This window comes from Aythya ferina (genome assembly GCF_964211825.1).
Source record: "Aythya ferina genome assembly, chromosome: 3".
Lineage (NCBI taxonomy): Eukaryota > Metazoa > Chordata > Aves > Anseriformes > Anatidae > Aythya > Aythya ferina.
Genome location: NC_140298.1, coordinates 103,802,211 through 104,376,922, shown reverse-complemented (window position 1 = coordinate 104,376,922; position 574,712 = coordinate 103,802,211). Strand labels below are relative to the sequence as shown.

Here is a 574,712-nt window from a genome sequence, read left to right as displayed (position 1 = left end):
TTGAACACACAGTTCCCACAGACCATCTCCAAGAGAAGAGAATCTAAGTGCTCCCCTACAGATCTCCTTAAGTGCACGGTAAGCACTTTAGTGCACATGGTGCTCTACTTCCAGCCTTGCATGTTTAATTGCCAGCCAGTACACATTATATGCAACATTGGATACAGGGAGGAACAACATGGTGATTTAAGGAGGGAAAGGCTGGCAACAGAACCTCTAAATGTTGCTGCACTTCAGAGCCTTGAATCAAGAGCTTTGAGCTTACTTATTTGCATGAGTAAATCTGAATTGCACTGAATAATTTACTTTATCTCCTTCACTCGACTCTAGTACTGACTCAAAGGAACATCTGACGTGCCATGAGCTTGGTATTGTTTCAAAATATCATATGTGAAGGGACTCAGAGGGGTATTTTGGCCCTGATAATATGGATTGTATAAGAAAATTCCAATTGGCCTTGAGAAGGAAAGAAAATACTCTGAGATATCACTTCATTAACTCTTTGTATTTGCTTAAGGAAAGATGTTTTAGTAGATAGAAAAAAAGGCAAGGGCTGTAAATGAAAGAATCTGTTCTAATGAAGAGAGGAAAAAAAAAAAAAAGGAAAAAAAAAAAATGAAAAGAAAGCAAGTGTTTAACACAAGGCAGGTGTATTTTTGTGAAGATTTCCATGTTATCTAAACCCATCCCCTCCACCCCAATTTGACAGGACATCCTGTACCAGCATGCTGTTTCGGACCAGAGCACCACTGTTGTGTGTCAGGCCAGCCAACGTGCTAGTGTCCCAGCAGCTCTACACAAGGCAGGAAAGTCAGTGGCAAATCTCCAGTGGTAAAGACATTTTTTCTCCTGACCCATGGACAAGCCAAGTCAGGGGAACATTTAACATCCATTCCTCTTTATAAAAGACACACTCAAGAACTTTAAAGAGCACAGAGACCTCAGCATCATACAGGAAGCCATTGCAGAAGCACACATCGTGATCATAAAAGAGGAACAGAGGGGCAACACCAGAGATTAACATCTTTTCATCACAATCTATTGCAATAGAATTCTCTAGTAACAGGAGATGCTCTGCTGGCTTGAATAAAAACCCGTCACATGGCATTCATGCTTGCAGCTTGCCCTGGACTTAATTACGGAGCTACCAGTAAGGTGACTCAGCCTCCTGTCCTTGGTCTTCCTCGGTTTCCCTCCTGCCAGATATTTCAGTAGGAAGCGCGAGGTCTTGCACAGAGCACAGGAGGGGGGGTTTGGGTAGTGTATGGACAGCCAGAAGCCAGACCCACTGAGACCTGAGATCTGATGCAGAACCTCCTGCATGAGCACTATGCCATCTGCACAGCCCAGGGAAACGTCGATACTATGTGCCCACACCTGCAAGCAGTGCGCTTTATAATGCAGCACACATGCCCTCCTCATGCTGGAAAGCAAAGCCTGTCCCCATCCCCAAAAGGTGCCAGCCACTCTCTCCAGCTCAGCTGTTGTGAAAGGGGCACCCCAACACCCCTGCTACACACCAAACTAGGGCAGCCCACTGCATACACTCACACTACAGGACTGCTGGGTATACCCCAGCCTGGCTACTTGAGGTATCTGTGGGCAGCTGTGTCTTCATGCTGCATCAGTAAGATAAATCCATGGCAGATATGGAAGTTTTTCTTACTGTTTTATGGAAAGGACCCCGCCCTTCCGAGGAGTCCAGCCCTCTGCAGCAGTGGGCACCTGCATGGAAAGGGGTCAGGGCAGAGGCGGGTAGAGCTATGCAGCTGCAGCCCTGTGCTGAGTGAGGGCTTGGACTGCCTGACTTTTCCTGCCCAAAACGTTTAAATGGATCATTCACTACTAAAACCTGTACATCTCCAAGGTGGGAACAAGGAACTCCTCTTAACGGCTGTTTAAAGAGCAACTGCTGCTAAGAGAGCACGCATTTTTACTGCCGTGCATGCCTCTCTACCGCCATCAAATATGCAGTTATATTAAAATATACAATTATCCAAAGCATCAATTTATTATTTAAAATGGCATTTAGTATATTTAATCAGTGCCTAAGCTCTTTAAGGGGATAATGCAAACCAATTTGACACTCAGCGTTCGCAGAATCAATATTTTACAGGTTTATATAATCTGTCCAAGTCTGTTAACACACACATTCACAAAAGTCTCTCAATTGCTGATTTTCAAACAGAAATGAAAGCAGCAACTTCTATTAGCTCTAAGAAGTGGAGACAGCTCGAAGCTGAAGATAAAAATGCCACATCGCTTCTAACCCAAAGATTTCTGAAACATATGAACACTGTTGAAATGAAAACATTGTCAGTATATGAAGGCTAATGAGTGCCTCATCAGATGATTATTTTTCCAATAGTTTTTGATTCAATTTAATTTTCATGTCAAATTTCAGCATATGATCCTTTTTTTTTCTTTCTTTTTTTTTTCTGTATTTAACATGATAACAGGAATGCACTCAGGATATTGTGAAAAAGCTAATAGTACTCAGCAATAAAGTATCTGTCCATCATCCCTACGGATTTGGATGTGGTTAGGGAAGGGGGAAAATCTTTGAAAAAATGAATATTGCTGTGACAAGCTTCATCTGAAACTATTTTGATAGAAAATATTTATCAACCTTTCAAGTGGACATGCCTTAACATTTTTACATGATCAACTACTGACAAAATGAATTCTCTTTTAAGGCTTTTGTCCTGCTATATGTGACTTGAGCTGTGGGGAATATAAGAAAACCTATTTCAAATTTACTATCATAACCAAGTGACCTACATAAAAAACAGTGGAAAAATCTGTGGCATCCTTTCATTGTTTCTGCAAGTCATTAGTTTTGTACTTTTACATTTCTTGGCAAAAAGGTTTAAGAGTTTAGTTCTTAGAAGATAACAGACTCTTCATGTGTCCCTGTTGCATTCTTTTACATTTGACAGGCTATAATGAGGAAATTAGTATGTAAAATTTGCATGAACTATATTATTCCTGTTTCTACATGTCTGTACAAGATTTCTCAACTCACTGAAGAGGGTAAAACTCTTCTTTCAGGAGGCGTATCTCCAAATGCTGAAACAACTAGTTTAATGGCCATCACCTAGGCGTGGCTGTGATTTTATTGACTAAGTCTGTATAAATTACACTTAGTTTCCAGCCTCGACTATAAGTGCTCTCTCTGTTCTGCACCCTCTTCATTCCAGGCCAGGAGGTCCTGGAGGCTGTCCCACATGTAGCCAGCAACGAGGATGTGGTACAAGCCTGTGAGTCAATAACACATTCAGATATCAAATGGTTACAGTTGTTCAGCTATAAAATTTTAGGCAGATGACTCACAGTGGAAAAAACATTTTAGGTGTATCCTTCTGCCTTTTAGTGGCTGTTAAAATCACCTCTGCATACAGCCGATTTTAAATGCACTTTTGTGCAAACACAAACTGTTGTTTGAGGAAACAAAGCAGCCATGGGCAACAATATTTCAGGCTGAGTCATTCAGGAATGAGTATTTCTTCTCCCAGAGGCGTATCAGTCAGTCCCTGATCTTTACCTGAGCCCGATTGCATTCCTCAGCCTTCCAGCAGCAGCCTTGGTGGAGCTCTGCCAGGATCTCTTCCCTGCGCTGCCTTGGTTTTCATTTGGGCCTTTTGTCTCCCTTCTCCCTGCTCACCAGGGGCTCCATTTCAAGGCCTCGCCACCTTCCTGATGCAATCCCCTCAGCTGCAACAGGCACTAATGTCTCAGCCACCCCCGTGTCCATGGACAGCTCAGCTGGGGTGAAAGTTTCTGCAGCCACACCACAGCCTCTGCCAAAAGGCCTGGTCCCACCAGTAGGCCATAGGTGCCCACCATTACTCCAAGTCCTGCCCTACACACAGCGCCCACTAAATCTTTGCAATCAGAGTGCTAGCAGCTACTGGTAGCTTTGTTGTTTGCACAGCCATTATTTGCCTTCTTTAGTAGCTTCCTTCCCTCTAATTCAGTTTAGGGAAAAAAAAAAAAAAAAAACAAGCATGTGCCAGAAAATGTTTTACACTCCTCCCCTCCCCAGCAATGCTTCCCACCTAAAACCATACCCTGAATGTAGTTTGATCGATGAGAATGTCTCAAAATAAAGACCAGATAACACCTTGCTGAGATATATTAGCAAGCAGGAGTACCCCCTCCAGGAAGGAAAAGTTCTTTTAAAGGCAAGAAGGGTGAAATGTTAATAACAGAGACGAGACAAGCACACTGCTAGCTGCCACTAAGACTGCCCATTCCAGCTTCCAGCTAACTTCTTGCTGCCTTGCTCTGTTGGTCGAGTGAGACCCCCAACAGCTCTAGGTTCTGTTCTTTTCCATGAATATTTACATAGTTCATAAAAGTGTGATTTTGACCTTTATATGGCCCTGTTTCATCCACCTACCTTATTCATTCTTAGGGTCTATTCTTCTGTAATCTTTCATTCTTATTTATTAGCAGTGCCAAAAAAAACAGTTCATTAGCACGCTCATTTTTGTGCCAAGGTTGTTAACGAAAACATTGCCGTGTGATTTCCCAGAGGGAAAGACCTTGGGAAACTCTTCTAGTAAGTGCCTGCCAAACCTTTCATCCTCCGTGCAGCTGCCTCCCCGTGAGCCAGTTCCTCGCAGGCCGTGCAGTCCCTGAAGCAGCACCAGCTCCTCTGCTTCCCTAACAAGTTTCCCTGCAACACAATTTCACATATTCACAGTACAGTGGTACTTGGCCTCATTTACCAAGGATGGACTGGATTAATCTAGCACGATCCACCCTTTTCATACCTTATTTCATACCTTATTCTATCCTTATAATTCTTCTTTTCTTCAACACCTGTCTTCAAGTTTTTATGCTGTTCAAGTCAGACTAATGAGACCTCGTCATGTGCCCCCATCAACTTCATCAGAGTCCAAAGGACATCTAGGAAGCCAGAGGACATTTTCTGCAAGGGTGAGGAGGCAGTATTACCAGAAAGTGAGACCTAATCTGCAATTATATGCTTAGTTCTGCCACTGCACACAAGAGAGAGGGATTAAAAGCAGGGCAGTTGTAAAGGGAGGCTAACTGGGGTGGGCAGGTAACAGCAACTTGTCACACAGAAGAGTGGAATCAGGTGGCTTGTTTTACTAACCAGGGCTGGGAAGGAATACGATTGAACTTTCTAAATACATCACAGGACAAGGCATAAGCAGAAGGACAAATATTTCATAGTTTAAAGGTGGCAGTCCAATAAATGGTTACCAACCCAGGACATGGGGTACTGGAGCTAAGGAGTATCCATCTCCATTTAAAGAAATTGATGTGTTTAATGATGAGACAAGATTGCTTGCTACAGAAGGAAACCACACTCAGTGTTACTGAAGCTGCAAACAAGCTTTTGGAAAGTGCAAGCCTAAATGGCTAAAGTGGCCAGGGAGCACTCTGAGCACTCCCCTCTGACCTCCATGTCCCTCCCTTGGAGCACAAGGCAGTGGGCAGCCGGGAAATGGTGCCATCACAGACCATGCCCAGGGCTGCCCAGCTGTGCCTATGCTGTAAGCACCACCAGCCCTGGCATTTTCACTTGCTCCATAGATTCCTTCACATTACACTGCCTGACCATTGCAATGACTGGATGCAAACAGGAATTGCTCTGATTCTGGGCTGCTGCAGGCTGGACATCGTCCAGCTCCCACCACTCACCTCCTGTGGTTGCCCTTCCAAATTTCTACCTCCTCTCTTCCCTCCTGCTGATACCCTTCCCCCTTCCCTGACTTCTTTACTCTTTCTGTTGTGTTCCTGTAGCTATCACATCTCCATTCAGACATTTTTACTTAAGCCCACTGTGGGCTGACTGGCTCTGTCTCTCTTTGCTTTCCCACACAGGTTTTATTTTCAGACCATTTTGTGGGCTTGCTACCTGCTGAATTCCTTCCAGGTTCTTCTCTCTGAGAGAGCAGTATTCTTTGTTGAGGTGGACAGGAGTATTGCACCTTCGGGCATGCTGAACTCCAGCCTCTCCTTAAAACACAGATTTTGATAACATGAGTGACATAGGTTTGGTTTGGAGCCATCCTCTCCTCACAGTCACTCTGTCTCTGAAGCCTCCTCCCCCACGTCCCCTGTCTCTGACTTCTTTTATTTTATTTATTTTTTTTAGCAGCCCTCCTGTATTACATTTTCTAAAAAAAAAAAAAAAAAAAAAAAAAAAGGTACACAGGTTGTCTGATGATGTTATTTAAAGGCTTGTTTTGACGGCCTGTCACATGTATCAAGGTTTAGAAGACCTGAAATGAGCATTTGATGTATGAAAAATGCAGAAATTCCCATTGCAGTGGGGAGCATAGGGTACTAGCACTACTACGAGCTCAGCAACAAAGTTCAGCTGCACTAGCTCTGGCAGGAGCTCCTTGCCCCTGAGTCCAGGAAAGCTCTTGTAGGGCTACTTGAGGATGCTGTACATGCATCAGAGTGAGGCTCATTTGGGGCAGAGACGGATGACTGCTAAAGCTGAAGAAGGAAGAGCTCCCTAGGCATTTCCAAGTCACCCCTTGCATTGCAGGGGACAATTTCCACATCCCCACAGTCCTGATACTTGCACAAGCAGCATCTGCTTTGGGAACTGCCCCCTGAGCCTGTTGAACACAGCAGTATCCCAGACTGCAGTCCATGAAGGAGACACCAGTGTGCTGTTTCTGTAGCCTTCATTTCTCCTTCAGACTGACTAAACTTTAATTTGCCCCATCACACATAAAATTGCCTGTAATATAGGTATAACTAAGGCACTTTTAAAACTATCCATGTCCCTACAGTAACCTATACTCCCTAAGACAGAGCGATTGCTAAGAAAGCATTTAAATGAGGTAAGATCTTTCATACAACGTTTTAAGGCACACATTTGCAATACCCCACAACAGCTGGATCACAAAGACCATTCCAGGAATGTAATCCTGATATAATAAATAAGCTGCCCCTGTAAATTGAAAGATATCAAGCTGTCACATGAGGGATTCCAATCCATAACTCTAATATAACCTCTGCAGGTTCACTCAACAGCTTTATTCTTTACAGATGAAGGGTTCGACCTGGTAATTGATAACAGGAAGAAGCTTCCCTCTACTTTCATTGACCACCACGGGAGATTATAGCTCACAATAAGGCTTGCAACCCAGCAAGATTTCCTCTTCCCTCCTATCTTTTATATTTGTCCAGTCAAACGTGAGCCATGCGGGGGTTGAAGGTATATACACATCTCCCAAAGGAAGAAAATTTCTATGAACCAGTGAAAGGAGACTCCTAGGCACATAGGAAATTTTCTTCCAAGACAGCAATAATGCAACTTTAGGGATGCTGAAATGCACTATTTGTTTCAATGTTCTGAGGCAGCCTGCAAGACCTATGCATCTCCTAGGGCCCAGTGCATGAAATTAGAGACTTATAAGATGGGCGAGCCTGGAAGGGCCCTCAGCACATTGAGTGTTTGTGTGTGTGTGTGTGTGTGTGTGTGTGTGTGATTTCTTGTGTTCAGGTGGAATTTCATGTGTTTTAACTTGTGCCTGTTGCTTCTTGTCCCGTTACCGGGCCCTACTGAAAAGTGTCTAGCTCCCTCTTTACTCCCCTCTTTGTCCCCAGCAGGTATTTATACAGATGGAAATCGATTGGAGGCACTAGCAATTTTACAACCAAAATTAAGAATCAGACAACTGTTCCTCTGCTGAGAGGATTTGAGTCCATGAAAGGCTTACAGAGGTTTTTATACTGAGTGACAATGTCATGAACCCTTTAGGCTAGACATCTGGAGAGGACTTATCTCTGAGATTCTGAAGATATACAATCTGGCACAGCAGTGGTGCATATCAATCTTGAGTATTTTTTTTGAGAACACCCAAAAAGGAAATTTCGGAAAATGAATTTGACTCTGGCTTCTAACCTCTGCTTATTTTTAGCAAGGTGTAGGCATGAAAATAATAAAGATAGTGATGTCTTGAAAGAAATTATGAAGTATGACATTTATTTTCACCTTTCTTCAAAATCCCCTTTTATTGATCTGACTTGTACAGTTTATTACCACTGTTGTATAAAGATAAGAAAAAGGACTGGGCATGCTTAGAAGAAGTTGACTGTGAAAATCTTTTAAAAGCAGCAGACCAGAAAGGTAGCTTTAACTACTGAGGTGAGCTAAGAAGATCAGGTATATCGGTTAGACTCTTTCCACCTGATCCCATATGAGTAATAATTGTTCATCAGCTACTAGCCAGATACAAAGTTCAGGATAGAAGTCTTCAAGCAAGAAATATAGAAATTTCCATACCATGTTATTTACAGCAGTAGCCTCACAGTAATGCAATGTCAATATTATAAGATATGGGTGTTTACTGAAATCAAAAGTGGGTTATATATTTCGGATATTTGGCTAAAAGAGAGAACATCATCTCATTCAGACTGTTACAGTGATGTCCTTAGTGAGAAAGTGAAAGAAAAGTGCCATCAGAAGTGACATTTGGTCCTGAAAAGAAGAAAGGGGTCTTTAAGATAAACAGATTATATATTTCCAACATGAAGTTTAATTTGTATTACATTTATGTTGAGAGGATGAAATCTGTGGCTGCATAGGAAGGAAACACAAATTCTGCAGTTTGGACTTAGGTCTAGATTTGTCATATTTGACAAAGTTTGAGTGGTAAGAAGAAATATCTTTACATAAAACAGTGATAGGCCTAGCAAGGACCCATATTATGACCATAAATATTGCCAAGCCAAACCATTTTTATGAATTACTTTCCTACCCAAGAAAAGATCAGTTCTACACTGGTCTTGCTGGCTATATTACCAGCATCTCACTATCTCCAGCTAGTATTGTGATCCATGTTATTTTTGGTCAGTGCAAGGCAAGTTCACCATAAAAACCTTTCCTCATTTATTCACATGAAAACTATGCTAATTTATTCATGGCACTATCATCCCAGGCACTCCATGGTGTAGCGATTTATACTGATATATACAACAGCAGACGGAAAACTGCAAGACTGTAAGACTGTTTGAGACAACCCAAATAAAGAGGAATGATGCTGAAAGATCATAAGAAATCCCTTTTTGAGGTTGCACAGTGTCTCAGTAGATAATCTGGGTAGATTTATCCATGTGTTTTGTTGTAGTCAAGCTAAGGATGGTTTTCAACAGTGTCTACAGCACAGTTATTTTTTGCTGTAGCCAGGACTGCAACAGAATTTCATTTAGTCTACTGTATTTGCTGGAAAAACAAAACAAAACAAAACAAAACAAAAAACCCTAATCACTCATGCCACAGTTCAGCCCGTCAAAGGCTTTCCAACAGCCTCTTCTTCATGTCTATGCAAAACCTCCTGCTCTCAAAGTGTCTCACCATGGAAAAGAACAGAAGAGTCAACAACATGTGATGAACATCAGTCCCATCACTTAACACAATCCCAAATAGCATGTGCTTATTGTGAGGAGCTGCTGCATATCAATATTTCTAGAGCAGAACTAGAAGACGTCTGGTGGCTCCAGTAATGACTGACTATACATGTGTTTAGAAATGCCCCTCCGGGTGATGTGAGTTACCACACTGACACCATGGCTTGTAAAATTTTGAGGGTATTACAAGGCATTTTGTGAGGATGGGGAGGAACGTTTCTGGTTTTCCACTACCCACCAATTGCACAGGACAGGTCAGCAGAATTTTCAGAAAACTAATGTATAATAAAAACCATTTTCATGCAAAACATTGCTACATTTTTCAGTCAAGTTCACTAGCTCACACTATGACTGTTTTCAGTAAGGAAAAGGAACAAAGACAGTTTGTTCCTTCCTGCCTTTAACCATTTACAGCTAAAATTTCACAAGCTAGGACCCCTGATACCATCATTTCTTCTTGTCTTTTAAGACAGGATATTTTCCTTGTTTCCTCACCAATTCCTTTTATTCCTTCTCCCATTTTTTCCCTTTATCTCTTTTGCATTATAGATTTTGTTTTGTTTTGTTTTAATGAAACCTGTTTTTTTTTTTTTTTCCAGTTTCCTATAAATAAAGTAATAACATCTCACAAAGAAGACTTCCAGAAAATGATTTAGTAGAGGGAAGACTTTCTCAATTCTTGACATTCCCTGGAGTAGTGTGGGCCTTCCAGCCAGATCACTTTTCTCTCCCTTTTCCACACAAAGAAGATGAATTTTCCCAGAGTTCACGGCCCTTGCTTGTTACTTGTTCAGATTTCTAAGAACATAACAAGCAAATTTGTAGTTAATGGGGTCATGTTAACAATAGTGTCTTAAAACAAACAGCACAGTTGGTTGATGTTTGAATAGCAATCATGTTCACTGAAGCACAAATATTTTTTCGCATGGGCTTTCAGACACTTGTTGCAACCACCTGCAGTGAAATGAAACAGTTGCCGGAGAGTGCAGCAATCTAGGGCACAGAAACAGTGGAAATTTTCAACAATGTGTGAAGAGGAACTCAGCAGACAAGAATATTGTCTAGCAAAACTTGCAAAATACCTCCAGGGGGAGAATAAATAAATAAAAGAGAAAAAAAAATGATACATTTTAATAAATAAATCTTACATTTTAAATAAACTTTGTCAAAAAAAAAATGTAGCAGAAAAGGATTTAATTGGTCTCATATCATTTATCTGTGAAGGCACAAGAGTTTTGTTTGGAGAGCTCTTCAAGTGCCAGGGCTCATACAAACAAGGAGTGTGCAAAGGATCCCCCCTTTTAAGTCATAGGTCAAAGAACTAAACCAAACAGCAGGGCAATTTTTCAACCAGAAGGAAATTTTGGCCCAAAATACAGCCACAATGAGTTACGGGTGGAGGGAGGGATTTGGAGATCTGCCAGACACATTTTGCCACTCTTTGTTAATCTGCTGTTAGCTTTAGAGATGCACGGTGGCAGAACCAAACAACGCACAGTAGCTGCACCCACACAGTCCCATCGCACACGTGGCCATACCCTAAGTCACTCATCTATGAGCGACTGCAGAAAGCAACTCCAGCCAGCCAAATGTCAGCACCCAGCCTACCAGCAGGGTCAGCCCCTTCTCATGATGTTAACCAGACCGTAATGATTACTCCTGTGGCTACCATCTTCTTCTGCCTTATTATTTGAGCCCGCCAGCTCTGGTGGTCTTCGGCGTTGTACAATTAATTTCAGCTAGTCATTCCTGTCCCAAAGAAAGCCAGCCTGAGACTTGCTTTGATTACTACAATGGGAAGCCATAGTCTTTTACAGCCTGCATTGCACCAGGCAAATCCCCATCCAGCAGACTGTGGCAGCAGAAATACCTGCACTGGTGTAAGTACCTGGGATTAACCAGCACATTTTTACACAGCCTTTTTTGGTACTTCAGCTTCCAATTGTTAAAAACCCAAATGCCATGTGGAGGCAGACAGTGATACTGTCTTTAACAGCCACAAGGTGAAGACCACTGTCCTTTATGGGCTCAGGACCTTCTCTCCAGCTGGTGCCAAACCACACCTAAGCTCTTCCCCTTCTTCATCTTACCCTGCACGTCCCTCTCTCTGCCCCCATGACAAGAACCAATGGAGGAAACACAACCTTATTTCCTAACAGGGTCAGTTTGTCATTGCTTTATGATACAGAAAATGTTTGGTTCTTCTGAAGGCATAGGGTGAAGTGTTCTTGTTTTGTAAGCATCTGTTCCACTTGCTTGCTCTTACTACTATTATTACCCATTCTTCAGTTTCTTAGGAATGAATTTTCCTGCCCTCCACAAAGGAAAATCCCTTGCTTTGTCAGACCTCAATGAGAGGAGCTCAGTACCTGGGCAGGGATGCTCCTCTTTGTGTGTGCACATCTCTTTGGAGTGGGGATGGTGGCCAGAGTGGTCCATCTGCAGGTGGCAGATGGTCCTGCACAGGCAGGACCATCTCCCCAGGGACTTACCCTAGTGGTACGGCTGGGATTTCAGTGGGCAAAGCAACCATCTGACAGGTATGCAGGGTCATGAGAATGGCAGAGGTCTCTGTTAGAGGCTGAGTTTGTGCAGATTTCAGCCACTCCTTAGTCTGGACATATGTAAGTTCCCAGTGCAGGTCGAGGCATGCTGGGCTGCCGGCAGGAGAAGGCTGCGAGTGCCTCAGCAGTCAGACACTGACTATTTCTATGTACAGCAAAGACAGGCCTTACAGAACTGGTTTGGATACAGTATTTCTGTAGGTTGTAATTTAGGAGATTGAAGCTAGTATCACGTACCAATTGCCACCTACCTCCAGGAGCTCTGAATTCACTCCTTTATTGCCAGTCTCATATCACAGACTATTTTCAAAAGCTCAGGGCTGTGCAGCTCAGCTTTCAGTATCGTCTCTGAGGGCAACATTTATAATATCTAGCTGCACCCCCATCCACAGTTATCAGTGTTCAGTCGATTAGGTTCACTGTCAGCAGCTTTGATTGCTCCTAAATGGTAATTACAGCATGTATGGTAAGATCCTAGGTGCACTTTAGTGAACCAGTTAGCAGTTACACTTGCTTTGGTCTCATCCGCACCAAGCTTACCCTGTTTACAGCGACTAACAGGCCCAGACTACTTAATAATTGCAGCAGTGGAGACTGCAGTAACACTGTTAGAGCTCATTATGTCAGCTGCATCTTATGCAGTGTCACCACAGACCACATTCAAAGTTTGCTGAAGCAATCTCTAAGGAAATCTCCCAGTCAGCCATCTGTGGTCAGGAAAACGATGATAGTTGGTATCTAGAAGAATGTGCACAGCTCCTTATCTGCACACACGATCCAGCAGCTTGGGGAAAGGCAGCACAAACTGCAATTCAGAGAGAAGTCAGCTAAATAGCATACATGTTAAAATGATATGAAAGTAGGGGCTCTCACAAAGGATCTTGGTGCGGCATAAAACCAGACACACATCAGCAGAAGGACTGACGAGGATAAATATAAAGACTAGAGGAATCATAAGAAAAAAAAAAAGGTGGCATAAGTGCAAAATTTCTACAGCCCAATCCGAAGGAATAGATGACAACAAGAAAATATTGCAGCTCATGAAATTAAAAGGCAATGTTAGCTGCTTGTCTTTGTTGCTTCTTACAAGGAAAGGCACAACACACAAGGGGTGCTGAAAAGCAAAAGGGATAACTGCAGCTAAGCCAGGCAAAGAATCCTCTTTGGTGAGTGCAGAAAAAAAAAAAAAAAAAAAAAAAAGGAAAAAAAAAGAAACAAAACAAAACAAAACAAAACAAAACAAAACAAAACAAAAAAAAGAGAGGAAGAATAAAATAAAAGCATGGCTGTCTACCCGGACTCTGTAACCTCCAACACTATCTGATATGTAGAGATGTAGAGCTAGATGGCAGAGTCCTTCCTGCCTGCATCAATGTGGCATCGACATGGACCTGCGAGGATTTTTTCAGAGGACACCGGCCACAAAATGAGCGTCTGGGAATTCCAGAATAGCAGACTCCCACTAGTCTTAGTGCTGGCACTTGTTCGATTTCACACTTTATTTTGCAGCGACCTACGGACCATCCTCTCTGAGCGGCTTGCCTATGGTGAGCACATCTGTCCAAATCCAGGACCCCAAGCCTCCAGCTCTATGAGGAGAGTCTTGACTTGACTAACGTGTAACTGCTGCAGAAAACAGCACTGATGCCAAGTATGAAGATGTCAATATGCTCCCATTCATATCACACACACAACTAATCCCAGCTTCCCATTGTTTTGAAAAGGCATTGATCAGTGACAGCAACCCAAACAATTATAGTTAGGAGACACACTCTTCCCCAAATTCAGCTCACCAGGCTACGTCACAAGATGTACAGATGTTCTCTTAAATAGACTGCTAAAATACAAGAAGGGGGAGGACCTAGTGGTTAAACATGAGCCTTTTGGGGGCTTGCTTTTTAATTCCCAGGATACACACTGTTTAACACACTGCAAGGATGAGCAAACGCTCAAGTCAACAAAAATCTGGATGGTGGCTTGCCCTAGCCAACATCTTACTAGCTAGCAGCAGCATGCAGGGAGCATGTTAGCATTCATTCAGAGCTACTGCTCCAAGCTACATAAAATCTGCTTCCCTGTGAAGAGCAGGAGACATCCTGCCTAGCTTCTGCTGCATTCTTCTTACCCAGGAGAGTCCCAGCAGCTCTCTGACAAGGAGGACAGCAGAGTTCCCCTGCCACAGTCAGGGGATTTAGCACATTACCGCCAGGCTGCACAAAAACATCTATCTGGACTTCCAAGAGCATCAGCTCACTGCTATTGGTAAGCTTGTAGGGACACACCTAAGAGCAGCTCATCTCCTGCCGTTATCAGAAAAGATGCTTATTGTCTTCTGGATTGGCTTGTCCTTCTATTCTAGACTCCCTGCAGCTTTTCTCAAGCTAAACAGCACTTAATGAGAAGCTGTTGGCAAGATCAGGGCCATTTAACTATAAATTTCTGCTTCTGCACTATTCTCACTTTTCTCAGGTAGTATTCAGTTTTCCTCTTTCCTACAGCATCTTACCAACAGTTGCAAAATTCTGTCCATTCCCTTTACTCCTCCAGAAGAAAGAGGGTGGCGGTTCCTTCCCCCTTCCCTGATGTTATTTTCTTTTTTTTCCATGGGATCTGCAGATGCCCACAGCCTGTCTGGAGCAAGTAATTAAGGAGATAATTGTGTGGAGCAGAACTCCTGCAGCTTAGCAAAAATTGGTAGGAAAGGCCACTTTCTCTTCAAGAAACAGAAAAGCTATAGCTTAGTTTTGATTGTTTCCACTTATCTTCAGTCAAACACCGTTACCTGATGAGAAAATAGCCTCTCTTCCCCCTGCCCAGCTTGATTTGGCATGACGGCAGACTGGGGAAGCAATCACTCCTTCCCTCAGAGTAATTGCCACTAAACCCCAGCTGGCCCTGCTCCGCTAATTCAAAGGGTCCTAGGAAAAAGCAGAAACCAGGCAACAGGCAGGATGCTTCATGTCAGTGTTTAAAAAGATCCATAGCAGCAATGTAACGCTCATTGAAGGAGGAGCAGCAGCGTGACAGGGCTGGAGCAGGGGAAGGAAAGATCCGTGCAAAACCCCAGGGAGCTGAGATAAACACACTGAGCCATAAGCCAGTGCTGCCTCTTAAAGGAATGGTTTATTGTGTGCATCTTCCTTCATCCTCCAAACCATTTTTATAGGTCTACCTGCACCAGGAGGCAAGTGGCAACAGGGTGAAGTGGGATACAAGCCTGGCATGCCTTGATGAGGTGTTTTTTGGTGCCATAGCCTCGCTGCTGCACCTGCAGGACTCGTGGCAGGAGTGGGTTTCTGCAGCAGGATTTCCAGGTGCACAGCTCTGCGTATGTCTGTCTGGGGACTGAAGGCAGGCAGCGCAAGTTGTCGTCCTTGTCTGACCAACACCACTTTTTTCTTTTTAAACTGCAATGTACAATGTCTCCTGGGAAAGACTTCTTTATATTTAAAATGAGTATGAATAAAATCAGCTTATCCAAACTCAGTTTTCTTGCCTTACTCTTATTCATTCTTCATTTGCATTGATTTCCTTCCACTTTTGATCTGCGCTATCCATCTCTACACTGTTCTTTCCTTTTCTCATGGCCTTACGCAGGGTTATTTATCAGCTCTTTCCTGTTTTCAAAAGGCAAGCTCTCCCTTTTTCTCATTCTAGCATTCACACCCACACTTTCCCTCCCACCCCCTGACTGTTGCCAGTGTCTCTTCATCATTTTGTTAGCTCTCTTCCTTTTCTTGCTTGGATTCATTTCTATAGACCTACTGGGGGAAAAAAAAAAAAATAACGGAAAAGAAAAGAAAAAAAAATCAGGGGGAATTGCTCCCCAGACAGTGAGGCAGAAGTGAGTGGGCAGGGAGGACTGGGGCAGGCTGACACCCCATGATGGAGGGGGGGAGATGTTTTTCTGCTTTCTGTTTTCATTTTCTGATCACTGTTGGTCTCCTCTCCCTTTCATCTCCTCCTAAAGGATGTGCTACAGAACTAGCCCTGTAGCACAGTGAGATGTTTTCTTCCTTAGAGGTGAAATGCTGTAAACAAAGAGAGAATGAAAGCCAGGTCCAAGTTCACCCAATGTGGTGTTTCGGTTGGTAAACTAGTGTTGCAGAAGCTGTAGGCTCATGATAGAGACAACAGAAGACAAGCAGTTTCAGATGGAGAGCCAAGTCTTTTCTCACTCCAGTAACTGCGCAGGAAGATGAGGAAATCTGCTTATTACCAGACAGCCCCTATAGACAGGCAGAAAAATATCAAAACTCAAAGACACTGAGTGAAGTCAGAGAAGATCCTGTAGGAATCAAAGATGAACAGGCTCTTAAACTCATCTTTCTGCATCAGACTACACTGTCTCATGCCTTCAGAGACCACAAAGAGCTCAACCTACATGTACATGGACTTCAGGTGGCCCTGCTGGGGCTGAGAATATGGGGCTGAGCTCAGACTACAGCAAAGCCATCAAGATGGAGCTTGCGCTCATGACAGCTCTGGTGACGACCAAGGAGATCCCACCATAGTGTCTTTCCTCACTGAGCCTTGGTGAGGGACCCAGATGCATGTTGTAAGAAAAATCATACACCTGAAATCCTCTTAATTAGTGTGCTAAATTTGTGTAATAGAGCAATCTGAGGACTGTTTAACTTGTGGTTTTAAGGGAGCACAATATCCCTGCAGCAGTAACAGAGGTGGCTAGATATATGACAATAAAGGTAGTTGGAAGGGATATTGTTACACTACAAATATTTTGCTACTGTCTTCCACAGCTCAGAACTGATGGATTTCCCTGCAATAAAGAGTTCCTCTAAAGGGCCTGGAGTAGTTGCAAATGAGAAAGCCAAAGGCACAGAGGGATTGTTTGCTGCAGAAGTTGGGCAAAGGCCTGAAGATGGTTTAAACAGATATCTAGCTGATCACTTTTAATGCCACCTGCCCTGGCAGAAGGGCTGTTTGTGTTGTTTTTCTGTCAGCTTAAGGAAAGCAAGCCAAATGAGGCAAAGTCTGGTGGAAGAATTAAAGCATTAAAGCTACCTGCTCAGCATGGCCCATGGGTAGGAATTAAGCACATGCACACCAATTGACCAAACCATGCATATAGCTCTGAAGCAGCCAGGGTATGTGCTGCCTCTGGCCCAGCCTCTGGCTGTGGTTGAGAAGAAATTGGTGCTCCCATAGCGAGAGCAAGAAGGGATCATAAGGATTTGGCTGGTGGGAGAACATTATGGAAGAGAATGGACATACAGGCTTCAAATTGGTTTGCACCTAGGCTTCATTCACTGCACAGCTCACATAAAAACACATTTGTCTTCCTTCTGGCAGCTCTCAGGGCGGTGATGATCTTCTGGTAGCGGCACAAGCAGAGCCTACCGGAGGGAGGCCCTTGTGGCTCCATGAACCTGGAGGCACTCTTACAACACAAATAAGCATTAAAGTTGTATTTTAGAGACAGAACAACCCTGATAACTACTTCCCAAGCAAAGCAAACCTGCACAAGCAGTTTTGTAGTCCTTGAAGAGCCAGCCAGAGACCAAGGCCAGGGCTGATGGTGGGGCTGGAGGTTGTCCTGACCCATCTGTCCCATCGAAAAAAGCTTTGCCAAGAGGCTCACTGCTCATAAAAATAACCCCGTTGGCTCTGGTGGGGATCTCCATGAGCCAGTAGGCACTGAGCTAATGCTGTGTTCTCATCCTCAGCATCCCAGGTGCTTTCAGGGAACCTGGGTGAGGTTGTCTGCTAAGAAAAACTCCATTATAAAGAACAAAGCCATCTGCCCAGCCATGCTGCTTGTGTGCCATGCCATAAATCACTGCCCAGGCAAATGATTCCACCAAAGCTTTGGCTCAGCTTTCGGACTGCCTGCTCTGTGCATGCCTGAGCAGCTGGGGATGGGCTGCTCCTGCTGCCCAGCATCTTCCTTCCTCCAGGGCTGTGGGATGGACAGGGAGGTCAGGGCTGCTCTTCTAGAGCAGAATTAAAGTAAGGAGTAGGACCAAAATACCCCAAATGAAACAAGCAGAAAGGAGGGTTGGTTTTGGACTAGCATATGACTGGCATTAACTCAGCATTTCTCAGTTACAAATAATAATAATAATAATAATAACAATAATAATAACAATAATAATAAAGTCTTCCACAATTTTCAATACTAATGCCTCCATGTTTAAAAATTGTCTACCGTTCACAAATAAATAAACAAATAAATAAATATGGAAGGGGTTGGAGGAAGGACATTATTTAATTCATAGGATAGATATAGTTAGGAACAGTTATGGGAAAGTCTTCCTCCTTTCCTCCCCAAACTGTATCTCCCAAATATTCCTACATCCCTTAAGTCAACATTTTCCAAAAAGTCCAAGATATTCAGGAGTCTGATATCTGGATATGATAAAATACGTATCTCTACATCCCAGTTATATGTGGAGTTACTATATTTAGCAATAGAAATCATACTTTTAGGGTGGTTTCTCTCAGAAGGTAAGATCCTTAAATAGATCAGATTACTCCTATACTAAGAAATGGCTGCTCCCTTTTTGGGTTGCTGGAGGGAAATCAGGACTAAGTAAATGTCCAGACATGAACATTCACACTGTACTCCTCTCATATTACACAGACTGCAGCCTTAGGACCTAATCCTTGTTAAAAGCCAGTGAAACTCCTCATATTTCTGCATCACACAAGTCTGGATGAGTTACCCTCTCTTTGCCAACATCTTATTGCAGTACTGGGTTGGTCAGTGACTGCCAGGTAACAAATTTTGGACAACAGCTTTGAGTAAAGTTAATCAGTGTCCCCTCACATGCACCTTTCATGGCTTTGTCTAGAAAGCTCCAGGTGATTTGAAACAGCATTTGGCTCTGTACTGAACTCTGTGCAGACCCTGCCCGTCTCCTCTGCTGCTGGGGGAAGTCAGGAACATCTTCTCTCCATATCAGTTCAGTTTATGGCTGAGATGTCAAAAAAAAATTAGTGCAAAAAGTCTGTCAGCACATATATTGTACAAAAGACACTTAGGGTAGAAGCAGGTGGCCACCATTTATAACAGTTTCAAAGTTTATGTTTCTGGAGGCTTGGGCGTTTGGTGATTTTTTGTTTGCTTTTATTTTGTTGTGGGAAGTGTCTTCAGTGTCAAGTTAATCTGACAACAAATGTATGAACAAGCATGGGGAGTTCTCCCCACTATTCCAACAAAATCAAACATTAGTTCCCTTCAGATTTTTCTGTGATTTATTTTATGCTTCCCAGCCCAAATCTATCAATACTGTCAGAGAAGAGCTCATAGTGAGGCAAATGACCATGTGGGAAAGGTTTTAGTATCAATGGAGTTGGGGATGGATTTCTTGAGATGAAATATTGCTCTCCGCTTCATGGATGGGAAAATGATTTAAAACCAGATTTTAAAACAAACAAAAAAAGTAAAGAAAAGAAAGAAAGAAGGAAGAAAGAAGAAAGGAAACCGGTAGATGCATATAGTGCTGACTGGAAACCAGTGAATTTTCAAAAGCAGCTCTAAAGGTTCTTCAAATAATACAGGCTTTTAACCTGCTGAGTGGTGTGAAGATCCCCCAGGCATAGCCTTAAAGGGTAAATTTGTTTTGAAGATCTGGCCCCAGCTGGTGGAAGCAGAACTCCTCTCACCCATGTACCATTAAGATGTGAGGAGTCTGGTCTGAGCTGGCCCTCTGCAGTCAGTGGGAGGATGTGCACCTCCATGGGGCACCCAGCCCCTGCCGCAGGGAGACATCCAGGGTGGATCCTGGGGGACCACAGGACCAGGCACCAAGCTTTCAGACCACAGTTAGGGCAGATGCCACCCCACCATAAAGAAGAAGCCATTGGGAGGACTCCCATTTCCTTCAGTAGGGCCAGAACTTTCCCTACATTTTTCCAGGAACATCTCACTGCCATTCTTCTAGGGAGATGGGAGAACACAAACCTTGTAAATACAGCCCCATTTACCAGCAATGATAGCATCTTTGGGTTTTCGTTGATCATTCAAGCTGCAGAGGGTAACACTCAGCATACTTACAAACCTTCAAAACACACTGCTGCCTGTTTCCTCCAAAAGCCCTTTATCCTCTCCAGCAGCTTCAGGTAAATACAGGTCCCAGACATGTTTGTTGCCTCACAAGGCTGACCTCTGAGCACCAGAGCTGAATACCATAGTGAAATGAAAGGTCTTGAAAGACAACACTCTAAGAAACTCCCCAGAGCTGGCCTCATGTTACTCCTTATTATTTAAACAACCCTTTTCCTTGTGCTTGGATAATTGAAAGCTTTCACTCAATAGCCAGGCATGGGGTGAGGCCACGTACCTTCAGGGACCCAGGAAATGCCATTATCCCCACAGCACACACAAATGCATTTGAATCTCTCATGGAAATAATGAAAAATTTCTACCGTTTGCTTCCTTTTAAAAGGCATAGGAAAATTGCATTACTCCATTTTCTCTGAATGCTTTCTGATTCTCAATAGATGATGGAATTTTTTTCTCATAATGTTTTTTCCATTAGAGAAGCATCTCCAGGAAATAAATAGTTTGCCCTGCTCCGTGCTGAGGTTCTCTAATGGTTCTCAACCGGTGTCTTCCTCACCCTAGTTAGCCTCGTGGTGCTAGCTACTCCTTCTCATTTTCAGCTGCCAAATGCCATTAAGAGGCAACAAAAAAATGTGATTGCCTCCTGGTGCAGCCTTTCCACACAACCACTTACAGTGGCTGGTGAGAACCAAATCAGCTGTGCTGGAGGGCAGTGAGCAGGAGGGCTGTGAGATGGGGTGAAGGTGGCTGCAGCCCACTCGGTGCGGGGAATTTTGACACCTGGGCTCTTGGAAAAGAGATGTAACAAAGCGTTGTGCAGGAGATGAACATTTGGTTACTGTTGTGGAAAATAAAGATTTACTGGAGAAATATTTTTTCTCTAGAGGGTTAAAAAAAATCTCACCCAAATCCCACTGAGCTCAGCGAATGACCAAAGATAAGACCCCATCAAACACATCAGAGATCTGTCAGTATCACAGGCTGGAATCTCCCGTGGAGCAGGTGAGGAAAACACATTCACATAAGCACCTAAGTCCCACGATATAAGCCGGTCATACAGTGTTTATGGGCACAAAATTCACAAACACAAAATAACACCGAGAGAAAGGCTTCGAAATCTAAATGATCTCACTTTGTGTTGCCTGTGAACCATAGCAAGGATCATTTTGTCTTCACAAAAAACCCTGGCGTCAATTCTCCCTGCAGGGTGTCGAAAAGATAGCAGAGCAAACAAGAGGGAAGTCTAACACTGCCTGTGGAATATTACTTGGCCGCTGTTGTGACCCACAGGTAAGATTGCAAGCCATCATTTCATGTGGCAGATAATGTCCTGATTAGGTACAGCACAAAGACTCAGCATTACAAGAGAAAGATGGATGGGATTTGGAGTCATTTTTAGAGGATGAAACAGCAGAAGTAGCTAAGTAGCTCGGGACAGAGAGACCTCTCATGCAGGGACAAATGAGCAGAAGTGATAGTGAAGAACCTGCGGAGGCATGGAGAGGTGCTAGAGCAAGTCCAAGGCAACAGCACCAGAAGCAGGAGTTAGGAGTGTGAAAAATATAAGACTTAAAGCTAAGCTTTAGAGCTCATGGCCAGTTTGTATGCTAGATGGATACTCTGCAAGGGGATCTGGAGGCAGACAGAAAACCGATGGAGAACTGGAGTGTGAAGCATGGAGCAAATTTAGTTCTTTTCTAATAATATCCAAGTCAGATTGTATTTTTGTTGACAGGACACAGTGATTTCAAGCAAGTTTTTCCTATTTACACCATTATCGGCAGGACCAAGATGCAGACCCAGAAGAAGCCAGGACACAATGGAATCAGCTCTTTGAAGTTCAGGGAACAAAACACAGGGTGATTGCAAACAAAAGAAGGAGCACTCCAATCAGCGTACCTTTTAGGATTAAGATGTATTTAAAGATTTCAGAAGTGGAGTCATCAGGTGACTAGAAAAGACTACATTCAGACCTGGAGAAGAATAAAGTGCCAATTTTGCTACCTCTTGGTATAAAAAGCATTATTTAGCATAAGCAAGAAAGATCAAGTGAGAGACACAGGATAGGAAGGAACGATTTTATTTATTGTTTGTTTAGGGTATTTCTGTTTGTATTTTATTTCAGAAAGAAACAGCAGGCTTTAAAGCTTTCTCTAGGTATGTAAGCATAATCATCAATCTATCATAAAAAATAAACAAAATAAAATAAAATAAAATAAAATAAAATAAAATAAAATAAAATAAAATAAAATAAAATAAAATAAAATAAAATAAAATAAACAATCATAAGCAGAATTGAAAACAGCTCAGAGTAAAGAATTTGCTGGAATCTAACCTTGCCAGCATAACTCACTCTAAAAAACTAGCTGATAAGAAGGAAAGGATTTGCGAAGAGCAATTATAACTTACTATGAAAGGCAGAGATTAATAGGCAATAACTAGAATAAGCTAAATATGGTAGAAGTATTGTCACTGTCTTTAAATTGTAACAATGGAAGTTATGTAATTATGTTTTTTAATTCACTCCCTACTGAACTGTGGAAGCAGTCAGAATAACAATGAGCATGGAAATGTAGTGCAGATTCTGACCCAAACACAATCCTGCACAGTAAAAGGGACAATTGCTTAATATCCTCCCAGAAAAAAAAAAATAATAATAATAATAACAAAAAATAAAAATTAAGCCCTCTCCCATGCCTGTTATGGAAATTCCCTGCAGTAGGATTTGGTTCACGTTTATGTGGCTTGACTGAGGGTCCCGGAATGCTGCATTGCTCTGTCTGCACAAAGGTGAATAGTGGTGAGAATTCAGACAGCAATTAACAATATTTCGGGACATCAAGCAGAAGAGATATTTTCTAAGGCTGACATTATGATGTTGGTATGGAAATTAAACACGTTATTATTTGGAAAGATATTTCTAAACATACTGTAAGAGCTCAGGAGCTTTAGTGCACATGTACTTAAATGCCTGCTCTTTTTCTTCTCCCCTCGGTTTTGCTGTTATTATCCATTTACCTCTTAGAAATTTCACTGTCTTTCCATTTACTCTCTGTTACATCCCTGGCCTGGAATTATTAATTTCTTCCTTCTCAAGACCAGCCTGAGTGAAATTTGGGGGTTTCTGGAGCCATAAGTATTTTTTGCCATCGGTCTCCCTTGGACCAGGATTTTCCCCCTTGAAATTTCTGCCCATATCTCTGCATTGAGCTGTGATGTTTTAGTTTGGCTCATCTGTGCTTCTGAAGGGAGTTTCCCAGTCACACTGACTGCACTGTGATTCATATCACAGCGTAGCCTTGAGTGCCCAAGCTGGATCAGTTTTGGACAAAACTAAACGGGAAGCAGCACTGCAGCTCCTGAGAGGCATTCAGTGTGCAGGACCAGGACAGAGTAAGCCTCATAAGCAAACGCTGAGATGTATTTAGCACAGACCCAGGATCATCAGCATCTTTTGCAGCACAGTCCATTCCAATCAGTTCAAACCACTTCCCAGCACAGAAATGCATCAAGTCAAGAAATATCTGTACCGTATGAGTCAGTTTGATTCCAGCCTGACACATACATTGGCAGTATGCAGTCCTGGGGTGTCAAAAATGAGTTAATATCTGGATTGGAAAAGGGGGGCTAGGAGCCATCACAGCCCACAGGGAGGGGGGATAGCAGTGATCATCTGGCCCTCTGAAAGCCCCTTACCACCTCCCTGCTGGCCTGACCAGCCTTCAGTTTGGAAAAAGAAAACTCTGTCTGGCTTGTTGCCATTAGAAATCACTCAAATTGCTCTGAATGTTGATGTAAGTTCAATGGAAGCATCACTGCAAAATCCCCTTTTCCCTTATTTAATTGGACACAAACATTTGTTTCATTATTGAAACTTGCCATTGAAGATAGGAACATACAAGTCTACTGATGACAACATTTTGGGAAGCCATTAGCACTGGTACAAAGTGGGAGGGGAAAAAACCTCCCATGCAGACCCAGCAGCATTTTGTACCTGTTTTTGCTCGGGTTTAAAGGGTTAAATTGCAAAGTATGGGAGGAAGAGTTCCTGTCTTTTCCACCTTGAAATAAATAAATATACATTTAGAAATATTTAGGTCTAGCTGTTCAAGATACAAAAAGTGGGCTCATGAAAGGTTTTAAAGCACTCTTACAGGTTCGTCTCTCTAAAAACATACAGGATCTTTTGGCTGTTTCCTTTAAACAGCAGGACTGACTATCAGTCTTGTGCTATATTTTGATGAATCAGTAAGTTTTTTTTGTTTGTTTGTTTGTTTGTTTTTTCTTTTTTTTTTTTTTTAGCAAAGTTTCTTTAACCACAACTACCAGCTCATCCAGCTGGTGCAAGCCGTGGTAGTGCCGGTGAAGCCTACGAAGGTACTCCAGCCCATATCACCTAAGGACCATGACCCAAACATTTTTGTGCTCTACTCAGATGCAGTGACACAAGGATGAATTTTGAATTAAGTCATGTCACAAATGTGTAGCCTCCTTAATCCTACATGGTCACACAGAGCTCCACAAAAGGCCCAGGACAGTGTCTTCTGCCTGAAGAGGAGATTCCCTGGTTTGACAGAGGACATGGCCAAAATCCTACTGGAAGACAGCTGGCAACCCTGTCCTTCCCTCATTATGTTGAGTGACCTTCATGCAAAAGTAAAGCTGCTGCACTTCAGGTATGTTTCTTACATAGACACGGTAGGGCATAGTAATTCATGCTTGATATGAGTTGCAGGTTGAGGATGAAGAGCATCAGTGAACCAAACATTAATTGGCTACCACGCTGAATGGAAATAAGCAAGAGATATCCTGCTTTTAAGTAGAGCACATCCAGCCAGGAAAGTATATAAAAGTTATTAAATGTCAGGCTGGCAGTGCTCGGAAGGCTCTGCTCTAGATTTTTATACTCAAAAGATTTGAGAGCTATGGGTTTGATGAAGGATGGAAACAATAAGGTTACGTTTATGTAAGTATTACAGTGCCTTAAATTGAAGATAAGCAATCACGAGTTAGCAAGAACATGCTATTGGGACAAACCAACAGTACTCAGAGCAGAAAACAGTCAGAACAGGAGCCAGTGTAATTGTCCAGAAATAAGGTACAGATATTTGTTGCATTAGATATTATGAGACTCGGTATAACAATCACTCAGAACTTATGTGGCACATTACGTGGCACATTTGGATCTGGGAGTATTGGTTGATAGTCAGCTGAATATGAGCCAGCAGTGTGCTCAGGTGGCCAAGAAGGCCAAGAGCATCCTGGCTTGTATAAGAAGCAGTGTGACCAGCAGGTGTAGGGAAGTGATTGTCCCCCTGTACTCGGCTCTGGTGAGGCCGCACCTCGAGTACCGTGTTAAGTTTTGGGCCCCTCGCTACAAGAAGGACATCGAGGTGCTTGAGCGGGTGCAGAGAAGGGCGACAAAGCTGGTGAGGGGCCTGGAGAACAAGTCCTATGAGGAGCGGCTGAGGGAGCTGGGCTTGTTCAGCCTGGAGAAAAGGAGGCTCGGGGGCGACCTTATTGCTCTCTACAGATACCTTAAAGGAGGCTGTAGTGAGGTGGGGGTTGGCCTGTTCTCCCATGTGTCTGGTGACAGGACGAGGAGGAATGGGCTAAAGTTGCACCAGGGGAGTTTTAGGTTGGAACTTAGGAAGAACTTCTTTACCGAAACGGTTGTTAAATATTGGAACAGGCTGCCCAGGGAAGTGGTGGAGTCACCATTCCTGGAGGTCTTTAAAAAACATTTAGATGTAGAGCTTAGGGATATGGTTTAGTGGAGGACTGGTTAGCGTTAGGTCAGAGGTTGGACTCGATGATCTTGAGGTCTCTTCCAACCTAGAAATTCTGTGTGTGTGTGTGATTCAGCATCGTAAGAGAAACTGTGCAGGACGTGGAGCTCCTAGCTTCTGACCTGGGGCCTTTACAGAGGACCTCTCCTTCCTTCAGTGACAAACTGAGAACCTTAGAGCATCTCACACAGCAGCTATTTCATCCTCACAACCCTGGGTGGTGAATTACAGATTATTTCTGCTTTTTACTTTACAATCATAAAACCAGAATGGCTAAATGACTTCACCAAGCAAAGGGAAATGCATGCCAGAAACAGGACAAACCTTTTTTCTTCAGTCTCTGCAAACCTAAACGTGGGAGGTCTCATTTTTTATTTTATTTGTTCATCTGGGTAGTTGATGTAGGTGTAGGGAGTGTGGCAAGAAGGGCTACACAACAGATAACTGTCCCAAAGAGCAGCATATATCCGTAATCCATCAAGGAATTAATACAAGTTGACAGAAGATGCTTGGGTTACTGTGTAGGGAGGATACAGCGATCAATATTTCATCCTTGACAGCTCAAAACTCAATAGCACAGCTCAGCTGGAAGGGACCTTCACCAGAGATCCTAAATACACACAGCATGAACTGAACACACACCACTGCTCATGGCTGTATGCTTGCCCTGTTAAGTACTTCATCAATTAAAAACGCACGTGAGGTGATAACCACTCCCTTACCTGAGGCACCCTGCTTTCTGTTACTGGTTAGGTGCATGGGCCTTGTGCTGACCATGAGCCCTGGCCAGTTAATTCCCAGGATGCGTCAAGCTGTCAGCATTGGCTTTGTTGCTCCTGATGGCACTTTGTGCTGCTGAGACCTCCTGACACGGAGCCCTGCTGGTGTAATGCAGCCAAGGGGCCTGGGCAGGATGCTAGTGATGCAGTGATGCTGCCGCAGGGCGCGGGTGTTGCAGCACGGGCACAGCCTCATGGCCCTGCAATGACATCCTGGGGGGGTGAGGACCTCCTCTTCCTCACACCTTCATTATTTCACAGTCCCCAGGAACTTCTGAGATGTGAGGACTTTGACCTGCGTGGCTATATTTCGTCTGAAGCTAGCAGCTGCTGTAGCTCTGAGGTGGAGGCTGTGAAGGAGGCTCCCTGCCCATGAACTCTGAAACACAAGGTCAGCCAGCAGTTCCTTTATTTCCAGAGTAAGATGAGCCATTCTGGGGGTGAATTAACCTGTCTAGCTGATACGTAGCTCATTATGATGTCCAACCCCATTTTTGTTCGGGGAAGTAAACCTGATCTGTTGGAAACAATATCTAGGGCTTTTATGCAGTAATTATAGCGAACTAAGATCTGTTTTTTTAAATGAAAGTGATGACAATGCTTTATGGAATGAGTAGCGACAGAGCTGATTTAGATCCTTTATACTGCTAATGAAATGTGAATAAGTAGGAGTCTCATTATCTACACTTTAGTGTGTGCCTTAGATTGCTCATTATCCTACCACGTTGTGAATTGGTGCTTGTGCATGTGTGTGATCCTAATGGTTTTTATACAAAAAGCTTCGAGCTTTGTTTAGTAAGTGGTGTTTTAATCATTATATTTTGGTTATAAGTATAATATCTGGCTATGCACTATCCGAATACAGTGCCTAATGGTTTGCAGCTTCAAAGAAAATAAAGAAGATTTGAACAAAAGCTAGATTCTCCTGGGAGGGGAAAAAAAAAAAAATCACATAATTTATGCAAACCCTTTTATCATGTAATAGTTAGCATTTTCCAAGCATTCACAGTGTGGAACTTGGAAAATGAGACTTTTAAACAATTTGAATCTCTTGCATTCATAATGCAGGGAAAGAGCAGAGAAGGTAACCTGTTGACCACATGTGGCTGGGGGAGAGGAGAGGAGAGGAGAGGAGAGGAGAGGAGAGGAGAGGAGAGGAGAGGAGAGGAGAGGAGAGGAGAGGAGAGGAGAGGAGAGGAGAGGAGAGGAGAGGAGAGGAGAGGAGAGGAGAGGAGAGGAGAGGAGAGGAGAGGAGAGGAGAGGAGAGGAGAGGAGAGGAGAGGAGAGGAGAGGAGAGGAGAGGAGAGGAGAGGAGAGGAGAGGAGAGGAGAGGAGAGGAGAGGAGAGGAGAGGAGAGGAGAGGAGAGGAGAGGAGAGGATGAAGCATAACCATGCATAAGGCATCCTGCTATCCAGGATGGCACAGTTTAGCACCTTGCTTCTCCTGCCTCCTGTACCCTTCACACCGGTTCCTCCTGAAGTCCTATCAGCTGCTGCTGGCAACAAAACATGTCCAATCTGAACCAACAAGATGTCACAGATGAGTGTGCATTGGAGCAGCTAACGTCTTTATCGGTACACCCAAGAAGACCCAGAAATTATTAAAATAAATAATAATAATGAGGTGGGTTTTTTTGTTTGTTTTGTTTTGTTGTCTCCCCACAAAGCTCCAAGGAACCCTTACAGAACTTCTTTTCAAGTGTGACAGGGTTGGACTTACATTTTCTTCGTTGTTTCTGTAGTGCCTCATGGCTTAATTAGACCTGCTGGATGTCTCTCTGCCATCTGCTCCCTTCCAAAAGCCAGCACCTGTCAGCACAAGCTCCAACACTGACTCTCTGATGACTGGCAGAATATATTTCCTCCTTCCTAGGTCCTTAAAAAACAGTGCCTGGGAGAAATAGAGCACTCTGACTTTTCAGTTGGATTCTTCTTGTTCTGCAATATCAGATCTGTTTCACAGTGAAACTGGGGGAAATGGTACGATAGAGTGAGGATAAATATTTTAAGGTGAAAAAAAAATAATATATATATATATAAACCCTTATGAATAAAACAAAGCCTTGGTTTCTATTTAATAGGACTTAATTTCTTCAAAAGCCTTGCACACACCTTCAGCATACAGATGGAAGCCAGCATGCACAGTGTCACTCCACCTCCCACATGATCTTCTGTGGCCAGCTTTCTCTCTTGATGAGGATTTGGGTAGCAGTGCTGTTGGGGGATGTACCCAGAACCTGTGGGCTCTAACCACATCCCATCACACGACACAGATCCTTGTGAGGGTCTTCCCCAGCACTCATGCCTGCAAAGCCTGGGCTCATTTCTCCTTTTACACCTCCAGGTGAGCAGACCTGCCCCGTCTGGCCCCTGCCATCCCCAGACAAGCCAGGGTTCCCCATGTGGTTGTGTTAAACCTCAGGCAGGACAGCAGCCACATAGTTGCTAAGCCAACGGTGCCATGGCACACTAAATAAGATAGCAGTCAGCCATCAACTTGTCATACATGTACACGTGTAAACAGGACACAGCTCCTTTCCTCCTGCCTTTTTTTTTTATGGCTTTTATGTCTTGGATGTATGACCACTAAGTGTTTGAAGGTTACCAAGGGAGGATGTTTTTCTAATATCAAAGACTCACTTGGACCTGGGAGGTAATAGAGGCTCGTTTTAAGAGATGACTTCCAGTTTGCATGTACATGTATTTACTGGAAACAAACCATTAATCTAAAATGGATGGGGGCCAAAACTTCTTCAGTGAAATCCTGGCCCCATCAAAGTCAGTGGGAATTTTGCCATTGCCCACGCATCCACCACATCTTTTCTTCAGTAGAGAAACTGGAAACTATTAACGTTGTACAGACAACAAATCAAGCAAGCAAAAGCTCTAGAACAAAGGCAAAAGTGGATGCAAGGTCTACCACAATGTGCTGCTTCTGTGGATGAACCTATGAAAGGTTCAGTTAATGCTTAGACATTATAGCGATAGCTGCAATGTTAATTAAATCAGAATCACCTTGGAGATTCTCCCTCACAGCCAAAAAGAGCCAACAGCTACCAATTTCTCAGACACAATTTCTCAGACACATGGTACGTCAATGAAGCTCTGAACAAAATTTTAAGGATGAACAACATAAACTAGGACTTTTGCCCATGATTACATGAGAATTTACTTCATGAGCATTTGCTATTGCATCCTAGTATCACACAAATTTTAGACATCAATCATGCCTTTAAAAAATGAGCATTATTGTGCTCTGCTTTTTTGTATCAGTTGAGATCTATGCTGGTTTTCCTCTTTCTTCAACATTTCACTGTTTTTACTAAACATTATTTATCTCACATTTCTGAATTTTTATAACAAGAGCATACTGATCAACCATTTCATCTCTGTTCATCTTGCAGATCATTGCTATGTGTGGGGGCTGCAAGTCAGAAAGTTAAACTTCCTAGCTTTTCTAAAAAGGAAAGGAATGAAACAAGCAGATGATTTTTATCTTATTTTTTTCCAAATCTGTGCCTTCTTGAAAAAGTAGGCAAAACCACACAGCTATATCCTGGTGAATGCATTTGCATCTTCAAGTAACAGAACTGAATTCAGGTGTTTCTATATGTCACTGCATCGAAGAGTATTTATCCACCCTTAGAGGGGTATTGAAATCAAACCAAAATTTTGATCTTTCCAGAATGCAAATGGACTGATTTTATGAAAGAGAATAGAAAATGTTTTTCTGTTTGTTTGTTTGTTTGTTTTGCTACAGCAAGAGCTGAGACACCAGCAGTAAAGGACATATTTGAAATTATGTAAGTGCCCAAAAGTATGTAAGTACCTCGCAGATTTTCAACATATGTAGGGATCTAGACAACTTTGAAGTTAGCATTGGAGGGGGAGACAGACAACTGGGCATTTCTGAAAAATCACAGTGGGCACCTGAAAACAGCTGGCACCAAACACTCAGACAGCATATCCGAGTTTTGGGTTTTTGGAAAGTCTTCTTCTACAGGATAATGGGCTCCAGTCAATACTGAATTTCCCAGAGGGAAGGGATTCAGGATTCTTGCTCCATCCTGTCACATCCAGATTCCCACAGCACACACCTTGTATTTATGGAAGCTACCATCTTTTGAAATCCAAATTAATCACATATCATTCAATCAATTCTTTGATTAACATACTTGTTATTGTTGTTGTTGTTTTACTTATCAAATATAGTTAAAGCATACATCCAGTCTTATTTTTTCAAAGTTCCATTAAAAATTACACCTGAGGTTGAGTTATCCTCTGCTAGTCCATGAATGTCACATAGACAGCAGAGCATTGGAAACAGCAAGCGTCAGGTAGAGAGAAAATAATTACATCTAAATATTCAGAAAGATCATAACATATCCTGTATGTTCATCTACGAGCGCAGTTTGCATTATGGTTCTGTTTAAATTCAGCAGTAAGTGGTAATGTAAGCTATTGGTAAATCATGTGCTGTGGGAGATAAGTAGTTTAGCTTGAGCTGAGAGAGCAGAGTCATTATCTGGCAAAAGTCTAACTATGCCATATTAAAAGTAATAAAAGTTCATACTGCTGTTAAATATTCAAAAGCTCAAAGCATTTATAATACCAAGACTCCTGGTTTACCAACACAATAAAATGTTCCCAGCCTTTCAGGTTTTTACTCCATCAAATTCATTTGTTACTGTAGTTTCAATGGCATTTCTAATTTACTTTCTCATCCTGCTTTTGTAGGATGAGATGACTTCTGATAATTAGCTCATACTTGTTGATAGACTGTTAGGAGTGGTTGAAAGAAAACAACAAAATGCTTTCAAAAATATTAATTTCATTTGTAAGATGATTGGTTGCAAAAACCTTACTTGTTTTATGTGTCCATTTTGAGTTTTCATTAGAAACATTAGCCCAAGACTCGAAAATTACTGCTTGTTTCCTTTAATGAAAAATTCAAGTTTTTCTAGACACCCAGACCATTGCCAAACATCACTAGCAATATCTGGCAGCAAAATGAGCTACATTATGAATAAATATACCAACATTTAGAACTTAATTCCAGAGCAATTTACCGATGTTAATCAGCTAGATCATTGGAAAGGCAAGAAGATAACTCTTTAGTCACTGGACCAGAGTCTTTTGGGTTTTATCTATTGAACTGAAATGTCAGTGTTTGACACTTTTCCACCACAACAGGAACTAGATACCCTATGTGCAATGGATGTGGGGAGTTAGGATCCAGAGAACAAGGTCACAGAAACTGCTGGACATGGTGCTAGCAGCAGAAGACTGAAGGGGACACCCATGTTCACCTCCCCTGGCCAGGCATCTCCATTTGACTCACATTCAGAGCAGAAATCCTGGCTTTGGAGCTTAGTGTTTGGGTCAGGTTGTGGCCTCTTAGAAATTTGGAAGGCCTTCTCTTGACCAACACTATGCCTTGCCAGGCATTTCCTAGGCTATTTACCAGGGTTATATGAAACCTAGCTTCAGGTTTCCCCTCCACCTGTCTTGCTTACATCAAGCCCTAACCTTGGGTTATATGTGTTTTGAAATGGGGCCCTCAGACATTTCTCTTGCATAAGAAGATATTCCTACTTAAGTTGGAGGTGGGTATCCATACTTCCCGTGTAAACACACAGCCCATTAAGTCACGCTTGTCAATACAATATACAGATTTCCCCAGTCCTGTTTCACTCTTCTGTAGAAATACACTACTGATCTTGACAATGAGAGTTTACATCCCATCATGCAGATAAGAGGGCATCCATGTGTCTTTAAGGTCTTGACCGAGGACAGGAATCAGTGCGTTATTGGGCAAGGAGCCTCACTCCCACCCAAACTCTGCAGCTGATACAAGTGCTTCACTTGGAGTTAAGCAAGACACAAATAATTCAGATTTTAAAATGTTGGTTCCCCATACTATGACAGCACATAGTCAGCGCCCACTCCTGGACTCATTTTCAGGCTGGCTTAAGTGACAGGTCTCTGCATATCAGCCTTGTAGGTATTTCACTCTCCTTGCACGTGGGCAGCTCGGGTCTGTACACTCCTTGAGTTACCGAAAGTCAGGTACAGCCTCCTTTGTGATAACTAGCCTGCAATGTGTTTGTCTGCCTTCTGGATTTGGAAACACATTTGACTTGTGACCCTGAAATTAGACACCTCAATCTTGCTGGCCCTTTTCCCTATCAGCATATCTTACCATTTGCACTAAGCTCACAGGAAAAGATGATAGTAGGCTGGTGAGAAATGGGTATGCACCTCACTATGCAAATACTAGCCCACAAAGACAGATAATTTCCATAATGGATCAAAACTCCAGCTCCCTCCAGCTAGTTTCTGAAGGTTAATATCAGTACCCACATGCTGAAAAGAAATGCTGCAGGAATTAAGCCAGAATTAAATTTTGTTCCTTATCTTCATTTCTGAAGGTTATTTTACGGCACAAGACCTCACCTCCGAGACCCATGGAATTACTTGTGTCTCCATAAGACTTTTCTTGGCCATGTGATTGTATGTTATTATTCACAGGCATGCTTTGACAACATTTCAGCCCAGCTACACATGGAGCCAGCAGCTTCCACATGCTCACCCACCTGTGAGAAAGAGCACTGTTGAGCACTTTTTACAATTTATTGTGCTTTAAATCTTAAGATAAAGATTATTCGACATTTTCATCTATAGCTATTGTAGCTATAGATCCAACTTGTTGGATCTAATTGGACTTCCATGTTATATTTGCTTCTCCTTAGTAAAGTCTAAGGCCTCAGGTCTTCCTTACAATTCCCAAGCTCCCTGCAGGTTTATCAGGTCATGCCTCCACTTAAACTTTTCCTCCACTTAAACTGCCACGAGGTTTCACCTGCATTAAGATCAGGTTTCCTTCTGCCTCATCAGGCATCTGCAGCAACTTCCCTTCACCTAAACTGGGATGAAGGAAGAAGAAAATCCCCAAACCCTGTGTCTGAGCAGTTGTTACTCCCCAGTCACATCCTTCCCAATCCCTGTTACCCACGTGAGCACATCTCCTGCCAGGGGATCCAGGAGGGAGCAATGACTCCTGTCAGGTGGCCTTCTACCAGGCATCCACTTTCTTGATAAACCTTGGAGCAAGAGGCAGCCCATTGGTTTTGTAATTGCATTTCACCTAAGACAATTAGGAAATTGAAACAATTAATCTCAGTTAAAACTTTGTAATTCTAGCCAAAACATTCTTCATTTAGTCTGTAGCCCAATCTCTTGGAGCTGCCCTCCAGGCTGAGCACTGGGAGAAGCCCCAAGAAATACTTTAATCCCCATTTTCCTCTTTTTTTTTTTTTTTTTAATAGACATGTCAAGATAACATCATCCATAGTGTATCACTGTCTGTAATACATTTTTTTCTTACATTTTGCTAATATTTTTTTTTGCATGTGTGTGTTGCACAGTAATATTCAACTTTGTACTCCTGCTATTTAAATTTCATTTGATGTTATTCTAATTGCCTGTAATTTTAATTGCAAAATCATGAAGGATTTTATCAAATGGGTTTTGGACCCCCAAATAAATGACATCACCCAGTCCTGCTTCAGCTCTGATTTTATTAATATGCTGATGGAATTTTAGATAGATTACTAAAGCACGATTTTCTTTGCAAAAGCCTTTCTGCCTAGTCCTTATGGCACTTGTACTTGAACATTTTATTATTCTATTTTTAGTTAGCATTTCAGTCAGTTTCCTGGTATTAAAATGAGGGTCTGGCACGAACGCTCAGGGAGATCCTTGCAGACCTGCTGGTAGGTATGATTAAGGCTGGTTGAAAATTTTCCATCAAAACTCTCAGTTAATGAAAACTGGTCTATGACTCATAGACATTATGATAAGCGCCACTTTTTCACAGACATTTTCATTGAAAGAAAAGCAAATGCCTCTAAAGCCATTTCCAATGGTGAGTAGAAGCCCCAAACACTTTTTCTTGCAGATATTTTCCTAGGGTGGCAGAGGATCTGATTTTTTTAAAAAATATATATTTATTTTTGTTTGTTTGTTGTTTTTTCTTTTCCTAGAAAATAAATAGTTTCATGGAGAACCTATAGGCTGCTGGAAAAATAAGTGTTATCCATGTTGTGCTTCACACCCTACAGGGTTGGATCCCCAGTCCATAATGCTACAGAGATTCAGATGAAGCCTGAAGACCCTATAGACGCTCTACCTTGCATTATTCCTCTCCTGGTGCCTCTACAACATGCCCATCTCGCCACAATACTGTTGTTAAAAGAGAGATTAAAAAAATAAATAATTAAATAAAAATAAAAACAAGCAGTGGCCAAGAGCAGATTTATTCTTTAAAGGAGAAGATTAAGTTGGAAAATGGAAAATTTACCGTCCTCTGAAACCTGGCAGAAAAGAACCAGGTATTAAGAGAGTTTGTGTTTCTTTAGCACTGTTCCCATAAGATAGCAGGCTCTGTAGTGCCAGGGTTGCCATGGTTCTCACTATTGATTAGTAAATAGCACTGTTAAGTCCCAGGTAAATAGTTAATGACTGGCAGTTCTGAAATAGATGTAGGGTATTTAGGCTTTTAATTTTATTTTTTTTTTTCATATAAATAGAGGCTAGTTGAACATTTGAACCTGAGCTTAAATTTTCTTCTAGCTATTTCTTTGTGTTTTGTTAAGTAAGCGTATCCCAATAGTTGGTGTGTGCAAGAAAAAGGAGAATGACAAATAAATCATAATTAAAAACAGGACTGGTCCAGAGTCAAGACACATCTAGCCAAGGGAGACGAAGGGAGAAAGAAAGAGCTGGTTAACAATAAAAGAAATATTGGATTATTTCAGAGAAAGGAAAAGAAAATAAAAAAAAGAAAAAAAAAAAAGGCATTTCTAAAAACTGCAGCTCTAGATCACTAGAAATAAATAGACTTCTCTCTCCACCTTAGCAGTTTCACTTACCAGGTTACCAGTTTTGCTGCTAAACACCATCAACTAAAAGCTCTGAAAATGTTCTTCAGGCATGCATTGAGCTGCATATTCTTGGGAGATGATGGAGAAAAGGTCTGAGTATTAAATTTGCCTGATGCCACAGCATTCTCTGCAGGAGGAGCAGTACCAGAGCCCAAACACATACCCCTGCACAAAATCAACTTTGGTAGGTTACAGAATGAAGCGAGAGATGGGCTTTGAGTTCCTGGGGACATCAGATGATTAGAGTAAACCACATATGCCATAAATTGATGTCATTTATAATGTTTCCCTGTTTGTCATGCAAATCAATGTGATGGTGCTTTTGGATGTGGTGGCTGGATGTGAGCATAAGCATCTTGGCTGATTTTTCTGCAATATTTGCCTATTTGTCCATAAAAACAATTGTAAGTGAGGCGGTGTTGGCATGAAAGGTATACAGGGATTTTCAACACTCAGGCTCACACACGCATGCTTGTACATGCAAAAAAAATAATAATAATAATAAAAAAAAAATACTTCTACTACAACTTACACCAGAAAGGTCAATCCTCTATTTACATAGCTGCAGACATTCAGTTAGGAGCAGAAACACTGCCACAAGATTTAGGTGACCCTTGACATGCAACATGAACAAATAAGGAGCAGTCACAGCTCAAAATCATTCATGGAAAGGAGATCATAACCAGCGAACAGTTAGGGGTGTTTGCTTTTGTGGATGTGAACTGGTACAGGTAATTCACGTATTAATAAAAGGAAGTCTAGTCTGGATGAAATAAATCTGTATAGTTACCGCAGCAGCAGCAGTACCGTAATGGCAATTTAGATCAACTGCGAATCTGATCCAAGCCTGGATAAAAAGGAATCTGAAAATAGAAAGGGAAAAAAAAAAGGGGGGGGGGAACTAAATTAAATGAGTGAATTGTTTACTACTGATTGTTTGCTCAGCTCTGTTTAGGAACAAAATGCTAACGAATAAAAACAAATTACCGGCAGCCAGTTGCCCAAGGTAACAAACGTTCTGCTCAGCTTGTTACTTAAGCATAGAAAGCAAAGTTAAACACTGACTAAATTAACCCAAATGAAAAGATGTTAGTAGTGCCAAACGGGAAGCCTGGCAATGAAAGTTCTCAGAGTGGTTGTGTTAGAAATTAGGCCTCAACAACATGGAAAAAGAAGAAAAGGAGATGGTCCATTTTGCCCTTTGGTGTGCTCGTTTGGGTTTTTAAGGAGACTTTCAGGGAGAGAAGGAAAGAGTGGCAATCAGGTAAAACAAAGCATCAAACAACACCATAACGACTTCTTCTTGCATTCTTTTCTGGCATCAAGGGATTAATTTCCGGCATTTTATTGACTGGTTGTGAGAAGTCTAGCTGGGACAAAGGTGGGCAGCAGCATGCCCATTGGGTGTGTTCCCCTGTGCACTTAACCAAGCTCACCTCCAAGATCCTGAAGTACAAGGTTCATAGCATCTTTCTCTTTCTACAGTGAATCTTGTGTGAGCTCTGGATAAATGGAAAGAATTCAGAAGCAGATCTGCTATGTTCTCCTTATGAATCTTAACAATGAACTCCCTTTTCCTCCCACAAAATGATTCAATCTCCTTTCTTGCTGTTGTCATCTCTTGTTCCCCAAGCATCCACTGACTGGTTCAACTTTGCATGACAATAGTTCTTCTAAGGAATCACATTGCTCCTACATCTGTACTTCAGAAAGGATGTGTTTTTCCTTCAGAAAGGATAACATCAGCAGTTATCTTCAGGGTACCACCCTATCTCCACATATAATCCCAGCAGAAAGAAGATTCTGTTGGCTTTGCCTTACTGTACCTAGACAAGATAAGCCTTCAGCTGGTGATTCACGACTGGTCTTCACTTGTTGCATGGTGAGAGCTATCTCGGTATCTCATCATTTCTCACTGTGAATATGGCATAAAAGTGGGTTGCAGTAGTAGAGAATCGAGGTCTAAAGGAGATCCTCCTTGAAGGCTCTGCTTGTACAGCACATACTGTAAAAATCCCAACCCCTGCCAGGACTGCTGGTGCTATGGTGACAAATACAGAGAGCTGCCTGAATTTTTTAAAATTATTGGCATATCAGACATACAATTATTTTTGTTTTAAAATGAAACCAGCAAGATTTTAATATCCAAAAAATTAAGATAGCAACATTTTCGTCCACACAAGGAAAAAAAAAAAAAAAAAAAAAAAAAGAGGGATTTTGGACAACAAAAGAGTCAAAAATATTTTCAAGAGGCATTTCAATATTGTTTAATTAAAACCTTTCATTACTTCAAATTGAATTGTCTTTGAGACTATGCTCAAGGGAATATTTCACAACCAGCCCTATACACAAAATAATCATAGACTAAGAGGGCTAGGTCTGCAGATGCATGTTCCTATTAATTTTTGTTGTTGTTGTTGTTTTATTTTAATATTTCTCTGGAGAAAAAAAAAAAATCCACAAATAAGAAAACTTGGGAAAATGTGGATATAGTTCTACAATGTGATTCTTAATGACCAGGAGGCTCGTTGGTACTGCTCTGTTGCTGCAGACAGGTCATGGGAGTGTGAAAGCCAGGCAAATGAAACAGGGCTGCAGTGTGAGCACAAACTAGGCTTTGGGCCAGGACAAACTTACAGGTTCTTGCAAGAACGGGCAAAACAAAGCTCTGCTGCCTTATGGAAGAGATGGTAAGCAGGAATGCACTATTCCTTCTGTTGGGAGAGAAATGTAGAGGAGCCAGCAAAGGTTGATGTGGAGAAGGAGAAAAATCGTGGAGAGCTGGGCTCTGGCTCATGCTTCAAATGGTGATGGTGGAGCTAGGGATTGACCACAGCAAGAAAACCTTGAACCATATCTGCTCCTAGAGCACTCCCTAATATTCAGACTCCTTTTCCAGAGCACAACCACTGTAGGTAGAAGGTACGTGGCTTTTGGTGAATACCCCTAGTCTGCCAAAGCTGGCAATACCTCTGGGAAAGTTTTGGAGAATAGATTGGCAAAAGATTTTAATATTCCCCTCACTGCCTGCTGCAGTGGCATGCAGTATTACCACAGCAACTTGACAAAAAATAAATGTCATGCAGTTTTCTTTAATGTTCCGTTAGATTATCCTGAAGAAGGGTGAAGAGGTAAAACAATTTTAGGATGCATCAGATGCCTTTATCCCAGAAAGCTCAATAAACACATTGAAAGCTTCCCATTTTACTTGCTAGAGAATGCCAACATCATACAATTGCTGTAGCTGAACTTCACCACTCAGCTGTTTATTTCAGCTTTATCTTGAGAGAGAACAAAGTTAAAACAGGGGATTGTTGGTGGAGTTACGAGTTTAAGGCTTGAAGATAAATTTAACCCAGCTCTTCAGCCTTGCTAGCTCACCTGTGCAGTTGTGATCTCCTGCAGCCATGCCGCAGTGCTCACAGCCACCGTGGCTGGGACTTGTGGATTGAAAGGGTTCAGCTCGTTAACAATTCTCATTTCTCGTCTGAGTTCCTTCAGGAGCATTTCACTGTAATGAATTCATTGCACATGATACCATGGTGCATTTATGAATATGGATTCAGCTTCTGATTACTGTAGCAGCTAGAGAAAGGAAGAAAGGGAAGACAGAGACTTTGATAGGTGGCACCACGCGGTACTACCCCTTCTGCAAGGTTATTTCTTAACTTTCAGCTCTGGTATTTCACAGTAGTTAGTTTATATAAAGCTGATGCTCTTTGCAGTGTAAACATTCCCCTGCTCAAAATATTTTTCAAGATAGAGTATGTCAATAATTGTATTATGAAGGAGGCAAAAGGACAGCAGGGGGATCACTGACTTCTACATGAGCCACTAAAAGAAACAAGGGAAAAAGGTGGGAGCAAATCTACAGCATGGGCCACATTCAGGACTTCATCTATGGGTGCCCAGTATAAGAACCCCGACACTTTCTCTACATTGACCATGCAAGGATCTGGGAGTTCAGCATCTAAAATGGGCTGAAAGGTTCATTGCACTCAGTACCACATCACTAGGAACTGTGGTGGTACAGCCAGGCCCTCCTAGGACATGGACACAACTCTAGATCTTTCTGAGTAACAAAAAAGCAGTACAGAAGTACATGAGGTGGTGCCACTCGCAGACAGGTACAATGTCCTCTGCGCTTTTATTTGGACCCAAATGCTATTAGAAAGCCCTCAGTGTGGTGAGAAGTCATCTCCAGCTTGAAGCCCTAGTGGGATCTCAAGAAAGGGCTGGTTGTCTGCTATTTTCCACTATTCATTGTTCAACTGTGTACAGGACAGAACTCTTCAGCTTCTTAACAAATAAACAACCAACTGAAGCTTGGACTATGGAATAAATAGAAGGTATTTTACTAAAGCATAAACTCCCCTTTTCTCAGAGCACCGACATTATGGATTCTTCTTATATTTGCACTAGACAAATACCTAAAATATCTGAGCAATTATTTCATGTTGGCACAATAATAGCTTAAACAGAATGGATCTTCTTATACATGAGAATACAGCAAATGATTGTCTTGCTAAGAAAAGCCTAACCCTTAAGAGGGCTCATGTTCTTCTTCTAATGACTCACTTTAGGAGAGGTAGATAGGCAGGAAGGATGATTCATCATGGGACACCTACTGTACACTATTCTGGAATATATTTTTTTTCATCTCTCTCCCACTCTACCTATCAGAAAGGAATAAATAAGACCATAAGGATTTGGGGATTCAAAAGCAAGGGGAAATTGGCTAAAAGTCAATGCTGGCAGTAGGGTCTCTTTAGAATTGAGTAAAACAGTTGTGATGACAACACGTTAATGTATTGGCCTTGCAGGTCAAGTTGTCCTTAGCGGATATAACCGATAAATCTGCAAGCCTCAGGATGCAATATTGAGTCAAAAGTTTAGCCATGTTTTCAATCTTTGCCTCCAAGCTTTTGTCATTGCCAACTGCAACTTCTATTCCTAGCCCTGTCTCCCCAAAGAGAGGAGCGAAATAGCAGGGAAAACAAGAGCAATAGATAAAAGCAACAGAATTTGGTCACAGGTCTGATGTGGCAAAAGGAAAATTACACTGTCACAGTGTCATGCTATTCTGAAATCTACCTTTGAAAAGAGGTCAAGAAAATCAACTCAATAATATACTTTGGTGTCACAGAAAATATGCTGGCGGTTCAGACATGAATTAATTTTTCTTTTCGGCAAGATGTGTTCCAGTCCTAAAGGTCACATGGGGAAATAAGTTTTAGGGTGTTGTCCAAATACCCAGGCCACATACGCTCAAAGAATTTCAGCAATGACTAGGGAAAAAAAAAAAAAAGTATTGTTAAAGCCCAGGGCATTGATAAAGATGAGTAGTGAAACCTGTGTAGGGATTATGCATGTGCAATTAGCTTGAATGTGCACTTAGAAATATTAAGCAGTGATTTAACAAGACTGATAGCCCTACATAGCAAGTGAGAGCAGTAAATGAATAATCTTCTTTACACCTGCTATTGCAAGTGCTATGGCAGAATAGGATTCATGAGCTGGAACTCGAGCAGAAAGCTGCATTAGCAGAGGATATTCGCAGAAACGTCAGGGGATCATTTATGGCCACAGTTAGTCAGAATTTAGTTCTCCAGCTCATCAGAAATGCACAGGATGCAGCAAAACATTCCCCCCATTAAAACTCAGTATCTGTGCTGAAAGATTTGCCTGTTGAGAAAAACATTGCTACATCCTACAATGCTCTGGGTTTGCTTGGAGCTCTGTCCTCCGAACTCAGGCCCAACACGGACACGTGTCTTATGGCAATGAACCTTCAGTGACAAAGGTTAAAACAAATCCGAGGCAAGGAAGAATATTGTATATAAAATATAAATGTAGCTGTCTGCTGGCAAGGCTGGAGGTTTGCACGTCTTCGCTTAGGTGTAGGATTGTAACCGAGACAATCTGGATCCCTGACAATCGCAGGTGGCTTTAAATCAGCAGGAGTTTATAGGAACAAATTTTCTTAGAAATGTGATCCATACTCTGTTGCTTCACTTGGAGTCCTTACCTATGCAGGGGACATAATAATAATTCTGGCAACATAATGGTTTTGTGTCTTGATACGGACTTGATCCCTGCCCTCAGCTCAGAGTATTCTTGTATTAAGGATACCAAGACAACTCATTTTCATACTTAGATGCCTGCAGTACTTTGGGCAGTACTTCGGGCTCCTTTTTCAAAGGAGTATTTGTTTGGTGAACGCAGAAGCTCTGCTTCCACCTGTGTGGTAGTGGCTACAACAAGGACATAAATATCCACAAGAAACACATCAGTAGTTTCTGAGCTACCACAGACTTACCAGGCAGCTTCAGTTGCTCATCCGAGGACCTCTTGCAGCCAGAGGCTTGCCTGGCAGGCAGTCGGTAGTTCCTCACAAGACGAGTTTCCCTTTTGTCCCTTCTTGTTCCTTTTGTTTGTGAGAGGTGTTCACACAAGCGCTGCCCCAGGGCCAGTTCCACAGTGAGGTGCCTGTGTCTGGGGCTCTCTAAAGGGCAAAGCTTTAAGGAGGGCTGATATGGTGCAGGTTTTTAAGCCGGATTCAGGCTCTAAATTCACACAGACCAATAAATCAAACAATGCAGGCAGACACTGGAAATCAATAGTCTGTACTCTCAAGCTGTTAGCAGGGCCCTGGCATGGCTGCAGCAGACACAGATCCATAACGCTCACCAGAACTGCTCCCAAGCACGGAGCAGTTGTTAGCACAGACCAGGAGGCACCCTGGGCACTGCCTCCTCATTCTGCAGGCTGAATGGTGACAGCGTGAGCCTGCCAGTTGAGCTCCGTGCCTGCATACAGTTGAATACATGTTTAATTTCCCAATGTAATTCCATAATAGATGCTTCTGAAAATTTTATCCTATGTCTTACTTGTCAGGAGTGGAAGAGCATCGAGATGTTCAGTGCCTGCAAGAGACCACCGAAACAACAGCAAGCATTGGGCTCTGATTCAGAGACAGATGTGATCCTGAAAGGGTTTTAGCCCAACTCTCCAGATTAAGCCGGGGCTTTTTTAACCTCACTATTACCAGCAGGCTCCGAGCCTTGGACTGGTGCCGGACCTGCAGATGGCACAGTCTAAATGAATGTTTTCGTCTGTGTCTGACTGCCCAGCAATGGGAGGCTCCCGATTTTGTTGCGACCTCTTAACTCCATGCAGGATCTCAGCTCCTGCAGGTCTGGCAACTCACTGGAGAGCCAAGGCACGCAGTGACAGGGGCACTGGAGCAGGCACAGCACAATGTCGAGCACTTGCCTGTCACCAGCAAAGGGAACCCAAATACATCAGCTGCTGTGACAGCTCTGGCTCTCTCCAGCACAGCAAGGAGACTCGCTGCCAAGCCAGGCTGCTGGGTGCCTTGCCAGGGAATAGACAGCAGAGCATAAAGCATGACTATGTCGAAAGCTGCCCTGGGCTCTTGTTCAGGTTCTCCACACTGGAAGCTGATTTGTGTTAACCCGGTGATGGGGAGGGCTGAACAGCCCTGCCATGCACCAGATGAAGCATTTGTGTTCCCCCTTGCCCTCTGTGCAGCCTGTCCCATGCTGTGCTTCGCCTCCATCCACCAAGCAGCAGGCTTCCTGTTGTTGGGTGAGGATGCCATTGGGAAGCGCTCATCAAACGTGCTGCCCATGGGTGAATTTGATCAATCTGGGACATGGACGAACAGGGGTTTGGGGCACCAACACCACGGGAGACAGCAAATAAAAAGAATGAAGCTGTCACAAATGGAGAACATTTTAAAAGTGGCTGTGTCAATCTACTCTCTCCTGAAAGGCAGAAGTAAGATGCCAGCAATTTGCTATCAGTTGTGGGAATGGGTTTGATCACAGACCTTTGTCTCTGTGATATTTCTGAGCTGTGCTATGAAGGTATATACCCTGCAATTGAGCCAGGCTCTTTCCTTCTGATACCTGAAGTGTTGATTGTTAATCCTTAAAGCACAATTACTGGAAGACTGCCCTCACTGGATGTAGCCTCACTTGGCTTACAATGGTACCCTCCAACAATACAAGTCCTTACACCAGTTCTTTTCTCTAACAACAATCACATTTGATGAAAGAGACAAGCTTGGTGGCACATGTTTTTGTACACGCGCAGGTGATTTGTGGGTTTTGATTAAATGCAGGTCCACAGATGATGTGTAAACCTCTCGTTGTATCAGAATAAACAGACATTTTCTAGGGCTGGCTCCATGCTATCTGTGTTTGTTCTGTATCTGCCATAGGATAACAGGCTTTTAATACTGATTGGGGCTTCTGGTCTCCCTGGTAAGAAATAACTCATGCACTGCAAGGTATTTAGTACTGCCATGAACTCCCAGCCTAGCTTGCCTGGGCTCTCTATACAGTCTCTTGTTAATACTAACTCACCTTTTTAAAAGGAATATCCTCTTAATTCTGTTCCACAAAAGCAGATTGTATTCAACATTACTCTGTTCTCTCTTAACACTTGCTTTTTTGCTAGTGGCTTTATTCCTTCACAACAAAAAGATGCAACAATGCAGGACACAACTCCAAAACGAGGCATCTTTCAGGTGGGATGCAATATTTTGGTGTCCTTGTGTTAGAACGGCAAAACAGAGATGCACACAAGCTCATCCCAGCAACATCCTCAAATCCCTGAGGTTTCCGTCATGTTTGCAGTCATCTCAGCGGTGTGCAGCCAGTTCATATCACTCAGTCTGTTTGCCTTGGCTGCCCATCATTAAAAGCCCATATCTGACCACAGGTCTTCCATCATTTCTCCAAGATGACTCTGTTCGGCTGTTGACAGCTCTTGATATTTCATCCTTGCCCACTGGGAATAACATCTAGCTCTTATTTCCCTGTCCCAGAAATGAGATTAATCTTCCTGTCCTAAAAGATCACAACACCGAAGTCAGTAAGGAAATGTTCATGCTTTTCATAAAAATAAATTTCCCCTAACCTCCGCAGTTGTATTTCAAGTTTGGGCTGAATTTGTCTTCTTGGAAGTTCCCTCCCCAGTCAGTCTCCAGAGTGAAGCCCATTTCAGGCTGTCAGCTCAGATCTACCACAGTAGTGAAGCTGATGTCCTCAGGGGAATATTCAGCCCCGTGCAAGGCAGTATTTTCATAGACTGCCTTTTCTCCAAAAACAAACAAACAAAAAAAAAATTCAACCCCTGCACATTAAGAATTGAGGCAGTGGTGATACAGCTCTTGTTTGGAGAGGAACATAGAGCAGCAATGTATATAAAGACACAGCATTAATTGCAAACAGTGGTTCTGTATGGAGACATGGCTACATGCTGCTATGTGTCCTGGCCCAGTATGAGCAAAAGGATGCTGGAGAGAGGCTGAGGCAGGACTATAGAAAGTAACAGCAAAGAGTGATGATAGTAACAGTTTCTGGAAATAAGATCAGAGATTTTAGTGAGTTCTTGTTTAAAAAAAAAAAAAAAAGAGAGAGAGAGAGAGAGAGAGAAAAAAAAAAAAAGTGTTTTGTTTACAAACAGAAAACTATCATCCAGAACTGAAAACCTCACCAAGATGGACATTGCGGTTGAAATGCTGGTATTACTGAGGTTTTGAGGTTTAATACCTGCATGAAACAGTAGCTGTCAATCATCTTAGCCCTTGCTCTGGAGAGGTTGAATATTCTTGGTATTTTAAGCAGACACTTGATGTATTGGTATCCTCGAAGCTATCTGCATGCTTTGATCTATGGCCTTGGCCCGTTAGAGCAGTTAGGCTGTTCTCCAGTCAATGCAGAATTACCCCCAGCAATGTATCCGCTCCTCTGCCATCTCACCTCACCTGACATTTTCTGAAACATTGCTCCAGGCTTATGGAGCAATGGTCTCCATCTCCACCCATGTACTCTCATTTTCAGAGCAGATTTCTGCACTTTGGAGCTGCCATCCCACTGACTCCTGATAGTAGGCGACATATGCGGGCTGAAAACTGCTGTGATGAGAGGGAGGCATCAGCAAGCTCTAAAGGGACTTGCTGGGGTACTGAGAGTATTTGGGGTGCAGCTGTGGGCATCACACAGCAGTTGAGGTGGGCAGGGGCCTGAGGAGGCCCAGCAGGGCCACCCAGAGCAGGGTGCCCAGCACCATGTCCAGGCGGCTGCTGAAGGCCTCCAGGGAGGAGACCCCACCGCCTCTCTGGGCAGCCTGGGTCATGGCCCTGGCACCCTCATTGTAAAATGATGTTTTCTTGTGTCAGAGAGATGTGACCCAGGCTTGTTGAGTGTGGTGCCCGATGAAATCAGCACTGGGTGCAAGAGCAGGGGGAAATGGGAGAGAGAATAGGAAGCAGCAAGAGGAACATGCATTTCCACAGGTCAGCTCTCCATGAAGACATCACGGTCTCATTGTAAGAGATACAAAAATGAATGTCAGGCAGCCCTTTCTTGGTTAATCAGGCTTTGCTTTGCTGAGGTGATATTTCCTTCACGCTGCACTTTTTCCATTCTGAAGCCAAGAAAAAAGACACCGCATATCTGACTTCTGAACAAGCCGTACTGAGAGTGGCTCAGGATCATTTCTGTGGACATCTTACCCACTTATTTTAGCACAGCTGTGTAATCCCTGAGTAATTAAAACATCTCCTCAAAGCTGCCACTCTCTTCTGCCTTCTGATCCGTGTCGGAGCAGATCTCTTCAGCTCCGGAGGAGTATTAAGCGTGCCTGATATAGCTAAGTCTCCTCAGCTTTTGTCCAAACAGTGTCTTCAGTGTCAGCTGAACAGAAGGACAAATTTTCCTTTCAGTATAATCTCAGATTAACTGTTGCTTTAAACTCAGTTTCACTCTATTTACACCAGCCTGATAGATATCAGCATCACACAGTAGCAATGTATTTCAAGAAGGCACAAAGAAGGCTTAAATAACTAAAGGGAGCAGAGGTAGCAGATTAAGAAAATCATTAATAACTGGGGTGAAATTGAAGTCGGCAGTCACCCAAGGCAGCTGAGACCTTTGGAGCTTTAAAAATAAAAGCACAAAACTTTCAGCAAGTGAGACAGAGTAAAGAAGTGCAGGAACTGAGGAAATGAAGAACCCCGTGTGAAAGCCACAGAAGATATCAGAGGTCAAATTAAAGTTTTGGACCATCTTCATACTGAGGGGGTTTTGCAGCTCTGGAGATAGACAGGGTGCACTAACAGCTTGAGCAGGGCAGCTCTGGGGAGACACGAGCTACAGCCACATGGAAGAGAGAAACATAAACACGAGGGTGGATGCCTGGTTAGGAGGAAACACCTGAAGGGCAGCAGGGCTGAAGAAAGGACAAACAGAAGCGATGGGAATGGATGGGCAAGCTGATGGCACTTTGAGGAGCAGAATGACAGCAATAAATGCTCCCTCTGCAGCTCCCCACAGTGTGGGATATGTCTGCTACCAGAGCCATCCTCTCCCTACACAGCTATGTTAGAGGCCCCTCTATACAAAGCACTGCTAGGCACTTTGGTCCTGGAGGCAGGGGGGAAATCAGAGGAAAGCAACAGTGATAGACTGAGGAATGCCTGCAGAGCAGTGAGCATAAAAGTGAGATATTGGGCTGACAAGACAGGCTAGAAAAATGGTAAAATGCAATGGCAAAATGTATGATATACACATGCAGGCCAGGAGAAGAAATATTTAGAGTAACATGGATGTAATGACATGAATTTTTATTTTCTCTTTAAAGAGAAACAAGGCAGAATTTCAGGCCAGGTTCCCAGCAGGATGACCTGAAGTTATTGGCAAGGCACCCTGGATAAAGCTAGATGTGGTGCCCGAGTTAGGAGCACAACTGCTCCAGCCTGAGCAATTCAGAGACATCTCAAAAAGGGCAGCCAGTCCTCCCAGCCAGAGACATCTCCTGCACCTCCCCTCAACTTCTCTCTGCTGGTGAGGACCTCCATCAAGAGACAGAGGCCAGGAGGATTATGTTAGAGGTATGTCACTTTAGCGAGGTGTCTGGTGTGAGAAGGGACGACACAGGACCACAGCTGTGCTGCTCTGCAGGAGCATGCAGATCACTGCCCCCACCTCCTTGTAGGCAGCCCAGGGAGCCTCCTTCTTCAGCAGACACATCTGGACTCACAGGTGGCAGCAGGTCTCTCTCAAACAAGCTTGCATTGGTAGGAGGGCTGGACCTAGGGACCCTCCTGCCTTTTTCCTACAGCCACACTCCACAATTTCTCGTCATGCTGGTTTGAAACACTGTAGGATGTGGAGCCAGTAGCTGCTGGGCCCTTTGTGAGCATCCTGAAGTGAAAAACAGAGCAGGGGTGTGAGCACACAGCTGTGTAGCTGCAGTGTCTGATGGGTTGGCTCTGTTCACAAAGCCAAGAGCCTGTCTTGGTAGCTTTCCTTCAGATGTCTCAGATCCATCTCTCTCCTGCATTATTAATCGCGGCATCCACAACCACATTAATTCTCAGCCTCAGATCCTTTCAGGAGCTTATGCTAAACTCTTGGCCCTGGGAAATGAGTTTCTGTCCTGTTAACCCTTTCATTGCTTCCAAGACACAGCAGCTACTCCAGAGGCAGTGGCACCTCGTTTTGGCATGTGGTTTCTTTGTTGTGCCACAGAAAAGCATGGGATGTGCACCTGCATGTCCTCAGTACCCAGCAGACACTCCAGAGAGTAAGCAAGTAGTGATGACTCCACTGAGACACCGAGGCCTGAGCTTTTGGGCTGACTTTCCTCACCAAACACCCACCACACCAGTGGTAACCACCCGACAGACCAGCTAAGGGATGCAGGATCAGGCTCCGGAGAGCACAGACATGCACGCCACACTCCCAACAAGAGGCACTGCTGCCAGGTGCCCTAATGAAGAGGATGGCATCGATCCCGGGCTGTGACCCACACCCTGGGGTGACTGAAGAGGCCACTCAGCAGCTCCCACCCTCGTGTCTGTGCCGGTGGTGATGGAGTGTGTCCCCTTGTCAGCACCCGGAGGTCACAGCCTGGTGCAGTAACTTGAGCCACCGGTGGTTTTGCTCTGATAACGCTCCAGCAGTGAACCAAGGGAGCTGAGATAAAGGGGCACACCTTGTTCTGCCCTCCCTCCAGCATAATAATCCCCAAAGAAGCAGAAAGGAAGGCAAATGGGGGAAAATTTACTCTGCTCCAGCATGAATTATGAGTGCTTGTGAGTCAGGGCCCTCAGCAGCTCCTGTGTTTGTACTCTTCAATACCACTGTGAGGATTGCCAAGTCCCTGGCTTAGATTTGGCACCTTTGTTCATGGAAATTCCTCCCCCTGCAAGGAAACTCTCTATTATTTCATGCAGAGGGAACCAGTGGGTAAGTACAAAGACCTGCTGTTTTTTGGGACTGACCCTATTCCCAGGCCTGCACCACAGCACTGTCTCCTTGTTCTTCGGGTCTTTTAGGACCCACTATCCCTTGCTTGTACAGCAGGGAAGGGTCAGATATGAAAAAAGTCTTACATGCAAATATGCCCACAAAAAATACATAAAATAAAGCACATATAACTTTTTACATACAATTTAAATAGAGCGAAACCAACAGCTTTTCCCATCACACAAAGCACCAAGCAGAAAAAATTCTCTCCACAGGCACCGTGCTCGCTGTCTCTGGGGCTATCTCAGGAAAAAAATGAAACTCCTGCCCTCCAGGTGAGAGAGTGATCTGCTTGTGTAGGCAGTGCCCAGAGTCAGGGCGACCTTCACCCTAGGAGATGTAGCCAAGAAGCAGCTTTACAAGGACAGCAGTGCAGGTGACAAGCCTGCAGGTGGGAGGGGAAGGACACCAGCAGAGCCACCAGGGCCAGTGACCACCTGCCTGTCCTCAGGGCAGCTCCCAGAGGTGCTGTGCAAGGCACAACAGGTCTGCAAACACCCACAGCAGTACAGTACCCTTTGGAGCCCTTGGCAGCAGCAGTGGCATGTGCAGCACGAGCTGCGGAGTGTCCTTGGTGTCACGCTGGCTCTGGGAAGGAGGACATGTGCCCAGCACCGCCATACCAGCACTCGGCTTGGGCTGTGTGTCTAGCCTCGTCCGTACCAGAGGGAATGAGACAGGAAAACACAATTAGCACAGGCTCAAAGCACTGATGCTTTCAGCTCCGTTGGTCCCTGATTCAATTCCTGGCATCTACCCAGGCAGCAGCTGCCACCTGCCTTTCCCTCCAGTGAGCAAGGAGAGGCTCGCATGAGGAATCGGGAGCAGCAATTTTCCATGGTGAAAAAGGTCTGGAAAACAAAGGTTTTGTGCTGAGCAGGGAGGAGTGCTCTGTTCTGAGGCACTGCTTTCTCGGGCACACATCTCTATTCGGTTTGCTACCCAGGCTTCAGACAAGTCTACTCCTTCCCCAAGCCTTTAGCATCCTCCTTATGATCCTCTCTTTTCCTACCCTTGATCTTCCAGGGCTTCTCCTTCTAAAGGAAAGGCCAGAGAGTCTGCGCACAAACTGTGTTCTTTCTTGAGCTAAATGTTTAATAGCTTTCCCATTAGGAAAAGCACTTTTCTCTATCTTCTCTCCTCTATTTTTCCGGCATTTGCATTATCCCTTGCTAAATAGATTATGCCTCACAGTTAATTGGAGACCACTGGCTGCTTTACCCTTCGCCCTGCCTGGGAACTCCTTACATAAATAATTGGGATTGCTGAACAGAAGAAAAAACGGGCTAAACAAAAACTCAAACATGTGCAGATTTATTGCGACTTCTGTTTCCTCACTGTGCAGACAAATTAATGTTATGGAGATTAGATCCATTTGCTCAGCTCTCTTCAGCATAGTACAATATGACAAGAAAATCCCTGTTCTGTGCTGAAAAAAAAAAAAAAAAAGACTGGATAAACTCTGCTATTGTACAATCACAAGATCCTGAAGAAAGAGGATTATTAAAGTAGAACACAATGTGAAATATAATCAATACCAACCACAATCTAAAATGACACCGAGTTGCAAAGAGATAGTGTCTCCTCTGTGTATGATGTGTGGTGGGTAAGCCAGTGAATGTCTGCTGCAAATCTCTTAAGTATAAAACAATTTGGGGTGTTTTCCTGGACTCTAAGTTTTTCACAATGTCTCTTTCATATGAGGGAGGGAAAAAGCTGAAGCAGACCATAAGGGCTGTTATCAATAGATATGTCTTCTTGAATCAATTCAGGACTGAGTCTCTGTCAGGCTGATAAGATTTTATTGTTAGCTGGAATCAGAGAGAGTTACAAAAATATCTGTAAACAGCAGCCTCCATAAAAAACAAGGTCATATTGAGCACCTGAAGTACTCCACAGACCAGCAGCAGAGAGGCCAAAATACTTTCTCTGACTTGCATGCAAGGGTAAAGTGGGAGGGGAGATTTTAAAATTGTTTTTCAGGATGCTAGAAGTGTCACTGTGCAAGGGGTCTGTCCCCCGGGTAGCTTCAGCCTCCTCCACACACCCCTGGGAAGGGTAACCTAAAAGGCTTTTGGTAGCTTTTTCAAATTAGGAAACTGAGAACTGTGTATGAGTAATACCTGCAACCCTATTTTTTTGTCTCCCAATTCTTTTTTCTCCTGTGAATGTAAGTCTTTTACAAATGGAAATTTAAGCTACACAATAGAAGTCCCCCTACACAAGCTTGTAGAAGGCCTTGAAACCACCTACAGCCCTCTGTGGTCCACTGAGCCCAGGGTCTGACAAAGTGATTAATGCAAATTTAAGTGAAATATTAGTCAGTGGGTCACTAACATGCTGAAAGACAGTCTGAGAGTGCTGGCAAAGACCTTAAACTTGTTGAGGACTCTTCATCTACCTCTTATCCACCTGAATAGACAGTCACAGGGTGAGGAATTTTAGTTGATTCATCTCAGCTAGTTCTCAACTAAAAACCTACCTCTTTGGCCTAAAATCTTCTAGGCTCCTTTTACAATGATGGAGAGAAAATCAGGCAATATGATCAACAACTGTCTGGGACATTTCTTTTAGTATACGATGAATTACTCTCAGGAGGTTCCTATCTTTCTCAACCAACCTAAGGAAATGGTGAGAAAAGGCATACATTTAATTTTCTGGGAGTCCTGCCATGATGACAAAGGCTGGACAAAGGACAGCAAGCTTCACCCCTGCAGAGCTCTGAGGGAGCCAAGGTTGTGTGCTGATCGGTGCTGACAGACACTCAAGCAATGTACACCAGCCCAGGGCTCAGTGCAGCAGGAAAAAAAAATCACCAAGGTATCTGGGATGAGCTCCCAAAGCATTTCTCCGTGTTCCCGTGATGAGGCAACCAAGCAGAGAACACCTCTCAGTTAAGTGCCTCTTTTTCCTTCAGGTTATAGGGTTTCACATCCAGGACCTGTTGCAGTCACCTGCAAACCCCAAGTATTTTGCACTCAGCTGCTAAGGGCTGAGGCTGTGGCACCCCTGCCATGAGCTACATCTGTGATGGATCCTAGCTGTGAAAGTCAGATCCTAAATGCATGTCCATTGGCCAATAAACAGGAACCAAAGGAGAGGTGCCCTACAGTTTCCAATGTTACGTGAGAATGAGCTTCATGGCCCACTGGGTGATCACATCTGTGTGGAAGAGGCTACCCCTTAGGTTTCTTTCATATTGCTAGAGAGGACCTGAGAGGATTCACCAAAATGTGCTTCCCAAATACTTGCTCATCTCAGATTTCCGGGATTCTGTCTCATCACTTTGTTGTGCTCCTCAGAGCACTGCTGCAAACTCCCAAGTTATTCACACACACCAAATTATTCAAAAATGTTGTCAGAGAATTAGCCAAGCCTGGTGATTTCCACCTTGAAAATGCTTTAATCCTTCAAACACCTTCAAAACCATTTAATCACAATAAGCCTGGCAGCTAGATGAGTAGGAATGCCAATGCAGGCACAAAGAAACTGAGCCCAAGAAGTTTAAGGACAGATTTCTCCAGAGAAGCCTCGTATTTTTGTTAGCTCCTTTGTTTCATCTTGCTTCATTTCCAGCAGTGCTGAGACCCTTCTGTTTGGCAGTGCTGAGATCCTGGCTGAACATCCTCTTACCTCCAACTTAGGATGTGCACACATGGTCCTGTGATGAAAACAAGGCCCAGGTGTCTAAAACTAGGCACCCATGATCTATGGCCCTATAGCATTTGAGGCCTGTTTTGATAATATGAATGAAAGGCATGGGTCTACCATCAACCACAGGTGCCATGGCCAACCTGGACACCCCAATACACCACACATCAGTCTCCCCATGCACTTGGAGACCCAGCCTGGCATGCATTAAAAGGAGCGTGGCCAGCAGGTCAAGGGAGGTGATCCTCCCCCTCTACTCTGCCCTGGCCAGGCCTCACCTGGAGTACTGTGTCCAGTTCTGGGCTCCCCGGTACAAAATAGACAGGGATCTCCTGGAAAGAGCCCAGCGGAGGGCCACCAAGATGATTCGGGGCCTGGAGCATCTTCCCTATGAAGAAAGGCTGAGAGACCTGGGTCTGTTCAGCCTGGAGAAGAGAAGACTGAGAGGGGATCTCCTCAATGTGTATAAATACACATTGGTATTGGTACACAAAAGGTGTGGGAGACAGAGGGATTTGGCCAACCTCTTCTCAGTGGTTTGTGGGGACAGGACAAGGGGCAATGGCCACAAAATGGAGCACAGGCAGTTCCGCACCAACATGCGGAAGAACTTCTTCACGGTGAGGGTGACGGAGCACTGGGACAGGCTGCCCAGGGAAGTTGTGGAGTCTCCTTCTCTGGAGATATTCAAGGCCCGTCTGGATGCCTGCCTGGGCAGCCTGCTCTAGGGAACCTGCTTTGGCAGGGGGGTTGGATCCAATGATCTCTTGATGTCCCTTCCAACCCTACAATTCTGTCATTCTGTGATTCTGTGATCCTGCACACATTACCATCTGAGTAAGCTCACCCTTTCCCTTAGGCACCCAAATGAGAATTGCCTCCCATCCCTTCCTAAAACACCACTAGCATGGATACAAGACACAACCTGTGAAGCAGATTTTCTGCTCCCACAGGCGTTGTCACCAGGACCAGCTCGCTGGCGAGATCCCACCCAGGAGCCGAGGGAAACGAGTTCAACCCTGTTGCATCCAACTAAATGGCAGGTCCTCCCACACGCACCAAAGTGGAGTTGTGCTGGAGGTAAAAATCAAGCTGTGCCTCCCTCCTCCGCCCCCCCGTCTCATACAGTTTAACATGACAGTTCGGCGTATGGGAGTTATTATGGGATGCCTGTGCATCACGGTCTCTGGTCTGGACCACCGCTATTCTTCTCCTACACACACGCGCACACCCATGCACACGCAGGAGAGCTGCCGATCGCTTATATAACCCGATGTGTCAACAAAGAGAGGTCTCTGCCAACCCGCCCACCTCCGGGGACTTCGTGTGGTGTCAGCTTGTCCCAGACGGAGCATTTCCAACATGCGAAAAGTTTTCCTCCAAGCCTGCCCAAAAACAGCCTACCCAAAACCACGCCACTTCTTACTCAGTAAGTGAGAAAACAACTTCGGTTGTTGTTAAACAAGGACTCGTGAAAGCAAAGACTGGCAGTGCTGGCTCCCGCTAGGCCCCCATCTTCCCGTGGCTGGGTAGCATATCCGTAAAGCTGTGTTTGTGTCTAAGCGATCGCGTGACATCCATCTGTTGAGCAGCCAAGCACTTCTTCTGAGAGACCGAGGCTTACGTGAGCCCGTATGGATGGTTTTTATGTATGGAACTTAGCAGGGTTTTGTCTTCCCAGCTCTGCAAGAAGCAATTTGCAGGAGGTGTGGAGTCCCCTGGAACTGTTGCGGTGCTTTTCTAGGTATGTCCCAAAGGATGCTGCTGGTAGGTGCTGTGTGCCACCTCTGGGTGACTCAGCTGTGATTGCCGGCGTGGTCATCGGGCTGCAGAGCTAACAGGCAGACTTTTCAGGAGGTCCTGCAGAAGCACGCAGCAAGAAACCTCCCTCCTGGGAGACAAGTGGGATGTTCTAGCTGTGGAGTATCCTGACCTGGAACTGTTTACTGATGCAGTTACCTTTATTTTTTAAAATTGTTTTAAATACAGTCAAGTGTATTTTAGCCCATTGAGTTAGCAATGATTAACTTCAACAGAATTATTTGCTTCATTGCTTTGCTGAACTGTGACGTTATGAAATTCCAAACTGAAGAGTCTGGAAGCACTAAGGGTGTCCAGGAAATAAAGTTCCAGTTTCTGAAGAAATGAGCAGCACTCAGACCTCTTCCATATTGGGGCAAACTTGAGACTTCTTGCTTTTTTTTTATTGCAATAAATTAACCTCTCCAACACACAGAGAAGCTCAGACAGTCCCTCTGAGTCCTCAGTAGCCACCCATTCCAGGTGATCAGCCTAAGACACGGAAGACCTAGATTCAAGTTATCAATACATGACAATAATCAGCAGGTTGAAGCAGAGAGCTGGGTCCACAGAAATCCCTAGCTGCTTTGCTGTCCTTATCTTAAGCAGAAATCCTGCTCCGGACCCCACAAGTTCAAATCAAGGTTAGTACGGTCCTACAAAATGGCTTCATTTTAACCAGATGGAAAAAAATCCCATTGAATTTCCTTTCCAAATATACACAAATAAAAATATTTTTGAGGAAAGATGATGGTCTTGGGTGCTTGAAACTGTGCAAGCTCTGCAGGTAAATCCCTCTCCAGCATCAGGGCACCCGCAGGAGCCCCTCTGTCCAGCCTTGATCCCTGTGCTACCTCCAGCTGCATAAGGGATGTCTCCAGCTGATCTGTGATTAACCCTGTCCCCACAACAGGGGCTATGGCCCCCTCTGTCCTGGCTCTGTGCCACCTTAGGAGTCCAAAATGAGTGAATGACTTGAGTCAAGCAGAGAACTCAGACAGGTTTGACAGAAGAACCGTGACTCCTGTCTTGCTTTAACGCCAAAAAAAGTCCACGTGCTAGCAAGATAACGAAGCTATTAATGAAGTAAAACTGTGCTGAGGCAGAAACCCCATATGTGGATATGATTCATGCATTTGAAAGGTCTAGAGAGTACAATTTCAGTAGGATAAGCACAGTTTCCACATTCAGACTAAAGGGAGTAGCATCGCTTCCCAAAATGTAAGAAAAAAGAAATCATGTTTTTGTTGAGTGATTTTGCAGCCCACTGAACACATGCTGCAGAGTTCCTGCACAGAGGCAAAAATACACGCTGTGTACATGCTGCCTTTACAAACCCACCCCTCCCGCACTCCACACCCTGCACTTTCGAGTTTGCTATGGAGCTAACAGCTTTAAAAAATATTCCACAAAGATGAATCTCTGTGAGTGTGGTCTTACCACTGGCTGGTGCAGCCAATTGCCATGCAAGAGCGTGCTACATTATTTCATGAGGAAGGATGAATGCTCCTCTTTCATGTTTGCGTTTCAATATGTGAATATTTATTTTCTCATGTCAATAATTACTCTAATGTTTCAGAACACTCCATTTGAAACTGGCTTTCATTCACAGGGAGAGCCATTTTTGAATGAAAATGAGGCAATCAATGTTTTTTAAGGATTCTGTTTTTCAAGTGAAAATCAGCACAATTTCACAATTTCTCTTCAAAATGTGGGCTAATTTTCAAGAAGCTTAAAGGCAATATGAATGTCATGGTAAGTAAATAAGATAATTTTCTAAGCTTTTACTTTACACATTATTTTCAAGACCAATTAATGATCTGAATATCTGAAATCCTTAATTTGAAGCTAGCAAGGGGATTTAAATTTAGGCTGTTGCAGTGCCTTTACCAATGAATCATCTTTGTTATTCTCCTTTCACTTTGTCTGACCTGTGCTGGTATTGTTCAGAACTAGCAGGAAAGATAAGATCCTTGGCATTTCATGCTTGAAATCTTCAAAAACAGCCTTGCTGATTTCAGGAAGGTAAGATTTGCTTCTGTTTGAAATACCCCGCGGCACGCCTGCATTAACCCTCACAGCCCAGCTTTTTGTATCTGGGATGGAGTGCAGATGGAGCCAGACACTGATAAAATGGTTACAGCTGTGTCCCTCTGTGTGACGGTGACGGATGGCAGCATTCAGAGACTGCCAACATGAGGTGCTGGTCAACAATCCCACTACAGGGCTTCTGCCTGAGAGGAAGGCAAAGCTGCCTCAGAAAAGCAAGAGACCTGGTGAATAAGAAAAGCAAGAGACCTGGTGCATCATCACTAATGAAAAATCCCATTTTTTTAATGAAAAATCTCATGTAACCATCATACCTAATGAAAATACAAACCAAACTCCATGACAAGAGCACGTTGCCTTGGTCATTGCTCAGTCCCAAGTGCTGTGGTACTTGGACACGAGCACGGAGCTGACTAAATATTTTGTGCTTTCTTGTCACCTCATTATAAAGCTTGTGACTAAGGAGGACTTCAAGTAGTTCTAGTCAATATTTTCGCACTTCCCTCCTACCCCTTTGTCAAAATTTGAAAGAATGTTCCCTGACTTGAAAAGGTGCAGCGGAATATGCTGCTCATCATGTATCAAAGACAGCTTGTAACACAGGATGATTCCGGAGGCATTGCTGGAAAGGCTGGAGCCCCTGTAATAATGTACGAGCCCTACAGTATCACACACCTCTGCACTCAGCAGGCTTCTGCAAACTAGATTAGCTTTGACTGGCAGCAAAAATTAAAGCAAAAACAAGAGGGCACCACATCTGTGCTCTCCTCTAGTCAGAGATTGCACATTTGTTCAGGGGTAATGCAACAGCTTGTGCACTGGGGCTGACTGCAGCAACATCTCTGCACACTGACAGGTAACTGAGGGGCCAGCTGAAAGCTAATGTCTTAGTGTTAAGTTCTCACATAAATTCAATAGGACAATTGGCTGAGAACTTAGTAAGGGGACTAAGTCTCCAACTGCCAGTCTGCCCTGCTCACTCAGATTTGGCTCTGGAAGGACCCACAAGGGCACCTCCATCAGATCTGCCAGTGCACAGAAGGGTTTCTCATACTCTGACCTCGTGTTAGCAGCAAAAGGGCAGAGGATCCCCAGCCCGGTACTCATCCTCCTTGTCTAAACACGTGTTTGTCAGCACTTGTTGAGTAATTGTGAGCCAGCAGAGCATGTTTGCACTGCACCAGTACTTTGCATCGCTGGGCACAGCTTTTCAGTGTGTTACAAGACGCCTTTCAGGCAGATGTACGTACTTCCCATGGCTTCACTCCCAGCAACATTATTAACACTGCTCCATGGACAGGCTTAAATCACAATAAAATTGAAGGTGTGGACACAAATTAAAGCAGCCGCTGACAGACAAACAAAGAACATAATCTCATGATCTGAAAGTCCACTCAGCATAGGCACAGCCAGTATTAAATGCCTTTTGCTCAAGAAGTTCCCATTTGTACTGAAAGATATAGGCGAAATTCAGTTTTTCTGAAGTCAGCAGGAACCTTGCCAAGGATGTCAGTGAGGCCTTAATTTCACAGTCTGGCTTTGGAAATCTTGATCCCTTTGTTATGCTGGCATTTCGGCTGCAGAAAATAGTCCCTTTGGCACTAGGAAGCCTATCGCATTTCTTTGCAGGAGCTGCCTAGCAAACACACATCAGCCATTTCCCTATCAAACAGTCCCATTACAAATGGAGAAATCTTGGTGAGCTGGACGAGTAAAGCAGCTGCTCCCAGAAGAGTTCAAATCCAGCCTGATGGCAGCTAATTATTCTCCCCTCTGCTCCTGGACAAAAAGAAGAGCTGCATCGTGCTCGGGATGCTGTCTGACAGCCCTGCGCCATCACAGAGCAGTGCTGCTGTTATGCAATCCACTTTTGTAATTAGTGTTTTTTTTTATTCACCATTCATTCAACAGAATGTAAGAAGGCAACATCAAGGAGTTGGGTGAAATATTACTTTTCTTTTTTCCGGGATCTAACATATCATACCTAGGTATCTAGCATACCATATCTGGGTAAAACATGCTAAAAACACAAGAATATATCATACTTTCCATGTATAGAGCTTGGTTTGGTTCCTTTTAGCCAAATATTCAGTCAGAAGCATGGCTAAAGCCCAGACTTCCTGACTTCAGCTCCAGGCCACCCGAAGCAAATCAGCTATTAACTTGCCAGAGCTTTGGTTTCCATATTGATTAAACGGCATTTACCCAGGAAACATACTCTAATTTCATTTACGTACTTTGTGGTTTAAGCTCTGCTCAAGTAAATTCACCAGATGAGCGGGTCCTGCGTAGCTGCTAACAGAAAGCCCGTGCTCTGGCAGGAGCAGCCCTGGCACGCTCTGGCTGCAGACTTGCTTGCTGGTGATCTCTCAGCAAGATCAAAAGCAGGGGACAAACTGTGCTTCCAATAACCAGCTGTTAGCCGAGGGAGAACTGGTGTATTTCACAGTGATTTCATTACGCCTGCCTCGCCTTTCATCCTCAAAGACTGAGCTTGCACTTACGCAGTTGGCACAGGGGGCCACGGAGGCTGTCTCCATCAGCAAACTGCACACACAAGAGGAGCACATTCACGTCTGGAGTGTTTTATTCTGGTCCTGAGGACTGAACACCCCCCAACAGCAGGAGGACACACTCCTGGCTTGGTCCATGAGAAAGAAATACAGTCCATGAGATCCAACACCAACCCCTTACCACAGCCAAGTCCCCAGAGGTGGGAGAAGCAGGAGATTCACTCAGAAGCGTATTCCCAGCCGAGCTAACACAATAATGTAGATGTGCTAATGGTCCTTAGCTAATCCAAGCTTCAATTCCAGGATTTACATCAGCTGCCTGCATGACCTTTGTTAAATCACCGAGCCTCTTTCCCTCAGTTCCCCACCTGCAGCAGAAGATTAGAGTGCTTCTTTGAGGATATATTCACTAATGCTTCAGAGGCACTTGGATGCTGTGCTGATGAGGGCTCAAAAGAAGAAAGATGTTTCAGCCTCACACTGATGCAAAAGCTAACACACAAATTTGCTCTTCTGCCTAGTCCTTCAGCCTTGCCGGTCTGTCTATGAATAATATTAAAGACGGGACGTCTTTTGTGTTTCCCTAATGTTGATCACAAGCTATGAATCCAAAAAGAAAACACAGCATGCTGGTTGAAACTGTCAGTCTTCTGAAGCATTTCTGAAAAGCTTGGAAGCATTTTGAAGAGCCCCGCACAGCTACTGAGCTTCAGTCCTTGCACTGGGGACTTTGATGTCCTTTCATTCTACTTGCCACTTGTGATCGCTCTCACTGACTGTGCAGCAGAGGTTTTGTACCCACAGCTATTCCTCCAGCTTCCTCAGAGGCAGATAATTGGCGTGTGTACTTTCCTACTGGGGAGAACAACTTTAGAGTTGGAAGTGTAGCCATTTCGGGTCAACATTTATCAATTCCAGCAGAATAAAGAGCATGAGGACTCACACTCAAGCTGCAGACATCTAAGGTTTTTGAGAAACTTTTCACAATAACGGGTTCCATACCTCCCTTTCTATCCTTCCCACCTGTATACTCACTGCCAGGAAAAAAAAAAAAAAACGCAGACTCCTTCATGCAGCTGCTCTGGAAGCTGCTCCTGGTGCAAGAGGCAGCAGAGAGGAAGGCGTGCGACACACGATGCGCTCAGCTGAGCTCTGCGCCCGCACAGAGGGTGGGCTGGCACCTCGCTCTCCGCCGTCTTCATCAGCTATGAATCACGCCAACTTCACTGGGGATTTCAGAAGTATTTTGACTGATATTGCTTGATTTCACCTGAATTGTCTCATCCATTGTCCAAATTGCTGCCTGGCTGCGTGTCTGTCTTCCTTTCCAGTTGGCCTTCTCTCCTTCCCACAGGTGACGTTTGATTCCCAAAGCAAACTATGTGTTGGGATTGCTATGTATAATCATCCACGGGCTAATTCAGCTGCTAACTCCCTCTCCATTTAAAACCTCTGCCAAGATGTTTGAATATCCTGACTGCACCAATTAGTTTGTTGCAAGACAAGAGAGCAGAGACCCATGTACTGTGCACGCTGAGTTTCTGCCACCAGCTGTGCAAACTCAGAGTGCTTGGACTTCCACCTCTGGAGACAAAAAGGAGAAAAACCTTCCCTCAACATCTGAGCGGTGAGCTGAGAAGCCAGCTCCTGCCCATGCCATCATCATCACCCGTGTATCCCAAAAGGGGGCTTCATAGAGAACATGGATACCAGAATAGGTTCCTACAGACACTAAGTATTTTCAGGGCTCGCCACAGCTTGTGTAGAGCCAGTGGTGGGGCCACTACATCCAAAAATAAACCACCAACCATCACGAGGATGTAGACATCCCCTGCAAGCTCCCGCTCAGCCCCAGACTGAAACCCAGCCCAGGTGCCAGGGTGCGCATCCTAAGGCTGCAAACAGCATTACTGGGCTGGTCTCACCCCATCTGCTGCTGCTGATGGATGAGACTGGCAAAGTCTCCAGGCTCAGGTTCACCAGCTAATGTCTCATCCCTCAGTGAAATGAATACGAGGACAAAGACTTGGCACAGACAGCTGAGGCATAATATTCCCTTATGTGAATCTTATTTCTGGACAAAAAGCACCTTTTAACCTTCCGCATTTTACGGTAGCAATTTATTTTTCTCTGTGTAACTCAGACAAGTGGTAGGCTCTTCAGAACTATTACCAGCAAAGTACCCTTCTCTTAGCACATTAAAAGTCCTTCCATTTCTAAACCTTGCTTCTTTTATAATTTAATGGTGCCCACATTGGTGCTACAAATAGAAACAGAACAAAAAGAGAACCTGACACTCACCGCACAAAAAAAAAAAAACATTTAACTTAAGGATGTTTCACCTTCAAAAAAAAAAAAAAGTGTGATGGGAGAAATCACCACCGCGATCTAGGCAAAGCCTGGAGCACAACAGCCACGCAAACAGCACCGTTAGTTTGGGCTCCAGCTGTGGACATCTGGATCAGGCATCCAAAGCCAGCCCCAGGGAAGGGAAGGGCTCCCGCCCACCAGCAGCACTCGCTGCAAGCGGAGGGTAAAGCTCCTTAAGGCACAGCTGGCTGATCGGGGTTTATTGCAGAAACAGTGTTATCTAATGGGCTTAGCGGCCTCGGATGGGAGCAGCAGTGTGTACTCGCACGTGTTTTGCCCTCCCGTAGGCAAGCCCTTCATGTCACTGTGCAAACACAGCTGTCACTGCTCGGGAGAAGGTACAGAAAAGAGGTACAGAAAAGATCATGCACCTGCAGCAACAGCCCGGCACTTACCTCCACTCCCATAGCCTAGCTGAATGTCCCACACACCTTTATTTCCCTTCTTTTTCTCTTCTTTCTGGCTCTTCATCTCCCATGTAACTGCTAACTGTGAGGAGGACACCATGACATGACTCAGGCTGAACCCCTGATCGTGGTGGGCCATGGACATTTCAGACCTGAATGAAAATTCAGCGTTGACATTCAAAGCAGACAAGACAAGAGAGAGGAAGGAAGGAAGGGAGGAAGGGTTGGAAACAGAAATGCTTAAAATGTTGCGGTATTTCATTGAAAACAGAATCCTGACCTCTCCCCTCTGCTGCTCATATCCAGTGGACACTTCAACCATCACAAAGTGAATTTAATGCAGGTCACCAGGTCCAGACTTACAAATAGGAGAGAAGGAAAACTAAGAGGCTCTTCCTCTTCTCCTTCCCATCAGCATTGCCTGGCCAAGTGACAGGAGCTTTAACTAAATGACTGCAAACCACCCTGCTGGTTCTCCAGGCACAGCATGGCTGTGTTGTGGCCACAGCACTGCTGCCCTGATGTTAACTTTCCACGATCAGTCACTAAAGCTGGCTGGATCCCCGGCCCTAGGCATGAAAGGATTTCTGTCCATGGTTTTCAGGTGTGCAGGGACACCCAAGGACTTGCAGATGTATGTATGGTGCTGTCACACCTGTGCTGTGCACGCCGTACTTCCATACACTCAGACAGGTGCATGGAGGCACTTATTATCCCTGGTGTCTGGACAATATTGCAATTCTTCCGATACCAGCTCTCTGAGTCACTGAAAATGGTGCATTTTAAAATATCTAAGGGCAACACTAATTGGGTACTGTGCTCTAATGTGACAGCTCTTAATCCCAAATCCCTGAGGTTCACCACTGAGGGCATCTGAGTAGCTGCTTCTGCAAGGCAGGCCACGGGACATTTTTCCAGGAGCTAAGGATCACCCAGTCCTGGAAGCCTCTCCAAACACTTTGGCCTTGAGAAGCATTCAATATCCATGTGTCATAACCAGCAGTCACCTCTGAAAATTTTCCAGATCATTCTCGTGACAATTTGGTAGCTACCAGCAGGGCAAACTTTAGCATCTCCTCACAAAGCTGGAGTTTTAAAAAGCTGCTGGGGTTTTATGCTTGAAGGAATCCAGGAAAAAAATTTAATAACCTTTCATTATATTTCTTATGCAAAGGTTAATGCGTTCTTGGCATTGTAACCTCATTTACTGACTCAATGCATGAATGATTTAACCCCCTCATGCAAAATTTGTCAGTTTGTATCTTTGAGCTTTCTATACCCAGTATTGCTCACCAAGACTTAAACCTAGACTTATATTTATCTGCACTTCTTTTTTTTTTTTTTTTTTTTTTAAATCTCCAAAGTTGTATGGTCTTCAAGAATTGCATTGCTTTGCAAAGTTATCATAGCTAGTAAATATAAAATAAACTAAGTAAATAAATAAATCTTTTGAACTGCAAGAGAAGTGACTGCCATTGGTCCCCGAGTACTTTTCCTAGGGAAAATTTGCTTTCATATTGGAGCAGGCTGACAAGTAAAGGCAAACATAATATCCCCCTCTCACTGGTGATCTGTGTCGCACCAGCAGCAAAGTCCTTCTCCAACTCAAGTCAAAGGCAGAGAGCCCATTGCCCCAAGTGAGGCTAAGGTCTCAGCCCACGTTTCTGAAGCAGTTCTCACACACACAGCTACTGTCTCCCCTTTCTCTTTGAACCTACGCAGGCACAAATAAACACGCTTGTTTATGCTCTCCCACATCACCCTTTTAACTTCTGTTTTTCAATGTGAGAGGGTAAAGGCTTAGCAAATGTCATCGCTTCAGCTACTGCTGTCAGTACTTCCTATGGAAAGATCCACCCTGGGGAATTAACTATTATATTATAGACAATAATGCAAGATGATATCTGCCAAGAGTTTAAAAATGCAGTTGGTAATCTAAATAGTCATTGTGGAGTTGCCAGTTTTGTCATTTCACCTGCATCTCACTTTGCATCTATATATAATTCTTTCACGTATAGATGGAAAATAAAATGGAAAGTGCAAGAAAGGTTTTAAACACCTCCCTTCAATCTCTCCTCTAAATGTCATCTGCAACATATGTTTGCAACCTAATAACATGACTGTTCCCAGTGGAAACCTCCAGGTGTTGAGGTAAATCCCTTTCAAGATCCCTTAAAACCGAAGGGGGCTCGCAAACCCCCAGGTCCTCTCAGGTCTCCCAGCCTCACCCCTACAAGGCCCTCCCTAATCACCAAGCAGCCCAGTGGGCAGGTGAGGAAATTGAGTTGTGCCAGCATCACAGAGAAAGGTCTGCAACAGGTTTGTTTTCCCAGGAATGAGCCTGAAAGGCCATCCCACCAGACCCAACCCAAAAATGTGGAGGGGAGCAGCACCCTGTGAAGAGGGGAGGCCTTGCTGATGTGAGCACCACCAGCTGCCAACGGAGGAGGCCTGGGAGGCCTGCTTTCATGGCAGAGTGATGCTCTGCCCTGCCTTTTGTACGGCCTTAGGTGTGTTTCACAGCCCATGTGTAACTGCCCTCTTGAAAGTACTAATTTGACATCTGTATGAAGGGGAAGGAGAGGTGTTTTGGGCAATCTTCCCAAGAAACCCACATTCTGGGTTCTCCAGACCGTACAGAACCAGGTCAGCATTTGAAGCTTTTTATTCTTAATTATGAGGTCTCAAGCTGTTGAGATCCCTTCAGTTTCTACACCTCTCAAGGTGCAGAAACACAAAACAGCTCAGAGGGACACCAGAAGGCTCTCCACCCCTTCCAGCTGCTCACAGGAGCTAGGACTCACCCACAGCAAAAATAAGACTCGTTGACTAAATTCACACTTAGGTACGGACAAAGGCTACCTAAGATGGCCCTCAGGACTTGCGTTTTGGTGTGCTCGCTCACGGAGCAGACACCAAATCTTACAGCACGAAGTAAATGACAGGCAGACTCGAGCAACTCACTACTGCTCTGTCCATCACGTGCACTGACGGGCACCTGCTGGGGATGGATCCGTGCTGAGCATGAGCAGTACCGAGGGAAAAAGCACCACGACGAGTGCTACACCTACTTGTCCTCCACCTTTCCCCCCAGCAGCAGCATTATTGAAGCTGCCTGGTGTGAGCTGCAGGGCTGTGGCTCCCAGCTGTCTGATTCATTTTGACGTGAGCTGTGTGCTCAGTGACACCAGCAATGTGGAACCTGAACTGGCTAGAAAATAATCTCTTTCTCTCTCTAAAAAAAAAAATGCTTTGTTATTAGTTTGGTTTCCTTCAGGATCGTAATAACAGGATGGGAACAAAAAAGACTGCAGGGAGCTTTCTCTGCAGCCAGCATCGCTAACAGGACGAGCTTCTGGCACAGGGTCCGGTCCCTCGGTCTCCCCTTGCATAGTGCTGCACCCAGGCATAATCTGATTTTGTGCTTTTAATCCTCTCCCCTCCTTTACATCACACTGAAATTGAAGTGTGCATGAGACCATGCAGAGTGGGACCAGCCTTTTATTTTCTGTTTGCAATATGCTAAAGGGAAGCCCTCCTTAGGGTGGAATAGGAGGATGTGCTCAGTGACCAGGAACATCTTTTTGCCCCAGCATCACAAAAAAAGCTACACCTGGCTTGCTGTCTTTTGCAAACAGCCTGGTCAGGTTTGGCCACTGGCTGTCCTTGCATTATTTACCTTTTTTTTCACTGGGATATCAAAGTACTGTTACAGATCACTGGGTGCTTGTGCTTGGAGTATATATTAAAAAAATTCCTTTAAGACTTCCACTGCCAATTAAACACTCTAATAAGGAATATATAGGGAAAGAAAAAAAAAATATGTAGGTTAAAATATAATTAGTAGTTATATTTATCACCAGGGCTAATTCTGAGTGGAAGGGAAGGAGGTGCCAGACTGCCAGCAGACACGGCCACTTTCTGGGAGGCCCAAAGCAGGTCCCAATCTGCTGCTCCAGACTGTTCTGCCAGTGCCGAGCACTACAGCGAGACATGGAAGGAGACACACAGTTGAGCAGTTTGAATCTGAAAAATTCGTTAAAAAGATACACAATTTCTTGACACACAATTTACCCTGGGGGAAAAAAATGAAAAAAAAAAAAAAAAAAAAAGATTTTTTAACTCCCACTCCTTTGATCACTGTTGAAAAAACTACATATGTTAAAACTAAAAAGGAAAAAAATTATATTTGTGCATATTGTGTATCAGATATTCATTAATAAATTTACAAATCTGATTTTAAACTGTTTGCTTTGATTTTAGAAGGCAAAACTCTTCTTCTGTACTGCAGAAAACATTTTTGGTTTTGGTTTTCTACTGAACTGCATTTGCTGAAAGCCAGAACTTGGCAGTGAGAAACAAGTTTAGTTGCAAATACGTTGGTCAGCACTAGTATATTTATTGCCTTGTGACAGGTTCACCCACGGGGAGACACATCTGATGCAAATGGTTTGATGCTACCACCTGCATCCCTAAGCATGAAAAGGTGGTATCAGAAAAAGTAGCATATAGAGAGAGATGAAAAACAAAAATCCATAGGTACGAAACTGACTGCCACTGCCTTTTTCATCAGGCTTTCTTGAATTTTAATATGATACATGTTCTGGGAGAGAGTAGCAGGATCATTAGGGTTAGCTTATAAAAAACAGTTACTGGCAGCTAGCAGGAGATAAAAACTGAGGTTTAGGACACACAGAGTTTCCAGGGCTGAGACAAAGAGAAAAAAATATATTCTTTCCTCTTCAACGTGAAATATTTGATCTGAAAGTCACTGAGGTGCAAAGATGAGAACTTGCAGCTCCCCTCACTCCTGGCTTACTTTTCAGGTAAAACTATTTTCCCCGAGTGTCATAAATGCTGCGCTGAAAAAAAAGCTATTAATAAATAATAGCTTGAGTATGTATACAAGATCATTATTTAATCTTTCAGTAATCTTTTGATATGCATAATTTATTAAATGTTTTATTTATTGCTCATATTTATTAAAAATTGATTCTATTTCTTCTACCTAATGTCAATTTCCAGATGCAATAAAATATTAATATTTAATAAATTAAAAGATGCAAGGAAAGAAATATAAAAAAAAGAAATGTTCACTCCATGTCCTCCCTGTTCTCATAGACATGCCTCTTCCTACACATTAAGTGATCCCATCCTTGCTGTGTAGGCTGGAACTGCATTTTAATACACCATTTGGGGAGTAATGACAAGGAAAGGTATTGAAAATCTAGAGCGAGATCCCATCATCTTTTTGCCCTGGGAAGCCTGGAAGATTGGTTTCAAACCAAGGAGTTTGTGAGCAAAGCACTCATCCTGGTGCTGCTCATCTTGGAGCACTCATCAGACTCCACTTTCAAGACATTTCCTGCAACCCCAAGGGCTAAAAACAGCAACTAAGAGAGGACACAAATTACATCTCTCTGGGGCTGAAGGCTTCAAAAACAACCCTGAAGATACGATGCAACATGGGATAAGATGACTCAAAGCATCCACTCAAAGCACTTCCCAGTATCTGCACACAGAGCAGCCTCAGATTTGATCCTGATGTCACTGGGAGCATGGACACCCAGAAGCTCTCAAGAAAAATCCTGGGCAACCATTTTAGATCCAGCCCAAACTCCTCATTTGCTTCAACCCATTCACCCATGGGCTAGCCAAGGTGTCCATCTGCAAGACCATGAAAAACTTCACCAGCCCTGAGGTATCTGAACGCGCCTTCAGCACAAAACAACACTGAAACATTGACAAATTGGAAGCAATTAAAACCAAAAGTCAAATAACAATGACTCAAGGGACTGGAAGGAGTTGAGGAATGATTAAAGTAATTAAATCTAACTTGGCTAAGAGATAACTGTGGAGTGAAGAAGTGCTTCCATGAATTCAAAAGGCTTAATCCCCAGTGGAAGAGGCATCTGGGGGCACGGGCACGCAGACAGAGCTGGGAGACGTGGCAGGGCTGTGAGGGGGGTGGCAGCAGAGCCAGCCAAGGCGAGGAACCCAAACCTCTCCAAGCACAGAAAACGCACGGGAGGTGGGAACATCTGGGCAGGGGACAACGGATGAGATAACAGCTCAGCCTTCGCTTGCAAAAGCAGAGAGAAGTGCAGCAGGTCATGCCGAAGGAAATGGAGCGCTGATCCTCGTGTTAGCACCCGGCTGCTCTGATGCTCTGCCTCGCTCTGCTGTTGCAGCCCCAAGACTTTGAGTGATGTTTCAATTGACAGAGGATTTTCCCGAGCCCGATGCTCCCCCCACGCCCCGTACAGATGTAGAAATTAGGTTACAGGCACTGAGAGATGGGAAATTAAATGTGGCTGCTGGGTACAGCTCTGCAAGTGACAAATCCAATGAGTTTGTTTTAATCCTCCTGAGCTGCTAAACATATTGACTGCACGGGCCAGTGCACAGCTCTGTCTTTCTGGACAGAGCCAGGAATGGCCCTTTCTGTGGGACATCTACTCACAACCCAAGCATACTGCTCCTTTTTGCAAAGCCATATAGAAAATAGAAATACCTGCCTTTTCTATTTTTTCCCCCCATATACCCTTTTTTTTTTTCCCTTGTGAAACCTTGCTCATGTCCTGCATGGGGAAGATCTTTTCCCATGCCCTAAAGAAGTCCAAATTTATTACTTTTCCTAAGACTCCAGACCAAAAGTGCTTCGTTAACCCCCCCTCTGCATTAGAAAAACTCCCGTGCGTATGCCCACCAGCGCTGTGAAAAGCCAAGAGAGTAAACAAGGATGTGCCACATTTAACATTGCACTGAATGAATCTGCTCAGCATCCTGCCCCAGGGATTCAGGATATGAGATAAGGTTTCCTAGCTGGGAGGCTGTTGTGGATCCCGTAATGTCTTTAGGAAGGGGGCATCGTAACTAATTAAGACACAGAAAGAAATAAGCATGCCCCATTTATCCTGGTTGTAAATTCCTGCTAATAGTTGACGGTAAAGACTTGCGCTCTGATGCAGGGGAGCTGAGCTAATTTAGGAGATCACCATATCCTGTTTCCTTGTCCATCATTGCTCCCAGCTTCCAACAAATCTAACGGTAACCCGTGTTTTTAAAGTATACCAGGTCCTAAAAACATTTTAGTTGATTCCCTCTTTCTGCCCCGTTAAAACAAAAGTTCCTTTCTTACCTAAAAAACACCTTTTACTGAAGAATACCACCCAAGCGGTGAGAAATCAAAACAGACAACCCAAACTTTTTGTCTTCGTGATTTTTTCAGACAAAATCTTGCTGTTTTGGTAAGCAATCTCAATCAACTGCCTTCCCAGCTGACTAGACTTGTACAGAAGATCTGTTTTATTTTCTAGCTATCACGGGAAACATCTCAATTAACCAAATGTGCGAGAACTTATTCCCATTGCTCCCTGACTTTTAAGGCTTTCTGCATGCCCCGGGCAAGTAATTTCCCTTCTAAAATAGTAACAGTAACTCAATCCACAGAAAACAGTAGGTCCAAACTACACCCTTGCCACTTCCCTTGGAGCCTACCAGCTCGTTCTTTTTACTGTTTTAGCACAAAACTGCAGAAAAAGCCGAGTCTGCCACCATCCCACTTTACCTGGTGCCCATCACCCACAACAAACCTCCAGCTTTTGGGGCTGAAGCCTCCAGTATCTCTAAGACGTGGACTTTGAGCCGCTTTGCTATGATCATGCCCGTGCCTGACCCTGATGTCCCACCCAGCGTCCATCCCACCCCATCCCCACAGAGGTGCAAGATGTCCTGGGCTGGGGCTGCCAGGAAAGGCAGGGGTTGAGTTCTTTCAGTATATTCAGTATAAGTTGATTTTTTTTTGACAGAAAAGAGCCTCTGTGGAAAGAAGAGACTTTCACTAAATCATTTAATTTCATGCGAATTCCTGTGTTGCAAGAATAAATGATTTTGACATAAAAATTTCTTCCAGTTGTCATCACTAGCAATCCCTGGATGCATTAGAGAAACAGAGGCTGCTGTTGAAGCAGTTTCCTGATGGGCTTTACTTCACCTTGTTTTGATTTACATCACTGAATGATACTGAACCAAGCAAACTGCTCTCCCTATGGGTGAAGCTGAACCAGAAGGTGGGCTTCAACTGCTGATGGCCTTTCAGTCCAGGAGAAGAGACTACAGCTAAAAGAAAGTAAACCTCCTTGAAGTGTCTGTAGTGTGAACATTGGGTCCTCAGCACTTGGCACGTCCAAAAGCAGTTAATGTTCTGAGAACCTTGAAATTACTTTTTTCAATCAATGTATAAACTAGAGCGACACAATCTCATTTCTCATTTGAATGAACAAACACAACTTCCAGACAACTTGCTCTGAATTCTCCATTGTCTGACACAAAGAGCAGAAACACTCTCTGAAGCTACAGACATTTCTGCAAGTCATTGAGTCTTTTTTTTTTTTTTCCTCTTTTCCCCAAGAACATTTTATCTCAGCATATTGAGGTTGCCTGCATCTTGGTACTTTTGACCCAATGGTGGCTTTTTGCATCACATAATTCACATTTGTGGTGGTGTGTGAATGGAATAGCAAAATGAAAATTTCCTGAGATAACAGAAACGCAGATGGCACCCTACTCAAAGGTCTGTAAAAACTGAGTCATTTACTTTGCATCAGAAGAAACAATTTGTGTCAGAAAACTTGATATAAATAGGACTGTAAATAATTAGACAAATTAAGCAATTCAGACTTTCTTCCCAAACGCAACACAAGGGAGTCAATCTGATGATTAATGCAGGCATCTTGAAGCTGATCGCTATACGTGTGGGTTCCACGGCCACCTACGGGCTGCCTCCCAGATGGCACACGTGTGTCTGGCGTAGAGGTGCACAGGATGCCTGGGGGAAGGTACGGGGTGAAGGGAAGCAAATGTAGTAAAACTTGTCACCGAGTTGAATATTTGAAGCAAATCACGGCTCGACGTCTCGGATGAAGAATAGATCATAAATCCCAACAGGAATGGGAGTGTGACAGAGTCATCACCAACTCAGGAAAGAAGCTTGGTCTCACTGCAGTGGATGGGATGTTTGACGTGCTGCCTGTCCTCCTCTGGCCTGGGCTGGCAGCTGCCTGGGGCTGACCTCACGAGATCCAGAAGCAGCACGTGTGCTGAGCAGCTATATATGCTGCCCAGCTGCCCCTCAGCAAGCCTGGTAATTACAAGGCAGAAGCACTCTGAAGTTCTCCCAGCGACATCAAACACTCGGCGCTATCACTGAATTCTAAGCAGCCGCACAATAGAGATTATGGCACAAAAAGGAGACAAAGTCAGGAAGCAAGGCAGGAAGAACAGACAGATATTAAAGACAAAAAACGCAGTATCGGTTCCCTCACCTTTCCAGACAGAGAAGCATTTCATCTCAGAAGATGTTTGATTCTGCATTGCTTTGGTTTGCAGTTTGATATCCTTTTTTTTTTGACTAGTCCAATTTCAACCCCAGCAACAACGTAATTGGCCAGAGATCTGCTTCTGTGCTTGAAACTTCAATTCAATAACCTCTCTCCTATTGTATTCCACAGAGATCCAGAGCTAATGTGTGCTCGGGATATGAGAAGAGTGATTCTCTGGGAGAGCTGAAGTTCAATTCCTTTCTTTCATTTCAATAAACTGAGGCTGACTTTTAAATTGGCAGGCCTGTCAAAGAAGATTTTTTATCACAATTAGAAGCTCAGACATGGAGTGGCCTTATCAGAAGAATGAAATGGAATTTTTCTATAGTTCTGTGAAGGTATCACTCAGGAAAGGCATACCGGAGGGAACACAACCAAAAATATTTTCACAAATATTCATTCTGATTTAAAAAAAATAAAAATGAATTTGTTCCAGCTGTGTTTGCTTCTCTCAAACAGGCAAATAATCCAGTTCTGGTCACATGGATTCTCACGGAAAGCAAACTTTGGGAACTCGTGAGGATTCATGGAAAGTAAAGTTTACACAGAGGAGGAAATGAGCCAGACAGGAATCAGACCGCGCTCATCACTGCAGACGTGTAGGACTGCTTATGGGAACATGGGGGAGCACGGCAATAGCTCTTTGTATGGGGCTCCCAGCACATCAGCCCACTGCTCTTCAGAGAAACCCTGCCTCAGACAAACCCCTCCTCAAACCAACCAGTGGCAAGAAGCTTTTTTAATTGTTTAACCCCATGTTTCTTTCAGTTGAGGGACCCCAGGCCAAGAGGGCTCCAACTGTTTTCTTTATATCTGGCTTTAACACTTACATTTATCCAAATGAGGAACAACAGCCTTCTGACCTGACAAAGCCAGACACCATGGCCAGGAATAACAAGAATAACAAGTATTTAATGCAGCTGATGCATGGATAAAAAAGAAAGAGACAAGAAAAGCAGTGGGCACAGATGCAGAGAGAAGACAGCAGTGGTGGTGTGCCCATGTAACACAGCTGTCTCAGCATCACCCTCCTCCCAGCCTGCCCCAAGACGAGCAAATCTGATACTGGCTCATGCTGCAGCTGTGGCAGGGCAGGACCAAGATGACAAAGGCTGGTGATAAATACATTGAGTCAGAGGCAGAAAAAGCCACAACAGGACAGCAGCATAGCTGTAAGGGGTTGCAGTGTCCTTTGTCAGCTGGGTATACTCACTGCCTCTCTTGTACCGGCACTGCCAGGCATTTCCACGCAGTCAGTCAGGTCAGTTTGCAAGAAAACTCTTTTTTTAAGGTAGTTTTGAGCCAGTCCAGAAGCTTGTCCCACTTGGCAGCTGCACAGATATCACTGACACCAGTGGCCAAGAGAGGACAGGCTCACCCCCCCGAATAGCAGTGCCGAGGTGTTTAACTGCAGCCAAACGTGAAGCTGCAGGGTTAGCGGCTGGCTGGCTGCACCTTGCACGAGTTTCATGACAGCACCCAGACACCTGGACAAAAATTAAAAAATAAACAAAAAATATAAACATACAATACGTACATACAACATAAACACACCATCCCAAGTGGAGAACCAGCCAGGAGGCCCTTTCCTGCAAACCCCACCAGGAAAAAGGCAGGTTCCACAGCTGCCCCTGCCCTGCTCGCAACTCAGCACAACTTCTCCCTACCTTCAGCCCAGAGCAGCAAACCATCAAGGTGGAAATGGGGCTGTCCCTCAAGAAAAGCTGCCTGATGCCATCACAGTGCTTCTGACTTTTTCTGGCCACCTGAGTAAAGCAAAAATGGAGTGCACACCTCTCTCCTGGAAAGCCTTTTATGATACCCCTGAAGGGAAATGAGTAGGCTGATAATTAATGGAGCACGTAATGGTTCATGGCCTACAAGAGAAAAACAGCCTTGCACATTACTTCTTAACAGCTTAGCCACAAGTGTAGAATATTCTTGTTATTCTATATTTTTTTTTTCAGTCTTCTATTTTTTTAAACTAATTATTCTTGTTTTGAGAGTAAAATTCATCCAGCTCTCCAGCAAGCAGCAGAATTAAGAAGTCCTGGCTTTCCATAGAGAAGTGTCCTACCTGTTGGCACTCTCCAGCTACCACCACACTTCCAGCAGCATCCGTATATTCCGGCCACACCCTTACCTATCAGCAGAAGAAAGGACAGCAAGTACCTAGCTGCTTCCAAGCTACACATATATTTGAGCTCACACTGCAACTTGTCACTGTGCACCGACAAGAATTCGTGTCTCTACCCAGAGAGTAAGCGTCACGATGCCCACATGAGTTCATCGTCTTTGAGGTCTCTCCATCAGAGCTGAACTTTCTTGATGTTTACTGGGGAGAAGGGACTGATGGATGGAATGATACGTGGAATAAAAGACCAGCTAAAACTGTCCCACTGCCTCTGAAACCAGACTGATGTCAGGCAACCGGTAAGACTGCCCCAAAAAATCCCCTGGTAGCTAAAGTTTCCATACAGTTACTCCAGCACCCTGGGTTGGAGGAAACCTTTAGAACAGAAGTCAGTCGCTTTTCTTAGGGAGGTTCTCCCCATAAATAAAATAAAATAAAAAAAAATAAAAAAAAATAAAAATAAAAATAAAAATAAAAAAAAAAAAAAAAAAAAACAGAAAATCCTCTTTGTCTGTGGCCTGTAGCAGCCTTGCCACGAGCTCATACAGGCTCGGTGTGGCAGAGGACATCGGCCTGCCCATGGCTGTGAAACCCTCAGCACCTCAGTCACCTCTGCTGCTTCATCTGGGTGGAAATCCCCAAAATGAAGCTCCCTGCAGCAATTCTGTCAGTAGGACAGGCTGCGGACCCCCTCCAGACCCAGAGGCACCCTGGAGGCACTACATCACTGCTAAAGCACCATTATTTTGGTTTCTCTCTCCACAGATTTATATTTGCTTCAGGCAATAACATTCATACTTTAGATGCATGCTCTCGCTGTTGTTAGCCAGGGCTTCTGTCATTCTCACTATCTGCAATTTTTGGAGCAGGAATTGTTCTTCTCATCGTTCTTACCCCCTACAAAGAAGCCCCACCACAAACAGTGAGAGTTGCTGACACCACACCTAGCAAAGACCACAGAGATGCCTCCAGCACCTCCCCTTGGACCAGCTGGATCTCCAAGAGGTACCACAGCGTACATGGCACACCACAGCACGTGGCAAGCCAGCCCAGCTGGGCTGCATCAAGCATCAAGGCTTTGTCTCCAGAAAAGCCTAGGCAAACTCTGGCCTGAGCAGAGCAGGAAAGCCTGGGCTGTCATGGTAAGCCAGGGGTAAGAGGATCACCTCAGGCCAGGAGCCTCAGCGAGGCTCAGAGACGGCTCGGCAAGTCTTTCTCACTCTTCTTTTAAAAGTACATTTCTAAACGTGCTGCCTGGAGGCCAAAGAAATTCCCGGAGTGAACATGAATTTTTCAGGAGGATAGGATTTATCTGCTGCTGGTCCTGAAATACAAAGGAGACAAAAAAGGCAATTTTCTGACTTCAAAGACGACCATCGCAGGCATTTTCAGAACAACCTTCCTGCGACATGTGCACACACACAGAGCTACATACAAATATACCACGTATAAATATGCATACGTGTGTGATTCCCACCAAGGTGCTCCTGCCAGAGCCCACCCCTCCGCTGGTCACCATGGAAGCCCATCCTGGTAAGCCATAGTCACATTCCTCTGCTATTACTCACCAACATTAACCACTTCAGCCAGCCGTAAAGCATTTATTTCTCCCAAGAACACACGAACTGACAAAATGGAGAGGAAAAAAGACGAGAGAGGAAAAAATTTTGTGCCCTTGCAAACCACCTTCCCCCTCTGCACAGGGCACCCAGCCAGCACAGCCGTGAGCATCCACCCATGAGCAGCCGGGAGGACAGGGAAAATTCAACCCCGTGGTTTGCAGGAGGTAGAGGAGTCAGGTCCGGATGGCACAGAGCATTTTGAAGTGGCTGCAGGCTGACTTAGTCATTCCCTCCATAGACTTGTCTCCGTATATATGCCTACGTACGTCTGCTCAGAATATCTCCAACCTGATATGGAAGTCTGCTAATGAACCCACACATTTCATCAGCCATTCCTAAAGTCTGAAGGGTCTGGGGATGTATTAGAAAATAGACATCAGGATGTTATCCATCTCTGGTGATAATACGGAAAAAAAAACAAAACATAATCTTCTGCTACATCTAAGTTTGACCTCTGCTTCTTCCATTTTGTATTGCTGCACAAGAGGGAATCTGGCCATTTGCAGATGGATAGGACTGAATAAAATAAGTCAGGCACTAAGCTTATTGCTGACATACATTACTGACATTTCCCTTCCATGAACAGCTCACGCACGCACATGGGAATGACAGTAGCTTTTTAAGCTAATTTACTACTACATGATGAAAATGCAAAACCCAGAAGAAACAAGTCCATCTGAGCCATTTCTTTCTCACATCTGGACAGAAAACGTCTGAGTAACATGGACAAACCTGTCCTCACCTTTTCAGGAAAGCAGTTTGGAAAGGACTTCAGGGGGTCCTCTAAACCATCTCAACAGCCCGACCTCCTCCACTGGCCAAAGCAACTAACCTTCCACTTTTAGGGTCAAACCAGGCTTCATGCATCATCAAAAATGGTCCAAACAACTGGGAATGACTGGCATTTTATCTTTCTTTTTTCTTCTGATTGGATGTTTTTGGCTGCCAGCACGAATGTAAATTCTCCTTGTTTCAAGCAGGTAAATATTTCTTTGCAACAGGGCCTTGAAAAACAGGTCCACTGTGAGTCATTTTATCTCAGGCAATTTTTCATAATTGGGCTTCATGGAACAAACTCCTCTTGTTATTGGTGTGATATCAGATAATAAAATAAATAATTTGCCATTTTTGCAAACAGAAGGGAAACAAAACAGATTTATAGCACTGGGATTTGGAAATGCTTGTTACTTGCTTGTTTTCCATTTTGTGTCTTCTCCAGGGGTTAAACAAAAACATCACTAAGGATCTGTCTGCAAAGAGGTACAAGGGAAACAACGGTATGTATAAAATTGAGACTTCAGAGGGGAATTTCAATCAGCATATTATCAGGATATTCTGACAATGTTTAAAATCTCCAGAGATAAAAAACAGTTGCTGGAACTCATACAGCTGTTTGATACTGATTTGTGATTGCTCTTACCCAACAAAAAGCAAGAAAGGGGAAAAATTGGATGAACAATTTTAGAAGAAATTAAGGAACATGAAAGAGGGGAAGGAAAGATGAGAAAAGTGTAACAAGCAGAGAAAAACTTAAGTACCAGTGGTGGGAAGCTAAAAGCAAATGCCTTAAAATAAGGAAACCGGGTACATAAATTTCACGCTGAGTAATGAAACATGAGAGCAGATTACTGTAAATTCTCCTTTTGTGATGTCCCATCACAAATGGTGCATTTTACTAAAACACAAGTCTTGGGTTCAGAATGGAAGTAATGGGTACAACTTCAGGGCATGCTCAGAAAGGATATAGAAATAAAGTAAATAAGCATAAGCCTTAACATACAGAGTCTCTTCCACCTGCAGAGCCTGAACAAGGTAGTGTTCCTCATGAAAAAGGACAACACGAGGGGGCAAAAGACAGCAGAGGTGTCTGTAGGGTAGCTATAGGGTCAGGGCATCTTCCTCCGGCATTCTCTCTGTTGCAAATACAGGACACTGCAGGGTAGAAGCTCAGCCCCTACTTCACATCACTCCCTAGAGAAGGCTGTTTCTTTCCACATGCTGTATGTTACACACAGGCAAAATCCCGTGCCTTGCCCAGGCACTGGCAGTTGGATGTTGAAGGTAAATGGTGCAATACCCCTCAGACTGCTGCCTGCCTCTCCAGCTGCTCTCCCAACAGGCCACTCAAGATATATTAAAGTCACTGACTCGGTGGATTTGCTTTGTACAAATTCAATTTAGAAGTTTCTCATTAGTTCAGAGATGTGAAATGATGGGCTGAAGGTTTCAAAACTGTTAAGTACAACTGTGAGAGAGATATTCTCCTTATGCCACACTCTAACTTGCATTCATCTCCCTTGCTACTTGACACCTGCTTTTGAGTAGTATTCACTGGTACAGAATTAGATGATAAAAATCTTATGAAATGTGGACATCTTCATCCTTTGTGAATTTCTTGTGCACCATATAAACCCTGGAAAGAAAAAATGCATTGAATAGCCCCCACAGGAGGGAAAAAAGTAAGAAAACAAGAAAGACGTCTTACCCATGAAAAGCAATTTTAGAACATATTGGGTTTTACATAGCATCCTGAAAGTCACACGTGGCATTTTAAATATAAGGATGAGCTATTACTAAATAAATCATCACTCAAACATATCTGAAATGCTATAACTTCCAGGAAGAAATTAGAAAACAGGAAAAACAAAAACAGTAACTGAAGCTGAATTTTTAAAACACGTCATGACTCCATCTTTTTCAGAGTCTGGATTTAAGAACTTCAAGCATGAATTAAGAAAAAACCACTCAGATTACAATCTACTTGGAAGCTACACACAATACAGAAACTGGTTTGAGAAAAATTGGCATTCAGAGGCACTGAGATTATTCAGTTACTGCCATCACTCACTGAGAAACATGACGTTCCACCACATGAGTCATCTCTGCAAGGCAATGGGCACAAAACGTACCATGAAACACTCTGAGAATCTGCAAATACAAGAGCCGAAGAGAGAAGAATCTCTGAAGAATCAGAAGAATCTCTGGTGTATGACAACAGCATGACGTTGGCTAATATGTGCTGTGGTAGTGCTCTGGTACATGGGATGGGCCACAGCAAGGAGGTGGAGGCGGTGATGACACCTCCCTGGAGGAGACCCTCTCCAGCTGGGAAGGAAGGAAAATGGCCATGGCCCTGTGTTTCCATCTCTCCTCTTCTCAGCTTATGTAAAAGAAGGGAATTTTACAGTGCTGTGCTGCTCCTTCTGCTGCCCACGGCAGCGAGGGGCACTGACGTATCTCATTTAAAGGCATCTTAGATCTCTGCTGCAAAGCTGTGGAAGATATCGGGCAAGGGCACACCAAGCCCTCAGTGTCCAAGCAAATGGATGAAACCTCTGCTCAGCACGTTGGCACCTGGAGAAGCAGTACACTCCAAACTGCACATACAGCCCCCAAACTCCTACATAGTGGCCCCTTTCTTCTCATATGTCCCAGATGATGCCCTTAAACCCTCATGCCACCCTGGTCCCAAATGAAGAACCCCTCCGGGAAAACAACAGACATCCTACAGCACCAGGTACTTGCAGCAGCATCTGGACTCTGTCCTCTGTCTCTGCCCTGCCCTCTTTGCTTTGTCCTTCAGCAGACAGTTCTTCTGCCCTTCATTCAAGGGCAAAAATTCTGGCCACCAGAGGTGGTGCAGGCAGCCTGGGGAGCCAGCTCTAAGAATAACAAAGCTGTGGAACCGGGCTTGAAGCAGTTGAAGCACACCAAATCGCATCCCACTCAATTTTCCACTGCTAGCGTAGCCCAGTCCACTGAGACGCAGTTACGTGGCACAACTCAGTGCAATTCATGACCCAGTCCTGTCACTGTGGATCACACGCCCTTTGTTGCAGGCAGCTGTTATTTATTCTAAGACTGCCTTGAAGTCTTCCTCAGAAAAATCCTCCACAATTTCAAAAGCTGTGATTTTCTCTTTTTTTTTTTTTTTTTTTTTTTTTTAATCAGACTGGGAAATTGCTCAGGATTTTTTTCCCCTCCACTTTTAGAAGTAAAGATCGTGTTTTGCTTGCAAACATAGCAGCTGAATAATCTTACAGTCGACCTCTTCACTTAAGGGAACATTTTAAACTTGTTTGCTTTAAGGGCTTTGCAATGAAAGTACTTGATTAGCAAAAGAACATGTGCTAATTAGTATTTCATTATGAACTTCCTTTGCTGATCTTTCTTTTGGAAGTACTAAAATGCTTAACCTGCTTCTCACCATCTTTGTGGTCACTTGAAAAAAACTGGCTGGCTTCATAATGACACAAGGGAGAGCAGTGCAAGATTTGACTCTAAGTTTTATCCAGAAACAAACCAGGCTGGGTGGAAATAGCAGCCATACAAAAAACATCCAGGCAAAAGCAGCTTGGTTTAGTTTGGAACCTTCCCCTTAAACAGGCCTGGAACAAACAATTTGTACAAGAGTCTAGAAAACAGCAAAACTAAGGGAAGGAAAAAGCTACAGCTGTGCAGCTTATTATGCTTGAAAAAACACATCTGGAGCTGCAGGTAGAAGTGCACCTCTATCACCCCACAATCCTCACAACAAAAAACCCAGACAGTACAAGTAGCATAGTAGCTGTCACAGTAGCTTTTGATCTCCCAGCATGTAGGGACCATATAAATTTACAAAATTTAGAAGAAATTCTGTGCTACAAGGGACAGATGTTGGAACTGGTTTCCCTGGAAGTATTGAAGGCCTGGTTGGATGGGTCTTTGAGCAACCTGGTCTTGTGGGAGGCTTGCCTGCCCATGGCAGGGGGTTAGAACTGGGTGATCTTTGGGGTCCCTTCCAACCAAAACCATTCTGTGATTCTACTAAAAGAAAGTCAAGGAATAATGGGTTTTGTTTCAAGTGTGCCCACAAGGGTGCTCAGAAACCCAAATACATTGATGTAGGAGAAGATATCACTTGCCTTTCCAGAGGAGGGGAGCAGCCAGTCTACCCACGGAAACCGCTTCAAGAAGCACAGGGAGGTCAACCATATCCAGGTCCTTCACAGTGCCTTTTCACCACCAAGCTGTCCTATAAGCAAGTGGAAAGAAATAGTGGTAGTGCAGACATTATCCAGGGAAAAAGAGATGCCCTGAAGAAGAGAAGCCAACAGGCAGCCTGTGTCCTCCTGAGCTACAGAGCAAAGCTGAGGGAGCCTTTCCAGCCATAATGACCTGACTGACTAAAGGCAGTGCTCTGCAGCTACTTCTCTCATCCCTGGCTCCCCAGGTCTGTGCCATACAGGTCCTTGGGCATAAGCACAGCTAGGCAAAGGTGGATTTGCCCAAATCCCACCCCATAGTACAGGCAGGTTCCCTCGAAAGGCAGAATGGCTCAGCAGGGAGGTGTGCTTACAGTCCCAATGGCGCAGAGCTGGAGCACGCTGCAGGTTGCTTAATCACAAAGGACACACATCTGAAATCAGATTCCTCGTGGGTGACAGTGGCAAGATCGAAAGCTAAGCTCTTCTTTGAGTCATTCATCAGCTCAGATGTGAGTTGTCAGCCGTTTGAAGGTTTTCCACAGAAGTTACCACACAGTCTGTGCTCTTTATCAATTCTCTGGCTGTAGCAGTAGGGATGTGTCAGACCCACTTCTTTCATTTATTAAAACTTTCTGCCTAATTTGACAAACTGGAGGAAAGTTCTGAATATAACTGAGCTTCAATTAATTTTCTTTCATTCCCCTAAACACCTGCACCTCCAGTTCAGAGTAGTACACATTGTAAAACATAAAAGGAGAATTGTTCTCTCTGCTTTGAGGAAACCCTGAGGCCCTGCTTCTGTCCCCCTCAAACTCATACCCACGTCACATTCCTGGTCTCAAATATGCCAGAGACCTCTAAAGCATCTGCCCAGAACATCAGTTATACATTCACTAATTTTACATCCAAATGATGAGCTGGAATATAATAAAGGAACAGAGAAAGCTTTTACGATAGGTCCCTGCTCTTACCTTTTTCAGGTACCCTACTCTGGGATCAGGATTAAGCCTACACATGCCTTCTTCTCCCTTTGTCCCCCTAGAGTCTGAGGTGAGCATGCTCTTGAGTCTAGCAGCTTAGTAAGAGGTGAACAAGATGAAGGCAGACCTAGGTTTTGTTTAGGCTATTAGGTTCAGCTGCACAGAGAGCTGAGCCCAATTTGGAGGGACCAGACATGGGAAAGTGGTTGCAAGTGGTTTGTAGGGGTAAGGGCTTCACCTGGCAGAGCCTCAGAGGGAAGGGCATGAGCAGTATCCTCAGCAAGCACCTAAAGAAGGACCTATTTGAGCTCTCTCACTCTGTAGGGTGGGGAGGAGGCACACGAGCAGCAGGAGGAGAGGCAGAGCTGAGCAGAGCAAGCCTGGAGGAAGAGGAGAGGGGGTGGGCTCCCTCCAGGCTGCCTGGGCACGGCAGGAGGGATGCGGGTGGCTCTGAGCTGCTGTACAACTGCGTGGGCGACGTTTTCAGCGAGAGCAAAAGAGTTTTTTCATCTGAGCCAATGACCCATTGCTCACGGCTGAATCACGCCACCACTCTTTGGGAAACTGCCAAGTGTAAAGAAAACGGGGAGCTAGCCGGGGAGGAGTAAGCAGCCCTCCTATCTGGTGTGCCTAGGGGCCTGGAAGCACCCATGGAGGTGCAGAACACAAGCATGCTCAGTCCTCCTGACCCTCTTTCTCCCTTTGTATGTACATATCTCATGTGTCAACCACGTCTCCAAAGGTTTGGGGAGGACAGCATGAACTTCACAGCAGAGAGGGACCAACCCCTTGCAGAGCTCCTTCACCCTTACAAAACAAACGTGGCAGGCCCTGGGGCCTTTCCAAGGCAGCCCACAGCAGCTGGCTGCTCACCGGGCACATAGCTGAGCTGGAGCATTTTTTCTGAATGCAGCTGGTGGCTGAGGTGCCGAGGGGCCCTAGGCACCCATGACAGTCAGCAGAGGTGCAATGTGTGCTGTCAGCAGAGCCCTGAGAAGCACTCGGCCTACCCCAGGGTAGAGTGCCATCCAAAATGTATGTTTGATCAACCAAACCATGGCCTTAGGTCTGCTGCAAGCTTCACTCTGTTCAAGTCAGTGAATCATAAAATGCCCCATGCTGGAGGGGCCTCTGGAGGTCACCTACTCCAGGCCTCCTGCTCAGAGCGGCAACTACCACAGAAAGCTGCCCAGGGCCTCATCAGTTGAGTGCTGAGCACCTCCCCAGGCAGCTATTGCCTGTTGTGATAACTCATGGTAACACTTAAGGAAAGGTATTTCATGTCAATAAGGTGGCAGATCTGACTCAGGACCTATGGAAGACCCGTGCCCAACAGGAGAGGCAGCTGGAGGCCAGGCAGGATACTCCAGGGCATTTCAGCTACGACTATTTTCTGGTGAGTGAATACAACCGTAGGTGTCCAGACATGGGACCAATTGCATGTATGTTGTGAAATGGCACTAGAAGCTGGCTGTGAGGTGGGATTAAGTGATCCCACCAGCACTGGTCTTCCTCACGTCCTCCCACGCCTGCCAGATGCTCACTGCACAGCTCCTTGAGCTCAGGATTCAGTTTTGCCAAGCAAGGCTCTGTGAACCCAGCATGAGTGCGATTCTTATAATCAGACAGTAGCAATAAAAAAGAATAAAATAATTACAGGCTTATAAAAATCAAGATTAATTCTCTACCTCATTCTCCAGCTACCTGCTTGTTGTCCCAGACCAGGCAGGGATTAAAGACTGTAAAATGCATACAACCCTGAAATTACCATGCTGTGGAGGGCTAATGATCTGTGCTGCTTCCCTCATCTTGAGACTGCTTTGCTGTCATGTTATGCAGTGCCACCAAACATTGTTTTGCTCAGAGAGACCTTTCAAACCTCAGTGGAAGTGGAACTAACTGCATCTCAAAATGGTTCACGAGACTATGTCAAAAGCTATACTGGTGATGTAAGACCAGGTCTACCCTTCTGTGCAGAAATAAGTAACAAGCGCAATTCACACATGGTTATTTAGGCCAGTATGAGAGAAAGCTTGCTCTTGGCTATCAAAAATGGGACAATCAGCTGAAATCAGTGGGAATTGTGCTCAAGTACCACAGAACAGTGATGAAAAATTATAGACACGGTAGAAATCTGTAAAGCTTTTGTCATGAGGAGGCTGAAGACACAACTCTGATCCTTCTCACCATCCTTTTATAAAAGTACATCAGTATTTGCTTTTCACAGACCTGCTATGCAAAGAGTAATAAAGAGATCTTTGAGTCATGTGAGGAGAGTCCAGCTCCTTTAGGACCTCCGGTAACTTAGATAATTTGCATAACTTTTAACAGTAATGAATAAATAAAGAGCCAAAGGAATACCTGGTGTTAATGAGTGTAACTCCACTAATTTCAATAAATTAACAGCAGTAACTCCAGAACTCAGTTCAACAACGCTATTTAGTGAACTTGGTGCAGAAAATAAATGAGCCTATTTTATAGCTTTTAGGAAGATGAACCAGTCAGGTTCAGCTTTCCAAAGTTATTAACTCCTAGAAAAAAGACAGGGAGTAAAAAATTAAAAATTCAGCCTAAGAAAGCAGCAGCAAACTGAAAAGGGAGATCAGAATGGAACATTTGTACAAACTCCTTTGTCTAACAACTCATGCCCTAGGTAAAATATTCTGGGCCTGAAACTAAAGCTGAAGGAGATTTTATTACAAACGCAGCTGCATTTATAATTAGACAGTGAAATGTAGTAGGAAAAAATAGCATAGGAACAATTTTGCATGGGGACTGCATGACCTAATAGCTGCTTTTCAACTCTACTATCAATGATTTTGTGCTCTAGTTTCCTTCATCAGCTGACTGGGGACTGTTTTTGAAGTCATTAGGAAACTGGGAACACACCAATTTTACTTGAGAATTACAGAGAAATGGCACAGATAAGATAAAGATGGAGAATTTCCTCTCTTACACTGGCTGTGCATTGTTTAAACTGGACTGATGCAGTGGCCATTCCTGTTTTGCTGCTGCTAGACGGGAGAGAGGAATCAGACCCCGTATGACATTTCCAGGCAGCAAGTTACAGGCGAAACTTGTGCAAGTGGCAGTTCTTTGTGTTCCCATAGCAACCCAAGCTGCAGTTGTCAGTAATTAAAATTAAATCCATAGTTTTATTAGAATGCCAGGAATTGCCTTCTCAGATGATGGAGACAAAGCCGAAGCCACAATATCTGCAAAAATAATAGATTTCCTTATGCAGCTTAGTTATTCCTTACAGCAGCGTTCAGCTACATTGCACCCATTTCAGCATCAATTCGAACAGGAGTGGGAAATGGTATCTAGAAGGTTTTAACCCTACTCTTGTAGCGAGTTGTCTCTATCATAGGTCGTATAACGTGGGCAGCAGCTGCAGCAAGGGGTGCAGCAAGGTGAACTCCCCTGGAAAGTGCTTTGCATACAGAATATATCGGCATCCTAAATTAAGAGGATGGGGAGAAGGTCCAGCGCTAAACCCTGACTATATAGCACAGCTTTGCTACCAACAGCCAGCTCGTTTCTGGCTCTGCCCTGGACCTTCCCCACCAGCTGTCTGCAGAAAAAGGCTTGGGCATGCATGCTGGGCCCGGGTCACGGCAGGACTGTTCCCTAAATCGACTATTAGACTGTCTCAACCAGACCGCACCGTGCTTGGCTCCCTTTGCCCTATAAGTTCTCCAGCACTGTCCCGGGTGGCTTTGCAACCTCACATGCCCTTGTGTTAACCATCAGCAAAACACACCGCCAGGATCATGTGAAAAAAACACTGCTGTAGTGGGCTGCGGCACTTAATTCATTTCCCTTCAGACAAGTGGATCTGGGAAAACGCAGACAACATAATAATCATGTTTTATGGCCAAAATCCCTCCCTCATGGGGCCCAGTGGAGACCCAAGGCCAAGCACTGTTTAGTGTAGATGCAGCCAGTCTGCTTCAGAGGGAGCAGGAGGACACGAGCCAGCCCGTGCTCCTTGGCCTCACACCCGACAATCAGTCCTTGGCTCTCTGTTATTTAGTAGTATGGATGTATCCATAAAGAGTACCCAAAACCACTTCTGGCTCCAAAAAAAACCTCCTTAACTTAATAGAAAAGTAAATTATTTTGCTTCTCAGAGGCAGATTAAATTTTCCAACTGGCTAAGCATAAATTAAAATCCGTCTCTCCAAACCAGAGCCTACCAGCAGCTACCATGTCCAGCAAAACAGATTCTCATTAGTTGCTCTTAAAATTGTTAAGAAAGCAAAAATAAAGTGCTATATTAATAAATAAATGAGAAAAAAAAAATACATTTTCCTTACATCTACCCTGGAAAGAGAGCTGGTAACAACAGAACAAACATCTGCATTTCATTGTAGTGAATCAAACAGGAAATTGTAACACGTTTATATCTTTAGAAGGAACAAGAATGCAAGGCTGTACATACATACACACCTGCATCATAAGCCCAGTAACAACATCAACACTCCAGCTTGCAGAGAGGCATACTCTTTTGTTTGGTAGTAGAGGTAACAGCCGTGGTTAGCATGACACCTCCTGCCAAAAATACATCTGACAAAACTACACCTTCTGAGATGAGGGGGCTTCTGTGGAAACTGTGGACTTCAAAAAAATATTTTAGTTTAAGTTTGGAAAACAACTTTAATTTTCTGCTTCCTCATCTCCTCTTATTTTGAAAACAAAATCCTGCTAAGTCTTGCTCTTCCTAAATTTTATCACAGGAAGCCTCACAACGCAAGCTCAAGAACTGCACGCAGAACAGTCCAGAAGTGCTCTAGACCTGTGATTCAACGAGGCATCTTTCAGACTGAACAGCTCAGCCATGGTGTTATTCTTGCTCACCACTTCCATCTCAGCACTCCACGCTCCAGTTTCATGCTGAAACAAAACTCTAGCACAGGCACAAACCACATTTTCCAGGAATGTCTATACAAGCAGCATTGTGTGTTGATGGATGTTCAGGAAAAGTGAGTAAGAAGGCTCCTGGTACTTTAGAAGCAAAGTTGTATTTAAAAGTCTCCACAATCACCTCTTGCAGTTTGTTATACAATGCTATCAATAGCCAAAACCCTACTGGGAGCCAGGATATTTTTCAAAATGAGGTTGTATTGCTCGGGTGGTGCTACTCTGCTGCTTGTGACTGCTTCCTTTCCCTCCCGCCTGAAACTTGATAAGATCACGGTGGGAAATGGAGCATAAGATTTATAAACAATGGTGTTACTCCATGAGAAATGCACACAGGAATAGAGGAAATCCTAGATTTCCTTATGAAGATAACTTTCCAAGTAAGACTTCACACAAACACACAGGTTCCAGTCACAAGGGTGGCGTGATGTGAGCCAGATATGAGACCCTAAATTTACGGGTGTTGTAAAGGGACATCTGAGAATCTAAATAAGAATTATCTAACAAGCGAAGAAGCTGAAATCCACATTCAGATGTGGGGTCTGAAGGACTTAATGCTGATGTCCACACGAGCAGCAGCAGCTTCTGCAGCGCCTAATGGCCATGGGATGCCACCGCCTGCGCCCAGCCAGCAAAGCACAGTGCATGCACCACCCCACGGGACTTGCTGCAAGGACAGGGCACACTGCAGGGCCAGAAATCTGTGCCAGCACATCACTACCCCAAAATCCATCCACCTGGGAAGGATTCCTATGTGGAGAATGAGGGAATAGCCAGGAGACAAGGAGCAGAAGTGTCATCACCCTCGCCCACCTGGATGAGGGGTCATCAGCCCAGCTGGCGGTTTTCAGATAAAGCACGAGCTCTAGTGTTTTGCTAGAAACCCTATGCCACTCACCATGTGAGCAGCAGCACAGCTTTTCCAAAGCAAGCTGTCTGGAAAGATGCCTGGCTTTCTCTGCGTAGGATCCAAACTGTTTTTAAGGGACACACTCCAGGGACTTTTCACACGTATCGCATCAATCCTGCCATTTCACTGGTTCGTTGCCTGTTTTTGTTACTATCATGCACTCTTCATGAGAAGCACAGGCTTCCGAGCTGCTGAAAGACAAAGCCACAGCAGGGAGCGACAGCTTCCTCAAGTCCAGAGAGGTCCCAGGAGCTGGGTGGTGCCAGGGGAGCAGGCATTGTGCAGGGCTGGGATTCAGCTGCCCAGACATTGCCTCCTGCACTAGCCACCGTGAGCTCCCTTTATAGCCAGTGGAAAGGAACAGGCACTCATATTGTCCTGTGCAAGATGAAAAACTGCTGGATTGAGCAGTCGTTAAAGCCTGAATCAGCTCAGGTACAGAAACCCACACCTGAATTCCAGTGCTGGTGCACAGGTGCCATAGGACATGAGGGCACAGAGCACCTGGAGCTGGTTGTGACAAATCTCATCTCATGCAGCCTTGGGCTTGATGCGAACAGACTTCAACAACAGTGGGACTCAGGTCTGAGCACCTTCATGCAGGTACCCACCTGCCCAACACACTTTTGTTTCACCCGGGCTGTCAGCTGCAGATCAGGGATCACCCTGCCAGTTTTCTCTGACCAGACAAAATTCAAGCCTGCCCAGTAGATCGAAAGCAGCCACCTCTGCAGAGTGCAATGGAGTACTGAAGAAGGGGGTGCTGACAGCACAGCCGAGAGCCCAGCACCACCTCCCCTCGTCCTGCTCAGCAGGATGCTCACGGCAGCCCACGAGCAGTGCGGGCAGAGGCAGCCAAGCGTGCCCAAACTCCTGCAACGCAACCGGGCTGCCTCTGAGAGGTGCAGGGAGAGTTAGCAGCAGCCAGGTTTTCAAAGAACAGAGATGGCTTCTTCAAAACCTCAGCAAATCCCTCTGAAGGAGTTAAGTCTGTCCTCTGTGCAGCTCGGACCTGCCAGTAGCAGTAAAATTGCCTCCTTTTCTCTGGCATTTTCTATACACTGCTACACAGTGGGACTCCAGCTTGCAGACACAGTTTCTCTGGGGCTTTATACGTTTTGTCATGGTTGGCTGCATTTTTCAGAGCTCTTCCTTTTACCTTCATTAAACTTGAATAAAAAGGGTCTATTAAAAAATGCAAAAGACTCATTTTTCAAAATCAGCCATAGCCTTCAATTTTTCAAGGTTAGGGCACTGTTTCTTTCATTTGATCTAATCCCAGCTGCAAAGGAAAGGAAGGGACTCTGTTGCAGAAGAACTGAGGACATAAATACCTTTGAACCAAGCAGGACAGACCAAAAAAAAAGTGCCTGCTCAACCAGCCAAGATAGGCTCCACAGGCCCAGTGGTGTGAGGAGGACATCTTCACAGAGCCTGTCAGAGCAAGAGCCAAACTGATGTCCTCCAGAGCACCTTCTGCAGCACCTTTTTTGTCCCTCTCTGTCATTAGGTGCCTGAGGTTAAATCCTTCAGCCAGCTGGGTAAATACCTGACCCCAACCCCCAGCCATGGACAATACACCTTTTTCCCAGCTGGGATCAATATTTAGAACACACAGCCAGGTTTTCAGGGACTGAGGAACTAGGATAACTTGTGAGCAGACGTGATGGAAATTTCAGTTTACGTGCTTCACAACAAAATGCCTGTTTTCAACAGGCCCTTGTCTCTCAGGCTTCCAAGTCCCTTGGGTTATTTTCAAAAGGTTACCAAAGAATAAGAGCCCCATTTTCTAAAGAGCCCGGTGCATGGGGATGGATGCTGACTTGCAGGGTGCTGTTGCTCTCCTTACGTCAGTGGGGCACACAATGACACCGGGCACGGGCAGCCAGCCAGGAGGTGCACAAAAGCCTTCCTGAGGCTTTGAGCCACTGATATAGGTGCCTAAAATGACAGCTTAGGTTTCCGGAGAAGCTGCCCATGGAGCACAGACAAACAGACAGTGTAGAGGACTCTGCCAGGAAACTCTCTAATCTTGAAAATACTTTTGTCGATAAACACAGGTGACACATTTGAATGTATGGCTTTAAAAAAAAAAAAAAATAAATAATTCCACCAGGCTTATTAATTCCTGTTTCTGCAAATGAAAATATGACGAGAGTGTAAGGTGTCAAACTAGTCAATGCAATGTTTTTAAACTCAGGGTTAACAGCCACCAGAAGAGCTGCTTTGTCTAATTTACTTCAAGCAGAGAAGAGCATAGCGGCATTACTGTCTTGGCATATCATGTAACATAGCAAAAAGTCTTCAACAGCTTTTAAGCATTTTTTTTTGCCGTGAAGGACTCAAAGCGATGTGATCAAAGAGCAGGAAATACGCAGCACCTGCTCATTGCCTATAGCTGATGGAAAATAGAGGTTGGTTTGTGTTGTCATTGGCTTCTGCTCATTTCCTGCTCCGGCCCAGAAAACAAGGTTTTTTATGAGTGCTTAGGAGTTCGAATCGATTCAGATGCTTCAGCCTTAAAATCAGATCTGCAGCTGACCCTCCCTGAATTAAAGTGAATATCCCTCATTACTGGAAAAATAAGCCAATGCTCTAAAACCCATCTGTATTTTAAACTATGTTCTCTCTGCCTAAGCCCTTTGTATATACTTTAATTCCCACAGCAGAATTGTATAGTCATTATTTTTTATTAAGCTACCTTTTTTGAGCAGAGAAAGGGAGACGGGAAAGCAAAACAGCTTCCCCCAAGCCCATGGGGGTGGCTGTACCCAGACACATCCTATTTGAGACAGGGGACTTGCTGCCTTCTCCAAGGAGTGGAGAGAAACAGAGAGGTCCACAGCATGATTCAGCTCTCCCAAGACACAGAGCACCTTGGGAAGCACCCACCTCTTTCCATCACTGTGCAGACAGCCAGAAGTGGGTGAGGTCTTTAACTGAGGGCCCCTGCTCAGTGCTTGAACCTGGGGTCACTGGAGAATTGCAGCAGGACTGAACACTGCCTGGAGTGGCTTTTAAAATGCCACAGTGTTTAGCTGGACTGCTCATTTTGCTTTCTGTGACCATTAGATTGGAAGCCAGTATTAAAATACTCCATTCCCAATGCCAGGGTTGTGTTATTCAGAGGTTTTCATTCATCTCACAGAAAATCTAACTACCCTGCAGACCTTGATGAGCCCAAGTGGGTACACTTTAGGCAGATCATGCCTCCTGGTCCCCTCACCAATGTGTTCTTTGTGCATACAAAATTGCCCTTGCTAGTGGTAATGACCTAAGAAGCTTATATTTTCATGGCATCCAGGAATACTTCCCTTTAGCTTCAATATGAAAGCTGGGTTATATTGGAGTAATATTTGTAAAGCATTTTGTTAGACTTTGTCTAACGAAAGGCACTATCAAACAATCCTTTTAAATCAAAAAGAAAAATGACAGACTTTTCCTGAGCACTAACCTCAGCGTAGTAGATGTGGTGGGCTGCTACCATGGGTTGCACACTTGAGCATACATTTCCGAAAGTATTGAAATAGAAAAAAAAATAGAAATACAACGCCCCCCACTCTACCCCCATGGCAGAGAGGTTGGAACTAGATGATCTTTAAGGTCCCTCCCAACCCAAGCCATTCTATGATTCTATGATAAGATTTTATGAAAAGAAGCAAAAGAAAAAAAAAAAAAAAAAAAAAAAAAGGTTTTCTTATACATGAGCAATGGAAGCTATAAAATTTCTCCCTGTTTCAAAGAAAATTAGAGTTTAGATCTTCCATCTGCCACTAATTCAGTGCTAACAAAGACATGATCAATTATCACTATAAACAAAGCACATTCCAAAACAATTGTAGCCGAGGCAATAAAACCACCCATTAGAGCAGACACATTGGATAGGCTCCAGTCAGTCTCATTTAGGTGACTAATTTAGGCAAAGCTCCACTGCAATTTTAGGCATCTGGCCTGGGCGAGGAGCAGAGATTTCTGGCAGCCAGATACACCCTCGTGGAGTCTATTTTACAATTCGTGGAGACATGTGGGTGCTGCTGAAGATGTGCAGCCCCTCACTGGTGCTTCCCACAGATGCATAGGACGGGGGGACATGGTCCTGGCATGCCACAGGGTGAGTGACCACCCAGGAGATGCCACCACCAGGAGGATGGGCAACGTGAAGCCCCAGCAAGATTTGGCCCTACCTTCCCTCCTCTAGGCTAGAGGTGGGCCTCTGGGGAGCTTGGGCCTCCTTCCTTTGCAGGGCCCACACAGGCAAGGTCTCTAACAGCACTTCACTAACCCTGCACATTAGGACTAGAGGGAATGGCCTCAAGTTGCCCCAGAGGAGGTTTAGGTTGGAAATGAGGAGACATTTCTTCTCAGAAGGAGCAGTCAGGCATTGGAAGGGGTTGCCCAGGGAGGTGGTGGAGTCACTGTCCCTGGGGGTGTTCAAGGAAAGGCTGGACGTGGTGCTTAGGGACATGGTTTAGTGGGAGACAGTGGTAGTAGGGCAATGGTTGGACCAGATGATCTTGGAGGTCTCTTCCAACCTTAATAATTCTGTGATTCTATAATTAAACATGGCCAAAGCATGTCCCACCATCAAGTAATTGCCGTGGTTCCCCTGGCATAGTCATTTTTGTTGTTGTTGTTCAGATGTAGCTACACCAAGGCACGGCCTAGCAGCCAAGTTCCTTTCCTCCTAACAGGATGCCTCACCCTAGGGCCCAAGTCAGGTGTCCTCTAATCAGCTCCTCACCTAAGTCATGGCACTTGCCTACACAGCTAAGAAGTGGCTCAGTTTTGGCAGGAGCAGTGTCAAGTTCAACCATCCAGGAAGCTCCAGGGCCTAATAGTTAGGACAATATTAAGTATGAAAGATGTAGGTACGATATCACACAGCCTACCCAGAAATGAAGTCCCTGAAGGAATGTCTCAAGCACTACACTATAACATTAGGCCTGGCAGCTCTTACCACCCTAAATCAACCACACCATCGCATCTAACTATTCAGGCTTCTCTGGGGGCAGTTCAGAGGACTCCCTGCCCAGCCCTGGACCACAACAGCATTTGAGGTGCCCTGCTCCCGAGGACAGGCACACCTGTACACACCTGTGCACATAACATTTCTCACCCAATAATCTCCAAGGCTGAGCATGGCAATGTGTTCAGGCAGTCCTGGAAAGCAGATGGATGGGCTTGTCTGAGACTTGGATGGGGTTCAGAGAGGTGGGATCCCTGCCAAGATGATGGGAGGAGCCCTTCCTTGGATCCTGGTCAAAATACAGTTAAAACCCATTAGTATTAAATGCAGAGCTGCCGTGTAAGTCGCTGATACTGACCAGCAATAGGTGGCAGTGAAAAGGTGTAAGAAATGTGGGAAGCAAGTGGCAGGCACTCCCTCCCAGCTCCTCCTGGCTGCTTGCAATCAGCAGCTCGGAGACTTCTAGGGTTTGGGGTTGAAGATGAATTTTGTGCTTGATTGACACCACTGACTGTATCTTCCAACATCTCTTTGCTTTTCACTTCCACAATATTTTTTTCACAATTTCCATGATTTAACCATGTATATGTATGAAAAGTTTTTCCTTTTGCTTGTTTGAAATTTCCTTCTATTAACGCCTTATATTCTGACGATAGCCGTATTACACGAGTAACTGCTCTTTATTCACCTCCTCTGACCATCCGTCTTCACCCCTCAGTCGTCTCTTTTTGGTGCTGTAAGTCTAATCAGCGTTTCCCGCTATGAAAGCAGTTTAGCACAATTCTCTGAAACTTTCCATGTTCTACTGTAGCTGTTTTTCAGAATGGAGTGACTAGGATGTGCACCCTATCCAGGATGTCAGCATCACATGTGGAGTGATGGTTTGGGTTGTTGTCTTTTCCTTTCTGTTTATACAAACTATAAAACACAATGTATTAGCGAATATTTAAATACAACTGAATTCTTAAACAAGTTCAAAGTGGGACCCATGCTCCACATGTTGCCTGCATCCCACTGTGTGCATGTACATTTTTCCATGGGCACAACTTAGAGACCAGATTTGAAAGCCTGACTACAAACCATCATTACATAACAAATTAAATAGAGCTTTGAGATGCATTTTTTTAGAAGGATCCTTTATAAGGAATTCCTGCACTTCATTTACTGAACAGGAGCCACATAGCTTTTGAGATTAGTTTGTTTAACAGCAGGACTTACTCCATAAGCATAAATGCCTTCTTGGTTCACGGATCTCCTTGCTGGATGCATTCCAGCCTGCAGCTGTGGACTTCAAAGGCCAAAACAAATGCTGACTGTTTGGCTGGGTGCTCCTGTGGGTCCCAGACATACATCTCTGTTGTCATTTGGTGCTTGCTCCCAGCCCAGCCTGAGGTCCTGCCTCACCAGTGTCCCTGCAAAGCCCAGGCGCTTGGCAAACTTCACACAGACTCCTACGGAAAGGAGAGGTTGCAGGGCTCAAATTCAGTCAGTGAGGAGCTGGGACCACAGAAGTCAGACCCACCAACAGCCCTGCTGAGCTTTTCTTTTTTTTTTTGCTTCGGTGTGGGCACTGTGCACCCTAGTCACATGTGTTTTCCACGTGTGTGTGCAACACAAGCAGAATCCTTGCATGGTGAGGGGTCACTACACTCAAACCTGCTGGTAGGCCCCCCACACCTACCATTGTAACCACAGTGAGTAGAGACTTAATGAGCTTGACACAAAGCTTCTTTGGATTAACAGAAAGTCTCTTTTGCATTCAAACTGCTCATGCCTGCAAGACTGAAGGCCAACCCACCACATGTGTGGAGACCTGTTGCAAGGAGTGGGTTGTCTCCACACCAACTGGGGTCTGGTAGCCCCAGAGCAAGCCAAAACCCTCCTGGCTCCACAAACAAACCAGGTTCAGTTTGCAGGGCTGGCAGATGGAGGAAGGGAAAGGAGGAATCTCTGTCCATATCAATGAGCATGCATGATCAAAGACCTTCTGAAACCCCTCAAGCATCGAGTATCATAACAGTATCATTCAGATGGCAGGCCTCCCTTTAGAAACACTATTTCTTTCTCCCATAGTTAGGTGTTGCATAAATGCTGATCATGTTGACCTAAATTTGCTTGCTTTTGTGTACTACCCACCAGCTAGGTGCAAAAACAAGTTCAGGTTCATCTTTCAGCTTGCACTCTTCAGTTCTGCCAGCTCCCAAATAGCAGCAGTACTGCAGGTCCTGCTATGGCGGCTCAAAGTTTTGGCATGTTGGGTTTTTGTGATCCAGGGTATTTTTTAAAAATATATGCTTGGAGAACATGAAACACCTGGTGTGTGAGAAAGCAGGACCCAAACCCTGTCTGTCAGTGTCCTTTTAGAATAAAGGATAAATCAACAGAACCTTTCAGTTCAGATGCCATTTACTAAAATGCAACATTCACATTGTCTGCAAATAGCAGCTAGCTGAAACTTGTTAGAAGATTAAGTTTCAATTACAGCTGACATTTCCACAACACCGTGCGATAGAAAAGCCATTCACATCCCCAGACCCGGACAGTCTTCTCACATCTCCTCCTTCCAGGCATCAGCTGTTCCAAGGGTCATCGTTGGCAAAAGCCACGGCAGAGATGCCGTCTCTGACATTTCTGTGCTCCGGCAATCATGGGACTCATCAGCCCCGGCGTCAGATATGAGGAGCAATCACACGGCACTCCCAGCAGCTTGTGGGATGGTCTAGTGCTAAGCACACATCGAAGCTAGTGTGATTTCAAGGGAGATAGGTGTATTGTATGGGCAAGAGAGCTATATTTATGTTCTTCCCCATTACTTACTGTAGAGGAAATGAGAACAAAAAAGAAGAGCTCTCCAACAGGTACTGGGAGGAAGGCTACATGCCAGATTTTTTCTTGTAATGTGCTGTCAGCTGGACAAAGCAGCTGCTAATTCCACTGATTTAAATGGCTTTGAAGGACAAGCTCTAGGGTAAGGTGACGGGCTGTTCTTAAGCTGACTTACTTAAAGATTCACAACACGCAGCTGCTGTTTTAGAATTTCAATAAAATGTTTATCTTGATCTTTGTGACAGGAGAATTATAAGATCAACTGAAAAAGACACACCTGTAACTCCCATCTCCCCTTTGCCTTGAAAAATGATAAATACTCTGAATTTCCAAAGCATTACTCATGGTTTTAGATGAACCATCGCTTCATAAGCAGAAATCTTACAAAACTACCCTGATAAGGGAGCAGAAGCTGAACTCCCTCATGTTGAGAAGAGATCATATTTGGGGAGAGGTCTTCTCAGAGATCTCTGTCATTTAAGGCTATTCTGTACTGTTAAGGCTATTTAGATCATTACCAAAATGGTCGTACCCTCACGTCCAACACAGCTACTTAGGCTGCCCATCTTTCAAATACCTGACAACACTTGGCAATACCGAGATGCATTTCCCAGCTACATGAAGTCCCTCAAACCATCTTAAAATTTCTGCGCTGCATTAATCATTACACTGATGAGAATTTCCTACCATTTTCTTTCTCACCCTGTTATCCTCTCTGATAGCATTTAGCACCATTCAGATTACTTTGTAGATAAATGCTAAGTGTTTTTAATGGACACATCAGGGCTATTACCACCAGCTCCTTTCTCCAAGAGGAGACTGATTTATACAACTGCAGCTGACAGCTTTCCCTCTGACACGATCCTTTCATCACAGGATGCTGTTAAAATAAGGGGCCTGACCCAAATGCCATCGGAGTCATTGGGAAGCTTTGTAGGTTGAGAAAGGCAAAACTCGTGTGCCTCTCTCCATCCCAATCTGACATCAGGGTGAAATACAGATGGGTTATGAATCACCCTCCTATGAACAGGCTTCGATGGGAGGAAAATCAGTTTGCATGGACAAGTTTTAGCCAAGCATATAAGTGATTGAGAGATCAGGACCTCAGGGCTTTTCATGACCAGGGTTGGTTTGCATTCTGCACATAGCTATTGCTTTCCATGACCTTTGGATGCAGTGCTGCATGCCACAAGCACTGCTGGCGTGCATTTGGGGGGCTTTGGTCCACCTGCTCCAAAGGGAGAAGGAAGGTGGTGGGGTAGGTGAGGGATATGAATGGAAAGCCCACGTGGATATTCAATAGCCATGTACAACAGATAAGGTCAAAAGACAAAATCAGCTCCATTTGCATTTTATGCTCATGGAGGGTCTTGAAAAGCTAAAGTGATCCTGCTGGGATTCTGGCCTGAGCTTCGATGGGTTTCAGTTGTACCAGATGTCAGGCTTAGGGCCACTAAACCACTCTGTTTACTTGGGCTGCTTCTTCTTCTGTAAAACTACCACAGCACCTCCTTTACAAGTTTGTTTAAGAACACAATTCTTCAATGAATATAAACAACAAATACCTTATTTCTGGCAAATAAGATGATTTACTGGAATATACAAGATTGGTGGTCGCTGGGGCCTTTCCCTCTGCTAATGCGAGTGTGGATATGCAGAACACTCACTAGTTTGTTTCTCTATAATAAGTCATTAGCAAGTATTTGGAAACAAAATGGTACAGCATCTCCTACCTTAGGGTGACCCTTTTTGATACCAGACACATAGCCCAGCGCTTCCCACTAACACAATAACTCCTCTTATTGTGGACTCGCATGCGGCTTGTTGTGACACCATTAAGAAAGGAGCCTGCTGAAGAGCAGGATGCAGTTGTTGCCAAGGGACAAGAGATGTGCGACCTCAAACAAGGTGCTCGGCTTTCTTCCAATTAGAAGCCCAATGGGTGTATTTACAATATGTGGCAAAAGAAATGAGTTTCAAATACAACCCAGGATTAACTGAACAATATCGAAAAAGCTACTGCTAGGCACTGTATTCATATGATACAAACAGCACGGATCCATTTCTGTGGCTGAATCTCAAACAGTGCATAGTATGTATCTGTCTCTACAGTCGTATTTTTAACTATGTAAAAAATATATATATATTCCTTCCCTGCTAAACAATGATGCTGAAAGGATCGTTTTCAGCATGATCCTTGTGTATGTCCTAAAACCACTTACATATCTTCTTGACCCATAAAAGCAACATTTTCCAAACTTTTAAAAACTGAGTTATCATTAATTTGTACAACATGTTAATTTAACCATTAAATTCTGCATTCTTCTAACCAGTATCTTATACCTCTCATTCCCTACTCTGTTATAAATCAAGAAAAACAGACAATTTATTTCCAGCTGTAGCAATTCAGTGCATTATCAGGAGCATAAATCTACATGATTTCTCTGGACCCTTCCATTAAAGCTGCAGCCCTCTCTCCAAAGATGTCAGCATACATACCAAACAAATGATATCAGCTAAAAATCCCTTATCAGCATGCTCAGATTTACTAGTCTAGCCCCTGAACTGCTGCAAACGCAGTAATAGATTAAATGTCAGGAGGAAGTTCATCCTTATTGTTTCCCCCACAGATGAGAAGACCAAACATTGCAGGCTTATAAATTTGTCTTTGTTAAAGGCAAGCTGTGTGAGTTTCTTACCCAGCACTGCCTGCCTGAGCAGTAAATGAACAAAAGAGGTAGCTCATGGCGTACAGCAGGCGAGCAAGTGGCATTTCTTTAGTGAATCTCTGTTGGACACAGAGCGTCATACAAATGCAAGCATCTCAGATACCTCACTGTCCTGCTTTGTGCATCCAACAAAAGCTGTGTGGGTCTCTAACTTATTGGCTGTCCGCCTGTGGCACCAAGGAGCCCTGTTTATCACACTGGAGGGCACTGTGCTTGCATTTCCCCAAGTCTTCCACCTTGCCAATACTTCTGAGATAATTTAATTCTTGTTTCTCTCCCTGTGGTGCACAAGGCTTCTGGCATCCTACTCCTCTACAAGATGCAATGCCCCATGGCTGAACCTCAGCGAGTGAGTGAGACCACCAGATCTCAGACATGGCAACATCTGCTTAGGCTTTGTTCTCCACCATAGCCTCTCCCTAGGTAGGAGGCAACCAACTCAGTGTCTGAAAAGGTGTTCAAAAGCCTTAGCATCCACAAATGTTATCCCAGCAATTTCACACAGGCCAGCCCCACCCTACTGAATGTCCTGTTTGCTGATGGATCTGGTGAATGGTAGCTCAACCTTCACTTTATCCACTGCCCTCCTCACTGCTGAGTGCAAATTCTTCTCCATCCTGAATGATGACCATGAAGACCTGCCCTGTCCCATAGCAGGGCTTTTCTCCAGTCCTGTGTCAGCTTACCTCCTAAGAACAACATTTGGAGCTCATCCAAGCCTCCGTCCACCTCCAGTACTTGATACCCACTGGATCCCCTTTATCCACTTGCGTTCTGACACCTTCCCAAAACAGCAGCAGGATGGAGGGACAGAAGTCCCCTTCCCAGAAAGCGGGACAAATACTTCCCAACTCAGAAGGAGTTCTCAAAAAAACTTATTCTTTAGTATGAAGGCCACCATCTTACAAAGAATGGAAGTCAGGCTCACTGGTTTGCCATCTCCAAGAGCCTCTCCACAGCCTCCTGGGTAGCTGAGAATTGCACCAGCAGGTTAGCAGTTTACAAAGGGGGGGTTACACACCTTAGCCAGCAGTATCTAACTCATCCATTTGATCTAATACTTCCCATGTATTAACTCCACATCGATTTCACTCCTCTGACCTATGGGCCCTAAGGAATTAATATGATGTGGGAATGTCTCCAACATCTCCAGCGGTGAGTTCATCACAAATCCATTTAGCCACTCAGCTATGCCTCGTTACCCCCAAGGTCCTACTATATTTTCCCACTAATTCCCTATTTCCCTGATTCTTCAGATGTACCTAACCAAATTTTTACTCTTGGCTTGAGCATCCTTTCTGAGATGTTTCTGAAGTTATTTTTTCAGCCCTCTTATTTTCCTGCTTACATTCAATCTCACATACTTTATGGGCTTTGCTATTACCCTGATTTGGAAAACAGTTCTGTTCTTTCTTGGACACTCATCCTTTCCTTCTGAGAGTCAACCTGACATTTTATTAACCATTGTGTGCTTTATTGGACTACTTTGTTTTCTTTTCAGTTTGTAGCACACATTTCACCTGGGCTTCTACCTTTTCAGTCTTTCTTTTAGCTTGTTCTGTGTGGTGTTTTTGTTTTTGTTTTTTTTTAACTACCTCCTTTTAACGTTGCTCCCAGTTTCTGAATTTAACACCTATGTACTGCATTAATTTGACCCATTCTCTCCCACCACAACATTAAAACTATCTGTACTGTGGTTGCTGCTATAGATTCCCTCTCCCACTAATGATTCCCAGGTTTGACCCTGTGCACCACTGAGGACCAAATCCAGACTGACAGCTTTCCTTGTGCACCCTGGGACTAGTTGCTGCAAGAAACTGCTGATTTACACCCAAAGGTGTCTTCCTGGTTTCTTTCTCTCTTTTAACATACTCACTGTTGTGGCAGATGAAAGAGGCCACTGTGATACCACCTGGAGGGTGGTCAAAGACCAGGGGTAAGAGCCTTTTCTGCAGACTCTCTCTCTCCCTGAGACTCATGTTCTCAACTGCTCCTCATGGACACCAACCTCTCCATCTGCTTTTTAGGGAGACCTGCACAGGTGAGGGAGAGAGAAAAACAAGAGATACTCATCACAGCCAACCTGTGTGGTCTGATTTCACCAGCTGGTGATTAGATGATTCTCCTAAATTCCTCTTTCTGCTCACCAGGGAGGGATGGGCCCTTCCAGAGGGAGGCAGGGGCAGTGGTTTAGTTTAGGAAGCACTCCCCAAACCAGCCACCTCCCTGCCTTGCTGGGTTACTCTTGCTCCTCCATTGTCCCATGCCATGAGTGTCCCACGTTAGCAGAAACAACAGAGTTCATTAAGAAAGAGAAAGAGGAAACACACCAATTACTCCCTTCTTCAGCTCTACTGATGTACTACACTCTGTCCTTGTTGACTGTTAGATTACAGTCTACACATGGCAGAGTAATGTCAGTGTATAAAAAATAATAACAAGTATTCCCTCCTACATGTCCATAAATCTATACACACTCATCTGTGCGTGCACCAGATGCATTTACACCATAATCCTGCCATTCAGCTGAAGGCATTGGTTACATCCAGAGCCGCCTTTTTTCATGATGAGTCTCCTTGAGAATTTTCTGATGATGTTTTTCAGGGAAAAAAAAAATAATCAGTTGACTACATACACATTTCTGCTAAAGAAAAATTTCAGCCAGAAATTTCACGAGTTGGGGGGGGGGGGAATGCTTTTCCCAAACAACTCTAATATTTACTACACCGCAGACAGAGCCATCATTTAAAATTTCTCCCTGAGGCATTGTAAAGAATGTCATCGTGCGCTGCTCCATTTTTCTTCTCCAAAAATTCAAGACACAAATGGCAAAGACAGTGGCCTTTGTGAATGCTAAGATTTGCTTCCCTATAAAACTTCATTATTGCTAGGTATTTCCAGAATGGTGCTGTCGCCAGATAATGCAATTATGTGACTTTACGGTGATGGCAGACGAGTTTACAAGAAGAGCATATGGAAAATAGAGCAGCATATCAATTAACTTGAAGATGGTTTTGATTAAAACTTTGAGGCTGGCAAGACTGTTCTTGAGCCCTTAAGATTACCCGTGTTTTTTGAAAATGCCACAGCACAAACATTTTCTGACAGACTGTTTCAGCTGGGTAATGCCCTCCATAAATCTGAGCTTGAGCTCCAGCGTGCACCACTGGTTCTGAAACGTGTCAGCAAGGACTGGAAAAACCACAAGAGTTTAGGCAGGAGAGAAGAGCTGTCAAATTACAGGAGAGCCTCCAAAAGCTAGACATCGCATGCTCCAAACACCACATATTTCTACAGTATCTTTTGCCCTTATGTGACTTGTTGATGTTGTGGCAATGGTTCTAGTTATGGTTCATAGGGTAAGTTCTAATAGAAAGTACCCATGGTTGGGAGAAAATACTGTTACAAATACTATTAAATAAATGAAAATGCATTTTTTTACCTTTAAATAATATCATTGAATGTCTTAAATTGCTATTTAGTAGACATGAAGCTACACTATACACAGAATAAATGCATTTTTTGCCTTCCGATCTTGTGGAGCACAAATTAAAATTCTGGAAGTAAATGACATTTAAGCGAAAGAAAGGTTATGTCTATAGAGACTGTAATTAATTATTCTAAGAAGTTCTGAAATACTTATTAGCAACAGAAAAAAAAATAATTAAATCTTCTGTTAATTCAGAGAAAAAGAATCACATGAAATTTCATCTGAGAATTTTAGATTTTTCCATGCCAAGGAAAAGCAAAGACAGAAATGCCCATTCTGCTTAAAGTTCCTGTTTTTATCTCTACCAGAGAGAAAATTCAGCCCAGTGCCAGCTAGGGTAAAGGCAGCAGATGCAGGGAGCTGGAACAATGCTTTATAAGTTTTTGAAAAATATAGGGTTTGTTTGTTTGTTTGTTTTTAATTTATGTATTTATTTATTCCCTCCAGCATTTGCAATAGCTGTGAAGAATTCTGGTCTTACTCTTGGTCTAAAACCCTTGCCTGCAGGAATTTGCTTCCATCTCCATGGAGCTGGGAGCTACCTTGGGAGGAGAAGCTGAGCTGCCCCCTGGCCTGGGGCTGGCAAGGAAGAGGAGGAAGATGAGGGGAAAGGGGACCACATCTGCGTGGTGCTGAGAGGTGGGAGCCTGGGCAGCGATGTGCTGGCCAGCAGCTGGCTCGGGCTGCAGGGTGCTCTGCTTCCAGCTCTCCCGTTTCCCTTACAGCACCTCTAATTGACTAACTGAGCATTTCAAGGTTAGCGTTGGCCCTAAACCAGGGAAAATAAACAAAGAAATTTGATTGTGTGCTTTAACCTGCAGTTCACGGTTGCTTTGTGCCAGAGAAAGAAGTTGCTGTCACTTTCAAGAGGAAATACAAGCAACAAATTCAGCAAGCTTCTGCCTAGCTATCTAGCCATCACCTGGCATGTATTAATAAGGGACAAACTTCTCAGCCTCTGTGTCTTTTCCCAAGGCTCTGGCCACTCAGTTGGTAGCAGTCACAGTTATAACAGTGTCTTGCACTTGTCAGCTCCCTGCTTCCCAGCATTTCTGGGCAACCACACAAGTGGACCTGGCTACATCAATACAGGTGTCAGCATTAGCTGGTGACGTGGTCCTTGAGTGACCAGGCCCTGGGCTTCTGGCAGGGCCTCACACCTGCAGGCACCTCATGGAGTTGTTTTCAGAGGCTTCTCCAGAAGATGCCACCCAAATTGGAGCAGCAGAGCGTCCACATAGCTTGGTGGAGTCTGGCAACCCCATCACGTGAAGCCACATGGGGGTTCACAGCACTGTCAGCATGGAGGTAGGTGGTGTCTGGGCATGGGGCGCTGACAGTGGCTGACAAGCTGCCAGTTTTCCAAATGAATAAATTGTAGACCCTTCTGGGCAGAGGGACAGAAGCTGCTTCATCTCAAGTGCCCTGGAAATCGCTTTGTCCCAGTCAGGCCATGAGAAATTCACTGCTGAGATCCTCCCCCTTGTGTTACAGACATAGCAGCAGCAGCATTCAGTCTTATCAAGTGATGAAAGGCCTGAAACGCACAATACAAGCCAGCAATTTCTGATTTTTCAAGCACCATCGAGATGTAAAATTGAGGATCTCTATGGAAACCGTGGGATTAATCACAGGAAACTCATTGGACAGGTCAGTCCTTTCAGGTGACTCGGTGCTAGAGAGATGTCAGGTATTTTCCTGAACTCTTTTATTTGGCATGGAGGGACGAGGTGCCCCAGGAAGAGCAGACACCTCACTGTGCAACCTGCTGCTCCCTGGTGCCCCACAAGCCCTGAAGAGTAGGTGAAGACAGCAGCCATCATCAGCCCCTTCAGGCACAATCCGTTTCCCTGGTCTTGTTTTCTCACCCTGTTCTGCACCCCAAGGACAAAGCAGAAGGGCCTGCCCCATACCAAACAAGGTCTTCTCCTCTCACGGCCACCAGCAGACCACTCCTGGAGTAAAATACTTACAGCATGAAGAAGGGGGCACACTCAAACCCCACGTGCCTACCCTGACAGAGGCTCAAGGGGCTCTACCCATCAGACATTTACTGATCCCTGCTGTCAGGGAGGCAAACAGGCGTAACGCCCAGAGGAGCGTGTGGAGGAACTCCAGTCACCACTGGAGAAGTCAGGGGCACGAGCCTCAACAGATAGCTTCCTGAGGGTATGCACATGAGAAAAATTCAATGGGCCAAGGTCAGCCTTTGATAGAGAGAGCCGTGACCAGAGGGTTTGCAAAGAGAGTCAGCCCTCCTCTCTCATTGACCTCCAACATGATCCAGACACGTGAACGTCCTTCACGCTGTATCAAAGTCTCCTCTTTCCAGTACTTCTCAAATAACAGTTACTGAGTTTTGCCAAACTGTTCAGAGGTGATTATACCTTCTTAGCTATAAAAGAGGAACAAGTCATGTATATTTTTGTGTATATGCAGTGCAAAATATCATCAAACAGATGTAGGTGTGTAGATGCTATTTGCGAGATGCACCAGCTGGCTCTGCTGCCCCTCAGATGCAAGCACCTTGCAGCCTTCGTAAAGGTTATGTATGTAACAGTTTGAAAGCAGAAATGTGATGTTTAAAGGTGAAAGCAGGCATGAAATTGTGGGATGGATTTCGAAACAGCATCTGAGCTAGGTTTTTTTTGAGATATGAGAAGGAAGATAAATTGGCTTAAAATACAATTCAGTCTTTTAAAAGGAGAAATGTGTTGAGAGACTTCTCATACCATGATGAGTTGGGACAAATTTTCAAAACCAGAGATACCTGAGCTCCATCTTCAGAACAGATCCATGAATATAATTAAGAAACTTCATTTGCACTGGAGCAGTGATCACAACAGTACCGAATCTGCTTTCCTGTAAAGGTGAGCACTGACCTGGTTGACCTGCACACTTAGCAGGTAAGGATAGGGGAACCCTTTAAACACCAAAGGCCATATTTTCAACAGCATAATCTGTTCTTTCAGCACCTAAGTTCCATTTCCAAAGGTGATCGAAACATCTCCAAGCCTAACTGAGAACAAGTGATAATGAGAGCCGAGAGCTGAACAGTCCCTTTCACCTACAAAAGCTGGACTTGGGTACTTGAAGGTACCTCTAGCAAAACTGGAGCTTAAAAAATAGTGTCTTGGTAGTTATGATAGTTGGTGTAATATTAAATATTTTGTATGGCTTTGTGAATAACTGCAGGGGAGAAAAATAAGGAAAGGAAAGGAAAGGAAAGGAAAGGAAAGGAAAGGAAAGGAAAGGAAAGGAAAGGAAAGGAAAGGAAAGGAAAGGAAAGGGAAGGGAAGGGAAGGGAAGGGAAGGGAAGGGAAGGGAAGGGAAGGGAAGGGAAGGGAAGGGAAGGGAAGGGAAGGGAAGGGAAGGGAAGGGAAGGGAAGGGAAGGGAAGGGAAGGGAAGGGAAGGGAAGGGAAGGGAAGGGAAGGGAAGGGAAGGGAAGGGAAGGGAAGGGAAGGGAAGGGAAGGGAAGGGAAGGGAAGGGAAGGGAAGGGAAGGGAAGGGAAGGGAAGGGAAGGGAAGGGAAGGGAAGGGAAGGGAAGGGAAGGGAAGGGAAGGGAAGGGAAATGGGAAATGGGAAATGGGAAATGGGAAATGGGAAATAAATGGAAAATAAATGGAAAATGGAAAAGAAACAATCAAAGCCTCAACGCTTCCCTGTCTGGGTGGTGTAACAACTGACACTGAGACCCAGAATCATTGAATGGCTCAGGTTGGAAGGCACCTTAAAGATCATCTAACTCCAACTCCTGAATATGATAATACAATATATGACCACCAACAAGCTAAGGTATATTATAAACATAGATTGAAATACGAAGAAAAAAAATGGAAAAAAAGAAAAAAGACACCTTGTATATGTGGAAACTACAAAGTCAATCTATAAAGTACGTGCCGTGTTTATACAGCTGCCCATGTCTCATAGGCAAGGCAGAGGCAGAAATCATGGCACTCTGCTCCAAGCTTCCTGCAGCAGCACACGGAGAAGATGCTGCAGATGAACGAGAAAACTTGAACACACGGGTCAGATCAGCGAAGCAAGGGTTGCCAGTAATAAGTTCCCAGAAACTTTAGGCAATTTATCTCAGCCCAGTGACAGGTTTATTCATTTATAATGTGTTAGAAACAAGGTGGTGCTTGACAATCAGAAAAATTCCTTTGTCTCTTTGCATATACAGATCTGCCATGTGCTGCTTTCCAAAAATAACCAAGACAGACATTTTATCTGGGGAATAACACGTTTTCTTGCATGTGGAGGTATGTCAGGCTTCCATTTATCATAGTGTAAACAACACAGAAAACCCATTTGAAAGCTCCTGCTATCTGCCAGGTGGCAATTTAAAAAATGTTAAAAACTGGCAGGTCTCAACGCTGTAAGTGTGGGACCAATATGTTGGGGCTACTTTAACTGTTCCTGTCTTATCTGTTTTTCAAGTTTTTTATTTCATTTTTTTGCCTAAAGTAACCATTTCACAAAACTTTTTTTTTTTTCTTTTTTTTTTACTTATCAGACATAAGCAAACATTCACAACTGAACTATCACAGAAATTCAGAACAGTTGAGGTTGGTAAGGACCTCTTGAGATCATCAAATCCCTCCTCCCCGTTCAAGCAGGATCAGCTAGAGCAGGTTGCCCAGGATCATGGATCAGCTAGAGCAGGTTGCCCAGGATCATGGCCAGCTGGGTTTTGGATAGCTCCACAGAGACAGAAACGTCTCCAGGCAGTCTGTGCTGGTGTTTAACCACACTCACAGGAAAAAGAAAAATATTTCCATGTGTTATGATTGAATTTCCTTTTTTAAAAAAATTTGTGCCCATTGCCTGTCAGTGGCAAAAGAGCCTGAATCCCTTTTTCTTCATTCCCTCGCATCAAGTATTTATGCACATTGGTGAGGTCCACCTCAGCATCCTCTTCTCCAGGCTGAATGTCCCAGCTCTCTCAGCCTCTCCTCAGAGGAGAGATGCTCCAGCGCCTTCATCATCTCCATGGCCTTGTGCTGGACTCCCTCCAGTATGCCCAGGTCCCTCTTGTACTGGAGAGCCCAGGACTGGGCTCAGCACTCCAGGTGTGGCCTCACCAGTGCTGAGGATGAGGATGGGTGCCTTCCCTCGACCTGCTGGCAACTCCTTTACCTTAGCTAGGATAAGGTGAGCCTTGCTGGCCTATAGTTCCTGGACCTTTCTTCTCACAAGTAGGAGAAATATTTACTCTTCAGGAACCTCTCCTAGTCACCATGATGGCACTGCTGTGCTCAATGGAGGTAGGTGTACATGGTGTGCTACACCACACACCTCACCATTGGAAAATGGTGATCTGTCCTATTCCTTAGGCAGGGACTTCTGTTTATCACCCTGGCTTGTTAAGTCTGGAGATGGACCTGTTTTTACTTGAAATATTTCAGGCTTTGATATTTCTCCCCAAAGCTGTGATTTTCTGTAGCAACAAAATCTTTTTCTAAACCACCTGTATCACAAAAGAAAATTGGATAACATAGGCTCTATTTTGCAGGGGTGCCCTGAAATCAGGGCAAAAACACATCAACACCAGTGGGGCCACCAGCAACGACCAAAGCGTACTCCTTGCTTTCCTATTCACTCCTCCAGCCTCAACAGCCAGTGAAAGGCTAGCCTGCTGGCTCCATCAGCTGTTTCCTCCTCCCGTGTACAATTAAATTATTGAAATCCTCTCCATTTCCTCCGATGCTCGTGCAGAAGGGTTGAGAGACCCTCTGAGACCGGTGGCAGACAAGCAGGCACCTGTTCTCCCCCATCCACCAGGCTCTGGGGGCAGGCAGCAGCACGGGAAGCGCTGGTAATCCCCAGCCACTGGGCAGAGGGGAGATCTACGAGAGCAGATATAAATCACATTTGTCATCACTTTCCTGCTGCATAGAAAAGGCATGCAGAGCACAGAAGAAGTGCTTTTAATATATGCATTATTGATAGGAAGCTAGTGCACAGTAATAGCACTTTCTGCAACAGGGGCTGTCTGCAGAGGGATGGAAGAAGGCCACCAGAGAAGCACCAAGGGGAGGCATGAATGATGATTATAAACTCATGAATAAATCTGCTTTCCTACCCTGTTGAAAGATACATGTTCATATGAAAAATGTGCTTGTACACACTCCTCCCCAAACGCCAGCATTTTCAAAATGCAAAAACTCAACTGAGATTTGATGTTCAGATGCTTTTCCCATTGAAAAACAAAATGGAAATGGTAACTTTCCCATACACCAACCTGCTTAAACCTGTTTGTATAAACCTACAACAGTATCTCAAGAAAAAAGCTCTCCTGGATTTTAGTGCTTCTAGACAGGTCCAAGAACATCAGGACAGAGATGAAAAAGGGGGTAAGGAGATTTCTAATGTATTATTTTCTAATTTTTTTATTTCAATAACAGCTTAATCCACAGGGACTTAAATAACAATCTTTATCCTACCCCAGCAAATTCCTATATCCCAGCATGAGCACTGCAGTGAAATTAGGGTTTTACTTCAGCCACTGCGTTTCACAGAGGGGAAGCTGACCAAAAGCAGGCACAAAAGCAGCAAGTGAAGAGCTGCAGGAGCTAAGCAGCCATCTCAGCAAGTGCTGTGCGTGCTGAGAAGCTGCAGCACAGGTTGGGGACGAGACTTGTTCCATACCATCGGTGAGCAGCGGAGCTGGGACCAGCTCCTGCTTTAGGTTACATGCTGATGAGCCACTTACTGCTGCTCCTTCCAGGCCAGGCTTTTTCTTATGCTGTGGTTGTCACCCCTAGGGACTTTTCCCAGAGAAACTCCAGCTGAAAGAAACTTGGAAGAGCAAAGATTTATCCTCACCAAGATACAACCTGTCCATAGGTGCTCATGGCTAGAGTCATTTGACTCAAGTAGTCACATTTGACTATTTGGAGGTTTGTTCATTAACCAAAAGAGCTGAAAAATCACCAGTTCTCAACCCAACAGCTGTGCATGAGCCTTTCAGTCAAAGTGAGTAGGCAAAAAGCTATTTTGATATGACTTTTTAGGTCAGACTGTACCAGGACTTCATAAACTGCTCGCAGGTGCTGAATTTTTTATAGCGGTATTTTCAAGAGAATGGTCATTAGCTTGTGCAGTGTTTGTTCTGGCACATACAACTGTTTCCATGGCATGCATGAGAGGAGAAGCATGTTGGAAACTTTTTTTTTTTTTAAGAATAAAGGAGATAAGGCCGCTGTAATAACAATCCCCTATCTGTTCTTCACATGACCCCTTCCTCCCCTTCTAGTATATATTCAGAGCGCTCCCACTTGCAGTAGCAATTGTAAGGTTGGTAGATTGTTTTGTTGTGTTTTGTTGTTTTTTTTTTTCTTTGTTTTCATTTTTTGTTTGCTCATTTTGTGTTTTGTTTGTTTATTTTATTTTTTTTCCCCCCAGAGGAATATTTATGTATTTATGGATCCATTCAGAGCTTTAGGCATGTACACAGTTTCACCTCCAGCACCTTGCCTAATGCAAGCAGAGGAGAGATGCCAGCAGTGCGCTCCAATGACTCCAAACTCTGCCCTTATAGGATGCCCTTTGCCACCTGTGAGCAGGAGCCTTACCCGAGCTCCGTGCTTCATCAACAGGGAAAGTATCTGGCAACCCATGTGGCTTTCTGAGGAAAGCAAGAACATCCCTCCTCTAGCCCGGCTCGGGTTGTGTGGAAAGTGCATCAATGTGCTGTGTTTTATTTGTTCGCCTCTGATTTTCACTTGAGCATTCAGTCCTGATTTGTGCAACAACCGCTCGGGCTCAGATCTGTTCTGCAGCTCATGGTGAACTGAGCAGCAGCAGCAGACTCTGCTTGGCTGCCCGTCTCCCAAAATACAACCAGCAAGCTGAGAGAGCCTTTCCCAGACAAACACTTTAAAGGCCAGGTGATGAATGAGCAGACAGCTCACTCAAGCTCCCAGATGCTAACCTAGGCACTGAGTTGTGGTGCTCCAAAGTTTCCTCACTCCTCCAAGGTTAGTAGGGGAGTGTCCCTACAGACAAATCAGCAGATGGTCTTTCCAGGGTCAGCAGGCATCCAAAGCCATGACAGAGCTCTTGCATCCTTTCCCAAGCATTCATTCACTGCTTGCAAGCACCGCTAAGTGGGTAATTTGCCTTAAAAACAAAATGAGGACAGCAGGATCACATCCTCCAGCTCCTGCGGGGAGCACACCCGGTTTGGAGCTACAGCTTCTGCAGACATGGCTTGGCTTGCCTTCTTGGACACCCTCACAAACCACTGCCAGCCGGCGCACGACCCCGCTGCAGCCTCACGCTGCTCCTTCTGCACAGACAATATTGCGAATTTACATAATAAATGAGGCACACCAAAGCATAATATATTTATGCTATATCTCAAGCCACCTGCGCATTATCATTCCAGTAGCCTCTCCAGCAGGAAATGAGTTCCACACCTCCACAGAAAGAAAACATGAAAATTAATTGATAAGCTACAAATGGTTCATTGGGAACCCAAATGTGCGGAGGATTGTTCAGCCAAAATTAAACCTCTCATCTCTGGAGAAAGGCGATTTATCATTTTAGAATCTTTCAGTCAGGTTTAGGTTTTTGTTAGTGATTGTTCCTTGGTCAAGTAAGTAGAAGAAAAATAAATTCCTCTGTTTGTGAGTGTAGAACTAAAAGTCAGATAAAATATTGTCCTAAAATATATCACTATGTGTGTGTGTGTCTGTGTGTATAGATACATAGAGCAATGCCTAGAAATCACCTGGAGTGATAAAACGGCTAAGTCAGAAATGCCCTTATGGAAATGTTGAATTCACAGTAGAGAGCTATTCTGTCTTCATCTCCTTTCAGGTAAATGCTGCTGTTTCTTTGAAATGTCAGAAATGGCCTCCTTTGACCTGTGTATATTACACACTCACTTCTTTTGAATGTCAAGAGCACGAGAGAAATAAATGCTGCATTAATATTAATATTGTCCTTCGTGAGCCAGCCCAGGCAGCAAACGAACCCAGGCAGCAAATGAGCACAATGCAGAGAGATACCAACACGCCGTCCTGCTAACTCAGGGCTCAGGTACAAAGCCAAAGCCAAAGGCTTTGCAGTGCCATGCATCATGCTCCAGCTGATTCCCTCGAGACAGTGCTGCCCCAGCAGTGCCCTGAGCCCGTCCCCAGTGGTACCTGGAGGGTTGTCCTAAAGCAAAGCGAGCAGGAGGGTTTGCCACTTTTGTCCAGAGCTTTCAAATGGTCCATTGATGGGGTTTGTTCCCTGCCAAGCAAGCAGCTCTTGAAAGAATAAAAATAGCTCTTCACTTTCAGAGTTGAAAAATTATCCCCATTATTAATTCTGAATTTGAGAATAAAACATCACAGTATTCGAGTACATAGAGGGTGACTGCAAATAGGACAGAGTCTCTCCCTTCACAAGGAGCCTCATGGAGAAGACAAGGGCAACAGGTAAAAGCTGCATTGGGAGAGGTTTCATCTTGATGTAAGAAAGAAATTTTTGACAGTGAGAACACTCACTCACCAGAACCAGGGACATGGTTGAATCCCCATCACTGGAGATTTTCAGGATGCAACTGGACAGGGTGCTAGGTAATCTCACCCAGGCTCTCTTTTTCCATGCAGGGTTGGACCTGATGATCTTTTCAGGTCCCTTCCAACCTGGGCTGTTCTATATTTTATGATATTATACAAACCAAGCAATCCATTGTCACTGCAGTCTCTCCTTCTGACCAGGTCTCCTCCTATTTTGAAATAATCACATCTGCTCAGCTAATGCCCTGTGACTAGAATATTTGTCCCCTACTATCACCAGCACCTGGGATCCCAGGAAGATTGATAAGCAGAGGTTGTTTACAACAGATCGATGAAACCCAATTATTTTATCAAATGTCTGCAACGAATAAGTGCCCACATGCAGGAAGAAATAGCTTTGAAACAACCCTGTCTCTCCGGAGGAGGACCTGGATGGCTGAGAGCTGGAAGCAGGGAATTCTCCTTCAGTAATGGATGTCTCAATGTACATCTGCTGAGACATGGTGCTTCTCCAGCTTGTTCAAAATGTCCCCCCAGATTACACAGCTGCTCCCTAACATCCCACTAAGAGGACCTCCCAAAATGCTCAGCTAACCAGAATTCACCAGGTCTACAAAATCTCCTCTTTGTCCTGTTTTCTCTAAGTAGCAAAGCTTCAATTCTCCTTGCCCTCAGTCCCCAACCCACTTTTGAGCATCCACCACTCTGCGTGACCTTTCCCTTGGTAGGTATCTGTGCCCACACAGCACCAAACCCACTCTTGGTGCTTAACGAATGCTAATTAATGGGACGTGTAGAATGGCACAGTGATTAAAATGAGGTATTTTCTCCTGCTGAAGAATGATTAATATCTTGGACAGATGTGAGTGTTGTGCTTTGTTAGCGGTATGTTGCGTGGCAGATAGGCACACACACAAACAGCACCCCGTCAGAATACTAATTAGGTCTCCTGAATGCAATTCATTAAAAAGACAATGTTCCAAATTCCGCACAACTAATGTTACAATTAAAACACTTGAATAACACTCTCATTTTAGATTCCTTCGACAAATGCTTGTGCATGCCTACACACTCAGAGAAAGCAGAACTGGAGATAAATGCACTTAAGATCTCTTAGACTGGGAGAACTAAATGGAGGATCCACCTCCAGAGCTAGCAACATGCTCTGCCCAGTGGGAATCTGTATCGATTGCACTGTGTGTTTTCACACTTTTAATATTTAGCTCCCAAAATTGCGGGGCACCAGCTAGTAGGATTTTCCAATACCATGTTGGGGTCAGCTCCCTTTAGCACGCAAGTCAGGTACCTAAACACATACGGGAATCCCATCAAGTCCTATTTGCTTTCTGGGTAACTTTAAAATCTAGTTCTCAGTTTAAAAAAAGTATCTACTTCTCCTTGTGGTTGTCTTGACTAAGAAGAGTACCACAAGGACGTGAATGTCACTGCTGTCTCTGGAGCCTTCGGCCTTGCTAGGCCAAGCACTTGGGTGTCCATTTAATTCAGGACAACTCCATGAGCAGCTCTGGCAGCTGGTCCAAATCTGCAGAAGCCTCCAGGACAAGAGAAGTGATTTCTTCAGGCTGTCCCACCACAGACAAGGGAGGACATGGACAGAGCTACCACTTCCATGAGACGTCCTGCCTAAATCCAACCCACCACCAAAGCAGAAGGCAACAACCCCAGGCCACAAAGCTCTCCCATTTCAAAGGTGCATCGTCCAGCTGTACTCATCCAGGTTCACTAAGTTAACACGGGGAATAGGCTCTGTTTAAGCTGTGTACATTTGGGGTAGGAAATCCCCCTTTTGTTCAAAAGAATGGAACAGAATGGTGGCCTGGAACAGCAGGGCCTGGACCTGAGCCACCAGGATGAGGCAGTGTCTTTTGGCAGGAGGGGAGAGGATGAGAAAAGTGTTGGTGAGCAGGAGCTGCCTAGAAAATAAGTCACATTTTATCTGCCTTTGATAAGCTGGGTGGAGGACAGCTGTATAAAGATGTGCTGCTTCCCAGGAAAAGATCCCGCTTGATATTTTCCATGCAGGAATTTTCTGAATAGCTCATAATCAAAATTTGTTGTCTTGTTTCATCTCCAGCCCCCCTTTTTCCATTCCACTGCACCGACAATAGAATAGAGCAGGACAGAACAGGGTGGAATATATTTTTCACCTTATTAGATGAAATTGCTTGACATTCATGGCACAGTTTCACACCACTGAAATGCAGCATTTCAAGAAATCCATCTGATGTTTCCAACAAGAAATATTTCTGTTCTCTGTTCCACAAAACATTTCAAAATTCCAGCTTTTCACCCCAATTAAGGACAGACACAAATTTCACGACATTGGGGTTCCTCACGATACTTACTGTGTCAGTGGGCTGCAGGTAAGCTACTGGGTTTGTGTACTACCGTGCCCAGCCTCTAATTGAATTATTCTCATAATTAAATGGAGAATTTCAACTAAGAGATTAAATACAAAAATCAAAACCGACTGCTGACAAATATGAGCAGGACTTTCTCTGAGATTGTCAACTCCCCATGATACTTCTAGAAATAAAATAGAAATTTTATATCAACTTTATAAAACAACAACAACAAAAATACAAAGCAAGGGCTGTGTATTCAGTATTCACCTTGGCCCGGTAATAGCAAAGTATTTCTAAACACATCACCCTCATGCCTTTCTATAACCTGTTTAAGGATATACTCCCTTGCCAATGACAGTTTTACCTTAATAGATATTAATAGCTTTTTCTCTGATTTTCAAATTGACCCAGGAACTTCAATATCTTTACAGGTCACCTGAAGTGACTGCTCCATCCAGTTTACATTCATAGCAAATTTAAATCACAGGTATTGGACTTGTCAGCTGAATTTTTCAATTTGGCACCAGAGAAAAACCAAATTGCTATCGAGGTGCCAGGTGAAATGTCCTGATCCCAGGATGCAAGAAGTCAAAGGATACAACACGGGACACCTTGGGGCCTGGAAGGATACAAAACTGAAAACGCATTGTCATGAAGTTGGCAGGTATTCCTGAGAACAAAGAAAACAATCTGCTGCTGCTTCTTGGTGCTCACTCCAAATATTTCCTTGGCTGAGTCTTTGTTCAGTCAAGCACAAGACTGCAAATTTCTTTTGTATCCAATGCATTTTCTATTACACTTTACAGACTTAATTCTGAGCCTCGGGTCTGTGCACATTAGACACGCTTAGGTTTGCATCTGTTTGGCCTGTGTGCTGGAGGTGTACGATGGCTGACAGCAGTCACTTAATTATAGTCAAAATCTTAAGAACCAGAACGAATATTTAGCCATTAATCCAATCAGTAAAGCACACATTACTGTCGTTACTGTACACTTAAAATTAAAACAACAAAGCCTCAAGCAGGAAAAAATCAGTAAGAAGGCAGCCGAGCTTGACACGGAGCTTTTTAAATAAAATTATTGGGTGTAAGACTTGTGTGTGTGTTTGTGTTCAGCTGCACATCCATTTATTGAGCTGCCTCTTTGAGGGACGGATGGCCGCACGGAAGATGTGCAAAGCAATGTCAGAGTCTGTGCAATAATCTTTAAATCACATTGTGTCACAGGGACTCAGCTCTAATAACAAAAGCTCTGGGCAGGATGATGACAGTCTGCAAAGGATACTGTAATACTGAGCTTGCCATGAGCAATGCAGGATTCTTCCTTTCCTTTTCTCCTTGCCAGTCCCTTTTAACTGAAAGCACCAAGCTATGAAGGCTGGCAGCGGTGTCCTGGGGAGAGCAGGATGATTGCAGAAGTTCAATAACAAGGGACCGTCTCCCGGAGATCAAATGAATACCTGAAAAAGTGTCACACATGCCTTTGGTAAGGTCAGGATTAGTCATTAGGCCTTCTTGTTGTCTTAGGCTTTGAAGATCACATCCTTGCTGCTCTCTCAGCACAGTCAGGTAAAAGAAAATAGCTCTCCCGCTGTGGCAAATCTTTGGGCCGCTCCAGGTATGGCACCCCTCTATTTGACCTTCACCAAGACCCTCACAGAGCTTTGCTCCAGCTTCATCAGTGGAAAATAGGCACAGTGTCTCCCTGGATAATGGAGTAATAAATGCCAGGGTCCTCTGGCAGCAGTGGCTCGAGTGACTGCCGCCCCTGCTCTCTGCAAGGCCATCATCTCCTCATCAAGACAGTGCTGAGCATCTCGTCCTCAGCCTGCACACGGCAGGACAGATTTGAAGCTGCAGTGCTATGCATGCTCTCCTACCCTGTCCCGATACCAGCCAGCAGGGGAAAGGGGAAAAGAGCTTGGGGTAATCCCTGCTGCTCCCCAGGTTCAGGAGATGACTTGGTTTCAGAGCTAATGGTCAGCATTAAAAGGCTAACTGCATCTAAGCCAAGCCCTCGCTCCTCCACTTCTGAGTAAGAGTCTCAGCAGCTTGTTATCATAGGCACTTGTCCATGGGGTTTAGTTTCATGGTACCCCGATGCTTAGCAATACGGCTGGATCCCACGTAGGGAGCCGACGAGCATGTGACTTGATTGAATTCCCTAAAGGACTGATTATGGCTGGCATCTTTGATGAAGAGATTTATTCATGTATGGGATGCAGCCCGTCTCCTCAGCTTCTATCTATTTTTCTGTAATTACAGGGACATATGGTTGTGTTTTATAATTAATTTCCACAAATTAGGGGCGTTTGGAGTCGGCTGCTTAGAATGAAACAATCAGGGTATTAAGTGAGTTTGCATTTTCATTCATTTATTTGCAAATATTTGCAAGTTGGGTATCCTAATAACAGAAAGAATGCTTCATACCTTCAAAACACTCTACCACAGGGGACCCCAAAGCCTTTGCTGAACCTAAACGAAATTATTCCATGGCCAAGAGATAATTTCTCTATAGATGGAGAGCCTGAGACACAAAAAGTGAGTGCTTTGATTCAACATGGCAATGGGAACTCCAGCAGGAAAAATTTAGGTCAAAACATCTTTGCCAAAAGAGGAAAAGAATCCACAAGAATAATAAAAATAAGATAATTACCTCCATTCATATTCTTATGATTCCCCATTTTAATGACAAAGATATCCCACTAGCATATTACCTAGACGTAATGGCATCGGGTCTTGACTGCAAAGAAGTATTGTGTGCATCCTTAGGTTGATGGAAACTCAGTGATTAGACATTTCCAAGTAACATGTACATGCAGAAATCCTGGAAAAGCCTACAGATGTCTTGGGCCATGGAGCTTTGCTATGTTTTTGTGTTGTTTTTTTCTTCAGGTCCATGCCATTTATGGATGTTAATGATTTAGTACGTGATATGTAGAAATAAATTTGGAAATAACGGGAAGGAATTAAGAGGTCCTGAAATTTCCCTGAATATGCAGAAGAATTCCCGGAGAATGAAGCAATGGAATAATTCCCCAGGTAAGCAATCTTCCATTACTTTCCAAATTAAATTGCTGCCTTGGATATAGCACTGGAAAAACAAACAGTAGTGAAATTAAAAAAAAAAAAAAATAAGCCCTGTCAAGAATTTGTTTCTATTTCTAGCTTCCAGTATTACTAGATAAGTTTTTCTTTTTGAAATAGAGATTGAGTGAAAGAGCCACACACTTTGCTACTTTTCAGCGGGTCTGCACAAATCTCTTCACTTTCAAACAGAATATTCGCCTTCTGCTTTCATGACTCAACATTCAGATATGCTCTCCACTGACATTAAATTAAATAGTGCTCCAGAAAAAGAAAAAAAAAGAAAAAAAGTTCTTTTCCAGGAAGCTAACAAAATGTTATTGTAATTACAGTAGAATCCAAAGAAGAATTTCATTTTTTTTAAAGACCTTTCTCCTCACCACACAGCCGATTGCTTAGTATAGTTTGCAGTCAAAAGAATTATTCAGAAAACAAACAACAAAAACAAAAACAAAACACTAGGAAGGCCTTTAAATCAACACGCAAAGCAGATTGTCTTATTCTATTCACTTATTTAGAGGAAAAATAGAGTGGAATTTGTTTGGCATTTCCTGGTGATTGTCCTTGTCAATGCAAGTGTTAAAGGGATAATTGCACTCAATATTTCCTGGCTGCAGTATAATTCAGGCTGGAAAAATTCAAGCTGGAAGGGACTCCATGGAGGTCCCCAGTCCAACCTTGTGCTGAAAGCAGGACCGGCTTTAAAGTCTTTCATATATAAGGTTTTGCTGCCCTATACATCACGGCTGGAGCAGTAACAGGTAAGTACGTGGTGCCTGGTCTGTAGTGCTTTGAGGAGAACCAGCGGGGCTGAAGATGCCATCTGGGGGCAGTCTCCTCTGGCTGTACAGCCACCTGCTTGGGCCATGCTTGCAGCAGGGCTCAGCCATGGCCCCATGAGGTTAGTGGAAGGAGAAGACCCCACAGGGTCCATCCCACCTGGTCATCCCTTTCAGAGTGGGTGAATTTGGGGCAGGCCTCCAGAGGGGCTGGTTTGTGGGCCTGGCTGCTCTTCACCCCTCAGGAGCAGAGCCATGGGACGTGGGGCAGTGCTCCTCGAGGCAGAAAGCCACCCTCATTTGCTGCCCAAATTACATTGCTCAAAAAAGCAGCAGCACACCCATTCCCCAAACTGACCTAATCTGAGCCACAACAACACCCCCGTAATGGTGACTTCACCTCTTGTGGATTGACCCCTTGGTGGAGGAAACGTCAGCCACAACCCTCATGTCACTCACATTGCTGCAGAGATGTTCCAGAAATAAACCCTGAAGTCCTGTTATCCCACAGCTTCGGGGACGTTTGGATTGTTCCCAAGTTCAGTCCTATGACTGATGGATGTTGAGACCTATTAAATCCAGACCATGGTCCTTAACACCACAAAGCCATGCAGGCAGCACCACAGAGGGCGAGACCAACAGCGTTAGATCTCCCGGTCTGCAGCGGGATTTGTCATGACCATTTACTCCAATCTCGTTGAGCCCAAATCTGATTTTTTCCCTTTCCGTAGCTAAACAAACTGTCCTCCTCCACCACACACGGCCACACACTTCCGCGAGCAGCCAGCCCCACGTAAGCCGAGCACCGGGGGCAGGAAGGGATTATCTGGCCAAGCACAGCGCAGCGTAATAGAAATTTAATTTTGCCTTGTTTTAAGGATTTGCAAAGATCATTCACCCGTGGAGGAAAATAACGTCAGAGAGGGAAAGCGTGAGCGTGGCAGCTGATGTTTTGTCTGCCAGCCGTACCTTGGGAATCTCACGTGCCTCGGCAGGGAGGACAACGGGGCTTTGTCTCCACTCCCCGTGACACCGTGCCCGTGAGCCAGCACCCAGGAAATGGTGACAAGATGGAAAAGTAAATGAGGGAGAAAGGATCCCACCTTATGTAACAGTGCATTTAGAGGATTAATTGGGGCAGGCTGATAAGGATGAATTGACTGTGTGAAAGCTACGGTTGTTTTAATTGAGCAGCTTTTCTCCGGGGAAAAGAGCTAAGTTTAAACCATCTGTCCAATTTCAGTGTCATTTGCCAAGGAAATGATTAAAATATTTTAAGATTAAATCAAAACTCTGGGAATCAAGGAATAAGCCCAGAAAGAAATGATCTGGAGGTTTGCTTTACGTGCAGTGACGTGAAGCTGAAGGCTGGAGAAAGTCAAACACCACTTCTCTCTCCACCTGTACACACACACACGGATTTGTCCACAGCGGCTGAGTGAAAAATTGAGACTTTGTGGGGCACTCGGTAAGCTGCAGGGGGAGACAAGGGCACAGCAGAGCAGAGCACCTGTGCCTGCAAGTCCCCTACCTTCTGGTGGGACAGGCACGGTGGCCAGACCCCCTGCTCCACTATCCTGGTAAAGCGCAGAGGTTTTACATTTGCCACCTCCTACCTGAAAATCACCCAGCAGTCGGGACTGGAGGTAGGTCAGTTTGGTTCCCCAACTAGAGCTGCTGAGTGCCATTTTCAGGACCTCAGGGTGTCTGCAGAGGGTTTGTAGACACACCATGGTGCCTGCAGAGATGTGTTCATCTGGCTCAGCAGCTGGAGACCCACGGGGGCCTCCTCGGACTTCTCAGATGGTGCAAGGTGCCTGTGTTTAGGACCCTGAATCCATCCCTAGACAATGCAGTCTACATGGCCTAAGGAGTGATTCAGAGGAGCAGACAATTTGCCCAGATATGCAGTAAGAGATATCATTATCTGGGCTCCACGGATCTGATTTCCAATGACTATAAGGTGAGTTTAGACAAGTGCTCACCCAGGCACCTGCAGGTAGACACCCACATTTAAGGGTCTTGACCTGAATCCCACACCTTACAGTGGCCTAACTCTGGCCATGCAGAAAGCACTTTGTCCCCTCATATACTTGTCTTTGGTTTTCTGGCCAGATGTAGAGAACGAAAAGGAGCAGATACATCTTCACGAGCATACCTGTACTAGGGAAGAGCCAGGTACTGACTTCCCTGCTACGCCTCCATGCATTGAGGCAGGTTTGCTCAGCAGGCAGTGTCCCAGGGCTCCAGCACTGCTGCCGGCAGCAGAACACCAGCCCATGGTGTCCATAGAGGACTTCATCCTACCTCTAAGCTGCTCTGTCTTCAGTACAGAAAGTCCAGTGCTTTCACTTGTAATGCCACAACAGGCATTTGAGCTGACAGACTTTCTGTTTCCATCCTTTCCATCTCTTGAAGAAAGCTGCACAACATGAACAAAGCAGAACAAACCAACGAACACAAGGTGAACATCATTATTCACTTTCCTTAAAATCTGATTGCTTTTCATCCAATCCCATAAAGGACAAAGAATTCTTACTTCTTGACAATGCTGTAGGAGTGGGATTAACCTCTGCTTTATCCAGCATTTGCCTAGTCTGTTACTGAAGGCTCCTTTCACTGGCAATGAAGGGAAACAGGAGGAACAGATGTCTAAGAGAGGAGGGGTCAGTTGAGTTCTGGAGATGCCACTCTCTCTTCATTAATGGTAAGAAATCAGGGGCTCGGACTCCAGCAACTCACATAAAGGCCTGACAGCAGTGAGATGAACCCCTCTGCCAGCGTCCAGTGGAAAGTGTGAATACAGGGCTGGTTAAGCGAAGCAGAGATAAGCACAAGACCAGCTGTCATCTTGATGTTCAGATACTCCAAAAAGTAGTTTGGTGGGGTTGCTCCAAGCCAGACTTTTTGAAAGAGGAATCAATTATCACAGCTCTGCACTCTTCAAACCAGCTTCCCTGCAGCCTGCTCAGGGATCTGGAGCCTGCAAGGTGCAGGACAGCGTGCTGCAACCTTCTCTCACACAAAGGAAACGGTGACTTCACTCAGAAACAGCCTTTATTGCTATGGTTCCTTTTTTCCATGATGAATAGACAATTTCTTTTCTAGAAATTCAGTGAAAAACTCACTCCCAACTAAGAACACATTTTGTGCAATTCATGCTGACTGTGCTGTGCCAATGACCAGCCTTCATTATTTATCACTCAGTCAATGTTCTAATTATGGACAAATGGTATCAGCAGAAAATGATGTCTCAGTTTATAGATACAAATCTTGACTAACTTTGGGCCAAGAACAAATCATATCTTTGCTGTTCACTGCTGCAGATTGATGACAGATATTTTTTGGATCTGTCATTTAATCAGGTTTTAATCCACAAGTGTTCCTTGAGCAGGGCAACCGAATCCTTAAACTCATTAGTTACATATTTTTCTAATTTCTGTTTTTATTCTCCCTCAATAAATGTTGTCTGCATTTTCTAATGCCCAGTTAGTGACTTCATCAACTTCTCTTTCACCTATATTAAATATTGATTTGTTTACAGAAATTTTCTTAATCAGAACTTTTTTTTAACCAAACTTGCATTCATCAATGAACAGAATACTGTGGCTCTTTGACCATCCAACTAATCTTTTCACGTGATTATTTTTGCTTCTTTGAAAAACAGGCACTTACCAAGTACCCAGAATATGCAATTGCTTGTTGGACTTTCCTCCTGATTACTCAAAATGTAAGAAAAAAAATGAGGTATACTATACTATACACTATACTATTCAGTGATAAGTTTCTGTACTCTTAGAGCAACTTCACTATTGTCCTCCTCTGTAGAACAAATCAAAGGGTGACCTTCCATCCATGGAAGATGCAGTTTTAGAGTATAAAAACATCGTAAAATTTTATTATGTATTAAAATTTTCAGGACTTCCAAGGATATTTTACTACTAGCAGTATAAGATCTTGAGTATCTTGACTAGAATAGTGAGACGTGAGAGAATACAGCTGATATAGATAACCAAGTTCTCAGCATAGCCAATCTAGTGAAGAAAATATATTTGTAAATAAAGGATTTTTTTACATGAGACTATCTAATATTTTTCATTGCTTATTAAAAAAAAAAAAAAAAAAAAAAAAGCAGTACTATTTTGTATGCCAGAAAACCTTCTTGCTGCTGGAGGAGTCCTTTAACTATTGAATTTTTCTTCACTTCTGACAATATCATATATCTCTAGCCTAGTCTTTCAATATAATGAAGGAAACAAAGGCTGTATTTCTTCTCGGTAAATTTAAAATAAATGAGAAATGTTCTGATGAAAACAATCTTCATAGAATTCTAGCCTGTATTTTCTTCTGCCATTGCAAAATGGGTGAAAAATAGTCTAAAATAATCCAGGCACAACCATTCTGTGTCTATTTTAAAACAGGATTAGTGGATATTTTTTGTCATTGCCAGGTGATAGTTACTACTCAAAACAGTAGCTTGCGCATTTTAAGATTAAACTTTTGCAGAGCTATTTCAGGGGAAACTAGAGAAAAAGGAAGAAAGATAAAATAGTACTAGATTTTACACCCCACCCCTCGTAATTTCTATTTTACCTTTACAGAACTTTTTGTTTGAAGACAACAAAACAACAGAAACTCTATTACCATGGACAGACCCCTCTGGATTGCTGGTCACGGGGAGGATATAAGTGAAAACACAACCCCTGGTGCTATCAGCAAGGACCAAGAAAGCATCTGGAAGGTTTCTATCAGAGTGTGGGGCAGGAGCATGGTAGTGCGGTCCAAAGGGAACAGGCACCCCTTCCCAGCTCTTCCTCATCAGTCTTAATCTTTATATTTTGCCCCAGTTCTGCTTAAATAATGACAACCTGCCCCAGTCTGGACCATTACTTATGCCAGACTGCGGTAAGAGGCTGTAGGAAGGTCACAGCAAAGGAAAATAAAATTGAACCAGTGGCCTGGGACTCACATCAAAAAACCACCTTGCCAACTGCAAAAGAGCACTGTTTTACATAGTTGGTTTGATTGATTGTTTTAATTTACTTTTCCAGCTCCCACTGCAAATACCTTCAGGGCACAATTGGTGGAAAACTTCTTGACTCCTCCAGGCCTCTTTGGGACATCTCGCCAGGCAGACACACAAAGAAAACAGGCCTGTCGTTGGCATTTGGAGATACATAACCCACTGGCTCTTACATGATATGCTGCCAAGAAAAATCCAAGGTCTTTCTATTAATCCATTATGGAAGAGAAATCTCCCTGGCTTCTGCTGCAGCCATGGAAGGACTTGGTGGGTGGCATGGGGTGCAGACTTTAAGCCAGGCTCCACCAGCATCTCCCAGATGCATTTGACCATGAGGCTTTGGATACAGCTTTTTGCTAAGTCCCATCTCCTTGGAATAACCCTCTGCCCACCAAAAGCCAATGCGTATCCTACAACACTTTCTCATTGCTAGTCAGATTTATACCATACAAGACCACAAATGAATTACTCATGGAAGGATCCACACCACATGGAAGGATCAGGGGTCTGGACCAGATGATCTCCAGAGGTCCCTTTCAACCTCAACCATTCTGTCATTCCTTGATCACAGATAGCCAGCACAGGCCACTTACGTAAAGCTGATGTGGTGCCTGCTTTCGCTTGCTAAGCTAGGTTAAACATCTCTTCTCCCGAGGGCATCTATAACTGAAATCTGTGGTGTTATTGCCCCTTGTTGTGTGCCTGCGTGTTAAACAGACAGAACTCCTCAAATCTTATTCTTTTGTAGTGCAAATCTGTGGTTTAGTAGTTTGTGCACACATTGTATAACTGCAGGTTAAACCATTGAGGCAAACTCACACCAAAAAGCCCTGAAGCCGTGACAAAGAAGCATCTGCACTAGATGAGACACTTCACTGCACTCTGCAAGCCAACACCTCCACTAACACAAAAACCAAGGGCTCGCACAGCAGCTCACCAAAATATCTCCCCCCGGCTGGTATGTGCTTCTGCATTGCTGACCCAAGCTCACTTTTGACTTGAGAGCCCTGTGCTCTAAGATCCATTTCTACAAAACTCTCCGTTCACCTCAGCAGCTTTCAGGCAAGAAATATGTATTCCTCCAGCTATTGAAGTCCTGACTGAAAATCATGAAAAGCTTTGCTAACCAGAGAAGCAGCAGGGAAAGGTATATAGAGAAGAGAAATGAATTTCAGTAAAGATAAATTCTGTGCACCTTCAAGACAAAAACAGAAAGAGAAATAGATAAGTCTGAAAAAGAGACACAACCAGTGCAACAGTCTTGAAAGGAATGCAGGAATGGAGGCAAAAAACTTAGCATGAACTGGAGAAGCTGCAAGTGTGGGGATTAGCAATTATGTCTGAATCTCAACAAGGAGATAGTTTTCTAGAAAAACGGAGACAGAAACAAGTAGTGTAACTTAATTACAGTGCCCCATAAGCCAGCAACAGAATCAGGACTAGATCTTCCCAGTCTCAACCACTGCCATTCACGGTGAATCTGTTAAATTTGGAAGATGAACCCTAACCTTCTACTGCTATTGCCCAAACCAGAGACGCCTAAAACTGTCTTCACTGAAATTAGAAGAAATTTTATCACTGACTTCAGTGGGGACCCAAACTCCATCCCCAACACCTGCCTTGATGACAATAGATCCCCACTTGATCAGCTTATGTAAAATTGTGGTGTCTGAGTTGAACTTGTCATGAGAGGATGACCCCCCAAACCCTCATGGTCCAAGAACTAACATTTGCCTCCCTCTAGTAGCTACAACAGTGCTGAAAAAAAAAATTATCAGTGCTGAAGCTCAGCCCTCTCTACCTGCCAAAACCTAATTGTGGCTGGGGAAGTTGTGTCAAAGCCAGCACTCCCTTGAGTGCCCCGGGCAGGAAGCTCCAGAGGACACACAGAATCATTTAGGTTGGAAAAGACCTCTAAGATCATCAGGTCCAACCTCTAACCTAGAGCTGCCAAGTCCACCATTAAGCCTTGTCACTAAACTCTATATCTACATGTTTTCTGGATATCCCCAGGGATGGTGACTCATCTACTTCCCTGGGCAGCCTGTTCCAGTGCTTCACAAACCTTTCAGTAATGAAAAAACTCTGGATATTTTGTTTACAAATGTAGACCATTCATTTCATTCCAGCTGGGGAGGGAGGACGGAGGACTTCCCTCCAGGAGAGAAGTGGCAGTCTGGCTGGGGTGAAAAAAATGGAGCCAAGGTTTTACAACAGCCACATCCCCATCCATCTTCCAAAGACCCGCAAACGAAACAGTCTTTGAAGGGATCTGGAAATGATGCTCTCTTTCCCAGTACATGGAAGAAACAGCCATACTGAAATCAGTTGTTAGCAAATATCACTTTAATTAAAAAAAGGGATAAATGAAAACAAACAAAAAAAAATAGCATACAACTCTCACTTTTTTTTTTAAATAAAGTTTTGTGTGATGGCTTTGAAACTAAATCTAGAGTGTGTCTCTCATGCAGCTGAGAGGCTAACTATAAGATACCGAGACACTTGAAAGTCAGAAATGTAGGTGATGTTGATAACATCATCGTGCAGTGCAATAATAGTGTTCAGTCAATCAAGGTCTTTCATTTTTGGAACTGCCCCACATGAGTGTGACATTCATTAGTTCAAACCTGTATCGTGCTACGGCAATTTAAAAAAAGTCACTAAGAAGAGTATTAAAAATTGCATGAAGGAGTCTTTCCCTCAGGCATTTCTTTTCAAGGTCAGAAAGCCTTGTTCTTGTTTTTCTGCTGACATGAAAACATTCAGAGTGATGACGTGACATAAAGACCCCCACCTAATCCAGCTCTTTAATTCTGGAAAACCTTCATCTTGTTTCAGATATGACTGTCTGATCTCCACCAAACAAAGTGTGCCACGTTCCCTGACATACCTGCTATAGGATGTGCAGATAAAAAATGCACGGGGATGGGCCGAGCCTCATGAATAAATGCTGCTCGAAACTTTCCTTTACCCAAACCAGAAGAAAACGTTTCTGACAGTTGAAAGGTATGGTGAGTGTTGTATGTCTTAACTTTTCTCTTATTTTTCTCTTTGCTTGAAGCAATCAGTTCTATTCATTCATAGGTCCACCTCAAGCCTTGGTCCAAATATATTTTTATGCTAATTAGAACAAACATTTACCAAAATTTTCACTTTGAATGATTTCAGGACAAAATCTCCCTTAGTGCAACCTCGCTTGTGTGGGTGGATTTGCACTAGGGACAATGTGTGCCTGGATAAGCAAAGGGAAATTCAACATTTGCCAAAAAGTTGTGGATGTGTTAGACCAGTAACCCCAGTGCAAAGGGCTCTGCCTATCTTGAAAGACCCCACCAGTCCACCTGACCATGGTCTCCTGGGTCCCAAGTCCCCTGAAGAAGCCACACAACCCTACCTGTTTGATCTGCGGTGAGGAGGCCCCAAACCAGCATCAAACAGCATCCACTTCTGAGGATCCTTGGCAATGTCAAGAGGAGAAACAAGCCCGTTTGACTTCCCCTGTAAGAAAACACATGGCTATTCCCAGTGCACCACAAGGCTTTCAAAATATGGTGTACAGAGCTGCGCAGGGGTAATTGTATCAGCATTAAAAGCAGAGTCTGTTAATATTTTATGGCTTTCCTTTTTCCCCTCCAGCTTTTCTTGAAGCAAAAGAGGGCCTTTTTCCAGTTCAGGCATGCTTTTTTCAGCAACTGTTCAGTTTGCCAATGGCTGACCACATTTATCAAAATCACACAGCAGTGATGTATAACATTTTGAAAGTACCAATGTGATTTAGGTACTTAAATCCTCTTCTGTAATTATGATGAAGTTCTGCTTTGCCAATTTGTTAAAACGTACTTTGGAGTTCCTAGCATGAAGTCTCAGGACCAAAAAGAAAATAAAGATAGTCAAACAAACATGAGGCTGGCACAAATTCACTCCACCAGTTTTCACTTCCTCACAAAAATGTTGGTAGATTAACGTTATAACCACATCTGTAAGACTGAAGTTGGGTACCACCCGCCCAAACCACATCAAGTTTAATCCAGGAGCGGCGCTTGCTGAAACCAGCCTTAAAGCATGAAGCTGGTGTAGAAAAATGGTACCTGGCATTCTAACCTGAGCTCACTGAAAATCCCTTTTTGGTATCCCATAGGACTAAGGTCCCAATGCAGTCTTCTTTTCATGGAGGAATACCAGACTGACCTTCCCATACCTGCCAGGACATCGCTTCTTTGAGACAAGTGCACCTCTGTAAAAATCTGCTGGAGCTGGTGTTTGTGTTCACAGAGGGCTTCACGTCTCCAAGCGTGAAGACAGATGGCCCCTCACAGACTGCAAGTCTAAGCCTCATTTCTGTAGAAAGCCAGCCTAAACTCTTGTGTGGAACAGCCCAACCTGTGGAAGTTGAGAGAGAGAGAGAGGAGAGATGCAGCCACAGCAGTGCAGCAGGCAGCCAGGATAGGCCTGAGGAGCTCAGCCTCATTTTCCCATAAATTGACCCAGGTGGGCCGGAGAACTTCAGAGCCCTCACCCAAATTACAGCTGTATCCAGGCTTGGCTATCCCTAAGGACCCTAAGCAAGACCAAAAGGAGCCTCCTTTAAAATATGAGCAACTGCTATGGGCAAATCAGCCCATGGATATGTACACAGGCCCAAACTGCTGCATACAAGGCACATGGACCCCAAGCAACCCAGAGCCCACGAGGGCTCAAAGCAAGTCATCGAACATCCCACACCTGAGGAGGAAGAGCACGCAGGGCTGGCAGCTGAAGAGCAGCCTGACAGCACATAATGCTGTGCCACAGGAAGGCTTGGCACTGCACGGACGTAAGTCTCAGCTTTGTTTTGCTGAACACGTTCCAGCAAATCCATTTGCTCCTGTGCTAACGCTCCTGGTTTTCACTCTCTAATTTTACAAGGACTCTCGAACACAGATAGCCTCGGTATGGCGTATACGGAAGGTTTCAGTGTTGACCTTTAAAGCTAATGGCTTTGTCTACATTGGAGATGTTTGCACTTGTACTCTTAAAGCCAGGCCTCGGGTTGATAAGCGCTGCCAGCAAAGTCACTGGCACTCCTGGGAGGCCAACCAGGACTCCAGAGTTGTGAGCATGCAGGGGGTCAGCCATGGAGGCTGATCCGAGGGAGACGTCCTGCCCTGGAATCAGGATGCCATTCAGTAAAGTCAGGCGCTGCTGCTAGCTTTTGGGCACCAGCAGCATGTTTTTGGGTACAGTGGTATCTGCTGGAAGGCAGAAGGACTGAAGGACCTGCGCTGGCTTAGTGCTCCCAGTCACTCTCATAACCTTCCTCATAACCCTGATACGGTGCTGAAGTAAATAGATTTGCCTTTAGATATCTATATCAGTGTTGGGAAGTCTTCTTGGGTTGAGGTGCCATAACACTGCCATTGATTCCATCAGCATAATATCCAGTGGGACATTAATGCCTTTCTGTCCTGGTAGGGTCTCTAAGCACACGCTGCTGGGCACCAGGAACTGCTGCTCCAGGGAGCTTCCAACCTAGAAAGTCCACGCAAGAGGAAAACATTAAATGACTGCTCTGTCCACAGCCAGCCTGGATTCTGGGCACAGCTTCACAGCAGCACCAAGTTATGATCTTATCTGTGTGCCTTGCAGAATAACAGGCGTCATGAAAGCCCGTGTATTAGGTTTCTTCATATTTTAATAATCTTACGAGTAACATACAAATGCTAATACCCTCTGGTAGGCCAACATAGCCTCGGGTAGTGGGTGACTACATAGCTGACAGCAAACAGGGATTTTCAGTAGCTGAAAGGATGGAGAGAAATGCTCCTGAAGCAGAAAAGACTACTTCAAAGTCATGAAATGACAAAAGCAGAATGTGGGTCTCACTGTTAGGTATTTTCCTTCAGATTTTCATGCAGTTGGAAACCATTGTGTTACAAAAACCTGAGTTAGAGACAGACTCGGGACAGAAAACACTGAAAGTCTGCACAGAAAGACTTAGGAGCAACAAATACTTCATCAGACAAGAGGAAAGAAAAATAAAAGCCTTCTCCTTGAACTCTGGCTAGAGCAACTTGGATCCCAAAAGCCATTTTCAAGTAATTTCATGGAAATTTTTGTTGCCTCCAGTAAAGCAGACAGTGCAACCTGGAACAGCTAGTACACACTTGTCTATGATCTGCATCTAAGGAGGCGCACATAATTAGCTAATGAGTAGATGGCAATTAGAAGTTCTTACTTTAGTGCCAATACATGCCAGCAACTGGAGATAATAAGCAGCACAGAAACAAGCCAGAGCTGAATGAAAAAGGAGGTTCTGCTGCATTTCCAGCAGCTGTACAAAGAGGTCCACCCAATGCATCTCCAACACCAGTGTAGCCTCCAAACAGCACCAATCATACCATGGTAGAGCATGGAAAGGTGGACAGGAGAGCAACCCCAGGGACCTGCTGGTCTGCATCTCTCCTGGACATCCTCCAGGAGCTAAGGAATGCTGTGAAGTCGTGGTTGTGTGCCTCAAAACCAACTGCAGACTGCAAGGACTTCATGCACCCAGCATGGGACAAGCACCCAGCAGGGCAGTTATGATCAAGCCCCTACAAATACCTAACGGAGGTCTTGGACGTAGAACCAGAAGAGCAGAGCTTTGGCCCCCCAAAGAGCTCAGCAAACATCCACCCATTTCCAGCTTCACAGCTCCCAGTCAAACACGGACAGGCCCTGAAATGGGTGTCCACAACAACTGCAGACCTCGTGCAAGCGAAAGCTGGGAATGGCACCACGATATCGCAACTTTTCGCTTCACAGGCAGGCCACTATTCCCATTTAATTGCATCTGATAAGTGAGACATGCGGACCCCATGCTGCTTACAATTTGACATATCATTTTATTTATCAAAGCAGCTTCTGCAGTTCTACAAACGGATGGCGATCCATTATCATTTTGGAGGCATTATTATTCATGCAAACATGTCCCAGAACCCTGGACTTTTTTTTTTTTTTTTCCCCACATTCCTTTTACATTCAGATTGCAAATTCCCTATCTTGCCAATGAGATTTCCTCCTCCTCACCAACCCAAAATAAATTAGAGAACAAGCTGCTATCTCTAAAAGCTTTATAAATAAAACATACAGCGCACAGACACACACAAAGGCTACAATTTTAGAGTACTTTTGTATCCGGGATGGATTTGGAGATGTCATTGCAAATGCACAGATGCTGCCAGCCACGGGAGCTTAACAAGTGCGAGGCAGTTTGACATCCCATCGGATCGTGGCCTTTTGTGGCAGCTGAGGACAGAAAGCAGCACGCCAATTGCTTCTATCAGGAGAGAAAATAGCGGGAGCCACACAGGCGGATTCGACAGGGGGACAGAGCTAAAATTCTTCTCTCCTGGCTCACCTACGTGATTGTGACAGATTGAAAATATGAAAACTTTTCTGGAAGTGGCTAAATCGCATCATTCAAAGTAGTTAGTGGAAACATTTGCTTTCTTCTTTACTTCAAAAGGAAATATTTCTCCTTGAAAAAAAACAATCTGAGTGTTGTTTTAGCTTCTCTTTTCCAACAGAAACATGTGAAATATGAGGAAAGGACGAGAAAAAGAACGAGTTCCAGGACTAGGAAAGCCTGATTTCCTACTGCTGCTGATTTTTAACTAAATTCTAACAAAGCTGCTGCTTAGCTACTGTCCATCTGCTGAAGATGCCCTCCGGGGGTGTGTGCTGGGAGCTGGCCTGGCAGAGGGACAGGCTGCAGCAAGGCTTCCTTCGCACCGCTTTGTCTACCACAGCCCAAACACCAACTCAAAGCTTTTTGGGGCTTCCAACCCTCCAGACACTCAAGGCTGAGAAGGCAGAGGATGCTCCATCCTGGGATGCCCTCAGCCAGCTTTGGTCTTTGCATTCTCTCCCCTCCAACCACCCTGAGCATCCCTGAGGAGGGACACCGCTCTGCACGTCCCCTCCATGGAGTCTGGCACCACAAATCTCCCTCCATCCATCTAGCTCACGAAATAAGTCTCCAAACATCTGCCAAATTAGTTTCCAAATAACTGCCTTGCTTTCTAAGGGCTTAAGAGGGTCTTCAGGGATCAAACTGGTGGATCCACTAGCCAACACAGACCAGCGCCCATCAGACAGCATGCACAGAGGGAAGCATCTGGCCTTGCTGGCATTTCCTATGAAATGAGACACACGAGCTTTATATCATCTTTTTTTTTTTCTGCCCTGAAACAGGGGATTTCATCACCTGCGTGGGTGTCTGTGGTTTTTAGACTACACTAAGCTCCTGGCCTCGGAGAAGTCTCACAGACAGACGGTAAACAGAGCTAACAAACACCTTCCTCCACTCCTGCTTGATAGCTCCCATTTTCATCAAATTCCCCCTGCTCGTGGATTAAGGGAATGAATAAAGGACACCAAAATAACCTTCTGCACCACCACTTGGCACTTCTGCACCCTTCTCCCAGCCTGTTGCTCTCTGCAAACCAGAGAGCCCCAACCTCTCTTCACACAACCCCTCCTGGGATATCAGCCCTGGGGACTCGGCTCATCCTATTTGCTGTGATTTTGGTTACAGGGGGTGGTACAAAAAATGGGGTGATTTGGTAAATGGGGGGTGTCTGAATCCATCCCAGCTGGCTCTGGGCACCTACCTGATGGCAAGACTGTCACACGCACACACAGGTAGCTACAGCACTAGGGCACAGCACCAGAATCCAAGGCAAAGTGACAACAGGTGGGGAACAGAGAAAAGAAAAATCAAGCTGCCATTTTAGATACAATTTCAGTGATTCAGAGGAGTCATTTTAGTCAATCCACTGCCTAATGGGTTAGCTGCACTGGCACAAGGTCAAATCACAAATGTGTGAGAGCATTTCTCCATTTCAATTGTTCGTTTCTCCACTCCCGGCCCTCCATTTCAACTTGATGAGCAGCAATAAAAAGGAGAGGAAAAAAAAAAAATCAGCTTTCCAACTTTATTGGAGAGAAAGTTCTTTAAGAAACCACAGATGCCAAACATGCCTCCTCTCCATCACTCTCTCCTTGTCTCATACCAGCCCAGCTCCCCGGTCTGCTACAGCTGCCAGTCCTTGAGCTGTGAGAAATATTTTTAATAGGCATTACTGAATGTTATTGAGACACTGAAAAGCAACTGGAGATCAATTAAACAGCCTTATCCCTAAGCAGCAGCACACTGAAATGCAGGAAAGGCAAGTGACAACCACCAACAGGTCAACACAATGCAGCAGCTTCCCTTAAAACCGATCTACCCACAGAAATAAATCCAGCTGAGGTACAGCTAGGGTTTCATCTTATTTACAGCTGCTCTTCAGCATCAGCTGGCAGAAACAAGCTGATTAGGTGAAGGCAACAGAGGAACACGCATGAATTATTCAAACTCCTTGGTTATAGGTACCAAAGTACATCAAAATCTTCGCACCTTCCGAGTTCGTGAGAACACAAAGCAGAGCTTTTTGCCTCACATCCCTGTAGGGTGACGCGAGGCAGTGACTGAAGCAATAATTTGTGGTGTGCCCACATCTGCCCCTTTGGTCCCCTGACCATGCTGCCCTCGAGAGACCGTCCTTTGCTTTCAGAAGCCATCTGTAGCCATTCCTAGTCTTTGGGCAAAAGGCAGTTTATTAAAAGACATTGAAATGGCTATAAAAAAAAAAGGCTTGGAGGATCCCAGGTGTTATTCTTAGCTTTGACAGGCCTGTTGGGACACCTCTGGGCAGCACTCTGATGTGCACAAAGCATCAGATGAGACTTCCTTCCCTCCACTCCTGCCCTCTCCCCCTCTGGAGGCAGCATTTAGTGAGCATCTGTCCCAGCCATCCCGATTGTGATCTCCATGTGTCCTCCCAGCTGTTCCCACCAAACCCAAAGGCTGGATCTCTCTGAAGTATTTCGTGTGCTTGCTGACACTCAGGCAGTTGCTTTCAAAGGCAAACAGGATAACGTCCTCTGCCAAAACCATCTCACTGATGCTGTTATAGCTATCCTCGTGGACTGATCTTCCCTCCACTGGAGGCACCCTAAGAAGAGCTGGGACCAGAGACAAGGCTGTCTGTAATAAGGTTAGGTAAAACCCTGAGCTTGTTTTGACCATAGGGAAAATTTCAATCCAAGAGAATTTCATGGGTTTACTTTAGAAAACAACCTTTTCCACTTCCCAGGCAAAGTAGTTCTCCTTCACGCTGACTTTCATTCATTTTTTTTTTTATTATTTTTTTTTGTGACATGAAACTGAACAAGCTAGAGTTACTGGGACATAAGGCACGCGAAAATGAAGCCCAATTCAAATTCAGTTTTCATTTATACAGCTCTATCTTACTAAAGACTGTTGACCTTATTAAGAATATCAGTGTAACAACCCACTCCAGGAAAAAATATACATATGCATGTGTTAAACAATGCTTGAAAGAAGTATTAAATCAAATAATGACAGCTTGCTGCTTCTATCCTACCAGTCACGCACTGCTTGTTTCAGCATCTGTGTGTAATACAAGAGACTACCAAGGGTACATCTCATGCCCTCCTTATCTCTCCAGGGCAAACCTGTCTTTATGTAGATACCTTTATTGCAAGGACTTTTTATTCATTGCTTATGCAGCATCTAGCACGGTGATGCTTATGACAGAGCCCCAGGGCACTGCCACAAAGGAAAAAACGGACAGGAATTGCCATACAACTGGCCTGTAACACGTTATAATTTTCAGACTTTTAGCAGCATCCACCAGCTGATTCTTGGAAATTTTGGAATTTCTTTGCTGTCTAAAGGATGCAGCAATATGACTCATGGATCAGCTACTGCAAACCCAGAGCAAACCTGGGTTCAGATCAGAAGCTCCAGACCAGGCACCTACCAAGGACAAACTGGATTTATTTTCACCCAGGCAGCCTGCTCGGATGGCACCTGGGGTAAGGGCTTGGAGCAGACATTGCAGAAACAGCTGGATCAGAAGTCCAAATGTTCCCTAAACTGCATCTCAGAGCCTCACCTTTCACCTAGCCACATCCTGTGGTAGGAACCACTACCATTTCTGGTCCTCTTTCTCAGCATCTTAAGTAAATAGCTGAAATGAACTCAGTGCAACAAAAGGGATCCCTTGTTTGAGGCTGTCTTTGTGGATCTCATGACAAATGATACGGTTTCCTGATTACAGAAGGAAAAAAAGTTATTCAGTGCAGCTTACTCCACAGTGGCTAGATCAGTCACCAAAAAGGTCCTCAAAAGAATCTAAGTGGCCCCACCCACCAAGACAGAAACCAATGATCCTAGCATTAAATAGCATCAGTCCTGCCTTGCACACTACTTTTGTTAGGCTGACCTGCCACTTCTCATCTTAAACTAGGCATCATGGTCACAGTCTTGCTGCTGCACTTAACAAGCCCCCTTGCAGACATGGTCTGTGTGTGCACTTTGAGGCTCTGGAAATGTGGGGCTGAGTTTAGAGATGTGAAGTCTCTCAGTGGAAATTAGTCCACATTTCCCAGGACTAAAGGCAAACATGGATAAGGGTACCAAAAGGCCACTCATTATGTAGTCACAGCTTGAGTCTGAGCCTCTGATCGTGGCTCCAGGAGGTCACAAGCTTCCTTCCATGTCTCTGTAGCACCTCCCAAATGGGGCCCAGCTCCCTGCAGGCAGGCACAATTAAGCAGTACTCTCAGGAGGAACAAATCTCCCCTGACAAAGTACTGCTGTGTTCCTCTATATTACCTCCTTATCCGTGAATAAATGCAGCAGGCTTATCTTTGCTACTCTGTTTGCTTTAATAACTAGCACGGAGCCTGTATTTATTACCAAAATCCTGCTTTTAAATCTCACTCCCAGATAAAGCAGTAATGACAAGGCTGCTCTGCTCAGATAACCCAACAGCGACTCACCAAAGCAGATGCACAGAGGGCATGTTTGTATTTATTCAAACGGTGGAAAAGGCCACAATTCATCCCCAAAAGGCAAAGCAGCAGCTGGATTCTCACCGAGACTCAAAGTAACAGAAAGCAGGCTCACAACAGGTACTTACAGAAGGGTCTTAATAGAAGTTCAGGTGTGTATATCTCATTGTCCATACTGGAATGAAGTCTGGCAATCAGCAGAATGAGCTGCAGGCTTTTCTTTGCTGGGAAACTGCTTGTGGCTTGTGTCAGGGAGCAGTGTTCACACAATGATGTCCCCACGCCTCCTTCCAAACCCAAGGATGGTGATGTTGTCCGTAAGAGACATTCTGCTTGAGGAAAGACACAGGAAACTGGTGAGGAAGAAAGGGTTAACCAAGTGCCGAGTACACACACATGGATTGAAACACTCAAGCTTTCTACAGGCAGAGCCTCAACCGGCTTTGAAAGGGATTTAAAATCATCTTCTCTTGGCTCTAATGGCAATAACAGCAGAGACTGCCAGCCCCAGCTGCTCACCAGGTTATTTCTGCTGCTTCCTCACTGAGCAGAGCAGTCAGAAGGTCAAATCCTGCCTCGGACCACAGCCACCAGGTTAAATCAGGGCCAGCAAACCCCAGCAGCAGGCACACAAGTGGCACAGCTGCTCCCACGCTGTGCTGTCCACCCACAGCCATGGACTAGCAGCAGCCGCCTCTAGTGAACATCACCCTGTGCCGTTCCCTGAAGATGACCACTGCCTCCAAAGTGGTTTTAGTCAAGTGATTAAGTGGGATTAGCTAAAAAACAACAACAAAAAATAATAATTTAAAAAAAAAAGCAAATTTTTTCTGGCTCAATTTTGCTTTTTTCCCCCCAAACCAGCTCATTTAAACCACGTGGCTGCTGGACAACTGCACACAAAATTAGATGGACATATCTGGGAGGAGACCAGGGTCATGCAAGGAGCCTGAGGACAGCTGGAAGCACACCAGCCCCCGTCAGGGCTGGGGCCACAGGGGTCTCAGATGCAACGTAGTTGTGTTGGACGCTGTTAATTAATCCCAGTTTGTTTTGGCTTTCGTTGGTTTACGCTTAAACAGATTTAGGGGCAGACTGAATGAAAGAAGTGGGCTTGCACTTTGCAAGAGCTGGGCCATCCGCGTTGCTATTTTTAATTACAAACAACGCTAAAGAAACATTTCTCCCAGTTTTCTCATCGGTGCTAGTTTGGAAAAGAGTAGTTAGTGAAAAACAACTGCTTTATGAGACGGAGCATTTCTGGGGATTTGGATGCTCCTAGAAGCCCGGCTCGGTACACATTGGGCAGCGTGACCTAGAGATTGCAAGGAAGTGACAGTGCCTACTGAGGGCTCCTGGACAGCAGCACCACTGCTAAAATTAGAGCAGGGCTCTTTGTTTTAAAACAGCCAAAGCATTAGCTTTTAAGTAAATGTTCAGATGTTTAAAGCTCGTTCATACTATATTAGGAAAAGCAAGCAATTTCTGCGTAGGTGGTTCTGACAGAACCTGCACGTGCTGGATTTTCCAGATAAAGTCTGTAGCTGAATAAGTGATGAGAACAATTTAAGAAGTCAAACCTGGGTATCTGAGAGTTGAAAACTTGACTGAAATCCGGTCACACTACGGAGAGAAACTCGCCACCCGCACTCCTGTGCTAGCCTCTATCCAGGCTGTGGCAAAAACACAAGAGGCACCATCTGAGACAGCAGAAGACAACCTCCCCCCTAAAGAAACCTAAACCTAAGAGCCCGTTCAGATGTTCAGCTTTGTGTATTGGTAGAATCACTACAGTACACAATAAACTATATATATAATACCAATAAAGAAAGTGTTTGAAGGGGATAGGAAGCCAAAGCTTTGGTGTTTTGGATCATTTTGCACCAGCCCAGATCAAACTTTCTCTTCACACCCAGAGAAACAGCAAACCCCTGCAGGCTGTGGAGGCATCCAGCTTCTGCTCCAAGCTCCCGTGGTCCTGCAGGAGAGCTACCAGCTGCCTTCAACAGGGCGTCCCCATGGATGTTACACGTCACATCTACTCCATAAAGGTCTTTAGATTTTAGCTGAAAACTAGTTCTTCTTTAGGATGATCTAGCAAACATACAAAGGTAAGACTGTTGCAGGATTTAACTAATGTCATTTAGCTTCACCGTCACGTCCATCCCAACTGAACCCAGCCAGACCATTTCCTGAAGGACAAACCACCTCGGAGCCCATTTACTCTGCTAGCATCCTCCCACCTGAGAGCATTTCTTTCACACTGCAGAGTTATTTGCCAAAGGCACCACTTCACAGCACATGCCTTCACACCCGTGTGACACTCGTTACACAAAAAGACACGGGGACAATTTACAGGTCTAATCCTACCAGGTGAGGGAGTGTTGTGTTGTAAGCAAAATTCAATTAGGAGAACTTGCAAGATCAGCCTCTGTGCTTGTTAGCAGCCAGCACAGGGCAGCTATGTTTTTCTGCCTATTGACTGAGCAATCGAAAGGCAACTGCTGCATGCAGCCAGAGCAGCATCCAAATTGCTGTACGGTTTGGGAATGGGGGAGGCTTCCAGATGTAATCAGCCTGAAGGGGCTTGGTCTACCTGATTACGAGGCTCCAAGTTTGCAGACAAAACTTTTATCGTTGCCCTTATAAGAAATCTTTCATACGTGACATTTTGTTTGCTTCTAACAATAAATAACTTAACCATCGATGTTTGCAGCTCACAGCTGTAGGCTGCTTGCCAGGATTTAGCTGCTATGGCTGTGGCTAAGAAAAGAGCTCCGATAGAAACCATCTACAGCAAAATGTAGATGTATACTTACACTGACCTTCCCTGCTATTGCTTGGGCATCGATAAAAGTCATTAGGATCTGACAGCTCTGATGGCAAATGCTCTAGTTTACAATAAAACTTGGTGCCATGCTGCCAGAAAACTTCAGAATATAAGTAACTGAGGAAATAGACACAGGATAGTTTGAGACTATGGAGAAGGGGCTTGTGGGTTACAGGGAGAGCACCAGGCAAGACAGGAAGGCAGAAGCAGAGTAGCTAGAAACCTCACCGAGTCTTTTCCAGGCTAGGTTTTGTTGTTCCCAGCCCTGGGCTTCTCCACGGGCAGGAGCCAGCAGATTAAGACCTCAGCCATTATGAAGATCTGCATCACGTCAGAAGCAGTCGGTGCCCTGACGATGATGTATTCAGCACAAGCTGACAGCCAGCACTAAACGACAGCAGCGATTTCCAGCAGGACCAGAGTCTGCAAACGGTGTAAGATAGAGACACCATCAACAAGACAGCCTTGACCTTGGCCTCTTTGGAGGAAGTGAATTACATTTGGGCTACGAAATTCATGTTAACCCAGGTGCTTTCATCTTCTACAAGGAGGAATTGAGGAAAGATGCCCTGTTAGGTGGTGGCTGCACAAGTAACAACATACACAAATCCCAACTCCACATCCACAGGATAAAACTCATCCTCCCCTGGGCTTCCAACTTACCTAGCAAAACCAATTAAACATCAGCTGCCCGTACCTGTTTGCAGACAGTGAAGTTATTTACAGAGTAAGCTACTCTGTGGATAGTATTTAAGCACCTCTCTCTCTATCTACTTAACTCTTTAATCTGATGCAATGAACAGGTGAGGTTGCTTCCTCCTTTTTTTGTTCATTTCCTTCTGGTAATTAACTATCTCAGCCTTTTCCAGTAGCACGAGAAACACTACTTCCCATTGAAACTACCAAGATTCGACAACAGAAATCACCATCTCCTGCTGGAATTATACAGGCTCCAGGGAGATGATCTGGATAAAACACCTTCCTCTGAAATCCTGCCCTTTGTTACAGCTTAGCTTTTTTTGGAGGGCAGGGGTTGAAGGAATGAGTTTAAAATGCAAAGGATTATTTACACATTCCATCCATCAAAAAAAAAAAAAAAAAAAAAAAAAAAAGAAAATACAATCAGCAAACACCAAGTACTTCTCTGCAGGTCGATAGCCAGTAAAACAATCTGAGAGTCCCTGACCTTAGCTGAGCGACCTCCCAGATGATGGATGCTCCCAGGTTCTGACATTTGACCCGTGGTGCAGTCAAGAGCATGCCCACCCCCAAAACCAGCAACCGCAGCCAGAATTGGATTTAAACCCAGAGGCAGGGAACCAGACTTCATTGATCTGATCTGGAATTCAGTGGCTCAGTGGGGAGCCCAGAAACCTGAAATTATGGCCTGACTATGAAATCCTCCTCTTCTGTTACTTCTGACAGTGTCCCTTACAAAAAAGGGAGTATACTACTTTTAATCTGGTGCCTGCCTCTGCAGCTTTCATTAGAAAGCCTCACATGAATGATTAGCCTGTAAATATGCAATTAAATTTGAATTGCTGCTGTTCCAGTTAGTGAATTTACCAATATTTGTTAGAACTTTATTCTTCCACTCCTGGTCATTAACGGTACCCAAATGTCAAGCAAAACCATCTTGGTGTATATGATCTTTTGGCAGCCCAAATTTATTCGTTGAGCAAAGGTCAGGAATTTGCTTAATTACAAACACGACTGTTTAGAGCAACTTCGTACAAGTTAGAGAAAGCTGCACTCAATTTGTTCAGCGCAGCGTCCTAGAAGTTCCCATGGAAAAAAATATTGTGCCAGGCACATTAAGTGCAAATTGCATTATAAATTCACTTATAATTAAAATTGCCATTTCTGTGCCTCCTGCCAGACCCCACACTCTGCTGAACAGACACCGCTGAATCCTTGCTGTTTCCATGGCATTGTTACCCTTCATAACAGTTAGGTCCCTGCACACCCCTGGGAAACAGCTCATTACGGGCCGTGGTAGCCCCAATCACTGCATCAGCACAGGAACTCGGGTAAATCATTCAAAAATAAAAGGAGGAAAGATAGACGTGCTCTAAACCAGCGCATCACAGGGAAGACACCTCAATGCCAAGCTTGGCTCTGCAGTGAAACATTTATCATCGTAAATACAGACCCGGGAGCCCTCGGAGCCTGTGCTTGTCCCTCTGGGCGTGATACATGGCCCAAGGTTGTTCATCTGCAATGAGTTTCCCTCAGTCATTGCCCCCCCCCAGCACAATATTTATGGCCCAAGCCCTGTGGGACAGCACTGGCATCACTCCTTCACAACAGCACCTCGCCTGGGGTCCTGCTGGGCCAGGACACAGGTATAAGCTTTCCTGGTGAATCCGCAGCTTAAAGCAAGGTTATGATACCCTTGGTTAAAAGGGCAAGAGAAGTGCAACTTAATTACCCGGTATTATAAGGCAGCTATTCTGAGAGGCTGCAGGAGGAAATTGGCACCGTTCTGATGGAATATTCCACGTGGTTCACAGCAATTTCATGCCACCTCGGAGAAGACAGGCAGTTATCTGTATCTGTCGAAAGGTAATTGTGACATGCAAAGTGTTGTTCTTCCCTTACATAAAATATAACCCTATATTTTCAGGCTATATACCTTATATTTTTAGAAGGGAAAGAAGCAAAGCAAGAAAAAAAAAAATAAAGTTAAGCTGGAAACAAATTGGACGCAATTCAAAAGGACAGTGGAAAAATACAGGATGAGAAGGCGAGGGTGAGCAGCAAGCAAGCAGAGAAGGAACAGGACATTGCTGTGCACAACTAGTGGTGTGCAAGCTCACAGTGCAAAACAAGCAAACATCCAACCATGAGTAAATACCTGGGAGTGAAGAAGGTAAAAGGTACCAAGACATTGCCAGGGCTTCTCAGCTTTAAGTCCCCAGCAGAACATCCCCATGTAGCCATGGGCACCATTTTTCAGGTGTGGGCAAACAGATGAAAACCCAGAGGAGAGAAAAGGGCATGATCCATGACCCAGAAAATCCAGCTTCAGAGGGGAGACTGGATTAACTGAGGGCTAGTTAGGCAAGGGGAAAGAACTGAGGAGATGCTTTAACTCTAAAGATGTAAAAAGTGGCCAAAAGCTGCCTCTCTGGCAGCTGAACACAGGGAAAATCCAAGAGGTTTAAACCAGGAAGCTTAGGGTAGGTGTGAAGAATTTACTAGGAAGATCTTTAATAGGAAATCTTCACTAGAAGATCTGGAACAGGTTGCACAGGTAAGGTGTAAAGTCCTTGGGTAATGTATGTAAAGGAGATTCAGGCATGGTTCACCCTGCCCCGGGACAGGGATGGCCTCTGACTGCTGCAGATCCCTGGGGCAGCCTGGTTTGTGTCCACAGCCATGTACAGTGACCCTGTGCCCCTGGAAGGAAGCAGAACTGTGCCTGCTCTGAACCACCTCTCTGTTGGGATATCCAAAGCCTGAGCAGTTCTCATCATCCTCCAAAAAGTACTCAGGACCATGTGAGGATGGGCTTCGCCTGGCTGACCAGGATAGGGCAGCAGTCACTTGAGGGGACATCCAAGGGGCCTGGAAGAGATGCTCCTTTTGCCTGATTGGGCTGCAGGAGAGCCACTGGCCCATTTCTCAGCACCAACAGCGGCCACATCTGATCTCACCAGCGTGTTCACTCATTTATTTATTCATTGGAACAAAATTAGCAACCCACAGAAGGAGTATGAGCAGAAAGAAGCCAACAGCACTGGAAGGGAAGCTCAGCTTGGTTGGGTGCTATCAGGGCAGCAGGTGTAGCTCTGGGTTGCAGAGGCCCCAGAGGGGACAGGAAGATAACTAAAGCAACACTCGTTACCTTTAATAATGAACAAGACCAAAAAAATACAACTAGAACTTGCAAAACAGTCACTGCTTACTTAAAATGCCAACCACATGCCCAAAACAGAAATACCCAACCTCTGCCTGGAAAGTCTGTAAGCACTCTTTCCCAGCAGTGCTTGTTGTCTACCCCATGGAAGTTTTCCACTGAGGAGATTTGCACCAAAACAAGAAATACCCTTCTAAGGTTTTCCAGAACAGATATGCCCAGAAAGACACTTTATAAGCGCTGGTAAATTCAGGCCTTCACTAAAGCAAGGGGTACAGGTGCAATACTTCAGAAGGGACCAAGAACCAGAAAGCCCATCAGTTCCTTCAACATTCTCCATTTTTGTAGCAGTAGAGTACATCTGGACTTCAAAATTATGGTTTAGCACATAGAAAATACACTTCCCTGTTGCTGTTTTGCTGTTGTTTTTTCTTTTTACTATCAGCCATTTGACATCCCCTTGCCAGCAAGAAAAACTGGCCACATGCTGAGCCTGTTTCCTTGAGGAGCCTACCTCCCAAAAGGAAGCCAGGTGAAGCAGGAGGCAGACGTGGCTGGTTATACACCAGCGCCTGCAAACCCGGGAGCACGCCTGTCTGTGCGAGCCTCTGTCGCAGCAGTGAAAGACCCAATTATGCTCGTCAGTTTTTAATTAGGAAATGACGTGTGATTTACAAGGCTTAGTGCAGTGCGATATTTTAACAAGCCAGGATTGACGTTTCAGAATCACATTACAGTAACTTTTTCTTCCCCTTCCCCCTGAGTCATTCAAGCAAGTAGTTCAGACAAAAGAGAAAAAGTTGTATTGTGTTTTGTTTCGTTTTGTTTTTTCCTGGGTTTTAATCCTAACCAGAGCTGCTTCACAGAGAGGCACCTGCTCTCACCAGATGAGGCAAGACAAATTAAGCCACCATCGGCCATGGGAAGGCCAGCAAGGTTACAACATATTTGGGAATTCCCAGAGGAGACTGGGGTACACACAGTGCTGGCAGTAGGTACTCTGTCAGGTACCCTAACACGCAAAACTAAAGGTATGGAGTGATAACCTGCTGTTATGACACATACCACACATACCAGGGTTTTAAGGAAAACTGTGAAGAAGAAGAATAAAAGTAATTAAGATTCCAGCTGGAAACTTTGCTAGCAAGAACAACGCAGTTCCAAAACCAAGAGTACTGAAAGATTCATGCTATCCTTGTCGGGGAGAAATACAGAAAGAAAAGGACGGGTATGTTTTAGACTCAAAAGTAGAAGTCAAAGTACGGCTTTAAATGAATAGCAGAGATGCCTCTTCACAGATTTTGAATGGATACAAGCAGGCTAGGAATGAAAACAGCAATTCTAGGCATACCACAGCATTGCTCATGAAAACTCACACCTGAATACATCTGTTACAAGCAGCCTGACCACCAGTTTCAGCTGGAAGGCAATCACTTCCCCCAGCACAACACCTCCACGTAACAAGACGAGTGTAAACCTAAGTGATGTGTAGACAAACCGTGATCCTTGGTTGGGTGCAGCCTGAGGAACCTCCTGGATCAAAGCCTCGATGAATTTCACAGCCCCGGAGTGTGACAGAGGGAATTAAGTAAGCATCTGAAGGGAACATGCCCAACAACCTGCCTACAGGAATGAAAAGCAACCATTAAGGGGTAGCAGCTAAAACAGAAATTGCATTGCTAGAAGCCATACTTCAACATAATCATTATATTTATGTACTTTAAAATCTTGCTGTTAAGGCTTTAATCAGACTACTCACTTGAAATAACTGCTAAATCCTACACTTTCAAAACCAGATTTTTTCCATCTACATCTACGCAAAATGATCAGAATATAAAGGTTTCCCCACCATGGGATTTAACTATTTCCTGATGAAGACAACTTGCAGAATCTGAAATAAATTATTCCTGCAGTGCAACTAAAAATGCTGCCTGATGGACTGAAAGCACCGCAATATCAGTACATGACAACACACCATTAAATCGCACCATCCTCAGAACCTGCAGCTCCCAGGTTCGCATTCAGAATCTGAGCCCAGGTAATTCAAATCTTGCCCCCTCCTTAAACTGAATAAAACATGACCTGTGTTTCTGTTCTGCATATTTCATTCACTGTAGCTCGCTTCCGTGCAACTCTCAACAGCAAATCCTGTGAAACATAGGGGGAAGACTGCACAATAGGTCTTCCAGGGTGACTTGACTTTTGCTTAAAACATGTTTTATGTCCTTCCCGAGCACAGTTTTCCAAGGACAACACCATTAGTGATGTGATAAAGCACTGACTGCCCACATGGGGAAGGCTTTGAATAAGACAAGCACCATGTAAGGGCACATACCTTAAGTGTTCCCACCTTTCCCAGCCATGGGGGAAGGAAGAGGTCTTCTATACAGCAAGAACTGGAAGCTGCATCAGGAATAAGAGCCTTGTCCAGTTTCTTCATCTGTCTCAGGCACTCAAGCTGGCATCTGGATTTGGTTGCTTGAATTAACTCCTGTGTCCCTCTGAGCTTCCTTCCAAGTAGCCAAGCCACAAAGTACACCTCACAAACCTTACACAGGTGATGAAGAGCACAGTCCCCAACTTTCAGTTGCTCATGGGAGCTGGCAGCACTCGATTATTTAACCTACAAGGGAAAAATTTTGTCCCACAGAGAACAATTCCTTGGAGCACATCACCTGCACCCCATACTGAGAGCAGGCAGCCTGAGGCAGGGGGGAAGAAGAGTGAGACACCTCATGTGGAGACCCACCAGGACCTGCTTGTTGCTGCTGCATCCAGCCCTGCACGCCTGGAGGAAAACTTGCAGGTTTGGTCTTTTAATCTATGAGGGAAGCATGTTAATTCTGTAAGAGAGAAGAAAAGATGTGCTTGATTGGATTTTTGACTCCCACCCAAAGGAAGGCTGCACATCACCATTCTGTTCCTTCACAAATCTAAGCATCTGCTTACCAAGAGCTTCAACTCTTCACCCTTCAAAGAAGTCATCATAAGGAACAGGCTGATAAATTTGCTGCATTTGATTCTTAGATGAAGGTTCTAGTCAGAGACTTCGTGGGTTAGCAACTGTTACAAAAAAACATAAATGGATACGTATCTTTGTAAATAGATAATATGTAAATGAATTATGTCCATAACTATTTTCATCTGATTTTATAACACGAACCTCACATCCATGACATGATCCATTCAACATGTTAATCTTTGGCACGGATTAAGCATGACCTAAATTTTGGTCTGTCTCTCGTGTGCTCTTGCAGGAAAAGGGCTGTTTACAGTCACACAGCTCAGGCATGATCCCACAGAAACGCACACAAACTCAGGGATCTGCTCCGTGCAAGCCCAGGGCTGTTGGCACCCACCTGTGCAGAAATGCTCCAACACCCTTTTATCCTTCTTTTGTAGTTACTTTGCAGACATAGGCATCAAATGGAGAAAACAACATGACCACCACACTGCCTGCACTGTTTCAACTGCCTTGTTGCCACGTCAAGCAGAACATCAGGGCAGGATGGGAGGGAAGCACGAGGGAGAGAAGGAACACGGGGCATGCAAAGCAGAAATAAAAATGCAAAACAAAAACTATAGCAGAGGAAATCAAGAACAAAAGAGGCAAATTCAGGAGACAGGCAGTCGTGAAGCTGACAGGTGAAGCGATGCGAGGAGCGCATACATGACTGGATTGCAGTAGGCATGATGATGCTCTCATTCCTATCAAAATGGCTGTCGCATGAATGCCTTCCCTGTGCCTCTCTATTTACCCTTTGCTGAAACAAGGCTTGCACAGCTCCCAGCCCGGGACAATAGGCAGCCATTCAAAACTTAACAATAGTCTGTTAGTCTATTGAGAGCAGCTCTGACAGATGGGCACTGCTGGATTTAGATGTGCTGGCTCGCACCGCTCCCGCCTGCTGCTCGCGGTCCCGCGCATTAGTGTAAGCCGCCCTCCTTGGGCTCACCCTCTCTTTGGCAATCACATAACCCCAGGGATTAAGCAGCAAGCAGAGTGCCTGTTCAGCAAAGGCCTGGAAGAGGTTGGGTGCGAGCAGAGGAGGGGCAAAAAAAAGACAGAGCAAACTGGAGGAGGACAGGCCAGACCCCAGCATGAGGTATCCCGTTTGCAAAGCCCACAGGCTTCATCAGCAACCCCACGCAGCAGCTCCCAAAATCTAGAGCTCACCTGACCAGATATAAATGTCAGCACAGGAGTTATTACCAGGGTCACCTGCACCATCTGTGGAGAGAAATGGGCACTTGTCAGGCACCTTCCATCCATCCCTCTGGAAGCTGGGGTCTGATGGCGGTCAGACGAGCTGCCCCCTTCATTAACCAGAGCTTAGGGTTACCAGCCCAGACATAAATTTCTCTGCCACTGGCATAGAAACTTAGGAGAAATTAATCCCAGGACAGTGCACGTGATGCTTGCTTGTCATGCAGCCAGCTCCATGCCAGCAGCTCTTTGGCCAAGATGAATAAATATCCCTTTGACAATCTGATGATTAAAATTAAACATCTTATGCACGATGTCGATGGAAAACTGAGGGAAGTGGCTTTATGTAATTAACAACTGTTTGGGGAGATTTTTCAATAAGTTTTTAAGGGCAACATTATTTGTCATACACCTGCCCTAATCAAGATTAACACCAAGAAAATGCGGTTGCCTCTGGGAAATTACTCACCTTGCAGACAGTACAGGAAGCTTTTTGTGAAGTCAGGACTCATCTTCGAGTGCCCAGTCTCGAGAAAAGGTCAAGAAGATACCAAGGGATCGGGGTGTGAGGGTTATGACGCTTATGGGTTTCCAATTTTTTTTAAAAAAATACAGTTTCAGGAATCCGTACCCGAAAAACCAGAAGCAACCTGCAGAGGCCATACCCACACTGGAAGCACAGTTCAGGACACTTACCACGTTGCTTCAGAGCCACTCTGCTATTCCCAAGCCTGGCATCCTTTTCTGAGGCACCAGCCCTGCAAGTAAACGAAGAACGAAGCCTCAGCAACCTTTTGCTCTGTGGAGGGAGCCACAGCCCTGTAACACAAGATGAGGCTAATAATATCTTCAGGACACATGGGTCTGGGTAACACAAACGACATGATGGTGATTCAGTTCGTAATTAAACTTCCTGTTAGAAATATCAAGGTTCCTCTGATGGCACCAGCAATTGCTCTTCTGACTCATCTAGCTGTTGCCGTAGCCAGGCAAAATGAAACCTTCTTTGATCCTGAAGGTATAAATAATTAAAGGAACTATTATTTTGAAAGAGTACCTGGCATTTCAGTTACTGAAACACCATCAAAATAAATAGCTACATGCAGAGGAAAATACTACATTCTACTCGAGAACGGTAGCTTTTATTACGATGTGTATTACCTGAAAGACAGCAATAAAGCATCTATCCAACCATCCCGTGGAAGAGATTTACTGCCCATCCGTAGCTGCTTCCAGCAAGGTTATCCTACATGGCCAAATGAATCGTAGTCAAGTGAGAACCAGAAACCCACACATTCCAAGCCACTGTTACAGGGTCAGCAGTATGGAAAGTCTTGTTTTTTTTGACATACAGGCCCAAATTTTCCTTGGAGTTAGTACTGTCTGAAAACAGATTTACAGGCCCAGGCCCCAGGAGCAGAGCAGTACACCACAACGCCCTTGGAGGCCTGGTGCATGACTGCGGTGTGAGCCCTCGCTGCCTGGAGCCTGCACACTGGGCTCCTGGCTCCAAGGAGCTGAAAATTTTACCCCCAGTAGAAAAACATAAAAGCACTGCACCCCTTCCTAGCCCAAAAAGTGACCATTCCCATAGGGCCCAGAGGAAAATCTGCATCAACTCAATGAATAAGGCAGGGGAAGACGTGAGCCCATGCCAGGCCTCTGTAGGGCCCCCAGTGTAAAGACAGAAGCAGCCTCTTTACCACAAGGCTCCCGAGACCCAAAAAAAAAAAAGGCTTTTTAAAAACAAAAAACGTTTTTAGCTCATCTCTCGGAAGGTCTGGAGCAGAATTCGCAAAGCCTGAGGACTGACCAAGTGGCACTGCTGCCACACGCAGCACCCCAGCTGCCGGGAAGCATTAAGGCTGCGGTTAGTTAATTAGGGAAGGGATCGTAAGAGCCTCACAGCTTGACCTCACCCTCATTACAGACGGCACCGAGCTGTGCCACTCACTCCAGCAAGGGCAGGAGCGAGTCGCCTGTGGCTCATGGCAGCCCACTTGTCCCCCTTGATGAGTCTCTTGTTTCTCTTTGCCACAAACAACTTGAAAAGCCAACAAACCTAGCTCCTGAATAACACACGAAGGTGAGAAACCCTTTCCAGCCTCCCTTTGGCGAACTCTTAAGGATGAAGCACAGGGCATAACAGCTCCCGTAATAGTTCCCTTGCTGGTACAAGTTCGAGGTTTATTTTTTCCATCGCTCCTCTTCCTATTTAATTTACCAACTTGATTTTTGGCGGCACAAAAGGCCTGATTTGCAAAGATGCCGTGAGTGAATTCGGGGGAACACAGATGTACAGCTCTTCTGAAAAGCACGCCTCACGCTGTGAGACCAAAGACTGAAAAATTACCAGCGAGCGCTCTATTTTTAGCTGCGCTATGTCATAATATTCACCATTTCCAAGCAAAACTTTCTGGCAAATATTTAGAAGGCAGCTTACAACCCCTGGCTCTGTCAGCAAACCACGGTGGCTACCCAGGGCTGCTGGCTGCTGTTTTGCCTCTCACCATGGCACTTTTATGTGGCTTCTGCCAGTTGGCACACGTAGGACAGGCTGACATGAGGCAAACCTTTTATGCTTTTTACATATGGGAAGCAAGGGATAGTTAAACCACTGTATTTGGGGGCCAAAGGGCCCACATAAGCCAGTGGAAAATATTTCTGAGTTTTCACAGCAGGGCATTTGCAGCCCTTCTGAACACTGGCAAGCTTTTCCCAGCCTCACGTAGCCAAAGAGCAGCACCAACCTGCTAATTAGCCCTGTTGAGATGGATGCTGCTAATGAAGGTCTGCTCTGCCAGGGTGTGGGCTGGGGAGCAGCACGAAAACCAAAAGGATGGAGCTGCACAGATCGGCACTGCCCAGCTCCATCCCTCCTCCAGCAGCCCCATGCTACAATTCAGGCTCTGTCCTCGAAGCTGCCCCACGTCCTGCTCCCTGGTGAACCCCCAGAGCTGTGCAGCTGACATGACAGCTCCATTCACAGCCCAGGGTTTTAAATGAGCTACCAAGCTCAGCAATACATGGTTTTCTCAGCAAGTCAAATGTGCTCTCCAGGTGAAGCCACTCAAAACAAGAGCTGCCTTCCACCTGGGTTAAATACCAGCTAGTGCTTTGGTGAGCAGCAGGGAGGGGGGCATGCACACGTTCAGACTGATTAAACCCACCATTAACACCTCACCCAAGATCTACTGTGTGATTGTACCTGATATACATTATTCCTGGACTGACACTATCCTAAGTGAAGGATTTACAGGAAAAAATGAAGAACCCACCTCTGCTGTCTTCTCATCACACCCTCCCACCCACCCCAATATTTCTAACACCATTAAGTCCACCTCCCTGTTTGGATTGATTTTATTCTGCAGGAGGCTGCAGGGAGAGGCACAACCCTGATTTTGGTGGAAAAAGCCTAAATTAACAAACATAATGCTCTCCCCCTACTGAGGGCACTGGTGACAGCATCCTGGGAAGTCCATCTCTATAGGGGATGCACAGCTTGATCACTACGGCCCCAGCATCCAAAAAGAAAGCTCAGCACAGCAGGCACAAGCAAGAACTAAGTTTAGTCATTGATTTAAATATGTGGCACATCTCCTAAAAGGAAATATTCCCATCCTCTGTTGTATTGCACAGTGAAATTGGGCGAGTGTGATGCACTTTCTCATAGTCCCATGCCCATGAGGTTGCAAGGGAAGGTCTCATGCTGCAGATTCAGCAGATCCCCAAAACCTCAGCAGCCCGCATGGCAAAAAGCCTGCTACAAAATCTTGTAGAGAGGATTTGTATGCGTACTCTGATTGTGAGCTCTGCAAGCAAACAAGCAGGGGATGCCCTGTACTGCTGCAGCAACTACAAGAATAGATCCTGTGTTTTCCCCCAGGGGAAGCCCCAGCAGCCCAGCCTTCACCCCAAACGTGACAGTCACCTGGCACCTCGCAGACAGCGGGGCCAGCAGCCTGGGCACCGCACTGCTGGGCTCGCTGCTGGTTTTTCCTTGTGCAGGAGCCCCCCTGCTGACAGCCAGCTGTAGTGCTTGCAGCAGGTACAAGATTGCAAAACATGACCAGATTTAGTGCTGGGGCAGCAGCCTAACTCCAAAAGAAATTCTGCTGGAGCTGATGGAGAACCGGAGCATGGATAGGTGAGCAGGAGGTAGAAGCAAGCCTGAGCTCACCTGCAGAGGCGAGGGGACAGCAGCCGCAGGAGGCTCAGACACAGAGATGTCACCATAAGTACCAGCTGCATGGCCAAGCTTATCAGGAAGCCTGGTCCTGAACATCTCTCTTCAGGCAAAGTTACTTGGTCATCACAAACAACTTTCCCTAATCTGCCCAAAATTCACTCCCCCATTGTGGAGTCTGAGCAGCGACGCTTGAGTTTATGCGCACTTTTAAATCTCAGTCCTTTTGCACATGTTATGTGGGGATGCGAGAGGTGAAACTACATCTGCTTCTTGATTATCTACACAATATTGAACATTTCACTTGAAACATTTTTGCTTTAATTAATTTAAATGCAATCCAGTCGTCCTGCCATTTCATATGTAATCCTGGGATTTAGTAACAGCAAGAACAGTAACAGCTGAACGATGAAAAGACGGCAAGATTAAAAACTTACCATAAAATTAGCCTACTTCACATAGCAAATAGCTTTTCAATTTGACAAGGGATAACCATTTTATGGAAAATGTGTATTAAAAAATAATCCTGTTACATTCTCCAGCGTTTGCCAGTCTTAGCTCCCAGGCAGCAATAATAACCAGATCAGGCTCAGTTTTCTGTACGTCCACATGTATTTACAGCATCATCAGGAGTAACTGTAATAGCTACATCGATAGGAGATGCAATTTCCAGAAGCAGTAATCGAAACAGCAAAGTCATTGTTAAGCCTTGAATGTGTTTTGCTTGAAGCTGTTAGAGAATCCGATACACAAATTAATATTTTGATTCCTTTTAGGAGGGAATTACATTTCACTCCTCCTTATAGCTGGGGCTGCATTTAAGTGGCATCGCAGCAACGTTCAACCAGAACAGACACTTGCAAATGGGAACACTTGGCCCTGCTAACATCTCTGTTGTGAAATGCTCGTTTCCAATCCGCTCCCTGCCTGAACACACTGCTGCTTCTGAACTTCATCTAATGAAACCTCATTGCTCCACAGCTTCCCTGCCAAGTCCCTGCTCCCTTCTGCTCCACTGAACTTTAACTTTTGAAGCACAGAAGTGTACTTTTTTTGGGGGGCTGAAACATTTTAGCATCACCCTGAAAATCAATTCATGCCAGAGATAAACCATTTAATTAACTCCAAGGGAGAGAGGTATAGGAATCTGGCTGTCAGCACACTTTGCTACTTACAGAACCAAGATAAAACCAGAACAGGTGGCAACCTGAGGCTGCTATTCATTTGTGTCCTGAATTGGGAAAAACACATCTCAGTGTCTCGCCGAACAGTGATTTGAGGTGGGAGGATGGAGATTCACTGACACAAACGCTTATTGAAAGCTCCTGGATCACATCAAAACAAAATTATTACACAAAAGGGTGCAAAGGAAGTGAGAAAGTCACCGCAAGAAGCGCAGCTGAAGCCCAATGCTTCATCCTGCTGTTGAATCAGGAGGATTTTGCCTGTTGAGTGGCTCAGGGATAAATTCTGACAAATAATTGAAATTACCCAGGAGGATAGGCAGGAATTCCCTTTGCCATTAATCAGTAACTGGGGAAACAATGTGGCTACGGCTATCAGAGAAGGCCAGCAAAATATGAAATAAAACCTGTAAGTGGTCAAATAGGCACCAAATGGGATTTTGAAGTGATGAGATAGGCCCAGGCTTCTCCCAAAAGCTTGGGCACTGACAAAACACGCACCAACCTTCAGGGCACCAGATTCAAACCAGGGATTAGTGTCACTCCTCCGCTCTTGCAAAATCTCCTGGGGCTGCACCCCAGCAGCACCTGCAGAGCCATGGATTTGGAGGTTTATTTCTCAGAGGACACATCCAGGTACATGCATGCATAGCAAAAACTGGTTTGCCCCAAAATTTGACCATCTACAGAAATAGCTACAGGCGCCCTCCTCGGGACCCAGCAGCTTGGCCTGGAAGTGACTGATTTAACAGTTTTAGTTACCTGCCAACTCATTTGCATAGCATTAATTGGTTCAATTACCTGACGATTCATTTGCTAGAGTCACATTAGGATGAGGTTCTAGCAAAGTAAAACCATCGTAGTACTAGGGGAAGTGGAGACTACACAAACTGGATTCCACCAGGAGCCCTCGACAGCACCAGAGGCTGCAGCAGGAGTACCAGCACCCCCTAGCCCAAACACCAGAAACACAACCCAGAAGACCATAGTTTGCAAGTCCAACCTTTGGATGTGCAAAAACTGCAAACTCTCCCTTAATTTAAGCTAAATCCTACAATATTTGGAAGTATAAATTACCAGTAAGTGATAGCAGAAACTGGCCTTGGATGCTTTTTTCCCCCCCAGTCTGCTTCCAAGAGGCACCAGTGTGTATCCAACATGGGAATCTTCACCCTTAGGCCAGGGGAAAAGCCTCTACACGAGCATTCAGTGCCAGCCAAGTGCTCCCGAGTGCTGCATAGCACAAGCATCTCCTAGTAATTCACTGTAATCTTCATCTGATGAACAAAGCAACGTTGCCTGCGGCTTGAACTACACACTGCATTACAAGCCGGGAAAAAGCAGGAGAGGGATTTGGTTACTGGAAAAAAATTGCAAAGCCATTCCACTACGGTATGTTTCTCTTGATATTTCAAGTCTCAAAAAAATGAGTAACAGCAGGGGGGAGAAAAGGTGTTCATTTTAAATTCATTCACCCCCGATGCGTCTCAGGATTTCTGCTTGCAGCAAGAGAAGCAGCATCCGCAGCAGGGGGGATTTTAACACCACCCTTTCTTCTGCACTCACCTTCACAGTGAACTCCTCTCCAGCAGGTTCAAAAGCACATGGTGGTGTGGGGGTAACCTAAAATCAGGAGCTAAAGCCACAGCTCTGGTGGCCAGCCAGTGCCCCAGGACTTGCTGTTAGCCAGCAGATGGCCAGCAGAGCACCAGTAACACCCAGACAGGGGAATGAGAACTGGTGTTCCTTGTCCATCCCACAGCTACCTGGCATTTAGCTAAGAGCAGGTGCCCAGCAAACACCACCTTTTATCTGCTGATCAGCGAAGAACCCATCACTGAAGATATCAAAGATGTCATCTTTCTGGCACACAACACTCCGAAGGAATAAAGCTGTTTCTCCGCAGGCTGAGGAAGGAGCAATGCCACCATTAAAGGCAGCTGAGGCATAACTCTGACCTATAAGCTAGTCCCGATGTGAAGTCCTGTACCACAGAAACCGAGTGACTGTGTTGTGTGAATCAGAGGAATCAGTAACACCCCCAAGGGATGGATTCCTAAGAAAACAGCAGCTTCCCATCAGCAAACAGGACACGAGCAGCTCTCAGATCCTTTCTGATGGAAGTATTTACTACTTATAATTCATTAAGCATGGAGGGGCCAAAGAGGTAATCAGCAGCTTAAAATGAAATGAGGCATCACTGACTGTGAGAAGTGGGCTTTGGAAGAAGAACTCCATTCACTTACTACTTTTTGGCAATTTTTCTGACTTCTCACCGGCATAGAGGAAGCAGCTACCCTCCGGGGAGCGCTCCAGATTGTTAATATGCCTTCAGATCCGCAGGCTGGCTGTGCCCTGCTGCAGGCGTGAGCAGCAGGAACTGTTCTCTGACCTCTTCTGGGCACAAATTGCTGTCATCACTCCAGGAAATTTGAGAAATCTGGGGATTTTCTTTGTCATTACATCCTAACGGTGCAGTTGCTTCCTGAAGACGAGCCTAACCCTGGGTCGCCGCTCTTGCTCCCCCACATTGCCTAAGATTTTACATCTGACGTGCAATTTGGAAAGAGAAAAGGTGTCAATTAGTTAAAGGCTTTCTCACCTGTACCCATGCAAGTGTTTTTTAAAACCAACAAAAGAAATAAAAATAATGAGAAAGCTTTAAGTTAGTCTTCTTCCATTGCATCTGGTGCTGTTAAAAGCTGTTAATTGTATTAATAAATATAACACGGGGGGATAGCTAGGGATCAGGGCTGCATAAATCAACTGACAGACATCAGAGCATTGCACCAAACACATCCGTTTTTACGTATCCCTCAGTATTTTTCCTCTACTAGCCTAATTGCTTTGCACTTGCGGCAATTACTGTGCCAGAACCCCCACCAGACAGCTGTTCTGATTCATACACGTACAAAAAAAAAAAAAATCAGCCCTTCCATCACTTCGCTTCAGTCTCCACTGGTTCCTCTGCCTCCGTTCCCAAACATATCCTGAAGGGTCAGTTAAATTTTCACTTCCCTTCATTTTTCTGTTGGTTTATTTCTGAAGGGAAGCGACAGCTTCCATTATCCCCTCGGTGCTGAGGAGGATCAAGTGTCAAAACAACTGGCATCTCGCTTGAATTAGGAACTAATCGCTTCCCGGTAACTAAGCATTTTATCAAGGCTTGGACGTGATCTGTGTAATCCAACCAACGGCAAGATGTTTAATTCCTTGTGAAAACAAAATTAAAAAAGGCGGGGCCAGATGCAAAGCTTTCCTCCGGATCACACCATAAGAGCTGATTTGCATTACGGCGTGTTCGTACACCAAAAGTCAGTAGGCATTTATACATCTGCGAGGCCAGGAGGAGATTAATACCGACCACAGCAGGCCTTATTCTCTCCTTGAATCGCTTCTGACTAATTCCTATCTAATCCATCCCTAATGCGCCCGCATCTACGGTGTCTGTTACCCCCCGAGTGCGCTTGGCTAAGGGACTTTCTTCCTGCCTGCCATTACAAGATGACTTGGCCATCACACCTCCATTTCGAGCAGCACTTCTGGAGTATCTGCAAATATAGTGTTGGTTCTTATCTCCTGAGTTCAGGGTAAAAAGAAAATCACAACCTGTCCACCCCAATCATTTCCATCCTTGCCATATATTGAGAATCAAGTAGAAAGGGATCGTTACGATACAGCGAGACCTGACTCAGAAAAACAAGCTCAAAACCCAGCTTGCTGAGGGAGCAATGCTGATATTTAGCAGGAAAGATGCCCAATAACGTTAAAAAGAACCAAGTTTCAGTGTTTCAGAATGATGCATCTGGCCATTCAGTCTAACACGTTCCCAATTCCAGCTCCCAGCACATTATTCTCAGCCCACTGCGACTGCTGACCTGTTACCAACATCAGTGCTGCAGGGGCATTTTGGAGCCATCTGTTACACGTCTCGCATTTTCTGCTTTGCATTCCAGCCTTCGGGGATTTTTCTTTTTTAATAATTTATGGTTTTGTTCCCTAGGACAGCCTTAGAAACGTGCACATCCTCCCAGCTTCACGGACCCGGGGGAAGAACAGTCACACACCATCAGCTTCAGTACACCGGAGAGTGAAGGAGCAAGGATCAGCAAATCATTTACTTCTAACCCAAGACTGCATCTCTCAGAGAAGCACCATACATACTGCACACATTTTCAAAGAGGGAAGCCTTCAGCAGAAAGAAGCCAACTCAGCATTCTCCCAGCTCACAGAAATGGTTTAAGTTCCATCAGGTTTCTTTCCCATTATCAAATAGACCAACACAAGGAAGAAGACAGTAGCCAATTTCAGTCTCTCAGTGGGGTTTAACATGAAATAATGTTCCCAGATACTGAAGAACAGCAAAATCTAGCCACATATTGTTCTCCAATACACAGAATATCCAGCTTATTACCAAGTTGTTCACCTTCCATACCCTTTTGTTCTTTGACAGATTTTAAAATCATTGCAGTTTGTTTCACAGAACCATTTTTTCATGTTATGTACCAGGAAAGAAGCACAAGACACAAAAGGTTTGGTTGCAAAATCATGAACTTTTAGACTTGCATTTTACCATTAGAGTATTATGAGACAGTTCTTTATTTTGAAAATTAAAGTGCCAGGTTTATATACAAACTATTAAAATAACATAAAAAAGTAAACTTAAAACCTGCTAAGAAAGCAGTGAGGTTACATAGCTGCCTCCAGAGTTTTCTACAGAGTATTCCACAAGTTTAAGGCCAGAATTTCCCAAACAGTCCTTTCTAGATGTGGAGAAGCTAGTGGTGATTACCCAAAGCCCCCATCTGGCAGAAGGAAGGAGCCCCCATTTCACCAGATAAGTAGCGCATGTTGCAGGAGATACATCTAAGCATTCTAAGAATTAACACCTTTGGCAAAGTCTAACAAAAAGGGATTTTACTGCTGGGGTTACACTAGCCTCCTTAGAAGTACCCATGTCTCCACACCTCTCAGGAGTGGGATTTTCGTACAAAACATGAAGTCACAACGTGACTCAATTTGTTTGATCTTTCCTTGTGACGAGGAGAGCATACACACTAACTCATGCCATCTCAGTTCATTTAAAATTCTGCATCCAGGGTGAACGAGTTGTCTGTGGGCTTTGACATGACTCCCATCCTCTGGTATTCACCTACTCGCTTCTCGAAGAAGTTGGTCTTGCCTTCCAGAGAGATGTTTTCCATGAAATCAAAAGGGTTCTCTGCTTTGTATATCTGAAATGCAAAGGTAATGAATGCTACAGTCACTAGGGGTGCTCAAATCTGCAACTCATGAAAGCATTACAAAGATGGCTAATGACACCACTGGTAGGCTTGCTATGCAGTGAACAAAAGCCTCTGCCCCACGTCTTTGCTGTTCATTCCTGTCTTTACATTCTCGTTCCCATTAGACAGAAGCACAGCAACTCCTACGTGTCTTTCATTAGTGTTCTTTTGCCTTTTCTGCTGTGGGTACCCAAACAGTTCCTAACAGCAGGACTAATAACTGAATCTGTAAATTATACCAATATCGCTGCAGCCATTTGAGGATTTGGGTTTCTGGAAGAAATTAAACTTACTATGGCCATGACAGATTCTGTGTGTTAGCCTTACCTTTTTAAATCCCAGTTCCAACATAAGCCGGTCTGCTACAAACTCGATGTATTGTTTCATTAAAGTGCAGTTCATGCCAATCAGCTTAACAGGCAGTGCCTCCGTCAAGAATTCCTGCAGAAAACAGAAGCACATCGTGTACAGCAGCCAGCATTCACTCTGCACCGTCTAGGGTAATTTTATACCCAACAGCTCCACAGCTTTGCACTTAATGGTGACCAAGTTCCTAAACAAGCAGCAGACAATTACCTGTTCTATGAGGACTGCATTCATGATGATTTCTTTCACCCTTTCCTCCGACGGTTTGTGTATCAAGTGCTTGAACATGAGGCAGGCAAAATCACAGTGCAGACCCTGGGAAGAAGTTTCAGAAAATTGTCACGAATGCTGATTTAAAAGAACCACTCAAAGCAGTAGCACAGAGTAACTAGCCTAAAGTCTAGGCACCATTATTGCCCTTGCCACGCGAGTGTTATCTGCAGATGACAGCTTTCTGCCTACCCAGAAGGAGGTGCAATGAATTCAGGCCAGTACCAACTGCATTTGTTCCCTCAGCAAGGGAAAGAGCTGGTGAGAAACTTTAAGCTCCTTTTGAGTTAATAAAATAATACTTTCACTCACTAAGATCCACGAGACCACATGTTTACACACTTTAGTGAGCTTTACAGACTGCCTCTTTCTAAATACAACCCTGCAGAAAAATACAGGCTCCAGCAGAATGTCATTACTTCGAGCCACATGGCACATCACCATATTAACTGCTAAAATTTGAGCCTTACCTCATCTCGACTGATGAGTTCGTTAGAAAAAGTGAGTCCCGGCATTAATCCTCTTTTCTTCAGCCAAAAAATTGAAGCAAAAGAGCCAGAAAAGAAGATGCCTTCCACGGCTGCAAAAGCTACTACACGTTCTCCTGTTACAAGGAAATGGATGTTGGTATCACATGGAAGACTTAACAGGATTAAAGCTGAGAAGTTGTGAATAGACTGATAAACAGAGCCCTCGAAGGACAATGAAGCCTTCTGCTCAAGGCTGCTATAACCTATCCATAAAGCTATTCTAGCAAAGGCTTCTGGTTATCAAGTAGAACTTTGGAATAAGAGAAGTAAAACCAAATTAGAGCAGCTAGCAGGTAGCTGAAGCCAAGGCTCCTTCCCCTAGGTTAAACATCAATGCTGCCTTTTTCCAAAGAGTGCACACAAAGAGTAGTCATTTTGGCAGCAGATTGAAGTCAGTGTCTGCTCATCCTTAATTAAGTGAGGAACTTTGGCCTCATTTAATGCTTTAGCAGTAGCACAATAATGATCTCTACCATCTCTTCTCACCTGTGAAGTGAGACATCAAGAATCACTGGGGCAGAGGAGCCACTGCCTCCAACTGCTACAAGCCTGCTGGAGATCAAGGGCCAGTTCTAGACGCGTCTTATCAATTTGTTCATACAGCAAAGTATATGAAGATTGCCGTGTGAACTCATTATTCAAAACACCAACAACTTTACAAATATTCATGTTCATTTGCAAGACGAAAATCTCCAGAATTATCCCAGGGCATTTATTCATCCTGTGACAACAGTCTCTAAACTGCCTAGAGGAACGGTGGTTCCTCCATCCTGCTAGGGAAGGAATCTCGCTTTGCTTCCAATAGACGCACTCACCATATGTCGCTTTCTTGTCCCCAATCCAGCGCATGGCCCAGTCAGCCTTCTTTTTAACACATGGTAACGTTTCAATAGCATTGAAAAGGAATTCCCTGCAAAGCAAGACGCGTCAGTAGCATGAGACAGCAGCACAGCAACATAACATTCTTAGCCATAGATGGTGTTATTCTCACAAGTGCTCTGTACCCTCAATATTTAAGTGACCTGACCCATTTTATTTTGCACCTCTCTCTATTTGTGTCCATCTACTACCTCTGCACCACCTTTCTGTCATGTCAATACCAGTTCACACGAATTCCTGACAGTGTCAAGGGGAGTGCTGTTTCACCAAGTATTATACTTGAAGGAGGCTTTCAAAACTACAGGCCAACATCCAGTGCCAAGACCTAAGTTTTCAGGTAAGCAACTCTTCCTTAAACACTTAGTGGAATTAAGCACCACGGAGCAGACAATTCTTCCTTAAACACCTGGTGGAATTAAACACCACGGAGTAGAAATGTCAGCTTTCAACAAGGTATCAGCAACTAAATCTCTCTCAACCACATCTAGCACCAGTTATTTCTCTCAACAGATGTTGGTCTTACAAGAAAATACCAGAATAAATCTAGTCTAGACTGCACAAAAGCCCTGAATTTAGCTTTAAAACGCAATTCTTGAATTGATCCATCTCATTGCACTTTGGCTTTGTTTTTTAATCAACATCAAAAGCCACTTTGGGGAAATAAAGTGTTTTGCTTGCTATTAAGCCCAGCAAAAACAGTCAAATCACTAGGTGCTAACCATTAACTAGATTTGCAGGGTTTTAGAGATATTTTAATACAAGTGGTAAGATTCTTTAATACAAGCAGCAAGATTCTCAGAGAAAATATCCTACAGAACTACCTGCTAGGTGCAGTGGGTCCTCTATGTGAGAGCTTACTGTAATTTAATATAGCCACTTGTTTGTTGTATCTTTTACATAGTTTCGTTTCTTACTTTCAGCGTTAAGTGGTTTCAGTTTCCTGCAATCTAGGCAAAATCTCACACTTAAGAACAAAAAAATATTCTCAAGTTGCTTTTAAGCAGCACTTTTACCATTATTTTATATACATCTAGTTCAAATCCCCAAAATCAGCTTTCGAGTCAAAATAATAGATATACAGCAATTATATCTCAACAGCTCAGAGTTTCAGACCTTTCATTGTCAGGCAACACTAACCTCTCCTTAGAATCCTTGATGTACGTGTCAATCAGAAGGCTATACATTTCTGAATGTATGTTTTCCATGGCAATCTGGAAGCCATAGAAACAACGAGCTTCTGTGATTTGTACTTCTTGACTGAACCGCTCCACCTAGAGGAAATAAAGGAGCATTTGTGAAAATTGTTAAATAAGTTGCAGGTTAGAAGCCGCGGTGCTGTCTGTAACTACTCTTGCTCAGCCCACAGAACTCTCTGCAGATTAGTCCCAGAAGTGTGGGGTCTGAGCAGGAAGAAGAGGAGCAGTTGCCACTCACAGCCCCAAGCCATGAGTTGGTTTTTAATCCCAGGAACAGGAAACTTTCTTAATTTTCCTCAGCCTCCACTAGGGAGGAGAGCAGTAGCAGGTTAGAAACAGATCAAGGGCTCTGAATTGGGCAAGTGCTACTACTGTAGGGCAATGTTCACTGGGGAAAGGGCAAACTTGGGTATTACAAGGAGGAAATCTGGTCTGCTAATCAGGATCAGGCAGCACTACGTGCCCTAAGCAGACAAGCTGGCAGTTGTGCCATAAACCATGCAGTTATCTGGCTAGGCTCAATCCCCAGAGCAGCCGGGTGTCGGGGCTGTCCCCACACCCACCAGGTTCTCGTTGACAATGCCGTCGCTGGCAGCAAAGAAGGCGAGGACATGAGAGATGAAGTATTTCTCCTCGGGCTTCAGCGACTCCCAGTGCTGGATGTCCTTCGAGAGGTCGACCTGAAACGTGAAGAGAAACACATTAAGAAGGAACGTTAATAGGAAACGATGAAACAAGGAAGAAAAGCTCTTGATGGCGTGGATGAGGCACCCGTGGGGAAGCCTCAGGGCTGCCCCAAGGCTTGGGGGGGGAGGGTTCTCGGAGGAGATGACCCCGTGGGGACCCCCTCACCTCCTCCGCCGTCCAGAAGGAAGCCTCGGCCTTCTTGTACATCTGCCAGATGTCGTGGTACTGGATGGGGAACACCACGAAGCGGCGGGGGTTCTCCCGCAGCAGCGGCTCCTCCTGCTCGGCGCTCCGGGGGCCCTGCGGCGGGCGGGGAGCGGCTGAGGGAGGGGAAACGGGCCCCGAGGGGGCACCGCCGGCCCTGAGGGAGCCGATTTAGGGGAAGAACGCCTTCGGGGCGCGCACTCACCGGCTCCTGGAAGATGTTGCGGGCCGCCTTGCTGGCCAGGACGCGGCTGCTGCTGGCGGCCGGGGGCTGCGGGGAGAGCGGGGCGGTGAGAGAGTGGCCCGGGAGGGAAGGAGGGAGGGCGGGGGGGAGGGAAGGGGCCGCTCACCGTGTTCTCCTTGTCGCCCAGCGCCAGGCCCTTCAGGGCCGGCAGCCGGGGCTGCTCCTGGCGGGCGGCGAGCGGGGCGCGGGCGTGCAGCATGGCGGCGGCGCGGGGAGCGACTGGGGGGCGAGGGGTCCCGCCGTCCCCTTTATATACCCCTTCGAACTTGGCGCCACAACGTCCGCCGGCCAATCAGAGCCCGAGCCGCGCCCCGAGCGCGGCGCTCATTGGGCGGGAGGCCGGCCAGAGGCCCGCCTCCCATTGTGTCTCCGGGAAGAGGGAGGAGGGGCACGGAGGTTTTGGCGCGCTCGCGGAGGCCACGCCCACCGAGCGGGCAGGCCACGCCCCCTGGGTCTCTGTGCCCCCCGCCCCCACCCCCGGGTGCTGAGGCGCTCCATGGGCCCGGGGCCCTTTTCTCCCTGTAGGAACCTGAGGTGCTGCCCCCCAGACCCCATAAGTTCCAACCAGTCACACAGTCCACATCGCAGACCTGGGGCTGGGCTCCCCTCGCCTGGCAGCCCCCAAAAAGGCCAGCCCGGGCACTGGGTTCAGGGCATTTGTCCCATTTAGGGTCTGCATGCTGACGGCAGGCACCCACCCCAAAGACTGAGGGCTCAATACGCACCCCAGCCCTGGAACCCAAAAACCCCATCCCGGTTTTTTGCGCCCCCAAAGCCCACATCCCAGCACCCTGAAAAACCCACCCCAGGCCACCCTGACGGCCTCTGAACCTGATGTAGGACACCCCAAGCCATAAGAGCTGTTCCTGTTAAAAAAATAAATAAAAGAGGCTGTGAGGCCATCGAGGCTACCCCAGCCTCCTACATCAACCATGGGGTTGGCTATCAGGGAGAAACCTTTCCTGGCCATCATGCTCCACAGCCAAGGTGGTGCCCCCATATGGGGTCAGGAGGCAGGAGGCAGCTCCGGCCACCCCCCAGGACGGTGATCCCTGCGGCAGGAGGGGCAGGGATCCCTGCCAGCGCCCTGTAGGGCCCTGCTATCTCCTGCCACCTCCTCAGCAGGCACCTCCACCCTGCCCTGCTGCCGGGGAGCAGATAGCCACAGCCAACCCCACAGCCCATCCTCCTCCATCACAGAACTGCATCAGGGGGCAGCCATTTCCAGGGGATTTTAGGCCCAAAGGGGGTTTTAATTGCGGCTCCCTGATCACAGACAGTGCGCCCCATCTCTTGCCACACATGGAAAATTACAGGAGCCTGTCCGTCACCACAAGCGGTATTTCCACTGCAGCTTCCTTTGGGTTACATTCCTCTGCCTTTACTCACACGAAATGCATACACAGGAAGGCAGCCCAAGCTGGTCCCTTGCTGTGGGCAGCTTGCAGCTCCTGCACGGCAGCCTTTCTGGTGCATCTCAGTGACCACAGCACCAAGTGTCCCCAGCTGCTTTTCTCTTGCTCCAAAAACTTAGCTTGCCCTGCTCACAAAGCAGCCAGGAGCCCCCACGCCCTTCAAAGAAAAGCAGCCCCAAAACTGTGGGAGTCAACAACCGAGGAGACCGAGGCAGGACAGCAAAGGGTGATCCTTCTCGCTGCCTGCTTTTCTGGTGGCATCTGCCAGAAACAGCCCTGCAGAGCCTGGGAAGTTTGGTATTTGGCTGGGTTTGGTCACAATCACATCAAGACAGGACCAGCAGCCTCCTTTCGTACTGTGGCCTGTTGCTCTGCCAGGGCAAACTTCATCTTGGGGCCCAGCAGTGACCCCATGGGGGCAGAACAAGGTGCAGGGGACCCTACTGCTGGTCCGTCCCTGTGCACAACCAGGCAGCAGTAGGAAAGATCCCAAATACACGCAAACAAGTGAAAGATGAGACAGGCACAAGCCTGCTTGTGAAGGCAGTGGTAATGGGCAGTGAGTAATGAGCATAAACCTGGCCTGTCCCACTCTGGCCTCAGCGTTAATGAGCCGAAATGCAAGTTTCGCTGAGGGTAAAGGGATTAGGACGGATGATTTGATTAGCCCTGCTGCCTGGCATCCATCACGGCGCTCTGCAGCCAGCCCAGGGGCTCAGCTGCCCCAGCTGTGCCTGCCGACACACCCAGTTGAAGGCAGGGGGAAAAAGAAACCTGCACGAGATGGTTTCCTGTGACTGTAACTTCAACACACAAAAAAAAAAAAAAAAAAAAAAAGGCCAGAAGATGCGTCATGTCCCATCCCCCCGGTTCCTTCTAAAACCTGTAACAAATCTACTCTCTCCTCCTTTCCCATAGCAGTGCTTGGGGCAGAAGAGGCATTATTTCGTTTTGTTAACAGATACAGCTCTGCAGCCAAATTACTACTGTTTGAGAAAAATTTCCATGCTTTAGGCATCCCAGATCCATCACGCATGGATGCAGCAAGGCATTACATGACCATTCATTATCTACTCTGCATTAGAGTTGCATCTCCTCCAGTTTTCCATAGTAGTTGCCTTCCCCTGTGACTGCCCCCATTTCTTCTCTAGTTTTTCTGTTATTTTCCAGTATTTAAGTTCCAGTCTATGCCCTTTTCTGCAGTGCTGCCACATGAATTCTTCAAGACAAAGCAATCTGCAGCCTCTTTCGCCTGGGCTCCTTCCCCATCCACACCCTGGCCCTCGGGCTCACATATGAGCTGGTCCTGCTGAGCACCAGCCTCCATCAGCTGCTTCCAGCCTCATTTTCCCCAGGCCACCCAAAATCTGGAGCCCAGAGCCTCAGCTCCCATCCTTTGAAGCTCAAAAGCAGCTCTGCAAAGTGGCCCCCGTGTTCCCCAGGGACACCATCCCTTCCCTGGCACCATCCATTCCCTGGCACCACGCTCCCTTACCAAGCGGGACAACCCGGAGACATTTCTCTGGCTCTGAGCACCGCTTTTTAAACCCAGCTACCTGCACAAGGCATAAAAATCCCCCAATGGAGGAGCAGCCACGAGACAAGGACAATTTTCCCGCAGCTGCCCGTCCCCATCCCCTGGGGAGCAGAGGACCAGCAGGGGCTGGTGTCCCCGGGGCACAGCAAGGCAGGGGGCACAGGCAGGCCCTTGCAGGGCTGCAGAGGGGTTTGTAGGGACCAGGATCCGTCCCTGCCCGACCCCAGGATCCTTTTCCTGGCGGCTCTGACCCGGCGGGGACAGCAGAGGGAGCCCGCAGGCCTCCCCGTGCGCCCCCGCTGCGCGCCGCAGCTTTGCGCAGGGCTTGGGCAGGGCAAGGGGCGCTTGGGCAGCACGGCAGGGAGGAAGAGCGAAGCGTTGAAGATGTCATCTCATACCCTAGAGACAAAAAGGGGGAAAAAAATATTAAAAATTTAAAAAAAAGCATTTTTCCCAGAGTCATTGAAGTTCCTCTCCTCCTCGTCTCCCTGTAATTTGTGGACTCCCGGTGCCTTTTTAGAAATAATATAAAATTTCCTGCATGTCAACCAGCCAGTAGACCTGATCCTGGACGTGACTTGAATCCGATGCCATGTAATTCCCAACAGAAGCCGTTTAACCTTGTGTTTTTGGAGGAGGACACCTGTCCCGCTGCCCCTTCAGCCCAGGCATCCCCTCACCACCCCCAGCTGCACCCACCCTGTGCCTGCCCCTGCTTCATCTGTGCATTTCCCCGTGTCCCATCCTACCACTCCCAAAAATGCAGAGGACCTCAAAGGCCAAGAGGCTGTGCTCACAAACACCACCACGTGCTGATGGGACAGGCAGTGGTGGCTTTTCTCACCCAGCTGGATCAGGGCTTCCCTCTTCTTCCACTTAGCTCCTTGACACAGGCCTCCAGCAGGGACATTTCACGAGCGGATTTTTAGCCGTATTCTTCTCGCTGGTTGCTCTCAAGCCAGTTCAAAGCTGCTGGAGCATCGTGCGACCTGTTAGGGTTGGTTTACATTTAACATTGTGAAAATAAAAGAAAGAATAAGAAAGAAAGAAAGAATAAGAAAGAAAGAAAGAATAAGAAAGAAAGAAAGAATAAGAAAGAAAGAAAGAATAAGAAAGAAAGAAAGAATAAGAAAGAAAGAAAGAATAAGAAAGAAAGAAAGAATAAGAAAGAAAGAAAGAATAAGAAAGAAAGAAAGAAAACCTCCTGACAATTTGGGTTTAGAGAGAGAAAAAATAAGGTGAGGTTGGGTTGTGGGTTTTTTTTTGTTTGTTTTGTTTTAACCTAAAATCAAGTCAAGCCTGTAAGCAGTGAGTGAGGAAAAACAAGTTTCTAACCCAGCAAAGCTGGCTGGGCACTGCTAAGCACTTCCCCAGCTGTGTTTTATTCACCAGGGGGAGGGCGGAGGGTCTTCCACTCGCAGCTCTCTCAGGATGATTGTTATTTCCACTTAAAACGCCTTCAGGAGACCCTGCTTTTGAGTCCAATCAGTGCTAAACAAGAGTTGGGGGAGAGCTTTGTCTCCTTTTAAACCAAAATAACCTCTTTATGGGAAGTTCTTCTGGAACTGGTGTAAAAACAAACTATTTTTTTTTTAAAAAAGAGAGAGCAGAAATCATACCCTTCTTTCCAAAGCAGGCCTCGGCTGCTATGGTTACTCGCTGTGCTGGGAAGAGCCCTTCCTGGTGTTCCCCTTGCTCGGAGCTTGTGCAAAGCCCGAGCTGCATCTGCTTGCAGGCTCAGGACCACTAGCGAGGATTAAAAGGCTCGTTTATAACAAATTGCAATTAAGTACCTTGAGACTGCAAGAGAACAACAACTTTCCTATAGACACCAGCACTCAGCCTCCAAAACTAGAAGAAATAAACCCATTTTAGGAGACCAGACTTCTCCTTCTGTTCCCCCATTTTTTAATTAAGGCTGGATGAAGAGCAACAGAAGCTTTCGGTGGGTTGCCTCCCAATATCAGACAGTATTTCCTCCCAGTATCTCCATCTCAGCACGAGGGGATGGTTCAGATGACGTCCTAGTTTAGTTTGCTCTTGCACCAAGAGCTCAAAACCCTGCGAGGAGCATCCCAGGTGCTCCTGCAGCCCCCGTGGTATTTCAGCAGCTCTGCAGAAGCCAGCTAAGCCCGAGACCCACGCCTGCCAGACCAGTGTCCTCCAGGGACCCCTGGGATCAAAAGGCAGCACCAAGACCTGCTGCTGCCTTCAGGCAAGCGGCGTGGAGGCGCTGCCAGCTGTGGAGCCGAGGCTTTTGCCCGCTCAGGGAACTGACTCAGCCGGGAGCGGGATGGCATCGGGCCGCGCCGGGGGAAACGCGCTGCCGTCAGCACAAAGGGAGGCCACGCGCAAGGTTTTATAGCTCGCCGTTCATTATTCCCGTCCTTATTGCACCGAGGTGTCAAGCAAGAGCCTGGAGATGAAACGGCAGGAGCCAGCATACCGATGCACGTGGTGGTTTCCAGCCCCGCGCCCTGCTCCACGGCACAGAAACCACCTGGACTTGGAAGAGATCGCAGCCCGCCCCCGTGTCACAAATTTCCAGTTAAATCCCCACCTTGCAATCCCTTACTCAGGGCTCTGAGCTGCCTACTTTCCTCATCTTTTTATTCTCCTGACAGGCCAAGACCGCTTGGTTTGTGAGGACTGGCGGTTAATAACCCCGGTCATTATGGTGCCGAGCACCTTGCCAGCCAAGGGAAGTGTAGGCAGGCTTCTGCAGCCTTTTTTTTTTTTTTTTGCTGTGGTTTTGAAGAAAGAAAAGGCCTTCTAATTAAGTCTGGGCTTACCTCAGAACCCAAACCTACATGCACTATCAGGAGATTCAGCACTAAGTTCTTCTGGGGCTGTGGGAACCGTTTCCACCAGCCAGCAAACCCCGTCCGCAGAGGACACCGCGTCCACCCCGACAGGAGCAGGGAGCTCCATCAGCCAAGGCTTACGCCGTGCTGTCACAGGGAGAGCACGTGCTTGCTGCAGCATTTTGTAATAATTAGTACCATATACGTTGTCTCCAGGACTTTAATGCCCAACCTGTGTAAGGGCCATTTCGCGAAGCTCAGCAGAAAACCCCTCGTTATTAAGCAAGCCATTATTCCTCGGTAAGTGCGCCCTGCTCGTAGCGATGCCCTGACACGTCCCAGAAGGAGCAGGCAGCAGGCAGCAGCCTGACTTGCTCATGACTCAGTGACATTAAGTCAGCTTGCTTTAACTAACCGTCTGCGATGCTGCGAGCCCTGCTCACCCCACAGCTCAATTAAATAAAACAAAATTTGCAAAACGCCACCGTCCCCAGATCTAGATTCAGGTCTCACTTGGGGTCAAGACAATTGGTCTAAAAAAGCAGATCTGACAGCAGACTTCCATATGCTTTATTAAGGCCACTAACAGCCTGTGAGTGCTCATCTCTAGAAGTACCTGAGGCACCAGTCCTCCTCCTTCTGGGAATTTCTCCCCAGGTTTAGGAAGCACAAATTTGTCTGCGAGCATTGCTCAGGTGCTGCTGAGAACTGACCCAGGTATTTCACAGCATCCCGGGGCTGGCTGAGCAGTGATGAGAGCCTCAGAGAAAAATAAAAAGAAAAGAAAAGAAAAGAAAAGAAAAGAAAAGAAAAGAAAAGAAAAGAAAAGAAAAGAAAAGAAAAGAAAAGAAAAGAAAAGAAAAGAAAAGAAAAGAAAAGAAAAGAAAAGAAAAGAAAAGAAAAGAAAAGAAAAGAAAAGAAAAGAAAAGAAAAGAAAAGAAAAGAAAAGAAAGAAGGGGATTTATGCAGAGATAATGTCCAGGTAATGTTGCACACAGATTTTACAACCAGGGGCATAGGAGGTCAATTGAGGTTATCTTGATGTGATGGTAATAAGCAGTTTGGGCCTATGGTAAAGCAGAGGAACAGTAGAAGAAAATCACGTGAGTGTACAGACTATGAATAAATAATATCACAGATCCCACAGTTTTGTTAGGAATTACTTTTCTAAGCAGAGCATCTTTGCTCCCTGGGGTCTGTCCCCACAAGGCACTCTGTTTTCCCAATTCTGCTTAGGTTTTCCACCCTCAGCCACGCACATCTGCCACATCCCCTCGGATTACACACACCCTTATCTACCTCTAGCTTTCCACCGGCTCCAGAACAGCTTTTCCCTCCTGGGCACCACCCCCTTGATGCTTAAACCTTCATACAGCCAGGGCAATAAACTCAAGTTCACCATTTTCAGCGCAGCCAGCCCTGGTTTGGCCACATCTCTGGTGCAGGGTCAGCCCCTGGAGTGGTGAATTTGTAGATCTGCCCTGTTCCCATCCCTGTAAATCAACGCCAGCACGGGCAGGGAGCATTTCCAGCTCGTGTTCCCACAGGACTGGTGTGATGCTGGCCACCTGCTTGGGACCCAGCCAGCAATGCCACCCAGATAAGCGCACTTTGGACTTCCCTGCAAACAAGCGTGGCCTCAGAGGACCCATCTGTGTTGGTAAATAAAGGCAGCCAGGGCCTGTCCACAACACAAAAGCCCTCTGAAAAAAAAAGAAGCAACACAAAAGCCCTCTTAGGTGGACGCTGTGGAGGCTTCCTGCTCCTCCTCCTCCTCCTCAAACGAAGCAAGGAAAATTCGGGTGGGAAGAGCCTCCCAGCAGTTACCTGCTCCAGCCCCCAGCTGCCAAATTGGCGCAGGTTGCCCAAGGCCAGGCAAGTTCTGACAGCCTCCAAGGATGGAGACGCCACAGCCTCTTTGAGCAGCCTCCTCAGTGCTTAACCACGCACAGGGTGGGGAACTTTTCCCCGTTTTCACTGGGAACATCACCTCTCCCTGTTTGGCCCTAGAGAACAGTCCAGCTCCATGTTCTCATAAGCTCAGGCCCGTGGTTACCACCACGCAGGAAATCAGGCTTTGGTTTTTATCTTTTGCCCTCCTACTCCTGCTCCAGCCATTTATTTCCTATCCCGATGTATTTACGAGCTGCCCACACAGGTTCAGTGCCCCCCGGGTACCAACTTGCACAAACAGCACCAGGGCTGCCCCTCACTGCTCATCCACGAGGCTATGGCATCAGCACACCCCTGGGGATGTCCCACAGATGTTGTGAGACCGCTGATAACTGGTGGCCATACAAAAAATGTTCAGAATAATCCTGAGCAATAGGATTTCAGTAGCCCACTGACACCTGTGGGCTCATTCACCTGTGGGAAAGGTAAACGAGCAAGCCTTATCATTTCATTCACTTTTCACAGGTCAGAAGTTGGGGCACAAACTATTTTTTTTCCCAGTTGCATGCTGATTGGGAAAATAAACCCCAAGCAGAGTTTGATTGTCCAAATTTAGCCTATTGTCAGTGCTCTGCTGTATTGAGGACATCCGTGGCCCTCCTCCAAGGAGATCAGCAACAGGACCCAGGGAATGGCCACAAGCTGGAACAAGGGAAAATCTGATTATGTTTGTGGAATAAAAGCTTTCACTGTGAAGGTGGTCAGATGCTGGAAAAAGTTTCCCAGAGAGGATATGGACTCAAAACTGGGCCAGGCCCTGAGCTGTGTGACCTAGCTGGCCCTGATCTGAGCAGAGGGTTGGACTCAGACCTCCAGATGTCCCTAACAGCCTGAATTGTTCTGTTATTTTAGGGCTTTGAGACCCAACACTTTCTGAAGACGGGTCTGTTTCCGTAAAACCTTCCCTGCTGTGCGTCTCTTCAGACATCAAATACCAAAAATCGCACGAGCTCTTGCAACCAGCAAAAGGCCGAGGCTCCCCCTCGAGGTAAAAGCACATCATTTGGCACTTCAAAGCCCAGGTGGATGACAGGACTGTCTCTTCCCAGCTGCTGTTGCCAGCAGAAGGGATGCTTCCAGATCGAGCCCCAGGGCAGGATGCACACCGCCAGGGGCAGCCCCGCTACAGATCCCCCCGGTGGCTGCGTCCCCTCGGGGACACGGGCTGGCTGGCACCAGGACAGCTGGTGGAGGCCAGGCACGATCACGTTACAGCCTCTCAGCGAGTTGTTCCAGGCCCGGAGCCGCTGACATTATCCAAGTGCGTGCCTCTGACCGTGGGGCGCTGCCTTGGCTCCAGCCTGAAGTGGGCTAAGGGCACACGGGGACAGCCAGCAGGGCCCCGCTGCCAGGGGACAGCCCTGCCAGCTCCCGTAACTCACGCGGGTGGCTGAATACTAGGTCAGCTTCATTGCTTGCTGGTGGGATATTAACCTCGGCTGTTTTTTTCCTCCCTGCGGGTTAAAACCCCTGGGGAACCGAGTCAGATGCTGCCCAGGCAGCAAAGCCTGGGAGATCTTGTGAGAGCAGGCCTGGTGTCACCCGCCTGGTGTCACCCCAGACCTCTGCGAGCCGCAGCTTGTCCCATTAGGGAGATTGTCCCAAGTGTTGGTGGCACTGGGATGAGACACAGCTGAGGGATTGCTCCCTGTGGGGTCCCAGTCCTGCTGTGAGGACACGGCCACCCAGCAAGCCTCAGCCGAGGGAGCTGAGGTCCAAACCCAGCAAGGCCTTTCCCGGCTGAAATCCCATAGCCTGCCCCACACCAGGGACCAGCCAGTCTTCAGACCTCAGCCTCGGCCACACTGAGGGGCAGAAACAGCTCCCAGAACTGGAACCAGAGCAAAGTTTGCGCTGGGAGGGCAGGTTCAGCCCCCAGGCCCAGCTCTTGGCATTTCCATACACCCACAGGCCTCTGGAGCTCCTCGGCTCAGGGAGGTGGTGGTGTCACCATCCCTGGGGTGTTCAAGGAAAGGCTGGACATGGTGCTTGGGGACATGGCGTAGTGGTGACACTGGTGGCAGGGGGATGGTTGGACCAGATGGTCTTGGAGGGCTTCTCCAACCCTAATGGTTCTGTGAGCCCCACATGGGGACAGGGCAGCAGGGCCAGCACACACACCCCACAGCAGCTGGTGGCAGAAGCTCTCCCATGGCACAGCCTTCTGCGGTACCAACAGGAAAAATGCACAAGGACATGGTGGTGAAACCCATAAAACATAACCCTTCCCTGGGCCGGGACTTCTGGGCAAAGTAGGGCCCTGCCCTTAACCCGTGGGCTGCAGGAAGGGAAATCTTTTCCTGACAGTGCTCAGGGTGCAGCGAAATCTGAGAGGTGTTGAAAGGACAACTCTTAAAAATAGGCTTTTATGTTTATTTATTTAAATACGTGTTCTCAGCAGGTTTTCTGATGAGTCAAACCCCGGTCCTGAGCCAAAGCCCAGCTCCGCTAATTACACAGGGGCAGCCTCCAGCGTGTCCTGGGCTCCATCCTGCTGTAGGACAGCTCCTCAACAAGGGAACCGGCCTCCCCTGCTGGAAAACACCCACCTTGTAGGCTCATATTTTCCTCCCACCTTTCCAGACCGTCTCAGCTGCTGCAGGGGACGCCCAGCAGCTACTTGAGGCCTGCTGTCCCCAGGGATGGGGCAGGGCTGGAGGCACCAACCCACAGCTCCCACCATCCATCCCAGGACCTCTCCTCTCTGGGTCCCACCAGCCTCCACCTCAAGGATATTTTTTTCTTGGGGCTTAGAGGCACAGGATGTGAGATCCCCACATCAGAGCCTGAAAAACCATCACAACTGTATTTTTTTTTTAATTTTTATTTTTGCGGGTTTGGTGCCAGAACTGTAGCAAACCCAGGTGAAGACTACATCAGGGAAAAGGAATTGAAGGCCAGGCTAGCGGTCCCGTTGCGTGGTAGAGGCAGGCTCCAATTTGAGCAATGCACACATTTCCTTGCTGCACACAAGTTAATGCTAGAAAGGCAGATTAATAAATAAACCTGCTCACCGAAGGGTGACACCAGCCCTGCAGTTCGCAGTGGGACAGATTGAGGTTTTCCCGATGGCTCTGCAGAGAGCAGATCTGACATGATATATACATTAACTTTGGGTTTAAATCCTTTTTGTTCCACTGCTCTTATGCTGAGGGAATATATCTGTTGAAGATTTGTAGAAAATCCAGTGTCAGAAAAGAAGGCAGAATCAAAACATGCAGCGTAATGCTTGTTGTCACAAGGTCAGCTTGCTCAACGTGCTACCTGTAGTGCCCTAGAAAAGCTCTGGTGGGAAGACAACATGAGAAAGCAGAGTTCCCCGGCCCTGTTTTGGTTATCATGGTGAGAGGAGCTGCTAGTTCACCCAGCAAGCACACTCCTTGTTTGCAATAGGGATCGTGACCGCTGGCACCCCGCCGTGCCCTGTCATCCCTCCTTGCTCTCCAGCTGCCGTCATCATTTTTGGACATGGGTCAGGACAGTCATTCTCTTTTATTCTCCTTTTTATTCTCATACTCAGGGAATGAGCAACCTGAAAATACGATCAGAAAGGGAGATTTGGCCCAGACAATTGCACCTCTCAACTCTGCTTCAACCATTGATTTCAGAAGTCTGGCAAAGCCCAGCAAATACCCCAACGGGGCAAACCAGCCCTCGTGGCTTTGCTGGATAACAGCGATGTTAAAATCTGTGGCAGCAGCATCCCCCAGCAGGGCCCCGGAGCTGCTGCCTCCCCCGAGGCCATGTCATGGCCGCTGGCTGGGTGCCACCTGCAGCTGCCAGCCCTCGCTCCTGAAGATCAGCCAGGATGCTAAACACCGGCCCTGCTGGGAAACCGTGCTTAAAGCCTACAGAAAAAAAAAAAATAAATCAAAATAAAATAAAAAGGGATTTGATAGCTGATTTTTGCTGCTTTTCCTGAGAATTCATGGCCTTACCAGGCTTTTAACTTTCTGAAAATCTTCGTTTTAGTCCCCAGCAGACTTTGCAGCAGGGAAACATCTCCCTGTCTCCTGGATAAACCCTGGCAGCATTTTGGGTCGCCGCTGCCCCAACACTCCCTGTCCCCAGCTGCTCCCAAACCCGACAGGCTCAGCTCGCCGTGGGACGCAGGCTGTGCGCAGGCGGCGTCAGCCCAGGCGGATCCGAGGGGCTGCCCGCAGGCAGGGATTTTTTTTTTCCATCGGGGCCGCCAGGAAACTTTCCAGGAGGCTCCAGGCCTGCAGGGAGCCGGGAGCTCTGCTGGTGGCCAGGGCCTGAAGGCAGTGCCACCGCTTGGGACCGTGCCAACCCTCGGAGCCCAGAGCATCCCCTCTGTCACCTGGGGCATGTCACCAGCCCTGGATGTGGTGCTGGGCACCCTGAGTTTCCAAAAACCCCCCGAGGGTTCCCTGTTGTGGCTGGGGATCTCGCAGGGGCTGCGAGTGATCCGTAAATGCGTCGCCCTCCTGGCTCCCCCAGTTTGGGGAGGCTTTGGGGGACACCCCACGGAAGGGCTGATCCCAACCCGTGGCTGCTCTCGGGGCTGTGGCAGCCTCCGGGGACCCTCCCTGAATAGAGACAACCCCCTGGACCCCTAGGGAAAAGGGAGAAAGGGCAGATAAGACAGCAAGGCTGCCCCATATCCCCCCTTCCCCCGTTTTCCCCATTCTCTCCCCCTCCTCCCGGCCTCCCCGGGGGCTCCTTCCCCGCCCGGCGCCGCTCCCCCCTCGCCTCTTGACCGCCCCCTCGCCCCCCTCCGCCTGCCCCGGGGGCCGGCCCCAGCCTTCAGCCGGCCCCGGCTCCGCTCCCCGAGCCCATGGGAAGCGGCAGCAGCCGCCGCCGGGGCCCGGTGGCCACGGGGGGAGGCGGCGGAGGCGACCCCCGAGGGCCGGGGGCGACCCCGAACCCGGCGGAGGCGGCGGCGGGGGGCGAGGGGGCAGCGGCGCTGCCCACCCCCGGCAGCCCCCCGAGGGAGGTAAGTGCCCCCCCCGGGCCCCTCAGCGACCCCAAATCCTGTCCCCTCCCAAACCCCAAGGGTGGTCGCAGCCCCCCTTGGGGGCTCGGTGTTACCCCGAGTTTCTCCTCGTCCCCGTTGTTTCCTCGGGAAGCCCCCAAAATCAATAGGGTTTCCATTACCCCAAAGGGAACCGGCCCCAAATGGTTCCCGGCCGCTGCAGCTGGTTCAGGAACTGCTCCGTTTCCTGGATTTTCCTCCGGGGAGGGGAAAAGCAGAGATTTGTTTTCTTTCCCCTTGCTCGGAAATTGCCGCGGGGTTCAGAAATCGTGAAGTGTCCGAGCTGGAAGGGACCCACAGGGATTAAGAAGGGTTTGGGCAACGCTGTCAGACACAGGGTCTGGTTTTGGGGTGGCCCCGTGTGCAGCTGGGCTCTACCATCTGCGTGGGTCCCCTGCGATTCGGGGTGCCCCGCGTTCCTACAGCTGGTGCTGGGGCCAAAAATTGCTGGCATCATTCGTCTTCACTGGAAGTTGTTGTTGTGGGAGCTGCGTCCTGGTTGTAAGGAAAAAAAAAGCCCCGAGCAGGGGCACCGCCAGCCCCAAGGCGTGGGTGAAACGTTCCCACTGCAGCAGCGTCTCTGGGGGTCCTGAGAGGGGCGAACGGGGCTTAGGGACGTGGTACAGTGGTGGGACTGGCAGCGCTGGGCTTCCTGGTCTTTAGGGTCTGTTCCAACGAAAAAGATCCTATGATTCCATGATTTACTGACAGAAATAAGTATTTAGGATGCAATACTTTTGGTTGTTTTGCTTTTTTTCTATGACCAAACTGCGTGCCCGTGGCACGGTGACAATTTGCATGCAAACGCAGTTGGCGAGCAGGAGGCTCGGCGAGCACAAAAAGCAGTTTTATGCGAGTCTTAAAGGAAAAAACAAAACAAAACAAAACAAAACTGAAAGAAAGGAAGTTTTAGGAACGGCAAAAGGAGAGAGCTCGTACCATCAGGGGGAGGTTTGCAGGGCAGAGCTGGGCTCCTACCTGCGCCGAGGTGGCCGTGGTCCCTCCCGGGCAGCAGCCCCACGGGCTCTGTGCCAGCTCGCAGGATGCAGGTTAGGATTTAGTTAGGATTTGGTTAGGATTTAGTTAGGATTTGGTTAGGATTTAGGGTGTTGTGCAAGCTGCCGTCCCACCCTTCCCACGGGGAGGTTTGTGAGCTGGGGGGCAGGAGGAGATGTGGGGTGAGGAGAGGAGGGCAGCGGTGCTGCAGTGACACAGGCAGAGCCTGCGTTAACCATCTTCTGTTGGGGTGCAGCACGTCTCCAAAGCCCTGGTCAAGTCCCAAAAGCTGGGTTTTTCAGCCCAAACCAGGCGTTTTCCACCCCTTAGTGCATCACCCTGCTGCCGGACGCCCCCAGCCGACGGCAGACACGGTTTCGTGTCCTCGCCAAGCCAGGCCTCCGGCCGCAGAAATCTGATCGCCCAGATCTCGCAATTTATCTCTGCCTTTCCTTCCTGCTTTTATTCATGGCCAAAAAGTGTGTCCCCCCCTGAGCCCAGACATTGCACGGGTCACTTTGATCCCGGCACCACCCCTGACCCAAACCGAGCGCCGTGCACACGTTCCCAGCCAGAGGATGGAGCAGAGAGGGGCCCGTCCTTTCCCTCCCGTACCCATCTCCACTGGATTTTGTTCCCGAGGTGCTGCTTGGCCACCCACAGCATTTCTCGTGTCGCTGGAGGGTGCTGCCTGCCGTGCCAGCAGGGCCAGCGGGCTGCTTTTGATGCTCCCACTTTCCTGGGAAAGAAGCCTCGGTGCTGACGGATCCCGGGGAGAAGGTGGGAGCGGGTTTTGCAGAGGGAAGCAGATCTTGCCGCTCTGTCCCGATGAGTAATTAATTCTGCCTTCCACCCACACGACACGTACGGCTCGTAACGTGCAGCAGTCAGCCAAAAAAAAGGGGGGGGAAAAGGCAGCCGAGCGTGAGCCAAACCCACCCGCAGTGTGGGAAGGAGGGGTCCCATGGTGGGAAGGGCTGAAACCTGTGATTTGGGGCAGCAGCATCCTGGTGGGGACGAGGAGGAGGATGAGGATGAGGAGGATGAGGCATGCTTCAGGATGTGGAATATTTTGTTGGCAGTGGGAGGCTGCTGGGAGGTGGTGCTCTGTGACCAGAAGGGAACTCTTTGCTGGCCATCAGCTCGTGCAGCCAGCCCCAGGAGCTGTTTCCAGGCTCCAAATCCTGGCTTTGGGGCTGTGCCTGGCACGTAACACATGGTGGCTTCGGCAGCCAGCCGGGTGCCCAGAAAGCTGAAGGAGAGCTGGCAGGACTGTTGCTACTATAGGGATGCTCTTGCACCTCCGTCATCTTCACAGAGGTTGTTTGGGGTGTAAGAACAACCCCCTAGAGCTGAACACAGCTCCCAGATGTTGCCACTGAGATACCTGATGTTTGTTCTCTTCAAGGCTGTGTTACCTGGAAGCCCGCCCGACACAGAGAACAACAACGTCAGCAATGAGTGAGTTCCCTTCCCTTCCCTTCCCTTCCCTTCCCTTCCCTTCCCTTCCCTTCCCTTCCCTTCCCTTCCCTTCCCTTCCCTTCCCTTCCCTTCCCTTCCCTTCCCTTCCCTTCCCTTCCCTTCCCTTCCCTTCCCTGGCTGGAGGAATTCCTGCACAACCAATTAAAGAAATAAACGTTGAGTGGGGAGCAAAAAGGAGACAAGGAGACTCTGCAGAACCACGGCCAGGAGAGCAGGCACCCGTGGTGGGTGCTGGGGGTGGGCACGGACTGCAAAAATTCACGTGGGACCCCATTAAGCGTGGCAGTGCACAGGTCGGATGACACGGCCCAGGATTGTTACAATGATTTTTTAATTGCTCCCAAGCCCCGTGTCACGAGCAGAGTTGCCCAGCCGTGGCTTTGACCCATTTTCCAGCCGCGAGGTCTTGCAGAAGGCGTTGTAATGATTAATCCTGGACTTGCCCATCCTCAGCAGAATGATAAAAACCCGTGGCCTGGATTCATCCCACCTCATTTCCAGGCATAGCACTGGGGCTGACTTGATTAACTTGGCTGACCTCTGTAGGTCCCTTCAGCCATGGCCATCCTGTGGCTCTGGGCCTTCCAACTCTGGACAGGAGCACACGTCTTGCTTTCCTCTTGCCTTAAATGCTTTGCTTTGGCCTCTAAAATCATCCTTACTGCTGCTTTTTTAACTCCCTCCAAGCTGTTAATAACTTTTTAGCCCTCAGATACCCAGAGACATCCTGATGGGTTGCCTTGGCCTGTTTTCCTTTGCTGTCCCACCAGGCTCTTCTCCTGGCACTGCTAATTCTCAGCTCTCTCCCTGCCCCAAAACAGCCAGATCTTGAATAATTTTTCCCTCGGCATCCTGGCCTGCTGTTTTCTGAGCCGGGAAGTCTCAGAGCCCTCGGCTGGGTTCAGCAGGCAGCGCCTCGACGTGGTGGCGTCCCTCCTGCCTTAGCCCTCTCTGAAGACACTCCCGGAGATGCAGGGTGTGCTGGGGCTCCCGAAATCAAATCCAGACTTTGTTTAACAAGACCCTGAGATGAAGGATGGGGCTGGGAGGGCCTCATGAAGTCCCTTGCCCATGCTCTGGCTTGGAGCCACGCTCAGGCCTCTGTGCGGCCAGGCCCTGACAACCAGGCTGAGGCCTACACTGCTGTCCTCAGGGCGGAGAAGTTTCTCTTTTGAAGCAGATGGAGCCACTCTTTTTTTGGACTTACTGCCATTTTTCCAAATTAAACGCCAGATATATTTGCCACAATAGCAGAGATTGCCCACTCGGGCAGGGCCCTGCTCATGAAGTGAACGCTGCCCCCTTCATCCCACTTGGTTCCGGGGCCTGCGTGGCAGTGGGCTTTGCTTTTGCCTTCTTAAAAACACACATTTATGTTTCACCCAGCTTGAATTTTACCTGGAGACTTCCTCTCGTGCCCGGGGGTCACCAGCCAGGCCAGGGGATGAAGAATAATTAACAGCGAGGAATTAGCAGTCGTTAGGAGAAACAATGGCTCTTCTGTGGGTCTGCGAGCGAGCTGCCAAGAGCTCTGCCTCCGACCCGACCCACCGTGTAACGTGAAATTAGTTGGACTGTCCCGGCGCAGGGTTTATATCAATAAATCAGGTGCCAGCTGGGTGTTTAAGTCGGATTGCTCCATTTCCTTTTCCCGATTCTTTCAAATTCAAAGGAATTTGCTTTGCAGCTGCTGGCTCGTGGGCACTGGCTGCCAGCTTTCCTCCCTTATTTGCTGCTGCAGCAGAAACCAGAGAGCTCACAGCCCTTCAGGAGAAGAGAAAGGAAGAAAAGGAAGGCGCAGCAGAGCCCGCTGGCTAAATCCTCCTCGGGAGCTGCCAGGAGAAGCTGCAGCCGAGGGCAGGGTGCAATGTCCATAGCCCAAGGCCCACATGATGCGGCTGCCACGCCAGCTGGGGGCCAGGTGGCTCCCGGGAGAACATCAAACTATTCCTGACATGCACGGGGCACGGCACGAGCACTGCCAGGCTGGGCCAGCTGGGCTTTTTGTCTTAAAAGGTGCAGCTGCCTCTGTGCAGCTTGCTCCAACGGGCAAGTGTCTGCTTCAGAAACATTACAGACACCCCTGTGCCCAAGGAGAACCGCTCCTGGCTACCAAAGATGGCTGCGGGTTTGTGAAAGCAGCTCCCAGATATGAGAAAGGTTCCTTGGAAAAGCAGTTCAGGGCATTTTCCTTCAGTTCAGGGCATTTTCCTTCAATTCAGAGCATTTTCCTTCAATTCTCATTCCACGCTTACCTGCTTTGGGGCAGCTCTCATCCCATAACCAGGGTTCTCAGTTTTTTTCCCCAAGGGATGCTGAGACAAATTCGTCCAAGGCCAAGGATGAGATGGAGCTCATCCTTAGACACACGGTAAGCCGTAGATGCTAACGGTGATAGAGCTAGAGCCATGCCATCGGATATGAAAACCTCATTTTGGTAACCAACTGACTGCCCTACAAAACCATTTATTTCTCGCTTACCTGTTCCTGGAGGGCACAAAGTGAACGCACTGAGCTGCAGGTCTGTGAAGACGTGTTAATACCCGAGCTCCTCCGAGTGAATCGTGGGCCCAGCAGAGCCCACACACAGAGACCAAACCTGGGGAGGGGTTTGTTCAGGCCCATGAGAGCCCGGACAAACAAAACCACCTTTTAACCTTTTATCTTACACATCTCCAAAGCAGAAGTGCAAAATACCAGACCTGGGGAAACGCAAGCCGTTCCTACAGGTAATGTCCAGCCCTATCGAAAGGGGTGGAAGCCAGAGGGTAGGCAAATCCTGAAATAAATAAACAGAAAATAGTCCAAACACCTTTCTGCAGAAAGCCTCGAGGCGAGGAACTGGTGTAAAGGTTATGGCAAGCTTTAGCTGGCCATAATTCACCAGAGGGTTATGGGGTTACGGGAGTGTGAGGCGCAGCATTGCAAGGGCTTCGCTTTCATGAACTCACCGGCTGAAATAGGTGCCAAGTAATAGCAAACGTCAGCCAGAGCTGGAAATCTGATGCGTTAGAGTATCTCTGTCTCAGCGAGCCACTTGCGTCGCGACTGTTCTATTCACAAGATGAAATCAGTGTCTTTTTATGTCTTCGGAGCTGGGCTCCCCCTCATGCCCGCAGTAACTCCTGCCCTTCGCCAGCAGGTGCCCGGGAGGGAGCAGCAAGCAGCCGGCGGGGCGCCCGGCCGTGTCCTACGACTGCGCGGAGGAGGAGCTGATGGCCAGCATCGAGCGGGAGTACGGCCGCTGAGCATAAAGCGGGGGGCAGAAAGCTGCTGCCAACGGGCCACGGCCAGGAGGAGGAGGAGGAGGAGGAGGAAGAGGAGGAGGAAGGAGAGGATGGGCGAGAGGCAGTGCGACTGCTCCGGAGGCACGGAGGATGACCTGAAGAAAACCGTATTTCCCAACGAAGGCGTACTAGAGCTCTGCTGAGATGGTGCTTTGAAGGAAAACCTTATTTTTTTTGCTGTCCTGGCGGTGCGGGTGCTGTACCCGCAGCACAAGGGCTTTCCCCCCAGTCCCAGCAGGAGACACGTCCCCAGGGCCACCTCACCGTGGCCACCTGCTTAGAGAGGGCTTTGCAGAGCAGCTCGTTGCCACCCGTTCTCAGCCATCGCTCCTGGCCTGCCCGTGCGTTTCTTCTCCTCCGTAGCTGGTCTAGAAGAAAAATCACTACAATTTATCATTAGCTGAATCAGAAAGGCTGGATCGCCACGGAAAATCATACGTTTTCAGCACTCCTTGACAGAGAAGCCTGGTATTTTAGGGTTTCTGCCTCTGTTTTGCCTGCATCTTAATGTGCTATGAGTAGCTGCTTATTATCAGGAGTAGAAAAGTGCCTTATTTCTGCCTTCAGCTGAACCATAAAAGGTGCCAGATGAAATCTGCACAAAGCGTGTGCAAGCGCAAGGGGAAACAGCAGGGCGCAGCTGTATTTTGGCTTCTTTGTCGTTCCTGAAATCTGTGTAAGGGAAAGAAGCGGATCTGTACTCTGCATAACTCTCAATAAAGGCAAATAAGCTGTTCAGAAAACGTCTCCAGTCGGTGGTGCCACTTTTTGAGTCACCATTTGCTGTTTTCCACCTGTGTTTGCCTTTTCACGGCCGCAGCCAGCAGCTGGGACAGCGCCGGCAGCAGCGCCTCGCCTCCTCTCACCTCCCGTTCCCTTCCGTGCCCCCTCCTGTTCCCACGCCGCTGCCATCTCAAAACGTAGCGGCCAGAAATAAACGCTGCCCTAACCTGGGAGGCAGCCGGAGGCGCTTACAAATGTAAACAATTACAAAAATAAAAAAAGGCTGCGCTTGAGGGCAAGCGAAGCAGTGAAGCCCTGAAGTCTTCCCCTGGCCTGGATATATATCCTAAATTGGTTGTCCTTACACAGTTCTGGAACGTATGTTTATAGGAAACCTGAAATTTCACTTTTTTATGATTTAAAAGTGGTCATATTACATAGTTTTTTAAATAGGAATTTAAAAAAGATACATACAATAATGCCCAGCCACCCCTCCGCGCACATCTGCAGGAGGAAGAGCCGCCTTTGTGTTCCCACACCCGCCAGGAAATTTTGTAGGGTCAGCCCATCGGGTCCTCCCCGTGATGCAACAACCTAACACAACCTTGTGTTAAATCACGGAGGGAGTTCCCAAGCCAGTTTGCTCAGGCGGACACCAAAAAGGGTTGGTTTTTGGGGAAAAAAAGCAAACAAAGAAAAAAGCCGCACACAAAGTACTGAATTGGCTATCAGATCGAGACAGGACAGTCCTCCCCCGTTATAAGCATGCTAAAGCAGCATCAAAAAATCAAACCTCTTGTTCTAGGGAAGTTCAAAGCAAAAAAAGAGCCGAAATCTCTCTTTTTTCACCACATTAACGTGGCAAAGGGGACGCTGCCCCCGAAGGGTAACACTGCAGGCATTCAGTGTGCCTGAGCACATTTTGGGCCGAGCCCCGGGGAGCACAAAGCAGGCCTGCACGTGCACACGCTGCGCGGCACGTAGGCCAGCCAGGGGGATTGCGGCGCAGCGAGAGCAGGGCGTGGATGTTTTTAGGTGAGGCACAGAGCTCCAGAGCACCCAGCACAGGCTCCAGCCCTACGCTTACAGGTAAGAACAGAGATTTCCCTCCCCGGTCACATTTGCAGCTGGTGTAAAAGAAAATCCATGCAGCGGGGAGAGTATTTCATTTAATAGAAAAGGGTGATTTCATACAAAGTACAGGGGGGAGTATAAGGCCACATAGAGAGCATCATCGGGATGACACGGTGTCTGGTTTTTTAAGTTAAGACATGATTAGTATTTCCTCTGGTGCTTCGATACGGGTAAATGAAAGCCTGGAAGAGTTTCCTATAAGGTGCATAAGCATCCACAAGACATAAAAAACTTAATTTCTCATTTCTCCTGTGTTCAAAAAAAAAAAACAAAACCTGAGACCCAGCGAATTATTCACAGGTTATCTTGCCCTTTTTGCATGTTTTCAGTAGATTTTGATATGCTGGTTTAATGGGACCAAAAGGATCATTTTTAGTGTCAAGGCTGCTCAACAGTATTCGTACCTCCCCTGGAGCAGCTCCAGCAGAACAGCCTGGCTCCTCCAAACTTTGCTGAGGTGGAAGGTGGACCCAGGAATGCCCCGCACCTCGGGCTTTACCAGAAATCACAGCTCCCCCCACTCACAAAGGGTACGAGCTTGGCTGAGGTTGGAATCCTCAAGGCTTTTATTCTGCAATCGTTCTGTTGTGTTTTGAAACAATGCCACACACAGATCTCAAAATCTCAAACCTCCGGTGCCACCTGCACAAGGAGGGTGTAACAGCACCAGCCCGCTGCAGGATCGGGATCCCGAAGCGTTAAAACCCCAAACACTGAGTTTTGAAACGTTATGCGTTCACAGAATGCTCTGAATGCGTTTCTTTAGGCTACCTGAAAAAGTTCCCAAAGCCCTGGGTCTTGTCCTGCACACCCCTACTAATGCAGGCCAAGTAATTGCCTGCATACCAAGACCAAAATGAATAAATACAAAATATATTTGGTATAGAAAACACTAGTATAAAAATTAAAAATCACCCTGTTTCACTGTCCATCGGAATATTAACAGCAAGCATTACAAGTGACTTTTTGAACCTATTGCCGAAATCATTTCAAAAAGAGTTCTGCTTTCCTGAAGTGCTGGTGATTGCATTTGCCCCAAAATGGAAAAAGAAACAACACGTAGGGAAGGGATGAGGAAAGACAGGCCAGATTTCTCACATCGCATTAATAACCGAGGACCTAAAAAGAAGGAAGCTGAAGTGTGCACAGACACGCTGGGGGAGGAGGGTTGCGCTGGCAGTTCTCTCGTAGCCAGCAGAGCCCTTCCCGATTTTCAGGAAGCTGGAGGAGGAGGCGCGCTCCCAGCCTAGCCCTGGCAGACAGCTGGCGGCACGGGGATGAGCATACCGAGAGCGCTGCTGCTGCCGCTGCTTTTGGGTTTCTCCACCGTGGCGATTCTGTTCAGTTTGCCAACCTCTGTCTGCCAGCTGGGCACCTTCTTCGTGGTCATGTGGCGGCGGGTGTGCTTCGTCAGGTGGTCGCTGCGCATGAAGCGGCGCTCGCACACGGGGCAGGCGAACTTCTTCTCCCCCGTGTGAGTTCGGCGGTGGCGGGACAGTTCGTCCGAGCGGGCAAACTTCTTGTCGCAGCCTTCCCAGTTGCAGCTGAAAGGCTTTTCTCCTGCAGGACACGAAAGAAACACAACTTGTTGTCATTATGCTCCATTTCATCGAAGAACTAACTTATAAGTTCTAGCCTAAAAAAAAATCTGATCTTTTTCCCTGAACTGCTCATGCATGAAGTCACCATTTGCTGAAGTAGAAGTTCAATTCCAGTTTCAGAGATAAAAATCATCGGTCTTGTTTCTGCTTATTTCCTCACATCTATTCTAATGATCTTTAATCAAGCCTATTTTTTTTAATTCTCCAAAGCCCAGTTTAAAGAAAAATGATTCTTCACAAAGCAACGTTATCTATCGACTGAACCAGAAGCAAATCCCTCTCAGCCTGTCCCTCCTACGTGGCCACAGCTCCGTGGCCACTACACAACATCAGCAAATATTGTGGGCAAGAAGGAACCTGGAATCCAACCTCCCAGACCCGCTGAGGTGCTCCAGCTCCGCATACCCCCGTGGGGTACCAAGGAACACCCTACACGCCTGCGTGCCCAGACACCGCTGGCATTTCTGGCTGCCAGCACTGAAAGCAGCCAGGCAGGCTTTCAGCGTCACCTCGGTGCCTGCTTTACATCGGAACCGTCCCAACCAACGCGACCCGCAGAGCTCCAGATAAACATCTACCGCGTGACCAGATTTACGGCATCCCTTTGGAGCAGAACAAGAAGGCCGGAGGAAAGGATGCACCGCAGCAGCTCTGTCCTCATTGCAGGGGTGAAGCTCTGCACTGGGTGAGCGTGGTGGCAGCTGAACGAGCGGGATGAAGCAGGAACAAGCTGAAGCTGCTCTGCCCACTGGTGCCGTGCAGCAGGCTGGCTTCCCTGCAGATCAGCAATGCTCTGGGCTCAGCAGACACCTGCTGCCAGCCCGTGGCTGTCCCGCAGCGCCAGGTTCACTCGCCAGCCTGCAGCGCTTCCCTCAAACCCGCACTGAAGCAGCCGAGCTCTGCTTTACACGGATTATCGGCTTCACACAGAGTTTAAGCTCTTTTCCCAGAGGAAGTGTCCGGACAAGCTGGCGAACTGCTGGGAAGCCTTGCCATGGAAGCTGCCTTCTAATAAACCAGAGGGTGGGGGAAGTAAGGCAAGGAAAAAAACTAGGCAAATGTTTAAATGAGCTGTTCTATACCAATAATCTGCTATCCTTGTCCTTCAACACCAAAAATAGTCCCTTCCAAGAGCTCAGAAGTTAGTTGTAATAGAAGCTCTGAGGTAGAAAAAGGGTAAGTAAAACACATTTATACTGCCTCCACGCTAACTAGGTGTTACGGAGCAAATTAGCGCTTACTAATTGTAATTAACTTCCATTTACTTACACAAAGGGAGTTCTGGAAGTAAGTGAGAACAGTTGGATTCCTGCAGCAGCGCTGCTTCCCAGCACTGTAGCCCAAAACCTTAACGCACACCCCTTTAGCCTAGGCAAAGCTCTAGGAAAACGTGCAGCATTTGACTTTCTCTCTTTCCTTTTACTTTACAAAACTGAACGGCAACCACCTGCGCTGCAGCTGGGAGATCCCTCCACGCTCAAAACAAAAGCTTGCACAATCCCCTTCAGCCTAGTCCAGGTGGCAGAGATCCACCCCGATGCACACACGCACGCAGCGGGCTGCGCTTCGCTCCAACTACAGCCCACGAAAGCCAGCTAATGCTACGGGGTCAGCCGAGGTCTCCGAACAAAGTCTGGCTTGTTTTGCCCGCCCGTGAAGAACGAGCATTCTTCTCTTCTCCGAGAGGAGCACAAGATCCCCGATCACCTGCCCCTTCCCCTTCCCACCCCTCCCGGAGGAGCCGCGCATTTCGGCACCCTGAAGGCAGGGCTCATCCCCCCAGTACGCACCCGTGTGGGTGCGGAGGTGGGCTTTGAGGTGGGAACTCTTGAAATAGGTTTTCTTGCAGCCCGGGAAGTTGCAAACGTAGTTCCTCCGCCTAGAAAAGTCCATCTGGGGGGTGCAGCTTTGCCCGGAAGCGATGAACACGGGGGCTGGAGCAAGGGGCAGTAACTTGGTGCTCCCCACGGTCACGACCGTTTGCGGGCACGGCGGTGCCTGCGGGACGGCAGGCTGGGGGAGAACCAACATGACGGTCCCCTGAGGCACGGAAGGTCCCATGAGCACGGGCTGGGAAAGCGGGGCCGTCTGCGGGAGGATGGGTTTCATCGGAGTCGAGACCGCCGGAGCAGGAGGCTTGACGTAGGCGTTGATCATGCTGCTCTGTCTGCTCAAGGGGACGGAGATCTGACACACAACCTGGGGGCTCGACACGGGGACGGGCGGCACCGGGGTGGCTCTTTTCTGCAAGTCCCTGTCACAGTTCTTTGCCATGTGGGGCTGCGGCGAAGCGGGGCGGGCTGGAAGCTGCCCTTTATCGGTGGCGGGGTCGTCGCGGTCATGCGCGTGGGGCGGATGCTCCGGGGAGGTTTTGCCGAGGACGTCGGCGGCAGCGCACGCGTCCTGGGGCGCCCTGCAATGTCTTCGCTCGGCCGCCCCGCACCACTCGGCCGCCTTCTCGTGCGGGGCGGGGAGGCGGAGGCAAGCCGAGCTGTCGCCCGTGTGGCGGATCACGCTCGTGGCCATGGCCCGGCACGGCTGCGGCGCGGCGGGCTCGGCCCCGCGGCTCTCCATGCTTATCAGTGACGGTTTGCTCACGGGGGACGCGGCGGTGGTGGAGGTGAGCGAGCAGGAGGCCGTGTTTGCCATGACAGTCCTCGGCTTGGAGTAAGTGAGCTGCGAGGAGAGGAGCATCGCGGCCGACATCTCCACGAAGTCCGGGCTGTGCGGCGGGGTCATGCACTGCACAAAGAGAGCGCCGTTACACAACGCTGCAGCTTCGCAGCGCGGTTTGCTACGGTTTTTAAAGCAAAAAGAAAATTTGGCCCCCTCCCCAGAATGTCAGAGCCTGCTTGCTGGGGAAAGCAGTTGAAACGTGCGTTGCTTCACCTGATGGCCACTGGGAACAGGCGTAAAGGCACTCTAATAACAGGAATGCAATGAGGCAGGCTGTAAAGCTGTGTATGACTGTTCCACGTCTCCTCGCTGCCTTACAAAAACCCTCTGGTTTCTCCTCCTCAGCAGCAGGAGCAGCTGTAAGAGGCTACGAGGGCTCTGCTGTTTGCAGCAAGCAGAGCAGTGACAGCAATCCCGTACCGTTTAAACTGCTACCTTCCAGCAAGGCCCCAGTCTTTTAATAATAATCCCCCACCAGCTGGCATGGCAGTAGAATAAACACACACAGACTGCTCTCTCCCCTCACCTACTCCTTTCCCTCTGGGCTCTTGCTGCCACCACCTCGCCTTCCTCCTTTAATACCAAAAACTCAGCCCACGCCTGGCTCCTGTGCTGCTCAGGAGACAGTTCCAATGCTGAGTGCCAGGAGCCAGAGAGGAGCAGCCCAGCAGGCAGCTGCGGTGCCACCTCAGCCTTTTTTCCTCTGCTGCTCCTTTCTTCTGACCTAAAAAGTCTACCGGCTGAAATAGGGCCTTCTAAAGCCCCGATGGCACAGAGGGTTGCCTTTTTTGCTGTTGTTGTTTTGTTTTTTTATCTACGTTTATTGCAACACAAATTGCAACAACAACAAAAAAAGTGATTCAGCTGACATTAGTCAGCCAGAGTAGGCCAATGCTCTGGAGAAACAGCAGGCTGCATGTAGAAACACAGCATAAAGCTAATTAAAATCCCCGTTTCATAATGGGAACCTGTGCTTTCTCTTAGAGCAACGAGAGCGAAGCCAAATGTCGTCAGGAGCCTTTTTCCTAAAGCACTTCCAGCTAAGTCAGCGCTGAATCACTGCGGCTGGTTCTGCCTTTCTTACTGCAAAGCCTCCCAGAGGCAGGAAGCGCGTTTTTCCACCGCCCAGGCTGCCCAGAGAGGCAGTGGGGTCTCCTCTGAGGCTGCCTGGCCGTGGTGCTGGGCACCCTGCTCTGGGTGGCCTTGCTGGAGCAGGGGCTGGGCTGGGGCCTCCTCAGGTCCCTGCACACCTCAGGGCTGTGGGATCCTGCAAAACTTCCAGCCAGCACCCAAACTGCCTGCCCACATCCCTACGTTTGCTACCCAGAGAGAGCAGAAAGCTGTGGCTATTCCCTGCAGGGACACGTAAGCAAGGTGAGCATCTTTCCCATCAGAGGGCTGTAACCTCCAGACTTATTCTGCAGTCACGTTTCTCTTACCAGCGTGGACAAATAATCCTTTGGTAACTCAGAAGTAGCCTCGGCGTGCATTGTGAAATCGCCAGAGTCCGAGAAGGGCGTGAGGGGTCTTATCTTTAATAGGTCACCCTTCTGCGATCTTTGCCCCCAGGAGCTCATGCAAACAAGGGCTTCGACGGCTTCGATGTCATTCTGCTCCAAGGTGCCGCAGGAAGACCTCTCGCTGTCGTGGCGCTGCCGTTCTCGGATGGACTCGTAGATGTCCACAATGTCAACCTAAAGGCAATCGGATTACCGGCTGTTAGGACGCGTCCGCAGACAAAGCTGCTGCCACCCCCGCGCTGTCTGCTGGCGATGAAGGTCATCTGAAACAGATCCCAGGCCCGCAGCAAGACTTTTACCAGGCGGCTCAACTCTTCCCCTCCCCCTGCCAGCTCGCCTCCCCACCCCCTTACTCTTCTTTTAAAAAACAAAAAAGAATAAAATAAATGACTTGCAGGAAAGGAATTGATATGTGTAACACGCAGCTTGGGTTTCCAGGGCTACTTTCCTGGATGACACCGTTCTGAATAAACACACCCCTCGCCTGCACACCAGCAGAAAGAGAAGAATTCTCCTTCCAACCTCGCTGAGGCAGGGCTGTCTCCCAGACCCCACGGACTGCTGGTATTTAGCACTAATCTCGGTCCTGCCTCACTGAGAGCGCAGCTTCCAGGCTGGCAGTGAGATGCTCTGAGGGCTGATCTCTGGCTCAGGGTACCACGCTTTGCAAAGACACTTCAGCAGTGCAGAGCGAAATATTCAAGCCCCATGCTGCTATGCGGTGTTCATACACTGCTGAAAAGGGCTTTTAATTAAAAAAATAAGAACCTCTGCGTTGTTATCACACCCTTCAGGGAGCCCTGCTCCTTGGGGGACAGCACTTTGGGACCGGAGGCCAGGAGCTTTGTTACTGACTCAAGTAACAAGCTGAGTGGTGTCACGGGGACACAGATGTGTGTGTGTGACGCTGTTGCCACTACAGACACAAACGTTTCCAACAAAATGGATCTGAAACAGTGAGCGAGCCACCCACACAGGGCTCTCACCTAAAACACCAGGCACCCAGCGCAGGGGCGTGAAGGCTAGGGACAGGGAGGGGTTAAGGCTCTCTAAATTAGGAAGCCAAGGGGTTGAGTGCTCAGGAAAAGAAATCAAACATCTCCACGGAAAATAATGTCAAGTGGAAGGCGGGCGAGCACGATGCAGGGCGTGAGCCCCCGTCACCTGTCAAAGAGGTGCCAGGCCAGCTGCCGGCACCGCCGAGCCAGCGCAGCGCTTATTTCAGGATTTCATTACTTTTTTTAGCCGACATTTCAGGCGAACGGCTTCCCCTGCTCCCAAATAAAATAATAATTACATAAAACAAGGGCTTCCCGCGGCCGCGCCGTGCCCGCTGCCAGGCCCGCCTGTCCTCGCCTCACCCCGCGGCAGGAAGCGGGGGCTGCTCCTGCTCCTGCTCCTGCTCCCCGCGGCGCCGCCGCTTCCTCCGCCCGGGGGCGAGGCGGCGGCTCCGGGGGGGGCCGGGGGGGGCGCCCAGGGGGGCCCAGGGGCTCCAAGCCCTGCAGGGACCCGGCCCCGGCCGCCCCCGGCCCCTCGGGGTCCCCTCAGCGCCCCTCTCCCCTCAGGGTACCGGCCGCAGCCGCCCCCAGCCCCTCAGGGTAACGGTCACAACCGCCCCTCAGCCCCCTCAGGGTCCCGATATCTCCTCAGGACCCCCGATATCTCCTCAGGGTCGCGATATCCCCTCAGGATTACGACCCCAGCCCCTCAGGGTCCCCGTAGCCCCCTCAAGGTCCCCAATATCCCCTCAGGATTACGACCCCAGCCCCTCAGTGTCTCGATATCCCCTCAGGACCCCCGATATCCCCTCAGGGTACCGATATCGCCTCAGGATCCCGACCCCAGCCCGTCAGGGTAACGATATCCCCTCCGGGTCCCGATATCCCCTCAGGATAACGACCCCAGCCCCTCAGGATCACGACATCTCCTCAGGATCCCGACCCCAGCCCCTCCGGGTCGTGATATCCCCTCAGCATAACGACCCCAGCTCCTCAGGGTCCCGGTAACCCCCTCAGGGTCCCCGATATCCCCTCAGGGTCGCGATATCCCTTCAGGTTACCGCCCCCAGCCCCTCAGGGGCCCGGTAGCCCCCTCAGGGTCCCGACCCCAGCCCCTCAGGTCCCGATATCCCCTCAGGATAACGACCCCGGCCCGTCAGGGTCGCGATATCCCCTCATGTCCCGACCCCCCCCGCCCCCTCCCCGCCTAACGGTCCCCTCCCCGCCGAGCACGTGCCCGCACTGCCCCTCGCTACCCCCCCTGTACCCCGTGCCCCAGCTCCCCGCTCCCATCCTCTCCCCTCCCTCCCTCCCCTCCCTGTGCCCCGCCGGGCGCTCACCGGGGCCGCATCGCCCATCCCCGCGCCGGGCGAGCCGTGCATGGCGCGGGCCCCGCGGGCGGCGGCGGTGTGAGCGGGCTGGCGGCACGGCGCGGCGCGGCCACCCCGCCCCCGCCCCTCCCCTGCCCCGCCCCCGGGGAGCGGCCCTCGGCCAATCAGCGCGCGGCGCGCCCCGCGCTCGGCCAATGGGAGGCGGCGGGCGGCGTGATCGCGGCGTGCCGCGGGGCTGGCGGCGGGGGGGGCGCCGCGTGGGAGGGGAGGGGGGGGGGAGAGGGGGGGAGGCGGGGCGAGGAGCGGGAAACTGGGGGAAAGGTCGGGGGCGGGGCCTAGACGCGGAGGGGGCGTGGCCACTGAGAGGGGGCGTGGCCACTGAGAGGGGGCGTGGCCTGGCGGCCGCCCCCGCCAGCTCCGTGCAGCGCCGCACGTGGGCAGCGGGGTGTGGGGGGGGCCGCCCTAAATTGGGGGAGTTTTGGGGACATTGGGGGTGGGGGCACCCCAAAAAGCCGCTGGTGGGAAGGGGAAGAGCCCGAGGTGCTGCCCCCACGGGCCTACGGAGCTCCGCACAGCCCCCCGTGCAGCCCACGTCCCCGCCCCATTGAATGAAGGGCTGCTGGTTAGAAAGGACCATATAAAATTTAATAGGGCGGTGGGAAGTACACGGCGAGTTACAAAACAGCAGAGGGACCGCGAAACGCACACCCCGCAGCGCTGCTACTGCTCCAAGACCCGCGGCCCAGCGGAAAACAAGCATCAGGCTGGGGCTCCCAGCCGTGAACCCCACACCCTACCTCTACACAGCCACAGCTACTGAGGTTTGGCCCTAAAACTTCCATTTTTAATAAAAACCTGTAAATATATATATTCCGTATCTAAAGATCAGCTTTAAAAAGTTCCCTTGCCATAGTAACTCCATTCCCCGGAAGGTGAAGGGAAGCCCAAGGGGCAGGTCCAGTGCCAGGCTGAGCGCTCTGTGGGATCGCTGCAGGGGCTCTCTGTAGGGTCACGGCCGTCGTCTGTAGGGCCATGGTGCCGTGCTGCTCTCCTGCGGCTCACAGAGCCCTGGGATCCATCCTCGTGCTGGATGTGGTGGCCGTCAACCCACGTGGAGGAGAGGAGGCGGCACCCAGCGTAGGACCCAGCTTGGGATCCCAAACACAACCCCCAAAACACTCATGTCTAAGTCATAAAATAATAACAATAAAATATATATATAAAAAAAAAACCTTCTGAGTGTGTAAACCTGAATTTCTGCAATTTAAGCCCACTCCCTGGCGCTCTGTTGGCCCGAGGCTCCAGCTGGGGCTCCCCCTGTGCCAAGTGGAGCAAAAGGCGGCTCTCCTGTTTCCTGCGGGCTCTGCTCCTGCCCCAAGCAGCAAACCCTACCCGTGTCAGTCTCGCAGCCCTATATCCCGGCCAGATTTCCTAGCCAGAGCAACCTCTGTGCCCTAGGCGAAGCACATGCAGCTCTTCCCAGCCCCAAAACATTACAAACTCATTGTAAATCCCCGTTGCTAGGAAAACCAGAGGGGTAAGGACCCAGCGCTTGCCCTTCCCTGCTCGTGTGGCACCCCATAACGTGAGTTTTTGCCCTAGAGCCCGGTGCTGCCGCTCCCCTGTGCGTCCCTCACTCGCTGCTGATCAGAGGGCGCCTTTCCCTTCCTTCAGAAGCACACACGTGGCACCATGGCACTTTGGGGAGGTTTCTGGCACTCCCTGCTACCCGCTGCCCCATAGGATGCACCCCATTAATGCTTGGCCCCCAGCTCCCTCGGGGCGCTCTGCCAGCGTCCAAACGCGCTCCCCTGGGGCGGAGGGTGAGGGTTTGTCCGGGTTTAAACAGCCCCGTTAAACATCTGCGTCCCCTGCACGCGGCTTCCTTCTCGCTGGGCTTCGTCGCAGAGACTGGCGGCACGCAGGCGAGGAGCAGGGTTTATATATATTATATATATCACTCCTATGTACACAAATTTACAAACCTTCAAAAATATATTGCACTTATATACAATATAGCTTCATCTGACGAGAGTTCACACAGTTACTAAGGCGAGTTCTTCATAAGCAAGGCAGTTTTTACTCCCTCCCCCCCCCCCCCCCCAAAAAAAAAAAAATGACCTCAACGACCTGCCCTGTTAAGGAGTAAACATCACGAAGGCTTCTCTCCGACCTGCCCCAAGTCCTCCGGGTGTCACGGAGTGGTTTCAGCCCTACCTCGCAGAAAACAGGCCGGCACAAGGCTAGTAGCTGAGAACAGGCTCCCACGTGGCTACTGAAGAGATAAATAAGGGATCACCGCTCTACAAGGCCACCTTCCAAGGGTTTTTTTTTTCCCCTCCCGTAGTTACTACTGTTTTATACATGCTCTCTATTTAATCGCTGCTCTCTGCTCGCTCATTTCAAGTGCAAATAAGGCCATGAGCGTTCCCACCTTCTCTGGGAAGAGCAGAGACACAAAAGGTGTTAGGCAAAAGCACTGTGATCCCCAGAACGAGCCGGCAGCTGGCTGGCTCCTGGAGAAGGCGATTAGTGTTTTACCCAACACGCCAAATTCTGGGAAAATGTTCACTCGAGACCTTTGGTTAAAATCCAGAGGCTCAGCGATCTTAGATCTCGGTGAGAGTGAGCTTGTAAGATCCCCCGACCTCTTCGATCTGCAACTGGAAGGTGTCTTCGTTAGAGTAGTGTTTCACGATGTTGTCGTCCATGTTGACCAGAATCCTGGAAAAATAAAAAATCAGGCTTGAGGTAATTTTGCTATGAAAGCACAACGCTCGAAACCACGTTCCAAAGGCGATAAAAGCACTCATTTTTCTGACCAGAGGGATTTGGGGGAAGGGGCTAAGAAACTGAAGGGACTTCAGAGAAGATTTAGAGAAGAACCAAGAAAATTCCTGAAAGATTAAAAGGAAAAATAAAGGCGTGTTCATGAGCTGAACTTGGAGGGCTTCTCCAACCTTCATGGTTCTGTGATGTGGGATTTGCGTATGAGCAGTGCACAGAGGCATTTAAAGCAGATTTGCCTACAGGTTTGGAAAAAGGTGGTCGTGTTCTCAGAGTTGCAGCACGGATACGTACTCACCCTTTTTTACACTTTTTGAAGATCTTTCCTATTTTGTCAAAGGGAACGTCGTACTTGTCAGATATCTGGAACAAAAGGAAGCAAGCATGGGTAAAGCAAGGAGACTGCCAGTGCTGCCTTCCTATTGCACAGAAAGCAACAATAAAAGGTCTGCTCTGCCCTTTCAGGACAATATTAAGTCTGGAATACAAGGAGAAGCCTAGAGATGAGAGCCCCTCCTCTGCAGTTTGCCAGCTTCAGTGCAAAAAACGTGAATGTTCTAAGCCCGGCCACTGATTTCTCACCAGGCAACCCCCCGCCCACCCGACAAAAAGCCCACACAGAGCAAGAAACAGGAAACAAACACTCAGCATCCTCTCCGGGCTGCCTTCAGCACATTGAAAGCCACTTTTAAATTCAGTGTCAGAGGGGTGAGGTGAAAACCAGTCATCGCAGTGGCTGGTAGAGGGGAAAGATGGCAAAAGAGCAGGGAACCCTGCTGCTAAAGACATACGGTGATCATAAATGTCTCCCTTTACCCATCACAGGGTTCTCCAGGTGGAACCACAGCCTCTGAGCATGACATTTCATCACACAGACATCATAAAGTCACAGGGTGGTATCCTAAATCTGATTTACCCGGGCAAATTGCTCTATTGCACTGACAGCGAGGACCAAACCAGTATGGACAGGGCACCAAAGCACAGGAGGAGCTCTCCAGCCTGCATTTTTGAACTTTGATTCCTTGTTTTATGAAGTCCAGGTGAAATAATAAAGGTGCAGCTTCAGTGCAGGACCCATCCCTGGGTCCCAAAGCTAACCTGGCTGTGCAGCCACAAAACATCTGTCCTCTGCGCCTCAGCAAGGCACCACTCACAGAAAAACAGGCAGAAACGTCAGTGTTGAGCCTGTGCCAAGCATCGCGCCGTTCCCCAGGGTTAAGCTCTGAATTTCCTTCCAGCACTGCAGCAGCAGGGGTGGTGGAAGGCTATTTTGGCAGTCACCCACCAGGGAATTAAATTCATGCTTGTGTGCACGGATACATAAAAAAAGTATTCAAGCACACTCAGAAGCTGGGACTTGAAAAAGACAAGCCTGGATTTTCAGGAAGGCTCAGAAACACCTTCTTACACTCAGACCTTCAGTGTGTGGAGTAAGTCACTTAAAAGGGAAGCTTCCAAAAGCCCCTTCAGCAGTGAATCGAAGTGTTATTTATGTTCATTTTCCCGCTAGTGAAAGTGCACCAGCCTTCTGCTTTTGATCCCAAAGCAGCAGGAACACAAGGACACAAACTGGGATCAGCATTCCTACGATTATTTGTGCACGACTGGACAGCCAGGGACTACGCTCCTTTTTTCCTCCAACTGAAGGCAAGGACTAGGAAACAGCCTCGTTACTTACAGCTTCCATCAGGCCTTTCAGAGATGGGGTCTTCAGCATAAGTGCATCAAAGACTTCTTCTGACTCTTTCCGGACATACAGCAACACTGGAAAACAAATCAGAGAGGAGGTAACTGTGTAACTGCTCCTCAAAGACCTGAGCAGTAGGTGAAGCCAACCCAGCCACCTCTTCCTTTTTAATTAATTTATTTCTGTGCTCCCCCACTCCTCCTGTGCTGTCTCATCGGTCTTCCTTCCCCTTAACAAGCACCCTGAGTGTTCTCAAGCTAGCAGAGAGTCAGCGTACAGAAAATCAGCCCCATTAAAACCTGCGTTAAGGCTGAGGAGCAGGCCTTATCGGCTAAAAAGCCAGGACTTGGACATCTTTGCCAGCTTTAATCCGTCTTCTAATGAGTAGGTATTGCAGCCTGGATGGGATACAAGGGTCTTGTTTTGTGGCATACAGCAGCAAGAGGAACAAAGAGGCCTCATTCCCTTTTGTAAAATCCATCGTTCCTTTTTAGTTTACGCAGACTACAGCAGTAGCCCCATTCACATCCAACTTGGGAGCTGTAACCTTTGCCACATCAGAAGTTTAATCCTCGCCTTTTAACCCTTTAAACTTCATCATCGTCTTTCCACACACAGCTCTCACCAGGCAGCACCCTCTGCACCATCTCCAAAGGGGATCTCATCCCAAAGGGATCTGATCTTCCACGACCCCACAGCAATATCCAATCCCACAACACAGTGCAGAAGTTGATAACAGCTTTAAAGAAGCAGAACACTCTCCCAGTTTGGTTCAATACCTCTTTTTGGTTCTTCTATTCTGGCCATCTTATTAGGACTGGCGATGAAGTCCTCTTCGCCAATATAAGCTCCTCTCTTCAGGTTGGAGCTGTCATTGACAGGACAAAGAGTTAGGCACAGCACGGTTAGAGACAAAACCTGATGAGGCTGAAGTAGCACCGCTCTTACCTTTCACCCTCCAGCTCTTCCGAAGCAACAGGAAGGACCTTTTGAAAACAAACAGAACATTTATTTTTGACTTATGCAGAAAAACTTGGGATGATCCTGCTGCTATCCACCCAGAGGTGCCCCAGCGACGAGTTTTTGTTCAAGGATCGGTACAGGATACAGGGGACAAAGAGGCTGTCAGGTAGGGAGCCTGCCGAAACTACACTACTAGAAGTGAGATGCTTGGGTCCAAGCAATAAATGTTGCCTTCATTTTATTAAACAGATAATATTTTTGCTTAGGGTTATAAAATATTTTATCCAGAACTGGATTTTGTTTCTTTTCTTATCTTTCAACCCTGTATCAAAAATAAGATCAATTTTCCCAGAAGCCACTAGGCATCTTTACCTCTTCATAAAAGAAATTGAAGGATCGCAAATGCTAAAGATGGGAACATACAAGAGCCAATTGGTTTTCTGTCTGGTGCAGTGTCTTCCATCAGCACTCAGCAGTAGGAACCTTTGATTTTTAACACGTGCTTTTTCCTACAATCTTACAGAAACACATTTATTCTCCCAATCCCTGGTAGGAGCTCAGGCAGTGCTCTTAAGAAGTCAGGTTAACATTGTCACATGCCAGAACTCTCGACACAGTGAAGCTGAAGGTTTTGAAGTTTCACTCGTGTTTTTTTTTCCTTCCAGCTTCCTGTCAGCTGGGACTTCCCAGGAATGCTGCGGCAGGGTGCTCTGGCAGCAGATCACAAAGCTGAGACATTCGCCAGCTCCGCCAAACGGCTTTTCACTCTGCAGCAGGCTGAAGAGAGAGAAGCCCGAGGTCTACAGCAGCCCACCAGAAACCCGACAGACTTTACAAGAGAAAAACAGCCTGCGGTTCCTTCAGGGAACTCTCAGCTGGAGATGCTTGGGGAAAAAAAAAAATCACTTCAGGTTCTTACCAACAGGAATTCATTTGAAAATAATTAATTCAGACAACATCCCTGGGTAACTCCAGCCAACACGTCTCGGAGCAACGTCCCTTGCTCATTTAAGGCTCGCCCTGTGTTTGTGTACAGCCCCAGTGCAGACAGCCTGGTATTTCGGATTTATTTGCACGCACAGCACCCCAGACTTCCTGCAGCTACTCCCCCCAGCCCTCCCCAGGCCCACGGGCGGTGCTTACGTGAGCCCCGCGCTGCAGGTTCGCAAAGTGAACGTCGGGAATGAAGAGGACGGGCTGTGTGTCGAGGTCCATGAAGGGCTTGAAGATGGTGATGTCCGTGCGCTTGTGCGAGGGAAGCATGGGCACTTTGACGTCGGAAACTGGGGAGAGAACAAAGAGGGGGGTGGAGGAGAGGGTAAATAAATGGCAACGAGGCCAAAGCTTTCCTAAATCATTTCAAATGCACAGAGGCTGCTGGGCACGGTCAGGGTCAGAGGGAGAACCCCCTGTAGCAGGGAAGTTTGAACCTGGCTTGTCCTGGGGGAGGGCCTGGACCCCAAAAACCAGCTTGTTTTGCAGAGGAACAGGAGTTTGCTCCATCCGAGTGAGCTGCTCGACTTCATTCAAGCATTAAAACAGGTTGGGGAGCACTCTGACCACTCACACAGAGAAACCCAGGTCTTCCACGTATTAAGAGAACTAAACAGAGGGCAAAAGATGGTTCAAGCTCCCCTCTTCTCCCTAAGCATCCCCCCAAAATGTTGCTGAATTTCCCACACCAGAAAGTCAGAAGGAAGACAAAGAATTAACGTGCCACTGATTTTTTTTTTCCCCAAGATTGCTCAATTCCTGTAAAAAAAATAATTGGTGACTTTTGGTGAAAATAATTCCTGCCATTGAATCCACGGGCACGTGGTATTAGAGATCCTGGAGGTGGGTACCACAGCTTAGTGGCTCAAGGCAATTAAAAACTCCCCACACGAGAACTGAAGAGCAATGGTTTGGGCTTTCCAGGAAAATAAAGGTCACTTCGGGCTAAGCCCAAGCCAAGGAAATTCATCCTAGAAAGCACCTTCTGTAAAATCACAAGACCCTGGGAGTCAGTGCTGGAGCTGCTGGCAGCGCGCAGCCGTTAGGCAAAGAAAAAAAATCTCCTGGGAGCCGCCGGGGGACTGCCTGTGTGAAACTGTGCTAAACCCACCTTCTACTCGGGGCAAAAAGCAAAAACCCATCCCTTTTTTCCACCTGCCCTTGAGCAAACGGGTTCCCTGGGAGCATTATCTGCTTCTGAAGCTGCTCCAGCTGCCCGGACCTGCTGCGTCAGGAAAATCCTGCCCAGCAAGGCGGGAGGCGCGTGCTTGCTGAACCAGCCCCTGATTGTAGCAGGGGAGAGCACACGCCTGCCCCACAAAGAGGTGAGCAGGGAGATGTTCCTCTAAGCGGCTCTGTTAGCAAATAACTAGTCAAAACATGGGCTGCTGCAGTCAAAATAAAAAAAAAAAAATCATCGGTAGCAGTAAAAACACAAAAATCTCATCCCCACATCACACACAGACTGCTGAGGCCCTCACTTCATTCATACGTGTGGAAAAGTGCAGGCCTAGGTAAGTTGTGAAACAGCGAGTGACGCCATAAACAGCAGCTTAAAACAAAACCGATTCCACAGGGGATAAAAAAATGGACTGAGGAGAACACCAGCGCACAAGTTACTTGCAGGCAAAATGAGATCTACTATTTAAAATACTCGCGGAGTAATTTCTACTTACAGGCATTCAACTGAGAGCTGGGGTCAGTGCACTTGCCTTTTCTTTTGCTTTGCTTTCGCTCTTCATCCCTGATCTTCCTTTCCGCTCCCTGCCAGACAAGAGATTAAGGGAAGGGGGTAAGGGAAGGTCTTTTTAGTTTGGGTTTCCATCCAGAGGCAGGAACAGCGATTCTGTAAGAGCTGTGTTTGTGGAGGTCAGCTTCAGTGTACAAGATGATGGCAACGTTGAGATCTGCCCAGAATTTACCTCCAAGTCCTGCCACCTAAAGTCCAGTGACCATATCCGAGATGAAGCCACTGGCTTGTTTTTCAAGTCAGATGGGGATGTGATGACAAAAGATACCCACAGCAAAACCAACCATTAAGAAAAATGATATGAAATAAATCTGAAGTGTTTGAAATAAGAAAAACTTTCACATTTTCTCAACATAAGAGTTCAGTAAGTAAACTTTAAACACTGATCTGTGAAAACGAAGCCACACTGGGCCACCAAGGGCCAGCTACTTTTCTGCACGTCACACGTACAGCCCAGCTAAAGCTCAGACACTCATTGCTTTAAAGCAGGCATTATTTCTTCTCCTTGTGCCAGTGCCAGGCTATGGCAGAAGCCACAGCCCCCCGGTTCCTGCCCACACAGCCCTGGAGCTCCAGCCCAAGCAGCAGCAGGGAGGGAGCTGTATTTCCTGCTAGGTACTCGCAGGCAGCTCTAACGGCGAGGAAAAAGGAAGTCTGGTTTGTGGGGACTGCAGAGGATGGCAGCAGGAAGAGCACGTCTGGCTCCAGCCCGGTGTTTTCTACCTTGTGTTTGGGATTACTGAAGTTCTGCCACTCAGACTTCACGCTACAGAACTGCGCTGTCTTCGATGTGAGGAACACACAGACCAGGATTTGGAGGTGTTTTGAGGAAGTCTCCTCCCTCCTCCCTTTCTGTACAGTCTCAGAGCTCTGTTTTCAATCCCCTGCAACCCGTAGCATCTCAGCTGCTTTGGTAACAGCCCTTTCTGCTTCAGGGTAAGATAATTTTTGAGGAAGGAAGAAAAAGAGATATGGGAAAGAAGAGACAGAAGCCCAGTATTCGGCAGTTCTGGGATAAACAAGCTCGTAAGAAAGAAGTTTTTAAGGTGATGAAGCTGGGAAAACTGCCTACAGCCTGAAATCTAAGATTTTGTGCTCTCGCCACCGTGTTAAAGGCCTCAGGATTTTGTGGTTGTTGCTTTTCTCCTGCTAAGTCTCTGGCTGTGTAGGGGATTCTTGGGCTGTACAAGGGAAGATGTGTTTCGGAGAGGGGGGCTGTTCATTCCTCCCTCCTGCAGGGGAAGGGGGCTTGCTGGTAAGCCCCAGACACACAGGAGAGGAGCTCCCCGGGTGCTCCGTGGCGCGGCCTTTCCCCTGCAGGCCATCCAGCAGCACCAGGCAGGGGCTGAGCAGGGATGTGCGCTGGGGAACTCAAGCCGGGCTCCCCATCAGCGTGCCCACCGTGCCTCTGCACCTGCCAAGGCAGCCGGGGCGCTTGGCTGGGGGGGAAATGTCACCAGGAGCCACTTCCCGGTCGTGGAAACTAGGGCAAAGGGGCTGGGAGACGTGAGGGCATCGGGGACACAGAGCCAAACGGGTCTCATGTAACAGCACGGTGCTGCAGGGAGCCAGCTGGAGGCTGGAGCCGTGCCCCGCAGCGTGCAGGAGGCGCTGGAAAAGGGGCACTGGCTGCAGGTCCTCAGGGCTGCGTCCCTGGAGCTTCAGCTCCTCCTGAAAGGCTCCCCCTGATAAGAGCACTCGCCTGCAGGCAGCGCCACGAGGACAAACACATTAAGGACTGAGCTGTGTGGATGCTATAGTAACCGTGCTCCTATAAGCAGCTGTGGTAAGCTGATGGATCGCTCGAGATTTAAAGCATGACTGCTGCTGGGAAACTGGGAGCTCTTGCCGAAATGCCAGGGCTCCTGCAGGTGGCCGGAGGGGACGGACAGGGCTGGGGTTTGGGCCTCGGTGCCTTCTCTCCCCCTCTCCCCCTCCGTTAATTCAGCTCCAGTTTGCAAAGCATCTGGAGGAAGCCAGCGGGAGGAAAGGTCGAAACCCCAAACGAAAATAAAGGATCCAGCGGCACGGCAGGGGAACGGGGTTTGATGAAATGACGTGCTCACCGAGCCTGCCCTTTTATGAACCAACTTCACAGAAGAGCATCTGCAGAGGGGTAGCAGCAAGACTTTAGCTCCCTGGTACATTTAATAAAATTGGGTTTAATACAAAAACAAACAATGAAACATGGCAGGGCGGACCCATGGGATGCCATAGCAGAGGCAGACCCCATACATTTTGGGATCTTTGCAGCAGTGCCCTAGGGTGACAGGAAGCCCATCCGGAGAGGACGTGGTCCCTCTGAGGATGGTTTGGATGGGGGCAGGTTACAGAGACAGGCAGACATCCCTCCCTCCACAAACCCAGCGCTTTCAAAGGCTGTCAGGACACAAGCTGGGCAAAAATAAAAGCCTCCACCCGCTCAGTCCATCGGGTGCTTTTCCGAGTGTCTGGACCACCACATTTGATCCTCTGCCACAGGCTGACCTTTCTCCAAAGTCACCACCTACACGGCGCTCAGGAGAGCAGCAAATTGATCTGAGGTCATCCTAACCTCCATGAGCCAAGTGGAAGGGGTTGGAATATTTTCCCTTGCACAGGAGCCCTCGGTGAGCCCAAATCCCAAGCAGCCCCCTCAGCTGTGGAACAGCCCGCCCCAAAACATCACCTGCACGCTGAGCCGGCCTTACCTTGTCGCAGAAGACTTTAATCTGGCAGTAGGCTCGGTGCACGGGCTTGTTACTCCTGTTGTTGTAGCTGTAGGTGTCGATCTGCAGGTTCAGGGGCAGGCCTTTCACCCCCTTCTGCGAGGAGAAATCCGTGCTGAGGCAGTTCACAGAAATGAAAACCTGCAGGAGAGGAAACCAGTCCGTCAGAAGTGCCACGGAAATTCCTGGCAAGGCACTACACGGCCAGAGCTGAGAGCTAAGTGCAGGGCCTCACCCTCCAGGGAGAGCTTCCTGTCTTTTGAGGCATCAGCTGAGAGCCACACGAAGCAGCACCACGTTCCTTAGTGTTTATAGATAGCATTAAAAGGGACAAAACCCTTGAACAAGAGTGAATTGCCAACTCTCAAACTTCAGGAGAGCTCCACCCGTCTTTCCTCAGTATTTTTTATCTCATCTCTCCTCAGCAAACCTTTAGCAGCAGGAATTCTCCTACACTCAACCTTCACTGGGGAGTCTTTTACCATCCTGAAAGACTTGCATTAATTCAGACATGGTAAACCAAAGCTTGGCGAGTTGCACCTAATCTGATACGAGCACACAGAACTTCTTAAGTTGTATGAAAAGCTATTAAAATATTAGGCAAGCTATTACCTTTAACCAAATAAATAATGCTATCATTTCAGTGAGAGAGTTCCTGGGTTTGCTTCTTAAAACTACAAACACCATTTGAATGTTCCCCAGGAAGACCTGCAGCACCCTGTCAGAGCTCAGAACCACCAGGAAAGGGCAGTATTTTCATTATTCTAATAAAAAAAATGAATTAGGAGTGATTTTTCAACACATCTAATTTCATTTTCTTAATTGCCTCAAAAGGCGGCTCTCCTCTCTGCCTCGTGAGCTAAGGCTGGCCACCCACCTCTGAAATAATAAATTAAACAAAAAAAAAAAAAAAATGAGGCATCCAAGCTGTGGGAGCCAGAAGCACGCTGTCCTGCTGCAGGAGCACGCTCCCACCGCCTCGTTGCTGATTTCTCTCGCCTCTAACACCGAGCGCCAGGCTGAGGAGCTGTGCAATGAGCTCCTGCCACCTTCCGGAGCCGCCTCGGTACTGCGAAGGCTCAATCGCAGCTCGGAAAGGCGAGGAGGTCTGTTTGGGATCGCTGTTTGAACGCTTCCCATCCCATCCCTGCCTTTCATCCGCCCGCCTCCCCTTTTTGCTGCCTTCAGCTCCCAAAGCGCATTCTGGCAGGGCCCTGGGGAAAGCTCGGGGGTGTTTTCGGAGCTGCTCTCACCCCTTTCTTGTAATCGGCTGCGGGCACAGCCTGAGTAATCGGCTTCCCTGAGCAGGGGGGTGTTGTGAGCGAGCCGTGGCTCGGGTGTTTGCATGCTTTGACATTTTTAGTTTTAAGTTTATTTACCCCTGATGAATATTCACATGCAGCTCTCCTGTCTGCACGAAAAAAGGGGGGGATGTTCTGCGGGGAAACACGCAGCAGCAGCCGCCCCAGAAGGTCTGCCACAGCCTCACAGCTCCTGGGAAATCCCACACGGGTTTCGCAGGGGCAGCACGTCTCTCCTGGAGAATTCGGGGCCCAGTTTTGGGCTCTGCCTGCAGGCTGCTGCCCGAGAGGCTTCCTGGAAGCTGGGTTTAGCAGGGAGGCAAAGCACAGGCGGCTCTCGGAGCCTGGGTCTCGGCACGAGGGGTGGGTGCTGCTGCAGGAGGGCGCCACGGGTGTCCCACGGGAATTCGGGGCCCCGTCAGATGGCAAAGATTATCCTCCCACTCGAAGCTCTCCTCATTTGCTTAGCTGGGGCTTTGAACGGCTGACTTCATTTTCATGCCCTTTAAGTCTTGGGGACGCCAGGCAGATGACAACCACCTCCCTCAGAGCCTGGCCGCTCCCGTTCCTACAAAGCCCTTGGGAAAGGCTCCCCTCCTCCTGCTCCTCCCTCCCCGCCCTACAGCTCCAAATCCTATTTTTGAGCTTAAAATCCCCTCCACTTCCCCCAAAAACAGCCTTGCAGAGAGCAGCTTCTCCACTTTGGGCTCGAGCAGTTTCAGCCAGGAGCTTTTGTTGGGGAAGATTTGACTCGCCCCGGAGAAGAAACGTCAGGCCCAGGGACCGCGCCAGCTCCATCCCCACCCCAACATTGCCAGAAGAAAGAAAAACGTAACCGCAGAAGCTGCTCTGCGTCTCCAGCCTGCTGAGCAAGATTCCTTTTCATCTGTCCAACCTATTTTTCTAAGGGCAGTTCCGCATTCTCAGCTATATTAAGATTTGTTGTTACTTTTTTTTTTTTTTTTTTTTAAAGAAAAAAAACATTTTCATCTCACCTCCCAGGATCCAACACAACGACGGCGCTTAAAAATAGAGCGCTGTCAAGCCCCAGCGCTTACAGCCATGACTCAAAGCCTCAAAAGTTAGGCAGATTTTCTTTAAAACAGATCTGGAAAAGGATTAGGAACCCATTCCCGAGCTATTTTGCTTGCTCGGCAGTTAAGCCTCGAGTGTACGTTGAATCAGATTTCCAGGCTTTTCCTCTCCAGCCGAAGCCAGGCTTTACTTTTTCTTTCTTTTTTGTTGCTTTTTCACCCCAGCGTGCCCCAGAAACCCCGCACCCACCGCTCCCTCGCCACCACATCCCGTGTCCTGCAGCCTTTGGGGGCAGAGGAGCAGCCCGGCCTCATGGAAAGCACAAACAGAGGCTGTAAAGCCGGGAGATCTGAGATCAGGACGGGAGGCAGCGTGGGAAGAAGCCCGACCTCGTGACTTCCCGCGCTGCTCGCAGCTGGTAGGAACGGCGCCGTGCCCACCTCGGGAGCCACGAGGAACCATCCGCGAGCTTTAATAACGCAGGAAAAAATTAATCCGGCTGCTCTGCTGCGTGCCCTCGAGGAAGGGCAGCGGAGACAGCCGAGCTCTTTCCACACAGCACCTTTTTCCAACCAGATCTGCCTTTCAAACAAGCCAGGCGTACTTAAAGGGCAATCACAGCGCTGCAGGAACGTCGCTGTCAGCGAGATGAGATGCCTCTCTGAAAGGAAGGGCTGGAGCCCCCCAAGCTCTTCCCCCCAATTTATCTTGGCCGTTGTGCAGCTCCTGGACGTCCTTCTGGGATTGTCCCGGTCCCACACACGGTAGGCAAAGGGGTCCCAGCACGTTCTGGGATCATTTCAACCCCACAAAGAGGCAGCCTCACCTGTGGACGGGCTCCCCACGCACCCAGAGCTGGCCCAACAGGACCCGTGGGATCCGTGCTGCTCCACGCTCCTCCCTGTGGGCTCTGGCCGGGGAAGGCAGCAGTTGCTGCACAGCCGATTTTACCTCCGTGTTATTTTCACTTTTTGCAGGACAAAGAGACACAGAAGGCCTCGACCGAGCTAACCCGAAGAGGAACCTTTGGGGCTGACCCGGTGAGAGCAGCCCCAAGGAGCAGCCCCAACTACTCATTTATCAGCCATGCACTAAAGAGAAACTACCCAGAAACTCCACAGTTGCTGCTGAAGTGCTGACGGCAGAAGGCGTGTGGTTTCCCTCCAGGCTTGGACAAATACGGACACGGAAGAGAAAAATAAAGGGTCTTTGCTAAAGATACATCCACACGGACGTATACAAGACGGGATGCACACAAGATGGGCCTTAACATGCTCAATCCGTGCTGCGAGCTGCCAGGATGCAAATCCCCTGGCCCCAAAGCTTTATGATTTATGCACCAGCGTGGCTCTGAGGGGTGCTAACGAAGCGAGGTGGCTTCCAGGCTCACAGTGCGAGCAGAGCTCTGCCCGCACACATCCACCGGGGCACGTCCTAAGAAAGCAGCGCTGAGAAAACTGCTCTGGCTTTAAAAAAGAAAGAAAAAAAAAAGAAAAAAAAAAAAAAAACAAAACACCAAACCAGCTCAGTAGGGATCACCTGAGAGGTCGCTCGTCTTCCTGCTCTCACATTCGTTTCTTCGCCTCCCACGTGCGCACCGCAGGTTTTGCATCAGCAGGAGGCGAGCCAGGAAAAGGGAGATAAAAAAATAAATTGGGCAACTCGTGCACCTGTGGGCTCCCCGCCTTCGGGATCGGACGCTCCAAATAAGGCTCGTCTGGCAGGGCCGCGACGGGGCCGCATCCGCTGGGAGCCCGAGGAATCGATCTGCAGCAGCCCCCCAGCCCCTGTGGGTGCCTGGCAGAGAGTCCAGAGCGTCCTCGGAGCGAGCTGGTGCCACCAACAGAAGGAGAAGGCAGGGGAATGAAAGGAAAATGCAGATTCCTGCTCAAATGGGAAGGCCGATTGGTACTGCAGCGTGTTCTGGGGCGAGGAAACGCACGAAGCTCTGCTCCCAGCACGTGGGAAAAGCGGGGAGAGAGGTTCCCACTCCTGCCAGCACTTCCTCCCCGCCCCACGCTCTGATAAGATAAAAGATGCAGCCCAGGTGGCAGCTCCCGGCGGGGTGGTTCGAAAAGAAACAAAAGCAGCAGCTTGGGGGGGGGAGAACAATTGGCCATGAGGTAAAAAAGACAAAGAATGAAGTCTGCCAAGGCACAGGCATGGCTGAAGAGGAAGTTCTGCCATAAGGTATGAAAGGAATGGAAGTTAAAAGAAAAATGTCCGTGTTGCGAGGCAGACAATCCTTGCAGTGCTTTCCCTACGTCCCTGCTCCACGTAGCTGTGCCTCAAAGTCCTCGTGGTCTGCAGCGCTGGCTCCAACCCAGCCCCTCTCCTTGAAGTATGTTTGACTCATCACATTTCATCGTTTCATTTCCAACTCACCAAACCTGTACGGCCTCAGCGCTGCTCGAGGTGGCAACACCTTCTTTAATGAGGCATATGACTGCTGCTTCATTACAATGGCATCCCTACAAATCCGGGCAATATTCATCAATCACAGAAGCTGAGCTCTTCCTACAGCCAACACAAAGCCAGGGCTACACCAGAAGAAACTCTGAAAACCAACCAGCAGCGTACACCCCAGCCTTCAAGTTAAGAGCACGAAATCCGCCCTGTCCAGAAGAAGAGAAGAAGTTCTGCCCAGGAATTGCAGGCAGGAAGCACAAGGACTGCCAGAAGACCACCCTCATGGAGCAATGTGATATTTCTGAAGGCCAATTCCAATTAGCCACAAATCACCTTAACGCACCACTGTCCCATTCATCTTGGGCAAAAAAAGGGCATTGTTTGAACTCTCTGTCATGCAGGGTGTCACTTGAGACCTCAGAGCATCTCCTCCTTGGTGGGAAGATGTCAAAAGCTCTACCAGCCAACACCATGGCCACACCCTCCCTGTGTATGCCTTTTTAGGGGAGTCTTTTCACACAGCGCCTGCTTACAGAACAGAAAGGTGCCTCAAACACCACCTTCAAGCTCCTGCAGCCACAAAATCCGGCAAAGACACCACCACTGAGAGGACACGTGTGTGTTTTGCCAAATCCTGCCTCTCCTTGGAGCTGCAGCTGAGCAGGTCAGGCACGTGAGCTGTTTTGGAGCCCCCTGGGCAGAGCCCCAGCCCCAACCCTCCTGCTCCACGGGATCTGAGCAAAGCCGGATCCAGCACAGCCAGTTACCCCTGGGAAAGCCACCCGGCCAGATTGTTCAGCCGGCACTGACCCGAGAGCAAGGCTGTGTCCCCAGGCCAGAGGTAAGGAGAGAGAAATTTGCTCCACGCAGCCTAACGGGTAGCAGCAGAGGTAACAGGACCACAGCCAGCACGGACTGGCAGGAAAGGCGGGTGAGAAATGCGCGCTCAACCACGCGCCTGGCAACAATCCCCATCAGGAGACCTCTCACGGATAGCAGCCAGGGGAAGGAGAACCAGGCACACTATTTTGTTAGGCATTGGAACAGGCTGCCCAGGGAAGTGGTGGAGTCACCATCCCTGGAAGTCTTCAAAAGACGTTTAGATGTAGAGCTTAGGGATATGGTTTAGTGGGGACTGCTAGCGTTAGGTCAGAGGTTGGACTCGATGATCTTGAGGTCTCTTCCAACCTAGAAATTCTGTGATTCTGTATGGACCCCGAGGAGACAGCTCCCAGTCCCAAAAAACTCACACCCTGAGCCTACAGATGCTTCTCCCCATTGCCAGGTGGAGGCAACCCACACAGAAAGCACTGCAAGGACAAGAATTCCTCTTCCCAGCTTCAGCAACAGACTTTAAAGACGGCCAAGCCTGCTTGGTCAACAAGGAGGGGCTGGCACCTCCACAGCGAGCTCCATCCCAGCCCTAATGAAGCACCAGAAGATGACGAGTTTGTCTTCAGACACCCAAAAGCTGTTACCAAAAGAAACAATTCTGCCTTGACCGTCTGCCCAGCGCAGCAGAAGCCCGGGACAGGGTGGGAAACTGTTTGAAGTCTCGGCCAGCCTGAGGGTGACTCCAGCTTCCCCCGCCGCGTGCAGGCGGCTCTATCAGCTCCCATCTCTGCCCGACTCAGCAGGCCACGCTCCCACCCAGCTGGGGCTGCTCCCGAGCGGCCGTGCTGACTTTCCCAAATCCCCAGCTCAACAATTCATCAGCTGCATTCCCAGTTCACCATCCTCCCTTCTCCACAGGGCCTCCTCTCCACCTTTCTACCCTTCCTTCACTCGTGCCAGTCTCAGAAGCATCGCTTGCTCTTTCCCACTCAAAACCTGTCTCCCCTCGCCACTCTCACTCTAGGTCCTGAGCCCTTTTCCAGCTTGAACACGCTCGGGAAGCCCAGCGAGTTCTCAACACACCACTTCCCCAGCCTGGCTGTTCCCAGCAACTCCTGTGCTGTCTCCCAGGAACAGAAGAGGGCAGAGAGGAGCTGCCAGAAAGAAGCACAAAACAGCTCCAAAACCCACAGGCACTGATCCCAGAGTGGGAAAAGCCTGGCACACGTGAAGTGCTCCTGGTGCCCTCCACAGCACGCTGTCACATCCTGCTTCCCAGGGGACAAGTTTCTAAGCAGCAAGGCTTGCTGGCTGGTTAAATGCACCATCCATGCCTCGCTGCTCTTATTAAAGACCAGACATTATTTATTTCTGATGCTACAGAAGGTCTTCCACAGGAGCTCAGCTCTCCTCACTCCCTGCTCTTTGTGTATTCTTCAAGAATATTCTCTGGGGGAAAAAAAAGAGATGGGGGGGGGGAAGGAGAGAGTGCGTGCACGCAAGGTAAGCGAACCATGCAATAAAAATTGTTGAAATTGGCTCAGGCATCTCCTGATAAGATCACAGGAGTTGGGAAAGAGCAGCAGCTCGGCTGAGAAACCCAACCACTGACAGAACGCATCCACTCGGGGGCAAAAAAATAAAGAAGTTGAACAGGCTTTTAAAACACAGAGCGTTTGTTACAAATGGGAGTTCTCTGAACACTCCAAATCCACGGTGTTTTGGTCTTAATGTGATCCTGACACCAAGAGCACAAGCGCTTGGCTCCTGGAGTCACAGTGCCTTCAAAGCACACTGATCTTGCACACTAGGAGTGAAAGCCTGGAGACAAACTCGCCTTCTGTAGCTACAAAACCAGTCTGGGTCACATCTCCCCGCGAGCTGAAATACAGCCCCGGGGGTGTCCTGAGACATCTCCAAACTGCCACGGGCAATTTCCCTGCGGGCCTGCAAGACCTGAATGTTCAGGGGTCTGTGGGGCACCTGGGCGATGACCACCTGGCACCAGGTTTACCAGTTCCCTGCTGAGGAACCTGTTTGAACGCTTCGGTTCACCTAGATGAGCGCTGCTGGCCCCGCTACAACCAGCATCTCCGCCTGGATGCGCCAAGGATGGCGCAGGGGAGGTGTTGCACAGTGTGGTTTTGGTCCATAGGTGCTAAAAATTCACCACGTCCTCTATCTGGATCTGCTCGGTGCCTCTTGGCTTGCTGACACTGCCCTGAGAGGGGAAATGGGGAGAAAAATGGCTGGGCTCAGCGGGTGGGAAAGGATTGCTTTCCTCAGGACAGCCAGCGGGAAGCCTGGTGCCCAAATCCCTACCCAGCTCACAGCAGGCACGCTGCAAGGCAGCTCTCTGCAGCGAGATCAGAAGGGAGTTCACCGGGAGGCTGCTGGAGCTGGAAATAGGTCACCGTGCGTTGGCACCTGCGGGTTTCAGCAGCACTGTTTGGGTAGCTCAACAGCAGCAGCTGAGGACGAGCCCCTCGTCCCAGCCTTAACTCCTCAGGAATCGTTCCCCTGGCTCCTGCCAAGGGGCTGTGCTAACTGCCAAGCCCCGCTGTGCTCAGCACCGCCTCATCTCCCCTGGAAACCCTCGGCGCTTCCTTCTGCCAGCGCCCGTCTCTCAGGGAAGACGATTCAGCCAAGAACCCGAAAGCAGTTGCGCATCCAAAGCCTCTGAAGAAACAGCCGGGAGGTTTTGCCTCACAGCAGAGCGTAAACAAACTCGTTACACGCTAATCACCGGGTAAGGCCACACGCCCTGCCCTTCCCCCCCCAAAGGACGGGCAGCCTGAGCGTGCTCACACACCTTGGCCTCCTCGTTGATGTCCCAGGTGAAGGAAATGGCGTTGTAGGCGATCTCCTCGATGTTGCTGATGGTGTTGAAGCTCTCCTTGTAGTCAGCTGTTAGAAAGGAGAGGCGTGAGGGAGAGGGAGAGGCGATACCGTCCGGAGGAGCTCTTAATTCACACACACAGCAGCTAGAAACTGCAACTCCTCAGCAACCCCTTGGGGGCAAAGGAAGCTGAACTGTATTTAAAAAGGGATCATTAAAAAGGCTGCAAATAGCTCTCATACCAAGCACACAAACAAAGAAAAAAACAAAAAAAAACAAAAAAAACAGGAGGGAGGGGCAAAATAGGGGGCTCCCAGGAGATCCCTAGCAGCTTCTCCTAGAGGAAAAGCAGACAGACACTGCACGCCCCGTGCCACAACCTGCTGCGTACGGGAAACTCTGCTCCGGATGGCAGAGGAACAAGCTCGCAGTAAAACTCCTTCACTAACAGAGATTTGCATGCGCGTCTGCTGCAAGTGCCAAGTGATTAATCCCTGCTTTTATTCGCAGAAGGAAGGCGAGGAGCACAAGCCAGCCTTCAGCCAGAGGAGGCTGGACGCCAGCCAGCCACTGCCTTGTCTAGAGGCGAGTGGAAATTTGCAGTGTTTTCTTTTTTTGCCGGGCACCAAAAGGCGGCTGTGAGCAGAGCTGTGGGAAGGAGGATCACTAGCATCAAGGTATTTCCACAAGGATTTGAAGAAATCATTAAATACACGGTATTTAAGACTGCTGCAGAGACCGTGGGCTGCAATTTAGCTACAGCCACCAAGACAGGCCAAAGCAGCTGTAATGACTGTCTCCAAATTATATCTCCCAACACAGGGCTCTGAACTCAGCCTACTCCTGAACGAAATAAACCCCTCCAAAATCCAGCCCCTCCATGGGGTCCTAAGAATTACACCAGCTCGAAACAATCAGCAGCTCTCTCCAGTCTTTCAGCAGAGCTACGGAGAGTTGAAAGCCTCATCCAAAGGTTGCTTAAAATAACAAAGCTTTAGCAGAAAGCCAAACGGTGCCAAGGAATTAGGCTGGAGTTTGACATCAGCAAGAAGAGTGTTCCTTTACCTATGTCAATGCATCTTTGTTTGGCTGTGTGCTGTCTCGAGTGCCAGTATTTCCAGTGCCTGAGCTGATCTTCCCTTGTTTTGTCTTCAGCAAACACCACCATGATGACGCTCTGAAAGGAGAGGGGGAGGGCAGAAGATTAAAGAAAACCCAACGCAAAGAGGCGAAAGAAAAGGCCGCGGAGTACGTTTGTCTTGGAAGTCCTCCTCGGTGTCGGGTTTTCCGCTCGTTGCAGGGGTTGCATCACCTGCACGCAAGTGCTGACACCGCTTCCTAGCAGGAAGAGCCAGGAGGGGTTGGTCTGGAAGGAGGTGGACGGTGGAGGAGTGAGCGCTGAGGTGACAGAGCGGGTAAAAGCTGCCCAGCGCGCTGATTCTCCAGGTGGGATTTGTTTTCAGATAGTTTAAGCTACCAAGACGCACGCCCTCCCTCCCAAGAAACCCCCAAAGCTGCCACTTACTCGGACTTTGCTGATGGGGTGATGGATTCCTTCGCTGCTGCTCACTTCTTTCAGCGTGATGGGGTAGAACTGGCCTTTGTTCAGGTAAGTCATCGTGCTGTCCCCCGGCTTCTGCCGCAGAGACTTGGAGGCCTCCAGGGTGTACTCAAAGTTGTTCCTGCGAAGCCAAGAGGACAGCGATTGCTAAGGCATTTTCCTGGAAAGCTGATTAAATGTTTTACATTTAATTTGGAGAAATTCCAAAGTCGTTAGTTGACTCACTGAGCCATCAACAGGCGAGGAAGTTGGAAAACAGGATGAGCCCCTTTTTAAAACTATTCCCTTCATGAATGAAGATTTCAGAGAGGTTCTTGGCAAGCTAAATTCCCAGTCACAGCAGCAGGCCGGCCTGGAAGCTCTCTGTTCCATCACCGAGCAGCAAGCTGCTCTCACGGAACAGAAAGCTATCCATTAGCTATTAGCAATTCAATTAAATTCACAAGCTAATAAGCTGCTGGTGGTGCTTTTCACACACAGAGCCCAACAGAGACTCAGGGCAGAAGGGAGCGAGCTGCACCGCTTCCTCACAGAAAAACCAACTCTAAGAGAAGAAGAGAGTAAAGGCCAAGAGGGATGTTAAAGCATTACCCAGAAATACTGTCGAAAACATAATCTTCTGAATTCATGTTGGTCATCCGGAGGTTCAGTTCAGCAGGGAAGAAAACCTGGTGTAGACACAAAAAAACCAAAACACAACAATTAACACAGCAGCAACAAGAAAAGTCAAGATTAAGCAGATACCTGTTGCCACAGAACTTCTGGCGGGCAAATTGATCATCAGATAAGAGCTGATTTTTGGTCTGCACCCACAGGACACCGGAGCAGGTTTTTAATCCTAAACTTTTGGGTGTCAACTAAGCACAACATCTCACAAGCCTTCTGAGTCAACGTATGGCAACATTTTAAAGCTTCCCCATATCTCAGAGACAGGGAGCAGCTACACAGTTCCTTGATGCGTGGCTTTAAAATAAATAAAACCACAGTTACTGCCGTTCTCAGTGCGTACCATTAAGACAAACACACATGGAGTGTGTCTCTTTTTTTTTTGTACCTCTTGCACGCCTTCCTTGAAGGTCTCAGAGAAGGTCGAGTCCGGCGTCCGCCTCTGGGAGTTCTGCGGCTGGGTGTTGGAGCTGAACTGGTCGGGGTTGAGGTTCCTGTCAAACACCACCACCCGCTCGGGGGGCTCGGGGTGGTAGACACTCGGAGGGATGCCAACGGCGAAGCCGTGGGGCTGGGTCTCCGTTTTGATGGAGTGGGTGGGCATGGTGGCGATGGAGACAGTGACGGTGGTGTCGGGGGTGGTGAGGTGGCCCCTCTTGTCCATGCCCATCTGCGGCGTGTGCGGGAGGACGATGTTGAAAGGCACATTCTTCAGGACCTGGACTCTGTTTTCCCCGGCGGAAATAAGCGATTGCTCCGTCACGTTCGGGATGTTGTTCCTTCAAAAGGCAACGGAAAAAGTAAATAAACAGAACTTTTCACTTTCTCGTTAAACAAGAACTGCTTGTCAGCCTTTAGGACAATGACAGCTGATACCAACTCTAGTGTCTGTGAAGAACGGCTCTACTCTAACCTGAAAAGCTGAGAAAACTCATTAAAAAAAAAAAAAAAAGAAAAACCACTCACCCACTGCTAATAACTCCACCTTGGAGATGAATTACCCTGGAGCAAAGGGTGAGGGTTCACAGCCCCGATTCTCACTGCCTGGAAAACAGCGATCCAAAACCAAGCGCTGTGATGCTCCCCTCACCACACGCAGGCTCACGCTAGGCTGCGCCAAACTGCTGCCTGGTGGCCAGAGGGGCGTCGGGAACGAGGTCGCCGTTCCTCTGCCCTACAAGTCTGCCACCCAGGAAGAGCTCCCGGGGAAGTCACAGCCCTCCTTCGTGCACATCCCCCGAGAAAACCCCCAGCGAGACTCCCCATGGTGGTTTGCATAGCTTCACGCTCCCCACCCCACCGCACCACGCTCATTTCTGCCAGGATGACACCGACACCTGCGGCCGAGCTGACCTCAGAGCCAGCAGCCGCTCGGAGCCAGCCCTCCCTTCCCTTCTCCCTCCCGACAGCGTGGTGCTGCCCTCTGCTCTGCACCAATTCGGACGCTGCCATCCCCCTGGGGAGCCAGTTCAGCTCATTCCACTGGCAGAAAACCAATCTGCTTTTTGTCCTGCTAGGTTGTGGGTCAGAGGAAGACCACAGCTGGTGCCAGGGGAGCAGTGGGAACGCGTGGCGGGGAGCCAGGCTGCTCTCCTCAACCAGAAGTCGTCCGAGCAGCCCACAAAACCTCACCTCAGGTCCTCAAGACATTTTAATCTGCTAATCGGGGCAAAGGAAGAGGATGGGGGGAGTGGAAGCCTGTCTTGAATGAACTTCACGCTCGTAATATTTATTTAATCGGTATCTTTGTCTGCTTTGGGCAGGGGGCACAAGAGAGGGAGGGCAGGAAGAGGAAGAAGAAATAAAGAAGTTCCAGAGGATACAAAAGAAGGCCATGAACAGTCCCTCCCCCACAGCCCATGTGTGAGGGAGCAATGCTGCTGGTGCCTGAGACCAAATTCAGCAGTGAAGAACCAAGATAACTGCATGCAAAAAAAAGGAAAAAAAGACCTCTTTGAGCCTTGGGAAGGGAAGCCTTCACTGAACGTTAAAGGAAGCAGCTTCTGCCAAGCTGACTGGCTAACACAAGCAGACAGAAAGCAGAATGGACAGCAATAAGCAGCAGTTTGGGCCTCAGCTCTTCACAGCACAGCCCAGTCCCTGCCCTGTTCCTGGAGCAGCAAAGTTCCCTTTCAGCAGCTTTGGTGGTCTAAGAGCAAAGGGAGAGAAGCAGACACGACAACAAGAGCTAATACCTTTTGCTATGATCTTGGTCAGGATGTTCTACCTCTGGTTTAGCTGTTGAAGATCTCCTCTCCCTTGGCACCTGGGAAACACAACACACGCTGTCATTGCATCCCTCCTCCCATCCACACACGAAAAATTGGCCCTTCAAACACAGCCATCACAGCTCTTCCCCCTCTCTGCTCACATTATGCTCTCTGAGGCCGCTCAGGGCTTTAATTTCTCCTCAGAGACCAGAGGAGCGGGGGCACCAGGCTCAAACACTTGGACCCCACGTGCCACCTGATGGATTAAAGCCAAAATATTCCTGTGCGAGGAGGAACCGACTCCCAGCGCTTCCCTTTGCTCCATGGGCGCACTCGGACACTGCTTGCATTTGCCAGCTCAGGTGCAAGGCAAGTAATCACCGCTGCGCCGCTAATTAGCTCTGATGCTGATGACGTAGCTGCATGAGAAGCATATTTCTCCTAATAGCCCCTGACTAAAGCCTGAATCCTGTCTGTTCCACCTAACACGAGGACTCCAAAAACCCCAGAAATGGATTTTCCACAGCCACCAGAACTCCGAAAACCTCTGTCTGAGGACCCCCAAAGCCCAACACAGCTGCAGAATCCACGTTTTGACTGAAAATTTAACTTCTCTCAGACCCTGCTAGCAACAGCCGAAGGATCAGGGTAGCCCATTAATCAAACAAAAGAGTCTTCAAGTGTGTTTTTTTTTTTTAAATATAAAATATTCAAAGGTGATCTCATCGCTGCTTTTAATATTGCAAAGGGAGAGGGGGCGTATTGCGAATGCCGAGACGCTGTCCCTCTGACATTACTTCATCGCAGCCTCCAATAAATCTTTCAGCCCTAACCGTCCTGCCTCACAAGTGTGCTGAATACCTGTTTTTCCACCAAATTTCCTACACACCTACTGATACCCAAACACGAGGAAACCCCGAATTAGACGTTAACGTACAGCAAATCCCTTCTGCTTTGCCGAGCATGAAGGATCGACATCGCCATTCTCTTTGTAATCCACATGTTTAGAAATCAAAACTGATTCTGTGGGTTAAAATTGTTCTGGTGAATGTGATTTATTCCCTCCCCCTACCCAAAAGGGCAGCAAGCGCAGGCACAAAAGGCAGTACTCTCACAAAACCAGCCAAATAACACTCCCACCAGTGAATTTGGGGCATTTTGTTGCATGTGTGGAGCGCTAAGCTCCGCATAAAGCATTACAAGACCATCTTGATACATAAGATGTGTTCAAATCAAAAAAAGGCGAAGATTTTGTATGCCCAATGCCACCTCTGCTAGGGTTTGAGGAGCGTACTGAGGCTAGCAAGTGCACTCAGTGCTGTTGGAAGGCAGTAGCCAAAACACCAGGCCCCAGAGCCAAGCTCCCTGCCTGCTCAGCAAAGGAAAACCAGGCAGCTCCAGCCACTCCAACAGAAGCACGACACCTCCCTGCCTACAAGTGTCTCCGGGCCTCCACCGACTCAAACGTTGGGGTGAAGGAGGCCACCCTGGCTTGGGCTTCCCGTATTTAGAGAAGAAAGCTCAATGAAATGCACTCCATGCAGCTCAGAAGGTTATCTGCTTGGGTTCAGCTCACCCAGGAGCATTTAGGAAGGTAAATGTCTCTGAGAAGACCTGGAATGCTAAGGGGAGACAAGCAGAGCTGCCAAGGGATGAACACATTAACAGCTCGCTGAAGGTTAGAGGGAACAGGCACCAACTCCCTCTGGCTGACAATCCCCCACCCACAAGCAAAAATTCTGCCCTTGTAGCTTCAGGGCAGCACAAAAGCCAGCGGCCCCACCAGAACGGGGCTCACACGAGCAAAAGGAAATGCAGATCTGCATTCAGACACGGACACGCTCCAAAGTTTCATTCATCGAGACTATTTAACGACTCTGGGTTCTGCAGCGGCAGAGTAAAGCGCTACTGGATTTTTTAACCATCACAGCAAGATCCAGATCTTATTTTACTGAGCTAAAAATTAACCATCTTTCACGAGAAATTTGTGGAATTTTTTAAGCCTTATATTTTAAAGTCCTCGCGATAAATTCATGGCTTCAGCAAAATCCATGCCACGACTCTTTGTCATCAAGCAACCGATGCTTTTTCCACCGGTGGAATAAAAGCTCCAGGGGCTGCCAGAAGCACGCCCACGCCAATCTACCTTGTAGTAATCGTACAGCAGTCCGAGGGCGGCCGCGCTGTCCTCGTCGCCGTTGATGCTCATCATAGCTTTGGTAGCTGCCGTAAGGGGATTTTCAAGAAAGGATTTCCAGGCTTCATCTTCGCTGGTGTACGGACGTCTCTGGGAGTAGAGAGAGTCATTCTGAAGAACCAGCACGGGTCTTTTACTTGAAGCATAAAAAAAAAAAAAAAAAAAGAAAGAGGAAAAAAGCACCTGTTAGAAGTCATGAAAAACATTCCTGAAGTTCTTTCAAGTTAGCTGCCCCAGTTTCACAGGGTTCAAGTTCTGATTCAGTGCACTGCAAGGATTAGTCAACACAAAAAGCCCAGAAACCTAATTCTGATCTCACCCGTGCTCAGTGCAAATCGGGATTAACGTGAGCAAACTCAGCGGGATTACACCAGCCCATACACAATCACAGGGCCGTTGAAGAGCACCCCAGACCTGCTAAGGCTCTGAATCCAGCCCAGAAGTTATACGTGCTTGCTGGCCTACCACCTACTAAACCTCCAGCACATCCTGCGTAATGGTAGCGAGCCGCAACCTGCTCGAGTTTCCATGTGGAACTAGAAAGTGTGAACCGACAGAACACCTTTCTCCCAGAGCCCTCAGAAGGTGCCTGCGCTCCCCGAGCCCACATTAAAACACCAAAAGATTTGCTGTCTGGTGACTGCTGAGGCGATGTGAGCCCAGCTTGAGTCAATGACAAGTTAGAACTGGGAAGGAGACAAAACCTCGGTTATTTCCTTGATGATGTAGTGCGTTGAGAAACTGCGTCTGCTCTGAGCATTCTGCTATTGCTGCGAAGGAGAAAGGGACAAAACATGGACTTTCAGCCCATAACTGAAAGCAGGACAACCACAGAGCCCTACCAGCTTAGACACCTTGACAAATTCGGGTCCTGTTGGTAAAACACGTGCTTCATCTTTAAAGTCAGTTCAAGAAAACCTTTTTTAAATCTGACTTTTTAGACGAACTGAAATAGTTTTCCTTCCAGTGCAAGCGCAACATTAGTTTGCTAGACTGGGTGGAACAGGGGATATTTGGATTTTCCTCAAAAAATCCAAAAAAAAAAAAGGTGGATTTTCCTTCCAATCCATAATAGATCGATAATAGTTCGTTTAAAAGAAAAAAAAGCAAACAAAAACCCACCAAAACACATCCTCACCACCTTCATACCCCTTCCCCGGAAGATAAGGATTCTTTCCATCTGTTATTCACCCAGATGCATTCAGAGATTGAAATACACTACGAACACAAAAAGTTGTGAAACGCCAAGTTGTGAAACGCTCTAATCACTGTAATCAGCTTAGCGCTCCTGCATTTATCACCACCTTCTCCCCCAAAGGTTGCCGAGCACCCTGCAAACGATGCGCTCGGTCCTTTATCGCTTACACAAGCAGCCCCGCAGCTCCAGGGGGACAGCTCGGCGGGGTTTAAGGCAGTGGGAGTTCCCAGGATGTATAAGAGCACTTTGTACCTATAAAACAGCGTTGTGTAGTTGGGAAAAAAAAAAAAAAAAGCAAATAACAAAAGAGACGAGCTCTCCACCAAACCCTTTTATGGGGATTTGTGTGTGGGGTGCCACACGTGTGCTAAATTACAGATTGCATGGGGGACATCCACCTCCCAGCAAGGAGCGCACAGCAAGAGATAAAGCTGGATTCTCTCAAGGGGTGACCAAGGATCCTCCTGTTCTTACACAACGCGCTGAAAGGAACCGGGAACATCCGAAACAAGCGGGTAACTCCTCGAGTCAGGTCATTTGGGAGAAAAAGGGAGGTGGAACCAGCGGAGTGCGGTGCCTTTGACCCATCCGTGCGATGCCAGGAGCCAGAGGGGGCGAGAAGGAAGGACGGGGGGCAGCAGCAGCAGCACCTGGCCACCACGAAGCCTCCAGCCGCCGGCTCCTCCGCCGTTTCCCCATCCCGGCCACAGCGAGGAGCAGCACCCGCTGAGGCGAAGCCCAACGCCTGGCAGCGCAGGGGACCCCTAACAGCCCCAAATCCCCCCCGACCCTACAGGAGCCCACGGGGGCCGCCCCGTTACCTGCCGAAATCCACCTTCCCGGCGGGGTGCGCCTCGTAGAAGTCCATGGGGCCGGCTCACAGCCCCCAGCCGGGCATTGGGGACGCGTGTGGAGGGGGCGCACACCCCACAGGCGGCCTTTAAGGAGGAGGAAGGGGGCGGGACGGCCGCGGGGCTGCCCCGGCCCCCCCCACACACACCCCTCAGCCCCCTGAGGCGGCCGGGGGCTCCCCGCCGCCATTTCGCGCCGCCCCGCCTCAGGTCGCGGCCCTAAGATGGAGGGGGGGGGGGGGCGCCCCCTGAGGGGCTTCTCTCACCCCCCCCCACCCCCTTTTCTTTTTTTTTTTTTTTTTTCCTTTTTTTTCCCCGCCCCACGGGGCCTCGCAGCACTCACTTGTCGTAGTCCTGGGTCATGTCTGGAGGAGGAGGCGGCGGGCGGCAGAACTGGCCCAGCGGGTCGGGAAGGAGGGACGGGAGGGAGCGGGGGCGAGCGGAGGGAGCAGCGCGCAGCCCGCCGCACCGACGGGTTCTGGCGGCTTTTCTCGCCCGCTCAGGTGGCGCCGCCGGCCGCAGGTGGACGGGCGCCGCGCGGCGCCTCCCATTGGCCAGCGAGGGCGGCGGGGAGGAGACGGCGGCTCCTCATTGGGTGGAGGGGAGGGAGGGGGCGGGACCGCGGTGAGGGGAGCGGAGGGGACGGGCGGCGGCGGCGGTGAGGGGGCTGAGAGGGGCTCGGTGCTGAGGGGAGAGGTGAGGTGAGGGGAGGAGAGGGGGCGTCTTCATGCTGACGGGTGCTCCTGAGATTTAATAAAAAAAAAAAAGAAAAAAGAAAAAAAGAAAAAAAAGTTCCTGAGGTAAAAAGAAAAAAAAAATCTGTTCCTGACGTAAAAAAGCCGTTCCTGAGGTAAAAAGTGAGGTCCCGAGGAAAATAAGTAAATAAAAAGCTGTTCCTCAGGTAAAAAAAGGCCGTTCCTGAGGTAAAAAGTCAGTTTCCGAGGAAAATAAGTAAATTAAAAGCCGTTCCTAAGGTAAAAAAAAAAAAAAAAAAAAAAAAAAAAAGGCCGTTCCTGAAGTAAAAAGTCCGTTCCTGAGGAAAACAAATAAATAAAAAGCCGTTCTTGAGGTTAAAAAAAGGCCGTTCCTGAGGAGAATAAATAAAGAGCCATTCCCGAGGTAAAAAGGTTCGTCCCTGAGGAAAATAAATAAATAAAGAGCCGTTCCTGAGGGAAAAAAAAAAAAAAAAAAAGGCCGTTCCCGAGGTAAGAAGTCCATTCCCGAGGAAAATAAATAAATAAATAAATAAAAAGCCGTTCTTGACCTAAAAAGTCAGTTTCTGAGGACAATAAATAAATAACATGCCGTTCTTGAGGTAAAAAAGGCCGTTCCTGAGGTTAAAAAAAAAAAAAATGTTTCTGAGGAAAATAAATAAATAAAAAGCCGTTCCTGGGGTAAAAAAAAAAAGGCTGTTCCTGAAGAAAATGAATAAATAAAAAGCCGTTCTTGAGGTTAAAAAAAAAAAAAAAAAAAAAAAAAAGGCCATTCGTGAGGTAGAAAGTCTGTTCCTGAGGAAAATAAATAAATAAAAATCTGTTCCTGAGGAACATTAAATAAATAAATAAGTAGATAAATAAATAGATAAATAAGCCGCTCCTGAGATTTAAAGGGTCGATCCTGAGGTAAATAAATAAATGAAAAGACCGTTCCTGAGGTAAATAAATTTAAAGAAGGCTGTTCCTGAGGTAAAAAACACCTTTCCCCCGCGCTGCTCCCCGGCAGATCAGCCCTCAAACCTTGGGGCCAGGTTCCCCTCCTCCCTCCCGCCCCGCTTCCCCCGCGACTTTCCACACTAAATCCTTTTTATTTTTTTTACAGGAAAAGTCCTTAAAGACGGAACATTTCGCCACTGCCCTGGTACAGTGGACCCCAAGGAGGGAAGGGGCGGCGGAGGACGGAGGTAATGCTGCTGAAGCCTCAGGGTGCCAGTGGGTACGAGGACATGGGTACGTCCAGTGGGGGCATGCCAACAAAAATCAGCAAATCTTGAGTTCCTCCTTGAGAAATACAAGGGTGGGAGGCCGCCTGTTGAAGTAACAAGCTGAATCAAAGCCCATGCAGCAGCCACGCTCTCTATCACATGCCCAGATGCTGCAGATAACTGCTGTAATTTAAAAGCGTGTGGACTAATGAGAGGTCTCTCTTCTAGGTCAAAATCTCTTCCCTATTTGTGCAGGACGTACTCCAATGCAAGATTACAGAAGGACAATTCAAGCAGCCAACCGAGGGAAATATGAAACCAAAGGGAACAAACTTTCACTAAGGGTCTAATTCTGGAAGTTGCCTAATATCCTCCGACTGGATTACAACTGGCATTCTAGAAACAAAATGCTTTGTTTGGGTCTGCAAACACTGCCACTAGGATGGCAGAAGATAAATATTGCTATCTGGGGAGGATCTCGCTCTACTACGTGAAACGAACTGACTTGAATTGTTCTTCGTGGCATGCAGTAAAAGCTATCCCGTATTTTTAACCCATTTTAAAATCTCGTTCTGGATTGCACAGAAGATGTGATTTCTTACCGGCTTGCACTTCTGAAAAAGTGCTATCATCAATTAAGATGTCAGGAAATCACATTTTTCCAAACGAGTAAAACTGGCTTTGTTTCCAACACAAATTACACAACCAGCTCAGAATTAGAAGCATTGGAAAGGGCTGCTGACTTTCTCAACTGTTATTTTTCCGTGATGCTCCCTGTTCTTAGAGCTCGGGGATGTGCACGCACGATCGCTGCTTTTTTGGCACATGTGCACACTTTTCATTAATGCTAAAATTCGGCCCTGCCCCGTGGCTCTCAGTGACCCAGGGGCAGTGTGCCTTGAAGTTCAGCCACCTACTCACAGTGCACCCCAATTGCTTAAATCTCAGTAATGTGCCCTGCTTGGCGTTTCTACTGCGCTAAAGTTGGCCGAGGCCTGATTCCGAATAAATCACGGCTGGTGTCTCTGCAAAAGAGCCTGCTTTTCTTAACCGCCTGATTCACGGATGAAAACGTAGTTATCGACATGGCAATCACTTCCACGTTCAGGAGACAATGATACAAACACGGGATTGTGACACCACTGACTAATCTGCCGGTCACAATCTAGACTCTGTAACACCAGCGGGAGGTGGATTTCTGTGATGTCACTGACCCGGTTGCATCAGCGCTGGATAAAATCAGGCAAGAAGCACAAAGGGATTGAGGAGGGCTTTGGTTTGGGCACGAAGCCATCCCAGCCTGGTGTGGCAGCGCTCTGGCAGGACTTCCCTTGCCCTGTGCTGACTGGCGTCCGCTCCAACTGCTTCCCTCCCTCAGCCCTTTCACCTCTGTGTCACTGCTCTCCTCCACCTCTTGTGCCCTCCCCTTTTCCTTTTCCTCTTCCTCCGTCCTGCCTTCAGTGCTCTCCTTCCCTTCCTCATGCATTCATTTCCTGTTAAGTGAATTCCCACCCGAAACACCTAAAGAACCCCCCACACCATTTGCAACCATCTGGCTGAGCGCCATCTCAGCGTGCTCACCCGTTTCCCTTTTGCCTTTTGACACCGCTCTCGAGAGAAATTGGGAATTGTTCTGGACGAGGATCACCCTCTGCTAGGACTTACCCAACAAATAAGGCTCTATAAGCTCGTGCGTGATAATTGTCATCTTGGTGCACCGGCCATTCACACCTGTGTAACAAACAAGTTGCATCAAATTTGTAACAGTATTTCTGATTTTGCAAAACACGGCAGGCAGTCAAGGCAAGATGCTTTCTACTTCATCTGAACCCCTGAGATGTTGGAGCTGCCTGTAAGGAGCACCGAATCTTCTGTGCTTCACTGCACAGCCCACCAGGTGAGCTCTTCTTTTCCGCATTAGGCCATGCGGTCGCCAATGATACAGCTGGAAAAGTAACCCAAAGGAGTCAAAGGGATGAAAAGAAAGAGAAAAGCCCAGGCAGAAAGTTCACGAGCTCACAAGGAAGAGAGGTAAAGCAGGCGCAAAGGAAAGGAAGAGGCAGACAAGTGGCCGTGGAAAAGGAAGGTGGAAAAGGATGGGGAAAAAGGAGTCAAGAAATAAATGAAAGCTCAAAGCGTGAAATACAGAAGAGGAAAGTGAAAGCAAAACAGTTGGCTTTTCAGCCATACCCCTATATGCAATCTTGCCAGTGTTCCTTAAAAATCAGATTTCCCCTTTAAAGGCATTTAGCCTTAAAGATAACATAGAAACCTTTCGCAGAAAGCAGACTGTTCAGCGCCAGGAGATGCAGCTCCGCTCTGACATGCCTACCGCATAAATGAACCAAATTTGCAGTAGCCTACACATAAAAAGAAGTCAACCTGAAGGCTCGGATTTTATACCGGCAATAAAACCTTTGGCTGGCCAGTCTCACCGAACGTTCCCCATCCCTATAAAGCACTTCCTTTGGATGTAACTCCTTTGCACAAACACCCTGCCACACGGGGTGAGGGCGATGTAGCAAGGGCACAGCGCGTGCAGCTCTTTGCCTGCACGCTGTCCTCTGCCTAATCCGCTTTGCTCCACTGCGCAGCCAGCGCTCAGCTGCCCAGCCAGGAGCTGCAAACACCGCAGAGCTCGGGGACGAGCCTCCCTTCAGTCAACAACATGTTTTGTCACGGTTTTGTGCCGAAGCAGCACACCTCACTGCGCCGATGAGTGTCCAGGTTGCACTCGGCTGCTGGGGCACTGCGATATAGTTTTGGATGAGCAAAGCCACTGCTGGGACAACACGGAGGTCTGGGATGGGATCCAGATCGCTTCTCCAGGACGGAGCAGCCGCGTGAGGCTGTCAGAGTTGTTGGCTTGTAATTTCTTTTAGAACCGCCTGCTTTGCTGCCAGAGGCAGGCTGTGGATGCTGGCGAGCGGGGAGGAGCGTTCTGGCTCTCCAAACGCCGCCACGAGCAGTCAGACCAGGGCAGCGACGACCTCACGTGAGGACACCAGCATTTGTCATCCCGCGCTCTGCCAGCCCTCAGCGCACGCAGCACTGAGGGAAGCTTTCATCTCTGCCCGTCCCCACATCTTGGCATTCCCTTCGTGCTCTTGGATCAAAATATGAGGCTCCATGAACAAAGCTACCCTGACTCTTCTGTGCCTCTAAAGCAGCGTAAGAATTACTCAGCCTGCCACAGCCAAGGGATGGATTAGCCACGGTGCAGACAGCTACCCAGGGACTTCACATCTTTAAGACTTTCCCGGCAGGCCTGTGGGTCCCAGCCCTTTTGCTCCCAGCTGGCCCTGCAAAAACGTCCTGCTGACAGCTTTCCATAAACACCCTACGATGACTTTCCAGGCCCATCAGCAAATCTTGGTCATCCTCAAAGGGAGAAAAGCCAGCATTAAGCAGTCAGGCAAAGAGACTTTGGAGCTTCCCGGGAAGTTGTGAGCAGTGAGTTTTCATTGCATTGCCTGCAACGCTGCACGAAGCTTGCCCAAATCTCTTTCACACCATTGTTCCAGGGGACGTGCAAATAATAGGCTAGGAAAGATTTAATTACCCATACAGCACACTATTGACAATATATTGAACTAGGATTGCTCACAGGCATGTAACCTTGCTGATTCTCACTTCTCTTGCTAAATCAGGCTCAGGGCCCTTGCTCAGCATAAGAGGTTCAGGAGAAAGTCAAACACCTCTCCTTCCTGTCTGGAAAATGATAAAAAAAAAAAAAAAATTGAAAAGAAAACAGGTATGTGGCAGACTAAGATGATATTGAGGATGCAAACACACTGAGGCAGTGAAAAGACAGCGAAATTCCAATTCTGTTGGAGACTAACTTTCAAAGAAAACTAGACGTCTGTCATATTTCTCCAAGGAATCACTAGAAAGGTTGCATTATTTAAGGAAATTCAAAGTAAGGCAACATTTGTACTCTGGATGGAAAAAAACAAACAAACAACAAACAAACCAGCATGTTAAAGTATAATACGCAAACTGGGAAAAGACTAAATTCACTTTGGAAGGCACATCAAGGTCTCAGAATAACTGATACGCTTTTGTCTAAGCTAGTAATTAGTCAACTATTCAAAATCTTCTCAATAGATGTTTTAAAATTTCAATCTAAAAAAAACAACACTTGGTTTTAACCTTGCTTGGAGGTTTGAATTTCCCCTAGAAGAAGTACAACAAGGCCCGTATCAGAAAGCTGAGCTTTCCTTGGCCATTTTCAGCAAACGGTTACCGAAAGGAGCTGCGAGGTAGAAGCAGATAGAGGAGGTGTTGGGAACTGCTGTGCTGCGGCAGACACCCTGCCCCTCAGCCACCTGCCAGCTCCACCTCGGGCTCGTGTTAACCGGACCCCAAGCGATTGTCCCCAGAGAGCTCGGCTACATCCACTGAAGACAAGGCACTCCGGTGGCTCGTCAGCTTCGTAAACATCACTGCTCGAGCGTAAGTGCCGATTGATTAAGCTGGATTGAACTACCACAAAGTATTTCAGAGGCACGCCCTTTTCTTTTCAATCTGCCTCTTCGCCCATGTGTCCAGAAGGCACAGGGCTGCTGATGATTAATTGCGAGCTCTATTCCAGTTTATTAAAGTACAACTTTAATTTATTCTAACATCTAAGGGAGCTTTGTTACATTTGTAACGATGGAACAATGAGGACGGTGTTTTTAATTTACGAAGCTGAGATTTTACTACTACAGTAGTTTTAAAAGAAAGGTGTACCTATAATTAAGTGCACAAGTCTTTCAAATGAAGACTTCTGAATTAAAGTAAGCTTTTATGTATATAAAGTGTCTTTTAGATGGGTAATTCAGGACTTTAGCAAATACTATAGTAAAGTGAATGGGATATTTTCAGGAGTTTGAGGAAGTGCTGTTAATACACGGTGTTAATGCTTTCACATTTCCGTCGATTTTTAACTGACACAAATACTTACCCAGAACAAGAACAAAGGATAATTTTCCTAAATATTTACAAACTTCAGTAATTCGCTCAGGTGAGGTTAAGCATAATAAATAACAGCTGATTTTAAAATACAAACACGAGATCTGCTTCAAATTGGTACATTCTGACTCCATAATGTAATTATCAGTTCGAGGGATGTCCCAAGTCTTGAGGTAGCTAGCACAATGTGGCAATACACGATGAATTGTATCACTTAGGAAACATTTAACACAGACAACAAGTAACAACTCAGCCTGTACTCTTTCCCCCACCAAACACAGTTTAGCTTTGTGTTGCTAAAAGCATAGTTTCTCATCTGCACATCACAGTCACTTTATGGGACCACTGCTCTAAATCCCTGTTCTACAAGAACGGCTTAAAATGTCTAAAAAAGTAAAAACTTCCACCCAAACAGTATCTTTTCTGCCACCTCCAATCAGGACACTATGTTCCACTCCACTGAGCCAGTGAAGCCTTCGTGGCTTGCCAGCATTTCCAAATAACTCTTACAACTTACTTTTAATAGCCTGCCCGCCCTCCCTTCCACACATTCCTGTCTGCTCTACCTGTGCTTGAAATACTGCTTCATCGCTTTGCTTCAGGTGGGTAGGGCTGCACGTCTCCTCTCCTATCATTCATTCATTCACCTGCTCCCAGTTTTTAGACAACAGTTTCACAGATTGAACTGCAACAAATCTGAAACCCTTCCATCATACTTAGGCTACTCACTGAGCTGATTACCTTCTCGGATTACATCTCACTGAAGCCCAAGCCTTGATCAGGAAGAAAGTTCTATTACTAAAATAAAATAGAATAAAATAAAAAAAGTCTGCAGACAGCATTTGTCTTGTCCACAGTACCGCCTGGGAACAGCTGGTGGTTTTGTGATTGATCAAGTGTATTTGGCAACTCCTGTACTTTGTGCTGACAGATGGAGTTAGGGAATTTTATTTCATTCAACCGGAGGCAGAATTATTCAGCTGTGTGTGTATCTGCTCAACATATCTCTGCTCAACATATGTATGTGTTATGGTGTCTTTAATGTAGTCGTAGCACCCAACTTCATTTACACATTGTCTGGGATAGCTGGAAAACACAGTGCATAAATAAAATTGAGCATGAGAAACGGGTAGAATGGCTGCGGCACAAGCTGCTGCATTATGAAGCGATCAGAAGAAATGAAGTGCAGCTCAAAAGAGAGTAGCATTGCAAAAGAAGGATGACAGGAGGACCTGGCAGCTATTGCTGTACGACAAAAAGGATGGGGAGTTCCAGGCATAAAGGCAGCTGCAAAAGCTGTGAAGGCTGGAGTGGGACACGGACCCAGAAGGCGTTGGCTTGAATGAGAGGCTCAGGCACAAGGAGAGACTGGGAGATACTCAGGATGCAAAGAAATGTTGAAAGCAGTGCCAGAACCGCTCCAGAACAGACCGTGTAGGAACAAAGACTAAACAACTCACTGCAGTGAAAACATCAACCACCTGCTCCTTTTATTTGTTAACACGCTATTTCAAAACAAAGTAAACATTACTTTCTAGAAATATATTTGCCGTCATACAAGTCGGTAAAAAAAAAAAAAAAAAAAAGTAGCATTTTAATTGCAAAATCTCACAATGCAATTAGGTGCCAACGTGCTGTCCAGTACGCTTGAAGTATGTAAAATTATGTGGAAAAAAATGGCAATTTCATAGCTTCCTGTTGGCTCTGTTGCAAAGCGAGGAAATAAATCTTGGTAAACAGTTTCCTTGGTAACTCTCCCAGTTGGAAGCCAGTGACTGACTTAAATTACGGACGAAGTGACACTACAGCTGCAGTGCAGTGGCAGAGCTCAGCGCTACGACCTTAACTGAAGGTTTCTGTGCAGGAAACAGGAACACTGGCAGTGTAGATGTGATACCCTGGTTCAGGATCGAACCAATTCACACAGCTTTAATACTATTATGTTTAAGTCTCTTTACTTCCTTAGGCCTGTGTTTTATTTTGGCTTTTTGGAGAGTTTTTTATTAAAAAGTTTGTGTTCTATCACACACACCTCTTCATGGATGTAAGAGGGCTGTATCCTCAGAAGAAAGGAGAACAGCCTTAGCACAAAATGGTAACTCTGGGGAAAGTCCACTTCTTTGTAGTGCGCCAGATGACCACACAACCTGAAAAGAAAGAAAGGAAATCTATAAATTCTACTTAGAGAAAAACTCCAACATCTTATCAACCACCTCAGTCACAATTCTTGTCTACAGTGTCACTTCTGTCCAGAAGAAACTTAGAGGACTGGCCCAAGACATGTCAGAGATGGTACAGAAGCATTAAAAAATTAAAACCTCGCATAGCTTCTTGCCCTATGAATTAGGATCATCCCGCAGCAGATGAGAGATGTGTTTTTTGCCAATGGCAACCCATCCAGTTCTTGTCCGCTGCCTGTGCGCGCTAAACACAGAACACCTGCCTAAAAACACGAGAGGAAAGCTAAGCTCACGCCACTGGAGTAATATAGGAAGCACTGGAGCATACGTTGGCCGTGTTGACAAAAAATAATTAGTGCTATAGCAGCCTTCTGCTTAATTATTTTGCAGCCGTCGTGGCAACAATTTTAAGGGAAATGAGGAGTTTCACTGCTCAGGTGTGTAATGAGAACAGCAGACTGGGCTTGCTAGTAAGAAGCACCAAACACACCCAACCAAAGATGACGGCGAATGCACAGCACAGATAGCTCAGGAGCAGCACTATTGCTTGGTTCAGCAATTTGGGCTGGAAAAATAACCTGGTAAGCCCAGATTTGCTTTTATTAAGAACAGAGAGTTTAAAGAAGCATAAAATCCAGCTGCTTCAATTAAAACAACCCACCACTTTACATTCACATGAGGATCCAGGTGCTATTCACCGTATAAATCCTATGCAGCCTCCGGTTTACTACGTGTTGCCCTGGGATGTGGAGAAGCAGAGTTTAAATTTCCCCTCTGTCTGATTCAGAGCAGCGGTCTTAAATATTCACCAGAACAAGGACTGGAACCTGTCTGTCCCAATTTTTATGGGCAAGTGTGCTAATTACTAGACTATAGAGTCATTTGCTCGCTCCCTCTGGCCCAAAAAACATTTACATTTTACCTCAAACTGGAGGAACAGATAGACCCATCCTGGAGTACCATGAAAGTCGCACTTCGGGGAGCAAAGGCTTTGTTTGAACCCTCCTGAAGCCTGGCAGATTGGGAATCTGAAACTAGGTCTCTCACACTGTGGGTCCCATGGGCTGCCCGACAGATTCTGTCCTCGTGCTGCCCAAAAGCTGCCAGCAACCTCTTACAAAAACTGTTTTCAGCTTCTCCTTTCAGCAGTGTCAGAAGGATCCAGCTGGCTCCACAACCCCACCCAAAGCTTTGCTAAGTTCAAGCTTCACTCATAAGCAGTGTCAGTTGAACCAAATCTCCATTTTTTGGCCAATACAAACTTAAGCATTTTGTGACAGCCTCATGTGAACCCCACGTTTCAGCACTTACAACTCCGAGAAATAGCTATTTCTGTGCTATTTACACTAAGAGCATCTCTAAAGAGCTAAAAAAATTTCCAAGAGATTTTAAATTTAGATGTAATAAGGGCAAAGCCCATCTATTTTTCTCAACACTTTGCACACGTAACACTTTACCATATATCAGCTCAAAATAGTCATATACCCAAGGAATTTAGAACTCAGCTTAAAAATTAAAGCTCTACAAGAAATGAACATGTAAAAACATTTTACCCCTCAGTTTACCACTCTCAGCTTTGCCCACACTGGAATTGCACTTCAGTCCTACGACTAAAGCATTCCAGCAGTCCTAGTTGGACCACGCTGATTTTTAGAGGATTGATATCTTCGTTTTTCGTTCTGTTACACATACACACACTTGCAGAGGATAAAGCCCCATATCTGAGGGAGTAGATGTTATTTTCCAAAGTTAACTAAGTGTCAGGTGTATAATTAACTACTTGCATTGCAAATGAGATAATGGGAAATTTAACCGGTAAGAATTTAAATTCAAATCTTGCTTTATGAAGGCTATGACAGTTTGCCATTAACATTTTAATACATTACATATGAAAATGCAGGCTTAAAAACAGACTTTGCATGAGAAGATTATTCACGCAAACATACACCAAAATATCCACTCATTCCGTGTCTATATAAGATTTACGCAAATTTGTGGTAAAAAGGATTATTACCTCTCCTCCCTTAAAAAAAGGGGGGAGGAGGCAAAAAAAAAAAAAAGCTTCTTATTCATACAAAAGAATGAATCCATACAACCGAAGCTCTTGTAATATAACACTGTGTTTACATTATTCCAACCCATTTCTGTCACGGTGGATATGTGAAAGGCAATGTGAAAAGGAAAATAAAGATAAGCAAATAAATCCGCTAAAAGAAAGGACTGCATACAGGTGAAAGCCAGTTATTTTCAAGGGGAATATTTAATGTTTTAAAAATCAGGAATGCATTGCTAGGATTTTGTAGGGCCTATTGCTCTCTCTAGCATGACATTCAGAAGTGTATAGCAGATGCAGATTTAAGATGTCGTTCAACACATGTTGAAGAACACACATATGAGAACTCATTTCACGTTAATGTACCCAACCTCCTTTCCAAAAACAAACAAAAAAAACCACATTGCACTCATGAGTTTTTGCAGAATTTGACACAAGTGGAAGGTATTAAGGGATGAGTGAAAAGTGTGACACAAACCAGGCTGACACTGAAATATTCATATAACCTTGCACAAGGCTGGCTAAGCTGGGCTATAATTCTCCTGGCTCGTTAGGTCCTTCAAAGTAAATGACTATACTAACAGATAGCATCGTTGTTCTGATATACCCTTAGTTGAACAATTAAATAAATAAACAAATTCCCTTTAATTTGGAAAGTTGGGATTTGGGGACAGTTCTCTAGTAAAGACGGACTCTAAACATTCTTAATAATAAGCACGAGACGTTTCCTTTTCCCAGATTTCTTACTTTACTTTTCCAATCTGCTTGCAAAAGCAGCTTAGAGGAAGTAGCGATCGAGCCCTTTTCATTCCCAGTCATTTTATTTTTGGATATATTTTGAAGGCATTAACTGGCTACTTATCTGAACTCTGAGTGCTAATTTTACGATTAAATTTTGATTAAGACCACCAAAAAAAAAAAAAAAAAGGCAAGAATGATTTAGAAACAACATTTTCCATGCTTTTTGGGGCTCAAAGGAGAGAGGAATGGAAGCTTTCCCATTCTCTTAAGAGCAGTGGTGCAAAAGTTTCTAAAATCCTACGGAGACGGAAGCATAGTGAGTATTTCTGTCCAGCTGCTACTCTTGCCATGTGACTCTGGCTGTTGATTTTGTCTCATCTCCTCTCTTCACAGAAGCTCGCTTTGATCGCTCTTCATATTACAATGTCTACTCCCAATCCAAGACTAACCCTTCCGCACACACCCCTTTCTACAAAAGATTTTAAATATATGTGAAGACATAGTTGTATACACACCCCATATTTGTCATTTGGAAAGAAAAATATAGAGAGATAGATGTATACACACACACCATACTTCACTGTCAGGAGATTTTTCCAAAAGGTATTTAAGCAAAATGTGAATACTTACTTTTCACGGCATAGTCTAATTGTGCAGAGCCAATAGTCAGGGTTGATGGTTGTAAGTACACCGTTCTTTTGTTGCAAAATTCCCTTCAGGCTATGCCCATGAAAACAAGTCCCATCTGTGTTTTCTTCAGACCAACTTAACTGAAAACTTGAAGGATTTGGCCTTTCGGCAGGTTGCACTGAACCAGACAGCTTGCAAAACTGATTTTGCAAGTTCACAACCATCTCTGCACAAATAGAAACAAACAAGGAAAAAAAAAAAAGGCAGAAGTATTAAGTGTTGGAGTACTCTTTAGAGGTGATTTACAAAGGAATAAAATAGGGGTATTTGTACCTTTAAAAAAAAACAACAAAACAAACACCTACAAGGAATACTGAGAAAGTTTAGGGTTCTGTGGCCAGGATGCCTTCCACTGCATTTACCTGGCCATATGCTATCACTTGGACTGGCTAAGATTTATTGAGTAGTTTCTTGTGTGCCAGAATTATGGAAGCCTGGCTTCATACACGTATGGATTTAAGGTTACACTTTTCATAGTGTAGATTTCAACTGGAAATAAAATAAATAATAATAAAATAGACACACCACCTTCCTCCACTACTAGTGAAATACTTGGAAAAAATCTAATACATGGTGTAAGAAAAAAAAAATCACATCGAAGTGTTTCTTCCCCTCAGTGAGAGCACTTTATGGGGTCTCCCTCTTCTCCCTACCTACCCTCTTGGAAGCCCACAGGAACAACTCTGAGATTTCTAAACCCCATCAAATGCAAGTGAGGATGACAAACTTTCATACTTTACTGAGGCTGATGGACAGAGGGAAAGATGACGGATTGGCACGCACAACATGACCACATAACCCTGTGTTTCCCTAGGATAACAAGCCAGCTAAAAAATGCTGTTGTTGGAACTCCAGGTTCTTTTTATGACCTGTATCAGAGTAAGCTCATTCATAAACTGGAAAAAGGCAGGAAAGATATCCTAAAGTGATCCAAGGAATGGGAGGCTTATTTTGCAAGACAAAAGATAAGCTTTACTAAAATCAACCACCACCACCCACTACCACTGCTAAAAGCCAGAAGGGTAAAAAGCTGCTACAAGTAAAGGAAACTTTCAGACCAAGAAACATGTGATCTATCCAGAAATAACCAGCCAAAAGTACGAAATGTTTAACACCAGCAGGACAGCTCTAGAGCACTCTCTGCATAGGTATTCATCATCTCTGCTATTTAACATTGTTTTACGATGAATCTTGCCCAGCCAAAATGGCACTATGGGAGAGTCTGCCTGCAGTAGTTGGTGGTAAAGCTCAAAGAGAAACAGAGCCACAAGGGGAATCCAGAGTGGCACAGAAATAATAAACAATGAATATTTTTTCCCTTTTTCTTACAAACACAGGAAGTACAGGGCATCTGAGGAAACCATCAGCTTGGAATAAAGTGAAACGTGTTTTGCTGCAGAAGGTGACTCAACTGCAGGATCACCCCTACAGAATTTTGAAGTGTAAAAACATGAATAAAAACCAAATGCATTCTTGCACAGGAAGTCCAACACAAGCTATTCAAACCAAATAGGACTCTACAACGTGCTTCCAAGTCCCTGAACCAGTCACTTCATGAGACTGGAAGAGCATATAAAGGGAAAAACATCACTTGGCACACTTAACGTCTCTCTCCAAATACCTGCTGCTTGCTACTATTAAGTGTAGAATAAAGAACTTCATGTTTTATTTAGTTGAATAAAATTCTGGTTCTCCTATTTCCACAGACGAGCGTGGTTTTTGTTGGCTGTCTTTTGTTTGTTTGTAATGGAAAAGTAAATCACTACAAATTCTTAGAGGTACTTCTACAACTACTAAAATAAAATGGATGGACCTTCATTCTCACCATATACAGCTCACTATTTGAGTAAAGTCATGTTCAGACAAAAAAGCCTCCTCGTATTTTTGTAGAAAACTGCAAAAATAACTGGGAGAGAATATGGACAGGCAGGGTTGACCAGCGGACATACTGGGGGACATTCATATGAAGGACTAAAGAAGAGAAGGGCTAGAAAAGCCATGGGAGAGCAACAAAAATCGATGAAGAGCACAGTTATATAAAGGCAGATGACAAATCGGTGCGATGAGGACACAGTACTCATTCTGAGATTGCGTTAAACAGGGCATTAGGAAGACTGGCAAAGGGAAGACTGGCAAAGGCAGTTGCAATTAAGCAGGAGGAAAACGTCTGATTGAAGAATTCCAGCCATGAGTTGTAAAATAGCACTACGTTAATTTTACCTGGAGATGAAAGAAAGAAGGGAAAGTACTTTAAGATGTAAATGTTATCACAGTCAGGGCTGCAGATTTTCTATGATGGGAAAACTTGGAGCACATTTCTGTGCTGGTGGAAAGAGGCAGAGTTTACTCACGTCTTCTCCTAAGGACTTTGGATTTCTTCTTGACTGAATAAAACAACGGCTTTTCACATCTCCACAGATACCTACAGCAAGAGAAATAGAAGTTGTTAGGCAGAAGAAGGATGGAGCAAGTGCGTAAAAGAATGGCAATCTCTTAAGATATTGCTAGAGCTGTTAAAATAAAACCAAAATAATCTAATGGTTAGCACCATTAAATCTAGGCCATCCAACACATACAGAAAATCTTTCTTTGAGTAGACAACCAGATGCACGTCAGATTTATTGTAATCAGTTAACTGTTCGGTTGTATAAGCTACTTGTCGCAGAAAGCGGGCATTTAATTAATATGCTGGATAAACTTGATGAGTGTAAATAGAAAATTAAGATGGGGATTTAATCACTTTATTCACCCAAGCTTGCTGGATGGAAATATGGAGCAAATTCCAAACCTTTTCCACTTCTGGAGAGGTCGGAATTTCACTTTAAACCGTCTACCTTAAAAATACTATTAGGAGTAGTAGTAAGTACTTAAAAACTTCTTACTTGGCTCTTTCTTCATCCAGTTTCTTTTGCTCCGCATCCAAGGAACATTTTATAACCTTGTACCACTCTTTGAACTCAAAATACGGACCACCTGAATAAAACATTCACACTTTAGGTTGTGAAGAAGTGAAAGAAACACGTGACACGCAGACTACCAAACTAGAGCTCCACAACATGGACTGGCCTTTGTCTGTTTGAACGTTGGCTTCAAGGAATTAATGAAACTGTAGGTCAAGCCTAGGTCTGAATAAATGATTTCCAAAGCTCAGATTTGAAACAGTGTCATCAAGACCCCACTGTCAACCCTGTTGCGCATGAGATACTGCAGGGCAGGAAGGAAAAGCCAGCCCATTTTATTCACTTTATATCACCGTCCCATATTTTTAAGCACGGGCTTCTCACTCACTGATATATGCACAAATATTTACCAGCACATGCAAAAATATGAAGGCACAAGGCACTCCAGCTGCACGTTTATCACTGATGCTCCAAAGAGGCATAGGACTGAAGCAGATCAACAGGGTACAGTAAGAATAAGAACTGCAAACAGAACTCCGGCGTAGAGTACAATTAAAATATAACCATCTCTTATTACTCGTGGGTGTATTATCTGCATTGTGAATTAACCAAGCTTTGCATTTCCCCATTACCCCAGCTGCACTGCACTGATGCTTGCATCATGCTCAGCTCTGCCAGCTAGCTGTTTGAACTGTTTTGAGGGTGACTATACTGCTCTTATGATCGAACTTCTGTATTTTTTATATTATCTGTGCTTGTTCGTATTTGAGTTATCCTACCACAAGATGTCTTTAAAGCTACGACTGTACAGATGGACTCAAAAAACAACAAACAAATGAAGGAAGAAAGATCCTTCAGTACTTCTTAAAATTCAAAGGTGTGGATACCATTTCTTTCGTGAAATCCTCAGCCCAGACAGTGCTGAGAGGGACGTCCAGGGGCAGAAAAAACTACTTACATTTATCTTAATACAAATTATTAAGCATCTGTCACAAGCAAGCCCACTGCCAGAGACTACAGTAACCGTGTAGCTGGCTGGTGGTGCTGGTCCTACCTTCACACAGCTGAGTCAAGTGGAAAACATACAGCTCTGCGATACGCACAGACAGACACACACGTGTCTCAATCGTTTTATTTGAACATAAACAACAGTGTGTATGTGTGCAGTTCACAGCACATAGCCACGCAAACACGCACTAGGTAGCTACAGCTATCTGCCGTACAGCTCCCAGTCTGTCTTTAAAAACTACAGGAGCTGGGAAAAAAAAAAAGACTAGAGAGAGGAAAGTTAAATTGAAAATGAAGTTCACATACACCGAATCCTTACAAGTCGGTATTAGCCATTATTCATTTCGGTACGCTAACTTTGGGAAAGTGCCAGAGGCAGTTTTGAGCTCTGGCACTGATCGGTGCCTGAACAAAAAACTCTCACGTCGGCTGCTCGCTGTCACTCCAACGTCTGAAGAACAGGGACAACACAGCACAGTATATGGATCGTTTTGTACCAGCAGATTTCAAAGAGAAAAAAAAAAAAAAAAAAAAAAAAGTGGGCAAAGAATGAGCTGTTAATTCCCAAAGGCAACGAGACTGGTTAATAAGGTAGAAACCCTATTAAGACATTAATGGCTTTGAGCCTGGGCTCGTAAGCAGTTGTGCAACTTCTACTCCTGTCACTATTACGTACTCCAAGTTTTCAATGGAAATGAAATTGAAAAAGTGAGATCCCAAATAAGTTTGCATATCCACTTAAAAATGAGGATTATGGGTTTTAGTTGGGAGTAATGACTTCTCTACATCCAGCAGTAATTGTGCTCATGCCTGGCTAACACTGATTTCTGTTACTGACTTAATTTTTTTAGAAAGTAACAGAAGGGTAAAAACGAACCCAAAACCGGATGGAAGGCTGAAAACATAAATCACCATAACACATCTTTGATCTTATCTTCAACTGTGATCTGGATAAGGCCATGGAGAATCTTCCTGAGGATTTCTAATCTTTGATTTGGTCTTTCTGCCCTCAAAGAACCATGTTCACACCATTATCTTTTCTATCTTAATTGCTCCTAGCTTTTCCACACTCTCTCAGGATTATTTGGAAGAAAACAGATTACATCTCAAATATGTTACACACTAAGACATTTTATTTAACAAGACTAAACAAGTTTGGATTGTATCATAAATGTGGTTTGATGCCCCTAGTAAGTATCTGCTATTTACGATCAAAGCGCGTTCCCTCTTTATGGTATAACCATTCACCTTCGCCTAACATGCAGAATGATCTAAAACAAGAGGCAAATGTGAAAAGAAGAAAGGTTTCCACTAAAACACATACAAAATTCCTTATCCGGTACAATAAGAATTACGTGAGGAAGCCAAGACAATTTTATATGAACAAGATGGTGTTTTCTTTCAATAAAGACCTTTCTAAAAGGAATAAATCACAAAAAGACACTTTAACCATCAAAAGGATTAAGTCTTTCTAATCCTGATTACACAGTTATTTCATTTACAAAATCATAAGACTGCTTCTACTGGAATATTTCCGTACCTTCTTTGTTATTTTTATTTCTTTCTGCAGCAAAGCCTGAAAGTAACCTGGAAAAAAAAAAAAAAAAGGCCATTTTATAGCCCCAAATACTGCACTTTTCACATGAATTTAAAATACAACTGACAAATATGACACCCTCATTTTCATTCCAGGTTTCAGATTCAAACTGGTGATTTGTGAAAATAAGAGACGCTCAATTGCTAAAACGCCTTCGAGATCATGTTTTACGCTACTGAACTTAATCAAAATTAAAATATTACAAATCAAATATTACTAAAGAAAGTGCAACCCAAGACAGTCACTTGCACCATTTGAAAGTTTGGGCTTTGTTGGAGATTTGCTTGTATACGTACCATTCATAGTGATCATCTAATAAAAACAACAATTTCAGAACTACTACAATTATTGCTGCAGCAAGGACATCGTATTTCACTGTTCTTGTTGATTTATTTCCAGGTGTGAAAGTCAGGAAATCCACTTCTCCAAAACCAATCTTTTTCACCACTCGACAAGTCCAATTATGTAGTTCATCTAATTAATATAAATAAAAATATAAGTGCATTGAGACAAGCTAAAAGACTGGTACGGTACAAATATATTGGTCATTAGAAGAAAATGATGCTTACATTTTTACAACTGGCCGTTTTTCAGGCTGAGAAGCATTTTTGGATATTTTTATATACCGTGGGTAATCTTCATTGGAAATACAATGAAAAAATGACGCATGGAAAAAAAAATCCCCCCTTTTTTAAATGTTATCCAAAAGATGTTGTTACATGATCCTGAACGTTGTTCCAGGAAAGCACTCTTGGATCCACACACAGAACATAAATACAGTTGAACTCTAGTTTCAAAAAACCCCGAAAGCCAAAAACTTGTCAGGAACATTTTTCCTGTCTATCAACCAAAAAAAAAATGTAGGGCTGGGGCAGTGCTAAAAGAAGCAGGGGCAGCTGGGCACAGCAGCAGGCTGGGGAACGCTCCCTGCTGAGGCTAAAACAGGCAGTTTAGGTTAAAACTGGCACCACGCCGTAAAGGCTAATTGCACCCGCTAGTGTGGCTTATGTCAAACCTACACAACTGCAGCTCCGAAAGCAGCAGCAGGATATCCAGCCAGCCTCTTATTACTTCATGCTTATTTTTCACAGATACAAATCCCCCAAATTTCTCACCCTTCCTGCTCAGCAAGAAATACGGGTGGCGGTTACATCACCATCAGATTCCACAAAGGTTAGCAATGTATGACTAAGTACAACCTTAATCCAGCTCTACTCTCTATTCTCTTGCTCCTTACAGAGTTCAGCACAAACTAATTTTTAATCCTCTCGTACGTAACAGTAAAAGCTGAATAAAAGCTGAAAAGCATAAAAGCATTTTCCAAACAAATTTATTTACAAATATACTGCCAATATACTTTCTGATCCTTTAGGTATTTTAAACCACATTTTCATTATTATTCAACGTCCTAAGAGACACTGCCAATTTATTTTAGGTGTTCAGGCAGCAACAGCAGTCTTTTTTCAATAAACTAAAATACAAATAAAATATAAATACAAATAAAATATAAATAATATAAATAAATAAAAAGATACTTTCCATGATGAAAAGTTCAGTTGCAAGGAAAGAGTGAAGGACAATATATTCTGCTCTTATAGCAAGTTTCAATGGGTACACAGCTTTATATTTCTCTGTAATAAACCTAAAAATGCCAAATTTCTAGCCTTTCTTTGACTCAATTGACACCTTATAACGTGAAATATAAGTGAGCCTCTACAGGCTCTAGTGCAACACTGGTGTAAAACAACAAAGGCAGAATTTTTTCTCTGGCATTTTATCCCCAAATCTTTTGGTTGTCTTTTTTTTTTCCATTAGCTGTCGGTATGTGGAAAAACAAAGTAGTTTTATTCAATGTAACTAATTGCAAAATAAGATTTAAAAAAAAACAAAACAAAACAAAACAAAAAAAAAAAAAAACACCAACAAAAACAATTTCTGGAATGTTTGGGGGAAAAAGATAATTTACAGGCTATTTGCCCACAGATGTCATCTCCAGAGCCAGCAGTACTTGACAGAAGTACAGTAACCCAGCAGACACAGGTTACATGCTAGGACTCATCGGTTTTTATTTGGTAGTTCAATAATCAAGACTGAACTTATGAATAAGCAAAAATTTCGTATTTATGCAATAAATTATTTCAAAACTAAATCAGAAATAATCAAGATGGGTTGATCTGTCACCCCGCATCCCTCATTAATGCTGTTATGCAACATTGTAGAACATATATTCAACTTCACACATGACAACTCCTTTCAGTGCCAAGCAATCAGGTCCTGACTTCATGTATCTTTTATCTCAATAAGCCACATGACTTCCACCAGTGCCTCTGAGCTCACACGGACACTGAAAGGTCTCAGATGAAGTGTCCATTCAACAGGCTGAGAGGCAGCACCGGAGCGCCCCTGAGTACCTGGGCCTTCAGTACCTACTTTCAATGTTTGATGAAGGTGCTTTCTACAGAAATGATCTTTCAGCTCAAGCTTAAAGATGTATTAGAAGAAATATTAGAAGAAAAATTAGAAGAAAAAGAGGAGGCGCTTTTAAAGTAGTGATTTGAGGGTTTTGTTTTTTGTTTTTGCTGGGGTTTAATAAACCAAAGAAAAAGTTTATCGGTTTGGGTTTGGGAAAATATTTACCAGGTAAATTAACTTCCATCAGGTACTTCATGCACAACATGTCCGGATGGAGAAAGCAGCTCTCTGTTATATCTGGAAAACGAGGCAGGTCCAAAAAGGCTGCAAGTTCAATCATTTTGCTGTACACCTCTTCATACACAGGCCATGACTGAAAGACAGGGACAGAGCGGGTTATGCATTTTCTCTTTTACCCTATAGTTGATTTTAAATTACTGATTTTAAATTCTTTATTTGATACAGAAACACTGCCTTCTTTTAACACCCTATGACTAAACACACATGCGAGAACAGAGCCAGACCGCAGCATTGCAGAGAGAAGCACGGGCTGGTTTTAAAGCCCATAAAACATACAAAAAGCCAAGAAAACATTGCTCATCGGACCTGCGACCGACACACTACCTTTTCTGTGAAGTGATCGATATGTTTCCGGATGCTCCGAGATTAAAATTGCATTAAAAAATTGCTAAAGAGGAAAATTGCTAAAGAGGAAGGAGATGACAATCAGAATGGTTGACGTTGGGAGGGACTCTTTGGGAGCATCCAGTCCAATCCCTGCTTCCAGTTGGATTTTGAGCATTTCCAAAGATGAAGCTCCACAAGGCTCTGTGGGAAACCTGCTGTTCCAGTGGTTCACTGCATTTGTTATACAATATGTGTTTTTTTTCTCATGCTTAAATTGATTTTCCTGTATTTCATTTGTGCCCGTTGCCTCTTATCCTGTCCCTAGCTACCACACTAAGGATCTTCTTTTCCAGGCTGAACAGTGCCAGTTCCCTCAGCCTCCCATCGTTTGGCAGATGCTTCGTGCCATCATCTTCAAGGTCCTTGCTGGGACTTACTCCAGGACATCCATTTTCACAGCATCTTGTCCACCAGGACTCCCAGGGCTTTCTGTGAAAAGCTGTTTTCCAGTCAGCTGGATGTATTTGTGCCTGGGGTTAATCCTCCCTAGGTGCAAGACTTGACATTTCTCTTCGTTGGACTTCAGGAGGTTCCTGTTGGCCCATTTCTCCAGCCTGTTGAGGTCCCTCTGACTGGCAGCACACCCACCTGCTGTATGAACCACTCCTCCCAGCTTTACATCGTCTGCAGACTTGCATAGGGTGCACTGTGACCCATCTGACCCTTCATCTAGGTCATTAATGAAGCTGTTAAACGGTACTGGCCTCGGTATCAAGCCCTGGAGTACACCATCAGTGCCTGGCCTCCAGCTGGACTTCATGCCACGGACCAGAACCCTTCGTGCCCAGCCTTTCAGTTTTCAATCCACCTTGCAGTCCCCTTAACTAGTCCTTAACTTCATCAGTTGGTCAATGAGGATGTTGTGGAAGACTGAGTCAAAAACCTTGCTTAAGTTGAAGAGCTTCCACCAAGCCTCCTGCCTGTCATCAGAGGTCATCAGGTTGGTCCGACCATTTCCCCTTTGTAAATCCATGCTGATGGCTCCCAGTCACTGTCTCGGACTTCTATGTTTGGAAATGGTTTCCAGGTTTATTTGCTCCACCACCTTCCATACTTACGCACTCAGTTATTTATCATTTTCCAAACTATTGACTGCATGAAGAAAATTCCCCCAATTTCTCCTGAGATTTTCCTGTTAGAGGAGAACATAACTCACGGCCAGATTTTGGTAAGCTTCTTCATAGCCAACTCAGCAGGACCTGGTGGAGTTTGCAGAAGCATGGACTGTAAGATTTGACCTTCATTTCTTAATACTTTAACTCTTCAACATTGTACTGTGTGACTTAATTCTTTATATTTTAAACGGTTGCTTGAATGTACCTGTTGAAGTGGTAACTCCCAGTTGTTCAGGCTACTTTACCCTTTTACACGTATAAGCCTTGCACTTTCTGCTTGGCCTTGGCGGTTCTAACTCAGCAGAGCTGCTTATCATCTATCATATCTATCAAGTCAGCTTGTGCTTAAGGTACTTTCCTTCAGCAGGAATGCTGCAGGAGTTTACACTTTGTACACAGATTCAAAACTTTCCTGAACAATGCCGAACTCAGGCTCCTGGTTTTATAGACCAGACTGAAAACAAAGCCATTGTGTTTACGACAACAGCAAGGCTGAGATACTGCCTTTTCATCCAATCACTTGGTTTCACCTATTTTAACATAAGCTATGTGGCAATTGCTCAAATTTCATAGTTTTTGAATGATTGCCAAACGTTTCCATTCATTTTCTTAAACGATCTCCCCCCAGACCGCAGTTAAGACTTCCTTAATTGCATTAATACACACTTAAGCAAACGAATAACTCCACTGTCGCTATTACACATGCAACTTGGGTAACAGTTAGGAAGTTGTATCATGTTCATTATATTTTCTAAACAGTGTTAAAAAGTGGCTTAGACTGCGACGTGACAGTCTTGAGAAACAAGAAAAACATGCGCTACCAGGCTCACATTACTTTCCATTCCTCTTAAAAAGCAGTTCTGCATTGAATACCAAAACAATCCTGGAACAAAACCTGAATCAGACGTAACTCCTCTTGAGTGTATCGGGAGAAAAAGGAAAAGTCCCAGATAATTCAAATAAAAGCAGCGTGAGAGTAATATTCCTAATTAGGTATAAAGGAAATGCATTTTCCCTTTGATGAAAAGCAGCTGAATTAGTAGCTTCTTAATAACATAGCACAGATGAAAATGAAGACACCGGGAATTCAGTCATTTGAAGCATTCCCTTTCCCAAACATTAAACTATCACCAGTGAAGTTATCTGAGCAGTCTAATTTTACAAAGAAGTACTTTAAGGAATGTAACTCTTAATTTGAGGGTCCAAGGCAGGCACCTCTATCACTGTACACAGGAGCTTTTCTCACCGTATCAGGCTAAGGAGACAGCTTTCCTGTCCTGGGCTCTCGTGAATCATCCCTTCATCCTCACACCCAACGCTGACTTTTGTTTCAAAGCTTTTCGAATCCAGTCCAGGCTTTTGTTTGCAGTTTAGAGAAGTCAACCAAGTTATTTTTCACATGCTCTTTGCTTCATAATAACTTTTTTTTTTTTTTTTTTAAGAGCAAACACAAGTGGCGTAAAAAAAAATAAAAATGAACGCTGAGTGCTATCATTTGGCTGGTTTTGAAAGGGTGTTAACAGAGTTAGTCTGTTCTTAGCTGATGTGTGTTCATAAGGAGATGTAAACACAAGTGGGACATGCAGATCTGGGAAGGACACGCTCATCTCATAAAGACCAGCCAAATCAATTGCTCCTTTCCTGGGCTTAACCCCCTGAGCTCAAAAGCACTGACTGCAGTCATCGTGTTTCTACAGCGCGGCGCTGAGTCAGGACAACGCAGGATGGACTGAACGCTGCGCCGCAGGAGCACGCAGTCCTCTCCTCACCTGCAAACTGCCAGAGTAAGCTGAATCAAAGAGAAGATCACATCTCAGAGACACATCACAGCAAACAAAGGGCTGGAAGGCTTGAAGGTTGAGGACTGGGGAGACTGGGGAGCGTTTCTAGCCCTGAAATTCTCACCTGGCACCATGCACATACCCTGTTTGGCTCTGAAAGAGCTCGGAGTTCACGCAGCAAATCTCTTATGCTGCAAAATCTCGCTTGCTGGGAGGGTTAAAGCAAACAGAACGCCCAAATTCCATGCAACAGGCACAGTAAGTGTTAGTACAGTACTAAGAAAAAGCAAAATACTGCAGTCAAGCCACCTCCAAAGTCACAGAACCACAGCATGGCTGAGGTTGGAAGGCAGCTCTGGAGGTCACCTGGTCCAGCCTAGAGCAGGTTGCCCAGGACCACGGCCAGCTGGCTTTTGAAGATCTCCAAATTGCTAAGTGCTGATAAAATTTATCTATGAGATACTCACTTTCTACCTAGCTATGCATCTCTCCCAGGAAAAACCAACGTGATAAAACAAGTTGCACCAAAAATCAACCAACAAATCCAGTAGGAAAGCGAGTTCCAGAGCCGGGGCCTCCTTCAAGTGAAAACACTGCCTCGTGATTAAACCCCAAGGGAGGAGTCCTTGGACAAGAAGGGACAGCCTTAGATCACAGGCCACACGTCCTCCAAGCACAACTTTCGCTTATCCAATTGCAAATTAAACGATTTTTATTACACATTTTCAGTTGTACCTCTGTGCTAAATATCAGGACACCTCCCCTGTCCATCAGCATGCGGAGTTACCGAGCCCTCGCTTTGTTTGGAGAACCTGGGAAACACTCGGCGTATAAAACCCAGTTACAAACCCTCGAGGGCACTTAATAATTTCAGGAAGACTGACAGAAAACCCTTTTAAAGTTATGCCACCTGATAGCCCTTTCAGGTGTTTCGCAAGCTGGAATTTCTTCAGGACTGATCAACAATGCTGACAGAGCCCGTACCCTGTCTAGATTGGGTGCAGAGGTTACTGAGAACTCTCCTTTACAGCTTTGTCTTTGAAATCTTTGTCTCTTGTTCTCACACATGGAAAGTAAGTTAACATCAGGTTTTCTACAGAAAGTGGTACAAAAAATTAGTACTACTTGAGAATAATTTTATTTTTTTCCCTTTCCTCTCAATTTCTTATAGGAGAGAAAATACACGCTGCTCAGTCGGTAAAGAAGTGTCTAGAGTAAGATTTTCGTTATGATACACGCTCATTAGGCTATTTAAATCAGCTGCCTTTATCTTTCCAAGTTACATGGAATTTTTCACCTGTGCTAGAAAAGAGCCACCTGGTTTCCAGAAGCGAACGAGCCAAATTATTACCATGATAATCAGATCAGAGCAACGAGTAATTGTTTGGGGTGAGCCAAGATTGCAGCCTCCCCTACTTGTTTGGACAGTATCAGAATGTTGCTGATCAACCAGCAGAACACAGTATACAACTGGCTGGCTTTCTAGCTTCCTTTGCAGGCTCCAGAGCTTTTAGTTTTAAGCGTGGTCTGGCTGACTCTCTTCTTAGCTCACCGTACAGACCGTTTTCTCCTACAGGAGGAGAAACCAGCAGTACTCACATACTCACAGTTCTGTTTAGTTTATTGTGATTAGGTTCTGTCCTTTCTGAAAAGAATTAATCGTAGAGTTCTTTTAATTCTTACCTTTTATTTATTTATTTTTCCCTTACCTACTCTTCTCCAGTACTTGTTCCCCAGCACATTTCCCTTTCTTTTCACCCCTCTACCTGTTCATTTCCATCGAGACACCATCTGTTGTCCCATACCTGCCTCGTCTCTAAGGCTCTATCTTCAGCTCTTCAGCAGTGGACACGTTTTCTATGAGCTTCCTCTAATTGACCTTTTAATACTTTTAATACTTCACTTTTTCATTATTGGCTTTTTGTAGGTCTCTGGGAACCTGTGAAATTTGGAGTTTGGGTCTGGTGGGAATTACCTGAAAACCAGCAAGACCTTGTCATTCTGAAGATGCCTGGCCTGAGTTTGAAGAAGCGTGCCAAACTTCTCAGGAAATGGGGTAAGCAAGCAATTTAACCTGAAGATTTAGATCAAACTATGAGTGACAAATTATGAGTTATTAGGAACTCTAACTTTAAAACTACGGTAGGATTAGGTACCACATCAGCCCTACGGAGCCTGGCTCGCTGCAGTTGGTCCCGCTACTCAGCAGGCTCAGCTCTACCTGCTGGTCGGCAGCACCAACACATCCTGCCAGCCTGACGTGGGCTGAAGCCAGCTGCAGTGCTCACAGCTTACACAACAGGATTGACTGTAAAGACACCCAAATTCGTATCTAATAGTGAATAAAATGACCTCGTGACCCAATCATTATGTACTATATCCATAATGTGAGTGCAAAGCCCAAACTCCTCCATTACTGAAGATTTTTTTTCTCCCATGACTTGGGTATTGCCCTCATTTTATTTGCCCTCATTTTGGGTATTGCCCACTAATAAATGCTAACGATGTCTATTTTTAATTGTCTTCCTCCCTCCCCTTGCCTAACCTCTATCTGCCTCTCAGCGACCACCGTCCTACCTGCAACAGCAGGAAACTCCCGCAATAACTCTTACACACAGATAAAGGGCAATTAAGCAGTGTGCATTATTATCAATAAAAACCTTCCCAAATAAGCAACCCTCTCACTAATACACATTTTTTCCCAGCTAAGTCAGCTGTCAAAACTAAGACAGCCAGCTCTGCTGCAGTAAGATTCTGGGCAGTCTTAACATGAAGTTTGCATGAACGGTTTGTTTTCCAGAGAACAGGGTATGGACAAGAGACATACATGATGTGAAGGATGGGCACTGCGAGCACTGTTATCACTGCTGGGCAGAAACAAACGTCCCAGCCTCGTGAGGTGAAAGCATGGTGGGGGGAACCACTGCACGCTGCTCTTCCATCCCTTCCCTGCCACCACCAGAAAGAGCAGAGCAGGTTCGATGAGCACCAAATCTGCCTCGGTACCCCCGTTTTTACGTGGACTAAAGGAGCAGATGCATTTCTTCAAACACTGATATCCATGAATCATGTACAGATGCTGATGTAAGAGCAAAGGGTGTGCCTGGAATTATTAAAGGGAACCAAGTGACAAGGACGAACAAAGGCAGGTGAAACTGCGACAGCCCCACTCAAATACCTGCTGAGAAACAGGTGGCTGCTGAGAGTTCTTCCAGCAGAAAAGGCCAAGCGCATGCTTCTTGCTTGGTCAACAGGAATTGCTGCTTCACGAGGCTCTCATGGAGCAGAGAGGATAACTGTAAGGCTACGACAGGATAAGGGAATCAACTGCTTCATCTTGAGACAGACAAACATGTTGCCCAAGTTATCTACTTGGCAACACACGGGCAGAGAAAAAAAAAAAAGGAAACCAAGATAACGCTTGAACATCACACAACAAGTAACAGTGGCACTCTCTCTGTTGTTCTCCTTGATAATTGTCCCTCAAAATCTCATCTGAAACAGCTACTGCATCTTAAAGTCCCAAATTACTCCTGAACATCGATGCAGAGAGGAAGTGAGAAGGATCTTTGCACTGAGAAGAGACTCAATAAACAATGTTTATGCATTTTTGAGAGAAAAAAAATATCTCAGTGTGCTAGGAGGATACTTTGCTGCATTGAATTAAAAGTTTTTATCATGGAATTCAAGATGTTACGTGGATGAGCCAGCAAGCCACATGCAAAAGAAAAAGCTAACTGAGCATTCAGTACAAATGTGCTCCTTCACTGGAAAAAAAATATATATTTGTGCGTATTGCAGACTTTTTAATATGCTACTTTCAGAGGAATACATCATATTCATTAGATGTTTCCTGGCTAAAGTGGTTTTTGAATAAATGAGTTTCAATATTATTAAACCAACAGAGACACGTGCTTGAGTGTTACCCACTTTGTGCTCAAGCTGCATCTGAACGACAGATACCACGGCTCTAAAAAATGTAGGCTTTCTAGAAATGGAGAAAGCAACAAGGAGCTGGTGTGTCATGATGTATTGAAATGAAGGAGTTTGGGAACAAATTTTATTGAATTTCATAAATATTTTGGTAGGTTTGTTTTCTTTCTTCATTAAGTAATGCTTTGAGACAGGTATGGACAAGCTAGAGTTTCTGTTACACAACAGCAAGCTCCCATGATAAACTTGATTACAATAACCCTTTCAGCAGTGAACTTCCTCCTCAGCTTTTTTTTTTTTTTTTTTTTTTTTTAAATAAAAGCCTCACCCTTGCTTCTTTTCATTCTGCAGTTTTTTTTATCCTGAACAAGTACTACATGCACCTGCTAAAATGAAGAAAGAAAGAAAGAAAGAAAGAAAGAAAGAAAGAAAGAAAGAAAGAAAGAAAGAAAGAAAGAAAGAAAGAAAGAAAGAAAGAAAGAAAGAGAAAATAAAAACTGACAGAAAGACATCCCCCCCCAACCAACTTCAGATTACAAGGTATCACAAAACCCTGGCAGACCAAAGCAGGAATTGCTGCTTGTTTTGGAAGGGAAAAGCATTACTGATTAGCAGAATTTGTATGGCTGGAATTTTATACCTCTCAGAAGATTTTTAAAATAAACAAGCAGGACTGGCTGCTGCGCTCATTTGAATTCTTCACAGAGTTACCACTAAAAGAAGAAAGTCGCAGGGCAATTAGGCTCATTCAAATTGTAGTCAGAAGAGAGATCTTCCCAATCCTTACACACCAGACCAAATGTGATTTTAGGAAAGGGCCTCAATGAATAGAGGAGCCCAGCTACAAGGCAAGCTTGGTAGATCACTCCCCAGGGAAGCAGAAAGCTGTTGGCACTGCAGTCTGAATGCTGGCAGAAACCCACACCAACGCTTTGACCTGTGTTCCTGAGTCAATTCATCGATTTAGTCAGCAATTAGCAGTCTGAATCAGACCCAAACTAAACAACAAACGCACAACCCACCAAAACCTGGGCTGTGAGACAGTCCCAGGGGCAGAGGTTTCCCCTAAGACACAGCACGATGACTCGGAGATGTGGGTATCAGCCAGGATCAGATTATGAAGTAATTCGGGACCCTTTTGAAAAGGCAGCAGGGAAAAAAAAAAAAAAAAAGAGAGTATTAAATTTAGGAAATCTTCAGGTTTACACATGACAGTACCACAAACCCACCCTGTTGCTTCGGGCAAGTCTCTTTGTCCCAGTTTCCCAGCTGTGAGGGAGCAGCCCAGCTCCATTTCTCCCAGCCCAGCCTGAACGGAGCCGCCACCGCCTGGAGATGGGCATCAGGAGGAAAAAAAAAAGAAGCCCACGTTCTGCAACAGCACTGGCTCGACGTGGCATGCACTACAGCAAGCCCTAACTCCCACGTTGGATGAAGAAAAGGAAAGATACACTGAGCAGCTCATCGCCTTCCGTGTATTAAACTGAGACGCTATCTGGTAGAAACAATAAGAGATTAAATGATTCGGGACTACACCCTCGCACGCTTAGACATCGGCCTCAGCTACCAGCAAATTCATTCCAGTAATTCCTAAATTCTGTACGTTTAGCCTTAAAACCTTAGTCATGTTGGGTGCTGGGACAGGCTCCAAGAAGCGTTTGGACAGCTCTCTCAGACACATGGCCTGATTTTGGGGTGGTCCTGTGTGGAGCCAGGGGTTGGACTTGATGATCCTTGTGGGACCCTTCCACCTCAGGATCTTCTATGAACTCTAAGACATATTAATACTGTCGTCTTTTTATATTCACAAATCACCTCTACTTGTATTTAGGGCCAAAAAGAAAAGAACCAAAGGCTGTTTAGAAGCATCACTTTACCAAAGTGAAAAAAGCATGGGGACCGGCAATCCTACTCATCAATAGGAAATCTTATATTCCAGGCACTGTATTTAAACAAGCAATTCCTTTAGTTACTCCACCAAAATGTCATCACAAAGTAACTGCATGCAAAAGCTTGCTTCAAAAAGCAAAGCTTTTGCTCAAGAAAACTGTAAAGTTTGCACTGCTTAGGGTTCTTTGCCATAGGTTAGCCATATCCCTTTTAAAAAAGGATTTTGTGTACTTTTACCATTTAATCATTCCTCAATGTACTTTTAGTTAAACCAAGCCCAGACTCCTCAATCTGAAACTTTAAGGACCGACATTAAATTCACCCAACTTAAAGGCTTGAACTATGACTTAGAAGAAAGGTTGCTGAGATACCTAGTTAATGAAAAATGAAGTTTTACCATCTTAAGAAGGTCTCTCCAGAACACAAATCCCACAAACTGAAACCCTAACTGAAATCCCAGAACAACAACAACATCTCATCAAGCAAAAAAGATCTATTCAGCCTTGCATCCAGCAGCAAGCAAGAGAGAGGAGTAGGGAGGAATTCAGGAACGAAGCAAGCCACGATGACACTTTCCCAAATATTTGTCCAGCTTCACAGAGCTTGTGGCTGAGCCAGCAGTGAGACCTCTGCACTTATTAGCCCCACATGCCTTTTCTGTGTGTGTGGCCTCTGTGCAGTCATTACCTGCCCCCTTTAACACCAACCGATGGCAAGCAGTCCCTCCAATTGCCCAGAGGACACACGAAGCATTTCCTGCTGTCAGATTCCGAACCAACAGGCCAGCAAGCTCCATCTGACACCTCCCAATTCTTGTATTGGAAGAGACATCGAGCGTTTGCCTCCTAAACAGAGTAAACTATCATCACAGCTTCCTCTTAGTCAACTCTTCTTTAGCTCGAAAGATAAATAGATATGTTTAATTGTTTCTTGTAGGAAACCTGTCCAGATATTTGATTGTCCTTGTCACTCTGCATACCTTTTAGAGAGGGCAAGCAAACAAACAAAAAACAAACAAACAACACAACCAGAATTCCATAGATTTGTTAAGTATGGGTGCCTGATGGATTTATACATCAACAAAGTGCTGTTCTCCGTTCCTTTTTGGAAACTGGGAGCAGTTTGAAAATAATTCTACTGTAGCTACAACAGCTGTGTGTTTGAAACAGGATCAGGAAGGGATTGTAGTAACCTGTACGAATAACATCATGCAGATATTTAAATTAAGGTCGGTACATGAATGTAGCAGCATCGATAACCAGCTTTCAAAGAACATGACCAATTTTCTACTTTAAAAAAAATCACCTCCTATTTAACAAACATGGGTAGCACGGGCTTATCTGGTGATTGAGTTACACTTTGTGGGTGTACTCAGACACAAAGACGACACTGGTGGAAAAAGGTATACCTGTGTATTTTAATAGCAGCTCATGGGTCAATGAATTATAGCCTTTTAAAAATCATACTAAAACCTGAAGTATAGCGCTCACCTTGTGTAATGCTTATCCACTGTAACGATGCCATACACGATACAAAGCCTGCATTGTATCAGCCTTTCAAGATCTTCTCCTTCCCACTCAATGTCTTTACTTACTACTCTTTTCCAAATAGAAAATATTTTTAGTCATCTGCTGGACGGGATGAAAATCGGAGAAATTGAAAGCTGTATTTTCTCAATCTGTATTCTCAAAACTGGAACTGAGAGGTTCTGTGTTTCAGTAGATGAAGAAGAGAGCAAGTTTCTTGCAAGAAATCTGGTCAAGAAGGTAACATTTTTTCAAGACATTCAAAGCTGTTCATAACAGAGTGTTAAGAATTTTATCAAGAAGGTAAAGAGAACAAAAGTGAAAAACGAGAAGGAATAGAAGGATGAAGACGAAGGATCCTGTATGTATGCTTTCGCTTATATCTGGATTTTTTATTTAGAGTTATCATTCTTTAAAAATTACTTCTGCAGGTTTAGGTAGTGTCTCTGTGCACCAATGACAGGCAATTTACTTCTTCTACATGGTCTACTCACAAACAATGGTCAGCAGATCATTTTATTTTAAAAACCACCTTCAGAATAAAAATTAATTTAAACTTACCAACATGCTTATTTAATAAATTAATTTCAGAATGGCAATGTCAATTTAGGGAATGAATGCCTGGCTGTCACCAAATCAAATTAGCAATACCAAACCCATGGTAGAAATCCTTTCTTTGCAAGAACTTCAGTAGGGTGACCTCATGCAGCGCTCAGAATACAGAGGAATTTCACTCCTCCTTAGATGGTGGGACAAAAAACATAAAGCCCTAAAACAGTGATTCACTTCTTCTGCCCCTCCTAGAAGAGTACTATAATTAGGAGACTAAATCCACACCCACAACTAAAGAAACACGAGCACTTAAGAAACACTGTCAAGTTTATAAACTTCTATTAACATACCCAAACTCTGTAATGAAGCGAATGCTAATCCTTCTGCTTTTAAGATGATGAAATTGCAGATCCAGAAATAGCATCTTTGATATAAAACAATCCCAAAGCATGAAATGCCATTTGCTGTAGGAAAGCACTCGGCCATATTGCATCCATCCCGCTTAGGGCAGAAACCAATGAACAATACAAGCAGACCTAAAGGAGGAATTAGCCTGAAGAGCAGGATGAATACCCAGAGTTGTAGTATCACAAAAAACAATTGCCATGAGATTTCTAAGGATCTCCAGTGGCCAATATTATGACTCCATATATTCATATAAGCTCACGCCACCGCTACAGAGTTCACCCAGAATATCTAGCCCCTGGCTCTAAGCACCGAGACGGGCAGGGCCGAGCAGCCAGTCCCCAACAGCGGCCTCGCAGACATCGGGCTGTGCCCCGTGCACCTTGGGGCTTGAGCACAGCCTGCTCTCCTTCCTGCCCAGCAATACTGCTCATCCCTTCTGTGAGGTGGGAAGGTGTGTGTTTGCTTCCTGTATTCGAAAGGACAATGAAAAATAACGTAAGTTTTGTTCTTGGTGCAAGGGGGAAGACGTGAACGAGAGCAGCATGCGACCTCCACGAGCTTGCCCAGCCCTGAAGGAGAAGAGCTGAGTGAAGGCAAGGAGGGCGGCATCAATACTCTAGGAACAGTCCCTCTTCTCAACTTTGGCATCTGCTCAAGTATCTGGGTCCTATCTGTCTAGGTTCATGCATTTCAAACCCAGTAACATATTTTATCAATGGGACATGGCCCCAGTTGCATAAAGGAAAACAGAAGAAACACAAAAGTACCTAACAAGAAAATGCAAACAACCTTTTCCATCATTAATAAGCCAAGCAATATACTTGATACTTAAGTAATAAGTATTATCTATGTGTTATTCAGAACTGCAAAATCACATGCTTTAGAACAAGCTGGCAGAGATGATTAGAAATGACTGAGGACTGAACGCCAAATTACCTCCAAAATTGAGCCATTAGGCTTGAAACCTGAAGACTACAGCCAAGTCTTGGTTTTGGTTGTATACAACAGGTAATCTTCGAAATATTGAGCAATCTTTTTTCCTTTATCCATGAGAAATCCTCCGATGCTACATTTTCCTCCAGGCTACCTGACAATTCTTCTGCCCCCAACATTCACAAGGAAATCAAAATCAGGAGGCGTCTTAGACTTCTGAAACTTGCCAGTTAAATTTACAAAACAAAATTGCTTTTACTATGCTTGAACAACGCCGGGTTGATTCAAATACATTTTTGTGGCACGTCCCCATTTAATTTAAACCAGTCCTTACTAAGCAACTAAGCTGTTAGATGGTGACAAGGCAAAAAACGTTTATGGTTCACAAGCATTAATAACTGTACTCCAAGTATAACTGCCTATAACCACAAGAATTAGGAACAGGGGCAAAATCTGAGGTTCAACCACCTTTGGTTTAACATCTGCTGCCGTGGTAAAGCTCAGCAACATTTAACCACGCTGTAACACAAAAGATTACTGCTATAGGACCACTGTGAAGCTGGAAGAGAAGGGGGTATACATCCTGCTGCCTTGGGTAGCAGCAGGATATAAATCCTAAATTTAAACCTGGTTTTCAAGTATGGTAGTAAAAGATACAAAAAATCCCTGGCAGCCAGACATAAAAGCAGGTACTTCAGACCTCTCAAAATAGCATCTTGGCCAGTCACTAATACTCCTAGACAGTTCCTGCTTTTTACTTTAGGATAACAGAATAAAGGGAGAACACAACCAGGGGACCACAGCTGGGCAGAACTGACTGCACAGTACTCGGGGACAGTCTCCTGGATAAAAGAGGCAAGGAACGGCTCCGTAGCTGCTCTGCAATGAAACAAAAAGGGAAAGGCAGCTAAGCAGCAAGGAAAGTGCACAACAACAACAAAAGGACCTTTAATTGCAACGCCACAGGTAAGTCGTGAAACAAATAGGAAGAAAAAAGCAAGCTTGTTCTGTAACTGGAAGAAGAACACGAATCCATCTCGTTCAAACGATATGTAAGGAAGAGAAAATTTATGTCTGCTAAAAAGTACAGCAGTATCTGATAAAATTAATGGCTTTTCAAAGGATAGGATCAGAAAATTTACACACCAGAAGCTTCAAGGAAATAACTAAGGCGCTCTCTGAAACACAAATGCTGTTTTTTAAATAATCCTAAGAAATTCTGAAGATCAAAGAGCTCTCAGCATTAGTATTTAAAAAAAATGTAAAAGGGGAGATTCAGGAACTCTAGAATTATTAGCTTGGCATGGATCCTGAAGAAAATAGTGCAATGACAATGGGAAAGATGGAAGCTAAAAATATCTTGTCAGTCAAGCAACCTTTGTAAGGTCATAAGAGGAGAGAGACGATTGACACTTCAGCTTCAATCCACAGGAGCTGCTGATCCGAAAAGACATTTTTATTCTTTCTGGAAGAATTCGCAGATATAAGGAGGCCAAAATCAAACACCACCACCACCACAAACAAACGAAAAAAACACATTCACACACAAGACCTCAGTGGAGGACTCATTATGGCACTCCAAACTCAAAAACAGCAGATCCACTGGAAAACAAAGCATGCAGAACTAGTGAGCAACACAGAGCCATCCTTAATAACAGAAAATATTGGCAAATTAATCTCAGAAATCTTTGAAATCCTCAGGAGAAATGAGATTTGACTGAAGCTGACATAGAAAGATGAGGGGCAGAAGGATTAGTATGGATACTGAAGTGCTGCTAAGAGTAAAATTATGGTGGAAAAAGATAAAGAGAAGCAGAAGAACAAAAATAAAATATAAACTGTAGAATACTGTAAAAGAAGAAACAGAATTAAGAGTTTTTAGACAGTATAGAGAAGAGATCATCTGCCAATGTTTAAAGCAAGCCTTTCACTCCTAAATAAAAGAGGAAGAATGTCATAATCAGCACCAGAGAGGGGGTGTGTGCATGTATGAGTGCAAGGTATATACTCCTTCAACTCAAAACAATAAAATAAAAAATCCAAAGCATCACACAGAATAAAATGCTCTGCACTAAAGCAGCACATTCTGAGAAGAGCTTAAGAGTTTTCCAACCCACTTGAGAATACACTATGGTACCCACTCTTACCTGGTTACCTGGTACTTGGTTACCTGGTTACCTGGTACTTAACTGGTTACCTTAAGGAAAAGGCAGGCCCTGGATGAATTACCCCTCTTCTTAGGGCACCAAATATATGTATTGCTTTTCAAGCTCTTCCTTTTGCTATCAAAGCCAGCATCAGATCACAATGGAGTATGAATTAAAATTTTTATTGAACTGAACACAATGGAGAACTGCCCAGAATTACCGGTCTAATGACACAAACAGACAGCATTTAATGCTGAATGATGAGCTGTTAACCACGAAAGAAAGAAGATAGCAGGGAGAAGAAAGAGACAACAAAAGGCCTTTCAGTGAGGCTGGCAAATAAGAAAGGAAAAATGAAAGATGAAACTATACAAATATAGAAAAACACTGTACAAATGAAGAAAAACACTTACTGGAATGAAATATATTTAAAAAAAGGAAAAAATCTGGTATGGGCAGAGCAAGTCATAGCAATGCAGTGTAATATAGGAAGAAATGGTAAAGGTGGGAGAAAATCCCATGAGTTTTGTGATGATTCTCCCTGTCCACTGCTATTTTCTGACAAACACAATGTATTGCTGCCGCTTTTCCTGGACGAATTCACAAATTTTGCATAGGCAAAGGGAAGGAAGATGCTAACATCCCTCTCACCTAGGAGTTTAGAAAGAATTTCTGTATAATGGAGGCCTGAATAATAACAGTAAGAATTATTTATGGATTGAAATAAGGGATGGAAATAGAAAGATATTTGCTCTCTGTATTTCACCTAAATAGTGCCTCTGTTAATAAAGCTAAGTCAGCAGTAGGATGGGTAAAGTATAATAATGCATACTAAGACAACCAAAAATTAAGCTGGGTATTTATGTTTATGTGTTACAAGGTCAAAACTGCCTAAATAAATTTATTATAACAGGCAACAATACTCAGAGGATCATTTAAAAAAGAAAAAGGAAGACATAAGAACAAAATTAAATCCTAAATCAAAAAAGGAACTAACTTAAGAGGTTCCTAGACTACAAGGTGTACCAACACCAGTCTCAGGGGCCGGGAAGAGAAGGGCTCTTAGAGGGAAGCCGCTTCATCACCAGACTCCAGGGCAGAACTGGTAGAAAGAGGAACGAGGTAGCCACCTATTCCTTCCACCTTCAAGGGCAGGTTGGTGGGCAGCTCTGAGCACAACTCAACAAGCACCCACTGAGCTCAATTTTCTCCTCGCACCCCACCCCTAAGAAAGAAAAAAAAGAGTATTTCTCACTAGGGTTAGGAAGAAAGGAGTTATTATAGTGGAGGTGGAGAGGCTGAAGGCAGGGAACCTCACTGAGGTCACGCGTCTGGCCCCTCGCCAAGTCCAGCCACTTGCGCATCCACAGCGAAGCCCATTCCAGGAGCTCTTCGGGACAACAGGATCTGAAAGATATTTATGAGGCTACACCTATCCTGTTCCACACAGCACATACTGCAAAATGACGTGTTTGTTATCTCCAATACTTTGGTAAATCGAGTTGCCCAACAGCCATGGGAGTGACCTGCTTACCCATAGGTTTGCGAGTGCGTCAAGAACACGAGAATCAAAACCAAAAAGCATTTCTGGGCGCATGCACGAGATCTGCGAGGCGTTAAGGGTAAAAGACGCCAAAGACTCATGATTTTTTTACAAATGAAAGCTACAGGTAGACTTGAGACAGCAAAGCAGAAGCAGCTTTAAGGCACAAACAAAGGGATTACACAGCAGCTGATACAGTACGCAGACCCTGAGTCAGAAATGTAAGGGAAAACAGACCTCCGGCAAGGGCAAGCTGTTGCTAGCTCAAGAGAAAACAGATGCTTGTGATCAGTTTTATACGAGGGTACAGATTAAACTCCTAAAAGCAAAACAGAGGGGGTGTATCTTCGAGATGTATCCCTACTCCAAGTAGAAATGGAAGAAGGAATGCGTGTGGAGATGCACTGGAGGAGAGATCCTATCGATAACAACCTGAAATCCAATTAGCCGTACACCTTCATACCTACTGCTGCTAATTTACAAACCAGCTGGAAGTCTCACACTAGCAGGCTTTTAAACAAGCAGATATTCTCTGCAATACGAAGGAAACAAAGATGGTATCTACCTAAAAGAGAAAAGATGACTGCTCATCACCGTGTGTTAATTATTGGCATATGCCTTAAGATCAGCAGTGATTTAGTGCAGTGAAACAAATTGCAAATAGGAAGAAAAAACCTTGATCTGCATAGAAAAACCAACAAAACCTACAAGTATTGTATTCTTTCTTGATGCATAAGACAGTTTTTATCACAGGGATAAGCGCACATGGACTCTGCTTTACCAAAATGCAGTTTTGCAGCATAAGATAGATATTAGCTTTTCTTTTATTGTTTTGGGAACTCAGAATTTGTCAATTAGGAGCTGAGCAGGAGCCTCCTGCTGCTGCTGCTGTTAGCCCCACAAACCCTCTGATTGTACATTTAGGCAAAACCCCTTTATCAGATGCTACCTCCTACCATACAGATGATTTTAATAGAGGAATAGGATGTCTAATCAAGTGGAGGTGTACAAAGGCGAGCATTGGAAAGATGCACGTATTTGGAATATGGATAAACAACTCATTTCCCATTTAACACAAAGCTCTTCAATAAAGCACTGTTATCTTTTATAAAATACTTGTGAGGTAGTACTCACCTCCAGCTAGACCTAGACCTGGCACATTTATCTAACAGTTATGCAGCACAATGAATGATACGGAGATACGGAGAGGCAGAGGCTCCTTTTCTCTCCTTTTTCTTTTTGTTTTAAATGAGGCAATTACACCCGGAGCTCTGCACACAGGGTTACCAAAACCAGTAACCTTTGTAGCAGGTATTTTAAATAAAGCTCAGTCTGGACAGAATGACAAATTATGCCCTCCTTATTAGCTGGTCCATTACTAGCTCACGAAGGACTTTCCTGCCAGCCCAAGGCACACTGCACCACCAGATCCACGGCGTGCTGGAGGTTAGAGGGGACCTCTGGAGATGGTCGAGTCCCACGCCACTGCTCAAGGCAAGGCCAAATACAGCAGCTTGCTCAGGACCATGTCCAGTCAGGCTTTGAGCATCTCCAAAGATGCAGGTTCCACAATGGTTTTGGGCAGCCTGGTCGTGTTCAGTCACCCTTCCACATAAAAAAAATAAATCTTATGTTTAAATGGAAGCTCCTGTGTTTCAAATAATGCCCATGGAGTCTCATCCTTTCACTGGGCAGCAGAGAGAAGAGTCTGAGTCCATCCCACTCCTTCTGATCAGGTTTTACACACAGCTCCACACCCCTGAGCCTCTTCTTCTCAGGGATAAAAATCCCAACTCCCTCAACTTCTCCTTGTATGACAGATGCTGCAGCTTTTGATCTTCCCCAACTGCTAGATTGAAAGCAGGACAGCAGAAAATTAGCAGCGATAGAGACTCCGTGCCTTTATTACACACAGCACTGAAATCCATCTGCTGGAAAGCCTGAGACTAGTCACGTTCCATGCATACAAAATAATAATAATACTGAATGAGCTAAGGTTAAAAAAATGTTTTGTGTACATACACACACCACTACACACATAGAAAGTAGATGTGACTCACCTCGTAGTATTTGTTGCATTTATTTTTTTTTCTAAAGCTATGATAACTTCAACCTTGTACAAGTCCAGTGTATTTTGGGTATCTGGGGAATTGTTTCTCAAAAAAGACTTTTAAGCCACTGAGAGTGTCTATATGTGAGGTGAGCCTTATCGAGTTCAGATTCATCTGCACTGAACTGATAAAATAACACTTAGTATGACTTCTTGATTAAAATTTGCATTGCAGCAGGTTAGCACAGGACACAAACACAGTAAAAATTGGTTAAAAGAGAATAAAAGGACATCATGAAGAGTCTTGTCAGATGTCTAGATTTTTTTTTTTAAATGTCTGCAGTTTACATTCGCCAGACTTGAAGCAAAACAAATAATGACATTAAAGCACCTTGACTTGCCTGGTTAGTGATGATCACAATCTGATAAAAAGTTTTTTTGAAGATAATTGCCTGTAGAATATTATATACAGAACACCAAGGAGAAAAGAATGCAGGCTGTGTTTGCAGAAGGGAGCATTACACAATCCGACTTACAGCTCCGGGACAATCACCTTGTCTCTTGAATGTCTCAAAGCCCTGATGTCAAAACTGGATGCAGTAAGCTACCGGTGATCTCAGTGCTGCAACGAGCAGCAGGATCAGCTCTGGAACGTGAGATGTAGGGAGCAGATTGAAGGTTGTTGGTTTTGTTTGGTTTGTTACTGTGGGCTTTGTTTGTTTTTGCAATCCTTCGCTCAGTGATATAGGCAAAAATGTTAAAACCAAACAAAGCCGTGGATGCGTTACTAAAGGAGCAGTTCAGGCAGAGTAGGGAGCAGATATTCCTAGAAAGAGAAATCCACTGCAACATTACAGCAGCTGGAAAACAAACTGCACGACATCAAGCTTAGAGAATTTATGCCTCGTAATGAAAACAAAAGTAAGAAATGATTAGTATGTGTTTCCACTCAGACTTTGGTCAGGGGCAGGGGAGAAAGCAAGTATCAGGATCAGAGAAAAGCAAGATTTTCTGTCACACACAGGTCACCAATTCAGCTTTTACATCAGATGCAATCTTCTGCAAGCTAAACTAGCACATCACAATAGATAACATCACTCACGATGAATCTTTAAGTCAAAAATCAAATGAAGATAACTTTTTTTTTTCCAGTTTGTGAAAAAATTGAAGTACGTATATGCTATGCGTATGTTTCAGACAGAAAGTGAAGTGGCTATAGTCCCTCTTTCATATAAAAGGTGAAATGAGATTAAATTGACCAGCTTGTGGGTCTTCAGTTGTGACGTCCAGCTCCATGCCAAGCCATTATACAACCCAGAGGTGGAGGCACACTATGGAGGGACAGCAGAATAATGCAAACCTACAGCTCTGGGAGAAAACAAGCTAACAGGGACTAATGAAATCAGCTTCAGGACTGGCATCAGATACTCCAGAACAGAAACAGCTCCATTCCAAAAATGCACAGTACATCTTCAAAGGTCATCTTCTCTCTGCACATCAGATCTCCCACTTTGAGACACAGTACAAATTCTAGGGTCGCAATTTGTATGAACATTTTACCTGTATTTTGTAGGATCGGGATTTTTGTTTGCACTTTGGCCTGACTAAATAAAAAAACAGAGCTTTATGTAACCGCTTTGAGAGGTTATACAACATCTCTACAGGATGGAGACAAAGAAAGACAGAGAGACTGAGAGTTTAGGGTTAAAAAAAAGTTTACAACCACAATTTGTAAATTTACAACCTGATGAATCTTTTCTATTATGGAAAGGTCTAAGAGAAAGATTTTACAGATTAGCTTCTGAACAACTCCTGACCTGTTGAATAAAGCTACATGCTGGAGAACAGTAACATTACTTGCAGCAGCATCACTGAGGACCTTGGCTACACACACCTTCCAGCAGATGAAAACCCACCTTTTCCTGTCAGCAGAATTGCTGCTTTCTGTGTTTGAAAGCTAATGTATAATTTGCACACCTCAACAATCCATAATTAACTTTTTTTTTTTCCTGGAACACAAACACCAGTGGGCAACCATCAGCAGAATACGCAGTAATCCTAAATAAGGGACAATTTACATTTTACTCAAACTGTCTCTCGCCTTGCAGCCTCCAGAAGGTCAGTAATCCCCTCATGCAGATTTTAGGTTTCACGTATTTCAACCAGTACACCAAGACACAGAACAGAAGATGGTATCTAAACAACACTGAGCAAAAATATTTCTTTTGATTTTACACAAATAAGTTTAAGAGACGTGATATTATATTGCCCTTAGACATGGAGCCAAGTCCTATTTCTGAATGTTCCAAGTGCAGTGCTGAATACCTTTTTCTCCACAAGTACTTACTGATTTTGTTTTAACTTAGGTAATCAGCCTAATAAGGCTAATTAAAGCTTAAAGAGTTCAGAGTCACTGATTGCAATGGTTTCTGCAGTCTCCAATAAAAATGTGAAACATGACCTCTACAATGTAAGAATAGATTTCATCAATTTATTAGTACATTTACCCAAAAAGACACAAAAAATAACTTAAAAAAAATATATATCTATAATTTTAAGGAAAAAATTACCTCGACACAGAAGATCCTAAGATCAAGGCCATATAATTTCATCTTCTCTGGAAAATCCTGATAAACGTTCAAATACGGAATGTGACCTTCAACAACAAACCTGCATAAAAAAAAGAAGACCAAATTAAAATAACATTTACTATGACAAAAGTACGTTTACTCTAAAATTAATCCACAAATCAATATCTGATTTGAAATAACATCAGCTTTATGCTGCCTAAGAAATTCTGTCTGAAGTCCTACACCCCTACATACTCCACCGTATGAAAACCAGTTCAAACATTTAACAGGCCTTTAAGTTCAAGCTCAGGTATGACTGACAAATGACACTGTTATGGCAATGAGCTTACAATCAACACGCTTGCATACAGTTTGTTCTGCACATTCTTCAGCTACTGCATTTTTGAAACTGCCGTAAGCCTCCTTGAGTGGCATGGAAGGTTTCTTTCAAAATGTGAAGGCTTTAAGTAAATTTCCCAAACTAGAGATGAAACACTTTCTGCTGCAGGAGGTTAGAGTGCAAAATATGGTAAGAGGGATGTCACAAAATTATGCAGGTGTACACAGAAGTGCAACTCAGTTAATTACTTTCTGTAGTCTGATTAAGAAGAAGTATTATTTTAGAAGGAATAAAAATGATATTGTACACTCATAAAATACAAAATCCTTTATTTTGAGTTTGAACTGAAGTAATTCCTCTTTAAAAGCTGGCTTTGGTAAATGGTTTACAACAATATTTTGGATTTTTTTTTCTTATTTTTTACTTATTTATTTAATAGATCTGATGGGATTTAACAACAGCTACCAGTAAAAAGCCACCACCACACGAAACCTCTGCTCTTATCCAGCATCTTAGTGGGCTTTTACAGCAGGCAAGGCAAGCACCGAAGAAGCACGGATCTTTGCAGGGGAACAGGCACTATTCTCACGCCAGACTGATGCCTGTTAGTGGTCTCCCACAGGACTGAGTTAGAGCTGCCTTCATGGCTCTTCCTCTCCAGCACAATTTTGTTCAAGTCATAATTTAAACTGGAATGAGTTAACACCAAGCAGACCAGACCCTGTTCCTTAAATAATATTAGAGATTCGGAAACAATTTTCTCTCCTGCCTGCTGTGCCTTCTGCACAACATCCCTCTCTCTGATCTTGCGAGGCAGACCAGCTATGTCTTAGCCTACAGACTCCACAAGCCCCTTGTAGGATCCTCTGTGCTTGCCAAGCTGGGCTTTGCTCCTGCTCCCGGCATGGGGCAGTCCCTAAAGGCTTCCAGCCCTAGTCAGACCCAGCCCCTGGGCAGACAGACCAGCTTCTGCAGAGCACAGCAATCTCTGGCTGCCAAACAAAATGCGTCTGAAGAGGAAAAGCACAACAACAACAAACAAGGACGAGGCAGAGCAATGTCTTCGCTGATGATTCAGCCCCATCCTCAGCCTGTTGCAGCGCACGGACTCACCGTTCCTCTTCCAGCACTGCACCTCCACCACCACTCGCTGCATATCACGGGGTACGTGCTTGGAAGCTGACTACAATTTTATATAAAGGCCAGTTACTGTGGGAGAAGGTTATGGTTAAACCCTTTTTAAAAATGTTTTTAACTGAATGCTCTATTTAACTATAAAAATGGATTTAAAGCAATATTAAAATGAAAAGTGCCTCTCAATCAAACCTGTTTCTCAGTTAGAATAAACCCAGCATTTATAAGGACTTCTGCAAAGTTACAGCAATCTGAACAACCACACTGCCTAATACTTTTTGTTTTAAAGCTCTGCATATTGGTCTCTTAAATGAGGTAAGGGTCAGAGCACAGGGTCCTTCCTATATCAAATTGTGCGATGTACATTTTGCTATTTTTTTTTTTTTTTTGGCAGAAACAACCTGTGCAAGTAGCATTTCTGCACCCCGAATGGAAACTTGCGCTGCTCCGCATGTTTGCTGGGTTAGCATCAAACCCAGCATCTGCTGCTCGTCCTCACCACCCTGCCTGATCTGATGAGCAGCCTGCAGGACAGCTCCTTGCTCACTTTAGGTCAGCAGCAATGAGTTGAAGCACTGAAATCTGAGGGATGGCTTCACAGAGTGGACTGAGACAACCCAAAAGCTCAGTGTAGCCAGCTGTGATTCCCTCCTCCTGTTGCTTATCTTCCTCTTCCACAAATTTAAGTCACAACAGCAGGCAAAACCCATTGCCCTACTGCACGAAAAAGAAAAGCTGGGTGTGTGCTTCCTGTCTTCTAACAAACTAAGGCTCATGGGTGGCTTCAAAAAGTGTCAGAACTGGCAGGAGGAAGGGGAGACATCACAAAGCAGGAGCAGAGAGGGGAAGCGAGACCTTCCCCTTCCAGCAACAGCGTCCCATTACTGCCTCAGCTGAACATAAGCTTTGATGCACCCTTGGTAAGGAGCAATCACACAATCAGCTGCCAGATCTGAGGAGGTAGCACCAAGAAATTGAGAGCGGCGGCCTCCTGAGCCAGCACAGCAGCAGCTGGAAGAGGACAAACAATCAAGGCCGTAGGGTGTGGTGCAGTTATGATTGCAGGTGAGCCACCCTAACAGCTTGCTGCCTCCAAAATGGGAAATCCCACCCTCCCTTCTGTCCTCCGCATCACACTCCTGTCTCCTCCCTGCTGACAAAAGCACTTGTGGGACTTCTCAGACAGGGGATTAGGTTGAAAACTGGGCTTTTGTCTTCCAGGGTTTGACTGCAACCAGATAGATCTCCAGACTCAGCTGCCACGAGGTGGAAAGGGACAGCCATGCAGCAAATCACACTGCACTGAAATGTCCAGTGAAACCTTCTCATGCAAAACCAGAAATTATTTTCCTGATCTGTCAACTAATACACCATAAGGGGGGTGAGTGCTGGCACCCAGGGCAAGAGAAAAGGCAGCAATATTTATGCAGAAGCACGTCCTTACTCCGCAATGGACGAGAGATGTCTACAAACACAGCGGGGTGTTTTTTGTTTCTTTGTTAAAAAATTTAATCATAGAATCATTTAGGTCGGAAAAGACCTCTAAGATCACCCGGTCCAAATTTAACTTCTCATGTCAAAGCACTGCAACTGTGTAAAAAAAACAAACAACAATGACATCTTTCCTGAACCTGCCTGGAATGACTGTCCCTACACAAAAAACGTGCTCTTTTCTCAGGTGAAGAGTTGCTTTTATGTTCTAAAAATACCTGAAACGGCATCAATACCCTGTAATGAATACAGTGTACTGATGATTCAGGCTGTTAAAACTTACTCCAGAAGCCCAGATCTGGAACAGCACTTGAGAACAGTTTCTTCTGCCTGCTCTTCCTCCAAACCTGTCATTTCACAGCCAGGCGATCCCAACACTCGCAGGACTACGTTGTATCAGCACAGTGCTTGAAAACTTGAATGGCACACACACAGGAGGCAGTCCCTGCTCTCGTAATTACAGCAGCAGCAGCAGCATGCATTAGTCAGGCCTAAGTGTGAAAAAAATCCTCCGTCCTCTGCATACTACGAGGAAATGATGCATCTGCTAAAGCCACACAGCAATGCCACAAACTGATTACAAGTTCGGTCTTGCCAGCGTAGCTGGGTATAACCTCATTTGAAAGGCATTAGTTCTCAGCCTCACCGAGTCCAGCATCCTGATTTCTTTTTTTTTTCCTGCAGACCCACAATTTTATTAATTATTTAGATAAATAAAATACCACGCATTGAGCACTGTGAGATTATTCACAATGGAAAAGGATTTAATTTGTTACAGACCAGACCAGAAGGTAGTTGAAATGTTATTTTTAAATCAAAGTGTGCCTTTCGGAGGAGGTAATTGTAGTGTTTTTCTGTTAAGTGTGTCAAGCAGCAAGGAGGAGTGTATTTTTGGGGCTGTAAATCCTTTAAAAACTGGCAGATTGCCCTAGCATGGTGCCTAAGCATGTGTCACAAGGGAGGAGCAGGAGTCAGCTGACTTCAAGGTGGGGAGAAAACCAAACTGAGGACGAAACGAGGCAGAACTTTTAAGCACTGCTGTAATTCAGGTGGTTTAAACAACACAATTTGCCTATAAAGATTTAAAAGGCAGTGCTGAATCTTTCATGTTTTTTCTCTGCGTGGTTTTCATCTCTGCTCTGCTGCTATTTTGATCTGCGTATCCTGCTGCATGCAAAGATGTCTCATTTTTGTCTCATTTTTTCAACTTAAATATTCAGAAGGGAGAAAAGAGGAGCCTTATGGTAGTTCTTGCAGTTTAGCCTTCTTTCCCCTTCTTCATCAAACTCGTGAAAGGCAAAGGCCTTAAGGGTAGGGAGGGAAGCATGATAATGTAATTACAGCCTTATAGGAGTATCGTATCATTGTAAAACTTTGCAATACAAATGGCATTCTTTCAAGCATCACTTTTTGCATTTAACTCAGTTGTATGTTCAGTGCATTTAAAGTCATTGCCCACTAGATTCATGCACTTACGAGAATATTAAACCCATACATTGTACCTAAATTAAATGATGCGTTCTCTTTCAAATCTTCTTATTTCAATTTCCAATTATTAATTTCTGATGACGTCTCTCTGCTGTATTTAATACCTGATTTTATCTCTCCTTTTCCAGCTTTTTTGCTGCTTACATGTTTTCTCTAAAACCTTTTGGGCATTTGTGCTGAGCTCTGAAGGATCTCAGTGCATAGGATGTTTCTCCAGGTTCTGCACCAGTTGCTTGGCTCCCTCCTGCAGTCCCCAGCTTTTGAAGTGCCAAACACAACAATGCACCACTAATATGTAATCAACACTCCAGCCAAGTTCTGCCCTTTTTTTCCTTCCTTTTTTCACTTTTTAAAACAAAGGAATGAAAGAAAAAAGAAAAAAAAGACAGTATCATACTAAGACAGGAACGTGTGAGGATGTATTTGCCCAGTATGACCCCAGATGCTTTCCAGAAACAGTTTCCAAGGTAAAAAGAACAGACCCAAAAACAGATATTTGATTTCTCTCTCCCAACAGGATGTGCTAAGCAATAATTCTTTATTACTGTGCAACGTTTGCTCCATCCTAGTAACTGTTATTTACTACTTGGAGTTTTGCCATATACGTGCATTATCAGACCGGATTTTTATATTCATTTTCTAATCACTGATAAAAAACACAGAGTAGGCCAGGGTAGTTCTGACTCCTGCAAAATGTCCTTAGGGAAATACTAGTCAGTAATAAATTGTGTATTGAAAGCTACTTTTGATTTCTACTATTTCTTAATCTACTCAGTATTTACTTCTGTATTGCAGTGCGAATTCTGAACACCGTGGCATTTTGCTGAACATTTTACAAGCATCTTTTATGCAACAGCATACCTAGCTATGCAAACACACAAGTTTGTGTGATTATCACTGATGAAGGCAACGGCCACCCCCTAAAGTTAAATCAGAGGATTAAACATTGTTTAACATCGAAATAATTTAGCTTAACTCATTTTGCACTCAAGACACTGAAACATCTCCTTTCTAAAAAATACTCAGAGAAGAGTGTTCTTCAATGCCCATTGTTCTTAGAAAGCTTGTACAAAGCTAGAAAAGTGGTAGGAGGGTCAGCAGTACAGAGGGGAAAAGCCATTATGGAAGATAAGGCTCTGGGATAAGTCAATCAGACTTCCAGCACCAATACTAGTTATGTGTACCATATATGTGACCTTGTCTTTTAACCTACAGGTTATAGATTTGAAAAAGCAAAATTAAAGAACTGAAACCTGCCATTTTGAATGAATCTTGAATCGGTTTCTCCTTTTCTTTCTTCCAGTGCACCTCGGATTGCCCACTTACAGTTACTTGATCTTTCTGCTCTTTAAGTTTTGATTAAAACATAAAAAAAAAAAATTCCCCATCTTTTTAGAAATATCCACCATTTCAACACTTGTTAAAAAGGAGTGTCTGCACACAAAAAGGTCTTCCAAGGCAACCCCAAGAAGTCCTGAATGCAAGCTAGTTAGGCCTGATTTAAAGTACTTATCACTAACAACAACAACCAAAACAAACTTGACAAATTAATTTTTGTTCCTTCCGAAAATAAGGAGCGTGTTCATATCCATGTTGTAGGGGGTAGAAGGGAGTTGCATTGTCAGCAGTAGCCTGATGATCCCCATATTTAGCACCAAACCCTGCTGTTAGAACATTTTACATCTACTACATTAACAGCTCTATTATTACGAACTCTGATGATTACAGATAAAAAGATACGACGGCAAAGAAGGGCTTCTTATATTAATTTCTGCGTCCCCACTCCCGTGCGTGAAGCTGCCTAGCTGCCTTCCAGATCGCTGTATACTGCTGGCATTGTTTGTAGGATGACACTGACGTAAGTCCTGGGGAACAGCTACTCATTTTCTGGCATGCTGACAACAGCAAAAATAGCAAAAACGTGACCATACACACCTCCAAGGAATCTTAAGAAATTTCAGAGGAGAAGGATAGAGAGCTTCTTGAGCACCAAACCCTTACAGGTTTTTGAGATTCACTGCAAGCGATGGAGGAGTGTTCTCATTAAGCAGCTTCACAAATTACATCGGATAAAAGATAAGGAAACTACACGTAGGAGACTTCTCACTGTTACTGAGCAAGCAACCAACAGAGCAACAGTAAAGCTCTAATTAAAAAAATATATATTATTTATAAGACATTTATAACAAATATTTCACTGGAGACTGTTCATACCTTAAGAGATCAGATAATGTCATCGGTTCTCTCAGCCAGAGCAATGCCATGTAACAGAACGAAAGGGTCATTGGCATCGACATCCTCAGTGTCTCCTTTTGATTCTTCATTAAATACAGTCTACCATCTACCGATCCAGAGCACACGGAGGTACATTCTTTGGTTTATGTTTAATTAAAAAAAAAAAAAAAAAAAAAGGAAAAAAATGAGTAATTAATATGACATACACACAATCTTGGTGTACAGAACACAGGATTAAGGAGCATTCAAAGACCATGGTTCAGCAACTAGTCACATTTTCAAATCTTTACTTTGCAGCAGCTTGGTAGTTTAGGTATTTTCGCTAATAAACAGCTTAAGTAATTTATTCATCTACCATAATGTGAGAGGACAACCTGTTTAATCAAGTGAAATAGCAATTTATGAAGACATTGGATCATATTCAGACAAACCTCACTCAAAACCAGACCATTCAGTGGGAGCTGCACTTAAACTTGGAGAGCTCGAGGAAGCTGTTAACTCCTACACGACATACAACTACCATGAGCTGGGAATACTATTTTCCCTTTGATAGATAAGGGAGCAGTGGGGAAACGAGGGCAAATTCTCTGTGCTTAAATCAATACCTTGGAGGTGGGGATTTAAAGAGTTTTAAACTTCAGCACCTGAAAGTTTAAAAGGTAAAGTTAGTTGTGACTTGCGGTACAGTGAGTCTACACTGCAGAGACTTTACTTAAGTTATGGTGCGTATCCATCTGCCACATGTTCTCTAGCTGTGGAAATGTAGGTATTATTTAAAAAAAAACCAACAACTAAATTAAATGAAGAAAACCAGCTTTAGAACACAAATGCATCAAACGGTAAAGAGGGTTAAAACAAACAAACAAAAAACCTGCTACAAAGCAAGCAACACCTCCCTACATCCTTACTGAGATGAATCATTAAAAAATGAGAAGAAGCAACGAGAAATTTAATTTAGGGGAGTGACTTATGTGTTGGAAACCTTTTCGGCAGTGAAACCTTGGAGTTCAGGGAAGGAGGAAGAGAAAAAGAAAAGCTTCATCATGAAGCAGCCGGCACAAATGAAAATGTTTTGTATTTAAAGCACACCAACGTAAAACACCAGCCTCTGTGGAGGCTTTCCCCACTGCTTTCCCACACGCTGTTCGCCTGTTCGGGCAGGAACAGCGAAGGCTGGATCCCCAGCTCGCCAGCTGGGAGCTGCAGGGCCACAGCAAGCAGCCTGAAAAAAAAATAAAATTTAAAACTTCAGAGGATTTGGTAGCTCCGTGGTTACGCTGGTGGGCGACAGCCAGGTCTGTGAGGTGTCAGTGGTCAGCGAGTACAGGTGTGGAGCCCACTGCCACAGAGGAAAACTGCAAATCTTGCATTTCTGAGCCAGAATTAGGCTTTGATGCCACCTACCGGCTCCTAAAACACTGTCGGGAGTAGCAGGGAGGCAGCAAGAAGTTAAAAGAGCCAGCTCACGCACGCTCCTCGTGCAAAGAAATGGTGTAGTGAGAGGATCCTGAGATGTCTGCTGTGCATACGTGCGCTGGAGAATAAAGGCAGGAGCAGCAGCTAATCCTTTTAGTCAACAGGTTCACCTTTTACGTGGACGCATGTGCTTTAAGGCAGCTTTGTGACTGAAGCTTCATTATTAATTTCACATTCAACTCAATTTAGAATAATCCTCATTATATTTGTGGCCTTAATGATGGCACACAATTTCCTTTTATTTCTTGCAGCTTATGCAAGGCATGACAGCACACAATTACATGCAGCTAATAATTTAAGGGTTTAATAGGCTTCCCTAGCAATATCTCAGCGCTCTACTCGGTGGAATTTGCTATTATCCCTACACAAAAATAACAAAAAAATAAAATTAAAAAAAAATACAAAAAAACACTTGAATGTTGGAGAAGCTTCTTAGGAAATAAAGAGAGTGTTGAATCTGTAGCAATAAAAACAGCACAGGAGGGGAAACCTATGAATTTTCCTAATAATTTCTGGTCGACTACATTACATCTGGTATTTCTCGTGTTAAATTTCAATATACAAACAATTTCTATGAAGGTTTTATTTCTCCAAAATGTGCTTTTAGTGCCACTAAGCTCTTATCCGCTTCAAGTGCTTTTAGTGGAACAGGTATGGCTACTTACAGGTGAATTCAATCTCAATCAACCAAGAACAACATGTTAAATTGTGGCCTATCTTTAGGCTATGTAACGATTCTAAAACTAAAATATTATTCTAAATTATTCTATAAATTATTCTAAATAATAAGAGACACAAGTAGCAAGGAAGAAACAAGTTTCTCTAGAGACAAAAAAGGGAAGAAAATTAAATGGAGTACTTCACTGAATTCTTTCCTATTCACACAACATGCATGTGTTTAACACTCAGGATCTGCAATGTGTATGAACACACAGATTCTTTACCTAAAAATCTTCTCGGTTTAGTGCAATATGATGAAAAGTGTTTGCACTACATTGGAAAAAAATTGTCACCATTTTTTGCACCATTTTTCCCCACCTCTACCTCTACTCAGAAGTTTTAAAGTTTCTCAACATTTCTAATTGCTGCAGATCAAGTTTCTCATTCTATCATTTCTGGGCTTTATGAAAAAGAGAAAAATGTGAAAGAACAAGATTGCATTCTTCTGAGGGTAGGCAGGCAATACCACAGAAGAACAGCAATAGGACGGAGAGAGGACCACGACAATGTAACATGGGAAGAATAAACATTGAAACAGACAAAGAAGGAAAATGTAAGCAAAGAATAAAGCAAAAAAAAGGCAAAGAATCAGAAGTTTAGAGTGCAAGCAAAACTTTTCAAATATGCCTTGTAATGTATTTCCAGTAGCAGACATTGCAGCACTGTCTGGCATTACACTTGCACAGCACCGAAGGCTCCAATTTTCTATAACATTTTAATTCAAATGTTCATGTTCATTCAAATGTAAATGCTTTTAAGTTGATTTGTGAGCAGAAAGAAGAAACTGAAGCAATGTTACAAGAAGAATTTTGATAAAGGAGGCTTGAGGGAAAGCAATAAACAGAATGCAGGGACAAAAAATACAGAAATACCAAAAACAAGAAGGAAAAATATAAGAAAGGTAAATAAGGACATAGGGAAAAACAAAACAAAACAATAAATAAAAACACACACACAGAAAAAACAACCACCATAATATCCAGAAGAAAAAGAAATGAGAACCAACTCCTATTTTTTAACTTGGAAGTTGTGACTGACAGCTGTGCTGTTAGCTTGAGTGCTTATTCTTTAGCACCACAATGTTTGTGAACATCTAGCTTTGCAGATTAATAGCACTTTTTTTCCCCCTTGCAAACAGGACACGTGGAGCAATCTGGTTATAAAATACCTTCCTCCTGCATTTCCAGGCCCTGCTCAACTTCCATCTCCTTGTAGGAAGGGGAAATAAAATTAAATAATAAAAAGTCTTCTGTTTCTGGTAGAATATGAAGTACAGTAGAGGCAAATAGGACTGAAAACTGCACTTTCTAATGACACGTCAATAAGTTCTTCCAATTCGTTCTACACAACTACATGTAAGATGTATGTACAACTCTACAAAAACAGTTAAAACAGTTTCCAGATACTTCAGGTCATTGCTCCTACCTGAGACCTTGCCACTTGAGGAGGCAAAGCTGCAATCTGTCTGTAGATCTCCATCGCTTTCAGAGAGAGACAACAAGTGAAGGAGGCTAGGTCTGTCTGGTTCACTATCCATGTCTGTACTGCTATCACACACCTGTTTTTGTAAATAAGTCTCAGTATTATCTACTATTAGTTACTGTTTCAATCTGAGTAAACAAAATAAAGCAATAACAGATGCAAGATCTACAGTAAATGAAGTTAAAATGTGAACAGTTTGGATTTAATTTGCTTTGTGAATCACCAGTGTGTAAGGAAAGCCTACAAAAATATTTTTTAAATATTTCTCAAGACAAAAAAAAAAAAAAGAAAAAAGATTTCTAGTGATCCCATTACGTTCCAGTCTGCTACAATAACCAGAAAGTAGGTGATTTATAAAGTTTGATGAGATAAGTAACTTTGGAATAATGTATTTTTTATTATAATCTCTGCTCTATCTACATGCAATGTATGCCAAGACAAAAAAACTATGTTTAAATAAGCAACTTCACATATTCAGAAGTATTTGTTTCTTGAAATGGAAGGAAAAAACAGACATGTGGTACCCCATTTAGAAGATATTCTTCATGAGATTAATGTGAGCTAGATATGTAGCTTAAACAAAGGTTTATATTGCTGCTCTTTAAAAAAATATTCCACATCTCATGGGATCTGAGCTTTTCACTTACTGATAATGCCTTGACAGCTTCACTAGCTGGTCTGTCGCAATACGCTTGTTGGCTCTTCTGGAGGTAACGCCTCCAAAAATTGCACAGAATTTCATCCTGGTAAGTGAAAATGGACAGTGATTAGTGCAAAGTTTAGAAAACCATTAATTTCTGAGAGAACAGAGCATAATTGCTAATTCAGGAATCTGAATTATATTCCAGCTCTGACTTCATTACCTCCAATTTATAAATCATGTTTTAAAATTACCAGGAAAATTAAGTTTGTTTACATGCACTCAGTAGTTCTTTAAAAGGGGGGTTATTTGAGTCACTTGCAAAATTACAGTATTTTTAAATAACACCTCTGGTTGCACACTCATACTGTGGAGAACTTAGGCTGATCTTTACATACCTTCATTTGTGGACACACTCCTAGTGCTTCCAGAGCTTCAGCTTGTTTCTTGAGTATCAGCTGAAAGCCTTCACAAACGTACCATTCCCAGCCTTCCTCTAATTTAAAAAACGAAAAAGCTTTTTATTTCCTTTATAAACAAACAAACAACAAAAAAAAACCAACGTATGCACACTTATTTCCACTTAATATTTCATTCCAGGACAGGACAGAGACATGTTTCCATTAAGTAACTTCAGATCCAAGAGCAAAGACCAGCTACACTGAATATTCCATTAACTTCCATTTATTCAGTCTTAAAAAAGAAGGAACATTACTGAACAAGTGCTTTCTCTGCACATTTCCCAGCAATAATGTGTTTCACAATAATTTCTAATACGGCATTTGAAATCGAGTGGAGAGTTGTCAAGTGACCAGTTTTAAAATAGCTGAGAACCTATCATTAAAAAAAATTAAATACAATCTTTTCTTTCCCATTCCCAGCAGAGAAAACTTGAATACATTATGTTGCAGTGGTAAGTCAGGGAAAAAAAACAGTATCACCCTGTTCTTTACCGTTGTCTCTCACTGAATCTTACAATCTTAAATGAAAGGTTCTCAGACATTCAACGCTTCTAGCACATCGCAGCAAAAGGTTAATTTTGAAAGGAGAGGGCCTGTTCCAAACTATTCACTATTTCCTCAGACACCACGATATTTACTTTTCACCCTCACCTCTCCACATTTGCTAGTCCCTCTTACATGCTTTTGGCCTTCAAAAATTTGTCCGCATTTCCTAATTTCCTCTGCATTCCCTTCACACCTGTTCTTCAGTTTTGTTCCTTCCAATCGCACCTTGCCTCTCACCATCTTAGAAGTTATCTGCCAAAAATTTCTACCCTGCTTTTATGATATTAGCTTTATCTGGTAACCAGAGATCCAGTTGCTCCTACAAACGTAGGAAAATAAGCTGCCGTAGTGTAACATAACTGCACTTGCAGAAGGGACTCTACATAGGTAAGGATTTATTTCTTAATTACGGGGGATTGCTAATGACAACCCCAAAAGGAAAAGTAAAAAGCTCAGAATAGTACACAAATCAGACTTTAGGAGCAATAAAGGATAGAGACAGGTGGAGATGTTAAGGTTGCTCCCTTTTTCACTCCTCCCTTCACTTTCCCACAATTGTTCTTTTCAACGTAACACAGTAATCTACTGCCACCACAGTACAGTGAAGATAGGTTAGCCCATCAGAGATAAAAATAACCCCACACTTCAGTCAGCATTGAAATGCATTTTTGCTCTTTGAAAGTGACCACAACAGTAACACAACTACCCAGCCATCACAGCGTGAGTTCATAGCTCCAGCAGCAGCCTCACCGTAACACACAGAGCATATCACCATATGTAATGACTAGTGTACTTCTCAGCCATGAAATTAGAAGTGTAGAAGTGATTTAGGATGGAAGATGTAACGCTGCACTACCTTACTCTAGGTATTTAACTGTATGAAGTCTCATCCACATCGGTTTCTGTGTAGATCACAGGGCCAAGTACCTTCAACGCAAGCTGAACTAACATTCTTTAAGTCAGAGCACTGTCACACCTCTCTTACAAAGAGAGACGACTTTTCTCTTTTGTGATAGTCATACAAGGAAGAACCAAAGGGATCACCACATCTGAATGAATGCCATAGGTATCTTCAGTGAGTATTGCCTTGCACAAATCAAAGTGTTGGTAAGTAATACACAGCTCTGCTCAACGCAAAAAATCCACCACCAGCTTCACAGAGGCACCTGTGCCACTGAAGCTGGGGCTGCTGAAGGTTTTGACAGCATTTGGGGCATGTATTATGTTTCTGCTCTTGGTCTTTTCTAGCTATCTACTTTTGGCCACTGTCAAAGACAATGTGTTAGGTGAACCTTGACTGAACTGACCCAGTACAGTAATTCTTAAGCAGAACACAGAGAGAAGCACATACATACCACTTTTTCCTCGATTTCTTGAGCCTTTGGAGATTGTCTGTATTCTTGCATTACAAGTAACTTCAGTGTTTACAACGTCTCTAGATCTCTGCAAAACAGTAATGGATGTTAGCAAGAAAAAGCCAGGCCTAACTTGCGTCAATTGCTCCACTATAAAATAAAATGAAGGAATTGGTTCAATTTTCCTAAACTAAAAAGAGACAGACACTTTTCATTCAGAAATACCAAAAATAGAGAATGACTATTCTGGACAGAGGTGATGTGCATCAGTTTGCCTACACCAGCACTGAACTGAAGTGCAGCAATAACCAAGCAATACTTTAAAGGCATCCAGACATTGTACCAGCACTACGGCTACAGCAGCACCATGTCCAACACTGGCTTGTTTTAGACTTTATGACTTGAAAGAACAGAATTGTTTGCAACAGTGTTAACTCAAGCATTAAAAAGGAAGAATCATGATAATGCCTTCAACTTCTAATGTCAAGGAGAAAAACAGACAAACAAACATTTTCTTACATAAAACAATCAAATAAACAAACAAAACAACCAAAATAAACCTATTTGAAGGTCAATAGCTTTGGTTTTTACCTCAGTAACATTGTGGCAAGTTCTGCAATAAAACCTGCCTCCGTCAGTAAGGCCCCAGTTTACTTCTGAACACTGCACGCAGCGTTCGTTGAAATCTCTCTAAAAGAAAAAAAAATAGTTTCACATGCATCCAAATACAACAAGTAACGCTATTACTAGGCTACTGCAGAGCTTTGGAAATTATTTATGGACAAGTAAACACGTGCCCTTTATCTTAGCTTGTGGAGATAACAAGTAATATTTGCTGTTAGCTGCAGATAACTGAACAAGAAGGTGGCAAGATACTTTGTGAATTTTAGTATAAGGGGGATAATAGTTCACACCACACTGGGCATGGCATGAAAAACAAGCAAAAAACACCTGCATGAAATGAAAAGGGAGTAAAATAAGACAGAAAGCAGACACTGAGAGGCGAAAGTAAAACTAAGCTTGCAGCAACGTGAAGAACCATGTGGAGGAAAGCGTGCACGACTGGGCGGAGAGCTGGGCTCAGGGGGAAGGGTTACACCTCAGAGAAACTGGGGGAGAAGGGAAAATGGGGGGAGAAGGGAAAATGGGTGGAGAAGCAGAACAGAGGGAAACCCTCAGAAAAGGGGGGGAAACAGCAGGGCTGCGGTAGCCCCACATGCGTGTGCTGGGGCCGGGCAGCTCCCTGAGGGGGGTCTGCTGGGGCTGAGGGGAGCCTAAAGGGGCTGAGGGGACCCTCATGGGGCTGAAAGGACCCCAATGGGGCTGAGGGGACCCTGCCCGGCCCTCGCCCGCCGCCCCCATCCCCGCGGCGCCTCCGCCCTCCCCCGCCGCCCGCAGCCCCCGAGGGGCCGGCGGGGAAGCGCCGCCATCCCCGGGCGCAGCAGCCGCCCCCGCGGCTCCCGGAGCCGCACCGCCTCCTCCTCGTCCATGCCGGCAGCCGCCGCGGAGCCGCCCCGGGGCTCCCACCATGGCAACCGCACTGAGCCGCCCCGCCGCGGCCCGGCTCGGAAACGCCAGCCCCGCTGCTTGCGTTCCGGCCCCGCTGCTCGGCCGGGAGCCTCCTGTGGGGCTGTTTCGGGGTTGTGGCCCCTGCCGTGGCACCGTGGTGTTGGGCACGGCTGGTGGCGGCTGTCTGCAGCCCTCCCGCCTGCCCCAGTGCCCGGTGTCCTGTCCCGCCGCCATCCCGCAGCGGGATGGGGTGAGGGCTGCGAGGGGGTGATGGAAGGGCTCGCCGAGGGGCACACAGGGTCCCCGGGGGGAGAGAAGGACACTGAGGGGACATGGGGGGGTCCCCGCTGAGGGGATGTGGATGTGCCATCGCTGTGGGGACACGGGGTGCCTCGCTGAGGTGATGTGCATGGATGCTTCACCCCTGAAGGGACAAGGAGGCTTCACCTCTGTGGGGACACAGGGTGCTTCACTTAAGGGACATGGAGGCTTCACCTCCGAGGAGACATGGCATGCTTCACTGAGGTGCCATGTATGGGTGCATCACCTCCTGAGGGGACATGGAGGCTTCACCTCTGAGGGGACACAGGGTGCTTCACTGAGGTGATATGTACAGTTGCTTCACCTCAGAGGAGGATGGAGGCTTCACCTCCAAGGGGACATAATGCGCTTCACTGAGGTGACGTGGGGACTTCACCTCCAAGAGGACATAGCACTCTTACTGAGGTGATACGCATGGATGCTTCACCTCAGAGGGCACACGGGGGCTTCACCTCAGAGGGGACATGGGGTGTTTCACTTAGGGGACATGGAGGCTTCAGCTCTGAAGGGACACAGGGTGCTTGACTGAGGTGATATGTATGAGTACTTCACCTCAGAAGGGGAGTGGAGGCTTCACCTCCAAGGGGACATAGGGTCCTTCATAGGGTGCTTCACTGAGGTGACATGGGGACTTCACCTTCAAGGGGACATGGCACGCTTCACTGAGGTGATATGTGTGGATGCTTCACCTCAGGGGACATGGGGGCTTCAATTAAGAGATAGGGAGTCTTCACCTTCGAGGGAACATGGTGCACTTCCAGTGGAGACACAAGCTCCTCTACCCCCAGGCCACCACAGTGCCTCTTCACTGAGTGTCCTCAAATCCTCCTGCCCGTGTACATGCACCATGTCCCCCGGAGGCCCTGCCGAAGCTGTTGAAGGAGACTATTACTGCCTTTACAAAAGGAGACCAGAAGAACTCATTTAACTATGTAAAGCGCTTGGGGATCCTTGAATGAGGGAAAAGATGATCTGAAATTCACCTTCATTTAAAAAAAAAAAAAAAAAAAAAAAAAAAAAAAGAACCACCACCAAACCCCCAGATCTTGATGTAGGTCTCTAATTTCTGGTACGCTAATAATAATGTTTACAGATGTCTAAACACACTGAGATCTGTTATTGCAATGAATTTGCCCACAAAATTGGAGAACAGGTTTATGCCCCTTTAAAAAAAAAAAAAATCCTTTAAGTGAAAGCATGGGAAAAAATTAAAGCTAAAATATACATAGAAAGAGGTGAGGCTCCCTTGACAGCTGTGGTTACATTGATGTTGGAGGAGATGTACAGAGCTAGAGGGGAACTGTTTATGTTCAAGACAAAAAGTTATTACTCATACCAACTGTGATCTTTTTTTCAGTGTGGGATGAACATTTGTAACACCCATTAAAAGGAATTATGCATATAATTCCTGACATGGTAAAGAGGTGATTGTCAGCCTCACAGAAACGGAGCTAATATTCTGATGAAACAGATCCTACTTGTGATTTTAATTTCCATGTTTTTTTGTTTGTGAAAATGCAGTTCTGGGAAAGCCAGGCCATTTCATGCGTTGGATCTTCTTGTAATGAATTTCTAAGATGAAAAGCTATCTTGAAAATCTTCAGAGCAGCTATATTGCGATACAACAGGCATCGCTCCTGCTAAGGGCTGTGCTAGTGTCTGATGATGCTGTGAGCGGGCCACGGGCCATTAAATCAGTGGATTTAACTCAATTGAAGAACTTGTTTAAATTAAACATGGAAGTGACTGCCTTGATGCTTTCAGAAGGCAGGACCTCAGAGGTAGGACTTCTGTTTTCTAATTACAGCTGGTCAAAAAAAAATATTAGAGGAAGCATAGTCACAGGACTCTGCCAATTGTTCAAAATAAGAACATTTCATCTCCAGGGGCAGCAGCTGAAGATAAAGAAGAAAAGAAGGAAAGTGTGGTGGACTGCGTGGGGACCAATATTAGTGTAGTTCTGGGCATAACAGTGTAATGGACAAACACTTACTCTACAGGTGAAGTAAAGATATGAAAAGCTACCAAACTTTGTAAGGAAAGTTGTACAAAAGTAATATTGGTGGTCGTAGTTATCTATTCATATCTAGGCTCTAAATAACTGCAAAGTTTCTATTAGTATTTCCTAAGACCATCAACTAACTTGCGCAGACTGGTAATCTGGTAGCAAAAAGTCAAGGCATAACAGGGGTAGCAAGTCTTCTATCTATTTCTTAAATTTTTTTTGAAATGACATGCTTAAAACCGGTTTTTCAGCATATAAAATGATGTGTAACCTTTGTCCCTAATTACAAGTTACCCAAGCATACTGATAGGGGTATGATAATTTCAAAGCCAGGAGACAGACTGTCTTCCTGCTTCAGCTCACTTTTCTAATTAAGATCATTATGCATAGTAGTCAGATTGATTCAAGGCTCAGATAAATAATATGTCCTGTTGTTTCCATTGATTTGAATTTTTAATGAACCGGCTTCCACTGCTGATATCACATTTCTGTCTCTTGACTGCAGACTTTCCACATGTGAAAACGCAAAAATTACATCTCGAAGTGGAAGACGTGTCCTTTGGCCTATCCTTCAGGATATTGCTCACGAAATTGTACTGGCTCCAGGATAAGAACTTCTGCAACAGAGTTTCTCCCAAGAGTCCAATATAAACTTTACCCATTGTCAGACACCTACTACAAAGAGTAGGAGCAGAAATGCAACCTCAGCTGCTCTAAAGACTGTGAAGATGAACAGAGGGCAGATCTACCAGGTTCTAGTTTATAGCAAATATACCTAGTTATTAGCACCCACAATTTGATTTCTGCACCTTCCAAAAAGGAAAGTCTCTCCATGGCACAACTTGTGTTCAGAGACAAATTAGGGAAACAAGACGGAGATGCTTTTATCTGAACCAGCTGGATTTACTCTAACTGATCTCTAAAAGAGACCACAGCACAGAAAGGGAAAAGCTGTGCCAAGCAAAAGTGCAATGGAGACAAAGCTGTGGAGAGAAAGTTGTGTGAGAAGCGAAAACAGGAATGAACAAAGAGGGAAATGCTGATGGAGCACAGGGTTTGCAGGCAGCTTGGCAGGGGAGGACAGCCAGGGAGGGACTGAGCCACGTGGAGCTTTGAGGGAAGCAACAAGAAGAATGAATTTAATGTTACAGCTTGGACAAGCCCAGCATTGCCTCGTGATATTTAGTGTTTATTGTCCAGCTTCAGCTCTCAGGTTTTTATTTTTTAACATGCATTTCTGGCCCTAGTGAACTTGCACATATGACCTTGAACATCTGAAAAAAAACAGAAAGCATGCATCTTTTTTTTCTCCAAAGTTTACTCAGGTTTTCTTGTGCCATTCTTAGGATGTGAGCAGCATAAAGCTGAATTTTTGACTGGTGAAAGCAGCAGCCAGGAGGGAGGGCAGACATAGCAAGTCATGCACCGAGCATGGGGTTTGCACCATCACCTTCTGCTTTGCACATGTGCTGCGGCCCAGCCCATCTCACACGGGCGCGTTGCAGCGCCACAGGCTCACTCCAGTTTCACCTGTGGCTGCACAACACGGAGAGCTGCTGATTATCTGTGATCATCAAACCGTTTGTGTTGGAGGCACAGACCTCAGAGAGGGACCTCGTGTTCAGATGAGCTGCTCTAGGGGGCAAAACCCTTTAGGTTCAAACTCCTCATGTGGTCTGAAACCACGTTAACTTGTGGGCAGAGATCTAGCTGGCTGCCTGGGGATGCTGGAGGCAAGTAAAGACCTTGTTGTGGGAGCTGGCCTTCACCAGCAGGTTCTCTTCCTGAGGAGCACCAAGCTGCTTTCTCTCTGTCCCTACCAGCAGAGATTACACCCTCAGGATTTGGTGACTGTGCTCATCTCATTCTACAGGGCTACACAGCAGGAGAAGGTCACTTCCAGGAAAGAAAGTGATCTTAGCAGCCACAGAGGAACAGAGCGGGCAGTGTGTGTTTGAATGTCCCACTGCGCATTGCAGGCATGTATAATGCCTTTATTCTCTCCTTCTCCAGGTTTATTAAACTGCTAACCTCTACCATCCAGTTATATTACTTTGATTGTGTCAGATTTTGTGTAGTTTCTAGCCTTTTATTTATTTCTTTTTTTCCTAGAGAGAAAAATACGCAGCATACTAAAGGGGATCTTGGTTTCCACAACAGCCTTGTGCATCCATCGAGCCCTGAAGATCATTCTCAGATGCATTTAATCCTCAAATGCAGTGGTATTTTCAAAGGAATCGAGAGCCACCTTGTGGAGCCAGGATTCACGAAGGGGCTCCAAAAAGTACTGCTGGGAACAGCTGCTCCTGGAAAGGAATTCAAATCCCACAGGATGCTGGAGGTTGCCAATTAAGTAAGCGTGCGCATGGCTGTGCATATTCAGTACCTGCACAGTGCAGCACACAGCTCCTCTGCTGATTACAACTGCAGCAAAGGAGCACACGGTGGGCAGTGGGATGCAGGAACGTAAGATAAGAGGGAAATGCAGAAAGTGGCAGAAGCAGGGAAGAAAATTAACACGTTCATTATATTCTGCAAAGCCTGGGTGGAGGGGGAGTGATTGTTGTTGTTCACAGGGCGTTTTTCACCATGTAATTAGTTAAGTCCTCAAAAATGCTGATAAGTTTTGGAATCATTCTCTATAGATTTCTGTCACAGGCTTATTTTCTCCACTATTCCTCCATTAACATCAAGAAGTACGGCTGCCAGGGCCCTAAAGCTGCCCCACATGCCATAACATATGGCAAAGATGGGAGCACTGATGGGCGTAATCCATAAATAAAATCATTCTCTGGTCATTGCTCCTGCAGAGAAGTAAAGTGTAGTCTTGGCCCTGTTAAAATACAGACAAACAAGCAAACAAACAGAGGTTGCAGTAGGGGCTATAAAGCAATTCTTTTACCTTTTCTCACCCATCATTTCTCACGAAGAGCCCCAATTATATGTGTGCAATACCAATGTGTGGATACCAGCATACAGTTCTGTAAAAAAAAAAAAAAATGAGGTGTTTTTTCAGTATCTTAATGTAGCAGCAATTTCACAGCGTCATTAGCTGACGTCTTAAAAATCTATTTTATTTATCAGAAATTTTAAAATCCCTCCAAGGGGCAGACCTTAAATATTTCGGAAACTCACATGAAAAAGAAGGAACTGTGACACTAGAGTCCTTGTCTAGGAGCCAGAGAAGCCACTGCTGATGTAAGTGGGTGTGCTGGTAATCAGCTGGTAATCAGCCTGCTTATTGAATCATGACACAGGACTTCAATGCTGAGCAGCCATACATGCTTTTACACACCTTCCAGTGAGCTGCGTCTCAGCTTCAGAAGCTTTTTTAATTAGTTACACGCTAGTGAAGCTCTACGTTAAATTGCATTTCAAAAGAGATACCGCATTCAAAGTCCTTGATAACCAAACAATCATTAATATCGCAAAACATGCTTCAAAGCAAGCAGCGTGTGAAAGCATCCTGAGACATCCTTCTTTTTAGGACGAGTCTTAACAAACAAACCCAATATATCCTCTATGGTTACCAGAGTTCAGTCTTCCCTCTTTTTCAAACATTGTTGTGGCAAACAGGATATATCTATTGATATCTATTGATATCTATTGATATCTATTGATATCATTATGGATATCTATTGATATCTATTGATATCCTTAATGGTCACTTCATATTAATTTATTTTTCCTCCATTAATTTAAGGGTAATCATGTAAGATGGCATGTGGTCTTAGGAGAAAATCTGTAAAAGACACAGAACAAGGAACACACAACTTCTACCATGGTTTCAACCACTGGAAATCTCAAGAAATCCCTGCATCTTTTCCTGTGGTACTTCATTTCATCGTGCTTCCAAGAGGCCATCAGGCATGGGCTCACAGAGCACTGGGAGCGGGTTTCCAAGGTTTGTTCAAAAAAAATAAATAAATAATAGAGTATTCTACATTAGAGTACATGGAGGTGAACGACAGAAAAAATAAAATCGAGCAGAATGCAAACCTCTATTTTCGGAACTTTTCCAGGTTCAGGACTCAAAGCTGGACTTCCCAAGTTGCTTCTGCCAAAAGGAAAATATGGTGGGGTTCAGGGGAATCTGGGAGAACCGGTAGGATCACCTGCCCCGGGATGCAGAGCTCTTCAGCACTGACAGGCATGTTCAAGGTGACTAGACACAGTCCTGGAAAAGTAAGTTTTCCTTACAATTAAGGAAAAAAAAATCCATTTTCTATTCCCTACCCTCAGCACACAACCTTTATAATATTTTTTTACTCTAAGCACTTACGCAGGGTTGCAGTTTTAAAATGAGAGTTTAAAAACCTATCCTTTTGTTCTAACTACAACATTCAAGAAAAAAAAAAAAAAGAAGCAAACATTCAATTGAAAAATGCAATACAGTTTCTAGGAACCTATGCAATTAATGGATGATTTTTTAAGAGGAGGGCTATAAAAAGCAGTTATGATTGCTATTATAGTAATAAAAATGAAAGCAGAGTAAAATAGAGGCATAGGTTTGCTCTGACTTACAACCTCATTCCCCTATGGATTTTGCCCTCCTTTTCTCACCATCCTTTTTTCTTCCTGAAGAAAGAAAAGATCACCATCACTATTTGTAGCTTGATTAAGCCTTTAAATTACAGCGTGCCGTGGGACCTAGACAGGTTGGACAGAACATGTCAGTATATTTGAGTTCCTCTACACTGGGGTATTTGGGATGGGGATGGTTTTAAATACACCACCATGGCAAGGGCACAGAGCCGTGCTGGTTCCTCCTTCCCTTCTCCCTGCATAATATCCTTAAAACAATTTATTATTGTAATACATGGGCAGGTAGCAGGGGAAGGCATTGCTCCTGCAGTGCCAAAAAACTGCACGGCTTTGGTTCAGGTGCCAGTTACACAACAGGGGCAACAAGGTGCAGAAAGGCTCTGACCAGGGCCGAGATGTAACCGAGGCTCCTTGAGGATCTAGTGTTATAATCAGAAGAGAAACACTAAAATGAATTTTTAAGAGATTTTGTGCAATGAGGGTGGGAAGAGGAAAACTAGGGATGAGACATGCTTTATTTTTTTTTTTTCAGTTTACTGACACATTTCATCTTAAGACTTAATTTATTAAACAGCACAGTTTCTACTTGAGGATGGTGGTTTAATTGTGATTGAAAATTGCCCACCTGGTGGCCTTTTAATGCCATTAAAAGTATTCATTGTGATCCTGCACTGGTTGTTAGCCTCATTTTAAATATAAAACTGGTTGCTTAATGAAGTACAAACTTCAAGATCCCATCCAAAGCCCAGCAAGGACAGTGGAAAATCATTTGGTGGGGTTTGGATCGTGCCCTCTTGGCCACAGGCTCGGGCTAGGCGTGTGTGTGTGTGTGTACTGCAGCAATTACCACAGATGAATGTGTTCAGCCTTAGCTCACCCTTGGGAAACCGAAGCAGCCCTGTCACCACTCACCGATGGATCTGTCGATCTGTGCACCACCAGATCCCTTACTCAGATCAGTGCGTAATCCCACAGCACATCCTTCTGGAGCGATAGCCTGCTATTGCATCAAGGATTTCTTTTCCTGTTGTGCCTTTGTTATTTATTTCCCCTTCTTTTCTACTCCTATTGCAAGAAAAACTTCTGAGTACTGGATTTTCTTACAGACCCTGGGATTTTTTTTTTAATGGTCAGCAAATAGATGCTTTGTTTCTCATGAATATAATATGTGGTAAAGAGGCCACGTGCCCAAATCACTGGTGCCTTCACAAGCTTTACTCCTTTTTTTTTTTTTTCATTTTAGCCATGCAAGTAAGATGCTACATGTTAATTCAAGAGTATATTCAGGGTGGTGAAGTGGTATACAAGGTAGTGAAGGGAATTTAATTAATTAATCCTACTGATTGTAGAATCCTAATGTGCCCTAAGTATCCTTCACAAGCACTGGTAAGGAAGAAAAAGAAGATCTTTAATCCAGGCCAGGAATCTTATTTTCATCTTATCCATGTCTGTATGACAAGGGCAAGCAATCCCAAACAAAGGCATAAACAGCCCCCACCCATCCCCAGCATTGCTCACACCATTTAGGCAATTTAGAAGAGTAAACAAAGATAAGGGATCTGCATGGAAGCAGCTTTAGGTGACCACAAATGGGTACCGCTGTTTAATTCAGCCCTCTCTCACCTAAACAAGTTTGTTTTCTCAGCGCTGTTTGTTTGTACTAGGGAGTGCTCGGAAGAAAATTCCAGCCTCCTCCAGATTACCTGCCTCAATGTTGTGAAAATTCACTATTTCCCCAGCCTGAGAATATATTCCTCCTACAGACACACTGCGTTTTGCAGCCTTGCCAACGTTTGTTGGTTGGTTAGTTCTTTTTCCCTGCAGCTCATCGTGTTTTGCTGGGACTAGAGCTGGTCTCTGAAGTGGGAGAAGCCCTACAAAGCTCAATCCAGATGGGTAAACCCATCTGATCAGCATTTCCGTCTCACGAGGCAGGGAAGTGGGGAAAGGCGAGATAAGGCAGAGGTAGATACGTGGAGGTTGGAATAAATGAATTGGAGGGTGGTGGCAAGGGAATGGTTTTTCCCCTCATCATTAATTTCCTGATACTGAAAAATGGAAATGATGAGAAAAGCTTGAGGAAAACTGCTGTGCAACATGCTTCCTTTTAAAATCCATGCTGAAATAATCGTCAGACCAAGAAGCTGAAAAGCATATACACTGCTACCTGCCAAAATGTCCAACCTGCCCAGCCCAGGAAGGTGGAACGAGGAACCCAGGGTATTTTCCCCACTCTGAAGTTACGCCGAGACCCAGCGCAGGCAGAGGAGTACACGTGGGGCAGGACGGGTGCACAGAGGAGGACAAAATGGAAGGGAAACAGATGTCGGGTAAAAACTCAAAGACTAGAGAGCAGGAATCTGGGGGACACCACAGTTCTCCCATACGGACCCAGAAGGACAAGGACTTTGAAATATCACGAGGCAGATCTAAACCCACAATTTCTTCCCCAACGGAACCGGGCTGGTTACCTGGTGCTTAGGGCCTGGTGCATGAGTTTGCAGTGTTCAGGATGATAGGCCCTGGCATTTAGACTAGAATAGCTCAGTTGAAAGGGACCTTCAAGGATCATCTACTCCGAGTGCCTAGCGTATCTCACACTCTGGCGAGGTGGTGAGAAAGCACCTGTATTTGCCTCTCTGCTGTGGCTGAGTGCATTCCTCTGCCTGGCAAATGGAAGAAGGTGAATAGATGAACCTGTAGCAGAATTAACATCTGAAGTGACAATCTGTCTGCTCCCCCCCTTGTTCATTCACAACCCCATGAGAAAAAGCAGCGTGCTGTTCATTAGTTAGCTCGGTGTTTTCCTAAACCTGCAGGAAGGTCCTTTCAAGACGCTGTAATGAAACCTGTTTGGATAATCCATGCACAAAGCCAGCCTGAAACAACTTTGAAGCACGGGTTGACAACAACAGAAAAGAGTCTTATGTGACCCTTTACTTCAAAAGAGGTGCTGGCAGAGGCACAGAGGTTGCTGCCACCCACACAGGACATGGCTGAGCAGCTCCGTAACAGCGCATCGGGAAACAAAACCACTGCCAAGGAGTCTGAACCCTCCGTCCTTGTGTTTCCATCTCCCTTTGGATAGGGTGCAACCGCTGAGGGAGAGCACTGATCACACAGAGATCACACATGTGGCCATGTTATGGCTATAAAAGAGAGGGAAGCTGTGCCCCAGGGTTTTAGCACCTGCTGGCACCTGGGGCGATGGGTGCTGGAGGATCCAAGTGGCCAGAGCTGCTCCGGAGCTGCTCCCTGGGTTTGCTGGGCACCTTCCAGATGATGTGTTCCCTGCTCAGAAGTCTTCATCATTTAGGAAACTAAAGTTGTATGTGAGGAGTCTGGGGAGAAGCCAAATTAACTATTAATGTCTCTATGCATATTTAATAGGCAGTTGCAGTCCTCACAGCTCTCCACTTAACCATCCTTTCCTGGGAGTAGTCCTGTGAGTATCTTGCATTAAGAAGCAGGGCTTGAGGAAGGGTTAAGGCACAGCTTATGTATTCTCCTGGCCTCACTCATAAAAGCATCATAAAGACCCTACATCGCTCTAAAATCAGCAAATGCAGACCACTTTTTCCTAGGTCTTCATCTGAGGCAAAAAAGATATAGAAAATTGCATGCTTGCTACTTTTTCCCCTAATAATCCATGAATGAATCATGAAATTAATGCCGGCTGAATTCCAGGGGTTATAGCTTTCATTCTGCCCTGGTTGGTCACACCTAGAGGAGGAGGTGAGGTTCTGCACCCAAAGTTTGTTGGAGATATGGCCACAGTGATCTGGCTGGGGGCTGTTGTTCGTGACACATGTACACCCAGCTGGGTCATCTTCTCCTCCCACCTCTGCCCTTCTCTCCTGCTCTCTCTCCTGGTCACTTTTACCAGTAGACTTTTAACCCCAGAAACACAATGAAGCACCTGAAGGAGGTGGTTGTTTAACTCTCAGGACTTTTACTATGCAACCCTTTGGGAACAGCTGCTGGAGACCAGAGCACCTGCACGTTGGGGTGGTTGTTGGGACGTAGCTCACAGCTTGCCTCCTGGCCTGGCAAAGACGAATGGCAAAGAAACGCCACAGAAAGCCGAGAGCTGCGAGGGATGGCAGAGGGAAATCCGCATCCCTTGATGGCTGTGTGCATGGAACTGGAGATGGAACAGCCAAAATACAACAAGTGTACATAACTTTGCTGTCTCAAATGGTACGGCTAAGGGATCATAACTTACTAATGCCTTCTTCAAAGCTTTTGCACAGTAATTCTGGTGTTTAATGCGAGGCAGTTAAACCACCGAATATACAAAATCTTGTACTTCCAATAAGTGCATCTGGCTGCCTCCCAGTAAAAGTTCAGGGAATCCCATTAATATCGGGCATTCTATTACACAGGTTCCTGTACCCTTGAGCAGACTGTTTAATACATGTTGGTTTTCAATGACATCATTCGTAGACACTGGAGTTCTGCTGATAAAACACATGCAGCAGAGACAGCTGCATAAATATTTATTAATTGAGCCCTTAAGCAAATGGCTACTGTAATAAATCATTCATCATTTGCCCAAATAATAAAATTGTGCTGAATTCCTACGCATCGTGATGTCACTGTCCAAACCACCACGTTCAGCTCATGGTCCATAGACAATTTCCTACATTGGGAAAAGCATTTTAAAATCTTCTTGAAGGTGCATTTAAAGCTTTACATCCGAGCTCTGGAAAATCTTACGGTTTGTCCTTAACAGAGACCTTTCTGTGGGAATATGGGAATAAAGGCTTCAAGTTATGGGTTTCTAAGGATCCACTTATTTCAGCTTTCTGCTGTATAAATAGCTCAGGGGCCTATGGGTGCGCAGGTAGATACCCTAATCATTGATTAATGCAGCACGAATGGAAATGTAATCCCCTACTGTCGTCTTTTTTATTATTTTTTTCCTTCTGTATTTGAATCCCCATCTCGCTGTCACACCGGGCTCCCATTAAACATATCATCGACTTATTGGCGTCATGCCACGGAGGCTGACTGGAGAGAATTCCCCGCGTGCTTTAAATGATGTGGTTTTGTATCTTCGGCTTCAACGCGGAGCTGCAGGCATCCGCTTCTCCCATATATTCGGCTTCCCAGGGTTTTCATCAGTCCGGGATTTCCACCGCTTCTTATTTTTATTGTTTTGCTTTGAAAGGTTGGAAGTGTCGGGAGTTTTAATGCTTTCCAGCTTGCGCACAGCTCTCGTCGTGAAAAAAAACTTGGCCCAAATAGCTGCCAGCTGGGATTTGGAGGACCTATTTCCAACCAGCGCTCGGAGAGAGGAGCAAAGGCTGGCCAGAACTGCAAAATGCTGGAGCAGATCGAATAATCCCGTTATCAGCCCAGGAGCTGGGAGCAATGTAGCTGCCAGCAGGCATCGGGACGAAGCGTGTCCGGCGTCCTGCAGCCAGCCCCCGTTTGGCTGGCAGAGCCCCCAAACCAGCCCTCGTCTCCCGTACGGATCGGCCTCCCAGCCAGCCCTGTCCAGACACAATAAAATCCGCAGGGTGGGGAATTGAGATGGTCCAGGCAGAGAGCCCTGGGCGAAATAGCTGCCCACTTAATTCACTTTTATGAATACGCTGCTCGTAAAATCGCAGCAGAGGAGCCCAGCCAGAAAACGCTGTTCTGCTGGAGCCAACCTGGATTAATCCCAAATCAAGCGATAAAGCCAGGCTTGGGGGAGTTCCCTCTTCTCTCCTGAACTTCTCTGGGGATCTTCTCCTTTCTGCTCAACTCTCCCTGAACCCACGAGGAGCAGAATTGCCTTAAACCTTTTGACTTCTTGAGGTTGACTGCCTCAGTTTCAACAAACCCCATTCTCATTTCTTCTGGAGATCAGGTATTTAATTCATTGATCCCATGAATCGCTGCCTTCACCAGCTGTTTGTCAACTCTCCCTTCTGTATGAAATACAGGAATACATTTCGGAGAGGGGGCTCGCTGTTTTTGTTTTTGGCAGCTGGCTGAAGCTCTTCTTCCAGTAGCACCATGGAGCTGTGCGTGATGTGTTACAGCCACCTCTAAGCTCCCAGCCCGGGGATAGAATGGCGGCGTTGGCTCCGCACACAGCATCACCACATGTGGAAAGCATAGATGGACGGCCACAAAGCCTTCTTGATTTAGGAGGTGGGATTTGCTGGCTTTTCGCTAAAGCTCTCCAATTTCCTCAGTGTCGTGCACTTGCTGTGATGAGCCCTGCCTTGCTTCTCACCACGGCCAAGCAATCCATGGCAGGGGACTGGAATTCCTCGGTCCATCGCAGTGCTGGGATTTGTCGCAGCGAGTTGAATAGCGTGGCACAAAAGCACAGATTCATTTATTGCTGTGGAAAGCCTACCCCTCTCTTTGCTCTGAATTTATGCTTCGAATGACTAGATTTTTCCCTGGCTTTACACGCCATGCTATCCTGATCACAGTGCTTTCATTGATATTATTTTGGGTGAGTTTTACATATAGAAATAATTGTTTCACTTTGGTATGGTCCTCAGCATTCTGGCTCGGCACAGTGGACAAGGCAACATCTTCCTCCATGGATAATTCATGCACTCAGTGCTTTCTGTCACTTTTCTGACATTGAAGCTTCTGAATTTCTTGCCAAGGATTTGACTTGACAGCTCCTGCAGCCTGCAAGATCCTATCAAGAAGTCCTGAAGGAACGATGCTCTCGGTGCCAGGTAACAGAGCCGTGCCAGAGCCTGCAGCTGCCCGACTGTCCCCAGGATCACAGAGGAGGGTTGGGGCTGGCAGGGACCTCAGGAGGCCCCGGCCCAGCCCCTGCTCCAGCAGGGCCACCCAGAGCAGGGTGCCCAGCACCACGGCCAGGCGGCTGCTGAAGGTCCCCAAGGAGGAGACCCCACCGCCTCGCTGGGCAGCCTGGGCCAGGACTTTCAGAAGAGATTTTTCAGATTCGAGATTTTTCAGAAGTCTGTCAGGGGCCTCACACTGACTGCTGCCCTTCTGCTGGAGTTTCCCCTTATGGCTTAGTGAGAGCTCTTGAAAAAGTTCTTTTAAAAAAATCTCTAAAATGTAAAATGCCAGGTAACCTAAGTACATGTCTATGCTAAGGAGACCACTCTTCCTGCAATATGCAATATATTAGGTCCAGCTGATGTCAAAAGGAAAGCCCCGCTGTCTGACTGAAGATGGGAGGATTTGAGGTGTTCTGAGAATCGAACAACAGCTAAAAAATCTCTGTCATCTTTTACAGTGCATCTTTCAGTCAGAAATCTTTTAGAGGACAGCTAAATCACCTTCTCACATTCAGATTTTTTACCAAACCCCTAATAAAAAGTAATATGGGTATACATGTAACCTATATATATCTGCACCGTCGGATGCTGCACATTAGCCAGGAGCAATACCCTAGAAATATTGTAGTATTTATTTATTTATTTATTTATTTATTTATTTATTTATGTGGTCTCTGTGTCTCTGCATGCAGCAAGGTTACGAACTGCCACGCAAGGTGTCTGCTTGAGAAGCGTGGCTATAAAAAACTCCTCGAGTCTACGGAGGACAATATGCTTAGCGCACGAAAATAAATACTCATGTAAAATTGATTGGGGGAAAAAAAAAAATTAAAATAGGATAATTATAGTTATAAATCCACTGGAACAGTGGGATGTGAGGAGCGTGGTTTGATTAGATGATTTGCAAGTTGATTAGCGATCCTCATCTCTCCCTGCAGCGTTTAATTGTCCCTGCTGGTCTCACTCGGCCTGATGAGCGGCGGCGAGGCAGGATTCATCACCTCATCACACGGTGTTCGTGCAGGTGCTCGGGAAGAAAACCCGATGGCCACGATGAAAATTCACACCCTTCTCACAGCTTTCTCCACGAGGGATCTGCACGGTGCCAGCAGGATGTCAGTCATGAAAAAATAACGTTTCTCTCCAGCTTTCCAGCTGAGCAGGGAGGTGCCAGCACCCCATCCAAGAGCTGGGGGATGCTGCTGAAACACGTCTGGTTTCCTAGCAACATTCTGGGTGAGAAAGGCAGCCCTGCAACGCGTGGAGATGGAAAACAGAAAACAAAACCAAGAGGAGAAAGAGAGCGTTTTGCTGGAATTTCACATCGGTGTCATACACACAATTCGAAACACGAAATTTGAACCTCAATGACATAGCAAATAGCTTAGCTCCAGCCATCAATAATGGCCAGCAGTTATTAGTAAGTGGTGGTCTCGCCTTGCATTTCTGCACGCCGAGGCAGAAGCAGGATGATACCTCTGGAGGGGGCTGCCCGAGGGACAGCACCTGTGCTGTGTGTCCCACCGAGCTCCTGGCCTCCCCATCGAGACCAGCACCTTGATCTTTGCCATCTGGCTGTCCACTGGGGTCCCTGCTTACCCCAAAAAAACTCAACCCAAGCCTTGCATCTTCTGCTGATGTAACTCTGAGCATTTGCAGAGCAGGAGGCAGCTCTTGGCGCTGTGAATCAGTGCAGTAATGCCTACCTGGGAAGCGTTATTGCAGCAAGGTCCCCGCCTACAGCACCACTTTGCTGGGGCTGAGCTCACCACGAGCAGCGCTTTTAAAAGGCAGGCTGCAAAACCATTCAAAGGCAGGGTTGAGACACCCTGTCCTCTCAAAAATAATTGAAACTTGAGGTGTCTGACTTTTATGGCCTTGCTTGCCTCCCATGAACTGCTTCAAACAAAAGTCAACAGCACCGCACGGGACAAAACGCAGTGTGCAGCAGGGCTTTCACACGAAGCGTTTCCCACGGAGGTCCATCTAACCTAACTTCAGACACTTAAAGTTTGGTGAAGTTTAATGTAAGCCCCTTACACAGGTCATCCGTCACCTTCTGGAACAGAAAACCGCAGTGCCTGGCTTCTCTGAACTGACTACAAAGGAAGCATAAGGCTGCAAACACCAGAATTGCCTTTCCCTTTGCCATAGTTGCCTGCCTTACAGTGACCACCAGTGACCACCAAATCTTCTCAGGCCGCTTGCCTCTCAACAGAACAATTCCAAGCTTATAGAAAAAAAATAAAAATAAAAAAAAAATATTTTTTTTTAATGCATGGCCCTCTCCTTAAAAGGCCATCCTTTTCTTATTCTTTTGGCCCTCAAAATCCTTTATTCTTTTCTGAACTGTGTTCTGATTCTTCTGTCTCTATCAGTGGCAATCATCCTTAGCATGGGCATACTTTTATGTCAGGCTCACTAATAAAAATAGTAAGCTGGTTCCAAGATCAGGTTGGTATTTTTTTAGTAGCTGCCTAAATAGCCTTTTTCTACCCCATTAATTGTTTATCAGCCATTTCCATTTTAGCCAATTCTTCACCTGCCGTGGATACGTCCCTCATTTAATGAATAGTTTCCAAAGTGACATGACATGAAATGCTTTACTGAAAACAAGATGAGAAAAATAAATTAAGGGATTTTCCCTCCAAGAGTCAATTAAGCTTATCAGAGAAAGATACCAGGTTAGCGTTGTGTGACCTGCCTTTGATTAAACTAGGGTAAGTGATGCCCTCTTCTCTGCCTCTGCTGAGTGTGGAAATCAAACTAATGGAGTTTAGCTAGATCATAATTTTAATGCTTTCTAAAATGTAGAATCTACTCTTGTTCTTCTCCATCATTCATGAGTTAACATATCTACTAGTTTCTGCAGGTTCTTGCGTTGGTTCTTTCAGGGTTGGGGGTAGAGGTGAGGCCATCCTCTCCATCTGAACAGGTCTTTGAGATCTGTTTCTGCTCCAGATGCTCGCTCCTTCCCATGAGTTACACTGTCTTTGCCCCACAGGTCATTGTGCTTATTGAAAACTGAAGCAAAGTTTGCAAGTTTTCATTTAGATTTTGGCCCATGCCTAGGTTATCTTTAATCTCCACCCAATCATTACTGCAGGGCAGCCTCAAATTCCTTTTTTTTTTTTTTTTTTTTCCTCTCTCTCTATATATATTTATTTATACGGCTAAAGAACATTTTACAACGTGTTTTTAATTTCCTTTGCAAGGTCTAACACAGCTCAGCTTTTGGCAGGTCTCACTTTCTCCCCACACTTTCTGACCTGCAATTTTCCATGTTAATCAGCCCTTTTTCTTTTTTTTTTTTTTTTTCCATTCCTTGCAGGCCCTGTGCTTACTCCTCATATCCTTCTCAAGTTGGATTGTCATCAGCTGGGTCTGGAGTTCTTCTCCGTGAAGCTTTTTCTCCTTCCTGAAATGCAAACTGGAAATACATTTCTATATCTTTGACTTCAGGAATCTCTTTTGCAGTCAAGTCCCGAGCCTCCTCAGTCCAGTTGGCTTCTCTGCTTTGAAATTAAAAAAAAAAAACAACCATGAAAACCCAGAAAAACGCACAGCATGGATTTGTTTATCTTTCCATTCAGCTTAACCAAAATCCTCCATGATCTACTTGATCAAGGCCTTTTTCTACAGCCCACCCTTCCGCAATGTCCTCATGACATCTAAATTAGCCCTACCTCCTGCGGGCTCAGCACGTCTTGCTGAAAAACCATCAGCCGTCCAGCCCCAGCGACACCTGAGCTCAGTTTTATTAATAATACCATTTTTTCTCTGATCTACGTGTAGCTCCTGCGTCCCACCACAAACACGGAGCAATATCCAAGCTGGTGGACCCCGACCTCACTCTACTCCCAAGCAAATGTGGTTGTTTCGGTGCCTTGTGCTCACCTGGCACCCATCCTGTGAATCCAGCTCTGTGTTTTCTCCTTGCTTTCCAGATTCCAGACTCTGCTGTGCTGTTTTCTCCTTCTTCCTCACTTATTGTGCTTTGCTTTGCTTTTCTGATGAACTAAAGTGAGGTGAGACAACTTGAGTCTCTTCCAGCCTTAACCAGCAGTTTGACACTCCGTACATGAGCGCAGCTCAGCCACCGAAGACAATTTTCCTCCTGTGAAAGCTTTCCAGCACCTGAATGTGCTGAAACCATCCTTTCCAGCTCTGTCCTTGAGCTATTTGTTGGTTTTGTTAGCCTGACGAGCTTTTAGCCTTTCCTTGCTAGGAACCTGGAGACGTTAACTGCAGATACCCCAGCCTGCACTTCTCGAGCAGACAGAAGATGCTGCCTGCTTCACGTTTCGTGACACTACACAGAAAACAGTGCTGAATGAGTTTTTTTTTAGTCTCCCCTGCCAGAATAAAGACATCTTAAATTGCATGTGTGTATAATTTTCACTGGAGCGGCAAGCAAATAAAAGCAAGGCTCAGAGAAGAGGTGCGAGTTAAAACCAATCTCTGTCATCCTCATAAATATCTTTTATTTTTAATGTATTTCTGAAGCTTTGCAAAAGCAACTGCGTGCCATTGCTTTACATTAGTGATAACTTCCTACCTGATGTGTTACACCCAAGGAGCTGTTCCCTTGTAGGTTGTGAATATGACACGTACTCTTAAAATGTTAAAGGGTTGAAACTTACACTTTCAGTGGCTGCTTAAAAGTTTATTACTTCATTAACTATATATTCAGAAATGAGGAAGTTGCTCCAAATTAGTATAAATTGCCGAATATTTAAGATAGAATCGATACAGCCAGTCTTCCTAAGTTTCATATTAAACAATAAAAAGTATTAAGTGAACACTTTGTAGGACAGTTTCCTACACAAGGATTTCCAAGAGTCAGCATTTAGTGCCTTCTTTGATACACGTACGTTAATTTAATATGTATGCTTTGCCTACGAACATGAATAAGTCATTCCTTTTAATGTTTTCATTTGCATGTTTAATTTGAGTATGGGAATCGGTGGAAACGCACTTAAATGCTTATGCGAGTTTATTCACTTTGTTTGGAAAATTGGTGCATGCAGCATGGGCTGGAAAGAAGTCATCTTAATGGGAAAGAAGGCTGTAATTTTCTCACATTGCACATGTACTGGACAAGCGGTCAAATCTGCGGGGGAGCCAGGATTTTCGAAGGCATTAGAATAGGATTTAAAATAATGTCAAGGCTATCTGCAGCAGCTTCTATGCAAATATGAATTAGCTAAATTTGCTAAGTTATGTAGTTCCTGGCCAAGCCCTGCTGTGAGGACTGCAGTGCCTTCTTGCACTGAAGCTAAGAGAAATGACACCACTCATGGAGGCAGGGCTGAGGCTTTTATCAGCATTTTGTTACCAGATCTTGATTTTTGCTCCACAGTTCTTTGGAGGTGCCCCTCCACAGGAACTTGAGGGTTTCTTTAAAAGCTTCTTGAAGAAGCCTCAGAATTTCTGTAGCTGGTATTTCTGAACAAGCCTGTTATTAGCAGGCTGCATTAGAAGCAGCGTATCATTTACTATTAAATTATAAAACATGATCAGAAACCGTACAGAACACCTATCATTTTTTATGACACCAAGGAAGGTCTGTGGATGCGCAGATTACAGGAATAGGAAGGGAGGGGTTGCTCTTATTTCTGTGGCAATACCCCAGGGATATTTTAATGCATTTTCTTTTCCCTAAGAGCTTCATGGAGCTCTTACAAGTGATGCGATGCTGCCTTGCACTGGTCCTCATCATTCACATTAAAAAGGGGATTTGTGTGCTGGGGGCTCCTGAGAGTGAAAGCACTGGCTCCTTGTGCTGGCCCCAGCTCTGCAACTATTTCTTCTTGCTCAGTAGCCTGAGACATCTGTTTTGGTCATTCCTTCTGTCCCTTCATATCCAGGGCTTCCTCCTCAGCTTCCTCTTTGTTTCATACCCCATCAGGGACCCCCCTGCCCCTTTCACCCTGCCAGGGCTTCAGATCAGCTTCCCACTGAGCAGCCCATGCCCAGATCTTCTGCCCCACCTGCCCCAAAACTCCTTTGTCAAAAGCGAGACCATTACCAGCTACTCATGTTCTGCAGGAACCCAGATCATCGCCCCACAATAAAATGTTCAATTAATTTTCATTCAGATTTTCAGTGGGTTTCCCTTCAGCAGGCCCTGGGTGGAGGCTGCAGGCTTCCAAGGCTCCCTGAACCCAGGATCCTTCAACATTCAAGCTACTTTTAGCTGCTTTGCAAAGAAATGCCCCAGAGAAATGGTGCCCACAGCCTGTACCTGAGGAAGCTTCTTCTGCAGCAGCAGGGCTCCCTTTGGATCTTGTCTTTCTTGTTTAATCAGTGACTTCAGTGATGGAGCACTAATTTTGTACCATCACATTTGTGGGCCTTCAGGATTCAAGGCACCGTGTCTTCATTACAACAGAACAGCCCCAAAAGCTTGTATTTTCTCGGTTACATTAAAAAGCATGATATAATTTCCACATTACTTTGGAAAAATCTACAAAAGCTTGGTTTCTATTTTGCATTTTTATTATTATTATTGGTGGTGTTATTTTTTTTCCTGTTGGATCCCAGTTTTTGGAAAATAAAAAATGACATCTTACGTTTTCCTATATAACTTTTGTTATCCTATAAAACATTGGATAACTTTTGTAATCCAATATAATATCCTATATAATGTCCAACCTTCTCTTCTTTTGGAGGTGAGTGCTCCCACCATTACAATAGTTAAAGCAATTTTACTGAAACAAGAACTGCAAAAGTCCAGCCTTAGGTGGCTCAGGCTACAGAAGAACTCAGGCTGGGTTTTGTCGTCGTTCCCCTTTGCCCCTCACCCAGATAAACGTACAGAAATGCAGAGACAAAGCCAGCAACATTTCAGTGAAGACCAAACTGTAAAATTACACGTAACAGATAGCTTTTCCTATAAAGTACAAAACAACAGGAATGCAATTCAACCTGAAGTGGGAAGTGGGGGCCATGTCTGATGGCATTAGAAAGGTAAAATACCATCAGGAATTAGCAGCAGGTCACTGGTATGAGGGACACGTGTAGTCAGGCGTATCACAGTGCTGGTACTTGGAGGCTGAGGCAGGACTCGTGTCGCTAGTTTTTAACCACCTGAAGCTGAACGGAGGATAAAATGGAGCTGAAAGAAGGAGACCTGCTGGAGGTGGCTGCTCTAACACAGGGCGAATGCTCCCTCTGGAGGTGCTCGGCCCTGCGGGACGTGCAGCTGGGTTAAGCATGGCTGCTGCTTGCTGGAGGTACCAGGAACGACCAAAGAGGACCAGAAATACCCTAAATTGGGGGAGAGTGACAAGGGCAGGAGGGAAATGGCTGGGATTTGAACAGAACTGAGTATCCTGAGTTGGAAGGGACCCACAAGGACCAAGAGACTGGAGAAAGTCTCCTGTGAGGAGGGGCTGAGAGCTGGGGCTGCTCCGCCTGGAGGAGAGGAGGCCCAGGGGGATCCCATCGGGGCCTGCCAGTGCTGGGAGGACAGGGCCAGGCTCTGTCCAGTGCTGCCCAGTGCCAGGACAAGCGGCTGTGGGCACAAACTGGAGCAGAGAAGGTTTCATCTGAACACCAGGAGCCCTCCTGTGCAGTGTGGGTGCCAGGGCCCTGGCCCAAGCAGTGGGGAGTGTTTGTGCCTGTGCTCGTGGGACAGACACCACGCAGCCAGCAGGGCCGGGCTGTGCAGAGCAGATCACAAGGAGAAGCTTGCACTAACAAACCCGGCAGCTAAAGGCAGAGAGAAATAAATAAGATGAAAGTGTGTTCCTCCCCGCTACGGCTCTGTTGTGGTTCACGAAATTAGCCCAAAGCACTTTCCACATGATTTCCAACACTCCTGAACACTTCCAAAGTATTTGCTCTGCGTTTTTTATTTTTTTATTTTTATTTTTTAATGTTTATTTATTTATTTATTTATTTACAGGGGGGGGGGGGGGGGGGGAGGGGGAGTCCTTTCTTCTGTATTTTCTGAAAAAATAGCAATGAGAGCAGTGATGCATCCTTCTGGTTAATGGGAAGCCACAGCTCTCCCTCTTCCTAAACGCTGCCCGTGCTGTCCTTGCGGGTGCTGGAGACCCCCAGCCCATGCAGCTCCTCTCCTTGGCTCACGCACAGACGTGCCAGCATCTAACGCAGCGGGGAAGTCAAATCGTGGCCGTGACTGATGTAAAAGCACCCTGCCTCCAGAGAGGACAAAGCCTGTGTAAAATCACCTCTGGTTCACTGTGGCGGTTGGGATGACACAGAAAAGACGGCATGATATTTCTGGCTGCTCTTTTACCACCAGCTTGCTGATTGCTGTGACTGACCCTTCCCTCCTCTGTGCTCTTTTTGGGGTGGGTGTGCAGTCGTCATCCCGCAGCGCTCGGTCACCCGCGGTGCCCGGGTGCTCTGGCAGGGGCAGCGGGACAAAACGAATCCCCGAACACAGGCAATGTTAACACCCGCTGCTCTTTGTTGTTGTTATTGCTGTTATTCCAAAAGTAAGGATATTTGTCGGTAGATAAATTGGTCTTTTTTTAGCCAGGACTGGAGTTTCCATGGTGAGGCTGGCCAGCACCGGTTTCCTCTGCAGAGCAGAGCATATCCTTTACCGGCAAAAACACGCTCCTGGGCCGGCTGGGAGGAAGTGTCATTGTCCAAGACCTATTATATTTTTAAGGGTTCTGCATCCTCAAAGAAATATTTTTAACCTGAAAGGAATATTTATACTGTCCAGTGAGAACGGCTTGCCAGGTTATTTTTAGTCTGGCTTGTGTGTTGGCTTTATCTCCGCATTGCTTTGTCCTTATTTATCTTCTTTTACAAACATTTCAGGGAAAATGAAACCAAAGGTAATAGATTAAACTAATTCCTGGGATTATTCTGCTGGCAGAAGCAAAGTGTCACCAGGGAGAGATTCGATCTGCCATAGTCAAGAAAAACACCGATCATCCATCAGATACTCGGTATGTGGGCTAGAAAACGAGAAGCCTTCTTATTTGAAACCAGGCACCTCAGAGCAGGAATTAATAAAAAGCTGATTATAAAACCTTATGCTGTGCTTTTGGAGCAGAACTCAGTTGGTGGGCTCAGCCCCATCCCTCGACCAGCGCCGTTAAATCCCCGGAGTTACGGCACCGCCAGCCGGGTGCGAGACCACAGGCAGAACCAAAAGGCATGGGGGATTATGCAAGAAACAAGTTAAAGAACTTTGTTTATTTTTTCCCTTAGGCCTGGTTATCTTAATAAATCAGTGTTTTGCTGATGCTAAGTGTGCAAGGCCTTGCTTTTTTTTTTTTTTTTTTTTTTTTTCTCCACGTGAGCAGGGCTTGCTGAAGTCAGCATGACTGCAGCGCCTGTATTTCGGTGTTTTGCTCAACTGGGGGGTGTCTTACAGTGCTTATCTGTTCCAGCTTCCTCGCCCTCCTTCCCTTGCTGCTTCCCCGAGGGAAGGAGGTGACCGTGATGGATGGATTTTGCATCGTTAGCAGTCGGCTATAACTACCTTCTACCCCCAGACTGAGCAGCACCGATGTTGCCACAGAAAAATGAGAATGAATGACTCATCTGTTAATTATGCCTTTGTTGCACACATTTTTGCTTACCGTCTGAAGGAACTGAGCACCCTTTGCTCCCACTGATGAAACACCCTTGAAAATCCGACTGCTGGATGATGCAGGGGCACTGGCACTGGAGATGCTGCATGTGGATCTGCTCGGTGGTGCTGAGCTCCCTGGCTCAGATCTGCAGTTCTGCTCCTGGCAAGTCTGAAAAGTCCTGCTCAGATACATCCTGAGCAGTGACAAATGTTGGTACACAACAGCTCTGTGGTAGTTTTGTTTTGTGTTTTTTTTTTTTTTGTTTTGTTTTGTTTTGTTTTGTTTTTTAAACATAAGTATGAAGAGAAAGTTTAGATAAAATCACTCAGACTGGAAACTCCAAGCCTTCCCTTCAAATTGTGATTTTAAATCTTGTATCCTTTCCTTCCAGAGCAAGGAATTCAGCAAAGCAGACGTGCAGATGGTATAAAATACGATCTTGAATTTGTCTATCTGCACGAACAGGAAAGTTTTGGCTAAAAAGCATCAAGCAGGTGTTTTTCATCAAACACAATTGACAAATATCTGTAGACACACAGAGGTGCTTCCAGAAAGAGAGAAAGAGCTGCTTTGGCCAGCTTTGGAAATGGGCTCAGACCTTCCCTAAGACCAGGTGCAAAGCCGAAAACCTAATCCAAAGCAGGACTCCAGGCTTTGGGTGGGATTCAACTGTTGAAGTTTCACATTGTGGTTCACATGTGCAATATTAGCAGTGGTGCTGAGCAGGGGAATAGTTTTGTTGTCACTTTAGGGTCTCTTACTTGCTCCCAGGGAACAACATGATGAGCAACAACGGGTCACTCCAAAGGGCCACATGAAAAACTTTATATTTTGCTTAACTTTTTGTTGGTTTTACTGATGTATGATAGCCCATGGTGTGTAAGGAGAAGGAAAAGCATGGGGTCAGAGCTCTCAGCCCCCTATTATCCCCATCCTGCAGTAACTCCTTTAACCTTTCAGCTTCTCCAGCATAATTATGCTTAGCCAAGGGGTCTTGAGACGGATTAATTAGCTAAGGTTTGTAGACAGCTTTGAAGATGTCTAACACCATAAGTGCTGCTGATTATTAATGTATATTATTGCAGGCTGCATGTACTATGGGATTATGTATTATGTGATAGTGTGCAATTGGAGAGGAAAAAGAGACGAGGAACATCCCTAGGGAGCCTGACTGGTGTGTATTTCTAAACACAGCTCCTTCTCCATCTCAGTGTTATGTTCTCTTTAAATACCTTTCTCAAGACCCTAAAGACTTGCTGCAAAGTTATCAGATATCCCTATGCAAACTTCTAAGAAAGAGCATAATTTGGAATTTAGTATTTCCATTAGTTTATTGGCTTTGCAACAACGATGGCCACAGCTGCCAAAACCACAGCAACTTTTAGCCAAAACCAGTTAGTTTCAACTTTCAGCTGAACCAGTTTCTCCATCCAGCTGCCCATGTGGCCTCACAAGCGATGGCCCCAGAACAAAATAGACAAAAATTGCAGCAGGGCTCAGGGTGAGCGTGTGCTACCTTGTCCTGCGGCTGCCTGCCCCAGTACAGCATCCTTGGGGCAAAACAATTCCTCTGAACAATTTCACCTTCTACTCTTCTAAAAATTTTCAGAGCTGAAGCAGAAACAACCCAATGGTGTCCTGGCACAAACCACCTGCCCTTTTCTCTAACAGCTTTGTGTTCTTTCACTCATTGCATGAAAAAAAAAAAAAATCACTCCTTGAGTATGAAGGATTAACTCACTTGTAATTGTTGTGAAATATGATTTATACTACTTGTCAGTTGTTGTTTATGCATCATGAAATATTTTAATTTTATAAATATTTGTTGGTTAGTAATTTATTTATGACTGCTGTAGTAAATGTGAATTGTCTCCTTTCAAGCTATTATACATCTGGTATCTCATAGAGCTGTCACAGAGACGCAACTGAATATTTTATCTCAGCCAAATTGTGATGCCTTTGACCTTAGTTATACAGTGCCAATATGATGTGAGCCCACTCTTATTTAAATCATGGTAAGAGCCTCCACATTACTGCAGACCAAGGGCAATAGGGCGCACCTTCTTCAGAGGGCTGTGAGCATCTCTGCCTTCACTCATCTTTCTGAGAATCATTTCTTCTGCGTGATCTTCATGTGCACCACTTGTGTGAATTGCACTTTCATCTGCCATGATTCCTCTGAAGGGCCTTGTGCCACATCTTCTCCCTCTTCTCAGGTTGCAGAAGAACCCAGTTTACGTCTCCTGCTGCATTAAGTCTATGTTTAGCACTTACAAACTGAACCTGAGATGACTAATCTGGTGGTACAGTGAATGATTTCTCCTCTGGATGGTTTCCCCTTGCCAGAAGGATGTGTCCACCTAAAGGCAAAAGCTCTCTCACATAACGCTGTGCCCTCCTGCTCTGTGTCTGCATCCCTGGCAAATCTGGTGGAAACACATTTCAGTAAAACAGCAGGATAGGTTCTGGAGACCTCCAAACCCACCTGAATAGTGTCTGAAGGTGTATTTCTGACAAACCCGACAGTCCCCAGCTTTCACCTGCACCGGCTGCAGCTGGGCATCGCTGCCTGCTAGGGAACCTGCTCCCTGGCACAGGCCACAATGTGAGGCCCATCCCGCAGTGCTGTGCCCAGTCCTGGGCTCCCTGGTACAGGAGAGACCTGGACATAGTCATGGGAGTCCAGTGAAGGGCTAGGAAGATGGTGAAGGGGCTGGAGCACCTCTCCTGTGAGGAGGGCTGAGAGCTGGGGCTGCTCCGCCTGGAGGAGAGGAGGCCCAGGGGGATCCCACCAGGGCCTGTCAGTGCTGGGAGGACAGGGCCAGGCTCTGCCCAGTGCCAGGACAAGAGGCTGTGGGCACAAACTGGAACCCAAGAGGCTCCGTCTGAACATCACAAAGCACTTTGTTAACATGGGGGTGCTGGGGCCCTGGCCCAGGCTGCCCAGCGAGGCGGTGGGGTCTCCTCCTTGGGGACCTTCAGCACCGCCTGGCCGTGGTGCTGGGCACCCTGCTCTGGGTGGCCCTGCTGGAGCAGGGGCTGGGCCGGGGGTCTCTGGAGATCCCTGCACACCCCAACCCTCCTGTATGATCCTGTGAAAGCAGAAAGGAGCAGCTCCTTACAGACGAGGCCTTGGAAGCTCCCACACTAATAAAGAGATGGAAAATGCTCTGCTGGAAGGAAGATGATTTTCTGTGCCAAACCTCTGCATATTCATAAACTTTACACATCCATTCAGCTTTTTTTTTTTTCTTTCTTTCTTTCTTTCTTCCTGCATTTCTGCACCAGGTGGTGCACAAACTTGAGAAGGCTGGATCATTCAGGCAGGCTGTTTCCAACAAGGAAAATACTACTCACGGTAAAACCAGCTAACAAATCTGAAATATTCCCATTTTCGGCATGCTGCAAACCACAAATACCAACAGGAGGACATCTGCAATCTCCAGTCGATGGGCCATATCCCGTGAGAAGGGGCAGACACACAGGAGCATATTGTTCTTCGAGATACAACTCGCTATAAACTAATTTTACTCTTACTGCTTTTTTTCACTGCGTTTACAGTTTAACTCCCTTGGGGGCAGAGAGGAAAATGTATGCGAGTGCTGCTTGCTGTGTGTAATTTTACTTATTCCAGCTACAAATTATTCATAAAGCACAAAAATAATTGTATTACTCCCCTCTTCCTCCTCTGTGGTTCCCAGCCTCTCAGAGAGTCGCTTTGTCGAAATTAATCCTTTCTGTTTATCTCAGGAGGAGTCACTGTGCACAAATAAATAAGCCATTAGGAAAAACACAGACATAATAGAAATTGGGGACAAAAAGGCTGTCTGGCAGAATGCTGACTCTCTCCCTTCCTGTGATGGGTTCTTGTGTTTTAGTGGTACTACCCCATCCAGTTTTAAATGTCCCAAATGACAACATTTCTACGTTTTTTTTCCTGAGATATTACTGTATAAGAGTCCCATTTCCCCAATAGGGAATTAACCCTACTCACTTTTAAAGCCTTTCTGATTATATTTCTCCTGGAAGACAGGACATGAGATTTTAAAAAGACCTCTGGGCTCCTTATATCACTTCTGTTGAAAACGGCCATTTGTTCATGTATTTTTACAGCTCTATCTTAAAACTCATCCTCTTGTTCCCCACACTGAAGGACTGTGATACAAATGGTTTTGTTCCAGACCTATGCAGCAGGGTTTTGTGTTAGTGGGAAGAGTCCTAAACACCTCACTATGAAACCTCTAGCCTAGGTGAAAGTTTACCTTAACTGTTGGAGATATACATGTATATTTATGGTTCAGGAAGTTTAAGAAGTTGTATTTTGACCTGACAGCTTCTGGTGTATATAAAACAAGCCCCAGCACAGCCAGATCCCCCAACCTTTTGCCTACGCACAATGTGACAGTCTTTGATGGAGGAGGAAAGTTCTCACCACAAATTTAATGGAAGTGAAAAAAAAAAAAAAAAAAAAAAAAAAAAAAGTTCTTTCTGCCCCTTGCCTGCCTCCTTCAGGTCCTTAATATTGAAACGGGAGGAGATGAGATAATCAAGCACCAGCTAAGGAGAGAAGAGCAGGTATTAGATGGAAAAGCCATCAAAGTTCTCCCAAGATCTCTCCTCTCATTGCTCTGGCCCTGTGAGCTGATGGCTTGCCAGCTTTGTACCTGATCTCAGCATCTGAGCTGGATGTGCCCTGGTTATCAGAGAACACCACAGAGTTACTGGTACAGCCTGTGCATCCCCATCACTGCGTTTCTTGAAGCTACAGAAAAGCAGAAGTAGCCTGCAGTGAGCAGTGAAAGGCAGGGCTGGTGGAGGACTCCTGGCAGCAAAAGGCAGAAGGCAGCTTCAGCAGAAAAGCGAAGTATTTGAATGTGCGTAGGCCGAAATTAAGTACCAGTTTTAAGATAAGCTGATGAGATTGCTACGGCAGTGAGTTATTCAGAATTTGCATATGAGCAATTTCACCATATAAACAATAACATTTTGGGTATTCAAATACCTGATTTACAGACTTAGATACATAAATGTCTTGCAAATTTTCAGTGAAACAAGCATCAGGGTTCCAGTGTGCTGCCCCTTCTCCAATGCCCCCTACAACTTGGATGAGGCTTCACCTACGCTCCCACATTGTCAAGGGAAACGTCACTGATCGGCAGCTTCTCTGTGCTGCCAAGATCACAAAGTCACAACCCCCTTAGAAATTAAATGGGTTGAAACCCGTAGGAGAAGGATTAATAAACAAGCAGGAGATCTGATGAGGGCAATGTGTACGTGACGAGGTGATCAATGGCCACAGCTGATTGATCTTGGTGGAAGGACTCCTCCTCCACCTCTCTAACAGGGGAAGCGGTCCCTACGCCCACCAGCAGACCTTCATCCCAGAGACAAACCTCTTTCACCAGGAGGGTAGCGCAGAGCTGGGGTGGGAATTTAGGCAGGGACAGGTCTCTGTCCTTGGAGGTCCTCCTCCCTGGAGGTTTCTAAATGGAACTAAGGAAAGCAGTGGCTGCCTTGCTCTACCCCTTGTGGCACGTCCACTTTGAGCTGCAGGTTGGACCAGAGAGCCCCATCCAAAATACCTTTGGTACAGGGAGTCTGAAAAATCACCCAAAGCTTAGCAGAAGGCTTCAGGAAATCCCAGGTCAGTCCAAGCAAAGGTTTCCTTGAAGCAGCTTCAAAGAGTGAAATTTGAGGTTCCCAGCCCCAGATCTCTAGCTCAAACCCTAGCTGGCCTTCCAGCCACTGCATCCAACTCTAGAGGGAGAGACGAGACAAGCAGATGACGAGAAGCATTCAACAACATCCTCTCAAAACGTTTTGCTCCCTTTCTGTTTTCTCTCTGTTACACTTGAGCAGTTTCTGATGCCATTTGCACTCTGCATGCTGCTGAGGTATATATGTCCTTACTTTCATAAAAGGGCAAGAATCCAACTGGAATTATATCCACTTTTTATATGAAGAAAATGCATTTGTCCCCAGCGTGCTGAAAGTTGCTGAACATCTTTTGAGTGCTGCAAAGCCTCAGCTTTCATTTACTTTGAGAGAAGTGGCTGACACACCACACACCGTAGGATGTTTTCCTGCTGGGCCTATGCAAAGAGGAGCTCGGGTAATTATTAAAATCTTAATTTCAGCTGTCAGTAATAATTTCAGTCCTGCCTTTCAGAGGAGCTGGAGCCACGTGTCTGACAGAAGGCTTTGGGCTCCAGATGCCTTGGTATGTTAAGTCATCTGAGACACAAAAGCAGCATTTTACAGTTCTGGTGCTTCAAAAACAGCCTTTCCTGGTGTTTCAGGCACTCACTTGTTGTCTCTTGGATCTGGATTTAATGGCACCCTCAGACTGCAGTCAAACTGCCCACCTGGAAGCAACGCCATCCATCTCTGCAGGGCTAGTGCTGGACCACGGGGCCCACTGTGCCCCTCTCCTCCCAAAACACCCCCGTGCTTCATTTTCAACCAAGGAGCAAGGAGGAATCTGTACGTTAAGCACTGAGAAGTGAGTAACCTGCTGCCATTGCCTGGGGTTGCAGCCCCTTTCAATGTCCTCGTATTTGATATCTGCCCCCAGCGTGCAGACCAGAAGAGCTATTTGTAAATCTCAACTGCTTTTTAAAATGGAGGTGTCCAGGTCTTCGTGAACTGACTTATTTCACGTTGCTCAGTGCCACCGCTCTGTTTTAAATGTAGTATCTTAAATCTCTCAGGAATATCTTGAATTTAATATCTGAAATTTCTCAAGAGCACAGTTAGGCCAATTGCTTCCTGCTACAAACTCCCCATTTCCACAGGAAAAGATTTTTGTTACGCCAAACTCAGAATGACATTTCGCAGCTGGCTGTCCCCAGCGGTGCAGCTTCATGGTGGGCTTGGTTTGGGGAGCTCAATCCCTTTGCTAAGAGCTTCAGCCCCATGTGTGTCCGTGGGGAAATACGGGTGAGGAAGGGGCAGCAGTGGCTGGGTGAGTGATGGGAAGGCTGCAAGGCAGCCCAACCACTCGCTATGAAGATAGATTTATTATATTTATACTTGGAGTTGTCTTACAGTGAAGCAAATGCAAGCATCCACCACCACGTAAAGCTACGTGACTTCATTATATTTGATCCGTGTCGTGGCTCCCACTTGCATCGCAGTGGAAAGCACAGGTAGCAAAAGCACCAGCTTTTGGGGGGGACTTTATTTCTTCCCAGTGTCTCAGCAGTCTCACACAAGCTGTCTAACCCCCGGTGTAAAACACCCTTCAGTTTTGCAGAATCAATCCCGAATTCAGCAGCACACACCCCAAGCTTTTATTATTATTTACATTTTTATAGTGCACATACACAGATAATAGGCATTGAAGTATTCAAGGTAAATAATGCGCTTTAAAATCTTTGTAAAAAAAAAAAAACAACACCGCAAAACAGTCTGGTTAGCAGACACTACCTAGGCATTCGAAGCCTAATTATATTCTTAGTCAATTCTGATTTACATTTAAATTACAAATTGCGTTTTGCTAGCGTTAATTTACAATGCTCCTTAAAAAAAAAAAAAATACATATTCCATGGTACATGAATAATAATTCAAAGCAGTCAGATCTGGCTGGGTTGCTATGATCTCTCGATAGTGGGTGCTGAATATTAATATTTCTAGAAAGTTTTCTCCATTTCGGCGTAGCGTTTCTCAGCGCCCAAGCCCTGTGCATTGTAATTCAGCCAGCCCTCCGTGGTGCAGCCGGTTGCCATAGGATTTGCAGCACGATCTGCCTGCACATGCATTTTTTAGAAGACTGCAGCATGGAAAAAAGGCCCTGGAACATGGACACCCGTCACAGGGCCGGAACAAGGAGCTTTCTATGAATCACCGCCGGCTGTGGCCGAGCTGAATGTCAACTGAGCGGGACAGATTCACACCAGTATGGGCTGGGAGGTTTTCGAGGAACAGCAGGAGGGGAGCAGAGGGTTGGTCGCAGCCCTGGTGCAGTGTGTTAGGGTACATTTTTCTCCAAGACTTTTTGCTTAAATATTTTTTCTTGCTCAAAACCTTTTTTTTTTTTTAAAGATCATGAGCAATACAATTTCAGTTTTGTTTTCCCAGAAAGCTTCTTTTTAAATGTTCTTTCCTTTTCCTTTTCCTTTTCCTTTTCCTTTTCCTTTTCCTTTTCCTTTTCCTTTTCCTTTTCCTTTTCCTTTTCCTTTTCCTTTTCCTTTTCCTTCTTTTTCTTTTTCTTCTTCTTCTTCTTCTTCTTTTTTTTTTTTTTTTTCTTGGAAAAGGGTTGCCTTGTAAACACTTCGACAAATTCACCTGGATCGTATCACACTCAGGTTATTTGATTTCAGCTCCCTGAGACACAATTTGCTGCAGAAAGGGTTCATATAAAACGTGTGCTTGAAAGACTTCAAAGAAAACCCTCAAAACAGAGGGCTTACCTGCTTTTAAAATCCTTTTCTTTCCCAGTATAGCTGAGGGAGAAAAAATAAGTGTTAGCAGCTTTCCAGGGATAAGCCAACAACAAATCCTGGAGGCAGCTAGCCAAGAAACTGGCTCCAAAGTAAAGCAAATGAGGCTGAAATGATGGAAAAGGAGTTATTTTCAAAGTGTCTTGTCTGAGTTATCTTTGTTTGGAAAGGTTTTATTTCTTGACCCACAAGGCAGGACGTTAGGATGCATGGAAATCCGTGTCCCTGCTCTGGGAGGGGGCAAGCACACGGCCTCAGCCCTGTCAGGCAGCAAAAGGATGTGATTTGGGAAAAAAGGGGAGCATAACGTTGCGTGCACAAGGTATTGCACAGTGACTTTGCTCAGGTCTTTAAACTGGTTAAATCAGGGATCTTTATAAATCTTCATTTTCCAATCAAGCAAGTGCCTTTGCAGGACTCTATCTGCAGAGTAAGTCCGATTATCTTGCCCAGGGTATGAACAGCATTGCCATGAGCACAGTAAACCTCGCATTTGTAGATGTAATATTTTATAATTTCATTATTTTTTAAAACCCTTTTCAGCTCGTTAAAGTCACGCTATTCATAGGCTCGTGAATATAACCACAGCGCCCTGTCCCAGGACGGATGGAGGAGGGACTCCCTTTGGTCCCGTTTTGCTAATTAGCAATCCTTCAGCTTCGGTCCCGCTGTCCAGCCCTGTGATTCAGGAGGAGGATCGAAGGTTGCTCATCCATCACTAATGCAACAGCCCTAATGGCCGTAGCATGCAAGACGACACTAATGTGAAGGCAGGGGAAGCTACAGATCAGTGTCAGCACCGCCGCTGATGATGGATGGAGGCACTTGGTTGCCTGGGAATGGGCAGTGAGCTGCCTCCATGCTGCCTTCAGCACATCCTTGGGGCTGCACAGCCCAAAAAGCACCATGTGTTGGGAGAGGAACCATAACTGTGAGTCTCTGCACGTGGTAGTTCAGCATCTCTGATGGCTCTGGACCTGGCAAAGCCCTTGACTCCTTCAGCCACAACCCATACAGGAGCAAAACCACGACAGGATCTCTTCAGGCTCAGACAGGTGGTGGCACACTCATTTACAGCTTCATTTTTCAAACCCTAAATCCCTAAAAATATCCCTCGAGAATCCTCCTTTAGGGATTTGGTCCCACCGTGTCCCCAGATATCAACTGCATGCTTGCTGTCAACCAAGACCCCTCCATCTTACGAGCTATGGCATTGGATTCACCTTTTATGACTTCCACTGTGTGAAGTTCTCCTTTTTTTGGGTAGAGGGGAAGACTCTTGGTTGAATATTTTCTTGTGTGTTTTCCAGATTTGGAAAGAGAAGACAAACCCTCCCACCACGAACCTCTGCACTGACGTCCTCCCATGGGCCCATCCAGCTGGAAGGAGCAGCTCCTGGAGGTACGATCAGCTCATCGAGCTCTCAGCCCCATCGATGGTGGTCTCCAGGGGAGTGCTTTTGGATGCCCCATCCCTGGAGGTGCTCAAGGCCAGGCTGGATGGGGCTTTGGGCAACCTGGGCTGGTGGGAGGTGTCCCTGCCCACCAGCTTCTCCCCGGTTCAGACTTTCCAAGTGACACGTCCAGCGCAGCTGGGCCCCACCGAGCCCCCTCTCCCTCTCCTTCCCCCCGAGGTGCTTTTTTCAGCCCCTGCACCTGTCTCCAAAGCAACTACCCACTTCTGCAGGGCGTGGAGCTGCCTCTCGCTGCCGCCCACGCGCGATGCCTCCCATCACGGCTCTTCTCTATCGCCATAGAAACCGCCCTCCCTCGGCGGCCCCATCGAGCCCGACCCCGTACTTGCTTTATCAATCTCCGTGCTTTATTCCCAGCTTCTGAGGGCAGAAGCACCTTGTAGGTTATATCCCCCGCCAGGGCCACGCTGCTTCTCTTTCATGTGTGTGCGAGTGCAGAGGGGATGGGTTTGGTTTGTGTCTTGCCACCGCTTGCACAAAAACCATTTAGGTCCAGGCGGGAGCTGAAATATTTCTTGCACATTAGGTTTTAATGGCTTAATCCCTCAGGTAGCAACAAGGGACAGAGGTGGCAGCTGAAGATTATATTGCTTTTTCCTTCTGCCTCTTTAATTCCCTTCAAAGCAGGTTAGTTCCCAGGACAAGAGGATATTACTTTTCCGCACCCCTCAAGGTTTCCAGGAGGCTGAGCACAATCCCATTAACCATTCCTCGCTTCCTACCAGCACCCCTGACCAAACAGCACAAGTCTGGTTTGTTTGGAAATCTGGAAGAGATCCGGAAATCTGGAGGAGACCTGACACGTGCCAACACGCTCGCATCCCCTCTGAGCCCTGGGGAAACCTCCCTCACATTCGGGCCAGGTCTTCCCCACTTGGAAGGTGAGAGAAGAGGCAGGTGGGGGAAAGTCTGGCCTGTCTGCACCAGACCCACCTCGATCCAAATTTCGGAGTGTGAAAATGAAGTCTCCTCCTTACTCTTGGCACTGAGGAAAAATTTCACCCCAGCTCTGCGTCCTGTTCCTTCCTGCTATGGTCGTATATGAGAGATGGGTGGGAAAATGCGAGGAAAAAAGGAGGCAGTGTTGGTTATACAGCCTGTTCAGTATGCGCTGCTTTCTCCCTATTAAATTAACCTTACACCCTAATCACATCATCTATCAATCTCTCTTGTTATCATAAGCCAAACTGATTGAACTACTCATGAATAATGACTTTTTTCCAAGTCCTCATATCATTCCTGTGGCTCTTCTCTTCACCCCTTCTGCATTCTGCATTTCCAGGAGCAATTTCAGCCTCTCAGTATGAGCATCCTTGGCTCCAGCTCCTCTCCTCTCGGTGCTCTCCACTCGCTGCAGTCGCATCCCGGCAGCTCCTGCCACGGCGAGGGAGAGATGCAAATCCGTGGCAAGAGCTTCCAGGAATCCTCTTCTGCTGCTGTGCTGTCCCACCCCATACGGAGCAAAACTTTCTGATGTAAATGCTCGCACACACCAGCTTATTGCCCATTTTCTACAGGCATTTTCTGGCGATCGCAGGAGCAGCGAAGAGAAGGGCAGGGACTGCAGCCAAAGCCACGGCTCTCCTTAATTCCGACGGGTGGTCAGGGAAACGCTTGGCAGCACCCAGCCGGCTCTATTTTTAAGGTCGTGTTTACATGTGTAATGACCCTGTGCACGTAATCGCTGTCCCCCTCCCTGCTCCACCCAGCCCTTTCCAGCCTTGCTTAGAGTAGACGTGCCTTGTGGCCATTCTGGCATCTGCCGCGGCAGAAGCCAGGGAAAGCACCTTGGCCATTACACATGCAAATGGGCCAGCTCTCAGGAATATTATTTCCATAGATCTTTCGCAGATAGTTTGGCCTGTTTGTCCCTCACCAGCCCAGAGACCCGTTTGGGTTGGGACACCGGGTGAGGGGAGACACCAAGAGGGAGGTGGAAACGCAACTGTGAGCATGTCCCACCACATTTTGGGTGTCCTTCCCCCAGACCCCGTGCTCCTACCCCTTTTGCCAGCAGCACGCAGCAGCAGCACCAGCTCTAGGGCCAGCATCCCCTGGCAGCTCTCTCCAGCTCCACACTGAAGACCTGGTGCTCCTGAAGACCTCTTGCAGACACAGCAGTCAGCACCATGCCCAGGCAGGAGCTTCCAAATGAACACACCACAAGCTGCCTTCACAGCAGTGCAAAATTAGCCATAATGTAGCCCCAAATCGTGGGGTCTTGTGCTGTACAGAGCTTCCATTGAGGACCCATCGGGGCATGATGAAAAGCGGGATTTGGCATCGCTAAGGATGCTGCAGCAGCACTTTCCAAACCTGTAGCTGGCAGCTTTGCTGGGAATGTTATTTGTGGAGTTGTGCCCAGTGCAGGGCTGAGTTTTGGACATCCCAATAGAAGCAACCATTTGCTGTGCCTGCTTCCTAATGAGGTCTCCTGGGATTCAGGTGTACAAAGAGTGGCTGCTTGGCTCTGAATGGCAGCAAGGATGCTGCCAGCAGGGCTGGAGGGGCTGAGGGTGCAACAGCACTGCTGAGCTGGGCTGCAGAGGTGGGAAAGGCGTCTGGGGCTGGCACCCTGCTCTCCAGGCACATTGCCACTGGGTATGAGGTCTCTGAACCCTGGGCGACCCACACCAACCCCATACGGTGCTCGCACATCACCAGCAGCCCGTCACAAATGCCATTCCCCATCCAAAAGAGGCCCGTCCTTTGCTGTAATCCATGCTGCCACCCCTGCAGCAATGAGCCCCAGCGCCGCACTATGCCGTAGCAAGCTCAGCAGTTCGGACTGAAACCAGCTTTAAGTTCTTATTGCAGTGTTTGTGCCCTTATTTATTATTAACTTGCACTCTGATTCCCGACGCACCAGGCTCGGAGCGAGTAGGAGTTGGTAGGAAACCAGAGCCAACACTCGTGTTTATTTTTCCCACAAGAGGGGAAATATCCCAGCCCTTCTCCTGAATTATAAACTGTTCTTCTGCTTCTTGCTGAGCTGGAATAATACGATGGAAGGACGGAGGAGCAGAGTAGAAAACCCCAATCCGTTAGCCTGTGGTGGTAGGAGAGCTTCGTTATCTTCCTGTGATGAGCATCACGGTGATGGACACGGCATGGGAGCTTGGAGGAAGCTGAAGTGACCGCATTCATTCTGCTCGCCGTGGGCTGCTGCATTCCTCCTGCTGGCCAGGAGGTTATAATAATAAAAAAATAGGATTTCTTTAGGGAATGAATTCCATTTTCCATAATAGATTCAGCCCTCGTGAAGCGTGATGCTCATCCACAGTGCTTTATAAATAATAGCTGACCGCTTGTGCTACAGGCAGCCCCGTCTCATCACCAGATGGCTGGTGGAGAAGCTGGGCCTATTTTTATCTTCTGCCTTGCCCATGGAAAGCGAGCTCACTGCCTCGCCCCTACTCCTCCTTCCGAGCAGTTCTCCACCAAAGGAGGCGTTCTGCGAAGGGGATTGCTCACCTGAGCACGGAGAGGAGCTGAGGGTTTCCTGGCATCTCCAGATGGCAACGGGGATGGCACGGGAACTGGCTGCTGCCAAGACACTGCTGGTGAGCACCTCCAAAAGCCAGGACAAGGCCCGAAGCGCCGAGCCGAGGCGTGCTGCTGATCCCACAATTTTCTAGAAATTTTTGCAGCTACCATCTCGTGCTGTGTCACCAAAGGTATTCAGGAACATTTTGATACGGCCCAACCTGTCATTATCCTCCCGGGGCCGGGTACAGGAAATGAAAATGTCAATTACCCGCTGTTTAATTACGCCCTCTATTAGTGAAGCTTGTTCTTTCCCATGCACAAAAAGGGCTTCACCCCAAGTGAATCCCTGCTCTACGCCTCCGTGGAGGCATGAAAGTGGCCAGCAGCTGGAGGAGCTCCAGCCACACATCCTGACATCTGCTGGTGGCCCCACCAAACATCCCCAAACCATACAACCCGCCCTCAGCAGCCAGCAGCTCCTTCCTCCTGTCCCCACGGCGGAGTTCGGCCAGGCAGTGGCTCAAGGAGAGGTTGAGCAGACCCCAGTGCTGTCACCTGTGTGAGAAGGTCACCCCAAAAGTCCCTTCACCCGAGAGGGTTTGTGCTTGGTCAGCGTCAGCAGAACTCCTACTGGAGTGCTTCATGCTGGAAAAAATGTGTTTTGTTTTGTTTTGTTTTTTTTCAAATATACAAATAGCCTTAGGGAAAAAACCATGACTCAATGCGTAGCGTTCCTCCCCCTGGAACTTTGAAACAATACCGAGGCTGTTTTTGTGGGCAAGCAACAAGAGCTGCCCTAACGCAAAGTGGATGGAAGGGGAGCGTTGATTCAGGAGGGCGGCAGAGCTCGGCACCTCCCCACGTCCCCTCTCCTGGGGGCTGCCCAGATCTGAGAGCAGAGCGAGGAGCTGGGAGAGGCATCAGGTACTTTATGCATGGAGGATGTTTGGAATCCCAGCCCTAAATCTTTTTTGAAATGAGGCTTCTTCTTCGTGAACCTTCGTACAGCAAGGTTCACATCCCCTGATTCCAGCCACTGAAAACGGAGGTACCTTGTCAGAACATTTCTTGGAGAAGGAGAGACGGGAGAAAGATTTTAGCCAGTAATTATGAATGTAAATTAACTCGTGGGCACTGCGGATTGCTAGGGGCTTTAGCTTTGCTGCCATGACCCACATGGAGCAGGGAGGTCAATATTAATTGGGCAAAACCATGTCATTCCAGAACAACGCATTGTCGGCCAAAATGGGCACCGGCAATGCAACTTTTTTAATTATTTTTTTTCCTTGTTATACTAAAAATTTTGAAAGAAAATCCCAGTGCTGCTCTTCAAGGGAGGCTCTTAGAGAACCCGATTTTGCTCCGTGGGCTTGCCTGTGCAGGGCATCCCACTGAAAGGCCCATTTATGAAGGCAGGGCACAGAACTGAGCTTTTCTTTCAGCCGGAGACGAGGCGTCCCCCACACTGTAAGGGAAATGTCATCGGCAGCCCAGTGAAAGTATCTCTGTGTAACCCTTTGGAGCAAAAGCAATTAAGTGCAAAGCTTGCGTCCCTGAAGATAAAGTCCCCAAAGACTTCCTCAGCTAATAAAACCTCTACATCAAAATAGATTTGGAAGGGACATCCTGTTAACCATTGTAATGTTGCGGGGTGAAAGCCCGCTGCCTGTTTTTTCCTCCCCCTTATGGTTTGTGTCAGATGAAGCATTTCACAATACTTTAAAACAGAATTAAAATCCAGAGTCGTGAGGACAGGAGGCTTATAATGAGTTATTGTGCAAATGGGCGTGGAAAAGTCTCACGGCCTCTTCCTACCAGTTGGGCTCGTGCTTCATTACAGTCCCGGCAGGGTTTAATTTGGGAGCCCGGTGCTGGGATGCTGGTGAGCAGGGAGTGAGCAGCCGGGCAGGGACCAGCCGTGCACCTCGGAGCATCTCTGTGGGGAAATGGCCAGCAAAGCAAAACGCCCCGCTCTGGTTAGCAGGGGCTATACCCCCAGCTTGCCCTCGGATGGGGGAATTTCCTCCTCACCAGCCAAATCGGTGTCTCTGACTCAGCAGAGCAGCAGGAAGCAAACAGAGGGGAAGAGGGCAGGGGGAGCCTAGGAAGGATCCTACGTGATTTTCCAAGCCGTAGGAGGAAAAGGCACCGGAGTTCAGCGTGGCTCCTGTCTCCTCCCCGAAATAGCTAAATCTGATGTAAACACCCAGCAGGACGGCGCCGGGAGCACCACGGGGATGGGGAAGGGCCAGTCCCGGTGACTCCCTGCCCTGTGCTTGCACAGCAGGCCCAGCCTGCACATGGCAAGGGGGTGAGTCACTGTGCTCCTACGCCACATCTGGAGCTCTTATCACTGCTACGCTGATAAGGACAGCGGTGCTGGGGAGGTCACCCCAGATCTCCAGCAGCTGGAGATCAATGGGATCACCTGAGCCTCACGAAACAGAGCTGTGGCGGCAGCTCAGCCTCCCAAAAGGCAGGGATGGAGCTGAAGATGTGAGGAGTTGGCTCTGGATGGGAGCACGTTGGAGCAAAGACCACGTGGCATTTAAGAGAGACAGCGCCAAGGGACAAGGCTCAGTGATGGGACCCCATAGGTCAGGCTGATAGTTGGCCTTGATGATTTTGAAGGTCTTTTCCAGGCTGGATGATATGATGGTATCGCTTACGTGCTTTGTATCATCTTTTCATCCGTGTTTGCCCTAGGAACCGGCTGATTACAGCACTGGTGGTGTTTGCAGGCTGCTGACGGCTCCATCTGCAGCTGGTGCTGGCAGCACGCTGGTGCTCAGCACGAGCAGAGCTGGAGCCCACACCGAAGCCTCCCCCAGCCGGGCATTTCCCTTGGCTGCTTACTTAGGGAATGACTCATGGCAAATAAAAAGGCAGGGGAAGGAGTTGTGTCCTCAGCTTTTCTGTGACTGAGCTGGGAACCACAGGGTGAGGAACCCAGCCCAAGAACCCTCGTGCCCTGTGACACCCATAGAAGTTGGGGCCACACACATCCTAGTCAGCCCAACAGATCCTACATCAAACAGATTATGGGGAGGGGAATCCTAACACAGCAGCCCCAGCTTTTGCCCTGAGCCCCCGAGGAGCACTGGAGCTCAGCTGATACACGACACAGCCCCAACACTGGGCAGCATCTGGATGGTGAGCACTGCTGTGCTCAGGGCACGGCTGGGTTTTTGTTTTTCTGGCACATATCTCCGAGTGCTCCAGCAGCAAGATGATTGGAGATGTGGCCCTGCTCCTTCTTACCTACCTCTTCTCCCTCTCCTGGGAGCTCTGGATGTGGCACATCACACAGTGCTGCAGAAAAGTCAGGTATGATGCACAGCACCTTCCCTCTCACACCGCCCAAGCTCGGGACTGGAGTGCTGAAGCAATCTCCAGCACCGTGCACAAAGCCACTCCCAGTTACACCAGTAGCTGGATGCAACCCACTGGGGTGTTTGGGGCAGTGTCACCCACCAGGGCATCAGTAAGAATGCTCCCAAGGGTGCCACGGTTTGCTCCTGCCACAGCTGTCCCAAATGCATGCATGCAGTCCCTGGAGCAGCAGTTGGCTGCATCACAGCAGCAATCATCGTTAGAAAAATCAATTTTCTACCGCACCTGCCAGCACCTACCGTGTCCCTCCCAGCCCTGGACTTTGCTCTCGGGGAAATCCTGCACCTAACGCAGGGTGTTTGCCCTGCAATAAGGAAGTAGCATTGCAATTTCTTTTCCTCCTTTTTCCTTTTTTTTTTTAGCAGCCCCACGCCATGGGGTTGACAAGGGGCCGACACATTTCCCGAAGTTTCTCTTTGCCCAGCAGAACGAGCTGAGCTGTGCTGTGTCTTAGCACCTGCTCCTATGGGTGCCAAGTTAAAAACCCAGCGATCTTGCTGCCCAGACTATGGAAACAGAAAAAAAGCCTTTCTGCATGTCTGTGGCCATTGTTTGCCATGCCTAGATCCATCTGCATGTGATCCAAATCCATCCTGTGACTAAAATCCCTCTGCCTGATGATGAATCTGCGGACTCGATGCTCACATCCAGAGCAGAACCAAGCTTCATTCTGCAGGCAGAGCTGTGCCTGCTGCCTCCAGCTGGGGAGCTCTTTCTCTGCCCAGGTGCAGATGGCAGCAGATCTCCTTCCTCGGAGCTAAAATGCAAATTCCAGCCCTTCCCAAGCGAGCTCGCTGGAGAGCAACCACTCCCTGCAGAGGGAGGCTTGGACTCAGCCCCAGCACATCCTAGAAAAAGGCAGAGGAAAGGGAAGGTGGAGGGATGGAGGCACATCCATCCTGTAGGAAATGGGGGAAAACTCGGTGTAGGACGTGAACAAATTGGGCTGAGCAGGGATAATGGGTTTTGCAACCATCAGCTTAATGAGGGACTGGGAGGACTGTAAGAGGAGTGGAAGCAACTTGCTGAAACCTGGGAAGCGCTTCAGAGACAGCCTGCGTTGGTATCCCCAGCATCACGAGCCATGCTCACAGCAGGAAAGGAGTAGTTAGAAACGTGCAGGCTTGGCGGTGTTTTGGTGTTTTCCTATATGGTGTTTAGGAGAAAAAAGTGCCACCTACCCAGCACAGCCCCCTTTCTCCGCTACCCTTGTGCACGTGGATGCATTGTTTGCTAATTGCAGATTGCTCACAAACACAGGGCACTAAATTTAGGCTGGAGTGTTGTTCCTTTGCTCGATAAAACAAACAAACAAAGCAAAGTAATTACAGGAGTCTTGCAAGTGAATACAACAAAAAGTCAAAACAAAGGCAAAATAGCACTTTTCATCTTCAGAGCTCGAGCATCTTTGCAAATCGGGGTTGTTGCCTGCTCCTTAGAGGGAGGAAAACTGCACTCAGAGCTGCTCAGGGGCCCTGGCAGGATGAGGAAAGCCTTCCACGTTGCTTGTCTCTGTAGCCTGGGCAAGATCTGAAATGGGGATTTCATTGTGAGACGGATTGTCTTCTCAGTATCCTGCACGCTGAAATATAAATCTTGTGTTTTACATACTTAAAAGCTCACCACATCAACCAAAAGCCAGACCAGACCCTCCAACCCAACACCAAAAGCCCCAGGCAGGGGAGCACACTGGGCCAAAACTTTGCAAAATTGGCTGCAGTCATGGCGTGAGCTTGCTTTGTATGGGACAAAATGGCCGCCTCCCTCCGTAGCCTCCTCAGAATGCCTTCGCTTGCACAGGGCTTTTTAAACACAATTATTTCCCCAATTAGCAAACTGGGACGAGGACATGGGAGGCAGAATGTTTCTCCATTTGTTTCGCAGTGACTCCAGACCCCAGGGGGCTGCAGGGGAGGTGCAGGGGGGAGCCAAGGTGCAGGCACCAGCACCCAAGGACACCCAGAGATGTCCCCAGGGCCTCTGTGGCAGGAGCCCTGCTAGCACCTGGCTCTCCTCAGCACAATTTATTGATTTTTTCAAGCTCTACCTGCCTAATCACCTCAGTGCCCAAGGGCAGAAAGCTCCTTGTGTGAGGAAGGGGAAGGTTAAAAAATTCTGGCAGGTTCAGTGCCATGCCCACAGCCCTGGGGGGGGCTGTCCCAGTGCCCAACCACCCTCTGGGTTTAGATCCTTCCCCTAACACCCAGCCTGACCCTGATGCGCAGGGCCTCAGCTGGACAACGTCCTCAAACTCTTCTTGCTCAGCTCATTCCTCACCAGGCAATGTGGGACCCAGCAAACCCAGCTCAGCCCTGCTGGAAAACCCTTCCTTGCCTTTTCAGACAAGAGATTTGCTAGAAGCCAACACGGTTTCCTTTCCCCTTCCCCACTCCTGGTTTTCAGCCTCCCACCCGCTGAGGGATGCTGAGGGGTGCTGAGGGATGCTCTCACAGGGAATATTGTCCCGGCCGTGGAAAACCAAAGCACGCCCTCCTAAAGCTTTCTGCTCACACGCTGCCTTCCTGCTGCTCCTCGGGAGAAAAGCGCAGAACACAAAGGCTGCTTTGCATTTACGTTGGCACTTATCAGAGGCAGACAGAGCACCTTTGATCCCAGAGCATCACAGCACGGCTGGGCAAGAGCGCCCGTGGAGTACCAGCCCTCTTGGCTGGCTCTGTGGCGGGTGGAGTAAGCGAGGCCAGGGATCCTCGAGTGCATTCCTGCTGCGTTTAGTCCTTGCTCACATCGTGAATCACACACCCTATTACAGGAGATAGCACGCCGGGCTGCTTTGCCAAGTAGTGATGCAGGAGACAGCACACAGCCAGCCCCACGGTGACTCACCAGCAGGTAGGGCTTCGAGCAGGGAGAGGAAAAAAAAAGCCCTGCATGTTTCCATGGGCTCTGCACCGCCACCAAACAAACACAGAGTCTGGTCCCTCGTGCTGCTGCCTGTCTGCTGAGCCCCGCAACAGAGGCAGGGAGAGGAGTGTGGTGCTCACAGAAGCCTGCAGGAGATGGGGAGGCTGGAGAGAAGCGAGGATTTGGGGGTCTGTAGTGCTGTCTCCCATCTCTGCCTTGGCTGTCTTTCTCCAGGCTGCCAGGGGATGCACAGACCGAGGGAAGGAGATTGCTCTCCTTAAAGCTCTGACAAAACTACAGCTGGCTTTGCAGTGTGCAAGCCATGCACGTGTTGGCCACAAGCAGCACGGGACATCAGGGCAGCCTGCCTCTCCTTTGCTGAGAGCATGGTTTTGGGGCAGTGGGGTTCGTCCACATCATGCTTCAGAGAGGAAATCCCTACCTGGAAAAGTGCCATCAGAGGTGTTTCACAGCCTGTGCCCATGCTGAGCTTGGAAAATGCAGAGCTTGGTATAAAATAAAGTAAATAAATACAAGATTAATTCTTTTTGTTTTTCTGATACAGAATATTGGGTACTTGGAGAAGCGATGCAGAAGAAAGTTTTGTGTAAATTGATTTTGCTTAGAGTGAATGATGAAGCAAGGACAGAGAGGTGTTTAACAAGGCATTGCTTCTGCTATGCTCAGCTCTTCCAAACTCAACAGGATATCAGCATGTGGTGCTGACCTCTCTTCTGGCTGGCAAGGACAGGGTTGGTGCTCTGCTTCATGCACGTATCCAGCAGCTCCTTCACTGGGGTAGCTGCACAGAGTGCTTTCATGTTTAAAGAATTAGGAAAAAGGAGAAAAAAAATATAAAAAAATTAAGCAGTTTAAGTAATGAGATTATATAATTTTCCCAAATTTTGGTGAGAAAAACATCTTTTCCCCTAGGATTTCAAAACTCCCAGGAGTTTTCCATCCCAAGGGGTTCACTTTCATCCCCCAGCACTGAGCATTTGTGTGCAAGGACACCTTCCATCGGTGTAGGCAGTGCCTGGCCCCAACCCTGCTCCTGAAGCCACGTGAGTCCTTCACCTGGTTTCCTTCCCCCAGCATCTCCTAGCCCGTGGCTACCAGCACAGGCGGCTCACACCCCTGCTGAGTTATTTTGCCAAATCTTATTCAAACAGAGCTCATGGCAGCAACTGCCGAGCCTTCCCAGAAAGGGATGGGAAAGCCGTCCTCGTTTCCATGGCTACTGTGCAAGGGCAACCGAAAATGAAGGTTTCTGGTAGGGCTCCTGGAGGCTCCCCCCTGCAGTAGGGTCTCAGAGACCCTGCAGCACGAGGGCCTTGCAAGGAGGAGGAGGATCGCCATGGAAAAAATGGAAACAAACAAAAAATAATAGACATTTGTGGCTGAACAGGGATGCAAACTTTAATTTTTTATTGTAAGAAAATGATAATAATAAGCATTACACGATGGATAGGAAGGTGAGGGCACAGCTTGACTAATGACCCTTGTGTGCCGCACAGTTCACCTCAGTTTTTTTTACCACAAGAGACAAAAAATCAGCAAAATCAGTCAAAACCAGAAAATTCCAGTGCCTAAAGTTTATGTGCCCTGGCACTTGCTCCCAGGTCTGTGCTTTCTCCCAGTTCCCAGCCATGACCGGCACTTCTAGGAAACCACGCTCGTTTGTTCTGCACCAGGCTGCTTGCCACTCACTCCTTTAATTATTAATGGGTTTTAATGTCATAAAAGAAAGATGTGAATGTTCATCTTTATGCTACACAGAGCATTTAAATGGTCTTCAGAGGCAGCTTTTTTCTTGGGAGGAGCTTTGATTATCGTGGTTGATGGCATGAAGCTTTACCTTGGGCTTGGTGGAGGTTGAGCACTGGCTGAAGGTGTGAGGACTCCAGGTCCATGCTCCCATCTTTAGGGCCCTCTGGTTGCTCATTTTCAGTCTGGAGACCCTACGGCCAGCTGATCTTAAAAGCTCCGTGGTCCCTTGGGGGTCAAAAATAGGGAGCACACCAAGGGCCAAAGCCACAATTCAACCAGGGAGTGGAAGCACTTGGTGAGCAGAAGCTGGCACAAGGCAAGAAAACAGGGAGTTAAGTGAATCCTAAAGACAACATCAATATAAGCTGTGGCTTGCCTCGATTTTCTTTCAATAATATCTACTGTCATTTAGTAATTGTCTGCACACACAGGCGCATGAAATACGAAGTGGTGGGATGCAGTTTCCTGGCACGGGCTTCGGCAGATGCATTACTCACGGATGGAAGAGGCACAAGTAAGCTGCTCTGCTCGTCCCTCGTGAGTGCCAATAAAACCTTCATGCTGTGCCATTAAGCACTCACGATCCGCCATCTGGACTGCAGAAAAGCTAATTTTGGAATATTTTCAACACATCAGTTTAGAGATTCGGGCGTGTGAGCTACCTGGCTGCCCAGAGGCCAGCGTTGCAGGATTTGGAGAGTGATGGCTCAATGCACAGCACCTGAAACCCTACCAGCTCTGTTGTGTGCTGGGAAGCCATGGACCGACCCATTTTTGGTGGGTTATTGCTCCTTTTCCAGCCAAATGTGCATGATTTGTCTCTGCTCTGGCCAAGTAGCCTGATGTCTTCGTTAGGTCCTTGTCTGCAGCTGGTTTTAACACCTAAAGGTTGCTCTTTTGGCTGGCTTGGGACTTCTTCCACTGGCCAACTCATCTCTGCCTTAAGGAGAGCTGCAGCTGAAAGACCCTTCCCAACGAGGGCCACTAGCCCCTGCAAAGTAAAAGCTCTGCACACATCCTCTCACTTGTCTTTTTGGGAAAAAACACACTGAAAAGGATGGAATGTACCCATAAAACAGCCATGCCTCCAGAGGAAAGGTGTTTATGCTCACATATTAAACAGCTTTACTAAACAAAAGAATTCTGAAGAATATTTGAGCTTAGCAGAGTTTACTACATGTTTTCATAGAAGTATTTTAATGAAGTAGAAATAATTGTCCAAATAAAATGTTACGACTTTCTTTTTTTTCTAACTTCTTTTCAACAGCATATTTTTCCTGGTGGTTTTCAGTTCAAACCCAAGTACTCTCACCTGCTTCACCTGAAAAACACTTGGGTTTTTGATACAGCTCTGAGCAGTCATTTTCTGCTGACTTTTCCTTGGCAAGGCTCAGCACCTCCCTCCCGTGTCAGAGACCTACTTCTTTTTATAGGATCAGAAAGAGTCGCAAGGTTGCTCTTGGTGCCGCTGGGCATCACGGCCTTGAAAGGCAGCCCCAGGGCTGGTACCTGCCCTACTGAGGGTGGTTGGGATGCTGCAGTGAGATCAGTGCATACGTGTGGGTAAACACCAGAATAAACTGCCAGAAAGATTCTTGCCTGAGGTGTGTAAGGAAGTAGCAATAACGGGTAATAAGCTGCCTCTTATTAGATGTGCTCCCATCCTAAAGTTACGATTAAATCAGTCACAGCCTCGTGAGATGCGATGTCATGCTTTGCCAGTGGGCTTGGTTTCTGCCTTTGCAGGCACCGATCCTCTTGGCCACAGTGCTGGAGGAGCACAGTGGGCACAGGCAGGCCCATCACCAGGATGACACATAGGAGAAAAGTCTTGCAAAGTGAAAATTTGATTTTTTTCTCATTAATTCTTTCAAGTTCTTTTATTTTGTGGTGGTCACTCTGCCACTCAAAGTCCATCTTTTGCTCAGGCAAGGTAATTACAATTTGCTGTTTCAAGCTGCACCTTTCCAGCAGCACCCAGGGAAGCTCTAATCCAGCCCAGGCCGAGAGGGGCAGATCTGGGCTTGCCTGCACTGGAAACCGAGCTGCTGTAACCACATCAGTGCAGCTAAAAGCATTCACCCTCCAAGCATGGACATGCTTCCCTGAGTGCGAAGGCCCCAGGAGAAGATACAGAAATAAATTACCTCTGGGTTTTATGCCCCAGGTGGGTGGAGGAGCCCTCAGTGGCTGGTGGAACATCTGGACACGAAGTGGAAGAGAGACCCAGGCCATGAACCCATGGTGAGGTCCCCGTGCACCAGCATCCTTTGGCTCTTCTCTGTCTTGGAGGCACTTTGAGCACTGGGGGATGCAAAGCTGCTGTGGCTGCCCTCAGGCTGGGAACGGGGGCTGGTTTGCATGGTGGTCTTGCCCCAGTGAGAGCCCTCATCCCTTGGGGATGCTTGTGCTGGGGGAAGCGCACAAAAAAGGCCTTTGAAGGTCAGATAAATGGCTTATGAGATGCTCGTGTAGCATCTGACCAAGGCTGCAATGTTCAGAGAACGACCTTGAAAACCGAGGCATGACAATGGGTCAAAACTTCCAGCACAGAAAGCACTTCCTCAGCTTGTTTTTTTATATATATTTTTTCTTCTTTTTTTTTTTTTTTTTTTCTCGGATGTGTAAAATCTGCCTAAGGAATTTGGAAGGTCTAGGGCAGAGCATTAGCACATTGTCATCCTAATTACACAATAAAACCTGCCACAGTGCAGCCAGGATAACCATTTATGGAGTGAGCTGAGGCTGAAAAAAATGTTGTTTACAGCTCGGTGCCTACTCTGCCTGAAAATCACCCAAAGAGAGGAAGGAACTGGGAGAGGAGTCATTTGGTGATTTAATGTTTATTTAATCTTATTACTAATCTTTAATATTGTCATTAATCTTATTTAAGAGCATGATATGGGTATTTCTGTCTCCGTTGAAGAGGATTCAGCATTTGATTCCTGTGACTCCCTGCAGGCACTGCTGGGGGGTGAGGCATGCAGGTGGCACCGTGTCCCAGGTGTCCCCAGCAGTGTCCCAGCGGGTGGCAGGGACCCATTCATCTGCAAAAGCCCACGGGAATGGGGCACCTCAGCACCTACAGTGGCAGCAGAGAGGAGGAGCGGGGAAAACTCATTTTAAATGAAATATTTCAGCAGAATCATTTCATTAGTGAGTAGGTAAGGGATGTGACTCCACTTTGGCGATGGCTTTAGGAGCAGTGCCTTGTGGAAGGAGCAGATCCCAGTTGTCTTCTCCATCTCCAGCCCTTTGGGCATCCACGGACTCCTGGTTCAGAGGAGGGTGGTGGCAGAACCACCTCTGTGTGCCTGCAGAGCTCCTGTGACAGCAGCGTGCTACCAGCACGGATTTCACCACCGCTGCAGTCAGAGCCACTCACAGCTCACTTCTTGAGCTCCAAAAAGTGTAAGCTGACGTGTGCTCCAGGAGGGTTGTCCCAAACTGCAGGTGCTGCATTGAGCTGGAGGCCCAAACCTTCCCCATCCAGCCCCATGCAGAACATCAGTGGTGGGCCCCATCCACGGCAGCCCCCTGGCCATCCACATGGCCCTCCAGCCGGCATGCTCAGCCCTCCCTGGACTCAAAGGCAGCCGAAACGGGTGCACATTTGTGGAGGAGCTTCGGGATCGCTTTCAAGCACCGTGCATGTCTGACGGCAAGAGCCAGCCTGATAGCAGCTCCGGAGAACGTGATTTTTGAAAGCCCCACAGGGACAGAGAGCATGTGGGAAACAGAAAGCTAAAAGCCATTATCTCCTTGCCTAATGCCGTTACTTAGCAGGCAGTTTCCCTTCTTCCGATGCTATTAGCGCCCAGGTAATGCCAGGAGGATAAACCCCCTTTTCACAGGGGGTAATTAATCAGAATACCCAAATAAGCGGGCGAAAGCACATACATGCACACACAAAAAAGTGCACACCCACACCCTTGGTCTTTGCTGGGAAGGAAAATGCCTCCTTGCACCAGAGGGCAGATTAAGAAATTATATCTAGATGCTTTTTCTTCATGATTAAATTCCTTTTATTTATTTATTTATTTATTGCTTTTGTGATTACTTTTATGGCTACCTCTGCATTAATGCAGAAACTCCCTTTAGCTTGCCTTCTATTGGCAAGTGATATGGTGGGACATATAGAAACACCCTAGAATATGCAGGTTTATGGGGGAAAAGGTGATATTTGAGTTAAAAGGAATAGAAATGAGTAGGTGACTAAAAGGATCACCCTGGATTATAGCAGATATTTAAGGGGAGCAGTTTGAGCCATGACTTGGGAGAGAGCAGCATCATCTCTTGGGCCTTTGGTCACCCAACAAATTCACCAGCAGTTGCCGTAGGATACCCAACACCAACACAGTACATGTAGTGAAGGGAAAGGAAGCTTTTCCTCCAAAATATCTAAATATATTGTCCTGGGGTTTCCACAAGTGATTTTGTGTGGCCAGATCCACATCCTCAGCAGGTTCTGCAGCTCACCCATGCTTGCAGTGGTGAGATGTCCAGGCACGGTCCTGCGTGTCCTGCCTGCCTGTGGGTTGGGCTGCACGTGGCTGTGCCCAGCAGCGTCAGCTTTTGGTCCCAGGCAACAAATCCTAAAGTGCACGCAACCCCTGTGAGACAGATAAAAACAGGTTGCAGGAAGATAACTCACTAAACGGAGTAGTGGTGGTTTTACATGAATAAGTAATAGCACATTAGTGGATGGAGGAACACTCTTCCACTTTAATGGGATAATAGTGGTGTTTTAATAGGCAGAAAGCCCTACTTACCGGGGAGGCCACAGATGGGGGACTTTGCTTCTCCCTGGGAACACGTCACCGCAGCATGAAGACGTGAACACGTGCCACCGCTCTGCAACCCTGCTGAGATTGCTCCTGGGAATGTGCATTAGCCATTTCATTAGCCAGTCACCCACTAGGTACAGTTTATTGAAAGACAGAGTGGCCAGAGGAGCTAGGTATTTGGGGCAGAGGGTGTAGCCTGATGCTTTTCAACACCACCCTGGTGTTTTTGCTGCTCTGCCAGGGGCTGGTGTCCTCCCTGGGGCTCCATCCCTGCTGCTGGGCCAAGATATTTTCAGCCAAACATGCTTGGCATGAGCCCAAGCAGTTCCATGGGATTTTTTCAGTCCTTTTTAAAGTCTCTCCATGGCCCTGTTGGGTCAACCCTTGGGGTCACAGCCTGGCAATATGTGTTTTGGGGAGGGATACCTCCAAAGTCTCACCTACACACTTTAAAGAATAACTTTTCCAAAGCACATTATCCAGGGTGGACAAACCCTCCGGGTATCTCCATGATGGGCAGGAGACCCCCTCACTGCTGTCTCTGGGGCTTCTGTTTCCAAAAATGTCAGTGGCACCCAGGGGGCAAACGGGGAGCACCAAATGGTGTGGGTGGCAGTGGCTGTATAGAAGTGCAGGTACACCAACCTTACCATCCCAGCCCACAGAAACTGAAATAAATAAAATAAAATAAAATAAAATAAAATAAAATAAAATAAAATAAAATAAAATAAAATAAAATAAAACAAAACAAAACAAAACAAAATAAAATAAAATAAAATAAAATAAAATAAAATAAAATAAAATAAAATAAAATAAAATAAAATAAAATAAAATAAAATAAACACTACTCAGGCCTCAATTTCTAACAGAAAAAAAAATGCCCTGTCTCAGATTAAAAGCTTGAAATGAGTTCTTTTCCATGGAGCTCTGGGAATAATTACAATGATTTTAATACTTAATTGATGTTTCAGTAATCAGTATTTAATGATCGTTGGGACCAAAAGGCTAACTGAAAATCATATGAATTGTGGCTGGAAAGTTGCAGTATGTAACTGAACGATCTGGCTTGCACCACTGCTTGGGAAAATGACACAAAATGAACAAAATAGTAATAATAATAATTGCACAACTTGCTGGCAAGCCGAGGTGCCTCCTCCCCGTTCGTTCATCCTCCCCCACAACCTCAGCTCACAGGTACCCCGCTGCCATGTGGCGAGGAGGGGGATAAATGGGGATAAATATAGCTAACGCCACATCTGATCTGTGATCTCTGCATCCAGGACTGAATCGCAGCTTCCCACAAGTTCAAGGATGGCCAGATTAGAGGCTTCGGTGCAGGCCGGTCTCTGGAGACCTCAGAAACCTGTTTACTCTGCAAAGAGGAAAAACAGGAAGCAGAGACCATTTCAGGCCCTGGGGCCTTTCCTCTCGCTATGCTGGCATGGTCCGAGGGAGATTATTTTGGTTGCAGGCACAAACAGTGGGAACCTTCCTCTGCTGCTCCCTTACAGCTTCATCCATGCAGCAGGAGGCCCCTGGTAGGCCAGTGCCGTGGAGGAGGCCATTTCTGAGCTGAGCCTGGGGAAACCGAGTGCTGTCTGGGACTCATTGGCACTCAGAGGTAGCTCGTGTGGACCTTCCATCCTGTCTGCCCTGAGGCTATCCCCTGTGCTAAGCAAATAAATGACCGAGTGTTTTCTAAGAGGAGAACTGGGCCTTGGTGTGGCCTGCTGCTGGCTCTCGTGTCTTGGCTTCCAGGTGGCTCTCATGGTCAGGTTGTTGGGGTGCAGCAGCCAGAAAACCCACAAAACACGACAGCACAGCTGTCTTGTTTTCAGAAATGAAGTTGCAAAGTACAAACCTTTGTCAAAATTGCGTGTGGAGTCTAGAAACCGGCAGCACACAACCTGGCGTAGCTCGTCGGCAAAGCTGCAATTGTAAAGCCCTTGCATCAGGCAGCTGAGTCACCAGATAAAGTGGGAGAATTGGGGATGAACAGCAAGAAAATCCACATTCTTGGCTCAGGGAGATGCACAGCATTTCTGATCCCTTCCCTGGCTTCAAGGCTTTGCAAGTAAATAGCATGAATAATCCATGCATTTCACATCAACTGCTGGTGTAGGGGAGTTTTTGCACGGAGAGGGTTAAGAGATCTGGAAGAAAGCAGCTCAGAACAGTTTGCTTTCAAAGAATTGCTGGGTATTAATGTCATGTTCACAAAACCTGGTGTTTCCCTGCCTTTGCACAAATCCACATTTGCTGCTTATTAAGGATTTATCTTTGTGTAGCTGCAGAAATACCAGGGACAGATGCTGAATTGCGGGTAAATATACCATGGTGCATATTTACGGCCTTGCAGCATGTGTAATTGATGCAAACACTTAGGAAAGCTGGGAGGCTGAAAATTTGTCATTTATTCAGTCTGCATGAAAGGGTTAGTGAGTACAATCAAGGAAAAGAAGAGCTGGCTCACAGGCTGTGTACTGTCCAGAAAATAAATAAATTTGTGCTCAATACATTTCATGACAAGGAGCTTGACCAAGTCTGCCTTCACACTAGTTCATGTGATGATACTGTGCTTTTATTCTTTCTCTGCTTTCGAAATACCAGAGGATTTTGTTCTTCTCCCAGAGATAATATGCTAGGCACCACTCCTAACGAGACATCTGCTAAATTCCTGCCGTGAACATCTCCACGTGTGCAGAGCCCTGTACGTCTTGCAGTTTCACAATATTGGTGCTATACATTTCCAAGTACGCTCTTCAGAACGTGCTATGTGAAGTGATGATTTTTCTGTTTGCGGGGATCCAAGCTTTTCTGACAAACGTGGAGAAAACCCATTCAAGGAAAATGAAATCCTTTGTAGCAAAAGGAGGTTAGGAGCACTGCTGTGGTGAATCAGTGTAAAGGGGATATTCCCCCTCCTTGCAGCCCTTCAGAAACCGCCTGGCCATGGTGCTGGGCACCCTGCTCTGGGTGGCCCTGCTGGAGCAGGGGCTGGGCCGTGGCCTCCTCAGGTCCCTGCACACCCCAACCATCCTCTGTGATCCTGTGCTAGTCTCCAGGAAAATCCCAGCAGATCACACCTGTCAGTGGGCGAGTGAGGCTTTAAGGCAGACTGACCCAGACCGGTGGTATCTCCTCCACAACCCATCCTGCTCCACAATCCTCATTTTTTATCTGGGAATGTGGCCTCACCCCTTTCAAGCTTATTTGTCAGAAATTCCTGAGAAAGCATTGTGCTGCTGTGGCATGCCTGGAAAATCCTGTGTTTGTCCATGCTAGGAAATCAGTTTCTGAAGTATGGGAAAACGGAGCCCAGGCTAGGAGTGGTTTTACAGTGTGATTAACAATTTTTTTTTTTTTTTTTGCTTGTCATGGAACAGTTCATTTTTTATTTTACAGTTTGTTTTTTTTTTTTTTTTTTACCTGCAAACCCATTATTGAATGGTTTTCCTCCTACAGGGCTCGGATGCCAAATCTTTCCAGGGCTGTGATGGAGACGTTGGGGCTGCGGGCACACCGGTAGCCCAGACAAACCTTCAGACTGTTTTCCTGGGGAATGGCTTATGCTACCTTTTACTATCACATTATAGACATGTTCTTCCCAATTTTTCCATGTTGCTGTGTACAATAACCTCAGCTTCAGCAGATTACCTTTGTTTTCACCATGGAAAGCTCTGCCTTTGGCTGTTACAGTCCCTGAGAAGTGATTTTTCCCTGCCCCTTTGCTTTGACTTGTGATTTCATGCTGCTGACAATGTGTGCATGGAGGTTACCTGAACATCCACAGATGTTTCTGCCTGAAGATCCCTGGGCATATTTTTTCTTAAAAATCCAACATGTAAATTTGCTTAAATGGCTTGGGCTGAATCTGGCTTAAACCTGTTGAAACCAAAGATGTTGTCTGGATTTCCAGCATGAGGACTGGCTCCATCCTTGCTTTATTTTGCCCCGTGCAAGCAATGGGGCTTCTCCAATTTTCCTGTCCTGCTCCCAACCTTGTTTAATATGTTAAAACAAATGAGCACAGAGATGCTGAATGGTACAGCGACGTTCCTGGCATATTGCTGACATTTCCCAGGACGAGAAGGAGAGTCGAGGTCACCTGAAGAAGGCTGTTTCCTTATGAGCCTGATTATGTGAAGCTGTTTATTTCTTCCCTTCCTCTGAGATCCCAGCGGCACAGGAGCTGCAGCCTGAGACCACTTCACCCCACTGAAGCTCCTGGAGACCACATGCTCCCAGCAGGTCAGCAGGGACAGGAGCTCTTCCTGGCCTCTTGTGATTTCCCTGCCAAAAATATATGGAACAAACCTGCCCAAAATGCTTGTTTGGGCTGGAGTAAAAATTGCAGTCTCTGCAGCACATCATCTGCAAAGGCCAGCTGGTATCTCTTCCTTCCTTCCTTCCTTCCTTCCTTCCTTCCTTCCTTCCTTCCTTCCTTCCTTCCTTCCTTCCTTCCTTCCTGCCTTCCTTCCTTCCTTCCTTCCTTCCTTCCAAGATGAACAAAAATAGGTAAAATGATGGATTCTTTGCATGAGTGATCACTCCTGACCCTCTTCTGCTCCCAGACTCTCACCTTGGTGGCAGTCCCACATATTAACCAACTTCCCCTCTTATAGGGTAATTGAAATGCTGACTTTGTATCAAGAAAACCATATTACAGTCTAGATTTTAAAGGGATCTGCTTCTCCACTTAACAATAGTTAAAATTTTGCTTTAAACTTGCCAGGGATTGATAGCTCAGGATAATATTTCTGTTGTGCCCATCACCACTTACAATTGCCCTTCAGCAGCAATGCTGCAATAGGAAAACTAAAGAAGAGACGTTTGTCACTGACAAAGAATAACAGATAATGGGATATTCTGAACTTGGTATAATCACGCTAAACACAGGAGAGTGATTAGTGAGAACTACTTGAACCTGAGAGCAAAGAGACGCTAATCAACTCACATTCAAAAAGGGGAGGAATTAGAAATTGACCCTTGGGGATAAATTCCTTCCTCGGGGTTGCATTGAACTGCTTGTGGACCCAGAGACAAGTGTGGCCAGGGTATTTTTTCAAAGGCCAGAGTAATATTTTCCCAAAAATAGGAGAAGAAACTCGCCGGCAAGTCTTCCAGCTTCTCAGGTGGGTGATGTTTGTGGTGAGGGGCTGTTTGCTGGTGCTGTTGTTTTCGGATGCAGCCTCCCTGCACCCCTGGAGCTGACTCACCTCTGCAGGAAAGCCTCTTCCCTCCTGCCTGGCTGTGTGTGGTTTCCTTCCACCACTTGTTTCCCTCCAGGGGTTTGCATCCAGGGGTTTCCACCCAGCCATCACACAAGCAGCCTCAGAGCATGGCTACCGGTTTTTACAAAGAGCAACCTGAGCTAAAAAAGCAACAATAAATGCCTGAACTTTGTCCTGCTAATCAGATATCAATGGATGATTTTAACAAATCTCATAAACCCCAACAAATTAATTTATCTCATCCTCACTTTGCATACACGCAAGGTCAGGCGCAGGCAGTACACGCTATTTTCCCCAATTCGCCCTGTTTGGCAGGGCCAGGAAGAGACTTTAGATGGAGAGATTCGCAGCCTGCCCAGGCTGGGAAAGATCAGTTTTCAATCAGTATCTGATCAGGAGCTCGGCTGAGATGTTCCTTTTCAGGGCTGCTGCTTAGGTTGTACCAGGAGATAAGGCAGGGCAGGGGCCCTCTAAGTACGGAAGAGACACAGATCTTTCTGGAAATAGTTCTCTTTCTGGAAAATAGTTACTCTTTCTCCAATGACAAGCTGTTCTTTCAAGCAGAAAATGAAGGCTGGTGATTCAGGAAGCAAGCAGGACTTGGCAGGGGGGCATTCAGGAGCTCCGGTGACTCTGCGGAAATTCTCGTGGTGAATCTTTCCTTCAGATTCCTGTTTAAAAATGGCTTAAAAATAACAGGCAGGTGAAAAAATAAACCCAAACAAACAAAATCTCAGTAATGATTTTAAGTGTTTAAAAAGTCAGGGGAAGTGCAGCCTGGTGGATCTGCAGACACCTGGGTTTCTGTGCCTGGTGGCAAGCCCTGCGTGGAGCAGGAGGTGCAGTCATGGCCTTTCCTGGATTCTTTGCTTTGTTTTGTCTTTTTGCCTTCCTGTTGAACTGTCTTCTTGTACCTCACTGAGGTTTAATTGAGCTGCCTGCTGATGAATGCTCCTCTTTAGCCGGTCCATCTGCCCCAGCACTGGGCACACCACAGCGGCCAAGAGCTCAGCACCCTCCCTCCCCGAACAGCAGCACCAGCTATCAGCCTCGCTGTGCTTTGATCAGAAAACCATGGCAACCGTGAAAACTACAATTCCCTGACTGAAATTTGGGTATGAAATTTGCAGGTAAACAAGGCCTCGCAGGGCTCGTCTCGTGCTCTGGGCCGGTCACGTTTCTCTGCACTGACCACTGCCCACTCCTTCTCCTCCGAAGCCACTAATGGCTTAAATCTGTAAGTGTTCGAAGCAGTCACAGCCTGTCCCCGTGTTTTAGAATAAATAGGAAGTGAGGAGACTTATGCAACGAGGAGGTTGCCATAGCAATTGTTTGTTGGAGGAGTCACTGCAGGAACAAAATCACTTGTGGCTGTGCCGCCAGCCCTACCTCCTGTATCCCACCCAAGAGGACGGGACGCCTGGCTTAGGGCATCCCTTCTGCCTCCCTGCTGCTCTTAGCGCGGATTTTGGGGACTCTGCCTGGAGGCACAGATGAGGCAGTGAACTCACACGAGGCAGCAAACTCGTCAGCACTGCCTGAGGGTTTGCGGAGTGACACACAGGGCAAACTTTGCGCACCCGTTAAGTCACGCCTGAGTCACCGAGCCATCCCCTCATTATATGGGAAAAGTGCACACTTATAAATCCTAGATGAATCAGAAGGCATTAGTTGGGCTCTTTAAGCTGTGGAATATCAATCATGTGTTTTGTCTCAGATTAAAGCCTGAAAATGCTTTGAAAGCAAGGCGATCTCTGGTGTAAGGGGGTTATCTGCAGGGTGCTCTTGTGCTGCTCAGCTGAACCTTGATGGGCACCACCTGGAGAAGCTGCTGAATGGAAAACACATCCACATGAAATCTGGGAGATTGCCTTTCACTTACGTAAGAATGTTTCTGAGAACCAAACGCCGGGTACATCATATTTATACATTTCATTTCATTTATCCATTTTATTTGCTTAAACCAGCCCTCGCCAGCTGACCTGCAGTATTATTCTCATAACAGGAGTGGCAGGGACAGGATGTAAGTGGGGGCAAGGTGAGACAGACTGGGCTGGAAATAGATCTCACTTCCAGGCTCTGCTTGACACAGACCTCCCCCAAAAGCATAACCTCAGGGTGGCTTTGCTGCCATCGCAGCAGACGTTGCTGGTGCCTCCTGGACACGAGGGTCACACTTTGTGCCCGAGCAGCCGCATCTCAGTGACAACGTTCGGAGTCATCCGTGGGGCATTTACATCCGCGTGTCAACAGCCCTCACCCCAGGATATGATGTCTGCATAAACAGCCTAAAAATGCTGCTTGGGAAATTCTGACTGTCGTAAGGCACCTTTGTCTAAATCCAGCAGCAGTGTGACTGTTTTGCCTTAGGAAGTGAAATGGGGTGGATGAGCAGTTTCTCTGTTCAGAAGCATGGGAACCTAAATTGTGCTCACAAAATAGATACGGGTAATGTGATGGCATATGCAAAACAGGTCTGGTTACCTTATTGGGCAAAGTTGGCCCCAAATTATTTTTTCTTTTCAAATATTCACTAGTATTTTGTTAGGCAGAGCTGATCCTTGGAGCAGGAGAAAGCATCCTCAGATCCCATCAAGATCTATTACCTTGTGATCTTTTTTTCTGTATGAAATCAAATCCATAGCAGTGCTTCTGATCCTTGCTTTGAACTCTTATTACGAGGCAGAACCCACTGCTCTGCTACCCTTTCAAAACATGGGCTTGTGAGAGAGACTGTGGAGTGAGGTATTCATCAAAAGCTGTGTAAGAATACCCAAACTGCTTTCCTAGAACAAATCAAGCAGCCAAGCAATCTCGATTCCAGTGTCCAGCACCACAGAAGTCAGAGGAAGATGTGAAGTAGCACTTAGAGTACATTCATCCCCAGCTTATCATGCAGTGACAACCATGAGTTAATATCAATCACTTTCAGGGGAAAAAATATATACATATATCTGTAGGATTATTTACTCCCACTTGCCCTATAGCTTTCTATTCAACATAGCCTCCTCAGAACTGCCTGGTATCAGTAGTTGCTGAGCAAATTGTTCGTGCACAAATCTTCTTGCTGTTGAAAATAAAAAACAGCTTGTCAGAAAGAAATGAGAAACTGGGACTTTTCAGATATTCCCAAGGCAGTTTCCAAGGCAGGATATGAAAAGTGAAGGCTGCAAATAAGAGTATGCGTTGAGTGAATGCTTTCATTAGTGAAGGTTAGCAAGGCAACAGCCACCTTGCCCTATCAAAAGAAGGGAGAAGGTTTTGAGGTGGGAATTCATTTCATCTGCTCAAACCAGCTCATGAGGAAAGCACCCCGTGCTGTGCAGGGCTGCTCCTTCGCATGGTATCTGCATCGTTCTCCCTGTGGGGGGGAAATAATCCACTGCTACGAGCCTTCAGAGTCGCCAGGTGCTTCGAGAGGTGAAGGTCAGCACAATAAATCCTACGTCTGCAGCCGTGTAGGAACCGAACCCCTCTCGGTCTGCAGAGCACGTGTCTGCACTGCCCACCTTCTGCAGCCCAAACATTTTACATGTGCTTTGCATCTGGCTATCTTGATCCCATAGCAATGCCATAAGATTATGGTTATGCCACCTCCCTTGAATAACCTACAGAGTACCAGGGAACACAAACCATCCTGTGTTAGGAAATTCAGCTTGTTCGCAGCCAGCTCAGCTACCAAGTAGGAACTCTTTTTGCTACAGACATGTTAGATAAAAATATTTAATGTTTTTCTTTGAAGAGCTGGAGCTGCAGGCTTGAATTTCTCACAGATTGTGTTTCAAGACACAAATGAAAGCTTTTTTATTTTTCTACATTCCTGCTTTTTAGCTTGGCCAAAGCTCGTTGTATTTACCTGACGGCAGAGCATGTCACCAGCCCTGATACCCAAGCTCCTGTGTGTTAGCTCTCTGATAAAGCTGGCACCAAACCCTTTGGTTTCAGGGAGCTAAACACTGCCTTGATATCAGCAACCATTTCCAAACCATGAATGCTAAGGAGCTGCTACTGTCTTGTGAAAACCTTTACCGTGCTGAGACAGGTCTGCTCACGCATCAGTTCCCCCCTCCTGTTTATTGCAGACATCTACCTGAAAATAAAATGTTTTGTTCATGCAAGGTCATCTATTCCTCTGTGCATTCCCCCACTGAAATCCAGGCTCTTTCACTATGTAGAATCAGCAGGGTTTGTTACAGAGATCAGAAAAAAACAGCCCATTTTTTTGTGGAAATCTTGGATACAACAAACAAAGAGTGGGGAGAAGTGTAAGTTTATGCTGTCTCTGCAGGGCTGTTTTCTACTGGAAAGCTTTTAGGCTTGTCAGCAGTAGATTATGAATTTCATTTTGTTTCTTAGCATCCCTCTTCAAGGATATATATCCGCTGGGACTCTTAAAAATTAAATCTTATCCCTACCCCTGCCAGAAGGACTGCAACAAACTCATGACCAGATCCAGCCCTCTCCCAGAGAGCAACCAGGCAGCTTCAGAGAGAAGAAAGAAATTCTCAGAGAAAATAGGATGAAATCTGTGCAGCATACGGGCTGTGGGGTGACCAGCCTGTCCCCCCAGCTGCCAAGGGGGAGCGGGAGCCACACGGCCCCTCCAGAGGTCAAGAGGAGCAGCCAAGTGGCCCACCAGGCACAGGGACCCAAAGTCATCTCTGTTTTGTTTTGCCCAGCCTAAAGGAGGAGCAAATGGGATGGGGGAGGTCTTCTTGGGTGGGTGGAGGGTGGCTACTGTGGTGGTGGGGGAGTCGGGGACATGGAAGGGTCCAGGGGTGGACGTTTGGGGTCAGGTAGGAGGTGTGGAGGAGCTGAGGGGCCAAGGTGAGGCAGCTGGCAGAGGTAAGGAGTGTGGAGGGACCTGGGACCTTGTGGAGAAGAGGGAGGGGAAATAGGGCCAGGAGGGTTTAGGGAGGGGTCATATGTTGTGGGTGCAGGGAGTTGTGGCCCAGTAGTGGTGCTCGGTGGTCTCTAAAAGCCCACGTGAGCTGGGCTGCCACTGCAGGCCTCAGGAAACCATCTCACCTCAGGGACAACAAGACAGAGCCCACCAGGTTGGACTGGCAGAGCACGATGCTATCAGTGCAGCTAAGCAGGGCTAGCCCATTACTCACCACAAGTCCTACATATCCCCAAGCGAAATATTCGGTCTTCACTACATTATTATATTCTTTAACATAATTTTATTCTTACAGGGAAAATATCTGGACCATTTTCTGATAGCCATGGCTGCTATATTTCTGGGCTAGTGCTCATTAGCAAGTTTCTTATATCAGAATGTGAATCTGGCTGGAACAGAAGGTGTCACACAGGAAAATAGGATTTCATTTGCAAATATGATCCATTACCATCACCAGATAATGGAATTGCCTATTCAAAGACCTCTGAACTGCTCGCTATTCACCGCTCACTGAAGGTGAACTATTGTGCTTATTAACCAGAGGTATTTGTGTAAGACAGCTTCTCCACATCCTCAAGAGGCCACGGAGGTGCTACGGTGTGCATCAGCCTGTGTAAAGGAAATTGCACACATCAAGAGAGTATTAAAGCACTCCTCTGATTTCTGCTCCAAAGGAAAACATGGGAAAAAACCTGCTCCTCACTGCATCGCCAACAGAAAGTCCCAAGGACCCCTGTGCTCCTGGGATAGGAGTGGTCCTGGGTGGAAAAAGAGTCCTCACTCGGCCCCATGGAGCCACAAAGAAAGAAAACAGGAGTGCTAGTGATATGTGCTTCTGCTGCTGTGAGTTACGTTGGCTCATTGCAGCTCCCTGCAGCACTGGCACACGTGCTGGTGGCACTGCCTGTCTCCTCTGCTCTTCTGGAAGCACCTCCAAGCTCCCCATAGCAAGCCCAGCACCACCTTCAGCCCTTCCTGATGAAATTTTCCCCTTATCACAAAAACATTGTGCTATGCAGCACTGCCAGGCACCCATCTCTCCATCAGTCAAATGCATAATCAGGACTCAGCCTGCATGAGTTTGATATAAAGTTAATTCTTCTTCTGCCAGGTGCCATGAGATCAGGACAGGTCTTCAAGGATGGGGCCAGAAGAGCCCCAGCAAGCAGGCATAACCCTCTCGTTTGTGTCTCTTTCTGTTCAGTGTTCTCAGACATGGAATATTACCAGCAAAGTCCCACAGGGATCTATTCCAGGGCTTAGATCATATGAATCATATGGTTCACATGACGGCATCCTCATAAATGATCTGGAAAAGTCAGGAGCAGATGTAGCAAAATTATAAAGGAAACGAAGTACCTAGAAGAAAAAGTTACAGCTGGCAGGACAGATGACAATAAAAAGGTGGGATGTCCAACTTGCCGGTGCTAACACTGAATAAACTTCAGCCTCCTGAGCCAGTTATGAAAGCTGGGAGAGAGTTGGTGTAGTGGCAAATTAAAAATAGCAGGTTAGCGTGCCCCAGCAACTGAAGGACAGAGAGCTGTGGTTTCAGACCAAAAAAAAAAAAAAAAAAAGATAAAAAAGATGATAAAGGGCAAGAGTAGAATCATAATTGTGGAGGACAAGAGCTGCCAGAGAGATTTTATTCTTCGATGAGGTTATGTGTTTGATTTATAATTGCAAAGACATGATAGATTTTTGCAGGGTCTTTTGCTAAGCCTCATATTGACATTCTTATTACAAGTTATCAATATACAATATGTGACATTAATAAAGCATTAAGTGGATGAAGAAGTGGCTAATAAACAGTTCAAAAAGTATTTTCTTCATCAAACAGACTTGTTATCCGTGGGATCTTTGGAAGATCAGCAGGAGCTTGGCACCTCTGCGGTTTTCATCCATTATCTGTACAAGACACAAAATCACTGCTGGTAATACCTCAAATGCGGCTAACGCTGGGGAGGACAGAGAGATCTGGATCACACAGCACACTGAGGCTTTTCATTTAACACCAGGAGCCCTCCTGTGCTGTGTGGGCTGCCCAGCGAGGCGGTGGGGTCTCCTCCTTGGGCACCCTGCTCTGGGTGGCCCTGCTGGAGCAGGGGCTGGGCCGGGGCCTCCTCAGGTCCCTTCCAGCATAAACCATGCTGTGGTTGACTCTGATGGTGATGGTCAGGAGTGATTCTGCTAGGGGATGTACAAGAAACCGAGCTGCTTTGTCAAAGGCAGGAGGGCTTTAATTTTTCAATGGTTTTGAACTTCCTATGCTGCGCACATGTCACTTTCTCATTTATTTTTGGCTAATGAAATTTCTGAGGAGCAAATCAGATTGCTATTGACACTGAGTCTAATGCAGCCTCTTGTTTGTCACAGTCACTCTCAGAAATGAAGTTACAAGAGTGCTCTAAAAAATACTTGATTTGACAGGCCTGCGAGATAAAATGGTTTGTTGCTGTCAGTCCGTGGTAATGGAAGCTGAGCCAAATTGTTCAAGAGCCACAAATTATACAGATTCAAGGCCCAGAACAATTTCAGCTACATCACCTTAATGTCCCTTTTAATAGAAAGAAATTGCTTTCTGCTATGCAAATTGGTTCCAGTGGGAGCTGGAAAGTTCAAAGTGACACAAGCACATTGATGGGATCCTCATCCAGTTCAATGCAAGTAGGACGGAGAAGAAAACAAGCAGGGAATAGAGACTTTGGTCCCAGCACCTACTCCGGAGCCTTCATTAGTTCCTGTTGTAAGCCCAATATGAACAAATATCCTTGGTTTATTCACAGTAGCTGCTGCTGAATTTGACTTCCTCAAAGTCTTCGTCAAATTTCACTTAAATTTGCAGCATCCCTGAAGCTTGGCCTAACCTTCAAAGTCTTTACTGGTTTTAACAATTCCAAAATTATTGCAACAGAAGAAAAAAAAAAAAAAAAAAAAAAAAAAAAAACCAGAAGAAGAAAATATGCAGCTGTGCAAAGGAACTGTTAGCTCAATCCAGTTTACTGAAACTGTTCAAAAGTTCAAAATCTATTCTAAAATGTGCTTTTGCGATGAAGAATGTGGACAGAGATAAAACCTTCTCTGCTCCATGTTGCCCCAGAACCATTCAGCCTGGTAGGAAGGAGTTCCTGCAGTTTGCATTTCATGCTTACCTTTTTCCTCCTCTTTTACCTCCCTCTTCTCACACCCTTAATTCATTTCTGACGAGTCTTTCTGTCCCCTGAAATGGAGTTTTATGAGCCAGCTGGCTCAGCTCTGCTATGGCTGGACTGGATTGTGGCTGGACCCTGCCTTCAGTGCTTAACGTTTTGAACTGAGCTGCAGGGATCAGAAATGTGCTGGGGGGACAAAATTGGACATTGCTCACGTTGGAGGCACCCTGTGTCAGACAGCTGCAGGGAATGCCACCCCCCTTGTGCTGAATGCTTCAACAAGAACTACTCGTTCTTGTTTCAATGCAGTTTTAAGCTAGATCACAGTGACCTGGCTTTATTCAGCCTTGGTTTGGGGTAGCTGTTATAGCTGCAGAAATAGCAGCGGCTGATGCAGAGCTTTTTAGATGATGGACATAACAGCTTCTGGGGTGGAGAGGTGAGGCCAGGGGTCATCCACATCATTCATCCACATTAGGGTTGGCAAAATCCCAGCTTTTCTGTGCCTCCTGTGTGGCACTGAGCACCCTGTCGTGACTGAGAGCTACTGCCATGGGCATAAGTGACATAAAAAATAAACGAGAGCCTCACATCTTCATTTTTTATCATTATTGTCTTGTGGCTTTGAGCCCACGCCATGGTTCCAGCTGCCTCCCTGTCCCAGAGAGCCCACAAACCAGTGAAGTAACTCCTCCCTCGTGCTGTCCCATCCCAATGTGGAGCACCTTGTTGTGGCGAGGGTCAGCCAGGCTCCAGGGATGCTGCTTCGCTAGAGCAGCACTTGGTCTTGTGGCTTAAAAACCAAAGGAGGATGAGCAATGTGCAAGCCTGGCATAATGAAATCAGTCACCTCAATACAATGAGCTTTGAGCTTCTCACCTTAAATTTTTTAAGAAGTTAGGAAGAGTTTGGGCAGTTTTGGAGAAGGGGAAAAAAAAACCAAAAGGGAACCTGAGCTGTTTCTAGCTGTGCGTGTGCATACACATGGCTGCAGTCCACAGTTTGGCTGTGTTGTTAATAGTTTACCTCATTTTGTGACAGCAAGGTAGGAACTAGAAGTGAAGGGGATGTTATGAAGATATCAGCAAGTTCCTCAAATCCTCAGGATCCAGGACTGGATGCTCACAAGCTTTCTGCTGTCCCCAAAAGCCCTTTGGGAGTCCTGTCGCTGATCTGACAGCTGCTGGCCTGTGACCCCATGCACACGCAGGAGGATAGCTGCTTGCTTGGATGCAAAAAGAGAGAGGTTTCATTAAATCTGCTACCTGGGCAGCAAGCCTGCTGCCTGCCGAAACATGACATATGCGAGCGGCCCAGCCACACGAGAGGCAGAGATGGAAGAAATCCAGGGTAAGGAATAGCTCGTACTATGAGCAAACAAAAAGAAAGGGAAAAGATTGCTTAGGTGCAAACTCCTGCTAGGTATAAGACAGATGGTTTCCCAGGGAGAGAGCCAAGATATTTTTTTTTTGAATATTGGCCAGCAGTCATACAAAATCTTTATTTATTTAGTCTAAAAAAGAAGGAAAGAACAAAAAAGGGAAGGGAAGGGAAGGGAAGGGAAGGGAAGGGAAGGGAAGGGAAGGGAAGGGAAGGGAAGGGAAGGGAAGGGAAGGGAAGGGAAGGGAAGGGAAGGGAAGGGAAGGGAAGGGAAGGGAAGGGAAGGGAAGGGAAGGGAAGGGAAGGGAAGGGAAGGGAAGGGAAGGGAAGGGAAGGGAAGGGAAGGGAAGGGAAGGGAAGGGAAGGGAAGGGAAGGGAAGGGAAGGGAAGGGAAGGGAAGGGAAGGGAAGGGAAGGGAAGGGAAGGGAAGGGAAGGGAAGGGAAGGGAAGGTCACTTGTAAGTGCACATCCTACAGGAGACAACCCATTTTAGACTGAATGTGCTCTATGTGACCCTTTCACAATATAATCTGGTGAGTGGAAGCCTTTCTTCATCCTAAACCATGCTCAGCCTTAGATTTAACACATTTCTTTTTCAAGCTTCACTTCAGAAAAGGTCAGGCACCGCAGAGCCTGGAACCGCTCATCCCAGCGTGGAGCAAGCAGGGCTGGGAGCCTGCAGAGCGGCACCGCCGCTCCCATCACTCTTAAATCCTTCCAGTCTGCTGCCTCTGCAATAGGCCGGAGGTGAGGTGAGGCTCGCAGGAGCCCCAGACTCCTTCCAAATAACTCATCCTCTGACTTCAAGCCTGGCCAGGCTGCCGGCAGCGTGCAGGGGAAGGCTGTGCAGGTCATTCCCTGAAGCAGCAGCAATAGCCTCAGCCACCAGTGCTGCCTTTTGGCAGCGCGGGATTCGTGTTGGTTCTAAAGACTGCCAGCAAGTCAGTTGCAAGTAAGCAAATCAGATGATTAAGAGATTTGCATGAAAGGCCAGGCCTTGAAGGCACACGGAATTGCCCAGCTGCCCACTGGGCTCATTCTCAGAGCTGTGGTGTGATGCTGCAGGGGATGCCCACAGCCTTCAGGCAGCATCCCCGGGAGCGCAGCAGCACGGAGAGAAAAGCTCTGCGTTTGGTGGAGTTTGGATCCTCACCTTTAATGTAAAATAATGGTTTCCTAGTTACTTTTCTTTCTGCGATTAAAAGCAAACACACAAACAACATGCAAATACCCAGTAACAGAACTGTTCTTTGAACCTCAAAGGTGAGGCTCCCCAAATCCTTATCCTTCTTGCGTTCCAAGCCATCTGTGCCTGTTAAGCAAAAGGAAGCATTATCTGCAGCAAGGCAGGTGTTTAGGCTGTGCTGAGAGTTTAAAAATGAGAGTTGTGAAAAAAAAACTCATTTAATTCAATGGGAAATTCATTAATTTAACACACAAATTGATTTGTTTTGGTTGATCAGTAGTGATAAAAATAGAAAGACACGTTTTGAAATAATCAAAGCAACGACTGACTGGAATAAAACATGGACTACAAATGCCTTTTAAATCAGTGTAATTGTGGCTTCAGTTTCCTGGGAAGAGTTTTGGGGCTGACAGTGATCTGTGCTCATTCTCTGGTGCTGAGGCCCTGGGCTGGTGGGTTGCTCTCCCGTTACAGACCACCGAAGCCAGGTGCTGCATTTCTGAGGGACCATCTGACTTCAAGATTTGGGCACTTCGCCTGGCGCCATGAATTTTCAGCTGCACCTCTCTGCATGTCTTGTTCGAGTCCTTTTTTTCAGTAGGAAATTCAATGAAAATTGAAAATGACGTGGTTGGGAGAATGATGGCTCTTAGCTTCTGCCATTTCTTCTCATTTATTCCCTCCCTGTCTTACACGGGAGCTGGAAACATCCAGAGAAATGCAGAAGCATCCTTCTTTAAACAGAGATACACAGGGTGTTTGCACTATAATAGAGGGAATGCCACATTATTGAGTAGGCTTTCATCTAAAATAAAAATAAAAATAATTAAAAAAAAAAAAAACAACAAACAAACAAACAACAACAAAAAAAACCCTGCTTTGACTTCTCTGATCCATACTTCTTGATCTAAACTGAGGGTTAACTTAGAGGCATTGGTATGAGATGAATATTAATAATTTTCTAAGCAAAAGTGGTTGAGATACTATACTAAAAGCTAATATCTGGCCCATTGGGGTGAAAAGCCTGTAGTGGAAATCACAGGAAAAGTGCTGAATTCTTTCATTTTTTTTAAGTTCCTGAGCTTTGCAGTCCTGGAGAACCTTGACAGGCATTTTCATGGTCTCCACTGGAAAAGTTATCAAAAAAATATTTAAAAAATAATTCAATAATGTTTACTAAGGAAAGATGTTGGTTATTTTCTTTATTATTTGCACCCATGAAGACAAACATGTAACAGATCCCTGTGTCTGAACAATAGGGTGCTGTGAGCTTTGCAGATGCATGTGATCATCCTTCGTATAGGGTCAGTCTTGTGTTAGAGCATTTTCTGTGACTTTGTGTACATTTGGAGTTACATCAAGGCCTTGTCCTTGAAGCAACTTGTAAAAACTGTACAGAAGAAATAACTTGGACAAAAGCCCTATATTTAGAATGTGTTACAATTCTCATGGGACACTGCTGGGGACGGTAAATGTCTAAGCAACCACTACTGCAGTGGAAGACAGAGCACTGCAGTTGGTATGTGGTCACAGGACTGACCTCCAGGGTTGTTTTTCTGTGTGTGCCACTGACCTGCAGGGTCGTGTCCAGCCAGATCTTCTGCCCTAATTAGCATCTTCAAGGTAGTCAACCTTTAGATGCTCGGCCAGCTGTGAAACTTTGCTCCTCAGAGCCTGACAGGTTCAGAGGTGAGGAGCACCCTCGGTTTCGGTGGTGAATCTTCCAGCTGAAGAAGAGAAGCTGCAGAAAGTTCACAGCTGTGCCAAGAAAGTCCCTGCGCGTATGAAGGTGAGTGCTTTAATCTGCCTGACAACAGCTCCCCTCCCTTTCCAAACTGCTGCTGCTTTCTGCTGAGAGGAACCCGAAGGAATCCCACGGCATCCACTATTCATTTCGTGCAGGCTCTGTAAGGAAATGTGGGGAAAGACCACCAAAATGCGTGCTTTCAGTACCTCGCCCCTCTGCAGGGAAGGATTGTACCCTTGATTTTTGGGGGAGAGCCAGCAACACACCCACCACGGAGACATGGGGCAGGCATTTCCATCGGTGGCCATGACAAAGCAGCTCCCTGGGCAAGCAGCAGAGAGATGCTGCCCTGCCAAATGCTGCTGCACTGTAACAGTGGCTCCTAACCAGGCAGGTTTCTTTAATCTGGAGAGATGTGTCACTTTTGACTCACGTCTGCTCCCCAGACGCAGCAATTCGGCTACCTCGTTTACTCATTGCAAACTTGAGCCAGGCTGGAGAACCTCAGCCACCTGAGTGCTAAGCTCTGCTCCGAGTCGCACGCTGAGAGCTAAATTAACTCCAGTGTAGACAAAGATTTGCTCAGAGGAGATAAGTAAACATTGACCTTTTTTTCCCATTGCCACTGACTTCTTGCATTTCTTTGCAGCCAAAGTTCTTCCACGTTTTTGGCAGGATCCTTGCTCTCTGATCAGGCACAGCTCATGATAAGGACAAATTGGATCCTGCTGAAGACAAGGAGAGATCAAGTGACCACTGGTAAGAGAAGACAACAGATTGAAGGACCATTAAATAAATGAATAAATAAATAAGTGTCTACTAGCCCCGCAGATCTGTACCAAAATAAATAAATAAATAAATAATAATTGAAAATTGAATTAGAACAATTATCCATCCACTCACTTGCTAATCCTGAAAGCTCAGTAGGTTGGGACTGCAGAGATGTTTTATTATCACGGGGTGCAGAGACACTGTGCCAGATTCTGATCTCAGCTGCACGTGGTGTAATCTGTCTTATGCTCTTATTTCACCAGAATAACTGAGATCAAAACGTGCTTCACCCTTTCCATGTTGTTGTCTTGAAAGAAAGGGGAAGCTTTCCTTCACAATGTAGGAGCAGTGAAATGATTAATAAAAGCTAAATAGGGCAGTTTCGGGCTGAAAAATGTGTGATTCATAGCAACTCGTTCAGACATATTCCTAAGTCATATACATTATGGCAATTTAATTATGTAATAGAAGGGATCATGTACTGCTGCGTGCCCACAGTTCCCACTCATCCAACTAAATGCAGATGGGCTCACGCTACAGGGAAAGTAACGCACAAAAGGGAGAGAGGGAGAAAAGTGGCTCTGGAACTTGAGAAAATCCATGCAACAAAAATAATACCCAAACAGCAGGTTTTGCATACCACAAAATATTCATTATTCAACTGTAGCAGAAATCTGGGCAGAAGAGCATCCCAGCAACAAGCCAAGGCAATCCCAGAGTCGGATTAATGCCATTAGATGGAAGGGAAATGTCACAGCGTGCAGAAGAAAGCTGAAGACTTCAGAGAGCGATGCTCTCAACTGAATGTGGGTATTTCTATTATAAAGCTAGATGTGGCATGTTACAGTCTTCCCAGTGTGGTTCTCCACTTAAATCACAGGTTTATTGGCTAGCCAGTGTTGCTTCGTCTTCTGCAGCATTGTGATAAAACCTAGCAGGTGATTTGTGAGCATTTTGGGAAGGGCACAGGTATTTTGTAGACCACTGGCACCCCAAGACCGGATCCCATGTCATAACTGAGCCCATGACACTACCTACTTCATTCAAAGAGTCTTCAAAACATTTCCAACCTTGTTTATGCACTGGGAATGTGCATCTTCACAAATTTCTACCAAACCAACTTCTTTTGAAATTATCAGTGGCAAATGGCAGCTCAGCAATGTGAAGGATGCAACGGTGTCGATGTTCATGGAGGTAAACTAATGGTGGCAGCGATGGGAAACTTCTGTTTTTACTGTTTTGTCTTTTTACCTACTGCTACTCACTGTTTCATAGCAAATCTGTCCTTTGTTACCGCAGAGCAGCACCTTCACCACCTCTGACAGCCATCAGGCCTACTGAATCCCATTTCTTCATGAGAACTTGGGGCAGTGTTTCTGTCAGCATTAATGTCAGACTTGTGCAATAGTAGATAAACCACTGGTATGTATGCACTCTAGAGGAGACACCAACATGTAATTACATCTGTAAGGAATTAGCAAAATGCACTTTAGAGCTTTATGCCTGCTTTTGCCATCTTTGGGAGAACAAATAAGAACTGATCCACCTTCAATTAGAGTGGCACAGACAGACAGTACTGACCCAACACATGAAAAACGTTGACCCAGCAGCCTGAGTCCAAAGCAGCAGAGCTCAGTGCTTGCTCCACACACCCATGGGGCTCGGTGTTCCAGCACAGGCAAGCTATTGCAGAGCCACTGCCACCAGGCTGCTGCTGTCTGTGCATGTGGTGGGGTCGATGCCAGTCCCAGAGCACGGCCACATGGATATGTGGGGCTCTCAGTCTGTCCTGCAAGCTCTGAAACATATTCAAGTATTACAGGGGGCTCAGCCTTGTCATTTGCATGGATAAATTAATTTTACCTCTCTTTGTAGCCTCATCTACAAGCAATTGTTATTTGGTTTAGTGTCAGCCACATTGTGCCTTTGTACATAGGTAAAAAAATACAAAATGTACATTTAAAAATAAATAAAACCTAATGCTCTGGTGGTCTGTCTGAGCACCTGGGCATCCCCTCCCAGACACATGCTGTCTGTGCCAGCTATGACAGAGCTGTAAGCACACTGCTGTGCTGGAGGAAAACCTGCCTGTTCCAGGAGAAAGGCACCTGAGAAGAAGATAAATAAATATATATGTATATACAGGGCATACAGAGTGAATAGCCTCTGATCAAACAGAAAGCACAGCTCATTAATTTAATGAAGAATAGGAAAGTGTAGCAGCCTGCTGCAGGAGCGAGATGTGGAAGGAACAGCCCCCATGATCATCCCCACGGCCCCAGATTGCCAATCCCAGGAGGAACAGCAGCCAAAGATGCCCCAGCATGTGGGGAACCTGTCAGCAGCGTTGCCTCATCCCATGGGCGTGACTCAGATCAGCAGCATCACCTCTGCATGCCGAACATATCAGGTCAAGAAAGATTAAAACGTATTGAGGAAGCAGGTCTATCACATGAGGATCCCTTGAGGGAAAGGGACTGGACCCAAACTGTATGGAAAAGTACATCTTGCACATTCCTGCATGTCATCCACCCACCCACCCAGTCTCATACAGATGTGATCAACACCCACCACATGGGATACCCCTCTCCAGGAGGATTATGGCATGCTCGTTCTTTAGGTGCGTCCCTGTCCCCGCACTGTTATCAGCGAAGATGGGGTGAAAGAAGTTCCTGCATCTGAAGCAGAACGGGGTGGCGTGTGACACATGGCTGAGATCTTATATAGCTCGTTGCACAATGTTGAGCTGGCCCCTGGAAAATCACAGCTAAAGAAAGAACCTGTATTGCACCATAAATATTCATCACCACGTCTGCAGATCAGCTCTCACTCAGCAAGATCTTTGGGCTCTATTTGCAGGATTCGAAGGTTACTGAAGGCTAAGGAAAAGGAGCAGGTTTGATCAGAGAAGCCGCCCTGGTGTGGGTTCAAGCTGGAATAGTATTTTCTGGTATGAGAAACTGGTGTGAGCTATATGGTATAGTCACTCTGTTGCTATCATTTAAAAATATAAAGCTGTGCTTTGGGGGTGACGCAAGGATTATGCTTCAGCTTGCCTCACCTTCTATGGATTCAAGGTGTGTCAGGAGAGGGACAAAACCCAAGTATGATCCCATCTGACTTCATAGGTCAATGCCCCACTGAGCTGTGCCACACGTTTCTAACCCAGGTCATGCCCGCACAGGTACCATGCATTCTCCTCTTACAATGAGAGCAGATGGGGATTTCTGTGCACTTTCTTACGGAGCAAGTCAGATGCTTCAAAGATGGGCATGTTTTTCAGATTGAAACCTACCAGAACCCCAGTTCTACCACTGGGTAGATCTACCCCAGAATTACCAATTCTATCGTACAGAATCACAGAATAACAGGATGGTTGAAGTTGGAAGGGACTTCAGGAGGTCACCTGGTCCAAATCCCTGCTCCAGCAGGGCCACCCAGAGCAGGGTGCCCAGCACCACGGCCAGGCGGCTGCTGAAGGCCTCCAGGAAGACCCCACCACCTCACTGGGCAGCCTGAGCCAGGGCCCCATCACCACACAGCACAGGAGGGCTCCTGGTAAAAAAAAAAAAAAATGAAAAAGATGAAACCTCCTGTGCTCCAGTTTGTGCCCACTGCCTCTTGTCCTGGCACTGGGCAGCACTGGGCAGAGCCTGGCCCTGTCCTCCCAGTACCTCCCTTCAGGCACTGGCAGGCCCTGATGGGATCCCCCTGGGCCTCCTCTCCTCCAGGAGAAGTCTTCTGCTGGCTCACAGTCAACTTAGTGCCCACCAGCATCCCCGAGTCCTTTTCTGCAAAGCTGCTTTCCAGACGGTTTATCTTTGGTTTATCTTTGCTCACAGTGGTCAAAGAAGGGCTTTAAAATACTTCTTGTATTTATTTCTAACGTTTTCAAAGGTTTGCATTTACTAAAATAAAAACGCAGAATTTAATTTCAGGAATGGATTAAAGCCAAGAAGGCATATATTTAATAATAACATAAAGAGTATCCATTTTATTTCAGTTTGCCATTAGACAGAGTGAGAAGGCATCAGCTCACTCACAATATGGGAGCTGTCAATGGTGTGCTGCCTCCTTCCAGCCAGGGTGGATTTGCTGACAAAAAACCTTCCTGGCACAGAAACTGCTGACTCTTGTACCTGGAAATAGGACGTCTTTTTGCCAGAAAGATCGGGAAATGGAAGGGGAATCCTTCTGGTTTCTAATGTGCAACAATTCGGGACAAATGAGCGGGAGAAACGGCCCTCGGCCTGCAGAGCAGGTTTGCAGCCCCACATCCTCATGGCCACCCCTTTGCAGCGTCATGCAGGGGCCTGAGCAAGTTTTTGGGCACCCCTCACATCCTGCAGAAATCGGTGCTGGTATAACCAACCTGTCCCGTGGGGGAAGAATCACCAGCACCAGCAAAGATACCAGCAGCTTTTGGCCTTTTTCTGCCACTGGGGCTGAACCGCCAGCCATAGGACTCTGCTAGGACAGCTTGTCAGGAGCAGACTTGCCACAGAAGTTTAAACAGGCTGAAGGAAGGATTAACACTGCCGAACCCGACACCAACCACGGATGAGGGGAATTATGCCAGGATAAAGGAAGGTGTGAAATTAATTAATCGTGCTGGCAACCTAATTTCCCACGTGAGCGTTTCTCTTCCAGCATGAACAGTGGCCATTTTCAACACAGCTGATGGCTCTTAAGACACAATTTAAACTAAGCTGAAAAAAGTCACCCTTTATCCTGTAATAAGGGGATCAACATGGGAGATTGCAGTAGTGTAACTGCAGCAGTGTATCTATAATTACAGCGCTCTGGCTTCCCATGCAGATGAGTCCTGATTCGGGTAGATGCTGATCTGTGCTGCAGTGTGGGAGAGGGAAACGGGCCCACTGTGTTTGAATTACCCTCCGCATGCTGCCAAGAAGGAGGACAACAATTTTTGGTAAAAGAGAAAGATCAGAAATCTCCTTTTTAACCTTTTTACTTCTAAGAAAATTATTTGATGTGAAGCCACTTACTCTATAGGACTGTAATCTTCCCAAAATACCACTTGATTTATGGTTGAAAAAGAATTCAGAAACAGATTGCTTTGTATTTCTATTTCTCTCTCTCTCTCTCTCTTTTTTTCTTTTTTTTTTTTTCCCCAGGCACTAATGCAATCATTTTAAATACTAAAACACGGGAGAAGAGAAATCACCCCTTCCCGCTGAATCAGAGGTTGGAAGCTGGCATTGCAGACAAAGGCTGGTTTCATGACATCCTCTCTGACAGCTTATTTTCAATCCCTGGTTCAGCCATCCCTCATCATGGGTACGTTGCGTCAGACTTACAAGCTCATTGGCAATTTATCAAACTAGAAATCGCATCCTGTAGTCCTATATTCTTATAGACATTTCTCCGTATGTAAGCAGCACAATGTACATCACATATAAGTGTCTCAGCACAGCCCTAACTAACATTAACTTCCATATGGACTTACCAAATACAGGCACGGTGAAGTCAATGTCTCAAATACAATTTACCCCAAATGAAGATTTAATCCCAAGTGCTTTCCACATTCAGGGAACAGTCTGCAAAACAACATTTAATTCTATACATAAAAATCGGGCTGGGATATCAATATTAACTGCACAACTTCCACAAAATAGTGCCACGTGGTCCTTAAAGTCTGAAGACACTGGTCTTTCGTCAGGCCATCGGTATTAAAGTCAATTTATGAGCTAGTTTGACTACTCCTCTGATCAGGGCCACAGACAAGTAAATGTAATCATCTGGGCTGAGAGAAATTTTGTCTTGGCATAAATATACCACATTTGCTCTCAAGCAACACTTTTCACCTAAGCTATCACAAGTAAATAGTGCCTGAAACCAGGAATGCCTGTTAAAACACTTTCCTTGGTGAAATACTTAATACATTTTTAATTAACAACACACATCCTCCGTATCTTAAAAAAACAAAAATGTTGTCTGTACAGAGAATCAAAATGAGAAAAGTCAAATGGAGAAGGATCTCAGAGACATCTACAAATGGAAAACACTTCTCTCTTGATGGCTTTAGATGTTAAAAATTAGGGCTTCCACTTTTTGTGTGAGATGGAAATGCCGGGCCAAGGACTGCACCCTGGCCATGCAGGAGACATTTTTCTCCAACGTTTTTGGAAAAGACTTGTTCTTCCTGCACTGCCTCACACAGAAAATGGGTGTCACAGAGCATCCACAGTGGGCAAGTGACCACAGGCAAAATCTAGGCCAGCTGAGAAGCCAGTGAATCTCATCTCCAGTGGTGTTGCAAAGGTGAGGCAAGGACACATGCAGGGGCCTGACCGCTAGATGATGATGACAATGCCCTGCCCTGGAGAAGGAAACACTGTTAAGGGAAGGTGAGATCCTAGGGCAAAACAGAGGGCCAAAACTCAATGGGGAAATATGTTTGGAAGCAGGAATGAGTCAGGAGAATCATAGAATCATCGAGGTTGGATCAGAACTTCAAGATCATCAAGTCCAACCATCCATTTGATCTACAGAGTCCCACCAATAAATCAAGTCCCTTAGTGTCACCAGAACCCACTTTTTAAGTAGTTCACCTGGGCCCTGCCAGTACATGAGGTGCAGGCAAACCCAGACAGTACTATGGGAGAGGTGTGCTGGCTTTGGGACTTACTGAGATGGAAACTGCACTCCTGTTCTAGCTGGGGGCATCCATCCAAAATTCCCATAAGGAGAATCTTGAGGGTTTTCTTTCTCTTCGTGTGATCCTCTTGGGTGTCTTCTGGAGAAAATAACTCTCCCTTTCCTGTTTGAGCAAGGTATGCTTCTGGAAGTAAAGGGCTGGCAGCAAGGTGGTGTTAATTGTGCTGGCTGCCCCTGCGGTGGCAGTGGGAAGGAGCACCAGCCCTGCGGGCTCCCCACGTGGCATCGGGGGACAGCTGTGCCAGTGACACTAAGCAGGTCTGCAGCTGCAGCCAGCCCACTGCCCTCCCTCGAGGGCCACCTCCACCAACAGGAGGACCCACAGCAGAAGTAAAGATGACTCTGATGTGTCTGTATGATTTCTGAACTGAAGACTAAAGGCAGCAAGCAGTAAACCAGAATTTGGTCTTGTTATGGCCGCTGAGCCACAGACACTGGCCTGCCTTCTGGAGTCTCCCCAGGGATGCTCAGGGAGCAGAGGAGCTCATGTGCCTCCTCTCCTGGGCAATTTACCAAGGCTTATTCTGTGCTGTGACCAACTATAGCTACTTCATCTCTCCCAGAAAAAGGTTTGCTTTCCACCTGTGACAGCAGTCAGTTGCCATGAATTACATGCAGCCATCCCAAACTAACCTTTTTCACTCATCCACACCAAAAATCAAAGCGTGACGTAGCCAAGGTGCATCCCCACAGACACACGCATACCATCCCAGCCTATTCCCTTACCTACACATCCTCTCTGTTCCCAGCCCTGGCACTTCTTATCTGCTCATCCCCGAGAGCTGCAGGAGCAGCCAGCGTTGCTCACAGCCAGTGCTCACAGCTCTGGCTCCGTTACATCCCCCTGGGCTCTCAGCATCCCACCTCTGCAGCCCAGCGGCTCTCCCCTGCTCCCTCCCTTGCTGCGGGCTTTGTACTCGCACAGATCAGCTCCCCTGATTCTCCCCTGCCTTTACAAGCAGCCTCGCAGCCAGGGACTGGAGCTCAGGAATCCCTCTAAGCCCAGCTATCCGTTTCTGGCTGGGGGCATGTTTTTTACCCAAGCCATTGTTTTCTCTTTCCTGCCTAGCTTCTCCAGCCTCCCTTAGCTCTGCGTTGAGTTAGCAACACAGAGCTGAGTTGGGGAAGCAAATTATGAGTGATAATCACTTAAATTTTTATTTTTATATTTTAAATGGGGGGCTTTTCCCCTGTTCCTCAGAAGTCTGGGAGAACCACACAGCAATTGGCATGCATAAAAACTCGGGGATCTCCTGCCAGGCATGAGCCCGAGGTGCCACCACGCAGCAGGGAGAGCCAAGGAGGCTCCAGCACTGAGTCAGGCTGCCAGGCGGGTGCTGGGGAAGGAAACTTAGGTTTTCTAGTGTTTTCTGGGTACCCAATGTGCCGAATCTCACGGAGGGGTTAAGCTCAGCCCTTAAGTCAGTGTGTGAGCTCTGATGGAAAGGAGTCGCGGGGCATTTCGCCACGCCTCTGCTCCTCCCTCGCCGAGAACTGGCAAACCCTTCAGGTTTGTCCCTGTTAGAACTGGAAACTGCCAAACCACTATTAAGCCTTAAACCCATGCGGCTGGAGAGAGGGAGCTATTTATAGGACGAGCAATTGAATGAGTTCACTGGACCTGGTTCATGTTGGGTGACTTCAACAAGTTATATAAGGGCACTTTTTAAACCATTACCTTCAGAGAATTCTGCTCAGGTTCTTTTTCTCTCTCTCTTTTTTTTTTTTTTTTTTTTCTCTTTTTTTTTTTCTGTTATTTTGCTCTCCTCTGTGCTAGTTATAGAGCTGGGCAGCACTCTGCAAGAGTATTTTAATAAGTATATTTCTGATATTTTCTTTATGTGAGCTCTGACCTGTCCTGGCCACCCCAAGCAGATTTTGCCCAGAGCCCCCCCACCACAGCCAGTGGGCTTCATCAGCCTCCAAAAAACAATACATAGGATTCCCCTGTAGTCCTCTCCTAAGGATAGCAATGGTCATAGGAGGGATTGAAGATATCTCCTTCCTTCAAATTGTTTAGTATTTATCAAAACCAAGTTCTGAATACAATGTTTGCTGTAAAAAAACACATTGCATCTCAACTAGGCCTGTTGTTAACAAAAGAGCTTTATGAAAAAAACATCACACAGCTTGCATAACAAATGCAGAACAAATATCATAGTTGAATTTATAAATTGCAGCTCAGAAATGAGCTCCCAGAGGCACAGGAACCACAGATGCTCATCAGTTGTGAAACATTAGTTGCCTTCAAAACTGAGACGGAGGTAGCGTCATCGATAAAACATTGGCCAAAGCCAACTCTGAACGGCCCTTAGCTAAGGACACAGCCTATTTATAATCCGGAGGAGCACAGAGAACAGTTTTCCTCTGAACACAGCTCCTGCAAACCGCTGAGGACTTTTCAGAAGACACTGAGCAGCCCCAGGTGCCGATGAAGTCAAAGCGCTTTCCAGGAGGGATGCAGCATCCTGGCGATGCAGAGCTCTGGTTTTCAACCAGAAGCAATCCTTGTTATCACTTGGGCAGTGTATCTGTGCCAGCGTGCAGTGCCAGTTTCCTCTCATCAAGGAGAAGGATTGCTTCTCTTATTTCCAGGCACGTCAGAGCAATGTGTGACCTTTGGATTGGAAAAGGCGCCGGGTGTGATCTTCGAAAGCACTTCGGTATCTGGCGGCCTTTCTACATCTCAGCGTCCGAGAGTTTGCATGCATTTACCAACCCTGCAGCTTTTTACGTGATAAAGCAGCAGCCGAGGGCTGGTTTTGGTGTCTGCCCACCCCAGGTTTGTGCACAGGTTGGAGAGCAGCGGCTGAGATCACGTGCGAGGTGTGTCTGACTTCCTCTCAATGCAGAGGCGGGGAAGTGCCCCTGGGGACTGCGTTTCAGCCCTAAGATTTCCTCTCTTGTAAACAACAGGTTGTGCCCTGGGAAAGGACCTGCTAAAGGCATCTGGAGGGTGAACCGTGCTTCGCTGGTGGCTTGGCTTGGCTTGGCTCTCCCTCCTGGTGTCAGAGCCCTTCAGCCAGTTCGGAGATACCAATTAGCCCCAGCTCCCACAGCCTCTAATGATGCTTCTGAGGTGTTTATCAAGGAATCGAGAGTCTAAAGCTGCATAACCACTGTTAACACAATTTCTATTTTTTTTCATAAACCGAGGGAGTTCTAACATTCGGGAACTTGAGGGTGAAAACAGATCTGAAAGGCAACAAGGGAGCTGCACGGTGCTTCGGGCGTAGGGCTCAGCCAGCTCTCTTCAGGGTTCCTAATGATTTCAGCTAAAATGATGAGCTATAAAACAGTCCTTGGCTTGTGATTCAAATATTTGAAACGTGTGTCACACCGCAATCTAAATCATTTAGATATTGTGTTGGCACACACAACAAGCCAGGCAAGGAAGCGGACTTTAAACAAAGGCAAGACACAGCATTAAGAGGGGGAAAAAGGGGGAAAATAACTGAAGTATTGGAATACAACTTGGATGTTTAACATTGGGTTTAACAAGCTCTCAGACAGTGCTTGAAGCAGGGGTTAAATTTAATTATTGAATCAGACAAAGCTTGGAAGTTGCTGTGAGAGAAATGTGACCCTTCTTGGAGGACAGAGCAGCACCCCAGTGACATCCACGCAGTGGAAGCTGGTGAGAGCAGGGGCTGTCGAACAGCCTCCTCTGTTCTGGAGCTGCTCTGAGCAAGCAAAAGGTTTCCTGGGCTCCCACATGCAGTCACCTCCTGTGCTCTGAACGCTTCTTCATCAGAAAGTTCCTCATGCCCTCGCTCAGCAGCTCCTGTAACATGGGAGAGGGCTCGGCTGAGACGGAGGTGACTAAATAAACAAACCCAGCAGCAGTCATGCACACGGTGATACTCCCTCCGATATGCCACGTACAGTCATGATGACAAAGTGATAGACGCTTCCCAGAGATATTACACGCAGGTCGTCACTGCCTGTTGCACAGCAGTGCTTGAAAAAAACACACAACTCCACCTCAGATAATTGCCTTTGAACTTTTTCAATATCTCTTAAGTGTGAACTGACACATCTGGGCGAGGCAGACACGCTCTCACTGCCAGACTGCGAGTTTTAACATGGACTCAGCCTCCCTGCCTCTGTAAAATCAGGACAGAAGGAAAATCACCAAGGTGCTTCGTGGCAAGGGCAGCACAAATCGGCGTGCAAGTTCTGTTACCAGGGGTGTAATGGCTTTAACAGGCATGATGCACATCCTAGAAATGCTTTGACAGAGATTAGATTTCAGCTATGAAGTCCAGATTACTTGATGCCCTTCATTTCTCTATTCGATTAGGTTGATACAAAAGGTTGTGAGGCTTCTGTTTCCCTTTGCTTTCTTGGAGCAGGAAAAAAAAAAAATAATAATAATTCCAGCTTTATTTCCCCTAACGGTATGATGCACTGCTGTGGATGTGTTCCTCCTTTCAGCTTTGAAGCTGCCTTGGAACAAGTTGCTGTGGTTTCTCAAGCTGCCCTTCACCGGGAATTACAAAGGAAGTGTCTCCTTAGGACGAGTGCTTCAAAGGACAAATGCTTGGAGAAGTCAAATGGCATCCAGAGCAGATCCACCCTGACATATGCATACCCACGCTACCATATGAACTAAGCTGCTCTCAAATATTTGGCAGGGAAAGCTTGCAACCAGAATGGGAATGAGCCCCTTACTGTACATACAAGACTCACTGTATATAGTGTGCCTTAAAATGTGTGGAAAACCCTCCTGGAAGTATGCTAGGAAACTGCACAGACTTTTGGGAATATGAATAGTTAAAATTCACACGTGAAGGTGGATAATATGATGTCCTGTGTTTAGCAACCAAATCTACTGCTGGTCCTGCCACTTTTACCAGAGTGAGGGAGCTTTTCCTTCCCCCACCACTGAAAAGGAAGAGATTTGACCATAAAATATCTGTCCTCGATGTGCCTTCTTTGCAGACACAGATCCTTAATCCTTTAGTGCACAAAGAGAGGTGCTGTACGAGGCACACTCCCCGTCTCCTGCAGGTGAAGCTTTGCTGAGGTTTATCCTGGTGCCTCGGGCCTGTGGCTTTGCAGGAGGCTCTCAGTCTGGCTGGTGCTGGCTCCAGACCCAGACCTAACTGCAAAGGAATGCAAAGAATGTGGGGAAATGGAACAAAAGTGATCTCCTCCAGTAAGAGATGAGTCAAAGGAGGGCTTTCTTTCTTTTCCTTTCCGTGCCTGACTCCAGCTGGAGGGACGTCAGAGGGCTAAGAGTTATATACAGTACATTTCACAGGCTCGTTGAGTTTAACAGCATTGAGATTAATGCTCAATGCACAATAAATAATAATAACTGTGCCCTACAGGGAATGGCAATCTCTGCTCCTGTGCGCTCAGAGCCTAAGGAGTAGCACAACAGTGGAACTACAGCTTAAATACTGACACGGGAATGAAAAAGGGCAATGCTGTATAGTCAGATGTGGCTCCGTGGCTAAAGGAGGCACAGGCCTGTCCACCTCCTCCCTTTCGGCCTTCTGAACTGATAGAAAGAGAGATCAGTGCCACTGAAGGAAACTTTGCTGGTTACTTCTATTTTTCTGTTACCTGCCTGCCGGTGCTGTGGCAAACAGCCAAGTGCTTTTTTGCAGTATTCTCACTGCTGGCGAGCTGATTTACCACTGCAATCCCATACTGAAGTCTGGAGTCTGTGGCCTTTCGAGAAGGCTGTTTCCTGGCTCCCTCACTAGCAGGTGCTTAGAGCAGGAAAAAAAGCAGGTGAGGGATACAAGGTTAGGACTTCCATGGTAATAAAAGTAAAGGCAATAAAGCTAGGCTGCAAGAATGGCAACCAGGGGAACTACAGACCGGTGAGCCTCCCCTCTGTGCCTGGGAATACCATGGGACAGGTCCTCCTGGAAGCAATGTCAAGGCACATGGGAGACAAGGAGATGATCCGATGGATTTGATGGGTGGGCCATTAAGCGGATAAGGAATTGGCTTGAAGGCCACCTCCAGAGAGCGGTGGTCAATGTCTGTATGTCCAGGTGGAGACCAGTGACAAGTGTTGTCCCTCAGGGGTCTGTTTTGGGGTCAGTACTGTTTAATATCTTCATCAACGACATGGACAGTGGGATCAAGTGCACCCTCAGCAAGGTTGCAGGTGACTCCAAGCTGAGTGGGGCAGTCCATACAACAGAAGGAAGGGGTGCCATCCAAAGGGATCTGGACAGGCTGGAGAAGTGGATGAGAAGCTTGACATGAGCCAGCAGTGTGTGCTTGCGGCCCAGAAGCCAAACTGGGCTGCATCAACAGAGGGGTGGCCAGCAGGTCATGGGAGTTGATTGTGCCCCTTTTCTCTGCCCTCGTGAGGCCTACCCAAACCATCCTATGACTCTAACAACGTGTCCTGCTACTGCACATTATTCCCAAAGACTTGACTGCTCAGGTTCTCTCTCTGAATCCCCGTTGGAGCATCACTCCACCTCACAGATTGGGAAAGGACCAGAAGGTATCACAGAACACATTACACAGCAAATATTCAAGGCCTACAAAGTCTTCTCCAAGCAAAACAACTCCAACTCCTTCAGTCTCTTATAGGAGAGGTGCTCCAGCCCTTTGATCATCCCTGTGGCCTCCTCTGGACTTGCTCCAACAGCTCCACGTCCTTCTTGTGCTGGGGGCCCCAGAGCTGAACCCAGGGCTCCAGGTGGGGTCTCACAAGAGCAGAGCAGAGGGGGACAATCACCTCCTCGCCCTGCTGGCCAAAGGATAGAGACAGCAAAAGAAAACCGCATCAGTTGGAAGGAAAAGCTCTTTTATTCTCACAGTGCTTACTGAACAAGGGGAAGAAAACCTTCCAGAGACACATTGCTGGCTTACAGTTAAATTAATGCCCCAGCTTCGAGCCAGCATCAATTATTACGATGAGGGAAATTGCCGAGCTCAGCCTGTGCGGACACTTGCCAAAATAAAGCAATTCTGAGAGTTGCTATAGGGAATTCTTTGCAGCTTTCCTGTCATTTTGCAGTGTGCTTCATGCTGACCTGCTGGAATTGCATGAACTTATGCCAAACGTGGTGCTCTCCAACAGCACGGAGACTGCGCTGCTCGCGCTGGGTGGAGGGCTGCTTGTGTCTAGTCTAGGGGCATGATTTTGGGGGACTAGAATGCATTTTTTTCCACTCTGTCCTTCTTAAAATTTGGTTTTGCCTGCTGGCAACATGCTTGATAGGGCCTTCCTTCAAACTGAGGACAGCCCTAGAGGTGTCCACTTACTAATTTGCCTCTTTTTGCACTTTGCTACCCCGTATTAAAGCAGCCATCAACCTTCCTAACAGAGATACACACACACATACCCCAAAATATCTCTCCAGCTAACAGCCCTCAAGCCTCCTGCTCCTTCCCTGGATAACTAACAATCAAAGCTGTGTTTAATAAACTTCTCTTTGCTTTATCAGAAGAGCAAGGCACTGCCTTTGTACGGCAGGCCCAGGGGACCAGCAAATACTTGGGAAAATGAAGCCCTTGTAACTTCGGATTTGTTTAGGTCTGTAAAGTCTCTGTGAGAATGGAGATGCAAACCTGAAGAAAAGGAAAAGGAAAACTGCACAGGGGTAATCTCTATGAGCTGGAAAGTAACTTCTTGTTCTTCTTCTTGTTTCCCCAGAGCATCAGGATAATAAAAAGAGACAGAACAGGGAAGAAGGGCTGGTACAGTACAGCCCATCAGCTTTTGGGGATCACGGAGAGGCAGATAAGCCCCCTGGAGCCCATTGCCTTTAATATTCCTAACAGCTTTCAAATGCTTAATGCTAGTTTTTGCTCAATGTTTAGCTCAATGTACTCTGTGTTATTTATTACAAAGATCACTGAAAATGTCTGTCCTTTCCACAGAAAGTGCGATTAATTTTGCACGTAAAATAAGGTAAAACGTCCACATGAATCATGATAATGGTATCCCACACACAAGAAGCCATGCAATAAGCTTGACTAATGCTTTGTACAAAGGCATATCTATTTTTCACAAGTGGCTGTTTGAGTCACCCCAGGAGCACAATATGTTTCTGACTCCGTGCCCCTGAGAGCACACAGCCTTTCTGTGAGGCCTCCTTATATCGCTATTCAGGGCTCTCAGCTGGTGCATCCCCTGCCTCTTCCCACAACTGCACAAGACCCTCTCTATTTTTTTTGTCCTCACAAAGTGGCTGCAAAATGCACGCGGCAGTCAGACACTGGCATTTTTGTCTTGCCTCTACCTCAACATTGGTGTTAGCCATCTAACCACGGCTTCTTCCAAATCGTCTCGTTGTCCTTATAAAGCTACCCGGGCCATAGGACAAGGGGCTATTTTGCTATCTGTGTGCAGGAAAAAGACTGAAATGAAGCAGAATCCCCCAAATAACCAGAATAACTCTCCAGAAGTCACCAGGATTAGGCTGATTGGCTCCCGTGAGGATCTGTGCCGCGTCCTTTGTTTATCTACAAAACAGACCCTGCATAACCAATTAGGGCTTCTTCAAGCCTGGGACCTTGGAACAGATCTTATTTAATACTTTCATTAATGACCTTGGCAGAAGAAAATGAAAACATGCTAATGAAACCAGAGCGTATCACTAGATTCAAAGGCTCACAATGCAGAGGAAGAGTAGGTTGTTATACGAGTGGGCTAAAAAGTAACACAGGCAGGATAAAACCAAAGATCCTGGAATATAAAGTCGTGTATTTAGGGATTAACAGGTGCTGAGGCTGCCTTGGTGAAGGAGGGAGGTCCAAATAGGCTCGCTTATAGGAGGGGGCTTAGGCTACGCTTGTGCAGCCAGCTTGGGTGGATCACAAGATTCACTCGCAGCGTTTGAAGCAGAAGGTGCCAACCAGGCAGGCTCCTGCCTTGATGTGTGCACAGGATTTGCTCTTGTGAGCAAGCACAGGGCCTTCCAACATCCCTCGTACTGCCTCCCCAAAGGCACCCACCTCTACGGTTTGTAATTAAAGGCAAACCTGAGAGGAGAGAGAGGCCGGCAGGAGTGGCTCCCTCAGAAGCTGCCTTAGCAAAGTGTCGAAAAGCAGATGTCCCCTGCCAAATTGGACTAGACATAACCATCTATTTCCAGCTAATGAAACACTTCTTTTTGTTCAGATTTCTCAGCTGGCAATCCCACCCTGGCGTTCTGATATCCGATCCCATTTTTCTCCATCTCTTCCCTCTCAGCCCAACCCACTCCTTCCACGAGCCGCCTCTGAGCATCTGAGGGACGACACAAGTGAAAGAAGGGGATGTCTCACATGAGGCTCTTACACTTAAACATGGGCATTAAGCAGCTCTTTTGCAATGAAGCAGCATCAATATTTCAGCAGCACGAGACCTGTGGAAAGCCCCTCGCTGAGCAGGGGCCAGGCAATCGTTTGGGAATGGAAGAGGTGCCAGGATTTAGTCATCCTAGGTGGAAGCCCTGGGAATATCGCATTGCCAACAAAAAAGAGAGCCGAGTTTCCAGGGGTTGTGGGACTTTTGTACTACCCCAGGCTTGTCGAATGAACCGCAGTGATGACAAGCTATGTGCAGAAATACCCTTTCTGTTAATAACTAGAAAGATTGATGAGAGAAAGAGGAAAAAAAAAAAAAAAAAAAAGAAGGCATAGAAAGCCTTACATTGATCCTGGTGCAACCTAGTTGACTGTGTACAATCCTCAGTGCACCAAGCAGGACTGAGCCCATTTTAGAGAGAGCAGAACATGCACCCATGGCCTTAGCCCACATTTCACCTCCCATCCAAGAATTCAGCTGCCAACTGGTGGCAATTTGGTGGGTAGATTATGGGCAACAACTACTGCATGGCTCTGTATAACAGAGGAAACACCCACCAAGGGAGATTCTGAGGCCACCACGGGTGCTCGCCGCATAATCTTTTATCCAAACGGGTTCAAATTTCAAGCAATGCTATGGTCTACAGGGACAAGAAGATTTCTTAGCTGCCCTATCAGCTGCAGTAAGTTTTGCCATTGTCACTGGTGTAGGCAAAAAGCTGGGAGAACATGCTTTACTTTAACTGAGGCCAAAGATTAACTGCACAGTGACCAAAGATGCAGACTACTGCTCAGTGTCTTGACTAATGATCTGGAAAAGGGAGCGAGCAGGGCAAATTTACAAGTGACACAATGTTATTTGACAGTCAAAACAGAAGCCCGAGATAAGGTTGTGAAAAACTGCATGCAGGTCTAACAACTGCTGTTTGAGTGGACAACACACACACAGCAAAGGAGGATACTCCATGTTATGAAGTACAGCTTTGGAAGAAATCATTGCAGTATTGATGTGGTCAGCAAAATGAGAACATTTGCACAGTGTCCAGAAACACTCTAAAGAGCTGACAAAATATGAGAAAGTATTGGACAGAGAAAAAATAACTGAAAGCATTAAACCACTGTCTAAAGCAATATAGTCTCACCTTGCGATTGGTGTCCTGTTCCAATTTTCCCACCACAGAGATACATGTCAAACAGAAAGTGTCCAGAGAGGCATAACAGAAGAATTTCAAATGCAAAGTTGGACTGAATCGGATTATACAAAACTTACAGTGGGTAAGAAAAATCTTAAAGCAATTAATTAAACACAAAAGACACACGCATTCACAACAGGCAACATTTTCTTCTGCTGTACGCCACATGAAAATCTGGCCTTCTCCTTTCAGTGTGAGTCACAGGGAGTTTGTTCTGTGATAGCAAAGCACTAAATGACTCCTGATGACAATCATCCTACTTACCAGGCCCTGCAACTACTGTTTCTTCAAACCAATTAAGCTGTTGTGTGCCAAGAATAATAATAAAGCCAATTGCATCAGCAACACAGAATATTCGTCTCCACCTGGAAAATGTACGAAATGAAAGTATGAATGGTATAAAAGGAGCAAATCTGGAGAAGTCAGCCCCCTGACAAATGATGTTTGGACAGTATGAAAATCAGCCCTATGTACAGACCACAGTGAGGGCCTGATCACCACTTAGGTGCCTCCTGAGTGAACTTAACCTGCACTTAATTAGTACATAGTCTTTGCATTGGTCCATTAGGAGTAAACTTCAGACATAATGAATATTTATCCAAACACTCTCATATTTCTAGACTTTGGCTTATGTTCAGCCTATTTCATTTTGTTTCGGGGTGCAGGTAAAGGATCCTGGAAGAGACACCTACAGAGGCACAGTAGGATGAGAATTGTCCTCTAGGGCCACTCTGCTTAAAATTGTAGGAACATGGAGCTACACCCACAACAGAGAAACCTACCTCAAAATTTCTGGGAAATGTCCTAACAAGATCTTGGAAAACAGACTTGACATTTCTAGGATGCATCCTTCTATTAGCCTGTGAGTGTAAATATATGTTCAGTAAAGCTTTGATGAAGTAGTTTTAATTACTGCATGATTATTTTTTTTTTTTTCCCACAAGATTCCAAAAGGGGTTCTTAACTCCCTTGTAAACTTATCATAAAACTGGAGAACCAATTAATTTTAAACAACTGGTGGTCAGATAAGTCATTGCCATTTCACATCACTGCTGTGTGGACTGTTTGCCACCACCACGCCTAAATCTTACCGGGGCAGCTACCACCAATCCTAAAGAATTTTAAATCCAGTCTACTTTCTTTACAAAAGGACCATTTTCTTGCAACAATATTTGGAATCAAGATGAGCAATCTAGAATGGTATAACTACCTTACAGTTCAAAAACCTGAACTCAACAAGGTGCTTGTCTAAAGAGAAAGCCTATTAGTACACCAACTACATCATATTTTGTGTGATGTCCCAGCAACTAAGAACATTTCAAGCTGAAAGGCCTTCCAGGCTTTACAGGTATAGTTGATTGCCATTTTCTATGTAAGAGAAACAAGAAAATTATGCATTTGGCACATTGGGCACAATATATTTGGGGCAATGATGTGTGTAAGCCACAGGTTTTTGTGGTTCTGAAGAAGGACAAATTGACTGTTGCCTTGAGAAGGATTAATTTTATTCATTTGTTCACAAAAAGTTTGCTTCTGACATGCTCTAGGAAAATATCTGCCCAGGTTCTCTTCTCATACAGCAGTTTTTTATAATTCTGACACGGATTCCAGTATGGGATAGCGTGACAGCCACAATAGCAGCCACAACATATTTTTTAAATTATGCATTCTAAGAAGGAAAACCTACTCACGAATAGTAACTAGAGTTTAATTTTCTGCATCGCATTATAAAGCCTGACATTTTTTCTGTATTATGCACATTGATTCCATGGTATGGGAACAATGAACGTTTTGGGTATTCATTTTCAGGGAAAAAATTGGACTGAGGCCAGGAAACAACAGCTGGCCCTGGTCCAGAGTTATCTGCTGAAACGTAAGGAGGGGCTGCTGGAAAATTACTGATCAATAAAACTTTGACTTTGAGAAATTTCTTGTGTTGGAGATAATTAAAAAAAAATCACTTTACATCTAAATAACCCAACGAAATAAAAAATAGCATGATGGGAACTTGAAAAGTTTTAAATAAAATAGCTAAGAAAGGTGGCAATCTACAACATCAGAAAAAACAGAGATTTATGGAATATTTTGTACATTTAGCATCATCTTTTACACTAAAGCTTTCGATTCAATTATCACAATGAAATAAATACTGGAATTTAGTTATAGTTGTGTATTCTATTTGAAAGTCTCTAGTGTTTAAGTACGTGGAAAATGATCTGAAAACTCCCAATATTGCTCTTTACCATCAGGAACATCTCAAACCCTCAGATTAAACTCCTCACATGCTCACCCACAGATCAGTTCCCCGTTTGAATCTCCCCATTCAGAAATACCACCCCGCTACAGAAATGGCATTGCCTAACACAGCAAACGGCAGCGTGTTATCTCGCTGGTTTGGGGCTACACATTGTAAGCAGAGCTCTTTATCTCAACAGGAAGCTTGACAGTCTCTTTAGCAGCAGCAGTACATGAAGAGAAGAAGGGTGTGGGGCAGTGGAGTCTCTCTCTCATTTAGGTTTCTCCAGAAGGCAAAAGTTCCCGGAGGGAAGCTCATCCCACTAATGTAGGAGGCGACTCATTGCCTAGATACTTCTTCCACTAGTCGAGCTTTTTTCTTGCTTGTAGCTCCATGGCTGCTCATCCCGTGCATCTGAGGCTTCCTACAATATTAATGCAAGTAGTTAAGTGGTACAGTTTGCATGAGCACAGCCCATCATTAAGCAGCTTGCTTATAATTATGGCATGTGCCAGGGATAAAATATTTCCGTAAAGAGAAGACGTTGTATGCTAACCACTCCAGTGCATTCAGTTATTAAGGATGCATATGTAGTGTCCTGTTCTGGGCTTGTCAAGGAGCATTTCAGCCTAAAATATGGATAAATGTATGCGTATATGCATGCCATCCCCCTCTCCCACTGAAGGATAATTTCATTCCATATATAAATCCTTGTTGTTGATCAGGCAGATAATCATAGCTAGGTAGAGACCCAACATGCATTTTTCATGGTCCTCAAATTTCAGATCTTTGTACAAGGAAGGCAGCACTGAGTCCTAATTAAACTCCTAACCGAGAATCTTCACATTACAAACCGTAAGGAAAAATTCAATACGTACCCATTAGGCCACATTAAGCTGACAGAAGAATGCTTCAAAACTGTGTCTGAGAAAAAAAAAAAAAAAAAAATCTTACTCTGAAACAAAGTTCTTATCTGATTCTTTCTACAGCCTTGATTTTGACCAATAAAGTTCACACGAGACAGGACGGTTGCCCCGCATCTTCCCACAGGTATCGCTGGTTAACCACTTGTCTGCCTTCTTTGCATTCCTGTCTTTTCTGTCCTCTCCCTTACTTCCTTCGTTCTTTTGGTTTGCCAACACTGGGAATGATCAGATAATTATAGTTCTGCTGCTTGTGCTCCCTTAGCAGGCACTGCTTCAGAATAAAAGTGCCTCTCTTTCTAGCACAGTTGTCACATGTGGAATTACCCCAGGGTACCTAATTGTACGGGTATAATTGTTCATGATTTCCCTACCAGTCGGTTTGTTTGTCTGCACTGGAATCATAAAATGAAATAAATGCATGGTTCCAGTACAGACGAACACCTGACCTTCAAGTATCTACCAGCCTTAGTGTTATACAGCACGGAGCAAAGGAATGGATTTCACTTACACAGGGAATGGATGCTTTCAGACCAAATGCTTGTCTATTTTCCCAGCTGTTCATTGATCCAGTAAGAGGTATTGCCTCTCTGCACCAGCTTTGCCTGCTTGCATCCCTAGCTCATCACAGGCACACAGGTTTAGTGAAGCAGACTAATGAGGGTGGCCAGCAGCAAGCTGCCCGCGGGACCTGAAGCTCTCTCGCAGCCTCCCCATGCTCCCAACCACATCCCCGTGCCCCCTGCCCAGCCCCTGCTGTACAATCTGGGTGACTGATGTCACACCACGCCGCTGGAGAACCTGCTTATACGACAGCTGCCGGGGGAGGAAGAGATGGAGATAAAAAGCCAGAAGTCCAGAGGTCAAACAGAGCTCTCGCTGAGCTTACTAAACCACCAGCTGATGAATCTTCCCAAGTAGCAGCACACCCTCAGGCGTTTCTGTCTCGTTCCTCAGTGCCCCCTTCCCCTCTTCTTCCTCCTCTCTCCTTCAAAGACGTGCTAAATGTGTGCAGGGTTCGTGCTCTCTGCCCCGTGCATTTCATTTTCTCCGTGGACATCCATTCCCACTACCTGCTTCCTCATCTGCCGTGGCCAAACAGCCCAAGAGCCACCAATCTCCACGTGCCTCGTGCAATGTAGATGTTTTCTGAAACTCGCAGTCTCCCAGCACCACAACGAACTGCTCACAGATGAGTGACTTTGATGGTCCACTCCCATAGGCTGGGTAATTTTTCTTGGATAAAAGCAAGCTATATAATTAGAAAAGGGAACTAGTTACTTGTAATGAAAGTATAATCAAATCACTATTAAAGGGAAATTAGCTGCATTTATCTTAATTCTTGGGGCCCTACTGCTACCTCCCCATAGGAGAAGCTTCAGGAGGACAAAATTTTCTTGGCAGTCTCAGTCACGTTTGCTCCTCCTGTTTGTTCATGCAAAAGTGGGCCCTTTATTGTGTTTTGGCAGAGCAAGTTGCATTTAACCAAACAAAAGCCATTAAGAGACTATTTGTTTCATTTCGATTAAAAAAAAAAAAAAAAGACACACCTCAACTTGCATGGGTGTCATTCACCCCAGCTGGCTGCTCTGTCCTCCTGCTTGCAAGTCACAACTGATGGGACACAGCCATGAAAAAAAAATAAAAATGAGAGGCCCAAGGGAGATGTGCACAAGCTTTGTGTCTAACTAGACCCATGTGTGGTGTTCCTGGAGAGGAATCCCCGTGGGACTCCTTCCACGAGCCTCTCCTGGCAATTGTAGCACAGGGAGGCCCTGGGGCCTTGGAGCCACTTCACAAGGGGAAGGGAAGGGAAGGGAAGGGAAGGGAAGGGAAGGGAAGGGAAGGGAAGGGAAGGGAAGGGAAGGGAAGGGAAGGGAAGGGAAGGGAAGGGAAGGGAAGGGAAGGGAAGGGAAGGGAAGGGAAGGGAAGGGAAGGGAAGGGAAGGGAAGGGAAGGGAAGGGAAGATGTCTCAAGGCAGAGAGGTAGGCAGCTCACCCAGATAAAAGAGGTCTGGCTGTACTCTCCAGAGCTTTTTCCAATCTTTAGCACCACACAACGCAGAAGGACAGAACGAAGAGGAACACTGCTGTATGTGATAACGTGATAGCTATGATAGCTATTTCACCCCAGGGAGAGAAATGGAATTTAACATTAACGACTGCACTGGTATGAAAAAAGAAAGTGTCAAATGCTGAGATTTTGCTACCAACCATGATCAATAACTGCTTCGGTCTATCAACTACAGCAGCATTTATCCCTACAGCAGACACCAGGATTCATCAATATCATCCTTCAGCAGCAAAGCCCGAACGGCTCCCAGCACAGACACACTTTTCATGCAGCAAGCTAAGCCAGACAAATGGCACTCAGCAGCAAAATTGAAATTCAATACCAGCCTCCCACACCGACACTCACCTTCCTCACCTAAACATGCCTCGATTTCTCTTCTCCCACCAGAACACAGTCTGCATAAACTCTGCACCCATTATAAGCTATATATTCAACAACTTCTTTTAAGGGCTTGTCCTGAAACAGTTAGTTTATCCCAGTAATGAGCAAGCCATGCAAGTATTTTCAAAATTTAAGAAGTCCTGTGGCCTTCCTCACAGCACAGTACAGATACAATATCGAGTCGTGCTGAATAAGGTCTAAAGAGCTTGATCCCACTAGCTCACATTTATTTGTTACTTACTGGACGTGATGCGTTAACCTCCTACAGGGGTGACCCTTTATTTTTAATTTAAGCAGAAGAGCACTTATGCAGCATCTGTGCAATATGAACACAAAATACAATCGTGCAACAGCAGGTCTTCTCCTTATTTCTTTGTTCTCAAGTCCCCCAACCATGTGGGATATAAATAAATCTAAGCAATGTCTTAGTGGATCTGGAAAAGTTGTGACCATCATGTTAGTTCTTCTCTGCAAGCTTAAGTACAGCTCGGTCTGCATGGACACACTTAGAATGCTTTTCATGCTTTAGATAAAATGGTTTAGATTTTTTTCTCACAGAGGAAATCAGAGGAAATTCCAATTTTGCCCATGCTAATAAACTTTTTAACCATTTAATTGAAGAGCTCCGACATCTACAACCACTGAAGTGGCTCCTTTAAACTCACCAAGAAGCTGGCCTGTTTGAGGTTGTGTCTTTTGCTGGTTTCAAGGAAAACTACCCAAATATGGTAAACCTAAAGAGAAAATTCAATTTCAGTATTCTCAGGTAACATCTTAAAAATTGCCAGCAAATTTTTCCTAAGTCTCCATCCTCCGGTTCTCATATAAGACTACTAAATGTTCGAGGAAAGCCCTCTTTTCTGCCCACAAGGTTTATTGAAATTTGAGAAAAGAACAGAAGGGCAGAGAATACAGCTAGGGAAAAGATATTATGAAAGAATAATAGGAATAATAGGATGGGGGAAGAATGGGGAGGAGCTGAGCAGAAGGCAGGATACCAAAGAGGATAGCAGTGCAAATTAGAATACAAGTAATTGGGCAAAGAAGAGGACATAAAGTAGCAAGGGGACAAACGAGAAGCCCTGTAACTGCCAGAACACAAAGCCTTTGCAAATATGACAAAAAAACAACTACAAACAGTCTTATCGTTCTGGCAAACAACTGAACCTTTGGAAAACTGGGTTCTGACTCCATCCTAAAGTTCACACGTAAGTCTCAGGAATTCACACTGTATACATTCCTCATATTGCTCCCCCACCCCAACTGGGTAATTTGCAGTGTGCTACCAAGATGCTGCACATCAGGAGGTGCATCTGAAGTCAATGGGAGGTGGATGTTCAATGCTTGTCGAGCAGCAGAAAGGAGAAACGAAGGTCCTTGATTTAATGTTTAACACTCTGGAAGAGAAAGCCTTATATTTCTCCACAGAGGCATCTAGGAGTGTTGATATTTTTAATTTCCTGGACGTAAAAGAAGATAATGCCACCCATTTCATAATGGTATTATGCAGATAAAGTCGTTAATGTGTAGCAGGACGACAGCATTCCTGAAATGCTCTAATGGAAATTAATATTTTTTCTTCAATGGAGGGTGGTGCTGTGCAGTAAGTTGTGCATTGAAGTATACATGGAATAAGCATTAAAAGAAACATTAAATAGAAAAAAAGAATTGGAAAGCTCTTGAAGTTCAGTCTCCTGCTGTCTCTGGTGACTACACCACATAGGCACTTTTATAGGTTGATCAGGTTCCTCTTTCAAAGCAGCCGGGCTTCCTGCCCTCCGTGCAGAAAAGTCATTCCATAACCTCATGAAAATCCCAAATTTCCTAATTCCCAGTCTAAATTGATCTATGCCAATTTTGGACCCATTTGTCTTCCATTTAAAAATTTAATAAAGTTCTCCACCCATGTTTTCCCTCCTTTCGAGACAATGTCAAATCTCCTCTTAACCTTTATTAAAATCAACACAGCAAATTCTTCCAGCCTCCTCTCATAAAAGCTTCCCAGAGGTCATCATCCTACTCAGAGATAGGGTTCCTCTGGGGAAACGAGATTATGGCTACGTCTTTTAAAACCATATCACACTAAGACACAAAACCCCAAAGGACCCCAAATGGAACAGAAGCCCAGGCAGCAGCTGGAGCACGTAGCAGGCCTGGAGGTAGACGCTCGGGCCTTGCAGTGTTCAGTGACCGCATGGCATGTGCCAGTACGTCTAGATCCATCACGCACCTCTGTAGCCAGCACTTCCCAGCTTTTTAAGACAGTTTTGCATTTCTCAATGCAAGTTTTCAGTCGGTGGGAGGGAGGGTTTGAACTAGAGTGCATGAGAGACTGATGTCTTCCCAATTTTTGAGCAGAATCGGTGAAGGAGGTAGCCTTGATTAGGTGAGCTGTCCTTCCTCAGGTAAAATCCACTCATCTGTGCCTTACACACAGAATGGTTGGTTTCATCTCTGATGGAGACGTGATATTAATCAAGGTTTGGTTGCACAATTGGTCAGTTCGGGCCTTTCCTTCACATGTTAATAAAAGCGATGACTTGGGGTTTTGAATATGAGAGAATATCCTAGTGACAAGGAAGAATAAAAAGGTGACCTTAGACTGTAGCAAATTGCCAGGACTTTAATTTCTGGAACAGAGTAATATATTTCAAAAATCTTTTCTGTGAGAGTTTCATTAACTTTGAAAGGGGTATTATCAATACTGTGTTGTGTGTGTTTTTTTTTTCTTTTTAACAGAATGAATGCATCTCAGACTCAAATTACAAAGGCGGAGGTTTGTTCACAGCATGGACCCAATTTCCACATGCATCATCCCAGCCCTAGTCCAAACACAGACCAAGAGCTTTACGGGCTGAGACGATAACATCCTGGGGTTGATTCATGGCTTTCATCATCCCATCTGGATGCTGAAGTTGCTGAACATGTCTAAATTTGGCGATGCTGGAAGGAAAGGTGAGAAATGTCCTCACCAAAGGCGTTGGTGACCCTGAGCTAGCCCGAGGCCTGATGGGCAGGACACCTCTGATCCGCTCCTGGGTCTCGTATGCTGAATGTGGTGACGAGCAGCACAAACCCGCTATCCTGTTACCATTTCTTCCAGGATTGGGGCAGTCTGAGTGCAAGCAGCCATCCAAGCAGTGTTTTGGAAGCGGAGCAGCAATTGACTCATGATTATTCACTCCTGACTGGACGGGATTTTACTATTCAACCTAAAATTCCCGTCTCTGTGCATTGCGTCTCTGACCTCTTCAAAACTAACGCCAGGTGAAAGCAGGAGCGGGGGGATAAAAGTAAATATATCGATTGGTGCTGATGTCAAATGCTTGCCCTTCATCCGGTCAGGAGGGGAGGGACATTGACTCGCTGTGAACAATTTCGTGTCCCCTGGATCCTAGGAGGGGGGGAGGGGGGTTAGACGTGGTGGATTCTGTGATTCTGTGGATTACAAATGGCTTTGGACGGTCTGTCCACGAGGAAGGCTGCGAGGAGTGCTGCTGAGGAGGAGAAGCCCCTCAGGCTCCATGGCGGGGGGGACAAACAGGGGCGTGTGGCAGACCCGCCGACCCGGGGATATGCACTTTGTCCGAGCCCCGAAGGAGCAAAACGCCCTTTGTCGGGGCTAACTGAGACAAAAAAAAAAAAAAAAAAAAAAAAAGGAAAAAAAAAAAAAAAAGAGTATTCGGACAAAAACCCAAAAACCCCAAATCCCACAGCCCCCCCCCCCCCCCCAGGCAGCCCCTCAGCCCCCGCCCGGCCGGGGGAGGGGGGGGGAGGGTTGTAGCAGCATCTCCATGGCGACAGTGACGTCATCTCACCCTGCATCTCATTGGAGGAAACCCCGTGGCCCCAGCCGCAGCCCACGGGCCAACCGAGCTTTGCGCCCTGCCCGCTCTCGCCCCCGCGGGCGGCGGCGGCGGCGGCGGCGCGCTGCGCCCCCATTGGCTGCCAGCCGGCGGGGGGGCGGGGCCGGGCGGCGAGCCCGGCCGCTGATTGGCCGCGTGGGCGCGGGCCGAGCAGCCGCTAAGCTTGCCTGCGCCGCCCTCCCTCCCCTCCCTCCCCTCCCGGCCCGGCAGCGGCTCCTTTCTCTCCGCCAGCGCCCCGCAGCCCGGCAGCCCCGCGGCCGCCGCCGCCCGCCCGGCCCGGCCCGGCCTCGCCTCGCCTCAGCGCAGCGCAGCGGCCCCTCAGGTGAGCCCGGCTCCCCCCGCGGCCGTTGAGGCGACCGTTGGGGCGACCGTTGGGGCGACCGTTGCGAGGCGCCGGCCCGGCCCGGCCCGGCCCCGCCTCAGCGTCCTCCATTTTGTGAGCGCGGCGCTCGGCGGCGGCGGGCGGCGGGAGGGAGGGAGGGAGAGAGAGGAGGGAGGGGAGGGAGGTGCCGCCCGGCGCCGCCGCCGCCATTTCGCACCCGGTGGCCCCGCGGCGCCTTTCCCCCCCCCTCGGCTGCCTCAGGGGCTCCTCGGCCCTGTGGGGCGATGCCCAGGGGAAGCGGGGTGGGGGGGGGAGGAAGCCGGCCCTGCCCTGCCCGGCCCCGCCGCCAGGAGGCGAAGCCGCCCCCAGGCTGGGCTCTCTCCTTCATTCCTTATTATTCTTATTTTTAATTATTATTTTCCCTCAGGGAGTGGCTTTAAGCGAGGCCCGCTTGGCTTGCGGGAATTGGGTAGCCTCCCGAGCCTCCTCGCCCCCCTCTCACGAGGGCAAGGTGAGGGGAAAGCGCCCGCCCCGCCCAAGCGGTGTGCTCTCGGCTCCCTAGATGAATTCCCAGGCCGCCCTTTCCCCAGCAGCGGGTCCTGGGGAGCGCAGCCGCTCCCCTCAGCCCTACGTGGAAGGGCGTGATGATCCCAGCCCATTTGTGCGAGATGGGCAGGGAGACACACTCCCTGCATTCCTCCTCTTTAGGGCTCCGCGAGGGGTCATGCACAACACTATTCATTAACAGTTGATCACGGTCGCTGCCTTTTTTTCTGGCAGGGTTTGAGGTGCGTTCTCTCGTTGGGAGCGTGACGTCCCCAGCTTCTCCTGCCTTCGCTGCCATACCTCTCCCGCCCCACTGCCAGCCACCATGGATAAGACCGAGTTGATCCAGAAAGCCAAGCTGGCTGAGCAAGCTGAGCGCTACGATGACATGGCCACCTGCATGAAGGCAGTAACTGAGCAAGGTGCCGAGCTGTCCAACGAGGAGCGCAACCTGCTCTCGGTGGCCTACAAGAACGTGGTGGGGGGGCGGCGCTCTGCCTGGAGGGTCATCTCTAGCATCGAGCAGAAGACAGACACCAGCGACAAGAAGATGCAGCTTATCAAGGACTATCGGGAGAAGGTGGAGTCTGAGCTCAGGTCCATCTGCACCACCGTGCTGGTGAGTGGGGATTTTTTTCTCTTCTGGTTTCTTTTTTTTTTTTGAGAGAAAGAAATAGTACTCGTGTATGCTGCTTTGTGAGGAGTAGGACTGGGAACTTGGCTGGGGAATATGTGAAGTGTAACGCCGGGGTAGGGGAAGTCAGTGCTGTAACTTCTGCAACTGTTATATGCCTTACCCTGAGGAAGGAGATCATCTGCACCAGGCTGTGGGTGCCATAAGTGCAGAGGCATTTGAGGTATGCTCAATTGTGTTTGAGATCTGTTTTCTTTGAAGTGATCCATATGCAGTGTTGCACTAGGTAACTGCAGAGATGCTGAGAATTCAGGCTGGAGCCTGTTTGCTGTGGCTGCTTAGCTATTCATAAGATAAGTTAAAAAGAATGAGAATGACCTGAAGAAATACAGGGTTGAGCTAATAACTTGTTAAAAGCATGGTGTTCGCTTAACTTACTGCCTTGTGTAAGGAAAAACACTCTTCATGGAGTCTTTAAGAGACATTTTGAGATTTTGGGTTTTCTGTGTGTGTGTACATATATGTATATGGTGATTTTATGGGGTAAGACATCTTCACAGGAAATGAGAAGGAATGTGTAGAAATTGGCTTTGTCAGATTCAAGTTGATTTCTCGGGGGTGCTTCAAGATGAATTTGCAGCAATTGTGGACTAATATAAAACAAAAATTTGAAGACAGGTTTAACAGACCTGAGCGTGCACCAAAGCCCAGGAATAAATAAATCTGTGTACGAGCAGCAGAATTCCAGGTGCTTTTGATAGTGAAAACCATATTGCAGTGCAGCAGGATTGGTACAGACCTGTGTCAGCAGTGTGCAGGGTGCTGGACCCTGCTCTGCGTGCCCAGGGTGTCCTGGCTGCAGGAAGCTGCACGTGTGGAATGCAGTAGTAATTGCACAGCAGATAATCTTCAGTGGTTTGCTCCTCTTAAGTTAAAAACAAACAACAAAAAAAAAAGTATGTTATTTATGTCTAGTATTGCAAACGTGAGAACAGGAAGAAACAAGTCTATAAGGAAATAAACAATTTTTGAGGTAAATGTATCCTAAATTGGGCTAGGAGACCTGAATTGAAATTTGACTGGTTTGGAAGTAGCTGAATTTGCTTCTTGATTTCTGTTTGGGCTCATGTACAAGGGGTGCTTTGGATTGTGTTGGAAATACCTATATGCTTCCTTGTGTGCTGCCACCTGGATTTTTCTCTAAATCAGTCAAAATGAGTTGCCTTTGCTTGAAAATTGTTTGGACATATATTAGCTGAACGAATCATCTGAGTTAATTCCTTGATGTATTAAGAATCCCCATCTTTCAGAGCAGCTGTTCTACAGTTATGGGCGTAGTTCAGTTGCCGAAACTTCACCTTTGTGGGAATTATGCAACCTGTCACAGGAAATGAGAATCAGTGCCCCACACAAGATTGCCGCTAGCCCTAGCGTGGCAGGGTGTCAGTGTGTGTGCTGCTGTCATTTGTCTCAGTCTCCTTTGGATTCACTTGGGAACCACGTCCTGGGGCCTGGCCATAAAGCTCGTTCTCCAGGCTGTTTAATCTCCCTCTGTCCTGCTAGGTAATAGTTCCCCGGAGGAGGTTATGAGCAAAATCTCATTGCTGTGCCATCCTAACAAGGAGCTGGTGCTTCTGGGGGGAGGTGGAATGCCTCTGAGTGATAAAGGCAGCCACACGGCGGCTATACTGGAATTACTCCAGTCGTATCAAATAGTGTACGGCAGGTAGCTCGGGAGCTGTGCTAACACAAGCCTTTAATGCCAGGAAAGCAAGCTCTTCCTGTCCTAGCCGACTTCTTCTCTACGTTCGAGTCTTTTTCCCCGTTAGCAGCCATGGCCTGGTTGGCAGCTTCATCCTTTCCTCCTTGCCTGGAAGGCTGCAGGAAGCAGTGAAGACAAACCTCCACATCAGCGTGCCTTTCCTGCTGTGCCCTGCTGGCAAAGGTGTGCCTCCTCTGCTGGCAGGGGGTGACAGTTCGCTCCTGCAAGCCTCCACCTTTCTGCTTTCCCTCTGAGTACCGTGTGCAGTTCTGTGCTGCTTCTTTCCTCCTCCATCTACCTACTGCTCCTACGATCCATGAGTCAGCAAGAGAGGCTGAAACCCAAACGTGCAGGCACTACAAAAGATGGGTCTCTTAAAGCTGAGCCACGCAGCGCTTCTGACTCCTTTGGGTGGTAATTCCTGATTTACTGATGCTGGAGTAACTGCTGCCGGCTCTTTAGATCTGCGAACTTGACTCAGAGATGCGCCTTCAGTTCTAGGAAGGCAGCTAAACTGAAGCAACTGCTGGCAAACAGCATGGAAAGGTTGCTTGTCAGCTGGAGTATTTGAATTTAGCAAGGGTGGATGTTGGGTGGAGTGGGGCTGCTCTTAGTCATACTACTAACAGCTTTTTTCAAAAGTTTTTTTTTTTTTTTTCCTTACTGGTGTGGCACAGCTTTTCGAAACGAAGTCTGTCTGCTGCTGTAGAGACCTTCTTTTAGAAATACTTGTGCTGGTGTTACGAAACCCTTCTGATTATCGATTAAAAAGGTGGTAACACTGAACCTGCAGTTACTTTTTTCCCTTTAAAGAGTGCCTCAAACTAATTAAAGGCACTATTTTAGGCTGTGGTTTGAAAAGGAACTTAAATTTCATCACCATTAGAATATAGCCATCCAAAATTAGGTTGATAAATATATCAAATATACATAATATGTATGTAATAATATATACATGTGCGCATATACATACCTACATATTTACTAATTATGTAATGAGTGCACACTCAGTGGCCATGGCAAGATATTCCATCTCATGCCAAGCAGTGGAGACACTTGTTTAATTGTCTGCCTTGCAAGTAGCAGCTGATGTGATCTCAGTGCTTTTTAACTGCTCATTGTGAGACTGGTCTTTCAAGTGAGAGTGGCTCTTCAGTGCAGAAATGGCCTGGCTGTCAAACAACTGGCATCAAGTGCTTCATTTGAAAGGTACACGAGCAGGTTTTGTTAAAGCTCCTGTATTGATTCACTAATTCTTTGGTAATGTAGAGAATTAACGTTGAATTGTCCCTTAAGAATCACAGTCCACACTGTTCTTGAAACTCTCTTGTTCCTGGATAAATCAATAGGTTGGCAGCTTGGCTTTTTTCAAGGTACGGATGAGCTACGTTGTTTCAGACTCTGAGAATAAAGTTCACGTTCCCTTAAGTTCTGTGAGTGGTTTTGAGGCAGGGATGCTAGAAAGGAGGGATGGATGTGCCACCAACTTGTGCATGATTAATGAAAACATGTGTGAAACTTGGAACAAGGAACGTGATACCAGCCTGATGCTTTATTTTGTAGATACCCGATGACTTCAGTGAGTTCACACTTTCCAAAAGTGATCTTTTGAAGGGGAACCCCTCTGGGGATGCAGAGAGTCTGGTTTGAAAACCTTGGTCCCTGTTCATTTCAATAATTGGCAAAATGTTCAAGTTCCTTCATTCTTTAGGGAGAACTCCAGTGCCATGGAAAAGAGGGCACCAACCCTTGACTGGAAGCAGTTCACTCCCCACCTGCAACTTGGGGTTTTCTTCCGTGTGTGTTCAGTAGCATGTTGCATGTGGTCAAAACTGGTCCCAGCGCAGTTTGAGCTCTTCATGGAGCGATGGAGATTGAGATTTGATGACTTACGGTTTAAAACTTGGAGAAGATGCGGTGGCTAAAGTTTTATTAAGGCTTGGAAACAACTGTGTGTTGATGGTTATTTACTCCTCATGTCTCCAGCTGAAACTCAAAAGGTTCTTAACATCTCTTTAGATAACCACAGCATAGCTACATATATGAGGTTCTCTTTGTTGTTTCCAAACATCCTTTTTTTAGGATATCCTCAGCAGAAAGCTTTATGTAGCACTGTCAGACCCAGTGTTTCTAGAAATGAGCGAGTGCACTGTGAGCTTCTGGAAATGGCCTCACAGTAACATTACCTGTGCTCGGGATGCTTTTCTGTGCCCCATGGCGGTGTCTGCAATAGTCTTGAGCTGTAAGGTCTGCCTTATTTCAATTTTTACTGTCTTAATGTTGAGAGGATGCTTGTAAATGTTTGATCTTCAGCGAGATTGCAGCGCTAATTGTCGAAAGCCCGGCGCAGCGTATTGCTCTTGCCAGCTCCCCTTTCCTTCCTTCCTTCCTCCTCCCCCCAAGGTTGCAATGCTGTTAATACTTCTGCTTTGTGTAATTAAGAGACTAAGTGCTAATAATAAGGGTGGAATCTACATCCAGTTCTTGTTTTGCCCCCTTTGTAGATCTCTTCTGGAGTTAATCCCTTTAATTAAAAAGTCAAAAATCAAACCACATATTAGAAAAGGCTGCTTTTGATGTGACCTTCAACAGCGCAACTTCAGAGCTTCATTGGAAATGGAGCTGGTGTTCTCGTGCAGAAGCCAACAGACTCCTCATGTGAACTGAAATGTCTGATGGTAGATGATGAAAACGCTTTGAACACAAGCCTCTTCTTCACCACTGCTACCTTTGACCTACAGAAAAGTGAAATTTTGATTTTTATTTTATATGTAGTAATCTGTTAGGGTGAGGAAGTGTGAGCTTTGGGCTACTGTAAGAACAATTCAGGATTTCGTCTAATAACTGAATGCTGTTTCTCCGCTTGCCTATTCTCCATGAACTGCCAAAATGTGTGCAGAAATCCATAATGTTACAGGGGTGAAACTGGCATCTGAGTAAAAGGGATGTTCATCTTTTGATGCTGGGGACTGTGTAGGATGCAGTTGTGTTCTGAAGATCTGATGCACTAACCACTGAAGTTCATGCTGCTTTTGGACTGGAACTAGCTTTCCCTATAGTAGTTGGTGCAGTGTCTCAAGTAGTTTTCTGCCTTCTTTAAGTTAAAGGAATGCTGTTGACTCATCCTCATTAAGTAACTGCCTAAAAAACTCGCTACTTCGTGGCTCAAAGCCAGCCCTTAGATTGGGAACACCGCTTCCTGGCAAATCCACAGTTGCGGAGTTAGCATTAAATGAATGCTTTAAGTTCAGATCGTGAATTCTAAATTTAACTTATTCATAGTTGTTCCTCCTATTGTGACATTTTTTGTTCCCTTTGTTAAAATCTGTTGCTGGAGTACTACGCTTCCCTGCGAAGAAAACTGAATGCATCTCTAGGAAAGTTACAGAAATAAAGCCTAGGGTACACTGAAGTTCCTGAAGCGGCTGAAAACTGTTAGAGCCCAACTAAAAATAGTTGCAGGAATTCTGGTGGTAGCTGAGGCCTCCATTGCATGCCCTCATCGCTTGCTGCATACCTCCCATGCCCTCCAGCGAGATGCTGAATTTCTAAAACACATCAAAGTGGTGAAAGATAGAAGATAAATGGCTGCAAGGTATCCTGTCTGAGGCTCCGAAAACTTGTGCCTCTATATTTGTGCATGCGGTGTCACTTCCTTTTTCAGAAGCTACTGGGGTGAGTTTAGATCACTGATTTGATATGCGTGGTTATAGCAATCTTGAGACCGGGGTTAATTCATGTCTGCTGAAGGTAGGAGAGCATGAAAGTCAGCTTGTGTGTTCTTAAAAGTTTCAAGAAATGGTCAGCACCTCTTCTGCAAAGTCATGCCTGCCAACAGCTCAGAGAGACCTCTCCCGAATGTTATCACCCCGTGAGAAGCAGGATGTGGTGTAATTGAAAATAGGAAATCATACTGCTAATGCAGGTGACCCAACTGTTGGAAGTAGGGCAGCCAAAGCTCCATCCATCTCCAGTGTCAGATCCATTTTTTAATGAGGTTAAGCTATAAATTAACTGGCATGGCTGTAGTCGAGGCTGTGAAAGCTTTGTTTGTACTGTACCGCAGTCTGCTTGTGCGGTGAGAATTATTAAACTTGGTGGAGGTCACTTATTGCCTGGGTGGCCTTGAGCAAATAGGGTGTACTCGCTAGCTAGTACTGGGCAACCAAGGCACAAATTCTATTTATTCTGTTGACGCAGCAACACTTTTAATAGACTTTTTAAAAAAACTATCATGATTATCTGCCAGCTAGGAAAGGCGCCAGCAAGACAACTGCATTAGGTAATGATACAGTGGGTGTCTTTTTGAAGTAAAGAAATCTATATATTGAAGATACAGGTTCCTCCTTCACATGTTCCTCCTCATCCTGTGTCCCCGAAGCCAGAGCAGTGCTCCAGCGGAGCACGCAGCTGCCTTGTGAGCTTGTAGCTTGCTAATTCACTTCATACAGCTGAGGAGCAGTTCGTGTGAACTGGGCACCGCACACATAGCAGGCACTAAAAATAATTAAGTGCTGAGTTTGGTGTCCTGTGGTTCTGTGCGCCCAGCAAAACATGCAAGGCGTGAAGACCTGTGAATTGTGAGGTCCTCAATTAGCTTTAATTTTGCTTGTGCCTTATGTTTAATTTGTAAAAGGAATGAAGTGTTTGAGTTCTGAATTCCTAACCTTGAGGAAGGTCTTTACGTGGCTCTGGTGATCTTGGTCTGGCCTTTAATACACACAGCCCATCTGCTGAGGCAGCTGGGTGTAGGAACCACGGTAGGCTCTGGAAACAGAAAGCTCTTTTGGCTTTGTTACTAAATTTTCCAAATACACTGGACACTGCCTTATCAGGCTGACACCCTCCTATTTCCTGCATAAAACTTCTTCAGGAAGTTTTTATGTTGAGCGTGTTTTGCAAAATTCTTGTAAGCAGAAACTGTTTTGAAGTGGAAGCGAGCGGGCAGGGCCTGAGCACAAAAGTCAAGGTTCACTTGCTGTGGGAACTTGTTGCAACAAGGTTATCTGGAAAGTTGGCTTTTAGCTCTTGCACTTAGAGGGGAGGCTTTGTAGCTGGAGCTCGTCTGCTTTGTGGAATAACATTACTGGCATGTTGCTAATATGCCAAATGAAAAAAGTGTGTATGTATTTTTGTTTCCTTCAAGTTAATGTAAAGCTGAACAGTATAAAAGGCTCTTCCAGCAGCATAAAACAACGGGAGGGAAGCACATCTAAATCTTATTACGTTTCTGGATTTTGGTCTTAAGAAGCCTCTGATCTCGGGCTTCCAAACAGCAGAGCTGAACCAAGTCAAACTTGGATAGCTACCCTACATATTCATTTGATAGCATGAAAGGTTGGCTTTAAAAATGAGTTATTTACTCACTAGCATCTTAAACCCCACTAGTTCCAGCTTGCTGTTGCTCATTTTGAGAATTTAGTCTTGTATTTCAGTAACTTCAGAGCTTCTGTAGCTGCAAAGCACAAATTCTTTTAAATGCAGGTTTTAAACAGACTTGGACTGCTTGATTCCATCATATTATGGAAGATGACAACTGGAGGATGCTGGAAGAAACTTTTAGTTGGTCAGGGTTCTGAAGGGAAGGGCTTGTCAGTGATACGTGTTTGCTAAGGGGAAAATAGCACTTGAACTATTTGGAGGAATTAGAAATCTGGAAAATGCAATCATGGAAAAATGCTAGAATCAATTTGAGATAAATCTGTTGGATACTAAAATTTCCTGAAAGCTTTGGCTGTGCTGTGCAGCTGTTATTTCAGCAAAAACTGAAATTATTGAAAAATGGCTTTTTTTTTTTTTTTTTTTTTGAAGACTCACTCCTACATTTGGCAGGAGGAGAACTGGAAAACTTTAGACCTCTTCCATAAAATCTCGAATAATCCTTTGACTCCGGGTTGTTGGTTTTGTGTGATGAAAATCTATAGAAAGGAGAAGTCGCGTTTCCACACGCTTCTAGTTCCTGGCTTACGTAGCTCTTCGGGGACCGTAGAGCTCCTTGTTTCAGGAGGAATGTAAGCACCGAATGTAAATGCTGGATGAAATCAATCTTGGCCCCAGGTGGGAGTCGTGTGGGCAGGCGTGCTGCTGCAGCTGAAGCTTCCAGTGCATCTGCTAAGTGGGATTCCAGATCCTTTGTTCGGGGCCAATCCCAAATGCTGACTGCCAGTTTTTCAAGCTATGTAGACAAATACTCGGAACCAAATGGAAAAGATGAATGAGATCACCCTCCCCGTTTCCGTGGCAGGTATGTTTGCCTCTGCTTTCAGCAGTGCTTTCTCAGGCTGTCTGAAGCCATCGTAAGGCCAGGGCGTAGGAAAGGCACAGACATATTCAGTATAAAAACCCAAATACTCATGTCTTCAGTGGTTTTCCTGCAGACCTCCTGATGTTTCCCCAAAAGCAGTTGATGCATAGAGCTCGAATCCAGGAGGATGAAGAGCTTACTTCTGCTGAATTACGGGTTTGAAAGCGAAGTGATCGTGCTGTTGCAGCAAGGGACTCTCCCTTTCCTGTGGAGAAACCAACTGGTGAATGTTAAAACACACCTAGCGTGCAGTGAGTCACTCTGTGGACTTTGGAATGACTGATTTCGACTTGAAGTAGTCGAGGAGCCTCAACACCAATTTACTAGGTGATTAAAACGGGCGGTCATTTGTGAGTACACGCATCACTGAAAGGGCTGAGCCTACGCCGATGGTGGGTGATGTCAAACGGCCTGGAACACCCAATATCTGGACTGCTTACACTCGCAGGTGATAATTATCTTAAGGGAATTATACTGCGCTGAGTCTTGTCACCAACTTCTCAGCTTAATATTTTTTGACTGCAGTTGGTAGAAACCAGGCCCCTGTGTGCTGCTTGTAGGTGGCTTTCCTCAAACTGGACGGGCTTTGAGAAATGCCTCAGACTGGAGGATTTTTCCAGGTATTTTGTACGTTGCAGACCTGGCTGAATTTATGTAGTGTCGCACACTTTACGTGGCATGTCTACTGGCCTCAAGCTGCTTGTCTTCCAGCTGGGACTGAGTGTGGTGTTGAATCCATGTTCATAGTGGTGAGTTAACCTGCTAAAAAAAACAAGTGGTGCTGACATGCACCCTGCACATGAGATGCTTTTTTAAGGTACCTAGCATCAAAAATAGATTTTTTTTGGAGCAGTTTCTTCACTAGCATGTGACCATTTGGCCTCTGCAGGCAAGTACACCACAAAGTAATGAGCTCCTTGCTCTCACCTGTGTAACATCTGTTCAATACTTGCAATAAATGAAAGCTTAAAATAAAGAAAATTCAGTGTCAGCTTGGGAAGAGAAGGAATGCCTTGGAAGCACCAATAAACTGAATCTAGGCTCTGAAAGACCTCCGAAAATAGGTGCTTGGGGGTGGTAGCACCTCTGCTGGCAGAGCTGAGGAGTGTTTGGACAGCAGAGAAGCTGTGAGCAGCTGAAGCTGGTATCTTTTTATTCCATGGGGTTGAACTTCTTCCATCATGGTGTTGGGTTAGGAAGGAGGAATACCAAATTTTTAACAGTATACGCACAGATACTGATTAGTTTCTTTTTCTGACAAAGAGATTGCCCAATTCTATTGGATTTTCTTTTCTTGTAATGTTTTTTGTATCATACTAGTCAAAGCCTAGCACAGAATTAACATTAAATTGCTAAAACCTGCAAATATAAATTGCTTCCCCACAAACTATTTTCACACTTCTTAAGAACAACATTTATAATCATACACCCAAAAGATGGCCATGGAATAAGTTTTAAATAACTTGAAGGCAGATGCATGGGTGGAAGAATGTTGCTGAAGTGGTTCTACTAGAAAAATGGAGCTTTATTTAAACTTTATTCACAAACCCCTGTGCTAGGGTTTTGAACATCAGCACGCTTCTTCCTAAAGATCAGGCAGCAACTCAGGCAGCAGTTTATTTTTAGAGGCAGATTTTTGGGGAATGTCGCTACTTAGGTTGTCTTTCTGATGGAGCAAAAGCAAGGAGGTACCGTGCCAAGCTGTGATAAAAGGCAGTGCAGAGCTCTCTGTTAAATAACTTGGTGCTGGTGATGTTGATGCTTATGACAGGCTTAGGTCATGTCTCAGTGGTGGCATCGGAAATATTTTGAGTTAGGAGTTTAGTTTACCACACTGAGAACTTCTGGAGGTGCCTAGGCACACCATAACTTGATAACTTTAGCTTGCTTGGAGAAATAGACCTTAAACTACTTGTGATCAGTAGCTAATCTCCAGAGCTGAGCTGGATCATGTTCATCCTCTGGTCCTGAACTGGGAAACGTGAATAATGCAGCTATTAGGTAATGCCACTGAGATGTGTGTGTAGATTTATATTGATGGGTTTCAGAAAGAAAATCACGTATTAGATGATTCAAGTGCTGGAGACAGTAAACGTTTCAATTTAGTACACAAGAATATATCTTCTAAAACTCATCTCTGCTGTCAAGATTGGTTATAGCCAAGTATGTGGGAAGAGAAGGACAGCTCAAATAGCAGGAACTATTCCTCTGCCACTTGAACACAGCGCACAGTTAAGCTGTACAGAAGGTATTTAGTGAGTGCTGAGGTTAACTTGATGTCTCAGTCAGGCTTGCCTTTAAAATAGGCTTGGATTTGGGGTGAGGTGATGTTCCTGAAGAGAAGGCAACAGCAAACATGTGGAATATGGCTAGTACATGAGTTGTAGGGCTGTGTGTACGGTGCATGTAAGGAAAGGCTGGCTGGGTGCACACACACCACAAATAATTATGAAGGAGCTGTCTTCAGGGAGCTGCTTTGTCTATCTCAGGTACTCCAAGTACAGATGCAGCTGGCATATTCCTTCAGGGCTTGCTTTTCACAAAGCTGGAGTGATAAGGAAGTGAGGAGAGCAGATGAACTCAATTTTTCTGGCTCAGGTGAGTTGCAATGGGCTGATGCTGTGACACTGTTAACCATTGTTACTGCTTAAGCAGGGAGGGAATAAATAGTTTAAAAAAAAAAAAAAGACAGTATCAGTTGGAAAAGAGCAAAAAGAACTGGAGAAGGATGGAAAAATGCAACTGAAATGTAATCTTCTCTTGGCATGTAAAGGAATAAGCCCCCCAATGGGGGGAGGGAATGTCCCAATGAATTCCAGCTTTAAAGGGGGAAGAAGTGGGTTGTTGCCAGGTTCCTGGCTGGCTTCTTCAGGGAACTGTTCCAGGGCCCAGTAGCTCGTGTTGCTGGCATCTCTTTAAGAAATAAACAAAGGCACCCTTCTGTAGGAGGGAGAAGAAATATTGTCTATGGGGATGCAGTGATATTGGGAGGGAAAGTGTTAGCACGTTGCAAATGTAGAAGTGAATTCAGACATGGAAGCAACACAAATGGGGCGGGAGAGGGGAGATCTTGTCCCAGCACGAGAGGAGCAGCGTGCCACTTGAGAAGAACAGCTCAATATCAAGGAAGCAGCAGATACCAGCAACAAATTGTCACCGTGCAAACCTACTCCTGAGCAGTTGTGCTGAAAACAAACGGTCTAATTTGAGACAAGGCTTCAGAATCCTGCTGCTTTGTGCTGCTCGTGGTTCTGAGTCGCTCAGCAACAGGGCAGGCTGGTGGCAGACAGCTCAGGTACAGCTCGAGCATCCTGTGGCTTTCCATGGAAGCATCTAAAGTATGTTTCATTTCATAGAGCAGGTGACTGCTGGCTGGTCAAGCCTCGATTTAGAAGGTGCTAAGAGCCATCGCAGATCTTATGGTGGCAACTGTATTTTGATAGATAACTTTCTAACCCACCCCAAAATAAAAAGATGCGCACATCTGTTTTTATATGAACATGAAGGCAGGCTGCAGTATTAGGAAACTCTCAGAATCATACCTGTGGGAGTGCCTGACTATGTCTTTAGGTAAAATTTTTCATAAGAAATTGAGGTGGCTGAGGTCTCCTTCATCGTTCAGACTACCAGTTTTCATTTTTCCTACCAGAAACTGGCGCTTAACATGCGAGCTCGTGACTGATTGCTGTCTGATGGAAAGGCAGAAAACCCCAAGCGGGGGAAGACAAAGAACAGATGTAGGAAACCTTGAGTTTTCTTGGCTCTAAGTGATTGCAGCAGTGTCGAGGACTGCCTGACAGTCCTGATAAACGATCAAAAAGCATTTATCTTACCATGCCTGTCTACTCTCACTGCCCCACCAATGTCTCCCATCCATTAGAGGGGAGGGTGAGATGGATGATGAGACACGATGGTGATATCTGAGATGAATGGCTCACTTGAGCGTACCAAATACGTTTTGATTTGAAACAGTCTGCATAAATTACCCTTGCTCAGTCTGATTTTATTTTCTTTTGCATCCTTATGTGATTGATAAATAAGAAGTCTTGTTCCATTCAAGGCTGTTTTAAAAAGGAAGAAGAAAAGCACAGATTTGGAACTAAGATGCTCTGCCCTAGCTGATAGAGGCACAGAGCTCTTACTGTGTGGTGTGGTAAGGATTTAGGAGGCCCCAGAGATGAATTGGGAGTGGGAGCTGCTGTCTGGGCAGCTCCACTTCTGCAGCTGAAGAGCACGTAGGAAATCCACGTATGTAATCCACTCTTTGCTGTCTGAAAAACTGCAGTTCATTCCAAGCAGCAGCTTTTTTTCTGAAAAATCCTTGGATGTCTGCTCAGAACCATCAGTTTTCAGGCGTGCATGGTGCAGGCAGCTCTTCGAGGATGCGCTGACACGCTGGATGTATCCCTCTGTGAGGCTCCCCGACCATCAAAGGAATCAACAGCTCCTCCAAACGTGGTATTGTCCACAAACGTACCTAGTGTGCGCTCATCTCCTGTGTCTGGGTTGCTGATAAGAGCATGGAAGAGAGCTGGCCCTAAAATTGAGTGCTGGGGAGCAGCACTGGTGCCTGGCCACCAGCCGGACACAGCCCTTCTCCTACAGCTCAGAACCTGACCCATCAACGAGTCGCGTGCCCATCGTGTTGGGTACCTGGCCACTGTGTACTGGGCATTTTGTGCAGAAAGACAGCACCAAAAGCTTTCCTAAACCCCCAAAACCCACGTTTACTCTTTTCCATTCATCTACCAGGTAGGCAACCTTGCCACAAAGGGTTATGAAGTTATGAAGGCGTGATGACTGCATTGTCTTCCAAGTCTTTTTCAATAACTCTTGGAATAATCTTCTCCATACCTTTACCAGGCACCAAAGTGAGGCTGACAGGCCTGTAATTACTCGCGTTCTCTTTCTTGCCCTTCCTGAATAACATTTGTCAGCTTCCAGTCAACTGGAACCTCTCCAGATTCCCAAGACCATTGGCAAATAACTGAGGGCTGGCTCAGAGCAATATTGGCTAACTCGTTCGGTACCCTGGGATGAGCTTTATCAGGCCACGTAGACTTGTGTGCATTCAGCAGCAAATCCTGCACAAGTTCCGTGCCTGTGGGAGCTTATCCCTCCCGTGGCTGTCATCTTCCAGCCCAGGGCCCATCGTGGGTGTTAAAGACGGAGGCAAAGAAGGCCTCACATGTCTGTGCTCTATCTGATCCCTACCTGAGAGGTGACTGAGCTCACCAAGTAACAGAGCAGCGTTGAAGTCCCAGGAGGAGATGCGTGTTCAGCCAAGCTGCCCTTCTGCACTGCTTGTGTGGCGTCAGACGTGCTGGGATTGTCTGTTCCTCTGCTCCTAAAAACTGCTCTTAAAACGTGACCAGCCTTTATGGACCCCACTGACCTCAACCAGATTCCCAGGGGACCTCACTAAATAGTTCCTTGAGCAGCCTAAAGCCTTCAGTCCCCCACCCAAGGTAGCAGCTCTGCTGACAGGTCTCTTCCCTATCACCAAAGAGTTTAAATTTGAGCATCTCCTGATTGCTGTGTCCAAGACAGCCACCAGTCATCACGTCACCCCCAAGACCTCTGTTTCTGAGCAGGTCTAGGACGACACCTTTCTTAGTCAGCTCCCTCGATACCTCTATCAAAAAAATTATCGTCAGTGTGCTTCAGGAGCTTCTCAGACCTGAGCAGGGCCTGAGGAGCTTCTCAGACCTGATCCCTTCGCCAATGAAGTTTCTTTTGATCACTCTTGGACTTACCATGGTGACTTTGTCACTACCCTTGCGAAGAAAGAAGGGGATAATCTGAGGGCTGAACCAGGCTAGGAAGCTTCCTGGTAGCATCCTCATCTATCTGAAGAGAAAAGCATCAAGAAAACAGTGAGGCAGAGATAAAACCTCGCTACAGAAACCTGTAGGGTGGGAATACCTCTCTGTAAGATGCGGATGACTCACCCGAAATAACAGGATTAATGTGTGGCTGTACCAGCCAGCTGCCTACGCCGCCTGAACTCTTGTTTTGAAACATAGCTCAGGTTCTGCTGCTGCTCCCAGAACACCAATGTGTTTGTCTACGGAGGCTTCTATCTCAAATTCACTCGGAAGATTCACTACTTTTTGGTAGTGCTACAGTTACAAGGTGATTTCTTTTTCCCTAGAAGCTTACGGTTCCTTGAAGCTCAGTACCTGTGTACTGCTTCGTGAGTCTGGCTACGTGTTCCTGTAAGAAACCTCTTATTAGCCACAGTCTGCAAGCTGGGTGGAAACTTTCTGCTGCTTTTATGACCTGTTTATTTTCCAAGTAACTGAATGCAGATCTTTATCACTTAAATTCTTAGTGTAAAGTTGCTCTGGGTATTGTGGGGCTGCCTGGAGTGTGCTGGAGCTCATTGGTGTCTCTTGTAAATTCCAGAGAGCGTGGCTGCTCTGGGGTAATGAGGTAGGTAAAAATCCCAGGGGCTTGGGGACAAGGAGGTCAGCCCGAAAATGGTCTCACCGTCCGTTCTCTGAAGCACCTGAGAGCTGAGAACTGCTGTGGCTGGGGGAAAATGCCACATTTCTGCTCCCCTTCTCCTCCACCCCTACCTCGCAAAGACTAACCTTGCGGAGAGCCTTCTCGTACCTTGCTGGAGGCTGGCAACCCTGGTTTGTGTGATTGCAAGTCTGAACGCAGCTTTTACACCAGATATCACGGTTATTCTTCGTAATTCTTTTTTTCCTGTGAAGTAGAATGAATTCTTATTTATAATAGCTTTGACAATTAATGCATAGGGTTTCATTTTTCCAGTAAGAGCTTACTCATTTCAAGCAGTGGTTTCAGAATTCTCATTTTAAGAGTGTTCTTGAAACCATCTGCCAGTAAACCTCTTCTGCTACTTTCTGCAGTCTGATCGTCGTAATACACTATCTAGCTTTGTGGATTTGTGCACTTTGTTTAAATGGTTTATCCAAAATGCTCTTTAAACTCTTCCCTTTCCCTTCCCCTCTTAATTTGTAGCTCATCTGAGGCCATCCAAAGTTACTGAAGAGAAGAAAAATAAACTGAACTTGGTTTCAGTGTTGTAAAAAGCTAATGTTGTCTGTTTCTTTTTATTCTTTAGGAGCTGTTGGACAAATATTTAATAGCTAATGCAACTAACCCAGAGAGCAAGGTATTCTACCTGAAGATGAAGGGAGACTATTTCCGATACCTTGCTGAAGTTGCCTGTGGTGATGACAGAAAACGTAAGTACCTAGTGATCTGCTGCTCTGGGTCTTTAATAGGTAATGACCCTCAGTTTTGAGCCGTAGGGGAGGGAACAAATGAAATGCACACCTCAACATCTTCCTCTGAATTTATGTGAAAGTTAGCAGCATGGGGACAGGCTGAGTGGAGATGTCCAAATGTTCGTATAGACAGAAGTAAGAATAGACCTTCAACATGGGATGCAAGGGAATTTGGGCTGGTATTCTTGCCATCTACACTAAACTTCTGGATGGTTGTCTGACAGCATTTATTTAGAACTTCTGGAAATCAGTTTAGGTAAAGATCTGTGAACATACTTGCTGTTGGCTGGCTGTATTTCTTTATTAAAATAAAATCATTGAGGAAAACGGTTCTCTAACAATTTCTTTTACTACTTAAGTGAGTCGAGTCCTGTCTATAAATTGTAACCATTACAGTGTGAGGCAAACTCTATTGTAGTCCTCTGACGAAGATTATAAATCAGTAACCATTACTAGCTCAGTGTACCCTGGAAAAAGTGCGAGCTCACTTGGAAGCTGTTGGTAGGGATAATGCATCCCTGTAATTTTAGTTTGCCCTGCTGGACCAAGCAGAAAAGGCCTGGAAAACGTCCCAGCTGGCAGTGTCATTTGATATTGGGCATCCTAAAAATGCGGTTAGAACATGTGCAGAGGTGGCCTGAAGTAACTCAGAGCTCTTCTGGGGAGTATCTTAACTCTATTCTGAGGCTGTATTGAATTCAGGATTACCTTGCTAGGTGCCAGGCACTGTTGAGATGTTTAAAAACTCATGGTATGGCATAAGCTGGGGATGTCTTTTTGTGTAAAAAAGAAAGTCCTGGAGTGATGCTGTGGCACAGAAAGGAGAGAGATGGTTGGGAGCTGGCAGAGTGAAGTGGCTGTCCCTTTGGCTTGGGCATGGCAGGCATCTGACAGTGCTGGCTAGTCTAAACTGCTTGAATTGCAAAGTGGGAAGACAGGGCTGATTGTCACTTAAACAAAAGCTTTGTTTCCTTGTATTGTAAGAGGATTGAAGTTAAAAGATGAAAATACAGGAAAAAAAGTAAAAAGTCTTTGCATCGATGAGTTGCTTTCAGAAATTTTTACCCTTTTGCCTTATTTAAATGACACCAGCAGGTCCAAGTCTGAAAGCCAAAGCCAAGCTGTCTCTACTAAAAATACTCTTGCTTGAGACAAAATGAAGAGTTAAAAACCTTTGGCTGTCTAAGCAGAGAAATACCAGCTTATCTTGGCTGAAAAGACCGCATGTAAAGTGATACGTGTGCTGATGTGGGTGCTTACTGGAGAAGAGGGACTGATTGATAACCTTATTAGCAGATTTTGGTGCTTTCCATTCGAGGAGCTTGTTTTACACGCTTTGCCATGTCTGCACGTTGTGCTTGGCTTTCAGCAAGTTCCCCTGAGTTTCACTGCAGGCTTTTCTGATGCCCCATTTCTAAGCATCTGTTTATTTTTTCTGCTTAAAATATGTCTTTATGCACTTAAGCTAATTTATTTCTTGTATTTACTAGGCTTTTTGTCTTTATCTTGGTTTAAACAATAGTTCATTAGTGCTCGTTACATTGTAAATATTGAAAAACTTCACTCTCTTGAATACTTAACAGATTTTACTTACCAAACTTTTTTTTTTTTACCAATACTTTTTAGAGCACTTAAGGTGCTGTTCCTCAGAGAATTGGATTCTGAGCTCTGAGACTAGCTTTCCTTTTTCTCCAGTCTATTTTCATTTGGCAGGCACATTTAGGGCTACTATTGGCCCTTTGGTTGTCTTCCAGAAGAGAATCTTTACTAAACTGTGTATCACTCCCAGTGCATCTACTTTGCCCTGTTAACCTCTTTTCTCAGTGGCATCTCTCCAAGCTAATCTGGGTACGACCTTGTTTTTTTATCTTGACCTCCTACTTCTCTCCACCCGATTTCTGAAGGCAGACTTTTCAAGAACATGCAGTGTGTGTCTTCTAGACTAACTCACGAAGAGGTAGGGCTGTACAAGCAGCTGCCACCTTTATGCTACATGCCCAACTCAAACACGAGCATCCTGTGCAGGGAAAGAAGTAGGATCTCTGTAGGAAAAAATGTACAATTTTAATAACGAAAGATTGCATTGAATCAAAGGCTATACATTTGTATGTCAAGCTGAGGTACTGCGATAATTTTTGATGTTTGTGTTTACCAACTTTTCTGTGTTTATCTGCCTTCTGAATACCTGTGCTCTGCAGCAGCTTAATCTGCCCCCTGTGGTTTGTCAGTGTGGTAGCTCTACTTAAAATGGGCTTCAAGTTATTACCATGATTTAAGGAAGAGGAGGGTTAAATGGAGGACTATTTAGTCTCCTGCTAAGGGATTACTTTAAATGGTTATACCTTTTAAAAAAAAAATACTACTATTGCATAGTAACCCTACCTAATATTGAAATGTTTCTCCTCCTTTTCACAGAAACAATAGAAAACTCACAGGGAGCTTATCAGGAGGCGTTCGATATCAGCAAGAAGGAGATGCAACCAACACATCCAATTCGCTTGGGTCTAGCTCTTAACTTCTCTGTATTTTATTATGAGATTCTCAACAATCCTGAGCTTGCCTGCACACTGGCAAAGACAGTAAGTCACTTTTTTTTTTGCTTCTAAGCCCAGGGGCAGTAGAAAAGAGTTGATGCTTAAAATAATCTGAACGATGACTTCCTAGAGTTTGTGCAGGAAATGACCCTATTTAATGTATCTGGTTTCCAAGCTTTAATTCCATGTTAATGGAATTAAAGGGGTACGAGCAGGCTGGTTTTTTTTTTTTTTTTTTTTTTTTTTTACAGTGTGACTTAAATTTTAAGCGGCACTGCCTTTATGCCTCATTAGAAAATTGACCAACTCATCACTAATTTCTAATGTTACACTTTTTTTCTTCTAAAGCTGCCTTTGCAGGTAAACTTAACTTCTGTTTCTTTAATTATCAGTCAATAGAGAGGCTTAATTGCTCTTAATTGTTCCAGGCGTTTGATGAGGCCATTGCAGAACTCGATACACTGAACGAAGACTCATACAAAGACAGTACTCTCATCATGCAGTTGCTTAGAGACAACCTAACAGTGAGTTGAATTCTTGTGTGCTATTTATTCTGTAGCTGTATAATTGCTTAAACTGAGTTTGTGATGAAATGAAAACACTTAGCACAAAACATAGCACTGACTCAAGCTATTTACCCTGGTGTACCTTTTCAACTTATGCTGCTTTCAAACTAAGTTATGATGTCAGCAACTACGTGCTGTGTCATGCAGATAGAACTGTGGATAGTTCCTGTTTTTAATTTTTGTTGCCAGCCTTTTCAATGAAGGGGGAAAGACGTTCCCAGTTATTTTGATGTACAAAATAGGACAAGGAGTCCAGAAATAGTAGTGAATGGGAATCCCCAAAAGATCACAAAAACGTCTTAACCAGTACCTCAGAAACAACATCTTCACTTTTGTACATCCAGTGTGGCTTACTTTAGTCATTTTCCTGATTTTTTTTCATTAAAACAAAAGGTCTGAAATCTCAGTATATTAAAGATACGATGAGTTAGAGTATAATTGTAATGATCAGCTGCTTAAGGAAAGTGCCTAATGGAACCACTAGGCTCTTAAAATATGTAACTAAGGCGATTTTATAGAGAATATCCTCTCTGTGGATATTTGCTGTACTTGAAATTACAGCAACACTTACAGTTTTGCAATATCCCTTCAGTAGAATCGTCTTTATTAGCACTGTAAAATGCTTTACTTCGGTAACTAAAATGGCAATCCCTTAGGATCCAGACCTCTGCTTTTGAAATCAGTGTTATTCAGGAAGCTGTCATTAAGAGCTGTTGAATGGTCTATCATTAATTTTGTACCGTGCTATTAAGCACAAAAGTCTGGACTTGAGAACGGTGCCTGCTCTGCCTTTAACACCTGAGGGGCAGAGCAACTTGTGCCTTCTGCATGGGGAGCCATTTCCAATTACCTTTCCTCAAGCAAGTACTGGAAGCCAGGGTTCTATATCTGTAGCTCCACAGCACTGATACTTTGCAGAGATCCTTAAATCTAACTCATTTTTTTCTGTACAGTTAATAGTTGTCCCTCTTTGGAAGTAAAGTTCCTTCCAAAAGCTGACGCTGCTCTTCTTTTCTTTCTAGTTATGGACATCAGACAGTGCAGGAGAAGAATGTGATGCTGCAGAAGGTGCAGAAAACTAATCTGCACGCGGGATGTCATTCTCCCTTTCCTTCTCAAGAAACCTTTTTACACGTCTCCATTCCTTATAGCTCCACTTGGATTTCCTATAGCAAAGAAAACCCATCCATGTGTATGGAAATCAATTTATAGTCTTTTCACACTGCAGCTTTGGGAAAACTCCATTCCTTGATTTGTGTTTGTCCTGGCCTTCCTGGTGTGCGGTTACTGCTGTAGAAAAGTATTAATAGCTTCATTTCATATAAACATAAGTAACTTCCAAACACTTATGTAGCGGACTAAAGTGTACCTGGTATTTAAAAACAAATCTGAACCAGTTCCTGCCAGTTGACTGTGTTTTATATTACAGTAAGATATGGAAATGTAGTTAATTGCAACTAAAGAGTGTTCCACATAGCTTTTAATTCTCCACATTCCCTTCTTATTATGCAGGGTTTCCTTCCCATAATTGACTTCCACGTGCTACTGTGTATTCTTTTCGGTAGAGATGCAAGAAGTATCAGGCCAGACAAAATTGAGCATTTCTAGTTTGAAAATTTATACAGGAAGCAAATCAATTTGTAATGTAATGCAGGAGCTTGCGTGTTTGAAAACAGGGGCTACTCTTAATTTTCAGTTGCTGCTGTTTCGGTTGATATCCCTTCCCAATAAAAGTTCACTTACACTCCTGCCTTTGTAGTTCTGGTATTCACTTTACTATGTATTAGAAGCAGCATGTTACTGCCGGAGTACAGGCAGTGCTTTTTGGCAGACTAAAGTGCATGTCATTTCTTAATACACTGGAATGGGAAAACCAATTGAAGTTCACATGTCCAAGTATAAAATTTAGTACTTTTCCATGCAGGTTTGTGCACATGTGAGAAGGTGTCAAGTTTGTCCAGTGATTGTTATTTAGAGAGTTCGGACCACTATTGTGTGTTGCTAATCATTGATTGTAGTCCCAAAAAAGCCTTGTGAAAATGTTATGCCCTCTGTAACAGCAAAGTAACATTAAATAAAATTACATTTTATAAACCACTTACTGTTGACTTGTAACAATTCCATGTAATTGCCTAAGGGCTAAAGTTAAGCATCTTGTGCTAGAAGTCTTTCTCAAATATAGCGCATACTTGTAAAAAGTCTGCTCTCAAACTCATGTCATGTTTGAACAATTCGCATTTTATGAAAAAATGCTGGATAAATTTCCATAGTTAATCTGACATGTGGACTTCTCAATAACTAAATCTACTTGAGCTAATGGCTTTACCTTATTAATGATCTAAGAAAAAATAGCCAAGTTCTTGATGTTCTTCCCTGGCTTGCAAATCCTATCACCTAAATTATGCCTTTTTTGTAATCTCTTGAAATTCTCTGATCTGTCCTCCCATTTTTTTCACTGATGGTCATCATTATTGTTACGGTGTTTCGGATACACTTTTAGGAATGCCAAGGAATCTGTCCTCTAGCTCGTTAGTTTGTGTGCTGCCACATCATAACCTGCTTTCTGTTGTTCTTAGTCTGCTTTTAGTATTACTGTTTCCTCAATTTTTGGAGCTTTTTGTAATAATGGATTGTTCTGCCTGTGTTTTTTTTTCTTTTTTTTCTAGATCACTTATATTTTTTTTCTAAACCTCTACCTCTTAGTTCCCCATGTTGGTGGGTTTTTGAAAATATTTAACTCCTGTTAGTGTCCTGGCTAGACGGGATATGACATTATGAAAAAGGACATACTGCTAGTCCGTGTAGATTTCTGATGGTACATCTTCCACCTTCCATGCGTTTCGTTTGTTCTTTTCAGTGTGCACAATGAGTATTCCGACAATAAAACTGTTCAGATTATGTATGCTTCAACTGACATGCATTGCTTTTTAAACAAACAAATGTATCAGTTCCATTTTCTTCATGCAGTCACTCTGAATTGCTGTCAAAGTATTGTGTGGCAGGATTCTACATAAACTCATATGCTTCTTAATCCGTGTTTTGGTTTCATAATTTCTTTCCCTCCCCCATGCATCTCTTATTGATCCTTTGTTCCTTAAAGGTTGTTAACTGCTAAGTGCTCGTTCTCCTGTGAAAATGTTTCAGCGCATACATGCTAGCAGTCGGTTTTATCTGCTCATTTAAGAGTTTGCTTTGGTTGCTGTCTCAGCATATGCTACATTGTCAGCTGACACACGGCTTTTTCTTTCATTCCCTTTGCAACTTGCAGAGTTGTCAGTGTTTGTTACGGGAATGCTACCTGGGCCTGGTATCTAGATTACAGCTCAACTTATTAAATGCTCCTTCTGATGTCTGTCAAGATGGGCAAATGGTAGCTGTTTTGTCCATTGCATCTCCATTTTGTGCAGAAGATACATGTTGAAACAGCAGCATCAGCTCTTTTATTTTAATAATGCTGAATGCAGTACCGCTTTCACTACTCTTACTTCCATGAGGCACCGAAAAGTACAGGGGAATAGGATGATGATACAGAAAAATAATAGACTATAATTTCCTAAATACCTTTGGAAAGTCCCCTGTTCACATCCCTCCCCCAGGTAAGTCCCATTATTAGTGTAACACCCAGGCTAATTAAGCACATTCATGCGGTATTAGGGCTTTTCCAGTTCCAGGAGATAATTTGCACTTAGCTGCTGCCCCACCTCACCTGAGAGGACGTGCCCTGCGGCGTAGGGAACACCGGACAGGGGAATACATCAAACCCTGAGCCATGCTGCTGCTTTGCAAGGCACGGGGACAACTGAAAAATATCCAAGTCTCTTTGGTAAAACAGTCTTGCTATAGATGTGATGATCATATGCTAAAGATAGCTGTGTGCAGTGAATCTTACAGGGCGGGGTTTCAGTTTTGATCTCTCCAAAGGATTTCACACTAGTATGTTAATCACCTCCACTGATTTCTTAGTATTTTCTGAGTGATATGGAAAAAAAAATGAGCTCTGGAGTTCACAACTTCTCTGCCAGATGGTGATGGTGGTAAAGATGGGCTGGTAAAGCTGGTACTCCACTTGAATCCTTTTTTTTTTTTTTTCTTTTCAGACATTTGTGCTATAATTCAGATCAGCAGCCAAACAGGGAGGTTTATATTTCTCAAGGTCTTTGTTGAAAATAGTAATATCAACAGAAACTGTTTTCTTCCATTCTAATTTAGTGTTCTTATTGGTGTGATACCGGGCTATTTGTTATGCCAGAAGATAAATTTCATGATAATGTAAAACAAATAAAGCACGTGCTAGTTTGCTGCATTGCTTTAGGTAACTAGAAATTAGGTGAACAGACAGAAGGTATCAGTGATCTAACTGGAAATGTGGTTTTCCTGTTACTGTGGTTTTCAAGTGTGGACTACACAGCCAAAGTAATGTCCTAACAATATCAGAACCACAACCTGAAATTTGGTAAAACTTCATATATAAGGAAAGTGCAAATCTGAAATATACTCCCAACACTACTGAAGAACTACAAACTTTAAATCCCACTTGTAAAATCCCAATTCTTGTACCAAAAATCTGGGATTTCATTGTAGAACTGCCCTCTTTTGTGTAAGCGTAGCCAGATGACATGACTGCTGGGAGCTTCAGCAATTACAGCTTGGCCAGCGTTCTGCTGAATAAAATGCCAGTGTGGGAAGGGTGAAATGTTAGTACCAGCCCTGGATGACTGCCATGATGTTTTCCACTACGCTGCGAGGACTCTAACTTCGTAGAGGTACCTCTTCCAGTCTTTGTGCCAGAATCTGCAAACTGATGCAGAGACGTAAGTACCTGTCTGATAATGAAGTGTGGCCTCAAACTATGTGACTAAGTGATTCAGAATTTCAATTTCTGTACGTGAAAACTTGTTTAAGGCATGTGTGTCTCTAGCGTGCTGTGCTCTGACATCAGCGTAAGAATCATCTGAGCTGGAGATTCTGTAAATGCCATTAGAAGTGGCTCATGAGCTCTTCTCTTACAAATGATATTCTCAGTTGTCCAGTCCCCATGCTTAGTTAAATCCTCATTCCTTCTATTGTGGTCATCGTCATTGTGAAATCCCCCTAGGTCTGCAAACAAAAGGACAGTTTGTCAGATTTGCTGGGGCTGAGCACTGCCTTTTTTTTTTTTTCTTCTCATTTTCTTCAGTTCTGTCTTCAAATGAATGTACGGCTGCTGACTGTGTTGGTGCCGAGCAGATGCTGGGTCTTTCAGGATTGTCATAAATCTGTTGGGAAACAATCACGGGGGCTTGTTGTGGTCATGGAAGAGAAGGAGGAAAAGGAGGGGGAGAAAAGAGATGTTTTGTTTCTGTGCTCTGAGCTACTGAAACTGTGCTCTCCAAGGAAAACCAATGCTGTAAACAGAGAACAATGAAATTCGGTCTCAGCAGTGACAGTATCAAAGTTGTACATAATGACATTTTTCACATAACTCAGTCTTTCAAAAAGATTTGGGGCATCTCTTAGAGATACCACAGCCTCAGTAGTGCAGGATGCCTTAGATTAGCCTGTTTAAGTTCAGGTTAGAAAATATTTCAGGTTCTCACAGAAGAATTCATGCCTGCAGTTGTCTGAATGTGTAAACTGGGAGGCAACTGGATGTTGTGGGGCTGTGGAGTAGGACTTTTGTCAGTGCTATTCATAAAAATGGCTCTGTCATCTCCTGTGAGAAATCCAGGCTGCCATTAAAACACTTCTTGGTAGCATAACTTCTCTTGGTTTCAATGTATAGATGGCTTAAATTCAATTTGTTAGCTAATTTGCTAAATCCTACTCGGAATCGATGGTCTGAACAAGATCACGCTATCTGACTTAAAGACTTCAGCAGCTGGTGAACTTCAAAAGTGAATTAAATGATGAATAACGTTAGAATGAGTTATGTTCTCAGGGTTCTGTCTTTAAAATGATTCAGTTTGTATAGATCAGGTCTTCGGCAGGGTTTTATGCAAACGCTGTTGATAACAGCTTTAGGTCTACCATAGCAAACTGCATCCTTCTGCTGAGGTTTCTCATGCACATGTGTATCTAAATGTGTTAATATTTAGCTATGCTGAGTGCCTGAAGTAAATGTTAATGCCTGGTCAGTGTTCTGCCAAGTGGGAAGTTGGTCACTGTCATGGTCGTTGGCTGTCAAGCTCCATGCACGAGGGATGGTTGATGGTTTGATCACTGGGGGGACCAGGAGGAGCTGCTCAGTGAGTACCTAAAGGTCTGTAGGGATGCTCGTGTACAATAGTGTTACAGCTGTGGGCAGTCTGACTCCACGTTTTGCTATTCCATCACGTCCCTTCCCTCAATTTTCATCTGGTCTTGGACAGTTCCAATAAACTCACTGGGAGACAAAATGATGTTTTTGGTAGTCCCAGTCTAATTACGTACTAACTTCCATGGATCTGGAGCTGAAAACGTTTGTATAGCTCAGTGTGTATGGAGTGCCATTCGTTCACAAGCAATAAAAACTGCTTTTATATGCTGGTCCGTGCTGAATGCGCAGTCATCTCTGGTGGAGCTGTGCAATGTGGTTCAAAAACAGCAGCTTTGATACGTAACAAAATACTAATTTATAGCAATACTATAGGTGGTCCTGTGGAGAAGGAAGCGTTAAGTGTGCCAGCCTAGCCAATTCAACAACTTTGCTTCAAAGTGGGACAAAGTTTGCCATGGCTTAAAATAAGATGGAGGCGACCTCCTAGATCATCACATCCCACTCAGGCCCCTCGCAGGCACCACACAGCGTGTTTATGAAGCCTTATATTTAGGCTCTCTTCTTCCTCGATGACTGGAAGCTTGTTGCAGACCCTCACTCTGCCGAGAGCTAGAAATTCAAATACAAAGCTTACTCTTCAGGCACCTTTTGTGCCGGGCAGGAATTGCAGAGCTTCCATGTATCCAAACCAGGAATTGGTTTTCAGAGGCAGATCTCAATGCCGCGCATCGTTTTGCTCTAAGTTTTGCTGATTTGAGGCAGGCATCCTGGTTATAGATGGTCTGCAGTGGTTAGATTGGCATTTTGTCAATGATTATTTCATAGGCGGGGAGGGTGTTTTGTGCTGTGTGTGCACAAAACCTGTATTTTAGAAGGAAACCAGCTGCAGAAGGAGGAATCTTTAAACTCTCAGCTGCCTAACAGAATGCTCTTTACTGATATGTGCATTGACCTTCAGATATAATAGGCATTTTCTTTCTTCAAATTGGTGCTCTTTATAAAGGTGGCTTACTTGTGACTCCATAGGAGATGGTTATTAATCACTGGCACACCATGTTGCTTGGCTGTCTGCTTTGATTGATGGGTCAACTGCAAATACCTTTTTTTTTTTCCCCAATTAGAACCAGAAGAGAAAGGGTGGCTTATCCTTGTCAAAGAGACTTCAGTTTTTAAAGATGCTCAGTCCCTTGAAATGTAACATAGAATGCGTTTTTTTCCCCCAGGCAGATACATATCTGAGATGGATATCAGCATCCAGAAGGTTTGTACTTCGTTCCTTGACTCGGAATTTCACTTGTAGAAACAACGAGGCAGGCCTCGTTGCTAATTAATAAATCACTTGAATTAAGCAGTGGAACAGGGAGAATAATGGGCGAGATGACTGTTCGGTGGGTTTGCAATACCAGAATGGGGCTTTGTTTCTCTCTGGTGGTATGGAATTGTTACGCCCCCAACAGCACTGTAATTTAGTGCGTTCCTCTGATAATCACATTTCTCCTCGCCAAGTGGAGTCCAAAAACCTGTTACTTCAAGAAAACTGATTAAAATTGTCATTGCACAGTGGATCTAATCATTTTTATTATGGCAAAGCTTCACAGCCATGCTGCGGACAGTATTACACAGACTTTTCTGGCTGCTTATGTGTGTCACAAGGAAACCACACCTGAAATGATAAACCTGCTTCTGTCACTGACTTCTTTTCACATTTTGTTACTAGCTGAATAATAACTATCCCATGTAAAAACATGGGCTAAAACCCATTTAAATTAAAACAAGGTCAATCATTATTTTACTGAAAGAATTAACTGCAATGTACGCTCGTAGACTTTAAAAGATAAGTGGCATGGTAAGAGCTTGACAGTGACTTGTGGGTTTATAGAAAAGATTAAATAACCTTGTCATTTTTTGTAGTCCTGAGTCTAATTTTCTGGAGACGAAAGGGAAAGCTCTGCAGATTAATTTGCTCGCTTATTAAGGTAACTGCAGAGAGTAATCTGTTTAGTTCCTGAAGTCTGAGACAGAAAGAAGAAAGCACCCTTTTTGATGGAGAAGGGGAAAAACCTGTGTTTTGCCAAGAAAGCGTACAGGTTTTCTACTAGGTCTTCTGGTGGGACATAAAAATGCACTTCTGTTTGAGTTTGCAGTGGTTATCATCTTTCCAGAGACGTTCTGGAGAAGAAACTGCTCGTTTTGCCATGAAGTGCTTGTTCCTGAGCTGCTGGGCTTCTGCTGAAGTCCCTTGAATGTTCTTGAGCCCTCTCCAGTGAAAATGTTGCAAGGGTGCAGGGCACACACAATTCTCCAGTGAAGGGCAATGATATCAAAATCTCACTACAGGAACCAATGGAGATGAACGTGAAAGTAGAGCAGGCTGAGAATTTGGTGGCGAAAGCTATAGCAAAGCTGAGCAGAATTCAGAGAAACCCTGCCTAATTTAAGGAAGTGGATCCTCAGGCCAAGCTACACTGCTGAAAACAGAGCAAACAGGGAAAGGAGATCAGTCTGTCAGGAAACATCTGGACTGCTACTTACCAACTCAAACCACTGGAGATATTTGATTACTGTGGTAACAGAGCCAAGGGACTGAAGGATGAGTTATTCCCATTTGCAGGGAGCATGGAAGTTACTAATGCTAAAGCTGCTGAAAGGGAAGCAGTTGGCCACTTCCTTGCATGTAAGGAAATGTCACTATCGCTGTTTGTCCATTTTTTTTATTCATTTTTTTTCTCGGTAAACCAATCCTGCTTTGTACAGCGAGTGCTTCCACGCTATGTTCTGCTGAACAGTGGGGATTCGAGCACTTGGAGTAATTCATCAAGGCAACCTTGAATATCTACCTACAGTCAGCTGCTGCAAGTGCTGAGTCTCCTGATGGGAGTCTGCCCGGAGCACCACGAGTGCTGGCTACTTCCTAAACTACTTACTGAACTAGTTGTTTGATTCTTCAGCAGGAAACCCATTGTTTAATTTGTAGAATTGAGTTATAAACTATTTCCTGTCTGAGTGAAAACAGCGTCCCCGATTATCCCAAATATTGCACAATTTTTATCTCAATTTTTTTTATTTTTTTTTTTTTACTAGATGAGAATCTTGCTGGTATATTCTGAGATTTGGGGTGTGCTCCCTTTTTCCTTTCCATGTATTTAAAATTGTTAGCTCTGAGTCTCCAGATCTCATTAAGCATTTTCGTCCAAATAGAAGTCAGCTCTGGCAGTCGCAGTCAAATGGGACTCAGAATTACATTTCCATCTTACAGAAGACAGTTGGAAAGATAGCTGTGTGGGAAGCGATACGCTGTAGGGAACAGTCATGCCCTGGCAGTGAGGATGGACCAGATGACCTAATTTCTCTTTTCCATTAGAGCTGTCTCTGATTCTGCAGCTAGTCATGCAGGCACATGACTGACAGTGAGGGTAAAAATATGGCAAACTTACCTCCCTGTGTGACAAGCAGCCTGCCGTGTTTGATGCGACCACCTTGCACGTGGAGCTACATGAACACCTTAAAGTCTTCTATGTTTATGTTGGTCTTTTAGATACAACCTTTAAAACTGACTGGCCATCTGCTCTGCCTGGAATTGGGAACTGCTGTCTCAGATGCACGAGACATCTGCCTGATGCAGCCGAGAGATGAATATAAGCAAGATCTGAGAAAGGCTAACTTAAAGAAGCAGTTGCAGGAATAATCTACCTTAGATCTACCTGCATGAATGATATCCTAAACAATTTATAACAAGATCTTGAAAGAGTAGCAGTGCACTGACTACTTGTACACCACAGTGTCTTGTATCCAAATGACAAGGTAAGTGGTGCCAACTCGCACCAAGCTGTGAAATCACTCCCTGCATAGCTAGTTAAAATGGTGCTGACTGCTTTTTGCTACTGTCCGTAAATCACCTGTGATCTCATGGTCATAAACCAAAGGATTTTTTTTAATTTTGGCAAGTAACATCTTCCCTGGTGATTTGTCAGATTTTCCTTTCCCATCACTTGGTGCTTCTTGCCAGCTGACTGCTCTCTCTCCACCAGGTAGCCTGTGTCAGATCCTATCTGGCATATGAAGAATTTTGGAATAAGTGTCTAGATAATGCACAACAGTATCATCTGAAAAGTCTTTGTAATATGTTATTGCCATAGCCTCATACTTCAGAGTTTGTATCTGAAACTTTATTCCCACCTAATGTATCCCATCTGTATCATTCTCTGTTAGCATTATTCATATTGTACCTACAAAAAAAAAAGCCCAGAGAATCCTGCATTTAGCACTAAGATAAGAACCAATTGCAAGAATGCACTTTAGACTTTCTTCTACATGACGAGAAGAGGGTTAACATTGTTTTGATAGAAAACTGTACAAAGCAACTACATAATCTGAAAGTCTGTATTTGCCCTTGAGATTCCTCACAACTCTGATCTGCAAATACTAGATGGATGCTGTCCAGGCAGCTGAGATCCAGGAGTTTTTACCCTCAGATCACTTTTGTAAAAACTGACATAAATTTTATTTCCTCCTCTGCAACGTGGGGTAGAGTGCTCCTTGCTGGAACATTCCATATATTTCTACTATTGTAGAAACCCAGGGTCATCACAGTGCCTAATCTTTCCTCACTTCTAGTGATTTTACTTTTAATGGTTGTGCATTTAGGTTTTTTTCTGTTGGTAAGATGTGTTATAGGATATTGAAAACATATTGTAGCCCGGGTATAAGGAGTAGCTGTTCTGTGAAGCTTTTTGGAGTAGATGTCTACCACAGGCTTACTTGGGATGTAAAAGATTAGACTCGGTTACCAGCTCTGTGTTCCTAGGAGAAGGCAGTCAGCTCTCTTCTCCTCGTGTGGGCAGAGGAAGAGCTTTCTTCACACTGTCACTAGTGCAGTCAGAGACAAGGATGCGATACAGGAATGTCAATTGTTTCCCATGCCCTGCATTCCTCTCCATAAAACATGTTCCTGTGCAGATCTACCCCAATTTCTGAAACACAGACAAAGAAAAAACAATCTTTAAGCTCTTCAGAAATAGAAATAAATACACATGGATTATAAAATCTTACTGGTTAATAACAAAAGTGATCTGATAATGAAGGAAGTTTAACTGTAAAAATGAGGAATGCCTGTTACTACAGGGGGCCCTTTGTGGAAGAAATGACCAAAAACTCAAAATCCTACATTTTAACAGCATTTTTCCTGCCTGCTGCCACTTGTTTCTCCCTTGACTTGTGAAGTTTTTCCATGCTTGCCTTTTCCAAATGGAATAGAGATTGATGCTGTTCAGGGAAACTCCCTCAACATCGAGACAGAAGTAACTAGTAAATGCAGTTTGGCATGTTTTTCCTTTGTTGTTCTTCCTTGTCACTCGGCTTTCATATCCACGTGTGTCCACCCACTCCCAAAACTTCTATTTGCTATTAGCAATTTGTTTACTTGCTTTCCTATTTCAAATATCCTTGTTCGGATCCTGGGCTTAGCTTTTAAGCAGTGTTGTGTGATGAAATGTATCGGGCTGAGCCTTAGAAATCAGAGCAACCCAAAAGCTATGCTGATTTATACTTGCTGCCAGTACTGTGTGAGGGCTGTTTCGTTAAATGGATATTGCCTTGATAGAGAGCTCCATTGGCAACCTGTTCTCTCTCACTGTGCTTCCTGTGCTGATAACCTGCTACTGCACCACGTGTATCCCTCTGAGGCCATAGTTCTGTGGTCGATTTAATCCAACACAAACCATATTGCCTCTGAAACCTCCTGCCTTCTCAGCTGTGCTCGTCCCTAGTGCCTCCCTCGGGCTGGCATTAGGCAGCCTGAATGCCAAACTGATTATGAAAATGGACAGCTTTCAGTATCGCTTCCCAGCCGTGTGCTGACCCCCACGCAGGCTGGCTCTGGAACAAGAGGAGCCCGTGGGAGGAGAGATGAGGGCTATCCCTCCCCGTGGTAATGCAGATTGTGTTGGACTAATGCAGTGCTGGCTGTATAACTAACAAAAGCCTGTGCACGACTGACTTTCTGAACATCCCTATTTGTTTGACTTAGGTTTATTTGTCTGATTTGCATTGGATTCTGGATTTGGTCTTGTAATTTTTATGTTGGTTTAAACAAAGTGATACCAGAGTCACATTCCTGAAGGCTGTGTAATAAATATCACTCGGGGAGTAAAACTGTCCAGTAATGAAAGCTCCCAAGATTCAAAAGTCATACAAAAAATCACACAGAAAGAAAAGGTCTGTCTATCTAAAAGAAAAAAATGATCTTCAACAAGTAGGGAACCTTGGTATCCCAAGCAGAACCATCGATCCAAAGGGCACCTTAGAACAGAGGCAGAACAAGCAAACGTCTTACTTCAGTACTTGCTTGTTCTGCATGATCAAAATTTCTTCCTACCTTTGCACTTGGGTTGAGGTTTAATAAGTTTAAGCATCAATAGACAAACTTTGTCTTCAGTTTTCTCGTGCTTTATTGTGTGGGAGGACATTTTTGTAGTGCTTCAGAACGAAATGTCCTGGTAATATTGCCTGTAATCAAGGAAATGGGAGAAGAGTGGATTAATAAAACAATTATCCACTAAAAATTAGTTCACTAAGAGTTTAGCTGACTAAAATGAAATAATCTAGGGTGAGATTCCTATTAATTTTAAGAGGGAAGCCAAGAGTATTTCGAATCCCCACCTTAAAGCTGTAACTTAAAAATGCAGCACGTTTGTAGGAAGTAAAAGGGTGGGATATATACTGCTCGTGTGTGTATACTGAAATAGGTATGTGATAATTCGTATACATCATATATTATGTGTGTTATATACATCATATTTTTTTTGTGTATTATTTATGAGCTGTGACCATGCCTGTTTGTAGAAGACTGACTCATTTCATTTTGGAAATTGGTTATAATCAGATGGTAACAACTTCTGGTTACTAAGGACCTAGGCTGAACCCACGCCAGTAACCACACATCATCAGCTGTAAGTTTTCAGTCCTCTGAGCCACTCAAGCCTTTTCATAACTCATATTTCTGTTCTCAACTGGAGACAGAAAAAATGTTGTTAAAGTTCAAATCTTGCACGATATACATTACTTTGACTATGGCGTGTTAGGTCATTTGAAAACACATTTGGCACAGTAATTACAGGTCATGTTGTCTGGAAAAACAGAAATATGAGTAAAAGTCCTTAAACAGAGAGAAACTCCTTTTTGCTGTATGTTCTTGTAGTGCAACATATGAATAACCAGTTAGATACCCGTTCTTTAGTTAAATTTAACTTTTCAAATATCTCATATGAACGTTGTTTAAGTCATTATAGGAAATGCTAGAGGTTTGCAGAGAAAAAAAAAAAAATGTAAAAGTTTGCTAAACTCATACAATAGAAAAAAAAAAAAACTGTAAAGGTTTACTTTCTATTATGCATGCAAAATCTTTGCATTAATAGGAGCAAGATGAGTAATGTACATTTAAAGATCTTACAAAAATGTCTCTGCATACTAAACTATTTTACTCTACATTGTACAAATTGCACATGCATTTATAAACTGGCTTATGTTTTTATACTTTATGGATTATAACTTTTTATATCTTACCACCACACTGATACTATTCTTACCATCAGGTAGACAATTGTGTTAGCGACTAATACTGCAACTATTTTAATAAAAGCAGCCTTGCTTTACTAATGCTTTAGAATTGTAAAACCACTGAGGCTGGAAGGGAACTCTGAAAATGAGCTGGTTCAACTCTCCTCTCAAAGCAGGCTCAACTTCAAAGTTACAACTTGCTCAGGGCTTTGTCTTTGAAACACAATTTATGCTAAATAGCAATTTATGCTAAATAGTATTGATACTCTGCATAGTATTGAAAACATTAACATAGTTGTTCTTACTAATCCACTGGTACATTGGACTCCTCCTGTGTTAAAACTTAGCACTATAATTATTTCACTATACTTATGAACAGTAATTCAGCCGTTTTTCTCTCAAGATCTTAACTGCTTTTATTTTTAGACAATCTTATTTTATTTTAGATTCCTTGTTACAATAAACTGTTGAGTACAAGTATGTATGTATAGTCAGTGGTAATGTTTTCATTCTTGGTGAACTATTATTGCATGTTGAAGAGTGAGACTTGGGGAATTACGCTTTCGATTGCTATTACTCAGATGCTAATAATCCATACTCCAAAGACAGGGAAATAAAACATTGTACCTAAAAGTTCAGTGCAGTTTAGTTACAGATACACCCAAGGACAAACCATCCTTGGTACCATTTAACTGGTGAAACTGGAATAGTTTTTCTGAAGCTCAAAGGGAAAAGAGAAGGCAGAGCAGACAAGGTTATCAAGGGGACAACTGCAAGATCAAAAGCTCTGACAGCATTACAGAGTCTGATCTTTTTTCTTAGATGTGATTTTTCTTGGTTACCTTGTTGACCTCCACATTTTTCATGGCTGCCTTCTTGGCCTGTCTCAGAGTCCTCCTTTGCCCTGGTCCCATGGAGTCAACTTTTCTGTGTCCCAGAGAAAGCAAGAAGAGTTACCCACTGCAGATTTCTGATAGCAGAGTAAATGAAGCCTTGTACACCTGAAGACAGGCATACAAGTAGCATAAGATCAGAATCAGGTCTACTATGTGTGTCTTGGAGATACGGACTGCATTCTTTATGATGTTTGTCACATGTTTCTTCAGCAACTTCAAAAGAGCTTGATTCCTTTGATTACAGAGCTGTTTACCTACTACCTTAACTAACAGGCATTTGCTCAGAACAGACGTACTCAAACATTACCTTTATTATTTTTTCCCTCAAGTGCAAAATACTTCCATTTACAAACAGCCCTATTAACATCCCTGGCTAAGTATAAAGCAATATTCTTTTGAGATCAAAAACATTAACGAGTGATAACCAAGTATGACTTCTGTCCTAGATTGGCAGTAGATTTTGTGCGCATGCACAAAACTTAAGGGACCTTAAAAGCTTCTTCCTGCCTACCACTTCTTCACCATTAATAATATGCAGTCACAGGTGAGAAACAGAAGCTCTAAGTGTTACTGTTTTCATAAAGAAAATTCCATTGCCCCTAAAATAATCACTTAAAATGCAGCTAGTGCTGTGCTCATTTTCAGATTATTTCCCAGTTCTTTTAAGCTGGTGCTTTACCTCAACAGATGCACAATAACTCTGAATACATAGCACTTACATGGATATCCTTAAAGTGTATCAATATCCACACTCTACCACTGGAAAACTGAGTCACATACAGAAAGGTAATGACCCAGTGGAAGGTCTCCTCATTTCTGTAAAGGTACCTTGAGTTAGTTACAGTTAAAGAAGTATTTTGGCCAGTTGTTTCCTTACTACGGCCCATAAGCCACTACCGTTGGCTCTGCAACATCATACAAAAATGTGTTTTCAACAAAATTTTCAGGTAGGATCTTAATAACAGAGTATAATAAATTCTGAGAGCTGACTATAATGTTCCAAACTCTTTGGAGGCTACCGACCTAGCTGGACACTTGTGAACGGAGAAATCACCAAACTGCTCCTTATGATGGCAAAGCTGTGCTACCATCACACTCGAAGTTGCAGCTCAAGGAATGAGGTAGCTCAGCAGTGTATTTGCAGAGGGCAGATGTCAAGATTTTTTACAACCACTACAAAGTGTATACTTTTAACCAAACCTCCAAATGTACAGGTAGGCTGGGAGAACGATGACAGCCTGCGCGGGTGTAGCCAGGGAACATGCCTTCCAGCAGCACTCTTCCGAGACAGGAGTATCCCTTGGAAGCGTACTTTGCTTTATCTTCCTGCTGTGTGTCCTGCAACAGATCTAGCTGGCAAGCAAATCATAAAGGAGTGCAATCAGGCAGCACTGGGGAGGGGCAATTATATGAGTCACATTTTCAGCATGTGGAATTGAAAGGCCTGCATGGAGATAGAAATGAGGCACCACAAACATGAGAGATCAAAGGCATATAAATACAAAGGCATAAATGCAATGACTGGAAGCTCAGTCAATGGGCAGATGACTCTTGAACAACATGTAGGTCTTAAGCAGTTCAAGTGTGGCTCCTGCATCATCTCCTTCGTGTTGGAGGATGGCCCAGCTGGGTAATCTGAACCCCGGCTGTTAGACAAAGAGAGGCAGCTGCTGCCCCCGAGCCTGACATCAGAAGGTCACCTGCGAGTCAGACACGTGCTGTCCCATTTTGCAGTGGTGAACTGGGGTCCCTGACGCAGGCTGCTCAGAGATTTCCTTTACTCTTTGGAAATAGATGGTATGTGTGGATCTTGCTCATATAGTGTTCATAGACCTGAGGCATTTGGTGACCTCTGCAAAGAAATGACTTCGAAATAAATCCTCTTGGTCTTTCTCACATAGTTAGCAGGTCTATTTTGCCTGAGAAAGAACTGTGAGGAGTTGGATCCAGATTTTCTGCTCTGTGCAGTCACTTACCTGGAGCAGTAATGCTTCATACTGATGTTGTTCCGATAACAGTGAGTTGACAGGGTCAAAAATATAGACAGAGGATCAGCCTTCTGAACAGGCTGATATCATGTTGACACCAAGGGCTGTACCAGCGCAGCAAAAAGCTGCCTACGTTCCTCCAGTTATGGTGCAAATAGGTTTGTTCAGCCAGTGGTGCAAGTTAGGGTGATTCCACGCTGTCCTGCTGCTACTAGGCCGTTACAGGAGATCTGAATTTCTTCCTCCTCTTGTCCTGGCCTTCTCCCTCAACAGAGGCTTTCAAGATGGTACCCAGAGGAGCCTTAAGACAGACACAAAATTTCTCATTTTATAAGAGGAGAATCGCTGCAACATTTCAACAGGGCAGAATGTTTATTCAAGAGCACCTGGCTCTGCAAGAGGCTCCGAGCTCCTGTTTTCAGCGTGGAACCCAAGAAGATGCATGGTCATATTTGCTCAGCTGAGGCATTTGTCTCTTGCTGAGCAATTCTCAGCAATGCCACATTCACAAGTGTGGTCTACTACGGCTCTAATGAGAATACCAAGCAGAGTCTAACGCTACGTTCCTTGTATTCCACGAATTGCTCTCTAGCTGAGTCCTTGCCAAAAACCTAGATGGCATTAATGCATTCCAGCAATGCCTTTTTCTAGCCCACTCTTTTTCTGTTTCTTGTTAATGGAGATTGTACAGCATTCAATACATTAATTTTGCATAACATTCAAGTCTCTATTTATACTGTTGTGTATTGCCAATGCAACTTGTGGAAAAAAAAACAACACAAGAGTTCTACCTTGCAACCCTCACTTATGAGAATAAGCCTGCTTTTAAAGTCACTGTAAACTGATACCAGAGTTTGTCCCAGTGAGTTTCATTTGTCCCGTATAAAGCTTCCTTTATAGTTCTAACTAAGCCTGTACAGGAGCCATGCTTATTTATATAGAGCCATAGACATAGATACAAACACACAAATACATGGTCAAAGCAGTCAGCATAAAGTAGATTCCTAGTAGATCTTCGCAAATCTTCAAGTGAGCAGATTTAATCTGTAAAAATTTCTGGTAATTTTTTTTTTAGTTAGTTGTTCAGCTGCCAGGTTGCACTCGGGTTACTGGCATATGCTGGCAATCAGTTTCCTGTGTGTCTCATACATCAAAATAGTACAGCTGGACACCAGCCCATGTTCCATTACTTTCCAAAAGATCCACATGAATACTCCTCACATTAACAGTATTTCTCAGAGATGTATTAGCCATATCAAAATATATTGCCCAGAAGTACGTTTTATCTTACCTAATATTTTGATTCCCTTTCCTTCGATTGTACTTCAAATCAGAGAAGCCTGCTTTCTTAGGAAAGAAAAGAGAAACAATAAAAATACCTGATATCATCTGAAAAGCATGGAATCGGTGCCAAAGATGTTAATTTTTACCAGTGTCTATGACATCTATTTTGTGGGAAAGAGAAATCACTAGGATAAATTTTATAATCAAAACATAACAAAGCCTAGGAATTTGAAATGAGGTTTTGTCCTTTTTTCTTTCCTTTTGTAGCTATGAGTGTTATCAGACTACTTCACTGGTGAAAAGAAAATCTGGCACCAAGATAACAAAGCTAAAAAATGGATGCTTTGAATTTAAAGGGAAGTATGTTTCTGTGCTGTATTTATGCATATTTATAAATGTAAGTCCTGTGCTGACAGTGGACTAAAAATTACAAATAAGCTATCACAGTCAGAATGATCAAACAGACTAGAATGTGTCCCTCTGATATAAGCGGCAAGGTCTTTCCAGGCCAAACTTTGCAAGGCATGCACACTGGAATGAGGGGCCATAAGTGCTGTTCACACCAACACTGATGCTAAGAGAATTGCCTAAATTGCCTTGTGTGATTTAAGAAAAGATTTCAAATTCCTCGTGCTTCAATTTAAAGCAGTGTTACAGTTCTGGTTCTCTGGACAGGGCTGGGATACCTGTGAAAGCACGAGCCACCTCGCCAGGGTGCATCCAGAGATGTCTGTAAAGGTGAGAAGGGCAGGCATGGAAACTACCCAGAAAACTGTTTTATATTTCCTCCTCCTGACACGGAGCATTAGAAAACTTTGGAAAAGTCCTGAATGGCTTTGTCATTGATACGTGATGGATCTTAAAATATGTATGTTCAGCTCAAAGAGAGTAGCAAGCTTTAAAATATGAAAAGGTTGGTGTGTTTTTCTTCCCTGTTAGGGCAAAAGTGCATCAGTCAGATAGCAGAAGTATGTAGTATATTTATATGTGTAATTCTACGTGTACGTGTGTCACCTTTCCTAAGAACTGGAAGGGAATAGAAGGAAGAATGGCAGCACCATCTCCTGGCAGATCTAAGAAATGGGGACCACTTTGTGTCAGACAGTAGGGACAAGCAATTTCTTTGTGGGTTTTAAAAAGCCTGTAACAGGAAGTAATTTCACAAGAGTGCATTCCCTCCCTTGGAAGATTAACTTCGATATGCTCCGGGGAAAAAAAAGCATTATGTGTGATTATAATTATGGGGAACACACACTCACAATTATGAAGAACAAATTCAGGTTGTTTCTCTCTTGAAAAAAGCTCCCATGTTGGCCCTTCTGTTTTCCTTTAGATTGCAGCAATAGCAGATCTCCCAAGCAGCACGGCAGGTAGGGTCGGCAAGTTGCAGTTATTAGTGGAGTCTTGGAAGACCGTAGAAGACCACAAAAGATCCCCGTAGTCAGAAAATAATGGAATATGTTAATTTCAAGAGTTAAAGCCAAGTCTCTGTCTTGCTGAGTAGGTAGGGGAACTGGTGGGGAAAGACTATTAATGCTGTGAAGTGCTGGGTCACTCCTGCGGAAGGCTGTAATGCGTGGTTAGGCAGTGACACCAGGCCTCACAGCACTAAGGGAGGGTCAGGCCTTTGGAGGAATGAAAGGGTGTATGGGGAAAAAATATCTGTGGAGATAAAAGAGAGGAGACTGTCAGACAACTTGCTGAGAGACAACTGTAGAAGAGGAGAGGGGAACCAAGAAGGAAAAGGAGAAGAGAGGGATTCTACAGAAACTCCTACATTTTTTTCATGTGCAGTACAGAATTGGCATGCCACAGGAGACCAGATCTCATTTATCAGAACCATCTCAATCAGCATGGGGGAGATAACCTAACCTTGGCCATAAAGACGTGAGTATACCAGTCTTCTGGAGTCTGTTAACTCTTGTGGGTCTGTTCTTGTCATCATGTCCAATTTTCCTGTGTATTAAATAAACACAAAGCCCTCTTTGCATCACACAAACACGACTGACAGTTTGCTGTTTTTGTTATTGTTATTTGTTTGCTTAATTTTTTTTATTTTTTTTGGGGGGGGGGGTTATTTTGCTTTCAGAATCTCCCAAGAGCTTTTAAAGACTTTTTTTTTTAGATCTTGAAAATCGTAATAGAGGATACTTACGAAATCACTCATTCCACCCTCCTCCCAGAGGAAGCACACTCCTTATAAGACACCACACTTCCCAGGACTTTGCCCAATTTAGATTCAAAAGCTGTACACAGCCAGGGTTCCAGTGATTCCCATGGGAAAAGATGCAGCTTTACGCAGCCCACGGTCTGGCGCATGGGTGGGGTTGGGTTCTGCTTATCTCGTTAGCTCAGAACCAAGATCAGGCCTTTTGCCTTTGGGGCATCATTTACTATTCAAACATTCAAAAAAACAAAGGTAATCCTTAATCGTCCTCCAGGGCCTGACGCAAAATCTAGCTTCCTTTCTAACCAAATTGTCCAATTGTATATTTTAGGAATCGCCCTAGTTAGTGGGATAATGAATTTCACTAAATACTTAGTCCTAAAATTTCTTCTGGACAGGGTCAGCTGTCCTGCTAGCTGTCTCTGCACTTCTCTAGCTTGTAATGCTAACAGAGGAAAAGACATGTTATATTAAATTTGTGTCTTCTGTAAGTCAGTGTACTGCATTTGTGCTATTCCGCACCAAAACACATTAAATATTGTCTCCTGTTCATTTCTGATCGCATCCTTGGTTATTTATCATTTCCTTGTTTAGACCTTAAATACGTGAAAAACAATTCAAATTCCCTATTGGGGAAAGGTCCCAGACTGCTCTTGTACTGGACGCAAGATGATGTTTGTATAAATGAAAATAATAATAAATTGCACCCAGACATGCAATCAAACTACCTTACCAATAGAAAATAAGTGATTCTTATTAACATGGGATAAACAATAATGCCAAATCAATTACACTTTTCTCAATTACTACTTATATTTTATTATTATAGTGTTTGAATATCTTAATGTAATCCACACAACTGCTTTGTGCTAGACTTCATCAAAATACAAATCGCAGACAGTCCATAACCCTAAAAATATTTACAATCAAGCAACTTGTAATGTTAGGGTGTCCTTGTGAGATAAGAAATAAATGGAAGAAAGAAACATATTGAGTAGGAAAACAAACTGATAACAGAAAAAGAAAGCTTTTAACTGGTTTTCTGTATCTTCCCTAGACAAGCTACAAATTAATAAAAGATAAGAAATTCTAACCATCAATAAAAAAAATGGATCTGTACTGTGCTCCATAAATGATCTGAAAATAGGCATAAACAGTTTGCAGATAAAACTATTCCAAACAGTCCTATCTAAAGTTGACTCTGAAAAGTTGCAGAAAGATCCTGCAATATTAAATGGCATCTGATAAAACAGCAAATGAAAATGCCAACCTATAACCTTCACCAAACACTAACAGTGACGAACCCTAGTTTCGTTGTCACTACTTAGGAAAGGAGATTTTGCAATCAGGCTGGAATTTCAGCTTGCTGAAATCTCAACTCTGTACTGAGTGGAGGTCAAAAATTAGGAAAGTCACTAAAATTAAGATATAAGCAGAGGAAAAGGATAAATACTATGGATGTACTATATATTTAAAAATACAGAAGGAGGCAACAGGAATAAGCACAAATATGAAATAGTATTTCACACAAGACTAAACAAAATACAACCTTTAATTCGAACTAAAAACAAACAAACAAACAAAAAAAAAAAGGTTGGTGGGTAATGTATTGAAGGAAATACTTATGAAAGGTATAAAACTCAATCCTTTCCAAGACGATTTGAGGGAATTTCAATTATCTTAGTGTACTAAGTGCCAGAAACTTTTTAGAAATTCTGAAACCCACTGAGCTGGGTATAAAAGCAGCACTCAGAGATGATAAGGCCATAGTGGAAATCCTAAGAGAACTTCCTGTGTTTGTGCTCTACTGCTGAACACTTCATCATGGGCCTTCTCAAAAAATCCACTTCAAACTGAAATGTTGACTTAAAAAACGTTTTTGAATTAAGAGTAGACAAAATGAACAATAACAGACTTGCAAGGCTAGACAGTGTTCATCCAAGAAACTCAAGGATGCAATAACTGAAATTCTAACTGTGATGTAACTTCTTGCCTAAAACTTTCTTGGCATCTAAGGAGTGGATTGTATCAAATGTTACATCATACAAAAACTGATACCTGCACTACAGGTATTAGTAGCAACTAGAATTAATGCATACATGAGCAGGTAGGGGAAAAACCCATAGGGTTTTTCTAGGGAAAAGTCAATACGGGTTTTGTCAACATTGCTTTTGTAAAGAGAAATCTTGTGTTCAAGCTTGGTATGGAATTTTCTGAAAATGTCAACAAGTGCTTGGATAAGGGAGATGGGAGAGATACAGTTTGCTTAGGTTTCTAAAAGTTTCAACACTTCTTTTTTTTTTTTTACCTAAGGCTCTTAAGGAGACTTAGCAAGCATGGAATAAGAGAAAATCCTTGCATGGAGCAGAATGTGGTTACAAGATAGGAAACAGACTAAGTAAACAGTCATTTTTCACAGTGAAAGAAAGTCACCAATAATCCTTCATATCTGTGTCCTTATACATAACTCATTTGAATATGGAGGTGAAGAATGAAAAGACAAATCCTCCTCATACCATGTTGTTCATGGAAGAAAAGAAGAGGTGTGGCTGAGAAGAATTCCAAAAAGACCTTAAATACCAGGGCTCAATTACCCACACTCACGCCCTAGCACATGGGAGACATCTTAATGGCTCTTGCAGGGGATCTAATGGAGTCCCACGCCCTTCTGAAGCCTCAGTGAGATACCCTGGGTCACCTGAAGTAGAGCTAGACACCTACATATGGGCAACTGAACTGGGCCTTCAGTGACTGGCAATAAAGTGACTTTCAGTGATGCAAGTGGGGAAGAATGTTCAATATTATGAGTAATTACGACTGAGCGGACCATTGCACTTCAGGAGCGTAATCTTGGAAATTTAATAGGTATATTTAGGACGATGGCAGCTCTGTGCCTAGGAGTATTCAACAATGTATTAAATGTTAGAAATATTTAGGAAATACTTTGAGAACAGAGAGAATAGTTATGCCACTTTCTAAATCCAATGTATGTTCGTAACGTGAACCATGTATGCATTTTCAACCCTACCATCTCAAACACGATATGCTAGAACTGTAAAGGTTCATATAATAGCAGCCGAACAGTGGCACGAAATGTCAGGTTGAAAGCAAAGAAAGTGATTCTTCCTGCATTGACTACACTGTGGAGCACCCTGCTGCAGGATGTTACATGTACTGCAAGTTCACAGGGAGCAGAGTCATCTGGACGAATTTCTGGAGGATATATACATTGAGAGCTACCAAAAAAGATGCTACCCCTGATTTCAGGAATTAGCAGATGTAAATTGTTGGAAACTCCAAGCATACTCCCAGGAGGCTTCAACAGCTGTTTATTGTCTTCCCATCACTGGAGACAAAAACAAACAAACAAACAAAAACAGGAGACAAACACTCGTTTTAAGCAGTATACTTGTCCTTGTGAAAAAATGAGTAATTATATGCCATGGTTATGTAAGTATTTCAGGTTAATTAATGTACAGTGTGGCAAGAAGCAGGGTAGGTGATATTTTTCTTCATTTCTGCCAAGTACATCATCAGTAGCTAAAAATAGAAGGCCAGGCCAGCATTAATTGGTGTACCACAGCATAGCCATAACCCACACACCGCCTTCGTGCACCTTTATTAGCACAGCTGCTGTTTGCAAATATGCAACCCACAGACCCATGCTAGTAGTGAGCACCGCAAACAGCCCTCGGGAGCACACAAAACTAGAAAAGCCCTTCAGGTTCACCAAAAAACACTAACACTACCTCCCAGGAGCCCTAAGGCAGGAGGGACGAGACATTTGTGAGGGAGCGAGCGCGCTCCCGCCTCCCGGCCCCTCTCCCCGCCCTGCTCCCTAAGATGGCGGCGCCGCCCGCCCCACAATGCTCCGCGCGGGCGGGCGCGCTTCCGGGTGCGAGCCCAGGATGGCGGCGGGGCCCGGCGCGGCCTGAGGGGGCCGTGAGGGAGCCGTGAGGGGCTGGGTGCGAGGGGAGCCCGGCGGGGAGCCCGGCGGGGAGCCATGGGGCTCCGCCTGCGGCTGGGGCTGCTCCCTGCCCTGCTGCTGCTGCTGCTGGGGGCAACGGGCGAGCTGCAGGCGCTGGGGCGCCCTCCGCAGAGGCAGCGCTACGGTAAGGGGAGGGGCGGGACCGCGGGGTCGGGGTCGGGGTCGGGGTCGGGGGGGGGTGCGGGACCCGTCAGGCGCACAGCGTGAGGGGCTGTGCCCAGCAGGGGCGTTGAGCATGGAGGGGGTCTCCAGATCGCTTGCTCCGACCACCGGTGTCACCGCTGCTCCGTGTCCCCAGGCACCGCGCCCAGCCTCTCCCTGAGCACCCCCAGGGACGGGGACGCCACCGCCTCCCCGTGTCACCCATCCCAACCTGACCACAGAAACATCTCCTCATTTCCAACCTGAACCTCCCCTGGCACAACTTGAGGCCATTCCCTCTAGTCCTATCACTGGTTACCTGTGAGCAGAGGCCGACCCCCAGCTCCCCACCCCTTCCTTTCAGGCAGTTGCAGAGAGCAATGAGGTCTGCCCTGAGCCTCCTCTTCTCCAGACCAAACGCCCCCAGCTCCCTCAGCCGCTCCTCGCAGGACTTGTGCTCCAGGCCCTTCACCAGCTTCATAGCCCTTCTCTGGACACGTTCCAGTACCTCGATGTCCTTCTTGTAGTGAGGGGCCCAAAACTGACCACAGCACTCAAAGTGCAGCCCCACCAGAGTATAGTTGAGGGGGATGATCACCTCCCTGCTCCTGCTGGCTGCACTGTTCCATAGCTGAAGGTGTCACTGATGCGTGGTGCTTGGGGCCTTTCAGCCTCTTTGAGGAGGTGATGACCGTGTTATCTTCATGCTGGTGGTCTGCTAAAGAGCTTTCCTTGCAGGAGTCTGTGTTATGCTAGAGCAGGATGATCATGTAAAAGACTGCTCTTCGTAGCTCTGGTTGAAGTGTCACCATTGCAGAGAGAGACGGAAGCTGTCGGAGCTGGATGTGACTTCCAGAAAGCTGAACATAGTCTTCCTATTTTACTTCTGTAACCTTACTTTTGCACCTGAGCATTTATTTTGAGTTGCAAACTTCTGTCTGATGAGCAAAAGTCTCTCTGAACTGGCAGATGTGTTTGTGAGAGGCAGCGGTTGCTTGTTACCCCGTCAGATGTGATGTCTCCAGGTGGTGCTGCCCACAGTGACTGCTTCAAGTCCCCTCTCTTTGTTCAACTCTCTTTGACAGATATCGTGTCAGTCATCCAGGCTGTACCTCGGTCCCACTCTCCCCCACCTCAGGTTGACTTTTTGTTCTGTGCAGGCCACAGCAATTAGTCACTGCAGGAAGCAGGTAGGGGTAGGAAGCAGTGGATGTTCCAGGAAGTGCAACAGAAACACAACAAATGCAGCTTATCCCTTCAACTGCAGGCAGGTCTAGGGATTTCTTCAAGCAGAGTTTGCATCTTGGGCCATCAGATTTCGAGCCTTCTAAAGGACCCACTTGCTGTGAACTTCTGTGAGCTTTGTCTGATGCCTTTTGTATTTTTGGCCTCAGTACCACCGCGTCTGGACTAAGAACTTGTCAATTTTATTAAGTAATGCATGGAGGAAAAACTCCTTTCTTCCATTTGTTTCCGAACATTGTCTGTTTCTGTGGTTTCTGTTGCCAACAGTGGTGAATGTGGAGCACAATTATTCATTTCCTTCACGCTCTTCTTTCAAGTGGGAAAATCTTGGTCTGTGTAATAATTCTTAGTATGAGGAAAAAGTTCATGACTTAATTGGTCTTTGTTACCTTTGTGTGTGCACCTTCTGTTTGTGCTGGGTTTTTATTTATTTGAGATACATGACTCGGACTGCAGGTAGTATTCATGATACAAAGCTACCGTGGATTTACAGTGATGAAGTGTAGTGATGAATGCTTTTGATTTTGTTTTCTTTCTGAGTAATTTTCTGGCCTCTCTGCTTGCTGTTGAATCATCACTCCAAGATAATTTTTTTTCAACCATGCTGAGATGCTTGTCACAAACATAGTGAGGATTTTTTTTTTTCTTGTGGGTTTTTTCACACTTGCTCCACACTGATTTTCTTGAAGGATTTTGTTGTTGTCTCATTCAGTAAATTAAATCTATAGAAGCATTTTGTGAGGGAGCTTGTCTAAAATTTGTTAAAATCCAGGTATGCTTGATTAATAATATTACTTATCCACACACTTCATCCTTTCAGACAGCAAATAAACAGGCACTGATTCCATGAAGAGGAAGACAGACAGTTCCCTACTATCTTCTTTAGCCACAAGTCAAGTCATTCACACTTTGCTGTTGTTATTACCAATGTGGCAGGGCAGGTGAGTGGATTTATGATTAAGCCCCTGTGTGGTACCTGGAGGCTTCTGGAAGTTGGTGCTGCTCTTACACCTTTCAGTCCACCAGGAGCAGCATTAGGAGTTGACCAGTTTCATCTGCATGAAGTTTAACAAGGCCAAGTGCCGGGTCCTGCACCTGGGGCGCAATAACCCCAAGCAGAGCTACAGGCTGGGAGAGGAATGGTTGGAAAGCTGCCAGGCAGAGAAGGACCTGGGAGTGATGGTGGATAGTCGGCTGGATATGAGCCAGCAGTGTGCTCAGGTGGCCAAGAAGGCCAACGGCATCCTGGCTTGTATTAGGAACAGCGTGACCAGCAGGGCTAGGGAGGTGATCGTCCCCCTGTACTCAGCTCTGGTGAGGCCGCACCTCGAGTACTGTGTTCAGTTTTGGGCCCCTCGCTACAAGAAGGACATCGAGGTGCTTGAGCGGGTGCAGAGAAGGGCGACAAAGCTGGTGAGGGGCCTGGAGAACAAGTCCTATGAGGAGCAGCTGAGGGAGCTGGGCTTGTTCAGCCTGGAGAAGAGGAGGCTCAGGGGCGACCTTATAGCTCTCTATAGGTACCTTAAAGGAGGCTGTAGCGAGGTGGGGGTTGGTCTGTTCTCCCACGTGCCTGGTGACAGGACGAGGGGGAATGGGCTTAAGTTGAGCCAGGGGAGTTTTAGGTTAGATGTTAGGAAGAACTTCTTCACTGAAAGGGTTGTGAGGCACTGGAACAGGCTGCCCAGGGAAGTGGTGGAGTCACCATCCTTGGAAGTCTTCAAAAGACGTTTAGATGTAGAGCTTAGGGATATGGTTTAGTGGGGACTGTTAGCGTTAGGTTGGAGGTTGGACTCGATGACCTTGAGGTCTCTTCCAACCTAGAAAATTCTGTGATTCTGTGATTCTGTGATCTGAAAAACTGCTTTATAACTCTTGGGTTAATACATTCATGTTCTGTTGACTTATTGGTAATTTTATTGGTTTATTCTAAAGCCCCTTTTCTTGAGTCTTTAACTGGAGGCAGTTCTTTAGATTCATCCTGTCAAGACAAGCTTTTGGGAAACCTTAGTCTCTTCTGTGGTGAATGCAGAGGTCAATTATTCCTTTGGTACTGGCCTTTAGCATCCGTTCTTGGGGTCATCTTTGCAGTTTAGTTCTTTTACAGGCCCCTTTGATTATTTATCTGGGTTGCTTCTTTTCATTATAATAAAAGCTGTTGCCATTATTAGCTTTATGTCTTTGACGAGCTGCACTTTGAAATCTTTTCTCCTCCTTTCCTGTGGTTTTACGTTCATCTTTTGCTGGAGTTCTGTCTTCCTAATCTTAAACACAGCTCAATCTTCTAAGATATCTTCTAACATACCTTCTGATTTGTTCTGTTTAATCACAGAGGTTGAGTTTTCTGGGCTGAAATAATTGAGATTTCTGACCAGCAGTCTGTTTAATGAAGTTTCAAGGATTGCCATTTTATGGTTAAGAACTTTCTTGCTCGTCTCTTGGAAAGTTCATACTTTTTCAGCAAGGACAAAGGAGAGGGAAAAACAAATTAAGCAGGGAACTGAAAGAAATGCAGCTGTTACTATCTGGGGCAGGTAACATTTCTTACCCTATTTTAATACCCTTTCAAGCTAGACAGCTATTTTGGATGGAGCCAGCTTAGCAGTTTGTGTCCTGAAGCTGAAGTTAGGGTGTGTGTCTCAGTGCAGCACGTGGAGGAGAATCCGAGAGCACGAAGCCAAACAGCAGGGTGTTGCAGCGTGTGGTGCCAGCCCAGGGTGCTGTGGGATTATTTCAGAGTCACTGCAGGCATTTCTGGATGCAGTGGTTTCCCCAGGCAGCACTACAGGCCAAGTAATAAAAATACAGTCTGCTGTTCACCTCAGTGGCTGACAGCAGCAGTAACTCATCTCAATTTCACTCTCCTGCTACTCGGGAACTTTGTGTGTGTGCAGAAACCCCAGCATGGCTTTCTGCTCTGAGGTTAGAAGGGCTGAGAAGGGACACGCAGCCAGCTCAGCGCAGAACTCTTAAAGTTACACCGGGATTTAATTATGCATTTAATAGTCGGTAGAGATTTATATCTGAGATAGAAGTTTATATTTAACATCTGCTATAAACAGGTTGATTTAATTAATTTTTTATCCACCAGATCTTAATAAACTGCAGGAGTTTGCCCCTTTCCCAGATCAATCAAGGGCCGTCCTTTCTTAGGGATCGTACAGGATTCATGTGCCACTGTCCAACTTGCTTGTTTGGGGGATTTTCTGCAACCCCAGTGGTTCTGATTGTCCTCCTGCTGGCTGTCATCCTCGCAGGTATGTGACCGTGCTGCTGGTCAGCCTGCAGCTTGTCCACTTTTTAGCCCATGTTGGTGAGATTCATGCCCTAATCTCCGTTCCCATTATCTGGCCTTGTCTTCCTGTGCAGCTGTCGATATGCACTAGTTGTTGGTGTTGTTTTTTCTCCTTGAAACTCACATTTTTACCCTACATTGCTCATGGATTGAGGGGCGAGAGGAGAAGGCAGATCTTGCAGAGAAGAACCCATAGCAGCTACCTCCTCAGTATTGACCCACAATTAATGCAGCGTTGAACAAGTACGTGGCATCCTTGCATTCCTGGATCTCATTTTTCGTCTTTCAGACTGCTGCTGAAGCTGCCAAGCTCTGACCCTCAGTACTAGCGATGTGAATTTTGGAAGGCCCCATCAGCGCAAGTGCCAAGTCATATCCCAAAGGAGAAGCAACACAGCCAGGCAGGGAGAAGCAGCTTGGTCTCACCCGGGTAGCCCAGACAGTAACTAGGCTCTACCTAGAATCAGCTCCACTCAAACTCATCTTTTTTGAGGGGGAAACAGCAGGATTTTGTGGCGTGGAGTGTCTAAACTCAATAGTGAGACAGTTTGGGGAGGGGCAGACAAATGATCTCTTTCCAGAGAAGGCTGCATCCTGTGACTTGGCTCTTCGTGTCTGCAGGATGTACGAAAGCAGTGGGATTTTTTGGGGCTGTTTTTTTTTGGAGCATCACATCACATGATGCTGTTCTGGTTTAAGACGGGGTGGCTGCATTGCCCTTGTTTCACTTTGAGTGTGAGGACGTTAGTCCAGGGACCTTCCTTATTTTCGTAACACCAATATTTGAGCAGTATATTTTTTTTTTCTCCTCCAAAAAGTACTCTCTGCTTTCTCAGGTAAGACAGATGGAGTTACTAAACCAAGCAGATCAAACAACAAATGCTGTCCCCAGTTAAGATGTGCTCGGTGAAGGAGAACAACGCCCAGGTTGGTGGTGGTTGAGGTAACACGTGGAAGCCATCAGGGGCGTTCAGCTGCATGCAGAATAACCAGAAACAGCAATTTAACGATCTGTGTGGCTTCTAAATCAAATTTGCACAGTTATGGATATTTATTACAGATTTTTTACCCAAGGAAAAAGCTTCGAGGCAGTGTAAAGTGAGTAAGTTTATCCTGAAATGAGCTAGAGGGGGGTTGTAGCTTGCTGGCTTTTCCATGGCATCCCCCGCTGGGCACCTCTGCGAGCCTCAGGGGTGTGCAGGAGTTTGAAGCTGCAGGCAGAGCACACCGTGAGGCTGCCACATGCCTTCCCTCCCAGCATGTAACCGTACCCCGAGGCTTCGTCTGCGCCGTGCTGGTGACTAAGAGAAGGCTCCTGGAGATGTTCAGGCACGGCAGCATCACCTCCTGACCCGCTGTCACCGCAAGCACAAGGGCAGCTCTGCCACCAGGCGTGGAGCCTTGTTCCAGCTCGGGTGGTTGAGGTCGGAAAGGCTCCAGGCTGCGTTTTTTGGTCCGGATTAGGCTGTGAGTTGGAGCTGAGGTGGCTCCGTTTGTTTGCTGTGCTTTGGTGGACAGAGGAATAGCACTGGATGGTTTAACGAAGACCGTGGAGCCCTTCGGCCATTCAGTCGTTGCCCAGCTGGATCAGACGAGTTATTCGTGAGCTGCCGACCAGCTTTTGAGTGCTTGATACCCGTTGGAAGTCAGTCAGGTGGCACAAAATACAGGCTCAAGCCCTTTTTTCAGGCTTGGAGGCACCTCTGATGTGAGCCACGCAGCAAAATCCTCCAAGTGTGCTCGCTGTGCTCGTCCCAGGACTACTCTGTGGGCCAAACTTCCCATCCCTCTGCCTTTTCGCACCAGATTTATTTCTGGTTTTATTCCTTTGGGGATGGTTGGAGAAGCAATATCCATAATCAGTGCTCCAGACTCCTCTGATCCTCTTGTGGTCACTTTTAATTCCCGAAGGAAACATCTTAAAATACTGTTGGATCTTACATTTTTAACCAGAGCTATTTTCCATCATCAGGTAACTGTGAGGAGGATTTTAAGGATATCAATCGCATCTTCTGCTTTAAAACTGGATGTTTCTCTAAAAGCTTAACCTTTGAATGAAGAATGCAGTTCAGAAGAATGCTTGTGAGAGCCAGGGTGGCTGGAGGAAGATGCCATTGGTATTTGGATTGGTGGCTGAACACTTGGTGAGGAACCTCCTCCTCTTTAACAAATACGCGGTGGCTTCCAGCCCCGCTGAGCTGTTGCCCAGCACATTCTTGAGCTGGTGGAGGAGTCTGATGCAATGCACGATGGCCCGTAATTGCCCCAAAAAAAGAGACTTTCCTGGGTGAAATTGCAAAGTCTGGGGGTAGTGGGCTTCTAGCCTTAAAATGAAGTGAAAGAAAAGGAGGAAAAAAAAATGGTGAGTTCAGAGTTGTGAGCAGGGGAATCCCCAGCTGCGGATTTGGGATTATCATCTCTGTCACCAAATTTCTTTCCCAGCTTCTGAGTGCCTTCAGTGGGTAGAGAGAAGATATCATAAGCTGAAGGCTGGCTGTCACAAAATAATAATAAAAAATGAATGAGCATTGGGGATATCAGGATGAAATTGAGGTGTCCTCCAAAAAGAGAGGAATGCGGGGATCTAGGAGGGGACGGAAGGGAAGGAACCGCAGGAAAGTGGTTTGGGAAAAGCCCCTCTTTGGCGTGACTTTCCCCTGTTTTGGGGCTGTGCTTTGCACGCAGGGGTGGAAAGCAGTGCGAAACCTCGTGCTTTTTTAAAGAAAAGAGATACTTGCTTTTTTTATTAAGGTATTTTCTCCCTGCAGTGAAGCAGCGAGCAGGCGATGAAGGCGCTGGGCACGTAGGATGGAAAACCACGCCGCAGAGGGAGGTGGTGGAAACTTGCTGTTGCATACAGTCCCCAAAGCTCGGCGATCGACTGCAGGTGCTCTCGACCTGCAAGGGCTGTAAACAGAAATCAGGAAACTGCAACCACGCTGCCCTTCCTGTGCTGCTGAGCGGCAGGGGAGGGGCGGCTCGCGCCGGGGCAGCCTGGGAACTGCTGCCTTGTGGCTTCTGGGGCACCAAAACGCAGGTGTCTGGCCTCGCTGTCAGCAGGCTGGTGGCTGGGGAGGATGTGCCTGTGCTGGGGTGGCCCCGTGCAGGGCTGAGAGGGGGGTGAGGAGCTTCTTGTTTTGTTCAGCTCCCCCCTTGCAGCGTGCACGAGCAGGCACACGCTGATGGTTTGTTCTCCCCACCGACCTCCTCATGAAATACGAAGTGAGGTGCTTGCACTGGCCAGGGCTTCAGTGGTACTCCTGCTCCTAGAAGCTCTTTTGGGCTCTAGGTGCCTTCCACCCTCGATATTCTCTGATTTGGGGTTAAGTGATGGCAATGAGTGTCTTTCAAATCCAATAAACGCGTGAGGTGACGTGGCTGGGTGGTACAAGCCAGCCTCTGAAGGGGTTTTCATGTTCTTAGAAAGGAAATCAGAGGAGTCTATGTGATGGTAAGGGGCTGGAGATGCCCCCTACAAGGTGCCTGCCTGGTTGTTTCTGATGAATTAAGCTATGCAGCCATCCATTTTCTGGCTGCTGTTGGACAGAAAGGTAATAACTGCAGCCCTGACCTGCAGTGAACCTGGTAAAAATTAAACTATTTTAAATTAGTGGGGAGCAGCAGGCAAGGTAGGAAAGCTGTTCATCCCGGAGCAATGGGAAATGTTCTCCCCAACGTGGTTTCCAGGAGTTTGCCAGGGAGGACGTCAGCTCTGCACAGCCATAGCAGTAAAAAAGACTGCTTAGCTGCTCTAAAACTGCTGTAAGGTGTGAAATAATTTCTGTTTCTCCATCTCTGATCGCGTCTTGATTCACGCTGTGATTTCTACCTGACTGCGCGAAATGCATCTTTACAGAAATGTGCAGTGGCTTTCCTAAAATTGGAGCCCACTGTGATCCTGCTACAGGAGGCTCAATTTTGCCATATTATGTGTGCATTTTCTGAAGGATCTTGAAACTCCAATGCTTTCTCTGTTGTTTTTCCAGCCACGGTTGAATCCATGCTCTCAGACTACGACATCCTTTCTCAGTCCAGCATCCAGCAGCACTCGCTGAGGAAGAGAGACCTCCAGCCAGAGACACACGTAGAGAGGCTCTTAAGTTTCTCAGCCCTGCAAAGGTAATTAAATCATCAGCAGTGAAATAGCGTAACATTTCCTTCAGTTGGTGATGAACAATACACAATTCCAAACTCAGACATAGTTACTGTGTTTTCTGCCATGACTGGCCACTTCTTTTTAAGTTACTGAACTGCATGGCTGTGGAGTGACTTCAGAGAGACTGAGAGGAAACACAAAACTATATCAGGTTCCATTGTATCACTCTGTTTGTTGAAATGCCATTCATCTAAGACTTCTCTTGCTTTTTTCTTATTTTTTTTTAATCTTAGATCTTTTTCTTAGGCTTAATTTCATGTAGGTTATTTCCATTTATTGGGACAGATTCTGCTTTTACCTCATCTTGGCAACGCTGTCATGTTTGGTTCTTGAAAATCTCTGCCTTCAATTTGGGGAGGGTGCGTGCCATGTTCCCTGAGAGATATTCCCCCCACCCAGAGGTTTAATCCCGTTCCTACTGTGTGTAAATTCTGAATTTGATTAAAACGCTCCTATTTTAACAAAACAGGAATTACAAGCACTCGGGAAATGGGGAGAAGTGTGGTGAAGAAAGCAGGCATCAAAGTTTTAGAGATGCTGTTCAGTCTCATACAAGTCCCTTGCGGGTATCTGAGTGCTGAAATTGTGAATTTGAAATGGGGGGAGGGAGGTGAGAAGAACATCTTGTGTTAACAAGTGTAGGTCGGCTTTGTTCCACTGAGATCTTTTGTCTACTTTGTTCTCATGAGCCTTCCTCCAGCTGTCCCCTACAACTGCAGCTGTCGTGCAAGTTGTATTTGTGTTTTTTTGTCTCTAAATGCTGGGGGTTAATTTTTAAGTAGCAATTATAAAAGGTTAGCAGGGTCAGATGTTGTCTGGTTGTCCCTGTCTTGCCCTGCCTCGTGCACCCTGACTTCATGGTGAGGTTCTCCTGCACCAAATAGTTTGCAATGTTGCCAGTGCTGATTGCAGAATAATTACAGAGGGATGTACCAAAAATCTTTGACCCACAGACCACAGAAGGCAAGAGCCAGCATGGATTCTTCCCTGAGTTGGTCTCCACTCTTTCTTTGCAATAGCCTTGAGATTTTGGGACACACAAAAATCTACAGAGTTCAGATTTCTGCTTCTGGTTTCTGACCGTATTCTGTTAGAAAACGAGAGCTTTAAGATAATTTAACTGAAAACAGGTGAACAGATTCCCTGGTCTGATTGCCTTTAGGTCAGATACGTTAGCAGTGTCTGGTTTTGCTTGAATGCATATGGAGAAGGTGCATCGTGAGCAAACCATGAGTCTTGTGGATCTGTTTAACATCTTTAACACTTTAAAAATCCTCCGTAAAGTACTAAAAATTTACAGTTATGAATTACATACTCCATGTTTTTGTAGTTTGCTTATCACAGTTAATGCTTTCTAACTTCTTCTGGACCTTCAGTAAAATGGAAGCTGTTTCTGTTTCTCTCGTGTGTATAGTTTGCTTAAGAATAAATGAAAGTAAATTCTTTTACAGGCACTTTAAATTATACTTAACTGCAACTGCTGAACACTTTTCAGAAAAATTTCAAGCGTTAATTGTGGATGGCGAAGGCAAGGAAAAGGAGTACCGTGTTCAATGGCAAGACTTTTTCACTGGACACGTCGTTGGTTAGTATGGACTCGGCTGTGTGTCAGTGCTGAGAACACACAGCTGGGCCCTTGGCCAAAGTAAATGGTATAGTGCATTCATTTCATCAAATATGGTTAGGATAAATAAGGAGAATTTATTCTTATTCTCATGCCACTCCTTTTTTTCTGGTGGTGTTTTTTGTTGATTTTTTTTTGTTGTTGCTTTGCTGTTTTTTTGTTTTTGTTTTTAATCTATTGCAGCAAGCTCCTAAGATTGGGCTCCTCTATGTAGTTTGGCAGAGCATGAGGATAAAATTTGCCCACGCAGCAGCTTGTGATTTTATTTTTCATTTTTTGAAGATGATAATAATGGCTTTAATTCCATCTGGAATCTGGGGTTTCAGTACTTCTTGTCACAGAATGCAAAACCCAGGTAGTGGTGATGCAGTGGTGCCCAGATCATTATACTAAACTACTTTAATGGGATTCTTCGGGGGTTATTATGGGATAAATGGGATTCTTTTCTGGAAGGAAGGGGTGTCTTGCTCCACTTTAGTCTGCCATTAATACTTCCGCTAAGTTGTTTTGATTTTTATGTCGCCCTTGTGATGTGGTGAAAGCCTCTTCCACTGGAATGCAGGCTGACGCCGTGAAATTGCTGGCTGATAGGGGTAGGATCCAGGCTGCTTATGTTGGCAGGAATATTCTGTGTCCTTTTATTAATCCCCAGAGCCATCACACTACCTGAAAATTAGCAGTTAAATCCAAGACTTAATGCTTATGACCATTGGGAAGTTAAGGCTGAAGAGAGAGTGCTGGTTCCCTTTTTTTATTTTTTTAAACTGCTCATTGTAGTGTTCTCCAGAGACTGAGGAGGTTAATTTGCCTTGAAATATAAAAAACAAACAAACAAATTGTTGTCTTTGTAGGAACACATGCAAATAGAGCTGATTTGTTTTTTTAATCTTTGAAGGGGAGCATAATTCCAAGGTTGTGGCACATATTGGGGATGAAGACTTTACAGTAAGGATCAATACTGATGGAGAAGAATACAATATTGAGGTATGCCTTACTGTTGACAGCAGTGTTCAGACAATCAGCTCTTTCTCCTGTGGGTGTTTCCAGCTAGTCACAGTGACACCTCTGTAGCTCAATTTAGGCTTGGTGGTGGTGGTTGTTTTGTGGTGAATAGGGAGGTGGCAGAAACATGTGAAACCAATTTGGCTTTGTGTTGACTTTTATTAGTGAGTGCCGTTCTGTCACATTTGCATATTTTAGATGTATCGGGGAGGAGATCGACCTTTTCGAAACAGGGATGGATAACGTTAGTAATTAGTGGTGATCACTTCCTTCAGAACAACAAACAATGCAGACTTGTGAGCAGAGTTGAGGTTTGAGCTTTCTGAAGTTTTGCCTTTGCTAGGTCTTGGATTTTTTCCCATTCTTTGAGCTTTGTTTAAAAAATGTGCCTTTTTTCCCATGCTCACTCGTTTTTCCCCGTTTTCATTGTGTTGTTTTAAACTATTGGTTTAAAAAAAAAACTCAATAAATAAATTAAAGACTATCCTAATGACTTGTTCAGAGCAGTTCATTCCCAGGCACAAGCTGTATTAGAATGGCTCAATAACAGTAATTATGGCTAAGTGTTAGATGGGTATTGCAATTGTCTCCAAACCAGAAGACATTCAGAATTAGAGGTAAGCCTGAGAAACCCGGTCCTACTGGTACAAAAATGTGACTGGAATCCCCAAACCACTCTACTTGTGCTTTGCACCGAGAGCATGTAGAAGCTGTTTGTGATTGAAAGCAGTTTTAGTGTTTGTGGTCCAAGAATAATGTGGCCTCAGATTCTTCTAATGTGGCCTGTGGGTTCTTCTCACAGAAGCCACCCTTGCAGCCCCCTGCTAACAAAAACCTCGCCACGTAAACCCAGCACACGGGGTCAGCTTTGGCCCCTAACCACCCTGAGATCATGCCTGTGTGTGGTCAGAGTCAGTAGGTGCCAGAGGACGTTCCCAACAGGTAATATAAGGACAAGGATGCACCATTTTAGCCTTCCTTTACTTCAAGGCCCTCACTGTTCGGAAAAGCTGGGCCTTCATGTAAATCCCTAATGCCCTCCTGCCTTACCCTAAGATATGGGGTATTTGCCCTCAGTTCTACACCACAGATGAGTGTGGCTGCTGGCCTGGCACAGTCTTTGTGTTTCAAGGCCTTATTGCTGTGAGCTGAAATTAATAGTTAACTATCACAAAGAAAGAGTTGTTTGAAGTTCAGAGAGCGCTGCCTAAAGCCCAGGGGAGACCAAGAGCCAAGTAGTCTGCAGGGGAGTCTTGGAGTCTGGGCTGCTCAGCATTGCCCAAAAAACTGCCTCTGGGTGGGCAGTGTGTGGTGAGGGTACTGTAGATGTTACTTTCAGATAATAGTAGGGATGTGGCACTAGATAGAAACGATGTTCTGTATGCAATTGCTATGAAATCAGTTGCTTTTATTGGGATTTTGAGGTTTTCTTCGATTTTTTGAGGATTTTTCACTCACTTGTAAGTGACTTAAGAATGTTGAAGAGTCTGGTCCGGTGGTGTTGTGGTGCACACTTATGGATCATCTCTTATCTTAGAAGATAACTTGCGCCTCCAGTCAGCACATTTGGTGGCGTGTTCCAGATAACTCCTGAGCTGTGCCAGTCCTAGAACTGCACTGGAGGGAACAGAGGAGCTCGAGATGCCTCCTCAGATTGCTTTTAATCTGGAGGGAACAAAAAATTCTCTTTGATGGCTTTATCAGATGGCTGCTGCTGCTCTGTTAAGACATCCTTAGGTCTTTGGATGCCCGTGTAGCATAAATGGTTGAATTCAGCTGACTTCCTTGGGAGTGTACTTCTGTTGCTAAACTTATTTACAGGCATTCAATCATTGTAGTCCGATTTATGTGTGTATGTGTACACACACAGCTGTGGAGATTTGGCCACGTGTATATATATAAAAATATGTTTTACTTAGTCTTTACATTCACTGTGGTCCTAACTACCTGCATTTCTGCTGCTCTTGTGCTGTCAGCCACTGTGGAGATTTATAGATAATGAGCAAGATGAAAGACTGCTGGTCTACAGATCTGAAGATATTAAAGACTTCTCACGATTGCAGTCCCCCAAAGTGTGTGGTTATTTAAAGCTGAACGAAGAAGAGCTGTTGCCAAAAGGACTGGAAGATAGCAAGCAAAATGAAGGTGAGCATCTGGGAGGGCAGAACCTTGGAAAGCTTGAATTCTGTCTGGGTAGGCAAGTAAGATCACGACCTAGGCAATAATTTGTGTTGTCCCATGTAGTTTAACTCTTTAAAGTCACTGGAGGAAAAAAGCAGCACTTGTTTTCATGCCTTCTTCCCTGCCCCACATCCAGCTAAACCCAAAATGATGAAAGGAAGGAACTTGTCACTAGTGTAGGTAGGCTTTTTAAGGTGAATGTTCAAACAACTTTATTCTTCTGTGCCCTGGGAGCTGTTTGGCATCTGTGGCCACTCCACGAATCCAGCTTGAGCTATGATGAGTTTTTGAGAGCTGTGAATCCCTCTTTCCTCTATTTTCTACTGCATCAGCAGGAATGGGGGTAATGACTGGGGACAGGAGCAAGAGAGTTAGGACTCAGGTGACAACCATAAAAACTTTGCAGGTAAATCTGTTGAATAATTCAATTTCCTTACTACACGTTCCTCTCCTTAGAACAAGTTTGAGGACTGTCATGAAGACAAAACTGAAGAGTTCTGCCCTTCCCACTCCTTCCAAAACAAAACAAGCCATAGACAGCTCATTGAGTGTTTGTTTATTTGTATTTAAACATTATTTATTTATATTTAAACATTCACATTAGCAAGCGTCTCCCGGAAGAAAAGAGCCATCCCAGAGAGCTCCAAAAACACGTGCAAGATGTTGGTAGTGGCAGATCATCGTTTCTTCAAGTACATGGGCCGGGGGGAAGAGAGCACTACCATAAACTATTTGGTAAGTAAATACACCCTGTTACAATTTGTTGGAGTAAATGGGGAAAAAATGGTTCATAGTTATAACTGCTTATACTGCTTTTCTACAGCAGGTGTATTTACATCATGCTTGTGTGTTTTTTATCTTGGGAGGTGCTAATTCATGCTTTAAAATATTCTGCAGTAGTGATACTGTAGTCAAATAGTCTTAAGTTTCAAATCCCTTCCCTTTGCATACTACTTGCAGCTATCCTATTTTCTCCCTAAAAACTAAAAAAAGACTTTTTTTTTTCATTTTCTACAATCTCCTAGACTTTGAATTTGGGTATAAATGGTCCGTCCAAACACATTTAAAGTTCGCATGGGAGCCAAAAAACAACTTGTATACTACTTTAACTTCTTCCAGGATTCTCTGTCCAGAACAATAAAATTAGAAATAGGCTCAGTGGACAGCTAGTTTGGTTGGAAGTGTGGTTATGAAATAGAACACCTGCCTACAGCCCCACAGCAGAAATGGAGTATGGGTTTGGGGACTGGAGATGAAAACAAGTGAAACCACTCTTGGAGATCTGTTCTTTCTCAAGAGCCTCTTTCTGAGCCTGAGTTTTTGACATGCTAATCACTCTGTTCCATCTTTGCTGGCTTTTTGACCTTTCTGTCCCCAGAAATGTTTACATTCCCCAGGTAACAGAGCCTTAATTCATCTGTTTTCGGAGATGTGATTATCTCAGCGTCTGACATACGATTCTTCCAGGCTCACCTACCGTTGTGTTCTCGGGGTTGATGTGTGCTGTAAACAGGACGGTGATTGGAAAAACCAAGTGCAAGCTATTACTGAGTGTCTGTGAATGTCATTTTTCATTCTGAGCAATTTTGATGGTCTATATTTAGGAGAAGGTGATTTTTAAGAAGACGAGAGCAGCTCAAAAAGGGAGCTATTGATTGTGAACACTGACGACAGACTTTCTGGAACCTTGTACTTGGACCATAATGAGAAAAATAATAGTTTACTGTCTGGGAGAGGGAAGAAAGCCCTGGGGTCAGTTAAGTGTAGCGCTAAAACAAAGCAGTAAAAACAGTTCCCTCTGCCCTTCCCCTCAAAGAAACTTGGAAAACTGCGAAATGGACAGTGTTTCCCAAGATGTCTTGTTCTTAACATTATCTCTTCCACTACACAGATGAAAGTGATAAGTAGCAAAGTTTGTGCTGCTTTTTTACGACGGAAAATTTTCAGGGATATTTGATAATACTCACTGGATCCAAGCGCTGTTGGTTTTGGATCAGTGAATATGTCTGTTGTGTTTTATGAGGTTCAATTTTAATATGAAGCGAGTGTTTTTGAGATAAATACATTGCAGCTTCTCTGGGCATCTTGAACTTCCGTACACAAAAGCTCAGAACTAAATAACTTGTTTTTCTTCCCTGCATAGATTGAGTTGATAGACAGAGTAGATGACATCTACCGAAATACTTCCTGGGACAACGGGGCCTTCAAAGGCTATGGCATCCAGATAGAGCAGGTAGGTATTCACTGAGCTGTGCAAAGGGTTTCCAACTGAAAGCACAAGAACATATTTTAAATGTCAGGGTTTCTGATTTTTATTTTTTTATCTGGATTAGAGCTAAAATTAACCAAATCTTGCATTATTAACTGCATCCAAAAGTGCTTTTCTTTTTGGTGGTGTTGATTTGACACGGCATGTCCATTCTTAGTTCCTTGCAGCTTTTGAGATGGGAATTCTCAAGGAGCATCTTTCTATATGTAATTGCAATTCAGAGGTGCTTTTTTCCTGAACGTGAGCCGTTTTTGTTTCTGTCAGACATATTCTTTAGGCATATACTTAATGTTTCTGTCTTTGGCTAATGCTTAGCTCTCAAACACAGATGGAAAAAACACAAATCCTGCTTGAAGAGCTTTATTGACTGCACTTAAACAGCGTAATATCGTGATAGTGTAGAAGATAGATGCAGCTGGATGTAGAGGATGTAGTGGCTTCAATTTATATGATGGCTCCTGGAAGTAAGCACATAGAAATTTGGCAAAGTGCATTAAAAATGAGTCCAGATGCTTTAGGTTCTGCAAGAACTGTCATGTGGCACACAGGGACTCTCATGGTACAAGCCAGCTGCCCGTTTTCTGGGCAAGGCTCTCCAGGAACAAGGAAGGAGAGAATTGGTGGGGACTGGAGAGGGAAAGCTACATGGACGCGCTAATTCCAGGCTAACAGGAAAGCAGCAATCCTTTAAAGTATGTTTTGGTTAACTAGAACTCTGTGGTGCTTTGGGATTATTTATACTAGATGTAAATGATGTAAATCCTGCTTGTATTTGTTAAGGTTTGTTTGGTTTTGTGTTGATTTTGATTTAACATGCATCTCAAAGCACAATATCTCAGTGACAACTTCTGTTGTTCTAAAATGGCAGCTGTAGTTGCTTAGGATCTAGTTAGTGTATCTTAATTAGCAGAGGCTGGAAACTTAACAGGCTGAAAACTTAACATTGGGAGCATGCTGAGTCTGATTTTTTTCTGCTTGCAGATCTGTTGAGATATTTAGAATTGCATTGAAAACTTTTCTGTAGTCATAAAATTGACCAAAATTTTTCGCTGTTGTTTTGTCGCCCTTTTTGAAATGTAGATTATCATCCACAATGAACCAAATCAAGTGCAACCCGGACAGAAGCATTACAACATGGCAAAAAGTTACCCCGATGATAAGAAGGATGCCTGGGATGTGAAAATGCTGCTAGAGGTAGGTAGTAACCCTCGAAAAATTGTCCCTCACAGAGAATTACTCACACAGCTGCTCTGTAGTCACGGATGAAACTGTGTTAGTTCCTTCACATGCTGGGTAGATACTGCACAAAGTCAAACTAGCTGATGTGCCCCATAGCCCATGGTAAGGGGGTTCTTTGTGTGATTATGGAGCACACACCAACTGGAATTAATGTGTTGCTTGAGTCAAAAAAGGCAGTGCTGGGACATCTGGCCCTGAGACTGCCTTGTGACCTGCATCAAATGAGCGTAGTTGGTTTTCCCCTCTATGTGAAAAAGGGGAAATGATTAGACAAGTTACATAAAGAAATGCATACAAGGTGCTTGGGTATTAATTTAACTGCCTTCACGTTTGTAGGACAGATCAACAGCTGCTTTTTCCTAACTTAACCAGAAGGTGCCTGCCTCATTAGATAAATGTTCATGTTTATAGATATCTGATATGCACCATAAAGTGTTTTACAGAGATCTCACTGTTTGTTTTTTTTCCTTTAAAGCAATTTAGCTTTGATATCGCTGAGAAAGCAGCTCACGTGTGCCTTGCTCATCTTTTCACGTATCAAGATTTTGATATGGGAACGCTTGGACTGGCTTATGTTGGCTCTCCCAGACCTAACAGCCACGGTGGCATTTGTCCTAAAGGCAAGACTTCCTTTTCTTCCTTTCCAATTGTGGGTAGAAACCTACTTTTTGTTAACTTATATTTAATCCTCTTCTAGCTTTCAGGGATCATGACATGTTATTTGCATAGTCTCTAGTGGCTCTTTTGGATAGAATAGATGGCCATTTTCTTGACTGGAGCTGGAAAAAGAAGGGAGGGAAGAAAAGTCACGAGGCTATCTGGATTGAACAAGCTCTGTGAAAGCCACCGCAGGCTGGCTAGACGAAGTTCCACTTTGGGTGCATCTTGCAACAGTTCTGGAATGGCAGATGCTGTTGTCTTGGAAATTTCTTGTATTATCCCCTTTACTGCAATACATGAGCTGTTTGTGCTGTGCTTTAAAGAGCTCCCACTGAAAAAAAAAAAAAAAAAGAAAACTGGCAAGAGGCTGACTGGTGAGTCTGAGAACAATAAAGCTGTTCATTTTGTCAAACAAGGAATAGTCCCACAGCCACTTCCAAGAAAGAAAAAGGGGGAAAAAAATGGAAACTGAGAAAAACGCTTGTCAATTTGATTTGTTTCTTTCTCACCTCTCTAGCTTATTACAGTCAGATTGCAAAGAAAGACATCTATCTGAACAGTGGCTTAACCAGCACCAAGAACTATGGGAAAACCATCCTCACGAAGGTAAGAGAATGAACGTTTGGAGTACATACATGTTTGTTGGTGTTTTCCAGGATTGTGACAAGCTTCTGTGCTCTCAGAAGCAAGCTGCTGGCTTTCAGACTGAGCCCAGTCCCAGGGGACAAGGATCTAGGTCACAGAGACCGTATCTTTTTTTTTTTTGTCCTTCTTGACAAGGAGAGTCAGGGCTGAGTGCAACTGAAGACTGAATTCACTGAGAGCAGGGATGGGGAAATGTAGCCAGTGTCTAATAGGAGACGTAGTTATCCAACTACAAACAGGATTTTGATATCCTAAAATTAAATGTATTTTACTTAAAACAAAAAAATATTTTCAAACGAGACAAGAAATATTACACAGCAGGTAGACTTACAGCAAGTATACAATTAGTCTGCTGATTGAAAGAAAGCAAAACATGTCTGTGCTGTTGTATGCATCTACAGCATGCAGATGGAGGATAGAAATGCTGGGCCTGTTCTACGTGCAGGGTAGAACAGTGAAAGTAGTGCAGGCAAAGTAGGAGGTTAGTTTGGACCTTCTACTGGAGTTCCTCTACCTGATTTTTGTGTGTCTGTATGAATAGGGCAGAGAACTGTAGAGTAGGCAGGGCTTATTAGTGCTAATACTGATGGAAACTGATGCTGTCTGGAGTTTTTCCATCACTAACGAGGCAGTAAAGACAGAAAGGCCTGAACGTGGGATTTGTTTCTCTTGTAAAGACACCAGAGCAGTGCCTGCGTTTGCAGCTCCCACATTTTTGTAGTTGAACGTTTCCCTTCTGCTGATTTCTCAGCTGTGCATCGCTGTAGCCCGATTATAAATGGAATTCATAATTGGTGAGTGGGCTAAAACTTGGCACAGAAGCTGTCAAGAAGCTAGGGAAAAAGAAGACAGTGCAGCTTTGTGTTTGAGGGATGTTGACAAAGAGCTCTGAGCTGTTGCCACGCTATTTGCATTTGCTGCTCGGTCTCCAAGCTGGAGCCCTGTCTTGGCTGACAAAGGAGCTGGAGTTTGACGTCTTCCCAGCAGGAGGCACGAAGCTTGGATGCAGCAGTAGGTGCGCACGGGCTCTTTTCACAGGGAGGGTTTTTGCACAGCGTCTGATCAGGTTTAAAAAGGAAGAAAAAAATTTTGCTTAAAACCCTCCCCCAAACGCAACGCGCTGTAGTCCTTCCCATGCTTGAAGAGAGCAGAAACGGCCGTTTCCTCACCCAATTTATTTCTCTGTTGTGAACCACGCAGTCTCCCTGTGGTTAACTTTTATTTATGTGCTCCTTTTCTTTGTGGTTGTTGCCTTGAGAGCTCGACACCACCTGCTGGTCGAGGCCGTGCAGAGAGACACTCATTTGGGGTCCTCGGCAGGAGTCCTGCCGTGTAAAAATGTTGGGAATTCACCCCCGTTGGGCTGCGTTTGTGGATGCCTTTCCTAGGAGTCGTGCAAAAGAGGAGCTTATTCAGCAGCCTGAATGTAATCGTCCATTTAGAAGGAATAATTCTAATGGCAAGATCAGTTGGAGCAAGAGATTGACGAATCGTGGTAGCTGGTGTGTGTTTGGACTGGTTTTTGGTTTGAACTTTCTATTTATGCCTTTTAAAATCAGATCTAGATACTTTGAGTATCTGCTTTGCGTTGAAAACAAAACAGAAGTGGTATCCCAGGACAGCACTTTGCCTCTAACAGTGCTCTAGCAGTCAGACCTAGTCCTGGAATGTGCTTTTGGAATCAGGCCGTAATTTTACTTGCCTTTAGTTCCCCACCTCTAAAAAAAATGATAATGGAGAAATTGCTTTTCCACCTAAGCATATCTGAGAGTTGTAGGTGGCTTGGAAGTAGCTGGGATCGCCTCTTCTGTCCTGCTCAGACTGGTTATTTTCAGCAATCATTGTTTTTGCTCTTCAAAAAAGGAGGCTGACCTGGTTACGACGCACGAGCTTGGACATAACTTCGGAGCAGAGCACGATCCTGACAGTCTGCCAGAGTGTGCCCCCACTGAAGACCAGGGAGGGAAATACGTCATGTATCCCATTGCTGTCAGCGGAGATCATGAAAACAATAAGGTAAAGCTGCATAATTTTGCTTCCACGCACACTTCTCCAACGTGATCAGTGATCCTTTGCACAGAAAGACTGTTTAGCTAATGATTATTTTGGGTCAAAACAGATGGGAATAAACAGATCAGGCATAAAAAGAAAAGATGTTTGTATGCAGCTGGGTTCTCTGCAAGATGAGCTTTGCTTTCGGAGTTTCGCTGGAGTTCACAGCGTGTCCCAGTAGTGTTTGCAATCAATTGTTTGCAATCAGCTGTGGCCAAATGCTCCTGAAAGCAAGTCATCAGCCAGGTGATTTTCTTACCTTAAAATCGTTCCAAGCTCTCAAAATGTCAGCATGGAGGGATCATTGCTTCCCGAGACACCAGAATTTGGAGGTGTGAGGAGGCCAGGACTGTCTGAGATGCACTTGTTGACAGCAAGGTTCACTCCTCAGTGCTGCTCTTTCCCCTCGTGACTCTCCAGATGTTCTCAAGCTGCAGCAAAAAATCCATCCATAGGACCATTGAGATCAAGGCCCAGGAGTGCTTCAAGGAGCGCAACAACAAAGTCTGCGGGAACTCCAGGGTGGACGAGGGGGAGGAGTGTGATCCCGGCCTCCTGCACCAGCAGGCTGATCCCTGCTGCTCTGCGGACTGCAAGCTGAAGGACGGCGCCAAGTGCAGGTGAGGGGAAAGGAGCTGCAGCTTCTGGTGCATGGGGAGAGAACGGTTCGGCTCTGCACCCTGCTGCAGGAGATAAATCTCACTAAACTCCTGTTTAGCAAAAAATTCCCTCAAATTTAATGCGTGTGGTTGTGCTGAGGGCACTCCTGCGTTAGTGAAGGATAAAGAGAGCACACAATACAGTAGTAAAACTTTGTCATGCCCGTACTTCTTTGGAAAACAACAAAAAAAAAAAAGAAAAGTTGCTCAATATTTCTTCCTTTCACGTTGATGTTTCCCCAGCGATCGGAACAGCCCCTGCTGCAAAGGCTGCCAGTTCGAAAGCGCGCAGAAGAAATGCCAAGAAGCCATAAATGCCACTTGTAAAGGAGAGTCTTTCTGCACGGGTAGGACATGCTTCTGCCTCCCCTACACCAGCTGTAGCCAAGTGCTCCGGGCTCAGCGTCCTGTTAGGTCAGCTCCCAGACTAGCGCCCTTTGTTCGTCCGGGACAACTAATTTTAGAGAGCAGTTGAGCATCACGAAATCGCCCCATAATGAGTTTCATTGTAGTTCAGGAGCTGTTTGGTGAGTTTCTGCCCAGGAGAACATGGAGAATGGTGATTCCTTCTCCCCCCCTCCTCCTTTTCTTCCCCTTCAAGACAAAAAGAACAGGGCAAGTCACGGGGAGGGGATGGGAATGAGCTGAACCTTGCAGTGATTCCACCCTTTCTATGGCGGCTCTGCTTCACTTCCCCACTGGTTTCCTTCCTCCTCGTAATCTTTTCTGGAGGCGAGACGACAAGGCAGGGCTGCTGGTGCTTCACTGATGGGGCCTCCAGGGTCTTCTTGGTCGCCAGAGTGCCCCAAATGCCTGAGTTGCTGAAAGCTAAGAGAAAGCTATTGGAGTTCTCCCTGGGATGAGTCTGGATTTTGCTTTTTCTCTCTTTTTTCCCCTTTTCTCTCGCACCCTGAGGTGCTCTGCCCTTTGCTCTAACCCTGCCGTTGTTGCCCCCACCTGCAGGGAACAGCAGCGAGTGCCCTCCCCCGGGGAACGCCCCGGATGACACGGTCTGCGTGGACATGGGGAAGTGCAAGGACGGGGAGTGCGTCCCCTTCTGCGAGAGGGAGAAGAACCTCCGCTCCTGTGCCTGCAACGGTGGGTCAAAGGGTCCTGGCTCTGCTCCTCGGGTTGAGCCCCTTGGGGAGCCGAATTTAGGGGCCCTCTCGGGTTTCTGGACAAAAAAAAAATGTGGTGTTTAAGCTGTTGGTTTTCCAGGGCTGGCGTTTTCTGCTTGGAAAAGTCCTTTTTTGTTTGGAAAACGTGAATGTCCTCCTGTCCTCTGGAGGCCTGGGTTGAGGATTTTGAATGAGACGTACGGCCGACACCCTGCTTCAAGGAGAGGGTGCTCCCACCCTCCTCTTCCTCAGCCGCAGGCAGGCAGGAGGGAGAATCTGGGCTGTCCTCTGATCGTAAGGAGTTGCCAAATGACTTCTGGACAGATGTGGCCTCCAACAAGTGGAACCTCTTCACCTGCAGTTAATTCCTGCGGTGTTGGGGCATCAGCTCGCGGAGCTTGGTCCTGCTGTGTCCCCCAATAACCCAAACGGGGCATCTGCTTCAGTTTGGCATTGGGGTGCCCAAAACTGGGTGCCTTGCCTGTTCCTGCCCTCCCCATGGGAAGGCTGGGCAGGAACGTGGCCAGCCCGGGGACATCTGCCCGGTTTGGGGTTTTTTGGGCTGATGATGGAGCCTGTGGGTTTCTTACAGAGACGGACAACTCCTGCAAGGTGTGCTGCCGCGACGAGCAGGACCGCTGCGTCCCGTACGTTGACGCCAACGACCAGTTCCTCTTCCTGCGCAAGGGCAAGCCCTGTACCGTGGGCTTCTGCGACACCAACGTAAGTGCTCCCGCACGGCAGCGTGACAAAGAGCTCAGCTGGGTTAGCAGTGCTTGCTACTGCAGCCGTGCACGTCAGCCCAATTAATTTTGGCTAAAATGAAGCAATCTGACGAAGATCTGGCTGGCGCTGTCTCGGTGGCCGGTTCCGGCCACAGCCTGCAGGCCCCTTGGCTGAGCTGAGCTGAGCTGGGTGTTGGCAGGCGTGAATTTTGGAGGGCGTACCGCAGCCCTTCTGCTGCAGGGCTGATGCTCTGCTGCCCTTAAATCAGCACGGCCAGATCTGGAAGCCTGTCTGTATCCAACAGTGCCTGAGAGCTGCAACCTTTTTGGTGTGGGAAGTAGGAACTTTGGCTTCCAGTCCTTAAACCTCTCCAGAAACCTCAGCTTTGTGTCCCCTACCGTGGGAGGCAAAAGAGAGGCAAGAAAAATGGAGCAGTGAAGCTGTGAATGAGTAAATCTATTCAGAATGTGTGTGAAGTGCTTCTGTGTCCATGCAGTTTTTATTTCATTGCAATCTTTGCCTCTTCCTCCCCCTCCAGGAAGCAAGTAGTTAATGCTTACATAGCCTCAGATGACTTTTATTTATTTATTTATTTATTTATTTAACTTTTGCAGGGCAAATGTGAGAAGCAAGTACAGGACGTGATCGAACGGTTTTGGGATTTCATAGACCAGCTCAGTATCAATACCTTCGGTGAGATGTGTAACCACAGCCTTTGGGGTTTTCAGTTCCTGACACGAAGCTCGAAACCACAGGGGGGGTTAGTTAGCTGGCTGGTTTTGCTCGTCTGTACGCCAGGGTAGTTTGTAGCTGTGCTTCTGAAATCCAGATATATTTCTGCATAAGATAACACTGATCTTGCCTTTGAGGCTGAAGGGCTGGGAGCATTTTGCATTTTTCCTCTCCATTCTTTCCTACTCCTCTTCCAAGCTTGTGAAAGAGGCGGCAGCCCTTCCAGCGAGCTTCTTGTCTAAGAACCAGTAAGTAGGGCAATGAGAGGAAAGGAAATAGCGGCCTTGTTAGGGGTCAGCTCGCTGCAGCACAGCAGAGGTAAAGTAGGCCTTGGTGGGATTTAAATGTCAGCAGGCTGGGAAAGGAGAACTTCATTTCTCATTTAATAAAACCACCTCCAGCTGCGTGCCTGAGCCACTGGCTGGTGAGGGTACGCGTGCCTCCTTGGTCCCAAATAATAATTTTCTTAGAAAATTATATCAAATATGCTTAAAAAAGGGCAAAAAAACAATTGCATTATGCTGGGCTGGTCCTGCAGCCTGTGTTGTACCTGAGAAATCCCATGAGCTGGCTTGCAGAGGAAAGGGAACTTGTGTGTACAGTCAGGAAATGCTCTTTGCTCAGTCACTGATGGATTTGAACTGATTTCCCAGGGAAGTTCCTCGCAGATAATATAGTGGGCTCCGTGCTCGTCTTCTCCTTGCTCTTCTGGATTCCTCTCAGCATCCTTGTGCACTGCGTGGTGAGTGAGCTGCCTGGAGGTGACTGCTCTATCGAACTGAGCTGTAGGAGAGCGCCCTTCCTCTCGTGAATGGCAAATGTCTGTGGGAGGAGGAGATGGGAGGCTTTTAGGAAAGCTCAGAGGGAGCTTCCCTGCTAATTTCTGCCAGGCTCTAGCAGCCCCGTGCTCCAGCTGTCTCCTGGAGCCGTTCCTGTTCTCCCTTAGGCAGATTTTTTCTGCCCAAGCATCGTTCTGATGACTTGCATCAAAGTTTTCTCTAGCCCACAATTTGTGGGGACACCCGGGGCAGGAAGTGGTGTTGGTTGAGTGCACGGGTGAAGAGAGAAAGGTCACAGTGACTGCGAACGTGGGCACGTGGCGTGGGGTTAGGGCAGAGGATTGCTCCCCCGTGAGCTCAGCACGGGGGGCAGATGGGAAGGAAGGGGGAAGAAAGCCCCAACCCCGCTGTGTCCCTGCAGGGAAATGGGGACAGGGGCGTTGTTTGCATCTGGGAAGTTAACTGTGTGTGTGTGTGCTTTGGTTTACTTTGTGTTTATTTCCCAACAGGACAAGAAATTGGACAAGCAGTACGAGGAGAACACCAAGTCTCTGTTCTGCCCCAGTGTAAGTCGCTGCCTGAACGCGTTCCTGCAGCCCCCGCCTCCAGCTGGGGCCAGACACACCGATTTGAGGGAAACTCTGCTTTCCTGCCCCAGCTGGTGTTTGATGTACCGAGCACCGCGGTGTGGCAGGTCTGGTGTTTCCTTCCTGTGAGAGCTGGGCCTTGACCTTGGTGACAAGGCAGCTTCCTCACCCCAACCACAGCCCCCGAGGCAGGAAGCCGCCGGCACGGGTCACTCAGCTCCCGCTGCAGGGTGCTTGCTCCCAGCAAAGCTCAGCAAAGCAGAAAAATCTCTGCAGCACGTGGTGTGTCTGCTGCAGGGCCTTTAGCGGCGGGGCGTGCTGAGGCTTTCCACTTACTTACAGAAAAATTGGTGCAAGGACCCATCACGTGGCAGGTGGTGACACGTCTCGCCGTGCAGAGGCTGATTTGGGAGAGGGGAAGAGCAGAAAAGCGCAGAGATAAATTTTAATTACAGTCCAGCTCGAGGCGTCTTCTGGCAGAGATTTTTGGGCGTCCTGTCTGGTGCTTTGACAGCTCGATTTTTATTAATAACTGCAGCAGCATTAAGGAGATGTCATTTTATGTCATTTTTGTAATGGGAGGGGGAAAGGAGCCTTGCAGAGCTCCTCAGCTGCTGGAAGAAGCATCCTGGAGCCAGGCTTATGAGGCAAATTGCCCATGTAAGCTACGTGCGTGTAACCAGAGGTGATGTTAGCTCGAGTCCTCGGGTCCCTCATAATTCCTCTTATGCCATAGAAGTCACCTTGGATCTGTGCACTTGGATCCAGGCAAGAACACGCTCCAGAAGCAGATCTGGCTGTAGGCTGCAGCTGTACTCAGTGGGCTCCTTGCACCAGTAACAGGTTTAACAGAGAAACCCAGCTTCTCTTGGACCTGCTGAGTACTGAGCAGCTCAGAAACGCACTAGTTAGCATCTGAACGTTTTACCCTACTTGTCATGGCACTCCCTTGTCCATTCCCTTACCCGTTGTTAGCATTTGCTAAGGTCTGTAGGGATTTTTCACGCCTGGAAATCTCCGGGTATTTCCCAATCCACGCTCAGACAGAAGCAGGAATCAACAGTTGAACAAATTGAATGAATCCTGAGCTAGCAGCCGTTTGCTTCTCCCCCTTGCAGAACGTGGAGATGCTGAGCAGCCTGGACTCGGCCTCCGTGCGCATCGTGAAGCCCTTCCCGGCGGCGCAGGCGAGCAGCCGGCACCAGCCCCTGCAGCCCCTGGCCGCGGTGCCACCGGCGGCGGCGGCGCCCAAGCAGGACCACCAGCGCATGGACACCATCCAGGAGGACCCCAGCACCGACTCCCACGTCGACGAGGACGCCTTCGAGAAGGACCCTTTCCCCAACAGCAGCTCGGCCGCCAAATCTTTCGAGGACTTGACGGAGCACCCCGTCACCAGGAGCGAGAAGGCGGCGTCCTTCAAGCTGCAGCGCCAGAACCGGGTGGACAGCAAGGAGACGGAGTGCTAGCGCCCCGCTGCCCGCCCGGCGGGATCTGAAACCATTTCACTGCTATAAATACGGATCTATATGGATATATATTTTTGTGAGGGAGCGGGGGGAAATAAGGAAGTGACCTACTGCAGATGCTGGTCATGTGTATGACCTTCCTTACGTTACGTTTCTGAGAGCATTATATCTTTTTAAAAAGCGAGAATCCAAACTAAAAGTGGCTTGTTTTTGAAAGCTTTTTTTTTGGATTTGTTTTTTCTGGTTTCTTGACCTCTAACATTTCCTTCAACCTGTGGTGCAAACCCGAATATCCTCCTGGATATTGTGTATATCGGCCTTGTGGTTTTTTTTTTTATATAATTTAATGTTTTGTAGTCTGATGGCACTGACAGCCGAAATTAAGGGGCTTTTTAAACAAAACAAAACACTGCAGCACGTTCCTGACGGAACAGCTCGTTGGCGCATCTAAACATTACAGGTGCCTGGAGAACAAACAGAGAGTAAGGAAGCAGTCATGGCTTAACGGCATCTAATTGAGATGCACAATCCGAATCCAGAAGTTTTCCATACGGCTTTAAACAAAAACAAAATGGCTCATAGTGGTGGTTAAACCTTATTCAGTGCACAGAAGAGCTCCTCTAGTGTGAAACTCTTCTGCCTCTCGCTGTGAGGTTGCCTTGCCTGGTGTTTTCGTGGCAGGGAGATGGTTTTCCTACAGCAGGAGCTGTGTGTGCTGCAGGTGGTGGTGAAAAGGAAGAAGTGTAAGTGGAGAAATCATTTATGCAGATGGGAACTGTTCCAGCGAATTGTTTACAGTCATTTCAGTGCAGAAATGTTTCTCTGAGTGGTATTTTACAATAGGTAACACCACCGTCGAGCTGTTCAAAGAGCTGAGCCTCCTCTTTCAGGGTTTATGTGGCCTTTGGAAGCCCCTACTGCTAAAGAAACGAGAAAATGCCACACTCCACTGCAGGAGCACGGTTGTTTAAAAACAATTGTGACTTTAACAAAGCTTTTTGTGTTGTTTTTTTGTTTGTTTTTTTTTTGATGAAACTCCTAGGGCACGTACTGAGGAGGTGTTAGGAATTCCAGTTCCCACGCAGGCGCTGCGATGTGATGCTAGGAGCAGGTACCTGGTGGTGCCCTCTAATTCGGCGTACCTGCGCAGAAGGTTGGAGCTCTGTACCGGGGGGGCTGTGGGCTGGGAGCTGAGCGATGTTTTAGCCTGGCAGCAGCTGGACTGACACAGGGGAGCCGCAGAGCAGCTATCACCACAGCAAGGAAGCATTTAATTCCGCCTGCTTTCTCCCACAATAATGAATGAATCAAACTGACCCGAGACATGAACGACAGCAGCCCCATTTTAACTGTTACAAACCTGTGCTCAGCCACGAAGGAACCACAGTGGGGGAAAGCCTTTGTGTTTTTAAACGTGATGGGAAGTAACCAAAGCTGTGCTGAGAGAGTTGCCCGAGTCTCTGCCTTCCCAGCCCAGGATCTTGTTACACTAATACTTGAACGTGTGCCTTACGGTATTCCTACCTGGCTAGCTCCTGTTTTGTGTACTGGTTTTGGTTTGTTTGGTTTGCCTTTGTTGGTTTTTGTTGTTTTTTTTTGATTCCAGGAGAAGCACACGTGTGAGGAGTTAGTTAATTTAATTCCCAATACAATAAAAGCTTTTTATATTAAAAGAAAAAAAAAAAAGCCAATTAAACAAGAGCTGGTTTTGTGATGTCCTTTCTGAAAGATCTTTAGCTGTAAAACTGGGACCTAAAAGGGCTTGGAGGTGTGGGTTGGGGCTCAGGCTCCCAGCAGCCGGGTGCTGAGTGCCTCGGGGTGTCCTGCAGGGGCTGCTACACCTGAAATCGATCTGAAATCATTTCACCTCTGAACTCCTGTAACCCATCCCTCGTCTGATCAGGGTTTCAGAAACTGAACTCGGTTTGTTCTGTACAGCTAAAGGGAGACGACAGCTTCCACAGGGAGCCCTGCCACTCCATAGCCAGCCTTTATTGCAGGAAATCACTGCAGCAGCCAAGCCAGTTTAATCTTCATAAACATTTACAAATGCAGCCAACGTGCTTCTGGGCTGCGTCCAGAGACATGAAGAATAACCAGCTGCAAGCCCATTCATAACGCTGGTGCCAGGTCCTGGCCAGTGCCTCAGTTCTTAACAAAGCTAAGACGCAGGGGTAAAGAAGCTGCTGCTGGTGCCCAGCCTGAGCTCACCCCCACACACCCCAAGCTATCATCTATCACTATCAAAAACCTCACCAAAGCACAGGTAACGGCTTTTACTACTTCATTACAGCCAAACGCATGAATTATTCTTGACAAAAGAAAAAAAAAGAAATCTATGCTGCTGCTACGTATCAGCACCTAGGTGTGACAGACCGCGTGGATCGCCCTGGAGCTGGGGCAGGCAGTCCTTAGTGCAGCCTCTTCCCTCCCTGCGGTCACAGGACAGCTCAGAGCACTTCTCCTCCAGCTCTTTTACAGAGTTTATCACCAGAACTTCCCAAGCCCTCAGCGCAGGATGCGTGCAGCCAAACCACCCCCTGGGCTCATCTTTACCCTGACATTTGCAGCACGCTGCAGGTACCGGCTGTCCATCAGCAGAATCGCTCTGTGGGGCAGGTTGGGCTCCTCGGGCTCGCTCCTGCAGCACGTCCTCACAGCAGACTGGCCTCGGGGTGCAGGTGGTCCACCTCCCGCCAGTAGGGAAGCAGGGAGGGCAGCGCAGACACTTTATTCTCCAGGCGTTTCCAAAGCTGGGTTGCCAGAAAGCTGTTCCCTTTGGCCGACAGGTGAAGCCCATCAGACAAATAGGCAGAGAAATCCTACAGGGGAGGTTAAAAACCTCGGCATCATTCCAGCGATTTCAGTCCCAGAGCCTCCCCCCCGACACCGTACCTGATTTTTTTGCATCAGTGTCCACAGGTCGAGCACGTCAGTCCCGCAGTCCCCGGCTACCTGCACGCAGGCCTGGGCGTACTGCCCTGTGGTGGCATTGCGGCGGTTCAGTTTGTCACCTGCCAGGCACAAGGGAAAGGCTCAGCAATCTCCAGCAAAAAGTTCCTGACGGCAGGGGACTGCAGAACTAGAAGCAAACATCTGATACTTAATGCAGTTTTGCTTCAAAAAAATTAAATTGAAAAGCAAAACAAAGATGTCTTATAGTCAAGGCCAGCCCTGAAACAGCAAACCACAGCATCTCCCCAGCCCGTTTATCTTTTTCTCTGCTGTGCCAATCCTGCCCAGCCTGCCATTACTCAGCAGGTACAAAGAAGGAGCATGGAAACTTCCCAAGGGGCAGCCACTGCTGTCGGTGCTATGCACGAGCAGATCAGGATGGGATTCATTAGTCGATAATATTCCATGTGCTCATCCAAGGGAAGTGTAGGACCAGCGAGCAGTCAGTGCCCATCAGCTCAAAGCACACGAACGCGCTCTGGCACCAACGCAAAACTGATCCTCTGGGCTCACTGACTTGAACTCTGGGGCTAAAAAGCAGAAATTCTGCCCAGACGCATTTACCTTTGGCAAGGCACTCCTTCTCCCAAGCTGACTCCTGAAGAGGGGGCGGCGTTATCAGAATGATCCTGTCCTCAGCGATGTCGATGGACTTCAGGTACTGCACCATGCTCTTCAAGTTCGCCGCGTATTCCTCCAAAGGAACGTGCTGCTTAGGGTTCAGATCTGTCGGGGGTGGAGGAAATGCATCAGTGATGTAAAACTGAGCTGCTTACACATTTATTACATGACGAGTAAAATGGTTTTCATACAGAATAAAAAGGTGGGCACTTCCCACTTTTGGTAAGCAGTTCACCTGCTTAATTCAGGAGGTGTGGTGGGAAAATTCAGCTCCTCAACATCCAGAGCAGACAAATCAGGAGTTTAAACACAGCACTTCTAATATAGATGAGGCACAGGGAAAAAGAAATCACCTTTGTTTTTGGAGATGCTTTTTCTTACAGGCTGCATCTTAGTATTAGACCACATCATCACCTCAAACTTCACCCAAAACAAAACCTAAGGTTTTTAACTCTGTTGGATGCAGAGAAAATTTTGGAAAGTCCCATGGGCTTTACAGACAGTCCTTTATGTACCGATCTTACAGTTTTGATTACACTAAGCTCTGCGTGCTGCTATGGTTATCTTAAAAGAGAATCCAAGTGCTATCTTCCCTCATTTCATCAACTGCCAAGGATCCATCAGGCTGCTTTAAGGGCTGAAAAATCAGCTCAATGCCCAGCTCCTGTTTTTAGTGTTGGATATATGATTAATTCTTGAGCACCTTCAAGTTTCCTGGTATTGTTAAAACTTGGTCAGAGAGAAAGGGAAGGCAGTGCATGATTTAAATACACACACAAAAAAAAATCGATCCACTGTAAAAATGAAAAAAAAATGACAGCTATTTCACAGAGAAGAAGCAGGAAAAGTCTGTGTAACTTTCTGTCTTTTCTACTAAACTATAAATCTGTCATAAGAGCACAGGTCACAGGAAAAAAAAATGAAAGTTACCGTACCTTTCAAAGCGCTGTCATTAGCTCCAAAGAAAATCGTGACTGCAACAGTACTCTCAGCACCAGAATTTTTGCTGATCAGTCTCGGAAGGATCACTTTAGCCCACCTGGTATTGTACCCCGAGAGTCCACGATTTACAACATCGCATTTTCTGAAACAGACACACGTATCAGAAAGAACATCTCACCCCACCAGAACGAAACTCGAGAAATTTTGACCTGTTTTGTCAGGATAACTGCCTCTGCATCTCAGCCTCAGTGAGATGTCACAGGAGTTTCTAGCAGAATCGTAACTTTATGTTTTAAAAGCGCACTCACAGGTTGCAGCTACAGTATTGAGTTATCACTTACTGAGACTATGAAACCAGAAAAGCAACTTTGACAAAAAAAAAGATATTTTTTTTTTCTTTCCACTCAAGCTTTACAGCAACCTCCAATGGGTATTTCTACCAGTATTGGGATGGACACCACCAAGAAATTCCCATGTCAATAAATAAATAAATAAATAAATGATAATAAACACACATCGAACACTACTTTGTGATGCTTTTCTTTTTGAAGTTGCTTGATGCAAAAATGACTTTTTGCATGCTGGTAAGAAGTACTTTTAAAACGTAAGCTCTTACCTGACAAGTCTCTCAGCAAGGAATGCTCCCCAGCCGTGCTCCTGGAAGGAAAACTGAACACAGGGAGCATGTCAGACTGTCACTAGAAGCAGCACTCACTCCTCAGCAGGTCAGCAGCATTTACTTTCTTATTTTCCTGTTCTTTACTAAGATTATTTCACTGTGACTTCATTCTGGGGAGCACCTCTCACAAATCCTTTCTCTACATGCTACCTCAAGCGCAGTTTGAAACCCACCTCTTTTAGTAGTGGGGAATAAAAGATCAAAATCCCCTTCCCCTTTTCCTTATTCCCACTGCTGCATCACCCATCCTGCTACAGCATTTTGCCTGCTGACAGAACTACAAAGAGAGCTACTTTAGACACAAACCTGCCTTTAAAAGGAACCACTCTCCTTCCAGAAACAATAGCCCAGCTCTGTGATCTGCTTCACCGTGCTATGGTGCAGGGCATCGAGCACAGAGCAGAGCCCCTGCACTCCCCAAAAGGGTTCCCTGAAAGGAACGGAGCCCCAAAATGGACACCAGCGTGCCCCAGCGGGTATTGCCTCAGAGGAAACCTCTACATAACCCCAGCATGGTCACCCCGACACCAAACGCGTCCCTGGGGGCTGCACAGGAGCAGGGATGGGGCTGGGGGGGGGGGGGGGGGCAGCAAAGGGGTGGCTGGTACAAAAAACAGGCTCTGGAAAACACCAGCGACACACCAGCAGTTTCACTTTTACCTGACACTTCTCATATGTGGCCTTTACTGCAAAAAGGGAGTGAATCTCCTAAAACACAGCCCCCTGGAAGGTGTCCCTGGGGGTTCAGCAGGCTCGCTTCCCGCCTCACGGCCTCCCTCCTGCCCCTGAGGTGACAGCGGCTGAGCCAACCCCCCCCCTCCACACACACACACACACCCCCGCAGCTGTAGAGAGTGCTCATTTTTCCTTAAAAACCAGTAAGAAATAACACCACTGCAGCACCAGGCCTTGAGGGAAGTCTGCTGGAGCAGTGGAAAACCTGAGGGGAGGCCAAGGCCGGGGCTGCCCTTCAGATACCACACAAGAGGCACAGGGACGTTCATGGGGCTCTGCAGCTCTATGAGGGAACCCCACCGGCCCCATAGCGGCGAGGAGAGCACACGGGGAGTGCCATGAGGCCGCTACCTCAGTGATGGAGTCTCCAAAAAGGACGATGCGGGGCCAGAGCAGCAGCCGCCCGCCAACACCCGCCTCTGCCAGCGCCATGGCGGCTGCCGGACATCCGCCAGCAGCAGCAGCAGGAGGAGGAGAAGGAGGAGGAGGAGGAAAGGAGCGGCTGCTGCTAAGCTCCGCAGTCAGATCCCCTCGTGTCGAGCGGGAATTAAAAAAAATCCCCGTCACAGCCATTCAGATGCTGAGCATCCTTCCTTGGGAGGTGGTGCTGAGGGCCTCCCACCCGGGTGACAACAGTCCTAAGGCTACTCTAGTGCTGTTTGCCTGTCCTAACGAGCGCTTCCGCAGCTCTCAAAGCTCCAGCAAAATACCTTAAAATGGCAGGAAATAAAAAGGGATTGGGCCCGCAACTGAAATGGGAGTGAAGCTGGGGCCTTGAGACTCCCCCCACCTTGCACCCTCACCTGCCTGGCAAGGCTCGCTGGGCTGAAACACCGCCAAACAAAACTTTCCCCAGCACAAAATCCTGAGCAGCTTCTTTTCTTCACTTTTATTTTCACATTTTACTGCTTTCCCCTCCTTTTAAAAAGCCTTTTAAGTGATGTACATCCTCCTACAAACCCACTAGAGGTTTTGGAGGAGACTGTGGTTGGGGGGAAAATGCACTCACTGCAGGATAACATCCGTCTGCCCCATGACAGAAGCAGCTGTGAGCATCAGTTTGAAAAAAACCAGCACAAAACAGAAAGATGAAATACGAAATGACAATTTTGGAGACCTATTCCACCGATATATTAAAAATAAACCACGTTGCATTTATCAGAAACACATTTAAAAAAAAAAACAAAAAACAAAAAACACAGCAACAACAACAACAAAAAAAACAAACACATGATTTTGAAAATAAGATTTTTACCTCTGCCAAAGAGAGAATTCCTTTTTAACACAATGCTATTATCACCTTAAAAAGGCTTCATACTCATACTTGGCTAACCAAAGATACACAATGCAGAGTGGAAAGCTGACACACACATACCAGGTGCCACGTTAACCAGCTAGTAGAATAAGTATGTGTACCAGAGAAAATCTGTTCTTTCAACATGATTTGCTGTCTGACAACCACCCCAGCTAACTTAGAGTATCACATTTGTGTTTGAAATTCCCTACACCCTACAGATTCCAATAGCCTCTTTCATTTTGGTCCAGGAGCATTGTTTCACTAGTGCTGAGTTACAGGACCATCAGCAGGAGCAGATGCATGCTGACTGTCTGAGAAAGTGACAGGACCATTTGCACTTCAGGCTGTTACCAGGTCACAAGCACTGACTTCTCTTGAAGCTTCTGTTGTTCATCCAGCACAGTCAATGGCAATGTTTTAAAACATGCACAGTTTTAAAACTGCAGTTAATCTCACTATGCAAACCTGGATTTCATCTGAAATGTGTTCAAGCCCCCTTGATTTCAAGCAGATACTAGCATGCAGGTAAAAGCTTCCCTGACAGGAACAAAATTGTATCAAAGTTTGATTCTGCAAACTCAAACCATCCAGTTTATCCTGCAAATATTAATCAATCTCCAAAAATGTGAAACTCTTTCTGTAATTCAACATTTAGAAGGCATGTCAGTCCACACCGGGTTAATAATTTTTTCTTATTTGTTTTATGTGCATGTAAGAGAAAAGGAGCATATGCATACTTTGCCTAATTTTATTGTGATCTATATGTACAAATATAGTTGCTGTAATGTTGCTTACTCATTATTTGAAATAACTTAGCAGTTTCACAGTCACAGAATTGATGCATTTGTCTTACCGAAGAAAAAAGTTTATTTATTTTTAAAAAAGAGTCCAAATAAATTTGAACATTAAAAGTTTTTCTTGCGTGTCCTAGGTATCTACAGAGGTCAGTGTACTGGGCTGAGGGCATCATAGAGCCTCTGCGCAGCAAGTTCCACCATTTCACGAAGGGAGTCATCATCTTCGCTTCCTGGCTCACAGTCAACTGTCTGGGAATAAAAAAAGAAGTAAGTTAGGAAAATTAGCACCTCATATTCCTTTTCAGAATATCAGGAATGGTGATAAGGGGAAAGGAAAGAGTAGCTATGCGAATTAAAACTAAAGTTCTTTAGAGTTTTCAGTGGTGCTGTCTATTTTTAAATGGTCCACCACCATGTAGAAGAGTTCAGTGAAGACTTATGGAAGTCTTGCTACAGAACAAGAAAATTAATTTCATGTTTTGTTAGTCACTTGCTTCAAAACTACTATGTGAAATGCCTCAAGTTCCATAGACTGCATTTGATTCAAAATCAAATAAAACCACACAATGTTCAGTCCTTGCAGATTTAATTTTATCTGTGAATTCATCCCCATTGTTTAGGTTAATATTGTAAAATATGGGGATTCAGAGATACTGGTACCAGTACTCCACCTCCACACTGATGTTCCCACACGAGGTAACATTTACATTACAGCTGAACCCAAACATTATTATTTTATCATTACAACAATTTTAAAAGTATCCACAGAGAAATTATGGATGCCCCACCCAAACAATCAAGTTTCTCAACGCTCAAACTGCCTGCTCTCTCAAAAGCGAGGGGCAGCAATTACATGCTAATATTATTCACAATCCCATGGACTTTCTAAGCACTAAGACAGTAACTTCTCGATTTCTTAGACCATCTTAGCAAGCTACTGTAAGAACACTGGGTTAAGAGTTAACATGGAAAGAAAATCCACATAGCCCATCATTTAGTCAGATCCGTATTAAATAAATTTAGGTTTCATTTTCGTCTGATGTTAAATCAAATGTTTTGGTTAAGCAGTTTGCAATTTTATCCAATCTATTTTTTTTCTCTATTGCAAGAGCTCTTTTCATCAGTGCTGTATTTTTTTCTGTACTATGCCTATATTGAAATGTATCTTGCTTTATTGTTATGAAATGAAAAACCAACAGCACAGGTAGCACTGTATGTTAACCACAAAACTGTTACCTGCTATCCTCTTAATGCAGTTAGCATTCATTTGTTATGTTTCAACAGGTAAATTTTGGGCAGGAACCAACCTTTTCTTCTGCATCTGCAGAACACTTAAAATATTTTTTGCCATCACTAAGAAAAGCACCCGAGAGCTACTCCAGTGGAATATATTACTGCTACCCAGGTTTTTAATATCTTATTAATAAGTACAAAAGGATCAAGATGACCAAAATATTTATTAGCATAATTCCTATTGAACATAGTACAGATAAATAAAGTGCTTCACTGTTCATACCCGAGTGTCCAGAGAGACGTTTGCAGTCTTTCCATCTACTGTGACACACAGAACAGAGCCATCTTTTGAGCTTACACAGTCTTCTCCAAACATATCCCTAAAACAAAGGCCAATACATGTAAGACATGGACAAACAGCAAACTTTTGTGTTCTTTCCATTAATCTTAGGCTTCCAAAGGCATTTTGACAGCAGAGTATCTCCTTTCAGAAACTATTATTTAACCCACTTAGATAAATCAACAAGTGCTGATCTAAATTATTATGAGAGAGAGTGTCACATAACAATAAATATTTTACTGAAATAAGCCTCATCATAAATAAAGTGAAGGATTCCTTTGATTTTAAAAGAGATAAGAATTCTACTTAAGTAACAGAACAAACATCAGAATAAGTTTTAAAGACATGATCTCAAATGTTTTTTTACAAGCATTCATAGCATAATTAAAAAACATTTCTGGAAGAAATAGCTGGGTCCTGGATTCAAAATTTCAATGATGCTAAGGACTTTTTTTTTTAATAGTATCTCTGCCTTTACTTAATTCCTGGCCTTCACAGAAATTTGACTAATGTCAATTTGGATAGGCTATTTTAGAATAATTCTATCTTTAAACAAGTAAACGGTCAAAAAATTATTATATTCACATGATTAACAGTGATCACTTTCACTTAGACGAATATATGTGAACTTACTGAAGCATGATCTCCATTCTCTTGCTGTACAAATCCATATCTACTTTTTTAGAAATTTTCTGCACTGCAGCTGGAAAGAAAAAGTCATCTTACTTTCACAGACATTTACTGAGAGGGAAAATTGGCTAATTGAAATAACCTAGTTCCTCTCAAGAAAAATAATCTAAAAGCTATGCAAAATACATGCATTTAGACAATTTATAAAGAAAATGTATTTAAAGAAAAGATGGAAAAGTCAAGGAGGTGCTCACATTTTACTTTTATGTTCCCTGTACTTAACACATTGTAGAATAGTAAACTTTGCAAATCTAATTCTCACTTTTTAATTCCTTTTTTTAATTGTTTACACTCATTACTTTTCATATTTCCTTTATTTAAAAGTGAAAGTAATCCATTTTAATCACTTGTACATAATCCCTCCACTTTCCCTAGCTGCAGAAAAATACAGCATCATGGAGGAGTCCAGGAACATACAGAGCATACAGAGAACACAAAGTAAAACCGGAGAGCTAATGTGAGTAGCAGTAATAAGCAAAGACATTCCAGGAATGTGTTCCAACATACAAAGGTTGGAATAAAAATATTGATACTTGTTTTAGACTTCATTTCAAAATCAACACTACCAACTTGTATAGATAAAGCAGAAAAGTCAAGCCAAGTCAGATACTACAATAAGAATTTTTAAAAAATTGCAAAACAAATTACTTTTTTTTCAGTCATATAAAGAAAGATAGAAAAAAATGAAGAAGCTAAAGTACCATCCAAAAATGAAATGTATATTTTTGATTTGTTTCTGTAGATCAGAACATGAGGGCATGGCTAGAAGTGCTGACGAGAAGATACATGCTAAAAATAATCACAACCAAGATATGAAAATTACACTCTAAATTTGCTTAGATCAAGTGAACTGTATAACCTTTATGCAAAAATAGTGAAAGAACTGCTTTCACACTGCTGTGTGAATTTCTCAACTCAGGAGAAAGAATTTTTAATAGATTTATTGAGACAGGTGTGAGACTAAACACTTAACACCATACGAATACTTTTGTATAACACCCAATGAATATAATTTTGAATTCTGCTTGCCTGACTTCATCCAAATCTGAAGTAAATAACTCTCTAAGATGTATACTCAACTGCTACTTACTTCACAAGGAGAGCAAGGGTACACAAATGCAGAATTTAATAATCTTTGTAAGATCTTTTTAAATAATAATGTATATTGCAAGTAATGGCTTAAAAAGTGATTTTAAACCCTATATGATAATTTTTTTAAAAAGTATTTTATTTTGATAAATGGGTTACCACTGTCTTGCCCAGCTGCCAAAATTTATTCTCCATGTCATAGAAGGGATGCCAACCCAATATTCAATACCCACTCCAGATTCTTTGCATAGTGTCATACATATTCAAAAACAAAACAGTGGAACAAAAAAATATAAACTGTTATCACTGGTAATCCCAACAAAATTCCTCTAATTCTTGAACAGCAAAGCAAAACTTGGTATCTGATGATACTGCCACTATCCCCATAATACCACGTGGTTACAGGGTCTTAGTAAGTGTAACTGTGAAATTAGTCAGACTTTTTATAGCATAACCTACCTATCTCTTTCTGTTGTATGGTCACTGGAATACCACTCATGAAGGTAACCATAACTTTTGAATAAGTAACTGAAATATTTCAATGTCTATCAGGAATTATGCAGTTTAAATACTTTATATACAAAAAAAGAAACAGAGTAAGGTTGCATTTTCCATAGTCAGCTATACATGTAAGTTGATGTATAAAAGAAAGTTTCAACACACGAATGTGTTACAAATACAGAAAATCAAGTTGTAATTCTGTATTTAAGTACCAAAAATCTGAAGAAGTTTCATAATGAGATGAAGGACAATAATGGAAAATTAATTACAAGGCATGACATCCCTTTAGCTTGATATCAAAAATTAAGAAGAAAGCCTCAGTTAAATAAACATACACTAAACTTACTACCTTTCTGTATTTTAGGATTTGACTGAACTTCAAGTATCACTGTTGTCACGGTGTCTGCATACATATCATTAGCAGGATTTGCCACCCACTGGAAGATAACAAAAAAAATAATATATATATATATATATATATATATATATATATAACTTAAGCATATTATTTGGGCTGAATGAATAATGCAACACAAAAACAACATTCATGGCATTCTTTTATTTTTTCCCTGAATTCTAGCTTAAAATGACTCTCATACATTTATTATTTTTAACTACTTGTAGCTTGATATATTCTAGTAACCTCCCATGAAACATTCAGGCCACTGAATGTTTCTGAACACATTTATGAAATAGTTATTAATTAACACAACTAGGGGCTGTAGGGAAAGGAGAGAACACCATCTGACCTAATTTCCAATTACTATTTGCTGAATAAAAAAGGACATTGAATCTACCATTAGAATTTTGAACTACTGAAAAAAAAAAAAAGAAACTTGGTAAGTGAAACAACATGCATCAACACAGGGCCATAGCTCAAGGGAAACTTTACTTAAAACATTTAATCCTGCGCGGCATCAATATGACACTATTCTACAGAAAAGAGAGGATTTGTTTCCTCCCCACCAGTGCCTACCTCAAGGACTACCATGCCTGGTTCTTGGATCACGGTAATATTTTTGAAAACCTTCAGGGCTGGTTTTTGTTGGATTTCTATTTCTTCTACATCACCTAAGAAGAAGCAACAAATGGTTAGCAAGAATAAAATTATACTCAGAACAGGACCAAATTTACCTGCATAAGAAAACAAGTCATTTTGAGGATGAGAGGGGCTGTCTGTTATTATCACAGCAGTTCACAATCCATTTCTAAGCCTGGAGTGCTTACTCTGTTCCTATTCTCTTTCTATTTATTTTTTTTTAATGTAATATCGGCCATTTTACTTGTTTTGGATTCTTACATTTGACTGCCTTAGTACACTGACCTGAGTGCACCAACCAGCTCCTCCTCTACCCTTAAAGACTTGTTTACACAAGTGTACAGCGTGATTCAAAAGCATTTTTGTGTGAGGTAGCGTTCAGGCTATGAGACCTGAACACCAACTGAATACAGGTTCTCCCTTCACTGGTGATATGAATTTGACGCTGTCACTAGGTGACTGCCATGAAAAGAAGAATCCTGAGCTTCAAATCTGGGAAAGCATCCTAGAAAGTGTGGGTGCCTTTATTGAACTAGGACTGGAGTTGCCTCTGTGCTTTAAAAAAGCTCGACAGAGGCACTGGGGATCACACTAATAGCAGATTTAAACAGCTTCTGGCTCAGAAAATCGCCAAGAAGACTAGATTCATCCCTCATGGGGAGGGACAAAAGAGGCTGTATGACACAGTTTTTGTCTTGTTTTATTAATTAGATGTCAATAACCGCTCTATTTTGGGGTCGAAGACAAAAAATCATTTAATAAATGTTTCATCAGAGTATTCACTTTGGGGGCTGATAGGAAACAAAAATCATCTGAAACTCTATACTGTTAGATGCTCGTGATTTTGTATTTCAGCTACAGTAGGATCTCTATAGAGGGTTAGTCATGCTCATGAACTAGATCTGGCAGAAGCTTCATAATCTAATAAAAGTTTTAAAATATAAAACAAATTGTGACACTTCAGTTACTGGCAGAGCAAAGAAATTTCCACTCAGAAGTTCCCTGGGGACGATAAGTTCTTTTAAGAATTGACCACCATAAATCACAAACATTTCTTCCCAAATACGCACCAGTAAGCTTTTGTAGCTGGTAATAAAGGAGATTGAAAGGGCCAGTATATGGAATAGCTTGTGTCTGTGTTACAGTGCTCATAGCCAAGTCTGTATAATCTGAAAGATTTTTTAGAAGAATGTATTAAAAATGAGCTTTTTAAAACTGCATCCTAAAAAAACTAAAGTTGTCACTATAGTGAAATAATTCCAAATAATCACCAAAACATTTAAGAAAGAGGATTGAAAAGGACAGTTTGTAGAGTGTATCGTGAGACCGTGAGATAAATACACCATTTGCAGTTAAGGAACCAGCAAAAGCTTTTTATCATATGCGTTACAGGCAATGAACTAGGACAGCAGAATTGCTTTCCCCCAGCTCTTTTGACCTTACTACTCCATTTAATTACTCTTCTGTTTTGAGAATAAATCAATTTATACAGCAACATACAGCATAGGAGAAATATGCAGTACTTTCACAGTATCCTGGTTTTTATGCTAAGAATTAATGACATTTTAGAAATGAGCAGGACAACTGACCAAGGTGCACTTCTGCTCTTACTGGTACCTATGATACACACTCAAACATAGGAAGAAGTTTTAAGTAGGAGAAAACAATTTTGCTGCTCCACTTTCAGAGAAAGGACAGAAGAGATCTTAAACTTCAGAGGACAATGAATTGAATGCCTTCTCAATTCAACAGTTTAGTACCTTAGGCAAAACTAAGCTGAAGTAGAACTAAGGTGTCCACTAATTACTTATCCAACACAAAAATAACAGGAAAAATAAACAGTGCTGTATGTGTTTTAATGACAGAAGAAGGATACAGTTAGTTTCAATTGCCCATTAAGCACATCGCTCTCTTTACTTACTGGAGAGGTCACATGGAGAAAGGATATGATAGTTAAAATTTCTTTTAACTAGGATTCCAGAAATTCTCTGTCCTTGTTCTGGCTTCTTATCTGCTAAAGAGCCCATCACCTGGAAAGAAAAAATGCATGTAGTGCAACAAGGCAACCTGAAGTTTTCATGGCTTCAAGTTAACCGCGGAGATGAAATGTAGGTTCCTCAGAAAAAAACAAGCATGGTATAGAATTACTCCGAAAATAAAGGAAGGTCAGCATAAACATGGACAACAAACATTCTGGGATGTAACACAATAAAATGTTGGTCACGTAACTAACTCCCAGAAATAGCCAGGCGTACTAATTTTCAACAATGCTCCCTAGTTTTCACACAAACTCAGAGATGAGCACTGTTACCTAGTGAGAAGAAATGCCATTCTAATCTTTACATAAGTCTAGGAAAAACCTGGAATTTTTTCACCCTGAGGTAGTTGAACACCAGAGCAGGCTGCCCAGAAAGGCTATGTAGACATTGGAGACCTTTAAAATGGGACTGTGCAGGGCTCTAAGCCACCTGCTGTAGTTGGTCCTGCTTTGACAAGAAAGTTGGACTCCCTCAGGAGGGCTGAAAAGGCTCAAACCAAAGTTTATGAATACAGATCTCACAAACAGAAAAGAGGAATTGCACTGTACAGAATTTTTTATCACAGAACCCCGGGGAAGAGCCAATTTCTTTTCAGCACAGCGCTCCAGCCAGCGTGGTAGCTACCTGTGCACGGCAGCGCATTGCAGCCTGCTCCAAAGATGTCATTAGTAAACAATTAACACCTTGACCCTTCATCTTAGGGTTGTGCTGGAGTTCAGATCTGTAATAACAAGTCCCCGTTATCTGCAAGTAACTCCACTGCACAAAGCAGTCACACACTATGTTCCAGTTCTGTTTCTAGGCTAATAAGCACTTGATAAATTAAACTGTGACATTTTGCCTGTCGGTAACACCAGTGCCATTTTTGGCACTGATTCTATAAGGAGTTAAGATTAGGTCCTTATTAAATACCAGTTAATCCTTTTCAATCACTTTTCCTTCAAACTTATGTACCATGAGGAAACTGATGTTAAATTCAGTTGAGTCTAATAGAAGTTGGCTATTAGGGACTAGTCATCAAAAAAGGGTCGTCTTTGAAGGATCTAAACTAGATTCTGATTAGAAGCAGAATGTAGTTCAATTCATATAGATTTCTCTACAATTTCTTGTACATATTAGCTTCTACTTATTTCAGTATTTAGATTTTGTTGTTATATTTAAAGGTTGTATTACAAAATATTGTCATAGTAGTTTAAATGCATTACATTTATTGCTACTAAGAACACATGCATATAAACTTGTAAAATATTGTCTTTTAGCTGCTTTAAAAAAAAATCATTTTACAAAATACACCGCACAGTCATGGCTACAAACTTTCTTCTGCCAGACAATCCTTTTTACAAGGATTTTATTTTACAGGCTGTCTCACTGATTAAAGTATCTAGAGACAGCATTTCTAAATGTCTGATTACAGTCAAGTATGTAATTATTTAATTCAGCCAAAGCAATTATTCTCTTCTAGTACGTATAGATGGAATGGGTGTTTGACAGCGTCTTCCTGAAATGTAAATGAAATCTATTACATTATTTATGCACAGAATTCAGCGCTCTAACATGACTGGAATTGATGTTCTTTGTTGGGAGAAATTGAGGACTGCTGTTTTGGATCATACAGCAAATGGATTGGGATGATGGGACTGAAAGCACTAGCAGATTTGTCGATAGCAGCATAGATTTAGGTTAGCAAAAATGAAAAAAAACCCAACCCTCTCCCCACAAAACTAAGACAAAAACCAGCCAATAACATTCACACAATGAGTTCCTGTAAAACACGTGCAATACAAAAGCAATTTAAATTAGGGTCTTGAAAGAATTTTAAGAATTTTAAAGAATTTAGTTTTTAATCCAGAGAAAAAAAATACTGTTGTACAGCTAAGAAAATACTAATTTTATACCTTGGCAAGTTTTTCTCCTCTGAAGTTTAATGTCACAGCTTCGGTGTTCCTAGGATTATGAACTTCTATATGAACTTCATCATTATCCTCATATTCCCGTATCAATGCTGCTTTCAACCTGGCCATTTCATTCTGCTCACCATGAACTAAAATCTGTAAGGAAGACAATTTTCCTTTTAACATAAGGTATTTGCCCAACCAGACATGTTTAGCAAGCAAATTATCTAAAACTGCCATCCTGTACTTAATCTTTGTGAAAATGTGCATTTCATGATGCCATAATATATGTAGAATAATTGAATTAATGTTTCACACAGTTTTATGCTTGTGTTTGAATTCTGTACATTATTCAAAGGCACAATACCTCGACACTATATGTAGAAAAATACAAGCAAGTAAGTAGAATGCATTATATAGATTTAATTTTTGTACATGAACACACTGTTACGTTATGAAAGAAAGCATTAACTTCAGTTCAACCATGAAAGTTAGCCTTATGTTTTTGTGTTTGCATGTAGATAAATATATACATATACAAATAAATGTACAATTCCCAGATATTCCTACATACAGACCCTCAAGAGCATGTTCATCTTTACTTCACTAAGGTGACACAGTGAAAAAAGGCAAAGTCTTCACCTTTTATTACTCAAAGGATAGGGATGCTGGCTACTGCTAGACACCAATCGTGGCCTTAATGACTCAAGGCTGTGAACTGGTTTGATGAATCCCACTCTGGAGAAATGGGCAGCATGTATACTAACCACATGTGGAGGTTTCAGGGCCCGGATAAACTCACTAGTTTGTTGATAATCTGTGTGAGCAGAGAAAGAAATGTAATCCACAGACATCTTCAGGGGGAGTTTTTGCCCTGACATAGTTGTGATCTCTTCGGGTTCAGACATGATGTGCTAGAAAAAAAAAGAGCACTTCTTTAAATAAAAAATTAAAAGCCTCCTGCAGACACTACAAAATCTAAAGCTTTACATTTCAAGTATCAACGAAATAATATCGACAGACAAGTTAAATGTGAAGAAGTGAAAAAAAATCCTCAAAATGTCACAAAACAAACAGTCAAAATTTAAAAAAAAATATATGCACAAAACACAAATTTCATCTTTTACATGCCCAGCAGATCTGGCAGTTCATTCTTCCTCTGCATACATCTCTCTAAAATGTACATGGAAATTATAACAACTGTCTGATTTCTCTCTCTAAAGGCAAAGCTAAACATTCCGGTTGCCCTTAGCTGCTAGAATTGGGAAGGATTTCCTTCTCTACAAGCAGACAGTGGCACAACATGCACAAGGCATGATCTGCTAGATTTAATGCTGACTCCTCTAGCACTGGGGCTAGGGCTCCCCCTCTCAAAGATCTAAGCATGGAGAAAAGTATCAGTCCTTCTCTCTCATGACAAGTTAACTGCTCCTAGAACAGCTCATTCTCTTTAACATCACTGGAAATGACCATATGCAAATTTTCGATATATTTCATTAGTAAAGTGCAGTTAACAGCAATCTTCTCCCTAAATCCAAATAAACACACCTCCTGTTGGCCAATTCTTTTTAAATGCAACATGCATGCTAGTTTGTATTAAGAATTTGTGGTGCGCTAACAACTCACCTTAGCAAGTGTTCCTTCAACACAGTACCCGGCTATAATCACTCCATTCCTCTTATCTGTGCACCAGCTCTCAAACAGCTCTCTGGATAAGCCACTCTGCATCATACCTGGGGAAGCCATCACCACACTCGGGCCGATATCATCAAAATGATCCATACTCTAAGTGGAAAACAGCAGCAGTTACCATAATCCTTCAACAACACAGAAGTAGAGCCCGACATTCACAGATTACACAGCATCCTCATAAAAAAGGGTTTTCATAGGAAAATTCCTCCTCCTAATGCCCATAAGGGGCAAATTATAAGCATACAGATCGATACTGGAAGAAAAGTTGGGATGTAAGCTCCCCTCATCCAGCCCTCTAAACAGTGGTAGAGCAGAAAATTCAGATATAAACCTGTAACTATTAATCTATTAGGATACTACACATGCAAACTATTCAGCAAATATGAACTCTTCCATCATTCTTCCTCTATTATAAGACAACCTTACCTTCAGGTTACTGATATGCTTGAAAACAAAGGGATTGTTGATGTTGATTTGCTTGCGGATTTTGTCATTCATGGCATTGACATATGTCTGATAAACTGCCATGCACTTCTTGGCCAAAGAGGAGGCATAGTAAATAGGGATATCGTGGAGTTCTGGGTGATTTTGCCAGTATTCATCTGAAAAAAACAACGAACAAACCTACACATCAAACAGCTCACAAACACAGCATTAGCCCCAAAATGCATACTTCTCAGCGGTGCTTATACTTTTTGTAAAGCAGATTTAGCAATGTTTTTATCATTTTTATTATAGAAAATCACAATCACGGTCTGTTTTTTTTCACCTGGCCTACTGGAGAAGAAAAAGCAATCATTAACTACAAATGTAGGTAACTCTAATACAAACAAATGGACAAGAAAGAGATGAACTTCAAATATTTTTGGCCAACCCCAGTCAATCACCAGTTTCAGCCACAAGGTATAAGAATATGTGATACTACACAGCACTAAATTTACTTTCACAACAAAGTAAGTTCTACCACACCACTGCAAGAAAGCTTAAATGTCTCTGACAAATATAAGTTATATATCTGACAGCCAGAGACATCTGCACATAGATGGGTTTATGGGAATTCACTATATCAAAGTTCTGTAAAACAAATCCACGGAGTTCAAGGAGTGAAGGGATTACCCAGTTACACGCCTGGCTTCCTGTATTATCACCAACAGTTACATTTTACAAGCTTAACTGAAACAAAAACAGGAAAAAAAAATCCTCCACTTATTTTTAATTTATTTTTATCATGATGACAGTAGTGATGACCTTTACTAAACATGAAGAAGAGATCTGAATGCAGATACGCAAGCATAACTCATTTTCTCACTTGGGTACAGCTCTGCTAATATAAAACATATTTATATTGCAAAACTGCAGAACAATCACCCCAAAGAGTAGTATGCTCTTTTGGCTGTATTTGTACATTAAATGATACAGCTTTAACTTAACAGCTTTGGTCTGCAGACCAAGTTTTCAGAGTATGTCAGAGCAGCTCTCTGCCATGAATACCTTAATAAGCTCAAACGTAAAAGAGAAACGATGGCCAACAGCAGGATTTACTCTACTATCAAGAGACTGCACTCATCATCATACATTTCTGTATCATAAGTATCATTTCTGTAGCATTTACATGTACAGAAATGTATCATTTCTGTATCTTATTTTTTTGCCAGACACATATAGAAGGAATACAAACACAGAAGCCTGCGGGTTCAGTTGTGTAGGCATGTGAGATGCAATTTTATTTTCTACCTAATTAAGCATCCAATTGCGTGTCTACCTTTAGTAGATGTACTTCCAAGCTTTCCTTTAGAATGGCACTTTAATATCTACACACAGGAAGGAAAGACAAAAAATTCCAAACTAATGGCTACACGAGGTTTCAAATGTTCAGCTTTTACCTCTTTTCTTAAAAAAAATAAAAAATAAAAAAATATCTTGATCGTTAAGAATAATCCTACTATACAACATTGACTACTACACTATGCCTAGATCCAAATTTCTTATTAACATTTGAATAAACCAATAACACATTTTGAAAACAAATACCAGCTTTTCACATTGATCTAAACTTAAATAGAAAGTAAGAAAAAAAAATAAAGTATTGTAGATAACATTTTAGATTTAACACCTCTAAAAATAAGCATTTTAAGTTTGAGGTAGTTATCTTTTGATTCTGACAGCAATTGTACAAGAAAAAAGTCCAGTTAAAGATCATAGTACAAACTGTGCTAAAAGAAAGCACAGAAGCCTGGAAATACTTTAAAAGTTGTTGTATCTGAAGTGCCTTACAACAACTATTTCTATCTTTTATGTGAAGTAGCTTATTATGACCACGTATAATTTTTCCCCTCCATTTTGCTCTTCTTAACAAACCCTAATTTGCTTTCCCATTGTGGTTAACACTTTAGAAATGCTAGAAGTGCCTGTGGTTATGGTCTTCTCAGCTTTTCCTAGAAAGATTTCACATAGGTTTGTGAATTGAAGGGAAAAAATAGTAAAATTTTGGAAGAAAGCATACCTCTTTTTAGCAAAGCTTTTGAAATAGAACAGTCATGTTTTGATTACTAACTTTGCAATCTAAGGTAATATTTTGCATTTGCTGAAATCCCAGTTCAACAGGATTTGAAGGTTGAGCACGTATTACTGTGGAATTACCTGTTCCTTTCTAGGTCTCCTTTCTACCTCACGCAGCCAAGCTGCCTGTCCTATAAACACATTTTGAAAAGGCTTCTTGGGTGGTTGATTTTTATTTTTAATTTTACATTTGAACAAACAATATTACGTATTCTCAAGTAGTTAGCATACTGAAAAATTGCTGAGATGATGTTTAAAAAATTCATATACTGGAAAGACTGCACGTGAAAACATTCGCTGTTTTTATTTGCCTTCTATTAAGAGAAATTGGAAAGATACATACCTAAAATTAAAAGTAGTTCTTGAGCTCGACCCAAGGCAAACACAGGAATAAGACCTCTACCTCCTCTGTTTACAATGTCATGAACAGTATTGCAGAATCGTGCCTCTCGCTCTTCCCTTTTCTCATGAATATGAGTACCATAGGTGGACTCCTACATACAGAGAAACCCGGTATTAAAAGCACTGACATAGACTAATTTCTGATCTTCTCTAAATCCAATAAAATTCAGAAAAACACTGGTGTTACCGTGCAGAAACAGATCTTTCATTTTACCGTTAAGGACTTCCATTTTTGTGTCATTACATCGCATGCACTAAGTTTTCAGCTTTATAGTATGTTGGGGCAGAATGGGGAGGGGAAAGAAGGGAAAAATCAACCACCTCCCAACTCCAAATTCCCATAACCACCTCCTCCACCAAGATAAATAACCTTCCCCCCAAGCTCCTACCAGCAATTTGGAACGAGATCCTTTAAAAAAATAAAAATAATAAAAGGTAGAACTACAAATTTTGATGCTTGTTTTAAGAGGTTTCAATTTTACCATATTTTCCTAATTGAAAATGCTGCCACTTCTTTGATGAACAGGTTATTACATTAATATGACTCACTAGAGGTACATGTTTAGAAACACCTAATCTAAAATACGGGAATTACATAAAATACAAGATTCTGATGTGATTTAAAATGTAATAATTATCATTTACAGAAAACAGTCAGACAGGACACAACAAATGAAATATTTTCAGCATTACTCTAGAAGATCCCACTGGTCATTTTGAAATAAAACATTTACGTTAGGATTTATTAAAGAAAAAGATCAGCCTACATTGAAGTTTGTACCACACATCTAGGAAACACAGCTGAAACTTGGTAAACTGCTTGAAAAGACACGTCTAGAGGCTTATGAAACATTATCAGAATAATTATAAAATGAAAATTAGATGTTAAGACTTTTTAATACAGTAAAAAAAAAAAAAAAAAGAAAGAGTGTTTTGAACACCCAAGTGTTTGGATATTGAACACCAGTCACATACTACCATTAAGCCTCCACTGTCTTTCTCATGCCATTTCAGTTCTAATTTACTGATATCCCTGTATATATGTAATTACTAATATAAAGAAATAATTTTGTAACACTTACAATGATAAGAATATCAGGCTTAATATTGGGAATCTCAGCTGCCATCAGATGTCTGTCTTCCTGTCTTGAGAAATCACCTGTATACAAAAGCTGTGAGACACAAAGAGAAGCAGTTACATATAAAAAATAAAAATAAAAACATATATTTTAGCTACAATAAATACAGGTATTTCAGGCAGTACCTTAATTACAACAAAACTCGGTTAAAAAAAAATATATATACATACTAATTTGGTACATAAAGGTACCATTTTCACCATTTTTCATATATGCACTTGCCATTTAAAGTACAAACCGACATGAAAAACTACACTAGGTACTACCTGAAAAAACAAAGTAGATAAATCGGCATTTGCACATCAGAATGCAAATACAATGAATAACCACTATTTTTTTTAATTCTTTCTAAAAATTTATGATGCTTACAAAAAGCCTGTAGTCAAACAGATTTTTCAAACAGAGTGATCATGTTGTCTGTTATACCAAGAAGTTTTAAAAATTTATTAAGTCTGGAATTCTCAAGCATTATAAACCACAGACAAAGTCCTGCTAGAGAGCAAGCCTTGGGGCCTCTCTTCCCTCTTCAAGGCTTTTCTTTGGTGGTGATTATCCTACTGAACTCCAATTTATGAGATTAGTTTTGCATACCTGGCATTGACACAGAGCTGCCTGTGATTATAGGATAATTTATTTAATCTCTCTCTGTCTACAAGTAACAGGTACTTTCTTAGGTACTTTAGCATTAGAGTGTTTTGAGAAAAATGTAACTTGCAATCTTTGATGAAGGCCATTTACGTACCCAGATGGGCAGACACGGTAGATCAGAATTAGAAAAATCCACCAGTTTATAGCTTTTACTAAAAGGCAGCTTCAGTAAGATTGCCTCAGCTATCAGCAGACCAGCAAGGAAAACCACACATTTACTGATTCCAAGTCTGAGACATAACTCACTCCTGTAAAACCCAAAGTTATTACCTGGTTCAATACACAAATGTCACTCGCTCCTTTTAATCAATAAGAAAAGACATGCTCCAAGTCAAGGCTTCCCACCTGCGTGCCCAAGCCTGCCTGACAGCTCCAACCATAGCAGCGAGGCTTGGTGGACAATAACACTTAATGATTACATTAGAATTCAGGCCTGATTTCAACTGTGTAGCAAAAAGAAAATACCTTCACACCAGCTATTTCAATCATAAACATGGCTGCTCCCAGAACGTGGCCTGCGTGGTAGCACCAGAATTTGATTCCTGCCACCTCTTTCACTTCATGGAAGTTGATGGTTTCAATCTTGTCCATGCTTTCTTCAAGGTCTGTTTCTGTATACAGCATGTCATCCGCTGATATATTACTGGAAAAATGAAATGGCTAAATATCAGCTAGTTTTACCAGCTTAGATTATACAGCAGTTGAAAAAAAACGTTCCTGGATTTTTCACCATTAAGAATAAGACTCCCGTTCAGAAATGTCATGCTTCCATGGCATTAGAGACATTTCTAAATTACAAATTAAGTCCAGGAACTCTAATATAGTTCACCTCAGTAGAGTTAACATGTCTCTTTAAAGGCCATGTTATAACAGTCTTTGCAGTTTAGGATCTGCTCTGCATATACCAGTCCTCAAAAACCAAAGCAACCCCAACCACTTTTCCCATTTGCCTAGAATAAACAAGCTACAAAAGGATTGTTTATCAGACTTCTGACCCAAATCTGCTGAGCTGAGATAAGCTCAGGACCACTGCATTCACATAGTAAAGATGTGCTCAAGACATGTTAACAGACAAGGGGGGAGAAAAAAAAAAGAAAAAAAGAAAAAAGAAAAAAACAACACCATGCAAATAGCAGCACTCTTTGTACCTTTTTGCCTAGATCTAATACTTAATTTGACCTTGTCCTGAAGAGTGGGTTATATCTTTAGGGGCTTAAAATTCACTACTTCTGCAAAGCTTAAGAAAAAAATACTGTCATTAAATAAGATCAAATAAGAGCAATTAAATAAGAGAGAGAGAATGGGTAAAGAAAAACAGATGGGAGTGGAGGAAAGAGACACTAATAGATTCAAGGTCCAAATAAGGCAAATGAAAAGAATAAGAGGAAACAAGGTAAAATTTTATTTTGATTGATAGGAAATTATTTTAGAGACACAGTATCCCTGAGGCAGTAAAATGATTCATTATTTCTAATCTTGCTCCTAGTGGCAATACCCAGGTTCACCCAGCCACGTTCAGGAGCTTCACCTTAAGTTTCCCATTGGGTATACAGGGGAAATAAATCAGCAGTTAAAGAGAAAACCAACAGGACAGCTCACCTGACTTTGACATAGTCTGAAAGAAGCCATCTGTAAATAGCTTTTGTGGCATGAGTCATAAATGTCCTTCCTTTAAAACTTGTTTTCTGCAAAAACCATGGTAAAGCTCCACAGTGATCTAAATGGAAACTTAAAATAGACACATGAATCCCATTAATATGTTACCAGTACACAACGCTACCATATAATTCACTACTTTACCATATTGACATAACATCATGAAAATTGTCAACCTCATTGTTAACTATGCTGGTCTATATCCTGTACATCAGAAACTGGAAAAACAACTGAGAAAAGGTAACACAGGAAATTTGCCATTAACTGTGAAGATTTTGCCCACACAATTTTAGAACTGACTTTTTTTTTTTTTTTTTTTTACACAGAAATTTAGACAGAAATTTAGAGGGGGAAAAAGTAATTAAAACATGAACTTTAAATAAATTTATTTGGTCACACTTCTAATTTGACATATTCTAAGGAATTACTTTTGAGATACAGGCAAAACAAACATTTAAAAGTTTGCATAAGTATCTAAGAACCTTCTTCATATAGAGCCAATAAAACAAAACAAAACACAACAACAACAACCAATAATTTTCACAAGTCTTTTAGTAGCAAATTCATTCTAGAAGCTGTCACAATGGTCAAAACTGACTGAACATCCTTTATTTAAAAAAAGTTAGAAACTAAAATTTTGCCATGCCACTACCATCTATGTAACACCTAATTTCAGCCTCTTGGCCTACAAGTGTGAGTGTGGCTGAGACCATGACCTCAGTGTATTTGTTCTTCTAGGTGCAACTTACTGACTAATTAGGAGAAGATCAATCTCAGCAGGGTCTATCAAATCTATGTAAGGAAGAGCATCCATTCCTTCCAGTCCAGGGTGGATGCCACAATCAAGCTGAAAAAAAAAGAAAAAAAAAAAAAGTTAAAGCTGACTGAAAATGGAAGGGATCTCTGGAAGTCACCTGGTCCAACCCGCCCCCTCTAACAAAACACATTAAAAAACCCTCTTCCATTCTGACCTAAAATATAGTTACAAGCAATTAGTAATCTTTAGCATTACTCAGAAAAATGTTTTTTTCCTCAACCACTGCTTTTAGTATAGGATACTACATCTAGGGTGTCTCTCTGAATGATTTATCTCCACAGGTAATCACCTTTTAAAAGACTCCATTCTTTGTATATAATTTTGTACCTATGCAAGCTTTCATACACCCTTCAGCACTACCTGAATATACAGAACTGGTATCTGCAAGATATTTTAGTTAAGTGTCTGAGAAGACACCTGAAAAGGGGGAAAAGACCATGTATGTGTTTACACATGGCTGCTTACACACACCTGCAGCCTTAGGTTCCAGTGAAACCTAACACATACAGGTTTCAGAATCCATACTTCAGACACACACATTCTGTTGGGGATATGGATTTATTTTACAGGACAAACCTTGTAGTGCCTACTATCATAAATGCTATATTGTTCCAGAAAGCTACAAAACCTGCCTCTTCGGGCTGACTTCAGGGAGGAACTGGATTTAACCTGTAACATCTTTTCATAACCTAAAGAGTGTGACAAATCCATTCATGAAGTGATTACCATTATTTTTCTTCCTTTAAACTCCAGAATAATGCATGATCTTCCTACTTCTTGGCCAGCACCTCTGCAAAAGGACATCAGTGTTACCGAGACTCAAACAATACACAGCCTATACAGGTGCCTTTTGGGGGATCACTCTTCTGTGCTGAAATAAGGACTGCAGAGTACGATTAAGCTCAGACACTTAGTATCTCAGCAGTTAGACGTATCTCAGAGGAAATTATAGAGTATTTAATACTGCAGGAGGAAAAATATCCCTAGTTTGGGGAAATGATTTTGGCCTCCTTGTGTTTACTGCACAGCTGTCTGTCACAACGCTGAGATGTGTAACACATGGAAAGCTGCTCTAAGAACAAACTACTGGGGACAAATTAGTCTTGGGACAGTCCCGGGGAACACCTTGTATTGGCATCTTTAGCAGAGGAAAAAATATTTATATATATAACGAGTTAAAGCCCACAGAAGGGCTCGCTGTTGAAGCGTAAAGGGTAGAGGGATGAGTTGCTTCCAAGCTGCAGGAGGAAGGGATGCAACCGTCCTAGCGTGAGCCAGGTGATACAGGAGGGCCTCCAGGCTCGCTGCCTGTCAGAAAGCGACCAAAACCCGAGAGGGAAACCCCAAAAAGCCCCTTTAGGGCCGGATCCCCCCCGCCTCCCCTCAGGCTGCCTGGAGCCCGACCCGCCGGCGGCGGGGCTCGGCGGGGCTCAGCCCGGCCCGGCCCGGCCCGGCTCGGCTCGGCCCCAGGGCTCTCACAGGGGCCGGATGAGCAGCTGGTCGCTCTCCTCCGCCGGGATCAGGGCCTCGGCTTTCCGCTTCGCCGCCATGGCCGCTCACTCCTCCTCTTCCTCCTCCTCCTCCTCCTCTTCCTCCCGGCCGCCCTTCCCCGGCGGGCGGGGCGCTGCGCGGCGCCGGAGGTGAGGTGAGGCGAGGTGAAGGGGCTGCCAACGAGAAGGGATTTTTGGGGGGCTCATAGGGGAAAAAAGGGTTTTGGGGGGCTGCCCGTGTGTCCCCTGAGGCACTAAGCTCGAGGTGGCTCTTGCCGCAGCCTTCAGGAGTGCCTCGGGTAGCTGGGGCTGCCCCTGGCAGTGCTGCAGCGGCTTGTTCCTCAGGGCTGGGGGCCTCGGCGTTTGTTGGGTTTTAAGTTTGTAACAGAGCTGTAATTTTGGGGTAGGGTTGCATGGGATGTACATAAGAAGGCAATTAAGCTGTGTTTTAAAGCGATGAAGTCATCTGATGCTTCTAAGTGGGGAAAAACACTTCCAATTTTGTCTCGTTTCTGTGTATCTTCATATTTGTATGTGTGTGTTTATTATATGTGTGTATTATGTAAGTATATTTATTATACATATATGTTTATTATATATATTATTGATATAAAGTGTATATTTATACAAATTAGAAAGTCCAACAGCTCTCGAAGCTAGGCAGCAGCATTTGGGGTGGATCAGAGGAATGGGGAAGTCTGAGCAGAGATCTCGAGGGACTTTTTCCCAGCCACAAATTAAAAACACCAAAAACTTTCCTGCTTATGTTCCTAGAGCTGCTAACTTAGTGATTTCTGGGTTTTGTATGCGTTGGATACAGTTAGCGTGGTGTTTGCAAGCAGCTCTTTTCCTTGATGATACCAGAGTTTAATTTTTATCTTTCCTGCTACCTAGAGCGTCCTCATTGATCCGATTATGAAAAAATGTTCAGAAAAGGAAAAAAACGACACAGCAGCAGCAGCTCACAAAGCAGTGAGATCAGTACTAAAAGCAAGGTAAGCTGAATTCGGTGTTTGATCTTTATGGCAAAACTTTCACCTGTTACGAGGTGGCAGCTGAGTGGTTTGCTTGCACCGATACTAGGATGTGATTTCATAAAGTACGTGTTATAAGGCCCTTGTATTCTAAAAAGACTGCTTGGTTATTTCCATACTGAAGCCCCCAAGAGCTTCTTCTGGCAGCACATAAGATTTGGAAGAAAAAAGTAGCACACTTGTTTGCTAGTGATAAATACTGCCTTTAAGAAGGTGCCTGGTGCAAGGCACTGAGAGTGGATTTGTTCTTCAGTATTAGTTGGTTACTCAGCATCTCTAAAAGCTATTCTTCATTTTAAATAATGTGTTCATTTTGTCTGATAGGTTTTGGAATGATCAGTTGAATATTCTGGATTTTCCAAGGTGCCGTTTCACTGCCCTTGCACCGCTATGTTATTTCAAGCATTGGTGACAAGCATGTAGTTGTCAATTTCTTCAAGTTAAGATGCAGTACCAAAAAAGTCTGGACATAACCTTAAGGTTCATTTTCTCTTCTTCTTTTATTTCCACCTTATTTGAAATATTTGTGGACTTTTAAAGGGCTTCTGCTGAATTTATATGAGTCTAACCTACAATGAGGTAGAAAGATAACTTCAGGAAAAGCATAGGGCGTTTTTTTTTTTTCCTTCCAATTTTACAGTGCTGCTTAGGTAATTGAAATATAAATATTAATTTATTTTAAAAAAAGAGTTGAGGCAGGGCATCTAAAAGTGAATTGCTAGTATGTTCTCAGTAGCTTTCTGATGACATTTATTTTCTTCTTAGTCTGTAGATTCCAGTCTCGGAGGACTTTCCAGGTCTAGTACTGTGGCTAGTCTAGATACAGACTCCACAAAAAGTTCAGGTATGTAATCAGAGTTTGAGCAGCAATGTATGGAGCAAAACTAACTTTGTGTGTATTTATCTATGAGAACAGAAAATGAAAAAGGTTAAAGTACATATTTTTAATAATGGAATGAATCTGTTAGCCTGTTGAATTATGCATGCATAACTTCAGGCTTCTGAAGTATCTAGTACTGAGTCATCTAGTATTAAATCATTGTTTTTAAAGTAATGTGTCTAACTAAGAAAAAATCAGTTAGCTGTTCTAGCAGTCTGTTATACAGCACAAATCTGATGTAACTTTTTGGGAAACTGTATTGCATGCTCTTAAAAGCTTACATTTGCACTGAAGCAAGTGAAATAGGAGTTTTGATTTTACTTGTTCTTGATTACCAGATCACAGTGTATGGTTGATCAAACAGCTCATTTAAAGGTATATTTATATAAAAGTAGAATCAGCTTTTCTGTGTTTTCTGACTAAAGTTGTTAACTGCAAATCAGAATTAGTATAAACAAGTCTATATGTTTAATATAAAATTATTGGATTCATATAAAATTATTGTTTTTACTAAGGGCTGTTCTGAATCAACCCAGGCCAGCTCATTAAAGAGAGGTTTTAATATACTGTGATGAGGTGAAGTGTTGGAAAGTCTGCAAAAAATTGAGGAACTGAGTAAGTTAGCTCCACTTACGCTAATTAGAAAAGAATTACTGTTCTTGAGCTCTTCAGGATTGCTGTTTTATTTTGTTGCAGGACAAAGCAATAGTAATTCTGATACATGTGCAGAATTCAGGGTTAAATATGTTGGTGCCATTGAAAAGTTGAAATTTAATGAGAGCAAAAATCTAGAAGGGCCATTGGACTTGATAAACTACATAGATGTTGCCCAGGTAAGTGCATTACAAAAGAATACCAACATTTTTAGAACGTCCTAAACTTAGATGTATTTTTTTCATGTTGTCATGCAGTATAACATCTTGCCTTACAAGTTTTATACTTACTAGAATAAAATAGCTTAATTTAAAAAGTATATCTCAGTCACTGTGCTATGATCTCAAAAGCTGTACTCCATTCCCTCCTGTTGTATAACTGGGAAGATGCACCCAAAAGGACTTGTGAAGAAGCAGACTCAGAGCTAGGATCCTTCTCATGAATCGTTATGGAATGAGTGTCCCACCTGAAAGCTGTTGCATCATCTTCAGCACAGTTAGGATTAGAACAGAATAGAATAAAGCAAAGAATATCTCCAAATTTCACCAGTACTACAGAATAAGTTTTCCTGTAGAGGAAACTGTCGGATTCTGCTTACATTTGCTTATGAACCTACGATTAAAGAACCTGAATAACGTTTGGGTCATCCTTGCCGTACTGTTTGCTTGTACATTTTTTTGTACGGAGGCTGTAACTGGATGTCCTGGTTAGGCAGCTGATGGTTTGTACCCTTACAAGCACACAATGTCTGTTTATCTGACAGCAGCTTGACACTTCAAGTATCTGAAACTATTTTTACAGCCAAACACAAAAGTGCTGCTAGCGTGGTACTAGGATCACCCAGGGTCAGCGCAGGGTAACAGGGCCAACCTCCCCACCCACCTCAGATGACAAATTCCTTTCTGGATTCATGCAGTGCTTCACATAACGTAAAGGGATGGGGCAAATGCAACAATGTCAGACTTCACACACTAAGATACACACAGGGGTAGTGATGTTGCTGATCCAGTGGACCAAAGTACAAATAAATACGTTTTAGGCTATGTATTTTCATTGTTCATGTTCTTCTGTCTGCACTAAAGGCTTTTGTTTGTTTCCCTCCAAAGCAAGATGGAAAGTTACCTTTTGTTCCAGGTGAAGAGGAGTTTATAATGGGAGTTTCCAAATACGGCATTAAAGTTTCAACATCTGATCAGTATGTAAGTGATTCACAGCAAACTTTGGGGAGAGTTGAGAAGTGCTTTCTTTTATTTCTCTGACAGATAATCCCAGTGACCAAGATGTCACTTCTGGCCTGAAGCAAGTGGTTTTAGTTTTTATTTATTTATTTATTTATTTATTTTAAAAAGCTCTCACAGCAGTACCACTCTGTTTCATATCTCCTTAGGGCTCTGTATTTCCCTTGCTGGATTTTTGATGTGAATCCATTCCTTTTGACAGAGAGCATCAGACAAAAAGCAAGAAGGCTTTTATGCTCTGGGCCCGTCTTTCTCTGTGGCTGTTCTGCCATCCTCTCCTGTGGGAAAAGGGACATTACTGGTGCCCAAGACCATAGGTTCCTGGGCCTGAATTAGTAATTCAATTCCTGTTAGTGTGGAGGAAAAGAAAAATGCATCCTTGAAAAAAGCATCTCGTCTTCCTCTTCAAAGTTGCAGCCTTGTGCTGCCAATCCACGAGTGTGAGCTCACTCCAGCACTAAAACTGTGTAATTTCACTTTATTGATCGAGCCCATTTTTTGTTGGCATTGTTTCCTCCATGTGCTTTATGTTCCTTTAGTGCACTTCAGATAGTTGTTTCGCTAAAAATAAAGAGCCCGTCTCTTCCCCAGGGCCCTCCAGCTGCCTGTGTATAACTCTGTGTTGCAGTCATGTGGTTTCCTTCTGGTTGCCCTCAGAGCCCCAGCTACTAAAATACTCAGCCTTACAAAGTCACAACCCATCAGCAACCCAGCAATGCCTGATCATAAAAGCCTCAAGTGTGAGAGCGGTGCATAGCGTTGCTCAATAGCTGAATACTCTGAAGAGGGCCTGAAAGCCTCCTTTCAGAAAATAAAACGCTTGTTTCCTAATACCTGGGAGGAAGTATAACATTTGGTCCTCACACTTCTGTTTTTGCTGTCCTCCTAATTTCTTAATTCTCAGTAAGAACACAGGTCACATTATTACTTACCATTCTTTTGTACTCTGATAAAGGTCAAATAGGTATTTTTAAGATTTTTTGTTCATCATTCTCTTTCTTCTGGCTTTGAGCTGAAAGCAAGCACAAGCTGATAAAGCCTTATGTGATTAAGCTAGCTTGAGCTGGCATTTTATTGCAATGCATTCTGTTTTCCAAATCCTGGCTTTTTGCATTTGTGCCACTGTTGACATTTAATTTGTCCTTCAGTGTTAGTACACCTAACTCTCTTTCAGACAGTTCCAAGAGGGAAAGGTTATTTTCTCTGCATTCATACGCAGACCTCGAAGCAGTATGACTGGAATAAAGCAGATAAATGTCATCAGTTGGGTAGGAGAGCTTAAGAAGGGCTTTGTAGGGTTGGTCTGCAGAAACCGTGTACCAAATGACATCATTGACAAATCTCTGTGTGGAACGGCCAAGCTCAGAAGTGGAACTTGCCAATAAAGCAAGAAGTACACTTTATAAAACTTTCTTCCTCAAAGCACACCTGCTGCCAGGCAATAAGGTGGCAAGAGGCAGGTTAAGTACAGAGAGTGACTGGGGATAGGTGGGAAGCAAATGTGTGCTTTGGTAATATGGCTAGGAATACAGAGCACATACAAATGCAACTCAAGCAAAAATTAAAGCCAAAATTATGTTAAATCACTGTGTTAAAAAAAATAATTATAAATTCTTAATTAAACTTAGTTATGGTTTTACCAAGGAGTACTTTTCTCCTGTAAATAAATCTGAAGTATTTTTCTGTCAGAGTGGATCAAAATGTGCAGAGGACTGAAACAGCTGTCACAGTACTCCACTGTAACTCTTATTTCCTGAATGTTTTCAGGATGTGTTACACAGGCATGCCCTCTATTTAATCGTACGGATGGTCTGCTACGATGACGGGCTGGGAGCAGGAAAGAGTTTACTGGCTTTGAAGACAACAGATGCAGCCTCTGAAGAATGCAGCCTCTGGGTTTATCAGTGCAATAGTTTGGTAAGAGTTTGCTTACAGTCTTTACTTCAGGTATCAGTATTTTCATTTTGAACAACTCTGGCTTGTTCAGAAGAGTTCACTGCAAACAGCTTCCCGCGTGCCGCAGCAGACCACATAAAATCAAACTACTCCATTTTGCTTCTCTGCCAAACAACTGCTTTAAGCGAGTCTTGAGAATTTTAGGAGTCCTTCAGCAAGTATTAACGTGCCTGTGTTTATGCACTGCAGGAGCAAGCACAAGCTATTTGCAAAGTGCTATCTACAGCCTTTGATTCAGTTTTAATGTCGGAGAAGTCCTGATTTTCTTCAGCAGCATGTGACCGTGTAGGACAAGAGGCCTTTGTGCGAGGAAGAAACGGGGCTCCTTTGTGATACCACAGACTGGCTGTAGCCACACACAAACTTAGAAAAGACTCGCTGTGCAAAAAAGAGCCATGCAACCTTGTACATGGTACTTTGTCATTCCCCAGACGTGACTTGAAGAAATTACTCCACCTTCAGTTTCCAGGACTACAGACGTTTGTATTTAACATGATATTTTTTTGCTAAATCTGTTTTGTATATTGATGTCAATATTGTAAAAATGTAAAATAAAACTGACACTTGCTTCTATCTTTTTGTCTTAAAACCGGTTTGTTAATATAAAATGCAGTTCTGCTTGACATAGATCTTAAAACAACAAGAGAAAAGTAGTAATAAGTAGTCATTTAGTGCTTTATAACCCTAATGTAATGTAATTCGTGGTGCCTCCATAGTTCTTACATTCCAGTGAGAATCCCCAAGATGTACTTTTTTTGCCCCTTTACTACTTGTATTTCTCATTTTACATAGCAAAAAGCAAGGGAGGATGACATAAGAGGAGTAGCCCAAGTGATTTTAAAAGTAGTTTTATTTTTCCAGACATTTGACTGGTTAACAAGAGTAAAATTTATTAATCATGCTCTAATTATAAATCACTGCATCCAGGACATTGAAAATAAGAGTTGATTTTCGGTTATACAATATATACAGTTGCTCTGCAACTAAACAAAATAAAAACAACTGAATTGAATATTATACATCTCATAGCATTCTAAGCTGCATTTTTAAATGTCATTTGCTCCTTTTTAAACAGTTAACACAGCAACCTAATAGTCTGTCTATTAACAGCTTTTTGAATCATTATTTTGATCAGATTTGAAAAGTTGTATGAAATACGCCAAAGGTTTGGACTTAAAATTCTTACTTTTATATTATAAATAGATATCTACAGGCTCTAGAATTTCTTTTTCCTCTGCCAGAGGACAAGCAAACTTTGAGAAACGTTGAAAATTTTGGGATAAATTTTGCTTAGCTGCTCCTTATTGGTCCTCAACATTTTAACAGTCTGCAGGGGTAGTGCTATTACACTGAAGTCTAAACGTTTTCTAAGTGACTAGTGAACAGGATTGTGACATTTTAAAGTGTGTTCCTCTTCTAGCAGAGCCTAAGGAAAATTCGCATCATTGTTCAACTTTATGAGTTGTTACATACACTATAAGATTCTGTGTTAAAAATACTGTACATAGGAGATCTGTGCAAAATAATATGCCCATTTACTCTCTAGACTCTATCAGGGATAGAAACATACAAAATAGTGTTGCAAACTGAACGTTATCAGTAAGTGAATAAAACTGTAGTGCTAAACTATTACTCTATCATCTTACTGGGAACTTTGAAAATACAGACTAATTTGCTTCAACTTGCAACAAAAATATCTTGAAACATTCCAGTTTGTTCCCCATTTATACTGCAGCAACAGCATCTAGAAAATGAAAGGTCAGTATATACCTGGCTGTACCCACACGTTTGAGAGGCTATCAACCAACTGTACCATTCAGGGAAGGTGATAAAGGGAAGATCAGTGTTGCTCTTCCAGCATTAACGCAACGTGATTTTTCTCCGAACAAGACTACGCAGTGGCCTATTTTCCTTTCTGTTAAATACGAAGTGGCCAATTTAAACACCACTTGTCCAGAGATTTGAAGTTTTCTCGGAAAATCTAGAGATGGAATATTCACAGAATGTGATCAAAGCCAATTTGACCTAGACACAGATTTCTCTTACCCTATGCCATCGGTTGTTTCCTGTAGCATAAGCAAAAACTGGTACAATCTCTCAATATCCAACATCAAAACGATGTCTGATTTGTATCGGTGTTTTCCATCAACCACCTGGGAGTTACCAATAGCCTAGCCTTTGTTCACAAATTAGTAAAACAAATTTAACAACAGTGTAGCTACCATATATGTGGGTATATTATATAAATACAGAGTGAGTTAGCAAACCATCCTTGTTTGCAAGGTAGTGGCACACAAATTTTTATCAAACAGAACATAACGTAGTGTACTTGTGAGGTGTCAGAGACCTTATTGACCACGGATAGTTACCTACATCCTCCACCAAATATGTTCTCTGTGCGAACACATTGCTGGATGATTACGAAATTTCAAGATTTAAAAAAAAAAAAAAAAAAAAAAGCCTAACCACTATAATGATACAAGTGTAAGAAATGCTCTGCAATCCATCATCATGATTAAGTACATTTCAGGAAGTGCAGTTTTCATATCCTTGAGTTAATGCAGTTAACTCGGTAATATTGCCATCGTTTAGATAACCAGCAGTAGTCACATTAAATGACCAAAATGGATGTAACATACAGAAAGAACATTCAAAAAACAGGTTCCACACACGTGCAGCCTAGAAAAATGAAACAGTCTCAAGCTCACAAAATCAGAACTAGAAAGTTCAACGACTAACACAGATTTCAGATAACTTGAAGCAAATATCTACATCCATTCTGAAAGAAAGAAGTTTCTCCTGTGGTAAACTGAAATACTTTGTCACTTTTACCTGGCCAAAGACACCTAGTTAAAATTGGTTCTTCTGCAATAGTTGACATCCTGGATGACAGCCAGTTTGGCAAGATGCTGAATGAGTCCGACTGAGAACTATACAGCAGCTTGCACGTTTTGGTTCTGAATCCTTACAACGGTATTGAGAATTGGATAAATTCACTGCCCTGTTACAGATGCACACAATTTCTTTTGACTGGGGAAGCAACACTGAACTGTGGTATTGTCACGTTACCAAACAGAGAATGAAATTACAGCAAACGTTTTCAAAACAAAATTCATAATGTTGTGATGTCGACACACACATATGGGTTTTGATTGTTAAAGCTTTTCAGTTCACCTTAAAAAAATACAGGAAGAGGTTTTTTTTCTGATTGTTTTTGTAAACTGCTCATGAGAAGTTTTCACATAGAAAAAAGTTCTAAAAGTCCCAAAATCAGAACAATGGTAATAAAAAAGTAAGCTACAGTACCTAGGACTTGGGCAGTGCTCTGGCAAGGTGTCTGCAGATAGGTAGATGAAATGAAATAGAGCAAAACTTATTTCTGTGACCGCTGGAAATGAGAAATGTCTCCACTTATCAGTAGCAATTTAGTCAACAATAAAGTGCACAAATGAGACAGGGAAAGCTCCTTTCCGACTGGGGTCTCCATCAATATGGCCGATCTGCAAGAGTTCAGACAGTTTCCAAGTTAATCTCAAAAAGGAATTAGAACCAAAATAAATACCAGTGACCTTTGTTTTTGTTAGACTTCTATTTTTTTTTTTCAAATTGTCTTATTCAGTTCTTTAGAAGTAACACCTCTTGATGTGGTCCCACTACTCCATCATTTCAGTTCATTCTGGAATGCCTGGCAGCCCGTATCATGCCTCTTTTAAGTTGCTTCTGCTTCCTTCTCTTCTCAGTGAAAGGTAAAAGAATGGATCAAGCTTCAACAGATCTCAAGCGTTTTGTTTCTTAATCTATTTGTGTTTATACAAATAGACGATAATGTATCGCCTGCAATTTAGATGCAATATGAAATTCTCCTCTTTACTAGCTAACAACTAAATGAGTGTTTTCATGCATAATAACTTTCCAGATCTACTTTAGCTGATGCAGTTCTGGGGTACAAATAGTTGAGATGGTTTCCCAGCACACAGAATAAACCATTTCTCAATCTCAGTCAGCTAAAGAATTAGGACAATACAAAGCTGTCTCCTGAGGACTGTGACACAGCATCTTCAAGGAAGATGAAATAGTAGCAGATTCTCCAATTGCTGACACCCACCCAGGAGTTTCCTAAAGTCACACAGACCATGTCCCCTGTGTATTGTGAACCCTACTAACCAAGTGTTGTTTTTTTTTTCCCTGAATGTAAAAACTTTTATTGAGAAAAGCTAAAAGTTTATCTGAAGCCTGAATTTTAAACAAAAGAAACATCTGGAATCAAGTTTCCACGAGATGAAACTTCTCCTGTTATTTGGAAACCCAACAGAGATCTTCTGAAGTCAGCGTCAACCTCTAGATTTCATTTATTTCTTTCAAAGTATATCGATAGAAAATAGGAAATACTCACCCACCACTCCTGATCTTCTTCACCATCGACTACAATGATATCTCCTTCTGAAAAAGTTAGCTCGTCTGGGTTATCTGCTACACAGTTGTAAATCGCTTTTACTCTTTTGGGTTTAGTTTTTGACTGAAATATAAAAAGAAAGTGTAAATAATAAGCATGGAAGAATCAAAATATATTTGAAGGTGATCTAAAGCATGCAGCAGAGATGCTATCAATCATTTTTCATGGGTTAAAATTCACCTAGATCTTTTACACCAGGTGCTCAAGGTTCAGGCTGATTTTGGCAGCATCCCAAGCCTTTCAGAAACACTATGTCACCAACATGGACCAGCTTTCCCTTGTGAGCTTCCATTTTAGCTCACTCAAGTCTGCTTCAGAGCTCTACGCACCGTTACAGCAAGTGTGATTTTACTCAGAGGATGGGGTGATCAAGTGCTACACAGTGAGTGTAACACCAGTGTTGTCAGAAAGAGGCCTGAAACACCTGTCAGTATGCCCCTTCTTAATTTACTAAACCCTGCTCAACAGTACAAAATTTCCAGAATGTCCTCAGGCTCTTTGTAGTGCTTTGAGGACCACAAGCCACAGAAGTGGTCTTTTAACAGCAAAGGTAACGCTGCTGTTTGGTAGGGAGCTGCAGTATTTCAGTACTGAGTGGGACTCCAGTCCTAGTTGTGTTCTGTTTGAAGTGATGTTGCAATTGTTTTGTATCCACCATCCTAACCTCATGCTTCTCCATGTGCAACCTGGCCTGTTTCCACTCTCAGCTTCCTGCTGCGTTTGTTTTCAGCCTTCTCAATCCCTGTTGCAGATTAACACTAATGCTACCTGCATCATCTTTCCATGCAAGGAGCACAGGACCTGGAGGCAGAGCATTATCTTTCTGTGTCAATCTACCCTTCCCTCCACTTTCCCCAGCCTCAGCCAGCAAAAACCTTTCCTTTCTACCTTCAGATGCCAGAGCAGAGCTGCAAGTGCCAGTCAGATCAACAGCTGGAAGCTCGTGAAGAAGAGACTCCACCCACAAGTCTGCTTCTTTTGACCAGCCAAATGTTCTGTTGTGGACAAAGCCCTGTTCCCAGGAGACTAACAAACAGGGAAGTTTTCCATATATCTACAACATGGTTTCAAAAACCTCTAGCATGCATTGAGAAAAAAAGAAGCATCAGGAACCTTCCTCCTGAAAAATGGGTTATTGGGTAAATAAATGCACTGTGCAGCAGGTAACTCACTGGCTGCATGTGCACTGTAACGAGGTCTCTTTTTCTTTACTCAAGAATCACTTCTGCAATCATTTCCTCAATCTGGTTTGGCTTCCAGATTCTCTGGCAGACTTAGCAGAAAAGGGTGAAGTATAAGGCTAAAGGGAGTGATTTAGCCAAAGTGCTTTAGCTAGACTGATCTAGCTAAAGCTCTTTAGCTGAGGGGCCCTTGACTAAATCTCAGCTAAGATGCTTTAGCTAGATTGATTTAGCTAAAGCACCTTAACTAGCACACACCCCCTGAGCCAGGTTTCTCTTTACTTCTCTGTCTTATGACAGAAGAAAACCATCCAGCTGATTTTCTCAAGCAGAACTTTGTGACTACTGATGCCCTAGAGATATTTGGAGACTCAGATTTGTTCTTCATACGACATGCAACTAATATTAACCTGAGAGTGGAGACACTGTTCCTAAAAAACAGCCAGGACAACCCATTCACACATAAGTGAAGCAATTTGCCCTGTAAAACAAAGAAGGAAAAAAAGGTAGAGAACTACTACAACCTTAACTTAGACAGAAAGCCAGGTAGAGAGCTATTCCAGAACTGATAATGTATTCAATGGATGTAGCCAGCACTGAATCCCAGAGCACACAGCAGAAATTGTGATCAGAGTTCAACAGCTTCACGGAGTAAGTATGGCAATTCCCTTAGTGCACCTAAGCTAACGGGATAGCTATTCAATTTTTCACTAACCAGACTATTAAATTTTACTACAGCCTAAACCATGAAAGTTGTTTTGATGCAAGACAGGCAGTAACTTGGTTAAACAAGAGTGGGAGAGGCAAGAAAACAGAAGATTTTATAATCCCAACTAATGCAAGATGAACTCCACATGTCTCTGTGTTGTTTTTTTTTTTTTTCAGCATGATCAGATGACAAAAGCTAGGAGGAGTTCCAGGAACTCAAAACAAACGCGCAAGGCTATGCACACATACACGCTGCAGTCCTGTCCTGGAGAATTACTATTTCAGTAGACATGGTTAAATAAAAATGAACGAAGAGAGACAGAGGACCGAAGAAGGTAAGATGTTTTTTTGCAGCCCACTAATAACACAATCATAGGGCCAGGAACAGCACAGCTCCTACCTCTCAGTTTATTATTCACCTACTAAACTATACAGACCTTAAAGCATAAACCAGCCCAGACCTAGTCACATACAGTATCTCAAGAGCACGAGCTCTCTGTCATGACCAAGCATATAAATGTTTTATGTCTGCCACAGAAAAAAACAACGTAAAATTGGAGCGAGGGCCAAAGAGTCAATTGAACTACACATAATGGGACAGCAAAACTGACATCCAGAAATATGTCCCTTCACCTACACCAGCACAAGAATATAAATATTGACATTACTACGTGTGTCACCATTCATGGACCTAAATAAGAATAAGAAAAGGCCACACAATCAGATCAGTCATCTAAGTCCAGTATCTAAGAGTCACTGTATCGTTAGGGGAGGATGGAAGAGAAGAAGAATATAAAATATTTCCAGCCCAACACTTCCAGCCTTCCCTTTCCCCCTTCAGCCACCTTATGGTTGGACCAGATGATCCTAGAGGTCTTTTCCAGGCTTTATGTTTCTATGATTCTGGTTGGGATGCCTCTCATCAGATGTGATTTCTGTGTATTTAGTAACTTCCAACAAACTTCCCTCTTGTCACCCATCGAATGCGTGACAAAGAGGTGTAAAGTGAAACAATTCCACAAAGTTCAGATTTCTTTTGTTTTGAAATTAGCTCCTCCTAGTCTTTTCTGAAGCCATTTGGTCCACCAATGTAAACAAGTTTATTTACTTCCCTTGTAGAAGTAAGCAAGAAACCTCACTTATTACTTACTTCACTGAAGTTTAAGAATTGAGTTGCATACGGCTTACAAGCGACCTACTATTCTCTTATCAAGCTTACCTACCTTCAATAAATCAAACCATAAATTCTACAAATTCAGACACAAGCAGTGAATCCAAGCTTTGTCTTTGGTTTCTCCTTTTTTGCTGGTGTTCTTTTTCATTTAAGATCACATATCATCGCATAAGAAATGCAAGACAAGCAACATTTTCATAGATACCTACCACAAGTCACACATTTGAGAGGATAGGGGTTTTGTATTTTCCATGGTTCACACACTTTATTTCTAACAGAACAGACTATCATGGCAGCTGTGCGTTTGACAGTGTGTGGAAGCTTTAATAAAATCTAAACCTAGGTTGTCTACTTACTATTTGTGATTTCCTTGGCATTGGTGCTGGTGGCTGGATCTGTGCCAAAGTATTCACTGTAGAACCAGTTTGTGTTACTGGGATCTCACACACAGAAGAAGATTCTCCTGCTGCTAAGGCAAGTAAAATGATTAAATCCTAGGCATGCTTTCAAAAAAAGAAAAAAGCAAGAGCAATGATACAAATTGCAACCAAGTTCATTATTCTTAATTAGAGAATACAAAGGATCATGTATACCATGAGTATTTCATCTTTAATGTCGTTCTTTTTTTACACTGAGTGTGGCATTCCTACCCTTTTCCTTACCAAAGAAGGCCTCTTTTCCCAAAAAGAATTACCTAAGACCTTTAATATCACAGTTACACTGAGAAAAGCTATAAGATAAATGACTAAGAGAAAAAAAGCCTATAAAACAGATGACACCAGAACCAAATTTCCCATTTCCCCACCCATTCTCTACAGACTGAAGACTTTTAGAACTTTTCTTTCCTAATAAATCCCATCCTTATCAAGATGCTGTACCCTTCACAGGAGACTTCTGGCACATTCTGATAATGATTTGCAAATTTCAGCTCTGTGGAAATGTTGAAGGGAAATAAAAAAGAATCAAAGTACGAACCAATAAACATAACAGTGGAAGAATAGAGTGGGTAGAGGAACTTCCACTAAAACCACTACAAAAGCAGATCAATTTGCAATTTCATTAATTAGATGTGATGTATGAAGTTTCATTTTAAAACTACAATCACATTTTTCTGTGCAAAAATGTATTTTGGCCTTGCCTGTTGCCTCATTTATGAGGCATGTAAACAAGAGTGAACTAACTGAAGCTTTCATACTGCATCCTCTCTTTGAGTGTGTGTGGGGGGTAGGTGAGTTGAGATGACATCAGGAAACCTAAAGTCCAGCTGGAATTGAAGCTGGCCAGGGATGTCAGACAAGGAGAAAGGTTTCTGTAAGCACATGTGTGACAAAAGGAAGGCTAAGGAAAATGTGGACCCACTGCTAAGGAGAAGAAAAAAACCCAGGTACCAGGCTGTGCTGGGGGCCACTCAGCTGGAAAGTAGTTCTGCAGAAAAGGACCTGGAGGGCCTGGCTGCACATGAGCCAGCAGTGTGCCCTTGCTGCAAAGACAGCTACTGGTATCTTGGGTTGTGTTAGGCAAAGTATCACCAGCGGGTTGAGGGAGGTGATCCTTCCCCTCTTGAGTAGGGCTGGTGAGGCCACACATGGGGTGCTGTGTCCAGTTCTGGGCTCCCCAGTACAAAGGAAACGTGGACATACTGGAAAGAGTTCAACAAAAGGCCACAAAAATGATTAAAGCATTGGAGCATCTCTCATAGGAGGAAAGGCTGAGAGAGCAGGGATTGTTTAGCCTAGAAAAAAGAAGGCTGAGGAAGAATCTCATCAATGTGTACAAAAATCTGAAGGAAGGGCGCAAAGACAACAGAGCCAGGCTCTTTTCACTGGTGCCAAGTAACAGGACAAGAGACAATGGACACAAACTGAAACATGGGAGGTGCTCTCTGAGCATCAGGAAACACTTGTTGTTGATTTTTCTTTTTTTTAAACTGTGTGGGTGATGAAGCATTAGCACAGACTGCTCAGAAAGGTTGTGGAGTCTTCTTCCCTGGAAGACCTTGCAAACTCATTCAGGCATGGTCCTGGGCAATACCCTGTGAGCAGGGATCTGGACCAGATGACTTTCTGAGGTCCTTTCCAACCTCAACCATTCTGTGATTCTTGCTACATGGTTCCACTGCTGACATAATTGTCCCCAACTCATGCAGAAAAGCTTTAAGCATAAGGGCCTACACAATCAAAAAAAGAAACAAAAATGCTGGTACTGATTGTGTTTAAATGTACAAGGTAAACTGAAAACACTCTCCTTTAGGCTGTAATAACAATAGCTTAATTACAGTAAAATAAATCTCTAAAGCATAATTACCAGTTTGTTGTAGAGACCCAAGTCCTCTAGACTGCCCTTTGTTTGCTAAGCCAGATGACTTCTCAGTCCTGTTCAAAAAAAAAAAAAATTAGAAAATTTTCCATTTAAGAAACAAACAAGAACTCAAACCACAAGAATTCAGACTATTTTCCAAATTATAAAATTCTTGTAACATCTTCAGTATATTTCAGTGTCTGGTATTTTAAAATATTAGTTTGTTTCCCTATTTCTGAGCAGGCCAATGGTAAACTGCACCTTATCTAAAAATGTGAGGCAGAAGAATTACATACATTCAATTTCTGCAGTTTGTACAAAGCTGATTTTCTTTCCCTAAGTTCTGAAGTTCTTAACATTACTTTTTAAAAATTCTTTGGTGTGCTTTGTTAAAAATATGTATCGTGTACATTATAGCAAACTATAATCGTGTACATTACAGCAAACTTCAGGAAGTTGCTTCTCCCTTTTACAATTGCGTGTATATGCAATTAACAGGCTAGAAAGGAAACTCAATGGTTGCTTGCTTCTTTCACTCACAAAGCATCAACCATGTGTATTATCTCACATATACATATATCTGTACTTGCTAACCATCTAGGCTTGCATAAACGATACTCTACCAAATATTCAGTGTCTAAGAATCCAGAATTTCCCAAGACAATTTACTAACATATCTCACTATGCTTACTTTGGGAAAACTTTCCATAGTGTCTACATTATTGTTGTCACAACTTAGAAGTTTTCTTTTTAGAGCCACCATGAGACGTAAAAAGGAGTGGAGTGATGCAGTACTTTATATGGACAGACCTGCATCTGTGCTCCAATTTATTTATTTATTTATTTTTAAGGATGAGAGACTCTCACTTCTTCCAAACTTTTATCACAGGCCATATTTTCTAGACTTCTTATTATTGATATTCTCTGGTTTTGGCCTTACTACTTTGTATCTTTATTTTAATTCAATAACCAAGACTGAATACAGTAGTCCAGCTGAGACATTACTGATGTTGAGCCAATCAGAATAAGTAACTCCTAAATTTTGCAGGTCATAATCAAACAACACTCTTTCTCTTTTCCTCTTCCACAACAGCATGAGTCTTCTCATTTACGATTCACCATGTCTTTGCAGATTCTGCTCTTGAAGACTTTTGCTTAACCATACTTAGCTGTTCTCCATACTCCATTTTTGTAGTTGGCTGTTCTTCAGTACCAAGTGTTGCTTACTAAACAACACTCCTCTTCTTCCCAGACTACTACTAGCTTTTCAAGGCTAGTTTAAATATAATCCTATTCACTAGTACATTTGTCACTTGTAACATCTTACAAATTTAAAGATCATATTCTCTATTCCAAGTCTCAGCTCCTTCCATGAATGAAAATACTGAATGGAACTGAACAGAGGATAAGCATGTGAACAACAAATGGCACATTCAGACAGTAATATTCCCTTATCTCTTGTTATTAGAAGAAAATTAGAAATGGATTATTCTTTGTGCCTTATTTCCATCAGGGCTAAGCATTCTGCAGATACTGTAAAAGTTATAAAACATCAAATTGCTAAGCTGTTCTGTTTTTACCATGGGAATCCTTGTAATCTGCTCCCTCAGTATCTGTCTTCTGTTCAGTCATATATGTTAGAACGTATCACTGGCAAAGACTGCATGTGTTATAGATGACTTATATGTTATATACCATAAAACTGAGAAGTTAATCATTATGAAATACATGCATTAAGTACTAAAATGGCATCAGTTACCCAGAAATAGGCTTTCTTTGAGAGATTCGACTAGGAGGTTGTGGGGGCAGTGGTGGTGGGGTTGGCTTGGTTTGTGGAGGAGCTGGTTGCTGTTTTGATTGCTGGTTCAAAGCTTCCATAATGCTGGCTGTCTTTGCCACTGGAGGCGGTGGTGCTGGAGAAAGCACATCTATGGAAAAAAGTTAGACAATGAAAAGGAATTAGACTTCTAGTTACCATTTTGTCTCTTGGGTTCTCATCCACAAGTCTTCCTGTTACAGGATTTAGCTTCATCAAAGAAAAATGCTTTACTACTTGTTATCAATAACTTAAAACATGAAGTTATCCTTCCATTGGAAGGGTGACCTCTTTGGAAAGAGGTTTACGTTTTGTTTCACCTACTCAAGATCAGAGAGCTCACAAATACTCCAATTCATCAAAGCATTAAAGTACAAGCAAAGAAAATTCTCAAGTGTTACCAAAGTCATTCTGATCTAACATTTTCAAGAATATGACTATATTTAGAGTGATGTTGTTGTTTGCTCAATCAAGGCCTTCAGTTGGTGTTTTATGGAAAAGTATTTGAGCAAGTGTCTGAGAAATTTTGTTTAGAGAAAATTCTTTTTAAAAATCCTGTTATAATTAATATTTAGTCAACGAAACTTTACATTATACTGAATAATTAATTAAATTTCTATTGAATTCTTGAAACCAACACAACAGCAGCTGGCAATGCATTAAAACATCCTTTTTTACACTCTTACAATCTTCAAGAATTATGCACAATGTGGAGACATAGCCCCAGGCCTATATGTAACACTTATTTTTACAGCTCACTGGTGAGATATGCATCATTAAAACTACATATCAAAGTGGAAAGCTCTTTAGCTCTAGTAATAGCTACTACCTTGCATTGACCCTTCACTATACCATGCACTGAAATTTCAGAGAAGACAGTTCATACTAAGTTACTGGATGGGAACGATAGGCCGAAGCTACAGTCACCAAAAGAGGAAATATGAGTTGTGAAAATGGAAAAATAAGCCAACTATGATTAGATACAGCAGAAGGGAAAACAGGGGAAAGTGGAAACATACTTGTAGATGTTACACGCAATGGCGGCACAGGGGGATGAATAGCTGGTGGATCAGATGAAGATCTCTGCCTGCTTATACTGTCCACTCCTAAAGAATTTGTCTTCCACATTGTATTAGATGAAGAAATTGTCTGAATACCACTGCCAAGAACTGAAGGCTGGACTAAAAAGAGAGGAAAATACTGTATTATTATTATTACTTACCCTAAGCACAAAGTGTTAACATTCACACCCGTGCTTTTAAAAATGGTGCAGCTACACACTACAAACACTACATTCACAAAATAATTTGTTCATATTCAGAACCACTGCCACCTTGCAGGAATGCCAGAGCAGAAATCAGAGTCCACGTAAAATTACATGGACATAAAATTACATGGACGTTTCTGGTTGAAGTCTTACTAACTTTTTACCCTAAAGTTTGTCTCCAGTCATTACTTTAAAATATGTTAACACTTGAAAAGCAGACATTTCTTAACAAGTAGAGAAGGCACATCTTGCTACCCTCTTTAATCCCTGACTGATAGCTGTATTATTGCAGGTAGTCCAAGGAAAGGACCTCACCTTGGGTATTAGCAGACATTGCTGACTCAAAGTGAAACAGCAGTTTTGATTTGGAATCGACATAAAACTGAATTTCACCCAAACAAGAAGCTCTGACAACTAGTCATGAAACTAGTATCAGTTACAAGGTACTGCTTCCTCAGGGCTTCCTAAACGATTCCATTCTTAGGCTAAAGAGCTGCATCTCAATTTTATAAAAACACTATAGATTTTCACCATGAGGCCAACATTTTGCACTTCTCATGTCATGTTTCCCTACTCAGAGCATGAGCATCATATTAAGAAAAGATGAAACAGAGTAAGGTATGAATAAATATCAGGTTGCAGGGAGAAGTGTACAAGGCTCAAAAGACTTGGAGAACAGCTTAAAGCTAAGAGGATAAAGGAGTAACAATAATACATCATAAGCAAACCAACAACAATATCAGCAATCAACAAGAACCTGAGATCGGTGACACTATCATAGCTTTTAACTGAAATATAAAATATTAGGCTACTATATTGGTAGAGTAAAAAAGAATACGAGTTAATAACCTCTCTGAGCCAGGCAGCATGATTTCTTGGTGGGAGTTGCACTATCCTGGTGCCAAAAAGTCTGGGGTTGGGAGTGAATGTAAAATGACACCATTTCCAGTGTCATTTAATCAAGGGCAGTGGGTGAAATAGCATGGTTTGTCGTGGGTAAAATAACATCAAAGGGTAAGAGACTCTTTTTAACTATCCAGCTGTATTAATTTAGGGGTAGTATCTAACAGTTAAACAGATAGTAAAAGCTCCTTCACAGACAAAAAGCCCGAGAAACTAGGTGAATTTTCCTGTTTGGTGGGGGAAGCATTCCTTTTTGTCAGGTAAAATGACATTAAATTGAGACTTCATGCAAAAATGTTAGATGAAAGGAATCCCACCTTGGTTAAGGAACTTAGTTTTATATGCTGCTAAACTTCTCCCAGTTTCACACCACCCTTTCGAAGTAGGACAACACCATGCTGTTCTATTGTTCCCTCTTTTTTTTCTTTTTTCTTTGTGCCCTCAAGACAACATATTTGTATCCGACTTCCGTGCTGCAGCCATTCCTGTGGGACCAACAACTGACTTTTCATATTATACAAATGTTCAGTTTGCAATCTCAGGCATGGTCATTGTTGTATGGAGGTATTTTAACCTCTGTGTAGTGCTTCCAAAGGCAGACATTCCTCATATATGCCTAGAACATGACCCACTCTTATCTCCTGATGTGGAGTCTGAATCACAGGAGGATAGAAAATCATGTGTTTACACAGCCATCTTTTTGGAATTTAACATTCCATAAATTTAGCATACATGAGAGATGCTGATTAATAAAGGTATGAAGCAATAAAGCACACTGAATGTGTACTGCATAAAGATAACCTGTACAAATTTCTCTACACTTCTCCACCATGATCCAAACAGATTGTATATCAACATAAGAATGAGGTTTACAGTGTCAGCTTTAATGGTAGATTTTGCAAGCACATGTTTCTGAACTGGGATGAGACCAGTACGTTTTTCATTGTTCAGCTAGTCACCTGCAGTTACATTTTCAGTCAGCTAACAGCTGTGTAATTTATCCAGTTCTTCGCATCGTGAACCTCATACTTTGTTCCATTTTATTTCATCAACCTTGAAGCACGTTTCTAATAAGAAAGGACTTTGCGACGTTAAAATCTCTCACATTCTGCATAGACTCTCCATTTTCCCAGGTATTAAAATCATTTTCTACAGCAGACAAATGCTGGGGAAATTTTAAACGTTTAAATTTTCACTCTGACAATGACATCTTAAAGTATCTGAAGTGTGAAAAGATGGAATACAATCAAAAAGTACTTGCTGAACTAAATCCACTGCAGCCCTCCTAAAGTTGTTTAACTTTATTGAGGTTTCATGGACATTGCTTTTCCACACACTGTTGTGTACTTTCTTGCAGGTACACTGAAAATCAAACCCAGAATTGGTTGTGCAGATTAACTTCAAGTATTCAAGATGAAGTCATTGGTAAACTATTCCAGTACTTACCTGTGCAATATAATGCTAAAAGAAAACTTAAAAACATAAGGAAAAAATTGTTACGATCCCATTCTTCTAACATACAGTGATGTTTTCCAGTGTTAATACCTTTGCCAATATTCCTTGGAGGTAGAGGAGGTGCACTGCTTGTAACAGGTACTGCAGGCTGAATGGGAGGTGGACTGCCGCTGAGTATTGCTCCATACGTTTCGTTCTGTAATATACTTGGCATAAATCCTCTTTGCTTATCCTTAGCAATGTTCGCTGCATCTCTTGCCAACGATGCTACATTAGGCTGAAGTTGGTTTGATCCCAGCTGATAGAAGCTGACGGGCCTGTCCTCTCTCCGATTAGGACTGGGTTGCTTAAACACAATAACAAAAGCACTCACTGATACCACATTATTTCTACTAGCTTTATTTATTAATGGGAAGTTCTTAGCTTCTAGACAGTAAAGATGGCTTCTAAAATGCATTTTTATTGCTGCAAATACATAATCTAGAATCTACATTCCACCTTCTTCAAGACAAAAGTGTGCATAAGATATTACTGTATCCTATATATACACAGGGCTATGCTGCTATAGATAATATAGGCAATATAAATATTCAGACCAGAGCAAGGAAAGTTTTCCTGCAGAAAACCACCAGGTAATATTTTCAAAGGCACAGAAACAACCGAAGAACCTAAGCCTCATCCAGCAGTGTTCAGCCCAAAATAGATTACAATCAACTCAAAACCAGAACAACACTGCACCCAAGTACTCTACCTGCAGCTCAAGCTACAACACATTAGGAGCCCAACCTTCTCATGAACTCTTCTTAGCTCACTAGTATCACAGGAGCAGTTAGCGAGATTACTTTAATTGGCAGCTGGGACGGAACATTGCTCAACCCCTGCACATTATCAAATGAGCTCTAATTAGTTGTCTTTGAGATTTGCAGCAAGTCATCTGTTCGCTATGCACACTTAGCATTATTTTTCCTGTTTCAACAGCAAGCATGATAATTATTGTTATCAAATGATAATTAAAATAGCTAGAGTTATAAGTTCATATGGCTAGTGCAGGAGTGGGTTGCAACATTCCGTAGTTCAGAGAGCATAAATATGTCTTCGGAAATAGCTTTAGATAAACACATAACTGATGTACTGGCTGTATGAAATTAAAATAACCATTTAGAGTAAAAGCATTTGGGCAGAATAGATTTACACCAACAGTATCATGAATAAGCAATCAATTTTTCTCTAAATATATCCAGTGTCCACTCTGGATAGATCATTTAGGACCTTTAGACATGTTCCAGCACAGTGTAATAGCTCAAAGACTTACCAGAATGATGTACGTGACAGCCAGCCACATCAATCCCCACCTTTACTTTGGTTTAGCAGACTCACTCCTCACTGGCTGACTCTCCCCCTTCCCTGACCTCTCCACTGTCTTGGCTCTGGTATGCACTTCAGCCCATGCTTGCTTCTGCTTTCTAAACCATCAGAAATTTTTGTTTTGTTTTGTTGACTTAGGTTTTCACTGGTTTAACAAACTGAAACAGCTTGATAAAGGGTCAAACGTGTGCCAGAATGGAGGCAAAAGATGAGCTAAGACCTGGCAGCAGAAACCAGTTGTATTGTTCTAGCCTTCTTTCAGGTTAGGTTTGCTTTTCTGCAATTTCAGAAGCTGCCAAGTTCAGAAGCTACCCTTTCTGACAAAGGCAACAAAATCTTTTCAATTGTTTTACCTGAAAGAGACAAGCCTAATATACTGATGCCTGTAAACACAACTCTGATGTGATCCTAAGCACCAGCAGTATTCACCAGTGTATTCAATGTAGTCACAGACACTAGTCTGTGATTAATAGTCCTTACTCCTCTTTCAAAAGTCCCTGTAGTATAAGCCTATTAATAGCAGGCAGTGAAGCAGCAGTTTCATTACTTCAGCCTCAATGCTGAATAGCAAATAAGTTCTTACACAAGGTGGAACTCAAGGGACGGACCAAAAAAAGAACACAACTGCAGAAGGCAACTAGCAACAATAAAGGAAATGAAGAAAAAACAAATAAAAAATAAAAATAAAAATTTAGAGTGTCCTATAAAGGCATTGATTTGATAAACAGCTAGTTGTACAGTACATAAAATGTTTTAGATCAAAAAACAAAACAAAAAAAAAACCACACCACAACATACCAGAAGGTTTCAAGCTGCTTTATCAAAAAGATCGTCATTATTACTATTATAAACTGGATGGTGACACAATATACAGGAGTAGATAAATGGAGGGATATACTATAAAAACTCACCCAGAACTGGATTTAACAGCTCACAGACTACAGATCCTTGCACAGATACCAAAATTCTCCAGAGAAATCTTAAGAAAATTCTCAGAATGTAGCAATTATGCTTTGAAAGGGATGGCTCATGACATTTATTTTACTTTTTGTAGCTAAATCCAGTGAAAGTCAAGAGTTAGAGGTAATAGCTCTCTCAGATTAAGGACATAAGACATGGGAAAAGAACCCCATGCAGACAGGATATCACAAAAGGGATAAAAAAAAAAAAAAAAGTGTTCACCATTTTTCAGTGTTGTACAGGTATCAAAACTTGGTAGTTTGCTCCCTGTCTGCATGCTTAGGTGTTTAAATACTTTTTTTTTTTTTTTTTTTTTTTTTTTTTTTAAAGTTGGTGCTTACAATAGGAAAATTTGTATTTTTTTTTAATGGAATGAAGTTCCTATGCTACCAGAATACTTTGTCATGTGACTACTTGTAATATGACCTTCCTTGGAGATATTAAAAAATCAAATAGATATAGTCCTGGGCAACTGCTTCTAAATGACCCTGCTTAAGTAGTGTGGTTGGACCAGATGACCTCCAGAGGTCCCTTCCAACCTCAGCCATTCTGTGGCATCCTGTGACCCAGTAGCACCACACCAACTCCAGAGGTACAAAACATCCATTAAGGTACAAAAACAGAGAAGAACAAAAATATTTTTAGAGGAAGATTCAGAATTAAGACCCAGGCCTGCTATTAGTGAACACGCCTAATTTAATGCAAAAGTTTAGCACCACTGAAGTCAATGCATGATTTGTTCCAAAATTAGAGGCAGCGACTTGAGCTTTCTCACAAAAATGAGGAGATACTGTAAGGTACCTGCCCTTGTACTGGCAATTTTCCTAGCTTATGGTATTTCTGCTTGATGATCAGGAGGTCTAAATATTCCTGATGCGTTGAAACAATAACAACTACTATACTATGTGTATATTGAGTCTGTTAAGAAAAAAAAAATCACATCTGGCTAATTGCAATCTGATTATAACCACATGTTCATTTTTTTTTTAATGTATTTTATATTAAACAGGAAATTTAAGATAAACAGAAAGTAAAATTTGAGCTATTTAATTTTATTATTGAATGTCATTTTGCAATGCCTTAATACCTACATTAAGGAGTTGTGTTGAGATTGTTATGAACTTTGTATTTACAAAGATATATGCACAGAAAATTAACAGCATTCTGATACAAACCTGTAGCTTTTCATCCATATCATCATCACTTTCATCAAGATCTTCGTGGAGTAATCGCCATTCATATTCTACATGCACATGAGAATTAAATCTTCCAGACAGTGCTTGAGTAAGCTGAGGAACAAAAGATGACTGTTGACACTACTGGTATGTGCAGTACTTAGTTTTAAAACAGCATACTTTAAAACTAAAAATACACACAGAATGAACCTTGGTTTCTAGGTACAAACATTACCTTTATTTTAGAAAACAATCTTCAGTAATGTGGAAAGCAACTGCACTGCAGTGAGTTCAAAGAATGAAGCTCCACCCAAACACAACAGAACTAAATCAAAAGCAACGAGCCTTTTCACTACCCATTGCAGGCCCATTCTCCATTTTTTGACAAGAAACACCACATCCTACTTGTTTCAGTTTAGAAATTGCAGGTGACTGAAATTAACTGCAATAGCAGGTTTTTGATACAGGCTCGCTAATCAAGGAACCTTGACCCCATCAATCCATTTTTCTTGTTTACTAAAAGTACTGATGAACTTTGTTTCTGTGGCCTTCATCCATAAGAAGTATGGTGATTTGATTTCAACAGGATGTCAGACATAAAACTTTGTGGATTTGAGGCCAATGTCTCAAACAGAATCATGCTCTGGCACCAGGAAGTTAAGCATTTCCAAAGCATCTAAGAAAAAATATAATTTTCTTCGTAGAAGCACATAACTTGATTGTTTTTTCTAAGCAGAAGCTTATTCTGTCTGGAATACATTTGTTAAATATTCAACTGTAAACCACTGAACATTCAGGCATGATTCTGCTTATAAATGCACAAAGATATGGAAAGATGCAACACTTACCAGCTCTTCACAGTGAGTATGTTTTAAGCGTTTAGCTATATCAAGTGGCGTCTCTCCTGATTCATTAGCTATATTACACCAAGAAAAGAAAGTTAGGATAATAGAAGTCATCATTCATCTGTCCATTACTAAAGACAGAGATATACTTGCAGATACATAGCGAACTACTACACCAACACACTCTAAAATTAATCTGTTTCCTCCACATGGAGATCCAACTAATACCAGCCCTCTGAACATGAGGATCAGTAGCAACTTCACATGCCACATATATGGAATGATAGCCATAAAAGAGCAGTATATAATTAGGCAACAAGACATCAGTTGAAAACCTTGGTACATACTTAATGTTACACTTGCTTTTAAACAAATTTAGGCATTAGTCAACTTTAAATTTGGAATGAACAATGAATATTTATTTTTTTTAAATTATGGTATTATTCATAAAATTATGTTAAACAACTGAGGAGAAAATGCACTCACTTTTCTCTACCTGCAGCAGTTACAAATATGAAATTGAACATTACCCTTTTACCTATTTCAATTGAAGCTTTCCCTCTCAGCAGCAATTTGAGGCACTCAACATTGTCCGTCAGACAGCAGTAGTGCAGGGCTGTGCTACCTTTACATGTCTGCTTATCTAGATTGCCACTATTGGAGTACAGGAAAGAAGAGGAAAATTGATTAAAATAAGGTTCGTTCCTACTCTGAATTAGTAAACCTCTCTCATTACACCATTTTCAAAGAATAATATTAGATTTGCAAATACTAGAATTATTTTTAGATACTACTTGATGGAAATGCAGCAAGGGAAACAGTTTAATAGTTTTCAGTATACTTACCTGTTCTGCACTAAAAAGTCAACTATATGGAGGGATGTCCGATCAACGGATCTAACAGCAAGGTGAAGTGCTGTTTCATCTTGTTCCTAAGAATAAAATAAAAACCACATTGGTTTCTTCTGATTTACAGAGAAGCAAAAATTTTAATAAGGCATAAATTAGATCTATTAAAGTATTTCATTTCAAATTATTCCAACATGTTACCATTAAAATATCTCTTGCAAAGCCTTTGTTCTTTCCCTTTTGTTCTTTTGAAGTAAATAAACAAATGAGTTTAAAAAACCAAATAGATTATTGAAAAAAATAATGTTTAAAAACATTTTAACTATTATAGTATCTGGAAACAATGTTAGATTAAAAACTTTAGTAGCTTCTTTTGCTACAATTAAATTGCAGCATTAAAGAGACAAATGTTCAGAACAGCATTTCAAACGTTAGCCTCAAATAAGAAGTTCTTTTTATTATGAAAGCATATTGAACTTTTTAACAATGTTTTTTTTTTTGTTTCTAATAACAATTACCACACTTACATGCCCATTGGCCAGTGGAATTTTTTCTGTGAGATCCACACCGTCAGCATATACTTGGACTAACCCAAAAATGTCTCTTGACTTGACAGCTTCACAAAGGGCATGCAATTTAGCTGCATTGTCAGCGTGCTTTTTCCTTGCATATTTTCTCTCAATATACTTGGCAGTAATATAATCTTTTCTTGCATTCCTGAAATTGAATATAATTTACTTTTTATAATTTTTAGCAGAAGATGGTTAGAATTTCCATAAGTACATGCAAGTCATTTGAAATAAAATCTGAGAAAGACTGTAGTTCTCATTCATTGTCGTTTTTCTTTTTAAATATGCATGTAAGACATGGAGTCTCATATTTCCAGTATGAGATGGAACTAGAATATGGACACACACCATAAATTTTCCCCTCTGAATTCTGGTGTAATACCGAGATCAAGAATACTCAGCTTTACACACAGAAAATACATCAAAACTTCATGATCCTGGTTTGCTAACAGCAGCTTACAGGTTGATGCTTTGGATCTGTATTCACAGCAGTGGCTACGTTCTGCAAAGCAACTGTTCACCACAGCTATAACAGATAGGGAGAACGTAGCAGAGTTTTTAGTTTCACCTCTAAATTGAGGTGAAACCTATCTCTTAGTACACTTGAATCAGTACGTGACTTACCACTTCTGCTGTTAATACACAACTAGCAAGCACCTATTCCTTTTCCCATCACTCTGCGACAGGATCTGGCATGCATCTCACAAGCATAACTGCTTACCAGCTCTTGGGATTTACACAACATTGCACAGAAGGTATCTGACAAAGCCAAAATTTATCATCTAGATAATCTGAAGAATAATAGACTGAATTAATGGATAGCTCTTGTTCCTAAAGCAGAGGATGATATTCCTTTCTGGTTTTAAAAAGTGTCTGTTTTCACATTCTTATTTAATGAAAAAAACACAAATTTGATATACAGGTTTTTCAAAGTACATGAATGTCTCATTTTTGAAATGTCTCATTTTTGAAAGTATTCTAAGCTATGGATTTAGCATCCAGTAATCTTTTTACGATTTTTAATTATTAATATATTTTATATGATTATTGATAGAAGCAATCAAAAAATATTAAAACTGTAGTATTAATAATAAATAAAATTGTATTAAAATTGTCAGAATGGTGCAAGTCTGGATAACATAAAATCAGTTTCATCCAAAGCCATTTCTTCTAGGTTTGTTTCTGCATTATTTACCACCTCTCTTATGACAGCATAGGATGCAGCCAAGCCAGCAGCTGTCCTTGCTGTGTCTTTGCTATCACAGTTCAGTGTTCTTGAGGAATCCAGTTAAACGTTCTCTTATTACTCTGTAGTTATGGACTGAAGTCCTAGGAAGGGTCTCTACATAGGAGGTGTTCAGTACCTTTCAGGGAAAATGTATACTTCATTCTCATTTCTATTTTGTGTTTAAAAAGCACAAAACAAATAGAGTTGATTTTAATCTCTATTTTTGTGCCCTTGTGCATCTTTAAAATTCGCAAGAAATTGTATTTAATTTCTTCCTGTCCCACAAATCATGATCGAGAGAGCTGGTAACATAATCCCAGCTATTACTGAAGGTATGATCAGATAAAGTTCAATAAAAGAGCAAAGCATCAAGAAAATAAAAAAAATATATATTCCTTGGGTATAAGGTTATATCTAAGGTATTACAAATTTTCCATGGCATGCTGGTGCAAACCATGAGGGGACAAGCCATTAGCAATGTCAAATTTAATGCCTGCCTTTTTCAGAAGTAGTGGCTTTTTACTTACATATCACTGCTTGGATTAGGTTTTATCATCTCATCAACTGGCAGACAGAATTCCATAATCTCATTAAACCCAGCATTCCCAATATTCTTTGCAAGCTGTCAAAAACAAAACAAAACAAAAAAACCATCCACAACTCACTTAACAAATATGTTTGGTATTTGTCACACACATGCTAGGAGGAGGACAAGGGAAAATAGGATTTGGGACTTTTGGTTTCTGATTCTTAGTTCTGCTATTATACCAGTGACCATGAACAAACCCTTCTGGACAAGTTTTCAGCTGAGATTCAACACCCAAACTAGTAACTGAAGAATCAAGACAATAGTCTCCATAATAAATGTAAGATACTTAGTGCTGTGTGAGAACACACATGAATTGTGACAGAGCAGCTGATATGTGGTAGCTTCTTTGTGTAGCAAAGCCACATACAATTTCTTCTTTTGAGGATTAATTATTTAACATTTTTAGGAGACAACTTTCATGGAGTATTTGTGAACTCCTTCAATTTTTAATCTAAGAGATATTTTAAAAAGAATACAGCTGTTTGACAGCCAAGGGTAAAAATAAACAAAACAAAACAAAAAAAAACAACCACCACCAAAAACCTTGAAAGCAAAAAATATTAAGCCTTTATTAATTTGAATTCTGAGATCAGGCAAAGTTTACAGCAAGTCACTATGTTCTGGGAGGCTCCCATAATCTGGAGGAATTACAATTCCTTAAATAAGGTTTATCAGGAGGCAACTTTCAAGACTGGAACTATATATAAAGTGACAAAAATATAGTTGTGTTGGAAGTATTTTATCGTACTATTTGTAAGACAATAAAAGCTATTTCATTACCAAAAGTTCAGATGTTCCCAGCACATCTAATGTAAGTGATTGCATTCTGGAATAGTGAACACCAAGTTCTCTATGGATTCCTGAGCATTCAATGCAAGTTAGAATTCCCAAATTTGTTGAAAGCCAGGTAGGATCTGAAACGAAAAGCACCCACAGAATTAAAATTAATACATGTAATGGCTTCATTCTAGAAAACATAATTTTTACAGAATTTCATTTCTGTGTATAAGATTATTGTACATAAATTATCCGATTTTAGTATTTATGCCTTTTTGCCTTTACTTTGTCTCTGCTGGGAAACACAAACCAGGATTTATTTATTTATTTATTTATTTTTAATAGTGAAAGAAGCAAAAATGCACTTTTAAAATTTGTATGCGCTTGCACGTGCATGTGTCAAAGGCAACTACCCCTAAGGGAGCTGCTCAAATAGTCTAGTTTGTCTTTCTCCACACTTTCAAGAACTTTTTTGTTATTTATTTATTTATTTATTTATTTTTACAAACACCAATATTATGGTGTCACAATCTCAATCAGGGGTTATAGGTGCAATCCAAACTAACATAATGTTGTCTGGAGTTTTTTATTTTGTATTTCAAGTACAGACTTTAGACTATGTGAAGCAGCAGTGATTATGAAATATACACACAGCACCATACTACAGTGAGTTCTCACTCAACTATTGCGAAGATAACAACGCTCATCCTTCTCTTTAATTACCCTTCCTTGTCTTTTTTCCCCAGTATTTTGCATTCTTGCTATAACATTCCCTCGTTTTCCAGTCAAAGAAGTCATTTCTGGAGATTTTGTCAACTTGACATTTATTCATTTGATAAAGGTGTGGTAGTAGCTATTTAGAATCTTCTTCTTTAAAGATAGCAGGATTGACTCTTCTCATAGTTTTATACAGTATCTATTGCTGAAAATTATTATTGATTTATAAAATGCATACTGGTTTAGAACGTTTTCAGCTACAGCATAAAATCCAAAAAGCCTAAGTCTTGCAGTGTCTCTGTAACATAAAATTACACTGAGAACTGCAGGAATTTAAAAATAATTTGAAGAGGATTAAAGTAGAAATGAATTGATCAACAAAACCAAAACCAATGCTCCAAAACACAGTCAGCAGATGCATTCTTTTCCAGTAAGTGCAGTCTTAGACCATCTCCTGGCTCACTCTCAAAATCAAATATAAAAAGATTAAAAAAAATATATGGTACATTAGGAAAATGCCTTGAGTATCTTACTGCCTTACTTGCCCAAGTATTATGTAAATTTGGTAATATGTGGGCTAATAAAGTAAGTTAAATTGATTTATATCAGCAAAAGTTACAATTAGCAAAATACATAGGAGAAAAATAAGCTTTTCGATATCTTTTCTCCCCACTGAAAATATGCACATAAAAAAAAAAATCAATCTTACTAAAGCAGCATAATGGAATTGTTAGCATATTCTACTGTGTACAATCTTTGTGAAATAAGGAGTAAAAGAGAAAGCATAAAATATCAGCTTAAACACTCTCATGATACATAGAATTTTTACCAATTAGAAATATGCTTAATAGAGTCACCTTGTGCTCCACAGTCACAACACACATCATTTCCAGTCATCCTCTGGACTTCAGATATAATTTCTTTTGTCAGTTCCTGGACAATATTATTTTCTCCTGTGTTATCATCTCCTTTGAATGCATTATTTAAAGCTTCCTCTTTGCTGTTTTGTAGAACTGATGTCCATCTAAAATGGCAGTAATATTTTGCTATTAAATGTTTCGGCACTTCTAAAGTTCACGGTAACATCTCAGAAGGATACCAGTATCAGAAACAAGTTTAGCAAAGTAACTCACATTTGACATTCCTGTTCATCCTCTGCTTGAAAGTGGTACGTCCTGTCATCTGCACAATAAATAATTCATGTACAGATTAAAAAACTGGTTTTGCACAAAACTCTTGGAAAAAATCTAAGATTTATGGGTGTTTGACTCCTAGGGTCTCTAGTCTCATCACTGGGGCACTGACAGCCAAAAAGTCTATTCAGCAAGTTTCACTTGCACTGGGTACAGTTAGTTCATCTGTGTTTACACAAGGTGGCTTGTTGCTCTTTACACAGAAACCTTTCTTTAGTGCTGTGATTTTATTACTCAAGCAGTGGGAGAGTGTAGTTATTTTCCCACATTCTAGATATAACCTCAGTAATCATAAGTCTAAAGTTCTGCTGATGGCAAGGAGGGGAGTGTCTAAAATATAGACTCCTTATTTGAGGTCATCTGTGAATATAAGAAAGGTTTCAAGTTTCCAAACGAGCTCTTCAACCACAATAATCAAAAAAAGGCAAAACAAACTTGTCAGGCTCAAAGACGCAATCAAGATAAAGACACAGTCAGGATAAGCCCTAGGCTTTTCCAATTAAATCAAACACAGAAAGCGTGGTTTAAGCCTTCTTTTGATCCTGTACAAAGTTATAACTTCCTAAGATGATCAGCTCTGACATTTTCCATAAGAAGAGTGATGTCACAGCAAAAATATTGTTACCCTGTTATATGGTGGCACAAAATGATATAGGAGTACTTGGAGTAAACAAAGCTCTATAAAAAAGTAGTCTTCCAAAGAGATGTAGTTAGTTTGCATTTTGCTAAGATGCATGAAATGGTAAACTGCCCTAGAAAGGGCATTTTACAAAGACTTTATTTTATTTTAGCATTTTCTAAATGCTAAAATATTTAAGTTGATTATTGACACACCTTCAGAAATAATGCAAACCCCTTTGATATTAACTGTAAAAGTAAAAAGAAGTAAACAACAAACCTACGTGATATGAGGTCAAAACATTTTTTCTCCTCTGGATTTGTTTTCACTTGGCAGGTTAACAGATTGAGCTTTGCTGGAGGTCGGTTAGCCTATTTGAAGATAAAACAAGACAAGTTTTAGTATACTCGTACTGACAGAGTCCTGCAGTCCAAAAACATGGGATAACATCTGACCGGCCAAGAAGACTTGACAAATGGCTGCTACCTCAGCTTTTAAGGTATCCAGGTTTTGATTTATGCTTTCTTCTGGTTTGTAAACTGTTTTCTTATATTTGGCTATTTTGTTCACTGATAACTGGATAAATGCTAGAATTTTGAAAGGGGGGAGAGGTGATAGCACCTTAACTGTCACTACTTTGATCACCTTACCAGTAATATTTATCTCAAACAGTCAGGTATAACAAAAAGACATACAGCTTATTTTAATTTAAGTTTTAAAAAGTTAGTCATCTCAGTTTTCAATAATCAGTGAAGAAAGGGAAAGACTCAGCAGACATTTAATCCCAATCAGCCTTCCAAACTGAAGGAAAAAACAAGTTTGCATAAAGAAGTCTCGCAACAAACTAAGTTGATGCAGTTCATTATCAAAAAATGTAGTTAAACAGAATATTGTATTTCATAGGGATATATGCTTTCTAGTTAAGTTCATCCCACCTACTTCAGTTCCTTACTGAATAAAACGTGGCAGTGTTTTATTAAGAGTAGAATGAATAAGCAAATTTCATTTTGAAATAGTCTCATAAAGGCTACAAAGACTTTTCAAATAGCAACTCTGCACTAATCTCTTCTTTCCCTTAGCCTGCCTGTCTACCGATCTGGGGTAGGACCTAGAAAGATGTTATGTTTGCAACCTTGACTTGAGGGGTTAGGAATTAAGAAATCACTATTGTAAAGACCAAAATACACATAAACACATCACCACGCTTAATGTTGTGTTCTAACCTTTTTAATCTATCAAGCTGCTAAGACAAGATTTAATCACCTAAGAACAAGAATTATCAAATGAAGCTGAACTGTCGCATAATGTTAAGTAATTTGCAATGAATAAGAAATGTAGATCTTCTTAAACTCTTCTAAATTTGCAGATGAAAACATTTCATTCAAAAAGAAGGGAGAACAAGTCTGAGGCGTACAGATTTCCTAAAAACAATCCGATAAAATGATGTAGCTGGCAGAAAAAGGATAACAACATCATTATATTGCAAGACCAGGAAAAGATCAAAACCAGGGAGGAACATAAGGAAAACAATCACATATTCTTTTTTTTTCTTTTAAATGTCACAGCGTCCTTGAAAAACAACATGCTCGTGCTTTGCCCAGCATAGCCAGCAGACAAAGTCATACATGCTTTGAAACAACAAACCTGCAGGTCATTTGCTGGGCTATGTCAACCAAATTGTACCCATGAGAGGTTTTGGAAGCAGTAAGATGACAACTAATTGACAACCACATTGTATTCTCTGCCTAGCAAGTAGCTTTTTGAATTCCAGACATTCCTTTTAGCAGTAAAAGGGCACGCAGCTTTCATTATTTTAGCCTACAAACAGCAAGAGCTCTTTGAAACTAGAAGTATGCAAGAAAACATCTCGGAAACGCTAACTTGGGCCTATTTTCTTGGTTATGTTTAAATATACTTAACAGTCATAGCAATACAGTTTCCAGCGTTTCAATTTTAAGTATATTTGTTGTCTAAGAAGTGTCCAGAAGCTGCCTATAATGAAAATAGAAAATAAAGCAAACAAAAATCAAAATATAAGCGTTTGTTAAAGAAGCCACCGGGCAGCTAGCATGTATCTTTCTCACAGACTGTATGAGAATGTAAAAATGTACATAAACTCTGGTTAAGAAAGAATCCACCTGCTGGAAACTATAGAAGAGTCCCCAGGACTTCAGAGCTGAAGTTCAAAGAGGATCTAACTCATTTTCTCTAACTTGTGAAATATGAAGCTGTAAGTGGACCCACCAAAATGTTTCAGAGAGGTCTGGAGGCCCAATACACAGAGACCTCTTCTCTTTGAACAGCAGAGCACAGCATAACAATTCTGTATCAGTATTTCAGTACCAGTGGAAATGACTGCAACAACTTAAAACACATCCTGGGCCAACGTGACAATTTTGGAATGCAGCCGTATTTCAAAGCCTGTCAACTGAGAACCTCCTTAACCCTCTAAGAGAGTCAATATTAACAACAGTATTAAAAAGAAAAAAACACCCACAAACAAACAAACCAAAATTAAAACCGTCATGTTAACATTTGGCTGTTATCACCACATCCATCCTCCTATCCTGCAGCCACATAACAGCCTCCCCATGCCCACTACTCGGTGAGCAACACGTTTCCATCCCATGGCAGATGTTCCTCAGGGGACAAGTCAGAGCCTCGGGATAAAGAGAGGCGAGGCTGTATAAATCTCTTAGACATTGTAGGTTGTTCCAGAATTTGGCAAGACACTAGAAGTAGGGAATGGTAGCAAATGTGTAACTGCTATGAAATTCTGTTTGAAATCTCTGGGCTTTGTTCTCTGGTCTCTGACCGGAGAAATAAACTTCAGACTGCTACCAAATTTTTGGACATCCACATTAACACACCAGTGCCCGGAAAAGATGTGCTGCCAGCCCTCATGCATGCAGACCCCAGCATGAACTCCTGTTCCTTCCTGGAAAAACTGTCCCCCTCCATCCACCAAAAGGACTTATCCTGCGTTACATCCAACAAGCAACACATGCAGGAATCACAAAGTTTGGCTTCTGACACCATCCTGAGCAGTTCCGTGATACAGAGCTGATTTTTTTTTCCAGATACCACAGTGACTTACTAAGAATCAATAGATTAAATCTGACTCTTCTGTGCTCAGACTGTCCCATGAATCATAATGGTAGATTAAAGTTTCCAGAAGTAAAAAACAACCAAAAAGATTCCTTGATAAGAACATTCTCATATTTCTTTTTCTTTGCAGACAACCAGCAAATATCATTTAAGCTCCTGAAAATCAAATCAACTTTGTGAAATCCGAGGTTCTGCAAATGTAAGTTTTTCCTTGATCCAGAAACCACTTACAAATTCCTATTTACATTGTTCAGTTGGCTTCTATTTTGTTTTTTTTTTTCAACCACTGATGTTAAATTGCAGTCAGGTAGATGTCACAAATTTGCCAATTGCTAATAATTACACAAAGGAGCAGTGTCTATTTTTCAGTCAATTTTTATCTCCTGCATTGCTCCATGAATGCTAATTGCTTTGAAGCTTTTAGATGTCTGAAAAGCTACTTTCTGCACAGGTGCTGATATAGACATGTTCAGCATTACAGCTAGGTGAGAACAAATCATATTCTCCCCGTCTGCATCAGGAGAGCACTTGGCAGGGAAATTTAAGTCAGAATACAGCACCTGGAACTGCCTGAAGATGGCTGCTCTAGAAACTAACCAAAGAATCCCAGTCCTTCATACAAATCTGAGAGGCTACAAGACCAAAGAAGTCCATGAAGAAAAGGTAGCCTTTAAAGGAAAGGCACTTACAATTTGCATTTAATAAGGCAAACAAAACTGACAACTTAATTTTTGAGAGATAGTTCATTTTGATGAACAGCTGGGAAAAGATAATGACATGTCATATTTTAGAGACCAGGAAATATCAGCCCTGACAATGCTTGGAAATCAATGTTATTGCTTCAAAAGTCTCAGAGGGTACTCAGAGCAGCCCAAAAAATCCTTAAGAAATAGAAATTGTCTCTACCCTTTTCAATGCCTATGAGTTGAGCATTGATTTTTGCACAAAACTGCCATCAATACATAAGGAGAAATTAAGCAAATGAGTAAAAAGTGAAGTAAATTTTAAAATGAGATGGCATTCCCTTATTTTTTTTTTTTTAATTATAAAAAGATCAAGACCAAACTTGTGAAACCTACACAGCTAAACCTGCATTTAAGCATCTACCTTAAGCAACTGATTTCCAGCTACAGTTCCACGGATCTGCTTCTAAAAGTGTCTGACCATCTGGTAGACAACTTATAAAAAGAACAGAAGAGTATCTTGACAGAACTCCGTAAGTGCACTTGGATTAAAAATCTGCTCCACAAGTGGATGTTGTAACCTCTGCCAGCTCTGAGCTGCCCTAGTTCCACTCCTCCTGGTCCCACTAAAGCAAGTCCAGTGCCAAGTCCATTTGCAGCACATGCAGACTCTGGTACAGAAATACCAACAGATTCTTCTCTAACAAAGACACACTCACACACAGTCAAATAGGGATAAACTGGTGGACAGTCCCAAAATTATAATGACTCTGCTTTGCAGGCCTGTTTTCGCATTCCTCTTTAGTTCCTGGTTGTCAATTCAGAAAGCAAGAGCTTGTGGCTAGATGCACAAATGAGAGATTGATTCATTTTTGCTGCCAGGGTCAACTTGTAGTTATAGCAACAGGCATAACAGGATGAAGAACAGAAGGGTTCATAAGAGGAGCAAGAAACAGGACTGTTTATTGGACAAAGAATGGGAAATACTGTCACTGAGCTGATTTTTGCCTTAAGAAACTTCAGAAAGTTTTGAGAGCGCAACATAAAAAGAGGAAGGTTAATGGAAAGGGAAAAGAGCTGAGTTCAAAGCCAAGAATAAAAACTATGCAAGTATAAATTCTGAAAGCAGGAAACTTAAAAAATTAAAGTAGAAAGTATTACAAGTTTGTTAACATGTTGCAAATGTATGAAAGAAAGAGGGGCTTCTAATGCCCTCTCATCTTTCCGGTAGAATTTGCCTTCAAAGATAATTTTCTCCAACATCTGCTCTCCAGGAAAGTTACCTTCTTACACATTACCATAGAGAAACAAGTCTGGGGGAGAAATAAGATTCAGTATTCTTTCAGATTGTCTTCTAAATATAAAGTTGTTTCAACCGTATGTAAAAGATGGCTTAATGCCCAACCCTATCTTTCCACATGCTGGAGTTCGAATTTGTATTTTTAGATAGTCTGGTAAAACATGAACAGCTTATATGAACAAAATGAGCCCTTAAAAAAGGGATTTTTTTCCATTAGCATCATTAGCATTAAAGCAGTTGTATTTTTAGATACTGTGTATGTCTTGATATATTTCTGAAAGATTGCCTTAAAAATATGTACCCATCACATTGAAAGCACCGCATCAGGAATGCAGCTAATTCCAAATTACAAATATAGACCAGCATAGTTTGTCTTTTTTTTGTATTAGCAACCATGTACATAAAATATTGTAAACAAATACTTACTGTACCATGGGAAATTGTAAGAAAACCATTTTTAACTGAGCACTTCCTTTTCTGCCACACTTTTCTGATTCTGGTTTAAAGGGAAAAAAAAAAAAAGAACGACTCAGTTTTTATAATATTATTACATCATTTTGCTCTTAAGACCTTTTTTTTTTTTTCCCCTCTCAGTGGAGTCCAGCAGTACTTACCCATCACTTTTCTTGTACAGGCTACCATTTCGTTCAGTGCCATGTTCTTTGTTTCCCTGAGGCTGATGTAAACTGTAAGCTGTACTCTGACGAATCTGAGAATCCTGAAACATAAAGAACAGCAATTTGTAATGCATTCCACATTTTCAACCAAAATATCTCTCTTACTAATGAGTTTCAGAGCCCTTCCTCCTGCTCTAATCCTACAGACCACACGAAGCACATTTTTCCTCCTCAGTGAGAAGAACAAAATCCATCTCTTTTTTGGATGGCACAAAACCCTTAAGAAATAAGCATTATCAGCACCTGCTAAAATCCCCTTGCTTTCATTTAGCTTTGCTGCTGCCTTTATATCTATTTTTAATCTGAACAGTAACTGAGCAGCTGGCTTTCCAACTCATGCGAATGCTGCTGTACATAAACACTAGAAATTATTATTACCTGCAATTCCTAGTGCATCCTTCTGTTGTTAAATAATAATAATAATAAACACAAATAAATTGAAAGTTGCTTTTCCTGGTAGAAACTGAGCTGTGTTATTTGTTTTGAAAAGCAGGAGAATCACTAGAAACATGGTTCAGGAGGCACTCAGGAATTAGTAGAAAAAATTTTAGAAGTTATTTCTTAATAGTAACTTAAAACAAACCGAATTATATCAAACAACATAGAATGATGTGACTGAAAATGACAGGGATTAAACTAAGCTGCTGTCACTGCTCTCAGAACTACCCAGATGCAGGACTCACTGCTGCGAGAGTCCGACTCCTTGAAAAATATCAGCCTCACAGCAAGGGATCTGATGGGTCATGCTGTCTTAGCAGCAGCAGCATGATGGAGAGAACTTTTCAATGCATACACTAATGATGACTAATATTTATAACATTTATTTTCTTTTCTATACAGGTGTAATACACCTTAGTTATAGGTGGCAGAAAACACAGGTATAGTGGAAAAAATACCTCAAAGAAAACAGCTCACTGAAATGACTGAGCTAATCTAGACAAACACTTAAGAACTATTATGAAATAAACATAGTAATTTGATAAAAATGCTCCTTTGTAAGAAGATGAGTCAGTATGTCTCAGATATGCTACGAGTATGGTCACACGATACATCAGTCTGTAAATCCAGAGTGTACACATGATAAAGTCAAATATATAGGAATATAAAAAGTACGAGTTTAGAAGATTTCTCTCTAATTACAATTTGATTCATACACTTCATTAGGCTGGATATAAGGCTTATCTCTGGATTTAAGTGAGGAAAAAAGCAAACAACTAAAACTAAGAACAAGCTTGGGCCATGCCCTTCCCCAGGAGCGCCAGCACAGATGAAGTGCTGCACCTTTATGAGCTCCAGCAGCACATTCTTGTTGTCCCAGCTCCTGCTGCAGCCACAGCTGCCCAGGATCCTCCCCAGCAGTAATGGCAAGGCACAACAGGTCAGAGACGTGGTAGGGACAGAGCCACCACCTAGGAGCCCTGCTCGGTGCACTTACAGCTCCACAGCTGCAGGACATCAGGCTCAGCCTCAGCAGCGAGCAAGCTGAAGGCAGGCTACAGAACAATCCCCACAGGCATATTTTTAGTGACTTCTGGAGAAAATCCGATCTGACACTGCCTGTTATGTCCTACCACTGCCTTAATCTCCGCCTCCCATTACTGTGTTGCTTCAGTGACAGAACTCCATTCCCAAGATCAGAGGCCTTACAGGAAATTAATCTCCGTCCTCCACATCCTCAATTACGCCGAGCTTTCAGATGACCTCCAACACCTGCCCCGAGCAGAATTCCTATTAGCTAAGATGCTGGTTTTACATTTTGTGGCCTGTTTTCTGCTGCATTTCAGCTACCTTCCCTCAGCTGCTGTTTACTCCCAGTTGCTATGTTTGGCCCAAGTGGCGAGCCAGCACAACAAGCTTCCTGCCCCATTTCAGCTAGGGAGGAAGCCGCTGCAGATGACGTGCATTTCCACACATTCATTGCTATGGACAGTGTCTTTAAAAAAATTCATATTACTTCATGACATGGAGTTAAGGACAAGACCAGGAGATTTTCCAGTTTCAAATCCCTGGTTTGGGCCATGCCCAAATCTCTAGTGTCCTGTGTGATTCCCAGGTGATGCTTTTCCACAGCCTTTTGTCCAGCAAGTTCAGAGTTTTGGTCTAGCTCCTAAAAGATGCGATGCCGTATGACAGATCACCCTAACAATTCACATCCTTCTGGGCAGTTTCAGCACGCCTTTTCCACGTGTGGGCTCCCTTATTTCTGGTTTGCATATTCCACTTAACAGGAGGCCAAATCCCAAATACCAGGGGCAGATCCAGAACAGGAACATTACCTACAGGGAAATGGATCACGGCAGGACACAGGATATACCTAGCACAGAGCATTGCCGTTTTAAATCTCTCTCAAGCACACTAAGAGCAGGACAGACTGAAGTACACAAGCCTAAGAAGCTGAACTTTGTCCGCTTTATCAGCTTGGAAATGCAGATAGGCGTACAGAAAAAGGTGAGTCATTTCATTGAAGCATGCTCAGAGTGAATCACTTCTCTGACCAGAACCAGGTTGGAAATGATTTCTTTCAAATTCTCATAAAGACTTCTGAATCAAGCTGAATAACACTACTGAAAATTCAAGAAATGTGACAGCAGTATCCTGTAAGGATGGTCTGTGACTACCAGCAAGAGCGAGCCTAAAAACCTGGCTATCAGCCTCACTATTCGATCACAACAGAGCTTTCCATGCGAGGTGCTTTAACTTATTATGCACTGAAAATTTTGGCTAGCTGTTTCACAGCTCCCATGTAACAGGCACTCAGACTGCCTGGATCCCTTCTGTGCATAAAGCTGCCAAAAAGCCCTTACAGCTTTCCAAGAGCCTGAGGTTCTCTCGGATTTGCAGTATCATCGCCAGCAGGATTTTTCAGAGACCCACCCCGTATCTATCACGGTCCCACAGAGTTTCCAGCAGATGCATCTGCCAGGATCACCTGCAGGCAGCCTCTCCTACAGCACAGCTACCAACATTTTTGTTAAGACAAAGTTTATTCTACTTTTCAGTGGCCAAAAGACATTGCAGGTTCTAGCAAAGAGGTACAGGAAGCAGAAGGAGATCTAAATACTACTCTGAGGCTACCTTCAATTCTAACTTTTTACCAAAATAGACACACAAAGACCTTTAAAAAAGAAGTTCCAGTAAAAATCAGGTTTGACAAAGTTCACTGCAGGAAGAAACAATATATTCAGACACAACAAAAAAAGGTTGACTGTGAATATTCGTTTTTTTTTTTTTTTTTTAACAACAGAAACGTTCAGCAATGTTCTATTAAAATGGACTTTGTGTATAAAATAATTAAAAACACACACATCTTTAAAATCTTACAAGAACATCAAATCAAGCAACTGGATTTCATTCCCAGAAAATAGAAAACTATTAATTTGACCTACTGTAATTTCCTTTCTCAAGATCAATCTGACAACTTTCCTCGACTCCCCCTCCCCTTTTTTTTTGGGGGGGGGGAGGTATTACAACAAACACAAGAGGAGGAAAAAAGAAGCACTCTTCTCACAGCAGCTGAAAAAAGCTCAGAGGACAAATCCAGTTTCTTGAAATCTGAATGGAAAGAAAGCATGCCAACTATTTTCATTAAAACATAGCAACACTTACTCTCCTAGACTTCGGTCACAAAATGTAAATGCATTTCAGGAAGAAAAAAGAAAACAGTTATAGTAAAGGAAATTACAGTGCAACAAGAATAATACTGGTGGATTGTACAGCAAGTTATAACAGGATTGTTTGGCATCCCACCGATTAATTGATGTTTTCAAACAACTTTAATAATTGTATTACTTCTCATGCTCTGCAGGTAGTATCTATAGCTGTATTTGCAGAATGATATATAATGAATATAGAATAAAGCATTTTCAATACTTCTATTTTTACATGCAACAAAACCAGTGTAAGTAAAAAAAAAAATCCATGTATACCATTACATTTTTCAGTCTGTGAAAAGATGTGTGCTCACCATGCCTTCCTTATACGTTAATATCAGTATCTCTGATAAACAGGTGAACACAGAGGAGCAACATTCCCAGCCATCATGAAACCCAACTGCTTCTGCTACCTCTCTTGAGCAAAGAGCTAAACAGAATAGCCTGCTAACATGCCCTTAACAGCAAAGATTCCTTAATGAGAGTAAGCAGTCAATGGTGAATCCCAAGTACTCACCATTTCTGTTAGAATCACTAGTCTTTCACTCCACAAAGTTCAATTTTGAAAGTTTTATTTAGCAAATACACACCTCAGTAAGTCCTAAGCACCAGGCAGAACCTAAGAAAGTGTCCGTAGACTGAATAGGACTTTGTACACAATCATCATTACCACAAACTTCACGTGGCTACAAACAGCACCTTGATGTGAAGAGCATTTAATGCCTATCAGCAAGCCTGCCACCTATTAAAGCTATGAGCCAGCATAAACTTCACACAAAGATGAAAGCAAGACTGAGAAAGATCAAGGAAGTCCGAGGTCTACAGACTAAACTATTTTTTTGTAATGCCTCTCGGAATGAGAATCTGAAAAGGGAGGGGTTCATTCATCACTTACTCACGGCCCAGCAGCCACACAAAGGAAGCTGGCTGGATTTGATTTGTATGAAGAGGAAGCTCTAGCAATCTGAAACAAAAGTCGACCTAATGTTTAGGATTAGATTATACAAAAGATGCTTGGCTCCAGATCAGAGCTTGCCAAATAAAATTACTCCTGAATGCTTTAAATCTAACAGCAATAACAACTGAAGCTCAAAAAATAACTTGTTAGGTTGCTGAACTGACCCAGCTTTTGCACCTTCGAAAACTGGCATCTTTGCAGCAGAACAGCAAGCTTCATTGTCCTTTTTGCAGATGGTGACAGAAGTGTTTTGGGATTTGGAGTTCAGTTTTACATAATCTTTACACAGCACAGAATATTTCTGTGAGATAAGATTATATTAATTGGGTCTCCTTGTTACTGCCAAAGTTCTTCCATTCTCCATTTGAGCAACACAGACACTCCTGCTTGCAGTCAGCTCACAGACAGTGCATCCACTTAAGTGTTTTGCAATAGCAGTAGCAAAAATAAATTTGTCTCATACATTTTTAGTGATAATCTCTTTAAAAAACACCTTCAGAAACATTCAACATCAGCATCAAAGCAAAGATGAAGAAACAAAAAAAGGGTTTGGGGCTGATGAAAGTTAAAATAATTCCATTTCAAAAATTAACACTAGATTGGAAGAAGTTATAATGGACATTCCAACATCAAATCACCTTGTATGCTCACCTCTTTCTGATCAACCTGGAGTGCTGATTTTAAAATATCTCTAAGCTGTGTTAATTGTCTTCTTTCCTCATCTTGTGCTTGTTTAATCTTGAATGAAGAAAAACAAATTAAAAATAGAATTATTGTTTCTTTTTCAACACAGTTCTTCCAAACTCGCTACTTAATTGGTTCATTTTTCTGAGAAATGTTCAGCAAGAATGAAAACACAGAGAAAAGATACCATGATAAATTTATTTTCCTTTTTATCTTCAGAAAACTTGATAACGGCTAGGATGTTGCTGGGTTAAGAATTCAATATTGCCTCACACTGCTCTTGCTTCCTTGTGTTCAATTTGAAACCATATGTTGTTTTTCACTTAGTCTGCAAACATTTTATGGTAGAGGCTCTTTTCCTAACATTTTACACAGGGGGGTTCTGAACTGGATCTAGAGCTCCTGGACATGATATTAAAACAAAATTTTACTCAAAAATCTCCTCAAAACCTTAAAATAATATTAAACTGGTCAAGTAGCCTGAACAAAAAAGTTCACAGTTTTACTGTAAGAAACTAAGCACAAAGAAAGTGAAAGGTTGCTAACTCACTGTATAAAGATCTGTCGACAGTGTCTCAATTGAAGGCTTAAGACTTTCAACTGCTTTTAACCCATCCTGAAAGAAACTTAAAAAAAAAAAAAAGCAGACATTAAACTTTACTTTGTATTTTCTATTTAAAAAGTTGCCAAGAGAAGACATACATATTACACCACGCCATAAGCTTCAAAACCTTAAAAAAATAGTTTTTATTCATCTTTGACTGATTCACATATTTATTACCATTATAGCTTATTCTAACATGCAAAATCCCTTAGCAGATCCAGAACTGACACAACCCACAACCAAATAAATTTTCTTCACTCTCACATCAAACACAGGTTCTAATTGCAATTTTTGAAGGCCCAGAACAAGCAAGATTCATTGCAGAACAGTACAAGCTCTAGCAGACATAAAATCATTGTGACTTCTTGGAGCCCAATCATTTCACACCTGATGCAATCTTCCCTCTAAAGGAAAGCCTCTTTGTTTCCCAAGCATTATTTACAGCCTACATGCAAACTGAATATGCTAAATCATACTGTATAATATGTATTAGTGTATTGGCACAATAATGTTCTCTATTCCAACAGAGAATATTGCAGCTCTCTAAAATAGGTAAGATTTTCAAAACAAATTCAAAGAAACCATGGGTATACTCATATGATTAAAAAATTGCTGCCACATTAGCGAAAGAAATACTTTCACTCTGGGAAGCAGACATGAAAGTGACAACACAACACAGCATTTATGTTGGGGAAATTTTATTAAATGGACAGGAGATGAGTGACCAAGTACGAGAGAAACCAATTTTAAAGCAACATAGTTATATATATAAAAAAAAAAAACCTAAATTTCTTTAAGATAAGAATTCACTGATTTTAACAGGCTGACAGTAGCTCTTTCAAGTTAATAGCTGTGGCTTTATTGCTATGTTATTGATCTGTAAGATTACCATAGAAAGGAACATCATTCTCTGTGTTTTAATACTGAGTCCCCCAATTAATTTGAAAGAAAAAGTGAGATACTTTAAAATACAGTTTGATCCCACTGCTTTTGCAGTTTATTTTCTTTGAGTACAGAATTAATTTAGATCATTGCCATTTACACAGGTGAAAAACCAACAACCAACGACAAAACTAATAGACCACTAACATATTGACCAAACAAATAGCTTTGTTTCAGCAGTAGTTTACAAAACATACCAAATTATTGTGTGGCACTTCTTTGGAACAAGCAATTATATTCTACTGTACTAATAAAACACATTATATACTTGGGAATATTGTAAGAAACTCAATTACAGATCTGTTTGACAAAAGCAATTTGTCAAAAGATTTAATGAGACCAATTGAATCTTTACTTATTTATAAATCTATAAACCTATTTTTTAAAATCCAGTAAAATACTGCAATTATGTCAAAAGTTTAAAGCAAAATATTGTTCCAGTTATTGTGTAGGTATAAAAAACCGAAAACATACTTGCACTGAGCGTGAAAATATTTGATCAAGTTCTGAAGCAAGTCCACTCCTTTTTTAATCTTGATTTCATTGACTTTCAGCAGGTACTGTTGAAACAGTAATTGATGAAATAAATTAATGATTACTACCATAGTATTATTTAACATTTTATTTTCAGTTATATTTCAAACTTTAACAGTTCTGGATTTAGAACTATGAAGTTCAAACTATGGCTTCATGGGTTAATCACACAAAAGCAAGAGTTGCCACTGCTGCTTTCTGATAACTTTGTGGGGATACCTCACTATGGTTAGTTCAAATTGTTACCCCATCCCTCATGACTCCTAGTGGAAGCCTCTACTAAAGGAAGCATAAAAGTTTGTGCCGTGAATTTAGGAACCTGTTCTGAAACCCAGCAGCCCATGAAGATGTGTATCTCACTGGTTGTTAAACCCATTGCCAAACAGATGTCATTAAGCAAGAAAGCAGTTTATTCAAAAAAAAAAAAGGGGGGGGGGGGATTATTTTAACCATCTTTTTACATCTGCCTTTTGATTTGAACATTTTCTCTACCAGTTCCTTACACACGGTAATAACAGAAAATTACAGTTTAGCACGATATTTAAAAAAATCTTAGCACCGAGCAACAAAAAAAGTATAATTAGATTGCATTACGCATGAACAAATTTCATATTAAGTGGCAGCTCCTCCCCTGAATGCCGTAGCACAAAAGATGATGGCCATGCAAGCAGAAGTAAGATTGCCAGATATTTACAGGTTTGCTTAGCTGCCCATTAAATGTGGGCAAATTTTAATGATAGTGACCTACAGGCAAAGGGGTGAACATGCTCTAACACATCTGGTTTTCGCTGACCCACGTGGGATAAATATTTCACCCCAGATATTTTAAAACAAATAAAATAAAGCAGTATTTAAGTGCCAGCTTTCAATGATGTGGCTTGTCAAGCTGGTTCTGATGAACAGACGACTGCCCTAAATATATGCACACTACACAACATGTACCCAGAAGAATCACCTCTCTGACTCCTGCTGGTACAAAGCGGAGCTCTAAGCATCTAGAATTAGGTTCACTTTCACAATTTACAGAGAACTAGCTTTTACTAATAATACAACTCCCAACACTTGTGATTTACTAACTAAAACAAAACCAAGTCCCCATTTTTTATTAGAGTTAACCAAGTATAATCTTTTTTTCTGAAAATCAGAAAATGTGACATGTCCCAGGATATGCCCCAGCTATTCCAGATTTAAGGTAATTTCACAGATTTCAAAGATTTCAAAGTGGCAGAGCTCTAAAATATCTTGAAAGACAACTGGATTCCATCCTTAGCACTTTTTTTTCAATACCAGCCAATAGTGTACTAAACTGGTGTCTTTCCTCACATAATGCTGCAACAGCTGGCGGTGCAGGGAACAATGTAGAGAATGATCTATGGCTTAAAATAACTTAGAGTGAAGTAGGAGCATAAAGGCTTATTTATTATCATCTCTTAGCGTTTAATTGAGCTTTGCATTGTTTATTCTGCAATTTACTTTCAAGCGAAATTAGAAAATTCCCTCCAAAGTTAGCACATCAGGACAAAAAAAAAAGTGATTTAGCAATGTGACTCCACTAATATCTTGCTACTCCCCTTTAACATCACATTTGCCATAAAAAATGATGTTTTTCTAAATGTTCCTAAAAGAGATTAGCAGAGCAATAGAGATTTCATGTTGCATCTTACCTCACACATCTGTAACTGGAAGAACCTTCTCTCTTTCTCCATCTCTTCCGCAATTTCAGCTCCACTTATTTCTGTACGGATCATCCCGTGCAGCTTAGCATGCTCTTTTTTCTCCTTCTCTATTTTTGTACTACAAGGCAAAGAATCAAGTCAGTGAAGTGCGAAATTCAAAGCCTATCAGGAAATCTGATTATTTGCAAAGTCTACTGACAGATGCAGAGCCAAACTCTTGCAGCTTTGCGTGTGACTTACTTCCAGATGCCATTTCATTTGAAATTTGACAATGACTAAAGATCAGCAGTGACATGCAGTAGCTGAAATCTAATTCAATCATCTGTTAAAAAATAATTTCCTGACATAATCTGAAACATCCTAAATGAGAGGAAGATACTAAGTTCTTGTGTTGAAGAAAAAAAAAATCCATCTACAAAATAATCCTCCTACATTTTCAATTAAAATTCATGCTTAATCCCAGCTGACCAAACACTGCTTAACAGAGTTCAATTATGTCACCAGATTTATTGAGTCTTGCCTGTCATCAAGTCATCTTCTATATATACAGGGTTTCTTAAGCCAAAATCACAGTTGCCATCTCTACTTGCTACTGAGCCAGTTGGCACCGGGAATGCCGGCCAGCCGGCTGCGTTGCAGACTCCAGAAGTCTGCTAGACCAGCTGTCCTGATTCCCTCAAAGTTTCCACGAACATTTTCCAAGAGCTCTGAATGAAGAAGGTTCTCCTGGAGAATATAAATGAATAGCCAGTGCCCACGACAAAGCAGAACTCCCCTCTACAGTTATTCTTCACGTTATTACTGAATAGTAGCGTAATTATATTCCCCAGTTAGCCCAGCCTGCTATGAAAAAGATGCTAATAGAACAAAATACGTGAGGGTATTTACAGAGAAAGGCTTTTCTTTTGTCACTCATACAGCTTAGAAGCAGAAAAATCTGAAGGGGGCTTCCTGAGGAAATGCTGCCCTGCTTTGGGACAGGAGGAAGCACTGCACAGGAATAGAGGAAACAGGCGAGAGGCCCAAATAACACACGCACTGTCACACCTCCTCTGGGGCAGTCAAGAGTCTCTCGCTTCTCTCTCTGAAGAGATGACGTGTCTCAAGTGCTCTCTTAACCTGCTGTTAACATTGCCCTGATAGTTTACATCCTAGCTGGGCTGAGGACGTCCAGGCAGCAGCGTGTTCTGCACTTCTCAAGAATGTGAAACCATCTCCTCTTACACCTGGAGCAGCAAGGGAAAACTAGAATGAATCCCATTAATCCCACAGCATTCCCACAGGGATGCTGTGGCAGAGCCAGCCCCTTGCAGCATTGCAGCAGCCAGCACATCCAGCCAACGTTACGCTCCTTCTTGGCACAGCAACTTCTCCAGGAAAGGGACCTTCTGAGGAGAAATCCTCTCCTTTGAAATAAATAGTCTGAAAATCTTCATTTGCCTGAAGAAAAGCTCAAGTCCAGAATTTTCATCCAAAAAAAAGTCTATATTCTTTCTGACTTACTGTCAACGTGCCATTTTGTAGCCATAGAAAACCAAATCCGAACAAAAGAATGAAGCAGAACCAAGTGTGAACAAGGACAATAAACATGCTGCCACATAAAAGAGTTGCCAAGAATGGCAAATATGCAGCTCCTTTCCAGCATACCAGGTGAAAGTTTGCGTTCTGCGATCCTTGACAGTTCTAAAAAAGCCAAACCTCCGAACAAAGATCCAGGATGGTTTCAGTGATCTCAATTTCCACATTCATCTAGCAGTTCATAAGGCCAAAGAATTCAATGAGATGTGATTCAAGTTTAGTAACTGTCAACTGGTAGTGTTTTTATTGTTTGTGTAGAACAATAGACATAACCATGCCTAAAATTAAGAGCTTATTTACATGTCATAAGGCATTTATAAATGCTAGTTCAACCAGAGCACCACTAACTCCCAAAGAGTCAAACAATAAGCACAATACTACAGCATGAATTTTTTTCAGAAACTGAATTCCTCTTCAAGAATAGGCTAGACTACTCTTTAAAGGATAAGCATACTCTCTGAGGTGTAAGGTAGTAAAACCAAGAATAAAGCATACCAACATCCAGCAAATAATTCAGGGAAACAAGGCATCCTTGAAGCCATTTGCAGGAGCTTCACTTGTATTTTTGTAGCAACTGCAAGTTTCCACATCGTAAATGGTGTAGGAAACAAACTCAGAGGTGAGGCTAGCAGGCAGTGCTTTGGAGGATGAGGTCTTTGGAATTGGTTCCGTGGCTTCAACAACTTCAGTGATGCTTTAAAGCGACAACAAAAAACAGCAAACTACACTCTTGGCAACAAGCACCAGAGGTACACAATGGTACATTTCATGTTTGCATTTCCTTTTTGCTTATGCTTTTGGTCTCCAACTACCTTTGCAGCTCTGTAGTCCTGAATTTAACCTGTTCTGCTGTTTTACAGTACCATGCCATTTCCTTTCTGATCCTGTTTCTAGGGAACCAAAGGAACCACGTAAGGCCGTGCCGCATGCAAATCTTCTGGGTGTTAAGGTTTAGTTGTGTTTCCTATCAAATTTCAAGGGGCAAGTCCAGGTCTGGCAGCATCAGGTGGCACTGTACTGTGACATTCACCAAATCCTTCTGGCAAATACATTTCTATGATGTACTGCAGTGGGATTTCCAAACATTACAGCATATTCAGTTTTTTCAGGCAGATCAATTAAGCAAAGTAAAGAAGAAAATAGGGAAAACTGTAAGAAAATCTTCTAGGATCAACGAGAAAGAAGCGTTTTGTAAAATTGCTGTTCTTGAAGCTCAGGCTGCACATATTGCAGATATAGATGGACTTTGCTGACTACCATTAAAATCTGAGCATCCTTCAGCCCATTTACAACACAGCTGCACATGACTAAGAAACAACGAGCTCTGATGGGGGTAACAGACAAGTACAGCTGAAACACAGGATGAAGAATTCTAACAAAAAAAAAGTAGAAGAGAGAAATAAGTGGCCTTGCCCATTCAAATTTCCCTATATGACAATCTGTAAAGCTCCAACGTGAGGAGCAACTGTTTTTCTGTATAAATTTTAATTTCAAATAAGAAACTTGTGCCCTACATACCATGATATAAACAAACATCAAAGTAGGCTTCTTTCTTTGCTTTTCCTTTTTAATAAATAAAAAAATAAACCTTTCAGAAGGACGTGACCTGTTACTGTTTAACACGCCTAAGGCTGGCATTTATTTTCCATCAGTGAACGTGGGTAAACACCTGGAACACGCCCTGTGTAGACACAGCAGCAGCAAGCTGGCTGGGCAGGAGCTGTCTTTCTTCCTCTCCCCCCCCATGCAGCAGCAGTAAGCCAGGCACTTCAGTCTGGGTATGCAGGTGAGAAGGTGCAGAACAACAGCAACAGCACTTGGAAAGCTCAGGGGGTGCACTTTGGCAAACAGAGTGCTTCCAAGGGCTATTTTGTTTCACAGAACAGCGTTACACATTTTCCCTCCAAGTATCCTTTCTTCACCTAGTCTGCTTTTTCAGCCTGACTCTGCAGCTTCAGCCCTGGCGTTCTGGTCTTGCAGTGGGAGAGCCTCCAACTGATTTTATCCTACTGCCTGGCAAGGCTGACAGCAAAGCACCACCTACCATCTCTCCTATCACCCAAAAAGAGAAGTAAGGCATCTCCAGCTTTTCCCTTTCACTCATCCTGCTCTGGGAGGTGGGGAGAAGAGGGCAGAATGAGAAAAACATGTCCAAATCGTTCCAGTATTTCATCCATTATATATGCAGATTCATTCAAAGCTTTTGCCATTTAATTCAAAAGTATTCTCTTTCTAAATAAAAATACTTAATATGAAATCCCAGGCTCAAAGCAGTCTATAAAAGCTACTTCATTTAGCATTTACTTTCTATGCCACTCTTTTAAAGATTATTTGTCCTCCAATTTGCCTGATGTACGTACTTCAAAAGAAAAGGTGGCAGAAGTATCCATGATCTATGCATAGCAATGATCTGCTGAACCAAGGTACGGACCCGAAGAAGTAATTTGAGAACAGTTGGTGGAATTTTTGGATATTGTTCTTAAATATTGCTCAAAAAATGAGTTGCACAAACTAGAAGCATCATCACTTACTAACACAGAGCTATGCAGACACCTTTACTGAGGACTGTAATAAGAACTTGTTCATTCTCCTGTTGACTTCAGATGGTTCAGAAGCAAATCGTTGATGATGGCTATATCTAGAAACGCGTGCTTGCATTCCTGCACAGTGATGTAATGCACTTCAGACTACTGCCTTGATCTCATAATCCCATAAGCACATTCAAACAACTTGTTTTATTCACTCAAGTGTGCATAACAGACTCCATGCCTAGCTTCTAAAAGGGGAATGGCAAAGGAGGAAAGGGAGCCAGCCAGACTTCCCAAGAAAAGCTTGTTAGTTTTCATTAAGCTTTAATTTTTCATAGCATTAGCAGAGCACTTATTAAACTTCTGAGGATAATATATATTCCCAGGCCTAAAAATAAAGTCGTCTTTATAAAAAAATTAACATTTCTTCTTTTCAGGAAAGACAGGTTTGTGTCTGGAACACAGACATTGCCATACAGCTAAAAAAGGTGTAAATGATGTGCCTCAGTAAGTTTCTGGCTCTATCTCCTGTACAGAAGCAATACAATACCCACCTCAAACTCCACCACAGCAGGACTGATCAGACTGAAGAATGTGGGTGAAATCTGGCTCCCTGCCTTGCTGGGTACGGTCTGCCTGCTGGAAGCACGAGCAGTTGTTCCGACGTCCGCTCCTTCCCCATATGCTCCCCCGGCGTGCCTGCCATTAGTGTTTAAGTACACGGGGGAAAGCGACTGCCTCATCACAAAAAGAGCCCCCTCTGCACCAGTTCCAGGCAAAGACACAGGCAGAATAATCCCACTGCTGTCCCACAGGGGCAGACAGAGTTGTCCTGCTCACACGAGCAAAGCGAAGTCTAACTGAGGTCGAAGAGAAAAGCACTGCTTTGAACTAGCTTTAAAACCAGTTAAAAATCTTCAGGGCTACAACGGGAGCATGCTAATGACAGATGGTGAGGGAAGATGAATTATTCACGAATGTCACCCCAGGATATTCCCAATTTTTGATTAAGGCAGGTTGGCATAAAGCTTCGAGTGACTTGCTCCTCTTACTCCCTTACTCAAGAACAGTTCCGAAGTGTAAAGCCTTCCTCAGTTACATCAGCTAAGGTGATCTTGAGGAAAATATTACACAGATTTAGGTATCTACAGGGAGATAATAATAATAATAATAATAATAATCAACACTGCATAATAATCAACATTGATGGATGGTCATCCAAGAGTTTAAGAGTGGATCCTAACATTACTCTCCCAAACAAGACTAGATATATAAATATTTTTAAACACACAATTTCATTGGGAAATTAAAGTCTGGGAAATGAAAGTATGGGAAAGAAGGAAAAAAAGCAATTTTGAATTAACTCAATTTCTTTTCAAATAAGCCAAATTTTTATTATTTATGTTAACACCTGCTATGTCTTCAAAAACATGCAAATAAGGTGAAGTACTGAGGCAAATACGCTGTCTTTACAAGGAAGAATCTGAAGTATTCTGCTTATCAAGCTGACGAATTGGATGAGAATCTCCTTATCATGGCAGAAATCAGGGCGAAGGCTTTGTCACTTCTCCACAGACTATGAAAATACCACTGCTATTTATTTGGTGTTTAGCTTCACAGGTCTGAACTTGTGACTTGGAAATGAAGACCAATGGTATGATTTTAAGCATATGGTGTAAGACAGTCAGGCAGACAAAACTAAAAAAGCTGCCTAGAAGCCTTGAATGGTTTGTTAACCCAAAGGGAAAAGAAAGGGGAAAGAAAAGGAGGAAAAAAAAGGTAGAGATTCAGGAGAAGTATCACTGGAAAATCTAGCTAACTAAGCATAATCCCAGTACTGGCTGTAGGCGCAGCCAAACCAGGATTTATCCAACAGACTGAAGAAGAGTGAGCAAACCTGCAGCTATCACCACTGACATCCACCACACCACTCCGGCAGCACAAGCTGTAGGTCAGACTGAGGTTAGTCCTTAGTCTTTTTTTTTTTCCTTTCTTTTTCCCCCATTTTCTTTTTTGATGCAGAGGCTACGCAGATGCTACTAAAAAGAAATTCAACACATGATTAAGAATTCTTGAAACAACTCCGCATTCCCTCACTGCTGCGGATGACCGAAACGCACAGATAGAAGGAAGTTCAGATCCATTAGGAACAGCCACAGAATCAAAACAGTCATTATCTCTAGAAACCTCAGTGGCATACATAATAGCAACTCCAGCAAACCAGAAAAACTTCATGGTTTTCCTATGTCCAAAACTTAGTAGATGATAAAGCTGACCTCAACAAGTTCAGGCTCAAATTAACATTCTCACCCGAACTTCAAAATCCCATCATTAAATTTGCAGCATGAGTTTGGTAAAGGCCAAGGCTCAATACCGATAGCTAGTAACATCTCAGCTTGTCTGGAAATTGATCTTCCACACGAGATAGTTTGACAAATCCCACAGTCGTCCTGCAGGAGCACAGGTGTCACGTCAGTGAAGATCCGTTCTGAATTTAGTTAAACAAAACTAGGGAAAATTGGTCCTCTCCTTGGTAGAAGTGAGGCAGATTGCACTGAAAAGTAATAGTTCTTGACTGCCAAACTTAAGCCCCAGAAAGCTCTTGCAAAGCAACAACCAACAACAAAAAAAGTCACAAAAAACCTTTGAAGAATTTGCCTGTAAATGGCATTCCCAGGCTCCCTATCCCAAGCCTCAAGCAGATGATCCTTTGGTCTTGATCAAAGTGAAGGAGTCCAACAGGCTAGACAAACAGCTTTCAGCTCCAGAATACTGATGTGGAGCTTTCATCTAACTGCTTAAAAAGCTAGCAGTTAAAAACACAGCAGCTGCACCAAGCCACCACCCAGAGGTATCAGAGAAAGTGGATCTGAAAGAATTTCCTGATGAACGTGTGCTACTTCCAGGTTTTGGATGCTGTGACATAAGTAGATTAGAAATAAGTACTGTCAAGGAAATGTGTTTCACTTGTTAAAGAATCTTGCAAAACCTAGAGAGGCAACTTGGAAAGCAGCATCACCTTACAGGAGAGAAAAGAACCAGTCTAGGATCAAAAATGAAGTGTCTTGTTTCAAAGCAAAGTCAGAACGCCGAGTTTTTACAAGACAGTTGCATAAAAGGAAAAAAAAAAATAATCTCAAGATCTCATACCAGCAGCATTGGATTCAATCCCACAGCAAAAATAAATACAATGCCAGCATTGCATTTTCAGGTGCTGAATGTAACAGTGTATGCAAAACATTTTTTCCAGGTATCTACTGTTCTTAAACTCAAATGAGAGTTCCCAAATTCACAGATTCAAGTACGTTTCCTATGGACATTTTGATTCCTCAAGTACTAATTAGTGGGTTTTTTTTTGTTGTTTTTGTTTTTTGTTTTGTTTTTTTTTTTTTTGTTTTGTTTGTTTTGTTTTGTTTTTTTTGTTTTTTTAAAGTATGCAGCTCTGAACCATATCACCTGCTACCATAAGTAAACTGAGGACCAAAGTACAAATCCTTGCATCACTGGAACATGCTCACCCTTGTGAATATTCTATGAGAAATGCTAAAAACATCTGAGGTCTTGGTCCACTAGGAACAGAGTGTTCTTGGTGTGTGTCCCAGCAGCCTGCACATGTATTTATTTTCAATTCTGCACATAAGCTTTGTGGGACATCACTATGAATGAGTTATACATCATTAAAGAAGCTTTCAGATCCAGTAATCAAGCACAGGTAGACAATATCGGGCTAAATTACATGGGTGTTCTTTACAGCCCATCCTCAGAGATAAACTACTGACATGGGCAACGGTTAGAAATCTTAATTACTTCAAAAGCTGAAAATTGGCAGGGAACCAAACAGGATCATTCACTGGAATTAAGGATGCAAAGCACTGGAACCATCGCAATCTTGACACAGTTACAGTCTTCCAGGGATTCAGGCTGGAGGTTTACATTAACGTTTCAGAATATCTTGTTATAGAAACCTAGCTATAGCTAGGCAGTTTCAAAAACGTAACACCACTAAGGTGTTACTCAAAAATCAAGCCTGGAAAGCAGTAATTATAGCTTTTTAAATTGTTATTCACAAAAGGAATAATGAAATTTATCTAACTTGCTCAACTTGTTGCTTTCGTGAATAAACACCCTCCAGGAACCACTTCTGAAGGATGTCTGCACATGACTTCAGAGGGGCCAGCTCCATAGGCACCAGAGAATCATTACTTTTTGGGTGAATGCAAAAAGAAAAAAAAAATGGTGCTAGATTCTCAGCCAACCTAGGCAGCCAGGGATCTGTGGGAATCTTCTGGACCTGCATCATCAGAAATGGTCTGATATGTGTGGAGCTGATGACCTCAGAAGATCAAAGATGCTGGCTGGAGAACTGACAATGCTCAATGGATAGTCACAGCCCAGGTAATATTGGAGTACGGAATAAAACCCACTGTGAAATTCTACTTCAGAGCCTACCAGCTGTGCTGACACAATTTACTTGGCCAACCCAGCAACTGTAACTACTCCTGAGAAAGGACACTAAGCCATTCAAAGATTTATGAGGTATCAAATTAATTTTGTTTGGTCTTCGGTATCAAGCTTTGTTGAATTATTTGATTCATTTAGTTGGATATAAAATTCTGGATATAAAATTGTCTTAAACCTGATGCTATGGCTGTTTAAACTGTGCATACTGCACCTTCAACAAGTGGCTTAGAGTAAATTAGGCTAGACACACAGCATGAGACACAGTTGATGAGAGTTGTATAGGCATTCATCCACTTCTAGTGTGCAGTACACCTGCTGAGAGCATCCAACCTTGTCAGGAAACGCAGAAAACATTCATATCTTTAAATAAACGTCACTAAATACATGTGGTACAGTAATGTTCCTGGTACTGGACTGATCTGGAATTGCATACTGTTTTAGAGCCATACCAGTAAACAAACTTACTCCCACACCATCCTCACCACTTTGTTGGAAGTGCCAAAGGCTCAGCAGCCACTAAGGCCTTCCTATAGACCTCAGCATTGGACACAAGTCCCTTAAGAGCTGCTAAAGCCAGAGACATTATGTATGGTTTACATATTCTTGAGTTTTTATTTTTTTAAAGACTTCTGAAAACACAAGGATATTTCTTCCGTGGTCTTCTGACTAAAGCAACTTGCTAACTACAGTGAATTAGTTCGCAAAGAGGAGGAGAAAAATAACAACAACAAATCCTTAAAATGACATCAAGAAGTGCAATTACATTGCTATACTTTTGGTACTTAGAAGATGAAAACACAGGGTGGATAACTTCTCCTTTTTAGTGTTCTCCAAAAGTAGAGGACGACAGAAAAGGAAGTGGACTTTCACATGTAGCAGATTCAGGGTACTAATAAGGACGCTATTAAAAAAAAAAATCTTTCCCAATCAAAATAAAACTTCCCCAACTGAAGTGGAATAATATGTAGTGGGAGATTATGCTGATTACTTGGAAATTCATTAAGCAAACAGGTTTAACCAGAGATGTTAACTGTCATTAACTGTCATGGCATTAAATCGATCTATCTATCTATCTATATATACATAACTTTGAGGTAAGTTGTGTATTACAGAATTTGAAATGGTTGTGCTTATGCACTACAGATCCTTTTTTTAAAAAAAAAATAAAAAATCTTCCCAGCTAGGACTTCTTTCTGGGACCTTAATACTAAATAATGACCTTCCTAGATTTCATAGCAATTTCATTTCATATACTTCCGTTTTATATGAAGTTTAAAACATACATACACTTTTGTTTCATAGTCCTTCCAAGCTTTATCAAAGGGTTTTTTCAGGTCCTGTCAAAAACAAAGAGAAATAATAATGCAGTTACTTATTTACATGAAAAATACTGTAGATCTAACTATGAATCTTTGCCTTTTGCAATGCCTACTAGAACAAGGAATTTTGCTTGTTCCTGCACAACTCACCTCAGGACTGTGTAAAAGTAATCCTGCACATAGGATTAATACATTCAGATTTTTAAAAGCATCTCTAAGAGTTAATGTGAGCTAGATCTTTCAACAATTATGGAATTAATTAAAGCAGCATTTGATTATTTTCTCAAAGCAGGGGCATGAAGCTACACTGTATGAAGTGCACTTCTTCTGAGACAGAAAAATAGAAGAACAAGAGGAGCGAAATGTGGTAACTAACACAGAGGTCATAAGCATATCTTAATAAATAATCTTTTAATTCTCCAGTATCTTACAGAGGCCATTTTTAGTCTGTGTACATTTTCGTTCTTCCTTCAGTGTCTTAGAACAATAGCTGCCAGTTGCTTCCTGTTTGCTCAGTAGTAAATGAAGCATAAGCCAAAGAAGTTTGTTGGCTATAGGCTTTGAAAGTTATTATAAACATATCATCGTCTGAGCTCTAAGTTATTATTATTTCAAATAGGAAATACCCTCAGGGCACAAGTAGGTTTAGTCTTTGTTAAGAAAAATGCCATGCTCATTCAGCGTAACGCGCATTTCTTCCAAACCTGTGAAGTTCCAGGTTTGTTTAGAATGCTAAGGAAATATATTAATGAAAATCCTTTAAAACACTATCCCCCTTCAACTAAGTAAGCATCTGTAAATTTACAGTTGTTACACCTCTTTCTCTGCTTATCTTCTGTATCTCAGAACTGCTTTTAAAGCCTCCAAATGTTTTGTATATGTAGTCACAACAGCATGCTGTATGTGAAACCACAGATGGAAGGGATGACTCAATAATAAAAATGTATCCTCTTGTTTATTAAGCTAAAAAGATTAAAATCAAATAAAATTAATGTATTAGCTAAGTGTATTTATTATATTAATGATAATTTTACACATAAATAATATAAACATACCCCTTTTACTCCTTTCAGATCTCCCTTCAGCAAGCTGTCCAACGGAAAAGTGATTATGTTGTTCATATTCTGAATCTGTATACAAGAAGAGTACAGCAAAATATTTTAATATATTTTAATGCAGGATGTGTGTTGCCTCAGTTCACACATCTCAAAAAACTTCAGTAAAAAAAAATTCCGATGTATTCTTTTCCAAATGATACTTTATGAAGACACTTATCAGTACAAGCAGTAATCAAACAGAGGCAACACCAGTTAATTAAACTTTCTCTGCAAACACCGTAACCCAAGCCAGCAGGAAACCTGCTGCTGATGCAAGTGCCTCATCCAACAGTGACTGCAAAATAAGCCCACTATTTTTAACACTGCCTGATTTCACCGTTTAAATCATATCAGAACAATGACACCATTTTTCTGCGTTTATGTCTTAGTTCATGAGGATGTTTTAGATCAATCTTGTTTATTTTGCAGTCTCTTCAGGCCCATTCCATAACATATATTTGCTACTCTCACACAATATGGTGTCTTATTCTGACAGAAGTTAAGATGAAGGACTCTGGCCTTTAAAATACCACTATTTAAATATTTTGCCTGTGTTCTTAAAAGGTAATATATTTACAATTGACCTATCAGCATATGCTTTTGATTAAGGATTTTATGAGGTTTTGTGTTAGCAAGTAATTCAAGAGCAAGCAAGTAAATTAAGATTTTATTTTTTCATCTTGGATTAAAGAGAAAAAAAAGAAAGTCATAGTTCTAGATAAAGTATCTGTACCATAATATTTTGATAAGGGCAAAGACTGAAGAAAAACAGCATGAATAACACAATGAGTAGCATACACCAGGAAAAGAAACACTTCATTTCCAATCCTTTATGATTCAAGGACAACGTTCAAGGTCTGCGTCGTAATAGCTAGGCATGGGGTTTAAATTGTAACAACCTGACCAGACTGCACTGAAGAGTAATAGAGTATTTTAGAATCACATTATGGAAAGAAAATCTGATTAGCTTTTACAGCAGTGTGGTGAAAGTTGCCTTGGGGTGGGTTTCTATATATATATATATTTATTTTTTTTAATGTGACTTTTTCAAGAAAGAATATCAAAAGTCTCATTTAGCATAATCCAGCAGGAAAAGGAACAACACTAACGGGAACACCAAGAAAAAAATACTGCCAATTGTGACACTTCGGCCTCCCCAAAATGGAAAATACAAAGGATATTTATCAGCCTACAGTTATTTGGTGTCCTCCCTAGAACAAACCCCTAAGCATGAGAGCCAGTGGTCCTCATGCCCAGTGATGCTCAACAGCTATTAAAAACATACTAACAAATGCAAATCCCCACCCTTTCTCTTCAAAAAAAATACCATTTTACTGTATTTGCTTGAAATTTCAGCCAGCAACCAAAGAGAAAAAGAACATACATAAATTTTAAAGCTTAAAAGAATAGAGAAGATTGAAGAAATAAAGAAAAGCTGGTTTACTAAGTCACCACAATAAATCCCATTTCCCCTCCTCCACCCTACTTCTCCCAGAAAGAGCTGTGGGACTCAACCCCAGCCTTTTACAATCAACAAGTTAAATTCAAACTTTGTGTTTGTTTTTAAAATAATTCCTATAAAAACTGAACGAGCAACATCTACACATGCTTAGCTGGCAGGGCTGGAAACCATGCCTTTCACAAGTTCTCAACAGCTCTACAACATCCACATACCAACATAATCATAACAAGAACAATATAATCATGTCCAAAGTTAATAAAATTGTATGTTATGGATAGAAGAGATAAAAAAAGCAGCTTAAATCACCCCAAAATCAGGTAAAACACAAAAACGTCTATAAGAAGATAGATGAAACACATGTCCCTATAGACACGGACATCCAGAACAGCTATCCAAGAGGAGAATCAGAAAGAGGTTTCATTTATGTTCTCATCCCGTGCAAGAGTTTCTACAGTGTTATTCTACTTCATCGCTATGATGTAGCCAAAAGGTCTAACCTAAAGCTCAATGCCTTCACAGCCTCCATTTAATTATTCTTCAAATTCACATAATCAGGCAAAAACCAAGAGTAAGGCATTTCTCAGCAGCAGTTTCAGGACAAGAGTTTTTTCCTTAAACCAGAAAAAGAGCAGACCAAAAACTCCAGAGCTCCAAAAGCAACTCTAAAAAAAGACTGGGAACAAAAACCCATTCTTTTATAAAATATGGAGAGTGTTTGCCCGTTCAGGTGAACTCCTTCTGTGGGCTACTACCTGTATGTTGTTACCAGCCCAGTGTATTTATTCCCTGTGCTCCTGCTTTCCTTGCACCAAATGTGAACATATATAACGTGTGACCTTGTCATTATTAGCCTAGTTAGATGAATCACACTTGTTGGTATTTATAAATCAGCAAGCAGGATACAGAAGAACGATCTTACATTTCTCCCTCTTTCCTGAGAAGCTTAAGCTGAACTACAGAAAAATATACACTCATTTTTGGCACACGGGGAAGCACTAATACGCTGCAGCTCCTTCTCTGTGTGGACACAGAGAGCTAAATGTATACAGCTGCTTCTATCGATTATTTAAGTTTCAAAATGTTTTTTAAAAGAGACATGCATGAAGGTGCAGGAAAGCTTCAGAGAAATTAAAGCCATCCTGTGTCAGAGGAACACTGCAGGTTCCACGTGTTGTTTTCTCTCTCAAGAGAGAGAAGAAAGAAATAGTTGACCTGGTTTCCACTTCCAACACTGCCGCTTTGGCAGACTCACCGTTTTCCTCTGACGGTTTCCAGCGAGCTAAGATGACAGAGACGGGATAATAAATTAAAACTTCATAACTTGGAGAAAGCTGAGAGGAGGAGGAGGAGAAATGGCAGGAGGGAGAATGTAAAAATAAACAAAGCCACAGCTGCCAGAAGTGATGGCAGAGGCAACAGACAGGCCAACGTTTGCAGAGCGGAAAGAAGTTTTTCAAGTAGTTTAAGAGCCTATGGCCAAACACCGGAGTTGTTCCTTTGCCAGCACTCCTATTTATTTTAATGAGGCTTTTTCAGCACAGCTCTGGATACCAGCGCCTGCAGTCCTTCAGTATGTTGTGTTGTTTTCTAAATCCAAACCAGAAGGAAAAAAAAAAAAAGGAAAGTTAACACAGAGTGCATCTTCGGACATTTTCGATCAAACTAAAATTCAGATGCTTGCAGGACATCTGACACGACTCCCATCATGTTACTAAACTCTAGACGCCTCCCTTGTATTCAGTATGGGCTTCTCAACCACCACCTCGGGTGTTTTGAAGTGATGGTAGGATTGCCTGTTGATAGGAAAGTTATTTATTTTTTGTTCTTTTCTTTTTCTTTATGGCAAGTACCACTGCACCGAATACTTCCCAATAGTTTTCCCAGCGATGTGTGCTTTAGGGGGACAGGGCCATCAACGTGAGCAGGGAAGGAGTGAAAACCCAAACAGACACTAGAGATGAGATGAAGTTTGAAGTTTGAGCTTTCAGCATCTAACCACTGCAAACATAAAAATTTTCAAATTTTTGCAGCACAAACTTAGCTTCATACCATGCCATGCTCCCATGCATGGTGCTGCTGCCACACAGCACTTGTGAACAACCACTGTACCACCCATAATACTCAGGCTACACACTGGGACCTTCTCCATTAGGAAATGAAAACATAAAAACAGGAAATCCATATTTTTTCATATATTCTTAAAGGCATAAAGCGTAGAAAAGGAAGAAAAGCCTTGAGGTTATTCCAGCCTGCCTTCCTTGGCAGCGGAGAATTCCCAACTGCACACTTTCTAACCTAGGTTAAAACATCTTCCGCTCCTTTCTACGGGCCACTTCATCTAATATTTTTCACAGCGAGATCCCATTTACATGCAATTTATTAAGTTCCCCTTCTACAAGCACTCAGCTATCTTTGCGCCAAACCATACACTACAACTCTCCTACGCTTCCTTCACAAATCAACCTCTTCGAGCCCTGATCAGTTTTTTGTTACTGTCCTCCGAGTTTCTTCCAGTTGGATCAATATCTTTTTGGCAAAGCAATACAGATAAGGATCCAGACGGAGCTGAACCCATGCCACGTAAGGAGGAATTATTACTCCTTGCTTTTCCTAGCACCTATGACAAAAAGGTCTGTTGTGATGACTGTACTTTCATATCTCACTGCAAGAGCAAGCTTTAATATCTCTTTCAAGACCTACATTAAATTTTACATTACTTTCTGGTTATTTCAATCTTTGTAGACCTTTAGATAATTCTGTCTTCAGTAGTTCCTAAAGATAATTTTTAAAAAGACTGAAAATGGAGATCAGCCCTCACATTTCCATATTTTTCTTGGCACACCCTCCATGATTTAGAATACTATGCTGTAAATTCTTCTTTTTAGAAAGACGTCTGTAAATCAAACAGCACTCTTCATTTTTTTTTTTCACCCCTCTCAGGTCCATGTGCAGGACCTTGCACTTGGCCTTGTTGAACCTCAGGAGGTGTGCACAGGCCCACCTCTCAGGCCTGTCCCGGTCCCCCTGGATGCCATCTCTTTGCTCCTGCGTGTGGACCACACCACACAGCTTGGTGTCATGCAAACCTGTTGAGTGGGCAACTTGATCCCACTGCCCAACGACGATATTCCCCATACTATATGCATTTCCATACAGGCATATAAGTTGGGCCACTGATGAAGCTGACTTACTGGCTGGAATTCCTTTGTGCTGCTCTTTAATCATCAATCTTCAATCATCAGTCTTCACACAATACCCCAAAAACTCATGTATATGTATCAATAGCTTGTTTTATTTACTTTACTAAGACAAAACAAAATACTTTTGTGAAGGATCAGACACCAAATATATTTTTAAAACCTTGGGCTGACCTATTACACCAGGGAAAAAAATCAGGGCATAAAATTCTGTAAGTTCATTATATGGTACAGAAAAGATATTTCCTTCAGTTTTTATTGGTTACCTTTTGTATTTAAGCAGATCTCCTTTCTTTTTACAGTTACAAAAAGAAGTAAAATAGGAGCATATGGTCAAAAAATAAAATAATATAAAAAAGTCTATCAATGTTTTCCATTTTTCCTGGCAAAAAATCCAAGAATTATTAATAGAAAAACTTCTCACATGGAATCTCTTCCTTCCAGCTACACAGTTGAGACAGCAAATTCCAGTCTTCTCAATTCAGCATCTTTCATTAGCTTTAAATTTAAATGAAAAAGAACGGACAGGAATATGTAGAACAATAACAAATACACAAAATGGCATTTGTTAAATAGCCACTTCATTTTCACAAATCAAATCTCTCTTCAGGGAGTGCTGACAAAGACAACACGAAATTACAGATTTTATTTCCTCCTGGCTGAGCAGTCTAAGAACGGGATTAAAGGAAAAAAAATATTTATGCTGTGTAGTATTTCTCATAATAAAGACTAGCATCTTTATCACTTGGCACTAAATTTCGTAGAAGACAGAGTAATTCACGCTATAAGCAAGTGCCATACAAATCTAACCTACCTGGGAACTGTCAGAGCAACCATTCTGTCAAAAATTAGCACCAAGGTTACCATCAGTAAGAAAAATGTCCAAGAAGCAATACTGTATGCGCCACAAAAAGTACAGTGCTAGCTCTAAAAATGCCTCCTTTACTTATTTTTCACTACCAAAAAAGACTTTTTAATTGATCTCATGCAAAGGAAGTTCAAAGACCACTTATAGCTCGGTATTGGAGCTATGTCTAGAGAAAAAAATTGCAGAGCTTTCCATAACCAGATCAAAGCAATGTGTTAGGTTAAAGTGAGCAGTTACAGGGGCCTGATATGCAATAAACATCAATTTATTTCTTCTCCTGAAGAAGTTCTATAAATCATTTCAAATTTGAAGAACCAGAGATCTTCAAAAAAGAAGTACGGCAAAACACACATAAAAACCCCAAACATTTCCAAGACCCAAACTTTAATTTAAATAGTTTATAGCTGAATAATTTGATTGCAAGAAAAAAAGAAACTTTTCAGATTTTAATGAAATATTTTAAAACATTAATGCTGTGATAAGTCCCAGAAAACATCAAAGTCTTTTGAGAAACCTTTAAAAATACTAGAGAAAAGAAGACCTAAAAAAAATCTGTTAAAGTAGAACAACTTGATCTTTCCTTTACCTTACTGATGACAAGTTTAAAAGAAATTCTGCTTTCTGCAGAAGCACGTCAGAGCTCCAGCTCTAAATGCCACCTAGACCAAGAGCTGACAGAACACATCAGCTTCCAGAAATAAAATCAAAATACATGACAAAGCAAAACTTGACAGTAGCCCTTAAGCTTTGCCAGTGTTAACAGCTTTGGCATCTGTTCCAGTCTGAACACGTCCTCTCACTTCCCTGCACATTCCCCACTCATTTCAGCTGGAGTCTTCTGTGAAAATTCAGTGTCCTACGAAACTTCAGGGACAGGTCTATTTAAAACAATACCTTTCATACTCTGTTATTTTTGTTTCTTAAACAGCAGCAAGTTATATATCACAAGCTACGTTTCTGATGAAACTACAACCAAAATGTGTTGGGTGCTATATGGAAAGACTGGAGAAGAGGAGTGTTTGTACTGCCAACATGCTTCAGGCACTCAGAGTTGGATACTTCACAACCCTGTGAGAAAGCATGGGGCTTGTTTCACATATGGCTGTAATTATTAAAAAAAAATCCAAATTATTTCCAACTACTAGCTGGGACTTTTTATGCTAGTCAATACCCTTGTAATCTCTTGGAAAATTAGACCTACATCAGTCAACTTTTGCACAGATATTTGAAGCAACCAGAGTTACAAACAACTTATTCCAGTGGTATTAATTTCTAATAGGCAAAGTTATAGAAACCAATAATTTTGTTTTATAATTCTTTCCTAATTTTGTAATTCTTGTTTATAAGTATGGTATTTTGGAGCAATGATTAAAGTTCTGTTTCCTGGCTTTATATACACGCAAACACACAGAGATGCATACATATATATTTTCTTTTCAGAGGGAATTATTCCTAAAGAAAAAAAAAAAAAAGACACTAAATTCAAGGTCCATTACATTCATCTATTTCTTCAGTTTTCCCTTTCAGTTTCTGTTTCCAGGAGAAACCAAAAACTTCAAATCTCGACAATATGAAGTACATCAGGGAAGAGCAGAACCTTACAGAGACCTAACCTTCACCAGACATATCTTTTTAAGAGAGGATGCCAACGTTATGGAAGTGTTAAGAAAAAGAAAAATGACGTCGTGTATGTAAAACTATTGTATACTTCAAAAACAGAAAATCAGAGCCACAAATTGAGGAAAAACTGAAGATTTAGCTGCTACCTCACAACTTATTCTTTTCTTATATATATAAACTGAAGCGAATACTATACATAGTTTATAGTATTAAAGCAGAACATAGGAAAAAAAAGATTCAGGAAGATCCTATGGAGAAGACAAACAAAAAGTTATGTCTTGGATAAGACAAACTTAATAAGCTGCATCCCGCTTCCTATAGACATATATTCTATTTTTATTTTGCTTTGATGTTTGTGGAAGAAAAGTTATTCTTGTCAGAATTTTTTGGCAAAGACTATAATTACTGTTTTTGGGAGGACAAACACTTAAGATTTTTTTGGTAAATCTTCAACACTTTTTGGCTTTTGAAAGTCTTCTTAAAATACAATATATTAAAGTTTTTTTTTTTTTCTGGGGAGGGGATGCAGCTTTTAGTAGATTGCTTTTTAAAACCACACAAACATCACATTTCACAGATTCATTTGTCTAATGAAGTCACCACATTGCAATTAATATAATAGAGAGGGGCTTTTTAGTCAACAGAAGGTATTAATCAGAAAACCCACTCCATTTCCCCTCCCTATGAGCAGCCTACTGCTGTGCAAGAGACTACTCAGGATAAATGACTGACTCGCACTCGATAAGGATCCTTTTATGACAGATAATCTCAGATCCTATTTGTACATCCAGAGATATTCAAATCAATATGACCAATGTGAAATACATTTCACTACAGAAAAACGCATTTGGGGGACAGTCTCTCTCTCCTCAGTATCATGACTGAGTAAAAAGAGGACAGCATCAGGGAACAAATGGGACTGCCCTAAATCACATCAGCTGGAAACATTCCCCAAAGAACTGATTATGACCAGCTGGCTGTGAACTAGACATTTGGTCTAGATTCACAAAAGCATCTCATCTGTCTACATCCCATTGATTCAGCAGACAAACAGGCTTTGAAATGTTTGTATCAATCTGGATCATCTCCCTTTCCTTGCTCCTAATTTGCTTCCTACTTTATGAGTTCTGTGGCTCTATGCAGTTCGGGACTTGTTCAGACATAGCTCTAGCTAGTAGCATGGAGAATCACAATCTGCTCTGCTTGTGCCCTCTGATTAACGTGAAATTGAGGCTGAAAATTCTCCATTCATAATTAAAATTCCGTTTCTTCCATTTGGCTCCATCCCATTTTGCTCAGTAAGCCAGTAAAACTTTTAAGTCTTTTAAGTCTTACTGGCTTCAGTTACAGGACGGGTCCCCAGTGGACACTATGGTCATTATAGCATTACATTCCATTTCTTCTCCCTGACCCTCTTCTCTGAGGAGCAAGAGACTCTCTCTTCCAGGGACACTAAAACGTCCCTTTATAATAATGTGAAAAAGTAAAGAAAAAGCAATGTCAAAGCAGAGTAAACCCAGTTGGATTTTACTGGTTTCACATTTTTAAAGCAGTTTTGTACGTGCACTTTATAATACGTTATAAATACTTTGTTGTGGGAAGCATTTAGACGTGAGAATTATTGGAAGAGTTTTTTTGTTTTTGTTTTTTGTTTTTGAGATTTGAAAGGAGAAAGGCTAAGACATGGGATGTTTCCCTAAGCCAAGATTACTTTTTTAATGTAATATTTATTTATTTATAATATAATATTTATTTATTTATAAAAATGTTGGTTACTAAAACACAAATCATTGTCAACTTGAAGAGCTGCTGGAATTCAGAAATACAGGACCTGTAATGCCATTACAAAGGCAACATTATTCTGCAAGCAAAATACTTACCAAATTTTTGAAGAGTGCAGTTAATTCCTTTGTAAACACAGAAAATTTTAAAAATGCTGTTCCCAAATCTGGGTCATCCCTGCAAACACAGTTGCCTCCAAATTTCTCCAGTGCTTGTGTGTACTGTTCTTCATTTTCCACATGAGCTTCAAAAAGAGCAAAACAGGAACATACAGTCAGAGGATAACGGGTTATAAAAAGTACAACTAAATTAAAAAACAAAAAACTTTTCAGAAGTTCATTTAAGTGCTGTGTGCTGAACAAAGAATCAGAGGTGATCAGGTGTATTGCCAGAGTCCTGAATCCCTGCAAGAGCAGGCGATACAGTGGTAATCTGAAGCAAATCCCAGCAGTTTGCATTCACCGTGTGCTGATTGAGTTCTCAGGGCAGTTCATGACCACCAGGTTCCCTCCTGAGACAACAGAACCACAAGCTGTGCCCCAGAAGCTGAAGCCTAACAGAGAGGACAGGCTCTGAAGACAGGTTGCACCAATGCAATTCATCCAGCACCCACTTCGTGGGTTGTGAGGTTATTCACCCGAGGGAGTTGTTATGAAATCTAGGCCAAAGCAGGTTCCCCTAATACAAATCCAAGGGAAATCTGAAGGGTCTCGGTCATATCTACTTCTAGCATACAAGGTCAGCGTGGACAGACATTAAAAAAAAAAAGCCTGACAACATGGCCTGGGGAATAAAAAAGAATTCTGAACCCAAACTTTGTGACCAAGTTAAGCTCAAACACATGGGAAAAGCTTTCTTCAAGTTGGCACCTGAGAAAGTTAACGTTGCCTACTTCTTATTCTAGCTCTGGCAAATTTCTAGTGCTTCAAAAGAAGTTGAAAAAAAAAAAAAAAAAAAAAAAAGCACCCTGGAAAACAAATTATGCATGAATAAGAACAAAGCATCCTTCATGGCCATTACATGAAACCAGCAGAAACCATGAAGACTATTTAGAGAAGATTAATTTTAGTTCAAACAAGCAATGATCCAGTTTAATTTCAGGCCCATTTGTATATGTCAGCATTTTAATATCCAAAGGATTCGTGTTGCAACGTCCTTTCTCCAAATTTCTATGAATTCATTACACAACCTGCTAAATAAACCTAGCAGGCTCCAGCTTCCTAAGCCGCCTGTCTGATCCCACAGAGATCCTGTGAGCCTGTTCAGACTCTCAGAAACTTGTTGTATTGTGGAAATACAGTATCGGAGCTGGTACTCCAAAAGTCCACCTGAAGAACAGGTAATGGTCTTTTTTTTTTATTTATTTTTTATTTTTTTATTTTTTTTTATTTTATCCACAGCACCTGCCCCAAAATACTCTCCATGGACTCTGGTATCTTCCTGATAGGCTTTAAATGTTTTCTTACCAACAGGTTTGGAATCTATCAAATAAATAAATAAATAAAAACCTGAGCCAAGTTTGAGGCTTTGAGGGCTTTTTTTAAATAAGAAACTAAATTATGCACAAACTGGGATCCCTATCCAAACCTCTACACTCTAAATGGTTTCTAAACTCATACACTTAGAAAAAGAACAGGTGCACTTAATACTATTGAACCTACACTAAAAACAAACAGCAAAACAAAAACTGTGCTCTTATGAGTGCAGGGCCACATTTTTTTTGTTAAAGGGAACTTCAAGTGCTGGCAAGTGGCTGGGTTAGCAATATTTCTGCTGCTGGAAGAGAAACGCCTTCCAACTTTAATTGTCAAGATTAGGCAACGTGATCTTAAAAACTATCAAGGTACTGATTTATATGCAAAAATGCAGTAGTTTTCTACAATACTCTAACAAGTACACTGATTAGCAGGCATAGTCAGGCACCCAAAAAGTGCCCCCCAAATGAAACAAAACAACAGAATACAGAGGGTCAAATGAATATGTGCCATGGATGACACAGCTCCATCCAGATGAATCCACGAGCCAAAAAACTGGCTTCATTAGTTCAGGCAAGAAGGAATTTCCTTTCAATTAGCTGATAAGAATTATGCCAGAGTTGAAGTTCTTGTTATAACCTTGTATCTGCACACCAACCCGCCCACAAGATCTGTCAGACATTGGTGGCTCTCCAAGACTGCTGGGCACAGCTATTTTGCATATAATATAGGTTTTGTCAGCTCTAATTGCTAGGAGCTGCAAAGGGAGAATAAAACCCAACAAAATGATGTTTCTTGCTGCTGATGGCCCACAAAAACAAAAGCTTCATTTATTTTTTTCAAAGAAGATAAACGCCATGAGACTGGGGCACATCTAAACAGCGTACACAGCAATAGTTCTTGGTGGTTTTATTTTGTGTCAGAGAAACGTCTGACTTTGTATGTTAGGACAACAACGCTGCAGCTCGTCAGCTGTCTCTTGCCATGAAATTCTCAACACACATAAACGGAAGCCATCAGGAACAGCAGAGCCAAAGTAGCTTCTTACTGCTACCAAAAAGGGTGATTTCACCCCTCAGTGGCCGTGGATCATACACCTTGCCATTTCAGGTGCTCTTCTAACCCCAGTTAAGTTGATTTCACGGCACGTGCAACTTGATGCAAGCACCGAGGGATCTGTCCTGCAGCAGGGGTGGCAGGAGGCACAGGTAGCCCTCATCAGGGGGAAGGAGCTCCCATTTGGAGCAGTAAGATATGACAGGTTCGGCTATCTCACAGAATTTCACCCTTACTGATCTCACTATTATTTAGCCAGTTCAAGATTGCTATTTCAAATGTAATTTTTTATTTTCTCAGTTCCCCATATAACTCTTTCTGATTCAGGGAGATGACTGACTGACTGAGATGATCTTCCAGTTTGACCAATACAGGTGAAATATAGACTACAAGGAATTGTTATCTACTTACCCAGACCAGATAAGTTTATGGCTTTGACAGATTTCTTCATTTTATAGAGAACAGTTCGGTCAACATCCAGAGCCTGAAAGAAAAGAGAAATTTTAATGTAAAATACCGGACTGGCCTCTGGTAAACCCATGCCCTAGAAATCTTCTGTACTTACAACACCGTTAAGTTAATTTAATTTCTGTAATTATTAACTTACTTGCAAGCTGCTCCCACTCCTATCCACCAACCTGTTCTGTCCCCTTGTCCACAAAGACACATCTTCCCTCTTTTACTGGTGACCAGATTCACTTATACCCAGCACCACCTGGGTTTATTAATATTTCAAAATGGAAGTATTTATACAGTATCTTCTTCTGTTCAATTATTAAAGAGGCTTACTCGAAATAGTTTCAGCCCATCGTATGTTTTGACATATGATGCTGAAGAAACAAGCAGTATCACTTCTCCAGGCAGAATATTAAAAATGGAATTTAATTTCAGTTTTCCTGAATAATTTAGTTAATTAATTGCACTCCCGACCATGCGAACTCTGTGACTGCTGTGCTGAGCAAAACAAATTGCATCTCTCTCAAAAATACAACTTGGTCTTTCACACATTTTGTCACTACACAAGGCTTTACCAACACAACATAAGATTCAAGTTTAAATCCCGTTAGACACAAAGAAGTGGAAGCAAGCGACCATTTTGCTTACTGTAGTGAAATATGGGCAGACCCAAAATATACAATTGTTCTGGAACAAAGAGGCAGAATTATGGGTATGCAAGTGAAATTTTGGAAAAAAAGAATGAAAGAAAACACAAAACCGTGAAGCTGCAAGGAAATTTACATATGAATTGCAGAGATGATGCCTTTAGACCTGACTGAAGAACAATACCGAACACAACAGATCGCGTTATGCCAAGAGCTGTTTAGCATGATACGTGCTAAAGCAGCCAACAAGGAGCACCAAACCCGCTGCAGCTTTCATTCAAAGGGTTTCGGTGAATCACAGCAGCAACAAACATGACCCGCTGTTGGTGTACTGTTAATCATTTGTCTAAGACAAATGATGCAGAAAAGCCAGTCCCCAGGAACCCAGCCAACTATTTTAATGTACGGAGTGTAAAAAGAAAGATTCTCCTTCAAATTTAAGGTAGCTTTCTTAAAATGAAGCCATTCAGACCTGGGCAATGCCTCTGGAGGATTCAGTGGACACACACAGGTCTAGGTGTTGCCTTCCCATTACCCTCAGTGTCACAGTACTGCTATGTCCATTACGAGTTCTACCTTCACCGTTTGCACCTGAAACTTCTTAGCAGAGCCACCATCACCTGCAACTCTGAAGTACAGAGGAAAAGGGGAGAAAAATCCCTAAGAAAGTCCATAAAAGTGACACAGGGCTTCACTCAGCTACTTCAGCAGGTTGTCCCTTGGAGACAAAAAGAAAGCAGTATCCCCTACAAGCTTCACAAGTAACAGCCCAAAGAGGATGATGGCCAGAGTCTTAAAAGTTATAGATTAAGTTCCCAGCTAAGTCTCAGATTGGGGTGTGCAGCAGATAAATTATTTAACCCCTGCACCTTAGTTCTGGGCAAAAGAAAAAGGAGAAGATGGTGTTTCTCCAAATAGAGAGGGATAAATGCATGGGATGAATTTGGAACCACACACAAGCTGTGGTGAGGGCTCCGGACAGACCTAAAGATTCAGAAAACCTTCTGGGCCACGAATGCCCCAGTCAGAAAGCACACACTCAGTAAGGGAAAAAATAAATCAATTCTGCCTCGACCAAAGTCATCATTTTGGTTTGCCAAAACCTCCCAACCCGGTCCTGCTTCCGCTGGGGTTGGGCAGCAGACCAGACAGCGAACACCACAGCATGCTGGTGATACAATCCTACCGTCTGGGGATGTCAGGAGGCTGCTTCACCCCTACAAACCCAAAACGTGCCTGACAGAAAGAAAACCCCTCAGAAAGACTGAGGGCAGCAGAGCAAGCGGACCCTAAGGTCATACTTGGGGGCACATCTTCTGGATGGGCAGGACAGGCTCGTTGGGTCCTTCTTTCTCTCCTTTCCTGCCCTTTCAGCTGTGCCAGGGTTTGTATGGCCACGTGGAGAACTGCAGCAGAGAACTGATCCCTGCTTAAAGGACACAAGGAAAAAAACAAAGTTATTTTTCAGCTGGATCAGTTTTCCAACTCTGGCTACCAGGCAGTGCCTTTACACATCACCCCTCAGCTGAAAAGATGAAGGAAAAACAGGAGCAAGGAGCAGGACCAACACACCTGGGCTGCTTTTCTTCACCTGCTGAAGAAAATCTCCAACGACTTTCCTGAACAAGAATTAAATGGCTGCACGAGTGTAGCAAGCTCTTATCTCTAACAGCTGCTTCCCCCCATCCCTTAGCATTACGCACATGAGTCTCAGCACGTCTTTTATCTCAACACAGGCAATTACCAGGATAAATCAGGTTCTGGCAGTTTAGCTTGTCTGGGAAGTGGGACCACGCTTTGATGTTGATAGTGGACACCGAGTTTGCAGAACAATGCTGAAACACCCTGGGAAGTGATATGGCTGCAGCCCAAAGGCTAAACACCACCTTAGGAAGAGAGGCTGACTCTGCTCAGCTTCTGTCCAGGCAGCTGATCCCACCCAAAGCCATGAAAATCACGGAGAGTACTCCCAGCAGCAAAGCATCCTGTCCTTGTATCAGGGCAACGTGCACTCAACCTGTTACCACTTCCCTCTCCCAGCCAAAAAAAAAAAAAAAAAAAAAGTAATTTGTGACATGCAGTGCACTGTATGAAAGCTAAAGGAATATTGTAATTAACAAAATGAACAAATTGTAACAAACATCAATTCCGTTCGGTGCCAAAGTGCCGTAGCCATGAAAAAATAAAACACGAAGATGTAAGAGGTCACCTTCTTCCCCCAAAGACAAGGAAACAAACCGGTCACTCAGTGCTACATACCCTTTAAAATGCAAAAAGCAGAGAGCCAAAATGCTGGTCTAGGCAGCTTACACATCTTTCCAAACCAGTGCATTTCTGAATCTGATAAACAGAGGCAGTGGAATCAAGTTTTTCTTGAACTTCTCCTGGTTTTGTAACTAGCTTAGTGGGAATAAGCGATAGAAAACGTCAAGTCAGCCAGATTAAGCCCCCAGCCAAAGGGAAGCAGCACATATCCCCTGCATGATGGGGATTATAGGTAAAGAAGCACAAGATATAGGGGGAGCAGGCAGGCTGCCTTCCTGAAAGGATCCCCAGTCACCCAGGGGTGTTGGGCTATTACCTAGGGACTGACCAAGAGGATATTGTAGGGTAATATGGTCCTGAGTGCCCCTACCTGGTGCTTCTTCAGCCACCCTGTGACAGTAGCCTGGTCCCTGCGGCCTTGAAAGGGTCCTACCTAAATTCCTTAGTGGTGGTAATAAAGAAGAAAAAGGGATAAACACCCAGAAATACACTGAAATCTCCCTTCAGTGTAAGAACAGCTGAAGTGAAAGCTGTATGTGAAGGAACTGCACCTGGAAATTGAGAGAAACAAATCCAATCCTGGAAAACCTTCTGAATGGGAAAAAAGGGTAAAAAATACCAAGCCATTTTAAGAGGGACCTGACTACATTTATACAGGATTTTATGATGGTTCCACAGTGGTAAGGAGCCAGATCTGCACTGTACAAAGTTTCTTCTAGCCCTCCCCTCCTCTGTTAAAGCTTTTAAGAGTACAGCATTTAAGAGGGGCTCTGACTGCCTACAGACAGGTGGATGAAGTACTGCAACACCTCCTATCTCTAATACTGCATTTTAGACATGCTTATAGTGCCCCAAAAATGGGGAGGGAACTGTACCTTGCTTTTTGTTTAGATGAAGTACGTTGTCCCTATTCACCACCAGTGATTCAAAGCAGTCCTCGCAGCCTAAGATTTTAAAATGTGAGCTCTTTGTCTTTAGCACTGCTCTTCGTATTCTCTCATCCTTTCCTTTGTCCAAATCTTATCACAAAAATCAGGTTAAATAGAGCTGCAGCCTCATTGTATTTTCAATTGTGAAGGCAGTATTTCCCTTCCATAAACCTGCACACCCCACAGCAAAGCACACACGTGTGCCAAAACCTCCCCTCCCCTCATTCACTCGCTTTGTGCACTTCCCTACAGAGTCGGAGCAGTGAAATTTAAGATGGCTTCTGATGGGGCACGTCCCAGCATTTCTCTTACCCCTTTACAATGCCTGGTAAACCTCTGAACCAGAAGAAAAGTAACCGTGTAATTCATGTGGTGGGATCATTTTCTCCTCTCATTTAATGTTTCCAGTTTCGACTCAGGAAAAAAAAAAACACCTTTTTGTTGCAAGACTGTTTATTTTGGCATCTGTTTATTCCAGCACAATATATTCAAAGAGGCCAGATAAATTATTTTCATGTTCCCACTCGGCTTCTCCTGATCAGTGCTCAGACTTCCCTCTCGTTAAAAATAGCAAGCACAACTTTGATTTATGAAAAAAAAAAAAAAAAAAAAAAAAAGGAGAATGAATGCCATAGATAGGGCACATTAGAAAAGAAGACACCTTACTGCAGAACTGCTGGTGTGTGGCACAAACTGCAACCAACTCCAAGCGACCTTCTCCACCACACCCTTACCAGCACAGTATTTTTCTGAGCAGTGTTTGGGTCTTCTGTTCATTTATTTTTATGTGACTTATGATGCTCGTCTCGCTCGTCATCCTCAGGTACGCTTCTTTTTATAGTGGGATCTAGGTGGTGTTGCTGTAGCATCTCGAGATCACAGACAAGGTTTGTTTGAGAGCCCAGCTGCTGAGCAGCCCCAAACAAATACACCCTGATCAGCTGGTGTGGATCCTGTTCTCTTGACATAAATTTCAAGTTTTTTAAATAAAGGGGCATATCAGATTAAAATAAATGAACACGAGGAAATTAATTATGAGCTTGGTATCAGCATTTTCCTTCAAAATGCATAGCTAATCCCTTCAAACGGCATAGAAATGTGATTTAGTGTAAGAAGTCCTTGACCTTACAATCTACAGTGACTACGCAGTGAAAAACATCACGTAACGTGTTTGCTTCAGTTGAAATACCTGGAATTTCTCATTTTTCCTGCTCTATCTTCAATTAGTTTATCCCTCTGAGCCACCACCACACGTGCTCACAGACAACAATCACACTAAAAGTTTTGTTTTGTTTTTTTTTAGTTGTATTTTTTCCCCTAGCTAGTTACATTAACACACTGGCACCCATCACAAACACACTTTGGCCACGTCGCTGCTGCGATTTCCCAAGGGGTTCAGTAACACAAGCTTCAGGTATCTGGAGCGCCACAGACGGAAGACTTCAAAACGACAAAACGAAGCAGATGAACTTCTGAAGCCCATCCATTATGACTGCAGAAGCAGCTTTTTTTTCCCTTCAAGCTAAAGAGAAACAAGCACAGCTTTTAAAATCCTACTGTGCACTATGGTAGAAAGAGAAGGACTCAAGTAGCACTGACTGCTCAGCAGCAAAGCTTTGTTCCCCGGGTAGGAACCAAGTCCAGTTTCACTTGCCAAGGGCCAATTTCCATTTTAGCAGCTTCAAAGCTTTCTGTTGGAACAAAGAAACGTGCCAGCTCGTCACAACCAAACCCATCTTCCTAGGAAGAAAGCAGTCCTCGGTTTGTGAAACGTCCTGAAATGCTGCTCGGCATCCTAGTTTGTAAGCCACTATCTGTCCCAATAAATTAAAATAAAAGCAGTAACAAATCTGTTCAAGCCCATTTCACCTTGCCTAGGAGGATTTCAGCCCGTTGGGAAATACAACACTCAAACATTTCATTGTTGCTTCCCCCAGAGAGCCTCAAAACTCGCATCAGGCCAAAAATCTGCATTGTCTAAGTGGCTGTGTGCAATAGGCAGGGTTCGTTCTTCTGGAAGGGAGGGTGGTTCAAACTGAAAATATATTTAATAAATTTCAGGCTGACTACAAAAAAAATGAATGTATTATTTGCTCTTTTTGAGTGCGGGGAAAACAAACTGCTCTATTTTTACCCTATTTAACTGGGGGCACAAACTGAGTAATTACACATCCTAAAGAAGAATTTGGCAACTTTTACAGAAGTAAGGGATATGGGGAAATCAATGGCAGTAGTAGCATAAACGGCCAGCCCATGGGCTCTACTGGTTAGATGGCCACTTTGAAGCTAGGAAGAAGAATTGGAAGTTAGAAGAAGAGTTCAAACACCTTTTCTGCCAAATTTACCGAAGTCTGGGTCTTTTTCTTACCTAAGTGCCCTGACAGCAGTGCTTTACATAAATTTGGCTCAGAAAAACACTGCTTTTCTGTAGAGGAACAGAGAACTAACCACACTGAGGCAGATCTGCAGTCCATTTAACTTGGTATCCTATCTCAGGAGTGGCCAGAAACGCACATTTGGGGCAGCAACCAAAGGGAGACACGCATCCATCCCTCCCCTAGGCAATCTCCTCGATTCCAGCGACCAGTATAAAAAGAAAAGCCTGAGAGGTGCCCGAGCAGCAAACACTGCAAGAGGAAAAGAGGAAACCAAGCTTTCAGTCTCCACACATGGGCAAGAAAAGACAACTCTGTGCCTTCTTGCAGCACAGTCCCAGTGCTCGCGTGCCTGGCCGGCCGTGTGTGGTGGGAAGTCGTGAGAGAGGAAGGGGAAGGAGGAGGCCTTCATCTCTGCTCTTTTTTTTCTTCTTAAACTTCAAACAGTGGGAAGTCTCTGCTACATTCCTTTCTTCTCACCCACAGAAGTTTCATTTTAGAAAGGCTAAAATTAACTACTTCACATTTCGGGTTATTTGGACCTGAATTTGTACAGTCTCAAGATTTTTTTTTTTCTTTAATTAATCTTTGTGTTTTTTCCCCATATCATACATATAACTAACAAAGATACAAATGAAGTGTAACATTCATTTTAGAACCGATCTAAACAATCAACTGTTATATCTTTAAAGCAAAATTTGACCTCACCCTCAGTTTTGGTAATTTGCATTGAAGTATCAGGCTACTCCACAGCCATAAATCATTCTGTGTGTCACGCGTTCCCCTATTTCAGGATAAATAGTAATGCCAGAGGCTGCTGTGAATGCTGAATCCCAATAGGAACGGCTTTCCCAGAGTGCAGGAAAAGGGTGCAGGAAGAACAGAGCCAGTCAGTGAGCTTCAGGACTGCTCTGATCTCTGAAGTAACAGCAGCAGGGTTGAATGCTCACGCCATACCAGCAAGCGCAATCTCGTGACATTTCTGGCCCATCTTTGCAGGTAATCTGGTATTGCTCTAGTTCCTCCTCTCTGACTCAAAAGATCAGAGCCCCACAGCTATTTTATCCCAGTTTGTTGGTTTTCTACAAGAAATCAACTCTCCACACTGCTGCAATCCACTTTTCTTTTATGAAAGGTGGTAAAAAGGGTCCTAAATTCTGTCACCCCTCCAAACTCCTCTCCACTCCCTTTGTTCCCTTCAGGGACTGTGAGGCATTAAAAGGGATGGGGTTTGCTGCAGAACTGGCCCTGAGAAGCCCCTTGCCACTAACACACGATTTCCACAGCACCTGGGTCTGTGGTTCTGGTGGGCCCAATACAGAGGCAATCTGTTGGAACCAGCTCTGGGCTATCTGGCAGAAAACATTCAGGCTCTGAACTTCTGTGCATCCAGCATGGCGGAAGGAGGTTAACACCATTGCTCTGGGAAATTAATACTTGTAAGAAAAAGGCAATTCTGTTACAGAGGTCAAAGATGGGAAAATTTGACTCTGCTATACACCAGCACACCTGATCACAATGTTGTGTTTCAGGAAAAAATAAAATCATTGCACAAAGTCAAGGAAGTGATCCCCAAAAACCTGATTTCTCTACAAAACTGCTTGTATCAATGAACAGAAATCTCAAATGAGAGGTTCAGACTCTACCTCCTGCCTAATCAAAAAGAATGGAGACATCTTACTTACACCAACTGTTTCTCCAGAACACATCCACCCCCTGCTTTGTGTTGTAGTGAGAAATGTAATCCCTATTTACCTTCTATTTTAACAATCTTACCACCCAAATTGCAGCAATCTGCTTTCAAAGCCAATGCGAGCAGATTTCAGAGATCTCATAAGCAAAGGAAGACCTGATGCACTTATTCTTTACAGTGAAGGATGTGGAAATAAAAGTCATTTCTTTATTTCTTGTTTAATATTCAAGATGCACTAGCCCATTGCTGACACCCATACCCATGTATTTAATACTGCATGCTTCCACTACCTAAGATGCATCATTATGTAAAATAAAACAACATTTTTTCAAGGATCACACTTCTGAAGACAAAGTTCCTGCGTTGAACAGCCCAGTAAACTTCAGCACTCCTTTACCAGAGGTGAAACACTGCCGTCCTCATCCTGCAGGGACACTGCCCCAGCTCTGTGTTCACATTTCTGTCTGCAGCCCCCAAAGCCCTTCACGGTACAGAGCCCAGCTGCTGGGAGAGGCTGATCCTCGCTCTGTATCATTCCCTTTGCAGATTTCTCAATTCAGTGCTCTTTCCCCTAGGATTAAATCCTTTCACACAGCATCAGAACCAACAAGAATTAATCTCTGCAGAACGCAGTGCCCTTTCATACAGCACATGATGAGCTTTTTCAATAGAGACTTCTGAGTTGTAGATGGGCGTAATCATAAAATGAAACAATTTCCAGGTGCTCAGAGTTCCCTTATCAGTGGCCTGAATTAGTTTCAGTCGTCTTTCAATCTCTCTGTTTAAACCAGGCAGAGATCCCAGCTGCAATCCCTACAAAACAATCGAAAACTAAATATTAAGATTTCCCTATGTATGATGCACTTAATCCACCTTAAAAATGAAACCTCTGTGGTGTGTGTGCACAGATAAACTGGATGCTGTGACGTGACCCATCCCTCCCTATCCAGCGCTTCTTTGACTCTAAAAATTATTTATCAAGTAATTCTAAGGGCTAGAAATTAACAACGAAAAGAGCCTACAGCAATGCAGCACATTCAAAGCTCTATCTCAGCAGACTTTTGAGAACTTTTCAACAGTAAGAGAACCACAGAATGGTTTGGGTTGGAAGGGGCCTTAAAAGATCATCTAACTCCAACCCCGTGCCATGGGCAGGGACACCTCCCACCAGCCCAGGTTGCCCAAAGCCCCATCCAGCCTGGCCTTGAGCACCTCCAGGGATGGGGCATCCACAGCTTCTCTGGGCAGCCTGTGCCAGCGCCTCACCACCCTCTGAGTAAATATTTTTTCCTTATACCTAATCTAAACCTACCCTCTTTTAGTTTAAAGCCATCATCCCCTGGTCCTATCACTGCACTCCCTGACTTGGAGTCCCTCCCCAGCTCTCCTGTAGGCCCCCTGTAGGTACTGGAAGGCCTAAATAAATCAAGATCTGCATTACAAACATCTTTGGCTTGTATATATGTGACATATATATATATATATATATAGGAGGTGAAAGGGGATATAAGGCACACAAACTTTGTCCAATTTACGACACTCCTGCAACTTTTAGGATACAATGGCAGATTACTAGAGGGGATTCAGGAGACAAAGACAAATCACCTCGACAGTACCAGATCTCCCTAGGAAACACTGCACAAGCTGTTAAAATTAGGATACTGGCAGCATATTAATTATCTCTGTTTTGTTTTCTTTACTGATGAGTTGCTTCCTTTTACATTTTAATGCATTTTGTACAGTTGCACTTGCCAGTTCTGACATGAAAGCTGTGTCCAATGATAAAACTAATTTTCTCCTGAAACATTACGAAATTATTTCTGTTCTCTAGCAGGGTCTGGACTTCAGCCTGGGATTCGCAGCCCTCCCCCCGATAACGCAGTGTATATATCGCCTTTGAAAATCTCTGCGTGGTTTCTCAGCATTAATACATTTTTTTTGCAGTGGAAGAGGAACTGCGTGACAGCGCAATTACCAGCGGCTAATGCAAATAAAAATTAGCCCAGTTATGGCAATCAAACATTTGGGAACATCAGTGTCTTCCTCTTTGGGCTAAATGGAAAAAGAAAGTGCATTCATTTCATTGTGGTGATGCCGTCATGCTGTAGCTATCTGGAAAGAGCTTGAGTTCCTGTTGCAAAAATCCCTAAAATAATAGCCTATTAATTTGCATTTAGGGAATTTGTTTTTAAATGGACAAATGCATCCATTTGTTTCAGGTGCCCAAGTAAAGAGCTCTCAGGACGCTATTACAGCCTCGTAAACAACGACTTGAAGTTCTGCTGGAGTCCCAGCAGCTTTATATACAGCTACAATTAACAGTATGGGCACTCCTGTCACGAAGGGCACAAGTACAAGCGAATCTTAAGCCACACAGTTATTAGTGCATCCACAGTAGACATAAAATACCTATTTATACCATATTTGATGTAAAAATAAAAGCTTTCCCTACAGGGTGACATCTGCCAAAATAATCAGGGAGTTCAAGTACACACAAATCTCTCTGAAATGCAGTGATTAGGAGCTTCCCTTCCCCCGCTGACCACTGGGAAGATGGGTAGCGGGCTGTGCTGGAGCCTAGGACAAAACCCTGCTCAACTTCTGCATGTAAAATCGCAGCAATTTAGAGCAGAGAGGCAGGGCCGTGCCTCAAGCACTTCTGTTGTGTTCCTAAAAGAAATGGGAAACAGCCACTGGGCTGGTGCCTGAAACTCACGAGACAAGTGCCTGAAACTCCGCGACCTCACACCACCACCAAACCCACACGGCTTACACGAGAAGCCCGCCAAGCAGAGCAGTTAAGCAACAGAAAAGCACAAACTAAGCAAAAGAATAAATGAAAGCAAACGAAACACAGCTCACAAAGGAGTTATTAATTCATTGCTGCTTGAGCGCTCCCCTCTTCAGCACTGCTAGTGTCTAGCCTGCATGAAGCCAAGTGTGGGAGGACTCTGCTGTCCCTGGTTGTGTTGTTGTGTAACATACACCTACAGGGCTGTAAAACAAACAAATGATTAGAAACATGTGCTTCGCAAGGCTCTCTGCTGCATCTTTTTTGCATGTGACAACCAAACAGGGGCTCTGCGTTTGCATGGGCTAAGGAAATTTCCACTCGTTGTGCTAGAGCCCAACCATAATCCTGTTTGATTGAAGGGGCTTAAAATGATTAGGAAATGCATTTGTTTTTCACTCGCCTTCCCTAAAACACAGTCTAAACTTCCTTAAAATTGCGTATTCTAGGAAAGAAATCTTGCAGCAACAAAGAACATAAGCCAGAAAACATGAGAAAATAATCCCCATGGATGTCCACGTCACTTCGCCCCTTCTCTCCCTTCCTATACGCTCTCTAAATGTAGAACAAAGCTTCCAGGAACGCAAAAGTCATTTGCTCAGCTCTAATCACTTCAGCTGTTTTGATGTATCTGCACACATGCTTAGCATAATGCCCAGACAGAATTATAGATTTCAGACCAGAACTCCATTGATAATCTCGTCTTTAATCGGGGAGAGCCGAGGGGTCCGCAAACAGCAGGTGCTTCTGTGCTCCGTGCTGCTCCGAGACAACAGGGAGCAGGGCTTCGGCTTTCCCCCTCGGTTCTCTGTTCTTCCTTGGGTTACGAAGTGAGATGCCAGAATTCACAGCAGTTGTTCTTTCACGTTAACTTTTCTCTTTTTTTTCTTTGGAGAGTTTTTTTTTTTTTTTTTTTTTTTTTTTTAAAAACAGCGCTCCAAAGAAATAGTTTCACCGCGCAATGTCACTTCCATAGTAAATATCTTTGTATCTGCGAGCTCTGTTTCACAAAAAGGAAAATTTTTCAAATTCTGCCCAACACCTACTCCCTCAAAAACAAAGCCTACTGCTCTGGATGAACACTACATCGTGCTACCCAAGCTTCTGGCTGCAAAGCAGCGTTGCTTAAAAGAACGTCGCTGTTCAGCTACAGCACCGTATCTCAGTTCCTCCATCAATAAACTCTCCCCCGTAAGGCAAATTATTTTCTCTTTCCAAATACAATTAACTTTGAGACGTCCACAGCAGCTAACGAAGTCTGGGTAATACTTAGTCCTCTCCACTTTCTGGATGCTCAGAACTCTTTTCACTCTCCTGAACTGTGGGTAGGATGAATCTGTGGTATCACCAGGCGGCCACTTCCCTCCATCGCTGCCCCTTCTCCATCTCCCCCACCGACCCCCTTCACGTTAGCCCTCTGCCGTTTGTGTCCTACTTTCTGCATCAACACCGCTGCATTCTCCCTTCCCCTGCAGATCCCGGCTGTTCTCATTTCTCTGCGCTTGCTTACACTCCTGATACCTGTCCTTCTGCCCCTCGTAACGGGGCAGCCCCGATGCTCCTCCACCCCACATACGCCACCACCGAGCTTTTGCTGCTGGACGATTCCCTCTCTCCAAGTTTGGTTTTAACCCTGACTCCCTTTTTTTGCTCTTCCCTTTTGACCCATCCTCACGCTACGTCACAAACAATCCAGCTACCTTCCGCCTCTGATTTTCTTGCAGTCCCTTCTTCCGTTGCTTCCTAGCCAAGTTTACTCCTCCCCTTAACACCAACATTGACAGAAATTTCACGCAACAAGGCTGGATTTAGTCCAAACAAAAGAAGCTGGTAGTTGTCTTAATCACAGGAAAATCTACTAGCTAACAGCAAAAACTCCTCCAGCTTACATCCCAGCAAGAGCTGCTGCACGCAGCGAGCACTTTGAATAGAGAAGAGCTCGAGCTCAGCGCTAGCAAATGTGAGAGCGTGGGGAAAAGGCTGGGGAAAACAAAAAAATTCCCCATCATCAGCTTGCAATGAGCTAAACAGTTACAAACAGCAAACTTCTGCTTCTCCCGTAACTTCACCCACAGTTTCCAGATGGGTTTAAAAAAAAAAGCCTTGGAGAAAATGCACTAAAGCAGGGATTTTACCTTCACACGAAACCTGGCTGTAATCATCCCCTACAGCATGGTTCTCAGGGACTCAGTTTTTCCTAAGAAACCGCCAGCACTGGTGAAGGAGTGCAGGAGGAGCCACCACATCAGACCCAGAGGAGCAGAACTGCTGTTTGAACAAGTCTTAAAAATCAAGGCATTAAAGAAAGAAAAACGGGCTTAAGATCAGACATGACTTCAAAGCACTTTCCGAATCTTTTCAGAAGCCATTCATGGCCTAAACAATCACGTCAGCTCTCTGGTGCCCTCCCCGTGCCACCGCTGTCCCTCTCTGCTGCATTCTTCCGCAGCGTCCTGAGAAACTCCCCAAGCCCTTCATTCACCAGTTTTCCCTGTGTGAAGTTCTTGCACATCCGACTACAGCTTCAAAACTGAAAGCAAACATGAAAGCACGGTCTTCTGGCAACGGCGGTTGCTGAAAAGACCTTTTTGCAGTATTTTTCAAACATTTTTAAAAGCTGGAAGAGGAGCTGCTTACTTTGCTAGCCTGCCACTCACCCAGGGATACTGACAATCTTTAAGAACATTTCTCCTCAATTTAACAGCCATGGTTTGCGTTTCTGTACCTGTTGCCATCATTTTTATTAGCTGTAAATACTTCTTACTTGCATCCTGACTTTCTTTTTATCCATCTGTGCTTACAACAGGTTATCATCCTAGTTTTCAGAGGATTTGTCAGGACTGTTGGCTCATCATCATCCTAATTCTTTCAGAATCCCTGAAAATAAGTTAACCAGCCCCAACAAATCGAGTGCTTCAAGCTCAGAGTTTTGTTCACTGATTTGCCAACTTCCATTTCTATTCCCACTATCCATTCCATCTTCTCCCCCATGCTGAGCTCCCAAACTGTGGCAGAGCAATCACTGAGACCTGGCAATACCTGCATTACCCCTGCTACTACGTTCTAACCACGTAACATCCCTTCCTTCTCCCCTCTCAGCTCCACGTGCCGAGGGAATGGTCTTGTTTTCCTTACCGCCTGCTGCTATAGCTAAAGAAACCAGACTTCTCCAAATCTTACCCACACTTTTCAGAGTGCTACGTTCCTCTGATGACCTTTTTCTTCCCATTTCTGACAGGCTCTGCTCGTTTGTGACATTCTTCTCCAGGTGTTTCAAGTCCATAGTTGTTTTTTTTCCCCATAGTTTTCCCCTTTCCTGGGACGTTTCCTAAATATTTTTCGTGCTTTAGTAAATAAACTCTTCAGTTCTGCTGACTTAGCCAGCTCTCAGTTTAATGGCTTGCTCCTAAACACAACTTTTTGGCTTATTTTGCTTTGTTTTTGTTTTTAATTGCTTTGTTTGGCTTTTGATATACAATGAATCAACCCCTAATGATTCAACAAAACACTTTGCTCGTTTCCAGTCTCATCCGCAGCAGCCATTTGATTGCTGCCTTTAAATCAGCGACTCTCACAGCAGCTTCCCCTGCTCCTCCACGCTTCCTCCTGCAAAAATGAACATCTCGGCCTGTCACCACAGATGTCTGACCATAATGTAGCTGCAGCACAGCTCGTGTTTTTTCCCCTTGCACTCTTCCTCCACGCCTGCAACACCAGCACACACTTTACCAGATTATAATAGCCAACAGGTTTTCTTGAAATGAAACCTACCACCAGCCACGCAGGCTCCTCCTGCACAGTACCTCTGCTACACAGCTTAGAGCTTCTCACCATTTGATTTTGATTGTTACACAATTCTGGCCTTGACAAATACAGCCTTCCTCAGCCACATCCGTTCCTGATACTGCTAAAAAGCCTTTCATTTGTCTTCTGCGCAAAGCATCCCTCTCGGTACTTGCAATAGCACTCTCTTTTGCAGCAGATGTAAGGTGATGGGTTTTGATTGCAATGCTCCCAAGCAGGCAGCACCAACCACCTCGTCACTTCTGATCCCCTTTCCTCTGATCAGACTTACACGCGCCACCAGCACCCACTTGTTGTTTCACAATCACACCCTCACGTTTTCCTACCTGGTAGTTTTGTTACCAACGCTTATTTCTCACAGAGCCTACAAACTCTCCTGAGCTACACACGTCACTCAACAGAATGGGAAGGGGACTGGGGATGGAAGACGTTACCACAGCAGGAAAGCCCGCAGAAAGATTTCACCCAGCGAGTATCATCTGACTTTCCACTTTTCTTCTTTTTTCCCTATCCACGGGAGAACGTTCTCCCCTCTCCGGCAGCATCAAGAACATAACATTTACCTGAAGCCAGTGAGGACAGAAAGCAAGTGAGGCCACTTGCTCATCCCTAAGGGAGGGCCTCAGGGGCGTGAAGCCCCGCTGAGCTCTAGGACCATGGACAGGGCTGCCTTGCCCCTTCCAGCACCCAGCCACCCAAGGGGGACAAGTCCAGGGAGCCCCCCCAGGAGAGGCAGGACAGAGCGCTGACACGCTCAGCAGCAGAGCTTGAAGAAAGGCAGAGGGAGGAGGAGACCAAGCAGCAACAAAATACAGGGAAGCTCCAGTGACAGCCAAGACAGTGGACGAAACAGCTACTCAAAATGGGGCCCAGGAATCAGGCTCTTGTCCTAACAAAACGAAGGCCCCACATTTACCAAGCACTGCTGGATATTCTGGCGTGAGAGAACAGCATGAACGTACGGAGAGGAACCTACAGTGGGTTAAATGGAAGCAGAAAGAATTATCCTCTTTCCATGTCTACTCTCTTTTATCAGCAGCATGAAGACAATCCAGTGAAGCTGGTTCTGAGAAATGCAACAGCACTAGAGAAAAAGTTAGAAGATAAAAGCCACGGTTAGTAAAATAATTTGGGAACGTGTGTATTTTCCATTGATGCTCCTACCAGGAACAAGGCATTTGGTATTAGGAAGCAGATTCCCTGCTGGATGCACCAAGGTAAGGTGCACAGCATGACCTGAAATGGTTTTATCTGACTGCATTTTCTGTACCTCAGACGTTCAAGGCTGCGACTCTCTGTTTTATAACGCGCAGAGCTCCAGCTGCAAACCTACAACTCAGTTCCTGTATTTCCCCAACTTCCATCTTCTATTTTCCTCTCAGAAAAGAAACAAATTCCCACACTCCTTCTGAAATCGTAACACCATTTGTGCCATAATGACTTTTCCAGAAACTTCTCTGGATGCTAATGACAAACAAATATGACTCCAGAAAGGAAGCAGAAGTGGAAAACACAAAAGTCTTAAACAACACTGTATTTATGGAACTGTATTTGGTAATGAGCTAAGAAAAGCGTGCAAGTATGTTCTAGAAGGAGCACCACCTTATAGTGGGTACACAGATATATTTTAAGAGAAGGAAGTACACAGATAATAGCAGTAAGTTTTCCAAAATGCAATACAGCATGACATTTTCTACTACTTCTCAATCCACAAAAACATCGTCACGCAGATTTCCAAAGCAAGACACTAACAAAAACATAGTAGAAGACAGAACCCCAGTCCTGAAGCCCTAACAAACCAAAACCACCTAACAGGACAAGTACAACTTTTGGTAACACGTGTGTGCATCCAGACTCACGTTCACTGATCCTTCCAAGCTGTTTTTACCTCTTGCCCTCATTAGCTTTGCAGAACCACAATGGAGCAGGGAGGATTAAAAAAAAACTCTAACATACAAGAGGAATTCGACAAGAGTCAATCCCTTACGCCTCTCTAAATCAGCTGAAAGCTGTGGGATTACCTTCGAGGGGATGAAGTTGTTTTCATTTCCGATACAAAAATTTGTGTTGTGAGTGACAGTGAGGAAGGAGAGGACCTGACACTGAAATGACATGCTGCAGTCCCAGTAATTGAAATTACAAAACAAAACAAAAACAAAAAGCCACACAACTACTCGGTGTAACTGTTAAACGACAGACACATTGAGGTGCAATGGTTGTGGAACAAGACCTAGGGAAGAACAGCAAACACAGAGCCAAAATTACAAGTTATGGTGTTAACGTTAATTTCACAGATTTTATAGAAATTCGTGGACAGGGGCTTTTAAATAAACCCCAAACAATTACACTTATCTACGTGCAGACAACAGAGGCCATCTTTGCCTACCACCACGCTCTTCCTTTTGCCTGTATGCTCTCCATCGTTCCACCACCCATTTGTCCTGCCTACTTACGACACGTTCAGCGCGGTAGAAAGCGCTGCTGTGCTGGGGAAGACGTTCCACTAACCTATTAAACTTCTGTCAGTGTTTCCATTCTCCTCTCTTCACGTGCTTCCTGTGAAGTTTAAGCAGGCAGGGCACATCAAACAACTCCCCATTTATAGGGTAGCCTGAACAAGAGCCCCTTGCCCCTTCAATCTTGATCCAGAAGCACCTCACCACAAAAAAAAAAAATATAGGAAAAATAAATAATTCAGATTTTTATGAGTTTTGGTTCCAGTCTTTTCTGGTAAGACTTAACCCATGCTTCAAAATAAAGCAGCACGCTTGGATACTGTTCATTAAATCACTCTGTAAAATAATAATTACCCCAAATCTTCAGTAATCACTGGTATTAGGACCATTTTGCAGGCTCCGTTACAGTTTAGGGACTATTTTATTTAACGTAGAGCACATAAAAGAGAGAAGTATACGTTCCAAGTAATAGCAGCACTAAAATCAAAATTTTAAGCATTCACAGCTTAAGAATGGTCACTACGCAGTTTCAGATCCTGTAATAAAGGGGGACCAGAAGCAGTGAGCTGAAAAGGCTGCATTTGTCAAACGAGATTACTGGTTTCAAGCAACCCCTCCCCCCAGCCATGTGACCACGCTCTGGACTGTATCAATTAAAACTTGTTTAATCTTAGTCATTATCATGCACGCAAAGATTAAACAGTAACCTGTAAGGCCTGAGCCGTACCGCTCACTGGTAACTTGGCTTCAGCGGGAGCTAAAGAGATCCCCATCGTTTTGCTAAGCAACATCCTCGTCTGAGAACAATACAGAAATGACACCATTCCTTGCCTTTGGAAATCACCCCGTGCCCCAGGAGCATGCCTTTCCTAATCCCTTTCCACTCCCGAAAGCGAAGGATCGGATTCTCTTCCTTGAATAGGCAGCGGTTTCCAAGCGTGTGCACTTCTGGGGATCTCACAGACCGTAATGAGCGGTCTGTAATTAGTCTATACAATTACAGAAAACAGTGAGACTCCAAGTATTTCCAGCTGATATTAAAAATCAATCATACTTGGCAAACAACAGAGGTCAGTTCATCCAAGTTCAGGAAATGCTGATTTAAGGCAACACCAATGCCCACAGAGACCTAACTGGTAAATTATCCACACACCAGCGTCCAGCATCTCATCGATTTCCTCGCTTAACAAGCCCTTTACCACTCCATCACGGAAAGCCAGGCCTCATTAACGGAACTTTTAAGACATTATTAGATACCTGCTCATTAACTAAGACAGAGTTACAGAACTGGTAGCCAGCAGTGTTAGCGGTAAGCGCAGGAGGCTTCCCATTAGGATCTGGAAGCAGATATCTTTGTTTGCACAGAGGTGAGCTCAGGCTACGAAGTCACACCAGCCCCCAGCTCCTGTGCTACCTCCCCGCGTCTCTGCCTGCGAGGGAGCACAGGGCACGAGGGAGGCTCCAGCTAGCTTCGTGCAGGCTCAGTCCGGTCCAGAACCAGATCACCTAGGAAAAGCAGATAAGGACATCCACTAAACAGTACTATTTACCACTCCGAGCTTTTTACTCTGTTGATTTAAGTATTAAGTTTTTATTTTCCATGATACTGAACTGCCTCTAGTTAACAAACCGCCTCTTTCACAGTGGCTTTGTAAAATCAATCCCTACACAAAGCCAATAGTCAGCCAGGTTTCAACTTACCAATTAACCACGTTGAGTAACACATTCCCTAAATCATACAGAGCCAAACCTCCTCGTTTTCCATACCGTACCGTACGCTGCAGCAGAGTAGTGCACACTGGGAACTGATGCTTCACCGTGCCTGTGACACTGGAAACGCCAATGGGTTCCCTGTCCTACCTGTCCATTTTGAGATGCCTTCTTTACTGAGTCTTTGTTCACAACCTCATAAACCAATTCTTGCCTAGCCTTTTGGAAGAAAAACATGCTGAGTGCTGACTTCTCTGTTACACAATATATATCAACATTTTTATCAAAGGATCACATTTAACCTGAAAAACCAGGCACATTACGTTGAAGGACCTGAGTATTACCAAACCGAAGTAGTGTTGCATCTGCAGATTTCACAGGTGTGAAACCATGAAAATTTGTTTGTTGTTCTTGACACATCAAAGTACAAAATAAATAAATAAAAAATCAGTAGTCACTTAAAGACATGCTGTAGGACATCAGCATGAACAGGCAGCAATTGCTGATATTTTGCCAAAAGCGCTAGATAGATCAATAAGATTAAGAAAGCCATAGCCAGTGCAATTTCTCATCATCTGCCTTATAAACTTTACTTGGATCTGTGAGACACTAGGTCCTTCATTACCATCTGTATCAAAAAAAAGCTAATTTTTGAAGTGTCTAATATCTGAAATACGCAGCGATACAAACTAACACTCAACATCCTGAGTTTCTTTACAAATCCAAGAGCGGTGTATCAGCGACCTGATACAAGAAGAATGCCAAGCATACAGATTAAATAAGAAAGGAATCCACTGGAGCAAACTTTTCAACGTGTATCATTCTCCTAACATTAAAAAAAAATTCAAGATGCAACTCGTTGAATTTTTAAAAGACCTTAAGGTGCACAACGTAAGTTACAGATTCCATATCCTACCTACATTTTGTGTAAATTAACATGAAAGAGAAAACAGCCACGAAAAACAAAAACTTTCCTGAATTTTTCTCCTGAGAAATGATGTGACATTCTCACAGACATAGAGCTTGAGAAACTGAGGCTAAGACACAGAGCAATTTTTGAGAGAGCTGTAAAAAAAAAAAAAAATAATAAAAAAAAAATCTCAACCTAGCTGCTTTTGATCCCAATGCTTACACTAACTTCTATTTTGTGTCAATCAGTTTTTAGGCAGCTGTACCTTACAACTTCAGTGGTTCACTATTATTGATATTCTTTAAGTCACCTTTCACAGAATCCTGGATACAAAACTGTTGATCTTAAGACTATCAGGCTAATAAGGTATAATTAAAGCCAGGCACTTAAGTGCAAGCTTGCATGGAAGAAAATTACCTCAGGAACAAAACAGTAATTCCTTCTGTGCAGATTATTTCGAATTCAGCTCCTTGCTTTAGTGGTTTTGGGAACTGGCAAAACAGGAAAATCTTGAAAAGGGTGTTTAAACACCTAACCTGGGTTTTGTTCGCTTAATAATCCATTGCTAGTGGCAGCTCTTTTGTAAGAAGGGCCACTAACTACTGACAGGGCTCTTTCGCTGAAGAGGCTCTTTCCCAAAGCCACGCTTAGCGCAAAAACAAACCAGCTCCGCTCACACACACACCGCCAGAACTGATGTAACAGGTAGACGGGGCAAATGAATCCACATCACAACTCTCCCCTCCCACAAGTTTCTTCAGGGAAGCTGCTGGAGGAGGCAGGCTGCAGAGAGGCTCCTTTCATTGTGTGCACGGGGCTGGGACGAGGAATGTGCTCCAACTGTGTTCAGACCTGTCCCAGCTCTCCGGCTGGTGGGAAACGGCAGGGAAAAAGGGCTCCGTCTCTGCTGGCGGCCGCCCTCCTCTCCCCAGCAGCTTCGGCTGCCTTGCAGGGAAGGCGAACAGCTCTGCAGCAAGCCCGGCTGGCTGTGGGGAGACAAAACGAAGGGGCTCAGCCCCCCGTGGGGCAGCTTTTGGGGCGGCTGCAGGGCTCCTGAGGGCAGCTCACCTCAGCACACACGCCTCGGGGGGGTAAATCGGGGCTGGGAGGAGGATCCAACCCCACCTGTGCCAGCCCGAGTCCCCCCCAAAAATGGCTGGGGGGGCCGAGGAGGGGGGCAGCGCCTCGTCCCTTCCCCCTTCCCTTTCTTCCCCGTGCCCGGGCGGCCGAGCCCCGTTTCCTCACGGCGGCGGCCGAGGGCGCTGCTCGGGGCCGGGCGGGGCCGCGGCCAGGCCGAGGGGGCTGCGCCCCTCTTCCCTTCCTTTTCCTTCCCCTTCCCCTTCTCCCTTTCCCCTTTCCTCCTCCCCTTCCCTGCCCTCCTCCCCGGGCTCACCTCCTCGATGGCCGCCACCGTGTTCCTGCACTGGGCCATCCGGGTGGTGAAGTTGGAGGCGGTGGGCGACTTGTAATCCTCATTGGTCTCGGACACGAATTCCGACACGGAGATCTGGTCCGGCATGGCGGGGCGGGGATGAGGGGAGGGCAGAGGGGAGGGGAAGATGGGGGGGGAAAGCGGGCGGCTCCGGGGTGCGGGGGGGGGAAGGGAGGGCCGATGGGGGGCTCCCCCCCCCTCACATCGCTCGGCAACCGGCGGCGGCAGCGCCCTCCCGGCCGTTGTTCCTCCGCCGCCACACAAGGAAATTCCCCGCACCCACACACACTCCTCCTCCTCCTCCTCCTCCTCCTCCTCTTCCTCCTCCCCGCCCGGGCACGCAGCACCGGGAGCTGGGCACACGCCCAACGGTGGTGGCGGCGGCGGGGAGCTGGCTCCTCACCCCGCCTTCCTCCCCTCCCTCCTCCTCCTCCTCCTCCTCCTCCCTCACACACCGACACACGCGCACAGGGCGCCCCTCGCCCCCCGCCGCCCGCCCGCCCTCAGAAGATGGCGGCCCCCTGCCCAGCCCGCCTCGCCTTCACCCCCCCCCTCACACACCACACGCACACACACACCGCCACGGCGGGCACCGGCCGTGCGAGTAAAAAATGGGTTTAACAACAGCGAGCACAAGGCTGGGGAGGGTGGGGTGCTACCTGCTGCAAGGGTGGAGCGCCTCAGGTGGCCGCGTTGTCCCTGTGTGGCGGCCGGCAGGTAGCAGGGATGTCCTCCTCATCCTCCTCCTCATCATCCTCCTCATTCCCCTCTCCCTTCTCCTCCTCCTCCTCCTTATCCTCCTTTCTTCTCCTCATCCTTCTCCTCCACATCTCCTTCTCTGCCTCATCCTCCACCTTTCCACAGCAGAATGATTTCTCTTAAGAGTTCACTTGCATAGTTCCAAAGGAAAGTTTGAGAAATGCTGTCATTCCCAAGAGGTCCACACAAAAAAATAAATAAAAAATAAAAAATACTTGCAGACTAAGTTAACGTTTGTGTCTCGTTTCTTAGAAAGCTTTTTTTTTTTTTTTTTTCTGTGCTGGAGGGGGAAGCGTTGTTAGCACAGCAGATGCTTTTTGTGCTTTTTTCTCTGAAGCCACATGGATGAATTGAGGCTAAGAATGCAAAAAGCAATCCCAACTGCGGGATTCGTGACTAAGGCAGCAGAAAGGAGATAGACAAGGTGTTGCCATGCAGGCACGGTGCCTGTGTTAGAAATACAAGGACGTGATCTACAGTGGCGATCTCTCCCGGCCTCAAAGCCCTCAGGATTTCCAGCCTGTTAGTGCAGAAAGCTTTGGAAGTTTGTATTTTGACCCAGGAACTCCCCAGTGGCTTTTCACTCCCCTCTGGTGCTACAGTTATTAGCTTTCTATGAGTGATTCTTTATTACTGTGATTTAAAACTCCCCGGGGAATTCAGATGTGTAAGCAGGTACTCTTTCACTGCACTTTGTAAAATGTCCAAGTACATAACTGCAGGCCGAACCAGATGTTACTTCCCCTTGCAATCCTTGCTAGCGCCGTGTTAGGTTCTCCTTTAACACAAACGGTGAAGTTTGTCAACCACATTTCTTCTACTGACTGTAATAAAGCAGACAAATGAACAGTGAATATCTGCATATGCTTTTCTTTATTTAACTCTTACTAATTTTTCCATTCTAATCATTCTTTATTCTCTCTCACAAAAATCAGCACTATTATTTTGGTTCTGTCTCCATACAATTTTGTATTATAAACCTCTCTCCTTGTCAAGACTCGTGCATATTTCACTTAACAGGGCATGTACCTGTGTAAAGTATTTCAGTGCTAATGGGTTAAACGCGTTGTCTGCATGTCACATATATTTGTAACCAGGCTTAGTACAAATATTCATTCTTGCTAAAAATACGTCTGATGTTACATCTTCATTTTTGTATCAGCTGATGGTGATACCATTAGAGCAATACCTACTATCGCACTATTAATCTAAATTCAGTAAACACTCACATTCTTAAACTATCATATCTTCCAATGTGACATATTTACTTACAAGATTTGAAGGGGATTAAAAACTTGAGGACCAAAAGGCAAGTAATACTAGATTTTAATGTTTTGCAACAGCTGTATCTGATATAGTCCAAATCATCAGCATATCAATGATGTCCCTAGCAGTAGCATCTTCAGCCTGATACTATATGCACCTAAGGCAGTATCCTTATACAATGAAGCCTTAAATTCTATAGACCACATTTATGCAGTAGATTAGATTGGATGATTTCAGTGGTATCTCTTGATCTTCTAATGGCTTCAAATATTTGCCATCCCAATGAACCTGCCAGGTACTTTGGTCTGTCTTTTTGCTTGAAAGATTATGCATTTCACTCTCCTTTATCCTTGAGCTAAAGACTTGTGCTTGGTTGGTTCTGGAAGGTTTTCCGGTAGACATCCAATCTTAAGACTCAAAAGTTTGGAGAACCCGGTGCTTCTACCAGTGTTTTATGACAACAGTTAGTTGCAATTACTTTGTGTTCCAGCTATTGCTTGGTACTACAACTTTTCTGGTGGTTTAAGGAGCTATTCAGTACTCATGCATTTCTCCGTATGACTATTCTTATACACCGTAGTGAGATTATTTCTCAGTTTTGTTTCTTGGTAAAGCGGGCTGATCGACTCCTCTTTTTTAAAGAGGGCAAAGCTGACTTGAATTGCTTTGTATTGGCCACAACCCAAGACTGTGTACACAGATGGTGACTGTGGGTCAACTGACATGTGGTAGCTTGTTACTCTGCTGTAACGCTTTTATTAGTGTGTGCCAGTCCCGCGTCTCTCACTGAAAGGGTATTTTCTCAGCCCTTCAATCATTTTTATAGTTCTAACACCTCAGTAAATTAGGTTTTGGTTCCCTGTTCCCTCACTGATACATTCAAGAGTTTCACAAGAATTTTTGGTCCCAGTATGATAGTGGTTCAGCTCTGTCCTCTACATATTTATGAGCAATACTTAATTGCAGCATCCAGCCCCATTATTTTAGTTTGTAAGTAAGTGGTCCAGTAGCATGTCTCATTACAATGTCCTAAAGTCTGCAGGTTGCTCTGCTGAAAAGCATCTAACCTTGTGGTTATTCATAGACCACATCTCCATAGAGCGGCGTGAAATACCAGGGTTTATTTAGGTCTCTCTCACTTTCAGAGGATATGAAAATTGGGAAACTTGGTTTGTACAAAAATTTCATCCTATACTGACTTCAAACCAATATTAACAGTTTCATCGATGGGTATTGTTAAAAGCATGAGTTAGACCTTCAAAATCACAAGGTAGATTTAAAAATAACATTCCCCCCCCCCCCCCCCCCCCCCCCCCCCGCTTTTTTTAGCCTTTAGAAATTACATCTGTGTAAAAAAAATACTGATTTCTATCACTAAGTAAAAGCACAAACCACAGACCAGGTGCTATACAAGCACAAAAGAGTAAGGCAGTCTCTGGGGATCTTAGCTAGCGGGAAAGCAATTGAGTGAATATACGGAAATACTGGGCCATAACTGGTCTGTATGGGAGTCTGTGATCTTGGCACGCTATTGTCCAAGTGTTTCCGAAGACATTTTAAGTAGGGTCTTCGAAAAAGACTATGAGATAGATTTGGGGTGTTTAAGGGGGAATCATTACGAGAAGAAGGGTTAGTGTGAGAGGAAGCACTTAAGACTTGACTCCTTGAGGTTTAACAGTTAGAAGTTGGAGGTTAGCATCATGGATCAGAGGCAAAAGTTAACGTCTGTTTAACGAAAGGGCATGCAGAAGGAGTTGTAAGAATAGCAAGGAGAAAAAACATGATGAGCTGGTTAGCATAGTTGATGATCCCTTAAGCAGCTGCCTGGAATAGGACTCAAAATGTGTAGGGATTTCTTTTTCCACAGTAGTCATGTGTCATTATTGCCCTTTACTGACTAGCTCAATAACAATTCTTTCATGGTAGTTGCTCTCTCTCTCTTTCTTATCAATGTTTTTTCACAGAATTTCTTTCTTTGATAACTTCAGAAGGTCTTGGGAAATATTTTTCCTTGGCCTTTGTAATGTACTTGGTATTTTACAGGGATTCTTGATTAATTCTATCAAAGGTATGGTTTGAGGAAATGCAACAAGAAAGTGGTTCATAGAAAATCTCATTGGCCTTGTTTATCTTCAAACTTAAAAAATAAGCACACATATAGATGTAGTCTGTCAGCTGCTAATTACTGGGTGACAATTTTCAGGCAGGTAGGTGCTAAATTCAGAAATGTATGAGTACATGCAAGTTGGAGCAGATAGGTTATACACTGTGTGATAAGCCCTGTTACTCGATCCTGTGGTTTTATTCAAAGTCTTCGTAAGATATTTATTACTTTACTTGAAGTATCAGTTCCTGGTGTTCAGTGTTCAGATAAGCACTTTCAAAACAGACTCCACTCTCCAAAACCAGTTCCTGTAGTTTTAGAGAAAGGCTGCTAGTTGTGATTTCAAAAGGTACAAAACCCTAAAAGAGCAGACATTTGGTTATTTTTAAATTACACCTGTGATTTTTAGGGTCTAACTCATGTTTTAATGATACTAATTACAGTGTGTAGCAGCTTTAGAATAACAGTGTCTACTGTTTAAGAATGAACTCCTGGCATTATTCTGTTGAAAATAGTTCCTATCTGAAAATGTTGGATTTGCTCTCATGTGTGTATTTGTGGAGATTTATTTCCACAGATGTGTTGCACCTCTGTCTAAAAATTCTGCAAATTAAGTTAGCTCAGAAAAGGATATTTTTTCAGGTGTTTTTGAATTTGGAAGTACCTGCTTGGGAGCTGATGTTGCAAGCATGTGTGGTATGTACTTTTCTCGCTCTTAATATGTATTCATGTTCCATTGTATTGCTCTCTCAGACTTTTGTGGGTAATTTATAAAGATCTATTTTCCCTAGTATTGTAATAACAACACTTAGTAACATGATGTAGACAAGGGCAAGGAAAAAAAAAAAAAGACTACTGATATTTTGTGCAATTTCTTGCTTCTTCCAGAAGATGCTCTTTTAACCAGTAGCAGGGGAGTGTGCTACTTAAACAGTGAAATCAAACACGTCTCGGTCTGTAAACCTGTCAGTGTAATGGAAATTTTACTTACTGAACTTTGGCAGAACTTCACCTTTTAATATTTAAATTTGGTAATGATATCTTGTTATCACCGCATTTGTAAGGCGTGCCCTGGATGACCGTGTGTATTCCAATGTGTTATATAAGAATGTTCTAGGTTTTTGGAATCCAATGTTCACTTTAGTTGGTCAAACTGATTATTTCCATGCTGCTATTTCAGGATGCCTTCAAGAGCTGCCCCCCTCATGATGCCTCAGGCTGGATTGTGTTGTGTGGATCAAGCTTCAGGCCCCTGGGCCATCTCTAGCATGTGAATCAGATGGGAAGCCCTCAGGGATAACAACTGCTGAAGAGTTACCTTGCTACAGACACAGAAAGGTTGTTCAGATACTCATGCTGTACAGATTGTATTTCCACTGCATACCTTCACTTCACTCTTTGTCATTATCCCTCACTCCCACAGCCTCTGGGTCTTTGCACTGGTTTCATAAACCAGCCTGCTAATAAAAGGGCAGGAGGGCAATCTCAGAAGAGGGAAACTCAGTATTGCTAGTACCTAGGCAATCTTAGGTCCTGCTGCATTCACAGCATTCACAAAAACAAGCACATTTTGGAGGGTAATTCCCAAAGTTTCATGTCACCCCTAGACTAGCACCACATCCGTCCTGTTGGTAGCTCAAGAGTGTCCAAAGAAGGTAATGCACTGGAGCTGAACTGCCTTTCTGTAGCTTTCCTTTTTGATCTAATTCTGATAATGCAGCTTCAGATCACCAATGAAAATATCCAAGATCTGTCTGTGAGCCACTTACCAGACCATATTCAGTACACCGTGCTTTGTTGTATCAGCTCCTTGGCATATAATTTGCAATAAGGTGATTTGTATTCTAAGAAATTGCAGAATTACAATTCAGTCACAGAATCAGCAGTGTTCTCTGTCTTCAGGTGACAGGAATGACATGGAAGTCAACTGAATCATGTTTTGGAATAAAGAGACACTAGGTCCCTTGGGCACAATGTGAAGAAACAAGAAGAATATTCCTGAATTCAGGAATTTAAAAAAAAAAAAAAAAAAAAAAAAAAAAAAAAAAGGAAAAAAAATGTATTGTTTTCAAACACAAAGGGCCTTTTATTTGTCGCATAAATTTGCTGTCAAGGAGAGGCTCCTGAAAGTCAGTTCAGAAAATAACAGTGCTTCATTGCGCTACTGGAATTTGAATTTAGAAGCTAGATAAAAAAACTTGAAGGTGGTCTCTCTCCAAAAAGACAGCTCCAAATGCTATGAAACCCCAGGATATTAAATACAATTCTATCTGGCTAGGGCCGGAGCAGCACAGAGGAAGAAGGTCTGTCAAAAAAGGGAACTAAAACTGAAGTTTACCTGGTTTTAACATGTAATCTAAGTATAGAAATTCAGAGTAAAGAGAACTGAAACTGAAGTTTACCTGGTTTTAACAGGTAATGTAAGTGTAGAAATTCAGAGTTTCCCCATTGCAGCGAGGCTTGGCTCAAAACAAAGTAGAATTTAACAGAAAAACATGCTGTGTTTGATCTCCCCGTCTCCCAATCAGAGTGAAGCACATGTAATCATGTACTTTGTGAATGTCTGCTAAATAAAATATGACAACCTTTAAAGTAGAGAATATATTAATAAACAAAAGTAAGTCTTATAGCCTGAAGTCTCCTAGCCTTGTAGGGTAAAGTCCTCACCTTACCTACTCAACCTTCTGTCAGATAATTTGCCTTGAATGGGAATGATCAGGCAGTGATGAAGTAGCTGCCTTGGATGCCTTTAAGCAGCCATCTTTTGCTGCCTTGGTTGCTTGCCCAGTGCTGGTATTCAGGAATCCATGGAAAATGGCAGGTAAACTAACATTTTTTGTTGGTTTACCGTGCAGGGCAACTACCTTGTGATGGGGGACATGGCAGGCAGTGCAGAAAGGAATTCCCTTCAGAGGTCATAGTCCCACTCTTGTGATCTGCCTAAACAAGGTCCTGCAGGTTTTCTTGATAGTTGTACTTTGCTGGTCTGGAACTTCAGGCCTAGAAAGGGCCTAGGAGAAGTGCTTATGCCACTCTGAGTAATAGTAAAAAGAGCCTACAGAAACTGTACAACTTGGACCAGGAGGCTTCTCAGGCAGGAAGGATTCTGTCGAGAAGGTCATTCCCTCAAGTTATACCAAGGAGACATAGTTTGTATAGTACCATGAAATCTCTGATTACGTGGATAATGAGAGAGAAAAAGAGGGTATGGTTAAAAAACCTCAACATTTTCCTTGTGGATTGCTAAGAGGTGGCCAGACTATTAGGAAGGAAATTTTAAATGACTTTCACAAATTTAAAAAAAATACTAGTACAGCCGTAGGTGGAAACTTATCTAGGATATGGGTGCAGTGCAGTAAGAACACTGTGTCAGAGCAGAGCTCTTCCTTTTATAGTCAGTGAGGAAATAATGTGTTATCTATATAAATTATCTTAGGCAAGCAACATAGCACGCACGTCTGCTGGTTATGCACAGTCACACTAACTCCTGACCTTTGTCAAGGGAAAGCCCTGATTCCCTTCTCACTCCTGAATCTCCTCACCACAAGCTTGTTTTGGCTGTCTATTGAGGTTACTCATACTGTTAATAAGTTTCTGTCCATGTTTGTTTTTTCTTAACACTATATCCTAGCACTTGACATACTCAAATGCGGGGTAAGTTAGTGTGAAGTGTCTTTGTGGCCTACAAACTTCAGCCCAAGGGTTACTGCTGGAGAAAGGGGAAGTGAGAGTGAAGACTAGGAGTAGACATAAATTAGGTTTATACCATCCTTACTTAGTAGTACTGTCTACACTGTTGCCGTTATGGCCTACTCTCTTTACTTCTAAGGCATCCCACCAAGGAGACACTTTGCCAGACGTCACAGTTTTAGAATGGCGATGACTCTTTGTTTATTATACCATGAGATTGTGCAGTGTGAGACATCATCCTGAGGCAATTGCCAACCCTATCTCCTCTGCCTTGGCCAGTTTCCACAGTGCCACATGGCAGCCCAAGCCCCAGGCTCCCACATGGGGTTCCATCTCAGCAGCCCATCTCTTTCTTGGAAATGGACTTGTGTGATCTGAGGGACCTCAAAAAATTGGGGCTGTTTGAGGGGTGATAGACAGTAGTAGCATTGACAGGTATGATGGCAAGGAAGTGGTCTTTCAGAAAAGGCCTGCAGGTGAAAAAAAAAGAGGAAGTGTTGGGGATGAAAAGGGAGTGAAGATGAAGCAGTAGCATATCCTGTCTTGCCCCTCCTACAGGACAAGTCGTGGTAATGCAGGACTGACTGGTGAGCTGTATTTGTGACATCTGCTGAAAATTTAGAGTTGTGTAGTCCATTGAGTTTGGAAGATCTTGGAAGGACAAAGGAAAAGTTGACCTCATCTCTGAAGTACATTGTCAGTGCACCTCCGTGCTGGAGTGTGGCAGACTGAAAGAGACTCAGAAAGCAGATCAGCTCTAAGCTGTGCAGTGCATTCCTCTTGCAGTACAGAAGAAGTCAAATCTGAATTAACAAATTACTTTTACTTTGTATGCTCTTGCGTTTTTGAATGCTGGCCACAGGCAGAAGTAATGACTATTCAGGCCTGTGATTGCTGCCTATCTCAGTTGCTCCTAGCTGGGGAAAGGGAATTGAAGCTGCACGTCACAACAGACATGCATCTACAAAGCATTCAGTATAGAAGGCAGACTTTGAGATGATTGTGAGTGTCTGACACTGATGGAAGGGTGTGTTCTCCCTGGATTAATCCATGTTAGTTGATTTTATTTTGATGCTGTCTCTGAGGACGATTTTACACACTAGTGCAGCTGTTCCATCTTCCATTTCAGACCGTGCTTTGTGTATCAGGATTTTATATACAAAACTTCAATTCAGTTGTGGATCTGATTTTATGAAGTTATCAGAATTGAGATATTGTCCCTTTTTCTTTTCCCTCTCTCTCTTCTTTTTTTTTTTTTTTTTTTTTTTTTTTTTCTTCCCAGCAGCTGTTTACGTAATTGATGAATCTGAACGTTACCAAGACAATGTACCTGCTGAAGAACAGAACAGACCATGGTGCATCTCCTTTGAAGGGGACAGCATGTCAGATATATACTGATAAGTTAACTGTAAAAAGTGGAGCATGGGTCCTGGAGTGCAGTCAGCCATACTGCTAAATTGCTAGAACTTAACCTATGTTTGGTGTAGGTTTTGAAGTCTTGAAGTCTTCTAGAAAAGGCATAAGCACACTTTGGGAGATAGAACAGCATACTAAAATGTTTTTAAACATTTTAAAAATGTGTTTTAAAATTCCTTAAAACAGTCAAGGATTTTGAGAATGACTATAAAATGTTGTAATCACAGGACTTTAAAAACAGCCACGTCTTCTGTACCAGTTCTGAGTGTAACCTCTCTTTCTTAGTATTTAGTAATAGCTTCTGAAAATGAAACATTCTGATTTCAATGTACAAGATGTTTTAAAAATTCTTTCAAGAAAAAAAAAAAAAAAGTACTTTGATCTCTACAATTTCTATTCTTGTGTAGTTCAGTCTGACTGCTGATGTGTTTACCCATCTGTTTACGCCTGATACCCAGAATGAGGCAAAACTGGTATATGGAGATCGATTCTTCCTCCATTCTCTCTTGGCATTGGGATTAGGAGCCTGTTTTTAAATGAGGATCTCTCCCAAACTGACAGGCTCACCCTAAATATGTTAGCTAATGCTATGGCTGGTGCCTCATTTTGCTAAATCTAGCAGCCTCAGTCACCATAGCCCTACATGCTATAGGTTTGATTTTGGCTTTTTGTGGGTTTTAAGTATGCCATTGCGTTTCCTATGCTGTCATCTAAATAATTATGGAGTCTGCTCTCATTGCACTTCTCTTAGCAGTACAGTCTTAGCTTTGCTTGCACCTCACCTATTTATGCACAACTTATTACTAAGTCATAACCCTCCAACATTGGTGCTATCCATTTTAAAACACAGCCCTAAGTGTGGAATTGCTGCCAGGCACTTTCAGAATTCATGGGAGGGTCTGGCAATGTTCCTATACTTAAAGGACAATGGGTGCAGGGACTGTAGGTGGATAACACTGTCCAATGTTAAGTTAATCATGGTATGATAATGGAGTTTCTTTGAGTACAATTATATTGTTTTGAAGTACATTACGAAATTATGTGGGAAATCGTAAACAGATGAAAAAGCAAAGCATAAGGATTTAAATCATCTCGGAGGTTATTTCAAGAATAGCAGAGGCACTTAGGCACTAGAAAGATGTGCATGTCAGAAATGAATAGATTAGATAGGACCTGAAGGCTTATAGACTTCAGAGAGAAAACAGAATGAACAAAAACTAAATCAATACAGTAAGATATGTATTAATTTTCCAGTCTCCCTTATTGCTTATTAAGCACAGTTTAGGGAAACAAAATAATTTCATTAAATGGGGAGGGCTGGGGTAACTAACTAACTTTAACTCTTTGAAGATAGCATTTACGATGGTAATAAAAAATCCACTATAGGCAAAACATTCTAGCTTTGAACTTTATCAATTCAATCGTTATTTTAACACTAAAAAGAAGGCAGCAAATATGTTTATTTATGTGGCATCTATTGAGGGTAGGGAATTAAATCATAAGCACTAATGGTAAATAAAACCATTTGCGATTATTGGGAACAGTAGGGGAAAAAAGCAAAGGGAAGAATTTGTCTGAAACAGTGAATTATGTGCACTGTTCATGTTTGGTGAGTACCAGACCATCTGAATAAGGCTTATGAGGTCTTCAACATGTACAAAAAAACAAGAGCGTTAAAACAAAGACCTTCTTTCATTGTTGTTATCAGCAGCTGATCCCTACCAAGCCTTGCCGGATTAGTGGACAGACAGTGACAGACTCTAGTAGAAATGTACAGACCTACGGATGCCACAAAGTTCAATCCTTTTACACCAGCTGTTTTTCTTGTGTTTGAGCAAAGCTGTATTAACTCTCTTAAGGTATCTGCCAGTCTTTCTCTTGGTGTCACCATCTAATGACTAAAAGGTAGTGAAAAGCGTTAATGAGTACACAGTTCTCAGTGGCTAAAAGAGTGGTGAAAAGAAAAAGAAAATAATCTGTTCTTAAAGTCTAGATAGGAAGAAAAGGGATACAATCATGATGTGCCTTAAAAGGACAAAAGAAGAGGTGCTACCTAAAATTACCTAAATAGTCCAGGAAGACCACACTTAAGATCAAAATGCATTTAATACCCTGTCCTGTAAACAATGAACTTTTCATGCCTTGGCACAAAAACCTGCAGGCATATTATCAATTAAGAGAAACAAAATACATGCCACCATGTTGATTGGTGTGTAGTAGCTAGTAAGTTTATCTGATTAAAAATAATAATTAAAAACAAAAACAAAAGCATCATTTATGTTGACATTAACATTTACAGTATCCCAAAAAGGCAATAAAAAAGAAATATTAACAACTGGATTTCTGTTAAGAATTCCAATGCTTAGTAGTAAGTAGTAAGTAGTAAGTAGTAAGTAGTAAGTAGCAAGTAGTGCTTGCATGCAGTGCAGTTTCTTTCTCTGATGTATGTAAGGGGCCTAAGGCTGCCCCTTAATTCCTCTGCATTAGCATCCCCAGTACATGAAAAAACTTTCTCTACACAGAATGAGTCTGTCCACATGGGTTAGAGTAAGATGAGCATGAGGATTTGCCCCATTCTTCCCCTGTGCATGAATGGTATGTCATGGAAAGCATCTTCACCGTCCTGAAAGCTGATGCAATCCACTATCTCATGGGATCAGCAGTGAGGCTACCCGGGAGATTCAGGCTCTCTGAGCTCAGGTTATTAATTCAACTGTTAGCTTTTCCTATCCTAAATTTAAAAATACCCAGACAGTGTTTTTATTAAATTTACAAATCCAAAACTAAATCTTTCTTGCTTTGGTATTCACGTGACCAGTCACACTCATCTGAATAAGGTTATCGTCATGAATTCAAAAAGCTGGATTTGATTGTTATTTCTGTGTGAATCATTAAAGTTTACGCTAACAGCATCTATAAATAATGTGACAGTGTGAAGTATATTTCAGAAGAACAGAGCCAGCACAGTTTCCACAGTTTTAAAGGAGGTGTGTGGTTTCTGAACATCTCTGAAGTGAGGCCACTCTGGTGCAAACTGCAAGCAACCTAATTTAACATTTATGGCTTTACAATCTAATTTGCTCCTGTAAGGGAATAACAGATTCTGCAAAAAAAACTTATAATGAATGCCAGTATATGCTTCAAAGCACATATACCACTTTGAAAGCAATTCAAACTTTTTCTAAAGCATTCTTTAAATTTTGGAAAACTTGTGTAAATATGACATTGTTTCTTGTGTAACAAAGAAAAATAATTAGTGCATTAATTTGAAAGCAATTTACGAGAGTCAACCAAGAGATTTAATATAACATCCCAAGGAAATTACATGATTTCCATTCATATATTTTCATTATTTTTCCGCTCACAGAAAATATGACACTGTATTTCTAAAGCTGTCTTCTTACGATAACTCTCAAATGAGAGATATTAGAGTGCACACGTGTTTTTGCTCAAAGATAGAATGACAGAATGGTTTGGGTTGGAAGGGATCTTAAATACCACCGAATTCCAACCCCGTGCCATGGGCAGGGACACCTCCCACCAGCCCAGGTTGCCCAAAGCCCCATCCAGCCTGGCCTTGAGCACCTCCAGGGATGGGGCATCCACAGCTTCTCTGGGCAGCCTGTGCCAGGGCCTCACTGCTCTTGTAGTGAAGAATTTCTTCTTAATATCTAATCTAAACCTACCCTCTTTTAGTTTAAAGCCATTATCCTGTTTCCTATTACTCCACCCCCTGACAAAGAGTCCCTCCCCAGCTTTCCTGTAGCCCCCTTCAGGTACTGGCAGGCCTCCATAAGGTCTCCTTGGGGCCTTCTCTTCTCCCAGCAGAACAACGCCAGCTCCCTCAGCCTGTCTTTGTAGGAGAAGTGCTCCAGCCCCTTGATCATCCTTATGACTCTGAATTCATTCGCATAGGTTCATGTCCTCCTGGTGCTGGGGGCCCCAGAGCTGAACCAGCACAGCTAGGTGGGGTCTGACGAGAGCAGAGCAGAGGGACACAATCCCCTCCCGCACCCTGCTGGCCATGCTGCTTTTGATGCAGCCCAGGATGTGGTTGGATTTCTGGGCTGCAAGTGCACATTGCTGGCTCATGTTGAGCTTCTTATCAGCCACCACCCCCAGGTCCTTCTCCTCAGGGCTGCTCTCGGTTCATTCTCTGCCCAGCCTGAATTTTTTCTTAGGATTGCCCTGGCAATCCTAAGTGACCTTGCACTTGGCCTTGCTGAACCTCATGAGGTTCGCACAGGCCCACCTCTTGGGCCTGTCCTGGTCCCTCTGGAAGCTATCCCTTCCCTGCATGTTGACCGCACCACACAACTTGGTGTCATAGGGTAGAAATAATTCACTTTGTGATACCAATCTTTATGGAAAAAAATAAAGATTGGAGGAAGTTCTTTAATGCAGGCTGGCAGATTATTTTATCATAATGGTCCTTCAGGCTTGAGTAGTTCTGTATTTACTTTTCCACATGTACAATTACAAAATCAGAACAGGGTAGGTGCACTCTACTGATGAAAAACCTTCATTTCCTGCACTTAATCAAAAAACGGGTTAGATAGTGTCAGCTCCTTTTTAAAAAATGAAGAGATACCACTTCCCCGAGTAGGAAAAGAACAAACATAGCTGCAAATGCTTTTTCATTTTCTATAAATGTACTCCAAAAATGGAAAATGAAAATAAAAGTACTTGGCTCATACTTATAATCCAGTTATACACAACAATTGATGGAAACCCAGAAAGGACGGTTAATGTTTGTATACATATATAATGAAATTTAAAGTGCACATATGTTAAATATGTATCATACTGATGGGTTTTTATAAATGCATAAGAGAGAGATTTATTATTTATATCGCTCCAGGACTGCACTAGATTCTCTTTGGTAAAAAGCAAGATGATGTGTTTCCTTCCTCACAGAATATAAAAGTCCACTTAAACAAATAGATGGGATTCTGTACCTTTAAATCTGAAACAAGCTATTTTATGGGGATAGGATGATGTGCAAAACGAAACATAGCCATAATTTGTAAGGTTTGTGACATACTGTATATGGCTCAAGCTGTTATTAGCTATTCCTATATGCATTCAATTAAAGAATTCATCTTCAATGATGTATTCTAACACACCCCTGGGAACTAATCCAATGTCTTTAGCTATCTGTTTTACATGAAAGCAATTATTGTAATATCTCTAATGTCTAAGTGGTATTGTCATGAGTGCCATTTTAGCATGGTCCAAAGTATTTATTTCTATGAGATTATCTATCTACTCTTCAAATCTATTATGCTTTCAAGAATATCCGAAGAGCCACATTAGCATTTTTGTATCCCACAGCCAAATGTTCAAGCAAAATTTAATACGAGTTAAATAATCAGCTGACTAAACTCACTGCTCTCCTCTTCTATTTTCATTAAAGGACCTCTTGCCAGTGCTTAGCCTTCCTCTATTCTCATCCTAAGTTCCCTGTGACAGCCTATGTGAATTATTTGGTATAATCTTGTTTTTTCCCTGTTCTGTGTGATGCTGGCTCAGCTCAGCTATAGACTGCAATCATTGGCTTGAAAACTCGGGGCATGAGAATTAAAGCAACGTTACAGCACTCTGCAGAAGGAAGGTTCTGTCCTATGCTACTGTGAATCATCGTTACATTACAGCAATAATAAAATCACAGGCACTGAGGTCCCAGCTGTGCCACATTTCGGCCAGGTGTCTTAGCTGGTGCAGATCTCCTCTGTACAGTTCTGGTTTTCCAGAAGTACAGTGGGGATAATAATCTATTCCAGAAGAGTGTTTAGACCTTGTGTTGCTGTGATGCTTGAAGTTACACAACAGTAAGTCATCTTCATAAATTATTATTAGCACAACCTGACTTCCTTTTTGCCTGGAAAGTGCTATTTTTGTGTAAAACTCCAAACAGCTGTTGGGTAGCTGGGTATCATTATCATTATTATTGTTCTTGTCATGGATTGATACCGGCAGCTCACTTCTGCTAGCTGACATTGTATGTAACAGGCTCTGTGAGCTCTTCTATGACCTCATATGGCAGTTCTTTAATGACCTCATTTTATAACAAAACTTCAATTTCTGCCAAGGTGTTATAAAACCTATCATCAAAACAAATGGTGAACTTTGATTTGGTGATGCTTTGGGCTCACTTTGTAGAAGAAAAATAGCTAAAATGAAACAGAAGAGCAAAACACAGTACTTGCATGTGAAGCAGAGGAATGGGAAGTATGCAGTGATTCAGTGGTTCAGTGTAATGACCTGTTTTGCTCGTTTGGGTGACGTTATTGGATGCCTTGCCAATAAAAGATTAAAGATTACGCATTGGGATCTGTCTTGTTAAGGAAGTCCCAGGATGATTTAAAGCTTCTCAGGTGGGAAGTGTACATATAGCGAAGTGTTGTACCTACAGAACCTAAAGAACAGTACCTACTGCTGTGACTGTGGGGACTAAGCAGTAGTGAGACTGTACTGATGGATGAATGAGCATATTAAAGGCTGATTAGAGCAAGACTGGATAAAATTCCTCAATGCCCTTTTATTTTCAACCTGACAAAAAAAAATTCTCCCAATAAATACTAACAATACTAACAGTCCTGAGATCTCATCTGTTCTTTCGGAGTCTTCTGTTGGAGAAATATGCAGCTAGCCTTTCTTCCTCTGGGACCAGAAGCCTACAGAGGTCTGCAAACTGGAAATCACTCTGGAGCTGAATCAGACCTACTGACTCAGTATCAATGGGAAATACACTTCTGTTGGCTCCTTCTGTTAAATGCATGTCAAAAATGCTATAGCATGAATCATATTTTAATTTGCATGCAATGCATATTATAAAAAAATAGATGTTATAACTCTGATTTCATGCAGGTTTGTACAGCTGAACTGCAGCCATGTTTGCTTTTATTTTCCTAGTATCTGTGAGTTAAATTTTTAATCAATAGTCTGCAGTAAGAACTTCTTGTATTATACTTCCTCAGGCTGGTTGTGGTGGTGATTTGCAGCTAAAACAATAGTAAACACACACTGGAATAAACATTATACAATGGTAGATTTTAACAGAAAGGAAATGATTATTTAATGTTGCTGGAGGGGCTAAAACTGTATAAATAAACAGAAGGGAAGACAAAGACAAAGGGAAGTAAAGTCTACAAAGCTAAATTAAACATATTTGAAACCTATAAAATTCATACGAGAAGTGAAAGGATTGCTTTATAATATTCTTCTCTACTTGGTCCAAAGTCCTACGTACAGTAAAAAATGGGGATTCATTCAGCAAGGGTGAGTATGTTGTTGTGGATAGAGCATTATAGAATTTCTTGTTCAAGACTAACTCTAAGAAATTACTAAAGACTTCAATGGAAAAAAAAAAAAAAAAAAAAAAAAAAAAAAAAAAAAAGCTGATGAAACAGCAGCAGGCTCCACCCAAAAGAAAGCAGAAGAATTCACCAGAAGAATTTGTTGGGTTTTGCTTTGTTCTTTTTTACTTGTCTACATGTATACAGGAGACAGAAATATCACTTGGATAAATAAATATGGAGTAGGGTACTCAGACCTGAGAAAAAGCAGAGAAAAAGATTTGAAGAAAGAAGAAAGGTTTGGAGAAAGAAACAAGGTTTGAAGTCAAGTGGTTTTAACTTGTATTCTACGTTGTCATTCTGCACTGGAGTATAGGCAAGAGCAAAGCACTAAACAACATTTTGGCCTGTCCTTTTGGAGGCAGCCCTGACTGCTTCCAGGCTTCCTCCTTCTTGTAGCATTATCTGAACACACCCAGACAGCTCAAATGAAACACACAATGAGGTTCAGGCACACAATCACACCAGCAAAAGCACCACATGTCTTCTAAAGGACTAGCAAAAAGAGGAGAAGCTTAGCAAAATGAACATTTCTATACGGGAGTTAAATTGAGGAGTCAGAGGCTGTTGAAGCAGTTTCTGTGCTCATCTTCTATGTCATTGCTATCGTTGCCTTGTATAGGGAAATCAGATCTTGCAAGTAATTCAGTAAAATAGGTTTGACTGACAGAATAATTACTGGCACCATCTGATGCTATCTGAAAAGGCAGAGAGTGCCTCCAGAAGAAGTTCTCCTGAGATTACTTGTTCATGCAGCATACCGAAGGGCAGAATAACAGCATTAGAACTCGATGATGAACTTAATCTTTTGTAGAAATATTATTAAATCCACAGAATACGGCCCACTTAAGTGCCAATGTTTTCTATTTGTACAAGCACAAGTTACAAAATGCTTCTGTTCTAGGTAAGTAAGAGTAATTCTTTTTTATTTGAGTGAAATTAATTAAAGCAAATTATAGTCAAAGCAATTAAAAGAGTAATTGAGTAATAACATGAATGCAAAAGGGGAATGGCATTCGTAGTATGGCTTGCAGGGTTGTCTGGGCCTCTGATTTCTGAGCAAGCATCCTTTCAATGTAATAAGAGAGGACTCTGATTACATCTTATCTAAATCCCCATAATCCTCTTCCTTACCTAGCGAATCTCCTTATTGGTATGTTGGCTATAGGATGCAAATGCAGTGACACAGGCGTTAGAGAATCATCAAAAACAGGCAGGAGGCAGGGGTGGCACAGCCCACCAGGTCCTCCCGAGGCTGCGCCACTATGGATGGGATGGTTGCAGCAGGACACAGGGTGCCACGTGGTTAAATGTGGGATTTTCAGCACTGCTCTTGTCACTATACTCTGTCTTTCAGAGCTGCAGTTTTTATATAGCTCAGCACTTTGTTGAATTTTAACTAATTTTTGTCACACTTTAATAGACTTGGGTTGTATCTGCACTCTCTTTTTGCCAAAAAGAATAGTGGCAAGAATAATTTTGGGGTCTATTAATGCAGTGTTGAGAGTGATTGATGAAATAATAACCTTTTGGATGTAGGCTATGCCAGTCCTATCCCTTGGGCTGGCAGAGGCTGGGGGTCCAGTGTGCAAAGCAGCCCAAGTGTCATTAAAAAAAGACCATGAGCAAGATTTGCAGAAAGCAGTTTTTTATTGCTTTCACCCCAGCATGCACATAATTTCACAGCACAGCAAGCAGCAGTCAGGGATGTTGCATAAAGAGTCGATCGGGGCATTTTGCACAGTTTGGCCCTCCCATTTATCCCAGGTGAGTGAACAAGCTGTGGCAGGCACAGGTGGTGACTGTGGCTCCATTTGGGTTTCTCACTCTCTGCCTTTGCCATCTGCTCCTCTTTGCTCCTGCAAGTACCGTGCAGGGGACAGCAGAGAAGCTGAATCCCAATAAGATTAGTCTGGTATCTCTCTTCTTTTAGGGCTATTTCTCTGGCCTTCAGACAGCCAAACATATTTTTTACATTCAATTCCCTCACATTTGGAGCTCAGCTCACAGTTACAAGACATCTCTTTTCTCATGGGACAAGATGGTGCTGGAGGGGGACTCCCTTTTTCTTCTTTGCTGGAATGAATTCTTAGCAGAAAAGTCTTAGCAGTGCAGCCAGCTGAGTCCTCTCTTTCCAGAGTGCTCTGGTACCTGAAAGTGATTTGCATCTGGGCTGCCGTGGTCCTGCTCTTCCTTCAACACCATTTGCATGCTCCTGTCCCTTTCGTTGTGTGAACTCATACAGTTGGGTGGTGAGCCAGCACCAGAAGCTCCCCTGCCTGAGAAATAATGACTTTCCTGATGAAGCTAGCCCTTGGCCTCCTGGACTGTCTCAGCATGGAGTTGCATTATAACCACTCCTAGCAAAAAGGAAAGTGAGAGGTGGCAGGAGTGTAGCGGGACTATGGTAGGGCACTGATCAAAGCACAGGCCTCATACTTAGGATTGTGGAAATACAACTGAACTGTACAACTTTGCATCTTTTCCTCTGAATTCTCTTTCATATCTTTTTTTTTTTTCTGAATATTTTCCAATTGTCAAAATCATTTTGAATTCTAATCCTGTCAGCCAATATCCTCTCAGTGCCTCACAGTTTCGTGTTGTCAGCAAATTTAATAGAAATGTTCTCTAGTCCATCACCCAGGTTGCAAAGGGAACTTTGAACGAAACTGGACCTGGGCCAGATTCCTGCAGCCCCAAGCCTAGCAGAAAAATGTTGCATGATCAATCCTTCAATTTTAACACTGATCCATTAATAATTACTCTTAGCCTATTGTTATCCAATTAGGTTTTGTACCTACCTTCCATTAGTTTCAACTAAATGCCTTCTAAAATGCTTGCCTCCCAATGGCTCCCCACCTTCCCTGTGTTAATGGGTTCTTGATCTCATATACCAAGATGATGGGCACTCTCAGTGACAGGTTAATTGACCTCAGAAAGCAGCTTATTTCTATGCTTAAGGCCAATTGAACACATAGTATCTAATCTTTGCACATACCCATGATGGGAATTTAATATGGTGATTCCACAAAGGAATGACAATAAATAAATTACCTACCATTGGACTATGTTTTCTGTTAGCATTCACAGTGCCTGGAGTTCAGCATCTTCCCC

General features: G+C 44.2%; 11 protein-coding genes and 5 long non-coding RNA genes across 46 annotated transcripts; 4 read left to right on the top strand and 12 right to left on the bottom strand.

Moving 5' to 3' along the window:
• Window positions 1-33,429: 33,429 nt before the first annotated feature.
• Window positions 33,430-36,374, bottom strand: LOC311435084. Its single transcript, XR_014691920.1, has 3 exons — window positions 36,305-36,374; window positions 33,585-33,716; window positions 33,430-33,495 (listed from the first exon to the last, which is right to left on the bottom strand). It is a non-coding gene; the product is annotated as an uncharacterized lncRNA (long non-coding RNA).
• A 33,111-nt stretch (window positions 36,375-69,485) lies between these two features.
• On the bottom strand, window positions 69,486-81,145 carry LOC311434303. 3 transcript variants are annotated; one of them, XR_014691364.1, is made up of 7 exons: window positions 80,728-81,145; window positions 80,128-80,337; window positions 79,694-79,803; window positions 72,247-72,520; window positions 72,061-72,145; window positions 70,977-71,277; window positions 69,486-70,864 (listed from the first exon to the last, which is right to left on the bottom strand). It is a non-coding gene; the product is annotated as an uncharacterized lncRNA (long non-coding RNA). The 3 variants fall into 3 exon arrangements; XR_014691365.1 differs by having other exon boundaries at window positions 72,061-72,520; window positions 80,728-81,142; XR_014691366.1 differs by lacking the exon at window positions 80,128-80,337 and having other exon boundaries at window positions 72,061-72,520; window positions 80,728-81,138.
• A 32,700-nt stretch (window positions 81,146-113,845) lies between these two features.
• LOC311434905 lies at window positions 113,846-142,757 on the bottom strand. Its single transcript, XR_014691816.1, has 6 exons — window positions 142,679-142,757; window positions 142,265-142,552; window positions 141,428-141,552; window positions 133,366-133,566; window positions 124,746-124,849; window positions 113,846-113,922 (listed from the first exon to the last, which is right to left on the bottom strand). It is a non-coding gene; the product is annotated as an uncharacterized lncRNA (long non-coding RNA).
• An 11,285-nt stretch (window positions 142,758-154,042) lies between these two features.
• RRM2 (ribonucleotide reductase regulatory subunit M2) lies at window positions 154,043-159,401 on the bottom strand. The gene is made up of 10 exons (XM_084512378.1): window positions 159,274-159,401; window positions 159,129-159,194; window positions 158,885-159,019; window positions 158,596-158,712; window positions 157,974-158,107; window positions 156,773-156,867; window positions 155,898-156,031; window positions 155,368-155,472; window positions 155,119-155,232; window positions 154,043-154,740 (listed from the first exon to the last, which is right to left on the bottom strand). Exons 1-10 carry the CDS (start codon window positions 159,364-159,366, stop codon window positions 154,588-154,590), a joined length of 1,146 nt encoding a protein of 381 aa, XP_084368504.1. The 5' UTR covers window positions 159,367-159,401; the 3' UTR covers window positions 154,043-154,587.
• A 2,228-nt stretch (window positions 159,402-161,629) lies between these two features.
• LOC311433341 lies at window positions 161,630-163,117 on the bottom strand. 2 transcript variants are annotated; one of them, XR_014690680.1, is made up of 3 exons: window positions 162,964-163,117; window positions 162,180-162,518; window positions 161,630-161,949 (listed from the first exon to the last, which is right to left on the bottom strand). It is a non-coding gene; the product is annotated as an uncharacterized lncRNA (long non-coding RNA). The 2 variants fall into 2 exon arrangements; XR_014690681.1 differs by having other exon boundaries at window positions 161,630-161,912; window positions 162,139-162,518; window positions 162,964-163,116.
• Window positions 163,118-171,624: 8,507 nt separating this feature from the next.
• On the top strand, window positions 171,625-178,380 carry CYS1 (cystin 1). Of its 2 annotated transcripts, none has more exons than XM_084515402.1 (3): window positions 171,625-171,833; window positions 174,277-174,329; window positions 177,493-178,380. In XM_084515402.1, the coding sequence occupies exons 1-3, from the start codon at window positions 171,675-171,677 to the stop codon at window positions 177,596-177,598; spliced, it is 318 nt and encodes a 105-aa protein (XP_084371528.1). In that variant the 5' UTR covers window positions 171,625-171,674; the 3' UTR covers window positions 177,599-178,380. The 2 variants fall into 2 exon arrangements, with proteins under 2 accessions (XP_084371528.1, XP_084371527.1); XM_084515401.1 differs by having other exon boundaries at window positions 171,629-171,833; window positions 177,490-178,380.
• A 1,131-nt stretch (window positions 178,381-179,511) lies between these two features.
• Window positions 179,512-187,715, bottom strand: KLF11 (KLF transcription factor 11). Of its 2 annotated transcripts, none has more exons than XM_084515399.1 (4): window positions 187,630-187,715; window positions 185,211-185,465; window positions 182,886-183,837; window positions 179,512-181,054 (listed from the first exon to the last, which is right to left on the bottom strand). In XM_084515399.1, the coding sequence occupies exons 1-4, from the start codon at window positions 187,669-187,671 to the stop codon at window positions 180,741-180,743; spliced, it is 1,563 nt and encodes a 520-aa protein (XP_084371525.1). In that variant the 5' UTR covers window positions 187,672-187,715; the 3' UTR covers window positions 179,512-180,740. The 2 variants fall into 2 exon arrangements, with proteins under 2 accessions (XP_084371525.1, XP_084371526.1); XM_084515400.1 differs by lacking the exon at window positions 187,630-187,715 and adding an exon at window positions 186,456-186,555.
• A 528-nt stretch (window positions 187,716-188,243) lies between these two features.
• On the bottom strand, window positions 188,244-216,114 carry GRHL1 (grainyhead like transcription factor 1). Of its 7 annotated transcripts, none has more exons than XM_084513401.1 (17): window positions 215,953-216,097; window positions 214,265-214,330; window positions 213,510-213,696; window positions 211,349-211,419; window positions 209,542-209,932; window positions 209,079-209,155; window positions 208,452-208,608; window positions 207,992-208,103; window positions 206,900-206,994; window positions 198,491-198,649; window positions 195,727-195,814; window positions 194,201-194,340; window positions 193,043-193,080; window positions 192,874-192,962; window positions 192,086-192,171; window positions 190,706-190,770; window positions 188,244-190,344 (listed from the first exon to the last, which is right to left on the bottom strand). In XM_084513401.1, exons 3-17 carry the CDS (start codon window positions 213,573-213,575, stop codon window positions 190,230-190,232), a joined length of 1,749 nt encoding a protein of 582 aa, XP_084369527.1. In that variant the 5' UTR covers window positions 213,576-213,696; window positions 214,265-214,330; window positions 215,953-216,097; the 3' UTR covers window positions 188,244-190,229. The 7 variants fall into 7 exon arrangements, with proteins under 7 accessions (XP_084369527.1, XP_084369528.1, XP_084369524.1 ...); XM_084513402.1 differs by lacking the exon at window positions 215,953-216,097 and adding an exon at window positions 215,580-215,661; XM_084513397.1 differs by lacking the exons at window positions 214,265-214,330; window positions 215,953-216,097 and adding an exon at window positions 215,580-215,668 and having other exon boundaries at window positions 189,731-189,895; window positions 190,200-190,344.
• Window positions 202,907-438,825, top strand: ADAM17 (ADAM metallopeptidase domain 17). Of its 2 annotated transcripts, XM_084513394.1 has the most exons (20): window positions 202,907-202,912; window positions 410,538-410,672; window positions 419,213-419,345; window positions 420,834-420,967; window positions 421,902-421,990; window positions 423,985-424,153; window positions 424,794-424,924; window positions 426,333-426,422; window positions 427,539-427,652; window positions 428,173-428,317; window positions 428,875-428,963; window positions 430,866-431,018; window positions 431,475-431,674; window positions 431,957-432,060; window positions 432,677-432,811; window positions 433,424-433,554; window positions 434,172-434,250; window positions 434,943-435,031; window positions 435,578-435,634; window positions 436,774-438,825. In XM_084513394.1, exons 2-20 carry the CDS (start codon window positions 410,564-410,566, stop codon window positions 437,122-437,124), a joined length of 2,502 nt encoding a protein of 833 aa, XP_084369520.1. In that variant the 5' UTR covers window positions 202,907-202,912; window positions 410,538-410,563; the 3' UTR covers window positions 437,125-438,825. The 2 variants fall into 2 exon arrangements, with proteins under 2 accessions (XP_084369520.1, XP_084369521.1); XM_084513395.1 differs by lacking the exons at window positions 202,907-202,912; window positions 410,538-410,672 and adding an exon at window positions 412,764-412,875.
• Window positions 223,952-272,119, bottom strand: TAF1B (TATA-box binding protein associated factor, RNA polymerase I subunit B). 2 transcript variants are annotated; one of them, XM_084515397.1, is made up of 15 exons: window positions 272,043-272,119; window positions 271,162-271,260; window positions 270,571-270,658; window positions 268,607-268,704; window positions 268,216-268,311; window positions 267,512-267,644; window positions 263,870-264,026; window positions 257,203-257,302; window positions 236,293-236,440; window positions 233,952-234,129; window positions 233,599-233,645; window positions 231,033-231,123; window positions 230,502-230,572; window positions 228,091-228,316; window positions 223,952-224,633 (listed from the first exon to the last, which is right to left on the bottom strand). In XM_084515397.1, exons 1-15 carry the CDS (start codon window positions 272,058-272,060, stop codon window positions 224,462-224,464), a joined length of 1,722 nt encoding a protein of 573 aa, XP_084371523.1. In that variant the 5' UTR covers window positions 272,061-272,119; the 3' UTR covers window positions 223,952-224,461. The 2 variants fall into 2 exon arrangements, with proteins under 2 accessions (XP_084371523.1, XP_084371524.1); XM_084515398.1 differs by lacking the exon at window positions 272,043-272,119 and adding an exon at window positions 271,364-271,491 and having other exon boundaries at window positions 271,162-271,256.
• On the top strand, window positions 366,672-388,533 carry YWHAQ (tyrosine 3-monooxygenase/tryptophan 5-monooxygenase activation protein theta). Its single transcript, XM_084513405.1, has 6 exons — window positions 366,672-366,828; window positions 367,609-367,993; window positions 383,171-383,294; window positions 385,752-385,915; window positions 386,299-386,394; window positions 387,459-388,533. The coding sequence occupies exons 2-6, from the start codon at window positions 367,700-367,702 to the stop codon at window positions 387,516-387,518; spliced, it is 738 nt and encodes a 245-aa protein (XP_084369531.1). The 5' UTR covers window positions 366,672-366,828; window positions 367,609-367,699; the 3' UTR covers window positions 387,519-388,533.
• Window positions 394,394-410,545, bottom strand: LOC311433815. Of its 4 annotated transcripts, none has more exons than XR_014690967.1 (5): window positions 405,653-410,545; window positions 404,401-404,456; window positions 401,068-403,410; window positions 399,045-399,175; window positions 394,394-397,641 (listed from the first exon to the last, which is right to left on the bottom strand). It is a non-coding gene; the product is annotated as an uncharacterized lncRNA (long non-coding RNA). The 4 variants fall into 4 exon arrangements; XR_014690968.1 differs by having other exon boundaries at window positions 394,394-399,175; window positions 401,068-402,973; window positions 403,098-403,410; XR_014690969.1 differs by having other exon boundaries at window positions 394,394-399,175; window positions 405,653-409,906; window positions 410,310-410,545.
• A 255-nt stretch (window positions 438,826-439,080) lies between the features above and the next one.
• IAH1 (isoamyl acetate hydrolyzing esterase 1 (putative)) lies at window positions 439,081-443,557 on the bottom strand. Its single transcript, XM_084513403.1, has 6 exons — window positions 443,408-443,557; window positions 442,259-442,311; window positions 441,636-441,784; window positions 440,644-440,805; window positions 440,020-440,138; window positions 439,081-439,946 (listed from the first exon to the last, which is right to left on the bottom strand). Exons 1-6 carry the CDS (start codon window positions 443,486-443,488, stop codon window positions 439,779-439,781), a joined length of 732 nt encoding a protein of 243 aa, XP_084369529.1. The 5' UTR covers window positions 443,489-443,557; the 3' UTR covers window positions 439,081-439,778.
• A 1,635-nt stretch (window positions 443,558-445,192) lies between these two features.
• On the bottom strand, window positions 445,193-464,495 carry CPSF3 (cleavage and polyadenylation specific factor 3). Of its 2 annotated transcripts, none has more exons than XM_084513380.1 (18): window positions 464,366-464,495; window positions 463,613-463,676; window positions 462,819-462,916; window positions 462,013-462,141; window positions 460,879-461,056; window positions 459,709-459,798; window positions 458,568-458,718; window positions 456,092-456,267; window positions 455,600-455,758; window positions 454,737-454,887; window positions 453,977-454,122; window positions 451,964-452,072; window positions 451,113-451,211; window positions 449,980-450,074; window positions 449,353-449,440; window positions 447,357-447,426; window positions 446,667-446,763; window positions 445,193-445,399 (listed from the first exon to the last, which is right to left on the bottom strand). In XM_084513380.1, exons 1-18 carry the CDS (start codon window positions 464,434-464,436, stop codon window positions 445,298-445,300), a joined length of 2,073 nt encoding a protein of 690 aa, XP_084369506.1. In that variant the 5' UTR covers window positions 464,437-464,495; the 3' UTR covers window positions 445,193-445,297. The 2 variants fall into 2 exon arrangements, with proteins under 2 accessions (XP_084369506.1, XP_084369505.1); XM_084513379.1 differs by having other exon boundaries at window positions 453,977-454,129; window positions 454,741-454,887.
• ITGB1BP1 (integrin subunit beta 1 binding protein 1) lies at window positions 464,415-470,711 on the top strand. 12 transcript variants are annotated; one of them, XM_084513391.1, is made up of 8 exons: window positions 464,504-464,531; window positions 465,271-465,371; window positions 465,735-465,890; window positions 466,176-466,254; window positions 466,987-467,123; window positions 468,051-468,143; window positions 469,950-470,099; window positions 470,328-470,711. In XM_084513391.1, exons 6-8 carry the CDS (start codon window positions 468,096-468,098, stop codon window positions 470,397-470,399), a joined length of 270 nt encoding a protein of 89 aa, XP_084369517.1. In that variant the 5' UTR covers window positions 464,504-464,531; window positions 465,271-465,371; window positions 465,735-465,890; window positions 466,176-466,254; window positions 466,987-467,123; window positions 468,051-468,095; the 3' UTR covers window positions 470,400-470,711. The 12 variants fall into 12 exon arrangements, with proteins under 12 accessions (XP_084369513.1, XP_084369508.1, XP_084369517.1 ...); XM_084513387.1 differs by lacking the exon at window positions 465,735-465,890 and having other exon boundaries at window positions 464,415-464,526; XM_084513382.1 differs by lacking the exon at window positions 465,735-465,890 and having other exon boundaries at window positions 464,418-464,531.
• A 259-nt stretch (window positions 470,712-470,970) lies between these two features.
• ASAP2 (ArfGAP with SH3 domain, ankyrin repeat and PH domain 2) lies at window positions 470,971-555,156 on the bottom strand. 3 transcript variants are annotated; one of them, XM_084513376.1, is made up of 28 exons: window positions 554,967-555,156; window positions 533,949-534,021; window positions 531,105-531,250; window positions 522,036-522,110; window positions 520,949-520,998; window positions 511,083-511,212; window positions 509,359-509,444; window positions 507,889-507,964; window positions 507,306-507,392; window positions 501,984-502,087; window positions 501,796-501,865; window positions 496,562-496,649; window positions 495,600-495,648; window positions 495,324-495,490; window positions 493,753-493,886; window positions 492,911-493,005; window positions 491,114-491,303; window positions 490,584-490,669; window positions 490,277-490,392; window positions 489,742-489,809; window positions 488,894-489,007; window positions 485,484-485,739; window positions 482,788-482,949; window positions 481,712-481,880; window positions 479,959-480,026; window positions 478,011-478,123; window positions 474,532-474,654; window positions 470,971-473,638 (listed from the first exon to the last, which is right to left on the bottom strand). In XM_084513376.1, the coding sequence occupies exons 1-28, from the start codon at window positions 555,090-555,092 to the stop codon at window positions 473,564-473,566; spliced, it is 3,096 nt and encodes a 1,031-aa protein (XP_084369502.1). In that variant the 5' UTR covers window positions 555,093-555,156; the 3' UTR covers window positions 470,971-473,563. The 3 variants fall into 3 exon arrangements, with proteins under 3 accessions (XP_084369502.1, XP_084369503.1, XP_084369504.1); XM_084513377.1 differs by having other exon boundaries at window positions 478,011-478,120; XM_084513378.1 differs by lacking the exon at window positions 482,788-482,949.
• Window positions 555,157-574,712: the final 19,556 nt, after the last annotated feature.

Coding starts and splice junctions, on each gene's coding strand:
- RRM2 (XM_084512378.1), bottom strand. CDS start 159,366: ATGCTGCACGCCCGCGCCCCGCTCGCCGCCCGCCAGGAGCAGCCCCGG. Junction 159,195..159,273: donor TGGGCGACAAGGAGAACACG/GTGAGCGGCCCC, acceptor CTCTCCCCGCAG/CCCCCGGCCGCCAGCAGCAG. Junction 158,108..158,595: donor GCATTGTCAACGAGAACCTG/GTGGGTGTGGGG, acceptor TATTTCCTCTAG/GTGGAGCGGTTCAGTCAAGA.
- CYS1 (XM_084515401.1), top strand. CDS start 171,675: ATGGGAAGCGGCAGCAGCCGCCGCCGGGGCCCGGTGGCCACGGGGGGA. Junction 171,834..174,276: donor CCGGCAGCCCCCCGAGGGAG/GTAAGTGCCCCC, acceptor GTTCTCTTCAAG/GCTGTGTTACCTGGAAGCCC. Junction 174,330..177,489: donor AACAACAACGTCAGCAATGA/GTGAGTTCCCTT, acceptor GCCCTTCGCCAG/CAGGTGCCCGGGAGGGAGCA.
- KLF11 (XM_084515399.1), bottom strand. CDS start 187,671: ATGCACGGCTCGCCCGGCGCGGGGATGGGCGATGCGGCCCCG. Junction 185,466..187,629: donor GGATGGGCGATGCGGCCCCG/GTGAGCGCCCGG, acceptor GATTGCCTTTAG/GTTGACATTGTGGACATCTA. Junction 183,838..185,210: donor AGGATTATTTGTCCACGCTG/GTAAGAGAAACG, acceptor CTCTTTGTGCAG/TGCATGACCCCGCCGCACAG.
- GRHL1 (XM_084513396.1), bottom strand. CDS start 215,626: ATGGACTTCTACGAGGCGCACCCCGCCGGGAAGGTGGATTTCGGCAG. Junction 209,933..211,348: donor GACCAAGATCATAGCAAAAG/GTATTAGCTCTT, acceptor TGCCTTTTGAAG/GAACAACATCCCGAACGTGA. Junction 193,081..194,200: donor ACCTGCAGCGCGGGGCTCAC/GTAAGCACCGCC, acceptor TGTTTTCAAAAG/GTCCTTCCTGTTGCTTCGGA.
- TAF1B (XM_084515397.1), bottom strand. Junction 268,312..268,606: donor GAGTGTGTCCACAAATGAAG/GTATGTAAAGAT, acceptor TTCACTTACCAG/GATGAAATTCTGTGCAATTT. Junction 236,441..257,202: donor TTAGGATCTTCTGTGTCGAG/GTAATTTTTTCC, acceptor CCTGTCTTTCAG/TCATGGCCTGTGTATGAAGA.
- YWHAQ (XM_084513405.1), top strand. CDS start 367,700: ATGGATAAGACCGAGTTGATCCAGAAAGCCAAGCTGGCTGAGCAAGCT. Junction 385,916..386,298: donor CCTGCACACTGGCAAAGACA/GTAAGTCACTTT, acceptor TAATTGTTCCAG/GCGTTTGATGAGGCCATTGC. Junction 386,395..387,458: donor TGCTTAGAGACAACCTAACA/GTGAGTTGAATT, acceptor TTTTCTTTCTAG/TTATGGACATCAGACAGTGC.
- ADAM17 (XM_084513394.1), top strand. CDS start 410,564: ATGGGGCTCCGCCTGCGGCTGGGGCTGCTCCCTGCCCTGCTGCTGCTG. Junction 426,423..427,538: donor ATGGCATCCAGATAGAGCAG/GTAGGTATTCAC, acceptor TTTGAAATGTAG/ATTATCATCCACAATGAACC. Junction 428,964..430,865: donor GGAAAACCATCCTCACGAAG/GTAAGAGAATGA, acceptor TCTTCAAAAAAG/GAGGCTGACCTGGTTACGAC.
- IAH1 (XM_084513403.1), bottom strand. CDS start 443,488: ATGGCGCTGGCAGAGGCGGGTGTTGGCGGGCGGCTGCTGCTCTGGCCC. Junction 442,312..443,407: donor TTGGAGACTCCATCACTGAG/GTAGCGGCCTCA, acceptor CCCTGTGTTCAG/TTTTCCTTCCAGGAGCACGG. Junction 440,139..440,643: donor GAAGGAGTGCCTTGCCAAAG/GTAAATGCGTCT, acceptor TGTGCCTGGCAG/GTGACAAACTGAACCGCCGC.
- CPSF3 (XM_084513379.1), bottom strand. CDS start 464,436: ATGGCGGCGAAGCGGAAAGCCGAGGCCCTGATCCCGGCGGAGGAGAGC. Junction 456,268..458,567: donor AGAACTACTTTTAATTTTAG/GTATGTATCTTT, acceptor TGTTTTTTTCAG/ATGAATACTGGCAAAATCAC. Junction 449,441..449,979: donor CAGGCATGGTAGTCCTTGAG/GTAGGCACTGGT, acceptor GTTATCTTCCAG/TGGGTGGCAAATCCTGCTAA.
- ITGB1BP1 (XM_084513387.1), top strand. CDS start 465,300: ATGTTCAGAAAAGGAAAAAAACGACACAGCAGCAGCAGCTCACAAAGC. Junction 465,372..466,175: donor AGATCAGTACTAAAAGCAAG/GTAAGCTGAATT, acceptor TTTTCTTCTTAG/TCTGTAGATTCCAGTCTCGG. Junction 467,124..468,050: donor ACTACATAGATGTTGCCCAG/GTAAGTGCATTA, acceptor TTCCCTCCAAAG/CAAGATGGAAAGTTACCTTT.
- ASAP2 (XM_084513376.1), bottom strand. CDS start 555,092: ATGCCGGACCAGATCTCCGTGTCGGAATTCGTGTCCGAGACCAATGAG. Junction 495,491..495,599: donor GATGAACAGGAATGTCAAAT/GTGAGTTACTTT, acceptor CTGCCATTTTAG/ATGGACATCAGTTCTACAAA. Junction 478,124..479,958: donor TGGGTCTCTACAACAAACTG/GTAATTATGCTT, acceptor TACTTGCCTTAG/CAGCAGGAGAATCTTCTTCT.